General features: G+C 53.5%; 7 protein-coding genes, 4 long non-coding RNA genes and 1 pseudogene across 35 annotated transcripts; 7 read left to right on the top strand and 5 right to left on the bottom strand.

The window, feature by feature from the left end:
- Window positions 1-1,950: 1,950 nt before the first annotated feature.
- On the top strand, window positions 1,951-17,066 carry SPATC1L (spermatogenesis and centriole associated 1 like). 6 transcript variants are annotated; one of them, XM_059164981.1, is made up of 5 exons: window positions 1,951-4,030; window positions 4,161-4,208; window positions 8,531-8,881; window positions 15,897-16,048; window positions 16,465-17,066. In XM_059164981.1, exons 1-5 carry the CDS (start codon window positions 3,829-3,831, stop codon window positions 16,813-16,815), a joined length of 1,104 nt encoding a protein of 367 aa, XP_059020964.1. In that variant the 5' UTR covers window positions 1,951-3,828; the 3' UTR covers window positions 16,816-17,066. The 6 variants fall into 6 exon arrangements, with proteins under 6 accessions (XP_059020964.1, XP_059020963.1, XP_059020962.1 ...); XM_059164980.1 differs by having other exon boundaries at window positions 15,882-16,048; XM_059164979.1 differs by having other exon boundaries at window positions 15,879-16,048.
- A 2,314-nt stretch (window positions 17,067-19,380) lies between these two features.
- Window positions 19,381-36,717, top strand: FTCD (formimidoyltransferase cyclodeaminase). Of its 2 annotated transcripts, none has more exons than XM_059164978.1 (14): window positions 19,381-19,488; window positions 20,236-20,419; window positions 21,116-21,244; window positions 21,976-22,064; window positions 22,198-22,377; window positions 23,341-23,478; window positions 23,656-23,787; window positions 29,890-29,951; window positions 30,343-30,472; window positions 30,560-30,721; window positions 33,953-33,996; window positions 34,217-34,355; window positions 35,223-35,318; window positions 36,473-36,717. In XM_059164978.1, the coding sequence occupies exons 1-14, from the start codon at window positions 19,435-19,437 to the stop codon at window positions 36,695-36,697; spliced, it is 1,764 nt and encodes a 587-aa protein (XP_059020961.1). In that variant the 5' UTR covers window positions 19,381-19,434; the 3' UTR covers window positions 36,698-36,717. The 2 variants fall into 2 exon arrangements, with proteins under 2 accessions (XP_059020961.1, XP_059020960.1); XM_059164977.1 differs by having other exon boundaries at window positions 36,453-36,717.
- A 3,815-nt stretch (window positions 36,718-40,532) lies between these two features.
- Window positions 40,533-72,623, bottom strand: COL6A2 (collagen type VI alpha 2 chain). Its single transcript, XM_059164976.1, has 28 exons — window positions 72,489-72,623; window positions 56,752-56,887; window positions 55,999-56,594; window positions 55,783-55,803; window positions 55,373-55,438; window positions 54,616-54,669; window positions 54,487-54,531; window positions 54,146-54,172; window positions 53,917-53,943; window positions 53,789-53,833; window positions 53,264-53,317; window positions 52,829-52,891; window positions 52,241-52,303; window positions 51,879-51,968; window positions 51,203-51,265; window positions 50,412-50,474; window positions 50,195-50,257; window positions 49,750-49,812; window positions 49,435-49,485; window positions 49,076-49,111; window positions 48,737-48,799; window positions 48,581-48,643; window positions 48,381-48,416; window positions 48,159-48,204; window positions 47,809-47,961; window positions 47,156-47,608; window positions 46,969-47,007; window positions 40,533-41,711 (listed from the first exon to the last, which is right to left on the bottom strand). Exons 2-28 carry the CDS (start codon window positions 56,876-56,878, stop codon window positions 41,113-41,115), a joined length of 3,069 nt encoding a protein of 1,022 aa, XP_059020959.1. The 5' UTR covers window positions 56,879-56,887; window positions 72,489-72,623; the 3' UTR covers window positions 40,533-41,112.
- A 31,409-nt stretch (window positions 72,624-104,032) lies between these two features.
- LOC131825487 (uncharacterized) lies at window positions 104,033-107,023 on the bottom strand. Of its 2 annotated transcripts, none has more exons than XR_009351273.1 (4): window positions 106,683-107,023; window positions 105,967-106,446; window positions 105,034-105,145; window positions 104,033-104,476 (listed from the first exon to the last, which is right to left on the bottom strand). It is a non-coding gene; the product is annotated as an uncharacterized LOC131825487 (long non-coding RNA). The 2 variants fall into 2 exon arrangements; XR_009351272.1 differs by having other exon boundaries at window positions 104,065-104,476; window positions 105,967-106,048; window positions 106,683-106,982.
- Window positions 107,024-116,195: 9,172 nt separating this feature from the next.
- Window positions 116,196-122,461, top strand: LOC131825486 (uncharacterized). 2 transcript variants are annotated; one of them, XR_009351271.1, is made up of 4 exons: window positions 116,196-119,830; window positions 119,893-119,955; window positions 120,251-121,198; window positions 121,692-122,461. It is a non-coding gene; the product is annotated as an uncharacterized LOC131825486 (long non-coding RNA). The 2 variants fall into 2 exon arrangements; XR_009351270.1 differs by having other exon boundaries at window positions 116,196-119,955.
- A 46,366-nt stretch (window positions 122,462-168,827) lies between these two features.
- On the bottom strand, window positions 168,828-188,149 carry COL6A1 (collagen type VI alpha 1 chain). The gene is made up of 35 exons (XM_059164975.1): window positions 187,933-188,149; window positions 187,273-187,402; window positions 185,751-185,951; window positions 184,913-185,072; window positions 184,643-184,771; window positions 184,530-184,550; window positions 184,324-184,344; window positions 184,203-184,247; window positions 183,378-183,431; window positions 182,762-182,806; window positions 182,611-182,637; window positions 182,340-182,366; window positions 182,194-182,238; window positions 181,971-182,024; window positions 181,708-181,770; window positions 181,416-181,478; window positions 181,261-181,314; window positions 181,135-181,170; window positions 180,855-180,917; window positions 179,129-179,191; window positions 175,535-175,597; window positions 174,888-174,950; window positions 174,548-174,598; window positions 174,352-174,387; window positions 173,726-173,788; window positions 173,446-173,511; window positions 172,899-172,934; window positions 172,637-172,673; window positions 172,363-172,371; window positions 171,957-172,090; window positions 171,674-171,783; window positions 171,394-171,577; window positions 171,094-171,271; window positions 170,352-170,381; window positions 168,828-170,269 (listed from the first exon to the last, which is right to left on the bottom strand). Exons 1-35 carry the CDS (start codon window positions 188,027-188,029, stop codon window positions 169,647-169,649), a joined length of 3,081 nt encoding a protein of 1,026 aa, XP_059020958.1. The 5' UTR covers window positions 188,030-188,149; the 3' UTR covers window positions 168,828-169,646.
- Window positions 188,150-225,453: 37,304 nt separating this feature from the next.
- PCBP3 (poly(rC) binding protein 3) lies at window positions 225,454-474,873 on the bottom strand. Of its 16 annotated transcripts, none has more exons than XM_059164957.1 (17): window positions 474,679-474,865; window positions 395,021-395,058; window positions 353,709-353,793; window positions 288,524-288,651; window positions 254,681-254,835; window positions 253,782-253,805; window positions 252,924-252,956; window positions 252,525-252,641; window positions 251,761-251,892; window positions 250,794-250,922; window positions 247,527-247,670; window positions 244,302-244,343; window positions 234,321-234,399; window positions 233,547-233,606; window positions 230,549-230,601; window positions 227,127-227,296; window positions 225,454-226,175 (listed from the first exon to the last, which is right to left on the bottom strand). In XM_059164957.1, exons 4-17 carry the CDS (start codon window positions 288,531-288,533, stop codon window positions 226,139-226,141), a joined length of 1,185 nt encoding a protein of 394 aa, XP_059020940.1. In that variant the 5' UTR covers window positions 288,534-288,651; window positions 353,709-353,793; window positions 395,021-395,058; window positions 474,679-474,865; the 3' UTR covers window positions 225,454-226,138. The 16 variants fall into 16 exon arrangements, with proteins under 16 accessions (XP_059020940.1, XP_059020949.1, XP_059020939.1 ...); XM_059164966.1 differs by lacking the exon at window positions 353,709-353,793 and adding an exon at window positions 284,260-284,353; XM_059164956.1 differs by lacking the exon at window positions 353,709-353,793.
- Window positions 229,293-232,589, top strand: LOC131825482 (uncharacterized). Its single transcript, XM_059164974.1, has 3 exons — window positions 229,293-229,787; window positions 230,019-230,258; window positions 232,070-232,589. Exons 1-3 carry the CDS (start codon window positions 229,304-229,306, stop codon window positions 232,075-232,077), a joined length of 732 nt encoding a protein of 243 aa, XP_059020957.1. The 5' UTR covers window positions 229,293-229,303; the 3' UTR covers window positions 232,078-232,589.
- On the top strand, window positions 233,386-246,518 carry LOC131825484 (uncharacterized). Of its 2 annotated transcripts, none has more exons than XR_009351268.1 (5): window positions 233,386-234,283; window positions 234,765-234,925; window positions 235,061-235,213; window positions 239,463-240,829; window positions 240,956-246,518. It is a non-coding gene; the product is annotated as an uncharacterized LOC131825484 (long non-coding RNA). The 2 variants fall into 2 exon arrangements; XR_009351269.1 differs by lacking the exon at window positions 240,956-246,518 and having other exon boundaries at window positions 239,463-239,506; window positions 239,860-240,146.
- LOC131826111 (U4 spliceosomal RNA) lies at window positions 348,500-348,571 on the top strand (annotated as a pseudogene).
- On the top strand, window positions 382,519-386,134 carry LOC131825481 (uncharacterized). The gene is made up of 2 exons (XM_059164973.1): window positions 382,519-383,575; window positions 383,771-386,134. Exons 1-2 carry the CDS (start codon window positions 382,597-382,599, stop codon window positions 383,875-383,877), a joined length of 1,086 nt encoding a protein of 361 aa, XP_059020956.1. The 5' UTR covers window positions 382,519-382,596; the 3' UTR covers window positions 383,878-386,134.
- A 3,802-nt stretch (window positions 474,874-478,675) lies between the features above and the next one.
- On the bottom strand, window positions 478,676-481,018 carry LOC131825483 (uncharacterized). The gene is made up of 3 exons (XR_009351267.1): window positions 480,682-481,018; window positions 480,208-480,420; window positions 478,676-478,884 (listed from the first exon to the last, which is right to left on the bottom strand). It is a non-coding gene; the product is annotated as an uncharacterized LOC131825483 (long non-coding RNA).
- Window positions 481,019-516,490: the final 35,472 nt, after the last annotated feature.

The raw sequence follows: 516,490 nt of genomic DNA, 5'->3' as shown, positions 1-516,490 counted from the left end.
GTCTCAGCGCCTCCCTGTAGGGCGTCTGCTCGCGGCGGGATCTGCTGAGAGCCGCCCACACAGGTGGCAGTGGAAGGAGGCTGAGGAGGCCCCTGGAGGGCACCAGGGCCACGGGCCCCTCTGCCATGTGTGACTTTCATGCCTGGGCATTTTCACCTGGGATTGTGGGTGCTGTCTCAGAGCACCCCCCACCTTTCCTCACTCAGGAGGACGAGGCTGAGGGTGATCAAGACAACTTCAGGTTTTCTTCAGTGAGAAGAATCGAACCGTTAGTTTCTACATGCTGAGAGGTGGTGTCCAGCCTTCCTCCAGGGACAGGGGTGGCCCCAGGGGCATCGAAGCCCTTACTTGAGACAAGTGGAACACACAGCTGGTTTGCATGGCGTCAGGCCGCCTCTGACACCTGCCGCACAGCCAGGCCTTTCGTGGGTGTGAGGTGCAGTGGGCTTGACACCCTGTGTCTTTGATGCTGGCTCTTGGGAGGGCAGAGGAATGGGGGCTGCTCTTGGGCCATCCAGGAATAGCTGAGTTGAAACAGCCTGTGGTGGCCAGGATTCTTTAAAGACAAACGCCAGTGACCTATTGGGTGATCTTGAGTGGTCTGACACGTGTAGAATTGGAGTCCCACAAAATGGGGATGGCGGGAGGCGGACAAACAGCTGGATAACGGCTGCGGTTTTTCCTGAGGTGAGGTACATAAGCACAAGATCTGTGAAGCTCAGCAGAGACCGGTGGATGAGCCTTCGGAGCCGTAGGAGGGGCGGCCGCTGCTGGTGAGCCCCCGTGCGCGCTGCCTTGTCGTGGCCCTAGAAGGACGCGCCAACCACGGGAGTAGCTTCACTCACTGTAAAGGGCTACGCACTCCAGCTAAAGGCACAGACTGTCACACTGCATGAAAAATCACGACCCAGCTATGTTGTCCTTGAGAAATTTTAGTTGTAAAAACACAAGATAAAAGTACAAGTTTAGAAAAATATGTAACAAAAGCCATCATGACAAATATCATATTAGTACCAAAGTAGGTTTCAGGAGAAGGAACGGAACTAGACATGGAGAGGTATTTAATAACAATAATGTATATGTACCTTTCAGAATATGAAAAACAAAAACGTGCAGCCGGAGAGGGAATTCAGTAAAACACAGAGTGGGAGATTTCAACATTGTCTCAGCAACGCGGCCGGAGGGTTGAACCAACCTGAAGTAATGGGCATTTATGGGACACTCCATGTCATTCTTGTCAAGAGCTTACGGACCATTCACGAAGACCACACAGTGGTTAGGAAATGAGTCAGGAAACGGTCAGGAATTCGAGAAATACGAAAGGATTGAAGTGAGCAGTGCATTCTCTAACCACAATGGAATTAAACTAGAAATCGGTAACTAGGATAAAAATCCCAAATATTTGGAAATTAAATAATATACTTCTAAATAACCAATGGTCAAAAATGAAAGTATGAGGGAAACAAAGTATTTCACGCTAAAGAAAAAATGAGTTAGGAGTTTGTGGGATATGGTCAAGCCGTGCTTACAGAAATGGTCGCAGGCTTACGTGTTCGTGCTGTGAAGAAGGTTTCAAATCAGCGATGTAAGCGTCCAGCTTAGGAGGGAGGAAATGCAGGTAAGAGAACAAGTCAAATGCTGTATGAAGCGCAACGGAGGTCAGTGAAACCACGAGTTGATGCTTGGAGAACGCTAACAAGCCTCTGCTCTGATCCAGAAAGGAAGGAAAGCTGCTGTGGGTGCCCACGGGGCGCATGGCCGTGGGTCCCACAGACGCGAGCCGACTGTCCGACCCGCCGACCCGTTGTGGTCAGTCCGAGTGCGCCATCCTGCCCCTCTCTGCGTCCGCACTCCCACCGCCCCGCTCGCGGAGTCTCACGTCCTGCTCGTACAGCTGCCGACGCCGCTGCTCTGTGTTCACACACACACACACACACACACACACACACACACACACACACACAGTGTGCGTCCTCAGAGGCGTGAGACCGCAGAGTGAGTGCGAGGGGCTGCCGTGGGCGGCTCGCCGGTGCGCCCCGGCACAGACACGGACCGGCTCCCCGAAGGACGAGTCGTCATCTAGGTGGTTGGGAAAAGAAAGGGGATATTTAAGTAGCCCTATCTCTATTTTAAAGAAATTGAATTTGAAATTTACAACTTTTCCAGAAGAAAGCTCTAGGCTAAGATGGCTTCCTGGTGAATTTTCTCAAAAATAGGAGAGAGAAAAAACCCAACACAAGTACCCAGACCTTAGAGGACGAAGGAGCACTTTGCAACTCCTTTCATAAGGCCAGCATGGCCTTGGGAGCAAAAGCAGACCAGGACCCTCCGGGAAAATGGTGAACAGATCAGTGTCCCTCACAGACTAGCAGTAAGTTGAACCTAGCGATGAGAGCATCCTGATTGCAGAGGGTGCTGGGCCTGTGACTGGAGGGGGTAGGATGTCCTGAGGGTTTTCTAGGGTCATGGGAAGGGGCCAGTGGAGGGGAGGCCTTCTCTCGGCTGGGGGCAGAGGCCTCCACCCTGGGAGTCCTGGCATCTCCCGTGCACCCGTGCGCCGTGGGCCCTGTCTGCGCCTCCGTGGTCCTTGTCTAACGTGAGAGGCTGTGAGTCCAGACCCTGGGTTTTTCTCAGGTTGTGTAAGGTACAGTCCTGTCTTCCACAAACCCGACTCTAGGATTCTCTGCTTGCTTCCTCCTGCTAACTTGGCAGCCTGGGGAGACGATGCTTTGTTCAGCCTGGAGGCCCGGCACCCGCACCCCAGGGCCCTTGATGCTGCGTGCTGTCAGGGCCGGAGGGCTGTCGCGGCTGTGGGGGCTGTGGGGGCTGTCGGGGCTGTGGGGGCTGTGGGGGCTGTCGGGGCTGGAGGGCTGTCGGGGCTGGAGGGCGTGCTGCCTCCTTGGTCAGACTGTGTCCAGTCCGGAGGAGCAGGAGACGACGTGTCTGCGGCCTCACAGCTGCCGAGAAGCACGAGCGGGAGCTCTAGAGCTGGGAGCAGAGCTCATGTACCCTCCTGGGCACTTCCCGGGCGGACCAGGCATTGGGGTGGGCTCAGCCGTGCTCCCACCAGCCGGGGTCTGAAATCTGCCCCCCGGCGGGGCTCTGGGAGCTCGGGTCTGCGTGGGGTCTGCTTGGCGCTTGTGCCTGGTCCGGGGAGCCTTCCATTAGGTCCAGTAACGGCCTGTGTTCCACTCGGCCCCAGTCCGGAGCCTTCCTCACAAGTGGGCAGTGTGGGTGGTGGGCGGCCTCCAACTGGTAGCCCTGCAGAGCCGGCCTGGAGTCCCGGGGCTGGGGCCTGTTGGGGACCCCGAGCTTGTCTCCCGCTGCCCCTCCTTCCTTAAGTGTGCGTCCCGGGGTGCACCCCAATACGCGTGCCCGTGCACCAGGCACCGGCCCAGGTTCTGGGGCACAGAGCAGGGAGCCGCCCGAGAACCGTGTTGGGGGCTGAGGGCTCATGGGGAGGGACGCCACCAGTCACGCAGGGTGAAGGCAGAGGCCCCCCGAGGCCCGTGCCCCGTGGTGTGGATGGCCCGACAGGCCCCTCCGCCCGGGCCTCTGGCTGCTCCTAGGAGGTGCCAGCACAGTCCTGTAGCGAGCTGAGCGTCCTGGTGTGTCCGCGCTGGCCCCAGGGGCAGGGTCTGTGGAGAAGTGGGTGGCCTGGCGGGGGCGGGGGACCGGCTCTTTAAGAGCGGGCGACATCACAAGGCTGCGGAAGGCCGGGCCGCCCTGGAGCTCCGAGGCCCGGGCCGCATCTGGAGCGCCTGCGGGCTCTGGCTTTCCACCTCCATGGGGCCGCAGGCCCACACGTGAGCACGCGAGGACGTGGCCATGGCCGAGGGCAGCGAGCTGATGCACAGGCTCCTGAGCGAGAATGCGGATCTGAAGAAGCAGGTGCGCCTCCTGAAGGAGAACCAGATGCTCAAGCGCCTGCTCAGCGAGAGCTGCCCCGACCGCTGTGGCCTCGGGGGCCGCGACCTCCTCTTCACCAAAGGGCCCGCCTACCCCGAGGACGGCTCCCCCGGGAGCGCAGGTGAGGCCGCGGGCCGGGGTGGCGGGGGTTGGCCAGCTGCTGGGCTCCGGGAGCCGAGGGGAGGCCGCAGCTCAGGGCCAGGGCCTGGCTGGCTGACGCCCAGGGTCTCAGGCCCACTTCCTTCCCTCAGGTCTGAGCAAGCCGAGACCCAGTTCCCCATTCTGCTGCACGTCCTCAGGTAAGGCCCTTCTGGCCATGAAGTCCGCATCCAGGAAACGGGGTGGGGGGTTAGCCCTCATATTGGGCTGCCACGCACCGGCCCCATGCACGGAGCGCGTGGGTGCGAAGCCCCATGAGCCAGCGCGTCCCCGGGGTCCTTCATGGCATCCGGACTCCTTCGGCCTCGAGGGGGACCTGGGGATGGAGCTCGGGGCAAGCAGAGGGTGGCAGTGGGGGACGGAGGTGGTGGGGGTGGCGGGAAGGGGACAGTGACGCCCCGAGGGGCAGCTGGAGAAACCCCTGGTCCCCACCAGTCCTGGTTCCCACCAGCAGCCCAGGCGCATGCTTGTCACCAGAAGCTGAAGCCGACTGGCCTCCCAGGGCCTTGACATCACCCCACGGAGGTCCGTGCTGCCTTCTGGGGCCACCAGAGATGCCCTTGGGTGGCGTTGTCCTGAGAATGAGGTCAGGCTGTGGCCTCCTCTGACGACTCAGACCCTGCGTCCGCAGCCCCAGGAGCCCCCGGGCGCTTGGTCGGCAGAGGTGTGGACTCTGACTCTGGCCGGGTCCCTTGGGGGGACCCTGGTCGGGGCCTTACCGGGGCGGACTCTCTGGGGTGGCAGCCGGCACCCCTGCCCATGGGTCACCCCGAACAAGCCCAGACCTTGCAGGACACCAGTCTTAGCAGGAGCTCCTCAGGCCACTAGGCCTTCCCAGGTTGGGAGGCCCTGACCGGCCTCAGGGAGGGGTCACCCCAAGCCCTGGGCTCTGGGACGAGGCCTCCAGGCCTGGCCCTGGCTCTCAGCCTGCTGGAGGACTGGAGTTTGGAGGTACGCGTGCACGACAGGGTGTTCAAGGCCCCAGCAACAGCTGTCATCTCTCACAGTCCCTTAGCGTCTGCCTTCAAAGCAGGGCACGTTCTGAAAGCCTGTTCTCTGTGCTCAGCCACATGTACCGGTGGCAAAGGTACCAACGTCCCGGGAGGCTGTAGCATCCAGGCCGGCCCGGGTCCTGCCCCATTCCCACCGGCAGCCACGGCCGGCCTTTTCCTGGGTCTCTCTCTGACACGTATGGTGGGTACATGCGCGTGCCTGTCGGGCATTGTTGGGGTTTCCCTGAGCCCAGTGGAGCTGTGCGCACGTCGATGCCCCCACGGTCCCCAACAGGACAGCCAGGGCACGGCAGACCTGCCGCTGGGGTCACGGCGGGAAACCCTGGAGTCAGGGGCCGGGGACTACTGAACTGTTGAAGTGGCCGCTGCTGGACACGCTCCGCCAGCCTGCAGCCCCGCACCTTGGATACCGCCGGGCCCCTCGCGACCCCCAGCCACACACCCCGTGCTCCTGGGAAGGTGCCCGGCTCCCGCACCAGCTGCTGCCTGTGTGCCGCTCGGTTTTTCGGTCTCTTCTGCTCTGAGTCTACACCCACACCGGGGGCCCAGGACCACGGTAGAGGAGGTCATGGTGTGTGCTGGTTAATTAGGCCTTTGTCTTTGCTCCTGGGACTCAGAACCCTGGCATCGGCGGCCGGCGGGGGAGCCTGGGGGTGGGGGGCTCCCAGGCTGGGCACTGGGAGGATGCTTCTAGACCCTTCTGAAGAGCAAGAAAAATTGAGACCGACCCTAGTGTGGCCGTGGTGGGGTGCCCTCGGCTGTGGCCCTCGGCCTGCTCTAGCCCGAAGCCTGGGGCTGGGAGCTCAGGCGGTGCCCTGGAGTCCGCCGGGATGGGGTTTCACTCAGGATCTCATGTACTCTACTCCTACGGGAGTCTGCGCTTTGGTTTTCCGTCTGTGGTTTTCTGTGTGGGAATTCGGCACCCGAGCTGCGACCCGTTTATACCCTCCATCAGGCACGCTCTCATGTTCCAGTGTTCCGACCTTGCTCCTGCGGCGTGGGGAGTAGGAGTCACTTGGAACCCGAAAGATCTTATTGTCAGGCCCGTGCCCTTGGAGCACAATGGTTTTGTAACTTCTAGATTTTTCTTCTTCGCCTATTGGTCCATTGAGATTTTCTGCTTCTTACTGAGTCGTTGAGAAGCACCGTCCCACCGGAGCTCTCCTGTTCCTGGGGTCCCAGGGGTGGTGGGGCGACTCTCGCCCTCCTGAAGCCGATTTCTCCTCCCCAGTTTCACCGCCGTGTGTTCCGTTTCCGCAGTCACTGTCCGCAGCTGTGCGGCCTTGTGGACACTCCGTGGAGCTCCCTCCGGGGTATTCTGCTTCTAGATTTTCTGTTTTAGGAGCTCCTCTTCATGTCTTGGTCTGAATGTTAAATTTTTTGATGATTTTTAAAAGGAATTAAAGCATTTACATTCCTAATTTCAATGCAAACACAGTTTTAAGTGCACTGACGCCGTCATCACGGTGTTCTATTTCCCTCGTTACTCAGCGACGTCTCTTCGTTTCTTCCTCGATGTGATCATTACGGGGGGAGTGCTTTCGCTGCTGAGGAAACGGAATTTTGTGCTGACGCTTCTTAGTCATTTATAGCTTCATTAAAACGTAGCCTGCAAATGTGCCTGCTTTTTGGACTTGACTGAAGTTTAAAAACTGTTTTTTTAATATTAACCCAACTTTACTGGAGGCTTGTGACAGAGAGAATGGCCGCTCACTAAACAGGAGTGAAACGAAGCCCAGACCCGGCTGAGCACAGCAGAAGTCCCTTTAGAACAGGCCCTTTGGAAGGTCGGGCAGCCCCTTCCCCTGTGTGGGGAGGCCGCCTGCCCTCAGGGCTCTGAGTCCTGGGCTCTGGGGCCGCCCGGGGTGCTCTCCTGTCTCACACTTGGGGAGCTCTTGAAGGCTGCTCGGTGGGCACTTCTGCGCTGGCCAGGACACCCTGAGGCCCTTCAGCGGCCTGCAGGAATGAACACTTTGGCCAGGCGGGCAGACCGAAGGCAAGACATCCTGACGGCGGTTCTTTTTCTCAAAGGTTTGTTTCTGGGAGGACATTGCCGGAGGTGGGTTAGTTGTTCCCAAGGAGGTAGCTTTTAAGATACATTTTTTTTTTGAAGTTCAGTTCATGTAAGTAACCTCCGTCCCAACAACCCCGAGACCAAGGGCTGCACGCTCCTCCATGAGCCAGCCGGCGCCTTGATAACTTTTCATCACAGCTCCTAAAACGCTGTTTTTCAAGTAAATATTCGCTTTGTTGCTAGGAGAGCACGTTTGTCATATGGGAATAGAGAAGGATTTTATAATCACAAAAAGAATCAATAAGTTAAAGTGATTACATCGTAATTTAAAAAAAATTCTGCACGACAGGTCCGTATAAAACATGAAAACACAAGCAGGGCACCCAAGGGAAGAAGGTGCTGACAGCACTTCCGTCGACTAGGAGCCACAAGAGCTGCTACAAATAACTAGAGTACTCCGGGCCCTACGTGCCCCCCCAAAGCTAAGAGGAGCAGAGAAAAGGCAGAGAGGATTCCCCTCAAGAAAACGCGAGGGGGGTGCTGGGGGGCTCCATGGGTGAAGCCGCTGCCTCCGGCTCAGGTCATGGTCTCAGGGTCCTGGGATCGAGTCCCGCATCGGGCTCTCTGCTCAGCAGGGAGCCTGCTTCCTCCTCTCTCTCTCTCTGCCTGCCTCTCTGCCTACCTGTGATCTCTGTCTGTCAAATAAATAAATAAAATCTTTAAAAAAAAAAAAAAAGAAAGCAAACGCAAGGAGCTAATAAGCATTCGACAAGGTGCTCAGTCCCCTGGGGATTAGGGAAAGGCCATGTGATGCCGTCAGCCTGGTCTTTGCTAACCTAGGACCCGTGAAGCTGCGGGAGTGTTCTACTTTCCACTCATGCGGAACACAGAGAAAGTGTCGGGCACGCCTGAGCCAAGTGTAGACCACGCAGGGTGCTCTCGAGCAGAGAGGCCATCAGGGGATGCTGATCACAGCTTTGCTTTTCGAGAAAACCAGGAACTGTTCTCATGTCTATCCCCAGAGCAACAGGTGTGAGAATGGCTGTGTGTGTGTGTGTGTGTGTGTGAGACACATTGGCAGGAACCGGTTACCCGTATCAGGTAAGCTGCCTGGCGACTCAACATGGATACACTCCCACAAAGCTGGGGCAGAAGGGTACGTGGCAGAACAAACCACGCGTAGGACGGCACCACTTACATGAGCTTCTGAAAGCAGATCCGAGTCCCTCGGGGCTGTGTGTGGATGGACGGGTGGGCAGGAAGCGCACGCAGGCCCACGCACACGGGCCGTCTTCTCCAGGGGGAAGAGGAGGGCCTTGAGGCACGGGGTGGCTGTCGTGGCCGGAGGCTGGACGTGCGGGAGTTCTTCCGTATTCTCGCCCTCCTCAGGGATGCTTCAGGACCACAGCCTGACCGCCCCTCCCCCCCACCCCAGTTGCAGACTTTGGAAGGTTCGCCAGTGCCCCCGACGCACGCTCCCAGCTGCAGACGTCCTCCCTGGAGGACCTGCTGTGCTCGCACGCCCCCATCTCCAGTGAGGACGACGCTTCCCCCGGCTGTGCGACCTCCGGCCAGGTGCCCTTCAAGGCGTTCCTCAGTTCCCCCGAGCTGCGTGCGCCCCGAGGCGCTGACAGGAAGCTGTCCCCACTCCTGAGCCCCTTGCAGGACCCGCTGGCGGACAAGACCCTGCTGGAGCCCAGGGAGATGGTCCGGCCCAAGAAAGTGTGCTTCTCGGAGAGCAGCCTGCCCTCTGGGGACAGGACCAGGAGGAGCTACTACCTTAACGGTACGGCCCCGCGAGGGGTGGGCACCGGGGCGGGCACCGGGGCGGGCACCGGGGTGTGGTGGCAGGCAGCTGGCGGGGGCTGGGGGTGGGGGCTGGTGGCCCGCCGGCGGGAGCGTCTCCATTTTCCAGCAGAGGGAGAAGAGTGTGGCTGGGAGGTCAGGGTCTGGCGCTGCTTCCGTTAGAATGTTTTGTCTCTAAAAAAAATGGAGTTGCTGTCTTCGTGCTCTTGATAGAGTCTGCACACTGGTCCTTTTCCGGGCACATGCGCTGCAACCGCGGCCCCCTCGTCCGTGGCTTTTCCGTTTGCACACGTGTTCTTGGAAGAGCAAAACTGTTTAATTTGATGAAGTCTGGTTTATTGATTTTTTTCTTTTATAGAGTTCATGCTTTTTCTGTCCTATTTAAGAAATCTTTGTCACGCTGAAGGTCACAAAGGTTCTCTCCTGTGTGTTCTTCTAGATGTTTTATGGGTTCAGGTTTGACATTTAGGTTTCTGATCAATTTCAAGTCCGTTTTGTACGTGGCGGGATTCACCTTAGACGGCTGCTGCTTCCGGCACCAGGGTTCAGAAGGATTATTTTTTTCTCCGCTGAATTACCTCCCGTTTCTGTCCATGTCTGTGTATGTGTATTTCTGGATCCTCCATGCCGTCCTGTTTGTCTGTCCGTGTTGATTCCAGCGCGCGGTCTCGGTTACTGTAGCTGGAGCACGAGACAGTTCACCAGGTAGTCCACGTCCCGCAACTTTGCTTTCCATTTTCGAAGTTGTTCTGGCTATTTTAGGTCCTTTGCACTTCCACGTGAATTTTATTTTATTTTATTTATTTATTTATTTTTTTTAAAAAGATTTTATTTATTATTTATTTGACAGAGAGAGAAATCACAAGTAGGCGGAGAGTCAGGCAGAGAGAGAGAGAGAAGCAGGCTCCCGCTGAGCAAAGAGCCCGATGCGGGGCTCGATCCCAGGACACTGAGATCATGACCTGAGCCGAAGGCAGCGGCTTAATCCACTGAGCCACCCAGGCGCCCCACCACGTGAATTTTAGAATCAACTCTTTTTCTTTAAGATTTCTTTCCTTCTTTTAGAAGTGGGGAGGGGCAGAGTGAGAGGGAGAGTGAAACTCATTGCCACTGCACGCAGAAGCCAATGTGGGACACGATCCACCACCCTGAGGTCAGACCCGTGCCGAAACCAAGAGTCAGATGCCCAACTGACTGAGCCACCCTCAAGCTGTGCCCCTCAGCTTGTCCGTTTTTACAAAAAATTTGCTGAGAGTTTGGGGTTGCCTTGCATCTACAGATTGATTAGGTCAGTTTTCAGGGAAATGACACCTTTACAATATTGAACTTTTGGAGCCATGAATACTGTATATCTCTCTGTTTCTGTTGTCTAAAAATTTCAACAATGTTTATAGTTTTCTAAGTTTAGTCCTGCACGTTTTTGTTAAATTGGCCCCTTAATATTTTCCCATTTTTGATGCTATAGGAAATAGTATTGCCCTTATCATTATCAATTTCTGATTGTTCATTTCTAGTATATAATAGCACAATTGATTTTTTTATATCTGTTCCTGTGGTGGTTAGTTTTATTTGTCAACTTGACTGGGCCATGAAGTACCCAGATATTTAGTCAGACATTCTGGGTGTTTCTGTGACAGCATTTTCGGTGAGTTTAACACTTATTTGAATAGGCTGAATGAGCACATTGTCCTCCCAGTGTGGGTGGGCCTCATCTAATCAGTTGAAGGTCGACTAGGACAAAAAGGCTGATTCTGCCCCGAGGAAGAGAGAATCCCTCCTGTCTGACTAACTTTGGGCTTGAACTATAACATCACTTTTTCTTGATGTTGTAAACCTGCAATACTCTGGACTGAAATCACACCTCTGGTTCTCTTGGTTCTCAGACCTACAAAGTTAGCCTAAAGCAACATTTTCAGTCCCCCCACATCTCTACTTGCAGACTCATCTTGCAGACCTTGAGACTTGTTAGTCTCCATAATCATGTGAGCTGATTCCTTACACACATGCACACCCTGTTGGTTCTGTTTCTATTTCTCTGGAGAACCCTGACAAAATATGACCTTTTATCTTGCAGCCTTACTGAAGTCATTTATATGTTCTAGATTTATTGTTCTAGATTTTCGTGGATTCCTTAGGATATATGACTGTGTCATTTGGGAATAAAGACAAGTTTCTATTTTCATTTCTAGTTTGTATTCCTTTCATTTTTTCTTGTCTTATTGCTTTGACTAGAACCTCTAGCACATGTTGAATAGAAATGGTGACAGTGGACATTTTGTGTTTTCCTCATTTAGGCGGAAAGCATTCAGTCTGTCACTGCTAAGTGTGACGTTAGCTCAGGTCTCTGTAGACGTCCTTTATCAGGTTGAGTAAGTGCCCTTTAATTCCTAGTTTCCTAAGAGTTATAATGAATGGATATTGGATTTTGTCAAGTGCTTTTTCTGAATCTAATAAGATGAGCATTTGTTTTTATTTATAGTCTATTTCTGTAATATTGTTAATTAAATTGATTTTTTAAAAAAAAGATTTTTATTTTTACGTAATCTCTACACCCAGTGTGGGACTTGAACTCACACCTCAAGATCTAAAGTCACATACTCTACTGACCGAGCCAACCAGGCTACCCATATTGATTGATTTTTGAATCATAAACCAAACTTGCATTCCTGAGATAAACCCCACTTGGTCATCCTGTATTATACTTTTTTGTATTGTTGGATTTAATTTTCCTAAACTTTTTTTGAGAATTTTTGCTATCTATGGGGGATACTGGCCTACAGTTTTCTTTTAATGTCATTTTTTGGTTTTGGTACTGGGTTAATGTTGGCTTCAGTGGATGGGGTGGGAAGGACTCCAACCTCGTCAGTCGTCTGGAGAGTTTATATAGACTTGGTATTATTTACTCTTTAGAAGATTTTATTTATTTATTTGACAGACAGAGAGATCACAGGTAGGCAGAGAGGCCGGCAGAGAGAGGAGGAAGCAGGCTCCCTGCTGAGCAGAGAGCCCGATGCGGGGCTCGATCCCAGGACCCTGAGATCCTGACCCGAGCTGAAGGCAGCGGCCCAACCCACGGAGCCGCCCAGGCACCCATATTATTTACTCTTTAGACATTCGGTGAAACTCACCACAGAAACCACCTGAGCCTTTAATTTTCTCTGTAGGAATGTTTCCTGCTGCAAATTCAGTTTCTTTAGTTGATACACAGCTGTTCAAATGATCGATTTCTTCTCGAGGGAGCTTTGGCAGTTTACTCACAATAGTGAACTTTTATTTTTATGTCTTTTAAGGGATTGGTCCATTTCATCCATCTTGTCACATTTTTTTAGCACAGAATTGTTCCTAATGTTCCATTATTATCCTTTTAGCATCTGTAGGATCGGCGGTGAAGCCATCTCCAGTTTGTGACAGCACCGGTCTTCGTCTTCTTTCTCTTTCCCCTCATGTGCTTGGCTAGAGGTTTGTTAATGTTGCTGACTTTTTCTTTGAAGAATAGATTTTTGGGTGGATATTGGAAGACCCAGGTTGGACTAGAAATGATTTCTAGAACATCTCAGGTGTAGAGTACTTCTTCCGTCTAATTTATGCTTTCAAGACAGGGCTGGGAAGAGAGACTGGCTCCTGGTGGGCGACACGTATTAACATGGAAGGGAATTTGCAGCCCGCACCGCCGTGCTCCTCCTGTGCCCTGATGTGCTGCTGTGCCATCAGCCTGTTCTCAGCTCTAACTCCTGGGAAGCTTCTGCAGCCTTGCAAAGTGACTACGGAGGGAGCATACCACAGCTGCAATATGCCTGCTGAAAGACAGCGAAGAGGACTTGTAGGTGCAGACGCGTGTCGTGTTCACGGACCAGAAGTCTTCATGTTGTTAAGACGGCAGCACTCTCCGAACTGATATGCAAACTCAGCAGAAATCCCTGTAAAAATCCCGGCCGGCTTCTTTGCAGAAACAGACAAACATCTTGAAATCAGTTGTAGAGGTAAGAGGTAAGGGACCCAGAAGAGGCTAATGAGTCTTGAGAAAGGAGAACGACACTGGAGGAGCCACACTTTCCAGTTCCCGAACTTGCTGCAGAGCTTCGGGAATGCCGGCAGCGGGCGTCCGAAGGCCCGGCGTGGAGTAGTGGAGTAGAACCGAGTCCAGAAACCAGCCCAAGCGCCCGCAGGCTTCCTGTGCAGGAAGGACAGTGCCACGGGGAGAGGACGGTCTTTGCAACAAACAGTGCTGGGACGAGTGAGCAAACACGCACGAGAGCGCCGCCGGCCCTCGCTCCACAAACGAAAAGTAACTCAAAATGTGTCAAAGACTTGAAAGATCTGGAAGAGCCAAAGCCATAAAACTCTTAGAGGAAAACACAGAGATAAAACCTACGACCTTGGATCTGGCGAGAGACTTTCAGATGTGACACCAAAAGCATGAGCCACAAAAGGATAAGTATATACTCTGGGCTTTACCAGAAGCAAACACGTACAAATTTCGAAGGAACATATTTCGTGAAAGCGAATTCAACCCGCAGAGCGGGAGAAGATACTTGCCAGTCGGAGGTGGAGGCGCTGGTATCCCAGACACGTGAGAATTCTCCGCAGTCCGGCGGTAGGAAGACAATGCAGTTAAAGATGGGCCAAGACTGCGACGGAACATGTCCCCAAAGAGGACACACGAGCGGAGGACAAGCGCATGAAGAGACGCCCGGTATCGCGGGACCGCAGCACCGTGAGAGGCCGCCGCACGCCCCGAGGGGGCTGCCACAAAAACGAGGGACAGACGCAGGCGTTGGTGACAAGGTGGCGACGGAACGCACCTACGTTGTTGCTGTAGATGCGGTTTGCCGTTTCACCAAAAGTTAAACGTAGAATCACCACGTGTCCCAGAATCCAGTCCCGGGGGTGTATGCAGAGGGCCTGAGAACGTCTGACCACGCAGAGGTTTTCACATGAAGGTCTAGCGGCCTTGTCATTGTCCCCCCGAGCCTGTCGGTGACAGATGCATAACTGGAATGGGGTCCGGCCACACGACGCGACGTTCCTCAGTGTAGACGGGAATGCAGTGCTGTCCTGGCTGTCGTGTGGACGGACTCGGGGACAGTCGTATGGACGGAGCTCGGGGACAGTCGTGTGGATGGAGCTCGGGGACAGCTGCATGGGCGTCAGACTCGGGGCCACACGCTGTGTTACAACACGGGTGGGGTGTCCGGCACAGATGCATCCCCAGGGACCGGAAGCGCACCAGTGTTCTCAGGGGCTGGGGGTGTCGTGTGACGGCGGCAGGTGCCGGTTTTGTTTCGGCTCTGGGTCGGGGTGGCCACTGTGTGACTCGGTGGGTGCAGAAGGACGTCTGAATCGCACACTTGAAGAGGGAATTTTGTGCTGTGTGAACTGTTGCTCAGAAACGATATTCGGGGAGGTGTCAGGCTGCGTCGGGAGCCGCGTCCCGTCCTGCGGCTGCAGTCTGTGGCCCTGTCCCCAGCACGTCACACCAGCCTTTTTCCTCGGCCCTCAGGAGCCTCAGGTCCTCACTGGCTTCCCCCACCCGGGGACCCTTCATCCTCAGCACCCCCCCACCCCTGCCACCGCGCGTGGCTGTGGGCCATTCGGCTCCGGTGGGTCCCTCGCCCACGGCACCCACACCGTTGGGGCCCCTCCCACTCCTCCGCCTGCTCCTCTCTCTCCCTCATCCTCCTGGGTCAGCCGCCTCCCCTGGGTGAGAAGCTGGGGCTGCGGGCTGGTAGCTGCTGGGAGGGGCCCCCTTGCTCCCGGGGTGCGACTGGCCGGGCAGCCTGCTGGCGCCGGTGCTTAGGCGGCCCCTGGCCCTGGATGAGGCCAAGGAGGGCAGCCGCTGCCGTGGCTGCAGGCACAGCCAGTCGGCCCCGCAGCATTCACGGCACAGACGGCTCTGCGGGCGCCTCTCCGGGGCTGCGTGGGGCGTCCTAAGTGTTGGGCTGTAGCCTTTTGGGTCACCCGGTCTGTGCATGCACGGTCTGCCCGCTGGCTGGACCCCGCTGGCGGCTCCCGGTCTGCGCCCTGGAGGGTGGGCCTCGTGCTCGGGTTTGGAAAGGCCCAGGGGCTTGAAAGGCTCTGCAAACGGGTGTGTTGCTGTCCCTCGTGGGGTGAGAGAGGACGGTGGAGGCTGCGGGAGGCCGGGGCGCGGTCGATGGAGGGGCTCCGGCGTGCAGGCTGGGCTCACCCGGTGTCTCGCTGTCACACCCCCCGACCAGGTGTTTGCGGGAGCTCACGCTCCGAAGGGTGCTGGCGCGGCCCCCCGCTCGGGGCGCAGAGGCCGCTGGGCGGGGCCAGGCTGGGAAGCAGGTGCGGGTGGGAGGCTGGTGATGGGGAGACGGGTTGAAAACGGGCCCCGCCGGCCCGGCACCCTCTCCTCACAGGCGGGGAGGACCCGTGTTACTGAGCACACCCGAAGCCCGCGTGGGGCGCCAGGCTCCTTAACCTGCCTGGGCCCGAGAGCTGGGCTCTGCGCGTTCCCAAGCTAACGGGAACCTGTCCTCAGGAAGAGAGGGGGCCCGTCTGGGCCGCTGAGTGCATCTGGGCGTGGGGGTGGGACCTCTGTGATAAGCAGGGGTCCCCTTTGAGCCAGTGCCTGGGCAGCCTCCGCTGGTGCAGGGGTGGGGGTGGGGGCACAAGACAATCGTGGGCTGTAGGAACAAGCTTTTAAGGACACGTCCGTCCATCAGAGGGGCGGAGAGAGAGGACGTCGGATCCCAGGTCACTCAGGTTGCTCTAAGAGAAGAGGACAGGTCCCTCTCCCTTCTGGCAACAGGGGAGTCCAAGTCTTCTTCTCCATTTGTAATAGTCCTCGCCCTTGGGGGAGGCTAGGAGCAGAGGAGGGGCACAGTGTTTTCACCCCAAACCTGCGCGGGCTGCGCTTAGGTTGGTCCTTTTGCTAAAATGGACACCCAGGTGCCAGCGGGAGGAAGAGGGTGGCCCCTGATGGTCCGTGTCTTGGCACCCTCGGCCTGTCTCAGCAGCTCCACTCCTCACAGAGATCCCGAGCTTCTCCAGCACTGAGAAGGACGGGCGCATAGTCGGGGAGATCGCCTTCCAGCTGGACCGGCGCATCTTGGCCTACGTCTTCCCAGGGGTGACCCGTCTGTACGGTTTCACCGTGTCCAACATCCCTGAGAAGATCAAGCAGGTGGGCCTCAATGCCCTGGGGTCCCTCCCTGCCCAGATCCCCTGACCTGCCGTGGGGGGCCCCTCACTCCCCCAGGGTCCCTCCCTGCTCTTGTCCCCTCGCTGCCCTCGGTCCTCCACTGCCAGGTCCCCCCTCCTTGCTGCCCTGGGGGAAGGGTCCCCTGGATGCCTCATCACCGTGGTGCCCACGCAGCTGAGGGCCTGAGGGCGGCTGAGGGCTGTGGAGGTCCCCATGGGACAGGGCGTAAGGAGCCCGCAGCTGCTGGGTGGCCTGGGACAGCCCCAGCAGAGGCCCCTAGGCGCTAGGGGCGAAGCTCCACACTCCTCCCAACTCCGACCCCGTCTGTCCCGGGGGTGCTCCACGGGGCTGGGGGCTGGGCTCTGGGTGTGCATCCCAGTGCCCGCAGTGCCCCCCAGGAAGCCCGGTCGCTGCACCCGCAGACGTCCATCAAGTCCCTGGACGGGTCGGTGGACGAGAAGAAGCTGCGCGAGCTGACGCACCGCTACCTGACGCTCACGGCGCGCCTGGAGAGGCTCGGCTACAACCGCGACGTGCACCCGGTGTTCAGTGAGTTCCTCATCAACACCTACGGCATCCTCAAGCAGCGGCCTGACCTGCGCGCCAACCCGCTGCACAGCAGCCCAGCTGCGCTGCGCAAGCTGGTCATCGACGTGGTGCCTCCCAAGTTCCTGGGCGACTCGCTGCTGCTGCTGACCTGCCTGTGTGAGCTCTCCAAGGAGGACCACAAGCCGCTCTTCGCCTGGTGAGCCCGCCCGGCGCCTGCCACGCCTTTCCTGCAATAAACGTGTTTGTTCCAAACCCCGGGGGCCTTGTGCCTCCTGAGTGTCCCCTCCGGCCGGGGGAAGGGCCGCGTCCACCGACAGAGCGCCCAGGGCCGCAGGCACCATGACAGGCGCCTCTCTCGGCCCGGGGCCGTGCACCCCAGGCGCCCAGCCCGCCCGCCGCCCACACCCGCGCGGCACTGTCGCACTTTATTAAAATAATCTGTTTACCTGTGTACCTTTCCCTTTGGCTCTTTGAGGGCAGGGAGAGCACCATGGGAGGTGACGGTGGGTGTTGGTGGAAGGAAGCCCAGCCAGAGCCTCGAGGGGAGGGGTTGTGGCTCAAGCCCTCGGACCTCCTAGGGGAGGTGTCTATCTCCTCCTGCCCGAAGGGGCCATCAGCTGGTTTCCCCAAACGCAGAGCCTGAGGCAAGGATCCTGCAGGCAGGACAGCTGTAGAAACTGCAGAGCCCGGTGTGCAATGAAGACCCAAGTCCCTTGTTCAAAAGTAGGAATTTCAAGATGGCGAGGGCAGCACCAGGGCATAGAGAGGAGGGCCCTTGCTGCTGTGGATTCCTGGGGAGTCTGTTGATTTGGGAGATGGTCTGATGTCCCCCCACCACCACTGGAGTCATAAGTGGTGACCTCAAGACCTTTCCTGAGGTCTTGAGAACGACTAGCGACCTCCTGGACCCACAGTGAGGCCGAGGGCCTGGCGTTGGCACCCTCCTGGGCCTTGGCTGTGATTGCAGGGTCTCTGGTCGCTTCTCTGCTGTGTGTGTGAGGATGAAAGTATTGGGGTGTCTGGACCGACTCCAGCTGGGGCAACCTGTCCCTCAGTCCTCACCGCCTCGTGTGTCCCAGAGGTCCCAGCACCTTAGGATATGCTCTCGTCAGCTTGGGCAGCCGGAGCAGCGTGGCTCAGGTGACATGGCGGAGACTGGATGTCCCAGGTCGAGGCGTTCCCATGGCCGGGTCCTCCTGAGACCGTCTCCTGGGCGTGTGGATGCCGTCTTCTCCCTTGTCCTCACATGCTTGTCCCTGAGCCCGTGTCCTGATTTCCTTTCATTATGAGGACACCAGTCGGAGGAGATTAAGGTCACCCTATGACAGACATAATTTTAGCTTTATTACCTTTTTAAAGACCCTGTCTCCAAATATAGCTGCATTCTGAGGTGCTGGGGGTCGGGCCTTCAACCCCACGATTGTGGGGTTGGGCACCACGCAATCCATAACCGACACCATTCTCCCTGTCCAGCCACCGATGCCAACCCCCAGCTGGGGGATTCTGCCAGGCTGGCGGCCTGCGGGGAGCGCACAACTTTGGCACCAGGGCTGTCTGTCCGAGACAGGCCAGTGGGCGCTTCTGGACGCCGCTGGGAGGCAGGCTTTCTGTGGTGAGCCTCGGTGTTGCAACCCGGGTTTGGAAGAATACTTTTGTGGGGCCTTTGCTGTCTGCCAGGTCCTGCCGAGGCTCCCCACCCCTTTGTGGGACCTAGAAGTGGAAGAGCTGTCCTGTGTTCTCCCAGGGGAGCCGGCGAGAGAGGACCCGGCTGCCCCTAGCCTTCGAGGGTCTCTGGGCTTATCTGGCTGCTGCAGTGGCGGCTGCCGGGGGGTGGGGTCCCAAGGCCCACACAGCTGGGGGGTCCCCTGCGGCCACGGCTGTTTGGGTGCCTGTACGGGGAGGACGACCGACGGGGAAAGGGTTTGCCTCCCGGCGGGTCCTGCAGGGTACTAAGAGCGCCCGAGAGGCGGGACGGAGCTGAACTTGGGTCTGAGGCGTCCATACCCTGCTGGGGCGGCCATGGGTTAGGAAGCTTTGAGACCGGGAACGCCCACCCCATTCAAGACAGTGTTGACCCAGCTGGGCTCTCTGGGCGCAGGGTCCTGGGCTGCTGGCTTGGGCACATCAGCCCTTTGGGAGGACCTGTGTCCTCGGGGAAGGGTGGCCAGCGGCTGGGAGACCACTCACCCTGCAGGGCCAGCCACGCGCAGCACAGATTCAACCCTCCCCCACTCTCCTGCCTGACTGAGGCGAGCTGACCTCTGCCCAGAGCCGCGTCCCCTGCGGGCCTCACACCTGACTGCGTTCATCTTCCTGCCACTTCTAGCTCACAAGCTGACATGGAGAGATGCAGCGGGTCACTTAGGAGGTCACTGGAGGGGCACATGGAGGGTCCCTGGAGGGTGACAAGGAGAGTCACTTCAGGGTCACTTGGAGGGTCATAGGAAGAACCACCAGCAGGCCCTGAGTCACCTGGGATTGGAGCCTGGGCTGACCTGAGTCTTCCACCCCGGAGGACGTCCCCCGACCCCCTCCCACCGAGGGTCCTGATCTCCTGTGCTGCTTTCAAGGGAGCCGGCCCCAGCCAGGTGGGAAGGTCCCCCCGCCTCCATGGTCTGGCTCACAGGGGCCCGGCGCGCTCCCTATTCTGCTCGTGTTTGCACGGGGACAGGGGCCGGTCCCTCCTTGCCGTGACCGGTGGTTAATCAGCAGCCCAGCCGGTGGGAGGGCCCGGAGGGTGGATAAAGGCGCCGGTGGGCAGTGCCCCTCCTCCCCTGTGTCCGCCCTGGGAGAGGAGCTCCAGGATCCAGGCCCAGACCATGTCGCAGCTGGTGGAATGTGTCCCCAACTTCTCAGAGGGGAACAACCAGGAGGTGAGTGCAGGGGCAGCTGGGCACAGGGCTTGGGGCGAGGAGGAAGGGGTGTGCTTGGCCTGGGGTTGGGGGGGTCTCTTCTCTGGAATGAACTGCCTCCTGTGGTCGGCCCACGGGGAGGAGCCCCAAGAGCGCAGGGGCTCAGAGCGGCTGAGCAGGGGTGAGGAAGAGACTGTGGGGTGCACATTTGGGCAGGGGTCCTGGCCATGGGGCTGGGTCACAGGGCTGTTGAACCCCAAACTTATCGGGTGGGCTCTGCTATTCTCTCCATTATCTCGGAGGATGCTGAGGCCTATGGAGCTGGTGCAGGCCACCGAGGGCCACGGAGCCCCTGCTCCCAACCACGGGGCTGTCCGGCCACCTCAGAAGGTTCTGGGCCTTTTGTGCCCCTCCCCTAGTGCAGCTGCTACCATTGGGGCCCACTTGGGGGGCCAGGGCGCTGACCCTCTGTGACTGTGGCCTACGGGTTGCCTTCGTGGAGCACCAGCAGCCCCTCCACCCAGCTTCCGATCCCTGCCTCAGTTTCTCCCGGACGGTGCCGCCTGCTTCCCTTTTCTTGAGCATAGCTCAGTGCAGGGCCTCCCTGGGCTTGTGCTCTTGGAGGGTTTCCCAGATGCTCAGCACCAGCTCCTGAGGCCCACGTCTGGGCGGAGGTTGGGGACGGCAGGAGAGGCACGGCCACGCCTGAAGCTCCTGCTCCTCCTTCCGTGGGGAAACTGAGGCACTGGGTCGGGCGTTCATCCGCAGGTGATTGATGCCATCTCCCGCGCCGTGGCGCAGACCCCGGGCTGCGTGCTGCTGGATGTGGACGCCGGCCCCTCCACCAATCGCACTGTCTACACGTTCGTGGGGTCACCTGAGGACGTGGTGGAGGGCGCCCTCAATGCTGCCCGGGCGGCCTTCCGGCTCATTGACATGAGCGAGCACAGAGGTGAGGTTCCTCCGCATGGGGTGTGGGGCCCGGCCGTGAGCCTGCCCTGGAGGACCCTGGAGACCCTGCCGGTCAGGCGCACCCACAGGGTCATGGGGCCAGGCTAAGGTCCGTGGAGCCCCCCTCCGTGTTTCGGGGTGCCCAGGAGCGACTGGCAGTGAGGCTCAGCCATCCCGCACGGGCCTGGGGGGCCGGGGGGTCAGGGAGCAAGACTCCGAGTCCGGCCTGTCCGCAGCTGCAGAACCAAACACTTCTGCTGCGGCAGGTGGGGTCAAAGGTCGGTGGACAGGCCAAAGGGCAGGGGCTCTGGCCGCTGGGGGCGGGGGAGGTCAGGCCCCTGTGGGGGTCAGAAAGCCCGTGTCCGAGCCAGAGCTCCCGGGGCGGGGGAGGGTCAGCGTGTGAGGAGGACGCTCGGGAGGCTGCGGGGGAGGGAGGTGACGGGAGGCGGTCGCACCGGCCTCTCAGCTCGGCCGCGCTGACCAGGGCTGCATGGCTCTGAGGGGAGACGGGGCTTTCCACTGAGGCCGAAGTGCTTGGTGGCTGCTCCCCCCCCCGGGCCCTGGGGTCAGCGGGACCAGCCGGCTATGGGCATGGATGGCAGGTTGGGGGCAGGGAGCCAGGGTCCACGAGCCCCCCGATCCCATGCCCGGGGCCCCCGGCTCCCGGCCAGCCTTCCTCAGCCCCCATTCCGTGCAGGGGAGCACCCTCGGATGGGCGCCCTGGACGTATGCCCCTTTGTCCCTGTGAGAGGCGTCAGCATGGACGACTGTGTGCTCTGTGCCCAGGCCTTCGGCCAGCGGCTGGCGGAGGAGCTGGCTGTGCCAGGTGAGAGCCTGAAAGGGAACCCCGCCGTGGCAGGGGCTCCCCCTCACCGCCCGGCGGCGCCCGCGGGTTTTCTGCAAAGGGCGGGCCCGGTGTGCGGTGTTCCCGGCCGCGGGGGAGGCCCAGGTGCCGCGCGAAGCCGAGTCCCTGCTTCCTAGTGGACTGAGCTCCCTTCGGGGAATTAACCGAATCGGGAAATTATTAACCTGACACAAACGGAGACAAGCGGGGGACAAGGTGTGTGCGCAGCGCAGGGTCTACACTCGCGGGGCCCGGGCTCGGGCAGACCGGCCCAAACCCCACCCCTGCGGTTACAGGCCAGTGTCCCCTACGCTGTCACCGTTGTTGGGGGGACACTGGGAGTTGGTGGTGAGTTTTGTTTTCTTCTCTCTGTGCTTCTTAATTTGGGGTCCTATTTATCGAACAATGAAAATACTCTTTAGAAAGAGAGTGACATGCCTCCGTCGCAAACATCTACTTCTAACTCTTAAAATCTCGGTGATCTCTTTTTGGGGGACATCTGGGCAGGGGAGCGGTGGGGGGCCCTGCCCTGCCCCTGGGTGGGCAGAGGAGTGTCCAGCTGTGACCACCCGCCCCCATCCCATGGACCTGATGGGGGGGAGGGTGGCTGCCCAGGCTGGAGCTGGCAGGAGCGGCTGCCTCGTCTTTCCGCCGGGAGTGGGGGTTCTGGGCAGCCCGCTGGTGGGGACCCTGACTGGCCAGACCCCTTGCAGTGTACCTGTACGGGGAGGCGGCGCGGACAGCCAGTCGCCGGACCCTGCCGGCCATCCGGGCTGGGGAGTATGAGGCCCTCCCTGAGAAGGTGCGCATCTCCTCACCAGGGTGGGCGGGGGCAGGGCTAGACCCGGGAAGGGGGGGCGCCCCCTCCTCTCCTGACCTGGGCGGGGCGTCCCTCCTGCGGGGGACACCGCAGCCTAGGCCGAGTCTCCCCACAGCTCAAGCAGGCCGAATGGGCACCCGACTTCGGCCCCAGCTCTTTCGTCCCCAGCTGGGGGGCCACTGTCACGGGGGCGCGGAAGTTCCTCATTGCGTTCAACATCAACCTGCTCAGCACCAAGGAGCAGGCCCACCGCATCGCCCTCAACCTTCGGGAGCAGGGCCGTGGGAACGACAAGGTGAGCAGCCTGCGTCCCGAGGAAGCTGAGGGGCTCCCGGGACAGAGCCCTGGTGTGGACCTGCTGGCCAGCCCAGCCTGAGGCCCGTGACGAGTGGGTGAGGAGGGGGGGCTCCGGCGTTCGAGGGGGCATGTCCACGGCAGGAGGCGTGGCTGGAACTACGGGTGGAATACTGTGGTATTCCCATTCTAATAGGAAAACGGCTGCTGAGCCCCAGGTGCCCCCAGGAACTCCAGGGTCCCCCAACCGCCGGGGGCCCGGGGCCCTGACCCACCACGGGCTGTCCCCTACTTTGAGCACTGGTCTTGCAGAAAGTGTGATTTGGACACACAGACCCAGGGACACCTGGTGAAGGAGGTGGAGGGTGACGTCTTGCCTGTCAGCGCCCCCCTGCACTCCCCTGCCCACCCCAGGGACCTGGGTCCTGCCAGACAGCTGAGGCCCCAGGAGCCTGGCTTCCTGGCAGCACGGGCAGTGGTGTGTAAGCGCGACCTACAAGGAGGGAGAACCCAGAGGCTTCTTGTTGTTCCTGCGGAGTTCAAGGGCGGGAGGTCCCTGCTCAGGTGGGCTGCGCCAGCCCCAGGAGTGAGGAGCAGAAAGCCAGCCCCTGGGTTGAGGGAGGAAAGGCAGGGACCGAGCCCAGGAGTTTATGGGAAGGAGGGGGTGGCCCAGGCAGGCTCCCAGGGCATGGTGGGGGCGAGATGCTGGCCTGTGCCTGTGCGGGGGCCTCAGTTTCCCTGTGGTGGGCGGGTCTCCCCCCAGCTGGCACGGAAGACAACTCTGGAGCGTGAGGAGGGCCCCCAGTCGGCCGGCTGGGCAGCACTGCAGGACCCGCGGGCCATGGCGTCTGTGCGGGGAGGGACCTGTGCAGCCAGCTTTGGGGGGCAGGGTGCATGTGGGTTCCATGCAGGCGGCAGGAGGGGCTGGGCAGGGCCCGAGCTGAGGAAGACTTTTCCTTTGTAGCCAGGACGCCTGAAAAAGGTTCAGGGCATTGGCTGGTACCTGGATGAGAAGAACGTGGCCCAAGTGTCCACAAATCTCTTGGACTTTGAGGTCACAGCACTGCATACCGTCTACGAGGAGACCTGCAGAGAAGCCCAGGTGAGCAGGACATGCATCCCCTGCTGGCTGCGGGGGTCCCTCTGCAGGGGAGCAGAGTGGGTGTCCCTGCCAGCTGGGGTGAAGTCCCTCCAGGTGAGCAGGGCGGGTCCCCAGGACACCCTTCAGGGCATCTGAAGTCCAGCTCCCGCAGACACGGATGTCACTGGACCCCTGCAGGAGCTGAGCCTTCCGGTGGTGGGCTCCCAGCTGGTGGGCTTGGTGCCTTTGAAGGCCCTCCTGGATGCTGCTGCCTTCTACTGCGAGAAGGAGAACCTCTTCCTCCTGGAGGAGGAGCACCGCATCAGGCTGGTGAGCGGGGCTCCCGGTGGGGGCCAGTGGGGAGACGGAAGCAAGCCCGAGGCTCTGGGGGCAGGCCTGGAGCACCCTGTCTGCCGGCTGGGCCCCACTCCTCCTCCTCTTAGTGTCGGTGCTTAGATGACATCGCGCTCTTACCGTAAGGGGAATGGTGGCAGCTTTCTCCATCCTCTAGAAGATGTTCGGTCTTGCCAAAGCTCCTTGGAGGGGACGCATGCCACCTGCCCCCGGACCTTCTGGTGTCTGTGCTGGAGGCGGGGGGTGTGCCTGACTCCCGCGGCCGCCCCGTGCCCACTCTGGGATGCTGCTGTGTGGGTCCGTCCGCGGACAGTGACGGGTTATTTAGAAGCTGGTGCCATTGTCCCAACTTTAGCTGGCATTCCTCCCCAACGCGCTCGGGATGGATTTCTCTGAAAGTGTTTGGTGCTTGGGTTTGTGTCTCCTGATTCAGCAAACACATCTGTGCTTCTCGGCCTCCACGCTGTCGCGCGTGGTTAGTCTCCAGCTTAAGAACGTAATATACTGGGACGCCTGGGTGGCTCAGCTGGTTAAGCGGCTGCCTTCGGCTCAGGTCATGATCCTAGCGTCCTGGGATCGAGTCCCACATCAGGCTCCTTGCTCAGCCAGGAGCCTGCTTCTCCCTCTGCCTCTGCCTACCTTTCTGTCTGCTTGTGCTCACTCTCGCTCCTCTCTCTGACAAATAAATAAATAAAATCTTTAAAAAAAAAAAAAAAGAACGTAATATACTTACTCCTGTTTTTGATTTATTGGTTTTAAATTTTTTTAAAAAAATTCACCCGAATTTTCAAATATATAATTTAATCTATCAGTTTTTGTCAGTGCACTGACAGCCTGCTACGGAAATGAGAAAATAACCCTACTTAGCATCGACTTACATATTTTCTTTCTTTTCTATTTCCTGATTTTTCTTTTCTTTTCTTTCTTCTTCTTCTTCTTCTTTTTTTTTTTTTTTTTTTTTTTTTTTTTTAGTGGGGATGGGCAGCTCTTTTGGTGGTTAAATTTTTTTTTCAATTTTTTTCTTTTGTAGTAAAATACACAATTGGCATCTTAACCATCTTTTAGGCATGCAGTTGTTGATATTAAGTATGTCATAATGTTATGTAGCCGTCATAGCCCAGGATGGGTTTTTCTGTGCCTGCCAAGAACTCCATTAGGGCTCTGAGAAGGACTGCACTGATTCTGTGCATCGCTTTGGGGAGCCGTCTTAACAGAGGAAGTGTTTCAATCCATGAGCATGGGTTTTCTGTTTATTTACATTTTCTTTAATTTATTTCAGCAATGTTTTGTAGATTTTATTGTACAAGTCTTTTACCTCCTTGGTTAAGTTAATGAAGGCCCAACTATTTCACTCTTCCCGACGCTACTGTAAATGCAGTGCTTTCTGCAATTCCTTTTCAGAGAACTGTCCTTAGCGCATGGAAATGCGTGGACTTCTGTGGGCTGACTTCGTGTGCTGCGTCCTTGCCGAATTCATTTATTAGTTCTAGGAGGTTAAATTATGAAGTTTAAATGGCATACTTCAATCCTTTTGCTCCTTATGAACGTCGACAGTGTCTGTTGTCTCCTGGGGAAGACAGACGAGGTTATCAGTGCAGTCCTGTGAGAGGTCATCGTCTCTGCTCTAGACTTACGTTGTTGTGTCACTATTTTCACGAGGTCAGTTGTACGACATTTACCTTCTGTGAATGTCCCACATGTCTTAAATACCCACAGACATGGAGCCTTAGCTCTGTACACAGTCGAGGTCATCTCTGTTCCTACCTGTATGTTGCCTGAACCTCACCGTCAAGCAGATTAAAAGAAAAAATTTATTTATTTATTTGGCAGAGAGAGAGATCACAAGAAGGCAGAGAGGCTAGAAGAGAGAGAGAGGGAGAAGCAGGCTTCCCGCCTAGCAGAGAGCCCGATGCGGGGCTCGATCCCAGGACTCCGGGATCATGACCTGAGCCGAAGGTAGAGGCTTAACTGACTGAGCCCCCCAAGCACTCCTGCAAACACATCTTTACCATCTTCTGGAATCAAATGACCTGTAAGAGGTCTAAGTCTGCCTGGTTATCTCCCCAATCTCCAGGGACTTGTTTTACTCCCTGATTCCTGAAGGACTCCTTCTGTGTCCTCGGAGTCCAGTAACTTCTTCCCCGACACTCACTGTGGTTTTCTCCAGCCTCACTTCTAAGCTGCTGATACGGTTCACGGCCAGGTCTGTTCTCCTTCTAGCTGTTACAAAATTTTGTGTGAATTTTGTATGTTGCTGTAATTCTCTGCTTGCGGCAAAGGTGTAGGAGCAGTACCGGGGTCTGGAACGGTGCCGGGAGCCCCCTCACGAGCTCCCCACTGTCCACTGGTTTGCATCCCCCCGTTCACTGTCTCATTCTCTCTGTAACCACACATTGTCATGTATTTTTTTGGACCACTTCAGAGTGGTTAAAGGCATTGTACCATTTTACCTCCAATTGTCCAGGTTTTATTTCTTAAGAACAAGGACATTCCTCTTGCACAACCCCAGTACAATAATCAAGATCAGGAAATTCAGCATCAGTACAGTTCTGCCGTCTAATCTGCAGACCAGAACCAAATCTCGCCCGTGTCTCCCTCACCCCCACGGAGCTACTTATCCTCTCGCCCGGGGCCCAACCCCACGGCAATCTTTCGTTGCCTTGACTTCTGCTGCCTTTAGCTGCGAGCAGCTCCCTCTGCCCTTGCCCTTCAATGACCTTGAAGTAGTTTAAAAGGAAAGGAAGTGGCTTTGCGCAGGTCGGACGACTTCTGGGCTTGTGGGCTCCTGGGGGGGGCGGGAGGAAGTGGGATGTGCCGTCCTCAGAGCCCATGTCAGGCCGGTCCTCTCCCTGCTGCCAGGTCCTTGGTTCAAGATGCTGTTACTCCTGCAGCTTTTCCTTTTGTAGCGAGTGCTCTGGGGACCGTCCTGGAAGATATGCAGACGCCCTGTTTCTCTGGACATTCCAGCCATATGTTTTAGCAGCCAGTAACGGTTTTCTAACTTGACCCTTTTTTTTAAAGAAAATGCTTTCATTTTCCCCCTCAGGAAACACAATTTATTCACAAAGTTTAACAAGTAACGTGTACAAGTATTAAGCAATGCATGTTTTTATTTATGTTACGAATTTTAAAAAATGCCTTGACTAGTTTCAATGCATTGCCTTTACAGATATGTATTTTTAAATAATTATTTATTTAAATTCAGTTTAGTTAACATATATGTATTAATAGTTGCTGGGGTAGAATTCAGTGATTCGTCAGTGCTCTTTCCATCACGTGCCCTCCTGAATGCCCCCCCCCCCCCGTTTCCCCATCTCCCACCCCCCGCCCTCCAACAACCCTCAGTTTGTTTCCTGGAGTTAAGTGTCTCTCACGGTTTGTCTCTCTCTCTAACCAGAGAGGTTCCCTTCCCTGTGTCCATCTGCTTTGTTTCTTAAATCCCACATATGAGTGAGATCCTATAATTGTCTTTCTCTGACGGACCGACTTCGCTCAGCACAGTCCCCTCCGGTTCCATCCACGCCGATGCCAAGCGCAGGACGTCTCCCTTTCTGATGGCCGAGTCACATTCCGTCGTGTAGACGAACCCCGTCTTCTCTGTCCGTGCATCTGCCGACGGACGTCCGGGCTCTTCCCGCAGTCCGGCTGTTGTGGGCGTCGCTGCTGTGAACACTGGGGGGCAGATGTCCCTTTGGGTCACTCCATCTGTATCTTTGGGGTAAATACCCAGTAGTGCGATTGCTGGTCCTAGGGCAGCTCTATTCTCAACTTCCCGAGGACCCTCCGTGCTGTTTTCCAGAGCGGCGGCACCAGCTTGCGTTCCCACCAACTGTGCAGGAGGTTCCCCTTTCTCCGCATCCTCGCCAGCATCTGTTGTTTCCTGACGTGTTGAATTTAGCCATTCTGACCCGTGTGAGGTGGGATCTCACTGTGGTTCTGATGTGTATCTCCCTGATGCCAAGTGATGTGGAGCACTTTCTCATGTGTCTGTTGGCCATCTGGATGTCTTCTTGGCAGAAATGTCTGCTCATGTCCTCTGCACATTTCTTGATTGGATTATTTGTTCTTTGAGTGTTGAGTTTGATAAGCTCTTTATAGATGTTGGACACTAGCCCCTTATCTGTTATGTCGTTTGCAAATATCTTCTCTCATTCTGTCACTTGTCTTTTGGTTTTATTGACTGTTTCCTTTGCTTTGTGCCAAAGCTCTTGATCTTGAGGAAGTCCCAATAACTCATTTCTGCCTGTGCTGCCCTTGCCTTTGGAGACGTGTCTAGAGAGAAGTTGCTGTGGCTGAGGTCACAGAGGTCGCTGCCTGTGTCCCCTTCTCCAATTTGGATGGATTCCTGTCTCACATTTAGGTCTTTCATCCATTTTGGATCTATTTTTGTGTGTGGTGTAAGAAAGTGGTCCAAAGCCATTCTTCTGCATGTGGCTGTCCAATTTTCCCAACATCATTTGTTGAAGAGACTCTTTTCCATTGGACATTCTTTCCTGCTTTGTCAAAGATGAGTTGACCATAGAGTTGAGGGTCCGTTTCCGGGCTCTCTTCTGTTGCATTGATCTATGCGTCTGTTTTTGTGCCAGTACCATACTGAAAAAAAAAGCCTTTATCTCTCCCACATTTATTTATTATTTTTTAATGTGTTTGATGCTCTCCTGTATTTCTTAACCTGTCATTTTATATTCTTTCCCTGATAGTTCTGATATGTGCAGTTTTTGAAGGTCTGATTTTGCCAATTGCTACATCTGTTGACTTTCTCACAGTGACGTGCTTCTTTGTGATTTTGTGATTTTTGATTGTGGGTGCATGTTCTTTGCAACTTTATCTGTGGTAATTTTGGACACTTGGATTTTAAGTTTGGATTTGCCTCTGTTAGGTCTCGGGCACCTGATCACACAGGGGCCCCCAGACTCAGCTTGGAGCTTTGGAACTGCACAGGTAGAGAGTTCTGTGTGGACCTCTCAGCGTGGCTTGTGGTTAGAATTCCCAGGAAGTGTTTTTCCTATTTCGCCAAAGGGAAGGCAGAAACTGAGAAGTATCCTTCAGTAGTTTTTGTTTTTTTAAATCCTAGTTCATCCTTGGGGTCACCTTTTAGGAGCCTCCAATCTGGCCTCATCCTTCAGGACTCGAGACCTCCCTGCTCATGAGGGGCTGGCAGAGGCTCTCAGATGTCCCAGGGTGGGCCCAGTGTAGCGTGAGCAGGCCTGTCTGGTTCCATTTTGGGTCATTTCTGGCCTTAAACAAGCGCTTTTACTTTCTGCCAACTTAGCGAGGCATTTAAATTCATGTTTCAATGTCTGTCTTTTTGAGGTCTTCTGGGCCAGGACGGCTTTGCTTTATTGCTTGTTGAAGACCTCTGGTGGGCTCTGGGGAGGTGCTCTTACCCACCTCTGTGTCCTCGGGGAGACCTGCGGGCCACCCCCGCCCCTGGGGACTCTGCTGGCTTGTTTCTGTCAAGGAGCACCTGCCACTTGCCAGTTTTGTGAACAACCTGCTTGGCGCAGGATGTGCTGGACCAGGCCGCTAGCCCACAGCTCCGTAAAGTGTTTTGAGCACATTTTGGTGGAAAAAACTCTAATCTCAAATGGAGATTGTTCCAATGTTAGTTTGAATTTAGGTAAAATCCATTTTGCCTCATAGAACAAATCTTACGTTTAGGTCAGTCAGGCAGCTCCAGGGCTTTAAGAGTTGTGAGAACTGACCCCCAAAGCATAAGGAATCTTGTCCAAGGGGCTAGTTTTGTAGGTCCCTTTCAGAGATGGGCTCAGTGTGCGGTGCTGTTTGTTGGACGCCTGTGGCAAGGAATGAGGGCACCTCCTCTCCCTGGGTCGGTTTCCCTGTGGGGAAGATGTGGGGGCAGTCTGAGGGGCGGCCTGCCCTGGGCTGGGGGCTTTCCCAGAAGTGGGCGCTCACAAGCTCCTGGTGGGTGGGCGTGCGGCCTGCTGGGCTTGGCTCCCCACACACGGGGGACCAGAGCAGGGACGCCACCGTGACTCAGGTGGGACCCCATGGTGCAGTGGCCTGCCTCGGGGCTGGGGGGCTACATGGCTCTTCATCACCAGCCTCTCCTTCCAGGTGGTGAGCCGGCTGGGCCTGGACTCTCTGTCCCCCTTCAACCCTAAGGAGCGGATCATCGAGTGAGCATCTGCCCCCCTCCCCAGAGACCTGCTGCCGCCCTCCCAGAGCCTTCTGTGTGGTCACTTCTTCATCAGCAAACACCAGGGTGTCTGTGCCAGCCACGAGGCTGGGGGCCAGTTGGGGGGACACAGTGAGACACGTATCATCATGGGGCTTCTGCGTGGTCGTGGCCTCTCTGCACCCTGGGACCGTGTCCCCTCCACCATGTTGGAGAGGGCACGTGTGGGAAGAGGCGTGGGGTCAGGGGCCAGGGTCTGAGCCAGCCCTGCCCTCACTGCCTGGCGGTAGTGACCCTGGGCCCCGCCCTCTACTCCCTGTCCCCCGAAGCCCCATCCCCTGGCCCTGCCGCCCACGCCCCCTGAGCCTCGCTGGGCCGGCCCCTCCCCACAGGTACCTGGTCCCCGAGGGCGGGCCTGGGCAGAGCCTGGCGGACAAGCCCCTGCGTGCCTTTGTGCGTGAGGTGGGTGCCCGCTCCGCGGCCCCAGGGGGCGGCTCCGTGGCAGCAGCCTGCGCAGCCATGGTGAGTGCGAGGGCGGCTCAGCCGAGGACGGCCCGAGGGTGCCTGGCCTGGGGTCCCGAGTCCCACGCACGGCTCCTCTCTGTCCAGGGCGCCGCGCTGGCCTCCATGGCCGGCCTCATGACCTACGGGCGCCGCCAGTTCGAGCACCTGGACGCGACCATGCGGCGTCTGATCCCGCCCTTGCACGCGGCCGCGGCCGAGCTGACCGCGCTGGTGGACGTCGACGCCCGGGCCTTCCAGGCCTACCTGGTGGGTGCTCAGAGGGACCCCGCCAGCCCGCGGGGGTGCGGGGGAGACGGGGTCAGCGGACGGCGGGGGCGTCCCCCGGGGTCATGGAGCGCGGGCGGGAGGGCGGGCGCCGGGGTAGGCACAGGGCGTGGGGAGCAGGGGAGGCTGCACGGAGTGGAGCGCGGGCGGCTGCTCTCCCCCCTCCCGCTCCTCCACGCCCCGGTGTGGGCCCGCGCGGTCCTCCAGGGCAGCGGCCGGTGGGGTGGGGGGGAGCGACGGCGCCCCGTCCTCAGCTGCCTCTGAGTCCCGCACTGGGCCGGCGGCCGGACCTCACGACCCCGGCTGGACCGGCCGCGGAGACCCTCAGGGGAGCGCCAGTGACTGACGGTCTCAAAGGCTGGAGAAGACTTTCCAGCCACCAGACAAAGAGAGGACACGGGGAGAACTGGGAACTCTCCACGCGACAGGCCGGTCAGGTCGGAACCTGCTCTCCCACCCGAGAGGGAGGCTGCGTGTCCGGCCGTGGGCGACAGGGAGGGGGTAGCTCAGGAGGAGCCGAGACGCGAGTCCAGGACCGAGCCCCGCCGTGCGTCTGACGCGAGTCCAGGACCGAGCCCCGCCGTGCGTCTGTGTCCCAGAGCCGTTCTGGTGGGAGGCTCCGGGAGACACGTGAGCTCAGGGCCACCAGCTGCACCCCAGGCCACAGGCAGAGCTGCCTCGTGGGCTGGACTTCACTAAAGGGAAGTCAGGGCTCTGACGACCACCGGTGACCTCCAGGGCATGCCGTGCACCCCCAAGGGAAGGCTGTATCCAGACAGGAACCATCAGCGTCTTGCCTGGAACTAAATTAAAACCCATGGCCTCTGGGTAGGAGGTAGAGAGACTGGTCACCTTTTGTGTTTTTAGACTTAAATTTCATTTATTTGCTATTTAAAGTAGGCAAAACCTTCAGGTGGTTCCAAATTCACAAGGACAGGAGGATAGCGGATGAGGGGTCCTGGGTCCTGCCTCCTGCCGCACCCCTGCATGCCCCAAACAGGCACAGAGGGCGTGCGCCTGGAGATGTTTATTGTATTGACATAGATCCAATTTGCCTTCTTCTCCTCACTTCTTGCACAAATGGCATCACGTGCATCCTTAGGTTGCCTCTTGGGCTTGTCACTTGACGTTCTGTTAGAGATCTCTCTATATGGGCGCTGGACACAACACACACAGATCTACCCTGACTTACAGTGGAGTAGCGGCAGATACACCCTCCATAAGCTGAAAATACTGAAAGGCAGATATGCATTTACGACACCCAGTACGCAGCACATCACAGTTTGTCCGCCTTCAGCTGCTGAGAACACTTCCGTTTGCGACAGCTGGGCACAGCCACCTTGCACTCGGCCTATCTTATGAGGAAGTGTTGAAAAGCTTCTGTACTGACCAAACACCACATCCAGAGTGACCCACAGAACAGCAGTGTGACCGTGCAGCTGCCTAGTCTTGGGATAGGACCGCCCATCGCTAGTCTGGGCAAAGACCCACATCCCAAGTTCCAAGCACCGGTTCTCCTGAACACCTGTCACTTTCACGCCACCATGAAGTCAAAAACCCTCCGTCGAACTTGTGTAAGTCCCGCACCGTGTGTGATGTGTGGACGTCTGGGTCGCAGCACCCGGCCAGCCCTACCGGGACACATGGGCCCCTTCGTCAGCACCGGGGACGCTGCTCTGTGCACGCCTCTGACATCTGTCACCGGGTGTGCACGGGGCAGCCTGTGGGGGTGATTCGTAGAAGGATTCCTTCCCGGAACCCCAGGCCATGCACGTGGCAGTCGCGCCGCGGTCTGTGTCTTGGTGGTCCCGGTGGCACTGCTCCCTGACCATGGCAGGAGCCTCTCTTGCACTTTGCCCAGTGGTGTTGGGTGCCTTCCGGGAGAGCAAGGCTCCCTTCCCTCTCAGACCTCCCTTACTGCCGGTGCCACCTGGGGCTTGGGCTGCACCGGGACCAGGCTCCACTCGGGACTCGGGCTGGCTGCCCCCCACGTGGGTCGTGCCGGTTCCCGACGGAGCAGCCTTGAGTTTTCTGTCCTTGAACCTGGAGTCTCCCTGCTCCTCCCGGGGAATGTGTCGTGGTTTATGGGGCCTCCCCGGCCTGAGCTTACTGAGTGTCTCCCGCAGCGCTTCCCAGACTCCTATGCTCTGGTGACTGGCGGACGTGGAGGGCATCGAGGGGACATGGAAGGCTGGCTGCCCCAGATTAGAAACGGGGGGATAAGTAGGAAACCCCCGGAGGGAAGTAGAAAAACAGAAATCTAATCAGAAGGGAAGGCTGGCCAGCGAAGGTCTTGTTCAGAACGACGTGGAGACGCACCGTGGACAGTGACACGCGTGAGGGGACACAGTGCTTTGCCCTTCCCGGGCCAACAGGAAGGTACAGATCTGGAAAACAACACAGAAGCGTCCTCGTCTTGTGCCAAAGGCAGAAGCGGTTTCCAGATGGGGGAAAGCAAAGCTTGGGGTAACCTAAGAGTGGCTGGACGGCCGTCGTCCGAGGGATGCCGCCGCAACTGTGGAAGGACGGCCGGCGGAAACCAGACCGGCTCCACGCATTGGAGACCCGGCTGAGGCGGCCTCACGGGGACAGGACTAACACCCCGCGTGGTGAGGACGGCCTGGAGGGAAGTGGGCGCCGCCGCAGAGGCCCGGGCAGCCCCTGGGAGGCTCGGATGGTTTTGTCCACCAGCAGGAGTGGTTACGGTGCTGATCAGGGAAGTTCCAGGCGGGGCCGGGGCTCCCTTGCTCTCAGGCATGTTGACATTTAACCAAATCCAGAAAGGACACATCCCCCCCCCCCCCTCCAGGCCCTGGGCCCCTGCAGATGGGCAGAATGGGGCTTCAGAGTGTCAGGGAGAGGCCTGGACAGACGCAGGCGCGTGGCCGGGGGGCCGTCGCGTGTAGGGGCCCGCGTGACCACTCGCGGGAGGAGGCCTGAGCTGGTTCAGGTGAGAGGGGACAGGGGACACGCAGCTAACCCTGAGACCCCGTGAGGGTGGTGTCGTCTGTCCCGGCCCCTGAGGGCGTCCCCCTGCAGTTCCTGGAGCCTGCTGGAAACTGTGGCCCCTGCAAAGGGCTGCTCGGAGGTGCACCCCTGCCCTGCAGAAGTGCTGACCCCGGGGGTGGGGGTGTGGATGCTGCCCGGACTCTCCGTGTGGCTCCGGGCCATGGCCACTGCTCACCCCACGGGTTCTATGATCTCTCCTGGCAGGAAGCAACAAAGCTGCCCAAGAGCACACCTGAGGAAAGGGACAGGTGAGTGTCGCGGTGGCTGGGGGGGAGGCGCCTCGCCGGATGGTGGACGCCCAGGGCCTTGACCTTGGAGCCACCTAACCCCCCTGTGGCGGTGTGTTTGTGATGGAAGAATGACGGCCCTGTTGTCCACCCCGGTTCTGTCTGTCTGGGTGGAGCTGGGGGGGCAGTCCACGTGGCCCCTGGGTGTCCTGCACCCTGACCACCAACCCCTTGGATTCAGGCGTGCGGCTGCCCTGCAGGAGGGGCTGAGGCGGGCGGTCGCCGTGCCCCTGGCGCTGGCAGAGACGGTGGCCTCGCTGTGGCCGGCGCTGCAGGAGCTGGCCCTGTGTGGGAACCTGGCCTGCCGGTCGGACCTGCAGGTACGGGGCGGAGGGGGTCGGGCTCCTGCTGCGGGGGAGCAGCGTGGAGGGTCGTGGGACTGGAGCGCTTCCCAGGGGGCTTGGCCAGGCTCAGCCAGCAGAGCCCGTTTGTTGATCCCGTTTGAGGAGTTTCAAGAGTGGGAAGCAAGGGCTTCCGCTGAGCCTGCCGCGTGGCAGAGGCAGAACTCAGAAACCAGGCGCCGCCCTCAGGCCCTCCTGGCCACCCCTCCTCCCGCTCCCTTGTTCTCTGGCATTCCCTCCTCATGGCCCCTTGCCCTTCGGAAAACCCCGAAGCCGGCCCCCAGATGTGCACACGGCACCCGGGGCACAGCCCGTGCGTCGGGGACATGGAGTGGGCGGGGGACCTCTCAGCCCGTGCGGAACACCGCAGCTGTGGGGCTTCCCAAGAAGGACGGCTGTGCGCCGGGTCTGGTCCCGCGGCTCCAGACAAGGGTCCCCTCCTTCCCTGGGCACAAGTGGCTCCTGCCGTTCGGGGTTTGTCCCTGGCCCCGTGCTCCCACCGGCTCTCCCCACCCGTGGCCCGCACGTGGGAAGCCGGGAGGAGACCCCAGGAACGTGGGCTGTAGCCCAGGCCTGAAGCCGGGAGGCCTCACCTCCCTCAGGACCCCGTTTTCTGCGCTCAGAGGCGGACGTCAGGCTGGGGTTGTCGTCTGTGTCTGGAGGGCTGGGCTGGAACCCGCCGTTCTGCACGTCCCTGCCGGGGCCTCCGCTGGCCTTGTGCCTCCTGGGGACCCCTGGGGCACTACTGATGAGGCGTGAGGGCACCAGCCGTGGCCCTGGGGGACGGAGGGGGTGCGGTGAGTCCGGGGTGCGGCCGGCCAGCTCCGTTCCTGGCGCCTGTTGCAGGTGGCGGCCAAGGCCCTGGAGACGGGCATGTTTGGGGCTTATTTCAACGTGCTCATCAACCTGAAGGACGTCACTGACGACGCGTTCAAGGACCAGGTGAGCGGGTGAGGCATGGGGGCCGGGCCGTGGTGGGACCCGGGCGTTCCTCAGGGCTGCGGCTCTGCAGTACGGCTCTGGGGAGCGTGTCCATCTGATGAGACATTCCTCTGGCCTCTGCGGGGGCTGCTGTCCTCCTGGGGCTGCTGGAGGCGGGGGGGGGGCAGCTGTCATCTGTACCTCCACCTCCCCTTCTGGGGGGCTCTGGCTGGGGACTGGGGAGCCCCCATGCCCTCACCGGAGCCGCACCCTGGCCAGCTCAAGCCTGTCTACCATGCTCAACTGCCCAGCAGGGCCCCCCAGCGCTGGGTCCCCCAGCATAGGCCCTGAGTGCTGGCAGCACGGGCCCTCCGAGAACAGGGGCCAACCCACGAAATGGCCTTAGCTCCAGCAGCTGTTAGGGTTTTGCCATGAATGGCTGTGGAGGTGACTGTGAGGGTAGGCGAGTCTCCATTTTAAAGTGTACAGCTGGGCATCTTGCACACTCACGACGTGGGACCACCACCTTTGTCATGTTCCAGAATATTCTCTTTGCTCCGAAGGAAGCCTCCCCCCATTAGAGGACCCTCGTTCCCTCCGCAGCCTCAGACACCACTCACCTGTCTCTGGTTTTGTGACAGTCTTGAAAAACTCATGGCTCAGAGTGAAGGCCTTTTTGGGACTGAGCTTGGGTCTTAAGGGAAGTCACTGTCCACAAGGAGACCACTGGGGACTGACTTAACAGACGGGCTGCGAGAATCCACTCTGGGCTTGAGGCCACAGCCCAGCCCTCTGCAGTAGTGGCTAATGCGGGACAACTAGGAGGGTGGGGCCTGGGCCTGGTGGTCCTCCCACGTCAGGACAGAGAGAGGGACCCTCCCGTCCTTGCTGAAAGGCCTGTGAGGAGTTGGGGAGTCCCCAGGTCGGGGGCTTGGGGTCATCCCAGAGAGGATAGGCCAGGGAGCATGGCCAGAGGGCACAGGGAGCTGGCAGGGGGCCTGGGCTGGCAGGTAGGTGGTGGGCTGCAGGGGCAGACTGACTGAGGCCTGGGTCTGGGCCTGGGGGTGGGGGATGGGCGGGGGGCACACTGACACCTGGGCCTGGGGGTGGGACATGGGCGGGGGGCACACTGATACCTGGGCCTGTGTCTGTCAGACCCGCCGGCGCATCTCCAGCCTCCTGCAGGAAGCCAAGACCCAGGCAGCGCTGGTGCTGGAGAGCCTGGAGGCCCGGCAGGAGTGACGGCAGGCGGGGAGACTGCGTGGACTCTGCAGCCCTCGGTGTCCCCCCCTTTCTGGAAGCCTCCACACATGGTCCCTCTGGGGCCCAGAGTGGGCGGAGGCAGGGGTTGGGGTCCCCTTGGGGTGGCAGGTTCACCCCTTGTCACTTGCTGCTTTTAGTAAAGTCATGACCCACCGGTGCCTGTGTGGTGTGTTTGGGCTGGAGGAAGGGAAGGGCTGAGCTCATGGGCAGGAGCTCAGGGACCCCGAGGTGAGTGAGCATGGGGAGAGGTGGTCAGGCACATGGGGGCGTGGCACGAGGTGACACACCGGCTTCAGGGTCCCACAGACGCGTTGACATGCTGCTGGAGCCTGAGCCGGGCCCCGCGTTACTGGGAGCACCCAGGGCTCAGGGCAGGCGCCTGCGGCTCGGTATCCCTGGGGTCATGCAGGGGACAGAAGCCCCCTGCCTGATGGCAGCGCTTCCCCATCCAGTTGCAGGCAGGAGGTGAGGCCAGTACTGCCTGAATCGTGGGGGGCTGTGGCCAACGTCTGCTGCTCTGGGGGCGCTGGGGATTCCTGCGGAGGGGACGCGTTCCCCTGACTGGCTGGGAGGTGACAAAGCATCAGACCTGGGGCTCACAGGATGAATGGACCCCGGCCACAGGCTTCTCTCTCAGCAGAAGTCCGGGGGCCAAGACCCAGCGATGTGGGTCCCAGTAGGACAGCTCCCCTGTCTCCCAGCCCACAGCCCCTCTGCCTTCTCCTGCACCCCCCACAGGGCCTGGTGGCCAGGACGGGAGGGGGTGTGCTGGGGGAGCCCCCCGCTCCAGATTCAGATGCTGCTGCGAAGCTGACCATGTGGCTGAGAGAGGCCCGTGAGGTCCAGGGTAGGAGCTCCAGGAGGCGGAGGGCAGCAGGGGGTGGGGCACGAGGTCGCTGGGGTCTAGCCCCATCGGGGGCACCCAGGAGGCTGTGTGCAGGTGCTGTGTTCCCCAGGCAATGCCACCCCGGGGGCTCTGAGCCCTGAGTGAGTGTGGGTAGGCTCTGCCCCAGGAGGGCCTTGCCACCGCCAGCCGCAGGCTGAGGTTTTCCCGCTTTAGTCTTCCAAAACAGACAATGTGTCAGGTGCTCCCAGACAGGACTGACCGGGCTCCATGGGGACACCTCGCCACCCCGTCCCCCCCGGGCTTTTCACCCCTCCTCCGGCGGTCGCTGTGTTCTTTCGTACGACTCCACGTTTTTGCAAGCAAACACAAGCACATGCGAACGCACATCCCTAATTCCTCCCTCACGCGTAACGAGAGCAGGCTCCGGGCTGGGTTTCGATTCTACTTCTCAGGGGCACCTCTCTTAACGGCATTTAGAGAGACTCCTGCTCAAAATGGGTTTTATTCACTCACCCTTTCCCATATTTTCTTAACCATTTCACTGTGAAATGTAAGAAACATTCAGAAACCATGACCAACAGCTCAATGATTTATGACCACGTCCTGGGTGACCCTCCCCCGTCACATAATCCCCCCAAGTCCCACACCTGCTCTGTGGTGACCAGACCACTGTTTTCCTGTTGGCCCATTTGGGAGAAGCAAGCATGGCGGTTTGCTGACCTCGGAGTCCTTCTGGTCCAGCGTGTCATTCAAAGTCCTCGTCTCCTTGCTGGTCTGCTTAGATGACCTGTCTGTTTCGGTGAGGGCGGGCATTAAAGTCGCCTACAGTTAAAAGATTATCGTCGATGTGTTTCTTTGATTTGGTTATTAATTGGTTGATATAGTTGGCTGCTCCCATGTTAGGGGCAGAGATATTTACAACTGTTAGATCTTATAGACCCTTGAATTACGATATAGCGTTCTTCCTCATCTCTTATGACAGTTTTGGTTTAAAATCTAATTTATCTGATATAAGGATCGCCGCCCCAGCTTTCTTTTGAGGTCCATTAGCATGAAAAATGGTGTTCCACTCCCTCACCTTAAATCTGGAGGTGTCTTTGGGTCCACAATGAATCTCTTTGGGTCTTGCTTTTTTATTTACTGTTACTCTATGACTTTTGATCGGGGCATTAGCCCATTTACATTGTGGGTAACTATCGAAAGATAAGAGTTTAATGCCATTGCGTTGCCTGTAAGGTGACTGTTACTCATCTCTGTTCCTTTCTGGTCTATGTTACTTTTAGGCTCTCTCTTTGCTTACAGGACCCCTTTTGATATTTCTTGTAGGGCTGCTTTGGTGATTGAAAATTCTTTTAGTTTCTGTTTGTCCCAGAAGCTCTTTATCTCTCCTTCTATGTTCAATGACAGCCTAGCTGGATAAAGTATTCTTGGATGCATATTTTTCTCATTTAGTGCTCTGAGTGTATCATGCCAGTCCTTTCTGTCCCAACTGGTCTCTGTGGAAAGGTCTGCTGCCAAAGTTATGTTTCTAGCCATGTAGGTTAAGGACCTCTTGTCCTAAGCTGTTTCCAAGATTTTCTATTTGTCTTTGAGATTTGCAAGTTTCACTATTATATGTTGGGGTGTTGACCTATTTTTATTGATTTTGAGGGGGTTCTCTATGCCTCCTCGATTCGAATACCTGTCCAGATTAGGGAAGTTCTCCACTATGATTTGTTCAAATAAGCCTTCTGCCCACCCCCCTCCTCCTCTTCTGTGACCCCTATTATTCGAATACTATTTCACTTTGGGTATCACTGATCTCTCGAACTCTCCCCTTGTGATCCTGTCGTTTATCTCTGTTTCTCAGCTTCCTTCTCTTCCATCATGTGGTCTCCGGGGTCACTGACCCTCTCTTACCCCAGCAGTAAGAGCCTCCATTTTGACTGTACCTTAGTAACAGCGTTTTAATTTCAGCCTCATTAGATGTTAGTTCTTTTACTTCTCCAGCAATTTCTCTTCTGTGCCTTTCTCAAGCACAGCTAGTATCTTTGTGATCACCGTTGTGAATTCTGACGTCTTATTCGTCTCCATGTTGGCCACATCCCTGCCTGTGAGAACTGCCTCCTGCTCCTTCTTTTGGAGTGAGAGTCTCCATCTCATCATTATGTCCAGAAAAGAAAAGATGAAGGAGAGAGAAATGACAAAAATCGCAACAACAGAAAAATACAAACAAAACAAACCAGAAGAAAACAGAAACAAAAGAAAAAATCAAACAAGAAATAAAAAAGAACAAAACAGTAAGCTAGATCCTGGGTGTATTTTGGTCTGTTTGTTAAAAGAAACTGGACTCCAAAATAGGAAAGAAAAATGTATGTATATACAAAAACAAAATACAATGAAAGGAAACAAAAAATTAAAAACAGTATAAAAATTAAAAAAGAACTGATAAAATAATAACTGAAATAAAGCTGGAAGACTCGAGAACAATAAAACCACAAATGCTGTATTCGGTTTCCCCAAGAACCCAACCCGCGGTCTGCGTGATGGTGACCTTGTCCGCGGTTCCTGCTGGTCGTCTGCGGGAGGGGCCTGCTGCGCTGGTTCTCAGGTGTCCTCCCGGCGGCGGACTCTGGGGGCTCGGGCTTGTGGAGCGGCTTGTGCTTGCACTAGGTGGTTTGCTCCCGGGGAGCTTCCCGCCAGCTCTGGAAAGGCTCCTTTCCTGGTTGTAGGGTGGCAGCAGGTCCTTCTCTGACCTCCACTGGTCGTGCAGGTGCTCAGAACCATGTGAAAACTGTCTAGCTGGACTCGGGGCACCAGAGGAAATCAGGGTCCCCTACTCCTCCACCGTAACTCCTCCCCCCACAAACATTTTGAAAGTACGTTGGCTTACTCTGGGGCTAGAGGGACCGTCACTGACCCAACAGCGTTCTAAGCGCAAGGCCAGCCAGACAGCCGTGGGTCCCACAGTTGAGGCCGTCCGGCCTTGACACTTGGGGTGGTGCGGGGGCCAGCGCCTGTCCCCGGGACAGCGGGTCAGGTGGGGCACTGTGAGCAGTCCCGGGGGCACATGAGTGGTCTGAATGGCTCCTTGGCGCCTGTGGGGTTCCCTGGTGAGCACAGACACGAGGAGGCTGAGAGCAGGCGGCAGTTGAAAGCCTTTATTGTACTGGGGCGTGCGCAGACAGGAACATGCAGGGCCTGCTGTCACAGCTCAGTCTGGGCAGGGGACCTCCAAAGGCCAGGCAGGGACCTGGGAGCAAGCCCAGCAGAGCCGGCGGGGCCCACAGAGAGCCTCTGGAGGGGCACCAGAGGGGCTGCGGAGTCTGGGGACGAGGCTGGACTGAGGAAGGCCTCAGGAGGCTGTCCGGGAGGGTCTGGAGCACTGGCCACCACAAGGCCCCTGCAAAGCCTCTGGGGTCCAGGGAGGGCGTGGACAGACAGACCGGAGCGCAGGGAGGCGGGGCTCTCTGGAGAAGCCGGGGACGCGTGGGGGACGCGTGGGGCGGGTCCTCTTTTCCCCACTTGACACCCGCACCTGGAGATGGAGCCTGCAGCCCGCGGGACCTCTGGGTGAGTCTGAGAAGCACCATGGGTAGGAGGCGGTGCCCGCGGGCCTGGGGAGCCCGGGGTGCAGGCAGGGCCGGGGGCTGGGAGTGCGAGATGGGGGCCGGAAGCCGGGTCGCCTGGCAGGAGGGAGGGGCGGGGGGCAGGAGGCAGGAGGCGCTAACAGATCCAGCGGATGAACCGGTCGAAGAAGCCGGGCTGAGCCAGGCTGTCGTAGTCCTTCTCGCGGAAGACGGCGGTCGCGTCGCCCAGGCTGATCTTGGACAGCACGTCCGCGTCCACGTCGCCGCCCACGGCCACCACGGTGGGCACGACGTTCTGCTTGCGCATGGAGTGCACGGCCTCCTCCAGGCTGTCGTTGCCCGTGACGCCGTCGGTGAGGAACACGAAGGCCAGCTCGGCGTGGCGGCGAGCCCCTGCCCGCGCGCCGCGCACCACGTGGTTGATGGCGTGCACGATGCCCGCGCCCACGTGCGAGAAGGAGTTGAGGTAGCGCGCGCCTTCCAGCGCCTGGTGGATGGCCGTCAGGTTGGAGGTGAGCGGGAACTCCACCTGCTGCTCGCCCGGGCCCCCGAACTGCAGCAGGGCCACGCGCGCGTTGAGTGGGTCGTCGTCTCTGCGCGCCAGCGTCAGCCGCCGGGACACCTCCTCCACGAAGCGCCGCGCCTTGTGGAAGTTCTGCTCGCCCAGCCGCTCCGAGCCGTCCAGCAGGAAGACGATGTCCACCGGCCGCTGCGTGCACTGGGCCACGTACAGCTCTGGGGGCAAAATGGGGTGGTGGGCGGGCGACCCGGGTGAGGCCCCACGTCCGGGCCCTGCCCCTGCTGCCCCTTCCTGGCCACTCCAGGCCCTGGCACCGTCTGGTACCCCGCCCTGGCCGTGCCCTGCGCCCATCTCTGTGCACACCTCTCCCACTGGAGCCGTTAGAACCCCCCGGGGTTGTGGGGTTGCATCCAAAGGCTCCCACCATCGGGAGCCCCCACCACAGTGGGCCAGGGGTGGGCCCCAGTTCTGGGGAACCTGTCACTGTCTCTGCTGGTTTTGCTCTCTTCAGGGTTTGCCCCAAACCCGAAGGCTGAGAGGCTTATTTCCACCCTCCAAGCACCTTCTCTGCCCAGTCACCTCCTCCAGGCCCTTCTGGGCAGGAAAGAGACCCCAAAAGGGCCACAGTCCACAGAAGGGGTGGGACGGAGGATCGGGGAAGCTGTCTTTGCATTTGTAATCCACTAAAAAGATCTCATAAGACCTCCAGTCCTGAAACCCCCAGGATGTGAGGACCCACATTTGGCCATGACCCCCTTCCTCCGTGTGGTCCCAGAGCTGCCCGACACTGGCTGGACCGTGTCTGTCCCAGCTTTGGAAGCAGTGGGGAGTGGAGCCTGTATTCTCCGTGACTGGACATCTCTCCGGTGGGCGGTGAGCACGGGCGTGGCCCGACCCCGGCAGCAGCTCCCGTGACTCCCTGTTAGCTGAGGAGAGCCCTGCTCCCACTGGGAGGTCACCTGCCCTGGACTGCCAGGCAGTGCTGGGGGCAAGGCTGCAGCCAAGGCTGGGGCCAAGCATCTGGGGGACTTGGGTGCTCCAGCACAGCCTGGAAACCCACTCCTCACATATGTGGGCTGTGGTCCACCCTCCGCAGAATGCAGCCCGGCCCCTCCGCCGTGGCCTTGCTGGAGACCACACCTCCAACCACGGCTTGGGCTAGGGGAGGACGGAACTGGCCGTCCTGCTGGCGTCCAGCTTCTCAGCCCGGCGGGCCCCAATCTGGGGTATGGGGCCCAGTTGGCTGACCCCTGGGACCAGGAGGGTGTGGACCCCATCAAGGAGGAAGTCCTGACTCCCGGCACTGGCCAGCAGGGCCTCAGCCCAGGCCCCAGCCACAGCATGTCACCCTAGCACGCCACGGGACCACAGCAATGCTTTCACACTTTTCCAACTTTTATAGCATGTTTAGGATGTCACAGCGTCTGAGGGTGGCCAGGCCACTGGCGGGCAGAGCCACACTTCTGGCAGGCAGGATTTTTTTTTTTTAAAGAAGCTTATATTAATGACGTAGCTTATCTTGTCAGCCGTGCAGATGAAAAGCAGCTTCTGCTTTAAATCCACGTCTAGCAAGCCAGCTGGGTGCCCCCGCGCTCAGTCACCACCAGCAGAGATACGCGTTGGGGGCTCCGGCCTCGGGGCAGATTTCCTCAATGCAAAAACCAGGGAGGCCGAGAAAAAATGCATGAGGGGTGGCGGCAGGCACAGGAGCTGCAGGGAGTTCGGGGATTGTGAGGCTCTGCTCGTCTCTCTTATGTTTTGGCTGAACAATGGCCTCCCCAAAGATGCCGTGTCCTAAACTTCAAGACTGAATATGACCTTACAGGGCAAAGATAGACGCGGGGAGAATTAATTACGAGCCTGAGACTACTCTGGATTCTCCAGTGGGCCCCAAGCGCTACCAGAAGGTCCTTATAAGGGGGTGGAGGGTCAGGTTTCCAAGGAGGGACCACGTGACACCAGCAGCAGAGACAGGAGCTGGAGGAGGCAGGAAGGTCCTCCCCAGAGCCCCTGGAGAGAGTGTGACTCCACCACCCCCGGACCTTGGACTCTTGGCCCCAGACTGAGAGACGACAGACTTCTGTTGTTTCAAGCCCCTTTGTGTGCGGTCGGCTGCCCCAGGTCGCTAAGAGGCTGGGTGGGGTAGCTCGGGCCAGTCCTGCCCGCGGGTAGCCTCCACGGCTTCAGCAGAGCGCCAGTGCCGTCTCGGGGTCCCCCACGATGTCCCTGTGCACCAGCTTGAATGTGTCAATGAACAGTTCCATCCAGTCCTGCCGCTCGCTTCCTGTGGCGAACTTGGCTCGTTCGGCGGTGTAGACCATCACGGCCACCAGCCTGGAGTAGGCGGCCGGGTCCTGCGTGAACTCCGTGGCGTTTAGCAACTGTTGGATCAGGGGGATGGTCTTGGGGAAGGAGGCATCGGGGCCCTCTTCCGTGCGGAGGAAGGTGACCGGGGGCTCGCCGCCAGGCCGCGGTCCATCTGCGGGGGCATCCAGAGAAGGCTTTAAGGGACTAAGCTGGCATGAGTGGGCCTCCCGCCGCCCTCCTGGGCTGAGCGTACTGAGAGCCGAGGCGCCTCTCTCTTCCAGGATGACTTAGGACCACAGCGAGGACGGCTGTGAGGCTCAGCAAGGGTGTGGGGGCGGGGAGCTTCGGCGCCCCGTCAGTGTGCGGGGCCAGAGCTCACAGAGGGGGTGGGGGCCAGCAGCACCTTCGGCGTCCCCACAAGACTCTTGGCACACATGGTGGCACTGAGACTTGACCGGTCTCGGGGTCGGCTTCTAGCAGCTCAAGGCTCTGCCCCCGGGGGACCCCAGCCCCCTCACTACACCTGACCAGGAAAACTGCTTGGACAACCTGGCTTGTTCCAGCCCCAACCTCGAGACGGGCAGGTAGGTCCCTGGGCCCCCCTCAGAACAGTTTCCAGAAAGCTTACAATGATGAGTCCTTCTCTGCTCTTCGAGACGCCCTCCGTCCACCGCCCGGAACTGGCCCCTCGAAGACCCAGGAGCGGCTGTGCCTCCCACCCTCGGGGCTCCCGCTCTCTCTTCCGGTCCCCCTGGGAGCGCAGGCCGGACCCCGTGGGCGCCTTGCTCCCAGTGCACCACGGCCTCTGCCCTAGGGGCCCAGAGCTTGCTTTTCCTCTGGGGGGTGGCAGGTAGCCAAGCCAGGTAGCCTGGTGGCACGGACCCCCCACCCCGGCCCACACGCCGCCGTCTGTGCCTCTCCTCTGCACGCCCGCCCCGGAGAGTCTCTGCCTCTGTTCCAGGGAGGCGGGGCTCGGGTCACCCGGGGGCTCCCCACTCCCACAGCAGCGCTCCAGGACCAGCCTTCACGGCCTCAGCTGCCGGCCAGCTCTGCGGCTCCCCGAAACTATCATGGCTCTGACTCAATCAAGCAAGCTGCCCAGTGGCCGGATCCAAGCCTGGGGTCGGCTGGGCCTCTGGGTGGACGGGGCCGAGTGGCCAGAAGGTCAGGGTCGTGCCCAGCCAGCAGAGGGCACTGTCTGTGGTCTCGAAATGGGGAGCCGCACACCAAGCCGCCGAGGGGCAGGTTTGCGGCATCTCGTTCCCCAGCGATCTGTGCTTTTTTCCTCCCTGGTCACAACGTCTAAGAAACCTGGAAATTCTTGTCACTTTAAAGGGTAAACTTGTGAGTGTGGGCCAGGGTCTCCTGGGAGGCCACTCCCTTTCACTGTCGGGTCTTGGAGGCTCTGGGGAAGCGAGGTCGCTCGCCAGCGCCCAGCGTCAGACTCACAGCCAGACCCCACGGAGACGTCACAGGAAAGGGAGCTGCGGCCAGACCCCTCTCAGGAACACAGACACCGAAGTCCTCAGCAGGATACGAGCAAATCAAGCCTCACCACACACAGAACGACTTACACGCCGCGAGCAAGTAGGATTTATCCCGGTCGGCAAGGTCGGCTCAGCCTCCGGAAACCAATGTCCTCCATCGCATCAACACGGCAAAGCGGAAAACCACAGTGTCCTAACCCTAACCGCGGAGGCAGCCTGTGGCCGAGCCCACACTCACTCAGGACGCGTCCTCCGTAACTAGAAGAGGGGGACCAGCAACTTGACAAGGCTTGTCGGTGGAAAACCTTGGCTGACGTCGAGCTCAGGGGTCAGAAACTGGAAGCTTCCCCACCGAGATTGGGCCGAGGAACTGGGCCCCTGCTGGGCCCTGGACGCCAGGGGTCAGGGTCTGGTCTGTCCATGGGGGCCAGCCTGACTGTGGGTCCCACTGTGGGTGACCGGGGTGTCCTGCGGGCCGGTGTATGGCTGCTCAGTGTGGCCTCCAGCAGAGACCTCCCAGCCCAGATCTCAGGCCGGCACCTGGGGTTTGGGCAGCTCTGGGCACTGCAGACAGCCATCCTCAGAGGACTCGAGGGGCCCGAGGCCCAGGCAGTGCGCAGACTGAAGCAGAGCTCACAGCAGCCATGGTGTGGGACCACCGCGATGACCATTTCCTGGGAAACTCTCTGTCAGGACAAGTGTGGGGACCACTGCCCCCAACTCAACACAGTTCTTCCCTCAAGCCACCTCTGCTCCTTTGTACCTGCCCAGGGGGGCCACCAGATGCTCCGTGAGGAGCCAGCATGCAGGCCCCGGAAATGTCAGCTGCGCCTGGCAGGCGATGGTGTGGGCACGGGCCTCGCGGTTCTTGTCTGTGTCCCCCCTGGGTCGGCCAGCACAGCCTGGCCTGCCTGCTACGGTGGCCGACGCCACACCAGCTCCTGGGAGGACCCAGGCCTGGTGCTCATGTCCCAGCTGGAGGGCCCAGTGCTGGTCCCGGGACCCCGGCAGGCGGGGCGGGGTCGCTGAGGGGAGACCTCAGCTCCCGGTTCACACCGGCAGCTCCACGGGCCCCGTGGCCCCAGCCCCTGTGCCACAAAGCCTTGGGGGCGGCGGCTCGGGGCCCGCGGAGCCTCCCACCCCCTTCCCTGACCCACAGTACCAAGGGACAGCTTCCGCGTGTCCCCAGCAGCCTTAAGCCCAGAAGTAGCCGTGTCGAGCAAGGGGCCCAGGCCCCCGACACACCAGGCTCTGCTTCAGAGACCGCAGATCTGGGCCGCGGAGGCTGGGAGCGAGCGTCTGCCGGTGGCTGCGGAGGCCACGCTCCCTCCCTCCACGGCGTTCACCAGCCACCTGGTGCGCCACGTCCCGGGCTCCCACCGGGGGTGGTTGAGATGGTTCTAGGATGTCTGTCCCTCCCGGGCCGTGGTCAGGGACACCACAAGGCTTCGAGGTGCGGTCAGGAGCGCACCTGCCCAGAGTGCGCTGGGCTCGGAGGGGCTGGGGGGCTCAGGACGGCCAACCTCGCTCCCGGCCCCTCCGCAGACGTGCCAGGGTCCTGGGGCTGAGTCGCCCATCTAAAGTTTTCTCGCTGGGGGGGGGGGGCCCGCAGCAGCCCCTCCTCTCCAGCCCTGGCTGGTTGAGTCTGGGGTGGGGGGCTTGGCACCGTCCGAGTTACCTGTTTGGCAGGGAAGGTCTGGGCACACGATCTGAGGGTCTAGGAGCAAGGAGAGAGGCCGGGGGGTACCGGTCAGTGTCCACTGGCCAGAACAGGGGCTGAGCGCCCTCAGCGACCCCCTGCCCCTTCTGCCCTCCTCAGGTCCTCCTTCCCCAGCGTGGACCGGGCTGCACAGGCCGCCGCTCACCTGGGCACAAGACGTCCTCCATGTCGTCGATGAACTTCTCGGCCACCAGGTCTGAGAAGCGGGTCATGTTCCGCACCTGCTGGGGCTTGTCACAGGCGATGGAGTACAGGTTCTCGCTCTCGTGCTTCTCGTGGAACATGTCGCCGATGCCGATGGCCGTCACCGTGACGTCGTGGTTGCACAGGGCCCGCAGGTTGAGGTCATCGTCCCGGGGGTCGTGGCGGCCATCCGTGATGACCACTGCAAACACCCGGGTCTTCTGGCGCCGGCTCTCTTTGATGAGCTGGTTGTAGGCGAACTTGAGGGCTGAGGGCGTCCAGGTGCCGCCGGCGATCCACTCCAGGTTCTTGACGGCCTCCTTGAAGCTGGACAGTGAGTTGATGCGCTCATCGTCCAGCTGGATGGCCTCAAAGGTGCCCTCGTGGCTGTACTGCACCACGCCCACGCGGGTTCCTGCGGCCGAGGGCGGGCATGAGGGTGCGGCTGCGGCCCCCGCGGCCCCAACCCCCAGCATGCCGGCCCCCACCCCTGCACCCCTAACCCCGACCCCCCCCTGTGGCTCTGAGCAAAGCTGACACCTGTCCGCCCGCCGGCCCCCCTCCCATGCGTGGACCTCCCGCCCCCCCGCCCCGCCCATCACAGGCACAGCTGACCCGTCTCTGACTTGGGGTCCTTGGCAATGGCCCCCAGCCTGTTGACCACGTTGATGACGAAGTTCTTCTCCAGAGTGAAGTTGGTGTAGCCAATGCTCTCAGAGCTGTCGATGACGAACACCACGTCCAGGGCCCCACACCGCTTCTCGCAGTCTGCGGGCCGGGTGCAGGGTCAGGGCGAGGAGAGGCGGCGGTGTGCGCGGACCCCCGGCCTGGGGACACACGCCCGGGGCCCACAGTCGGGTGCAGGAGCGGGAGGGCGTGACGCAGAGGGACGACCCGACCCCCGGACGAGAGCCCCCCAAGGACACGAGGCTCCAGCTCCACCGCCATGTGGGGCCGAGACTCACCGCAGCAGCCGCACGTCTCCCGCACGTAGGTCATGACGTCACACTCCTGCAACACGGGGGCGTCAGGCCCGGGCCAGGAAAGCGAGCCCCGGACCGGCCGAGAGGGGCTTGGGGAAGTCTGTGCGCTCCTGCTGGCCTCGGCCGCCGAGCTCCCAGGGCTGCCCTTGCTTCCCTACTTTGGGAGGGACGGGGACGCGGGTTCCATCCCTGCCCGATACTCACCGTGAGGCCGGGGTCTCCAGGGGGGCCAGGCTCTCCCTGGAGGAGGAAGGGTGGCGCTGAGAAGCGCCCGTGTCTGGGCTGGGCAGCCCCCCCCCCCACCCCGCCCCGCACTGACCCCGCCTCCCTCCGCAGCATGACCCTGGGGTTCAGCGTGGCCCAGGGCTAGACCGGAGGGCTGGAGGCACCAGCAGCGGACCTACCTCGGGTCCTGGGGATCCTCTCGGCCCCCGAGGGCCAGGCTCGCCAGGGGGACCGGGATCTGCCTGAGGAGCGAGAAGAGCAGGTGGGCGGCGGCCTCAACCCCGCGCCCTCCCGCACACCCCGCGGCCCCCACGCCCTCCGCCCCGGGTACTCACAGGCTCGCCCTTCTCGCCTTTCTTCCCGGGCTCTCCCTTGGCACCAAAATCACCTCTGCCCCCCTGGGACACAGGACACGGGTCAGCCTGGGGCAGGGTGCTTGGCAAGGCCCCCCCTGCCCCAGGCAAGACCTCTAGGGAGTCAGTCCGGGGCGGGCGTGCTTCAGTCAGAAGAGCCCGCGCCGGGCAGCTGGATGGGGTACGCGGCGGGGTTTGGGGGGACTCGGCAGGAGAGCGGCCAGCAGGCTCAGGGCTTGGCTCAGGAAGCTCTCTGGGGCCAAGGGTGGGTGAGGGGCGCGCAGGCCACCCCCGTGGGTGCGGAGGCCTCTACAGACGTACCTCAGGACCGGGTGGGCCGGGCTCCCCCTTCTCTCCCTGGGAAGCAAGCACAGTAACTCAGCACGGGGTCGGAAGGGCTGCCCTGGGGCGGGAGCCGGCTCTCTGGGGACCCGAGATTTTTGGAAGCCCCTCCTGCCCCCTGGGTGGTCTCAGTTTTCACAATCCGTATGAAGCCGTGAGTGCCGTGGGTGAACGCCACACCACTGGCCCGTGTCTGGGACAATTTCTGGGGCTCTGCATCCGATGAGTGACCCCAGGCCCACGCGCCCTCGTCTCATGCCCCAGGAGCGAGGCCCTCACAGGAACTAGTGGGAACCGTCAGGGCCTCCCAGGGCCCCCCAACTCCTGCCAAGACTTACGGGCGTTCCTCGGGGTCCCGGGTAGCTGAATCCAGGCCTGCCGGGGTCCCCCTGCAGGGTGGGGAAACTGGTCAGGGAGGGTCCAGTAGGAAAGGAAGGAGCCAGGCTGGCCTGCGCCGAGGACGAGGACCAGGACAGACGGGGCTGGGCTGCTGGTTGGCGGCTCCGTGTGCAGAGAATAGAGGGGCTGCCCGGCCCCCGTGGATTCCCGGTGCCAAGGGAGCTGGGCCTGCCGTGCTCCTGGCAGCCTTACCCGAGAACCGAGCAGGGCTCAGTCCCCGAGGCCGGTCTTGCCCAGAGCGGGAGGGAACGTACCTTGGGACCAGGCTGTCCTGACTCTCCACGGGGACCAGCGTCGCCGGGGTCTCCCCGAGATCCCTGAGGGCCGAGGACGCAGAGTCAGCACAGACGAGCGCAGACCACTCCAGGCAATGCTACCACTGTCCCTGCTGTCCTCTGGGGACTGGGCTACCGGGGTTCGCCTCCTCTAGGTGCCCCGCCCTGGCTCCCCGGCCCCGCGCCTCGCCTCCCCCTTGCGGCCCCTCCTGATGCGGCTGGACCCCTCAGGGCAGGATGACCGTGTGAGGTACACAGGGTGCCCCCCCACCTCCAGCACTAATGCCCAAGTGTGTCATGGGAACCGTGTCCTGGGGACGGGAGACCCACGCAGCACTATGGGGGGGGGGGGCGTGAGACTGAAGGGCAGGAAGGGGCCCGGGCCCCGGAGCCACAGGGCCCTCCCGGGTGTCCTGCTACCGACCTTCTTCCCAGGCTCTCCGAGAGCCCCCTGAGGGCCTCTGGGTCCAGGCAAGCCTCGGTCTCCCTGGAAAGAAGGAGAGCCCGCTGTCAATCACTGGAAACTAGGCGGGAATAGGGGGTGTCCCTGCTGGGCAGGGAGGGGCCAGGGGTCCTCGGTAGCCCCCTCTAGCCGGGAAGCTGCGTGGCTCCCCGCCCCGAGGACACGTGGCCTCACTTACCTTGGCTCCTTTGTTGCCAACCTCTCCGGCCAAACCCCGGGGACCCTCAGGGCCAGGGTCTCCCTAGAACAAAGGGGCAGAGTCAGTCTTGGGCATGTGGAGGGGCAGGGGAGGGGAGGGGCTCATTTAACTCCCTGGAAAGGGTGACACCTACGTAGTCTCCTGCACCAGGGAAGGGACTGCCATGCATTTCCCGGAGGGGCAGCCCCTCCTTCAAGCCCTCGACCCACATCCGGTGGGGGACTGTTGGCCCTCAGATTTACCACAGACAAAGACATCCTGAGCCAGCTACTGTGAGGAACTGCTGGGTGGAGCAGTGCACAGCCTGCCCAGCAGTGCACGGCCCTCATGTAGGGAGCCATGCACAACCCTCACAGCCTTACCCTGCCCATGCCCCTCAGCAGGAAGTATGGTTGGGGGTCACTGTCTGAGAACCTGCGGGGGGTGCCTCCGCCCCCAGCAGAGGCCAGGTACCAGGGGTCCTTTTTTTAAAAAAGATTTTTATTTGTTTGAGGGAGAGCAAGAGCGAGAGAGCACAAGCGGAGGAAGGGCAGACGGAGAAGCAGGCTCCCCACTGAGCAGCGGCTCCGTCCCAGGACCCTGGGATCAAGACCCGAGTGGAAGGTAGACGCTTCACCGACAGAGCCACCCAGGCACCCCTGGGGGTCTCTTTTGTTTTCCGGGTGGACCACAGTGGGGACATTGTTGGTGGCCCCTCGTCCCAGGACCCTGTTGACCCCACGGGGAGACCCCGGTGCAGAAACAGCCGACGGCACCCCCCAGACACTCACCTTCTCCCCCTTGGGGCCGTTGCTGCCTGGGCTGCCCTTGGCTCCTGGGTCCCCTCTGCGCCCCTGCGGAGAACAGGTATGTGGGGGGGGGCCCTGATGATGGGGCCATGTGGGGACCCCGTGCTCGGCTCTCCTCTCTCGGACACGGGCTTTGGGGGAGGGGCCTGCTCCTCTGTTGGGTAAGTTAAGTTGCCACCAAGGATTTAGGATGTGAGGGGCTCCTAGTCAGCGTGTGAGACCAGGTCAATTAGGGGTTTTAGTTGATGTGACCGGGGCCCTGCCTGGACCAGCAATCAGCATGGTCACTCCGTCCACTTCCGGGCCCCAGGGCTCAGGGTGTTTCCCCCTCGAGGGTCCCTCGAGGGACCCCTTGCCTTGAGACAAGGGACAGGCTGCCGTGGGGGACCCACAGAGTGTGCGCCCGAGTCTGTGCTCAGCCCTCGGAGCATCCTGCTGGGAGGGTGACGTGGGGGCACGAGGCAGGGGAGCAGCTGAGCCCGGGCCCGGCCAACAGGGGTTCTGCCCTACCCGGAATGCTTCACTGGTGATGCCCAGAGCAGGGTGTGTGCAGGAGGGGTGAGGCAGGTGGGCCAGGCCCACAAGGGACAGCCCGCCCTGGCCAGCCCGCCCGGAGCCCTGGGCCCCAGGCACTGGTGGGGGCAGAGTGTGAACTCACAGGCTCGCCTTTGGGTCCTCGGGGCCCTGGTCCACCCTTGGCTCCTTTCACGCCAGGACTTCCCGGGGCTCCGTTGTTGCCTTGGTAACCCTGGGGGGAGGAGCCATGTCAGCCCCACAAGGAAGTGCCCTGCGGAGTGTCCTCACCCCCAGCCCCGCTGCCGCCGCGTGGGACCGAGTCCGCCTCAGGGACTGGGGTTGCCGGGGTCCCCCAGTAGCAGAGGGCCTGGCCGCGTGCTCAGAGCCCAGGGCTGGCCAAGGTGCCGTTGTATTACTGCTCCTCCCCTATCTGTGCTGGTGCACGCGGTTGGCATGTGGCTTGGGGTGGGAGAGGGGGAGCAGCGACCAGCCGGGGGCACTTACCTTGCTCCCTTTGGCCCCGTTGTCTCCTGGGGGTCCTCGGCGTCCCGGACGGCCAGCATCTCCCTGGGAAAGTTTGGAGAGATCAGCCTCCCATCCCTGAGATGCTGGCAACAGGCAGGAGCCAGCTGCAAGGGGCTGGGCCCGCGTGGCTGCATGGGGAGCTCATCAGACCCGGGCCCGTCCACGGGGCTGCCTTCTTGGGAGGGGCTGTCGTCCTGCTCCTCCAGAGGCCTGGGCAGCCAGCAGGGTGGACGCGGAACAGCCACGGCACCCGAGAGCTTGGCAGAGGGACCCCGCTTGGAGGACGGTGGTTTCATGGCTGGGGCCCCGTGGGCACCGCAGAGGTGCCTGACCGGACACACGGTCCTCAGCTGGCCACACACTGGCATTTTTGGGCAAGACACCTGCAGCCCCTGGGAGGGAGCGCCCCAGCACCCCTGAGGCAGGGCGTCCCCAGGCCTCCTACTCCCGAGGGCCACTCTGCAGGGACAGGCCCTCTCTGAGTGGCTTCTTGGCCGGGCTGGCCCCTGCACTCCCCCAGAGCCTGGCGCTGCCCTCAAAGGGCCATCACCCTGGCCCTCAGCCTACCTTGATGCCCTGGTCCCCTTGCTCCCCAGGGCTGCCGGCTTCCCCTGCGTATCCGTCGGGGCCCTGCAAGACAGAGTGACAGGGCTGTCCCAGGCTGCTGCCCAGAGCTGTGCGGGGCTTTCCTGGGGCCCGATGAGCAGAAGCCCGGTGGACCGAGTGCTCCGCTGGGTCTGGGCTTCCAGAAGCCACCGTCAGGACGCCCAGGAGCCCTGCCCCAGCCTGCCCCAGAAGCCCCGAGAGTATTTCCTCATCATGAGGCCGCAGCTCTGGCTGAACCCTGGGTGGGGACCAGGGACGGGCAGGAGAGAGGCTGCAGAGAGGGGCCACGCCAAGTGGCTCCCTGCTTCCTCACTGCAGCTCGAGGGGCTGGCCACCACCCTGCCCTGCTACGCCCTGCCAAGACCCTGCGTCTCCTGGAGCCCGAGCTGGCCTTACCCGACTCCCGGGGTCTCCCTTGCAGCCAGGAGGCCCGATGCGCCCCAGCTTGCCCTGGAGGAGAAGAGGGGAGCAGAAGGTGGGTCAGGGTCGTGCACCAACGGGCGAATGTGCGGGGGCGGTCCACTCTGTGTCATTCCCAGCGGGCACCCAGCTGTGTGTTCAGGGGCTGGACGGTACGGCAGCCTCTCTGCGGGTGGCAGACCAGGTCCCTGGGATGTGGCAGGAGCATGAGGTCCCCCCGCCCTACCCCCCAGGCCGGATCTGGGCTTCCAGAGCCCAGGCTGGAGACCCCCGAGAGCCCGTCCTCAGAAGCGAATGTCCACGCTGGCTCGAGCCATGCTCTTATCTGTCCTGTGTCCCTGGCTAGGTGACAGTGGGGGCCATCCAGCACAGGCTGTGGGCAGTGGCCAGGGGCCCCAAAGGCCCCAGGTAAGGACCCAAGGGTCTCGGGGAGGCTCTGCTCACTTCTATGCCAGAAACGCGGTGCCCCTGGCCTGGGGAGGGGCCCGAGATGCACTCTACCTTCTGTCCATCAGTCCCGTTCTTGCCGGCCAGGCCGGGAGCCCCCTGGAGGGAGAGGTGTGATGGTCAAGCCTTGGGGCGGCGGGAAGGTGGGGTGCCCCGCCCACCGGCCCAGACGATCTGCTCACCTTCCGCCCGTCGGCTCCAAATTCACCCTGTGCAGGAGGAAAGGGAGGCCGGTTAGCTTGGAGTCCCACAGTCGCCACTGCCTCCGGGGGCCAGGTCTGCCTCAGACCAAGCAAGAGGCCAGAGGACCCCAGAGAGGGCGCCCCTCCGTGACGCCAGATGCGGCGCCCCATCGGGGCCACGATGCGCTGACGGACGCTGCTGGGCTCTGGGACCACGTCACAGTCTCACCTTCTCTCCTTTGAAACCAGGAACACCCTGAGGTCGGAAGAAAGGAAGAGCGGCGTTACTGGGGGTGTGTGCACCCCAGATCGGGGGCGAGCAGGGGCAGCCAGCGGCATCACTGGGGCTGCGCGTGCCCCAGATCGGGGGCGAGCAGGGGCAGCCAGTCCCGGCTGAGTTCAGGGACAACATTCAAGATCCCGAGGCTCTTGGCTTCTTGCCCTGGGAATGAAGGGGGTGGGTGGCCTGGAGACAACCTGACCCTGTGGCCCAGTCCCCACCCGGCCCAGACAGCCCTTGGCCTGTTCCCCTGACCCCTAGTCACGGGCGCAGGGCTGGCAGCGACTTGCCTTGGGTCCTGGGAATCCAATGGGGCCTTCAATGCCTGGGTCTCCCTACGGAGAAAGAACAAAGAGCCGCAGCTGAGCCCCAGTCCTGGGAACCTGGCGCCTACGGGGGAGGGTGTGGAGGACACTCACCTGTCGTCCCTTCTGTCCAGGCTCTCCTGGCTCGCCCATGTTGCCCTTGGCACCCTAAACGCAGATCACGGAGAAAGGAGTAAACTAGAGCAGGAAGCAGGTAGGCGGGCAGAGGCTTCGGAGCTGGTGTGTCCTGTTTTGGGGGCTCCTTTGTGTCCCTTCAGATATCATCGTGGGCGCCCCTCCCCTCATGGCAGGGCCACGTCTGTGAAGCTGCCTCCTCGGGGACCTCCATGCCTAGGCTGTGGCAGGTGGCAGTGTCACCGGGGGGGGGGCATCTAGCTGGGGACCTGGGGATGGGCATCTACACTCCTACTGGTCTAGACGGCTCCCTTCAGATCTAGAAGAGGGAAATGGAGCTGCGTAGGGATGGGCTCATCTTCCCAGAGGTTCTCCCCTCCTCTGCCATCACGTCCGACCTTTGACCGAACTTGCGGGGTGTCTGACGCCCCGGCAGTGGGCCTCGTAAGGAGTGTGGGAGTGGGAGCTCCGGGTGCTTTGGCAGGACCCTGTTCCAGGTCTCCTGCCCCGGCGAGTTTCCCTACACCAGAGCTGCCACGGCAAAGCTAAGAATGAAAACGCATTCCTGCTTTTCTCAAAACGCCATTAAAGAGGACGGAGACAAAAACTGGTTTTAGTTCTCCCAGGGTCAGAGGGTTGAGACTGTCCTGGGCGCATGTGGCCCCGTGTTTGGAGCTGAAGAGATGCCGGGGGCCTCCTGGCAGCTGGGACCCCGAGGTTGGGCCGGGCGTCTTACCTTCTGTCCGCGGTAGCCCTTGGGGCCGAGCGGCCCGGGGATCTCCAGACAGCTCACCTTGTAGCACTGAAACAGGAAGCAAGGGGTGTTGGGGAAGGCTGGCAGGGAGAGTCCCAGGTGGGGGCCAGGGAGGGAGCTGGTGCGGGCCGAGGACCCCTGGGCCGTGGGCCGGGAGCACGGGGCCCGATGGAGGAGCAGACTTGGGAGGCGCCCAGGAGGCCCCGAACCCAAAGGCCCTCGTCCGATTCTGGGAGGACCAAGGGGTCTTGCTCCCTGGCCTCCTCCCGTTTGTCCCAGACCCCTGGGAGCAGCAGGGGGCTGGGGCGGTCATCATCTCTGCCAGGTCAGCGCCTCAGACTCCCAGCGGGCAGCACCCGGCCGGGGCGGCAGGACCGGAAAACGCCTCTCACCTCTCCATAGGCTTCATGTTTCTGTGGAAAAGACAGAAAAAAATGCTACTTAGCCAGAGCCAGAGATTTGGGTGGGAATGGGGAGCTCACCCTCCCACAGGGGTAAACTGAGCCCCAGAGCAGGGCACTGCCCAGTGAGGGAGCAGGTCTCAGGGCTCCGGCCTCCACCCCTGCTCCTGGTGCCCAGTGGGTGGGCGTGGCCAGGCAGCGCCTCACCATGACCTTGATGATGCGATTGATGGTGTCCTGGTTGATCTCCAGGTCTGGACGCACGGTGGCGTAGTTGTTGCGGTAGAGCTCGAACGGCATGCTGGCCATGTCCCGCAGACCCTGCTCGTTCGGGATCTGGTCGGGGGCCACGGTGAAGATCCGGATGCCCTCCTCGCGAGCCCGCTCCGCCTGCAGCTTGATGCCCCCGCACGGGCTGCCGGTGACGTAGCCGTCGGTGATGACGACCGCGAAGTGGACCCCGCCCTTGGCCTTGAGCTGCCGGATCTCCTGGGTCATGTTGGCCAGCGCGCAGTCGGTGAAGGTGCCCTTCCGGATGGAGACGATGCTCTCCAGGCTCTTGGTGAAGGAGGCTCGGTCGCTGTCGGGCGGGCTGAACACCCTCACCACGTCGGAGAAGTGCAGCCCCCCGTAGCGCCAGCTCAGGGCCACCTGGTCCAGGTAGGTCTCGTCCTGCAGCTGGCTGATGAACTGCCGCACGAACTGCCTCATGTGGTACAGCAGGCTGTCGATGGGCGACTGCATGGTGACGCTCTCCGAGGTGTCCAGCACGAAGTACACGTTGATGGGGCAGTCGGCCTTCTCTGGGGGCGCGGGGGCGTCACTGGCCTGCCCAGGGCGGGGGCCTGCGGCACGAGCCCGTTGCCAGGCGTCGTGCACGTGGGGGAATCCCAGGCTCCACCCTCACGGTGGCCCCCCGCCTTTCCTACCCACATGGGGTCGCAGGCCCCTGGCCAATACCTGGGCAGCTGCTTCTCTCAGAGAGGCCGGGGGCGGTGACCTCCTGCTGCTGGGCGTGGACGGCCCCCAGGAGCCCCCAGAGCAGGAGGGCAGAGCAGGGGCCTCGGAGCATCCCTGCAGCACCCATGCTGACGTCCTGCAACGGGAGAAGTAGCCACTGTCGCCGGTGCCCAGCGCCATGCGGGATCCCGGACAGCAGGGGCAGCACACCGTGGGGCAGAGGGCACATGGGCTCGGGGAGACGCCCTTATCCCTCGCCCTAGGAAGCCCACACACACACACACACACTCAGGGGATGCAGAGCCTTGATTCTGGACGAGTCTCGGTCGGCACAGCCCATCTCTGCCCTGGGGGGTGGCGGCTGGGGAAAAGCAGAGGCATTGGCGCACTTTGGTGCTATTTCCCTGCGATGCCCCTGAATGCATTTTTGAGAGGAGGTGGATGGGTTTTGGCAGGCAGATTCAAGGTTCAATATCACTTGCGTTTCAGATTAGAGGAGCAAGTCCTGGCATGGTTAGAGGTGAACAGGACTTGGCCCTGCCTCCCCAGGATAGGACATGGTCAGGTTAAGAGGCCATGACCCTGCAGGTAGGGGTTGTGACCCAGCAAGGCGGTGACGGTTGCCCAGACGAATGCAAGCCCAGTGGGTGTGCCAGGGAATCCGGGCAGGCTTCCTGCATGAGGTGATGGAGGCCCAGACTGAGGGGACTGTCCAGAGGAAGGGGAGCGCCTGGCTCAGGGAAGGTTCATTCAGGGAGGGCTGGGGATGGGGACTGAGGAGATGGCAGGGGAGCAAGTCGGGGACTCCAAAGAACCTGGGAGCCAAGAGGAAGTCAGGAGGCAACAGTCAGAGCAAAGGTTCAGAGCCATCAACCACATGTGACAGCCAACGTGGGGACCGCAGGAGCTTGGCGGGGCAGGGTGGGGGCCGGTCAGGACTGAGCACTGGGATGTGGGTGCAGCTTTGTCCTCCACTGCCGATCACCTTGCTGCCCCCAGTGGGGGAGCCGTGAGCCCCATCCTGTCCCGTCTGCTGTGGGAGGGAGGGGGGTGCCGAAGGCCAGGGAACGCACACCCCCCCGGCACCACTCCCTGCACGTGTGCACACACCACACCAGTCACACGTTTCACACCCACCCTCACACACACTACCACACACACCGTCAGTTCAAGGAGGCCCCCATAATGAAGTGTATTGTTGAAAGATGCCACTCTCAAATGAAATGAAGAATTCTAAAAATAATCTACATGGGAGGAAACACAATAGCAGCAACAAAGTTAAGCAAAACACAGAAAACACCTAAAGCGAAGAATCTTTTTGGTGTTGTCACGGGCAGTCTCTGAGGTGGGCCCACTTCTTCCTGCTTCCTGGTGTCACCCTCTCATGAAATCCTCACACACTCAACTGTCACCAGCCTGTATGACCAAAAGATCAGGTGATGACGTGGCTTCCGAGACAAGCCCACAGAAGACATCATGGGCGCTGTCTGGCCCTGTCTTGGGTCCTCAGAGAGGAAGCTGACTGCTGTCGTGTGAAGGCCCTCGGGCAGCCTTTCAGAAGCCTAGGAGAGAGGGACCGAGGCCTCCAGCCACCAGCCACCAGCCAGGTGAGGAAGCCATCGCAGAAGCCCATCCTCAGCCCAGGCCAGACATCAGGTGAGCCGAGCCCTGGCCAATCCCCCCGACTGGGATGGCACCGCATCAGGGACCCTGAGCCAGAGCCACCGAGTCAAGCCATTCCTGACACGAATCAATTATGGCACTGTAAACGCTTATTGTTTTAAGTTACTAAGTTCTGAAATAACTTATACATAGCAATAGATAACCAGTTCAGGCATCAGACTTTTCCTCCATAATATTGTACACAGAAAAGCAAGGAGAAAGTAACTGGAGAAATTTGAGGGGAGAATAAAATAACCCAAAGATGTCTGCCTTGTCAACTTCGCTTTCATGTAAAGGATAAAAGTCTCAGATGTAAAAGGGCTCACCTACATACCATTCCAAAAAAATTCTGCAGCAAACAGAGAAATGAATAAAAGTACGTAAGAAAGCAAAGAAACTTGAGGAATACAGTAAAATATAAAAAATGAAGAAAAAAGGAGTCAGAAAGCACAATTTAATATCACATGGATGAGTTGTGACAATATATGTGAACGCTGTAGATTCTTCTGTTGAAGACAAATGTTCCCATGCGCCCTGATGTTCGGAGCAGCATTCGCTACAGTGGCCGAACAGGGAAGCAGCCCGTGTGTCCATGGACTGATGAACGGATACGGAAGATGTGGGGTGTATACAGTGGAATATTGCTCACCCATATGAAGAATGACGTCTTGCTCTTTGCAATGACGTGGATGGAGCTAGAGAGTGTTATGCTGGGTGAAATCAGTCAGTCAGACACAAATACCCTATGACCTCACTCAAATGTGCAATGTAAGAAATAAAGGGAAAAAAAAAAAAAAAGAAAAACCCAAACCCAGGCTCTTACTATAGAGAAGACACTGATTGTTACCAGAGGGAAGGTGTGTGGGGAAGAGGGTGCAGTAAGTCACGGGGCGTCAGGAGGGCCCTTGTGATGAGCACCGGGTGATGCAGGGGGTGTTGAGGCACTATACTGCACACCTGAAACTAATAAAGCACCGTACGTAACCCCACAGGAGTCAATGTTAAAAAATGGATAAAGAAGATATGGTGTATATATGTATGTGTGTCTACACACAACACACACACACACACACACACAGTGGTCTATTACTCAGTCATAAAAAGGAACGGGATCTTGCCATTTGCAACAACACGGACCTAGAGAATATTATGCTGAAGACACGAGTCAGAGACATAGACCATGTGATTTCACTTGTACATAGAATCTAAAAAACAAAAAAAATTAACAAATAAACAAAAACAGATTCATCCACACAGAGAACAAACCGGTGGCTGCCAGTGGGAAGGTGGGAGTAGTCGAAGATGGTGACAGCAGACAAAGGGGATGAAGAGGCACAGGTTCCATCGAGAAATGAGTCACGGGGGTGAAGAGTACAGCAGGGGGCGCAGTCGGTCGTGTTGCACTAGCATTGTGTGGGGACACACGGTGACGACACTTAGGTGGCGAGCACAGCTGAAGGTACAGAACGGTTGGGTCACGATGCTGCATGCCTAAAATCAGTATGTTATATGCCAACTATACTGCAATAAAAAAAGAAAGAAAAAACCATAAATATTCCTAAATGAGATCAAAAAGTGAAAGCCGTCTGGATGGGGTCCATGAGAGTCACACTGGAGGATGTCACAGACAGTGCAGAGAGAAGGAAGACGGGCTGAGACAGAGAGGCCAGTGGGACGGTGGAGGCCGTCCAAGGGGAGATGCGAGGGCGAGAGACGGGGCCAAGGACAAGGGAAAGGCCGCTCAGGGTCCGGTCATGAGCCCGTGTGTGCTGGGTGCCACAGTAAGGGTTTGAAGCAAAAGTGGCGAAAAATTGAAGAAAAAGCTGACAAAGCATCAGAAGACTTTAACTCACCTTTGAAAGTTCCTGAGAGATCACATAAACAACAACAAGGAGGAAATGAATGTCCTGTTTTAGAAAACTTTGATAGTAAGGACTAGGGAATATGTATTTTCTGAACATTTGGATTTGGATAATGTGCATGCAACACATGCACACACTGCCTAGCTATCAGCTGTATCTACCTTTGAAACCTGCAAGTAGGGAATGCATGAAAATTTTACAAAATTCAGTTCCAGGTGACCACAAAAGCAGGTTTAATTAATTTTTTTTAAAAATCAGAAATTTTACATGGAATTTTCCGAACTACAATACAAAAGCAGTCACTGGTAAGACAGAAAAAAAAAATAAAACACCTGGAAATTTAAAAACTCTCTTGTTAGAACTACATAGGAATTAGTGACAACAAAATTATACATAAAAACAAATATGAGAAGGCCAAAGCTGTAACTAGCTCTATGTCATAGGATAGGAAATAAGTGTAACAAATTAGGCATATCGTTGAAGAAGCTAGGGACAAAAATAAATTAACAACAATGAAACCTAGGAAAACAAGAGAAAGAAAATAATAGATGAACCAGCTGATTAAAAAAAAACAACAACGGTAGAATTATAAATAAATAAATAAATAAACAAACAAACCCAAGAGCTGGTTCTTTGAAAGAGCCAGTAAAGTAAAAAAACTTATCAGAAAGGAAAATGATGAAGCCCAAATATAGTAACACAAATCTAGGAATGAGTACAATAATATGACACCATGTGAAGAAGGTTTTCAAAAGCACACCGAGTGCAGCCCTCAGCTAACGACCAGGAAAGACTGGGGAGCCTTGAGCAGAGGGGAGGACTGGCCGGGCTCTGCCGGGGAAGGACGGGCCACGCAGGCCGGGAACGCCCCAGAGCCCCGCCCACATGGGTGTGGGAGAGTTCTTCTGCACCTTCGAGGACAAACACTTCTCTACTTTTTAGCCTGTTGCAAAACATAAAAAGATAAACTTTCAATTCATTAAACGTGGAAAAACCTGAGACCAAAACTTGATAAAAGGGATCCGTAAAAGAAACTCTGCGGGCAATTCCCACTTCGGAATACAGTTGCCAACATCCCAAAAGATGCTAGAAAATATGATCCAATAGCATATCCAGGACAACTGCCCCAGAACTGGATGAAGTCAGCTGGGAAATACAATGATGATACAATCCTACACAGTACATTAATGTCGGGCACATGAACATGAAAAGAAAATCATGTCACTATTTTAATGGCACCTGAAACAACCATTGCTGATGGAGAAAAAAGAAAATAAGAAATTGAGGAGTTGAATTAGTGTTATCAAGCATGTATGTTTCAATCTACAACCAAGATCATATTTTATACAAAAACTAAAGTAGGGGTACTTCCTTCAAGAATCTGGACTGTTCCACTTGACACCAACGCACACATACCCATATACTGAAATCCCAGCTTCCTGAACTCAGGGAGTCTACTGTGGGCCTGACGCCGTGTTAAAAACTCCTGCACTCAAAGAATGTCCACGAGAGCACAAGAAAGAGACACATGAACGAGACGGAGTGCGGCTCTCACTCTGTGCTTCCGAGTTGTGCTGGAAGCCAAAGCAGTAAGACTGCACAGAGAAACAGAGCATAAGTCTTGGAACGGGAAGAGATGGAAACCGTGCTCCCTAACGACGAGAATTCGAAAACCCAACAAACTCGACCACACAACGTTTACAGGAAGGGGGGGTTCAGTGGGACAATTATAAGAAAAATACATACAATCTTCTATTAGCAACAACCAATTAGGAAGTTTAATGGGAAAATACTGTTTACACTACCGCAAAAATGACATAAAGTTAGGGAGTAAAGTTAAGAATCTAAGAAAGTGCAGGACTTATTAAAAAATCTCAAAATTTTTCTAAGGAACACTTCGGAGAGACGAAACTTGTTCCTGGATGAGAAACCCAATACTTAAGAATATCAGTTATCTCGAAGGGAATCTGTAATTGAATGTAATTTAATCAGAACCTTCAAGAAATATTTTTGTGTGTTTCTTGTACACGTGGACAGAATGAGTCTAAAGAGGCGTAAGTAAGAGCAGCCGAGAAAAACCGGAGTCTGCGGTGCTGAGGGCGCCGGTGCTCTCAGGGGCAATAAGGCGTCTGTGGTTTTGTGGTGAACAGCAAACACCCGCCGGGTGACCCGGGACGGAGGGGGGAGGATGGTGGCCCCTCAGGACAGTGACGGGGCGGGGGGCGGGGGTCGCCACAGGGCTAGAGACAGGAGTTGCCTCACCCGCACCCGCGTGAATTCCAGAAGGGAGTGCAAATCACGACCAGGTGGCTGAGGCGACAGGGAGACGTCTGCCGTGGCTGCCCTGCCCCAGACGCCCACCAGCCTCCTCCCGTGAGCCACACCACCTCGGGCTTTGGTACCGTTGCGGGTCCCACCTCACACAGGGGCACACTGACCCTGTGCGTGCAGCTTGCCCTGGGGCTCAGCTAGCAGCCAGGCTGCATGGCTGCTTTTTTTTTTTTTTTAAAGATTTTATGTATTTGAGAGAGAGTGCTCAGGAGCACAAGTGGGGGGCGGAGGGGCAGAGGGAGGAGCAGACTCCCTACTAGCAGGGAGCCCGATGCGGGGCTCGATGCCAGGACCCCAAGATCATGACCTGAACTGAAGGCAGACGCTCAACTGACTGAGCCACCCGGGCAGCCTGGGGCCCTCAGTCTTGACACCTGGGCCCCCACGGATAACAGTTCCTTACAGTAAAGGCAGCAGGAGCAGCCTGGAAGCAGACCAAGAGCCAGATAATAGTCTTTCCAGTATATGATCAAGATTTCATATTTTTAAGGTTTAACATTTTTGACGGCCTGCTATTAGGTGTGCAATGTTTATAACTGGTATAGCTTCCTGCGGTATCAAAAATTTTATTAACATACAATGTCTTTTGTCTCTTGTAACAGTTTTTGATTTAAAGTTCATTTTATTTGGTATTAGTATAGCTACCCTGCTCTCTTTTGCTTCTATTTGTACAGATAAAGTCTCTGGATGTACTGTGAGTCTCTTGTAGACAGCTGACCTGGCACAGCGCGAGGGTCGGGGTGCCGACCCCCTCCCCACACAGCCGATAATCTGCATATAACTTTCGACTCCCCCACAGTGTAACTGCTAAGAGGCGACTGTTGAGCGGAAGCCTGACTGACGACAGTGGAGTTGATGGGCACGTACCGTGTGCACACGTCACGGATTCTTACAGTCGAGTAAGCTAGAGGGCAATCACGCCGAGGACAAACAGGTTTACAGCGCTGTGATGTAAAAACTCCGCACAGACGTAGGTCTGTACGCTGAGACTCGTGCCGTTTGAGGCTCAGCCGCCGTTGGATGGTGTTTTCTCCTAAGCTGTTCTGCCAGTCTCCGTCTGGGTTGGACAGTGTGATTTGTTTACAATTAAAAAAACTCTGATAAGGAGAGACTTCTGTCGTTTTGCTGTTCGTTTTCCATATGCCTTACAGCTTTTTGTTTCTCATTTTCTGCATTACTGTCTTCTTTCGTGTTTTGTTGATTTTTGTGGTGAAACATTTCTGTCCCTTCCACATTTATTTTTGTGTATAATCTCTAGGTATTTTTTTGTGGTTACTGTGGGGGTAATAGTGAACATCCTAAAGTCCTAGCACTCTAGTCTGAATTTACATGTAAAGCTGGTATAAATTCAGAATGCGTGTATATATACATGTTTTATACGTTGTATGTTCAAAGCATAACCAAATATTATTTGTAATGCATTAGTTTCTTCAATTATGTAGAAAACAAAAGTGGAGTCACATAACATTATCATGATAAATTAGCTTTTATAATTGCTCGTATGTTGATCTTTCCTGAGACCTTTATTCCTCCGTGTGACCTTGAGCCACCATCTAGTGTCCTTCTACTTCACCACACAGGACCCCCTTCAACACTTCTTGTAGGTCAGGTCTTGTATTAACAAACTCCCTCAGCTTCTGTTTAACTGGCAATTTTTAATTTCACCCTCACTTTTGGAGGACAGTTTTGCTAGATATGGAATTTTTGGGTGACAGGTCTTTTTTCTTTTAGCATTTTGAATATGATCAGCCCACTGTCTCTGGTCTCCCCAATTTCTGAAGAGAACTCTGCTGATAATCTTAGTTATGATTCCTCGAATATCGTGAGTCCCATCTCATTCGCTGATTTCAGTTTCCTCTTTGTCTTGGTTTTTGATGGTTGGATGACGATGTGTCTCAGTGTGAGTGCCTTTGAATTTATCCTACTTGGAGTTCACTGAGCTTCTTGGATTTGATGTTCATGTCTCCGTCAAACTGGGAGGTTTGAGCCAATATTTCCTCAAATACTTTCCCTGTCATTGTCTCTCCCTCTTCTCCTTCTGGGACTCCTACACCACGCCTGCAAGTTCTGTAGGCTCTGTTCACTTTTCTTTAATCTTTTTTCTTTCTGTTCCTTAGACTCAATAATCTGCATTGTCTTATCTCCAACTTCACAGGTTATTTCTTCTGTCTGCTCAAATCTTCTTCTGAATTCCTCTAGTGATGTTTCCATTTTAGTTATTTTATTTTTCAGCTCCACTATTTCTTTTTGAATTCTACCGTGAGTTTCTCTTTATCGATACTTTCATTTTATTCAGACATTGTTTTCTTGACTTCTTTAATGCTTTCCTTTAGTTTTTTGAGCATCTTTAAGATGGTTGTGTTCAGGTCTGTGGCCACTAGGTCCACCATCAGGTCTTTTTCCAGGATAGTTTTGTTGATATATATATCGATACACAAACACACACACACACATAGCTTTGAATGGACCACACAGGACACACATTTCCTGTTTCTTTGTGCTTTGTGATTCTTTTGTTGAAAACTGGAAATCTGAATCCAGTAGTAGTATGGAATCTAATAGTGGCATGTCTGAAATCAGATTCTTCTTCTCTAGGGCTTGCTGTTTGTTTATTTACTTATCTTATTGTTGTAGGGTTTCTCTGTGACAAGGATAAGCCTGAAGTCTAAGTCTAAGGTGTTCTCAGGTGTTTCCTGAGCACATATCTTCCCTGAACATGTGCAGTGCACATCTGATTTCCCCCGTACATGCAGTTGCATTAGAATGTTCTAGTCTTCAATGTCTAGCTCCCCCCCAAAAAAGATAAAAATGAATAGAGAAAAAGGCTGCCAATACTTTAGTATATGAGCTGCCGAAGCGAGCACGAGGCTGCCAATACTTTATATCTCCTGGATTAAATTCAGCCAGAGAAGAAAGGGAGAGGCTTGCAATAATGGGAGAAGGTAAAACAAAAATGGCAACCTCCATGGATTTAAGAAGAAAATATTATAGAAAGCATCTTCTCTGATCACAGTGGGATGATGTTAGAAGTCCAAAACAGAAGGAAAACTGGAACATTCACAAAATCGCAGAAGTTAAAGACTCACTTTTAAAGAACCACTAGATCAAAGAATAAATCACAAGGGAAATTATAAAATACTCAGAGACCAATAAAAATGAAATAATACAAACATGCCAGAATGTATGGAACACAGTCAAAGTCATGTTTAGGAGGAAATTTACAACTATACATGTTTTCATACAAAAATAAGAGTGAGCTCAGGGGTATCTGGGTGGTTCAGTCGGTTAGGAGTCCAACTCTTGATTTCAACTCAGGTCATGATCTCAAGGTTGTGAAATTTACCCCTGAGTTGGGCTCTGCACTCAGCAGGATGCCTGCTTGAAATTCTCTCCCTTGCCCCCCTCCCTGCTCCTACACAGGTGCAGCGTGCACATTTTCTCTCTCTAAACTAATTTTAAAATCTCTTCAAAAATTTTTTTTAAAAAGCAAGAAAGAGCTCAAATCAACAACCTAATTGTACAGCTTAAGGAACTGGAAAAAGAAGAACAAATGAAACCCAAAGCTAGCAGAATGGAGGGAATAATAAAGATTAGAGCAGAGTTACATGAAATATATGACAAAAACAACAGAGTATCAAAGAAACCAAAAGTTGGTTTTTCAAAAAATCAACAACATTGACAAACTTTAAGTGAGATGAACTAGGAAAAAAAGAGGGAAGACTCAAATGACCAAAATCAGAAATTAATGTGGGAACATTACTACCAATTCCACAGAAATAGAAAGGATTATAAGTGAGAACTCTGAGCAAGTAACTTAGGTGAAACAGACAAATTCCTAGAAATGCAAAACCTCCCAACCATGAAAAAAGAGAAATTCTGGACAGATCTCTACCGAGTAAGGAGACTGAATCAGTAACGGAAAATCTCCTGACAAAACAGAAACAAACCCTAAATCTGATGGCTTCACTGGTGAATTCTACTGAACATTTAAAGAACTAACATCAATACTTCTCAAACTTTTCAAAACAAGGTGCAGAGGAGGGCATATTCCCTCACTCACTCTATGATGTCAGCATTACCCTAATGCCAAAGTCAGACAGACACTATAAGGAAAGAAACTACAGACCAATATCCCTATTGAACACTGACACAAACATCTTTAACAAAATATTAGCAAACAGAATTCAATAGGATGATAAAAAGATTAAACACCGGGGCGCCTGGGTGGCTCAGTGGGTTAAAGCCTCTGCCGTCAGCTCAGGTCATGATCCCAGGGTCCTGGGATGGAGCCCTGCATTGGGCGCTCTGCTCAGCAGGGAGCCTGCTTCCCCCCTCTCTCTGTCTCTGCCTCTCTGCCTGCTTGTGATCTCTGTCTGTCAAATAAATAAATAAAATCTTAAAAAAAAAAAGAATATTAAACACCACAAGTAAGTGGCATTTATTCCTGGAATGCAAGGATGATTCAATTTATGAAAATTGATCAATGTAAAATAATCAACATGAGCTCAAAAAAATCTTTTGATAAAATTTAACATCCTTTCATAATAAAAACACCCCAAAAGTAGTAATAGAAAGAACCCACCTCAATATAATAAAAGTCATATATGAAAATTCCACAGCAAACATCATACTCAATGGTGAGACACTGAAATCTTTTCCTCTAAGATCAGGAACAAAGCCAAGATGCCTACTTTCATCCTTTCTGTTCAACATAATACTGGGAGTCCTACCCAGAACAATTAGGCAAGAAAAAGACATAAAATGCACTCAAAAGTGGAAAGGAAGAAGTAAATTATCCCTGTTCACAGATGATATAATTTTATATGTAGAAAACCCCAAAGATTCCATAAAAGGAACTGTTGGAATTCACAAACAGAGCAGTTTGTAGTAGAATACAAACTCAAAACACAAAAATCTGTTGCATTTCTATATACTAACAGTGAACATCACAAAACAATTACACTTACATTAGCATCCAAAGAATAAAACATTTAGGAATTAACTTTACCAAGGAGGCAAAAGACTTATTCACTGAAAACTAGAAAATCTTTCTGAGAGGAATTAAAGAGGATACAAACAAATGGAAAGATAGTCCACATCCATGAATGCGACAGGATCAGGCTGTCAGTACCGCCCGATGTGATTTACAGGTGTAATTCAATGTCTATGAAAATCCCAATGATGATTTCTACAGAAATAGAAAAGGCCACTCTAAAATTCATAAGAAATCTCAAGAGACCCTGAATAGCATAAATAATCCTAAAAGAGAAGACCAAAGCTGGAGGATTCACACTTCCTGATTTCAAAACTTGATACAAAGCAATAGTAATGAAAAAAGGTGGTACTAGCGTAAAAACAGATATATATATATATATATATATATATATATATATATATATATATATATATATATATATACCAGGGGAGTTGAATAGAGTCCGGAAATAAACTCTTGCATATACATTCAAGCACTTTTTAAAAAATGTGTCGTGATCATTCAGTGGGGGAAAAGACGTTCTTTAGAACAAATGGTGTGGTGAAAACTGTGTATCCACAAGCAAAAGAATGAAGTTGGACCCCTTCCTCATACCATACCCCAAAATTAATTCAAAAGGTCTGATATCCAAGATGTATAAAGAACTCCTCAAACTCAACACACACAAAACAGATAATCATGTCCAAAAATGGGCAGAAGACATGAACAGACACTTCTCCAATGAAGACATACAAGTGACTATCAGACACACGAAAAAATGTGCATCATCACTAGCCATCAGGAGAGTCGAATCAAAACCACATTGAGATACCACCTTACACCAGTTAGAATGGCAAAAATTAACAAGACCATGAACAATGTGCATTGGAGAGGATGTGGAGAAAGGGGAACCCTCTTACACTGTTGGTGGGAATGCAAGTTGGTGCAGCCACTTTGGAAAACAGTTTGGAGATTCCTTAAGAAATTAAAAATAGAGCTACCCTATGATCCTGCAATTGCACTACTGGGTATTTACCCCAAAGATACAGATGTAGTGAACAGAAGGGCCCAATGTTCATAGCAGCAATGGCCACAGTCACCAAACTGGAAAGAACCAAGATGTCCTTTAATAGACGAATGGATAAGGAAGATATGGTCCATATACACTATGGAGTATGATGCCTCCATCAGAAAGGACGAATACCCGACTTTTGTAGCAACATGGACGGGACTGGAAGAGATTATGCTGAGTGAAATAAGTCAAGTAGAGAGAGTCAACTATCATATGGTTTCACTTACTTGTGGAGCATAAGGAATAACACGGAGGACATTAGGAGATGAAGAGGAGAAGGCAGTTGGGGGGAAATCAGAGGGGGAGACGGAGCATGAGAGACTGTGGACTCTGAGAAACAAACAGAGTTTTGGAGGAGAAGGGGGTGGGGGGGTTGGGTGAGCCTGGTGGTGGGTATTGTGGAGGGCATGGATTGCATGCAGCACTGTGTGTGGTGCATACACAATGAACTCTGGAACACTGAAAAGAAATTTTAAAAATAAATTAAAATTAAAAAAATAAAGTCAAACAAAACAAAACAAACAAAAAACCAAAGTAGATCCATGATCTAAATGGAAGACCTAAATCTATAAAACTTTCAGAAGAAGTGTAGGGCAAAACCTCACAACACTGCAGTTAGCAATGATTTCTTGGCTATGACACCAAGAGCACAAGGAACTAGAGAAAAATTAGGCAAACTGAACTTTATGAAAAATAAAACATTCTGTGTATGAAAAGACACTATCCAGAGTCAAAAGACAACCCTATATAATGGGAGAAAGTCTTTGCAAATCACAGATGTGATCAGTGATTAGTGTCCGGAATTTTTGAGAACTCCTAAAACTCAACAACAAAAACTTGATTCAAAAATGGACAAAGGACTTGAGTAGACCTTCCTCTACAGAAGACACACCAATGGTCAAGAAACGCATGAAAAGATGCTCAACATGACTAATTATTAGAGAAAAACACATCAAAACTGTAAGGATATCACCTAATACTCATTAGGATGGTTAATACAACTCTCTCTCTCTCTCTCTCTCACACACACACACACACACACACACACCCGAAGTAACAAGTTGGAGGATGTGGAGAAATTGGGAGTGTTGGTGGGCATGTACCAAGGTAGGGGCTCTGTGGACAACAGTACAGTGGTTCCTCAAAAAAAAAAAAAAATAAAAAAATAAAATTACAATACGATCTAGCAACTCCACCTCTAGCTATTTACCCCCCAATTAAAAGCAAGACCTCGAAGAGATATCTATACACCCATCTTCGTTGTTCCCAGTAGTGATTATTTGCAACAAGTAAAACATGGAAGGGTCCCAGTGTCCACTGACGGACGACTGGGCTGTCGGTGTATGGTTCACCTCGAAGGGGACGCACGTTCTGACACGTGCCCCGGTGTGGCTGAGCCTTGGGGATGGGAGGCAGTGCCCGTGTGGAGAGTGCCAGCGCCCCCCTTCACTCTTCGGGGGACTGTCTGCCCAGGCATGAAAGCGTGACACTTCCTGGAGCTCTAGACGCAGACTCTGCTCTTCTAGCGGTAGGGGTCCCCCGCGGCTGGATGTCTGTCCCCCATGCTTATTCCAGCCACTGCAATGGGCCACCACGAGGCTGACCCCCTGTGTGGCGGGGAGTGCTGACCTGTTTCAGGTCCGCGGGGAGGGCGTGCTAAGAGTCCGCGGAGACTGTCGCTGTATGACATGGCCCAACGCCACACCAATGCCAGCCCTGGGGCGGACCCGGCATCCCGGGACCCTGGCTTCTTTGTAGGTGTGCCCCACCCCAGGCCTCCCCCCCATCCCCCATCGGCTTTGCACAAATGTGTGAAAGAAGCCAGAGAAAGGGCTGATCCACTGAAATGCGGAAAAAATCAAGCTATTTGTGGTTTTCTTAAAATAATCACAAGAAGGGTGCCTGGGTGGCTCGTAGGTTAAGCATCTGCCTTGGGCCAGGTAACGATCCCAGAGTCCTGGAATCGAGTCCCGTATCGGGCTCCTTGTTCAGTGGGGAGCCTGCCTCTCCCTCTGCCTGCTGCTCCCTCTGCTTGTGCTCTCTCTCTGTCAAATAAATAAAAAAATCCTAAAAAAAATAATTACAAAAAAAAAATTACAAGAACTCGGGTTTTTCCTGAGTCATGAAGCTTTTTGTGGGTGCAAACATGGCCTTCCCACACCCTGTGCCTTTTGGGATCCTTAGTGGGACTGGCAAGTAGAAAGGGCCGGTGGGGTAACCTGGCCCGGCTCCAGAGATGAGGAGGTGCCGGCTGGGCCACACCCTTTGCCAGGACCCAGCTCTGCCCCTTCTCTGACCTGTCCCCCACCCCAGGGAGCTCGTCTGGAGGCCACCCCGCCGCCCACAGCTCCGCAGGAAACAGAGCTGACCCGCCGGCCAGCGACGCAGTCACTCCTGGGTGTGACAGGCCCTGCCCACGGCAGGGGCCCGAGCTCTGTCCAGCTGGGGGGCCCTGCGGTCGGGTCCCGACTCTGCACGCTGCCCTCCCTGTGGCTTCCCAGCAGACACCCCTGCAGCAGCCGCCCCCCCCCCCCCCCACCATGGGCTTCTCTGGCGTCCCAGGGAGCTTTCCTCCGCGGAGGGCGGCAGCCTCATGGTGGCCAGAAGGGCTCAGTGGCCCATCAAGTCCTGAGTCCTGCCGCAGGGACCCTCTGGGCCCCTTGTGCCCACCCGCTCCAGTCTGGTCCGTCTGCGGTCACCTAGGCTAGGGGCTCAGGCCCTCCCGTCTCTGGATGGGGCCAGGACGGAGGACAGCAAGACAGGCAGACAGCGTCTCTCCTCAGAGTCCCCAACACCGTCCTGCCTCCTGACCGTGGTGAGATGAGCCTGGGATAGCCCCCAAAGGCCTTTCTCGTCCGTTATTAGGATCAGCAGGGACCTCTCGTGGGCGATCCAGCCGCTCCCACCCCAAAGCCATGCTCTGAGGTTGCTGGGCCCCCAGGTTTCTGCTAGACTGAGTGGGGAGCCTGGAGGGTGTGGGGTCTGGCCTAGCTGGGGAGCCCCCACATGCCCCATCAGCCTGGCCCCTGCTTCACCGGGATGCTCACCAGACTGCCCCCTGCTTCACCCCCCTCCCCAGACTTTGGGGGGTGATGCCCGGTGGGCCACTGTCAGCCTCAGAGGAATGGGGGACAGTGGGGTGCCTGCTGATTCCCGGGTGGGGGTAAGGTGGGGGGTGAGCTATCCTCTCCCTACGGTGTCAGGGACCCTCTGTCACCCCAAGAGTGCCTGGGCGGCCCTGGTGACCTCACTCCAGCGGGGGCTTCTGCCCGGGAGGAGGGGGCACCACCTCCCTTCCAGAGCCCAGGGCCAGCACCGCTGGAGACCCTGTGCCCAGTTCCACGTGAAAAGGGCTGGTCGTCCCGTGCGATGACTCGGGCTCCTCCGCCCTCTGAACGTGACCGCCCAGGCCCGCGAGGCCACTTGGTGACCCGCGGTGGCGGTGGCGGTGACCGCGAGGGCTCCCCAGCGGTCCCGTAAGACAGCCAGAGCGGCAGAGCCTTCGCACCGAGCCCAGGAACAGGGAGGACCCCCCTCCCCCGCCCCGCCCCGCCCCAGCCCTGCCCGAGAAGGGGCCAAGGAGGGGCGGCCGGACCGTTAACTCCGCGGCCCCAGACCCTACGCGGCCCCTCGGGAGCGGACTCGGGCGCTCTGAGAGGGGGCCAGGGGCTGACACGGGGCCCCCAGGCCGGCGTGCCCCCCCCCACCCCGCGCCCGCCCCCCGCGGGGAGCTCGCGGCCGCAGGGGAGACCACCGGCCCGGCCGAGGGAGACCCCCGCGCGGTCACACGTCGGCAGCGCGGGCCGCGGCTCCGGGCGCCTCCGGCGGCGCTTACCTGACCCCGGAGCGCGCGGGGCGCCCTCGCCGGACACGTCTCGGGGAGCGCAGGGTCCGGGCGGCCGCGACGCGGGATCCGAGCGGGCAGGAGGGCGGGGGCCGCCGCGGGGGCCGCCCACTTTATACCGCGCCCGCCTCCCGCCCCGGCCGCGCCCCGACAGCCGCGACCAGCGGGAGGCGCTGCGGCCCCGCGGATGGCGCGTCGGGGGCGGGAGGGGGCGAGGGGCCGGGGCGGAAAGTGAGGCGCCGGGGCGGGGCGGAGGAGCGGGGTGCAGGGGTGGGGCGGCGGGTGCGGGGGTGGGCGACCGGGCGGAAGCGGGGGCGGTGGCTGGGGCGGCGGGACGGACGCGCTGTGCGGGGGACGGAGGGAGGCCGCCAGGACGAGCGCGACCTCGGGGGGGGGGTGGGGTGGTGAGGTCGGAGGGGGACGCGGCCGGGGACTGGACCGGGCGGGACCAGGAGGCTCGGCAAGCGGGGCGCTGCCACTTCTCCGGCCGCAGTGGGTCCTGCGTCCCGCCGCGGGTCCCCGCAGCCCTTGGCGCGCCCTGCCTCTCGGGTCTCCCTGCACCGCGTTCCGGCCGCTGCTCCTGCCCCGCTTCCAGGGAGACCTGACCTGGGATGTTGGGCATCGCACCCTGCGCCTGGACTGGCGAGCTCGTGCCCCTGGGACTCGACCCCGGGTGGAGCCGCGGGTCCTCCTGCCCCTTGCCCAGGCCAACCCTGCGACCCTGCACGTCAGAATGTACTTTGGGCCCTGGGCTCCCTGCTCCCCTGGGCCTGAGAGGGTCAAGGTCAGTTGGGGACAGGCTGGGAAAGGGCAGGAGGACCAGGACAGTGGGGGCCCCAGGTACCATGGGCAGGACTGAGGGTCAGGAGGTGCAGCTGAGGTGCCTGCTCCTCGCAAGAACTGCACAGATGGGCCTGGTGCTGGGCCCCGAGGCCACTGTGATGTCCTTATCTGAGCAGAGCCTTGGAGAGGGTGAGAGGGGTGAGGGGGGCAGAGCTGTGGTGGGGACCCCTGCCCCCCCCAACCGAAGCGGCAGACCCCCAGGACCAGGTTCTTCATGCAGGTGGAGTGCCGGCAGGGCTGGGCAGAGGTCCCTGGGCTCTGGGACAGTGGGGAGGGGTGGCCCCAGCTTAAAAGGAGCAGTTTTGCAAATCTCTGGTTTAGCCCCCGCCCCCTGCAAGGGGAGAGACATCGCAGAGCTCCTCGGTCTCCTGTGTGTGCCCCAGGGGCTGCCCCTTGGCACGCACGCCTTCCCATCTTCCCGACCACTTCCCTCTGCACTCAGAGTCTGACGCACGCAGCTCCCGTGGTCTGCCCAGGCTATAGGGAGGCCGAGGGCAGGGTTCTAAGGAGGCATCTTTGTGTTTTCAGGGAGCCCAGCCCGAGACCCACAATGTTCAAGCAGAAGGGAGCAATGTCTCCTATGAGGAGGGAGAGGCCACCCCAGGCTGCACAACAGGACACCCCTGCTCTCATGTCCAGGGGGCCTGCAAGTTGTGCCCTGTCCCCCAGCAAATGACCCGCCACCTGCTCCTGGCTCCGAGAGCCCCCTTGGTCTGGCCACTGTCCTCGCCCACTCTGCCTCCCACGCATTCCCCAGGTGGCACCAGTCTCTCTGCTCGTCCAACACAGTGTTTCTCCTCTGTGCAGCGGGTGCCCTGAGGCAGGGCCATCGGGAGGGTGTGCGAGCGTGTGTCTGTGTGCACTTGTCAGCACCACTCCTGGAGGCGGTCTTCCCCCAAGGAGACCTACAGCACTTCCTTGTGTGAAGGGAGTCACACCCCGACTGCCATCATGGCCTCCGTGTTGGAGGGAGGTTCGTGCGGCCAGGTCCTAAACGAGGTCTTAGCTAAAGTGTTGGTCACAGTGGGTCCCCAGTGGGTTATCGTAATACCCAGCACTGGCCATTGGAGTGACTGGGATCCGGCCTGTGTGGTCAAGGACATGGCAGTGGGGAAATCCAGGGGGAACTTGGATGCTGCTCCTGCTCCGCCCAGAGAGCAAACCACAGACTGTCTCAGGTCCCTGGAGGTCGAGACCTGGAGGACGTTGGGGGGGGGGGGTGGTGGGCCTCGTGAGGCCAGAGGCTGACAGGTCCTGATGAGAGTCTGTAGACCACTGAGGCTTAAGCAAGCCCCACCTCCCTGGCTGGGCTGGGCTTGGGATTCAGTGATAGCAGATTAGTAAGGCCAATGATTGACGACTGCACTATTCTCCACCCCGATTAGGAGGGACAGGCAGGAGCAGTTTGCGTCCAAGTGCAAGGGGCGATGACACACACCTGTGGTTTGGGCTCAGCCACGTTACCCCACCCTCTGTCCTCATGTGTCTGGAAGGCTGAGCCTGGACAGCCCCAGGACAGGACACCATGCTGACAGGGCTGGTCTGGGGAGTGGAGGCTGGTGTGCGGGAGGCCTCGAGACACGCGTGCTCTGGAGGCAGCTCATGAGCCCTGGGAAAACCCAGAGGTCTGGACTTCGGGAGGTTTTTAGGGGTCCAGTGGTCAAGGGCATGCCGGGACAGCCCCCTGAAATGAAGAGACAGGGTGCCTCGTGTTGTCTCTCCTGCCCCAAAGAAGAAAACGGGCCTGGCAGGACTTCTGGGTTCTGAAGGCCGTACGTCCTCGTCGCAGGAGTACCCCTCTGACCCCCCTCTCAGGTGACACAACACACATCTCAGCCTGCTTTGGCACTGGGGGCGGGGTGGGTGGCTTAGGAGCAGGAAATGTCTATGCAGCAGGCCCAGGCTGGGTGCAGGCAGCCCTACTGGCACCATGTGGTACTGGAAATGCCTGTGAGGGAAAAGACGCCCTGCGGAGGCCCTCTGGGGCCTTGCTGGGACACGGCCTGCCCTCTGTGCTGGGTCCTTCCGCAGCGGCACCCGCCATATTGAGTTCCTGGTTGCCCCCTAGGTGGTAATGACAATAGCGTCACGCCTCCTGACCAGCGTGTCACAGGCCAGACATTGCCTCTGTGGCTCAGGAACCCCCCATTGCCCTCAACCGTAGAGGAAACGGTCCGAGAGCGGCGGCTCCCTTTCCAGGACCGCGTGGCCCACTGGCAGAGGGGCGGGCGCCGGGGGGGAGGACTCGCCCTCTGTCTTTGAGTCTGCGAGTGGGTCCCGGCAGGGCCTCTGAAGTGCAGCCTCCACAGGGCCCTGTGGTTCTGTCGAGCATCACGAGGGGACTGAGATGCTGGGAGGTGCCGCCTGGGCTCAAGCCATGGTCCATTCCCCCATGAAAACCAGTAGGGTCTCCCGGCTGTGGCCTTACTGAGACGGCTCCGCAGGGTGAGAACGCTGGTCTTGAGGCCTCTTGGGCCTGAGGAGCCCTCCCCGTGTCCGCCACAGATTAGCTTCCCTTGATCTGCTGACTCTGGAGCTGCAGGTGGGCTTGGGCAGCTCCCCCTCCCAGGCCCCTCAGGCCGTCCTTCCCTGGGGAGGGCTCTGCCCACTGCCACACCAGTGCCCACGCTGTCCCCTCGGTCCAGCCCTGGTGTTCCTGCGGGCCGAGGTGGGGTGGCTCCGAGGAGCAGGGGGTACGGGCCCTTGGCTCACCCTACCCCTGCCGGGCGTCCCGACTCGAGGGCAGCCGCTTTCCCGGTGAAGCATGTGAAGCTTCCCGCCCACACCTGACCTGACCGACCCCTGTGGGTGAGTCTCCCACGGGACACGGGGGCCTCACAGGGGAGATGGGGAAGAGCTGCTGGCCCAGGAAGTGGCTTGTTGCCTCAGCCACCTCCAGCTGTAAACAAGTTTCATGTAAACTCCATGAACCTTGTTTACCAAATGTCTCAAAATATTTATGCCTCCCCGAAAGCTCTTGTCCCCAGCTGTCCGTCGCTGAATGGAAAGGGTCCCCAGAGCGTCACGCACCTCCGTCCCAGCTGGCACAGGAGGGCCACCCTGACACACCTCAGGGGCCGGCCCTCCTCGGAGTGAGAGCACGGGGCAGCCCTACCCCGGGAGGCAGGGTCCCCACCCCGCAGGTCGCAGTGAAACCGTGCCTGTGGGCACTTTCCTGGGAGGAGACTGGGCGGGGCGGGGGGGTCTCTGGATTCTCCAAGGTACGTGGGGTTCCAGACGTGTCACACATTTCCAGTGACCAGGGACACAACACGCACACAGATCACACTGTTGGATGTTCCTGTGGCGGCTTCAGAGGTTGGGGCTGTCCGCCTTGTGACCCCCGCCCCCACTCTGTTATGGGTTTCTCTTAAAGAACCCTCCCTACATTCAGTGGGGCAGACAACGACCGTCTCGTTGGCTCGTTTTTGGCACTTGGGGCTGAGCTTCTCTGAGTGGGTGCCCTGAGCTCACTCAGGGGGCACAGGTCCGCAGAAGGGTCGCGGAAGGGGCCATCTGGGACGGCATTCTTGCCTACAGACCTCCCGGGGCCGGCTCCGGGTCGGGCGGTGCTGTGGCGTCTGGAAGCTCAGCCCCGCTGGTGCGCAGGCAACATCCCGCAGACTGAGAACCGAAGCTCGCGCTCTTGAGGTCTGGGCTCAGGAGGGACGCCATGGCTTGGCCACAGTCTGAGGGTCGAAGCCAGACTCGGGGAACGTTGACCTAGACTCTGCCTCTGGATGGAGCGAGCTGCGGGGTCACGGGACCACCGCCCATCTACCCTGCTGCCTCCACAGCCCCTGCCCTCTCCCTGTGCCCCGCCACCAGCTTCCCCCCCCTCCTCTCCCCTTCCTCTCCCAGGCAGGCAGTGGCCGCTGCGGGGCTAGGATCTTAGGAAGATCTGGTCTCTGTGCTCAGAGGTCTTGTCTGCAGACGAAGGTAAAAGGCATATTCGTGACAGCAAGTAGTGGAATGGGAAAGGCGGTAAGGCCGTCCTTGGGCTCACACTCGCCAACCCTTGCGGGAGACCTGCGGGCAGAGGTCCCGGCGTCTGGGACTGTCCCGTCGTGAGGCAGGCAGTGGGGCTCTGACGCCGCACAGGATGGTGCCACCTGCAAGAGTGCCGTTTGTCAGTTCCGCTTACTTTTCTTTGCCTTTTAAGTTTTTGCTAATTTTAAAATGTTACTAATGGTTGGCATTAAACTTCTGTAATACTTATTTTTTGGGGAGCAGATAATGCGTGTTCATTGTTCAAAATTCATAAGGTCCCACGGTGCACGGGGTGAAAAGCAGACTTCTCTCTCAGCCTGCCGGCAAGGTCTGACTAGGAAGAATCATGTCCACGTTCATTCACGTGGCCGTGGCGGGTCTCAGCTCCTGTGGCCGCAGACATTAGCTCCTCCCCGGGGAGAGCCACCCCCCCCCCCCCAGCATGGCAGCTCAATTCCCTTGGAGTGGGAGGTGAGAGAGACAGAGGAAGAGGCCTTGAGAGACGGCAAGAGAAGGAGACAGAGTTCCATCAAGAGAGAAGCCAACCCCTTTTTGTAAGCTAACCTCAGGACTGACCTATCACTTTTGCCATGATCTGCTTGTTGGAAGAGAGTCTGGGGGTCCAGCTGGCACTCCAGGGGAGGGGGTCACACCACGTCATGTCATGAAGGCCATGTTCGAGACTGCTGACCATCATTCCCTTGTTTATTTCGTCAGTGTGGGTCTGTGGCCGTACAGATTTCAGGATTCCCGTCTCGACTTTTCATGTAGCCTTCAGGTTTGCAGGGTACTTCCCGAGGGGAGAATTCTGTCTTAGTCATTACTTTCTGTTGAGTCTCTAAAGGTGACGTTTCATTGTCTTCTGGCGTCCAGAGTCGTGGAAATCTGTCTTTCCTTCATTCCACTGAAGATGATGCGCCTTCCTTCTCTGGTTGCTGCCAAGATTTCCCGTTCTCTCTGGCGCGGGAGAGTTTACTGTGCTGTAGCTACCCGCGGTGCTCTCTGCGTGTGTCCCACTCGGCATGGGTACATTTCTCTTTCAAGCCTGTGGAAAGATGTCTTTTATCAGTCTTCGAAATCCTTTAGAAAGTCTCTTCAGGTACGGCCTCTACTCCATTCTCGGTATTCTCCATTTGGGCCTCAAATTTCACATATGTCAGACATTGTCGAAGACCCCATATATATCTTAAGCTCTTTTCTGTATTAAATATCTGTTTTTAGGGGCACCTGGGTGGCTCAGTGGGTTAAGCCTCTGCCTTCGGCTCAGGTCATGATCTCAGGGTTCTGGGATCGAGCCCCGCATCGAGCTCTCTGCTCAGCGGGGACCTGCTTCCTCCTCTCTCTGTCTGCCTTTCTGCCTGCTTGTGATCTCTGCCTGTCAAATACATAAATAAGATCTTTTAAAAAATATCTGTTTTTAATTTGACCTTCAATCTTGCCCATTTCTGCTGACCTATTTTCCAATCAACGTATTCTCTCTTCTGGTTTGTTTAATCTGCTAGTAACCCAAATCCTTTGAATTTTAACGATCAATTATTACATTTTTTTTTATTTTTAGCATTTCCATTTCCCCTTTAGCTTACAGACTGCAGTTCTCTTACTCAGCTGTCGGCCTCATTTCCACTCTCCCGAGAGAGTAATCACATTTACTTTAAACACTGTGTATGCTAACTCCAAACTCAGGGCCACCTGTGGGTCTGTTTCTGTTGCTTGTTTTTTCCCCATAGAGCTCTGTGGTTCCATTTCTTGATCAGCCTGGCAGTCATTCAGGGGTTGATATGATTCGAATCGAGGTTTGTCTCTGTGAAGACTGGGCTGTTTCCAGTCCTTCCTTCTCCTGGAACATGACCTTCGAAGGAACCCAGTTGAGAGCCAGAGATGCTTATGTTTAACCAAGGCTCTCGTTCCTTTGACAGTCTTGAATTCTAGGTGTTACTCTCCCTACCATGGAGAGATGGTGAAAGCTAAGCTATGCCTTTTTTTTTTTTTTTTTTTTTTTAGATTTTATTTCTTTATTAGAGAGAGAGAGAGAGAGCGAGCATACACATGCATAAACAGAGAAGGAGGGATGGGGGAAGAAGCAGACTCCCCACTGAGTGCAGAGCCCAACAGGGGGCTCGACCTCACAACCTTGAGATCATGACCTGAGCCAAAAGTCAAGTCAGACACTTAACTGACTGAGCCACACAGGTGCCCCATGGTATGCTTTTTTAAAAAAAGACTTAGTTATAGTTTGATTAACAAAATTCAGCCTATTCAGGTGTGTAATTGAATGATTTTTGGTAAATTTACTGAATTTTTAAAATCATAATCAGTTGTAGAACTTTTTCTTTACCTTATAAGACACCTCGTGGCCCTCACAGTTCACCCCCTTTCCTATCCTCCATCCCAGGAAATCGCTAGTCTACTTTCTGTCTTTATACGTTTGCCTTTTTTGGATGTTTCATATAGAATTGTTCAAGAATCAGGAATAAAACAAACATCAGGTCTCCTTGTGTGGATGGTCTGCTGGATTTGCTGATGGTTCCTTGTGCTCTCGTCAATTAAGTAAGAATATGATGATCAACTTTATGCCAATATTTAGACAACTTATATGAAATAAACAAATGCCCTGAAATACACAAATTATCTAACTAATCTGAGAAGAAATAGTCCTATGTTTATTAAAGGGGTTGAATTGATTATCTGGGAAGGCTTCACTGGAGAACTCCAGCAGACATTTAGGAAAGAAGTTAACACCCATCCTGTATAAACTTTTTCACAAGACAGAGGAGGAGGGAACATTTCCCAGCACATTTTATGAGGCCAGTACTACTCCAGTACCCAAACCAGATGAAGTTATCTCTGTCTGACTTCTCTGGGTGGCAGGGCCTGTCTCCATCTGGGATGATGACCAGGCACCAACCAGTCCTGGCCAGTCTGTCTGGGAAGAGCCGTGCCCCTGGCTGCTCTGTGATGACAGCGGTTGGGATGGTGCTCTCAAGGTACCGAGTGACCCCTTGCAAAGGGTGCGGCACAGAGCTCACACTGGGGCTCTGGGATGCTGGCTTCATAGCATATTGCCAAGTGAGCTCTCCCACGTAAGAACTTTGCAGGGTTCCAGGGTGGGGACGATATGCTCTGTGTCTCGTGCTTTCAGGCATCACACAGGTGCACTGGCACGATCATGTGCACACTTTGCACACTTTGTCCAGCAGGATCCGGGGCAGTGTCCAAGTGTCTTATATGGCCAGAAGAGAAAACCTGGCAGCGGTTGAAGAGGGGCCCAGACTGCATGAACAGCACCTAATGTCCATTTCTGGCGGACTTATTCTCACATTATTAGAAGTGTCCACTCACGCTTGGTGGCAAAATCAGGGGTGCTTTCCTATATGTTCCTCATTTTCCCACCTGGCATGGGACTTGTCCCCACTGGGGCTTATCTCCGCTCTTCTTCCTGAGTCCGTGACCCCCTCCAGCTCTGCTATGTTAGCCTCAGGGTCAGAGGCTCATCTGGGTGGTAGCCACATGCCCCCCACTCCTCCCACGTGGCTTTGCCCTGGCTCCCCAGAACAGCAAAGGGCTGCAGATGCAGAGAACCGGGAACACAGAAGTGGATGGCGCCCCCACCTCCCACGAGAAGCCCCAGAAGTGCTGGCGGCCACAGGGAGGGCCATGCAGCAGAGTGGTGACACGTCGCTTGTGGGTGGTGGGAGCCTAGGCAGTCTGAGCTTCGTTCCAGTTTCAGTCGGGAGGGGATGTCACAAGGCTCAGGATAGGACACTGGGTCCTCTGCCAGAGCTGGAGTTTGAGGCCTGAGGCCAAAGGAGACCTGGCGTGTGTCCAGACCCAGAGAAGAGATGGCGAGTCCGGTTGCTGCTGCTAAGGTGCCCACAGCGGGGAGGGGTTGGGAAGCAGAGGCCCCCTGGGCGCCCGGAGCAGGTGCACGCAGCTGGCCATAAATGGAATGCTCCCTGGGGATTAGGATCACCCTCCTGGTAAGGGGCTTTGGAATCACCTAGGGAGGGATGCCCATCGCACAACCCCTCACCCTGGCCAGGACACCAGGACTGGGGCAAGGCTCCCTGTGGTCAGGAAGGGGGGCTGTAGCAGGGGTCGGTGTCCTGCTGTGCTTCTGAAGGAGGCTGACTCCCCTGTGGGAGCCACGGACCCCTCCCTGGTTTGCACTCACACAACCTGTGGTCGCCCCCCTGCTCTGCGGGCGGCTGCTGGGAGGGAGGCTCTCAACACCAGCCACAGGAGGGTCACTGCCCTTTGACGGACCTCCTCTGGCCAGCAGAACACTTTGAACTGTCTCACAAATCAAGCCCGAAGCGGAACCCACTTACCTGAAGACTAAGGGTCCCGAGACCCAGAAAGAGCAGTGCGGGTGGATTCCGCCCGATCCACACGCGGGGCTGGCGCTGTGGTCTGCGAGCTGGAGGGGGCTTCCGGGGAGCCCTGACTCCGGGGCTCCGGGTAACCCCGGTGTGGGATCTTCTGGAAGGCTGCAGAGCCCTATCAGTTTCTCCTCGGGGTTGGGGACTCCCAGGCCAGGAGGGGTTCGCAGTCGTGGCCGTTCCCCGCCCTTGCACACCCTGCATGGCCTCCAGCCGCGGCTGAGTGCGCCCTGCCTGGTCATAAGCAAGGGCCGCATGGACATGGCTGAGGTGAGGCCAGCAACATGTCGCTTGTCCCCCCGCCCCCCCAACTATGCCACACACTTAAACCCCCGCGAGCATCTACACGGCGGCCCATGCGGGAGGGACAGTCTGCAGGCGAGGCAGGGTCTCCCGAGGGAGCAGCCTCAGCTGGGGAGACACTCTCCCGCCCGGGGGGGCCCGACGGGTGAAGAAGCCCAGCGGCCCTCAGGTCACTTTTTCCAAGCTCCGGTCCTGTTGGTGAGCATCTGAGGGTCCCTGCCTGCGTGTCCCCCGGGGAGTTGGGCCGTGGGCCCGGCGGCCCCGCCCCCCTTGGAGCAGCACCCTGGCCTGTGCCCATCACTAAGTCTGAGCCTGGACCACGGCAAAATCCCCGCTCTGGCCGGCTCTTCCTGGAGCACACCTGCAGAGAGACCCCACCCCCTATCATACCCTTGTCGGTGGGCACCCTGGTCCCCGGCCCTCTCTCTCTGCCTGTGTCTGCTGACGGCCTCCCCTTCTGAGTGGGCGCAGAGGTCTGCCTGTGGAGGCCCTGGCCATGGAGTCCTCCTGGATCTTGGGTCCTCCTGAGCCTTCTCTCCCTGCCCGTCCCCACATGCCCCTTCAGCAGCAGTCCCGGGGTCAGCACCAGGGACCCAAGGTGAGAGGACCCACTGGTTTGCCCGGCTTTGCCGTTGGGGCCTGGCCTACGAGTGGGGTGGGCGCAGAGTGTCTCTGGGGAGCTGGGTGGCCTGGACTGGAGGTCAGACAAGGGTGAGAGGGGCAGGCGGCTGCTGGTGGGCATGGAGGACATGGTGGTCCTGTCCATGGTGGACATGGAAGTGGAGGTGGTGGGTCTGGAGCAAGTGGGTGAAGGTCAGTTTCTACGGGAGAAGCGGTCGGCGCCCCATTCAGCCTGTTGCTCCGGGACTGAGTGCAGCCTCCCAGGGTTCCCCACAGCCCAGTCTAAGTACCTGCACCCTCTGCTCTCCACGCATGCGTGGTGCCGCCTGGGAAGCCAGGTGCTTGGGCCCCGTCCAACTGCTGCACTACCTGAGGCTGGCCGCTTGCTTCCTGGTTGTCTCAGTTTCCCCACTTGTACAGTAGGCGAGCATGTCCTATGAGACTGAGAGACGGAGTGGGTAGTCCTGGCTGTGCGCAGCGGTCCTCCCGTCCCCGCGAAGAGCAGGAGAGACGGCTCCCCAGTCAGCGTGTGGCCAGCGGGAGGCCTTATGGTTTAGTGCTCTAATTCTGGTCAGGGTGCACAGCCTCCCCACCCTCCCCGGACACACTGGATCCTGCAGAAATGTCCTTGGGGAGGCTCTTCCTTCCTGTTCCCGAGGTGGCGCCGACAGTGACCTCTGATGGCCCCCCCGGATGTCAGGTAGCATGTGTGTCACTCGCGAGCACAGGTGTCCCCACCATCTGGGGCTGGAAGGCGCTGGGGCTCTGAACCGGCCGCTGGTGGCCCCGGAAGTGTGGGGAGCCTGGGCGCCAGAAAGGGGATGACCAGCCAGCCCGCCAGCCCCGCGCACAGCGGAGACCCCAAGGCGGGGCTCCTCTCCCCCCTGCTCTGGGCCTGCCCCTCCGTTCCCTGTGCTGGGGCCTGGGGGTCCTGTGCGGCCTGGAGGAAGCCTCCCATCTGTCCCCAGCCCACTGCTCGGGGAAACGTGGCCACAGTCCCGTCCCCCCCCCCCCCCCCGCCGCCGCCGAGCGGTGAAGTTGGCCACGGCGATTCCTGGAATGACACACTTTCCAGAGTCAGGCGTTGAGCTGCATTAGTCACTCAGAGAAAATGTTCCGAAGGTGGTCGGTCCAGGTGAATGTGTCACAGCCAATTTATCAGAAAGAAATGTGGCTGTTGGTGAGTAACTGTGGGAACAAGGCCCAGGCTTGCGGCTTAACGGACTCTCCGAGTCTGGTGCCTGGGAGTCCCCTCCCCCACGCCTGTGTCCCGCAGAAGCCACTGCATGCCCGGAGGTCCCTGGGGGCCTGGGGGGTGTGCACCACTCCCACCCCCGGCCCTGGCGTGCAGCTGGGTCTCGCCCCTCCCTCGGCCGCCCCGGGCTGCCACGTGGCGCCCGCAGGTGTGATGAAGCCAACCTGCCGACCTCAGGAGGACCTGCCGACCTCAGGGGGACGTGCCTGGGGTGGGCGCGACCGGGTGGCCCAGCCCTCACAGAGCGGAAGCAGGAAAGGAAGCCTGAGGGGCGCGGAGCCCCAGGAATTCACTCCGGGGTGCCCCCGGCCAGCGGTGCCCTCCAGGGTACCTGCCCCACGGCACACGCCTCACAGCACATCAAGCCTTGCACACGCGTGAAGCAGGGGCTGATCTGCTGCGAGCATGGGGCTGCTTCTCGATGGGGGAGAGCGGTGTGGCTTGTCGGAGGGACGCAGTGGCCCTCACGGCCCCTCACCTCCCCCGTGAAGGCTGCTGCTGGGCTGCGTTTTCCAGAGGGAGCATCTCAGAGCAGGCGGGGCCGGGCCGGGGTCCCTGCGGCTGGGCCCGATCCCTCGTCCTGGAGGAGCGGATGGCATGAGCTGTGTGCTTGTGGGCACGCGTGTGCGCGATGAGCGTGCCCACGCGTGTGCGTATGTGTTCTCACGCACATGCATGTGGGCACGTGTGCGTGCGTGGACCTGCGTTTTTCTGTATATGTATGTGGGGAGTCAGGGGAGACATGCTTGGGAGCAGAACCTTCTAGAACACGCCTGCTGGCTAGGATTAGCTGTGTGGCCCACACATGTTAGCCAGATGGAGCCGGGAGCTCACAGGAAGGAAAGCCGCTGTCAGAGAGCCTGTGTGCCCCTGAGGGGGAGGGGGCGCCGGCTTCCTCTGACTCACACGCGGGGTCTGTTTCCAATTACGCGTCCCTGGCGCAGAGACCGCCGTGTGTGGAAGCTGGAGTCGGAGAGCAGCGGCGCAAAGCCCCATGCGCTCCTCCGGCCCTGTGGGGACCCGAGTCCTCTCCCCCGCGGCCGGCAGCATCCCCTGCCTCAGCCCCCAGGCCCCAGCCGTCAGCATGTTTGCTCAGGGTCTGTAGACGCCCTTTCTCCGTGGGCCTGGGGCGGGCTGTGGGAATCCCAGGAGGGGGTGGGCCTGGAGACCCCGTCCTGCCCCGGAGACCCCACCTACTCAGGAGACCCTGCCCCATCCTGGAGACCCTGTCCCACCCTGGAACACCTGTCCACCTGGGAGACCGTGCACCCACCCCGAGACCGCGCTCTTTCCCGGAGACCCTGTCCCACCCCGGAGACCCTTGCCTTTTTGCCATTCACACTTCTCACACTCAGGTTGCCTTCCAGGGTCAGCCTCTGATGCAGGATCTTCTGGAACTTTCCACTCCTTGAGGTCCTTCTAGCCCCTCAGGGACTAAGATTTTGAAACTTAAAAGTAAAAATAAGCTCATTTTCTCTGTTTTCTGTGTTAATTGGAGGCAGGAGGGCCAGGAGGTGCATCTAATGGGGGTTTGGGGGAGCGAGGAGCCAGCAACACACAGGAACCATCGGTGACTCTTTGGACAATGGTAGGACACCCCCCCCCCCCCCCCCGCCCTCTGCCTGCCAATGGGGCCATCAGGGCAGTGTGGTGGCTGTCAGGGAGGAGGGAGGCATGGGATCCTTGCTCTGGTCCAGGGAGCATCAGGAAGGAGGCTGAGGGCCTTGACCTGTTACTGGCTCTGCCTGTCTGTCTGTCTGTCCACCATCTTCTATGGATCCATGTGAGGAGATGGGTTACAGGGATGGCCTCGTGGGCTGTGCAGGCCCGAGGCCCCAGGATCTCTGTCGGCAAGCGGGGGGCCCAGGGAGGCGGGTGGTGTTGGTCAGTCCAAGTCCAAAGGCCCGAGAACCGGGGGCTCCATTGTCTGAGCGCAGGATGAGACGGCTGTCCCAGCTCAAGAAGGGGGAGAGAATTCACCCTTTCTTCCTCCTTTTGGTTCTACCCGGGCCCTCAGAGGGTTGGGTGAAGTCCACCCATCGGGGGAAGGGGATCTTTGGTCCCCCCCTAGCGCCAATTCAAACGCTAACGTCTTCTGCAGACACCCCACAGACACACCCAGAAATCATGTCTTACCAGCTATCAGGGCGCACTGACCCCTGGCAAGCTGACACAGAAGGTTAACCTCCACAAGTCTATCCCTTGTCTACTTGGTACCCATGTGTATCTCCTTAAACCATACTTAGTCTCCAAATAAAGATAATAAAAAGTCATATATAAGTTTGCCCGGCATGATACAACCACCTGCATACAACTGAAAACGCATGAACCCTTCTCCAGAAGAGGAGGGGAAGTCGTCGGTGATGCCTGCGGCCCTCTCCTTGACACCCAGTGGCTTAAAGCCTCCGGTGGACACTTGACGCACTGAATACTGAAGCGAAGCCGAAACCTTCCGTATGATATGATAAGGGAGTAGAGGGGAAAGAAAACAAACACATCTGCTTAACATATGTGTTTACACGCCTGCGCGCGCACACGTACGCATTACCGGGTACGGAGGAAACACTTGTGGGGACTGCAGCCACGGGGCAGGTCACGCGGCAGCTGGCGTCTATAACTACGTTCTACTCCTCCTGCCTTCCGTTGTCTTCAGCAAGCACCTCAGCTCGTCGTGGTTCTTTACCTGGTCGGGTGGCCCAAACCTCACTCCTCAGGGTCCATAGGTCGTTCTGGGTCCTGCCTGGATTGGGCTCTTGTGGTTAGCCCACCAACCTGAATCCCAGGGCACAGAGATACCAAGACAGGCCCTAAAGGATCTCCTGTGTCCGGACACACTCTTCCGCACCCCCACTGTGGACGAGCAGTCTGGTCCCCCCTTGGTGGCCGGGAGCAGTCACCCAGCCAGCACCAGAACCCCCTTCCTTGCCTTTGATACACAGGCGTGAGGACTGCAGAGTGGCCGGGCACGGTCCTAACTTCCACTCGATGGAGTCGTGCTCCTGGGAAGCACTCTTCCCTCTGGCACTAAGGGTGCTCGGCCAGCAGGACACAGTCACAGGAATAGGAAGCAAAGCTTCTGTTGCTGGGTCACTGTGGGTGCCAGTGGGTGGCACTGCCCCCTTTTCCACCCCGCAGTTCCTGGACGCCTGAGTCCTGACTGCGGGAGAGACGGCGCGACAGCCGGATGCTGGTCCAGAACGCACGCAACCTTCGGAACAGCCGCGCCCTGGCCCTGGAAGGTGCTGCTGCCTGGCTGGCACCATGACAGACTTCACAAGGCCATGTCACCATTCTAGCAAAATAGCTGCTTTGGGATGGGGTGTGGGGGGGGCATGGGGAGGCCAATGAGTCTTATGTGCGGGGACCATGGGCACACTCGGACACACTCTTTTCACTGGGAAATGAGTTCCCGGATTGGAAACTGTGCTGTGCAGAATGCTGTGATGCCTGGAAAGGCCTTCCGTATGTCCGGGGATGGCGGTTTTGTTAAATCGGTGTGCGCAGGAAAAGCAAACCCATACCCAGAGTAAGTGTCTACTCCGGGGAGGGCAAAAGGCTGACCCTTCCTTGACCAAGTTGTCAATGTAATCGCCTGGCCCGGGGGGCTGGCTGACTCCCCAAGGGAGAGTGCCTCATCCATCTTCGCGGTGGTCTCTACCGCTGGCAGACCAGGCATGCGGTGGGGGCCGCAGCCGGGTCAGCCTCGGTGAGTGGGAGTCCCTGTCACTGAGCCCATGCATGCATGGCCTCCGTCCCGGCCACCACGGCCGCGTTGTTCGTGAGCCCATTGGATGATGACAGGGGTGGCTGGGGAAAGAGGCTGACTAGAAGCCACAGAACAGTGTGTCCCACCTGCTTGATTATTAAAATCTTCTTCTCAGGTCACTCCCTGGTGGACCTTCATATGGGACACAGATATCCTCACTTTTGTAGAGAGAAGGCTGTCCCCAAATCTCTTCTCCAAATTTCTTTGTCCCCAATTTTGTAATCACGTCCTAATCTAATCAAAGTCCTTATGACCCAGCCAAGCCACTGGCCAGAGCCCATTCATTGAATAATTGCACATTAGGCCACTTCTACTTCCAAGTAAGGTGGACAGCCAGGTGCATTGCCTCAAGTTCTGCCCTCTGGGAGGATTTCCCATCACCGCTGTCCTTGAGGGATGTCCCAGAGCGGGGCCACCATGTGGCAGCTGCTGCTCTGAGTGGAGCCTGTACTTTGGGCAGAGCCACCTGTAAACCAGGATGAATCTTCTCTCCGTCCATCAGCTGGTCTCAGGGCGCCCCCTGAGCAGAGCAGCAGCCTGGGAGACAGAGGGCCATGTAGCAGGAGTGGGGGCCATGGGCATTTGGGCCACTGGTTCACTTAGTGTGCTTGTGCCGTGGGGCCTGCGTGGGTCACGTGCACACTGCGTCCGTGTGATGGTGACGTGCTCCCGTGCAGGGCCAATGTCATGGCGTTCTGAGTCGGTTAACACCCAGCCACTGATGGGCAGCTCAGGCCACAGCGTAGCTTGGTGGCCCACGGTCAGTGTGGATTGTCTTGGGAGAGTTTTATTTTCACATTATTGTGTTTTTTGGTTCATAAACATGGTGAACCTCTCCACATAGGTAGGTCTTAATTTCTCTCAGCAGTGTTTCGTAGTTTTAGGAGCACGGGTCTCAAACAGATTTTCTTAAATTTATCACTAAGCTTTTCTTCTTCTTTTTATGTTGTTGTAAATTACATTTAAAAATTGTAGTGTTCAGTTACTTGTTGCCAGAATCTAGAAATACAATTAATTTTGGGGGGGGGGGGTGTATTGATCTTGCATTCTGTGACTATTAAATTCACACGTTAACTCTAGTAGCTTTTTAGTAAATTCCTTAAGATTTCTTATGTGTGCAATCACATTGTCTGTACACTGAGACAATTTTACGTTTCCTTTCCGATCTGCACGCCTTCCGCATCTAGGCTTATGGTAGCGCCACGTCGTAGGCGAGCACATTGAGTGCCATGTTGGGTGGACGCTGTGGGTCTCCTCCGTCTCAGACTAGCACAGCCGTCTCATTCTTGCCTCGTTCCTTTGCTTACGAAGATTGCATTTAGCCTTTCACATTAAACTGACATCAGCTATAACATTTTCTGTCAACGTCCCTCACCAGGTCTCAGAAAATCCCACCATTCCTGATTTCTAAGAGTTTCAATTTACATATAGCAATTGAATTTTGACAAATGCTTTTTCTACATCTATAAAGACAATAATATTTTAAAGTTCATTAATTTTTAAATTTCTTTAAATTCAATTAATTACCGTATAGTGTATTATCAGTTTCAGAGATAGGCTTCAGTGAGTTATCAGGCTTATCCAGCGCCCAGCGCTCGTCCCATCACGTGCCCTACTTCGTGCCCGTCACCCAGTTACCCCGTCCCCCACCCGCCTCCCCTCCAGCCACCCTCAGTTTGTTTCCCATGATTAAGAATCTCTTGCTGTTTGTTGCCTTCTCTGATTTTGTCTTGTTGTATTTATCCCTCCCTTCCTCTATGTTCATCTGCTTTGTTTCTTAAATTTCAAATATCAGAGAGATCATGTAATTGTCTTTCTCTGATCGGCTTGTTTCACTTAGCATAATACCCTCTAGATCCACCACATCATTGTAAATGGCAAGATTTCATTTTCTGATGGCTGAATAATACTTCATTGTACATATGAACCACGTCTTCTCTACCCATTCATCAGCCAATGGACATCCGGGCTCTTCCCGCAGTCTGTGGATGCCAGTTGTGGATGTTGCTGCTATGAATACTGGGGGGCAGGGGCCCCTCTGGATCACTCCATCTGCATCTTTGGGGTAAATACCCGTCAGTATGATTGCTGAGTCATAGGGCAGCTCTATTTTCAACTTTCCGAGGACCCTCCGTGCTGTTTTCCAGAGCGGCGGCACCAGCTTGCGTTCCCACCAGCCGTGCAGGAGGTTCCCCTTTCTCTGCATCCTCGCCAGCACCTGTCGTTTCCTGACGTGTTGATTTTAGCCATCCTGACCGGTGTGAGGTGGGATCTCACTGTGGTTCTGATGTGTATTTCCCTGATGCCGAGTGATGTGGAGCACTTTCTCATGTGTCTGTTGGCCATCTGGATGTCTTGTTTGCAGAAATGCCTGTTCATGTCTTCTGCCCATTTCTTAATTAGATTATTTGTTTTTGGGTGTTGAGTTTGGTAAGTTCTTTATAGATTTTGGATACTAGCCCTCTATCTGATAAGTCATTTGTAATATCTTCTCACATTCTATTGGTTAAGACAATCAAATTTCTTTAAAACATTAATATGGTGACTTGAATTGTTTGATTTGTGGATGTTAAATGAATCTAACTTTTCTGGGATATAGCCTGTTTGATAACTTGCATTTGAAAAAACATTGAAGGAGTTGATTTTGGTTAAGGATGTTTTCATCTGTGCTCATGAGGGATAGTAGTGGCCTATAGATTTCAGACCTCATAATATATTTATCTGTTGTGGATGCAAAGGTAATCCCAGCATCAAAACACAAGTTGGTAATGTTTACCTTTTCTATTTTTTAAAAGTCTGTGAAGATTGGTGTTACTACTTCCTTAAATGTGTGGCATAATTCACCAGAGCAGCCGTCTGGGCCTGAAGTTTCCATTTTGGAAGGTTCTAGATAATGATTTTAATTTCTCTAATCTATACATATAATCTGATTTTCTTTTTTTCCTCTTGATTTACTTTGGTTATCCATGTCTTTTGGTGAGTTTTTCCATTTCTTCTATGTTGTCAACTTAGGGGAGATAAAGGTCTTTATACTAGTCCCTGTCCTTTTAATGTCTGTAAGATCTCTAGTTTTGCACTCCTGTTTTACTCCTGATATTGATAATTTGAGGTTTTTCTTCTTTAACTTAATCGGTTTATCTGGATATTTCCAGATAAATTCTGGAAATTTTATTGATATTTTCAGTAAACCAGTTTTGGTTTCATTGATATCTACTTTTTTCTTTTTATTTTTCTTCAATCAACTTACTTTTAAATTTTTCTAGCTTCTGAATGTAAAAATCTACATCTTTCATTTTAGGTCTGTTTTCTTTTCTTTCCTTTTTTTTTTTTTTTTTTTTAAAGATTTTATTATTTATTTGAGAGAGAGAACATGAGTTTGTTGGGGGAGGAACAGAAGGAGAAGCAGGCTTCCCGCTGAGTAGGGAGCCCCACATGGGGCTTGATCCCAGGACCTTAAGATCATGACCTGAGCCAAAGGCAGACACCTAACAACTGAGCCACCCTGGCACCCCTGATTTTTTTTGTAATATAAGGATGTTATGTATACATCTCCCTCTACACACTGCTTTAGCCGCACCACTGCATATACTGGGTTTTCATTTTCACTCAGTAAAAAATATCTTCTTACTTTCTTTTGATCTTTTCTTTGACTGAAGTATTACATATAAGAATTTTGTTTAATTTCAGAGTATTTGGGGATTGTCCACATAGCTTCTGTTATTGACTTCTAGATTCATTCCATGTGTTCCATACATGTTCTGTATGATTTTGTCCCTTTTAAATTTATTGAGACTCATTTTATGGCCCAGTAAATGGTCTATTTTACAGAATATTTCGTATGCACTTGAAAAGTGTGTTCGTTCTACTGTGGTTAAATGCAGATTTCTATAAACGTCAATTAGGAAATTGGTTGAGTCTTTTACATCTTTACTGATTTTTTTTTTTTTTTGGCCTATATTCTATTGGTTACTTAGAGTAGTATTGAAGTCTCCATTGTAATTGTGTATTTGTCATTTCTGTCTTCGGTTCCATCTGTTTTTAATTCATGTATTTTGAAGATTCTTTTATTAGGTGAATACCCATTTAAATTGTCTCCTTGATGAGTTGACAACCTTAGCATTAAGTAATGCTCCTCTTTATTTTTCATAATACTGCTTGTCCGGAGTCTACTCTGTCTGATTTAATATAGCCACTCCAGCTTTCTTATGATTAGCATTTAAATGGCTTATCTTTTTTATCATTCTGATTTTACCTGTGCGTCTTTGTATTTAAAGTCTGTTTTTTTTGGTTTATTTATTTATTTTTTAAAATTTATTTATTTTCAGAAAAACAGTATTCATTACTTTTTCACCACACCCAGTGCTCCATGCAATCCGTGCCCTCTATAATACCCACCACCTGTTACCCCAACCTCCCATGCCCCCGCCACTTCAAACCCCTCAGATTGTTTTTCAGAGTCCCTAGTCTCTCATGATTCACCTCCCCTTCCAATTTCCCCCAATTCCCTTCTCCTCTCTAACACCCCTTGTCCTCCATGTTTATTTTTAAGTAATCTCTATACTCAAAGTGGGGCTTGAACTCAAGACTCTGAGATCAAAAGTCATGTGCTCTACAGGCTGAGCCAGCCAGGTGGCCCTAAACTATGTTTCTTTAAATATTTTGGATCTTTCATTTTTATACGTCCTGACATCTCTGCCTTTCACTAAGGGTGTTTTGACCATTCCTATTTAATGTAATTATTGATATATTTGGGATTCAATATACCGATTTGTTCATTGCTTTCATTTGCCCCTTCTATTTTTTGCTCCGTTTCCACTTTGTTCTGCCATTTTGGATCAAGTATTTTTAGTGTTCTATTTTACCTCCTTTACTTGTTTATTAGCCCTACCTCTTTGTTTTGATTTTCCAATGGTTGCTCTAGGGTAAAAAAGATACATCCTTCACTTTCTTCTAATATTCTACTTCTCCTGTATTTTAATAAATTTTTAAATTTCAAGGGAGTTGAGGGAAATTGGAAGGGGAGGTGAACCATGAGAGACTACGGACTCTGAAAAACAATCTGAGGGTTTTGAAGGGGCGGGGGTGGAAGGTTGGGGGAACCAGGTGGTGGGTGTTAGAGAGGACACAGATTGCATGGAGCCCTGGATGTGGTGTAAAAACAATGAATGCTGTTACGCTGAAAATAAATTTTAAAAAAATAAAAAGTAAAATAAAATAAAATTTAATAAACTTATGATATTGCACTTCCATGGCTCTCTCCCATCCTTTGTGCTATTGCTATTACGTGTTTTATTTATACATATGTCATAAGCTCCAAAGTACACTGGTATTATTTTCATTTTAAACCATTATCTTATAAAGTTATTTTAAAATGAGACAAACTCTTACATAGCTGTCTGTAATACGCCTTATTATTCTATGTAGCTTTGCGTTTCCATCTGGTACAATTTCCCTTCTTTCCAAAGAACTTCCTTTATCATTTCTTGTAGGTGCAATTCTGCTAGACAAGGATTCTCTTAGCTTTTGTTTGCTTGAAAATGTTGGTATTCTGCTTTCATTTTTTAAGCTGATTTTGCTGATTACGGACCTCTAGGTTAATGATTTTCCCTTCAGTAATGCTAGTATCTTGTCCCATGGTCAGCGGCTTGCATGGCTGCTGTCGAGAAGTCTGCTTCCCTGGATGTAAGACGTCTCCCCCAGCCCTTAATGTTACTGTCTTTTTCTCTACTACTGCTTTAAGGAATTTCTCTTTACCGCTGTTTTTAAGCAATTTGATTATGATGTTCCTAGCATTGATTTCCTTTGTTTATACTGTTTGGTGCTTGTTGAGTTTCTTGTATCTGTAACTTCATAGTTTTTGTCAAATAAAAAAAAAAATCAACTGCTTTGTCAAATATTTTTCGGATTTCCTTCATCCCAGGATTCCAGTGACAACTATGCCTGGTCATTTGACAACATCCCTTAGGTCTCTGACACTCTGCTCTTTGTCTTATGTGTTTGCCTCTGTGTATTTCAGTCTGTGGTTTCCATTCCTGTTTCTTCTGTTTCACTGATCTTTTCATCTCTAATGCCCAATCTATTTAAAAACCAACCAATGATTTTTTATGTCAGGTATTTTATTTTTGGCTCTAGCAATTCCCTTTGTTTCTTTTTCCTTTTTTTTTAAATTTAAAAAAATTTTTAAATAAACATATAATGTATTATTAGCCCCAGGGGTACAGGTCTGTGAATCGCCAGGTTTACACACTTCATAGCACTCACCATAGCACATACCCTCCCCAATGTCCATAACCCCACCCCCCTCTCCCTACCCTGCCCCCTCCTGGCCCCCCTCAGTTTGTTTTGTGACATTAAGAGTCCCTTATGGTTTGTCTCCCTCCTGATCCCATCTTGTTTCCTTTATTCTTTTCCTACCCCTCAAACCCCCCACGTTGCATCTCCACTTCCACATATCAGGGAGATCGTATGATAGTTGTCTTTCTCCGATTGGCTTATTTTGCTAAGCATTATACCCTCTAGTTTCATCCACGTCATTGCAGATGGCAAGATTTCATTTCACTTCTTTTCTTTTATTTTTAAAAGCTTTTATTTATTCATTTGACAGAGAGAGATCACAAGTAGGCAGAGCAGCAGGCAGAGAAAGAGAGGAAAGCAGGCTCCCTTCTGAGCAGAGAGCCCGATGCGGGGCTCGATTCCAGGACCCTGAGATCATGACCTGAGCTGAAGGCAGAGGCTTAACTCACTGAGCCAGCCAGGCACCCCTGGATTTCATTTCTTTTGATGGCTGCATAGTATTCCATTGTGTATATACACCACATCTTCTTTATCCATTCATCTGTTGATGGACATCTAGGTTCTTTCCATAGTTTGGCTATTGTGGACATTGCTGCTATAAACATTCAGGTGCACGTGCCCCTTTGGATCACTATGTTTGTATCTTTAGGGTAAATACCCAGTAGTGCAATTGCTGGGTCATAAGGTAGCTCTATTTTCAATTTTTTGAGGAGCCCCCATGCTGTTTTCCAGAGTGATTGCACCAGCTTGCATTCCCACCAACAGTGTAGGAGGGTTCCCCTTTCTCCGCATCCTCGCCAGCATCTGTCCTTTCTTGACTGGTTAATTTTAGCCATTATGACTGGTGTGAGGTGGTATCTCTTTGTGGTTTTGATTCCTATTTCCCTGGTGCTGAGTGACGTGGAGCACTTTTTCATGTGTCTGTTGGCCATCTGGATGTCTTCTTTGCAGAAATGTCTGTCCATGTCTTCTGCCCATTTCTTGATTGGATTATTTGTTCTGTGGGTGTTGAGTTTGTAAGTTCTTTATAGATTTTGGACACTAGCCCTTTATCTGATATGTCATTTGCAAATATCTTCTCCCATTCTGTCAGTTGTCTTGGTTTTGTTAACTGTTTCCTTTGCTGTGCAAAAGCTATTGATCTTGATGAAATCCCAATAGTTCATTTTTGCCTTTGCTGCCCTTGCCTTTAGCGATGTTCCTAGGAGGAGCTGCTGTGGCTGAGGCCTTTGTTTCTTTTTAAATATAACTTCCATTCCTCTCCCTTTTTTCCATAAATGGCGGACCTGTGGCCACAGCTCAGTACATCTCACTCTGATTTTAGGACTCTCTTAACTTTGTTTGTATTCCTTTGAGTAGCTGGAGCAGCTGTGATACCAGATGCTTAGGTTTCCAGGGCCTCATGCAGAGCCCCACAGTCGGACTCTTACTCCACCGCACTCACCTCTGTCTTTCAGGGGCCTATCTCCAAGCACTTGACTTCCTGCTTTCTGGACTCCTTGGGGCTTTACTACCACACTCAGCTTAGACCCCATGGCCTGCAACCCTAGGCCTGCTATCCTAGGTATTAGGCCCCCAGGGTCTCTTGCTGACGTGAGACAATGGAGAAGTGTGTCACTGCACCCAGAAGATAGATGCACATGTTATCAGTGCCTTAGTCCCCAGGGGGACTAAGGGGGATTCCCAGGGAGGATGATGGGTCTCAGGCATGTGTCAGGTAAGGCAGTTGACTTTTAGTTGGGTGACAGAGCACACTCTGAGGCCTCATCAGTCTGTGTAGCCCTGGCACCCTCTTACACCCCACACTACAGTTTTATTTAAGTGCAAACTCATCTAGTCCTAAAACTATTAATTTCCCACCACCACCAACAAGTATCTTAAATAGGAGGGACAAAGCCAACCTAAGGAGACACGACCATAAATGACCCCTTTGAAAGATGGTTGGAGACTCTGTTTTCAAAGAGGTTGGCAATTAACAAGCAAGCCTTCTGTTGCAGATGCAAAACTGTCAGGGACTTCTAGAGGTACTGAGATCTCATGTGAGTGGCCAAGAGAAAGTCAGAGCTCTGAAGGAACCCTTACTAACACTTTTCGGCATCATTCAGTAAAGTCACTGAATCAATCTTTGGCACATTCATGCAATTAATCCAGTATTTTTGATGTCTGAAACTATATCCCAAACCATCACCCATCTCCCAACACACAGAGAGCCAACAAGCCTATGAATTTTACAGTCACTTGATTTTTTAAATTTATGAATAAACATTTATTGATGCCTGTGTTATATTTATTTATCGTACAATCAAAAGTCAATAGCTGAGTACCTGCTCCGGGCTGGGCCCGTGTTGGACCCTGGAGACACATCAATGAGCAACATGGACGAGATTCCTCTTCCTCTGAGCTCACCTGCAACTTCCTTGACCGTGCCGTCTGCGATACCTCTCCGAGGGACACTGTGTGCTACTGGCCACCTCCCTAGTTCCCTGTGACTCGAGCACTTTGACTGCAATGACAGCCTTTCTAGTCATTCAAATAGTTGCAGCCTGACCCTTGGCCTCTATTATTTTGGACTTCACCATTCCCTGGGGATGAACAAGTCCAGCTCTGTGATCATCTTCTCTGCTCTGGCCCACAGAAGGGAGCCACCGCTGAACTCGGGTGGCACAGGTTCCCTTTATTCGTTCCTTTAGGATGGCCTTGGTGGATGCGGTGTCCTCTGGGTCATCCCATGGAATATAGTCCAGGTCCATTTCCTGGGTGAATTTGTCCCTCATAGGATACAGGTTAGCAATTCTGAAACTGCTTTAGGTGGATATTAGGATTGAACAAACAAGTAAATGATGATGGGTGGTGGGAGCAAGATTTCTTCTCACTTTGGGGGTGGAAGTTCTAGATAAATTAGAAAGAGAGACTAGAATGAACTCTGGAGTATGGGGTTGGAGTCAGAGGCATTGGTATGAAGTCAAGTTTAGCTTCACACACACACACACGCGTGCGCGTGTGCGTGCAGTCAGATGAGTGGGAAGAAAGTTCATTCACAGCCATTTCCTTGGGACACTGGGAAATAGAAAAGGCTCAGATATTTTGAGGACAATTGGGCACAGAGTCTGAGCTTACATTATTACTCAAAGACCTAAACTGTGACTGTGGAGGGTTTTCAGATAATAGAGTTGTGACTGACCTCCAGCTCACCATGGGTCCCTGGGACCACCAACCACCTCGTGGTCATGTCCTTGCTCCCGGAGGAGGGAGCTGGAAGGAAAAACTACAAGCTCAGGGAGAGGAATTCTGGGGGAGAGGCGTGCACGTGTGCATTTGCGAGTGGACACAAAGATGCTTTTCACCACTCGTTAACGCGAGAACCATTCACCACAGAAAGGTCCTAAACCACCAAGCTGACAAAATGTCTCGGCCAGGGACATCCGCCAGGCTGCACGACCAGGTGCCCAGGACCGGCGTGACGGACATCTAAACGGAGGGGCCATGGCGGCAGCGAGGGGTCCAAGCGTATGGACTGCCACCGAAGAAAGATCCGGCTTGGAGTGTCCGGACGCTTAGCCGCGGAGACCAGCCCTGAGCCCGTCGCTCCTCAAGGACACCAGCTGGGTCACTGGTGGCAAGTCAGCTACCCTGGAAGAGCTGGGTGGACAGATGTTCCAGAAGAGGGGGACCCTGTCCGCGGAGCCTCAGCCTGCGGGGCTGCGGAACACCTGACCCACAGGCACGCAGCCACGGCCTCTCACAAACTCGGCGTCCCAAGGGTCCGCGTCACAGCGCAGGAGCGTGGCAGCGGGTTCGTGACCGCGGGGCCTGTGAGTCATACCTGGAGCACCAGAGCTGCCCGGCCTCACCAAAGGCTGGAACCTCTTTTTTTTTTTTTTTTTTTTTTAAAGATTTTATTTATTTATTTGACAGAGAGAGATCACAAGTGGGCAGAGAGAGAGAGGAGGAAGCAGGCTCCCCGCTGAGCAGAGAGCCCGATGTGGGACTCGATCCCAGGACCCTGAGATCATGACCCGAGCCGAAGGCAGCGGTTTAACCCACTGAGCCACCCAGGCGCCCTGGAACCTCTTTTAAAGGCAAATCTGAGGCACCAGTGAGGAGGCAAAGCCGCGAGGCAGGTGCCCCCTGCAGAATGCTGTGCTGCCGTAGGTGGAGCCACCGATATGCTGCTCTGTCCCCAGCAGAAAGCCACATGGGTCCAGGACTCGAAGAGTCCCACCTTCCATCACTCCCGGTGGCCCATGGGGAGTTCTGGGCTTCCTGTTTCTGCAACTCTGGGCTCTATGGGGTTGAAGGTCTGGTCCCTGAAGGGTCCCATTGGACCATAAGTCACCGCTGACAACACAGGACTGTAGACTCCATGTCCAGGGGCTGACAGAGGAGAAGGGGAGTTGCTGATTACTGGAGCAAGTGCTCTGATCGTCAGGAGGTAGGATGGCCTTCAAGGTTTGGGGGGCTGGGAAGGACACCCGTGAAGCCCAGGAGGTTCCCAGGGTGCCCAAGGCCTCCCCTTCCCCCACCCCCACTGTGGGAGAACACCTGCAGAATGTGGTCTCAGGTTCGACGTCAGCCACTCCTCCAGGATGAAGGTTCGAGTCACGCTCTGGGAAGCCATGGAGACCTGCCTAGGTGGTCCCACCGCTGACCCTGGAGGAGACCGACGCTGACGCAGCGCCGGCCGGGTGCTGCCTGGGAAGCAGAATTGATTGACACCTCCCTCCCCGGGCCCCCGGGAGCACTGATGGGGGGCCTGTACCGGGGGTGCTCCTCCCGTGACCCAGCTAAGGGTGTGAATGCCCCGGGGGTGCGTGAGGGGCGCACCGCCTGTCTGAGCCAGTCCTGCGTCCTGCCCGGTCAGCCTCTCCGCCCTGCGCCCGCCCTGGCTCCCCCGAGCCTTCACAGGTGTTTCCCCAGGGCGTCCCTCAACTGTCAGGGCATCTGCCTCTTGAAGGACATTCTTATAATGGTAACATTTTTTATTGGGCCCATGATTTTCTTATTCGGTGTTTATAAAGGAAGTTTTTAAGTGGCTCATTGCTTAGGGTCACACAGGACCTGGACGGAGCCTGTGGAGACTGATGTAGGCCCTGCTGGAGTCTCTTCGCAGCCGGATGAAGGAGGAGGAATCACTTCGGACCCGTGAGGAGGCCCAGAGCAGGGAAAGCGGCGGAGGGTTCTGGAAGGGAGCAGGAACTGCGTGCGGCCAGGCGGCTAGTCCAGGAGCAGTCCCGGGCCACCCTTGCAGCTGATAGGACAGATAGGAGAGCCTGGGTGGCATCGCGGTCCCCTAGCTCCTCCAGGCCTGCCCTCCTTGGCCCTGGGTCCTGGGCCTGGGCCCATCTCGGGAGGAGAGCCTCAGCTGGTCCTGACGGGCTTGCCGTCCATACAACAGGCTCCCGGCAGCAGCCCAGCCCCTCCCTTGGCTTCCAGCCTGAACACATTTTTGAGGGGGGTGGGGAATTTCGAGCCCAGATATTTTATAGGGTTCCTGACTGGGAGCCTCAGATGGTGCTTTTCAAATTACTCTTTTGCTTGAAATTCTTTCCCCAAACTTCGCTGTCAGCTGTACAGTAGAGTTACATGGGCCTTGTCTCTGTCTACACTGCCACTGAATGTATGGTAGGTGCCGGTCGGGGGTCCTTTAGCAAACCTTTAGTCAGATGCCTTGACAGCCTGTTGTTCTTGTCCGACTGGACAGGCCTAGCGAGGGGCGTGGAACAGGGATTGCACCAGGGATTTTAAAACATGGAGTTTTTATAATTGGTTTACTGTTTTGTTTCCTCCGGGTAGGACTAAAATAATGTAAGCGTTTTAAAAAAAGATTTTATTTATTTATTTGACGGAGAGAGTGAGCACAAGCAGGGGAAGCGGTGGGCAGAAGGAGAGGGAGAAGCAGGCTCTCCGATGAGCAGGGAGCCCTGGGATCACGACCCGAGCCGAAGGGGCAGATACCCAACCGACTGAGCCACCCAGGTGCCCCAGGCAATGTAAGAAATAAATTGTTTTGCCAAGAAGCCAAAGCTCAGATTCTCTTTCCCTGTGAAATCTTGCAGAAGGCGTGCAAATTTCCACGGGAACCTGTTGTTGGCACTCACGGCCCGCACGGCTCAGGCCGCCTGTCCACGGCCGTGTCTGCAGCCTTGAGAGGCCAGGACCTGCTCCAGCCCTTGAGGGCGGAGACCTGGTCTTTTACACGCTCCGTTGCCACCGCACGGTGCTCTGCTCATAGTAGGTGTTGAATAAACCCTTGGCGAATCAATGAGTAAAAGGGGGAATTTCACTAAGAGGCTCATATGTGTTAGTAAAGTTTCTGTGTTGTCAAGACTACATATTTGAGTTTCAAAACTGGGCAGAGATTTGGAATTCCTTATTTTGAACAAAAATAGAACAAGTCAGCAAAAACCAGCCTTGGTAAGGCAGCTAATTCTCGGAAGCCGGGGGGGCTTCCACACCCTCCGCACAGCAGCTCACGGCCAGTGGGGACCAGCCAAGTGGTGCGAAGGGTGGCCTGTGGCAGAGGAGTGAGGGTTCCTCCTTCTGCCTTTGCCACTAATTTTTGTGCGGCTTTCCATTAGCTCCTTGGTTTCTTCATTTTACAATGAAACACTGGGAATAAAGGAACAATATTTTTCTAGCAACCAAATTCTGTGATTTCTCGAGACAAGGAATCCCAGGCTTCAAGGCACAGAGAGCCTGTTCGGCCATCAGAAGCTCTGGTTGAGAGATGAGGAAGAAGGCAGTGTTGTTGTTGTTCTTATGTTTAAATCGTGAGCAGAGTTGGGACGCCAGAGCAGAGATGTTCCCCACCACGCAGGTCTGAGAAGAAGCTTGTCCTACGGCGGGCAAGGAAGCCGTGGCCCTTTCTCCTTGGTGCCCTGCAGACGGGCGTTAGCAGCGGGCTCTGCGGCGGGGTGAGAACAGAGCGAGGTGGGCAGCAGGGGGTTAAGCGAGAGTCGGCTGGAGGATCTGGAGGCCAAGTCTTGCTGACGTTCCCGCCGTAGGTGTCTGCTGGAAAGATGGAGCTGGGAGCCAGCTTGACGCAGCTGTGTGTGTTTGTTTTTGATGTTACCAGAGAAACAAGAGGGAAAAATTAAAAAATGAACTTTCCACAAAAATTCAAACTGTCTTCAGGAACGTCTGTGTGCAGGGAGCGGGGAGGGGGTCCCAATAATGGTGTGCTCTGTGCCGGCCGGCGGCCCGCACCCACCCACGCCCGGGCGCACACACACTTACTCACGGGAAGTGGAAGAGAAATTGGTTTTTCCAGGCGGGGAGCGGCTGCCCCTCGGTCTCTGTGCCAGCCACAGGAGGCCCGCCTCAGCCAGGCCCAGGAGAAACACTGCCCTGACTGTCAGCGGTCGGGTTAGTGGGCGGGTTAGTGGGCCACAGAGAGACGCTGGGCATTATTAGGTGGTTATAAATAGGAAGGGAGGGATTGCTATTAGCTATTGAACACTGAGGATCAGGAGACGGAAAGGAGGCGGCTGTGAACTTAAAGAAAAGGCAGCAAGCCAAACGCAACCGGCTGGGGGGGGGGGGTCTCGATCCCTCCCACAGGCCCTGACGGCCCTGTTGTAGCTTTGCGTCTTTGCAGAGTAGTGGAGAGGCCAGGCTTGGCCAACGCTGTCTCCGAGGCCCAGAACAGGGTGGGAACCGCGTCCTCATTAGGACCCGGAGTAAAGGGCACCACAAAAGCAGAGTGCCAGGCAAGCGTGCCCGCGAGCAGGTCTCAGCCTGGCTGCTAGCTGGTCACCCTGGGCAGCCCCTGGGCTCCTGACTGGCTGTCAAGCGGCTAGTGGCCCCTGTGGGCCTCAGCACTTTGCACACTTCTGCACCAACACTGTCCCTGACGCCCTGCAGGGGAGTGCTCCTCAGACTCAGATGCCCCCGGGCTTCACCCCAGGACTGTGGAGACAGACTGCTGAGGCCCGCCTCCCTCTCTCCCTCCCTGTGGCCCACTTCATACTTGCGGATAAAATTTGTAATTTTAACGATTTTAAAGTACATCGTGCATTGCGTCAGGTACCTTCACAATGTCGCCTAACCACCCCCTGTGTGGTTCCGGAGCACTTTCATCACCCCCAAAAGAAACCTGGTACCCATTAGGCAGTAGCTCTCTTCCCCACAGCACCCCACCCCAGTCCGGTCTCCATCGCTGTGGATATGTGGATTCTGGGAAATCCATATACAGGGGATCATACAACATATGCCTTTTCTATCCAGGTTTTCTTCGTGTGGCGCTTCGGAGTTTACTCATGTTGTAGTGTGTATCAGTGTGTATCAGTATGTCACCCTTTAACAACTGCTAATATTCCGCTGCATGGATATACCACATTTTCTTTACCCACTTGACCTCCGCTGAGCTCTTGGGCTGTTCCCCCTCTCTGACTGATGTGGCGGATGCTGCCAGGGCACCGCTTTCTTCGAGAATCCTGAGAAAGGAGTGTCTCTACCCCATTCCTTGTGGGAGGAAAGCAGAGATGGGGAGTGGGGCTCTTGTTCCCACTAAGGATCCTGGATAAGCTCTCTGGCAGGACTCTCGGCACCCACGGCAGGGGCCACGACCAGCAACGAGGAAATCGCAGTCCCAGACCCGTGACTTCCAGGACGGGGCTTTCTCCTCCAAATCTGCAGTCCCTGTGTGGGCCAATGAACCTCACCTGCTCAGCACCCACGCGCCTTCTGGGGAGGAGTGGGACTGCCGCCGCCACTGGGCACAGTTGGGCACACACTGGGCCTCCCCGTGAGAGCTGCAGGGGTGAGGCTCCCACCATCCCGGTGGGAGGTCTTGTTTTCTTGGCCTCATATGGAGCATATTTAGGATGGAAGGTCCTGGGGCATGGCGAGGACACGTGGGTCCCAAGCTGGGTGACAGGCGTGGAGCAGGTGCCTCTGTCCCAGAGTCTCAGGCCAGACGCCGGCCCACTTCCTGCTCTGGAGCCCGCGGTAGAGGTGGGTTGCCCATGTGGGGCTCATTACGACTCATAATTGAAAGAAATAAAGGGCATTAAAGCTATAAGAAATGAGGAAAGGAAAAGGCAGCGTCTACTGGGGCCAGGAGGACCCGTGTCCAACCAGTGCTGTGCAGGCCAGCTGGAAAACAGGAGCCGTGGGTGTTGCTGGTGGCTTCTAAGGGGTCTGAGGGTTTATCCTTGAAGACTTAGACCCCCTAAACCAGGGATTCGGCATGATTCCGAGTGCCTGGTCGTTCCTCTGTGCTCTTCTTGCAGCTGGATTAGTGACGCTTTCATCAACCAATGAGTGGTTCTTACTCCTGAACTGTTGGCTCCACTTGGTTCTTTTTCCTCCAAATTTTCATTTTCCTTTTTTGTAGATGCTGCTTGAAGGTGGCAGGGAAAGAGGGGACCGAGGGAAGGCACAAGACAGAATGTCACTCTAGCTTTCATCATTAGAACTTGCCACACTCTGACTACTTGAAGGGGGAGGACATCTTGTCTACAGGACCACGTCTGTTCACCAAACAGGCGACACTTGCGTTTCCCTGGTGCCCAGGAGCTGAGTTGTCACAGTTCACCCCCACTGCCCCGAACTTCAAACCCAGTTCTCAGACAGTGTGCCTTTCTGGAAAGCCAGAGCCAGAGTCTTTGGTAGTGATCACGACAGCTGGGCGTTAGAGCACTTCCTGCCCGAGTTGGGAAAAAAATGTGAGGATGTCTTGCAACAGCCAACATGAGGGTCATGCCGAGAGCCTACCGTGACATGGGAAGGGAGAAGCGGTGGGGATGAGCGGCCCCACGGAGGCAGGGTCTTTGTTGACAGCTGGGTGATGGTTTGAGCTCCGATGGATGGCTCAGAGGCTGAGACTAGGATTATGGTAGAATCAGGGCAGAACCAGGAGGGTCAGGAAGGAGGGAGAGCATTGACACAAAGAGCAGACTGTGGGGTGATGGCCCCCTCCCAAGAGCAGCCCGAATCTGAGAGCTGGTGACATCCAGGGCTGGACTTTTCCCATCAGCACATGTTCTCCACTCCCCAGGGATGGTACTCGAGTCCCGCTCTCTGGGTTCCCTTAGGTTCTTCCCGATGTCTGAAATGCCTCTCCTACAGTCTCTGTCTATCCAAATTCAACCAACTTTCAAGACCTAAAATGATTTCTCAGCCTTTTCCTGATCCCACCCAGATTTATGTGGCTCCCCTTTTGAGATAAAGCACAGTGTTTGGCAAAGATGGATTCATAAAGCTCAATAAATGTTTATTTTAAATTGAATTGAGTAACATTGACTTCCTGAAGTGTTCCCACTGGGACAGGCTGTCCCATCTGTCTTGGTCAGAAGCAGAGACTTCCCACTGGAAATTCCCAAGGACCCAGGCAGTGTGGGGTGGTTGTGTGTGTGCTGTACCCCATCCAGAATGACTCACTGTGGTCACCCTGTGACCCATTTTCCACTGTGAGCTTTGCTGAGTGGTTTCTCATGATGCTTCTTTTTTTCCACGGTCACCTCATCCCTGAAAGAGCGGCTCAAAGAAGGGTGAGCTGGAAACAGGGAGCTTCGCCAAGTCGCTTCTGAGGGTGGAAAAAGGAATCGGAAGGGGAAAGGCAGGTGTCTCAGTGCTGTGGCTCTCCCGGCCTGGCTCCCCCCAATAAAACAGCTTCCTCTGTCTTCTCTCATAGAACAGCAGGTCCCGTGACGAATGGGAATAGGAGTCTGGGTGGGTAACTTGCCCCAGGCTACGAGACAGTGGGCAGTGAGTCTGGGATTGGAACCGGGTTCTCTTCCTTCTCAGCCATGCGCCGGCACATCAGGGACAGGGAGCTGCTCCTTCTCCCACAGCGTCATGTCACAATGAGTTCTTGAGTGTGACCAAGTTTTTGACAAATGCTTTTATTTTTTTAAAAATTTTAAAAAGATTTTATTTATTTATTTACAGGCAGAGATCACAAGTAGGCAGAGGCAGGCAGAGAGAGAGGGGGAAGCAGGCTTCCTGCCGAGCAGAGAGCCCAATATGGGGCTCCATCCCAGGACCCTGGGATCATGACCGGAGCCGAAGGCAGAGGCTTTAATCCACTGAGCCACCCAGGCGCCCCTTGACAAATGCTTTTAGCCGTGTGACCCCTCCTACCTTCAGAGAGTTCGGGACGCGGCACTTCTGCTCTCTCTGGGCCCTGCTGTGTCCTTGATGGGCTTGGGGGTTGGGGAAACCTGATTTTCAACGGAACACCATCAGACACTCCCTTTAATTAGAAACACAAGACATTCTGTTAGTTTTTCAAATTTCAGAGAACGCGACCTCCAGCTGCGCCAGGCAAACATTGTGAATGACCACAATGTCGGTGTGTCTGAGACGGCCCGCCAGGGAGAGGACGGAGGGAGACAGGAGCCAAGGCACAAGCCTCCACAGACGCACGTCAGGCAGACCTGGATGGTCCAACAGCCTCGCCTGTAGCCTTTGGTCATTTCAGTCTTGGCACTAAGACCAAAAGGTGACCGACATGCTGTTTCTGCGTCATCCTGGGGCACGGCTGGGCGAGCCCACCCAGGGATTACGGGGACTGTGCCCGACATCACCCTGGCCTAAGGGCTCAGCTTCCCTGCAGCTCCACGCTGGCTGGTCGGCGGTTCCTGGGAGATTCGGGAGTAATCCGCCCGGCAGAAAGGACAACTGGGCAGGTCATGACCGGGCTCCTCTGTGGGACAGGACACCTTGTCTCTGACTCAGCACCCTGCCTCAGAAAGTCCTTCCTGATGGGTGGACTGTCCCCGCTCCTCTGAGGCCCATCGGAGCTGGTCCTACCATCTCCCTGGCTACTCGTGAATGGGTTGGAGAGAATTTCTGCCTCGTCTTCACCCCATACTTGTGTGAGAAGCACGTTTTTAACTTTCTGAAAGCCATATTTCGACAGGGAGAATGTGGAAGTCCGTGTGGGACCTTGGCAGCGATCAATGCAAGCGGCCGGCCCACCTGGCTGGGTGCCACAGGAGCTCCCGAAGCAGCCTGCAGTGGAGAGGGCCCTGCCAGCTGCCATCTGGATGTCTCCGAGGTACGCGGACTTACCAGGTGGTGACGGCAGGTCAGACTTCCATGAGGAAAGCCCCAAAAAGGAACGCTTTGCTCTTTCCAGGAAGGAGTGTTGGTTCTAGGTACAAAAGTAAGCGCATCAATCAAAAGCGCATCAATCTGTGAGGCTGTCCCCGTCTTTCCCCTGCCTGCCCCGCCCCCGCGACTGAGCATCTGACTTAGGGAGAAGACCCAGCCCTCGTGCGGCGGGCCGTCTAGGAGCTAGATGGAGAGACCAGGAAAGAATGCCTTCCTTTAACATAAAGGGAGAAAATTGGCTGCATTTTAGCTGACAGCTTGGAGAAGGACAGAAGACTCCTTGGGCCCAAGTCCCTTTCCTGGGTGTTCAGGCTGTGGAGGGCGGTTCCTGCCCTATCTACGCCTTCTGCCGCCCTGGACAAGCGCTGGGCAGGGAGGAGAGGGCCACATGGAGGGTCGAGTCACAGAGCACGAAGCAGTCCCTGAGGGCTGGTGTCCCTGGGGAGAAGAGACAGGAGCAAGGTTTCAGGGCACGAAGAAGGTGCAGGGGTTTGGGGGCTGGTTTCCAGAGTGTGCTCTGCTTCTCCCGGCCTCCGGATGTCCAGGACCACCCTGGTCACCCAGCGCCCCGTCAAGGGTATGCTCCCGGCTGGGTTCCCTTGGCCCAGGCAGTACCAGTCTGGGGGGCTCCCCACCCTTCCCTGTCTGTCCCTCCCCAGACTGGACAGACTCACAGTCTCGTGGGGGCGTGAGACATCGAATAAACAGGGCAAACCAGGCCGCACGGCTAACGGCACCAAGGGAGCCCTGTGGGGGCACCGACTCCCGCCACGCGTGCGCTCCGTAGGTGACCGGAGTCCGCGGCGATGCGCGCCGGGCGGGGCCGGTCCCGTGGCAGCGGCCCCGAGCCCTGCCCGCCCAGCCCCCCGGCCCTGGCTCCGGAGAGTGGCTCTGCGATGCTCTCTGCTCCCTCAAGCCCTCCCGCCTGTGACCAAACAGGGAAGACCGAATTCTAGCCATAAATGGAAACATTCCGAAGAGGTCCGGTCACTCGCCAGATGAGCGGGGAGGCGACTGAGCGGCCGCCGGGGAGTTTCCGGCCAGCGGGGCTCTCTTCCAGGGTCCGCGGGACGCCCCCAGTGGTTCTCCGCGTCCTCCTGTGAAAGGCAAACTTGGACGATTCTCAGCTGGTAAAAGGGAGCCTCAAGTGTGGCCACAGTGTTAGCTGAGAGTTGGAGAAAAAGGACTTTCTGTTTCAGGGCTGGGTCCCAGCGATCGGGCAGACTTCGGAGGGGCTGTTTCTGCACAGATGCACGCGTGCCCTGCGTGCACACATCGCAAAACCGTTCAACAGCGCCAGAGCGGGTCAGTTTAATGAAAACCAGGCCAGAGAGATAATTAGCGCTTTTACAAACGCTAACGAAATCTCTCGCTGTGCTGACTCAGTTTTTTTGTTTCAATGGCCTTTTCTGTCCTCGCTTCCCATTTCTCTGGGTTTTCTGCTGCGATTGATGCGGCACAGCGTGGACACGGCCCCTGGGCACGTACAGGACTGACGTGCAGAAAGATTACAAACAAACCTAACCTGTGGGCTCGGGCTCCAGCAGGTGCGCCGCCACAGGCAGGTGAGGACTCCCACCATCTCTGCAGCCCCCAGGGGAGCGGGACCGTGTCTCCTCCGCCTGCCCCGAGGATCAAGGATCACCGAGGGGTCTTGGGACACCGGACCCCTCAAGGGTCACCCGGGAAGGTCAGGAAGGGGCAGAGCAGTCTTGGTGCTCACCCTCCCCTCGGTGACCAGGGGACCCCAGCGCAGAGAGGGCGCTTGTGTTGGGCAATAGCTGTAACGAGCCACAGGCCTGGGACGCCGTTTCCCAGCCTCCTCTTGGGACAGTCCTGAGGCCGAGCTGTGGCCGCAGACAGCAGGTGGAGGTGATGTCCAGCCCGTCCCCTGAACCGCGTCCCTGGGATCCTCCACGCTCTTTCTCTCCCTCCCTCGTTGCGGGGACCTCCAGGACGGACCCCCAAGGCACTGGGGTGGGGGGCACAGCCCGTGGGACCCACACACTGAAAACTGAGACTCACGGCTGAGACGAAGGAAGACCAGAGAGCAGAGAAGCAGCCCACGTTCCTGGACCCGAGGACTCCGTGTGCTCAACCTCAGAGCTTCTCCCGAACTCAGCCCCAGATGTCACGTGAGCTCAGTGGATCCCGCCAGGCTGTCTGAGACATTGAAAAGTCGACTCTGAAATGTATGGAGATTCAAAGACTCTGAGTGGGAAAACAGTCTCTAAAAGAAGAACAAAATGGGAGGTTTTATACCGTTTTAAGACTCAGGAGAAAGCTGTAATGATTAGGACCACGGTGTTGACGTCAGGAGGCGCTGTACTGTATTAACATAGGACGCTGCGCATCAGAGTGGGCTCACGTAGTCAACTTGAGCAAGTTACAGCCACAGTGAGGCACCGCGGCACCCCCCGGATGTCTGCAGTTAGAAGGTGACAGTACCAACGGTCAGCAAGGTCGTGGGGCAACACGTTGACAGGGGACATTTCGAGTGGAACAACTCCTTGGGAAACTGACAATTTTATATAAAGTTAAATCTATGCTTGTCTGAGGGCCCGACCATTCCATTCCTGAGTGTTTCCTTAAGACATAAAAACATGTCCACGTGGAGAGTTGTACAAGGATGTTCACAGCAGCTCTAGAACAGGCAGAAAGTGGGAACCATCCTGGGCCGTGGACTGGAGAGGGTGGCAGGTGCCATCCACCCCCACAGGCAGCTGTGCAGCCGGAAGCTGGCCGAACACTGGCACTGTCCTCCACAGCAGCACGGGAGCAGCGACGTGCTCCTGAGAAGTCAGACGTGGAGGAATCGCGCCGCGTGGTGCCATTCCCGTGATCTTCTAGGGCTGGCGAAAGTCACCTTTAGTGTCTGGGGGCAGATGAACAGTGAGCGGGGTGAGGGACGTGTCCTGTCCCAGAGGCGATGGTTACATGCTGGCACCTCTGTAAAAAGTCACACACTGGGGCCCCTGGGGGGCTCCGTGGGTTAAAGCCTCTGCCTTGGGCTCAGGTCATGATCTCACGGTCCTGGGATCCAGCCCTGCATCGGGCTCCTTGCTTGGCAGGGAGCCTGCTTCCCGTCCACCCCCGGCCTCTCTGCCTGCTTGTGATCTCTCTCTCTCAGACTGGAGGAAAGGGGCTGCTGCAGGGGAGGGAGGCGCGGGCCGGGGTCAGCAGGAGGACTGGGGGGCATGGCTCTGGTTCCAGCTTACACTGGTCGATATTTATGATATTAGAAATTAAAACAAATGTAAAAACATTCCCTTATTAGCTCGTTTCAAATTAATAAAGATAAACTCATTACATGTTAATATACAGAATCTACTTTTAATGAAAAAGTCTTAAACAAAAGCAGCCGGGGCTATCTGCGCCTCCAGGTTTCTAGAAGAGCCGGGCTGCCGCACGCACCTGTGAGCTCCAACCGTGCAGACAGACAGGCTGCTTGGGGTAAGATCTTGAGGGAAATCTGGCCCCTTACAGACATGGAGTAGGAGCGGAGGGTATTTGGAGGGTATCTTCAGATAATCGTGGGTGTTTTCGATAGGACACCAGGACTTCGTAAAATAAAGGATCATTTCTTAAAGTCCTGTTGTAACGTGGGACCCTACAGCGGGTGCGGGCTCCGAAACGACCGTGCGCCCGGAGCAAGCGCGGGTGAGAAATGTCATCACCTCCTGTAGTTTGTTATCGAGCTCACGGGCCTCACAGAGCCCCCGAAAGATCTCTGCAGCCTGGGACCCCCAGAGCCCACTTGGAGAACTGGGGTGCCGTCGCCAGCTGGGCAGAAACCCTGAGCAACCAGGGCCTGTTGAACACCTGCTGGGGCTGGACAATGGGTGTTTCTACGGAGCGCCCCGGGGAGCCCCGGGATCAGCTTCAGGACGCCCTGCTGGGGGAGCAGGCGCCCTAAGGTGGGGAGAGAGGGAAGCTGGGAGTCACCCAGAGAGCGGCCGGGGGAGCTCTTACTGGAAGGGCCGGCTCCTTCCGGCCTTCTCCCTGGACTGTCCCACACTCGCTGCCTGGGAGGCTGGCACAGTTGTCTCCTAGGGGGCACCTTGTGGCCGGACAGCAGGAGGGAGGGAAGGACAGGCGTGGGGCAAGCAGAGAACATGCTCGGCCTCGGCCTCAGCCACCCCTGCACGGGCCCTGTTAGAGGCTGGGCCCCACCAGAGAGTTCCAGGGTCCCCTTCTCCTGGCCTTCTGGGGGCCCTGGAGGGTTCCCTGCCCCGACCTCTGGGCTGGTCACCTTCTGTAGGATGCAGATAACCAGGCTCCTCTCTGCCTGACCCAATCTAGAGTCCCCACAGCGGCCTGGGAGACCAGCTGGTTCACGCTGGGCCCGGTGTGGAGGCGGTCTGCGGGGTCAGGGGTCCCCGAGCCCCCGGCCCTTCTGTCCTCTCTGTACAATTTCACGGTGAGCCAGCCCTCTCTGCCATGTCCCCAGACCGCCACCCCGCAGCGGACGGCAGGCCCCTGAGCTCAAGGTGCTGGTGAAGAGGAGTGGGAGGGGAGACGAGGAGCCAAGGCGAGGCCCGGGGAGCCCGTCCTGTCCCGGGGCCACTGGCCGTGCAGGGTGCGGCACTCCGAGGGAAGCCTGTGCCCGCCTGTCTGCAGGCTGAGGGGTTCCAGATGTTCTCTGCGTGACTCACGGGGCGGCCGGGCTGCATTAGGCCATCCCCAGGGGCCCTGTATGAGGATAGACCCGGTGTCAGGCTCCTGCAGGCTCCTCTTGAGGCAGTGAGCCAGTGGGGGGCGGGCGGGCAGGGGGTGGTTCTCAGGGCCCAGGGGGAGGCCTGCGGTCCAGGCGCCTTGGGACACATCTGCAGGGCTGGTGGGCTGGGAGGGAGCTGTCAAAGCAAAGCTGGGCGGAGGAGGGCGGGAGGGGCTCCCCTTGCCGGCCTGTTCTGACACCCGCTGGGGGACTTCAAGCCCATCTGGGTCCTCAGCCATCGCCTTTTTGGTTGTAAGTAACGTAACGGTCTGTGGCACCCACGGAAGACCACGTGCGCCCAGCAGCTCCGACATTTCCTCCTCAGGGACAAGTAGTCTCCAATATGCGTCTGAATTCAACATTTTTCTGGCTGAGAAAATGTACAGATTTATAAAATCAGAGCTGACCGCCCCGAATAACAGGTCTGCGGGGACAGAAGCGATCTGGACGGTTGTGCAGAGAGCAGGTTTGACGAAACGTTCTTGAAGACATCTGACATGTACATTGTCCCTTGCTGGGACAGCATCTGCCGAGCCCCAGGCCCAGCCCCCCGGATGCCCCATCGGCAGCTGCGGGGGCCGGCCGAAGAGGAAGGCCGCGGACGGCTTGCTCTCTGGGGACCCTCCAGCTTCCCCGTGGCGTTTGCCGGCATTTCCTCTGGATTTCGCACTCGCAGATGTCTGCTTATGCAAGGCTCATTCCCATTTGTGGCAAAGGGCGTTAGTCCAGGAGGAGAGGCGCGCCCTGGGCCGCTGGCCAGCTCGGTGCGGGGGAGGCCCTGGGCGCGCTGTCTCCCGTCTCCCCGGGACCGCGGGGCGAGGGGGGCCCTGGGCGAGCTTGGGAATGCCTGGCCCTGGAATGTCTCTTTGGAGCAGGGAGCCGTTCCAGATTCCTCCCTCGCCTCCTGGCCAGATGTGGGTCATGTGCTCTTTCCCGAGCAGACCTGACTGCCCTCCCTGCTCTGGGGCTTTTCTGGAGCTGAGCCTTGCGGGGCAAGCAGGACGAGGGAACAGCAGGAGTCGGCGGCGAGGGAGGCTGGGGGGCTGGTGGGTGGACAGGCGGGGGTCCCGCTGCTGTGGCCAGGGCTCTCGGAAGCCCCGCTCTGCTGGGTCCCAGGAGCAAGCGGCACGGTCAGAAGCAAGTCCCCGGGGCTGTAGTCATCCTTACAGGGCAGGGCTTCTTGGTGGGGGTTTATCACCCCATGGGGTCATTTAGAAATGTAGGAGGGGCTTTTTTGAAGCCTTGACTTATCCGCTGACAGAGAGAGAGAGAAGACAGAGGCGCAGAAGGAGAGGGAGAGAGAGAGAATCTTGAGCAGGCTCCTTGCTCAGCCCAGAGCCTGACGTGGGGCTTGATCCCACGGCCTGAGATCACAACCTGAGCTGAAATCAAGAGCTGGACACTGAACCGATTGAGCCACCCCGGAGCGCCATACGTTTTCTTTCTCGTTGACGGAGAGTCAGCACGCACGTTAGTACGAGACCGTTAACTATGTTCCCCGTGCTGTGATTTTCATCCCCATGACTCATTTATTCTATCAGCAGAAGTTGGTGCCTCCTCATTCCTTCTCCTATCTCCCCGTCCACCCACCGCTCCCCCATGCGCGAAATCATCTGGTGTTTGTCTCTCTCCGTCTGAGTATTATCACTTGGCATGATGCCCTCTAGGTCCATCCGCGTTGTTGAAACAGCAAGATCTCGCTCTGTTGGATGGTTGAGTAATATACCATCGTGTGTGTGCACGTGTGCGTGCACCACGTCTTCTTTATCCATTCGTCCACTGAGGGACACGTGGGTGGCTTCCATGTCTCGGCTAACTGCTACTGCCGCAGCAAACATCGAGGTTCATGCATCCCTCCGAATTAGTGCTTTTGTTTTAAGTAAATGCCCAGTAGTAGAATTACTGGATTGTGTGGTATTTCTAGTTTTACCTTGTTGAAGATAGTTTCCTTTTTTATTGCTGAGTAGTATTCTAGTTTATGGATGTACCACAGTTTATTTACCTGTTGAAGGATGTTGTATTTCTGGAATAAACCCCGTTTGGTCATAGTTTCTTCTTATTTTTATATATTGTTGTATGTAATTCGTTAACATTATGCTGACGACTTTGCCTCTTTGTTCATGGGCAATATCAGTTTGCAGTTTTCTTGTTGTGTGCTGTCTTTCTCTAGTTTTGACCTCAGTATAGTGCTGGCCTCATAAAGTCACTTGGCAACTGTTCTCTCCTATTTTCTGGAAGAGAATAAGTAGAATTAGTGTTGCTTCTTCTTTAAATGTTCGGGAGAATATACTAGTGAGGCCATCTGGGCCTAGATATTTCTTGTTTTATAAGGTTTTTAACTGAAACTTCAATTTCTTTAAGAGCTACAGAACTTTTTAGATCTTCTGTTTCATCTGGAGAGAGTTTTGGTACTTGGCAGTTTTCGAGAAAATGGTTCATTTCATCTAAGTTGTTGATTTTATGTGTGCATAGTTTTCTGTAGGATTTGCCTATTTTCCCTTTCATGTATGCAAGGTCTGTAATTTTGTGATCTCTGCTTTCATTCCTGACATGACTAATTTGTGTCCATTCTGTTTTTGGTCTGTTTGGCAAATTTTTATGGATCTTAACTGTCTCAAAGAGACAACTTTTGTTCCCATTGATTTTCTCCATTGTGTTTTGTTTTAAATCTCATTGGTTTCTTTTCTCTTCTTAATTTTTCTTCCTCTACTTGATTTGGATTTATTTTATTCTTCTAAAGTGGATTCTTGAGATGAAAGCTTGGATTACTGTTTTGAGATCTTTCTTCTTTACTGCTATAGACACTGAGTGGTATAAATTTCCCTATAAACACTACTTCCACTGCCCACCACAGATTTTCTTATGTTGTATTTTCGTTTTTGTTCAGTTAAGTCTACTATTTAGTTTTCCTTGAGTCTTTTTCTCGGTCTGTAGGTCATTCAGAAGTATATTGCTTAATTTTTAAGCGTCCAGGCACTCTCCTTCTTGGATTTCTGTTATTTACCAAGTTGGATTCCGTCATGGTTCGAGAACACACTCTTCAATTCTCTTATCTCTGCTAAAAGTGTTTGAATGATCATGACTATCATTTATCTTGGTAAATGTCAATGAACACAAAAGGCTGTTCGCATTCTGCTCTGATTGGGCAAGTCAGATCCCCTTGGTCTGTAGTCATGTTCAGTTCTCCTGGGTCCTTGCTGGTTTTCTGTCTCCCTGTTCTGGGAGAGAGGTTTTGATGTCTCCAGCTACAATTCTGGACTTGTCTATTTTTCCTTCTAGTTCTGTGTTGACAAATTTTGCTTCATGTATTTGAAGCTGTGTTGTTAGGTACACATTTAGGAATATGTCCTCTTGGCGAGTTGACCCTTTTATTATCAATTTTCCCCTTTATCCATGATAATTTTCTTTTCTCTGAAGTCTGCTTGACCTGTTGTCAATATGGGCAGCCCAGTTGTTTTGATTTCTGCTTGTACTGTATCTTTTTCCAACCTTTTAACAAAAACCTACAGATATTATGTTTGAAGAGAGTTTCTTGTAGATAGCACATAGGTGGTGGGTGATTTTTAAAGAATTCATTCTGATAATTCCTGTATTTTAATTTAGACCACTTACATTTTAATGTAATTATTGATACGTTTGGATTCAGGCCTACAATTTTAATTTTGTTTTTTCTCTTCCAACATCCTTCTGTTTCCTCATTCTTGCTTTTGTTTTGGTTATTTGAACACTTTTTAGCATTCTATTTTAATTTATCTATTGCATTGTTGATCATATCTTTAAAAAGCCTTTAGTGGTTTCCCAGCAATCACAATATGCATCCTTAACCTCTCACAGCTTACTTAGAATCAGTATTTTACCATTTCAAGTGTAGAAATCCTACAACCACGTAGGCCCCTGAGCTCGCCATTCTTTATGTTGTCTTGTGTTCAACACCCACACATGCTGAAGACTCTGTAAGACAATATCACATATTTGCTCTTAATCATCTAACATATTGCACAGAACCGAAGTGGAGAAGAACCTATGACCCTGTTTCTTGCTCTTCCAGTCTCAGTTTTCCTTAGATCTGAAAACCTTTTTCACCACTGTTTTAGGGAATGTTTGCTGAGAGCAAATTATTTTAGTTTTTCTTTATCTGAGAAAGTCTGTATTTCATCTTCATTCCTGAAGGATATTTTTTCTGTGTATAAAATTCTGAATTAATGTTCTTTTCTTTCCACACTTAAAAAATATTCCACTTCCTTCTGGCCTCCATGGTTTCTGATGAGAAATCTTTAGTCATTCCAATTGCTGTTCTTTTATAAGTAATAGAGTGTGTCATTTTTATCTGGCTGCATTAAAGCCAGGTATTTTTTCTTCAGATACTTTAATTTCTTGGGTTTTCAGACGTCTGAGTGTGAGGTGTCTGAGTGTGGATTTATTCAGCTGTTTCCTGTGTGGGGTTCGTTAGCTTCGTGGGCCTGAGAAGGAGAAGAGTGCACCGGCAGAAACGCCAGACCAGACCTGTCTGCAGAGACACATGGGAAGGAATTTAAGTTTCTGCAAAAAGTAGCTGCAGGAGCCCCCGGGGGCTAATTTTTATTTTCCAAGATACAGCTCAGTCAGTTTGACCCAGTAAATGGAGGAGACAGCAGAAGCCCCAGGTTCCGGGGATGTGCGGTAGCTCCCACGGGTGCCAGTCCTTCGCTCCTGTGGTGGGTGTGGCCACTCTTCCCGGGCCGCTGGGACCACACGTGGTGACTTGAAGGGCTTGAGTTAGGAATGACCCCTTTTCTCATCACTGATCTGGAAGGAGGCAGCTTTAAACAGATAAAGTCAATGGCCATCACGTTAGTCAACTTCCCACGGATGCCTCCAAATGCTGGGGCAGTTTCTGCCCCAAGAGCCTCTACGGGGGGTGAGACAGGGTTGGGGGGAGGTGGGTGAGGCCTGCAGCAGCAGCGTGTGGTGAGCTAGCGCAGGGGTGTAGGACGGGCCAGCTCATGTTGGGCAGGGGCGGGCTGGTGGCAGCATAAGGTATTCCCCCTACACACAGGTGTGAAGCACAGATGCTCATAAACTAGGGTCACTTGATGAGGAAGTGAGGGACTCTGAATATTCACTACTTGTGTTTGAGGTAATTTATTTGATTATAAGTTTATATAAGTTGATTTTTAAAAAAGATTTTATTTATTTATTTATTTATTTTTCGCTTTTATTTATTTATTTATTTATTTTCAAAGATTTTATTTATTTATTTGTAAGAGAGAGAGAGTGAGAGCGAACACAGGCAGACAGAGTGGAAGGCAGAGTCAGAGGGAGAAGCAGGCTCCCTGCGGAGCAAGGAGCCCGATGTGGGACTCGATCCCAGGACGCTGGGATCATGACCTGAGCCGAAGGCAGCTGCTTAATCAACTGAGTCACCCAAGTGTCCCTTATTTATTTATTTGACAGAGAGAGAGATCACAGGTAGGCAGAGAGGCAGGCAGAGAGAGAGGGAGAAGCAGGCTCTCCGCTGAGCAGAGACCCTGATGTGGGGCTTGATCCCAGAACCCTGGGATCATGACCTGAGCGGAAGGCAGAGGCTTAACCCACTGAGCCACCCAGGTGCCCCTATAATTTGATTTTTTAATAATGCTGTGTTTAGCAACCAGGTGTCTAAATTCCTGAAGACATAGCAAAGTCCACATGAGCTCTGGCACGCCCTGGGGTGTGGGTGCGGCTGTGGGAAGACCATCCTGAGGCTGGGGGTGAGCCCTGGTTGCAGGACGGAGCTGCTGAGGGGTCGGCCAGTGGGTGCGCCTCTGGAGACAGGAGGGAAGCTGGGCCCGGGGCCTCAGGCCTGGCTCCCGGTTTCTGCTGGGTGGGGACTTGGGGCCTCCTCTGCTGCTTGGTGACTCACTGGGTCCATAGCGAGATCTAGGTCACTCACTTTCTCGTGACTCACAGGTTGGCTGCTGCTGTCTCAGGCTACTTCGCATCGGAGGGACATGGTTTACTGCTGACTGTCCCGGTGCCTCTCGGAGGCCCCAGTGCCTCTGTACCATCTGGCCAGCTCCTAACAAGAGCAGGACAGGTCTGCATAGGCCAACTTTCTGAGGACGTGAGGACTGCTTAGGAATGAGCTGTCCCTGGCCATGAGGCCCCGAGCAAGGTGGGGCCAGGAGTACCAGGACTAGGAACCAAGAGCTGCAGACATTCTGATGCCATCACAGGCCACTTGCTGGCCACCAGCCTCCTCCCTATTCATCCGTGTTTCTACAGCTCTCCTGTGCACCTGCTGGGGTCCCTTTCCCCTTGGAACATGAACGGGCACACTGAGGGACAGACTACACTCCTAACCGAATCCTCCTGGCCACAGGTGGCCAGTGCCGTGGGGCGGGGGCACATCCCTGGGCAGCCTGGTGCAACCCTGAGACCTGCCGTGGGTACAGCCCTGACTCCCTCTCCTCAGCCTGAAGAAGGAAACGGCTGGGATTGGCGCAGGCAGCCGCGGGGACAGGGCTCCTGTGTCGCAGGGGAGGGCCGCTCTCTGGGTTACCGTGTCTCCGTGGGAAGGCCGCCTCAGCCCATCACTGGGGTGGAATGCTCTCGTCCCATTGAGACTCCTGGACCCTGCTCCAGGCCCCATGCTCTGGAATTCTCCATTTAGAGATTGTCTGATTGGCTTCCATCACCCCTTCGACTACAAGCTCAGGAAGGAAGGCCCCGTGCATTCTCTCCGTCATGGATCATTCCCCGTGGAACGGCCCAGCCCCCTCTGCCGCCCCCGCCCCAGCGTCTCTCTGTGGTCCATTTGCTTGGCTGTTGGGGTCGCTCCTTCTTCCTCTTGAGGCTTCTCTCCGCAGACCCCCTTCCACTGACGCCCACAGCCCGATCTCCACAGCGAGCCTCCTTTCCCTGAGGAAGCGGCTGGAGCCCTCAGAGCTGAGGCTCTGCTGCAAAGCGGTGGACGGTCCTTCAGGAGCCGCGGCTGAGCGTGGGAGGCCTGCTGGAAGCCATCTGCGGCCGGTCCAGGCCGAGAGACCCTGCCCCCTGACCGCAGCTTTCCGCGGAAGTCGAATGCTTCATGGGATGATGCCCAGACTGGGCTGTGGTTTGGAAATGGTTTGGGAAACTGGGGGAGGGTGGCCGACTTGTGACGATTTCGGAGTCTGGTTATCTGAGTTTTGTCCTTTGGGCAGAAGCCAGGAGACTGCCCTGCCTGCTCTGCTGCAGCCACGGTTCTGGAAGTCACGCCCGGGAGGGGCACCGAGCCCCCCCATCTCAGCTCAGCCCACCCAGGCCAGTGGGTGCAGGCAGAGCGGCCCCCTGAGGGTCGCCTCACCAGCTGCCCCTCACCCAGCACAAAACTTGCCACAGGCTCACCTCCTGGTCCCCTCTGGGCATTCTCCCTCCCCGCGCCCCGGCTGGAACTCCGTCTCTAGGACAACTAAATCGGCCCTTTCTCTCCCCCTTGTAGCCTGCACCACTGTACCGACTCCACACCCTTCGCTGTGGGACTGACTGCTCGGCCCTGGACTTACCCGCGCCTGGAGCCCTGGTTGTCTGATCTCTCGTCCCGGGCTGCAGGCCACGGGCCACGATGGGAGTACTCAGGCTGGCAGCCCAGGGAAGGTTATTTGATGCTCAAGATGGGACTCCCGCCTCCACCTCGCCCTTGGACCCTGAAGGAAAGACCGTTTCAAAGGCGGGCAGGCTCCGGAGGCGGCCAGTCCACACCCAGGAGGAGCGCGCGGGGGCTCCCACCTGTGCAGCACCTCGAAGCCGGGCTGCTGCTGGGGGCCCTTGCGACGCCAACCCTCACCGCACAAAACTGAATCGCAGCCCCTCGGGTCACGCGGTTGGTGGAAATCTCCGCAAACCCTTCCTTGTCAGAGTGTGTTCAAATCCGCAAAGCCACTGTTTCTGCTGAGCCCGCGGTCTCCCAGGGACTCCAAACAGCCTCATTTCCTGGGGTGGACGGGGACCGTCTATGCAGCCCACTCTGCCTTGAGAGCATCCGCCTTCTTTAAATGAGTGTTCTCTTTTGCTGGCCTTTTTAAACATTTATTTATTTTTTTAAAAGATTTTATTTATTTATTTGACAGAGAGAAATCACAAGTAGATGGAGAGGCAGGCAGAGAGAGAGAGAGGGAAGCAGGCTCCCCCCTGAGCAGAGAGCCCGATGCGGGACTCGATCCCAGGACCCTGAGATCATGACCTGAGCCGAAGGCAGCGGCTTAACCCACTGAGCCACCCAGGTGCCCCTAAACATTTATTTTTAAATCTTCGTGCAACAACACGTGCCTGAAACTGTGTGACCCCCACCTCAGGGCAGAGAACAGTCCCCCCAGCCCCCACCTTCCTGGTGCTTCGCAGCAAAGAGTGCCCCCCACCTGGCAACCATGGACCTGGTCCCCACGGCCTGGCCCCACCAGAGCCCAGCTTCTCCCGCTCAGCCTGTCCCCCGGCTGTTGGCGTGGGCTGTGCCGAAGCCCAGAGCTGCGCAGAGACATCAGGGCTCTCAGTTTTTGGTGGTTATGAGCGCTGCTGCCGTGAACCTTCATGTCCAAGTTTTTGCTGTAAACTCAGGTTTTAATTTCTTTATTAATCCCTAGGAGGGGCTGTCCCAAACTGTGTCCCACCAGCCATGGGCGAGGGTTCCGGCCACCCTGCGACCCAAGCCTGGGTGCTGTCAGAGGCTTTCCAGTTGTTTGTTCTTGACTTACCCTATTCTGTGTGGTGCATGGTGCTAACTCATGGGACTTTAATTTGCATTTTCTGATGACCAGTGGCGTCGGACACCTTTTCCTGGGCTCGCCTGCAACCCTGTTGTTCCCTGGTGACCGCTCCTTTTAGTTGGGTTGTTTGCTTTCTTATTCTGAGTTTTGAGAGTTCTTTGTGTAACCTGCACCCGTCCTTTGTCGGGGGGTGTCTTATGGTCCTTCTGTCTCAGTCTGTGACTTGCTGTTCTGATTTCCTAATAGTGTCTTTCAGAGAGCAACGTGTTCCATTTCGATGGAGTCCGGCGTGTTGGTTCCCACTTTCATCGGTCCTGCTTTCAGTGCTCTGTGCAGGGCTCTTCATCGGACACAAGGTCGTACAGACACGAGGTCGTACGCACACGAGTCGTGCAGACACGAGGTCGTACAGACACGAGTCGTGCAGACACGAGGTCGTACGCACACGAGTCGTGCAGACACGAGGTTGTACGGACACGAGGTCGTACGGACACGAGGTCGTATGGACACGAGTCGTGCAGACACGAGGTCGTACGCACACGAGTTGTGCAGACACGAGGTTGTACGGACACGAGGTCGTACGCACACGAGTTGTGCAGACACGAGGTCGTACGTACACGAGTCGTGCAGACACGAGGTCGTACGGACACGAGTCGTGCAGACACGAGGTCGTACGGACACGAGTCGTGCAGACACGAGGTCGTACGCACACGAGTCGTGCAGACACGAGGTCGTACGCACACGAGTCGTGCAGACACGAGGTCGTACGCACACGAGTCGTGCAGACACGAGGTCGTACGCACACGAGTCGTGCAGACACGAGGTCGTACGGGCTGCCTCGTTTTCTGCTGAGGATTGTGCACAGGTCCAGGGGCGTGACCCACTGTGAGTTCCCTGCGTGGGGGTGGTGCCCTTTGTTCTCTTTCTGCGCGGGACGACCAGATGCCCAGCACCACTTTCTGGAGACACGTCCTTTCTCCCCCGAAATGTGTTTCCGCTTTACCAAAGGTCCCAGTCTCTCAGCTGGGGATAGGAGCCCAGGGACAAGGTGGTGGGGTTCCCGTGATGGCCACGTCAAGGCCCAGTTGTATGTCCCCTTCCTGGGTCAGCAGAAGGTTGTCTGACCCTTCATGGCCTCTAGGGATGAGCGACCTGGGGGTCTACCGGCTTCGCGGGCCTCCCACGACGGGTTTGCCTGGAACCTCTGAGTCCCACGACTGGTACTGGGACCAGGACACCGGAGTAGCTATCCTGTCTTCCCGCTCTACTGTCCTCGTGAGCCCAGCCCCTCTGCGCGGGGGTCCCCCTGGGTCTGCATCCAAGCCACGGGCCCCTCGTTCATGAGGCTCTCCCTAAGCTGTCACTGCCAACCTGGAGCCTGGCCCTGACCCTGACCCAGCCGGGGGTGGGGTGGAGCCGGCACCAGGCCCGTGCACCCCCAGCCACACCGGCCGAGTCCCCAGCGAGCCTCCCTAGACTGTGCCCAGCATGGGCGGTTCATCCCGCTGGTCACTGCTGGGTCCCCCCTGGTCACACACAGGCTGTGTTGTCGGTGCTGTGAGCACGATCTCTCCGCCACCGCAGCCTGGCCCACCTGGCTGGGGATCCTGAGTGCTGGCCTTCCTCAGGGAGCTGGGGCACCCGGTGGCCCTGGCCCACCTCCTTGCCAGCCTGGCTCTAGGTGGAGCCCATCCTTCCTGATGGTCCTGTGTTTCCTCATGATGGGAGGTTTCCTGGAATGTAGGACTTTCACATCACCTCCAAAATTCAGGTAAATGCTTATATTTCAAACTAATTCCCTGGTAAATATTCCTAAAAAGAGTTCCTGGCTTTCAAAGGAATGAACTTTTCGGGGATGTTTGTGCCTATTTTTTAAAAAGATTTTATTTATTTATTTGAGAGGGAGAGAGAAGCAGACCCCCCACTGAGTAGGGACTCGATCCCAGGATCCCGGGATCGTGACCTGAGCTGAAGGCAGGCGCTTACCTGACTAAGCCACCCAGGTGCCCCGTTTGTGTCCATTTTAAAATTAAGATCAGGGGCTCCTGGAGGCTCAGTCATTAAGCGTCTGCCTTTGGCTCAGGTCATGGTCCCAGGGTCTTGGGATTGAGCCCTGCATGGGGCTCCCTGCTTGGCAGGAAGCCTGCCTCTTCTGCCCCACTCCCCCTGCTTGTGTTCCCTCTCTCGCTGTGTCTCTCTCTGTCACATACATAAATCAAACCTTTAAAAAAATTAATTAAGATCTAATTTCCACTAAAAAACAGGTGCAATCCTGGGTGTACCTGGGCAACCCCCAGATCGGGAGACTCTCCGGGAAGTATCGCTGACCTCCACAGCTCGCCCCACCTCCGAGTGGCCGTGTCCCCCGTTCCATCACCACCCATCGGTTCTACCCATGCTGGGACCTCCTGTATGAAGTCCTGCCATGGGTCGCGCGGTTCCCACTGCTCAGCACCATGGTTCGGGCACCGGCTGTGCTGTGTGTGTCTGCGGTCCAGCCTCCGAATGGTTCTGTGGTTCTGTGGTTCCAACGTCCGGCCACACCTCAGCTCATGTGTCACCCTGTTCTCGGTGTCCGGCCGCAGTGAATGCTCGTGCGATCCTCGCGTGGGCACGAGCACTGGCTTCCAGTGTGTGATGCCCAGGAGCGGGCCTGTAGCATCCTAGGGACCCCCAGCAATGTCTGGGCATCCGGTGGTTCCAACACTGGTTTCACTGCAATCCCTTGGGCGGATGTGTAGTGATGCCTTATCATGGTTTAATGTGTAATTTCTTGATAAATAATGGAACGAAGCACTTTTCAGATGGTTATGAGCCTTTTGAATAACTTTTTTGGTGGCTTAAACCAACACAAATTTATTTTCTTACATCTCTTTAGGTTACAAATCCAGCAAGCGTGTCGCCAGGCCAAGATCAAGGTGTTGATGGGGCTGTGCCCGTTCTGAAGCTCTAGGGAAGAAAATCCGTGTCCTTGCCTTTTCTGGCCTCTGGAGGCTGCCGTATTCCTGAGCTCCGGCTCCTTTGTTTCCTCCTTTTTGTTTTGTTGTAAGACCGAGGAGGGAAGAGGGACGGGGGGAGGGGGGGCGCGGGGGGTGGGGGACAGAATCCCAAGCAGGTTCCACACTCAGTACAAGCCAATTTGGGACTGGATCTCAAGACCCTGAGACCATGACCTGAGACCAAATCAAGAGTTAACGTCGAACCGACGGAGCCACCCAGGAGCCCCTGGGCCTCCTTTCTCTGTCTTCAAAGCCAGAACAGAGAGTTGAGTCCCCCGATCTCTTCTGCCCCCTCTCCCGTTTTCAAGGACCCTTGTGATCACACTGGATCCCTGGGAGGAATCCAGGGTCGTCTCCCTATCTTAAGGTGGACTGCTCAGCCATCGTGGTTGTGCATGCAAGCTGATGCCTGGCTGTTGGGTAACCCTCCCAGGTTCACGGGCTCCGGGGACTCTGGTGTGGACGGCTCTGGGGAGCTGTCTGTCCGCCACAGATATTCTCACTGAATATAGACTTCATTGCTTCCTTCCGTCCGTCCCCTAAAGATGTCCTTCCACTGTCCCCTGGTTTGCATTGTTTCTGCTGAGAGGAATGTTTGAATGCTTATCTTTGTCCCCTGGAAGTAATGGGTCTTTTTTTCTCTGTTTGCTTTTAATACTTTCCCTTTGTGTCACTGATTTTTAGCAATTTGACTACGACGTGTTTTAATGTGGTTTTCTTTCTGTTTATCCTGCTTGGGTTTATGAAATTTTTTTTGTCTATAAATTTATAGTTTTTATCTAGTTTTGGGAAAAATTTAGCCATAACTTATTCAAATAATTTTCAGAGTTTTTCTCTTCTCTCCTTCTGGAGCTCCGATTATCTTAGACCTCCTGATGACTGGGGTACACTTCATTCTTTTTTTTTCAGTATTTTAAATCTCTCTCTGCTTCAGTTTCTGTATTTTCTGTTACTATGTCTTCTGGTTCACTGATCCTTTATTTAGTGTCTGAGATGCTATTATATCTATTCAGTCAATTTTTCATTTTGAATATTGTATTTTTAGTTCTAGAAATTCCATTTGACCCATTTTAATATCCTGAACTTCTCTCTTTGTATTCACTTTTTGTTTAAAGTATTCACAGCTTGGAGTGACCTAGGAGCCCCTCAGCCATCTTGGTGGAGACTCACAGTAGTCACGCCCAACTCAGTGTTTAGCTACAGATTCAAAGCCCCTCTCCAGTGTTCTGGAGCTTTTTCTCTGCATAGATCCTTCTTCTCTGGAATTCTGCCTTGAAAATTCTTCTGGCCTTGGTCTTCCCAGACTCTGCTAAGTCTCCCTAGCTCAACAGGACTGTTACCTGATCAACTTCTCTCTCCTTGCACAGGGTTCAAATAGGCCCCACTGAGCAGAAAATGCTAACTTGGTGTTTGAGAACCCTTCAGTTCTAACTTAATGCCAACCCACTGTATGGGTTAAAGGGTTCATGTCTCTTTGTACCCCAGGAGAGTCCTTCTGCCATGAGAAGGCTGTTCTCCATTTTTCTATGTTCAGATTTGAAAATGCACTCGGGGAAAAGGGGCTACGTGTCCCCCAGCAGGGGCTCATCACTTTCTGGAACTGCACTATTTGACTTCTTCATCTCCACAGCTCTGCTTGGTTTCCTATTTTTGCCCATTTGCATGTCAGTGTTTTTTGTTGTTATCAGAAGAGGGTTGATCAGTCATGATGGTTTACTTTCTAACAGGAAGCGGGACACTTGGCCTACATTTTTAAAGTATCTTGATACAGATTATCTAATTGCTTCCAGGAAGATTGAACTAGTGTGCATGTGTGTGAGTGTGTATGAATCTTGCCACGTCCTTGCGAGCCCTGGGTATTATTATCTGTTCTTCGTACTTTTGAGCAACAAATCTCATTCTTCCATACACTTGATGGCATTTCTATTCTTCTTTTAGTGCTTTTTATTTACTTTTCATGATCATTATACCTTTATTATTGGTTTATAAGATCTCTATGTGATTGGGCATTATTTTTTTTAAATGCATTTATTTGACAGACAGAGATCATACACAGGCAGGCAGAGAGAGAGAGAGGAGGAAGCAGGCTCCCCACTGAGCCTAATGCGGGACTCGATTCCAGGACCCTGAGATCATGACCTGAGCTGAAGGCAGAAGCTTTAACCCACTGAGCCACCCAGGCGCCCTGGGCATTAATTTTATCTTAAAAACTTACATGTATTATACATGAAACTCAGAATACATCTTTTTCTTGTACCCTGATCATTTCTTTCTCTCAGAAGTAACAACTTTTAACTATATGATGTATAACTTTTCTGTTTTAATGCATTCATTTATATATAAATAGATCCAATAAAAAATTGTTGGTATTGAGTCACTTTTGTCCTATGAAAATGGCATTTTCATATGCTTCAATTAATGAATAGTTGAAACTTTTAAGTGATAAGTTTCATTTCTCTGCCTTTTATATTTTTTAACTGGTGACTTTTCTTTTCTTGTTATATGTTGTAAACATATGTATATCTCTCTATATATTTCATCAACCCCCCAAATATCTTAAATTTAATCACTTTGTTTTTTAATACATTTATGTTATTTGTTCCTTTCTATTGTTACAAACAATGACAGTTCAATCTTCTTTGGACACATATACAATTACTCTCCTAGGAGACACACCGGCTGGTGAGGATAGTCATGCCATGTTTTTTAAATTTCTATAACTTTATATGTTTTGTAAAAAATTAAGCTCTTTTGCGTCAAAATTTTTCTGGCAATTGTTTTCTGTTTTCTCACTGAGATAAACTTGAGAATTAGCATGGTGGCTTGGGATTCCATGAGACTTCTAGATTTAAATTTGACTAAGAAGTAACACCTTCATAATGCTGAGCTTTCTCAACCAGGAGTGGTATGTTTCTTTATTTATTTAGGTCTTTTATATTCATTCATTAGAGTTTGTAGGCATTACACTTTTTAAATTGTATCTTCTTAGTTATTTTATTTATTTACTATTGCAAATGGGATCTACTTTTTCCATTATTTTGCTAATTTTATATTTGTACTTTTCTACATAGTTTTCTAATTTTTTGAAGATTTTCTTAAGATTTATTTATTTATTTATTTGACACACAGAGAAAGAGATCACAAGTAGACAGAGAGGCAGGCAGAGAGAGAAGAGGAAGCAGGCTCCCCGCCGAGCAGAGAGCCCGATGGGACTCGATCCCAGGACCCTGCGATCATGACCTGAGCCGAAGATGGAGGCTTAACCCATTGAGCCACCCAGGTGCCCCTAATTTTTTAAAGATTTTATTTATTTATTTGAGAGAGCGAAGAGAGAGCAGGAGGAGGAGAAGAGGAGGAGGGACAAGCAGACTCGGCACAGAGCCCAGAGCCTGATGCGAGCCTCAATCCCTCAACCCTGAGATCATGACCCGAGCTGAAATCAAGAGTCAGACACTTAACTGACTGAGGCACCCAGGCGCTCCCACAGTTACCCAATTTTTAAAAAGTGGACATGTGGTTCCTATTGGTTTCTAGTGGCAGTATTATGGACTAAGTTTCTGGATTATCTGTTTTATTGGAATACATTTTTTCAAGATAGGTCCAGAAGGAGCAGAGGATTTAACAAATCCATGACAAGAAAATGTGGCTTTCAAAGCACTGCCTTCTTAACAAGGATTTATTTCCTCCCTACCCTGCACTGGGCTATTTGTAGGACCAAGCAAGGACAGGGTTGTCCCAGGGCTTGGGTCACAGGTTCTGCGGTAGCAGGTGTTAAAGATAGAGGCACAGTGTCACGGGGTTCAGAGCTCGGGATTCTCATCTCAGCTTGTGTGACCAGCCACCAAGCCACCAGACAATGGAGGTGACTGTCTGCACTGGAGGTGATATGGTGAGGCCAGACTCAGTGGTAGCTTTAGAAGTGTTCCATCAAGAGTAAAGTGAGACTCCTCCTCTTCCAGCCTATACCGCCCCCTGACCTTTCCCTGAGACTACTTATCCTGGTAGTCTCCTTGTCTTCTTGGATCTTGTGGTGAGGAATCAGTACTCAGTACTGACAGGATACACAGGGATGGGGAGGAAAGGGCTCTGGCCCATGTCAGCTTCATCATGTGGTGGCCATGTCACGGAAGTTATCAAGTGACATCGGTAAGAAAGGCAGAGTAAGGAGCTCTGAAAACTTGCTACCGTGTAAAAACAATGCTCACACTGGCAAAAACTGTCAAAATCAACTTTTACAGGGCTCTGAAAATCGGTGAAAACTTGCAACAATCTGAAAAGTGTTTATTCAAGTCAAGCCACCAATCTCAGTAAGAATGTGAGCACTGGGGAGTTCTATTCCATTCTTCCTTCCCTAGGTTCACGGCGGCCTTGACGTAACATAGCAATAGTGTTGCACGGACAAGCAGGCTAACAGCTCCTAGAGGGGCAGCATGTGTTTTGACCTCCCCAAGATACCATTCTTAGAGAATTCGTATTTGACCAGTCTGGAAGTTTCCTGGACAACCCTACTCACAATGCTTGTTTTCGCTTTTTTCTGACTCACACCTTATATACTGCAGAAAGCATTTTGCCCAAGGGCACCTGTTGAAAACAAAAGATATGGATCTTGTACACTGAAAATTACAAAGCATTGTAGACAGAAATGAAAGAAGATGTGAGTAAGTGGGAAGATACCCCATGTTCATGGATGGGAAGACACAGTAGTAAGATGAGAATGCTCCCTGGAATGATCTACAGATTCAACACAATTTCCATTAAAATATCATCCAACTTTTTTGTAGAAATTGATAGGATGATCCTAAAATTCATATGGAAATTCAATGGATTCACAATTGCAAAACAAGTTTGAAAAATAAAATCACTTTGAAAGACTCACAGCTCCCAATTTCAAAACTGACTACAAAGTTACAATAATCTGATCAGTGTGGTTCTGGCAGAGGGACAGACATATAGATCAGTGAAGCATGATTGAGAACCCAGAAACAAACCCTTACATTTGCAGTTGGTTGGTTTTCAATAAGGTGCCAAGACCATTCAATGAGGGAAAAAATAATCCATTCAATAAATGGTGGTTGTACTAACTGGATGTCCACATGCACCAGAATGAAGTTGTGTTCCCACCTCACACCATATACAAAAAGTTGCTTGAGCTGGATCAAAGACCTAAATGGAAGAGATCGGACTATAAGCCCTTATAAGAAAACTTTATGACTCTGAGTTAGGTAATCGTTTCTTGAATGACACAAAAAACACAAGTTACAAAAGAAAAAATAGATTATTTAGACTGTAACTCAATTAAAAATGTTTGTGCTTCAAATGAGACATTAAGAAAATTAAAACGCAACCTACAGAATGGGAAAAACATTTTCAAAACATATATCGGAGGGGCGCCTGGGGGGCTTGGTTGGTGAAGCGTCTGACTCTTGGTTTCGGCTCAGGTTGTGATCTTGGGGTCGTGAGATGGAGCCTGCTGACCGGCTCCACACTGATACTGAGTCTGCTTGAGAACCTTCCCCCCTTCTCCCTCTGCTCCTCTCCTGACTCCGCACTCCTGCTCTCTAAAATAAGTAAATAATCAATCAATCAATCAATCAAATCTTTTTGAAAGGACTTGTATCTGCAATGTATAAACCACTCTAACAATTCAATAATAAGGTGACTATTGATTAAAAAGTAAACAAAGATATTTCCTCAAAAAGGACATACAAATGACATGAAAAACACTCACTATCCTTAGTCATAGAAAAATGTAAACCAAAGCCACAATGAGATATCACTTCACACACACTAAGATGGCGAGAGTGAAAAACAGGGATATTATTAGAGGCTGGCTAGGAGGGAGAGCAATTGGGATCATTGCTGTACATTGTTGGCAAAAATGCAGAATGGTACAGCCACCTTGGAAGAGAGTTTGGTAGTCCTTCAAGCCCGGACTTACCTTTGATTTAGCAATTTCATTCCCAAGTATCTACCCAAGAGAACTGGAAACAATGTCACAAAAACAACAGTGATGTGTGTGGCTGCTTTACTCAGGAGAGCCCAAACTGGGAACAGCTCACGCCCCGGTCAGTGGATGAACACACGGGCAGAGGCGGTGCATCTCTGCGAGGGACTGTTACCCGACCGCGGAAAGGTACAGGCTCCGTGGACGAACCGTGAAGACAGTCAACAAGGGTCACGTATGGTATGATTCCAAGTGTATGAAATGCTGGAGATGGAAAGTAGATTAGTATTTGCCAGGCACAGGGTTTCTTTTTGGAGTGATGAAAATATTCTGGAATTAGGTGGCGGTGAGAGCATACATCTCTGTGAATATACTAGAAACCATTGAATTATACATTCTAAAATGCTGAATTTTTGTTATGTGAATTATATCTCAAAAACAAAAAACAAAAAACACCCGAAACTGTACTCCCTGTTGACAACAAAGAGAGGAAGGGCATAGAAGTTGCCCCTGCCCCTCGGAAAATGTGGACGAGTCTACCGAAAAGTATCAAGAATCCCATAAGCCTACCGTCCCGTCATACCCATGTTTAATATTTTGTGTATATGCTTCCATAACTCTCTAGCCTGCACACCTCCACGTATCCGTGTGCTGTTTTAGAAGGTGTCACACTTTGCAGGCACCTGTTTGTAACTTGCTTTTTTTGCACGTGTCAGTGTAAAATGATATAATGCAAAACACCTTTATTTCAATAAATATATATTGCTGTTAAATAAAGACGATAAAAAAGCAAAGTGAGCTCCCTACCAGGACAAAGTCCACAGCAGAGGGGTGGCGTCTCCCAGCTTCATAAGCCATGCTGGCTTCAGTCTGCAAAGGGCAGGACAGATGTCCTGGGGAAGTGGGGCCCGCTAAGGGGGTCCAGCCCCAGGAAAGGCGGAGGGGTGCCCAGCCTGAGGGAAGGTTCTAGTGGGGTTCAGCATCTCTGAAGGGCGCTGCGGCCTGGGCTCTGTCATTGGGGGTTGCAGCCTCTGTGCTGTGGGTAAGGACACAAGAAGGAGCCCGGTGTACATTCCAGAATCCTCTGGAGTGAGGGCAAAGTACCTTCAGTTTTCATGAAACGGGAGGACTAAAACGTCATCAAAACCAGAAAAAACAAGGAGTGTTAGTCACCGGAGGAGGCCCAAAGGGCTGTTTTGATGCTAACATCTTGGGAGAAGGGCTTTGAAGGAGTGTGGACTTGGGGGCAGGAGGCAGAATAAAATCTCACAGACCTCTAGCTCCAGCAGCTGGCCTGTGGAGCCCCCCCACACCCCATGCTGAGAGCTCTCATGAGGGGTCTGGGTCACCCCCAGGTGGACTGGCCCAGCCACACCTCCTTGTCGGCTCAGTGGGGACAAGAGGGTGTGTCCCGTGGGAGGGCGGGGGGAGCCCTTGGCCTGTGGCTCACCTGTCTGTGGCCCTGTGTGAGGTGTGTGCGAGCATGAGTGTATGTCTGTGTGCAATGTGTGTATGTGTGCAAATGTGTGCCCACGCACACAAGGCGTGTGAGCAAGTGTGCGTGTGTGAATGTGTACATGCATACATGTGTGCACGTGGGTGTGCACGAGGTGTGCACGAGCATGTAGGTGCATGTGCATGAGGTGCTGAATGAGGTGTGCGTGACGGTGTGTGTGTGTGTCCGTGTGCATGCACAAGTGTGTGTGCTGCACGACGGGACCACTGCGGGGCGGTGCTGGAGAGAAATCGGGTGACACACCTGCAGTTGGGACCCGCCTTGCTCGGGGCCCCTCATGGTCCCCGGGAGAGCACTGCCAGGCAGCCCCGCTGCGGGGTGTCGGGCAACCGGGGCCCACACACAGTACCTATATGTTGCTGGCCCATTAGTGACGCTCAGATCTTTGGAGATGCCTGAAGACCATGGCTGTAGGTGTAGAAGACGGGCTTTAAACTCTGCCTGCTCCCCTCCCCCGAGCTCCAGGGCTCGTGGCTCGGAGGTCTAACCCCGTCTGCCGTCCAGGCCCCACACCTGCCCTCCTAGCAGAGCAACACCCATGTCGGGTGACCAAGACGGCTGAGGCTGGGTGGGATGTCACAGCCTGGGTGGGGGCAGCGCTCATCTGCCTTGTGACTGTCCTCTAGGCCTTGGTTTCCCTGTCTGTAAGGAAGGGGCACCGACAGCATTCCTCCGCTCGGACGACCACGGGACTGTTTCAGGGGTGGGGTGAGTTAGCAGGGGTGGAGGTCTCCACCTGGCTCTTGTGACTGTCACCTGAGATGTCGACATTGTAGCTGTTGTTACCCCCAAGGGCACCAACCAGGGTCGTGCTTCACCCCATCTGGTGTCATGGAGCCCTAGAACCGCCCTCCTAGTGGGCCTCAGGAATCGGTTCTCCTCTGTCCCCAGAGCAGACCCTTACTGTCCCGGTGCTTCAGTGGCCCAGTTCCACAGGCCTACCCACGCGCCCCGCCCAGCATCCTGCCTCAATTCAGGGCTACCCCGGCCTCGGGCTCTGGGCAAACACAGGGCCTTCCCAGGGTGCCCAGTGGTTTTGGAGGAAGGTTGATGAGCGTGCGGGAGCCTGTTCGCCGCAGGTGGGCAGCCAGCCTGTGGGCTCCTTAACTCGGGGAGCCCCGGGGGGGCTGTTTCACTGCAGGAACGGAGTCCGGGGCCGTCGAGGACAGAGGCCCCCGCCACCCAGCGAATCCCGACGTGAGCTGGCCAGCTGTGACGTGACCCTGCACCAGCACCTCTGAGACCAAGTGGGGCAGCTTCCAGGAAGGCAGGAGGTTCTCGTCACCCAGACGCTTCATCTGGAGGCCCGCCAGAGGCCATGGGGCCCAGGACAGGGTGCTCTGGGCTGGAATCCGGGGCGGAGGCGGGGGAGGCGGGGGGAGGGGAGCCCGGGGCTCCTCCTGTGGGACCTCTCCGTCTCTGCAGGGCTCTGGGGCCTGGGTGGTGGCGACAAAGCTGTTGGCCGAAGAGGGGCCCCTCCTGCCGCCCGCGTCCCCTCTGTGCTCAGTGCTGGGCAGGCAGGACTTGGCAGACCTCCCCAAAGCCTCATTTCCTTTCTTCTAATTCAGCAGAAACCCTTCTCCAGCTGTGTTCTCCTCCGTGTTTGTTTAGAGTGAACTGACATGTTATGGGGGGAGATGCTTCACGGAGCCCTGAGCTCCTAGAGCCAACAGCTGCCGGGAGAGGCCCCAACTCCTGGGCAGGGGGTGGGGACCAGCCCCATCCTAGGGGGAAGATGAGGTCCCGGCCCGGCCACAGCCAGTGCCCCAAGCTTGGGCTGGATGGTGGGGTGACCTCTTGTCCCTGGCAGTGAGCAGGACACTTGGTCCTGGGGTGAGGGGACAGAGCCATGGCCTGGATTTCAGCCCCGTGGGGTCCATCTCACAGTGGGGGCATCCCCTTATCTCCAGCCAGAGGGATGCCCCCTGTGAGGCCATTTCTGGACCCCGAGCCATAGCAAGAGGAGGACCAGCAGCTCTGACAGGAGGTGAGAAGCCCCTCAGTGCTCCCCCCATCCCCAGTCATCTTCGGTGCTATCCCCACGTGTCCTCTGAGACACAGGGGCTGGAGGGACGTTGGAAAGTGAGTAGAAGACCGTTCAGGTCGATGACTCTTTCCCTCTGCCAGGGACCTGGGAGACGTGAGGTTCCTCCCCGGGGCTTGGGAGCGAGCCCCACTGCCCACTCGGGACCGGGTGGCCCAACCACAGACACACAGATGAGGTGGACAAGTAAGAGACAAAAATGAAACCTGCTGTTTTCAGCCTCCACTGTTTGGGGATGCTTGTTTCCCAGCCCATCTGACTGATACAGATGCCAAGTACCCACACTGCAAAGGACACCCGGTACCTCCGTGGTGACCAACTCTAGAACAAGGAGCGAGGAAATGACTTTGGTTTGGGATTTTGTACACATCCCACATACTCTGTTTCATCGGGTCAAAATGTGCTGTGTTGGGGCCATCCCAGCAGGGGCTTCTGCCTGGCCCCCAGGGCCATCATCCCACACGGCCGCTTCCCTCAGCGCCCATTCAGGGAGCCCCACCCAGAATCCCTGTGCTCGCCCCACTGGTCTGGCACAGTGACGGGCAGAGGGGCTCGGGGGGGCTGTGCCCTGCTGCGGCTCTGCTTCACAGGCCTCAGTTTCATCCTCCCCAAAGCAGGGATTAAACCAGTGGTGGCTGCATTGGGCCAATGTGTGGAGCCTGGCACCTGGTCGTCCCTCAGGGACGGTCTGTCACTGTGGGGAGCTTTGTGTCGGCGTGGCGTCAGCTTACATGCTGTTTTCTCAAAGCATCCTGCCCACGGAGACGGGCACTTGCAGTCTAGACCCCTGGTGTGCCTCCTCCCCATGGAAACAGCAGTCCTGGCCACCACACCCCCAGCCTGCCCCCACCCCAGGGCAGTCGCAGGCCTCACTCTTTAAAGACCAGGTTGTACTTTAAAGGGAGTAGGGACTTCCCTTCCTCAGGCTCACTCAGGGGTTGTCATACTGGGCTGAGCAGAGCCCTCTGAGCTCTGCTAGAAGGTTCCCCCAACCTGGCAGGGATCGAGTCTCCCAGACCCTTTCCGCTTGGAGGCAAGGCATCAGCTAAGGAGGTGCAAGGTGGCAGGCCAGAGGTCCTGGAAGTTTGAGTCTTGTGCAAAGAGGGGTGAGGCAGAGGACATTGAAGGCACCTGCTTGGGGCCGTGTCCATCAGGGTCTCCTTGCCTGGGCCAGATACTGGAAACAGTTCTGGCCAGGAACTGGAAAGAACCATGGCTCCCAAACCACCACGTTAGAGAGAATAGACCACAGATGCCCTTCTAGACTGTTTCTTCCTATTGTTTTCCCTGTTTTTGAGTTTCTGTTCTGTATTTATCAGTGAAAATCAACATCTAACTGTCCAGTTGTCTATGTGTGTGTGTATTTTTTAGGTACGGTGTGAGGTAAGGATCTTTAACATAGACATTTTGTACCTGTTCCCCTACATCTTAATTTTTCTCTCAGGTTTTGTTTTTGTTTTTGTTTTTAACTCCATATTCTCTTCCATGTCCGAGGAAATTGTCTTGAGCTTTTCTTTGAAATGATCTGGTTTTCTGTAAAATCCAAATTGCTATTCATTTTTTGCATTTAAAAAATGGAATATGTCAGACAAAAAGATACAGAAACAATGTTGTCAACACCCATGAAGCCACCACATAGGTTTAACATATGATGGCATTTTGTTTTATTCACTTTCTTTAAGAAATAAAACATTGTGAACAGAATCAAACTTTTGTGTGCCCTTCCCAATTCCAAAAGGCCCCGGTCCCTTAAAGAAGAAATAGTGATCCTGTTCAACTCCAAAGAACATGCTAACTTAAGGTACTTCAAGAATAGAGGGCCGAGAAAACCCACGCGATCGTGGTAACAGGAGCAAAAACAACATTTAATAAAATTCAAAACTCACGCAAAACAAAATATTAGCTAGTAGGAATAGAAGGAAATGTTCTTAGCTCAAGAGAGGATATTTATGAAAAATCCCTTGTTAACATCAGACTTAACGTGAAACTAGGAAATTTCCACGGCGCTCAGGATCAAGATGGGATCGCCCACCGTGGCTGGTTACTCTCCAGGCCACAAGAAAATGCTCGCCCCGCCTGTCTGCACACGTAAAACTCCATGTTCAGGGCCAAGAAAGTGCTTGGGAGCACAAGAAAGTGCAATTGTTCTGTCCTTCTTCATTCCTGATAGCTTTTTAAAAAGTGCTATTTTGTCCAATATTAATATAGACCTTTTTTTGTTTAATAACTGTTAACCTGAGCTATACTTTTTTCTTCTCTTTATTTTTAGCCTGTCAGTGTGGTTTATTTTAGGTGTTTCTTATGCAAGCAGCATTAACTGAATTTTATTTTATTTTCATACAGTCTATGGATCTTTATCCTTTAAAATATGAGTTTAATCTATTTACAATTACAATAATTACTAACATATTTAAACCTTTTCTTACCATCTTATTTTGGGGTTTCTACTTGTTGGAGTTTCCCCCTCTGCTTTTCTTCTTTCTCTCCTGACTTCTGAAGGATAAGTTTATTATTATTATTATTACTATTATTATTTTCAATTAGCCAACATATAATACACCATTAGTTTTTGATGTAAGGTTCAACAATTCATTAATTGCATGTAACACCCAGTGAAGGATATGTTTTTTTTATAAAATATATTCCCCACTTCTCTGGTAGTTTGGAAGCTAAGATTTATAATTCTATTCTTGCTGAGGTTACCTTAAAATTTTATTATGCATTAGTGATTTTCTAACAAAATCCAAAGTTACTCAATATTTCTATCCTGCAGAACATGACATCTTAGTATGTCTATTCATTTACTTTTCTGAAAGATTAAAAAACGAATTTACTTTAGACACCACAATTAAACCATTTTTCTTATAGCTCATTGCATTTATTCAAATTCTCTTTCTTTTTTATTGAAGTACCTCCCTTAACCTTTCTTTTAGTGAGGACATTTACATAGTAAGGATTTTCAGTTTCTGTAGTAGTTTTCTGTTGCTACTTAACAAGTCATGGCCAGACACAGTGCTGGAGACGACACTCTTATATTTTGCTCCTAGAATCTATGGATCAGAAATTCCAACAGAATACCTGGAGTGGCTTGTTTCTGCTCTGTGATGTCTGGGGTCTGGGCTGGGGTGTCTCAGAGGCTGGGCTCACCCAGCGGTGTCGATGGCCATACCTCTGGCTTGGACAAGCTTAGGAGGTGACCGCTGCAAGGGTCACCATGGAGACCCAGTGATGCCAGGGTGACCTCTGCTCTGGGCAGAAGCTGCAGAGCCTGCTCGGCATGTCCCCGCCTTGGGGCCACACAGAGTCACTCCACTATTCTCCACTAGTGGCCCAAATCACCGGCTCACTTGGGTTCAGAGGAGGGGTCATAGACTGCCCCTCTTGTAGAGGTGGGTTCAAAGAACTTGCATCCATGTTTTAAAACCACCAATCTCTCTAGACAACAGTTATTTATATCCTTATCCCAAGCAAAATATACTCATCTTACCCTATAATGTCCCCCAGCGGCCTCATTCCGTCATGGTTTCGGGCACACGCTCAGAGCTGAGGATCCCATTCCCTCCTCAAGTCTGGATCCGAGTGAGACTCCTCCGGTACGGCTTCTCTTGTTCTGAAGACTTCCGAGTAAAGGGGACAAGGTGTCTCGCTGCTTCACTTGGCACACAGAAGGGGGAGGGCAAGACCATGGTCGTGAGCGTGCCCGCACAAGCAGGACTGCCGGGAGGTACACGGTCACCGGGCCCAGGGAGCCCCAAACCACTGGGTTCCCGACCGGGCCCCACCCACTTCTTGGGGGAGACGCTTCTAGTCTCTTAGTTGGCGTCTTGGGCCCTTGTTGACGCCCGACTTGCCCCTCCTCCTCTGTTAGGAATGACCAGGGCTGGTAGCTGAGTGTGCCTGCTCTGTTTCCTTTCTGTAGAAGTTCAGGAGCCCGAAGACCCCTGCAAATTCCCTGCTGCTCTGACAGCTGACACATTCCCTTACAAACGTGGTGGGTTTCTGTTTGTATGAACTGCATCAGACAAACCCTGCACCTAAACAGACCCTTCTGTCCCTTAGCCCCCGTGAGGTTACTGTGCAATGGTGGCCTTCAAGTTCTTAGGGTTCCTGTTGGTTAGCACGGACGGTCTGGAAGGATGCCTGCCAGAGCTTCAGAAAACTGTTGTTTATCTGGAATGGTCTTTGAAGCCCTGCTTTAAATATTTCTGAGACCTCGCTTCGGGATTTACAGTCACACCCTTGGCTTCAGTCTGACTCTGAGACCGCATCTTCTGAACGGTGACCTGGCTTTGATTTTTATTCTTAAGTTCCATAGCCCTTTGAAAGTCTTACTCAGACAGGAAGGACTGTGCCTCTCCTTCCCCACCCCCGGTTAAATGGTACTTGGAGTCTGAGAACTTTGATCCTCAGTTTCTTTCTTTCTTGCTGCAGTTTATGGTGGACAGCTGAATCCAGGGAGAGCCGTCACCACTTCCTGCCCTGAAACTTCCTCACGCAGTCACCACGAGCATTAGAACATGCCCCATTGTCCACATTCTGCACATGAGTGCTGCCAAGCTCCCCTGGCACATGACGAGTGTTCTCTTCTCTCTGCTTCCCAGGACATGCTCACCCTGTTCTCTTACACCCTGCTCAGACCCTCTGGTTTCCGGCTGCTGTCTCCTCCTGATTGGGACAAACTTTAGTTTTTGATACAGCAACATGCAGCTTCCAGCTACCGGAATCTCAGCAAGTCTCTCTGCAGACCCACCCTTGGCTTTTGTCTCCCTGCCTGGCCTGGGTTTTATCTTTGCCCCCAGGCCCTTTTTTGGTTTGAGAGTTCTCTCCTGCCTGGAAAGACTGTCCCGAGACTACAGTGTTTTCCCTAAACTCTGCCGGGGAAACTGAACAGTTCATTCTTTTTAGGTCACGTCTCTAAGCCTGGTTGTTTATGTCCTCTCACTGAGTAAAACATTAGCTGGGTATAAAATTCTAGGTTGTTAGTTGGTGGGCTGTATCTCCATTATTTTCCTGATTGTAGTAATCCTGAGGAGAAGCCTGCTGTTGGTCTCATTGTCCTGTTGTAGGTATTCTGTTGATGCCCAAGGTTCAGCCGCCATATTACGATATGTCTGGATGGTGGACACTATTTTCTCTGTTTGAAATTTGTGCTCTGCTCCATATTTGAGACAAGAGAAGGAAGGGAGCGCATTCCTTGTGAGCACACAGCAGGTTGGGACCAGAGACAGAATGGGAACCCAGGTGTCCAGACTTTCCAGTGAGTGCTCTCCTGTGACCTTGCTGCTCCCAGAGAGTGTGGTCCGCACTCTTCTGTATTCTCTCTCTTGAGCAATGTGGAAGGGCAAGCAACCAGGAGCCCTGACTTTCACAGTGATGTTCTTTCTTCTGTAATTGGATGTGCATCCACTAAGGGCAGGATTCTGTCTTTCTTTGTTCTCACCCTTGTTGACAATGCAGCAGCACAGAGCAGATAGGCTCATTTGAAAGAAAGCACACTGGGCAGACCTGTGTCAGAATCCGAATTGCCACTGAGAGCTGTGTGGTCTTGGACAAAATGCTACTATCTCTGAGACTTGCTTTTCTCCTTCATAAACTAAAAAATGTCACCATCTTCCTATAGGGTGTGGAGATGTTTGGGGCACATGGTAGATGCATGACCGGTGTTTGGAACAAGCCTGCTGAAGAGGTGTTCGAGGTTGATGATATGGGACTGCAAATAACTAACTCAGAGCCCCGAGATGCCATGCTGTAGGAGGCGACCAAGCACTCAGCCAAGGAGGACCCAAGTCTGCCATTCCTTGTCCCCGTAAACACATAGACCTGAGGGCACCTCTGGCTGAGGGATGTACCAGGCTTCTCTTTGCTCCACCAAGTGGATGGCATCACCATCTTCTCTATTTTTCTGAGAACAGAGGGGAAAGAAAAAACCAGATCCCTATTCCCTGGCTTACTCTGTGAGTTAATTCCAGAGCCTTCTGGTAATGTTCCCCAGAAATCTCTGAGCAAGTGCTGGAAACGGGGGAGGGGAGGATTAGTATTTTGTGTACTTTTGTTGGAGGCTGGCTAGTTTCCTCCAGCCCTGGGGTGAATGGCCGTCTCCAGATGGATTTAGGTCTCTGCGGTGAATAATGCCTGTTTCTTCAGAATTGCTTAAAAGCAGGGTGATACACAAGGGAAATAAAAAGAACACTTTGAATTTTTTTCCTTCAGGACAAAGCATGTGCATTAAAGAGCTCCAAAAAGATAAATTAATTCATCTAAAAGACAATAATTTAACACTATTGATGTATGTGGTTCAGGTGCCCTGTTGACCTAGTCAGTTCCCCGTGATGCCGGTGCTAAGACCATGTGAGCCGAGAGCCCGCAGAGCTGAAGAAGGCATGTGGCTCAGAGCAAAGGAGAGACCTAATCTCTTTCTTAAGAAAGTCCTGGCAGGCCGGACAGCCCTCTGTCCAGCAGATTCCCCTGAAATGAAAGCTGTTTATAAGAGATGCCAGATCCTGGATCATGCTTTGAAAATGTTTTTTAAGCTCCGTGATAACCTCCCTTAGGTCACATCTGGCCTGGAGGCCACATGCCAAACACTCCATATTTAGAGCTGAATTTGCAAGTTCACAACAGGAGGGAGAAATGCAACAGAATGTGTCAAAATACCTTCTCGAGAGGGAACCTAAGGACACAGAGTTTGTTGATTACAAACCCTGTTTATTGCGTGATATCATAATTGGTCCGTGCACGGCCGACTCCTTCTGTCCTCACCAACATTATGTTGTCAGTCTTTTGAACATTAGCCTTTTGTTAGTACAAAGTGGCATCTGATTGTGGTTTTAACTGGCATGTCTCTGAGACTAAACATGTTGATCACCTATTGGTGTATTTATTGGATATCTTTGTATTTATTTATCTTCTTTTTGAAGAAATGACTCTTCAAGCCTTTTGCCCACCTTTAATTGGGTTGTCTTTTTATTACTGAGTGGTGGGGGTTCTTTATATATTTTGAAGACAAGTCATTTTTCAGATAAATATGTTATAAATATTGTATCCCATTCAGTAGCTTGCCCATTGATATTTTTAATTATGGGTTTTGATAATGAAATGTTTTTAATCTTGGTAAACTTAAATTTATCTTTTTTTCTTTCATGGTTAGTGATCTCTGCATATCCTGTCAGTCCAAAAGTTGCTAAAGTTATTCTACAGATTTCTTTTGAGGTTTTACAATTTTAGCTTCTATGACTAGGTTTTCAATACATCCATCCTGAACTATTTTTCACGTATGTTGTAAGATGGGCTTTAAGATTCATATTTATTTCTTATGGTTAACCCATTGTTCAATCACAGTTTGTTGAAAGACTCTTCCCCCTAATGACTTGTTTCAGGGACTTGGTCGAAAATAAATGGACTCCGTAAGTGTTAGTCTGTATCTGGACTATCTTCTACTTCATTGATCTATTTATTTGCCTTTACATCAATACCACACTCTCATAATTATGAGATCTTTACTAAGTCTTGGAATTAGATATGTGGTATAAAAGTGCTCTGATTTTGTTGTCTTTTTCCCCAAAACTTGGTCCTTTGGCATTTTCATGTGAATTTTAGAATCAACTGTTACTTTTTAGTGAGAAGTGTGCTGGGATCTTTATTGATGTTTATTAAACCTATATAAAGATTTGGGGAAATTAGCATGTTAACAGTATTGACTTGTCCTATCCTTAAACATGATAGATATTTTCATAAGTGGGTTTTCAAATTTTTCAAAATTAGGTTTTCTTAAATTTTTCTCAGCAATGTCTTATAGTTTTTTGTGAAGAAGGCTTGTGTATCTTTCATTAAATTTAAACCTAAGTATTTTTATTGTATTTTTTAAAGATTTTATGTATTTATTTGATAGTGAGAGACAGAGAGAGAGCACAAGCAGGAGAAGCAGCAGAGGGAGGGGGCGAAGCAGTTCTCCAGTGAACAGGGAACCCAATACCGGGCTTGATTCCAGGACCCTGGGATTGACCTGAGCCGAAGACAGACACTTGATGACTGAGCCACCCAGGAGCCCCATAAACCTAAGTATTTCAAAATTTTGATGCTCTCACTGGTATTTTTTCCATTAAATGGTTGCATTTTCCAATTGTTTGTTGCTAGTCTATAAAGATTGATTTGATTATTGTACTGACTTTATATCCTATGACCTTGTACAAGTCACTTATTCTTAGAATTTTTTTTTGTTGATCCTCAGGATATTCTCCATACACAGTCCTATCCAATAAAGACATATCCAACAAAGGTTTACTTCTTCCCTTCCCGGTGTTTATCATTTTTATTTCTTCTTGTTATCTTGTGGAGCTCAGCTAGGAACACCAGTACAGTGTTGAATAGAAGTAGTAAGAGCAAAATCCTTGCCTTTTTCCCAATCTTAGAAGAAAAGCATTCAGCATTTTACTACAAAGTATGATGTTTTCCATAAGTGTTCAACTTAAGGAGACTCTTTTTTATTCCTTGTCCTGATAGTTTCTGAGATGAATAGGTTTTGAATTTTGTCACAAACGTTTTAATACATTCATTTAGATGATCTTATGAATTTTGTCCTTTAACCTGTTAAGGTGGTGACTTAGATTTATTGAGTTTTGAGTTGAATTCCTAAAATAAACCTCACTTGATCACGATGGATTACATTTTGTGTATTGCTGTTTGATTAGCTAATGTTTTATTTTGTTTTGTTTGTCATGTAGGCTTAGTAAGGATATTGGTCTGTGGTTTCTCTTTAGTTTTGTAAGGTTTTGGTATCAGGATTATTCTGCTCTTGTAAAATGATTTGGGACATCTACCAAGCTCCTTTGTTCTTTTTTGAAAGGGTTTGTGAATAATAGGTATTATTTATTTATAAATATTTGATATAATTTACCAATGAAGCCATCTGAACTTTTAATTTTCTTTGTTAGAATGTTTTAAACTATGAATCACTTTTTTTATTTATTCTTGGGTTAGTTTTGATAAGGCTAGTCTTTCAAGGTTTGTATCCATTTCATCTAAGCATTTGAATTTATTGATATAAGGTTGTTTATCATATTCCACTGTTTTTTAGTAACAGTTTTCAGATATAATTCATGTACCATAAAATCCACCTTTTAGGGCAATGCTTCTACACTGTTGGTGGAAATGCAAGCTGGTGCAACCACTCTGGAAAACAGCATGGAATTTCCTCAAAAAGTTGAAAATAGAGCTACCCGATGACCCAGCAATTTCACTACTGGGTATTTACCCTAAAGATACAAATGTAGCAAACCGAAGGGGCACGTGCACCTGAATGTTTATAGCAGCAATGTCCACAATAGGCAAACTATGGAAAGAACCTAGATGTCCATCAACAGATGAAAGGATAAAGAAGATATGGTGCATATATGTACACACAATGGAATACTATGCAGCCATCAAAATTAATGAAATCTTGCCATTTGCAACGACATGGATGGAACTAGAAGGATGGAACTAGAAGGTATTATGCTGAGTGAAGTAAGTCAATTGGAGAAAGACAATTATCATATGATCTCATGATATGAGGAAGCTGAGAGGCAAAGTGGGGGGCTTGGGAGGTAGGGAAGGAAAAAATGAAACAAGATGGGATCGGGAGGGAGACAAAACATAAGAAACTCTTGATGTCACATAACAACCTGAGGGTTGCTAGAGGGAGGAGGGTAGGGAGAGGGTGGTTGGGTTATGGACACTGGGGAAGGTACGTGCTATGGTGAGTGCTGTGAGGTGTGTAAACCCGGTGATTCACAGACGTGTACCCCGGGGGCTAATAATACATTATATGTTAATAAAAAATAAAAAATTTTAAAAAACCCACCCTTTAAAGGTTTATAATTCCATGGTTTTTAGTATATTCACAAAGCTGTGCAATCATCATCATCTAATATCACAACTCCCCCAAGAAGCCTCATACCCATAGACAATCCCTCTCCATTTCACACTCTCCCAGCCTCTGGCAAGCACCAATCTATTATTTGTTTCTCTGGATTTCCCTGTCTTGGACATTTCATATAGTTGAGATCATACAATGGTCCTCTGTGACTGGCTTCTTTTACTCAGCATAATGTTTGCATGGTTCATCCATCTTGTAGCATGAATCAGTCAGTCCTCCATTCCTTTTCTTGGCTGAGTAATATTCCAGTATATGGACATACCATATTTTATTGAAACATTCATCATTTGATGAACATTTGGGTTGTTTCCATATTTGGGCTATTATGAATAATGCTGTTTTAAATATTCATGTACAGGCTTTCTGGGTGGACATGTTTTAAATTCTCTTGGGTAAATGCCATGGTGTAGAATTGCTGGATCATGTAACTTCATGTTTAACATTTTGAAGACCTGCCAAACTGTTTTCAAAGTAGCTGCATCATTTTGTATTCCAAACGCAGTGCACAAGTGTTCCAATTTCTCTACATCCTTGCTAACACTCATTATTGTCTGTCTTTTTAGTATCACCATTCGAATGGGTATAGAAGTGTATCTCATGTGATTTTGTTTGCATTTCCCTGAGGGTTAATAATGTGAGCAACATTGAGGCACCTGGCTGGCTCAGTTGGTGGAGTATTTGATTCTTGATCTCAAGGTTGTGCAATTTGAGGTAGAGTATGTAAAGATGACTTAAAAATCAAACCTTAAAAAAATGTGAGGAATATCTTCCTGTGCCTATTGGCTATTCGTGTATCTTCTTTGGAGACATGTATACTCAAATCTTTTATCTGTTTTAAAATTGGTTGTCTTTTTATCATTGATTTGTAAGAGTTCTTCATGTATTCTCGATGCTAGTTCCTTATCAGATATGTAATACTTTCTTTTAATCTGTGAGCTATATCTTATTTAACTCATTAAGAACAGAAGTTTTAAATTTTGATGGTGCCCAATTTACCTATTTTTTCTTTTACTGCTGTGTTTTTGATATCATAATATGCAGTTCTAAAAAGTTATCATTCAGGGATGAATGGAGAGAGCACAGAGGATTTTTAGAGAACTGAAAATACTCTGTATGATATTATAATGATGGATACATGTCATTAAACAATTCTCAAAATCCACAGAATGTACAACACCAGGTGAATCCTAATGTAAAATAGAGACTTGGGGTGATGATGAAGTGTCAATGTAGATTCTCCAGTGTTAACAAATATACCTCTCTGGTGGGTATATTAAAAGGGGATACTACGCATGAGTGGGGTTAGGGCTATATGGAAAATCCCTGTACCTTCCTCTCAGTTTTGCTGTGAACACAAAACTGTTCTTAAAATTTGTCTTTAGAGGGCACCCGCATGGCTCAGTTGTTAAGCATCTGCCTTCAGCTCAGGTCATGATCCTGGGGTCCTGGGATGGAGCCCTGCAACGGGCTCCCTGCTCAGTAGAAAGCCTGCTTCCTCCTCTCTCATCCCCCTGTTTGTGTTCCCTCTCTCGCTGTCTCTCTCTCTCTGTCAAATAAATAAATGAAATCTTTTAAAACATTGTCTTTATAAGAAAAATTAATTAAAATACTTTCTAATTTTCCTTACAATTTCTTCTTCTGTGTTGTTTAGATGTATAGTGTTTAATTTCCAAATAGCTGGAGAGTTTCTATATCCATATTTTTTCTCATATGCAGAAATACAGCTCTTTCCCTGTTGCATCTTTCCTTTTAGTTGGTCTCTGGGGGTAGAAGGGGGGATGGGGCTCACCTTCCTCAACCAAAGAACTATCAAAAAATATTCTCAAACCCAGAGTCATCTCCTCTGCTATGAATCATGCCTCTGGTGTGTTTAAGCTGCTCAGTCAGATATATTTCTGTTATGGATTTCTAAGCAATTGCATTATGGTCAGAGAACATATCTTGTATTTTTCAATCCTATTAATTTTATTGATATTACTTTATGGCCCAGCATATAACTTACCTTGGAGTATGTTCAATGTGAACTTGAAAGTAATGTGCATTATTCAAATATTAGGCAGAGTGTTTTATAAATGTCAATTAAGTTAAGTCAATTGATACTTGTTCAGGTATTATATATCTTTACTAGTATTGTCTAAAAGAAAAGAGTTAAATCTCTCATAGTTATACTGGATTTATCTCTTTTTAGGTACAAATATATTTATATTTGTTATGTTTCCTTAAGGAACTGATGTTTTTATCATTATGAAGTGCAGTTTGTTACCACTAACATTTCCTGTCTTAAAATGTACTATGGTTTTTACAAATATAGCCACTCCAGCTTTCTTACTGTTAATGTCTCCAAGGTATAACTTTTTCCACTCTTTAAATTTGAGCCTATTTGTATCTTTCTGGCATCTCCTACAAACAACATATACTTGGCTTTTATTTTTAGAAATCCCGTTGGGCAATATCTGCTTTCTAATTGGAGGGTATAGGTCATTTTCATTTATTGTAACTATTAATAAAGTTTGGTTTAAATCTGCTGCCTTGCTACTGATTTTTTGTTCCTCCTTTGCTGCTTTCTTTTTCTCCTTTTTCTTTTTACTATTCCAGTGTATTTTTGTGTTCAACTCTTTCTCCTCTATTGAATTTTAACTATATAGTTTAATGGTTGTTTTATAAATTTGACATACACTTTTTTATCAGTCTACCTTGAATCAATATTACATCATTTCATCTGTAATGCAAAAAAACCTTGCAATGGTATACTTGCCCTCTTCATATCTTGGTGCTATTTTATCTTACATTTTATTTCTAAATATATTATAAACCACAAAATTCAATAGTGGTAACTTTGCTTTTAATTTAATTAGCTTTCAAAAATTATAAACACGGACAAATATTATTTTATATCAACCAATAGTAACCTAGTCACTGACTCAGTCGCTTTGGGCTGCTATAATGAAGTGCCAAAGACTGGATGGCTCACAAACAGAAATTTCTCACGGTTCCGGAGGCTGAATGTCCAAGGTCAGGGGATTGGTGCAATCACATCCTGCTGAGGGACCTCTTCCAGGGTGCAGACCGCCAACCTCTCACTGTGTCCTCATATGGTGGAAGGGGCAGGCAGCTCTCTGGGGCTTCTAGAAGGCTACTAATCCCATTTATAAGGGCTCTACCCTCTGACCTAATTACCTTCCAAAGTCCACACCTTAGATTTGAGGATAGGATTTCAACATAGGAATTTTGGGAAACATTCAATTTCTGAACAATACAAACATTGGGTCCATAGCAGTTTCTTTCTCTGATGTTCTTCATGTTCTCTCTACTTAATTTCCATGGGAGACATTTTTAGTTGTCACAGTTGGAGGGCGGTGCTCCTGGAATCTAGTAAGTAGAGGCCAGGGATGCTGCAGAACCTGGTAGGATGATCAGGAGAGCCACCCCCCACCACAACAACAGAGATTTATTTGGCCCTAAATGTCAGGACAGCCAAGGCTGAGAAGAACATGCTAGAGAACCGTGTGTATATGTGGCATCACTTCTCTTCAGCCCCTAAATTTGCCTTTAGCATTTCTTGTAGTGGAGTTTCAATTGCTACACAGCATTATTTAGGTTCTATTTTTGTTTTTGTCTTTGTTTTAGCTTTTGCTTATCTGAAAATCTCAATTTTACTTTCCTTTTTGAAGGATAATTTTTCCAATTATAGAATTTCAGGTTGAAGGTTTGCTCTCAGCGCTCTAACCAGGTGCCTTCGTTGCCTTCTGACTCCCAATGTTCCCAAAGGAATCAACCATTTAAAAAAAGTCACTGTTCTCACTACATAATACATATTTTTTCTCTGTTTTTAAGATTGCTCTTTACCTTTGGCTTTCAGCAGTTTGATTAGGGTTAGTTGTGGTTTCCTTCGTATTTGCCGTGTTTCGGATTCATTCACTTATTAGTACACGCGTTGATCCTTTTCAACAGATTGGACTATTTCGGTCATTTATTTTTCAAATACTTTTCTTTTATTATCTCTCTCTTATTTTGGGCTCCAAGATGCTCGTATCTCAGACCACTTGATATTAGAGTACTTGATATTGATCCTGCATTTCACACATATTCTTAAAATGTTTTTTCTCTCTTCACCAGTTCAGGTACTTTTTCACTGGCTTTTTTTCAAGTTCGCTGATCTCTTCTTCCACATCATCCAATCTAAGCCTCTCCACTGATGATTTTTTCCTTTCACACAGTCTGTTTTTCAGCTCTTCTTTTTAATGCGTTTCCATTCATTTTCTGAACTATACCATTTTCATTCATATTTGAAGTAATTTTCAGTTTATTCTCATTCCAATAACTGAACCATAGTTAAGGTTCTTCTCAAATTTCTCATAATTGTTCTTGTTGTATTCTTCACACTGTGCAGAAAATAAAGAAACTGAAGTCTTTTTGTTTTGTTGTGTGTGTTCCTGACCGGTAGTAGTCCCTTTCCTCCAAATGCAGTGAAGGTGAGGAGCTAATGACTCAGCTCTCTGCTGGTGTCCAGCGGAGCCATAGAAGTTGCAGGTTTCCTCAGGTTGAATTAACTTGTGATTAGCCCAAATTTAAATCCTGAGCTATAGTCTTTTGGAGTTTGGGTTTGGGCTGAGAAGGAGCTGCTCGCAGTTTCAACTAATGTAGGGGCATGGGACCCATTAACCAGAAGCAAGCATGAGACTTTGTGATTTTTCCCTCCAACCCCTTTTCGAAACACTGTCACGTCCATGGCAAAGCCTGGAATTGGGGAGAACTGTCCAGGTTGAGTGCTCATTCCTGCCTTCGTGGCTCTTCTAGAATCCAATTTGTACATCAGTCTACTCTATTATGTAACGTCCAGTTGACAGTCATTTGTTTTTGTCAAGCTTCTTCATCCACAGCAGGCCGGCTGTACCTGGACTTGCGTGTGGAGACTGGCGGCTGTCACGTCTCTTCTCGGCCATGCTCCTTCTTTCTGGAATTCAGTTCTCAAGGTTTCCTTCTGTCCTCTTCTCTCCCCACCGTTTGAAAAGTATAATTTTATCTTTATTTCTTTTGTTCTCATGGGAAGGTAGGTCTTTCTCATCCAAATATGAATCAGAAATCTCTTATGGTTGGCATTTTGCTACATGCTGTTTCCAGTCAACAGTATGTGATGGATGCCTTTCCTTGTGAACACAGTTTACCAAATAATGGTTACAGAGCTTTAAACACTTTTGATATTGAAAAAAGTAACGCCTTTTTCATTATAGGCAGACTGGCAAAGTATCAAAGTCACAGGAAAACACACAATAAAAACGATCTCTAAGCTCATGCTTGTTAACCTTGCTTGCCTCCTTTTTACTGAGGTAATTTGCACACAGCGAAGTGTCCACACCTTAAGTGCACAACCGGCGAGATATGCTTTTGAAGATTTTATTTATGTATTTATTTGACAGACAAGATCACAAGTCGGCAGAGAGAGGAGGAGGCAGGGTCCCCGCCGAGCAGGGAGCCCACGCGGGGCTCGATCCCAGGACCCCGGGACCATGACCCCGGCGGAGCGCAGCGGCTTAGCCCCCTGAGCCCCCGCGCCCGCCCGGTGAAGTCCACACACTGACAGTCCGGGCCCGCGGACCGGAACGCGGCGCCCCCCCCGCAGACGGAGCGACGGGCCGCCGCCTGCTCTCGCGCGGGTGTCACCGCGGCCGTCGGTGGCCGTTGCGTCCGGCGTCCGGCTCCCGCCGTGTCCGCGGCGGTCACCTGCTGCCGCGTCCGTTCCGCCGCGCACGACCGCACTGACGGGCCATCTGCGACCGCGGCGCAGGACCGCACGGACCGGCCGCCCCTCGGGGGCGACGGGAGACTCGGGGATTCGGGGGCGGCCGGAGCCCCGTCTCCTCGGGCGGCCCGGGCGAGGGGCGCTTCCGCCGACGGACGCGGGGCCGCCGCGCTGTTTCCCCCTCGACGCCCGGAGCAGGTCGGACGCCAGGCGCTGCTCCGGGGTCGGCCGGGCTCCGTCCCGCGCCGGCTGCGCCCCGCTCCTGCCCGCGGGTCGAGGTCGGAGGGCCGGGCCGGGCCGGGCCTGGCGTCCGACCCGAAGGGCCCCTGGCGCCTGCGGCCTTGGCCCTGCGCGAGGGCTCGGCCGGACGCGACCGAGGCCACCGGGCGGCCGCGGCCCCGCAGTCGTGAGTCGGCGCAACCCCGGCCCGGCTTGCGGGTCTCCACGGCCGCCTCCGACCGCTCGGCTAGCGGCGGCCCGACACGGAGAGTCCCTTGTGGTCCGCAGGGGCGCACTGGAACTGGGCCGTCGGACCCCGAAGAGCCGCAGGCCCTGCTGTCCCCCGCCCCGCCGGCCCGAGCAGCCCCGCCGTGGCCCCGCCGGCCGCCGCTGCCGCCCTTGGGACGCCTCTGGGGGACGGAGATCAAGCGCAAGGCCCAGGAGAAACGTCCCTCGAGGCCGCTGGCGGGCGAGGAGGAGACGCGCCCATCGCAGGGGCCGAACCCACAGAGGAGCACCAGGAGCCAGAAGCGGCGGGCCCGGCCGAGCCGAGAGCGCCCTGGGGTGTGTCCCCGTGTCCCCCTCTCCGCCGCGGGGCAGGCGCCGGGGTCAGGTTTGCAGGCCTCAGGGAAGCCCGTCTCATCCTGCCCGGCGGGTCCCCCGCACCGTGCTGGGCGCTGCCCGGTCGCTGTTGCCGTGGCTCCGGCAGAGCCGAGCGACCGCAGGACCCGCCGCCAGGATCCGAACCCAGCCGGGCCCGCGCTTCACCCTCTGCTCGCTGCCTCGGGCATAGCAGTCGAGGGCCCAAGCCTGGAAGCCAGTGAGCCTGGGTTCGAGTCCTGCAGTGGGAAGAAGTGATTAACCTCGACCCCACCGTAGTGAAAATCCAAAGTTCCCGGGGATTTCTGCTCATTCAGGGGGACTCTCAGTTTTGGGACCTCTCTGCCCCCGTCCGGGGTATGTACACGGTCCCTGTCCGGTTCTGTACCCAGCGGGCACAGGACTCCTCAGACCTCAGTACGTCTCAGATCCTTCGAATCAGAAGCAGACTGTACCGAGGGGCACAGAGGCAGTGGTGGGGAGGTTCATGGAAGTAAGACGTGCCCTCGGAGTCCACTGCACTCTCTCCTTGCTCACCGCCAGCACAGTCGACACTTCTGTCTGCCTTCTCACATCTAACCGTTCCTAGGGACTGTAAACTCCTCTCCACTGTGTCCGCCCTTCCCTCACCTCCTCGCCTTTCTGAAGACGTGTTGCCCTCCTTGGTCACACGGAGTGGAGAGGGGGCAACTCCTTTGCTTTGCTACCCTAGTACTTTTTAGGGAGTTCTTTCCAAAAAAACAAGTACTCTTTCCACCAAGACACGTCATACTGAATGAAACAATTTTTGGTCAGAAAATGTTGCTTTGGTCCCTACCAAACTGACGAAGGAAAAGTACAAGACAGGAATGAGAAGGCTCCATGCTATCTATCTGCACCGCTTGCTGGCCAAAGCTTTAGTCAGTCAGTCACTGGCTTCTTCGCCCACAAGGCAGGTGTCGAAGCCACTACCCCACAGTCTTGGAAGAGTCGTCAGTTACTTTTGGCCGAGGAGGCTGGGTGAAGCCAGTTCTCAGTCTCGCTGTCCCACCTGAGGATATGAACAACACAGGGATTTGGAGAAGTGAAGCCAAATAATAGCAAAAGCCTTTATTGTTGAAAGGGAAGAAGAGAGACCAACTCCCTTTGCAAAGCAGCACTTGCCTCCACCCTGCCTGGAAGCTGTGGGGAGAGAAGACTGAAGTCAGAGTGTTGGGAAAATGCCCACCGATCCTGTCGGCCGTAGAGGGTTGAAGAAAATGGGAGTCAGCAGCCCTGAAAACGGAGGTGAGAGTTTCAAAGAGGGTAGAGCCTTTCTCACCCTTGCCTCTTGCCCCAACCATAGTGATGGTGATTTCTTCTGGGGTAGGATGGGGTGCCTAGTTGGCAGGGAGACTGAAGGATGGAACACCTAGTGTAGCGTATCACCCGCAACAGCTAGGAATGTGGCCAAAGACAAGGAAAGAAGACAAATGAGAGAAGATGTGAAAGAGCAGATAAGGGGGCTGGCACAGTAAGCGTGCGAGGAGATTCAGTGTGGCGGCCCTCAGTGCCTGCTGTGAGCCTTTGCTCCCTTCTAAACTGAGGGAAAGATAAGAAAGGCGCCTACTTCGAGAAAGAGATAGAACAGGCAAAAGCAAAACTAGCTATCAGACTTTGGGGTGACACCTGAGGTCCCTCCGCCCTGGACCAGATATGTTCTGGACAGGGTAGAGTGGATTCTTGCACTGAACATTGAACAGAAGCCAGAGCCCAGGCCTGCAGCCAGCAAGGTACACAGATTGGCTTGGTCTTCTGCTTTGGGGGAGCCAAACCTTCAAATGGTCCTAGATGGGGGAGGAACATTGAGATGATTCACCTGAATATATAAGAATAAGGAAAAGATTAACAAGAACTAAGCAAGGTACATGTCGGCAAGGAAAATACAAGCAAAGCCAACATGTTGAAGGCTTTCTCAGTAGGGCTTCTCAGCTGGACCACAGGGCACAGAAAATGATTAACTGTTTTCTCAGTTCTCCCAGGTTGGTTTATGAGTAGTACCATTCCAGATGCAGAGGAATCAAGTAAATTTGTTATCAGCAACCAATGTCTTAGGGTATTAGGACTTCTTTTCTTTGGAAACCCAGTTGAAAAGGCTGAAAGAAGCCTAATATGAAAAATACCCAAGGGGGTAAAATCCCACAGGTACTTCCAGTTGTGGAGGTAACATCAATTATACTTTAAAAAAAGATTGCAGTGATATGATAGTTAACAACAGAAGTGAAAATGGAAATTGCCCAGCCAAAGACATGATGAGGGAACTGAAGCACTGAAGAGTCAACAAGTAGAAAAGCAGGAAAAAGATGGTCTCAAATATGAAATCACTCTGGATGTTAGCTCCCAGGGACTCTGTTAAATAAAATAAAAGTCTTTAACCAAGAGATGAAAGGAAAAGCTACAAGGCAAAGATAGATGAGAAGCACAGCCTTTACACTAGAAAAGTAGATTCCAACAGCTACAGGACAGAAGAAAATATCATAAATCATGATAAAGTAAAATTAACAATTAAGAAATCAAGAGGTTTGGCAGAGGAAGTATGAATGTACTAGAATATTGATCTTTCACAGTGGGAAGGCACAGATAGTTTCTAAGTTTAAAAAAATCAAGGAATAAGGGTGCTTGGGTGGCTCAGTCAGTTAAGCCTCTGCCTTCAGCTCAAGTCATGATCTCAGGGTCCTGGGATCGAGCCCTGTGTTGGGCTCCTCTTGCACTGGGGAGTCTGCTTGTCCCTCGCTCTCTCACTCTACCCCTCCAATCTCTGTTCCTGCTCTCTCTCAAATAAATAAATAAATAAATAAATAAATAAATAAATATTTTTAAATTCAAGAAATAGTTATAAAGGGACCCAGACCCAGGAGGAGAAGAACTAAAATAGAAATGAGCATGAATTAAAACCAGAAAAAATCAGAAAGTAAGCAAGGGGAGGAGAGTTGTGAAGAAGAGGCCACCTTTGATTTTCTTATCTTTAGCAGACAGTCAATAAATCCTGTCTAAGTATGTTAAATCAAGGAAAAATTAGTGTATAATACATGAAAGAAGAAATTGGAGTAATTGAACAGATTGTAACACTTTTGAATTACCAGTAGAAAAATACCCCAGTTAAGAAAGAAGAAAGCTAAATAGCAAGAGCAAAAAAATTAAAACAGCATTATAATTGGAGAATGTAAGATGCTGGCATTAAGGCAAAAACATTATTATGTCATATGCAAATTAAGTAAACTCATCTGTTGAAAGTAATAGCAAAGCCCACATACATGTTATAAATAAGAAATTAAAACATATAGCTGGGCAGCTATATGTAGAAGAATGAAACTCGACCATTCTCTTACACTCTACACAAAGATAAACTTAAAATGGATAAAAGACCTCAACGTGAGACAGGAATCCATCAGAATCCTAGAGGAGAACATAGGCAGTAATCTCTTCGATATCAGCCACAGCAACTTCTTTCAAGATATATCTCCAAAGGCAAAGGAAACAAAAGCAAAAATAAACTTTGGGACTTCATCAAAATCAAAAGCTTCTGCACAGCAAAGCAAACAGTCAAAAAAACAAAGAGGCAACCCACGGAATGGGAGAAGATATTTGCAAATGACAATACAGACAGAAGTTGATATCCAGGATCTATAAAGAACTCCTCAAACTCAACACACATGAAACAGGCAAACATATCAAAAAATGGGCAGAAGATATGGACAGAGACTTCTCCAATGAAGACCTACAAATGGCTATCAGACACATGAAAAAATGTTCATCATCACTAGCCCTCAGGGAGATTCAAATTAAAACCACATTGAGATATCACCTTACACCAGTTAGAATGGCCAAAATTAGCAAGACAGGAAACAACATGTGTTGGAGAGGATGTGGAGAAAGGGGAACCCTCTGACACTGTTGGTGGGAATGCAAGTTGGTGCAGCCTCTTTGGAGAACAGTGTGGAGATTCCTCAAGAAATTAAAAATAGAACTTCCCTATGACCCTGCAATTGCACTACTGGGTATTTATCCCAAAGATATAGATGTAGTGAAAAGAAGGGCCATATGTACCCCAATGTTTATAGCAGCAATGGCCACGGTCACCAAACTGGAAAGAACCAAGATGCCCTTCAACGGACGAATGGATAAGGAAGATGTGGTCCATATACACCATGGAGTATTATGCCTCCATCAGAAAGGACGAATACCCAACTTTTGTAGCAACATGGACAGGACTGGAAGAGATTATGCTGAGTGAAATAAGTCAAGCAGAGAGAGTCAATTATCATATGGTTTCACTTATTTATGGAGCATAACAAATAGCATGGAGGACATGGGGAGTTAGAGAGGAGAAGGGAGTTGGGGGAAATTGGAAGGGGAGGTGAACCATGAGAGACTATGGACTCTGAAAAACAATCTGAGGGTTTTGAAGGGGCTGGGGATGGGAGGTCGGGGTACCAGGTGGTAGGTATTATAGAGGGCACGGATTGCATGGAGCACTGGGTGTGGTGCAAAAAAAATGAATACTGTTATGCTGAAAATAAATAAAAAATAAAAAAATTAAAACAAAGTGATTCAGAAAAGGCCCATTAAACCTTAGGAAAACAAGGCAGATTGAATTTAAGACATTTATGAAATAAGTTAAAATATCACTGTATATTTATAATGAACATAAAATTGTCACAAATCTGAATACACCAAATAAAACAGTGGTAAAAATACATGAAACTGGCTACTTCTCTGGGACATGGACAGACTTTTCCCTGTTCCACCCACTAAGTACAACTAAAAACCTGGATACTGTATATAAAACAAGCTTAAGAAGATTCTGCAAGGTAGAAGAGAAACCAGCCAGGGACAGTAGGATCTGAGGAATGATATGGTGGTGAGTTACCGGGGTTTTCTTTTGGCCTCACACATTACAGACTTAGAGCTGAAGAAGCTGGTAAATTAGAAGTAACGATGGGTGCAGACAAAACTAGTCACAACAAAAACTTTCTCTTTCTAGTTAAAGTAGCAGAGAAATGGCAACCTAGAAAGGCAGAAAAATTTGAAGCCATAATCTCTATTCTAGTTATAAACCACATAAAAGGAAAACTGTGGCACCATTCCCACCATGCAAGCATAGTCCAAGTGGGGAGTCTAGACTTTACCCTCACAAGAATGAGATTACAGAGCCAAGTACAGAATGAGGATTTTCATCCCCACCTAATGAGGCATGGCTCTCTGCAGTTCAGGGGAGACCACAGAAGGACGGGGCTTCCACCTTCATCCAGCAGTGATGAGGTATACCTCCCCCTCCTCATGGGGTGGTGTCAGAAGAGCCTGTCAAAGAGTTAGGACTTCCACATGGCTCAGCAGTAATGAGGCCACTTCCAATGTAGTATCAGTGGAGAACATAGGGAGTTGGAACTCCTACCATCACCCAGAAGTAACAAAGAGTCCCCTCCCCTTGAGTATGGAGGGTTTCATGGGGAACATGGACTTCTACCTCTACCTGGAAATAACAATAACAAAAAAAGTGCCAGAGCACTGCCAAAGAAAGCCAACCAAAACAAGATTTCAGTGAGATCCAGAGTCTCATGGCATGATACAAAAATGCCCTGATTTCAGTCACCCAATTCTCGTTATACCAAGAACCAGGAAGATCTCGAGTGAAGAAGATAATCTGCAGATGCCAATCCTGAGATAACAAAGATGTTAGAATTATCTGACAAAGTTTAGAGCAGTCATGATGAAAATGCTTCAGTGAACAAATGTGCTTGAAAAAAAAAGAAAAAGCCTCAGCAAAGAAATGGAATATAAATTTTCAATAAGCAGAAGACATAAGGAAGAACCAAAAGGAAGTTTTAAAACTTAACTATAATCAAAATAAAAGGTCAGTGGGGGGAATTAAACAGTAGAATGAGGAAAGACTCAGTGAAACGAAGATTAAACAATGGAAATTACCCACTATATGCAACACAGAGATAATAGACTTAAAAAACAAAACAAAACAACAACAAAAACGGGCTCAGGGACCTGTGGGACTATGACAAAAGATTTGACATTCCTGTCATCATGGTCCCAGAAGGAAAGGAGCTAGAGGGTAAGGTTGAAAAAGTACTCAAAGACTTTCCCACAAAGATGCAAAATGAGTTAAACGGAAGAAAGATTGCCATTTCAATAAATGGTTGTAGAGCAGCTGGATACTCATAAATTAAAAAATGAGCCTCCACCTAAGTCTCACATCTTATATAGACAATAATTTTGAACAGATTATAGAGTTATTTCTGTGTCACACACAGAAATAATAAAACTATTGGAAAAAATAGAAAAATTTTAGGATCTAACAGTAGGCAAAAGCATGATACATAATAGGAAAAATTGATAAATTGGTCATCATCAAAACTAGAAACTTTTGCTCTGTGAATGATCCTGTTAAGAAATGAAAAGCTATAGACTTGTAGAAAATGTTTGCAAACCACATATCTATCACAGGACTAGTAACGAGGGTATATAAAAAACGGGAAAAAAATCCAACTAGGAAATAGGCAAAAGACATGAAGAAAAATTTCACTGAAGAGGGTATCGATGGAAAGTAAACACATGAAAAGATATTCAACATCATTATCCATAAGGAAATGTTAATTAAAACCACAGTGAGATGCCATTACATATTTACCAGAATGGTTAAAATGAAGAGTGGTATTAGCACCAAATATTGTTGAGGATGTGGAGAGACTTACTTATACAGCACTGGGATGATGTAAAATGATACCAGAATTCTAGAAAACATTTTGGAAATTAAAAAAAAAAACATACAATTACTGTATGACCCAATATTTGCATTCCTTTATCCCAGACAATTAGGTCTTTATCCCAGAGAAATGAAGATTTATTACAGGTGCAAAACCTGTACACAAATGTACATAGCAGCTTTATTCATAATAGCCTCAAACTTGATAGAACTGAATGTCCTTGAGTGGGTGAAGGGTTAAAAACCTGTGGCACATCTCTACCAGGGAACATCACTCAGCAGTAAAAAGTGATGAACTACTGATAAATACAACACCTAGAGAAATCTCTAGAGAATTATGGCGAGTGAAAAGACACCATTCTGAAACACTTGTGAAGTGACTAAAGAAATGGAAAACATGTTAGGGGTAGTCAGTAGTTAGGGATGGAGTGCAGGTGGGAGGGAGGGGATTTGACCATAAAAGAGCAAGGGGGGGAACCTCGTGGTGATGGAGCTGTTCTGTATCACAGCACTTTCTTTTCTTTCTTTTTTTTTTTTTAAAGATTTTATTTATTTATCAGAGAGAGAGAGGGGGAGAGCGCGAGCACAGGCAGACAGAATGGCAGGCAGAGGCAGAGGGAGAAGCAGGCTCCCCGCGGAGCAAGGAGCCCGATGTGGGACTCGATCCCAGGACGCTGGGATCATGACCCGAGCCGAAGGCAGCTGCTTAACCCACTGAGCCACCCAGGCGTCCCTGTATCACAGCACTTTCAATGTCAATATCCTGGTTGTGTTGTCCTGTGGTTTTGCAAGATGTTACCTTTGGGAAAAATTGGGTAAAGCATACACAGGATCTTTCTGTATTCTTAAAACTGTATGTGAATCAATATTTCAGAATGAAATATTTTTTTAGAATTTAAGTACAAGAAACATTACAAAATTGGTTTCACATTTGCATATCCATTACTATAATTCACCATAATAGAAACTAAGAAGAAAATGCATAATCATCTCAAAAGATACAGAAAACACATTTGATAAAATTCAATATCTTGATTAAACACCCCAATAAACAGAAATCTACTATGTTAATGGTATTGTTAAGATGCGATTTCTCCCCAAATTAATCTATTGATTCAATAAAATTTTAATAGGCTATTTCACAGATATTGATAAGCTGGTTTTAAAATGCAAATGAGAATGCAAAAGACTAGAATAGCTAGAATGGGTTTGAAAAAGAAGGATGGAGGACTAACCTAATTTCAAGATTTCCAAACAATAGTAATCAGAACAGTGTAGTATTGAAACAAATATATAAATAGATCAATGTAACAGAATAAGGTTCAGAAATAGATCCACACATATATTTACAACTAATTCTTACAAGGGTACAAATGTAATTCAGTGAAGAAAGAAGTCTTCAACAAATGTTACCGGGATGATTGGATATCCACATGTAAAGTAAAATAAATATTGATCCATATCTTGTACCATATGTAAACATTAACTCAAAATAGGCTATTTATGTGTGTGTATGTATGTATGTATTTATTCATTTATTTTTAAGATTTTATTTATTTATTTGCCAGAGAGAGAGAGAGAGCATCAGCAGGGGGAGTGGCAGGCAGAGGGAGAAGCAGACTCCATGCTGAGTGGGGTGCCAATGTGGGACTCTATCCCAGGATCCCAGGATCATGACCCAAGCTTAAGGCAGATGCTTGACCAAGTTAACCACCAGGCATCCCTAAAAATGGGTAATTTATAACATAAAGCAATACAATGTAAAGAAAAAATACTGGGTTGGGCACTTTGTGCATGTGACACCAAAAGCATGTTCCATTAAAAAAAAAAAAGATGAAATGGTCTTCAAGAAAATTAAAAACTTGCGCTCTTTGAAAGACATTGTTTTGGGAATGAAAAGCCATAGACTGGGAGAAAATAATTGCAAATCATAATCTAATAAAGGACTTGTACCCAGCATATATGAAGAACCCCCAAAAACTAACTAAGACTAACAATCCGCTTTTAAAAAATAGACCAAAGGATTTGATACATGGATAATAAGCACATGAAACATCCTCAACATCACGAGTCATTAGGGAAATGTAAATCAAAACTATCGTGAGATCCCACTATACATTCGAATGACTACAATTAAAGACTGATCATATCAATCATTGGTGTGGATGTGAAGCCACTGGAAATTCTCATACACTGGTGGTGAGTGGGTAAAATGGTAAAACCACTTGGAAAACAGTTTGTTTCTTAAAGAATTGAACATATCTTTCATATGACCCAGTCATTTCACTCCTAGGTACTTACCTAAAAGAAATGAAAAGAGATGTCCACACAAATATTTGAATACAAATGTTCATAGCTGATGAACATGTGCAGAAATGGCCATGGCCATGCACTGTCAGTTTTGCAGACTTTTTCAGCAGGCGGCAGGGGGCAGGAATTTAGCAACATTTATCATTCTTTCTCCAAGAGAAACAGTCCTCAGTTTGCATGAGGCTGGGTCTGTGGTTACCTCCTTCATCTGGAATATTTTGAATAACTCTGGATATTCAGAAAGCAATAGAAATAGAACTGTTATAAGAAAGCACATTAAAATATGTTAATTATGTAAAATGAAATCAGAGAGTAGACAAACCATGAGAGACTCTTAACCATAGGGAAAAACCTGAGGGTTGCTGGAGGAGAGGGGGTGGGGAATGGGGGTATGGGGGGACGGGCATTCAGGAGGGCACGTGATGTGACGAGCACTGGGTGTCGTGTGCAGCTGATGAATCCCTGACCTCTGCCTCTGAAACTAATAGTACACTATATGTTAACTAACTGAATTGAAACAAAATAAGAAAATATGTCAGTTATGTGTTTATGAGGATTTTCCTTTATTGACCTATTTTCCTTGCTTGTTATTAGTAGATTTATTCCAAATGGAAACTTGGTTGAAAATATTTTAATTGTGTGACTGTTAGCACTTGTGCAAAAGTTGCTTACTAAAACTTCTAAACAAAGGCTAATTTCATCAGGGAGTATAGTTGGTATTATTATCCCTAAATACTTCAGTGTGTGTCTCCTAAGAATAAAAACATTGTCTTACATAAGCAGTGCACTGATCAAATTAGGAAATTTAACATTGACACAGTGCCATCATCGAATCCACGGATGGTATTCAAATTTTGATGACTGTCCCAATAATGCCATTTATAGCTTTTTTTTCCTCCTGCCACATGACCCAATCTCAGATCACATGTTGCATTTAGTCATCATATTTCTAGTCTCTTTAATCTGAAACAGTTCCTCAGCCCTTCTCTGTGTTTTATAACTTTAATATCTTTGAGTAATACAGACCAATTGTTTTGTAGAACACCTCTCAATTTTGGGCATTAAATGTGTCCTCAAGATTAGATTTTTTTTTAAGATTATTTATTTATTTATTTATTTGTCAGAGAGAGAGAGAGAGAGAGAGAGCGTGCGCACACAGCAGGGCGAGCGGCAGGCAGAGGGAGAAGCAGGCTCGCCGCTGAGCAAGGATTCAAACCCAGGACCTTAGGATCATGACCTGAGCTGAAGGCAGATGCTTAACCAGCTGAGTCACCAGGCATCGCTCATGATTAGATTCTAATTATGCATTTATATCATAACGTTATGGGCAGGAATACCACAGAAATGATTTTGTGTCTTTTTACTGTATCATATCATATCAGGAGGCTAATGAAATCTGTGAGTTTCAGGCTTTTTTTTTTAAGATTTTTTTTTTTTAAACACAGAGATCACAAGCAGGCAGAGAGGCAGGCAGGCAGAGATAGAGAGGGAAGCAGGCTCCCCGCTGAGCAGAGAGCCCGATGCGGGACTCGATCCCAGGACCCTGAGATCATGACCTGAGCCGAAGGCAGTGGCTTAACCCACTGAACCACCCAGGCGCCCAGGGTTGGTTTTTTTTGTTTGTTTTTTTGTTTTTTAATATGGATGTTTGGTTTCTCCTCCACTATTAGTTGAAAGAGTTTTTCCCCAGCAGGTTAAATCTTTGCTTTCTCTTCCCCCTTTAACCTATGCTTTTCTTTGGGTCTCTTACACACTCCCCTGATTATGTGCAGTCCGGTGGTCAGCCAAGGATCTGGAGTTGACACGCCAATTTGTGTGTTGGCACCCTGTCCCTCTGTGGCCTTTTCCTTTCACAGACCCTCTGCAGACACATACATGTTATAATACACACAGGGTAACTTGAGATGGCTCATAGGCCTACTTGTAAACACTGAACTAAATGTTAGAAGAGAGTGTCCTCATAACTTGAGGTTAGGCAAAGATGTTTTGGGACACAAAAAAAGTAATAACCATGTGATAAAATTGAACGTTAGACATTATAAAAATTGAAATCTTATCAAAAGTTAATATTGGGAAGGTAGTGATAAGTCATGGAGTGGAAAAAAATACTTGCAAAGTATATGTAACAATGGACTTGTATTTAGACTGTCAAAAGAACTCAGACACAACTACAGACCCGGAACTGGAAAACTACAAGCCCAATAAACTGGGCAGAAGATTGCAACAGGCACTAAACTATGGAGTGTCCCGTCAATAAGTACTAGTCATCAGTGATGAGGGAAAAGAAAATTAAAACCATAATAATATGCCACTATATACCTACAGAATGCCAAAATTGAGACTGCCAGTATTAAATGTTAACAAAGATGAAGCAGCTGTAGCACAGACATTTCTGATGGAAATATAAAATGGTGAAAACAGTTTGGAAAACAGTTAAAATGTTAAACTGATACTGTATAATCTGGCAATTCCTCTCTTAGGTATCTTTCCAAGAAAAATGAAAATATTCGTGTGTACAGAAAAGTTTACAGCAGCTTCATCCGTAAGAACCCACACCTGGAAACAAGTCCGGTTATCACCAGTGTGTCCAGGATAATCCCAATCCCCAATACTGGAGATTGGCTGCGCAGCGCAGAAAGGAACAGACTCCTGACACATCGTCACATTTTGTGAAAGCATGCAGACACAAGGAGTCCGCAGCTCCAGGACTCCATTGTCAGGCAACTCTAGAAGAGACCAATCTAATCTCTGCTGTCAGAAGGGTGTCAGTGGCTGCTTGGGGTCCGGGAGGAGGCCTGAGGTCGGGGATGCTGAGGTTCGTGGCTGCGATGGCTGTTATGCCGAAACGTACAGGTCATGATCTCAGGGTCCTGGGATCGAGTCCCGCATCGGGCTCTCTGCTCAGCGGGGAGCCTGCTACGTTTGTCAAAGCTTACCTAACCGTACACTTAAAACAGGTTCATTTCATTGTGTGTAAATTTGTTTCAGTAAAATTGATTTAAGTAAGAGAACACAAGTTTCTTGACTTTTTTTTAAGGATGGGGGTGGTGGGAGAGCGAGAGAGAATCTTTAGCAGACCGCCTCTGAGCAGAGCTGGACACAGGGCTCGACTTCACAATCCTGAGATCATGACCTGAGCTGAAATTAATAGTCAGACGCTTAACTGACTGAGTGCCCCGGGCGCCCCAGGGGTCATATTGATATTATGCCGGACACATTTGTGGCCAAGAAACATTCAGTAGGGGGAGGAGAGACATCAGAGTGTGGGCTGCTTTTCACAACGACTGCATTACAGAGAGCAATTTATGCAGAAATGGCATAGCCACAACGTCATGAAGCAGAAACTGCAAGACAAAAGAGGAGAAAGAGAAAGAAATCCCACTCGTAGGAGATTTAACGCTCCTCTATCCCCCAAAACAGAGCAAGGGGATGCAGGAGTTAGAACGCAGAAGTACTCTGCAATGTGGCACGGCAGGCCTTGTGCATAGCTGTTGAGGTCTGTGCTCCGATCACAGACAATGCGCTTTTCTGTTCCAGCGCATATAGAAGAGTCATGAAAACTGACCACGAATTAGGCCGCAGTGAACATCTCAGTTCCAGATAGAGAAGTGATGTGAACAACATAAGAAAAACTAAAAATCAAACCAGAAAGCGTAGATGCTCTTTTGCTTAAATATTTTAAAACTTTGTTTAAAAACTCCTGTGTCAAAGGGTGAAGACAAACCAATTTCAGCCCTGCTAGGGGATGATGATAATGAAAACAGAACAGAATCTAGGGGGTGTTGCTCAGAGACAAACTTCCAAGCTTATATTCCTATCAAGAAAAACAAAAGAAAGAAAAATAAATGAATTAAATGTCCAATTCCAAAATTTTAAGTAAGAACAACCGAATAAGCTGAAAGTGGCCATTAATAAGGCAGTCAGAAACAAACTAGTTGGAAAACTGTAGAATCAACAAAAAAACCACAATTCTTTGAAAACAACCAATAAGATAAATAAATTACTAGATAACCCAATCCAGAAAAGTAAAACCATAAATACACATAACGAAAGTCTTAAAAGGAGGAAGAGATGACCATCAAGATAGAGGAAATTAAATCTTAAGAGATTATTTATGACTCTAAGCCGAAATACCTGGATGAAAATGTAATTTTCTCTGACTTACCAAAATTGAGTAAATAAATACAGAATGTCAAAGCAGATTCATTTGCATAGAAAAATTGGAACAACTTCTCTCCATCTCCCATCGCCAAATCATCAGACTTCAAAATAAGTTAAGGAGGAAATTAGATGATCATCTCCGTATATGCAAAAGAAGATTTATTCCCTCATCTTTTATGGACAAATATGGGGAAAACAACCCAGTATCTTTATGGCACACACGGGACACTTCCACCAAAGTCAGGAGAATGACCAGGATGCCCACGATCGCCACCCCTATTATTTAACATCCAAATGGAAGCATCACCAAACGCAGTTACACACACACACTCACTTGCACACTCACAAACATAGGAATTGGGAAGGAAAAGGTAAAACCATTATAGATTGTATTTCGGTAAAATCAAGGCAATCAACGGAGGAACTATTAAAACGATAAGAGAATTCACGAACACAGCCGGATCCAAAATCAACATAGAGAAGGCAGTAGTCCCCATAGAAGCAATGAGCAAACAATAGTAGATAGGAATCAACAGTAAATGTGCAAAATTTATATGAAGAAAACGTTAATTTGAAAGAGACTGAAGTAGACAAATGAAAGTATAGGGCATGTTTTTGGACAGGAAGAATGGGTCTCATGAAGATGTCAAGTCTTAATTTATAACTAAAAGGACAAAGGGTTTTTCCTCTCTTCCAAGACCTAGAAAAACCGATTCTAAAGCTCATATGAAAAAGTAAACAAAATGAGTCAGGAAGATCCTGAAAAAGACTAGTGATGGGCGTGGCGGGGCGCTATTCGTAGCAGAATACTATGAAGTGTCCACAAGAAGTGTGGTGCTGGTGCATAAATGGTCTGATCAGTGGAACAGACTAGAAGATCCCAAATGGACCCTCATACAAATGTGGAGTTTTAGTTTAATAAAAGCAGCACCTCAAGCTGAGGAGAAGGTGTGCTTTTTAATAAATGGCACCGGGTGACTTGGATAGCCATTTGGAAAAATACAGTTGGACCCTTATGCCAACGACACACAGCAGGGAAAGCTTCAGATGGACCAGAGATCTATATAAAACAGAAAACCATGGAGGTGCCAGAAGAAAACATACATATTACTTTATAACTTGGGTATGGGGAAATCCTTTCTGAATATTTTTCAGAACCCGGGATCGGCAGAAGAGGTGTTCAATACGTGCAACTGTGTTGAAATACAGAACATCCCTGGCCAGAGTTTAAAAAGCAAAAGCAAAAGACTGATGACAAACCCTCGTCAACAAACGCTCGGAAGCTGCCGCGAAGGGTCAGTCTACTTAACGTGAAGAGTTTCAGAAATGGAGAAGAAAAACCCGAGAACAATGGAACACGATGGCAAATGTAAGAAGCTAGAAGAGGGGTTCGGGGTGGTCCTCGGGCCGTGCTCCCTCCTCTAGTCTGCGTCTGGGGTGTTTCACAAGGGGAAGTCGGAACGCCTGTAAGCCAGTGGGTGGGATCCACTTTGGACAAGGGACAGAGTGGGAGGCATTTGAGCTGGCCCTTGAGCATGAAGGAAGGGTCGGGAACACGAGGGCCTGGGTGTCACCGGAGCAGGGCTTGGGGTCGATAGGGTTTTGGAGTGTCGTCGGGGTCTGGAGCCGACGGCCAAGGGAAAATTCTTGAGACGTCTTTGGTGCAAAAAGTTGATTTTGTGAAAGCTGTGGGGACGGGACCCTGTGGGCAGAGCGGGCCGCTGCCCTGGGACTCTGAGGGGTGGCTGATGACGCCCTTGGGAGTTGGGGAGGGAGGGTAGGGAGGCGTCTGCTGGACTTGGATCTGCTGGAGAGGACACGGGACCCTGGAGGCCCGACTATTGTCAAGCTAAGGTGGTTTTTCCTCCTAAGGAGGGATCAGCGTGGAGACCGCTGGAGCTTCCTGGAGGATCACCCTCTCTCTGTTACAAGTCCTTGTCCTTGTGTGGGCTGCAGGCCATAGAGAAACCTAACTTTGCTTACATTTCCTTGGGCCTCGGTTTCCCACATGGCTCACAATGGGGAAGGGGATGTTACCACTCCAGGGAACCCAGTCCGGGTCTCTGGAAGTCAGGCTGTTGGTAAGAATGCACTTTCCTTGTATCCACCAAGACACTGGGGAGCTGAGGGACACTCTCGTCTCGCAGGACGGTGACCTCTGTTAGCCAACAGGAGCGTCTGAGGATCGCCCTGCAAATCCCCCGTGTGTGCACGCGCGTGTGTGTGCAGGTGTCAGCTTGTGCTTGTGTTCCGCTGGCCTTCTCTCCCGCTTGTCAGGGTCACAGGCCATTGGCACAGTCCTGATTCCTCATTTTTGGCATCTTTCCTTATCCCGGATAAGCGTTCCCTCAAAAAACCAATAACCAATCAGAAGGGCCTGTTCTCCTGAGGAGCTGTCTTCTGCGCAGGCCGAGGCCGGCCCTGGCTCCTGCGCTCCCCGGAGGCCTGGGGGTTCAGCCGGCGGCTTCTCTGGACGGGATGGAGCCGCTGCTGCGCTCGGCTGGGGAGGAAAGGACCGCGCGCGCGCTGGTCGGTCCCGGAGGAGGCTCCTCTCTGCCTGGCCACGGGGCTGAGGCCCGGCTGAGGCAGGTCCCTCGTGTTCTTCGGCTGTTCTCGAGGAATACAAACTGATGGAATCCGGGTTCAGGATTTGGGGAGGGAAATAAACACATCAGTTTATCACTCACTGAGCCCAGCAACATTTCGGACCGCCCCACAGATCTTCAGGGCTCACCTGGAAAGTTCCGAGAGTGTGCCCGGCTGGCCGGGGGGTGGAGGCAGGCCTGAGAGACAGGCTGCATTTCCCTTAGAAAGTCTGCGTCCTGGGGTGCCCGGGGGGCTAGGTCGGTGGAGCGTCTGCGTCTGCGTTCGGCTCAGGTCATGGTCTCAGGGGCCTGGGACCGAGCCCGGCGTCGGGCTCTCTGCTCCGCTGGGGTTGGCTTCCCCCTCTCTGCTCCCTCTGCTTGCTCAGTCTCTGTCTCTCTCTCTGACAAATAAATAAATTAAATCTTTAAAAAAAAGAAAAAAGAAAGTGTGTGTCCTTTGCTGCTATAACAAATCCCCACAAAACTGGCGGCTTAAAAGAACGCAGATTTAACCCTTCACAGTTCTGGGAGGCTCGAAGTCTAAAGTGAGCCAGCAGGGCTGGTTCCCTCTGGGGGCTCCAGAGAAGAGTCCGTGTCCTGCCTTTTCCAGCCTCCAGAGGCACCTGCACGCCTTGACTCCCGGCCCCCCCAGCGCCTGCGAAGGACGTTCCGTCTTCAGGTCCCTCTGACTCGTCCTCGCCTCCAGTCGTGAGACCCTGGAGCCGACCCTGGGCCCGCCATGCCATCCCCGGCACCCCCCACTGGAGAACATGCCTGCGGCGAAGGGGACTGGACAGGGCAGGAGGGCGTGGAAGCCCTCTTGGGGTGCCCGAGGCATCCCACTGAGAGCGGTGGGTGGTCCCAGGGACCTGACAGGGACCTTCCTCCTGGGAGAAAGGAAGGGTGCACCCAGCGTGGGCTGATGGGCCCGGCTTCAGGAGTGGGGGTGGGGCAAGAGTTTACCAGGACCGGGGCTGAGACCTACCGACGGGGCGCACAGGTCTAACACGGCTGCGCGACAGATCACCTGCGACTCGGCCGCTCGAAACCACACACACGGACCCTCTCCCGGCTCCTGTAGGTCTGCGGTCTGGGGCTCCGCTGGGTCCTGCTCGGAGTCACAGGCTGGAACCCAGCTGTCTTCCCGTCTCCCGTGAGGTGTGGACACATCTTCTGGACTCACCGGTGGCGGGCAGCGTTTGGTTCCCTGCAGGTGTGGGGCTCGGTCCCCGTCACCCCATCACGCTCTAGACGTGACGCCCTCTCCATGGGCAGTTCACAGGGCAGACGGCTGGAGAAATCTCTCTGATGTCTTCAGGTCTGACCCATACGGCAGAGTCTTCCATTCGATGAACTCAAAGTCAACTTATTAGGGACCTTAGCGACTCTGTCCATTCACACTCGGGGAGGGCGATGGAGGTGTGCACGCGGAGGGGTCAGTATGCACTAACTAATGCTGAGTTCTGCTTTGAAATCGGGGGACAGGGCTGCACGGTCAGCAGCACAGAGGGACTCCTATCCCAGGAGGTCGGACACGCAGCCGTGGGGAGCAGGAAAGGCGTGTGTGTGAGCTTGTGGGGTCGGTGTAGACAGGAAAGCATTGGAAGCAATTCTGCCTTTTTCTTTCTTTTTTTTTTTTTTTTAAAGATTTTATTTATTTATCAGAGAGAGAGAGGGGGAGAGGGCGAGCACAGGCAGACAGAATGGCAGGCAGAGGCAGAGGGAGAAGCAGGCTCCCCGCGGAGCAAGGAGCGCGATGTGGGACTCGATCCCAGGATGCTGGGATCATGACCTGAGCCCAAGGCAGCTGCTTAACCCACTCAGCCACCCAGGCGTCCCTGCCTTTTTCTTTTTTTTAAGGTAACACATCTGTACACAGAAACGTGCAGATCTTGCATGTGCAAATCTAGGGATTCTGCGAAATGCACCCACATAACCCACATGCCGTCAAGATGGTCACCATTCCCACTGTCCCCCGTGACCCGCTGGCCAAGCCCCCCGCACAGGGCAGGGCTGCCCGTGCTCTAGGGCCGGTGGGGAGTCTCGCCCGCCCGGGGCTTCCCGCAGGCGGGACCGTGCATTGTCTCCTCAGCTGTGTCCGCTTCTCTCCCTCAGCACAACATAGTGGAACATAGTGTTGAGCGCTGTCCATGACGTGGGTGGACCAGGGTCTGCCTGTCCATCCCCTTATGAGAGACAGCCCTGTGCCTTGCAGCTTTTCACTCCTACAGACGAGGTCATGCATTCTCCTGCTGGTCTGAGTTGGCGTCTTTGTGGCCCTTGGCCGGTGCCCTGGAGTGGAATGGGGAGCCGTGTGGCGAGGGTCCGTGGGACAGCGGGGACGTGCTGAGGAGATGCTGCGTGGTTGGACCTTCCTGCCTCCACCAGCTCCGAGCGAGGCTCACACCCCCCGCCCCCGGCCTGGTCAGGAGAACTTCAGCCAGTCTGGTGGCTGTCACGGTCCCCCTTATGTTCCTGGAGGAGGCACTGAGTCTTAACTTGAGAGGTGGGTTCTCGGTCTCCAGGGGACCCTAAGTGTCACCACATTAACAGCTAAAGCCACCCCTGTGTCCCCATGGCCTCCTGGTGCTTTAGAAAGTGGCTGCCAGACAGCAGATGAAGACTCGGGGCTGGAGACGTCCCCCGGGTGGGGCCGGTTCCCAGGGTCCCGGCCGGTGAAGCTCTCTGACGCGCTGACCCGTGTTTTCAAAAATCCTAGATGGAAAAATGTCCCTTCCTGCATATCCTCAGCCTCGAAAGTACCAAGACCAAATAGCAGTTGTAGTAGCAAGCGAAAATGGGTTTGCTTTTGCCATAAAGAAGGACTCTCAGAATGGCTGGAAGAAATGCCTTCACAGGCCATCTTCAAAAACACACGCCAACGGATGTGGCCGGAGAGATCACGACAGGACGACGGAGACGCGTCCGCCAAACGCGAGCGCAGGACACGAGCGCCACGGCCCTGCCCCGCGGGCGGACTCCCCGCCGAGCCCCGGAGCTCGGGGAAGGGCGGCCCAGGAGCAGGTGTCGGAGCTGCTCCTGGCGCGGGACGGGTGGGTGCCCCCTGCAGTAACGGGGTGAGCAGCGTTACACCCGCGCCGATCCAGCATGGCACGCTTACAAACTTGGGACAGACACAGGCCCCGTGGAGCCGAGGCTTCCCTCATAACCTAGTTCCCGAATGCCGGGTTCTGGGCTGGGACGGAGGCTCCTGCTCTTCTCCGCGGGGCCGTGGAGGCCGGCGGGGAGCAGAGGGCGGCCGGACTTCCCTCGCAGCTCCCAGCCACGGTTCCAGTCGGAGGATTCACGGATCCGTGGAGCAGACGCGGTCCCGTCTTCAAGGGACACACGTATTTCTGCTTTCCCGCTTGGCCTCCGGAGGGGTCTCTGGGCTGACCACTCCCAGGCAGGGTGGGGACAGGGTGGGGACAGAGATCCCGACCGCCGCGGTGAGACCTGTGCGGAGGAGGAGGGTCCGGTCGCGGCCGGGCCACCGCGGGTGCTGCCTCGCCCCCAGCCGCCCTTCCCCAGCCGCCCGCTCAGCTCCCCGCCCTGGGCACCAGGTGTCTGCACCCCTCGGCCCCACACGGAGCAGGGAGTGGCGGGGCCTGGGGCCTGACCCCGGCCCTCCCAGGTGGGTGTTACAGGGTTACGAACCCGTCTTACAGTGGGTCAGACTGAGGTGAAGGGGCGGGCGGTGGGGAAGGAGCCAGGTTCCCTGGTGGCTCGGGGCCCTGGGGCCGCGCTTCCCACCGCAGTTCCGGCTGGGGGTGTCACAGGGCATGACGGGCACACGTTGGGCTGACACGGTAGCCTGTGGGCCCCGTGGATGACGCCGGGAAGCGAAATGTCCCCCCAGCACGGGCACAGGTGACATTGGAGCAGGGGCTGAGACGGGTGTCAGACAACCTTGCTAAGTCTGTCTGGGGTGCTGTTTCCACCGGAGTCCTGCCCCTGCCCCTGTCTGGCTCTCCCTGGTGTGTCCTGAGAGGGCTGGTCTGTCCCTACCCCATTTGCTGGGCTCCTAGGCCCTGCCTCTGCCTGCCCTGGCATTGCCCTGCTTTACCCCCGGACCCGAGTGTGTCCAAACCCACGTCTGCCCCTCACGCCGCAGTGGCCCAGCAGCAGGACCCACGTCTGCCCCTCACGCCGCAGTGGCCCAGCAGCAGGACAGAGCGCCCTGGGCATTTCTGCGGCTGCCCGTTTCCTCCTTCCCCCCACTCTGCCCTTTCTGAGGCCAGGACCCCTCCTGCGAGGGGATGGCCACGGCCCTCCGCCACCTCTTTCTGGACCACGGCCGGGTGTCCCCTGGGGTCTGCAGGTCCTGACTCCTCCTCCAGGACTTACTGGGGACTCTCTGGGGCTTTGTCTTGTTGGGTCTGGGCAGCTCTCCCAGCCCCCGTGATCTGATGTGCTTCTGCTCTACAGCCCAGGGTGTCGGCCCCTCCCCCCTCCCCCTGCCTAGATGCTCCTTCCCCGGCTCCCCACACCTGGAGGGGGCTGTTGGCCTGTCCCCGGGCTGAGTCTGCTTGTCCGCACCCGCACCTGACCCCAGCGGTGTCCACGCTCCCTCCTGCTGGAGAGGGACATGTCAGCCTGGGGGGATTGTAACTCCTCACAAAGATGACCACGGGCAGAGGAGTGAAAACCTTTAATCGGAAAAGTCACGGACACGGATGCAGTGAGCAAAAACACAGGAAGGAGTAAAAATAAAACTAACATATAAAGAGGGTCTTCAGTAAAATGTAGGACCAATCACTCCCTCAGGGAAAAGAGCTTTGGGTTGTCATTTGTTTTGTTTTCTTTTGTTTTTTAAAAGAAAACAGAAAACACATCACCTTGTGCCCCCAGCCAGCCTCGGGGCCCAGGCCTCTGAGTAGATGGGGAGGGGGTTACACGGGTTAGCACCTTTGTTTTCAGGGTTCTCGGGGACACAGGGCTGAGGAGCCACCATTTTCTGCTCTTTGCTGGAGATGCTGGCCCGAGTTCATGCGCCCGCCCGAGCTCCACGGCCCGAGCTCCACGGCCCGAGCTCCACGGCCCGAGAGGCGGAACCGAGGCCTGAGCCCTGAGCAGGGAGGAGGCGACTCAGCAGGGGTGAAGCGGGAGAAACCTCCACCCGGGCTTTCCAAAAACGAAGGGTCCCCGGTCTCCCGCGACTTTACTAGCAGACCCCAGTGCGTCGAGGAATGCTGACTAGAGGGGGGCGGGTTGTGAGAAAGATGAGGCAGGGCTCAGGCGACCCCCCAGGAAAGGCAGCGCGCTGCGGGGGTTCAGAGCCTGCAGAGGTCGGGGAATGTGACCACGGAGGGGATGGCCCGGGCTGGCGCGTCCCGGGGCCAGAGAGGGGGTCAGACACACGGTCCTTCCAAGCCTGTCCTTTCTGGAAACGTAGCTGTCGGGCTGGTGCGGACCGCGGGGGCCTCACTGCCGTTCCCGTGCGGGGCGCCCGGCGCTAGCCCTGCGCCACCTTTCTGGACACCGTCTGGTAGAAGACACCACGCAGCAGGGCCTGGTAGCTGGGCACACGGAACAGGTGGCGCTCGCCGAAGGCCACGTCGTACTCGGCCGTCTTGCCCGTGACCAGGACGCGGACGTGCGGCTCGTTCACCTGGCGGCCCACCACCACCACGAAGATCTCGATGTCTGCCCGCTGGGCCTCCTGCACCGCCTTCTCGATGGCGGCCGCCGTGGCCCCCTGCGAGTTGCCGTCGGAGAAGAGCAGCAGCTTCTTCTTGGCGTCGCGGGACGAGGCCTCGCGGTAGAAGCGCGTCACGAAGCCCAGGGCGTCGTTGACGTCGGTGGCGTCATTGAAGAAGCTCATGGCGTCCACGGTGCCGGCCAGCACGGTGTAGTTCTGCAGGAGCTGCAGAGCCCCGCGGCCGGGCTGCTGCTGCCCGGGGCCGCTGTACTGCGCCACGGCCACGCGCACGTCGTGGGACGGGTCGGTCCGGCCCGCCGTCAGGAAGCGCTCGGCCAGCCGCTTGGCGAAGCGCTTGGTGGTGTCAAAGTTGTGGCTGCCCACGCTGGCCGAGCCGTCCAGCAGGATGGTGATGTCGGCCGGGGAGGAGAACGTGACTGCGGGATGGGCGCGGGTTAGGGCGCAGCCCCCCGCCCGCCTCCGGGAGCCCCCCCCACCCCGCACACCCCAGCTACGCACTCGGGCAGGTGTAGTCCGGACACTTCTTGTCTGTAAAATAGGAAAACCCAACATGAAGCTGTGACCTCACGGACAGCTGTCCTCTCCGCAGCCCGCCCGTAGGACGGCAGAGCCCCCGCGGGGCAGGCGCACGGGTGGCCCTCCCGGACGCCTGCTGGCACCTCCTTGGCCCGTGGGCCCCACCAGGAGGGGGACACCCCCTAAGCAAGGGTCAGCCTGAGGTATAATTGTGTGGTCCTCCCACCGACCCCGAGTGGGTCCCTCCTGATGGGGAAACAGAAGCTCGGGGAGGGCAAGTGTGGCCGGCGGGTCAGAGCCTGGGCCGCACTCTGTGGGCAACGCTGACCAGGGCCGACCACGCAGGCCAGTCGGACCCCAGCGGCTCTCTCTGGCTGTCGGCCCACCGCCCGCACCGCGGGCCCCGCTCTGTCGCCAGAAAGAGGCTAGAAGGACATGTTCTGAGCTGGGGACCGGGGAGTGGTCTCGGCTCCAAGGGCACCCAGCGCACAAGTGTGTGGCCGGACCGCAGGGGGTGTGAGCCCTCCCGGGACAAAGCAGCAGAAGCACAAGGGTCCCCCCTGCCGACACTGGGCCACGGCCTCCTCCAGCAAGAGCTTGGGGCCGCTGGTGGGGAGGGCCTGTACTACTGGCCGGGGCTGACCGGCTCCTGCGGCAGGAGGTCACGGTGGCCCCAACCACCTCCCAGCACAGCCACGGGGGAGGGTCCCTGTGCCGAGCCCACCTATACAGATCTGGGTGGTGATGTTCTTCAGGAAGCTGTCGTCCAGCAGCTCTGCGTAGTTCTCTTTGACCAACGAGATGCCCGGCCGGCCCTGGGGCAGGCCTTGGCAGGAGATGACGTTGAGCTGGTCGGATCCTGCGACGTAGCCAAACATGTCCTTGATGCCTACGGAGACCACCTGCAAGGGAGGGATGGTGTGGCCCCGGTGGGGACGGCGGCCTTCCGAGGGAGCAGGGGTGCGGGGAGCGGGGGGCGCGGGGCGCGGGGCAGGGGTATGCGGGGGCGCGAAGGCGGCCCCACCTGGATGTCGGGACCACAGAGCACGCTGAGCGGGGTGGTGTCCCTCTGGGTGTCCGAGCGGCCGTCCGTTATGACGAGCGCGATCCGGTTGTTGGTCGTGGACGGCAGCAGCTGGTTCCGCGTGTACTGCAGGGCCTCCCCCGTGAACGTGCCCCCCGCCAGCCACCGCAGCTTCTTGATGGCTCTGTGGGGCGGGCGCTCAGGGTCAGCGCAGGCAGGGCTCGGGGCGGGCACCCTCGGGGACCACAGGGGCGCGGACGGCCGGGCGCACGGCACTCACTCCTTGAGCTCCTGGAAGTTCCTGATGCCGGGGCTCCGCAGGTCCACGTGCTCCTGCATCCGGTTGTGGCTGTACTGCACCACGCCCGCTTGCGACTGGTTGGGCTCGAACTGCGAGCATCCCACGCCCCGGTCAGGGGTGGACGCGGGGCTCCCCGCAGCCCCCTCTACCCCGCATCGGCCCCGGCTCTCACGCTCCAGGGAGCGGGCAAACGCAGCCCCCGGGCCCGGCCCCCTCCCGCCCGGGGTCCTTACCGGCTGCTCCCGGAGTGGCTCTGCCTCACCTTGACCAGCTCGTCCCTGCTCAGCCGGTCCAGGACCTTGATGATGAAGTCCTTGGCGATCTCGAAGTTCTGGAGGCCAATGCTCTCTGAGCTGTCCAGCACGAAGAGGATATCGATGGGGCCGCACTTGCACTCTGCGGGCAAGGACAGCGTCAGCCTGGGGGCCTCCCGGGGCCCCACGCAGCACGGCCACCCCCCCTGGAGCCAGAACCCTAGGACTTCTGGCTCGCCCAGGTCCGTGGCTGGCCATGCAGGTTCCTGGGACAAGGAGGGGGCCGGACTGCGCCCCAAGGCCACGGTGCCCTGGGGGGGCGTGAGGGCCGGCTGCTGCCCTCCCAGGTAAACCAGGAGGAGGGACCTAACCCACCACCCTCAGGTACCCCGGAGAACCGCGCTCACGACTCACCACAGCAAGCTGGGGAAAGAGGAGAAAGAAAGCATTATGTTCCGCGGAGACCCGCCACCTGCACGTCCTGGCAGGGCAAGCTGCCCTGCTGGGTGCCCCCACCACCCCCAGGGACTTCCTTGTGAGGGGGACACACTCCTGCCCCACTCGCCCTCCACCCATGGTTTAAAGGATCCCCCCGACCCGGCCCGTGAGTTCCAGAGGGAGGCGCCGGGGCTGGCAGGACCCAATTCTTTCCAACTAAGATACTTCTCCCAAGACGAGGGCTACTCACAGCACATCTTCATGATGATGTCCAAGATCTCGCATTCCTGCGGAGGAGAGACACGCACCGGGGGCTGAACGGGGCTGAACACCTTGCCCTGTACCACGATGGGGTTCACGCGCCAGGTGTCGGACACCCAGGACAGGGGCACCTGACGCGGTCACTGCTCCATGGACACCCACGGCCCTCCACGAGGATCATGGTGTCCCACCCCGTGGGATCCGGGGCCAGAGCGGCCAGCCCCCAAGGACGTTTACGGACACCCACTTACATCTGGCCCTGGCGGTCCCGTGTGTCCTGGGGGCCCCTGTCAGAGAAAGGAGCGGAGGAAGTTGGGAAGGGCGCGTAACTCCCTGAACTGCAGGTCTGAGCAGGTCCCTGAGCGCCCAGCCCTCGCCGCCCAGCCCTGGGCTGACCCCACCTCCCCGTAGGAGCCGCAGAGCCTCTGCACACTCAGGGCTGCGGGACAGCCCCTGACTGTCCTGTGTTCTCTGACCGCCGGGGGCGCAGGTGGGCTGGGTATGGCCCTGCGTGGGGGTCCCCGGCACTCGCCATGGGATGAAGAGTTCCTTACAGTCTGGCTGTGCCCCACCCCTCAGGCACCCGCCCAGGGCTCTGCCGCGCTCTCTTCACATCTTAGCGGTGACCAGCTGCTCCCCCTTTTCCGAAGCCCCCACAACCCTCGACTCGGCCTGTTCCCTCCCCTCCTGTCAAAGGGCCAGCCTCTCCCAGAGACCCACTTCCCAGGTTCCTGCTCCGACTCCCCCGCAGCCTCAGAATCCCAGGGTGCCCTGCCCTGGCTGGCCACGCCCACTCACCTGGGGGCCTTCGGGGCCCCGGTACCCCTTTGCTCCTTTGACACCTGGGGGTGAGATGTCGTTGTTCTGGAAGGGAACGGCACCCTGTCACCACCGACAGCCACCACCGCCGGACCATCTGCCCCCGTCCGTCCACGGCCCCGGCGTTGGGTCCCTTTCCCCCAACCCCCCGCAGAGCCTTAGCGGCCCAGACGGCACACGGCCACCTCTCTGCACACCCCCCGGCAGCAGCAGCCCCTCCAGGTGGTTTCCCGGCATCCCTGGTGGGCTCTGCACTCACGTCCTCTCCAGGGTCTCCGGCTTCTCCCTCATCCCCCTTGAGGCCTGGGTAGCCTTTTGTGCCCTGCAGGGGACAGGGGAGCACACGGTAAGTGGGGTGGAGTCCCGGGGAGAGGGCATGTGTGTGTGGCTGGGACCCCGGCCCAGGGTTGGAGTGGGTTCCCTTTGGGGAAGCAGGCCCCTGGGGTGGGTGGTGACCAGAGACACCTCCCTTCTCAGGCACACTCCGCGGGCCAGGCGGCTGTCCCCAGGACCGGCACCCAGCGGTCCCTCTACGCCACCAGAGTTCTGCTTCCCATCGGCTCTAGGAACCGTGAGTCCCAGCACTGCACTTCCCTCTTGGAAGCCGAAGTTTGGAAAGGAAAAGATAAAGGAGACACCGTGTCCCCCGCGCAGAGACACCGAGGCCGGGTGGAGACACCGTGTCCCCCGCGCAGAGACACCGAGGCCGGGTGTGGGCCCGAGGACGCCCCCAGGCTCGGGGCTCAGTCCGCGGGAGCCCAGAGGGGAGGCCAGGCAGGGGCCCAGACTGAGTCACGTGTGGGAGGGGCCTGGGCGAGGATGCAGGTGTGTCGCACACGTGTGTGCGTGAACGCACCGGCAGCGCGATGGCGGGCGTGTACTCACGTTGATCCCAGGGGGACCCCTGCTGCCTGGATAGCCCTGCGGGGAAAGACAAGCCAGTCACACCAGGCTCCGGCCTGGCTGGGGGAGGGGCGCCCCACGGACCACCCGGGCCACCCCTTTCTCCTCCCACCCGTGGTCCTGGGCCCACCCCGGCTGGCCCAAAGGGGACGATGGGGCGGGAAGCGGGGGGACTCACAGGGAATCCCGGGAAGCCCTCGGTGCCGTTTCCGGGAGGGCCATCTTCCCCCTGCGGAGGAGAGACCACGTCTGCCCCTGGGAATCGCCCAGGCTCCAGGGGGTGCCCGAGGGGCTTCACCAGCCCAGGAGACACCCCCTGCGTGGGACCGGCCTGCGTGTCCCCGGAGCGGAGCGGAAGGGCCCATGCTCATGGTGACCCAGGGACCACAGCGGCCGAGAGGACAGCGGCCCGTGGAGAGCCTCCCCAGACCCTGCTGCTGGGACTCTGGGGTCCCACACGGAGACTCGCCCCGGCAGAGGCCCCGCCCCGGCCCCGAGCCCTTGGCACCGCCACTCACCCTCTCACCCATCAGCCCAGGGTCTCCAGGCGGTCCTGCGGGCCCTGGAGCTCCTCTGGAACCCTAAGGAGGGCAGGAGGAGGTTTGGGAAAAGTGAGTGAGCAACGCAGACGCAGAGGCCCCGCAGGTCTCTGAGGCAGGGGACGGGGAACGCAGATAAAGGAGCAGCGATGAGCCCCGCGGCGCTCCACGGGGCACCCGGCTCCGCGGGGGCTGGACCTCCGCCTAGTGACCCACCCGGGGTCGCCCCCGGGATGCCACAGTCCCCTCCCCTCTGGGCTGGAAGTTCCAGACAGGCCAGAGCTCCAAGAAGCAGAGGGACACTGCCTGGGTGTGTGTGTGTGTGTGTGTGTAAGCACGCGTCCATCAAGGTTTGCAAAATCATAAAAGGTTTTAGAAAATGTTCATAATGAAAAAATTTTTTAAGAAAACTTTGTGAAGCCAAATTTATAAGGTGTAATGTGCAAATAAAATTAAGTTGGGAAGAAACAAGCTAGATTGTTATTATTTATGTCCAGGGGATCATATTTTAGATTTAAATTCTGGTTTTTTTCCTTCTGCATTTTCCAAGTTTCCTGAACGACACAGATACCACGAAATGCACTAAAGCATCTGTGTGCACCTAGGCCGGGTGGGGGGGCACTCACCTCGGGCCCTGGGGGCCCCTCGTCGCCTCGGTAACCTTTAGGTCCAGCGGGACCAGCCTCGCCCTGCAGAGGGAAACATGCCTGTGGTACTCCTCTCGGCCCCAGACCGGCCGCTCACCCAGACCCCCGCCAGCGGCTCAGCCTGGTCTACACCTGGAGGCCAGCTGCCTGCCTTTCTGGGTCCAGAGTCTCATGTCCCAAGCGTTTAGGGACATCCCCGGCCAGGCTTGAAGAAGGGCTGAGTGGACACCATGCGTGGAGCCTCCTGGCTACTCTGGACCCCGCGGCCAGCACCCTGGACTGAGGCCTGTCCCCCTGCCCCGTCCTCGGGCAGGTGCCTCCCAATGAGGCCTTCTTGGCTCGGTTCTCCCACAGCCCCTGGCCTGTCCCAGTAACCAGTGGGCACCCAGAGGTGCCACTGTCCGGCTCTGCCGCCGCGACCACAGGGGAGTCCAGCTCCGGCCGGGGCTCTGGCGCCGGGCCTCAGGCCCTGGAATCACACACAACCTGGGACTGGGCTCGCCAGCCACGGGGACCCGCAGCCCCCGACTCAGTTCCTGGGGAGTGGCTCTGGGACCTGACAATGGGGCCGACTCTGGTTCCCGGGGCGGGGTGGCCTGGGGACATGACAGGAGGACACAGAGGCCCTCTGTGCCCTCAGCCAGGGCAGTGGAGGTGCGTCCCAGGCCCCAGGACACAGGGACAGAGGGCCGCTGCGCTCGGGACAGTTTCCGCAGCTGCCTCAGCAGCATCGGGGTGGAGGGAGGAAGCGCCTCCGGGAACACGGCCCGAGGGCCCCGCGGCTCCTGGCGGGCGGTGCCTGTCCCCACCGTAGGGACCAGACGAGGGAAGAGGCGAGGCCAGGACGCTGACCCTTCCTCCAGTTTCTGGATGGTTCCACTGCTGCTTCTTGGCATTTGGGAAAACCCATTTCCCAGAAACTTCCTCCCCGACCCCGTGGTGCGGAAGCCAACTGCCCTGAGGGTCTGCAGGGGTTCGGAGGAACGGAGAGCCCCGGAGGTGGAAACAGTGCCGAGGCTGGGAAGTTGAGCGACCAGCATGGAGAAACCTGATCCCCAAGCTGCCTACGCGCCCACCCCTCGCGGAGGAACAAGCGGCCCGGCCGGAGGTCAGATGCAGACCCTCCCCAGCTGGACCACGGGCTGGAGGGACACAGGGCCTCCTCCCAGCAAGGCCAGGGGTCCCTCTTCCCCCGCAGCCTTCGGTAGTGTCCACTGACAGTGGCCCTGGAAACTGGAAACCCAAGAGTAAAGCCCAGTGGCAGCTCTGCCTCGCAGTGTTTTATGCCGTTAGTGTCTTGAACAACTTCCTGAATTGTGCTGCGGGGGAAGGACCAGATCACCGGGCGGCGGGATGGTCACCAGCTTGTCCTGGCGGCCGGATCACCGCTGGGGAGCTGGCGCGTGGGGAAGGCACGGGAGCCTGAGGATGTGGCGGGTGGCGGAAGCAGCCCCTCCTGGGACAGCTGGTGTCATGGCGGGGGAAGACAGCAGGCACAGGGATTCTGGGGAGACCCAGATAAGAGAAGCTAAAACCTGACGTTCGTGGCCTCGATCACCAGGAAAAGTCGCTCCTGCCATTAGCGATGTTGTGAACACAGGCTCAGCAGTCACAGAAGAGCTCAAGCCAGGTCAAGCCCACCTCACTTCTAGCCCTGGTAGAGCCTCCAAGTGAAACAGAAAGGAAGCAAAAAGAATACAACAGAAGAGGAGAATGTACTTGGATCTTGTAAATGAGCAGGCCGTCCTAAACGACAAGTCCCCAGGGCAGCCACGGGCAGACGGCAAACTTGGAAAAACGTCTGCACCGTGGGTTCGGGCCTCCCGCACATCCACGCGGAAAGACAGACTCGATGGAAAAGGAACGACTGAGGGGAGAACCAGAAGGAGGGACACTGCCTGAGGCCTGAGGGACCACGCTCAGCCTCCGCACAAACTCTGCGCGCCACGAGAGCACACGGCTTTCTCCTGAAGAGCGAAAACACACGGATGAAGTTCGATGATCTCTCCTGTCGGCAAAGGTGTGAACGCGGTGCCTGCTTCATGCTCTTGGGGGAATGCGAGGTGCGGCCAGATACAGTCGCGTTACCTGGGAGATTCGCGCATGCGCTCCTGCAGCCCCTCCTGCACCTGTATCATCTGGCCGAGAAATTACGCTGTGAAGAGTTGATGTTCTGGATGTAGCCTTGGAAGTGTTTCAAGATGGTTGGATGAGGGAGGGAGAGAAGCCCCAGAACTTCGACACCGATTTTATCGGAGAGACATTCTCTGCCTTTACTGCCCGGAAGGGGGAGAAGCAGACACAGCCGGCGGCTGCGGGGCCCACGATCACACACGGCCACAGCCGGAGAACCGCTGGCTCCCAGGAGCCCAACTTGTAATTATGCGGGAGGACAGTCTCCCACCGAGCTGGTCTCGGAGCGGGTCTGGACGTGGTCCCTGCCTCCCACAGCCCGCACTGGAAGGGACCCAGGTGCATTTTTAAGATCCCATCTTGACCCTTGGCAGCCCTATTATGGCTTCCTTCTTGTGTTTTAAATTCCTTTTTTGTTAAAATCCCAATTCCAAATTTCTCTCCATAAGAAAAGCCACCAAGAAGACTTGAAGCCACAAGCCAAATCCCAGCAGAGCTCGAGGCCTGGCCCGCTGAGCCGGCCCCTCTCCCATCCGCCACCCCGTTGGGAGCTCTCCACCCCCCTCTCCTGCCCACGAGGAGGTCCCCATCCCAGCTCAGAGGCCATTCCTTTCTGTCCGCCCGGAGACCCCGCCCTGCAGGCCAGGTGGCGGAGGAGGCTGGGGGTGCCCGGCGAGTGGCCCCCATCAGAGCCGACGGAGAGGGTCTGGGTCAAACAAGGGGTTGCCCGACTGACGCAGGGAGGACACATTCCATCCGGCCCCTTCCTGAGCTCTCTTGGGGGGTAGTCACCCCGGGGCCCTGGCCTGGGCGGCAGGAGAGCCTCGAGCTCCTCCTGTTGGGGGTTTCAGGGCTCAGGCACCTGGAACCGCGTGGCCTCCAGGCCTCCCCTCCCCTCTCCTGCCGCAGCACGACCTCTGGAAAGTGTCCCATGCAAGACCGATGCTCGGACACCCCCAGTCTGGCTCCAGCGAGGGTCTCACACCCGGATTCCACACGCAGACCAAGCCTCTTACCCCCGATGCCTCCTGGGGGCTCAGACATGGTCTCCAGTGTGGGCTGGCCCTGCGCTGGCAGACCAGAGGCTGTCCCCAGAGGTCCGGGGTCCCCTGCTGTCTTCCTCCAGAGCCAGCTGGGCCAGGACAGAGGGCAGAGCTCGGAGGGCGGCCAGGGGTCCGCTCACTCAGCTTTGGTCCTGGCAGATGCCGGCCAGGTGACAGGGGCAGCCTCTGGCTGTCCCCCTCTGAACACAGAGTCTGTGGGCCAGGGAACTTGGCCACTCAGGCTGCCCCTCCCCCCAGGTGGCTGCTGACCCTGGGCAGCCCCTGCAGGAAGCCCCCCAGTCCGAAGTGGAGAGAGCCCTCCCTTAACTCCAGGAGCTGCCCTCAGCCTTCCTGCTGGCCTGATGGCACGGCCCGCCCACCCCCGACAGCTCCCTACCGGGTCTCCCGGGATGCCGACGGGGCCTTCTCGTCCCTGGTCTCCTTGGGGTCCAGCTTCGCCCTGGGGAGGGATGAGCCGGTGAGTGTGGAGGCCAGGAGAGGCCAAGCTGCCTGGGCGGCAGTGGGCACGGCCAGCTGGCCAGCTTGCCCCCAGCTCCCTGAGAAGTGTGCCGGGAAGCGGGGACGCGCCACTTCCCACAGGGGCCTGGCCTCGCCCCTGCTCCCAGGAAGTCAGCAGGCCAAGGGGGCAAGGCCAGGTGTGTGCAAGGCCACCTGGAGACTAGCTAGGAGGCTGTGGGGTGGGGGCCAGCGCGCCTGCTGAGGCCTGGAGGTGCCCCTGACACTGGCTCCTCCAGCCAGCTTCTGGACTGGCCCAGGGACCAGAGCTGCTGGGGTGCTCCCTGGGGTGCAGCCTGGCCTGTGCTCCCATTTCCTGATCTCATCTCAGCAGGGTAGCTGGGGAGGGGCCGTGCTCCCCCTGACGTCCTGCCCCAAGCCCCGTGCTGGGGGCCGCGGGGCCCTGCGGGTGACTCTGAGGAGCTGGGACGGCGCAGAAGGCACGTCTCCCAGTGACCTTGGCCTCGGGCTGAGCCCACTCCCCATCGGGACAGGGGGACAGGTGCCCTTGGGAGGAGCAGCTTTGCCTGGGTGGTTACAGCAGGAGGGACCCCGGGGCCTGCCCCCGGCAGCGGCAGCAACAAGGCCTGGTCCACACCCCACGTGTGGAAGACATTGTCCCTTCCCTGGGTCCAGAATGTTGGGGTGGCGCCTGTCACCCCCTCCTCTAACCAGGCCGGTGTGAGCTGCCCCGCGGCACCGCAAAACCTTCCAGTGGACCACGGGGCCAGAGAAAGCTCCGGAAGGAGGCAGGGGATGCGGGCAGCAGCGATGCAAGGCGGCCGGGCCTTGGGGACCACGAGGTCCACGTTCCTAAGTCTCTGTCTCTTCCGGGTGCAGGAGGGGTCATTCCAGGGCCCCAGCGGCCTTTACGCGGCTGCTGGGACAGCGGCGAGTGTTTGGAAAATCACGTGTGCGATGGGGGAGGGGAGGCCAGTAAATCGTGCCGCGGGCCAGGCGGAGCAGCGACCTCGGGGACAGGCGAGCCGCGCCGTGAACAGCCCGACAGGTGCTGCGCTCCGGGGCAAACGTGCTGTGTGTCCCCGTGTGATTGTGCGCGTGTTCGGGCACGCGAGAGAGCCTGTGCGTGTGGTTGTGCGTGTGTGATTGTGTGTGTGCGTGCAAGTGTGTGCACAATTGTGTGTGTGATTGTGTGAGTGTGGTTCGCCCGGACGCGCTGGTCCTGGTGAGGAGAGAACCCTGTGCTTCTCCTCCGCTCTCCTGCACTCTGCTCTGCTCATCTGGACCCACACCCTCCTCCTGGCCTCTCGCAGGCCCTGGAGACATCTGGGGCCAGGGGTTGGGGTTGGGGGTCCGGGCTGGGGGTCTGGGCTGGGGGCCCGAGCTGGGGGTCAGGTTTGGGGGTCGGGTCTGGGTGTCCCGGGCTGGGGGTCTGGGCTGGGGATTGGGGCTAGGGGCTGAGCACAGGAGCTGCCGCCCCTCGTGAACCAGGGTGATGGCCTTTGGGAAAACAGCCGGTGAGGGTGTGAGTCGCCTGAAATCTGGAGGACAAGGGGACCTGGTGGCACATGTCCTGTGAGGGGATGGCCTGACCCCCCGGACCTCAGGCTCTGGCCCCCTCCTCAGCCTGATGAACAATGACTCACCGGGTCTCCCCGTGGGCCCCGCACACCGGGGGTCCCCCGTGGTCCTCTTTCCCCAGGGCCTCCCTGTGTGGAGAGAAGCAGAGGGAGGCTATGGCTCAGCTCAGACAGGCGTTGGGGGTAGGGGGTTCGAGGCCCGGGCGTGGGCTGACCCCCCAGCAGGAAACCCCACCCTTTCAGAGACTGAGGCCCCCCTGAGCTCAGATAGGAGTTGGGGGCCTCTGAGCCACCCTGGCCTCTTCATGGCGAGACCCAGGGCCCAGACGCCGCCCCGCCCACTCACCCTCTCGCCGGGGGCACCGTCCGGTCCCGGGTTTCCCTGGGATTAGGGGAGCAAGCAAGACCAGTCAGTCGGGGCTGGAAACTGCTCGGGGGCAGCTGGGAGCAGGAGACGGAACGGGGTGCTCACCTCGTCACCGGCCTCTCCCTTCTCTCCTGGGGGACCCGGCAGACCCGGCTCGCCCTGGGGGGAAGAGAATGGAACCGTCGGCCTCTGACCTCGCCCCGGGGCCGGGCTGCGGCTGCGCTGCTCCTGGCGGCTCCTGCCCCTCCCGCAGTGCTCACCTCGTCTCCGGGGGGACCCGTGTTCCCTGGCCTCCCGGGCTCCCCGTCAGCTCCAGGGGCACCCTGGAAAGATCCGAAAGGTCAGCGGGCGGGACCCTGCCCCCGGCCTCCTCACCCCGACTTCAGGCCGCCCTCCCGGGACTCCACCGTGAGTGGACGGGCTCCACGCCGTGCGGATGGGGGCCCCGGGCCCGTCCGAGCTCCGCGACACGGGCGGCCCTCCCCACCCCACCCCTGCCTGCCCCGGGGAGGGCACCTGAGGAGGCGGGGCTGCCCGACCCGTGTCACTCACCTTCTCTCCTTTCCGTCCGAAGGCACCCGGGTCGCCCTTGGGCCCCGGGGGTCCTTGAGCGCCCTGGTGAGAAATTGGAGGGGGTCAGTCCTCGGCCTTCGACAAGCAGCCCTCGGGCTGGACATGGATACGCCGGACGCCAGGGCGCTGGGGCTGCACGCGGTGCGGCCCCCCGGGACTTCTTAGAGCGTCCAGAGAAGAGGGGAGACCCGGTCGCTCCTGAGAACTGGGTCCCGAAACGTCAGCGACAGAATGCGACTTACGTCAAACCCAGGCGAGCCCTTGCAGCCCGGCAGGCCGGGGTACCCCGTCTCCCCCTGGAAGAGGAAGGCGGATGAGCCGTCAGGACTCTCGCTCTGGCGCACCCACCCCCTCCCAGGGAAGCCCCGCCGGGATGCTGGTCTGAACTTGACCGGGAGGCGTGGGGTCCACTGGGGCCTGGAGCTGGGCGAGGACTGTCCCCCGCCTCCCGGCCGGCAGGCTCACCTTCATGCCGTCCACACCATCGATGCCTCGCTTGCCCTTTTCGCCCTGCAAGGTGCAAAGACCGAGGTCCACAAAGGCCGGACGGCACCCCCAGGGCAGAAGATGCGCCCTCAGGGCAGAAGACGACTGTCCCCGCCCCCACTCACCTTGTAACCCTTGGCTCCCCTGGATCCCTGCAGAGTGGAGGAGAGAGAGTGAGGGTCGGTGGCCCCCCAGCGGGAGGCAGGTTCCCTGGAAACTGGCCAGGGGTCTCTTCCCAGGGAGGCAGAGGAGGGCGGGCAGGACAGACCCCCCACCAGCTCATGGAGGTTTGGACACGCAGGCGATGGGCCGGGGGCGGGGGGGGGGGGGGGCGGTCTCCCGTCGCGGGGGCGGGGCTCTGTGCCCCGAGGGACGCGACCTGCAGGCCTTACTCACCTTCTCCCCCCGGCTCCCTTTTTCTCCCTACAGAGCAGACAGAGGAGAGAGGGGGTGTCACTGGTGTCCTGGGGCCCAGGGCCCTGGGACCAGCCCAGAAGTGTCTGGGCCCCGGAAGGGCCGACCACTCTGAAGGGAGGCGGAGACACACCTTCATGCCCTGGTAGCCGATGGGTCCGAGGTCCCCGGGCCTTCCCTGGACGCAGAGGAGGGCGCCTGTTAGACACCTGTGGGGGCAGAGGAAGCCCCCGCCCGGTCTCCCGTGCCCCCCACTCTGCTCAGGCCTGGCCAGCCAGAGAGCGGGCGGGCTGGTCACTGCCCGAGCCCCAGAGAGCAGCCCTGACGTGAAGGCTCCACCTCCCACACCTGGGGTTCTCCTCGGGGGGAGGGGAGGGGGAGGTACGGGCCCTGGGGGTGGCAGGGGGAGGGGAAGGTCTAGGACACCCCCCGGAGGAGGAGCAGGGGAGGGGGAGGTCACGGCCCCCAGGAGGAGGGGGGTGGTCTGTGGGGAGACAGCCTCGGGCTGACCCCCACCTGCCCCGCTGAGAGCCGCGCCGGAGTGCAGTCTGGGCGGATTGGGCGGGGAGGGGTGGCTGTGCGTGCGTCCTCTGCCCTCAGTGCCCTTGGGGCCGGGTGCTCTGAGGGTCAGGCCGCAGGACCGCGGTGCGCAGGAACCAGCCCTCCGACAGAAGCTTCCATCGAACCCAGCTCCCTCCCTCCTCAGGCTTCTCCGCAGCCCAGCCCAAGGTCAAGTGCTTAACACTCACGGGGTCTCCGGCTTCTCCTTTCTCTCCGGGAAGACCTGGCTTCCCACGTTCTCCCTGGAACACAGAGCAGGTCAAGGCTGGGGGACAATTTCTGTTCATCTCCGATCACCTGGCAGAAAGACCCTGACCTGCTCCCAAGAGAAGGGTTAACGAGCTAGTCCGTGGACCTGCAGAGTCCTTAGGGCACTTGGGCTCCTTCCCCGTCACTAGGGCTGGCCACGGGGTCTGCGAGGTCCGGAGCACTGCCCTCCCCCCGCCCGCAACCCAGCAGGCCCCGCGCTGGCCAGCCTGGCCCCTAGACCTTTCCCCGCAGCACCCGCTTCTGCTGCATGTGGAGCTCCCAGGCCAGGGAGGTGGCCGGGCTCGGCTCCTGAGGCAGTGCTCACGTGGCTTCGTGGCCGTGGACTCTAATATTTTTAGGACTAGCCAGAAACCTGCACCTGGCCACGCTGTATGTGTTGGCCACTGAGGTGGACTTCCTGGGTGAGCCACACCTGGTCTTGGGCATCCCCCTCCCCAGGGAACGTGCTTCAGGGAACAATGGAGCCTCCGGTCAGACTCCGCCCCCCTCACCAGCCCTGGGCCACAGCATCAGCCCCAGGGTCCCCTGTGCAGGGACTCTCTCCCCACGGTGGGGGCACCTGCTCAGCGAGGGGCACCTTCCCTCTCCCTACAGCTGGTGTGGGCGGACGCTCTGTGGGGCATTAGGACAGCTGCCTGGGGTCCCACTGCGCCCCTAACACCAGGGCTTTCATGCCGCAGGGACATTTGTCCAGCGCCGTACTGCACTCTTCTCTCCCTCCAGGGACAGGCGTAGCCACTCACCTCGTACCCAGGGTCCCCCCGTGGCCCAGGAGGCCCTCTGGCCGGCTGGAAGACAGAGAGAAAGGTCAGCCTGCGCTTGCATCCGGGGTGAGCCCAGAGGGGGTCGGGACCCCCCACTCACCTGGCATTCGAAGGAGCAGCACTGCCGGAGGAAGGACAGAGGACACATTAGGAAGCGGGGCTCCGCAGAGGGCCCTGGACACCCGCCTGCTCCCGGACGGGGGGCACCCACGGAGGAAGGGGCTGGTGAGGCCCTGGGTGGGGAGGAGAGTGGGTCATGGGGAAGGGGTGGATGGGACGGGCGGGGGGCGGGAAGGGTGCTCCTACCACTTGTTCCACATTGTTTTTCTGCAAAGTGAGGAGGAAACGTGGAGTTAATTTGCGTTCAGAGCCACGGGATCTCCCAGCCCCCAGGAGGCGCGAGGGCAGAGGCGGCTCACGATCATGTCCGTGATGGTGTCGATGGTCTGGGCGATGACCTCCTCCGCGTCCCTGTTCTGCCCCCAGTCGGCCGCCGTGAAGTTCCGGCGGTACGTGTGGTCCGTGGCGATGATGCTCAGGCGAGGCTCCTGGCGTGGACGCGGGGTGAGGCCGGCGACAGCGGGGACCCTGGGCCCCCCGTCTCTGCGGCCCCCCCGCCTGCACCTCAGGGCCCCCCAGGCCGCGCCCGGTGCCCAGCCCAGAGAGGGCGCGGGGATGGGGGCGCCTACCAGGTGGTCGGGCGTGATGGCCACGGAGAAGACTTTGACGCCCAGGTGCTTGGCCTCATTCACGGCATCCTCCAGGCCTCCACACGGCTCCTTGTAGCCCTCTAGGGGGTGCCCGTCGGTGACCACGACCAGATACTTGTTCTCCTTCAGGTGGGAGCCCCTGCGGGGGTGAGCGGCAGTAAGGCCCCCACAGCCTTGGCCCCTCCAGCCCTGCTGACCCTGACAGCTCAGGGCACCCCGCGGACAGATCTGGGACCCCCAGGACTGGAGGGGAGGAGCTGGAGGCCAGCGGCCCTGCAGGGAGACCCGGACCCAAACGCAGCTCTCGGTGGGCGGCTGGCTGTCACGCCGGGCAGTCTGTCCCCGCCCGTCGAGTGCCGTAAAGGGGGAAATAAAGCTCTGTGGGATGACAATTCTCTAGCACACTCTCTGGGAGATGCACATCTGACCAGGGCAGGGGCCCAGGTCCTTGCCTGCCCGCAGGCTCCCTGACCAGGGGATCTGCGACCACAGGTAACGGGAGGGGCCGGCTGAAGAGGGGCCGTGGCAGCGGAGGCTGTGGCGGAGGGGGCTGTGGCTGGGCCGAGCTACCGCCAGAGCAGCTGGAGCACTTTGGGTCCTGTAGGCCCCTCTGCTTTCAGTGGTTGCGGAGACAGGACAGCTCAAGGGGGGCAGCGGGATGCGGACGGACCCTTGGCAGCCACCAGCACGGCGCCCTGGTCACAAGGACGGTTCCCAGGGCGACCGCCAGCGGCCCCAGGATGGCAGGGCAGCCTCTGAGGGACGCACTGGGGACGCCGGGGACCCGGGGAGCTGCGTGCGGACGCAGGACACCCACCCCACGAGCAGCTCCTCCAGCCCCTTCTTGATGGCGCAGTCCGTGTAGGTGCCCTTGCCGAAGTACTTGACCGCGTCCACTCTGGCCTTGAGGGCGTCGCGGTCGCTGGGCATGGGCCGGAGGGGGCTGATGATCTCCACCTCGTCGCTGTAGTGCAGGGCGCCCGCGTTCCACACCAGGTTGCGGTCGCACCGGTAGTACCTGAGACCGCGGGCCGAGTGAGAGTGCAGCCCCGCGGGCCGGCTCCCCGCCCCCGCGCCCCAACGGTGCCTCCAGGCCCCTCCCCCGCTGCCCATGTGTGTCTGTCCCCGGGCACCAGGGCCACCATTTCGCAGGAGGACACCCTGCCCAGCCCCGTCACACCCCAACAGGGAGGGGTGGGAAGCACAGGCTGCACTTCCTGGGTCGCTGCCCTGGGGACCCCACGTGACCCATGGAGGGGGCGAGGGGGGCGGGAGGGCCACCCTAGCCCTGACCTCCCGGTGGGGAGCTGTGGGACCCTCCAGGGACAGGACCACAGGCGAGGGGCGGGGGCCAGGGCAGGGCGAGGTCGGCTCGAGGTCAGCTCTAAGTGGGACCCTCTGAGTGGCTGTCCTTCCCTGTCCCTGTGCACCCTCGCCAGAGGCTTCCGGGGTTTCCCCGGCTGGGCACAGGTGCCCACCACCGGCTCAGCCGCAGGCGTGACCAAGGCCCCCACCGTGCGGCTAACGGGGTCGGCAGCAGGAAGAGCTGACCCCATTTCACAGGTGGGGAAACTGAGTCCTCAGAAATTGAGTCACGAGCCTAAAGGCACCTTTGGGGAGGGGGCGGAGGGCCTCAGGAGCCCCGACATTTTGGCTGAGTTCAAGGTTTCGGGCCACATGCCCCACACTGGGCAGCCCCCATCCTCTGTCCTTGAAACCCCCTCAAGGTAGGTGGGCGGCTGGGGGCCCTGGTCCCCGAGTCAGAGGGTGGACAGGGACCAGGTGGGACAGGGCCAGGCCCTGCACAGGGGAGTGGGGGAGGAGCCTGGTTCTGACCTTGACCCCCCCCGCCCCCGTGGACGTGTCTAATTGCAGCCTCACCCAGTGCTCTAGGACCCACCCCCTGAGTGGGGGGAGGGAGGGAGTGAAGCCGGCAGGCCCTCTGGGCCCCTCGGACCAGGGCTTGAGAACACCAGGGTGTTGGTCAGGACACAGGCTCTGACCGTCTGAGGTCAGTGTCCAGGAGGTGGCGAGGGCACAGGGAGGAGCCGCAGAGCCTCCCACCAGCTCCTGAAACCCACTCAGCTGGGGAGCAGGGAGACACGTCTGGGTCCCAGGACCCCCGACGGCAGCAGTGTCCCCAGGCCCCCGGTTGACAGGAGGACTGGTGCCGCCCTGCCGTCCGCTCCTTCTCAGACTCGGCCCTTTTCTGGCCCATCGGAGCCACTGCGGATGCAGCAGCCTCGTTCACCCCGGCTGTCCCCTGGGAAGGGGGCTGGGCTCCGCCTGCCGACCACCACCCTCCCCAAGAGGCTCCTGGATGCCCGGGCCCCCCAGACCTGTCTTTCAGGTTGTCAATGAAGCGCTTGGTGAAGGACTTGACCTTGTCCACTAGGGCTCCGTAGGGCTTCAGCCTCAAGGCCACGCTCTCGGAGGTGTCCAGCACAAAGAAGAGGTCCACAGGGCAGTCTGGCCAAACAAGGGGTCGGAGGCCTGAGGCTCAGGCCCCACAGCCTCCTGGGCTCAGGAGGCCACCTCCCCCAGGTGCTGGCCCAGCGAGGGGGCTGGGTGACCGTGAGAGCCCCCACACGCTTTCTGGGAAGCCCGCCCGGCTGGGGGGACAGCCAACTCCCGGAGGCCGGGGAGCCCCACTGTGGCGGCAGGACCAGGCCGTGCACTCTGCACTGTCCCTCTTGGCACGGAAAGGACCCAGGGCACGATGCCGCCTGGACAAGGTGTGAGAGTGCCGGCCGGGGAGGAGTCAGAGGGAAGGAGCCCCCAGAGCAAGTAGGCCAGGCCCGGAGGGTGTCACCCCCCATCCCCCATCACTGGCCGGCCTGACACCCCACGAAGGGGTAAGCTTGAGGGGCCGGGCCCTGCTGCAGGCCACGCTGGCGAATTTCACGACCCCCAGGCCGGCTGCGGCCCTTCCGTCCGGGGGAAGGGTGGGGTCGGGTCCCGGAGCAGAAGCGGAGCCAGAGGTGCTGGGAGTCACTCACCCTGGAAGGCCACGGCCCTGGCATTGCCTGGGACGTCCTGGGCGGCCGCCCAGCAGGCCTGCAGCAGCAGGGGGAGCAGAGCGCGGGCCGGCTTCATGTTACCGTCCCGGAGTCACCATCGAGCGAGGGCAGGGGTCCGGGTGGGCCGCCGAGGACCGGAGGGTTGGAGAGGAGGACTGCCTGTGCTCTCCAGCCGGTGGAGTCCCAGCCCCGGAGGGCGGGCCGGAGGGCGGCGCGGAGGAGGGGCTGGGGCGGGGGCGGCGCGGTGGGCGGGGGGTCTCCCGGGAGTGAGTCACCGGCGGCCGTGCTCACTCTGGGGCCGCTGTGACAGGGCGCCGGCTGTGCCTGGGCTTCTTCCCGCTCTGGGGGACACTGGTGGGCTCCCCACGCAGCGAGGGTAGGGTGCCCGACGGAGACCATGCGGGCCGGACGGTCCCCTGGGACCAGACGGCTCCTGCTGGGAGCCCACAGCGTGGTCAGATTTCCCAGGTGCTGCCCCTGTAAACACGGCTCCTCAGGTCGGTCGACACACACTGGGAAAAGACATTTCGGTTACACTTGGGGAAAGCGAGTCAACTCCTGTGTCGTGGAACGTTTAGTACGGTTGTGTGTCCCTGTCCTGTGTTCTTACAATCAAGCCAGCGAGAGGAAAGAGTCAAGTATTGAAATCATCAGGAAAACACATTTGCAGAACTACGCATTTCAGGAAAAAACCTATGGAAGCAAACCGAACCGTTCAAGCCCGTGTTGTTTGAGTCAGTTGTGTGTCTGGGTGAACACACACACGCACACTACATGGAGAGAGGCCCCGAGTGTGGGGATGGTGTGAAGGCCCCACGCGGTGGGGTGGGCTCCAGATGTGGCCAGAGCCCCCCCCGAAGTTTCCAGAAGAGCCAGAGCTGCCGACACTTGTCTGACACCAGCGTGAATGTTTTGTAGCGTAAAGACATACCCAAGTTGAATGACCAAAATAAAGAAACTTCTGAGAAATCCTTCAGAAATCACACTTCTCAGCGATGGTTCCAGGATTTCTGCCCGTGTCTCCCCCGCAGCTTCCCACCGGGGTTTCCGTGCGCGCACCGGGTGAGGGGCTCCAGCCGCCTCCGACTTCACCCCACCTGCGCTCCTGCGTGGGGCCTTGGCTCTGGGCTTTGGCTTTGGGTTCAGACCCGGGAGGTCAGCGCCCCATGGGAGCCTGTCCGCTGGCTGCCTCCTCCTGCCAGAGCTGCTGGGTCTGCAGAGTCCCCGCGGGTTTGGGGGACGTAGGAAGGTGCTCTGCGAGTCACTGAGGACAGGGACACGCCCAGCCAGCCCTGGCACCCACTTGTGACCCACCAGAGCCCGAGTGGCATGGGTGACCAGCTAAGCCGTGGGGTCTGCAGCCCGGCAGGTCATAACCCGCCCCTGCGGACGGCGGTGCCTGTGCTCACAGGAGGACTGAGCTGCCCGCGGTGGGGCCGGGACCATGCGCGTCTGCCTGGCGGGAGGCTCGGGCGCTGCTGTGCACAAGTGCTCGCAGATGGTGTCTTGAGAAATGGTGGTTTTCCTCTTACGAGGAAGATACGGGAAAAATCACAAGATGAGAAAAGCATCATCTTGTTTCAGGGCCCAGAGGTACGAAGAGCTAATGCTTTTGTGTCTTTCAACATTGTTTACAGTTTTTAGTTAAATTCCAGGTAGTTAACATGACATCAGCGTCAGGTGAGGAATCGACCACAGCCCTGCTCGGGGGTGGGGGGCACTGCCCGCCCCGTCCCCGCCCTGCACCCTCTGGGGACCACGACCTGTTCTCTATAGAAAGTGTTTCTTGGTTTGCCTCTTTCTTTCTTTTTCTTCGTTGCCGTTTGTTTGTTTCTCATATTCCACACACGAGTGAGATCGTAGAATTGTCTTTCTCTGACGGACCGACTTCGCTCAGCACAGTCCCCTCCGGTTCCATCCACGCCGATGCCAAGGGCAGGACGTCTCCCTTTCTGATGGCCGAGTCACGTTCCGTCGTGTAGACGAACCCCGTCTTCTCTGTCCGTGCATCTGCCGACGGGCGTCCGGGCTCTTCCCGCAGTCCGGCTGTTGTGGACGTCGCTGCTGTGAACACTGGGGGGCAGATGTCCCTTCGGGTCACTCCATCTGTATCTTTGGGATAAATACCCAGTATTCTGATTGCTGGGTCCTAGGGCAGCTCTATTCTCAACTTCCCGAGGACCCTCCGTGCTGTTTTCCAGAGCGGCGGCACCAGCTTGCGTTCCCACCAACCGTGCAGGAGGTTCCCCTTTCTCCGCATCCTCGCCAGCATCTGTCGTTTCCGACTGGCTGGTTGTAGCCGCTGTGACTGCCCTGAGGTAGGGTGTCTCTGCCATGAACACTCTGACTGCCGCGTGCTCACCTGGCACATGCCTGCATAGATGCCTTCACCCGCCTTTCCTGGGTGTGCAGTGACGCGCCTCATACTAGTGAAAACACGGGAAACACACGGAGCAGTAAGAAAGCAGCGGGTCCCGCACCCCGAGCTGAGCCTGGCCGCCATCCCGCGTGTTTCCTGAGCCTGGGGTGAGGCTGGTTCCCTCTCCCCTATCCGCAGCTTCTCTCTCTAGGAGTGCTGCACGGTCCTCCTGGGACGGGGGCCTCTGCAGCCTCCAGCCCCGACACACAGGCCACGGAGAATCAGGGTTCAGGCGGCGCCACACCCCTGCTCCGGAGCCTGGCTCCTGCCGCTTGACCGCGCGAACTGTGGCCTTGGGGTCCGTGTGCAGGGGGAGTGTGGGTGGGGCGCAGGCGTGCGGGGCTCCGCGGCTCTGTCCCGGCTCTGGCTGAGGTGGGTGCCCTTCTTCCTGTCCCCTCTGTGCCTCTGGGGCCTTACGGATGCCCTCCGTGGTCCCAGAGCCAGCCTGGGGGCCTGGGTCTTCACCTTGGGGCTGCCGGCCAGGCACGGTACACCGGGACCCAGAGGGGGAGCCCCGTGGGGACAGCACACCCAGAATCCAACGGACGAGGGCCTGCATGGCCCCCAGAGCAGCTGCGGGGAGATGGGTCAGGAGCGTGACCCCAGCGTGCAGCGGTTCCCAGGGAAACGGGCCGGAGGCCCCAGGGGTCCCGGCCGGGGATGGGCTGCAGAGCCCTGGGGGTGGGTGGCAGGGTGACAGGTCTGAAACCACACTGGCCGGCCTGGCAGGGGGTGGGTCTCCAGGGGACGGCAGTCGGGCCCGGGGCCTGCAGGAGGGCGCGCCAGCCACACAGCAGCCGCCCGTGCCCTGGGCTCTGGCCCCCACGCTGGGCGGCGGCCCAGGGACGCAGGTGCTCACCCACCCCAGGGGGCCCACAGACGGGAGGGGGCACATCCAGAGGCGCCTGAGGACAGGGGCCCAGAGCAGGGCTCTGTTCCAATGGCCTCCAGCGTGTGTAAGTGTCAGAGAACATGAGTGTGAGAGTGTGAGACAGTGTGAGTGTGTGGCATGTGTGTGAGTGTGTGCGAACGTGTGCTCCACGTCCCCACGAGTGTCCCCGCACCCTGGAGGCCAGCCCCTGAGGCGCAGGGCAGGGACCCTGGACCCCGGGCAGGAGGCCCCCAGGAGACCCCGCAAATCCCCTGCGTTTCTCTCTGCGCCTTCCTCCCCGCCCGTGTCCCTGTGACTCTCGGTGTCAGGAGAGGCAAGTTCCGGGAAAGGGACACTCCCCCACGGCTCCGCTGTCGGGTCTTTAAACCTGTAACCGTGGGTAGAAGACGGAAGGACAGAACATCCTGATGGAAACCGCCTTTGCCACAACCGGGAGCAGCCGGCAGCCAAGGGGGACTTTGGTGCCCGAGCAGCTGATTAAGGGGGGCTGCAGGCCGAGTCCTTGAGGACGGGGGTCCCCCGGTTCCCCACCCTCCCCCAACTCCGCGGAGCAACCGCACCCCTCACACCACCTCCTGACCCAGCCTGGGAGCAGGGCCTTCGCCCTCCTCTGGCTTCCTGTTCCCTCCGCCCGGGGGTCTCGCGAGGCACAGGGGGTGGACGGCCTCTTGCCGGACCCCCAGCCACAGTCAGGGCCCGAGCTGAGCCTACACCCCAGGGCATGTCCACCCCCTGCCCCACGCCCCCCAACCCACGGGAACCTCAGCCAGGGGCACGGTCAGGCATCCTCCCCCAGCCCCAGGTCGGGGTCCCACAGGCCCTGGGTCCAGCCCAAGAAGGACAGCAGGCGAGTGAGCAGGGGACCTCAGGAAGGGGGTGGCAGGGACATTTCCGGGGCTAGGGGAGGGGCTCCCACCAGACCCCGGCTCTGGTCACCAGGTCAGTGTCCCTGAGGGGTGCCCCTCGGAGGAGTGGTGCCCCAGTAGGATGTGGGCAGGAGTCAGGCAGCAGGACACCTGCGGGCCACACGGAGATGACGGATGACGGGTGACAGCGTGTGGGTGGGGTGCCGGCTGGTGTTTCCAGAACGGTCCCTCCTCCCCAGGGGCGTGGGGGACAGAAAGCTGCTTTCATTTGTAAACACCGAGGACCCAGCTCTCTTAGCATCTGCCCAACAAAGACCGACTTGATTCCTTTTTAACCCTCAACTATCCAGTGAATTTTCCTCCCAGTCCGGGACATGACTCACCAGGGAAAGTAACATTTTCCAGGGGTGACACATGCAGCGTGTGGACGTTGGAGCTGGTGGGGGTCAGCCTGGCCCAGGCCCCCGCCCCTCGGTGGGCACGCGCCCTGAGCGGGGACTCCGGCCGGGGCTCCTGCCCCAGCCTTCAGCGTGGCCGAGCTGCGTCCTTGTCTCAGGGGAGCCGAGTCCTGGCAGCTCCGCCGTGAGGGGCCCCCGCGCTGCCAGCTCCGGGCTCCAGGCACTGCGGACAGGGCGTCCCGTCTCCCGGCCCCCCTCTGCCAACAGCAGATCGAGCCAGTGGGACGGGCAGTCACGGGAGGCCAGGTCGGGCGCTGGGTTTGGGCTGCAGCAGGGCGGGCCGTCACGGGGGCCGTCCCTGGTCCCTGCACCAGGGGCACCTCTGGGCTAACCGGTCACAGCCAGGTGGCTGCCAGGGAGGAGGAGCGAGGTGAGCAGGTCTGAGTCACAGGTCCTGCAGGCGAGTCCCTCCGGTGATGATTCAGGGCCCAACCTCTGAAGGGCGCCGTCGAGGCCCCGCGGGCAAGGCCCCCCTCCAGCCGCGCACCCGCCCGTGAGCTGGGAGACGCCGCGGGAGAGCGAGGCCGAGCAGGCACCTCCAGCCCCGAACGGAGCCCGCGGCCTGGCAAGGCGGTGCCCACGTCAGTGAGCAGGAGCCGGGACCATCCTGGAAGAGCCGCGTCTAAGCCGTCTACGATGCAGGTTAACGCGCCCTACACACTCGTTTGCAAAAATTACACCGAACTGCGTGGGTTTTGGAGTGAAACGTGGAAACACCCCAAAGACCCCACAATACGCGCAGCAGCCCCTGGGCCCCGCCACAGGGCAAAGAGGCACTGGAGGGCGGCTTGGCGAGCGCGCGGGGACGCTCCGTCTCCCTCAGAGGGCGCGCGGAGTCTGTCCATGCAGAGCCGCCTGGCTCCTTCCGGAAGAGTCGCTGGACCCCGACCGGGTTCTGGGGGAGGGTAGGACCGGGCCAGCCCGTCCGTCCCCCGTCAGGGAGCTGTGCTCACGGCCTCCTCTGTGTTCCCTCGAGTCGTGGCCGCATGTGCGCGGGACGCCGGACGCCTCCCAGCCGGGCCTGTCGCCGCACCCCCGCCCCAAAGCTGGGGCCGCACAGCTGCACCTGGAGACGCAGGGGTCCATGTGGCCCACCTCCCATGGGGGGCCACGAACCCCGGCCCCCTTCAGTCTTGTCCGGTGGCCTGAGAGCTGACACAGTCAGAACCAGACCTGGAGGCTCCGGCTGTGGGCGCCGCCATTTGAAAGAAACACAGAAAGAGAAGCAGAAGGGGTGGGGGCACGTCTAGACGACACTGCCTATGACGGTCGCCCCAGGAGGGTCCAGGGAGGGTCCGGGACGGTGGACAACCTGGCATGAAGGCGCCTAGCTCGCCTGGTCCCTCGGGGAGTCAGGTCCCTCCCGGAGTCCTGGGGAAGCTCTCCCGTCTGCGCCTCCCCTGGGTCAGGGGGACAGATGGTTCTCGGGGCGACGGTAGGCGCCACGGCTCTCTCCAGCCGCCACACCTTTTGTGTCACAAAATTCCCAGCATCCTGGTGGGCTCGTGTCTTTAGGGAGGGGACCCCCACCCATCCGAGGGGGCTGGGGCGGGTGCGGGCACGAGGACTCCGTGGAGGACGGGCCAAGGTTGGCGGGGCTCGCCGGGCCCCCGGATGCGTCTGGCAGGCCCCGGGACACGGCTAGAAGACGTGGGGGGCTAAGGGACCCTGCAGAGAAGCCAGCAGGCACACGTGGGGGGACCATCGGTACGCAGTGTGTGGGGTGGGGGGCAGATGTGGGGCCCTGAGCCCGAGGCTGGCGCAGGACACGCAGGGCACGTCTCCAAGGCACAGCTGGCCTCCCCGACCTCCGGCAGGGCCCCCAGCCCCAGCGGCCCAGACTCGGGGACTCCAGCTGTGGGGCTGCACGGGTTAATCTTTTTCCACTTACCTCATGCTGGCCTCGGCTTCCATGGAAAAAAGCAGAGCATCTGGCAATGATATTTCTCTAACGGCTGTCGGAGCCGCGTGGGAGAAGGCTGGCTGCTTTCCCCAGGACCCAGGGCAGATGTGGGGAGGACCCCTGGGGGAGGGGGCTTCCCAGGCAGCGGCGACAGCCCGGGGCCGCCCACCTCCAGGCCCCTGGGCCCATCCACCGGGTCCCCACGGCCAGGCCAGCGGGGGAGGCCAGAGATTCCTGCAGACGCGAGTCATTTCCTGCGCTGCTGACCCTCGTGTGGGGGCCTCGGGCTGGCCCCTCTGCCGGTGGGGGTGGGGGGACCCTGGGGCGAGTTAGGGTCACCTGTGAGACCTGCGCCTCTGGGGGCCTGAGCCCCCTGGCCCCTCGCCTCCGAGGCTCCTCCGCTCCTTCTGCCCTGACCTTGTAAGGACAGGGCTCCCCCTCTCTCCCGCTGGGTCGGGCCTGGGGCCCCTGCCCCACTGGGCCGGCGTCCTCAGCAGGGGTGGGCGGAAGGAGCTCGTGCAGGGGCTTCTCCCTCCTCTGTCTCCTCGAGGGTGGAGGCTGAAGGGGGCTCGGTGCTGGGGGCAGGAGGCCTTCACCCCACACGGGCCTCTACGGCCGTGACGAGAGGCTTGTCAAGGAGCTGACTTGCCCCCCCCCCCCCCCCCAGATCATGCAGCAGCTCTGATGAGGTCCCATGAGCAGGGAAGGGGGCCGGGACCCCTCGCAGACCAGCAGCCCCCCCCCCCCCCCGCCGCGCCCTGATGGTTCCCGCAGCCCACAGGACCCGCCCCCCCCAGACACTCTCCAGGAACCACCATCGCACAGCCGCTCGGACCCTCTGTCCCTCTGCCTGACTGTAGCAGGGGACACCTGCCGCAGGGACCCCAGGGCGCGTCCCCCTGGCCGAGGCCCCTGCACCTCCTGGGAGAATGTCTGGTGTTCTCAGGGGCACGGCTGGAGCCGGCCAGGCTCATCCCCTCGAAGCCTGAAGGGGGTGCCGGGGAGGGGTCTGCCGCTGCTCCACGGAAGAGGGTCCCTTCCAGGGGCTGAAGCTCAGAGTTCCTGGTCCCTACTGGCATCTCTATGGGCCTCGGGGTTGTGCGGCCGGAGGGGAATGGGGTCATGCTGTCTGGGCCGCCTTCTGGTCCCAGGGTTCAGCAAGGAGCCGAAGGGTCTCCGTGGATGCTGGGCTGACCCGTGTCCTCCACGCACATGACAGCCAGCTTGTAAGGTCCTGACTGTTACTTCAGAGCAGGGCGAGGCGTCATATAACGTGGGACACTTGCTCCTTCCAGCAGACCCGGAGCTGCAGGATGCCCCTGGGGACCCTGGGGTCAGGACACAAGCTGCTCCTCCCATCTGTTCACAGGCCACAGGCCAGGCGCCCAGCCGGGGTCCTAGCTCCAGATGCCACCCCAGGGTCGGAGGCCGTCCAGCAGGGGAAGGAGGTCGGGGGTCAGGACAGCAGGGCTTTGATGTGTGTGGGACCCGGGCCCCCAGCTAGATGCAGTCCCTGCCCCTGGGGACCCCGAGGGAGTCCGTCTAGCCTGGGTACCTCCTCTCCTTCCCTAATATCCCTGGACACAGCACCAGAAATGAGGGCACCGCATTTTGGGCAGGGGCGAGTGTGGAGGGCCAGGGGCGCCCCCTGCTGTCCATTGGGGGCAGCCCGGGACCCCGTCAACACCCCATCTGCCCAGAAGATAGGGAGAGGCTTGACCCTCGAGGCTCCGGGGTCCCCAGCGGTGCAGCACCGCTGGTTCACGCCTCGCCCTGAGCCCGACCAGCCCCGCCACACCCGGAGCCCTGCTGGCTCCTCGCCACGGGACTGGACGGAAGCACCTGGTGTGCGAAGCCGCACCCAGCGCCCAGCACCCCGGGGGCCCTGGACGCGTTTGGTGACTAGGGTCACAGCTCAGGAGGGCGGGATGGGGCTTCTGTGAGGGGCTGGCGGTCAGATGGCCCATCGCGGTCACCACTGAGGGGACGGAGCCCTCACTCTCCGGCATCACAGGTGGGACAGAGACTTCCAGCGGGTCCGTGATGCGTCCAGGCCAAGCACAGGGCCTCTCCTCCCAGCTGGCCCCAAGCCCCTGGCCAGGGCAAGTCAGCGTGGGGAGACCAGAGCCGTCCCCAGTCCCCCGGTGCGTCTGCGGAAGTCCTCGGCCAGCTGTGATGCTGTCGGGGGTCGGGGGCACTTCGGGAGGGGCTTCGTGCCTGCGGCGGAGCTCTGAGGACCGGGTGCACGGGAGGGACTAGAGAAAGGGGCCCCCTCCACTCCCCCACGTGAGGAGCCCGTGAGAAGTCTTCGACCTGAAGGCCCCCCGGTGGTTTGCAAGGGCAGCCTGGCCGGACTAAGACACGGTGACAACCCGCGGACGGCAGCAGCTTCTCTTCACGAGGGTTGTAGAAGCTGCCGCGCCGTTGCTGGAGGCCCCGGCTGGGGGACGAGACGAGCAGGCCGCGGGCGAGGGAGCTCGGGCTCCTGCACCCGCTCCGTAAGGCACCTGTGGGTGAGCCTGGAAAGGTGGGACAGCTCCGGGCCTGTTTGCCCGGCTGTGGAATGGGTGGTGTCTGTTGGGGCGAGCCGTCACGAAAACCAGACGGAAGAGTGTGACGTTCCCACCGTCCCAGGCTCTTCACGTCTAACTCCCGACACGCTTCCCTCTGCCTCTGGAAGGTCCCACCCACCGCGGCCCCATCAGAGGACACCCCGAAGCGGGGCTGCCCCCACGGCTCCACTAGGTCACACCCGGTGCCTCCCCTGCCAGGGTCAGGCCATGGTCCCGTGACTGCCGCAGCCCTGCCCGGGGCCTTCAGTCTGTGCTTCTCAGGGAGGGGTTGCTGGGGCACCTGCACCGGTGTCCCCGGACGCTGCGAGATGCTCCTGCCTGTCCTGTCCCTCCGTGGCCTTCCCCTATTGTCCGCCCCACTCTTCAGGAAGCCTCTGTTCTCTACAGAAACTTTCTAGAACATGGACACCATCGTGGAATTTCCTTGACCCAACCTGGCCCCCTCCCCGCCCAGGACCAGCCCCTAGGGGCCCCCCACGAAGGGGTCCCCGCGGCTTCACCCTGGAGAAGCCAGCCGTCCAGGAATGGGGCGTTTCCCGGACCCGGTGGAGCGCGCACTCCTGCCGGGACGGTCCCTGTGCCGTTTCGTCTGGTTCTTGAGGACGATCTTAGGCGGGAGACGTTGCCCGGCGTGTGTAAACCCCGCGGTCGGTGCGCGAGGAGCTCCTGACTTCGTGTGTTTGCTTCGAGCGTCTCTCTCTGCGACTGCCTGTCTTTGCCGACTGTCCTGTCGTTCCCTGTTCGGGGCTGTCCCCTGACCTCCTGCCCTGTGACCTGTGTGTGATGCAGGGGCTTCTGGCTGGTCGTGACCGTGCTGGGGCCGGCAGGGTGGAGGGGGTCTGCGGAGAGCTGGACCCTGGGCTGCGGACCCGGAGCCCTTCTGGGCCCCCGTGGGGTCGGCCAAATGTGGGGCCGAAGCCGCCGTTGGGGTCGGGGTCTTCCTCGTTTGCTGCAAACGTGTTCGCCGCCTCTTTCTAGAAGGGACCGTCCCCGGCGCATCTTCACCGGAGACACGATGACCAAGAAGCCATTCCACGAGACTTGGAAAACACAAAAGGAACAAAGTCTCCGCCACCGCGCCGTCCGTCGCACGGTGGAGTTCCGGATTTACGGGAAAGCGGGGGGCCAGGGCGCGATGACCGCGGGCGGAGCTGATGCTCCCGCGGAGCCTGGGCCTCTGCCTGTGCCGGGGCCGCCCCCGCCGCGCCCTCACCGCGCCGACTCCCCCCGACGCCGGCTCTCAGCACGAGCCGTGAATATCCGCTCCCGTTCTGGGCCAGGGTCTTCCCTTGCCCGCTCCGGCCCGCGCCGCCCGCCCGCCCTCACGCCGTCACCCCCACGAGCGCAACCATGCGCACTCGGGATCGCGGTCCCCGCTGGCCCTCGCAGAGGAGCTGTGCCCCGCGCCCCCGCGGCCACAGAGAAGAATCACGAAGGGAGCGGTGGGCAGAGCCAAGAGTGGACACGACACACGTCTGCCCCGAGGGGTCTGGCGGTCCCGGGTCGTGGGGCTGCTGCGTCTCCAGCACAGCTCCGGGAGCCCTCGGGAGGCAGCGAGCACCTGCTGGGTGAGGGGACGCTTTCTGCCCCAGACGAAGTCGGGACGGGCTGCTCTGCGACACGCATGCAAACCCCAGTGTCCCCAGACCCCACAGGCCGGCTCAGCCAGAACCTGCCACATCCTGGTCTCGGCAGCCCCGTCTCCACCACGCTTTGCCCTCGGTTCCCTGAACCAGCGGAGGCTCTGCCAACCCTGGAAGGAGCAAGAGAACAGGCGGCAGGAGCAGGGACCCCGGTCCCTCTGGGACGCCCCCACCCGGGTTCTGCTCCTCCTCCAACCAGCCTGCAGCACCCCTGAGCCCCAGAGCCCTTTGCTCCGGATCTGCATGGGCCGCCCCTGCCCCCCAGACATCCTGGAGCCCCAGCAGGGTGCTGTCACCCACGGGGGACACATGGGCTCGGAGCCTGTCAGCGGCAGTGGCTTCCAGCTAAGCGACACTCTTCTCTGTTGGGAGGACATTGTCCGTGGGGTCATTCCCTACGGTCGCTGTGACCGGTTACACAGCCTGGAGACCTTAAAACAACAGCAGTTTATTCTCCCACAGTCTGGAGGCCAGAAGTCTGAGGTCCAGGTGTGGCTCTGGGGGAGGGTCCCTGGACCCCTCCAGCCCCGAGGGCGGCGGCTACAGCCCCCCGACCTCAGCCACTGCCCTCACCTGGCTGTCCTCACTGCACAGCTTCTCATTTCCCCACAGTCCAGGGTGCCTCGTTTTACCTTGATCACAGCTGCAAGACCCTGTTTCCAAATAAGGTCACAGTCCCAGGCTCCAGGGGCTCAACCTTCTTCATATGTTCGGGGAGCACGATTGAGGCCGCCACACCTGGTACCTGTTTTTCATCCTTTACTATTTTACCTTTCGGTGTCGTATTTTTAGTATTTCACTAGGAATTTTTCACACATAGCTGGACTGTTTAGCCAATGTGAGAGTTGCTATTGCTTCGAGAATGACTGAATTCGTCCATTCCGTAAGTGTAGAGAGTGAACAACGCTGTGCGTTTAACCCGCTTCCCGCGCGAGTCGTCACTAACACAGCCGTGCTTCCTCTTTCTGTCTCGTTGGACAATTCGAAACATCACGTTTTCTTCCTCGTCTGCTATTAGATTGGCCCAGTTTCCTTCAGTTCCGTCTTCTCATCCGACCATTCAGAACATTCGCACGGATTTCCTTCTCGTGCTTAGTCTTCAGACGTGTGCCAGGAACACCTTCTACTCCCTGACACCCTAAGCTCCTTTGGCGTGTCTGTGCCTCTTCGCAGCAAAAGACGAATCCAGGCTGTTCCGACTTCCATTAGAGCCACATAATCCTTATCGATTTTGTCAAGAGTTTTGGCTCCAAAAGGAATTCTTACATTTTAATTTTATTTATTTATTTTGTATTTTCCAGTGAGAGAGCACGAGCGTGTACACTGGAGGGGGCAGAGGCAGAGAATCCCCAGCAGGCTCCACACCCAGCACAGAGCCCCCTTGGGGGTCGATCCCATGACCCTGAGGTCATGATCAGGCGTCGGAAGCTTAGCCGATGGAGCCCCCAGGCACCCCCGAGAGGAACGTGAGAGGGTCATTTGCAGTTTACAGATGAGGTTGCTCTTGCTCGCATGGCTTTGCTTTGATTTGCGCCATGTTTCCCTCACCTGCTTGTTCCATAGTCTCCCGGTCTCACCCCAGGGATATTGTTCTCCGTATTTTCCTCAGGACTTAAATACGCGTTTTGTGGTCGTTTTGTCTGTATCCTTGGGATTGTTGCTCTGTTTGCTCGGTGCTGAAGGCAGAAGATGCAGTTCCAGAATATACGACCTTGCACATGGTTATTTAGAGCTGAAGGAATTTGAAAACAACAGATACCAAGACTCCAGGCGATTCTAACCAAAATCCCGTCATGGTTCTTTGGAACCCCGGGAGCCTGATTGCAAGGCTCAGCCTCTGGGTGAGAGACCCCCAACCTGGGATAGGCAGCCCCACCTCTTCGGAAGCCAGACAGCCTGAGGAGAGGTGACCTAGGGCACAGGTGGTATGTTAGGGTGATGGAAGAGAGAGGGTAGGCTCTCGTGACAGAATAAAACAATTACTGAAAAAAAAAAATGTTTAGCCAATGTGAGAGTTTGTGAGTCTGTGGTTCTCAGTACAGTCTGGTCCCGGCGAGCCGCAAAGAGCCTGGAAGAAGATGTGAGTGCGTGTGGACACAGATGCTCACAAAGGAGTCCCCAAACACCATGAGCTGGACCAGTCCCCGATGGGATAGGCCTGATGTGTCAGGTCCCAAATGAAAAATGGAGGAGAAAATATCAGAGGATTCAGATAAGACCCCTTGGTAAGAAAGGAGTTTCTCAAACAAGACTCAAAAATTCACAAGCCATGAAGAGATGGTTGGTATAATCATCAGAAGATGCTGGAAATTTCCCAGAGCAAGTTGGGAACTGGGGACCAGAGGGGCAGCTCACTCAGCTAACAAACAGTCAGTCTCCGACATACCTAAGGAGCTCCAGAAAGTCACGCGAAAGACGATCTGACAGAAAACGGCAGCCGCCATGAGCACGTGCTTCACTCGAGGAACCAAGGTGGGAATTCTAACGTAACGAGAGAGAGCGTACTCGGAGGCAGGAGGGGCGGAATAAAGCACCGTAGGTATTTTACACCCGCCAGAGAAGGGATATTAAAAACTTACCTAATCCCGGGACCATGACCCACAGGTGATGGGAGTCGAGTTCTGCGCAGCCGCGGTGGAGACGACCAGGCACGATGCTGTTGACGCCGCAGGCTCCCTCCCTCGGCGGACGTCCCCCAGCGTGTCCCCGCGGCCCCTGGCCGGCTGCAGGTGCACCACGGCTTCCCTCGGGCAGCCAGGCAGGGCCTGCGGCCACCGGGTCTTCATTCCTAGTGTGCGGGGCCGGTCCAACGTTCGTGTTTTCTGTGGAAGACAAACGCTGTGCCCTGCGCCAGGAGCCTCCCGAGGAACGTTTGTATCCGCGATCTTTGCAATAGCGAGAACCTACAGAAAAAGGAAAAAACCCTGATGCTGTCTGCCCGGGTGCAGATGCGGGGGCCGCTCCCTGGGACGCATCTGGCTGTGAAAGCCGGTGGCTGCCGTGTCAGCCCACACACGACGCCGCACGGAGACACTGGTCACAGAGAACGCAGTACAACTCTACCTGCCGACAGGTAAAGCACGAAGAACGAAGCATGGGTGCCCGCACGCGGGGTAAAACGTGAAGGGCGAGCAGTAAAGCGATGACCACCGAGGCGCAGGGCGGATCCTCGGTGCCTCACCCTGGGGCAGTACGTGGGGGGCTCTCCCTGAACACCCGAGACCGTGCAGACGTTTGTTTTGTGTTCGAACAGCTTTGTGGAGATGGAGTTCACATGTCATGACGTTGACCCATTTAAAATGCACAGTTCAGCTGTTCTGGTCTATTCACAGCTGTGCAGCAATCTGATTCTGGAATGGTCCATCCTTCCCCAGAAGAAACCCGCTATTCATTGGCAGTCGTCCCCACGGCATGTCCCACTCTGACAGCCACTAGTGCCTGTTAGACTCCAGGAGCCGCCCGCTCAAGCACTCAGACAATCGCGTCCCCCCAGTATGTGTGGCCGTTTGTGGCCGGCTTCCTTCACTGCCCCTCTCTAGGGTCAGATAACACCCCATCGTGTGACAGGACATGTCTCGCTTAGGGCTTAGCCCTTGGTGGGCATTTGGGTTGTCTTTGCTCTTCGGCCGTCACGAGCACGTGTGTGGGAGGCTTTACACGGACATGTTTTCGCTTCACTCGGACAGGCGTGAGTGGAATTACTAGGTCTTCTGGAAACCTCGTTAAAGCTTTTGAGAGGCTCTAGAACCTTCTTCGCCCAGGGCTGCACCACTTTACATTCCCACCAACCAATAAAGACCCATTTCTCTCCACACTCTCCAACTCCTGCTACCGTCTGTCGTTTGATCAGAGCTGTCTGGTGGCTGTCAAGAGTGTTCTGCTGTGGTCTTGATTCGCGTCTCCCCAGGGACTAATGATGTTCGCTGTCTCTTCTTGTGCTTATTGGCCACTTATTTATCTTCGTTGGAGAAATGTGTATTCAAATTATTTGCCATTTTTAAAACTGTGTTGTCTTTTTTATTACTGAGTTGTAACCATTCAGTATGCGTTCCGGATACAAATCCCTGATCATATATTCAATCAGCAAATATTTTCTCCTAGCCGACGAGGACTTTTGACACTTTCTCAGTGGTGTTCTTTGAAGCACAAAGGCTTAATTTTGTTTAAATCCAAGTTATTGATTTTTTTCTTTTATAACATGTTTTTGTGTCCTATCTAAGAAATCATTGCCTGATCCAACGTCACACGAATTTACTCTTGTGTTTTCTGTTATGGTGGGAACAGGGATCCAAGTCGTTCTGTAGCCGGGAGTGTCTGGTCAAGCAGCGCCGTCGGCGGAGAGCCTCTCCTCTCGCCCATTTAGTTGTCTTGGCAGCTTTGCTGAAGGTCACCTGACGGTGAGTGCAAGGGGTTATTTTGGGGCTGTCAGACTTGCTGCACTGATCAGTGTGTCTGTCCTCACCGCAGCGTCCCGTCACTGCAGCTTCACAGTCACTTCGGGAGTCAAGATGTGATCTAGCTGCTTTTGCTTGGGTTTAGTTTGCTCCTGTCTTTATAAATTGTTAGAGTGTCAGGGGGTCAGGGTATCAGTTTGAGATCTTCCTTCTTTTTGGAAAATATAAGTATTAGAGCTATACATTTCCTTGTAAGTTCTGCTTTTATTTTGCATATTGTGTTTTCATTTTCATCCATCTCGAAGTATTTTTTACTTTTTCCTGGTGGTTTCTTCTCTGACCTGTTGATTGTTTAGGAGTGTGTTGCTTATTAGTTTCTACATATTTCTGAATTTCCCCCCAATTTTTTCTGTTGCTTACTTCTAATTTGATTCCATTGTGATCAGAAAATATGCTTTATATGACTTCAATCCTTTTAAATTTATTGAGGTTGGTTTTATGGCCAAGCATGTGATCTATCCTGGAGAAGGCTCCACACACACCTGAGAAGAATGCATTCATCCTACTCCTTGGTGAGGCTCTATGACGTCTGTTAGGTACAGCTGGTCTATATCGTTGTTCAAGTTGTCGTTTTTACCCTAGTTGATTTCCTACCTTGGGTTTCTATCTTTATTGAAAGTGTGAAACTGAAGTCTCCAGCCATTATTGTTGGATTGTCTGTTTCTGTCTTAATTCTTTCGGTTTACGTTGATGTATTTTGGGGCCTTGTTATTGTTGCGTGTATGTTCATGATTGTTCTATCGTCCTGATACCTTGGCCTTTTTATCAACATACAGTGTCCCTCTTTATTTCTAGTAACTTTCTGGTTTAAGACTTTACACTGCCCTATATTAGCATAGCCATTTCAGCTCCCTTATATTTGCTATTTGCATGATAAATTTTTTTCAGACTTTCATGTTTTAATTTCAACTATTTGTATCTTGGAAGATAACATGTATCTCCCATCATGAGTGTCTGTTTGGATCTTGTGTTTTATCCAGTTTGGTCATCTCTGCCTTTGTATTACATTGTTTAATCCATCCACATTTAATGTCATTATTAATATGGTTGAATTTTTGCCTGCCAGTTTGCTTTCAGTTTTTCATGTCTCATGTATTTTTTGGTCTTCTTTTCCTACTCACTGTATTTTTTTATTGTTGCCTGGCTATCTTCCATTGCACCATTTACATTTATTTAATGATTTCTACTATATGAATGGTTTTCTTAGTGGTTGTTCTGGGGCTTACAATATTCATCTTAATTTATATTCTATTCCAGTTTTATATTAATTTCAGTAAGATACAGAAACTTTATTCCTAGAAAACTATTTCTTCTTCCTTAACATTAAAAACCCATTACATTGTTTCAATTATTGATGTATATAATGTATCATTTGGAGAAACAAAGAGAAGAAAGGAAGGAAATATTTTTTTTTAATTAAAGCAATTGTTTATTATTTTTCACTCTCTTCATTTTCCCTGTGTGCCTGAGGTATCATCTGGTGTCATTTCTGTTCCAAAAGAGCTTCATTCCCACTCCACTCCTCTGTACTCCTGTTGTCAGACAAAATATGTATAATATGTCATAGGCCCAACAGTACAAGTTTATAGATATTTTATACAATTGATTTTTAAGCCAGTTAGGAGGAGAAAGGGGGAAGGTATGTGTAACTGTACTGTTTTTATAATTATGTAAACACTTACTTTTACTGGTACTCTTTGTTTTTTGTCTGCATGAATTTGAATCACATGCTTTTAGTTCAAAGAAATTCATTTAGCATTTCTTATACAGCAGGTCAATGAGCAACAACCTTTCTCAGTTTTTTTTTTACTTGCAAATGTTATTATGTGTTCATTTCTGAATGATAGTTTCACTGGATACAAGATTCTTGATTGACAGTTCTTTACTTTGGGTACTTTGAACATGCCATTCGGCTGCCCTCTGACTGCCATGGCTTCGGATGAAGTCAGCCCTTGATACTATTGGGATTTCCTCGTGCAGGACAAGTCATTTTTCTCTTCCAGTTTTCATGATTTTCTCTTTATTTTTGGACCTCAGTATTTTACTATAATGTGTAACTCTTGGTTCATCCTATTAGGAGTTTGTTGAGTTTCTTATTATGCAGATTATTCTTTTACATCAAGTTTAGGATGTTTCAGGCATTATTTCTTTGAATCTTTTTTCTGCTCCTTCTCTCCTCCACTCTGCTCATCTCATTAGCACACACTTGTGCATTTAATGGTGTTTCACGTTTCCCTGAGGCTCTCCTCAGTCTTCTCCTTTAATTTTTCTTTCATTTCCTCAAGTGAAATCATCTCTGTTAGATTCTCTTTAAGTTCAAAAATCATTTTCTTCTGCCAGCTCAAATCTACTGTTGAGTCCCTGTAGTGAATTTCCCATTTCAGTTATTATAGTTTTCAACTCCAGAATGTTCATTTGTTTTTAAAATAATTTCTATTTCTTTATATTCCCTAGTTGACGAGTCAGGGCTATCATATCTTCCCATACTTCTATAAACATAGGTTCCTTTAGTTCTTTGAACGTAGTTACAATATCTGCTTCCAGACCTTCATCTGCTAAATTCAACATCGGGCTCCTCCGAGGTAGTTTCTGCTATCTAGTTCTCTCCCTGTGGATAGGTCACATTTTTCTGTTTCTGAAAATGTCTTCAAATTTTTTATTGAGATTTGGACATGTCAGTCAATATACTGTAGTCACTCTGGGAACTGGTCCCACCCCTCATGCAGCTGGTCTGTTAGTAACATGGGTGACTCGGGACGCGGTCTCCGCTTCAATACTCAGAACTCTCCGCTTGTTCTCTCATTGAGCCTGGCTTCCCAGGAGTTACTGTATGTCAGCGTGGCTTCACGGTCAGCCAGGATTCCTCAGAAGTTGCAGAAGCCCTGGAGCCAGCTAGGTTTAACCCCTTATTATTGGATCTGTGTTGGCCTGAAGGCTGCTCTCACAGGTTTTGCCCCATGTTCAGCCAGAGACCAATAGCTCAGCAGGCCTCTTTGGCTGCTCCTAGGAGTACACAGGCTGAAGCATACTCACAGTGCTACGGACGACCAGGAGTGACCACACTTTACTCAGGGCCTCCTGATTGTCTCTTTCCTTGATTTTCCTGTGAAACCTCTGGCTGGTCTGCCTCTCAGTATTATGCTCAGCCATTATCTTCCATGAATTTCTAGCAATTGTTCTGTTTTTGTTTTGTTTTGGTTTTTTTTTGGAATGACCTCGGACATAAATTTCTCCCCAGGTTGACTAAATCAAGTCAAGCTCCTCGGGCAGGGCCAGAGTGTTACCAATGTCTGCAGCTTGCTCTGACCCCTGGCCCCAGAAGAACTTCTGTGCTTTGCAGTGGAAGCTGGGGGGAAGAGACTCAGTCTTTACCCTAGGATTCTCCCTATAGAGCAGGGGCTATTAGTGTGGGGGGGACTGGTACCCCCACCCACACATTACAGTTCCTCCTATAACATTTGGTGGGGAAGCAGGACCACCCAGTGTTTTCCACCATGGGATCTGGGGTGATGGGCATTGCTGTTGACCATCTGAGCCACAGAATCTCTCCTGCACAACCCGGAGCTGGCTGGTTTTATCCCTAGCTCAAATGGCCTCGATTGCTTGTATTGAACTTCCACAGATTTTGTGAAATAAATGCTTTTAAATTTGTCTTCTCAGCCCTTTGATGAATCTCCAAAGACTTGACGTGATTGCCTTTGCTAGTTCTGATGATGATGCACTTCTTGCGGACAGGTTTGCTGAGCTCTGCACACTCCCATTTCAGGAGTCCCCTCCACCAGTTTACATTTTTTTTTACATTATTATTTTTTTAAAATAATTTTTAAATTTTTATTAATGTATAATGTATTATTTAGTCCCAGGGTTACAGGTCTGTGAATCGCCAGGTTTAAACACTTCACAGCAATCACCATAGTTATTATTTTTTTTTATGGAGGCATGATGCTCCGTGTTATATATGGACCACACCTTTATCCATTCATCTGTTGAAGGGCATCTTGATTCTTTCCACAGTTTGGCGGCTGTGGCCATTGCTGCTATGAATATTGGGGTACAGATGGCCCTTCTTTTCAGTATGTGTGTATCTTTTTAAAAATTATTTATTTATTTTTTAAATTTCTTTTCAGTGTTCCAGAGTTCATTCTGTATGCACCACACCCAGTGCTCCATGCAATACATGATCTCCCCAATACCCACCACCAGGCTCACCCGACCTCCCACCCCCCACCCCTCCAAAACCCTCAGTTCCTCAGAGTCCACAGTCTCTCGTGGTTCATCTTCCCTCTGATTTCCCCCAACTCCCTTCTCCTCTCCATCTCCCCATGTCCTCCGTGTTATTCCTTATGCTTCACAAATAAGCGAAACCATAAGATAATTGACTCTCTGATTGACGAATTTCACTCAGCATAATCTCTTCCAGTCCTGTCCATGTTGCTACAAAAGTTGGGTATTCGTCCTTTCTGATGGAGGCATCATACTCCATAGTGTATGTGGACCACATCTTCCTTATCCATTCGTCCGTTGAAGGGCATCTCGGTTCTTTCCACAGTTTGGCAACCGTGGCCATTGCTGCTATGAACACTGGGGTACAGATGGCCCTTCTTTTCACTCCATCTGTATCTTTGGGGGTAAATACCCAGTAGTGTAATTGCAGAGTCATAGGGAAGCTCTATTTTTAATTTCTTGAGGAATCTCCACACTGTTCTCCAAAGAGGCTGCACCAATTTGCATTCCCACCAACAGTGTAAGAGGGTTCCCCTTTCTCCACATCCTCTCCAACGCATGTTGTTTCCTGTCTTATTAATTTTGGCCATTCTAACTGGTGCATGGTGGTATCTCAATGTGGTTTTGATTTGAATCTCCCTGATGGCTAGTGATGAACACCTTTTCATGTGTCTGGTAGCCATTTGTATGTCTTCATTGGAGAAGTGTCTGTTCATGTCTTCTGCCCATTTTTTGACGTGATGACCTGTTTTGTGTGTGTTGAGTTTCAGGAGTTCTTTATAGATCCTGGTTATCAACCTTTTGTCTGTACTGTCATTTGCAAGTATCTTCTCCCATTCCGTGGGTTGCCTCTTTGTTTTGTTGACTATTTCCTTTGCTGTGTGGAAGCTTTTAATGTTGATGAAGTCCCAAAAATTAATTTTCCCTTTTGTTTCCTTTCCCTCTGGAGACATGTCTTGAAAGAAGTTGCTATGGCCGATGTGAAGAGGTTACTGTCTATGTTCTCCTCTAGGATTCTGATGGATTCCTGCCTCACGTTGAGGTCTTTTATCCATTTTGAGTTTATCTTTGTGTACGGTGTAAGAGAATGGTCGAGTTTCATTCTTCTACATATAGCTGTCCAGTTTTCCCAGCACCATTGATTGAAGAGACTGGATATTTTTTCCTGCTTGTCGAAGATTAGTTGACCATAGAGTTGAGGGTCCATATCTGGGCTCTCTACTCTGTTCCACTGGTCTATGTGTCTGTTTCTGTACCACTACCATGGTGTCTTGGTGATCCTAGCTTTGTAGTAAAGGTTGAAATCAGGCAACGTGATGCCCCCAGTTTTGTTTTTCTTTTCAATATTTCCTTAGCAATTCAGGATCTCTTCTGATTCGGATGACATGACACTTTATATGGAAAACCCAAAAGACTCCACCCCCAAACTACTAGAATTCATATAGCAATTCAGTAATGTGACAGGATACAAAATCAATGTACAGAAATTAGTTGCTTTTTTATACACTAACAATGAAAATACAGAAAGAGAAATTAAAGAACCGATTCCATTTACTATAGCACCGAGAACCATAAGATACCTGGGAATAAACCTAACCAAAGGTGTAAAGGATCTGTACTCGAGGAACTAGAGAACACTCATGAAAGAAATCGAAGAAGACACAAAAAGATGGAAGACCATTCCATGCTCAAGGATCGGAAGAATAAACATCGTTAAAATGTCTGTACTGTCTAGAGCAATCTATACTTTCGGTGCCATCCCGATCAAAATTCACCAGCATTTTTCAAAGAGCTGGAGCAAACAATCTTAAATTTTTATGGAATCAGAAGTTTACATATTTTTAAAGGGAAAAAAACTTTGGAATTTATTTTTTTAAAAAAACTATTTGAATTTTAAAATGAATGTATACTGCTTAGACAGTAAAGAAGAAGCAGTCTTCTCTCAGTGTTAGGACGTGTGGTGCTAAAGGACTCGATGCCATGTGGCTGGTTCCCACAGCCGACACTACTTCCCACTCCAGCCCCATCTATTTTGAGACTAGTAACATTTCCCCCATAAGTTTTGGCCTCCAACTTGCTGTATTTTCTTTGTGCCAGAAGTTGGGTCTTTCTAACACCCTCCTCCCTGGGCGGACTTGAGGTCAGGCCGACATGTCTCTACACTGTAGATGGTGGTAATAGGTGTGTTTTCTGCCGTGTGGTTGGTGACGGGACACGAGGCCCCCTCCAGGAGGCACCCCTGCCTTTCTGGGGTTCTATGGAGGCACACAATGTGTCCTCGGCCTCCAGGGCAGGGAGGGCTGGGGCTCCTGGGCCTGGAGCAGTCTGTCTCTCTGGCTGCATGTGCAGATGTGCCTGACGGTGTCCAGATGTTCCCCTTCCCTCCCTCTAGGAGGACAAAGGCAACTCCAGGCTGCCAGTGCACAGGGCCTGCCTGGCTAGAGCTGCCTGGAAATAGGCATCAGCCCATCTGGGCGAAGCTGCGGGCAGGGTTGGGAGGAAGACAGTGCTGCGGAGGGAAGGTCAGACTCAGGCTGTGCGGAACCCAGTCCAGCAGCCCCTTGGCCTGCGGGAACCTGCCGGCCCGAGGCTCCCATCAGGGAACAGTCCGCCCCCCCCCCCCGCCCCCCGCTCTGTCTGCTCTGATCTGTCCACAGTGCACGCTTGGATTTCAGCTCCCCGTCCTCACCGTGGCATTTCCGACCTTGTTTGTCTGCAGATCTGAAACACAACCCGGGAGCCTGCGGGTCCGGGCACCGCCCGTCTGGGTCAGCTCACAGATTCCCATTGTGAGCTTGTGCAGCTGAAAGCGGGGCGGCTGGGGTCTTACCAAGTTCTCAAAGTCAGAACCAAATTTACACTGGGGCCGGGTCTCATTTTGAATAGTCCTCAGGGCACAAATGGAAGCAAAGCCCAGGAACGCTTGTGATAAAGGAGTCCACGTGATCCGGGGATTAGAGAACTTGCGAGAGCCTGGGTCCACGAGCACGGCAGGTTGGCCCGAGACTCCCAGCAGCATTTCCACAGAAGTGATGAGGCGCGCGTAGCCAGGACCGGGCGGAAACCAGCCGGCGGAACCCCGTGGCCCCCGTGCTGTCCCCAGGGGTCGCTGAAGCTCTCTTCCTCTCCTGGTGTGATGTCCTGTGGGGGGGGGGGGTGCTGCACGGGCAGGACCCTGAAGCGGAGAACACTTCCAGGGACGGAGGGAACCTGTGTCTACCTACCCATCCCCTTCATGCCTCCCCTGGTCACCAGCGTTGGGGGGTCGGGTCCCCATCCTCCTCCTGGCTTTCCTGTCTTGTTGGGGGCCTTTCTGCCCCCTGGTGCTGGTCACAAGTCTTTGGGGGGAATTCTGGCCATTTCCTGGGGTCTAGAAACTTTGGGCAGCCCCATAGGGCTATTGCTTGCCCTTGCCCGTGTAGACCAAGCCCCCCAATGGTCCCCAAGGTGGCCGTTGGAGGAACTGAGTGGAGTGACCGGGCCTGTGGGTTTTGGCTGTTGACCCCAGCACTCTCGTCCAGGTGAGCCGGCTCTCCGGCCAGCCCGGACCACCCCTCCCTATCTGCTGTCTCTGATGTGGTAGACACGTATGACTGGGGACTGGGCAAGACAAGGTCCTGGCACGTGGGAGCTTCTCCAGGCTTCTGGGTCTGCCCCGGAGGACACTTCCAGGCAGGAGGTGGTAGCCTGGGAAATGTGGCCAGAGATGCTCTGCCGAGGGGGTTCGTGGGCAGAAGGGGCTGGAACACCGCACAGAAGCTGGGCCTGGGCATCGGGCTTGGTGAGGGGCTGCCAGCATAACCCTGGCGGCGGCCCCCTGATCGGGCTGAGCCGGAGCCCACACCCAGGGCACTGGCTGAGGACACTGGTCCCAAGGCGCCAGGTCATTGTCTGAGGCCCCCAGTGCTCTTGATATCAAAGGCCATCTGTCCGGGGTCCAAGCGTCCCCGGTGGGAGCCGGCCCTGCAGAAGGTCTGCAAAACAGGCGGGGTTCTTCAGGGTTCCGCAGTGCGCATGTGTGGGTCTCGAGAGGGGTTCACACGCACTGCGCCTGCAGGGGTGCAGTGCTCTGAAGCCTTGTGGCACCTGTGTCCCCACCGGTCCCCATGGGACTGATGCCACTCAGGGTCTGTCCTCCGTGTGAGGGGAAAGCAGGGCTCCTGCCTGTAATCTACATCAGGCTCTCCGGGCCGTAGGAAATCGGGCAGGAGCCGCCGGTCCAGAGGCCTCAAGGGCCCTCGTGTGTGTGTGTCAGACTGGGCACCCCCTCATGTGTGGGGGGATCAGAGCCAAGAGGCGGGGGCACCGTGGGCGGTGTGGCAGAGCGTGGCGGCCGTTCCCGGAGGCAGCAGGACCGCAGCCTTGGCCTGACTCATGGGGATTGTGGCCAGAATCCTGCCCCAGGGCCTCACCCCCTCCGCCCACCCCAGATTTCCCACCAGAACCCCCACGCTGGGCCTTGTCACAAGCCGTTGGGCAGCTCGGCTAGGCCTGGGCACCCTGCCCGCCCACCCTGGGCTGAGCACCCCCAAACCTTGGCGCCAGCCCCACCCGCCCGTTGCTGTTTGGGAAGAGAAGAAACAGATTTTCCTCTGACATTCTGGTCTCCTTCCCTGGAGCTCAGGCAGCGCTTGCTGGGCGGGGCGTTTCCGGAGTCGGACTTGGGCCAGAGCCCAGCTGCGCCCCAGAGCTCTCTGCTGGGCGGGGTGCTGGCTGAGGTTCACGGTTTCCTCCAGGAGCCTTCTCCCGGATGATGGGAAAACCCCGTCTGGACGGTCCCAGGGGCCACTGTGGCCTGTGAGGACTCCTGGCCTCTGGCCACTGAGCTGGGCGCCAGCCCCTTCGCGCCAACACGTCTCACTCCGTCCACGGCGAGACCCAGGTGGTGTGGGGCCAGGCCTTGTTGCCCCCGGATGGGCACTTTCGGGAGGAGCTCCTGGTGGGGCCCAGCACATCTCAGGCCCCATGTCTGAGGAGCACATGGAGCGCCGTGGGTGGCCCGGGCTGGCAGTAAGAACACTCAGATACCCACGTCTGTCTTCACATAACAATTCCAGTTTCCACGAACAGGCCCTGCCACGCCTGTGGCCCGTGGACGAGGGCGTTCCGAAGCTGTCCCGGGTGCCGCCTGCTGAGTGCACACCCGAGCACGCTGGCTCCCTGTGGCCTCCGACCCTCTCCCCAGATGGTCAGACCCCCGAGGGCCACAGAGGTGACAGCGTCAGCTCCTCCTCTGCGGGGGGAGCGCTGGGACCCGCCAGCCAGGCCTCTGCTTGTCAGTGAGCTTGTCGCAGGCCGGCCACCTCGTGACACAGCAGGCCGTCCAGAGGGACGGGACCTTGAGGGTCTGAGGGGCCTACCTGTGGAGGGGCTCTTGCTCCCTGGGAGTGGACAAGTGTTTCCAGGTCGTGTGTGGCCGCCGGGCCAGGCAGAGTTTGGGAGGGTTGAGGAAAGTCAGAGCAGCCCTCGTCCCCTGAGGGGCTGCTGCCCAGTCCACGGAGGGAGCCCGGACTGTGGGTGGGGCCTGCAGACCTCCTGTGCCACTGGGGAAACTTCCTGCTGGGGCTAGGCCCCCCACAGCAGTGGGGCTGGAACTCTCTGCCTTAAAATCCAGCACTTCAGTCATTTAAATTGTGACCAGCTTGAAAATCGCAGCATCTTTGGACCTCAAGAAGCATGTGCCCTAACGATGGTCACCAGGACTTTCGTAAACCGTGGAGGGCACCGGTCTGCCCTGAGCCCCAGCACTTGTGATCCCCAGAGCTGTGTGGCTAATTGTGCTCAGGTTCTTGCTAAAGATACTCAAGGACACAGCCGCCTCCAGGATCACGTAGTGCTGTGGGGAAGGGCTAATCCCCGGAGCCCTGAGCTTGTGCTTCTCACTGGGGCGTTTCCAGAAGGGGGGCCGGGCTGGAGACCTGCTCGGCAGCTGCCCCTGGCCTCCCTTCCGGCGACCTGGGGCGAAGTCGCCACCACCCCCGCCCCACACAACAGAGAGTGTGGAGAAGGAGCGGGCACGGCTGGGAAGGGGCGGCCGGCCTGAAGACGGAGCGTGGAGGGTGAGGAGCGTCCACGGGCAGCCAGACCCTCCTGCCCCGGCCTGCGTCCTTAGCCGGGGTCCTGCTCTCGGCCCCTCCCAGCCCCCAGTTTACTCAGCGAGGAGTCCTCTGGGCAAAGGGAACTGTACCTGCCCGATGCCGGGCCCCCAGGAGGTATGAGAATAGACACAATAAAGGGACCGTTCGTCCTAAAGACTTGGGGCCGGAGTCTGGCCTCCCTCCAGCCACGTAAGCTGTGACAGCCCGGCCCCCCTTCTGGAAACGCTTCAGTGGGAGGAAAAATGGCCATTCTGTCATGCGTGGGGGATTGTCCGGGCTGGGCTGCCACTTACGGTTCCTCAGCGAAGACTCACAGAATCCACGCCCGAAGCTGGGGGTGGCAGGTGGGGGCCAGCGACGGCCAGGGGAGACAGCGGGCCCAAGCTCAGACACGAAGGGGAAGTCCTCGTTCCCAGGCAGGGAGCTAATCCAGCATCCTTCCTGGTGGCTTCTCTCGCTCGGCCCCGCCAGCCAAGGGACGTACTTGTCACTTGGGGCCGGGGATCCCACCACCAAAAGGAGACAGTGAAGAGGAGTAAGGTGGTGGAGTAGGGGGACCCCAGGCTTGCTCGCTCCCTGGGACATAGCTGTCATCCTAAACACCCAAGAAATCCATCTGGGGACTGAGAGAACCGACTGCACAACTAGGGGCAGAAAAGTGGCCGCCTTGTGGCACGTAGGACCTGCAGAGAGTTGACGTAGGAGCTGTGGGTGCTGCAGAAGGAGGCGAGCCCTGGTCCCGGAGAGCGCGAGAGAATGACCGAGCGCGCTAGAGAGGCAGAGTGAAGTGACAGAGAGGACGGCCCGAGAATGCCCTTCCCCCAGCGAAGGGAGGGAAAAACGGAACAAGACGAAGCCAGGGAGGGAGACAAACCCTAAGAGACTCTTCATCTCGGGAAACAGACTGCGGGCTGCTGGGGGCGGGGGCAGGTGGCTGGGGGTGGACACTGGGGAGGCACGTGCCACGGTGAGCGCTGTGACCTGTGTGAGACTATGGACCACAGACCTGTGGCCCCGACACAAATAATACCTCACACGTGAATTTAAAAAAAGAGAGAAGAGGGCACCCGGGGGGCTCAGTGGGTGAAGCCGCTGCCTTCGGCTCAGGTCATGATCTCAGGGTCCTGGGATCGAGCCCCGCATCGGGCTCTCTGCTCGCCAGGGAGCCTGCTTCCTCCTCTCTCTCTGCCTGCCTCTCTGCCTGCTTGTGATCTCTGTCTGTCAAATAAATAAATAAAATAAAAATAAATAAATAAAAAAAGAGAAGAGAAGAACAAAGAAAGACTCTTCTCCAAAACCACTGACTGGGAAAAGGAGAGTGTCGGCCACCACGAGTGTTTCTGAGCAGTGGACTGCCGAGTCTGAGGTTTTGGAGGTCCGTACCACCACTGGGGGTGTGTCTGGGAGGCCTAGGGGTGCTCCTGTGGGGAAGGCAGGTAGAGACCGGAAGTGGGTAGTGTGGTCTGAGGAACACCTGGGTCGCATGGTGGAGAAACTGTGGAGTGCATTTGGGAGAGGTGGCACGGCCTCTCCGGGGACAAAAGAGGTGGCAGGCAACAACATGCTGCCCTGTCCATTAGCACAGGAACAGAAACACCTGCTGAAGACAGTAAACCTTGGTGCTGGCTTTTTGCTGTGCTTTACCGTAAACTCTGTGCCCTGTGCAGTCATGTGAAGGCTTTTCTGGGACAAACTAGCCCTGGCCACAGTGCAGTAAGACCCTGCCCCGGAGGATCCGTGCAGGTCTGTGCTGTGCTAAAACTCCAAAATTTGGAGTTCTGAAACCCAGCTGTGTGCCTGAGATAAAGCACGGGATTGCTTAGCCATCGGGCAGGCAGACAGCCCGGACGCAGACAGGGTGAGGGCAGGGAGCTGACAGAAGCTGGGGACACAAGATGGAGATTGTTTGCTCTTCTGTGAGGGCTTCCTGAAGAGCGGGAGGTGCAAACTCCCCACTCTGGGGGTGTGACCGGGGCAACGCCATCTCCGCACCCCACCCCAGCCCAATTAGCACAGGCTGACTTCAGGGAACAACACAGTGCCCCCCGTGGAGGCCAGAGCAGCTTCCACCAAGCCCCGACCCCCTGCAGTCTGCGGGTGCTTCCCCGATAGGGCCAGCCCCCTGAGAATCAGCACAGCAGGCCCCGCCCCCAGAAGACCAGCACAAACCCCTTACATGCACCACATCTACTGAACATAGACGGCTGCAAAGCTTCGGCTCTCAGGGAGATAGGATCTAGCTTCTTTTAACAAATGGACCAAAACATACCCAGGAAAAACTTGCCACCCACTGACACACTGGACAAGGTCCAAACAATCCCCACTGCAGGCAAAAAGAAACTCCAGGGAGGAATGGCTTGAGGGAAGGAGTAGCCAAAACAAAATATCAGGGTGCACACACTGAAACACCTCCTGAGGCACCAGGTCCTAATCTGGGGATAGGACTTCTTCTTGATAGAGCCATTACTCTCAGGAGCAGGAATATAACAGGGTTTGCTAACAATCTCTCTCTCTCACACACACACACACACACACACACACACACACACCAGTAACCCAGACAAAAGGACAAAATGGAGGAATTCACCCCAAAAGAAAGAACAGGAAGAAGTAACGCCAGGGGTTTAGTCATCCCGTATCTTACCGTACAGACGTAAGATGTCTGAACCAGAATTTAGAACGACGATGATAAGGACACTAACTGAGCCCGAGTAAAGCAGAGAAGACACTAGAGAGTCCCTCACTGCAGAGATAAAGGAACTAAAAACGAGTCACACACAAACAATGCTATAACGGAGACGCAAAATATAAAAGATAGAATTATGGAAACTAATGAAGATGAAAAGAAGAGAGGAATGTATTGGATCACAAAAGGAGACTTAGGGAACGCACTGACTCCATAAAGTGTAGTAACATTCATATCATAGGAGTCCTAGAAAAAGAAGGAGAACGGGACAGAAGGTTTATTTGAGCACATTTTAGCTGAAAACTTTCCTACTCTGGGGATGGAGCCAGACATCAAAATCCAAGAGGTGCAGAGAACTCCCACCAAAATCAACAGAAGTTCGCCAACACCAAGACATATCAGAGTCAAAGTCACAAAATACACAGACAAGGAAAGAATCCTGAAAATAGCAAAGGTAAAAAAATCCTTAGCCCTCAAGGGAAGATGATCAGGTTGACAGCAGGTCTGCCCACAGAAACGTCACCAGCCAGAAGCATGTGGCAGGAAGTATTGAACATGCGGAATGGGCAATACATGCAGCCAAGAACACCTTATGCAGCAAGGCTGTCGTTCAGGAAGAGGAGAGAGAAGGAGTGTCCCAGACAAACAAAAGCTAAAGGAGTTCATGACAACTAGACCAGCCCTGCAGGAAATAGTACAGGGGGTCCTTTACGTGGGAAAGAAAGACCAAAAACAACAAAGACTAGAAAGAACCGAGAAGGTCACCAGAAGCACCGACTGTACAGGTAACCCAGTGGCACTAAATTCATATCCATCAATGGTCACTCTGAATGTAAACGGACTGACTCCTCCAATCAAAAGACAGAGGGTGTCAGAGTAGAAGAAAAAAAATAAACCCGAATCGCATCTCTATGCTGCCTATGAGAGGCTCATTTTAGACCCAAAGACACCTGCAGATTGAAGTGAGGGGGCGGAAAACCATCTATCATGCTAACGGATGCCAAAAGAAAGCTGGAGCAGCCGTCCTTCCATCAGACAAAGTAGATTTTAACCAAAAAATGTAACAGGAGATGAAGGAGATGTAACAGGAGATGTAACAGGAGATATATATATTTTTTATTTTTAAAAAATTTTTAATAAACATATAATGTATTTTTATCCCCAGGGGTACAGGTCTGTGAATCGCCAGGTTTACACACTTCACAGCACTCACCAGAGCACACACCCTCCCCAATGTCCATAATCCCACCCCCTTCTCCCAAACCCCCTCCCCCCGGCAACCCTCAGTTTGTTTTGTGAGATTAAGAGTCTCTTATGGTTTGTCTCCCTCCCAATCCCGTCTTGTTTCATTGATTCTTCTTCCACCCATTAAGCCCCCATGTTGCATCGCCACTTCCTCATATCAGGGAGATCATATGATAGTTGTCTTTCTCCAACTGACTTATTTCGCTCAGCATAATAAGAAGGGTACTATGTTTTAATTGAGCGGTTTATCCATCAATAAGATCTAACAATTGTGAATATTTACGGCCCCAACTTGGGAGCACCCAAATATATAAATCAATTAATAATAAACAAAAAAGAATTCATTGACAATAATACAACAATGGTAGGAGACTTTAACACCCAACTTAGAGCATGGACAGATGATCTAAGCAGAAGATCAGCAAGGAAACAAGGGCTTTGAATGATTCACCAGACCAGATGGACTTCACAGAATACTCCGAACATTCCATCCTAAAGCAGCAGAGACACATTCTTTTGAAGTGCACACGGAATGTTCTCCAGAACAGGTCACACACTGGGTCACAAATCAGCTTTCAACAAGTACAAACAAAGCTGAGATCATGCCATGCGTATCCGCATACCACCAGGCTATGAAACTTGAAGTCAACCACAAGAAAAAATTTGGAAAAACCACAAAACATGGAGGCTAAAGAACATCTTGGTGAATGGGTTAACCAGGAAATTAAAGAGGAAATTTTAAAAATACAAGGAAACAAATGAAAATGAAAACACAATAGTCCAAAACCTTCGGGATGCAGCCAAGGTGGTCTGGAGGGGGACGTATATTGCAATACGAATCTACCTCAAGAAACAAGAAAAGTCTCAAATACACAACCTAACTTCACACCTAAAGGACAGGAAAAGAAAGAGCAAATAAAGCCTAACGCCAGCAGAAGAAGGGAAATCATAAAGATTAGAGTGAAAATAAACAATATAGAAACAAACAAAAAGCCTCAGTAAAACATACCAACAAAACCAAGAGTTGATTCTTTGAAAGAATTAATAAAATGGATAAAATCCTAGTCAGACTTAATAAAAAAGTAAAGAAAAGGGACCCAAATAAATAAAATCATGAATGAAAGAGGAGAGATTATAACCAACACCACAGAAATAAAATTATCCGTGAATATTATGAAAAATTATATACCAAGGAACTGAGCATTCTGGAAGAAATGGTTAAATTCCTAGAAACTTACAAACTACTAAGCTGAAACAGGAAGAAAAGAAAATTTGAAGAGACCTGTAACCAGCAAAGAAATTCAAACAGTAACCAAAACTCTCCCAACAAATAAAAGTCCAGGGCCAGATGGCTTCCGGGGGATTCTATCAGACATTTAAAAGAGAGTTTATACTTCCACTTCTTAAACTGTTCCAAAAATTAGAAAAGGAAGGAAAACTTCCAGACTCATTCTACAAGGCAGCCGGCATTACCTTGATTCCCAACCAGACAAAGACTCCACGAAGATAGAGAATTACAGGTTAGGATCCCTGATGAATATGGATGCAAAATTTTTCAACCAACAAGATACTAGCAAATTGAATCCAATAGTACATTAACAGAATTACTCACCACAATCAAGCGGAACGGATTCCTGAGCTGCAGCGTGGTTCAATATTTGCAAATCAACCAATGTGATACACGACTTAATTAAAAAAAGGACAAGAATCATGATCCTCTCAGTAGATGAAGAAAACACAATTGACAAAATACAGAACCTTTTCTTGATAAAAATCCTCAATGAAGTAGGGATAGAAGGAACAGATCTCAACATCATAAAGACTGTATCGAAAGGCCCACAACTACTATCATCCTCAATAAGAAACAACCGAGGGCTTTTCCTCTACGGTCAGGAACAAGAGAGAGATGTCCACGCTCACCATTACTGTTTAACATAGAACGGAAGGTTCAGCCTCAGCAATCAAACAACAACAACAACAAATAAGAAGTATTCAAACTGGCAAGGAAGAAGTCAAACTTCCACTATTTGCAGACAACGTGATACTCCATGTAGAAAACCCAAAAGAATTCCACCAAGAAATTGCTAGAACTGATACATGAATTCAGAAGTCATAGGATATAAAATCAACATACAGGAACTCATTGCATTTCTATACACCAATAAAGAGGCAGGAATCGATCGCATTTACAATTACATCAAAAAACAGCAAGATAGCTAGGAATAAACCTAACCAAAGAGGCAAAAGACCTAGTATTCTGAAACTACAGAATATTTATGAAAGAAATTGAAGAAGACACAAAGAAATGGAAAAGCATTCCATGCTCATGGATTGGAAGAACAAATACTGTTAAAATATCTATACTACCCAAAGCAATCTATATATATGTTTAAGGCAATCACTACCAAAATAAACCCAGCATTTTTCACAGAGCTGGAACAAACAATCCTGACATTTGTGTGGAACCACAAAAGACCCTGAATAGCCAAAGCAACCCTGAAAAAAAACAAAGCAAAGCCGGAGGCATGACAACTCTGGACGTCAAGCTCTATTACAAAGCTGCAGTCATCAGGACAATGTGGTACCGGCACAAAAGCAGACACAGAGATCAACAGAGCAGAAGCGCAGACACAAAGGAACTCAAGACTATCCGCTCAACTCATCTTTGACAAAGCAGCAAAGAGTGTCCAAGAAGGACAGTCTCTCCAACAAACGGTGTTGAGACCACGGGACAGCCACATGCAGGAGAATGAAACCGGACCGTTTCCTCACACCACACACAGAAATAAACTCAAAATGGATGAAAGACCTAAATGTGGTGAGACTAGGCTCCAGAACAGCAAAGTACCAGGTACCCGCAGCAACGCCCACGCCACAGGGGCGGCAAGTCAGAAGGAGCGCAGAGAGGTGACGCGACGGACTCTGAGGCCCTCTCGGTCCCAGACAGACGACGCAGAGACACAGCTTCTAGTCAGCCCTGACGAGCCACTTCAAGCAACAGAACCTTTGTGTACTTCGGGTAAGGAGTCTTCAGATCTTTAATATGAACTGTTTCGTCTGAGAATTCCTTACCCTGAGAAAAGGGGCCGACAGACCAGGGCAGCTTGAGTCGGCAGGACAGACAGCTGGAGAGGACAGAGCTGAAGGGAGGGGCCTTGGGCCGCACGGGTCCCGCTCCCGCACTCACGGGTCTGACAGCGCGAGCGTAGGGACGGTACTCACGGAAAGGGGAAGAACCATCGGCAAGGACTGGAGGGGTGGGGAGCCAGGGGCCCTGCAGAAAAGACGAACTGGAAGGCACCTCTGTAAACTGTCAAAATGAAACACTCCGAGAGAAAAGAGTTAACAGTAGAAAGGCCAGCAGGGAGCTGGGGACATCCCTGATCGTCCCACAGACGTGTGGTGGAGACCCCGAGAGAGAGGAGGGCTGGGGTGGGAGCGGAAAATGTATCTCAAGAAATAATGGCTGAACACCCCCCAATTTATTTATTTATTCATTTATTTATTTTTAAGATTTTATTTATTTGAAGGAGAGAGAGAGTACACGTGTGCACAAAGCAGTGAGGAGGCACAGAGCGAGACGCCAACTCCCCGCTGAGTGGGGAGCCCGTCCCAGGACCCCGGGATCATGACCTGAGCTGAAAGCACATGCTTCACGGACTGAGCCCCCCAGGTGCCCGGAAACACCCCCAGTATCATGGAACTGAGAACCCCTGCAGGGCCCCAAGCACAAGCCACATAAGAAAACCACACCAGGGCACACTGTCCCAAGATGCTCCGACCCAGCCGTACAGAAACTGCCCTGACGCAGCCCATAAAGGAAAGGGCGCGTCACACACAGACCAAGACAAGGCCGGCTGTGGGTTTCCTGCTGGAAACGAGGCACGCGACCGGGCCGTGGAGGGACATCTGTAACACCTCGAACAGGCTAAACCCAGAGGAACCTGTCAAACAACCGCGAACCCAGCAGGAGTCCTCTCAGAACCGGACTGTGTGCAGGCCCATTCAGACATCGGGTGTCTGAAGGAACTCCTCCGGAGCGGCCTGTGCGACGAGCGGTACTCGAGGCGGCCAAGGATGTCCTGTGAGCAGGACAATGGTGCTGGGCAGGAGTCGGAGTCTGTACACAGAAACGAAATGCACCACGAATGGTAGCGATGTGAGTGGGGAAGTAAGATTTTTTCTTATGTCATCTCTTTTAAAAACATAAGAATGAGCTTTCACACAAAAACGATGACACTGTACCGTGGAGTCTATGACCTGTGCCTATGTGAGATGTGTGACACAGCATTAAGGCCAGGATGGGGGAGAAGACAGCGTGTGCCCAAGGCTCTCGAAATCCCTGCGGAGGGTCACTCGAAGGTGGGCTGTGGGAAGTTTATTAACCTGAGTTCAAAAGTAACAAAATAAAGGGTGATGGCTAAGAAGCCAACAAAGGAGATACAGGGGAATCATAAAAATCTTAAGTGAGTCCAGAGAAAGTCAGAAAATGAAGGAAAAAGGAAGAAAGAATATGGGGACTGATAGAAAACAAACAGCGATGTGACAGATTTAAATCTAAATACATTAATAATCACATTGAATGCAAATTGCCCAAGTATCCCAAGGAAAGACTATCAGGTTGTATTAAGAAATCCAGACCTGGGGCGCCTGGGTGGCTCAGAGGTTAAGCCTCTGCCCTCAGCTCAGGTCATGATCGCAGGGTCCTGGGATCGAGCCCCGCATCGGGCTCTCTGCTGGGCAGGGCTCCTGCTTCCCGCTCTCTCTCTGCTTGTTTCTCTGCCTACTTGTGATCTCTCTCTCTCTGTCAAATAAATGAATAAAGTCTCTTAAGAATTAAAAAAAAAAAGAAATCCAGACCTACAAGAAATTAATTTTAAATATAAAATAAAAATAGCTTAAGAGTAAAAGGATGAGAAAGATACACTCGGACTAGCTGACAGGATGAAGAAGATACGTTAGATTAGCTAATGCTGATCTAAAGAAACCGGGGGTGGCTGTGCTAGCATCGGGCAAAGCAGAAAATGCAGACAGAAGGGCCTCTAGAGATAAAGAAGGCCACTTCATAATAACAAGGCGCCCAACTGGTCTGGACAGCATAACAATACTAAACACTTATGCACCCAACAACAGAGTTTCAAAACAAACAGAGCTAAAGCGAATAGAACTTCAAGGGAGACAGACAAGTCCGCACCACACCGAACTGCACCGACTGTAAGATACAAGATTAACACACACAGGCCATTTTTTCCTATACACTGGGAATAAGCTGCACTGCAAGCTCATGTTAAAGCCTGTAAAGCAGTGCAGAAAGCTTGGCACACTCCGGATGAGTCTGACGGGAGAACTGTACGCTGTGCCTTGAGAACAGGCACCACGAGACACTAAACGGACACAGCCGGGGAGAGACCCTGGCTCTCGGGTCCAACGGCTCCATTCTGTTAAGCTGTCCTTGACCTTCAGATTGATCAACAAGCTCCACACCAACGCAACCAAAACCCCAGCAGACTTCTTGTGTGGAAAATCAGCAACTGATTCTACAATTCTTGTGGAAGTGCAAAAGAACCTAGAATAGTCAAAACAACGTTGAGAAGAAAAACAGGGTTGAGGACTAACACTGCCTGATGTCAGGGCCGGGGCGATCGGGACTGCATGGAACCAGCACAGAGATAAACGCACGGATCCGTGGAACACAACAGAGAGCCCAGAAATAGACACGCACAGACTCGGAGGACTGGGTTTTGAAAAAGGGGGAAGGCAGATCACTGGGGAATTAACAAAACTTCTAGAAGAAAATACACAAAAGATCATGTGATCTCGGGTTAGTCAGAGATTCCTGGGCTGTGACACCACTAAGTGTGGCCGTGAAGAACAAACTGCATCAAGACGAAACACGTGCTCTGTGCAAGGGACGTCCCCGCAAGACTGAAAAGACGAGCCGCAGCCTAGAAGGACTTACTCGTGGAGCACGTGTCTGATCGAGGACTCACGCAGAACATGTTTGAGTGTCCTCAAAACTTCATAATCTAAAAAACCACATTGAAAAATTGGCAAAAGTCGGGGCGCCTGGGTGGCTCAGTGGGTTAAGCCACTGCCTTTCAGCTCAGGTCATGATCCCAGGGTCCTGGGATCGAGTCCCGCATCAGGCTCTCTGCTAGGCAGGGAGCCTGCTTCCTCCTCTCTCTCTCTCTGCCTGCCTCTCTGCCTACTTGTGATCTCTCTCTGTCAAATAAATAAATAAAATCTTAAAAAAAAAAAAAGAAAAAGAAAAATTGGCAAAAGTCTTGAGTACACACTTCAGAAAGAAGGTAGAGATGTCCCTTGAGCCCCAGGAAGGATGCACGGCGAGCTGCGCCCCGGGACGGCTGAAGTGAGCAAGACTGAGCAGTGCCGCATGCTGCTGAGCAGGGGCGTACCTGGCCGTCGGCGCCGTGCAGGCACTGGAGAATGCAGCAGCCACGGGGCGCCTGCGGGGCCCAGAGGGTTAAAGCCTCTGCCTTGGGCTCAGGTCATGATCCCAGAGTCCGGGGATCGATCGAGTCTCTGCTCAGCAGGGAGCCTGCTTCCCCCTCTCTCCCTGCCTGCCTCTGCCTACTTGTGATCTCTGTCAAATAAATTAAAAAAAAAGAAAAAAAAGAAAAGAATGCAGCAGCCACTTTGGGAAGCAGTGTAGACATGTCTTAAAAAGTTCAACAGACGCCTGTCACTCCACTCCCAGCTGTTTTACCCGAGACACACGAGAGCAGGAGCCCTCACGGAGACCAGTGTGGGATGCTCAGGTGCCCGCCCCACCAACACCTCCTCGCTGGGGGTTGGGGCCGCTCCCTGGGCTCAGCTCCTCACAGTGCTGGGGGCAAGCCCTGGGGCTGTGACACGCCCGGCACCCAGGCGGCCTCTTCCTGACTCCTGGCGGGGGTCCTGCATGGGGCCCCTGCGGGGCTCCCCTCGTGCCCCCTGGGCACTGCCGCCACGCCTCTCTGGCCCAGACTATGCTCCCGTCACGGACCTCTGGGCCCCTGTCTCCTGTCACCCCAGGGAGTCCCGGCTGAGCCCTCATCCCCGGCCACTGCCGCAGACCTGCCGCTCACGACGGCGAGTCGCCTCCCCAGAGCTCAGACCAGGAGCCGTCCGGCCTGCCGGGCCCCTCTCTTCCACAGCCCACTCTGACCTGCCGGCCATCCTTCAATCTTCAAGATGCTTCTGGAACACGGTGTTCCCTGGCCCGAGCCCCACCTTCCGCTGGTCCCTGCAGCCTCCTGTCCCCAGCGGGCCTCACGGGCTCCACTCCCGGCCTCCTGCGCTTCTGTCTCTCCCTGCACAAGCTGCAGCCGCCCCTCGGCCAGCTCTTCTCCGCCAGAACGCGCCCCTCGGGGCCACGCCTTGTCTGAGAGCCACGGCACTTGTGACGCCCTCCACGCTGCGGCCTTCTCCTGCTTCTGTGGCTCCTTTTGTTTCTAAGATACGTATTCAACCTGTCCACTGGCCGTCCACAGCTCCTGTGCCCGGAGGAAGGCCTGGGTCCACTGCGGCCCCACCAGCTCCGGCCCTGAGCACAGCCCCTCGGCCAGGCAGCCTGGGTACAACAGCAGACAGGAAGGGCCTCGGTCCTTGTTTGCCGTGAGCGAGTGTGGGGGCCATCCACGGGGGCCTGTGTCCCGCCCCCGCCAAGAGCTTCAGGGTCCAGAAGAGGCACACGAGGCTTTCCAGTGAAGCACGGGTGGGCAGAGCTGCCCGTCGCGAGCGAGCGGGGCCGGCAGCCGTGCAGGGACCGGGCCGGCCGCCAGCACATAGCGGCGGTGGGGGGAGAGGTGCGTTCTACGATTCAGAAACAGGATCTCCCTTATTGTCATTTTAGGAAGTTTTGCAAGAGCAACACTAGAGTGACCTTGCAAGTCAGACATTTAATCAGGGTGGGGAGGGACGAGACGGTGACCTGTGATCAGCCGGCGTGCGTGTGTGTGTGTGTGTGTGTGCGCGCGCGCGTGTGTGCGTGCAGCGGAGCCAGCGGCGCTGGGGGGCACAGACAGGAGCAGGGCCAGTGAGAGCAGCACACAACGTTTATTGAACTCCAACATGGTGCAGAGGTGCTACCTGGCCAGCCCCCCGGAAGATGCCTGGGGGTCCCCGTGTGCGTCCCCAGCACGTGACAGACAATTCAGTGTAGTCTGGACTCCAGCACCCCCACCTCGCCTGCACCCTGGCCCAGGACCCTGTCTTCCATTCTCCCTCCCCTGCCCGATGCAGGCCTGCGTGGCCGGGGCCGAGGGGGCACGGGCCTGCGGGGGCGGGCAGAGTCGGAGGGGTGCTGAGTGGGACGGAACCGCTCAAAGCAGCCGCGTTCTAGACGGTCTAGGACAGACGGCTTGTGGGCAGTGCTGTCAAAATGCCAAACTAATTCTTCAACAGGTACACGGACACTAAGGGGCAGTATTTCTAAAACGTCACAGATGGGAGCGCCCCAGAGCGTTTAAAAGAACTAACACGGCATGCCGATGCACGAACACACGAGCATAAAGTAAGCGCGAGAGAGAGACCGGGGACCGAGCCCGAGCGGACGGGTCTCAGACAGATCTGCTCTGTCGCTGTGTGCATGTCTGTGGCACAGGTAACCTCCGTTAATAAAGAAAACCTCTATTTGTATCTGCGACGGACGGTGGGCGGGCGGTCTGTACAGCGTGTGCAGCGGTGCAGGTCAGGGTCCCCGGAGCAGAGCGTCGGGCGGGATTAGAGCGCGCCCATCCCAGTGACTTCAGATGTCAGCCTGGAGAGGACAAGGCAGAGGGGAGACAGGTGACGATGTTCTCGTAAAACAGGACGGGAAGCGAACGGCTCGCTGTGTGCGTCCTCACGGCCCCCGCCCCCGCCCCCGTCTTGCGGGTCAGAAGTGTGGCCGGGAGCTGGAGACCGAGGCGGGACGGAGGGAGGGGGCTCACTGGGACCACGCTGGAGCGTCTGTCTTCCCTGTCACCACGTCAAGGGTGTGTCACTAACCGCCTGGACAAGCTTCGGCCACCATGATCCTTCCCGAGCTGAGTGTGTGCCGAGTCCTGGGGAGGCCCCCGAGGGAGGACAGCGGCTCTGGGAGGGGCGCCGCATCACGCTGCCCATGGTCCGCAGTGGGGGCCGCAGTGGGGGCCGCCGCCCCTGTCCACCCGGCCCCCCCAGAGCCTGGCCTGATGTTCTGAGTTAAAAAGCAGGGTCTGGCCCCGGGCGTGGTCTGGCCCCTGTTCTCTGGCACGCCGCTGGGCTGGGAAGCTGACCTCCCCTGCCCCTGTGTCCCCTCTGACCCTCCCACATGCCCAGATTCGCTGCTCGGCGGGGGCTGGGAGCTGGCCGTGTCTTTACAGCCACGGGGCGTGTGCGAGAACAGAGCAGTGATGTGCTCTCCGAGACTCTGTAACCCCATTACCCCAAGCGTGTGGCTGACCTCAGGCCGTGTAGCCCCCCTCTCGCCCCCAACCGAGACTGCAGGGTGAAGGGTCAGGTGTGAGCGTGCAGAACGGGGGTAGGGCCCCAAGTCCGTGTGGAGACTGTCTCCACCACATCCCGCCCCCAAGCCCAGGTGGGAGAGAGAAGCCACCAGAGAGGACCGGGCACAGTCTGGGCTCCCGCAATGGCGAGCCCGTCCCTCTGAGCGTCGTGTCCAGCCAGCGACACGTTGGACGTGACACGTTGGACGCGACACGCTAGACAGGGCCCTGTGCACGCTCACCTGGCATTGATGAGATACTGGGCAAGGCTGATGTTGGCTGGGGTCCCCGTGATGGTGATCTGGCGCTCGGATGACCCTTCTGTGGCATTGGCAATTTTGATCTGAGCTCCAGACATCTGTCGGATTTCATTGATTTTGGTCCCTTGGCGTCCAATTATGCAGCCTATTAGCTGGAAAAAAGGACGGAGGACTTCCTCAGAGAAGAGCCCCCACCCCGAGCTGAGTGTGCAGAGTCCTGGAGGCCCCCAAGGGAGGGCAGCCCAGGCGTGGTGTCCACCACACTCTACCCTCCGCCCTCCCAGCAGGATGAGGACCGGCCCCCACCCCCCAGGAGGCAGGGCACCAGGTAGCTTTCCCGCTGGGGCTGAGGCTGCGGATGCCCGGGCTCTGCCTGCCGTAGCGAGTCCAGACAGGTCCCAAAGGGGAGAGGCACCTGCCGCGTCACCTCCCCTGCTGTGCTTTGGGGACCTGGGAGCCAGGGAGCATGCAGGCGTCGGCACTGGGGCCCTCTTGGCGGTGTCCTTGGGGTGGAGGAATGTTTGTCTGAAGCCAGAGTTTAAAGGTTTTTGCTGCCTGAAACCCATCTTCTGATGAACTTGGTGCAGATCTGAGGACACACGTTCCCTGTGCTTCCCACGGTGTGAACTCTGGCCACCCTAGGCCATCCGAAGGAACAGGCGGGTCACCAAGAGTCAAGCAGCCAGAAGGGTAAGAGCCAGGGCTCCCTGGGACACAGAAGCAGCCACACACGGGGCTGGACTGCAGCCCGAGTTCTAGACCGGCTCTCTGGGGCAGCCCACCTTGCTGTGTGGGGGCAGCTAGGGCCTGAGAGAAGCCTCCACAGAGGCGGCAGCTGGCACCTCTCCATGTTCCCTGGGGGCAGAACCGAGTCCCTGCCTGAGCTGGGGCCGCTGAGGTCAGCTCCGAGAGCAGTCATGGAGCAGGGGTGGGGCCAGTGCAACAGCGTCCAAGTCTGCCTCCGGGACCTGGGGGAGAAGCTGCCTGGCCGGGAGCGTCAGCTGTGCTAGAAGCCCGCTTCTGTCCACGCGTCCGAGGGTTAGAGGGAGCCTGGAGCCAGGCGCAGGGTAGCCAGCAGGAAGGAAGCCCATTTACAAACACAGATGCCCCTGGACCTATGCAGTGACCACAGCTCTTGTCCCTGAGGTGACCTCCAGCTTCTCACTCTGCCCTCCTTCCCTGGGTGAGGTCAGTGGCCTCACTAGACCGTCAGAGTCTCCGCAGATGTTCAGAAAGCCTCCACCCCAGGACCGCCCGGCTCCCCCGACCTCCTGCCTCGCCCTGAGGTCTGTGAGGGAGCAGCCACTCTCCCCGGCCTGGAGCCTCAACTTGTCCTTCTCTGGCAGCAGAGACCTCGCGAGGGCTGCCTTCCGACCCCGCCAGGAGAGGCAGGGGCCTGCTGGGCTCGTGGGCCCGTGGGGGCGGCAGCACTGGCCCCTGACGGAGGGTCCCCAGAAGATGCCGGCACTCAAGAGGATCCGCACACTTCCTTGACCTCCAGCAGCCTAACCTCCCTTCCAGAAGCTTCGCCCTCCAGTGCAAGTGCTGTTTGCCGAGCCTCCTGCAGAACCGGCTTGCTTCCTCCTCTAGGAAGCCACCGGAGGAAGCCGTCTCCCCGGGCCCGGGGCCCCACGTTCTCAGATATCTTGCCTTTCCATTTCCTGGCTGAAAACGTAGTCGTGTCCAGCCCTCTCTTCCTCCCTGGGGCCTCATCTCCGAGGGGCCCTGCGCTGCCCCCCAGCCGGCCTGGGGCTCCTGACGCCGCTCCAAACTCCTTACTTATGTGTGGAACGTGACCCTCTTCCAGAAAGAGCTGAGGCGGTGTGGGCGCTAGTGACACCAACCCCGGCCGAGCCCTGCTCTCCTGCTCGCCCCTCGACCCACACCCAGCTCTCTCCTCTTACCCAGCGGGCTGCCACAGGGAGCCCCGAGGGAAGCCACGAAGACACTTTCAAGCACCGTGGTTCCTCTTTGCTGCACCCCAGGCTCTGTGGGGACACACCTGTCCTCTCTCTCATCCTAGAGTCACCTGTATGAGGCCTTAGATCTCTGGGTGAATCTGGGGTTGGGACCAGAGACAGGGCCCAAGTGTGGGGTGACCACAGGCACAGGGCCTGCGAGGACCCCACTGTGACATCAGCCACAGAACCCAAGGCCAGATGCCGCCAGCAGCAGGTCCCACACGGCTGGCGGCCGTGCCCCGGCCTGGGTCCCCGTGCTACGGAGCCTACGTGTGGTGGCGCTTACCACGCGCCTCTGCCCGCTGGAAGGTCCTGCTGTGGTGGTGGGGAGAGCCCCCCTGGCCTCCCTGGGGGGCCGGGGGGAGCGCAGGAAAGCCCCCCGGCAGTGGTGTCACCAAATCCTCCTCCCAAGAAGGGGGCCTCTTTCTGAGGGACTCCCCGGGAGGGCACGCTGCCCGCTCTCTGAGCCTCAGCCCCTTGTCTTGCTTTCTGGGCGCCGGTCCCTTCGGGCAGGGAGCCTGGGACAGGAGCCCGCCCGTCGTGAGCGGAGCGGCCTCCGTCAGGGCCTGGCGTGAGCGGAGCGGCCTCCGTCAAGGCGCAGAGGAGAAGCCCCGCGCGCGCAGCGTGGTCCCTGCCTCTACCCCGTGGGTGACGCCTCAGGGGGCTGCCTGCGACCAAGCTGGTTAAGGACCATCTCACGGGACGGCAGGGTCGGGGGCTCCCTTGAGCGGACCCCCACTCCCGGAGACACAGGAGCGCGTCACCTGCAGCCGGACGCCAGGGTCCCAAGGAGGGTGGTGGGGGAGGTGCCTCCCTCGGTCCTACGCCTCGCTCTTCTCCCGGCCTGCTGCCCGTCCCTGTCCACACGCAGGATGGGCCAACCCCTGACGCCACAGCTCTGCATTTCTCGTAGGGCTTCCGGCCTGGCTGGTGCCAGGGGCAAAGCAGGGAAGGACCTGGAAGACCTCGGCTCGATGGCAGAAAAGGCAACTGATACGTGAGCCGAGAAGGCCAGTCCCCCAAGTAGCCGCCTTCCTGTGCAAGCCTGACCTGAGCCGCTGCCCCTCAAGGACACGTGGCCCACACCCCCCCGGTGTCTGGGTTTCAGATCAGAGTCCGCGTCCTCAGGATCATCAGGGTCAGAGGACAGCAGGTAGGGCTGAGCGTGTGTGGGGGGGTAGTTCATGAGGCCACTTTGTCAGCGGAGCCCTGCGCAGGGACAGGCCGTGGCACCGGCTACGGGTGTCCTGCTGCAGCAGACCCTCAGAGCGCTCCTGGCCCACGTGCTCCTCAGGCCCGGCCCCGAAGTCCCCTTGGCTCCTTTCCTGTCTGGTCTCTCGGGAGCGTGACGTCGTGTGCCTTTCTGTGGCCGCTGTACCCAGCCGGGGAAGGGAGGGAGTGGTCCGGGTGGTCGGGGCTGGCCGAGGGCGCGGGTATACTCACATCATTGGGAATGGTGAGCTCGTGAGTGCTGGCCGGGGGGCTGGCGTCCAGACCTGGGCACACCAAGGGGACAAGGTCAGGCCGACAGCAGGCTGCTCCCAACGTGCCCACCCCCACGGCCTCCCAGAGTCCCCACAGGCGGGGCACACACGTCCTGGCGGCCCAGGCCCTGTGAGCTCTCAGTCCCAAATGCAACCTACATCTGGAGGCCCAGCTTCTCTCAGAACAAGGACAAAGAGCCTTAGCACGGTGACGTTTCACGTTTTCATCTTGGACACATGCTGGTTTCACTCCTGCACCACGGTGTGATGTCGGGATGCCCTTCACAGACCTCTGGGGGCCCCCATGTTGGCCAAGTGTGTGCCCTATGGTCCCCTATGTACCCCTAGTACAGATGCCCCTCTAATCCGTCTGTGCCGGCAGAGCCACGGGTCCCGCACGGCAACCCCACGGCCCTGCCCTGCGGCCCTGCAGCCCCGCACTGCCAGTCCTGCCCCGCAGCCCCACAGCCCCGCACCTTAGCATGGCAGCCCTGCAAGCCCCGCAGCACAGCCTGTACCACAGCCTCGCTGCCCTGCCCTGAAGCCCCGCAGCCCTGCTCTGCAGCCCGGCAGTCCTGTACCACAGCCCCACACCGCAGCCCTGATGCCCTGTCCTGCAGCCCTGCAGTCCTGCCCCGCGGCCCTGCAGCCCCACAGCCCCACGCCTGTTCTCCTGCCCCGACAGCCCCACCGATTCAACAGTCAACCAGTAAGCCACCAGGCCCAGTAGAGACGGTGCGCTTCTGTGCAGAAAGGGCAGACATGGACCTAATGGATCACCAGGCCCCCAGTTTTTATCGTGACACTCTCAGCTTGGGGCCTAGCAAATCAGAGACAGCTTCTCACAGGATGAGGTCTACTCCTGCTCCTGAAACAGGGACAGCAAAGTGTGCAGGGGCTGCGAGAGGACCAGCGGGCTCCCCTGCCCTCAGCACTCCCGTCTCCTCATCCAGAGGCATCTCGAGCACCAGGTCCAGGCACAGCCGACACCCCGTGCCCCCGGCAGGCCCCGCGTGCGTCTGGAGCCTGGCCCCGCAGAACCGCCATCGCGGCCCGGCTCACACCGTCGGAGTACCCCGGAGCCAGCGCCCTCTCTTTGCCTCCCTCCGGGTGCCTGCCTCTGCCCCTGCCCCTCGGTCCACACTCCACAGGCCCCGAGAAGCCTAAGGAAACGCAAGTCGGATGCCTTCGAGGCCGTGGCTACTGCTTCCGCCGGCGCCCACCCTGCCGCCTCCTGCTCCCGCCGTGGGCCTCCCTGCCCACCCACCCCTCCCGTCTTCCTGCTTCCTCCTCCACGGCACTTGTGTCCCCAACACCAGACGCACTGCAGTCATCAGGCTCTGCCCCGAAAGACCGCAGGGGCCCTCCGCGCTGGGGGGGGGCCGCTGGCAAGTGCTGAATGAACCAACTCACCGGGAACCCTCATTCCCTTCTGCGCAGCTAAATCTAGTTTCTGCTCTTTATCTTCTTCTCAATACAGTTATCTGACTGTCCAACCGTCCAGCCACATCCCATAAACAGTGACCTGCGAAATGTCCTCTAGGAGATCTGCCCAGTCCGGGGGGAGCCCGACAGGAACGCCTGCCCGGCCTGCTCGGGGAAGGACAGAGAGCCCAGAGTCCTGCCCGCTCACCTCGGCGGACTCTGGCCCAGGGAAGGAAAGGGTCAGGCTTCCGGTCAGGAGGGCACGGGAATAAACCGCTGGTTCGCAGACTCGCCCGCTCACAGCCGGCCTTCCTGTCTGGGGGCCTCGTGCCCAGTGAGCCTCCCTCGTGAGATGCGGACGCCGCCTGCGCTGGGACAGGGGTCAAGCCTCGCCCCCCAGCCCGACCTGCTTCGCGAACGTTGGTGACATCGCCCCTGGTCACCACGCCTCCTACTCCCCCAGCGGCCGTATGGGGACACGCATGTGTGTGCTCTCCCTGTGGGTCCCATGGGGCCTCGGGGCGGGAGGTCATCCCAGGGACGCCTTAAAGTGGCCACGTGCACACACGGCCCACAACCTTGAGGCCTGCAGGCGGTGCTGGGGGAGCTAGGGCAGGGCCGGTGGGCGGCTGCGGGAGTGGGGGTTCCGTGTCCTGGGCAAGCCAGGCTCCTAGGTCCCCAGCTGTCCCGGGAGACGGTCGCTGGGTGGGAAGTCACGATGAACTCTGGCGGGCTCACAGGCATGTGTGAGGGTTGATACCCGTTTCCATCATCAAGTCTGTCCTACACGCTTTTCTCTGATTTTCATTCATTAAATTCTGCATTCACTGCATTGAGAGCTGCACTGAGACGGAACCCACTGGGGTGCGGGCAGCATCAGGGCCGGCATCTCGGCACAGGGCCCGCCGCTAGGATCTGGGGCCAACACCTGGAGGGGTGACAGCCAGCGCCTGCTTGGGAGCTCTGACCCCAAGGGGTATGGGAGAGCAGGCGGCGCCCCCCCGAGGGAACGGACTGCCCTGTCACGAGGCTCCAGCAGGGTCACTGCCCCCCCCCGCCCTGCCGCCCCCACCGGGCCCTGGGGTCAGCCTACCAGAGCCTGCCCTGCGACAGCCCAGGGGATGTTAGCGCGACCAGATGCGTGTGGACAAATCCGGCCGAGGGTGCTCTGCTCCCTGACCGTGTGCATCTCCCACGAAATACACTTCCACAAAGCAGGGTCAGGTCCGTTCTGCTCCGCAGCCGCCCGCCCACACACACACTGCACCGCCACCCTGGGGCCCTCCTGACCGGCAGCTGCGCTCTGAGCGCCTTCTGAGCCGGGGACCTGCCACTGCCTCCCAGAAGCAGCAGCCGGGGCGGACCCACAGGCCGGGTGCCCTGATGGTGCTGAGGCGCTCGCCGTCCCCGCGGCAGCCGCGACCAGGCCTCCTGGCCCCTCCCCCCGCCAGGTCAGCGACCCCGAGCCCGGGTGGGTCAGGTGCCCGCCTTCTGGGCCTGCCCTCTCTCCGTCTAGGGTGCTTGTGTTTTACCTGACGACTGGCCCATCAGATTTTGAGCTTCTTCGGAGGAGTGTAAAGGCAGCTTTTCTCCTGGAGAGCAAAGAAGAAACAGATTTAATGTTTTGCCCTCAAGGAGATAAGCAAGCTCACTTCAACTAGGGAAGCTCAAGATCTGACTGGCGCACGCGCAGACCAGCGCACCCGGGGTGCGGTCACCTGCACGGCGGCCGAGGCCACACCCTGCCCTCACCAGGGAGGAAGGGACGTCCGGCTGGCCAGACGCGGCTGAGTGAAGGCCCACCCCCACCCTTGTGCCAAGTGGGTGCCGACAGGGGCGGTGCCCTGGGCTGGGGGCTGGCTCATCTCGGCTCTCCCTGGGGCGGGGCTGGGTGCCGGCCTGGGCAGGTGTCGCTCCAGGGCTGTGCACTGGCCTCCCACAGGAGGGCACCCCCGGCTGCCTGTCTGAGCTCTTGCTCCTGGACAGAGCAGGCTTCAGGGCTGGCCGAAGGGATGTGTTCTGCACAAGGGCTCCCAGAACGCCTGGGGGCGGCGGAGAGCAGGCAAGGACCCTCGAGGGGACAGACGTCCCTTCACCAGGCCCTCGCGAGGTGACGAGCCTACCGCAGGACACACACAGACAGACCTCCCGCCCGGCCCCTGCGACGTGCCCCCTGCTGCGCGTCTACACTGCCGCCTTGGCGTCCGCAGCTACAACTGTACCTGCTCTGCTCGCCGCCCTGAGAAACGACCGCTCAGAGAGTCCCCAGGTGAGAAGAGGAGTAGAGAGGGCAGCTGGGTACGTACCGGGGAAAGCGGGGTTGGTCTGTCCGAGGGGAGGAAAGGGGGTTTGCTGCATGGCCAGCTGGTGGAGCTTGGTCAACTGCTGGGGTAGGAGGGACACGAGAGCTAAGAAGATTATTGTCATCGGGCACCAGTCACACCAAATTAAAAAGGCAGTAACAGGACGTTGCACAAATAGAGGGGCCATGCGGACACATGGCAGACGCACAGCGCAAGGACTTGGCCTGGGAAACCAATGGGCCACGGGGTGGGAGCGCCCAGTTCCTTTCCTCTCCTCGGCTCCCTGGCAGCTCACCCAGGCCTGGCGGCAGCAATCCCCAGACCACATGCAGGCGAGGGAGGCCTGCAGAGGCCACTGGGCCCCTTGGCTCTGTGGGGAGGGTCTGAGAGCCACAGAACAGGACCTGCCGGGCCCCAAGGGGCTTCGAGGTCATGCTGTCCTTACAGAATGCACGTGCCTTGTGCCAACGCCCCTTCTGCACATCTGGCCCCACCCCAGCCCTGGCCTGGACCTCGCCCTGAGCCAGCCCTGCCTCCCCTGCAAGGCCTCCCCAAGCTGACCTTCCAGGATCACAGAATGCAGTGCCAGAAGGTTCTGTGGGGGGCAGGTGAGCACCTCTGAGAGGCTGTGAGGGTCTCCAAATGGGCCGCTCTGTCCCGTTGTCCCCCACCTACTGGGCTTTCTTCAGCTGTTTTTATCTGGGCCTCCTCCCCCCCCCCCCTCTGTCTCTTTTTTAAATCAGGCTCCACACCCAGCCCAAGCCTGATGCGGGGCTTGAACTCACGACCCTGAGATCATGACCTGAGCTGAGATCACAAGTCAGACGCTCAACTGACTGAGCCACCCAGGGCGTCCCATCTGGGCCTCAGTTCTTAGGTCAAAAACCCAAAAGAAGGTAAAGGTATATGTGGTGAGTCCTGGCTGTATTTTGGGAACCGAAGGCGGAGTGCTGGACACTCGGCGGGATGCCCTCAGGCCTCGCTCACCCGCAGGGTCTGCACGGCAGTCTGGGAAATGGATCCGCTCCTAACCTCCTCCTGACAGCAGGCCCGGCCCCAACGTGTCCCAGCGCTGCTCCGGGGCCGGCCCCAGAGCCCCCCGGGGTCAGTGGGCGGGGCACTCAGGGAGGAGCTGGTGTCCCCAGAGACACGAGTGTGTCAGGGAGGCGGCGCTCCTGCCGGAGGACACACACTGCGACACTCAGAAGCCTTCACAGATGCCCCTCAGAGTGAGAGAGGAGTGGGTCGCTGAGGGCCGTCAGCAACGTAGCGCCACGCAAACACCAGACCCCCTTCTAACGTGAGGAGGATGCGGCCGCCCCGTCGGTCATGCTGCATGGGTGCGGCAGTGGGCACAGGGGCCACAGTGTGTCGTGCCGCTCGGTCCAGCTCCTGTTGTTCCCGCAGCGCGAGGCGTGTGGACCCCGGCTGCCGCTGGGAGCCAAGCCGCGACCACCTGTGGCCTCCTGGTCAGGCCTTCGAGGTGAAGCTTTCGCCGTGTGAGCCCCTGGGACGTGAGAAAGGCCGCTGCTGCAGAACTGACCACCCCTGGTCTTTCCTGGCCAGCTCCTGTGACACAGATGTCACAGTGTCTGCTTTTGTCCCTCCCTTGCTGGACAGAGCGACTGCCTCCAAGTGCAGACTTCTCCCTGTCTTCTGGGGTGCCCCCCGACCTGCGGCACTCAGGGTGGGCCTGCTGGGAGCACCGGCCACCCTGACTCAGGGAGGCCCCTCTGGGTGCATCCGAGCGGGGGTCAGGTTCAGCTGAGAGTCGCTGGTGCACCCAAGGCTGGGGGCTGACCCGGCCCGTGTCAGGTCTGCCCCGGGACCTAACATCCCTGAGCACAGTGTGACCCGAGCGGCCACTCGTCGAGGAACCCTGAGGAGGCTGTCAGAAGAGCACACCCAGCAAACACTGTCATGGGGACACGACACCCGCTGAAGTCACAGGGAGGAGAGGTTAACACATGGTCTGCGCCTGCTGTGCCCCGGCAAGACGACCTTGCAGGGAAGGGACCTGGAGGGCCAGAGACCCCACTGCGTGGCCTAGCGAAGGCTCCTCTTTAGGCGACAAGTAGGAAAGATGGCAAGTACCACAGCATCCTGGGGCTCGAGGAACGAGCAGAGGGGGCACTGCTGGGGGGCCGGACGCACACACTGGCCCCAGGAAGCTACATCCAGCAGGCACAGGTCGCACAGGTCACCTGGCAGGGGCGTGCTCTGAACCCACCTTTGGGCGGAGTTAGAACGGGGCTAAGATGACAAGGCGGTAACGGGAGTTCCTGGGACCCGGCGGAGACCCCGCTTCTGGAGAGCATGCGGGAGCCTGCAGCAGAGACCAGGCGAGTCGGGCCCAGGGCTGCCCGGCTGTGGGGGGCGGGGCACGCCGGGTGCTCTGACAGTCGCCGGGATTTCCACGAGAGGCAGCACTCACACTGGGATGTGGTCTGGAGCATGACCAGCCCCGAAGGGCCCCGGCCCTCGGGCCCGGGACAGGCTGGTGGGGAGCCTTCGGGTGTCCCTAGGGCCGCGAGGTTGGCTGGCCTGGCCGCTCCGTGCTCCTGTCCCGCCACCTCTCTGGGCAGGTGCTTGGACTCCTCCCTCGGGCAGGCTCTGCTCCCGTCTGTCTCGGGTCCCCACGAGCGCCCAGCTGTGTGTTGGTCAGGACCGCGGGGGACAGCAGAGGAGGGTGGGGCCCTGGCAGCAGAACCGGCCTGGGTTAGCTCCGGCACTGAGCCGCTTGGCGGAGCGGGGCTCGTCTGGTCTCCGCTGCCCCCGTGCTGATCTGCAGGGTGGGGGCATCAGGCGAGCCAGCGGCCGGCCACGCGGTGCTGTCCACCTCCTCTGGGGAGCGCCACCACTGTGAACCACGGGGGCTTCCCCCCACCCACCTGTCCGGTGCTCCCGGGCAGGTAAGCAGGGGGTGTGTCCTGTGGGTCACACGCGTACATGGAGGAAGCCACTGGAGGCTGGAGCACTTGGTGGGGAGCCACCGCCCGCTGGCAGCTCGGCAGTCCCGGCCCTAAGCTCCGGCTGCGTCTCCTGAAGAAACGGCCCCCCCAGCGGCGACCCTCCCTCCCTCCGTGCAGCAAGAGTGTCAAGGGACGTCTGGGGGAGTCTGGCTGGGCGCACGGCACGGCCCGGATAAACGCCGGTCCAGGGAGCGGGAGGGCAGAGAGGCGGGTGGATGGTGGAGGTCACGGGCCTCCCTCTCGTCTTGGTTCTGTCCTGAAGCAGTCAGCACGTCACCTCCTTGGGATGCCATTTCTGTATTTTCTAAGGAAGGAGCAGAAAAAGTGCCAAGAGGATTCCTACTTTTTGAGACGCGCTTGCCGTTAGAACTGCGGACCCCCAGTGCTCCCACGCGTCTCCACGCCACTGGGGGAGGGGGGACGGGCGGCGAGGCACAGCTCTCCGCCCCTCGCCGCCTCCACCGGATGCTGGATGGGAACAGGAAACAGATCCGCGATGCAGGCGGAGGCTGAAGCTCACTGGGCTGTCACGAGACCGGCGCGCCGTGCCCCCGCCGCTCGCTGTCCGGAGCGGACCACCGGCGTGTTGGGGCCGTGTTCATGTCTCTCCTGTGACATGCTCGTGTCCGTGCCGGTGTCCCGCTGGGTGACCGTGGCTTACTCTCAGACCCTCCCGTAGATCAGATCTCAGTCCCGCGTCGTTTGCCGGGAAGATCTTCCTCCCACTCTCCTCTGCTGTCTTTTTAGAAAGATGATTTTTAAATTTTAAGGTAGACAAATTCATTTGTATTTTCTTCACAGTTTGTGCTCACGTTTTGGTTACGGAACCCTTCCCTGACTTGAGAACAGAAAGATCTCTGTTTTCTTCAACGTCCTGTTTTCCTCTCTTGTGTTGAAATTCTTGGCACGTAAGAAGTGTTCAGGTCAATGTCCCCACGTGGATGACCACGGCCACCTGTCCTCGCCCTGCCATCCACACCGGCAGCCGCCTGGCCAGCAGACCCCTGGCTCCCTGAGCAGCACGCTGGCCCAGGGTCGCTCCCGGCGCCCACCCCGTCTAGCTCCAGCGGTGTGGCCCTATAGCTTGTCCCCGCGTCCGCCAGGACGGCTCTCCCAACTGTCTATTCTTTTCATTGATATCTTTATTATTATTTTTTTATTTTTATTTTTAAAAAGATTTTATTTATTTATTTGACACAGAGAGAGAGAGAGATCACAAGTAGGCAGAGAGGCCGGCAGAGAGAGGAGGAAGCAGGCTCCCCGCTGATCAGGGAGCCCGATGCGGGGCTCGATCCCAGGACCCTGAGATCCTGACCCGAGCTGAGTGAGCCCCCGGCGCCCCGGATTTTCATTGACATCTTGATGATCCTTGGCCGTTGCTCTTCCACACGGATTTTAAACAGCATGTTAACCCCCTGGTAGGATTTTGACTGGAATTGTATCACATTTGTACCTTGATTTAGGAAGAATTGACATTTTAAAGATATTTCATGTTCCTACCCATGAAGAGAGAGAGTACAGCCCACAGGATTCCAATTTTTGATGGCTGGGGAGTTGTCTTGATGGTGCAATGAGGGACCCTGCTGTGTGATGTTTCTGGGCCTGACGTCCATGGGGGGTGGAACGGTGTCCAAGCTCTGTCACAGCAGTCGGGGCAGGCTCCCTACTCCTCGTCAGATTTTAAGCTTTTTGATTTGTTGATTTTTTTCTTTGTATGTGTCTGAAGGTATGTTTTAGGTGCAGACAAGTTTTGAACTTGCATCTTCTGGTGAACTGAGCCTTTATTGATACGTAAATGACTAAATGTAGAATTTGCCCTAAAGTCTTGCTTTCCGGCCCAGCTGATGCGCGTGTTGGTGTGGAGGGTCTCCCGCATGAGTCTTCCCAGGAGAGACTCTCCTTCAGTGCCGCTGGGTCTCTGTTCTTTAGAAGCGTCTCTGGGGGAAACAATGCTAGATTTTTTCCGTTTTGTTCGTTATTTGTTTATTTTTCATCTTTTTTCTTTTTTTAAAGTCTGATAGTCTTATTTTTTAACTGGAAGGTTACTTTTACTTTGATCGTAATTACAAACATGGGACTAATTTCTGCCATTTTATTTTATCTTGTACGTCTAAGTGTGCTGACTTTTTAAGGTTTCTTTCGTGGTTTTCATACTTTTTCTTCTTTTGTACAGACCCGTTCCCCCGCTTCTCCCTTCAGCACTGGGGTGGAAGTCACGTGAGTAAATTTTTCTGGGTGGAGGTCACAGAAGTCAAATCTTCCCTGTCAGCGGTCACTTTGACATTTTAACACGTTCATCTTAAGTCTAACCTCCGTACCTCTGCCTCTTCTGGGGTGACACGGTGACCGGCAGAAAGTCCGAATCCCCTTGGTCCACCCGAAGCACACGTCAGCTGTCTCTGTCCATCTGTTCTGTTAACGCCACGAGTTAGGCAGCCTTGTTGTAGGCGTGCACACAACTGCTGCTTTTGTTCACCTGAATGTTTACGTCCTAACGCAGTCACAACCGCCACTATTTCTTGGCCTGTTCTTATGTGAATGAAACAAGTCCCTCTTTCCCGCATCTCTAGTCTTCCCTCCGCGGTCACCGTCCTCCCGAAGGGCCAGGCCTGTGGGTCATGGCTGTGAGTCTGAAAATGCTTGCATTTCGGTCCTTGGAAGATGCTCGTCAGACAGAAGCCGGGCTGACAGCTACTCCGCCGCGCCACGACCTCTGGCTTCCGGGGGGGCTGCTGAGATGCCCCACGCTCGTGCTTGCTCCTTGGGAGCATTCCCTTTCTGACTACTTCGGAGTTTTGCTTTAGGTCTTGATGTCATGCGGTTTTAGATACGTATAAAGTGCATTTCTTTTTGCTTATCTTGTTTGGGAATTCTTGGGATTCCTGAATGTGGGGCTTGGTTTCTTTTATTAATTCCGAGAAATTCTCAGTGCTTATCTCTGACAATCTTCCCTCATTCCGTGTGGGGACCTCTTCTTGGGGCTTCGATGGGATGAATGCAGACTCTGCCTTGGAGGGCAGGCTGGGCGGAGGTCAGCAGGCGGCTAATGGCTCCGCAGGACAGGGGGCCGACAGAGTGCCCCTGGGGTGGGGGCAGGGAGACAGGGACGACCTAAGGCGAGCTGGCCTCCTGCTTTTCCCACTGGGGACTTCAGGGGTCCGGTGCGTGGGTCCCTCTCCATGTATCCGAGCTACAGGGTCCTGAGGAAGGAGCAGGGCCGAGGTGAGGCCCAGCAGCAGGCGGCCTGGGGGGCGCAGGCTATGCTCCCCACCGTTGCCACTGTGAGGTGCCAGGAGCAGCCTCTGCGCCATCCCCACGGGGCTCCAGAGGTGACTGGCGGTCATCAGGGCAGTTCCTGCACCCCCAGGGACATGTGAGTGGACAACTAGGACCTGAGGTGCCTCTTCTCACTGATGTCTTCTACTTCTGTTGTGACTCCCGTGGTACTGTCTCCTGCTACGGACTCTGAAGAGCACGCTTCCTGGAGCTCCGGGTCCCTGGGCGTCGCCGCCAGGAGCCAGTGGCTCTTCAGCTCGGGTGGTGCGCTTCTCAAGCGGCCCCTTCCTTGTGTGTAACTGACCACTACCGCGCAGTCAGCACCAGGCGCGGTGAACGGGCCACCTCTAACAGCCGGCTTAGCTTCTGTTTGCTTTTGCTGTCCCTTAGATGTCCCTTAAATGAGGGCGCGCTATGGAGGAGTGATCTGGACCCTCTGAAGACCAGCAAAGAAGAATCGCACATGGGGGCGGTCTGAGACCGACGCGTCCCTGCCGTGTGGTCACGTGGAGTAAGAGAAGAGACACAGCCACTGGGCGGGCAGAGGACGGGGAGGTTCCCACATCCGAGTCCCTCTTGCGTCCCCCACATCCGAAGCCACGCAGACCTGGGCCGGCTGTGCGGAGGTCAGCGCAGCAGCCCCTGGCTCTGGAGTCCGGCCAGGCCTGGGCCCACCCTCCCCACACCTGGTGTCCTGGTGCCTCTCCTGGTAGGTCCAGGAGGATTCGGGCTGAACAGGTGAGCGGCAGGCAGGACCCTGCAGGGAGCCGCAAGTCTCCGGGTAGGGTGACCGGAACGCGCTCGTCAACACCAGGCCCAGAGAAACACGTACGGTCTAGTTCTGTAGAAAGTCACACTCAGCGCTAACGAACGTGTTTTCTCACAGTCTGCAGCTCGGGTCACAGGCCGCTGGAGAGTCCTGTGCTGTGTGTCAGCCACCGTGGCTCAAGCGCTTAAACAGCATTCAGTGTATTACAGATAAAACAGGGCTTCCCACTATTACCCTATCTGCGTTCTGCGACAAAGCCTTTAAAATCCCTACTGAGTAACACTGAACTCAAGTAAAAGCTGCCTTCCCGGCCGCCTTCACCGACGTCACCAGACCGTGGCTTTATTTTTGTTTGGGACGTCAGTAAGATTGTCCAGTCTTCAACGTCTCGAGCCTGCAAGCCACACGCTTCTCAGGGCTCTTGTGACTGAGTCCCAGCAGCTGCCTGGCCCTGGGGGCCAGTCACACAGCAGAAGGTCGCACAGAGAGCCGTTTCCTGACAGTCGACTATCTCGAGGCTCTACCACGTGTAATGAGGCAATTACGCAACAGGGATTATTAATCAGTTTAACCAACCTGAGAAAAAACCCTGCATAACAACCCGCTTTTAAGAGATTCTGAGAAAATCACAAGAATGACACAACAGCCAAGTAATATAGAAACCAGTCAGCCAGACCGAAGGCCTCAGCCTCCGGCAGGTGCGCATGCCCACGGCCCTGGGAACTGCAGGCCAGAGACGCCTCCCTGTCAGCTCAGAGGCCGCATGAAACCCCAGGCCATCGTCGTTGGGTCTGTGGCTCCCGCCTCAACCTCAGAGCTGTTCTCTGGGGTCAACTGCCCTTTACCAAGGGCCACACCCCTGTTTTCTGAGTTCCTGAGCTTTCAAAAAGACGACGAGCCAGGTTTTCCAGTCCACACTTATGCACGTGCCTGCACGTCCAGCGGCACAAGACCATCGGGCCCCGTGTCAGACGAGGCCTGTGCCACCCCAGGGATTAGGCCTGTGACCCACTTGGTTTCTGCTCTGATTTCCCAGCACCCCCACTCAGGGCCGTCTGTGAGGAGCCGTGGAGCCCATCAGAGCACCCGACCCACCCCCACGGGCGCTTCCACTCTGCACGGCATTCCTGTGCTGGGACGGGCCACCCCTTCTCCCAGGCTCTAACATCTGCACCCCCTCATGGGTGCAGTGGGTGGTCGCCCAGGTGACGAGGGACGGGGCATCACCCACCTGGAGCTCCGGGGCCTGCCCCTGCCTGCTGTGGGGGGTCTTATGGACCAACCCCCACTGCTCCCTCCTTCTCTCGGGCAATGCTGTCAGCCTTCCTACGCTATGAGACTTCAAACAGGTTTTAAAGCTGCTGAGGGTTCTTTTGAGAAGGCTGAGTGGGTTCACACCTTCCCCACCTCCCCCACTCCTGGGGTCTCTAAGAAACACAGAAGGCAGAGCACCCCTGGTAACATGGAATGGGACGTGGGGGTCACTAGCAGAGGCCAGGCTTTGACACGTGTCCTCAGGGGGGATGTCGAGGTGGCTGTGGGCTCGGCTGGGCGGGCAGGGGACGCGAGTGAGCAGGTGGGCAGAAGGCGTGTCACCGCACCAACCGGCTGAACTCAGACAGCTGTGCCCCTGCCCGGCTTCTACCCAGCAAGGAGTTAGGGCCCTCGCAGCATGTTCTGGGCAGCAGGAGGACAGCTTCAGGAGTGGGGGTGGCCACGGGCAGACATGGGGACTAGAGATTTAGCATTAAGGTAGTCCCCCCTGGGACCACTGAACGTGGACTCGGGGTTGTTCCGGGGGCAGGGAGAGCCTCCCGCTTAGCCGACTCTGCCCCTGCGGGATTCTTCCAGAGGAGCAGCCTTGGCCATACCCCTGCTCTCTCTGAGGGGCTCCCCGCGACGGCAGCAAGCTCTTACTGAGACTCGCTTCGCTCTGGAAAGCCTTTGCCTGCTCGCCTGCTCACCTAGTCAGCACGCAGGGGTTCGCAGAAGACTCGAGCACCCGTCAGCCTGGCGGCCCTCCCAGATGCGCGTCTCGGGTCACGGAGAATGCAGGCGGGAAACGCTTTCTCGGGAGAGGCCGTGAAGCTCGGCAAGTCTCCGGGTAGAGAAAACAGGCTTCTCCCGGCGGACTCCAGGCGCGCCGCGGCTGCTAGAAGCAGCACCGGGTGACCGCTGGCTCGGCCCCCTTGCCCTGACCTGGTCCCTCCCCTCCTCTCTCCCTCCCTTCGAGACCAGCTCCTGCAGGCCTCTGGCCCCTGGCGCACGTCGAGATCCCTGTGGAGGGCTGGCCCTGGATCGCGCCTGCTGCCCTGTAGTTGCCACACACTGTCCCCTCAGTTCCTGGGCCCCTGCACGGTGCATTTTCAGGTGTCCCCATCCTCAACTCTGACACGGTACTCAAACGGTGACGCGCTCGGGGATGGCTGAGTAGCCCAATGGTGGAGCGCGCGGCTTCAACACCGCAGGGAAAACCAAGGTCCCTCCCGTTGGCTTCTGACCTCGGGTGGGGAGGCCTGGGGGCGCCACGAGTGTTGCGCGGCTCCGGAAAGTGCAGCCTTACCGGACGTTCAAACATGCTCTCCGGCATCTCTTAGAGCACCTGTCTGAGAGCATGTCGCCTGACTTGCCAGGCGGGCGGAGGGCACCCCGCGGTCCCTGCCCACTGGGGCGAGTGCCCGGCAAAGCAGCCCTGCGGCCGCCGCCTGAGGCCCTGTGCACGGAGGGAAGCCCCAGAGCGCAGCGGCAGTGAGAGCAATTTGACGTCAGGCCAAGTCCTCCACACGCGCAGAATTAGTGCTAAGAGGTTAAAGGTTACTCAAGGTCATATGGAAACGACACAGGTCAGGAACACCGAGAGAGCGGTATTAATATTATTGTGTAATATTAATATTAGTAGCGAGTAACAGCAGCATGCAGGGGGAGGGGCAACGAGAAGAGAAGGTGGGGGGCAGAGTGGAGACTCACATCTGGGTGGGGGATGGCGTACTGTCCCTGGATCGTGTAGGCCTAGAAACAGAGAGACACCGTCAGCTCGGGAAGCGGCCAGCCATGCTGTGCCCACCGGTGGCCCTCCCCCGGGGACGAGGGCTTTCTCGGGACTGTGACTTCCTAGGAACAGGCCCAAGGCCCCATGGTCAGCGCGCCCCGCCTTCCCCAGCAGCCTAGGGCACTGGGAGGTGCAGAGAGGGGGATCTTGGCGCTGAGCCTCACTGGCGCCCACAGGGGTGGCCGGGGCCACCCCCAGACGCAGGAGCCCGGGGAGCCACAGCCCAGGCACGGACAGCCACAGGCCGGGCAGTCAGCGGGGAGAGCGAGAAGGCCCCCGCTCCCCGGGGTTCTTCAAAGAAAACCCCAGTAAAGGATGGAATCCTGTTAGAGACGAATTGTTAAGCTTTTGAAACTTCCATCAGCTTTCAGAGTAAACACTTTTACAAAGTATTTATCCCAAGAAAAGCGAACCAAACAACCTTTCTGAAGGCAGATTAAGAAATGCACCAAATCAGTCACAAGAGGGACTGACCGGTCTTGTGACCTCAGAGGGCCGCACAGCCATTCTCACAGGGGGCTGCACGTGCTCGGCCCCACTCCCTGGGGGCCAGCGTGGGTCCCTGAGGCTTCAGCTTCAAGAGAGATTCCGACCAGCCACGGCACGAGTGTGGACCCGTGCCCCCACCCCGCTCCTGCTTCAACAGTCCACCGGCTAGGGTGTTCCCAGAAACGTCATGGCCAAAGACAAACGAACCACAAAGTGTCAAGGGAGAGCAAAGACCGAGGACTTGTCAGGCCTCACGTGCTGCGGCGTGGAACTTGCCACGCCCGCCCTGGGCCGCGGCATTGGAGGCCCCCGGCGGGAAGGCCCAGGTGCGGAGGGATGTGGCTTCCTGCCCCTGGCCATGTGGGTCCTCGTGCACATGCTGAGTGGACCCGTGATGCCCACCTGTGTCCGCACGTGTGCACCCACAGAGGGAGACCCCAGGTCAGTCCGAGTGCCACTCCCACGGACTCCACACTGAGGGGCGGCCTCCGAGTTTCCGTCCAACCACGGCTTTTGAATCTGCCCAGAGTTTTGGTCATAAACAACCCAACCTGGGAGTTGAAGGTCAGCCAAGCCCTGGAGAGCGACCACGGGAGGCAAAGCCCCAGTCTGGGTCGGGGTCCGCCAACGGCGTTCCAGGAGAAGTAAAGGGATCTTATCAGATGCAGCAGGAGGCTAAGGGGACCGTCCCTCCCCCTGGACTTCTGTCCACGGAGCAGCCAGACCTCGCAGTCAAGGTCTGTAGAGATGCCACGGGGCAGGTGCCCAGTGGGTCACCATGTGTACCAGGCCCCGGGACACAGGCTGCGCCCACTGGGCCAGGCAGGTCTATGGAGGTTGAGGCCAGCTCCCCGCGTGGGCCCACACGCCCGAGTGAACCCCACACGCTACCCAGCAGTGCGGCTCCTCCTCCTAGGCATTTCGGACTTCTCTCTTCCTCCGAGGGAATTCTTAATTCTCCCTGAAGCGCATGGGCAGTTTGCCAGGCCCTCCGGACAGCGGTGACATCCGGACAGAACAGCCGGACGGACAGAGTTCCGTCTGGAGGAGACCGTCACCCTCTGTGAGTGGCCTGAGGTGCACGGCTGGTGCTCCCTGGCGGGCCCACAGCGAGGAGCGTCTCCGGAGGTCAGTTGGGGAGGGGGCGCTGGCCATGACCCTTAGGCCTGGGCTCTGCGGCAGGTGGGGGTCTGGGCTCCGAGGGCCCCGTGGCCGCACTCCATCTGTCACAGCCCATTGCTGAGCATGTGGGGTGGCTCCTCTGTCCCACATAAGCAGGAAGAGCCAGGGGGGAGGCCAGACCATCCCCGGGACACGCGTGCAGGGCCTACAACAAGGATGACACGGAGGGCCGGGGCTCTGCTGGGCTTGACCCGTGGGGCGTCCCGGGCTCCCGTGTATCCCTGTGCCTCCCTTTGGAATAAAGACCTGTGCTCCACCACACGGTGTCACCACGGGTTTGTGCACGTGTCAGGGAAAGGACACAGGGCTCTGAACAAGGGCCCCTGACTGCCTCTGGCCTGGCCTTCCGACCTGTGAAATGGGGGTGCGCACACATCTTGGGGCTGCCGTAGGAGGGCACAGGGACATGAAGGGTCCAGACAAAGGGCAGGGCTGCTGGGAGACTGCAGGGCTGAGGAGGGCTGGGAGGGGGGCCCGCAGCGGATGCTGGCAGAAGCCGGGCACCGTGGACACCGGCCTGCCCAGAACCACACAGGCCCCGTGGGACTCTCCTGGGGGAAGCCGCCCACACCCCGGTCTTGGAAACGCAGGCCCCAGCCCCTCATCTAACGTGTGCAGCCAGTCTGGAGGATCTGATAAGATTCCTTTAACTTGGGGATACATTTTTACTTGCTGCCGTGTTAATGATAAAATCATGAGCACTCTGGCCTGACCTGGGTCACCTCTGGGAATTCTCCCGTCTTCACTCTCCCTCGAACAAAGACACACGTCACCGCCAACTGGACACAGAGCTCCTCCAGGCACCACTGGCCGGCCGTCTTCCCGGGCCCTCTGGCCATGCTGTTGTGACCCCAGGGGGTGTGGCAGGGGGCGGGTCCTGGGGAAAGTGGGCCCAGCTCCTCTCTTGGTCCTCTCTAGGCCCGACTAATGAACTGCTGGCCTCAGACACAAATGTCTCGGCAACCCCTGGGCTCCCAGACCCCTTGCGGGCAGGGGACAAAGATCAGTGGCTCCGGCCACAACAGGTGTGCAAAGCAGGTGCTCCTGGGCCAGCTGGTACGCGAGGGCCATTGCTGTGACCAGGAAGGCTCTGGCTGGCTGGGCAGCTTTCCCTTCCCTTGCTCCCAGAAACTCCCCTCGGGAAGGTCAGGGACCCTGTTCGTGCGGCTCCAGTTGCTTCAACATGGAGGCCCGGGTCACCCGTAACACTCCCGGCCCCTCTGCTCGGCTTCTTAAGGACACTCAGGAGCTCGACTGGGGCGAGCGCCGCCTGGGCAGAACCGGGGTCCTTCGTGCCAGGCCGGGGAGAAGACGCTTCCCGGGCCCAGCGTCTGTGGGACGCCTGCCGTGGCCGTCTGTGTGCCCGACCCTGCCTCTGCCCCGCGGCGGCAGCGGGCCGGGAGAGCTCTGTGTCCCGCGTGGGTGGGTGGGAGACGTGCACGGGACGGGGGAGAAAACCTGAGTGCACTAACGGGCAGCGGCGAGGGCTGCAGTAAGAGGCTGAGGTTGGCAGTGGAGGCCGCGAGCGGGTCGGCTCTTACCTGACCACCTGCAAAAATGACAGGGGTGGAGGCGGGCTTTGGGCGGTAGGGGATGGTGGCACCTTTCGGTGGGGACTAGGAAAAGGGACAGGAGAGGGAGAGAGAGCATTAGAGCAGCTTTGCAGCGCCAGGACCTGACGATGGGGGCGCCTCCTTCCCGAGCCCGCCCCCCGCGCCCCCCCGCCCCGCCCGGTCCCCCAGGCTGCAGCAGCCCCGAGGGGGAGGACACCCCACAGCAGGAGGGCCGCCGCTCTGCTCCGTGTAGCCGCCGTCCTAAATACGTCCCCACGTGGCGTCACCGTCTCCCGACAAGCGAGAATGGAGGACGAGACCCCACTGGGGCGCAGACGGCGGACCCGTCGTTCTGCACTTGGCTCAGCCTGGCTGTTGTCCCTGAGGACACCTCTCGCCCTCTCCCCCAAGCTCAGGGTAAAGCCGGGCTCTATGGGTAGCTTGGCCTTGGGGGCCTCACGCCCAGTGCCCCACAGGCTTCGCAGGGCCAGGCCTTGATGCTTAGTGGGCATCGTCCCAGGACAGTTAGAAACACGTGATCTCACTAATAACAAAAGGAAACAATTTTTTTAAAAAAGCTGAGAGTCCAAATTCAATATTTTATAGTCGGATGAACTTTGCTATAATTTCCTTTGCTTATTCTGTGTCCCCAAGCATAGGAATTTTAGCTCGGGATGAATGATATTCTCATGTCCCAGAAGTCTGCCAGATTCTGACAGAGTTGACCGAACTCCTAGGTCAGAGGCAATCAGGGTCCTCCGGTGTCCGGCCAGGTGGCAGTCTGTCCTGGGAGCAAAGGCCAGGGCTGAGTCTGGGTCAGCAACACCACCGGCCAGAGGCAGAGGATGGGGCCAGGGCAGCCTGTCCCTGCTGGGAGTTCTCAAGACCATGGCCCACCCAGGCCTAGCCCACACCCTGGGCTATTGGGTGAGATGTCACAGTGTCCCCACCTGAAAGACACAGAGCAACATGGGGCTCAGCACTCGGGTGGTAGGTTCAACTCTGCAGTCCAAGCTATGCTGCGCGATCCTGGACACCCTGTGTGACCTTGACTACACTGTATGACCCCGAACACATGGTTTGACCTTGACATGCTGCCTTTGAGTGTGCTATGCGACCTTGGTCACTCTGTTCGGTTTTGGCCATGCTGTATGACCTCAGGGGTGCCATGTGACCTTGGGCAGTCTGAAGAGTGACGGCCATGCTGCAGGACCATGGGTGCGCTGTGTGATGACCCTGGGCAGGCTCTATGACCTTGGGAACACTGTGCGACCTTGTTATAAAGCAGGAAGGGCTGCTGAGGGGCCTGTGAGTTGACCCTAGTCTGGGTTCCAGGGTAGGCCGGTCTTCAGTGTTTCTGCTACTTACGACCAAATGCCTCCAGAACCGTCTCTGTGTGGCCAGGGGTCACTGTGGCCTCAGACGAGACTCAGGTTGTGGTGGCAGAACCCTGACTAAACTGAGCCACTGCAGCAGAGAACTCAGTCCAGGTGTGCCCCGTCCGGGCCAGGCCCCTCACTAGGTGCTGCCCTTGGCCCCGCGGCCCATGGCGCCCGCCAGCCCAGTGCCATGAGCGTGTGATTCTGGCGCTCGCTGACGTCCTCTGACAGGAGAGGCCCGTGAGCACTGTGACCTGCTGCCCCTGGCGCACAGTGCACTCTGCTGGGCGGGCTTTGCGGTGACAGCTGTGCTCTCCACAGCCCCATGGACGTGCCCCTACCCGAGGGCAGCCTTCAGAGGCCATTTCGAGGCTGTGGGACCGCCCTAGAGCGACGTCCAGAAGCCCCTCATCTTTGCCGCACCTGTCCTGCTGGTCCTCACTTAAAAATGGGCCCGACTCTTTCGAGGTGCAGTGACGTCACCTTCTGCACCGAGGCAGCCGCTCCCCGACCTCTGAGAGCTCCACGGCCCCAGCTCGAGGGAGGCGTTGCCTCGGCCCTGCGTCTGCCATTCGTAGCCGCCATGAGTCCTTGCTGCCCCCAGTCAAGTCTCACGTGGGCCCCAGCCGGCGCACACCCTGGGGCACAGGCACAGCAGCCCACGCACGGCCTCCGGCCTGTCTCTGTGGGTGCGTTGGGCCACGGATGTGGTGCTGGCACCGCCCCTGGGTAGGAGTCCTGAGGAGTCTGGTTCTAACCCTTGCTCGTGGACGCGGGAGGCTGCCTCCCTCCTGGAACCGTCGCGTGACCCTGCGCTGACGTGGTCGCTGCCGCTCAAGATGCGGGTGTTTTCTCGCCACCTCGGGCACCTGCTGGTGCAAGCGAGCGCACGGCCCACTCACCGATGTGTGCCCGATGGCGCCTCCGAGGTCCCAGCCGCAGGGGCCAGAAGGGAACCCCGACCGGCACAACGGTCATGTGGCCAGTGGCTGGGGACCACTGGGACACCAGCATTTAGAAAAACACTTCGATTTCACAGAATGATATACTTGGGAAAATTAAACTATGCGAACATTTTTTAAAGAGCTGGATGTGGGTTTGAAGAACAAACAAAGGACAAAAGCGGAGGGAGCCCACAGACACTCCCCAGGGCAGAGCCTCCCCCGCGGCAGCCGCAGGACGGCCCTAGGTCCCCTCGCCACTAGCCATAGTTGGGATTTACATCTCGGGTTCTTCCCCCAAAACGACTTCGAGAGAGGCTTCTGTCTTGCTCAGCTGTATCCTCTCCGCTTCTCCTTGGCTTCCACCCCTTGTTTATTCTTCTCTGTCTTTACAACTTGGGCATTTTCCTGCTCTTTCCTCCTTTGTGCTGCGAGCGCGGGCGAGCGCGGGCGAGCGCGGGCGAGCGCGGGCCTCCTGCTACCCTCCTCCGTGGGTCCTGCCCACAGCGTGTCCGGCGCAGACTTGAGCCGAGGGTAAGGCGACCCTTTACTGAATGCAGACTAAGGAGTCCCTCTGACTGTGTCCTGACACACCCCTTTCCCCGGCCCCCAGGCTGAGATGATGGACATGCCCAAGACGGCAGGCACCGCACACCCGGCACGGCTCTCACTCGGGTCGCTCCGAGCCTGGCTGCGGTCTCAGGTCACACTCCTGACCCCCGGCCCCCACACGGCCCTGACTGTGTGAATTCTCAGGGCCCCAGCCACGTGCCACAGCCAACACGAAGAAGCCTTGGCCGAAGCAGCCACGACCGGTGCGGCACGAGGGCCAGGCTGGTGGCGAGCCCCGGATGCCCAGACTGTACCTCCAGCATGACCACACAGATCTGCCTGACGCACTGGATGATGGCGTCGGGGGTCCCCGAGATGGTCACTGCCCGCTCTGTGGAGTTGGGCAGCATGTCCCCGGCCACCTGGACCTGGGCACCTGTGGACTGCAGAAACAAGACATTGGAAGGGGAACGGCAGGGTGGGGGGCTGGTGGCGGCGGCCGGTGCTGCAGCAGTGCCCCGGGTGCTCAGGAGGACGTCATGTCGAGGGCACAGTGCACAGATGCCCACGCCAGGGGCACGACGCCCGCCTGCCACCTCGGCCCTCTGTTCCTTCCCTGGGGGCCCAGGGCAGACCTAGTGTGCCTTAGCCCGTGGCCTGGCACGGCCTGGCACAGGGACAGGACACTGGACAAGAGGTGTCTGAACCTGCAAGTGGCTTTTGCAGAGACGGAGACAGAAATGGAGTCACTTTTTTCTAACACGTGGAACTTCATCTCCCTGTGGAGCTGAGGGCACAGACAGAGACAGATTCTAGAGGGGCCTAAGCTCTGCGGCTGTCTTCCCTTGACGGAATCATGACAGGGTGGCTATCCTCCTTCTGGAAGGAGCAAGGACTCAGGCTTTCTTTGAATAAAGGAACATGAACATAAAGTCTGCACCTCACCCAGCCCTGCTGGTCTGCTCGGGCCCGGCGGTCCTTGGAGACACCTGCCGGGAGGCAGGGACTACCGCCTCCATGGCCTAGAGCCACACGACTGGGTGGCAAGGTGCTGCCTACCCCGCCCCGTCAGAGGCGGTCCTGCCCCACTGCATGAGGCTGTGAGCGGTCTGTGCACGTTCCAGGGGCTCCCACAGCCCACCCTTTGCTTTTAGATGGCTCCGCTGCCGGAAGCTCCACACTAGCAGGGCCTGCAGTGCTGGCCTCCCCAGGGCAGGCTGAGCGTCCCGGGGTGGGCCTTACCCACCCAGTGGTGGGGCGCCAGCAGCCAGAGAAGGTTACCTCCCTGATCTCCTTGATCTTGGAGCCGCCTTTGCCGATCAGGGACCCACACTGGCTGGCGGGGACCACCAGCCTCAGCGTCATAGGGGGCTTGCTGGTGGCAGGGCTGTTGCTCATAGAGTTAATGATGTCCTGGGGAGGGAGAGAGACATATGGGTGGGCCTGCCAGGCACACACCAGTGAGTGCAAAGGCCAGGCTCAGTGAGAAAGCATCTATCTGGATGGGCCCCAAAGACTGGTGGGCTAGGCTCCCGCCCCCAGCAGCCCACGGGCAGTGGGGGTTGAGGGAGGACACGAATGGGAACTCGGCCGCTCTGAATGCATCTCTAAGTAACTTCTGGCAACTTGAACAACATTGGAAACACATGGGAACTTTGATGTAAGTCGCTGGCAGAGCACAGAGACGTGCCGCAGACATGGGAGCGCATGTGTGTTTCCAAGCGCTGGCAGCAGAGTCCCCAGGCCTAGCCTGCAGCTGAGCTCGTGTGCCGGGGCAGGAGCCGTGGGGGTGGCTGGGGCTCAAGCTCGGCCCCGGGCCTTGGACTCGCGAGCACAGTGGCTGGCCCGTCGCCAGGTGGCCGGCGGCCCAGGGAGCCCCCGGCAGTGGAGAGGTGACTGGGGAGAAGAGAAATCTTTGCAGCCAAGCAGAGCATCCCTGGTGGGCCAGGCTGTGCCCATGTCCTGACACAGGGGATGTGGGGCTGGAGCAGCAGGAGGCCATGTCCTCCCCTCCCCCAGCACACAGGGTCTGGGGCGCATCTTACCTCCTCAAACTTGTAGGCGATCATGGCAAAGGCCTTGAAGATGGCGTCCGTGGGGCCTGTGATGGTCACGATTCTTTCCGGGCAGTTTCCCTCAGAGATGTTGATCCTGGCGCCGCTCTGGAAGGAGGCATCCCCGGGCCAGGGTCAGCGTCACCGCAGTACCGGGCTGGGTTCTCCACAGTACATGGTGAGGCCTCTGCCCTGTGCCTTCCTTCAGGGTGTGGAGAGCCACACACTGTGCCCCCGGCAATGCCCCGAAACAGAGGCCCAGATGCGGGGGGTGCAGGTCAGAGGGGAGGGGCCGCCGCCGCCGGGAGGTGATCACGGGCAGGGCATGACTCCTGGCCTCCCCCCTCCCACCTGCCCACAAACGGACGCCACTGGGCCCGGCCGCCTCACCTCTTCACGCATCTTTTTCACAGTTTCTCCTTTCTGGAATAAAGAGTCAGACACAGGGTGAGGCGTCACTCCGGACTTCGCCAGAGGCAGGCAGGGGCAATGGCGTGGCACACAGGGGCTGGGGGCACTGCCTCGCGCTCGGTGCCTGAGGCCAGCGAGCAGCAGCTCAAAGTGGGGGGGTGGTGGCAGGGAGCAGAGCCCGGCGCGCTGCGGCTCCCTGGGCCCCCACCGCCGGCTGGTGAGGGTCCTTCAGAGGAGGCAGAGGAGGCAGCTGGGTGCCGGCCCACACGGCTCCTGTCTACACTGGTTCTCGTATCTGTCATCTTCATCACCCGAAAGCAGGGCCAGGCCGGGGGCAGGGAGGGGGGACACCCCGAGGTTCTCGTGGGAAGACCTGGACATGGAGTGTGGAGGGGCCCCCTGGACGCCAGGGGCCTGGAGACGGTGGGCTGCCAGCCCTGGTAGGTGGTGCCGCGCCCCAGCCTCTGCCACAGGCTCTCGACTCCCTGAGACTCCCAGTTCCGTGCTCACTTCCCCATGGAGCGCTCCTTTATTTTGGAAGGGAGCTCGGAGAGACTCACCACCACCCACTGGCCAGAGGGGACACTGCTCTGGAGAAGGCCAGGGAATCACACTCACTGGGCCCTCACCGGGGAGGGAGGACAGGCCATAGGGCCGCGGGGCAGTGGGGGGTGGGGCTGCCCTGGTGACCAGCAGGGGCCTTGCTGGGGCGGGGCTGCGGGGTTCCACTGGAATCCTTGGTGCACCCCACTGTGTGGCCTGCAACTCTGCACAGGCCTGGTGGCCCCGTCACCTCCTCGGAGGCCCGAGCAAAGGCAGAGTCCACTCAGTAGTTACCTTCCCGATGATGCTTCCAACTTCCTGTGGGAACAGAATCACAGAAAGATGACGTCATGGCGCAGAAGGAGAGATGGCCTGCGACAGACACCAGGAGTCCCATCTGTGCTGGCTCCAAGGAACGGGGTCAGGACAGTCAGGAGGGAGCGTGGTCAGGCCACCTGTGCCAGGGTCCTGAGTCTGGGGGCTCCTGGGTGCCTGTCTGACCCCGCTTCCCAGGCCCTGCCTCTGACGGAGCATCGGATGAGCACGAACGGGATGAGAGTCATCGGAACAAACAGCAGCGGAGTCCACAGAGACGTGCGGGCGCGGGCAGGTGACTGAGCGCTGAGGTCTGGTGACAAGGGGTTCCCCGCAGCGTCCGCAGGCCCCAGCAGTGCGAACAGCAGGGGAAGAGCACGGACGCCCTGAAACCTGGGCCCCTGATGGGGGAGCTCCTATGACCTTCCCACCGACAGGGAGGAAACATCAGGAAAGCTGCCTCGAGGAAGGGCAGGGACTTTCAGGGTGAAATGCAAGGGAAGAGCAGGGGTCCCTCCAGGCTGAAGACCTCCAGAGACGCGTCTGGCATGTGGAGGGCTGACCGCCGCCCCCAGCACGCGGGACCTGTGGTGAAGGGCAGGCTGAGACGGGGCCTGAGGCGAGGGGCTGGGACACGCTGGTGTCGGGATTCTGACATGGATGGGGCATGGCGCCCTTGTTGGTAGGACATACACGTGCGGGGGCTCAGTGACGGGGTAGCAGGTGGCAACCAGTCTCGAAGGGTTCCCGGGGAAGTGTACTTTGGAGCGGGCCGCTGTGTCGGCTCGAGACCGTGCGGGCTTACAAAGCAGGCGCTGGCGACGGGCACATCCTCCCTGCTTCCCAGGGGCCTGACACAGTGGCCTTGGGCTCCGTACCTTTCCATGCATCAGCAGGCGGATGGTCAGGGTCACGTTCAGGCCACCTTCTGAGACCTTCGACTCCATCCTTCTCCCAATATGCAGCTGGGGGTAGTGGCGTAAGGTGCCGAGGGCGCCGTGAGGAAGGACAGACGGAGCCCAGATAGCGTCACCTGGAAAGGGAAGGCATAGCTGCTGCCGGCTGAGGACACGGTCAACGCCAACACAGGTCAGGGGCGTCTTGGCCTGCAAGGACCTTCGGCCACTGGGGTGTGGGTAGGCGTGCGGGAGTCCGGAAGAGCGTGCTGCCTTCACTCTTGCTGCGGGTGACACACCAAGGCTCAGGGAGGCAAAGGCTCCTGGGAAGGCAGCCCAGTCAGCAAGAAGGCGTAGCCCTGGGACATGCCCTGGTGTGACCTACTGGGCCTTGGGGCGTGTGGCAGCGGGACGCGTGGGTTTGGGGAAAACCCGGCAGGGACTAACTAATCGTGTGAGCCCAAGCACGTCATTCAAACACTCTGGTCTCAGCTTCCACCTCTGTGCGGGGAGAAACCAGAGAGGGAAAGGGCTCAAGCGAGCTGTGGGCTCCTGGCATGCGGCTGGAGCATCTGCTCCGCTTTCATGTTAGATCGTGTTAGTTCTGTGCATTTCCACCCTCTGGCTACGGCTCCCTTCGCCCTTAGAAACCCAGGACGCTATAGCTATTGGTGCTGTCTGCGTGTTTAGGGTTAAGGTCCCCTGGTGACCCCATTTCTAGAGTGGATCTAGTACCTACTAACTGAACTGCCGAATCACTGGGCACCCCCTTTATGAAGTCTTTCCGGAAGATGCCTTGCACACCCGTACTGCTGGTCTACACTTACTGTACAGTTCCTGTGGACAGTGGGTCCAGCACTCAGCCCACCAAACAAAATTAAGGCTTCCCTTTATGATTTACAGGCCAAGCACAACGACAGAGAGTTAGACCCACCAGACCCATGGGAAGAGGGACTGGACTGTCCTGACTGGAGTCCCTTCTGGGGAGGGTCCAGGTTCTCCTCCCAGCTGGGTCCTGAGGGACAGGTCCCCCACCACAGTGTACAGGGCGGCCCCCAAGACAGGCCCCCGTGAGGATTAGAAGTGAGAGTCAGGTGGGACCAGGGCTCAGGGTGCAGCAAGGGGAGAGGGAGGACCAGGAGAGGCTCAGAACACATGGGGGGTCCGGATGGAGAGGTCTGCAGAACCGGAGTCTCCGGGAGGCCCCGATGTGGGAGGCTCCGTGGGGGCACCAGACCTGACTCCAGGCCTGAGAAGGCATGTTTCACTCTGCAGGCAACATGGGTCAGGGGTGGGCTGTTTGGGTGGCCATCCTGGGAGTGCCAGCAGTCAGGGCAGCAAATGGGAGCTGGAGAACCACCTGCCGGGCACGTGGGAATGTCTCAGGGTGCAGGGAAGCTCCTGGGTGCCGGGGTCCACAAGGGTCAGAGAGGAGGAGGAATGGGGGGGTGGGACACGGGGCATGAGTGACCCCCATGGGAGCAGGGAGTGGCCAGTCCTGGAGGGGTTGGGTAGGCCATGGGGCAGTGGTCACAGGGTCTGACAGCAGGGTGCTGCCGGGGGGACAGGGAGGGAAGGAGGTCTGGCTGGGGGCGATTCCACATGACCTGGGGCCCTGGGGTTCCCAAGGGGGGAAACCCGGTGGATCCCACGGAGCAAAGAGCGCCACAGGCCTCCCGTACCTGCACACACCCGCTCATGGGCACACCTGAAAGGTACTGGGCGGCCTGGCCACGAAAGAAGGAGAGCTTCCCGGCCACTTGGCTAGCGCGCCCCACATACGGCCCCACAACAGTGAAACCTGTGTGTGCCCCTGCCTGGGGCTCAGGACACCAGCCCTTCGATGGGGCCTGTAAAGATGGAGGCTCCATCCACACACACGAGAGAGCACAAGTTAAAAACGCAAGATTCTGCTTTAACCTTCTAGGTTTTGGGGGGCAAAACTCCATCTTCTTCCTCATCAAAATATTCCTGCTGAGAAATATGCTTCAGGGAGAATCCACACACGAAGCCCAGAGACCGCCCATTCTCACTCTCTGTTGGTGGTGGAGGGCGCACACAGATGGCGGCTGCGGACGCGTTTCTGCACCAACAGACACGCGCACGTGACAACGTTCCCCACGGACCGTCAGCGGACGATCAGACGATGCTTCTGAAGAGCCAGGATTCTGACAGGAAGCTCTGGGACCTGGCAAAGGCAAGTTTTGAAAACCACCCTTGCATATTACCATGGTCTATCTCCACCGGCCAGCATGGGAGCCACCGGCCACCCATGGCTATTCATACTGGAAAGAAGACACTTGCCAGCCGCGCCGAGACTTGAACAAGTGTCCCCATGTGGCTGGTGGCTGAGCAGGGATGAGCACAGCAGAGAGCCCTGGTCCCGGGCGCCGTCCTGCGCGACAGTGCGGGCCGTGTGGCCACGCCAGCAGGTCTGGCCGGAAGAGGGCACTCTGGACTGGAAGCCTGGGCAGGAGAGGAGACATTGGAGCCCAAGGGATTGGCATGGCACGGAGTTCACCGCGCTCCCTCCCGCACAGACACCCGGCGGCAAGTGGAGGTCCCAGCACCAGCGGAGCGGACTGGGCGCTGGGCATGCTGGGATGCCAGGCCTCCTGTTTAATTAGAAACATCTCCTCCTGTGGGGGCAGCAGGGCCCCGCGGCTGCGGTTACGTCAGTGTTTCCAGCCACAGCGGAGAAAGTGGGTCAGCGAGTGCCAGGGAGCTTCAGGGTCCAGGCTGTCGGCCGCCATCAGTCACACAGGCCAGCGAGCTGCCACAGAGGCCGGCCTTCATCACGCGGCCGAGGGTGAGTAGCACAGTGCCCTCTGTAGACTGCTGGGGACAAGGAGTGGCCCTGCGCGGTGGTGAAGGTCACCTGTGACTCAGTGCCCTTGACCTTGAAGAACCTACCCTGTGGCAGCCACCGAGGAGCACCGGGCTATGGGCTCCCCCGGGAGCACTATCTCAGGAGCATGTGGTCCGTCCTTTGGGCTCTGGGACAGAGGTGTTCATCGGGGGCGACCCCGAAGAGTATCGGGGCTTACTCCCACCTTGGACCCACTCCTGCAGCAGAGCCCAGAAGCAGCACTTGGGGTCACATGCACCCAGAGCCAAGCTGATGGGACTCTGTGACTCACTCCTCCCCACACTCGGTGCTCCAGAAGGCAGATCTCCCGCGCCAGCAAGGACCCCACCTCCTGTTCTCCGAAGTGCTGGGAACTGAACATATTTGTAACTCGCCCGGTGGGAGGGAGAGGAGACACAGGCACGGTCCCTTGCAGGGCCTGAGGCAGCCCGCCGCGTGGCCCTGTGCCGACACCGTCCACAAACGTGCCTCGGCTGGAACGCAGCCTGTGCCCAACCGCCGCAGCCGCCGCGAGCAACCGCAGCACTTCCGACCCCAACAGCCCTCCCAGCCGCCTGTCCGTCCGTCCATCTCTGCAATCCGGCCTTCCAGCTTCAGGCCCAAACCCGGGGGTGCTGAGGCTCCCCTCTGTGGCCCCCAGCACCTTCGTCAGCAAACCCCAATTCACGGATGCAGAGTTAATTAGTTCTTCTCTAGTTTCTTACTTCTTTTGTTCTATAAAACCCTCAACATACGGCTTTATTGCGTCTCACTAATTCTGATTATCTGTCCTCTTTCTGACTCATTTCAAAACACCAACAAATTTTTATTTCTCTTTTGGTTCATGGGATACTATGTAGTGTGTAGCGTGTTACTGAATTTTCGGACACTTGGAGGTTTTCTGGATCTCTTTCTCCTGCTGGTTCTCTGATGGTTAGAGAACGTAGCTGGCGACACCTCAGGGGCGTCCCATGTCCGGAGGTGCGCCTGCGGCCACACTGTGGTCGGTCCTGGTAAGCGCGCGCTCCGTGCCGGGGTGGAGGCTCTCACGGCCCGGATGGTACCAGCGTTGGTCCTCTGCGGTCCCGTCGGGTCCCCAGGGCGCCAGGAGGGCCTGCGGCCTGCGCTGCAAGGTCTGTCGTCAGCACGCGACCACCGCGCTGTTGCCTCCGGCCGAGGGACCAATGGACTCCCTCGTCACTGTGAGACCGGCCTCACGGCTGGCTGCGGCCTCAGCACGTGACCCGGCTTTCTTCTGATGGTGCTGGTGTGGCGTATCTTCTTCCGGCTTCTACCTTGAACCTGTCTTTAGATTTCAAGTGAGTTTCCTGTCGGCAGCACACGGCTGAACCTCGCCTGTTTATCTCGTTCACGATCTCTGCCCTTTCAATGGGAGGTTCCGACCTTTGACAGCGACTGCGGACGCGGTGGAGCTGGGATCTGTCGTGCTCCTGCTTGTTTCTTACTTTACCGTCTGGTCTTCAGTCCCCCATTCCTGTCGGTTTCTCCTCTGCCACCTTTTGCGTGAACCGCACCCTTTCAGGATTTCACTTTACCTCCTTCGTCCGCTTATCAGTTATGACCCTCGTTTTGTTACCTTGGGGCTGCTCCGCACACACCCTGCACCCGTCACCGTACGGTGTGAGTGGTCTGTCACTTAGCGCCGTGGGGGAGCACCTGACATGGCGCTAACCGTGCCTCTGTTTCCCCTCTTGGCCTCTGCACCGTGGCGCACTTCTGTTCTCCTGAGTTATGAACCAACAGTCTTATTTCTGACGTAAACAATCATCCTCTAGAGGGATGTTACGGACCAGAAAACACGTCTCTTCGTACCCACGGGACGCTCACCCCGCCGTGTGCAGGCAGCGTCCTGATCGCTCTCCGATTTCTTCTACCTGAAGAGCTTCCCGGAATAATGTGTTCACGACAAGTCTGCTGGTGATGGAGGCTGTTCCCGTGGGTTTGACAGGTCTGCTCACCTCAGCGATGGACGAGTCTCACCTGGCACAGAACTCCAGGTCAGCAGGGCTCTCTTTGGGTCCCCGAGAGACGTATTCCGGGACCCCTTGCCCCTGCTGCTGCCCTCTGACCCCTCGCCAGTGTTGCTGCCCCCTGACCGCCTGCCTCTGCTGTTGCCCTCTGACCTCTTGCTGCTGCTGCTGCCCTCTGACCTCTTGCTGCTGCCCTCTGGCCTCCTGCCTCTGCGGCTGCCCCTGCCCCCTCACCCACGCTACGGGCAGGGAGAAGCCTGCTGCGTTCTCCTGTTCCACTATCTGAACCGTGTCCTTTCCCACAGCGCGTGTAAAGGATTTTCTCCGTGGCTTTGAACCACTTACTCAGCCTGTGCTTTGTCGCAGTTTCCTCAGGACACTTTGTGCTCATTGAGCTTCTTAGATTTGTGGCCTTGGAAAATCGAGGCCGTTGTTTCTCAAACGCACTTTTTACCCTGCACCTCCCCCACTCCCAGGGCCCCCAAACCCCGTCTGTTCGCTGCCGGAAGTTGAGCCGAGCTCCCCGAGGCTCGTTCACGTTCTCCTGCCTCTTGTCCTCTCATTTCATAGCTTCTGTTTCCATCCTGAAGTTTAAACCCTTCCGCTCTGTGACTCCCAAGCTCTGCTAATCCCACCCGATGTACTTTTCACCTGAGACTCGCGTTTTCACTCTAGAAACTCCGTCTCGGTCTTGGTCATGTCTTCCATGTCCCCATTGAAGAAACCAGATCCTTCACTTCCTGAACACGCGGTTTACGGTTCTGAGACTGATTTCAAGGTCCACACCCTGCAGGTGCACCGTCATCACTTCTGAGTCTAGGCCCAGGAGGTGCCAGCGAGCAGGGCGAGCACGGGCCCCTGCTGACCCCGGCAAGTCTTTCTCTCTGCGGCTCCTACGGCGGATGCTCCTCGGCCTCAGTCAGACCTGGTTGCCCGGGACGTGGATGTGCGGCTCCTAGGAGCCCGTGGACAGAGCCCGTGGACAGAGTCCCTCTTCCGGCCCAGCTGCCCCATCTGTCCTGTGTGGGGGCACAGGGCTGGGATACGAGGCCCTGCGCGGGTCAGCTGGGTCCGTAAGGCGACAGTGCAGGTCTGAACCGCCCCCCGCCACACAGCGTCCCAGTGCGTGGGAGACGGCTGCATCTCCGGCTGCTCCGTGCGGCCCGGCTGCTGGGTGGTCACAGGTCGTCCGGCAGTGCGGCGGGAAGCCGGAGACCAGCAGTAAGGGAAGGCGCAGGGTGAGGCCAGGCTGTGGGAATAAGAACGGGAGGGAGAGGCCTTGATGCACAGAGGAAGCCTGAGAACGAGGCCACTGCAAAGGTCCCTGACATATGTGTTGGGGACAGACAGTTGCCACCCACAACGTCCTGAGGAAGGGCTCTGGCTATCCTGGCGTGGGTGACAGGTTGAGACCTGACGGGCCAGGTCCTGTGGCCAGACTCTGTGGAAACTGCTGCTCTGCATGGAGCGTTTCCAGGGCAAGTGGGCGCTGTGGTTGGAGCCGGGCTCCCTCCTAGGCAGGGCGTCAGCAGCCTTCCCACGTGCATTTGCTTGTAAGAGCGCCCCACTTCACAGGTCTTTGCCTCCGTGCCAGGCTGGGGGGGACCTGGGGGACGAAGGGGAGCACCGGGAGGTGTAATCCTCCTCGTCTGGGCCACGTCTCCAGGGGCTCACCTGCTCTCCCCTCCCAAGGCCGAGCGGCAGGTACGGCCGTATAACTGCAGCTGTGGTCAGAGCACCGCCCCATGCGCTCTGGGGGAGCCTGGCACCCGACTGCTCTTGGTTGTGAGGCCAGTGGCAGAGTGCCAGGTCTCTCGGTACCAACACAGGGTCTGGGCTGGGGATGGAGAAGAAGGCGGCCAGGGGCACTGGGAGGTCAGAGGGAGGGGCTGCCGTGACACTGGGTGAGCAGATGGGGTCCCTGCTGGGACTACTGGGCAGGTCCGTGCTAACAATCAGATCTTCGGCTGCTCAGATCCCACGAAGCCAGTCTGAAGCTGGAGGGGCCCTCTGAGTTGAGCTTGCGGGAAGCCGTACGCTCAGGTCCCCACATTCATATCTGGGCCTCATCTTTGCAAGGGAGGCATCAGGAGGGAGGTGGAGGGGAAAGTCCCAACAAGGCCAAGTACACCCCAGCTCTGTGTCACTTGCTGATTTCTCGCTAGTCAAAGGAAACACATGCAGAAGGTGCTGGTGTCTGTCCGGCAGCCCCAGGCAGCCCAGGGGGGCTTGCCCTGGACAAGCGGCCCTTCTCTGCCCTCAGCCACCTTCAGGGCCTCTGAGCTTCCCTGCCAGCTCTCTCTCCATCTCCAAAGATGCAGCAGACCCAGGAAGGAACATTCAGGAAGCCAGAGTCCGCTGTTATGCACACGTGATAGCCATTACGGGCAGATTCTGTGCAAACAGAAGATGCAATCTTTTGAGTTTCACTTTAAATTCAGGACGGCTTCAAGAAGTCAGCTTCCATGGGGGACCTGTATAGACAGCAGAGACGGCACTCAGGAGGGCTGGCGGACAGGTGACATGACACAGGACGCCAGAGGCCCAGTCAGCACAGGGGGATGCTGTTGCGGAGCAAGTATCTGTGGTGAGAGCTGCCCAAGCATGCTCGCCGCGGGCCCCTGGAGACCAGCTCTGTGCAGCCGCATAGCCTGCCTGCTGCTGTCCGCGTGGATTATGCTGGAAGCCAGCAGCCGCGTGGGCACTGCTGATGAGCAAGGATGGCCTCCCCATGTGGGGAGCTCTAGCCTGATGGCCCCCAGAGCCCTCCTCTGGTTGGACCTACCCTCGGTGGTTGGCATCTCTTGATGCCTTGACTTCCCCTTTCAACTGGGAGGTGTGGGTACCACATGGCCCCACTTTATAGATGGAAGGACTGACGCTTTACACAGTAAAAGAGGTGCCCAAGGGCCTGCGGGAAGCGGGGCCCAGCCAGCCCACCCCAGCGTCTGTGTTCCAAACTGTGGCGTCTAACGGTGCAGCAGGACTTCCGTGCCGGCACGACGGAGCAGGGGCGCCTTCCCCGGGAGACGGGGAGACCTCCAGGAGTCGCATTCAAAGGAAACACAGGAAGATGCTGAATGTTGAGAGGAACAGGCAGACTAGCACACCAGTGGTCCGCGGGGTGATGTGGTGGAGAAACGTCACTGCACTTAAAAGAGAAAAACAATTTGATGACAGTGGACTTCCTTAGAAGCCTCAGTTCAGACGGAAGTGGAACAATAGCTTTAAGTGGTTAAAAGGAAAGAAATGTCAACCTGGAACAACATGCCCTGTGAAAATGTCCCTCAGGAATGAAGGAGAAACGAAGCGTTAGTTGTCTAGAGTGACTCCACAAGAGTGGTTCTAAGTTGTCCACAGGATGACTCCACAAGAGCGGTTCTAAAGGACGTTCTCCACGTGGAAATGAAAGGAACCTCGAACCAAGAAGGAAGGAAGAACACAGCAACAAAGACATTAATACATTCAACAGGCTTTCATTCTCCTCTTGGGTTTTCTAGATCATGTTTAATGGTTGAAGCAAAGATTATCGTACTGCCTGACGTGATTCTAACAGTATGCTGAGGGAATATTTACAAAAATTACATTATGCATGGGGGAGGGCAAGGAATCATAAAGGGAGTTAAAGTCTCTACTTTCTCTCACACTGGTAAAATGTCAACACTAGTTGAATTCATAAATTGTACATATAATATCTATAGTAATATGTAACAGGCCACACAAGAGGTATACTCAAAAATACTATCAATAAACCAAAATAGAATTTTTTTAAAGATTTTATTTATTTATTTGACAGAGATCACAAGTAGGCAGAAAAGCAGGCAGAGGGAGAGGAGGAAGAAGGCTCTCCGCTGAGCAGAGAGCCGGATGCGAGGCTCAATCCCAGGAACCCAGGATCATGACCTGAGCCAAAGGCAGAGGCTTTAACCCACTGAGCCACCCAGGTGCCCCCCAAAATAGAATTCTAAAAAAATATTCATTAACCCACTGGATGGCAGGAAGAACACAAAAAACGGAACAAACAGGAAAAAAATAAAATGGCAAATTTAAGCCCTAACATCCCAATAATTATACTAAATGTAAATAGTCTAAATTCACCAATTAAAAAACAGATTATGGCAGAGCAGATTAAGAAACGTGACTCAACCGTATGCTGTCTACAAGAAACTCACTTCCAATAGAACAATGTAAGTATATTGAAAAAAACCATAGAAAAAAATGTATCATGCAACTATTAACCAAAAGAAATCAGGAGTGGTTATATTAATATCAGATGATAGGAGTACTGGTGAGGGTGTGGAGAGAAAGGAACCTTGTGCACTGCCGGTGGGAATGCAAACTGGGGCAGCCACTGTGGAAAACAGTGTGCAGGTTCCTCAAAAATTAAAAATAGAAATATCATATGATCCAATAATTCTTCTAGGTATTTATCCAAAGAAAATGAAAACACCAATCCAAAGACATATATGCACCTCCCACCATTCACGGCAGCACTGTTTACAATAACCAAGAGGTAGAAGCAGCGCAAGCATCCCCCAATGGATAAATGGACAAAAAAATGCAGTTTACATACACCATGGGCTATTACTCAGCAATAAGAAAGAATGAAAGCCTGTCATCTGTGACAATATATATGGACCTTCAGAGTATTATGCTAAGTGAAATAAATCAGAGAGAAACAAATGTTGTATGATTTCTCATATATGTGGAATCTAAAAAAACAAAACGAATAAAACAATACAGAAATAAATTCATACATACAGGAAACAAACTGTTGGTTACCAGAGAGGGGAGAGGTTGGTGGGGGGACCCAAGCAGGTAAAGGGGAGTAAGACGTACCTTCTTCCAGTCATAAAATGAGTAAGTCATGGGGATGCAAAGTATAGCATAGGGACTGTGCTCAGCAGTATGTAATAACAGCACGGTGACAGATAGCAATTAGACGTATCATGGGGATAATCTTGTAATATACAAAAATATGAAGTCTAAAAAAATTAAACCTATTAATCTAATTAAATATTAAAGCTATTACATATACCTGAATCTAATAAGATATTGTATATAAATTATACTCCAATTAAAAAATAAACTTCAAAGCTTTGAAAATTATCAGATACAGATAGGGACATTGTATAATGGTAAGAGGATCAACCGATGAGGAAGCAATAGCAATCCTAAATGTGTATGAATCAAACAATAGGTCTGTGAAATCTGTGAAGCAAAAACTGATAAAAGTGAAAGGAAAAATACACATATCCACAATGATGCTGAAGATTTCAATACTGTATCTCAACAACTGAAAGAATCAGGCATAAATCCCGCAGGGATATGGAAGAACTCACACCACCATCAGTCAATAGGACCTAGCAGCCAACAGTTATCTAATGTTACATCTGGCAACAGAAGAATACACGTTCTTTTCCAGCACCCAGAGAATATATGCTAACAACCGTCTCCTTCACCATCAAACAAACCTCAGTGTTTAAAATGATCAAAATCATACAGCATGTTTTCTGATCACAACTGAATCACTCTAGAAATTAGTAACAGAAAGATAACAGGAAAATCTCCAAGCACTTGGAAACTAAAACAACACACATCCAAACAATCCTTGGGAAAAAGAGGAAATCTCCAGGCTTATTTAAAAAAAAAAAAACACATTGACCTGAATGAAAATGAAAAGAAAAATACAACATACCAAAAACTGAAGCAGTGCCTACAGGAAAGTATAGTACAAAATACATACACCAGAAAAAGGAAAGTCTCAAATCAGTAATCTAAGTTCTAATTTTAAGACTTTAGAAAAAGAAGAACAAAATGAATACAAGCAAACAGAAGGAGGGACATAGGAACAATCACTGAAATTAGCAACGGGGGCGCCTAGGTGGCTCCGTCAGTTATGGAGCCCGATACAGGCCTCCACTCTGGGCGTGGAGCCTGCTGAACAGTCTCTCCTCTCCTTCTGCCCCTGCTCCCCATCTCTAAAAATACAAAATGAATGAATGAATAAATAAATAAATAAAATGGAGTTAGAAACAGAAAAACTAGAGAACATCAAATAAGATCAAGATCTGATTCCTTGAAAAGATCCCTAAGATTGACAAGGTAATACAAAGACTGACAAAGAAAAAAGGTCAGACAAAATTTTAATGTGGGGAATGACACGGCGCTATCACAAAGAGCCTTGCAGCTCAGAGGGGTGAGGAGGCTAAGAACAAGTCTACACAAATGACCTGACATAGACAACCTGACTATTTCCACAAAAAACAAACTACCCCAACGCATCCAATATGAAATAGATAATTTGAATAGCCTTCTATTAGTATTACGGAAACTCAAAATTTTAAAAACTCAAAAAAGAAAAAAATCTCCAGACCCAGATGGTTTCAATGGAGAATTCTACCAACAGTTTTAAGAAGAATTAACACCAATTCCACATACTCTCCTTCAGAAAATAGAAGAAAAAAAGAAACACTTTGTAATTCATTTTATGAAGCTAGTATTACCTTAAAACAAAAATCAAAGTGTTCGAAAGAAAAAAAACAAAAACTGTGCCCTTAAGAATATAGGTGTAAAAATCCTTTTAAAATGTTAGTAAATAGAATTTAGCAAAATACAAGAATTATAAACTATGACTATTCTTCTAGCGATGCAAGGCTGGTTTACTCTTTGAAAATCAATTAATGTAAGCAATTACATTAACAGACTAAGGAAGAATGTTGCACGAGCATGTCAATGCATGCAGAACAGCATCTGACGAAAGTCAACACCCATTCATGACAAAAACTCTCAAGGAAAAAGTAGGAGTGGAAGGGAACTTCCTCAACTTGATAAAGAGCTTTACAACAGCCCCCCCCCCCCCCCCGCCAATCTAACATCACACTCAGGGCTGAACCCTGTTCCCGCTGAAGATAAGGAACACGACAAGGACATCTCCTCTCCCCACCGTGACTCAATGTGACGTTGGAGCTCTAGCCAGTACGACACGGCAGAAAAGGAGATAATAGGTACCCTGATGGAAAGAAACAAAACTGTCCCTCCTTGCAGATGACATGAAATACTTAGGTATAAACCTAACAAAACATGTATGGCACTTACATGATAAAGCCACAAAGTGTTTATGAAAGAAATAAAAAATCTAAATAAATGGGCAGATATACCATGTTCATGAACTGTGATTTATTACAGTAAAAAGATGTCAACTCTCCAAGTTGATACACAGTTTTAACATAATTCCTATCAAAATCTAACAATAAATTTACTGATATAGATAAGATTATTGCAAAATTTATATGAAAAAGCAAAGGAACTAGAATAGCTAAAACAAATTTGAAAAAGAAAGAAAAAGTCAAAGGAATCAGCCTCCCCAATTTTAAGACTCACTACACAGCTACTGTAATCAAGACTGTGTGGTACTGGCAGAGGGAGAGACACACAGATCAATGGAACAGAACCCAGAGAACCCAGAAATGGACCCACATAAATATGCCCAAATGATTTTTGCCAAAGACGTGAATGCTGTTCAATGCAGGAAAGATGACATTTTCAACAAATGGTGCTGGGCAGTTGGACGTCCATGGGCAAAGATATAACTTTGACTTAAACCTCCTATCTTATATAAAAATTAACTCAAAATGGATTATCAACTTACATAAAATGTAAAACTATAAAATTTCTGGGGGGAAAAAAGGAAATAAATTCTAAAGATCCAGAACAGGGCAGAATTCTTGGATTGATACTAAAAGCACATTGTTCAAAAGGAAAAACTGGTAAATCAAATGTTTTAGGAGTAAAAAACCTTGCTTTGCAAAAAATCATGTTTAGAGGATGAAAAGATAAGCCACAGACTGGAAGAAAGTATTTACAAACCACATTTCTGACAAAGAGCTAATTTCTAAAACATATAAAGAATGATCAGACTCAACAGTAAAAAACTGAACAATCCAATTAGCAAATGGGCAACAAATATGGTTATTACACCAAAGATCTATCTATCTATATATATATATAGATGGCAAATGAGCCCCCGAGACGGTGCCGGACGCCGTCACCCCTCAGGGAGACGCGCCTCGGGGCACATGCGGCTCCAGCACACACCCGTGAGGACGGCTACGAGGGAAAACCGCGGCCACCCCACACTCTGGCAAGGATGCGCAGAAGCGGGTCCCACACTCGGCTGGCGGGAACCTAGCAGGTGCAGCCGCCCTGGAGAACAGTCTCACGGTGTCTTAAAAACGAAACATGCGCATTCATTCAGAGAAATGAAAATCTACGCCCTCAGAAAAACCTGTATGTGATTTTCACCGCAGCTTTCTTCGTTTTAACTGCCCCAAACTAGAAGCACCTTCAACCCGCGACTGCTTAACCAGTCACAGGGACAGGGGACGTGTACAGCTGTGACCGGGAAAGAAGTCCTTGGCCAAAAAGCAGAAGAGGTGACGATGCACTCGGCAGCCCGGATGAACCCCCAGAGAATCGGGCTGAGGGGAGTCAGCCAATCCCCCAAGGTCACACACTGTGGGATTCCCTTACACAACAGTCTGGACACGACGGTTGCAGGAGCAGAGAACAGACTGTCCGTCTCCAGGGTGGAGGACGGGGTAGGAACAGGAGGGCGACACCTGTGGCTCTGGGGGGGCAGCCTGGGGATACGTGGGGGGGGGTGCGAGGTTCTGCATCGGCACCAACATCCTGGCGCTGGGGAAACTGAGGAAAGGGGCGCGGAATCCCTCTGGGTGAGTCCTTACAAAGGCGCGGGAATCAAGTTACCGCAAATACAGAATTTAATTAAAAGAAAAAAAAGCAGCTGCTTTGACCTGAGACCGTACCAGGCAACGCTCCATTCACAGAAGAGAAAGCGAGCCGATATCAGATAATTCCAACAAAAGACCTCTTCGGACACTGTGAGGAGATGGGACTCGTGAAAGGCGTCCGACAGCAACAGCTCAGCGGCTCCTTTTGGCGGAAAGTCCTCGGACCGAGTCCCTGGCTTCGATGCTGAGTGAGAGCCGCCCCTCATTCCTTCACCGCGTCCCCGCTCATGCCCTCACCTACACACACACTCACACACTCACCCACACACCTAGTCACTCTCACAACACATCTGTCCACACACTCACACCCACACACCCACCACTCACGGACACACACTCACTGCACACACGTACCCGTTTACTTGTGTACACCTGCCCTCACACGCGCACACATGCGGCCCGTTCCCCGGTGCCCGCCTCACCAGCTGAGTGGTCCTGGGCAAGCAGGCGATACGGCAGACACACCTCTTGAGAATCTCTAAGGTCAACTCGGCTTTGGCTGTGCTGGGAGACGGGGCCTGGCCAGCGGGTGTCGTGTGCCGTCCCCTTCCACAGAGCTTAGGGACCCTGGGTGTGGATGGCGTGTTTGGGGGCACAGGGAATGTACCCATAACTCTGAGAACTCCACATGGTGTCTATCTCTTTGCCCCGGTCTGTGGTGGTGATGCAACTGTCCCCCCAGATATCACAGAAAGGAAGAAGGACCCCCAGCCCTCCCCATAACGGTGGAGCCCAAGGCCTCCTGTGCAGGGCCCGTCCCACGTGCCCTGGGAGGCACAGACTCTGCACTGGTTCTCCCAGGGCAGGGAGAGGACACTGGTTCTGGACACAGTGAGCAGAGGACACGGCCTCCTGACGGTCACGTTGTGGTCACCGGCTGGCCGCGTCACTGGGCTATGTGGAGGGTATGTCTCCCCACACATCACCAGTGACCTTCCAGAACCTCAAATCAGGCCGCCATCTCCTTCCTGAAACTCGCAGGCATCGTCCCGTCATCCGTGTCATTCCGCCCGGGCTCCTTCCCTCCCACAGCACTGCTGCAAGGGCTCTGCTGCCAGACCCCCGGCCCCGCTGCCTGCTTTCCCGGGACAGGCTGAGTGTGCCCGCTGCCGGGGCCTTCCGCCGAGGGTGCTCCCAGCCAGTCCTCTGCCTGCACCCGGTCTCTCCTGGGCTCTGTCTTCCCCGACCAGCTGGGGGCTGTTACCCTGCGGGCAGGGGATGCTTTATCCTCTTCACTCGACACGGAGCCCCCAGTTCCTAGCACCATCCCAGACCTCCGAGAGGGCAGCGTGAATTCAGCAGCTACTAAAAGTTCGGGTGAACACGAACGCTGAGCCCTGAGCCCAGGTCCGTCTCCGTGGTCCCACAGGACATTCTGAAACCAGAATTCCATGATTTCCAAGCGTGGACACTCGCGAAACATCCAACGACCTCGCAGGCCCTCCCTCTTCACTCGTTCACGTGGTCACCGAGGGCCTGCTGTGGGCCAGGCGGTGAAGGGCGTGGGGGTGTCGGGGGACCCGTCCCCTATCTGTCCCCTCAGCCCAGGCTCCCCTCGATCTGTAAGCCTGCAGCTCCCGCTGGAGGGTGGAGGCGACACTCGGAAAGGAACAGTCTCGTTAAGGCTAACGGAAGCATGCAGAGACGCCCCGGAGGAGCCCTCCCTGGGAGACAGAACGAACAAGCGCCTCCCCGCTTCCGAGTTCCTGGAGCTCGGGGCCGCCCTGCCCTTCTCCGGGGTCGGCCCGCCTGCAAGCTCTTCCCTCCTGCTTGCTTTTTCTCATTCGTTTCTTCTCGTTTCTGAAGGCGGGACCTTACTGTCTGGAGATCTTCCTCGCGTGGGCAGTTCAGGCTACAGATCTCTCTGGAGGTCCTCACCTACTTGTGTCCGACGAGTTCTGATAAATACAAATATTTCTTTCAGTTCAAGATATTTTGCAACTTCCCTGGGCACTCCCTTCCCGACCAGCACATTACTGAGAGGTTGTATGTTTTGATTTTTAGGTATTTGGAAGAATTCTAGTTACCTTTGGTTACTGATTTCTAGTTTTTTTCTGCTCTGCTCAGAAAATACAGGATTTCAGTTGTTTTAAACTCGTTAGTCCTTTATGTTTTCCACAGAATATGGTCCCCCTTACGAACGTCTGCGTGCACATGGAGATGTGTGGCCTCCGGCTGCTGGGGGGGGCGGTATCCTGTCCGGGCCACCGAGACCCAGCTGACCGGGCCAGCTCGTTGTCTCTGCCCGCGCTGACGTTCCGTCCGTCCGCCTGTCCCGCCTTGCCCGACAGGGTGGACTCGGAGTCTCCGAGTCTCACTACAGCTCTGTCTCTGCGCCTTTCCATTCTGTCAGTCTTGGTTTCGAGTCCTGGGGGCCCTGTTACTCAGCACACACACATTGGGCCGGTAGGCCGCTGGGGAGCGGGTCACTGTACGCTGACACGATGCACTCCTTACCCCTGGTGACGCTCCGTGTCCTGAGCCCGCCTGGCCTGGCACTACTGCCGCCTCTCCAGCGGCCTTCTGATTAGCGCTCACGTGACACGACTTCGGTCCTCGCCGGTGCAGTCCGTGTGTCTGTCGACCGCACGTAGGTTCCACTGTTCTTTTAGGACATTCTGATCATCTCTCACTTGCATTTGATCTGTTTACACAGTCCTTTTGCAGACCGAGTAACTGTCAATCTGATGTAGAGACGCGTGTGTGCGATCCCGAAGTGATCTTGGATCCATGGTGGCTGCAAGAACGGCACGAGGCTTCTGTGCGTCCCTCCGTCACTCCCACGCACTGCCACAACAGCCGCCCTGGGAAGGTGCTGTGAACCGTACGCAGCTGTCGGTGGGGGGGGGGGGGGCACGCACACGCACACGCCCAGGCCTGTGAGACCTTCCCTCACGCGGGGTTTCTCGGACCACTCCCAAAGCAGGAGCCCCAGAGCCCCACTGCTCTCTGCAACCCCAGGCAGCCACTACCGTCTGTCATTCCAAGAGCTCTGTACGAATCAGTCCAGCCAGGCCCTTCGCCGAGGACGTCTGCGCTGCTTCTGGGTTCGGTCGATCACAGATCAGGCAGCTGGAACCACAGTGCTCACGCATCCGTGTGGCCGTCCAAAAGTGTGACTGCTGGATGGCACGTGCGGTGTCCGACGACCCCGAAATGAAACGGACACGCCGTTGGCCCCTGCCCGCCGGCAGACAGCCCCGCCGCCCTGTGTTCTCGCCTGAACCTGGGCCGGGGGCGTTTTCACTCGAGCCGCTTTCACTGGCAGTCGTGGTACCTCGTTGGGGTTTCGCCTGCTGCCCCTCGAAGCTTCATGGGCTCACTTCTCATCCACTCACCCTGTTTGGAAACGTGCCCGTGTCCCCTGGCATTTTGCGACCGGACAGCTCGCTTTGTTGCCATGAGGCTGAAGTGCTCCCCGTACCGTGGGGACTCACACGCTTTGCTGGAACGTGTTTTACACAGATTTCCTCTGAGCTCCTGATTTGTCTGCTCGCATCTCGACAGAGTCATTCACAAAGCAAACGGCTTTAACTGTGACAAAGGTCAATGGCTGAATTTTATCTTTTACGGATGTGACTCTTTCTCCTATATTTTCTCCTAAAGAGTAGTTTCACGTTTTGCATTCAGATCTTTGCCATTTTGAGCTAACTGTTGCATAAGCTATGATGTTTAAGTCGAGGGGTTTTTGTTTTTTTTGTTTGTTTTGGGTTCGTTTTAGTGTTTACATAGACATATCCAATAGCTTCAATGCCATTTCTTGAGAAGACTACCCTTTGTGTACTAAAGAGCTTTATTATCATCGCTCACGCCCATGAGGGCGCACCCTGGCCCTTGGTGAGTTCCATCTACGGATGTGCCTGTCTGCCCATCACCTCCACATCGTTTTTGTTTTTTGAAGATTTTTTTTTTTTAATTTGACAGAGAGAGACACAGCGAGAAAGGGAACACGAGCAGGGGGAGTGGGAGAGGGAGAAGCAGGCTCTCCGCGGAGCAGGGAGCCATGTGGGGCTCGATCCCAGGACCCTTGGATCATGACCTGAGCCGAAGGCAGAGGCTTAGCGAGCCCCCAGGTGCCCGCCACCTGCACATCTTGATTACTATACCGTTACCGTGTCCTAAAGTCACTCCAACTTGACTGTTCTTCAAAGTAGTCTTGGGTTAACTAGTTCCTTTTTGTTTTCACAGAACATCATCTTGTTTCTATCTATAAACACTCCCACTGGGACTTTGACAGGAACAGCATAAACCTACAGACCTGTCTGGGAGACATCACCGTCTTCGCCACGCGAGCGCCCAGACGTGGGAACGCGACGTCTCTGACTTGCTCCTCCTCGATTCTCTCACCGACACTCCGTAGTTCTCAGCACACAGAGTCCCGTGCGCACCTTGTCAGAGCCGGAGCAAGCATCGAACTTTTTGGAGCTCCCGTATACGGTACTGGGTCTGGCGTCTGCAGAACAGTACTGACTTTGCTATGCCGACCTTTCATTCCTAAACAGGTGAACCTGCTTAGTGGTTCCAGGAGTTTCTTGTGGACCTAATGGAATTTTCGACGCAGGCAATCATGTCATCTGCAAACAGAAGACAGGTTTATTTCTTCCTTCCCAGTCCGTCTGCCTGTCATTTCTGTTTCCCGCCTGAGCTGGCTAAAGCTGGCAGCACATGCCGGACAGAGCCGCGAGAGCAGACACCCTTGTTTTGCTAACGATGTGGGGGAAGCATTAGTCTCTCACCATTGAGCGCAATGTTAGTTGGTAGGCATATTTTATTCCATTTTTTAAAAAAAGATTTTACTCATTTATCTGGACAACAGAGACTGGGCAGGAGCGGGGCGACGGGCAGGGCGGGAAGGAGAGGGACAAGCAGACTGCGCTGGCAGGGAGCACGGAACCCCTCGTGGGGCTCAGTCACGCGACCCCAAGACCGTGACCTGAGCTGGAACCAAGAGTCGGACACTTAACTGACTCAGCCGCCCAAGCACTCGTCGCGGAACTGGCAAAATCTGTTCATAATCAGTGCTGCCGAGAGAAATTCTGGTAAACTTTTAATCATTTTTTTCTGGAAAGAATATTCAAATCAATAGAATTCTAGTAAAATTAATACTGTCAGGGGTGCCTGGGGGGCTCAGTGGGTTAAGCCTCTGCCTTCGGCTCAGGTCATGGTCCCAGGGTCCTGGGATCGAGTCCCGCATCAGGCTCCCTGCTCGCGGGGAGCCTGCTTCCCCCGCCTCTGCCCCTACCCCCACTCGTGCGCACTCACACACTCTCCGTTCAAACGAATACATAAAGTCTGAAGTGCGGTGCTAACGAAGGGCACAGCTGTGACAGCAGCAGGGTGGGGACGAGACCCGTGTCCTGCGCTTTTACTCCACAGACCCACCCTGGGCCCACGCTAGGGGGCCGTTCCCACCTCTTTTACGAGAAAAGCAGGTACACGACAGTGAAAGACAAGCTGGTCCCGGAGCCCCCGTGCCGGACCACTAGACAGTTCTCATGCTGGGCAAACAGAGAAGCCCCGCCGGGTGCTTGAGGCGCGAAGGGAGGAGTGCGGCAGTCGGCAGCGGCGCGCGCCGGCCCGAGCGAGGCTGGTCCCTTCAGGGAGAGGAAGGGCTGCGGGCACACAGTAGCAGGAGTTGTGCCTCTGTCTGCGGGGCTCACGACAGCAGCCAGGCTCGCTCGGCGCACTCCCCCCGCGCCCTCCCAACCCGTGGCCCCTTACCCAGGAAGGGAGCAGCCCCGGGCCGGGCCGGCACACCTCCAGCTGTGCCCACGCGCCCGCAGGGACGCCAGGCGAGCCGCCAGCCCTGCTGTGGCCCCGTTAGTGGTGCTCTGTCTGGGGCTCCACCCAGGGCCTCAGCTGTCTGGGGGCAGGGGACCATGGAAGGGACCTCGAGGGACGAGCGCAGGCTTGATTTATCGTGTTTAACAGCTCAGTGCCCCGTTAGGCTGCGGGAGGCCAGGACAGCAGAAACCGACAGAGCCTATTAGCCGCTTCGTGCTCCTCGAGAGGCTCACCATGCAGTGGACGGCCTCGAGGCCAGAGGGGCGGGGGCACCCAGGAATGTCATGCTCTTGCCAGTCACAGTCAGCGTTCTGCATCCGAAGACGGTCAGCGCTTACGCAACCCCGAATCGGTGAGCATTCCACGCGGCCCGCAGGCTCATCGCTCAGGTGTCCAGGTGGACACACGGGATGGGGCTGGGGAGTCTGCGCACCCGCCCCCTTGCTCTGGAGGCCACCGCGTGTTGGCCTCACGTCTAGGACGCTGCAAAGCTTCTCTCGCGCGCATGCTGTGTGGGTTTCATCCAGGGCTGTCGAGGTCCCTCAGGCTTCCCTTTGGGCCCAGAGTACAGCCGACCTTGGGGTGTAGCTCTTACAAACGCTCCAGTCATTATTTCAAGGGCGCCCCTCAAGATTTAGAACCTCTTTGCTGTGGGGACAGGGCAGGACTCCTGAGACCCGTGTCTGGTGCTGTCTCTGGCACCCCCACCCATCCTGCAGTGACAAGACGCGTGCGACCTTGACCCTCCCCGAGGCCAACGGTGACAGAGCCCTGGCTTCTGTGTGTCCAGTGCCCGTGCTCAGTCTGTCTGCACGCTTTACCTTCCCATAGACCCTGGGGCCACAGCGGGAGGGCCACCTCAGCAGTGACATGCAACCGGACACTGCATTCTCCCCAGGTGCTGGGCAGGGTGCAGGACAGCAGCACAGTCCTTGAGGAGCTCTCGGCTCGGAGAAGAAGCTGGCCTACGGACGGAGACAGCCGCCAACCCAAAAGATTGAAAATCAACATTAAATCTGCACCTCACCCTCTAGATAAATGCTGCAGATTGCTTAGAGATCCCAAAGTTCCTCTTCTGGAGGGAGGAAGGGACAGCTTCTTATGGCCTCAGGGTCCAGGAGATGTGAGCGGGGCAGAGGCTGGGGAACGGCCCTGTGCTCCTGCTGCAGTAGGCCAACAGGGGACGTCCCCCCTTCCTGCCCTGGCCTGGTCAGGGACACCACCCAGCCGGTCTCTGGCAGACGTCTGAGACCACAGGGAGAAGCAGGCCTGGACACATCAGGCCCAGAGAGGCCAGGAGAAAGACAGAGACACATACGGACCACCCACCCGAGGGGCCTGTGGACCCACATTCTGTAGGTGCCAGTCAAGGAACAGCACCCCCTTCCTGATGTCCTGGGACTCGGCCACCGGACAGCAGTGAGGACAGAGCTGTGCTTCCCGACACCACCCACTCCCCGTCCACTCTCAGGATGGTGACCCGATGCCGGCACCTGACCCGACTCCTGAGGTACGGTAGTGATGGGGCGTCCCACCTGGCACAGCGCGATGATCCAGGCACCGGGGTTAGTAACTGGCCTTGTGACCTGCGCGCACATGGCACAGCTGCCTGCGTTACCCCACGGTGGGTCTGCATGTCCCGAACTTCAGAGACCCGGGAGGTAGGCAGGCCTCCTCCAGCATGTGCCCAGTGACACCGCAAGAGGCCGGCAAGGTGGAGCCGCCACACCCTGAAGGGCACACGAGGCCCAGAATAACCTACGAATAACTAAGAAGGCGTGGGTGAGTGTAACACGGTGGCTACCAGCAAAAGCTAGAAAATGAATTTTAAAAAGATACCATTTACAGGAACATAAAAGTACCAGGATACATCCAAACAAAGGCGTGTGAAAACTCTATGGAGAAGTCTGTAAAATGTTATCATCAGAAATTAAAGACGACCTAACAGACTCAACGCGGAATAAGTAAGATGTTCACTCTCCCCAGGTTGATTCGCAGACTCAGTTCTACAGACAAGCTGGTGTCACAATGAAGGTGAAAAATTCATCAGGCCGAGAGCAGCCAAGACTTTCCCTAAGAAAGAGAACGAAGTGACGAGTCCTATTCCGAGAAAGTCTGCCCGTGAGGTGGGGGCACAGGAGGTGACAGGCAGGCCGTCAGGACACGACAGAGTCTGGGCACACAGACACTCGGGGAGCAGAGCGTGGGGCCCCAACACGCACACCCGCTCCACTGCCCTCGCGAGGGGATACGAGACCAGAGCCGCACCCCGCAATAAACTCGGGGCTGTGGTCGTCACCGAGACGAGCGCACAAGACACCGCCCACACGAGCGGGGGGGACAGGGCTGCGGACACGGACGGCTCCACCAGGGCTGACAGGATGTCGGAGTCATGGTTTGTCGACCGACCAGAGAGGACAGCGGCCCCCATGGGGCAGAAGATCTGTGCAGCTCGTGTGCTCACGCGGGGCTCCGTTCGGAAGTCACATCCGTGCTACTCCCGGAAATGTGGGCACAGCGCAGGTGGCTAGCAAGCGCGCCCGACGGCCGCGGGTGTCCTCCGTGGTGAGCAAAGTGCGACCGCAGTCACCGTGGGACGGGAGCCCGGCAGACCCTCCCACACAACCCAGACCCCACTTCCCAGAGCCAGTGAGCACGAGGCCGCTGGAGGCTGAGCCCCTGTCCCCACAACTCTGCTGGCCCACCCGGGAGGGGCTCCACGTGCCTCTGACGAGCTAGAAATTCTCTTATTCTGATCAAGTATTAACAAGCAGGGCAGCGACACAAGACGACCAACACGATACCCGAGCGAGGGCTACTCTTGGAGACTGCGTACTTAGCAGAAGGAATTCCGTTCCCGACGTACAATTCGAGGAGGCGGCGCACAACCGCGCAAACAGGAACCACTGATGCCTGCCGCTGACCCAGGCTCTCCCGGGGGCAGGCCCGTCCCCCCAGCCCCGCAGGGCAGACTCTGCAGCTCACGGCTAGGGTGGGCGAGACAGAGCCTGGGGCGCCCAGCCCTCAAAAGACCACCGACAAAGCCCCCCAGCCGGTGTGACAAGGAGAAGCCGAAACACCTCCGGGAAAGATCATGTATCCCCCCAAACCCACGTCTGTGTCCTCGTGACCATTTTTGACTGGGGAGAAGGCAGGACACGGAGCTCCTAATTCCAGCTTTTATTATAATAAAGTGGTAAGTCAGACCGAGGAAACTGAGAACCTGGGAAGAACATTAGGTAAATACAACAGAGGCCGGGGAGCCAGGGACCCCCTCCTCTGCCAGGTCTGAGGCTCTGTGGACGGGAGCCAGTAGTGCACCTCGCCCACAGCATCCCGGGGGGAGGGGAGGTCACCGTGCGGCCTTGGAGGGCCCCTCGGGGTTGCCCCTCTTCCTTCTGAGCCAGTTAGGGTCAGCCCTCGCTTAGTCCAAAGCCCTGCTCCGGGGCGCAGGGGTGAGGCAGAATGGCTGGCAGGGAGGGCGCGGGAGGCATCCACAGAGGCACAGGAACAAACCCCAGAGGAGGTGTTCGGAGCCCCCTCTGCAGCCTGGGCTCTCACGCCCCACGGAGAGAAGGATCTTTGTCGCCGAGGGGGGCAAGCCCACCGCCCAGCCCAGGGTGGGGCACCCGCTCTGCCAAGAGCCATCCAGAGCCCTTTTCCTCAGTAGGTGTCTTCGTGGGGTGCACCGGTGAAGGGTTCCCTTATTGTGAGGGCCGGCTGCTCATTCCGAAGAGGACTAGGGAGCTCGCAGGCTCGGAGACGGGAGAGCCCCGCAAACAGAATCACCAACCGTATGGTGCACAGACGGGACCCGGAGGCCAGCAGCCGCGAGCGGCTTGCCCTTGCTCACAGGTGTGCAGCAGAAGGGCCCGGGGCCCGGAGGAGCAGCCTCGTCACCTCAGGGCCCAGAACTGTGCAGCCAGATGACAGCTGTCCCCGGCCCAGCCCGTCCTCGTGCAGCTGCCCGTGCAACAGGCAGCGAGTCTGTGGGGCCCGAGTGGGCCCACACTGCCCCGCGCTAGCCCTGAGGCCCCTGGGGCCCCGCCGGCCGGCCTCCCGGACACACGGACCGACGCTGTTAGAGAATTCACCCAACAGCACAGGCAAAATCACACATCACTCTTGACTATGTGGAAAAGTAAGCTGTTGTTAGTGGAGTACGTCATTTCGTTCAATGAGTATTTTTTTAAAGATTTAAAAAAAGCTTATTAATGAGAGAGAGAGAGAGAAAGAGAGAGGGAGACGAGCAGAAGCAGGGGGAGCGGCAGAGGGAGAGGGAGAAGCAGGCTCCCCGCGGAGCAGGGAGGCCGACGCAGACTGGATCCCAGGACCCTGAGACCATGACCTGAGCTTAACCGACTGAACCACCCGGGTGCCCCGTCAATGTCTTCATATTTTGATAATAACACAGTTATAACACGACAAGTGACATCTGCTAAAAATAGAATAATTCTGAAAAAAGAAGTGACGCCACTAAAAGCACAAAGACCCTTCCCACACGAAGGGCAGAAACGCCGGTGGGGGAGGGGAGACAACACCGCCCACAGGACAGCACGGGTCAGCGCAGGGGCACAGGAAGGGCGGTGGCGCAGGGACACCGGGCGCCGGGAGCAGACGAGCCCCGTGGGATGAAGGGACCACAGCAAAGAACTAAACATTAAACAAGAGTAGCTTTGGGGAAAAAGCAAGGCAACTTAGAGAAAAAACGAAAAAGACAAAAAATTCAAGTTTAAAGTATGACTAAAACCTACAGGAAGCCAGACTGAAATCCTGTGCACAGCGTGACTCGGACCCCGAACCTGGCACCGCTGACCTGGAGGCATCTTCGATGATGCGGAGGGCACATGCGGCGGGCAGCCTAGGACGTAGGGGGCAGGCTGTGCGGGGCACACGCGCTCCCACCGTGGTCTGGCCACCGGAGCCTCCAGCCTGTGTCCCCCGCCAGGTGAGCTGCCTGCCCAGGAGGGCCCCTGAGTGTCCTGGAAAGCCTGGAGGGCAGGCAGGGGATGGGTCAGGAGACAGCGGGGGGCAGGGGTGGACCTGCCCACACGGGCTCTCTGCGGAGCCGAGGAAGGAGTATTACCTGGAAACGTGTCCCACACAGCGGGAGCCAACCAAGGGTCACGCCAGAGGGAGCCTGAGCAGGGCCCGACCGCTGGGGTGGTCCCTCCCTGTGCCAGACTCACCCCCGGGGACCGAAGGGGGAGTTGAAATGCCCCTTGGGCATCTGAGTGGTTGTGGCCTGGTGTGGGAGCCGGGTGCAGCCTCAGCAGGGGCCGGCCGGCCACAACCTCCCTGAGCCCGTGACCTCACCGACCTCCCCGAGCCCGTGACCTCACCGACCTCCCCGAGCCCGTGACCTCACTGACCATGGGTGCCCCTCCCCCGAGCTGACGCTGCTGCTGCTGAGCGTTGATCCCCGGGCTTCAATCCCTGATGGCCCCTTAATCCTGCCAACCTACAGCTGCCCGCGGCTTTGACTTCGTGCCCCAGGCTTGGTTTGCTTTGATTTCAGGGTGTGCCAGGGAACGACGTGGACACTGACGACCTCTGACCTACTTGCCAACGCGCAAAGGCAGGTGTATGAATCCGTGCACAGCCGGACCTCTGGAGCAGCGAGAGCGGGCTGTCCAGTCGTGGGCTTGTGTCACAGGGGCTTTGTTAAGCGGGGACTCTGCTGCTGAGAGCCTGACATTTGGTGGCGGGGAGGGTCTGAGCTGGCCCACACGGCCGACCCGGCCCACACGGCCGACCCGGCCCACACGGGCCCCTCACAGGACATGCGGCCCCGGGCTTCCTTCCCGCTCTGCCGCGGTCTCTTGTGGCCCCGTCACAGGACGGGGAGGGGCAGGAGGAGAGGGCGCTGGCGTTGCCCAGGGACCAGGCGGCTGCTCCCGAGGCAGTGCTGTGGACACAGCGGGGGGCAGGTCAGCAGGAACGCCTCCCGGCCCTGCGTCCTCCGTCCTCCACGTCAGCCCGAGGGAGAGCTCAGAAAGTCAAAGATACACAACTCCCGGTCACCAGGCCAGCGGCTTTTTGAAGATTTGATTCTAACAGCAGCGGACTCCCTTTCAAAACCAGTAAAAAGAACAAAACACCAAGGCAAGGAAATGCCAGCAGAGCTGGGCCAGCCGAGGTGTGAGGGGCGCGACAGAGCAGGCCCCAGGGGCTCTGCGGCCAGAGGAACAGAGCCCACCTGCACGCCCCGGCCCCCGAGGGGGAGCGGCTCTCATGCGACCCTTTCTTGAGCATCTGCGGACACACACTGCCTCTTCGGTTTGCATAAATATCACACTGCGTGTGCTCTGGGACTGGATTCTAGCACATGGGCGTAATTCCCGGGCATCTGAAAATGCACTCACCCATCTGATCGCTGGTCACGACATGGAACATTCCAGACCTGGGAGAGGCGCCTCTGCCCTGTCCTACAGCCCCAGTGGCCCACCCCGCACGGCTGGCCACTGTCCCCACGGTGCCTTCCACTGTTCTTCAACCTGATACAATCCCCACACTCTCGTGTCCAGCTTCCCGCACTCAGAGCCGCGCTCCCGAGAGCCGTCTGTGCTGCTGAGAGCGACAGTCGGGTTCTCTCCGGGACTCCCGCCGCGAACGTGGGCACCCACACTGGCCCTTCTCCAGTTTGGGGCTGAGGAACAAAGTCAGTGTGTCACGCGCGTATCTGTGTGGAGACGTGGGCCCTGCCAGGAGCCTGGCCATCGTCACCCGATGGGTCTCCGTGCAGGACAACCCACTCGCTTCCCATCCACACAGAGCCCACCGTCCTGACAGCTGGCACCGTGGGGACACCGCGCACACATCTGTGGGGAGACGGACCCCGGAGGGAAAGCCGCGGGGTCTGTCCGCACAGACGCCTGCTGGGCGTGGCCAGCCCAGACCTCACTGCCCTCCAGGTGGGCCTCCCCCAGACGCAGCGGTCCCGGGCACTCGGTGGGCCCGGTCTGCCTTTCCTAAGACCCGCAGGGTCATTTCTCCGCGCCTGTGGCTCCCATCCTGGGCGGTCACCTTTCCCGAGCCGCCACTGTCCCCTGGCCGCTGGGAGGAGCAGGCATGTGAGCACGGTCCCTCCGCGGGCGCCAATCGGGGTGTGCACTGTGCTGAGGGTGCCCTTGCCTGGAAAGGACTGTTCTGGAAAACCCGACATACATGTTCTACGGATCTTCTATAGTTACCGTTAGCTTGTTACTGGGGTTGGGTGGGTGAAGCCTGAACTCGGCCTCTCTTGCACAGACAGCTAACGAACCCAGCAGCGTGCACCAACAGCCACTCCATTCCTATGGACTCAAATGCCACTGTCATTAAGGCAAACCGAGCCCACCTCCCCACGGCTCTGGCCCCATCACGAACCCCTCATTTCCTGCACCCCGCAGTGCGCTCCACACACACAGTCACACACCGTTTTCTTTTCCCCTCCTGGGTTCTTCTGGGGGTTTCCCTGCCCCTCCACAAGTTAGTGTGGGGGCTGCCTGCTCGGGGAGGGGCCCCTGGCAGGAAGAGGGTGTGCACAGCCGGCTAAGCCGCTGGCGGTGCTCTGTCTCTCTGGCCCCCAGCCAGCCCCCCTGGAGATGCTGGACACGACAGGCAAGACAGGCTGTAAGACTCCAGCACGGTCAGGACTGACCTTCACACCGTATAAAACACGAAACCACACCAAGGGGCTCCCCACAGGTGGGTCTGGTGCCCACCAGACCTCTGTGCTCTGGAGCCCGACGCGTGCTCAGAGAGGATGTGCCCCCGACCACACACTCACGGCACTGGTCATGCGTGACCACCGTCCACACACTCACTCCAGTGTGATCGGCACCAGGGGCTCCCACACCGTTGTGGACGTCAGCATCACCGGAGGGTTTGGCAAATCACGACCGGGCTCGCCCAGGGTTCTGACAGAGGGCCGGGGGCAGCGGAGAACCTGCCTCTCCTGGAGAATTCTCAGGTGATGGCGATGGCGGTCTAGGACCCTCTCCAAGAAGCGCGATTCAGTAAAATCATGCCACCGGTGCTCGGGAAGAAGGCAAGCCGGTGCTCCCCAGCAGGCTCCCCACACACACCAGTTCTGCCCAAGGACGGCCCTGCTGGCCTGCTGGCCCCCTAGTGCCCCAACCTCTGAAGCCCCCACCTCAGCCAGAATGAAGATGTGCTTTCAGAGGTTCCAGCTATGGGATGTGCGGGACCCCAAATCTTCCTGAGGCTTCCTTGCTTCTTGGAGGTGGGTGTCCGCCTTCCTAGGCAGAGCGGGAGCCGCAAAGAGACGGCCCGCGGCCTGGGCGAACCAAGCACGGCAGGCCGGCCAGGCCCAATGCCAGAGCAGCCCTTTTGGTTTCCAGGTGAGTCAAGGCCGAAGCACAGACCCCCCCACCTGCCGTGTGTTCTCTTCCCGGGTCGGCAGGAAAGAGAAGGCACGTACAGTGTGGGACCGTGCGGGCGAGTTCGGAGCACCGCACCTCGGACTCTGTTAGGACACTTTTCCGAGCAGTACAAAGGGACGCAGCCATTGCCTCTGCATTGCTCTGTCTACGTTATTTCTGGGGGAAAAAAACTACCTGCTCCTCCAGTACGTAAGGGAAAATAACACCCATAACACTTGCTAGAAGGTCGGATTGATTTGCAGAGACAACAGCTCTCATTCCCCCCAATGGCAATAAGCTGCGGGGGGGGGGGGGGGCAGCTCTGACTCTATAATTTCACACGAACACACATGCCCGTCGCACTCACACGTCTCCGTCTTGCTCGCACCCGAGATGACCGTGTGTACACGTTACCCTGGTCTGGGGGCTGCGCGCCAGGCAAGGCAGGAAAATCGAGCTGTTCAGCACGGCCCTGGAATGCGTGCGGCTTTCCGCAGGCAAAAGAGAAGGTTTGTAACCACGAACAGTAACAACTTTGGAATTTTCTGCCCCATCTTAATGAAAACACAGAAAAAACATGAGGCTCCTCTTCTGCCCGCCACAGGGAAAACACTGTGAAATGGGCGAGAGCCTTTTAGAAACACCGCTCCGAGGCTGCAGGGCAAGGAGGTGTGGGTCGCCGTCCCGCGAAGGGAAGTCATGTGGCTACTCCGGTACAACTGCTGTCCTACACCGAAAACACCGAGCCCGGGCGATCCACATGTGTTCACACTGACTGCTGTGAATGTAGCCACGGGCCCAGGTTTCCTAGAAAGCGACCTAAAACACAAATTTTAAATACTTTCATCTCAGAAAGGCGAACGCTTTTCTTCTGTAGAACATCCTCAAATCAAATACCACTGTGACTTCGCTCCCGGAGGACTACTGCGGAGCATCTCCCTGGCACACGAGACAGGAGAGCCTCTTTGTCTGAACACGGCACGCGCGGCACCCATCGCACAGACATGGCAGACACTGCACGGCCCACGCGTGACCTGCCGAAACAGGTCCGTCAGAAGGATCCTGAGCACACGGTATCTTACTTCATTTACAGGACAGCCAAGTACACACAGAAATACACAAATAACTGAATGAATGTTTGTTGTTTATAAGCCACAGAACTCATGTTCGTTTTACAAACACAATTAAATATACTTTCCGTGTCTCCCAGGTCATGAAGGAGTCACACTTGCCGGCTGTCCCATACATAAGAGAACCACAGTGTTTCCCAATAAAAGGGGCAGGCGGCAACAGTGTGCGTTCCCTGTGCACAGTGTGCGTGTGTGAACCTGGCCTGACCAGGGGGTTCCGTGGTGCTTTTGTACGAACGGATGCCAGGAGCTCACCTGTCCAGCACAAAGGCTGGTGCTCGCACACAAAGGCACTGGCCACACAGAGAGCACAGGGCCCAGACCTTGGGGTGGCCGGCACGTCGTAGGGGAGCCCCGTCCCCACCCCTCCCCATGTCAGCAACGGAAGCTCACTTTTCTACACACAAACGCTTTAACATGAGCACAGTAACGGTTAGCCTCGATCCCCAAAAAGGAGCCACAGTATTAAGACGGAACCGAACATGAGGCTCTTCCTCTGCCTGTCACAGCGAAAGCACCGGGGCTGCCTCGGCAGGCCCCGCCGGCTGCTCCCGAGGACCCGTGCACGCCCCGCTCCTCGACACCCGGCCTGTCTCCTGGCCGGAGCGGCCGCCCCCGGCCCCCCTTACCTCAGAACAAAGCAGCTCTGGGAGGTCGGGAAGGGCCGGCTGGATGTGGCTATCAGACAGATGGTCACCCTCCTTGTCTAGAGAAGATGAAATGCTAGAGGAGAGAAATCAGAGTGGGTTTTGTCCTAACCAAAGGAGGCTACAAATCCCATTGGCCTCAGGTTGGAAACCTCGTGACATGGGACCGGGCACATGTGACCTACTTTTCGCCCAGCTCCCCTCATTCCGTTGGAGGGGTGCACCCGGCGCGGATGTGCTGTCATTTCAATGACTCCTTCCCTGAACAGGGGCCAGCGCACACATCGGCATGCCTGCGGGCCACGGCCGCCGCGCTGGGCCCACGGAAGGGAAGGCGTGGGTGGGCCCCGCTGGCGGAAAGGCGGCTCCTAGGGCCGGAGCAGTCGCCGCTGCTGCCAGCCGTCTGCCGGGGTCGGGCCTTGCACAAAGCGGGTCCTGCTGACGCACTCGGTCCAGAACTGCAGGATGGGGTGCCTGAAGCAGCACCAATCGCAAGTTCTGTCCTTTCCTCATTTTGTCTTTGTGAGTGTGCGCGTGTGCGCGTGTGCGTGTGACCCAGCGCGGCTCGGTCCAGGCCTAGAAGCAAGCTGCATGCTTAAGCCTAGAAACGCGCGAGCGCCGTGTGTCCTCGAGAGCCCCCCTGACGCAGGGCTCTGGTGTGGGCCTCGCCGACAGGAGGCCAGACGTGGGCCCGCGAGACGTGCTGGGGAGGCACCTCCGTCACTGGGCAGGAGACAGTCGCCCTCGGTCCACCTTCTACTGAGCACCGGAGCTCACCAGCTCACATGAAGTCGGACGCAGACAAACGGTAAGACCCGTGACAGCAGAGGGAAAAACCTGGACGCAGGGGGGAGTTGCCGGCTGTGAGGACAGGCTCCAAACCAACGAGGGACACAGGAAGTGGAGGCCCGCGGGCCCGCCCGCCCGAAGCCAGCCGGCTTGTTTGCTGCAGGACGACAACTGAAACAGCACAAGCACCGGATGCTCATTGCAGAAAAAACAGAAAATGCATGTAATAAATGCACAAAATAACCCGTAATGTCACTGCTCAGAAAAGACCGCCAGCGAGAGTGCGCTGTCTGGAGCCCACCTGGTCAGGCTTTTGTCTAGGAGGTGTGAGTCATTATATTTTCTTAATAAAAATAGGACCAAACCTTCCACATTTGTCCTGTTTTTCTCATTTAACATTATGGATGAAATATTTTTCTACATGTTTAAATCTGCACGACAATGCTCACATTCCTCATGGTATTTTTTATTATTCTTATTATACGTAAAATTTTATGCATTTTTATGTAGAAAAATGTAACCAATCTGGAATGCTGGTATTTCCAGGTTTTTGAGCTGTTATATATTTTTTAAAGATTTTATTTATTTGAGAGAGAGAGAGCAGGAGATGAGGAGGGGGAGCAGCAGACGGAGGGGGGAAGCAGGCTCCCCGCTGAGCAGGGAGCCCGATGCAGGACTCGATCCCAGGACCCTGAGACCACGACCTGAGCCGAAGGCAGACGCTTGACTGACTAAGCCAGCCAGGCACCTTGAACAACCGGTTCTATTAAAGAACGTTTCCACAGCCCGCCTTGGTGGACCTGTCCCTGCCCCTCTCTGGCTCTGCCGGAACACGTTATTTACAGATGCTCTTCCTGGGTGGAAGGACACGCGTGCTCGAAGCTCGGCCAGTGACACTGCGGTGACGGCGGCCGTTCCCTGCACTCCACATGGCGGGGCAGCTCTGTCCTCAGTGCCCGACTGTGCCCTGAGTCCCGGGGACATCAGCTGCTCGGGGCCAAGCAAGGAGCTGCTGCAAGCCGGCCTGAAGCCAGCCCTGCCAGTGTCCGGCCCCGCCGGCTACTCCCCACCTCGCAGCGGGTCTCTGTGGAGGACCCATCCTCACTCCAGGGCAGTCGAGGGAAGGAGCGGCCGAGACACACAGGTCTTGCTCCCAGTCCTAAAGCTCAGGCCATGGAAACCTGGCTCTCACCCACCAGGCGGCCAACAGTGCCAAGTGCCACTGAGGGCCGTGTCTGGCCAGCACAGGCCTCGGCCCTCGACAGGCAGGTCTGGTGCAAGGTAAGCAAGTGGTGACAGCCAGGCCAGAGTCCGGGGGGTTTCCACAAGCAGATGTACTGCCTTGGGGCACGCCGGCCTGTTGGGTGCAGGGGGGAAGCAGAGAGAGCCTGGATGGAGGGAAGAGGAACAAAGGAGGGACGGAAGGACCAGAGTCACCAGCCAAACAGAAGTGGCCGAGGGTGTGGGGGCCCCAGAAGAGAAGGAGGGTGCAGCCCGGAGGTCCAGAGAAACCAACGGATGGGGGCACCTTGGGTGCTGGGGGCAGCAGGGGAGAACTGAGGGTGTGACCTTGGGCCGTTTCGGGGTAGAGGGAGCACTGCAAATAGGGTGGGGGACCCCCACTGGGAGCACCACACCACCCAGGGGTTGGCCAGCTGGGGGCACTCGGGCTGCAGGGTCATTGGGACATGTTGGGCTCAGTGGCCAGTCACTTCCTGGATGGCTGTGGGCTTCCTGCTCTTATGTCCACCCACTGCTCTGCAGCCAGGTCCCGTGCCTGAGACTGGGTCAGATGCCCAGACCACTGAGCGCGTGGGCACCTGGCGAATGGAGTCAGGCAGAGGGCAGGCTGAGGAGTAATGCAGGGCCCCCAGCATGCGTCTACCTGGGCTGGAAAAGAGGCAGAAAGCCCTGTGTGGGGTCCCCTCGGCTCCCAGGTCCGGTGAGCCGCAGCCGGCTTGAGCTCCAGAGGTACCTCTTGAAGAACCGGTCAGCCTGGGCTCTGGTTTGCATAGCTGGGCGCACTCCGGACCACAGCCTGGGACAGGTCAGTCACGACAGAGGACCCTTCCCGTTCGGCTCCCATCCAGATCCAGCAGAGTTCAAGGCCACCGTGACCAGTCACTGACATTCAGCCCACACAGACACACCTGGGGGCTGACATGGACTTGATCCTCCTCAGTGGGAAGAACAAGGAAAAGAGCAAACAGGCCGCAGGCTCGGGGACTGGGTCAGGCGCCGCAGGGTTAGAGCGCTGAGCTGCAGTTCACAAAGGAACAAGCCCAGACAGAGACCCCCGGTGGGGGCAGACGAGCAGCTGCTCCTGAGAATAAGGGGAACCTCTGGGAAGGCAGTCCTGTGATGCTCAGTGTTTCTCTGCCGGCCACGCGCGGCCACGCTACCTCCAAAGCGGTGCTTGTGTGGCGAGTCTGGATTAGTAAATATACGGCTTAAACGTCCTCAACGGCCAGTGCCGTGTCTCCACGTAAGCAAAACACCCTCAAACGTGTCCTCGAGGCCTGAGCAAAGCCTATGTGACGTGAAGACACAGGAGAATAAGGTACAGCCGGGCTGGGGTCGACCAAGGCATGTGCACCATGGAAGGTGCCCGAGGCCTCAACGTGAGGCCAGGGAAAGTGGGTTCTGCTGGCCCAGAACCTGTAAGGCCCGGCAGAGCGTCTGGACCTCGGGGTCCTGGAGTGCACAGAGGCACGGAACACACACACTCTGTGCAAACCACCCCCACTCCGGCACACGTGCTGCTGTGCGCATGCACAAACACACGCCGGTCACACGTGAGCCGAAACCACGTGCACACAGGCTCCCACATCCGTATGTGGCGCTGCTTCCCGGCACAGCCACACACGGCACCGCAGCCCTGCGCACGCGTAAGGACTGTCGGTGGGGCTGGGCCAGCAGGAGCTCAGCACAGGCCTGCGTGAGGCTGGTGCTTATTCACGGGGCACCCAGTCAACAAGGGGACAACAGACGTAGCTCTTCAGTGTCCACCCCCCGCCCCAGCATCCTTTAGAAAATGGTGGGAGGGCCAGGAGGGGTAAAAGCACGGACTACTTAGGGGAAAACAGTTCTAAGGGTTCCCATCCTCCTCCAGCATTCAAGGGAAAGGCCATGGAAACCATTCTGTCGCCACCCCAGAGCCAGCCAGGAGCTGTTAGTTCAGAGTGACAGTCGTGAAATTCCATATTAACCCAAATGCATTGCGGGTTTTCCACTCTCGCGGGACGCGTAACCATGCTGTCCCTACGTGGTCACACGCGGGGTCTGCCGTCTTTCTTTGTTCAACTTCCCGGCACTGCTCCCCAGGGACACCAAGTCACAGACAGAAGAGGGTCAAATACACATCGCGTCGGCTCCCCGTCCTCAGGCTGACTTTGACTTTGCTACCTGCGTTCCTGGTAAACAGACAAGCAGACAGAGCGTCTTCACGGTCACTCACCTTCCCCCATAAGCAGGCTCGAGGGATCAGAGCAGATCCATAGACAGCAACTGGTCGGACTCACTGAGACTAGAGCATCTCAGCTGGGACCGGTGACAGACAGTCGACTCCGTCCGGAGCTCACCTACCTGAAACAGAACACAGGGTGCGTGAGTGAGCACGTCCACGCCCTCGTCCCTCGGGACGGAGCTCCCACACAACTGCTCCTGCATTCGACAGGAGCAGCCAGGCCTTCAGCATTCACGTAAGGGGCGGGCGGGAGATGGAGACGACGTGCCAGTGGGAAGGCGCCCTGGGCATCCCGGCTTCGAGGTCCCGAGTGAGGCGGCTCCCAGCACGAGGAAGCTTCCGCTTCACAAGCGCGGACCCGAGAGAAGAGCTTCGGTGGAACCGTATCAACTTTTGGGAAGGAGAATGAACAGTCGACCTTCTACGGCAATATCTGGTCCCGTTCTCTTCCTCTTCTTCCCCTGCACTGATTTCAGAAGAGCCGTCACGGATTCCACACGAACCCAGACGCGGTCGTGCACTCGCAGGACGCGCGCCGCGCTGTGTAACCCATCCCGCCCTGGTCCCGGCGCAGGTCCGGCCAGACCTGCCTTCCGCGCTGCCGGCTGTTTTTCTAGCGACTGTCGGTTTCCCCTGGGTCTAAGTGTCCTGACTCTTTACTTTTCAAATTCACTTTGGTTGCCCAAACTGGGAATCTAACCCCCAGTCGCAAGTACCTACCCTCATTCACTATCCTTGATGCTGTGTTACAATTCCATTCCGGAAGTGTACCTTTATGACCTTCCGGTAAATTATCGTGACAGACACCTTCAAAGGCTTATTTATGACAGCACCCAACACTTGGAATTGGGTCATAGCACCAAAAATCATGAGAAACCTATGTCCAATGTCTTTGCTTTTCTCCGAGTCAGTCAGGTAACCACTTTCGCCCATAAACCACAGCACTGACTGACTTTGCTCCAAGCTGCAATGTCTTATCCAGGTACCACGCTGCGGTTCCAAGTGAAACTAACTGGAGAAAACCAAATTCGAGGAAATCCCATGAAAGGTGCTGTGAAGTAAGACCCGTCTTTCGTATGGACACCCAGAGCCTCCGTCGGCGTGAGTCATACACGAACACAGTAAGAGGTTCAATGTGTTACTGACTAGAGGACCACAGAGGCCAGCTCTGTTGAATTAGGTCTTAGGGTCGGTCAGTGGGAATTCATCAGAAAGCACTGGAAGTATTTCAGAGGGACGCCATGAAGATTCAATGGGAAGCAATCGTCTTTGCAACATATGGTGCTGGGAGAAATGGACATCCAGACGCAAACAACGAGCCTTGCAATACGTATGAGCAGTAAGTCAAAATGGACCGAAGACTAGACTTACGAGCTAAACTACAAATGCTTACAGAAAACGTGAGGAAAAATCTTTTTGACGCTGGATTTGGCAATGAGGGTCTTGTGGCTACACCACCAAAAAAGCATAGGCCACAACAGCAAAACACACGCAAAGTAGACTTAATCAAAGTTAAGACCTTCTGTACTTCGAAGGACACTGCCAGGAGAGAGAATTCAACCTGCAGAATAGGAGAAAACACTTGCAAATCATGTATCTGAGATGGCCACAGAGAGAACTCCTGCAACTCAACAGTGATTTTTTTTTAAATGTGCCAAGGATCTGAGTATGTGTTTCTCTAAGGAAGATGGACAAACGGCCCAAGCACATGAAAAAGATGCTCAACACCATTAGTCGTTAGAAAAATGCACACGGAAACCACAAGGAGATGGCACTGTGCACCCAGTCGACAGCGATGATAACAGTAACAGCAGCAACAGGACGACAGTGAGGAGGAGGGGAGTGAGCAGGAGGAGGAGGAAGAGGAAAAACAGAAAATCCAAGTGTCAGCCACGACCTGGAGGAACCGGAGCCTTCGTCCACGCTGGCGGAACTCCGAAATGGCGTGGCCTCTGAACAGTCTCGCAGTGTGTCACGAAGCTGAACGTGGAGTTACCAACGACCTCGTGACTGCACGCCTACGGGTCCACACGTGAAGCTGAAACGTACGTTCACACGAAGATTCGCGCATGAACGCTCACGGCAGCCGTCGCCACAGCAGCCGCAGAGTGGAAACGGCCCACATGCTCTCCCTTATGAAGGGACAGACACGACGTGGTCTGTGCACGCAACGGAGTGTCACTCAGCTGCGCGAGAAGGCAGCGGCCTTCAAATGCCACACGGACGAAGCTGGCAAACACGGATGCCGAGCGAGAGTGGCCACACGCAGGAAGCCACACGCAGCACGACCCCACGTAGAAGAGACGCCTGGCGAGGCGAATCACAGACAGGAAGTCGACGGCTGCTCCCGGGGCTGGGGAAAGGGGACCGGGGCAGGCGATGGGACTAGCACTGGGCCTGGGGCTTCCTTTCGGACGATGAAACGCTCTAGTCTGAAGTTAGTGGTGACGGCTGCACACCTTTGTGACTCCACTAGAAACTGCTAAAACGTATGCTCTGAGAGTGTGGAGTTTGTGGTATATGAATTCACTCAATTTAAAAAAAACAAAGGCAGGGGCACCTGGGTGGCTCAGTCGGTAAAGCACCTGCCTTCAGCTCAGGTCATGGTCCTGGGGTCCGGAGATCGAGCCCCGGTCGGGCTCCTTGCTCGGCAGGGAGCCCGCTTCCCCTTTCCCTCTCCTTCTGCCCCTCCCCCAGCTCGTGCAGTCTCTCGCTTTCTCTCAAATAAAGAAATAAATAAGATTAAACAAACATGCAAAGGTAATCAATACTCAGAAGTTAAAAGAACAAAGTAATGAAAGACCCCTCGCACGAAACACGCGGAACGCACGTGTGGTCACCGCCCCCTTACAGAAGGGGCGCCTACAGCACACGCAACAGAAAGGCACAAACTCACAAGGACTCGACGGTCAGGAGAAGACAGACCAACCAACACGGCGGTCAGCACAGTACCGGAGTCTGGAAAGTGGATGAAAACGCGGTTACTAATTTGGCAAAGCCAGGAAAGCTGAACCCAAGCCTCTGAGGGGAGAGGCCCCCCGCACAGCAGCCGATTCTTGCAAGTCTTCCAGAATGGCTGCACAGGGAGGGGCCGGAGGCAGGTGAGGAAAAACGGGGTAGTAATTAGAGTTTTCTGTAAGGCGTTCGGCCCCAGAAGTCCTCTGGCTCTTTTCTTCCACGGATAACAGGAGGTTTCGCCTCTGCAAAGGGTGACTCATTCAGGATACAGACTCAGTGACGGGCGGTTCTGAAGACAGCGAAATGCCAAAATTAACACGGAGTGTCACACGGGAGAAAACAAATGGAACAGTAAGAACTGCCCCCCTCCCCCGAGAGGCTCTCCGGGTTCTAGCGGGCAGGGTTATGAGCTCAGTAAGCTACGTAACACGGGAACAGTGGAGGCCGCGGTCTCGGTCTCCGACAACAATGTGATAAAACTGGAGATTGATGAACCTCAACCAAAGGATATTCCATTTGCGGTTCAGATCGTCTTAGAAGCATCTAAAGGAAACTAGTTTACTTAATAATCACAGGCAGCCCTGCTGTGTCACTAAACGGGCAGGAAACACAGTGAGTTTGAAATCTTCCAAGCGGCGGGACAAAAGCAGCCGTCCACGCAGTGACCCGCTTCTTCCGGCAGCTGCAGCTTTCGGAGCCGGGGACGCCGAGCACCGCGTGGTTAGACGTGAGACATGAGGGCAGTCCCAGGGAGGCCACACGCTGCTGTTCCCTCTGCGAACACAGCCGGTGTCAGGAGGGGACGGAGATGAGGTGAGGACGCGACTCCTTTCCTCACCTCCACGGCCCCCCTCGCTGTGCGACCCACTTAGCAACAACAGGAGCAAAGGTTCCAACGTCTTGCTGAGCCGCCCGCCACAACGAATCAGCTTCACCGGATGAGTCCCCGGGGACGTCACTGCCCCTTCTGGCACAGGCCAGACAAAAGCCCATTCAGCTGCGAACTACACCCCCACACACTCACACTCACACACGTGTGCATGGGGCAAACGCAGCTCGTGCCGCTCGCCGAGCTCAGCAAAGGGCTGGGGCTTCACCAGATGGTTTGAAACGTCAGACACGGGGAGGCACAGCGCCCCCCCACCTGCCTTCGCCGGGCTTCCTCCACGCTCTCCTCTGGCCAGAAGCCCGGGTGCGGAGAGGCTGATGAGGAAGCAGGAGGCTGAGGGCCCAGAGGTGGGTGTGGAGGACAGAGCAGGCGCCGCCTCGGGAGGCTGCTCAGGCTCTGCAAGAACGGGGCAGGTGGGTCTGTGGACGGCAGGGCTGGAAGGGCTCTGAGACAAAGAGGCACACCAGACACCGGGGACAAATCCTGATATGTTCACACAAGCCGTCTGGCTCTGGCGCGGCAGCAGACGGAAGGTGAAGAGGTACAGCGGAAAAGCCGGGCGGGAACCGAGGAGGCTAACCCGTAAGCCAGCCCAGAGCTAACGGGACTGTCCAAGGGCGGTGAAGAAGAACCCGGAGCCTAGGAGGGCCCATCCCTGGGGACTCAGTCTGACGAGGGAACCCAGGCCAGACCAGCAAACTGTCCCTCTAGTGGGAGACGCCCACACACGCGCAGGAACAGCCCATGCAGCACAGCGCGAGCGCAGTAAAGACGCGGAACACACGACCGGCATGGCTCTAACTCACAGAGCAAGTGCCAACCGATGCTGGACACATGAAACCAACAGACTGCGCTCCCCGCCCACCGGGCAATTAAACTAGAAATCATTAGCAAAGGGTAACTTTCTAATCCCCCCGAACAAAACATTTTAAAAAAGCTTCTGGGGGCGTCTGGGTGGCACAGTTGGTTAAATGTCCAACTCTGGATTTAGGCTCAGGTCATGATCTCAGGTAGTGAGCCCCGCATGGGGCTATGTGCTCGGTGTGGACCTGCTTAAGATTCTCCCTCTCCCTCTGCCCCTCTCCACCCTGCCAGTGTGCTCACACACACGTTCTCCCTCAACAACAACAACAATAATAATAATCAGAAGCTTCTAAGTAAGAAATGGACGGAATGACAATGCAATTAGAAAATAACCAGACCACTAAACTTGCAACCCGCCAAACTTTGTGGCAAGCGGCTACAGCACAATTTACAGAAGAATTTAGTCTTAGGAGCCTGTATTAGGAATAAAGGAAGGCCAAAAATTAGTGAGTAAAAGATGCAACTTAAGGATTGAGAAAATAACCGAAAGTGCCTACAGGAAGTAGAGAGAAGGTAATAATAAAGAGCAGATCAAAAGAAAAGCCATGAGCCAACTGAGAAAACGTACCCATATACAATTTAGTTCCTCAGAAAGGTCTAGAAATACACAAGCCTCTGATGACACTCACAGAGGAAGATAACCAAGAAGGTACCGGCGTGGTCGGGACTACAAGGAGGACCGGAGCCTCTGGTTGTGGACACGACAAGCAGACAGTCCCCCCACTGGACAGCGCGCTGGGCGTCAAACCCGAAACAAACAAGGGGAGACGGGGAAGCCGCGAGAAGGCCGACTGGCGAGGCGCCCGGGATTCGAAGAACCGCACAGCAGGGAGACCCCACTTGGCTCCGCTTCACCTCGTTTCCGTCCTATACACTCCCGAGTGGTCCCTGGGGCTGGTCACACTACAAGTGCTGCGGGACACAGGAAAGCAAGTGTCAGCAAAAGTCTGCTCTCTCTCTAGGCCAAGGGCTGGGAGCAGGACACCGAGGCAGCCAGACGGCTTCTCACAGCGCCTGCGCTCCCGCAGCCCGCGCCACCGGAGATGCACACACACCCCTACCGGCCCCCATCGCAGCCTAGGCTCCCACCCCTACCTGGCAGCACCAAGGCACCCCCCAGCCCAGGTATCAGGGAGACGGAGGGAGGGACCTGGACCCCGACCCCAGCTGGCTGTGCACAAGGTGCCGCGGCCTGGGACCGGCGGACGCCCACTGAGGTAGGAGATGGACAGCAGGCACAGAATACCACACCACCGTGACCAACCTTGCCAGGATACAAACGAAAACCACTTATCGGGCCAAAAACTAGGAAAATCTCAACACGAACAAGGGAAGAAAATCAACAAATGCCGAATGCTGAGATGTGAGCCCTCGGACAAGCCTCTTAAAGCAGCCGTCGAAAGAAGGCTTCGCCGAGTGTTTAGGAATAAGCTAAAAGCATGTCTCTGAAAACTCACAGAGAAAAGGAAGCTATGAAGAACCATCAGCAGCCAAAGATCAATGAAATCATCAGCCTCAATACCCCCATAGCCATTACAGAAACTGAATTTGTAATAAAAAGCTCTAAAAAAGAGATCTCCAGGCCCAGATGGTTTCACCAGAGAATTTCAATACCCAAAGATGAACAGCAGCCCTAGACCATCTTTCAGAGGAACGAGACGGAGAATCCCTCAACTCATGTTGTAAGGCCAACACTAGAGCAATTTGCCTTAGGAACACAGGCACAAATAACCCAAAACAGTTTTTTAGCTGGCAAACGAATCCCGCAATGTATAGAAGATGTACACACCAGGACCAAGCAGGATGTATCCGGGTACATAAAGCGGGCTCCATACCGAAAAATCCATCTATATAATCTACCGTATCTATAAACCAAAGCATAAAAACCATGCAATCATATAAAATAATGCATAAAAAGCATTTAATAAAATTCAACACTTACTCATGATAAAAAAAAAAAAAAATACCAGCGAATTCAGGACACAGGAAAGCTACCCCAACGTGATAAACAGCGTTTATGAAGCGTACAGCTAACGTCATAGCTAACGGTGACAACATCACACCTAACCGTGCCAGGCTGGAGGCTTTATCCCACAGCTGGGAACAAGGCAAGTCCATCCACGTCACCATTCTTAGGACACCAGAAGTTCCAGCCACTGTCATAGGCAAGAAAAATAAACCAGAGACATACACACTAAAAATGAAGAAATAAAACTATCTCTATGTGAAGATGATGACTTTCTACCTAGAAAATCCCCAAAAATCTACAAAACAAAACTCCTAACCCTGATAAGTGAGTTCAGAAAGCAGAATGTTAGAATAATACACAAAAATTAACTGCATTTCTAGATGCTAACAGGGAACACACATAAACCAAAATTTAAAACATAATAGCATTTAAAATCACTCAAAATAAAACGGAATACTTATATACTTAACATATGCAAGATTGTATGCTGAAAACTGTGAAATGTTGATAAAATAAATTTTAAAAACGAAATAAATGGAAAGACCTATCCATGGATTGGAAAACTCAACATAGTAAAAATATCAATTCTCTTCAAACTGATCTAAAGGTTCAGTGCAATTCCTATAAAAATCGTAGCAATGTAGGGATGCCTTGGTGCTCAGTCTGTTAAGCATCTGACTCTTGATCTCAGCTCAGGTCTGGATCTCAGGGTCGTGAGGGGAGGCGGGAGTGCGTGGCCAGAGGACTCCAGGCCTCGCAAGGCAGTTCCCTGCAGTGACGAAGGCGGCGGTCCCCAAACTTAGACGGTGGCGGTGGTTGTGCACATCCATGTGGGGCAGCGAACCGCGTAGACCCCGACTCCGACTGCTCTGACCACTGTCACAGCCGCTGCCGCGCTTCCCTGTGCGGCTGTCACTGCCACCACCACAGCGCCGCGGCCGCGGGGCTCCGGCCTCTGCTCTTGCTGCTGCCATTACCACTGCTGCTGTCGCCGCCGCCACCAGCACCGCCGCCACCACTGCTACGGCTGCTCCTACCACCACTGCCTCTGTCGCTGCTAGCACCACCACCGCCACCAGGACTTCCACTCTTGCTACCATACGACCGGTTCCACTGGTCCCGCTCCGGCCACGGCTCCTGTCCCGGCGGCTACTCTCACTACCCTGCTACCAGCAGTGGCACTGTTAGAACTCACTGCCGCCGCCCCTGCTATCACTCCTCGTCCTACCACACACACACACACACACACACACACGCACACGCACACAATTACAGGTAAAAATTGGTAAAGTTTGAAGTCTGATTGGCAGCGCTGCACCATAGTACTTTCTGGGTTTTCGTGCTGTACTAAAGTCACATAAGATGTTACCACTGGAAGCAGCTGCGTAAATGTTACAGGAGACTCTGTACTCTTCTCACTACCTCCTATGAATCTGTGGCTCTTTTGGAATAAAAGTTAAAAATAACGCTACAGCAGAGCCGAAAGAAGGCACAGAGAAATTCTGATAAGCACAAAGCTACAAAAGCCAGTTTCACATTAACAGGGCTGTGCAGGACTGGAGAGATTATATGCGCCGAGGGCTGAGCCGCAGGAGATGGGCCGCCACGTCCCACACAGCGAACCAGATGGGAAGGCGAGATGAGACACACACACTCGTGCGGGCCGCTGACCTACATCCGCTCGGGCTCCGAGGAGAAGGGAGGGGCTGGCGCAGAGGCTCCTGTGCGGGGACGGAGCTGGAGAAAGACCTGGAATCCGCGGACTCAGGCCCCCGACCCACCGCAGTAAGGCTGGCGGAGGAGCCCACGCTAGAGGCATCATAACAGAATCTCCAGAAAACCAAGACAAAGACGAGATCTTAGAAGCAGACAGAAGTAAACGAGACTGTTTTCAAAGGGGCGGGGGCGAGACGGAAGGCTGCGTCCTCAGCAGACCGCGGGCGCCGGGACAGAAGTCGAGCTGCGGGCGCTGGGAGTCGCTGGCTCCTGCGTGTGGCCGCGCCTGGCGGACAAAGGTGGATGAAGGTATTTCCGACAGTCAGAACCTGGGGACCCTCTTCCCCAGCGCACCCACTCCGTGAGGTCACGGTGGGTGATGTTCGGGCAGAAGAAAGTGGCCGCAGAAAGAACCCTGGGTTTGCAGGAGGAAACACAGGACAATAAAGTGTAAAACTACTTGTAAAAGGAAACAAATAGCAACCATACAGGACAACAGTGGTGACGTGTCACTTCTTCCGCGATCAGAAATCTCCTGGGACTCAGACATATCAGAAAACTGCCTGTGCTCGTCAGGGAGAACGATAGCTTTTTCTTTCCTTTTACTTTTCAAGGTTCCTTAAAAGTCCCCAGATACAGCGACACGATTCACGAAGAAAAGCCCCTGCGACCTCTTCAGTGCAGAGCTCAAGGGATCCCTCAAACCCGAAGAACAGGGGCAGGTGGGGGCGACACGCGGTGGCCGGTCCCAGTGAGTCGCCGAATGCACGCGCTTGGGGGAAACGGCAAGTGGGGAACAGCCCTTTGCGCCACCAAACTCAGAACCCCCCCAAGTCCTGACATCCCCACCAAGAAACAGGGCCTCACACCAAGTGGGAAACTGCTGAATATTCTGACGGCAGACGGAGAAGCCCCGGGAAGTTTGTGCTGAACCCAAGTCCCCCTGTTCTGGGAAAGTGAGGGAAAAAAAAAAAAAAAAGAAAGAGAAATGGAGGCAGAAAGGAGGGAGGAAGCAGGAGGCCAAGGAGCCCTTCGGGAGCTCGTAGGGCTCACACCATGCTGAAGGGCTCCGGGTCCGCAGGAAGCTTGAGAACGTCCCACAGTGTTCACTTCGGGAGCGACTGGAGAGAGAAGCATCGGAGAGAAAACAAACCACTCGAAGCTACTGGAACACAGGAGGCTTCAGAGAAGGGAGCGGGGCGGGGAGGAAGGCGGCCTCCAGGTGTACTGCTGAGCCCTGCAGGGACCACAGGGAGGGCACGGCCAGGCCGTGGGGGGGGGGGGGGGAGTGGGGAGCACCGTCCCTCTCCGACGACAGACGGAAGTCCTCCTGGAGCGGCAGTGACACTCCCCAACAGGAAGGCCTGCGCAGGGGCCACGTAAACACTACCTCATGGCAACAGTAAAAGAGAAAGCCTTTGGCCCCTCAGGCTAGGGAAGAGATTCTGGCCCCTTCCCAATTCCTTTTCAGGAGCCTCTGCCCTAAGGGTCCAGAAAAACCCCTATTTAAAAACAAGAGGCAAGGAATGATGACCAAATCCCATAAAAATGTTACCAAAAAGAGGTGAAAATAAAATAAATAACATTGTAAGGGAGAATAAAAATGTGCCAGAAAACTATGAACCCGAAGCAAATTATAGCCTAATTAATATGTGACACTGAACTAAAATTTGAGAAAATAATCAACATTTTAGAAGAACATAGTTTAGAATAGAATTAGAACATCTCAAAGTGACACGGCAAGAAAACAGGAAGAGATAAAAAGGTGGCCGCTGACGCTCAGGAATGAACGAGAATGTTCTTCCAAAGCGAGAAGCGGAAGGAGCACAGGAGCCAGAGACGGCACCGAAGGCCAGGAAGGAGCGTAGAGGACAGAAACACGGCAAGAAGACAGCGAGACAGACGCACAGAAAGAAGATTGGGGAGGACCCGACAGACAGCGTGCGGGCGAGAGAGCACCAAGGCTCCCGTGCGTCCAGCTGCGACCCGCCGCTCCCTCACGCACACACGCACACTCTGGAGACACCTCCTGAAACACAGCAGGGCCTGACTCCGCACGGTGACCGGGCGCCCTGCGGTCCCGAGAAGTCGAGCCTGAGCAGTGAGCAGACAGACTTCAGGAAAACGATGAGACGTCAGAGATGAAGTCTTCGGGGCGTCCAGAGCGAAAGGCCCCATGCGCTCATAATGAAAAGAACAGCGGAGAGAGGCCAGACTTCTCAGCAGCCACGCAGGAGCAACGGAACCTTCTAGGACACCAAAGTGAGACGCCACGTAGCTCAATTCCACGTGCGCTGCAAGGCTACGGATGAGAAGACAGGAACACATGGTGCGTGTGGCCAGCCCACCACAGAGACCCTGACGGAGCGTCGGCCTCGGCCAACCGCGAAGGTGGTGGAGAAACTGTCACAAGCTACGGGGACAAGCGTCGGATATATTCGCTCTAGAATCATGACTGACTGACGCGCTTCCCGGGGACACCAGTGTACGACGCACCGAGATAAAGAAGGAACCACCAGGAAAGTGGATGAGGAGGAGGTAAAGCCCAGGCGGGAGTAACCAGGCGGCGGGCGAAGCAGACGATGGGGGTGGGGGGACAGAGCGGCTTCCAGCCCCCTGGGATGCTCCTGTGATACCCCCCGAGAGCCCATCAGCAGACACAACAGAAGAGAAAAGAGGGGTTTCTGCACATGACACAGAGAGGTACTAGTATAAAGCCAAAAAACATAAATCTTCCCAAGAATCAAAGGAAATAGGAACAAAAAGGAAGTGTTTACTAAGTCAAGGAATTCATTCATACACACACACATATATATTCATATTTTCAAGACATAATGGGAAGTCATAAAGAATCACAAGCTACTTACGCGGGGAGGGAGGGAGCGGGTTTGAACGAGGAGGATCCGGGACTTTCTGAACAGACGGCGACAGAGCCCTACTTTAGGGTCAGGGAAATGTCTACATAATCCAAATAAGAATTTTTTTAAATCCCTGAAACTTAAAAAAAACTAAGTATACACAAAGTTGGTGATATAACTGCACAGGATTGTGGCAACTACCCTGAGAACACGGGAACGTGGCTGGGTATTCTCAGGGACACAGACACGCAGGGAAATGTCCTAACCTTGAGTAGTTATTCGTTGGCACCAATAATGTTCCAAACCCATTATATGTACCTTTAGGGTAAAACATGTAAGTAATAATGCTAACAAGACAAAAGAGAAACAAGTCCAAAACTTTTAAATTTTAAGTTAAAACCCTGTAATGCTGCATTTGGTTTAGAACGACTTCTGTGAACTCACAATTTCCCCTTCTTTCCCCCTTAACTCTCTCCGCTGAACTATGAAAAAGAGAGGACACTCCACTGCAATCAGCACGCTTAGTGCCTAGACTGGGGCCTCCGAACACGTCGGTGGATCCCAGGAAGTCTGGGAAAGCGAGCCCGAGAGGTGAGGTGGGAACGTGTTACACAAGAGTCGAGGAAACCGTCAAGACTTGTGTGGCTACGTCCACACAGAAGCCAGCAACATACAGAGCGATGTGAGTAAAGAGTGTCATAGTTGCAAGTGAACAAATGTATTATAGATATGAAACCCATAAGTCAGTAACAATGCTTTAAAAAGAAAGAAAGAATAGCAGAGAGACAAACAAAACTCATTGGGCGATGGAAAAAGAAATACAAAGAAATAAATGTTTATCCCGCCTTTCTGGTAGGAACTGTATGTTAGGTAACCGCATAGCCCAGCGAGGAGGAAGTCACTCCATACGGAACAATCCCAATGGACGCGCGAGAAAGGCTTACACAACTGTCAGGTCACTGTTCTTCAGCCGCTGCTGGAAGAGCGGACCTAGGCGGCGGTGGTCAGCGGACACTAAAAACCCCGGGTGCACGGAGGGTGGTAAGCCCGGGACAGCCAGGATCTGACGGACAGCCGACGTGCCCACAGCCCGGGCGCCCATCTCCGGGGCCCGCACACAGCCCTGCCACACACAGCTCCAATGTCCGCTTGTCCGGAAAACACGACTCAGGTGAACAGGCCAGGTTCCAGGAAATGGGGGGGGGGGGGGGGATATGCTGAATGACCTTGCAAGGAAGCAACCAGGACGTGGGACAGCCACACAGCCACCAGCACGGAGAAGGCCAGGGGAAGGTGCTCGTGTGACACGGTCACAGCACAGCACGGACGGCCGGGCCCGCCACGCGCTCCCGGGATTTCAACACGACGTCACAGGGCAGCCCAGATCCAAGGGAAGGGAACACCGACCCCAGTGGGAGGGCAGTGAGAGTCATGGCACAGGAGAAGCACGGGGGCTTGTGCACGAAGGCCACACCACTGGGACAGTCCCCGCTGGGAGGGAGGGTGGGCAGAGCTGGAAGATGCCAGACAACCAGGCAGGACCGTGAAGGTCGCCCTCGGCTGGGAACGGACGGATGCAGAGTGGTGACTTGGGCACAGCGACGCTTTCAAGGTCACTCTGGTTCCTGGGAGGCTGTGGTTGGTCCCATGACCGAGGCAGGCAGGACGGAGGCCGACTCAGAGGGGTGGTGTTGGGTCAGATGACAAGGAGGGAGGAGGGAGGAGGGATCAGGAGCGACTCTGCGGCTGCATGTGACGGCATCTGCCCCGGAGGGTGGCCAGCGCGAGCCCGCCGGCTGGAAGAAGGCCGCTCCTGGGGCAGTGGTGGCCACGGCAGGACAGAGGAAGAGGCCGCTGCGGGCAGCACGGCAGCACGACCCCGCCCTGCCTTGCTCCTCTCGGGAACTCCTGCCAGCATCTGAACGATCGGACAGCTTTTTGTCTAATGAGGTCACTGTGCCTGTGGCCGAGGCTCTGTCTGTCACCCTGCTGTCCCTTTCCCATTGGACCAAAGTGCAAGGCCATCAGCTGGGGCCCATCCTCCCAGGGCTGCCCAGGACACTGGCTCCCCACACACTGTCCCCCGCTGGGCAGCTGGGCCCAGGCCTACCGTCTAGGAGATAGTCACACACAGAGCCCGGAGCCCAAGTCCACTTCTCTGGCCTTGTTGGCAGCTGACACCATCCAGCCCGGCCAGAGCTGCCACAGGGGAACGCTATTGCCCTGTCCGGTCCGGTCTGCCCGAGCTGGAGTTCAGGACCCGCTAGAGAGGCTGCTCACAGCCCCTGGTCGTTGTGGCTCCTGTGTCTGTCACCCACGAAGCCTGGCACAGTGCAGTGTGGCCAGACAGAGGGCCACCACATCCATAAGGTGCTCAGTGCCCCGTCTTTTTGGACTTGAGCCCAGTGACAGCGTCCCCCACTCTGGTTTCTCAGATGCACATGGAATGAAAGAGCTTCTCCAAGGTTCTCCTGGTCAGCAAGGGCCTGGCACCAGGGCATGGAGGACACAGCCGGACACACCAGGACCCCCAGCCCAGAAAAAGAGGCCCACGGCTGGGCCTTCACAGCTTCCCTGGCTCGGGGCCCATGGCTTCCGGCCTCCTCAATCAGAGCCTCTGTGGGGGGACCAGGGGCAAGGGGGCTGTAATGGTCACCAACCACAAGAGCCAAGGACATGGTCTGCCTCTGCACACAGCGTGCTGACGGTCCTGCCTCCCTCTGCTTGTCTGATCACGTCCTGCTCGGCTGGGCCTTCCCTGCACGTGGGCTTTCCCCCGGTGACCAGACAACGTCTGTCTGACACGTGCTCACTGGTCCAGATCGTCTGAATTTGTTTTCAACATTTAAAAATCAGATTTCATATTCAAATCTCATTTTATGACTTGAAACGGGAGCAAGGACTCAAGCCCCAGGAGCGGCGACCCTGCATCTACTGGCCAGGGAAGCTGCAAGGGCTCCCATCCCACCGAGGCGATTTTCCGCTCATGGACAGTGGCCAGCCTCTCCTAGGTCACTGAGCCATGCTCTGTACAGCCCTCGGTCTCTACGTGTCACATCCACACTGAAGGCCACACACGCCGGGCTGTGGTTGTAAATCCTTGTGAATCCTGGAGAGACAGACTCTGCTCCTGTAAGGGGGGCACCTCCCTCTCCCCTGGCTTATCTAGCAACTCAGGGCGCTGGAGACCTGATGGTCTGCTTGAAAAAGCTGCCAGAGACCAAAGTGAAAAGTAAAAACAAAGTACTAATCTTGGTACCATTTTTGTTAAACTCAGTCTGCCCACTAGATTCTCATCCTGTCCCTAAAGCACTCGATGGCACCAAGGAAGCCACAGAGAGCTGGAGCGCCATGGCTCTCCTTGGGCTGTGACATGTGCCAGGGGTGCAGGCAGGGGTCTCCGTAAGGCTGAGGTGGTTAACCCCCCGGAACCCCTGTGTGTCCAGCTGGTATAAGAAGTTGTCACTCACGGTGAAAAACGGACTCTCTTGAGAAAATTCTGCTTTGACTTCCACGTTACCAAGAAGCAGACCTTCCGTGGCTGACCCACAGTCTATCTCCATAGAAAATTCTCTTACTTGCCTTAAATTAATTTTGTAAGCTGGAAAAACCAGGTAAGTTAAATTTACTAGTCAGTTCTGCCGAACATTGTGAAATGAAACATGACAGCAGAATGTTTCCAGCCTTCCCTTCTCCAAAAACATCCGTACGCACACCCCTCTCTCCCCTGAAGAGCAGGGCAGGTGGCACCCGGAGAGCTCGCCAGCCTCACGGGCCATGAGCCACACAACAGTTTAACAAGAGCCAAGAGCCCCAGAGGGCTGTGTGCACTCCAGAAAGGCAGAGCTGGGCCTTCCCCAGGCTCTTCTAGCGGTGATGGGGATGTCTGCGGTTTGCTTCGCAGGGACGAGAACGAGGGTCACGTGCTAGTGCACCGGGACGGTGGCACACACTCCAAGACCCTGCGGGACTGGCCCAAACACGAGGGTGCCGTGCTGGGGGACGGACCCTGCAGGAGGGCGGGGCTCTGACAGTAGGGCCCACGGGACGAGAGATTTGTCACAGCAGCAAGCCCCAGCATCACCTGGACAGACTTCGTGGGGGGGGGGGGGTCCCTCTGTTCAGGGCTGGAGAGCAGTGCTCAGGGGCAGGAAGGCCTTTCTGTGAAGCTTCGAGGCTGGGACGGGGGTTGGGGCGGGAGGACCTCACTCCCAGAAGGTCGCCGGGAGGGGGACAAATCAGACCGGGGACACTAGCTGAGAAAACCAGCCACTCGTTAGTGGCTGGGAGGAGGGGACCCCCGGCGCGGGCTTCTGGACGGCAGCAGGGAGGGGCGGCTTCGCAGCCGAGAAGGCACGGAGCCACTCATCTCCGTACAACAGTGCCGGAGCAGATGGTGACCACGCTCCTGCCATTGCCCTCCCTTCCGGAAAGGCCGGTCACGGAACACCGCAGCGTCTCAACGTCAGCTGGCAAGTTACTGTGACGCCACACTCCCATGTCGTCAATTATCTTGTTTTATCATAAATACGATTTACCTAACTGTCAAAAGACAAGGACTTGATCACACAGGCCGGGGAGGAGCACATGGGCACCGTGGAGCGGCTCCTGCCCCGTCCTCCCCACGCTGCCCCCGACTGACGGGCCCGGGCCCGCGCCCACTTCCTCACAAACCCTTCCCCTGCTGTGCTGACTCCAAGGGCACCTGCTCCAGAGCCTCTGTCCTCTCACCCCACACTTGGCGCGACCTTGGTGTTGTGAGCGACCTCGAAGCAGAGGGAGGAGGCTGCCTGGTGCTGCTGCAGAGGCCGTGGTAAAGCTGAGTGTTCCAGAACGTTCGAGGAGAGGAGGCACCCGGACTCTGCGTAAGCGCGGGGCTCTGCTGAGGCAGCCCGATGAGCGGGCCTTGCTCTGGGCACGGCTGGTGGGCCCAGGCCCGCAAGGTCCCCGCAGCCCGCTTTACACAGATGCTAGGAGGCTGTGGGTAGCGGGGACGGGCTGTCTGTCCCCACCGGAGAGATGATCTGCGCATGGGGAGACGTGGATCACAGCTGGGCTCCGTGCACGTGCACGCCCGGAAACAGCCGGGGGATACGGAAGTCCCGGAGCTCTGGATGGTGCCTGGGGGCTGGAGCCACCCCTCCCCCAACCTGCCGAGAGGAGCCTGCCTCTGGGAGCACAGGGGACACGGCGCTGCCGGCAGACAGCACAGACAAGCACCCAGAGGCAAGGCTGCAAAGCTCCTGCGAGACACACCTGAAGCCACAGCTGCGGAGCCTTGACAACCCCCGACCTAACCAGTGCTTCCCACGGCACGGACCGGTCTTCTCCGCTGGCGCTCGGGCCCAAAACATGGTTTCCTGCCACATCCCAAGACACGGCTCGGCTACCACGTCCCCACGTCCCCACAGCTCTCCTCTGGGCCCCCAGCAGCCTTGCAGCCCAGCCCCACGGCAGGCAGCACGAGGAGGCCTCTTCTGCGCTCACTCGTCCCGCACCTCCAAATGCTCCCACTGCCCACGGTCCCTCCCAGCCCGGGGAAAGGCATGAAGCGTGCGTTCTGGATGGATGAGAATGCAAGGAGATGAGGAATCACAGCACGAGCCCTGGGGCACCCCGATGGCATGGTGAGGCCCACACCACGCCCAGGCAGGCATGCGGCCGAGGAGCAGCAAACCTCCAGACCCTCTCATCAGGGCCCACCTGACAGGCCCTGGGACCCTGGGACACAGGCAGGGGAGGAGCACCCAAGGGGTGTCCTGACCCAGGTCTTGGGCAGGGGGTGGAAGCTGTAGAAAAGTTGAGCCACTTCTTCCGACACCCGGAGGAAAGGCCAGAGTCAAGCAGGGCTCCCGATGGTCAGCAGCCTCCCCAGAGTAACACCCGAAACGCCCCGCCCTGTCCCAGTGTTGGCAAGAGACACGTGCAGATGTCTTCCAGCCGACAGCCCCAGGCAGCCCCAGGATCTGCTCGGAGTTGGCGGGCTGGCCGCAAACCCAGTTCAGGAGCAGGGGAGGAAGGATGGAGGACGGACCACAAGCAGCTCAAGGATAGGGTTTGCTCTACACTACACTGACAGCAGGCCTGCCGGTCAGAAGGCCCGCGTGGGCTCCGCGAAGCCTCCGTCCCCGCCGCAGAGTACTTCCTATCCCACTGTGGCGTGCTTGGCCATGCACCCGCTCTGCCCAGCCAAAGGTGAGCAAAGGTGAGCAAAGGTGGTACGTGGCACTTCTCTGTTCCAGTGACAAACATCCTAATGGTGCTTCTTTTGCACCGGGAAAGGAAGGGAGTAAACTGTCGTTGCGAGCAGAGTGGCCAACTGGTGGCTGTATTATCTGTCACTCCCACCCCCGAGAGAGGGCTACGCTGGCCAAGCCCAGAGGTCAGGCCTGGCCGTGTAACGTGTCCTGCGGGAAGCAGTTTTACGGGCCCGCGCACAGCTCTCCTGCTCTCCGCCTTCCGCTGGCAAGTAGGCAAAGGGTTAAGGTAGAGGCGGGGAGGGGCAGGGGCTCCTGACTAGGCTCTGAAACCATTCCTGGCTGCTGAGAACGAGAGATAAGCGAAGACCAGAGCACCCGGCCCCATGCCAGGGAGTGTACTTCTCCGGCGGCTACGCTGTAATCACCGAAAACGAGCAGACCTCAAAGCAGTCAAGCACTCGGGTTATCGACGGTCCCTGCTCAAACCAAGGCGGCTCCGGGATCTCGAGGCCACAAGCTTCCTGCTCCCATTTTCAGTAAGAAACGCGGGGTGGCCTCTGTTGGGGCCCCTCTCACTCGCTTCCTGCCCGCCCGCACCTTCACTGAATGCGCTGTCACGTCACCTCACCCTCTCGTGTCCATGAGACAAGAACCCTGCGATCCCACAGCACGCTTATGTGACAACGTTCCCAAGAGGCCACACCACTAGCCTGGGAAGGGGTGACGTCAACCCAGAAAGGGTCACATTGACCTAAATGCCTGAAAACAAACTGCATTTCCAAGCCTCCGGGATCTGCGAATCCACTGCTGCTGCAGCTCAGCCACGGCCCCGAAGGGTCCCCACTGCGCTTCTCTGCGCCTCCCAGACCAGCAGTGGGACCAACGCAAGCCTGGGCCCAGCCTCCCCACCCGCCTGCTCAAATCGCTTCCTCTTCTGTGTTGGTATGAATCTGGTCATTTCCTTCATACCTTTCATTTTAAACTTTCTGGGCCGCTTATTTAAAGTGTCCCATAAAGAGCATGCATTAGACTTCAACACGTTGAGATATAATTGATGCACATGAAATCGTACATATTTATACAATTTGAGGATATTTTTTTAAAGATTTTATTTATTTATTTGACAGATCACAGGCAGGCAAAGAGAGAGGAGGAAGCAGGCTCCCTGCTGAGCAGAGAGCCCGATTCGGGGCTTGATCCCAGGACCCTGGGATCATGATCCGAGCTGAAGGCAGAGACTGAGCCACCCAGGAGCCCCTATACGATTTGAGTTTTTAAATTGTGTTTATTGTATTTTTCAGTTCTAAAATTTCAATTTCGCACCTCACCAGGGAAGACACACAGACAGCCAATCAGTAAAGCTGCCCCACGTCCCAGGTCGCCGGGGAGATGAAGCTCAAACAGCGGCGACACGGCTGCACCCCTCCGAGAGCGGCCACGGTCTGGCGAGGACGGGAGCGCCCGGAGCGCCCGGTCACGGCTGCGGGGAAAGCAGGTGGTGCCGCCACCTCGGAAGGAGGTTTGGTGGTTTCTCCCAAGACGAAACCTGCTCTTCCCACCCGACCTGGCGATCGCACTCCCTGAGGTCCCCCACGGCGGACGGGAACACACGCCCCCACAGAAACCCGCACACGAGGGCGGCGGCAGCTCCGTGCGTAACTGCCAACCCCTGGAAGCCACCCAGGGACCCTCCAGCGGGTGGACGGACACGGGAACTGTCCCTCCAGCCGTGGGAGGGTGTTCAGCACGAAGAGGACATGAGCCATCCCGCCATGAGGGGACGCGGGGGGCCGTGAGTGTGTGTCAGAGTGACAAGAGCCGGTCTGAGACGGCTGCGGCCCGTGTGATCCCAGCGACAGGACTCTGTGGCAAAGGCACCGTTGTGGGGCCGGTGACAGGCCGTGTTGCGGGGCGGGGGGAGGAGGGACGAATGGGCGGAGCACGGCAGACGGGGAGGGCAGAGGACTCTGAGACCCCGCAGCGGTGGATGCCCGTCCCTACACACAGAACGCCCGCCCCGAGAGGGACCCCCGCCCCGAGAGGGACCCTCCCGTGAACAACGGACTCTGGGGGATGACGACGTGTCCGTGTGGGCTCACTCATGGGACCAGACGCACGACTCGGGTGCGGGATGCGGACAGTGGGGGAGGCTGTGCCCGAGTGGGGACAGCGGCTGTATGTGAAATCTCTGTATTTTCCTGTGAATTTTACTGTGAATCTAAAAGTGCTCTGAAAAAAACTGACTCTTAATAAAAATAACCCTCAATTTTGGATCTTTCTTACAACTTCTATTTCTTTGCTGAAAATTTCTAGTTTTTCATTTGTTTCAATTTTTGTAAGTGCCCATAAAGCATTTTTGCAAAGCTTCTTTAAAAGCCTTGTCAGGTCATTTTGCCATCGGTGTCACTCGGTGTTGGTGTCTGTTGCCCGTACACATTCCGTTAGAGACCTGCCCGGTCTGTAGTGTGTGGGGTGGTTTTCAGATGAAATCCGGACACTCTGATACTCTGTTGTGAAACTCTGGATTTCACCTAAATCTTGTTTGCTCCGAACTCCTCAGACGCCATCCCATCAAGGAAAGGGCGGGGGTGGGGTGCTGCCTTGCTGGTTCCCACTCAGCCTCCGCTGATACCCAGGTGGCCCCACTACTTCTGGGCAGGTAGGGGAGTGTGGGTCCCACACTGACATGGCACCGGGGTTCTCAAAGAGCCCAGAGGGATGTAAGTCCGGGATCTGCCCCCAACCTCTCTGACAGCAGCACGGTGAGGGCCAGGGTGCGCTCTTACAGTCTGGCAAGGGTAGAGGCCCTGTTTTGGGGGCGTATCTGGCCCGAGTAGAATGCTTGTTATCTAAAGACCTTTATCTGGCCAGGCTGGTTTGCTCAGAGAGCGCGGGGGTTTATTTGGATTTTGTGTTTGTTTTGATCTTGGTCTGCACAGCACCCACGGGGGTTTTAGGTTTCAGACGTGTCCCAGACCAGTCAAGACCGTACGAGGTGACAGGAAACCCCAGGGGATGCACCACCATTGCGTCCCGCGCTTCTGCTGTCGTCCGGCTGCTCTGCCTTTGCCTCTCCACCTTTTGGAGTGTTTGATGCCTGTTTTATACAGTAAGGCCCAGGGCTCTGGCTGCGCTCAGCTCCTCAGTCCTCCAGGAGGAAGTCTGCTGATCGGCCTTCTGTCCCTACAGGTCAGTTCGCACTTGCAGGACGTCACAGAAACGAGACCTCAGCGTGTGGACCTGCGCACGCAGAGTGTCCCTCTGCGGCAGTGTGGACCTGCGCACGTGAGACGTGTCCCTCTGTGGCGGTGTGGACCCGCACACGCAGAGTGTCCCTCTGCCGGCGGACTTGCCTCATTTTCATTCTCCCTCTTTCATTAGATACTTTGTTTCAAGGCGATTTGGGAACAAGTGTATCTTTTTTTTTTTTTTAAGATTATTTATTTATTTGACAGAGATCACAAGTAGGCAGAGAGGTGGGCAGAGAGAGGAGGAAGCAGGCTCCCCGCTGAGCAAAGCCCCCGACGTGGGGCTCGATCCCAGGATCCCTGACCTGAGCTGAAGGCAGAGGCTTTAACCCACTGAGCCACCCAGGTGCCCAGGAACAAGTGTATCTCAATGCTAGTGGCTACAAGAAGGAAAAAACACACTCGAATCTACTTCCCTGCCAAGTTAGACTGCAGCCTCCTCCGTGTGACGTGACAGATTCCACACACGACCCCATGTCCCACACTGACGCCCCTCCTGCTAGAACGGCCCCACTGCAGTGCCTGATGGAGGCTGGGGGCTGCCCCGACACCCCCTACCCCGGCTGCTTCAGCTGAGGCGCCTCAGGTGAAGGGAGGCTGGCGGTCCAAGCCCCCCTTCTCCCAGCCCCTACCATCTCAGACTCCGTCTGGAACCCTACCAAAAAGAAAGGCGGACGTAAGGAATGGTCTGCACAAGCCCCGAGAAGTCAGAGCGGGCAGCCCTACTCCCTCATGGACCCCCAATCCTAGAGTCACCGGACTGCAGTCTCGTGGGGGCAGACCAGTCACCCTCCGTGCCCCGTCCAGAAGCCCCCGGCCCAGGACTGGCTGAGTGCTCAGGGCCTCAGGCCCTCCACAAGCACACCAGCGGGGGAGTGGGGGTCAGTCCCCCTCACTGCCTCCCCCATGACAGACCTGGGCCTGTCATCCACAGGTCCACAAGAGCCTCTGAAACAGAGGAGCAGCCGCGCTCCAAAGCAGCCGGCGTTCCACTGACCACGGCCACAACACATCCGAGTCCAGACTCTGCAGCGACCTGTCCTGCTTCCACTAGGGAGTCACTGGGCTATGCAGACTTCAGGGAGACCCACCAAAACCACATTGGTGAGAGCCCTGAGCATGGCCCTGGCGTTGGATCTGTAAAGGCTGCCGGTGACGTACTGTGCAGCCCAAAAGGGGGGACGGTGGCTGCTCTCAGGGCCACAGGACTGAGGACGGCTGCCTGGTGTCAGGGACACTTTCAGGCCCCAGAGATGCCTTCTCTTCAGCTGCCCACCTGTGAAATGCAGGGCTTGGAGGTTTGCAAGCACTTCCCCAGGAGAAGCACATTCTGTTCCAATAAGATTTTGCTAAGGCCCCAAACACTCAGAGCTTTACCACTGGGGACAGTCTGCTCCCTTTTGATGGCCCCTAAGTCTCACACCGTCTTCTTGAGGCACCCCCTACATGCCCAGGGTCATCTGTGTCCTTGCAAAAGCACCAGTTTGGACAGAAGAGAAGGCCTTGGCACACGTGAACTGTCGAAGCAGCAGCCCCACCTGGGTGGGCAGCCCCCGACGCCCCAGAAAACCCCGCCACCCACGCCGGCTGCGGAGACGAAGCCCAGGCTGGCAGGCGAGGGCTCCCTGCTCGCCCGTGGAAGCCGGGTCCCGCCGCACAACCCCCAGCCCCTGGCGATGCCTCGCTGCACATAAGCAAACCTGATTCGAAGAATCTGATCACGGGGCATGTGGAACAGGACATGACGTGCCCCTCCGCTTCCATGACTGAGCTGAAGAACTCTGGATGTGGCTTAGTGCCCTCAGATGCTCTCAGAGAACTCGAAGACTGTGGAGGAAAAAGGAAACGAGAGATCCAAAAAGCACAGCAAGAACCTGAGAGTTCTGAAACTCCAGATGCTCTGTAAACAGATTCGCAGCTAGATCCGTGCTCCCTGGAAATGTCTGAAGTCTGTGAGAGAAACAATGAGGGCCGTGGGACGGGGGAAAGCTGGAGCGAGGCTTGGCAAGTCATCTCCCCCCGAACAGTGACAAAACTCGACAAAAATGTCAAAAAATAACCATTGGAGGGTGCTAGAAACCAACCAAAGGCATATAAAGAACGGAGAAGCATTTCTTCCAGAAAACCTACAGCTCCTTGGACCCAGTGGCCCAGGGACCCTTTCTGCCATGCACGCCGAGTGCAACCACTGGCCTGGCCTGGGTGGGGACAAGCTTGTCCACACCAGCCCAGTCCCCAGGAATTCAGTCTTAAAAAGAAAAACAAGAACACTGAGCAGAGAGCTCACACTGTCGAGGAGACAGATGTCACAATTTTTCAAGTCAGCAGAAAACTTTAAAGTGTGCAATTGAGTCCCCTCTACCAGACACTCCGACACAGCTCCCCGGCACAGGCAGACAGCACCAGTGACCCTGGGCCTCAAGCAGCCGTGTTGACCTCTTCTCGTGCATGTGCGTAAACGTGCGTGTGTGCGTGGGTGTGCGCACATGACGGAGACGTGACTCAGTACACGAAACCCGTGGAGAGGCCAGATGCGGACGGCGCTCCCTGCTGAGCCGTGGCTGTTCACAGACCCCTAGGAGCGGGGACTAATCCCATCACCTCTTGTCACAGAGCATGTAGGTGGTGGGTCGCCAGAAAGGTGGTTCTTTTTGGTGAAAATGCTATTTCGGTGTGTCAGCAGTAGGGCAACAGAAGAAAAATACAAAATAAAGCAGGGTTTTCATGCCCATGCATTTGGCTTTTACTCCGTCCACCCCTAAGCCCATGGACCACACTTGGGGCCTCTGCGGCCTGGGCCCAGCTGGGGGCTCGAGGGCTCACTTCGTCAGGTCAGTTCTGAGCAGGGCTTTGCCTTACAGCGACAGGAGCTAGAACGGGCGTCTGGCTTTGCCTCGAGCCTAACACCATCCTGTCAGCCCCCCTCATGCACCAGATGTGTGGGGGCAGAGGTCAGTCAGTGGGGAGTAAATTCAAACTTGAAATGCCAAAAATTATATAGCTCTGACCTTCAAAGAACGAACAGAGAAAACCATGTACACATTCGGGCTGGCCAGGAACAAGAGCCTGGTGGACTCTCGTGAGAAAAACCTGCGCTGGGACACGGAAGCACAGGGTGAGGAAAGAGCCCGAGCCCGCGGGGCTGGGGGTCTAGAGGCGCCGCCGCCGTCACTCCTGGGAGGCGGTCATCACACTCCCCCTTGCCCAGGGGTGGCTGCGGGGCTGCCCACTGCTTTGCGCAAGTCTGGCAGATCACAGGGCAGAGGCGTCAGGCCCTGCGGGTGCGGCAGGTGAAGAGCAGGGAGCGCCCTCTAGAAGGGGCTGCCCGCGGGGCCTGCGCTGCAGGAGGACGGCCGCCCCCCCCCCCCCCCCCCCCGCGCCAGGGCCTCTGTGAAGACACCCGCCGCGGTCCCAGCCCCGAGCCCAGCCGGACCGCCGCGGGGCCTCACGAAGCGGTGCGGTGGTCGCTTCCTAAGGAGGCAACATTTGAGAGACTGCGGCTCCGTGCTCCGGGCACAGTGGCGCAGTGAGACCAGTGGAAGCAGTCAAAGCCGTGCACACGCGGCGCAAGAGAGGGACACGGCAGCTGAGACGCCGAGACCCTTTAACAACGGTGCTGGCACAGTGACTTTAAGACCAACGGGTAAACCATTAGAGACTGACTCTAATCTCACACGCAAAAGCAATACAGATTCTAGCAGAAATTCAGAGTTTTTATGTCCGTCCCTAAGTGTGGCCGCACACAGTGACACCCTCCCAAGAGGACAGTGTGGGAGGGAGCAGGGAAGCCTGACACACACCACCTTGGCCAGTGGCTCAAGGTCAGCGTGGCCAGAGTGTGCATGCTGATGTGCCGGCCAGGGCACTTCACATCTGCGGTCTTCCTGGAAGCAACTCGCCCCCCAGTCTCACTCATCCTGAGACAGACACCGGGAAATCCTGATAGAGGCGCAGTCTATAAACCCGACCCTGTCCCTGAGGCAGACACCAGGGAATCCCAATAGAGGCACAGTCTACAAAACCCCGACCCTGTCCCTGAGACAGACACCGGGAAATCCCGATAGAGGCGCAGTCTACAAAACCCGACCGTGTCCCTGAGAGACACCAGGGGATCCCGATAGAGGCGCAGTCTACAAACCCGACCCTGTCCCTGAGGCAGACACCGGGAAATCCCGATAGAGGCGCAGTCTACAAACCCGACCCTGTCCCTGAGGCAGACACCGGGAAATCCCGATAGAGGCGCAGTCTACAAACCCGACCGTGTCCCTGAGGCAGACACCGGGAAATCCCGATAGAGGCGCAGTCTACAAACCCGACCCTGTCCCTGAGGCAGACACCGGGAAATCCCGATAGAGGCGCAGTCTACAAACCCGACCCTGTCCCTGAGGCAGACACCGGGAAATCCCGATAGAGGCGCAGTCTACAAAACCCGACGCTGTCCTCCCTCAAACCGCCAGGTCAAAACCAAGGACAGTCTAAGAAACTGCCCGTGAAGACCCTACAGAGACTGTGACTAAATGCAGTACGGGTCCTGGACGGAGGAAGGACGTTTGGCAAAAACGGAAGGTCTGCAAGCAGACTTCAGTTGATGAGAACATCGCTTGGTTCATTAATTGTAGCCAACGGACCACGCCAACAGCTGTCAGTAACAGGATGGGAAATCTCTGTGCTGGCATTTAAATTTTTCTGTAAACCTAAAAAGGTTTGGAAGCCTATTTTTAAAATATATTTTCAACAAAACGTAAGGGCCAATAACCTGAGGAAACATTTGCAACGCAGACTCCAGGAAAGAAATGGAAAGGCCTTTCGCTTGCGGAAACACCGCCTGTGGCAGGAACGCGCCAACCTGCAGCGGGGCCGGGCAGGGCCACCCGGCGCACAGGACTCGGGCGTGGGGCGGCTGCGTGCCAGCAGGACCTGAGAGGCCATCTCCTCGGAGCACCAGAGTCCCGCAGGCTGAAATGCCTCCCTGGGGCGTCAGTGTCCATCCTGAATCCCACGTCCCTACGCTCGGGCTTCTCACCAGCTTTCGCACTTCCTCCCGGTGTGGCTGTTCGGGTAGATTATGCATTTTACCCCTTATTCTTCTGAGAAACAGCATCCCTCACTATTGTGCCTTGTTGGGTGGGGACGTGGGGACTTCGTGAGTGCAAACCTCTCCCACAGCCCTCCGGTCCGCTCACAGCCTCTCCTTGGCCCATGGGGGGGGGGGGGGGGGCACTGCACTCCGGCAGCAAGGCCTGGGCGTATGGAGGGCAGGGCCTGGGGCTGCCCCCTCTTGCTGCAGGTGCACCGCACGCTCAGCAGACAGAGGATGGCAGCGGTGAGGAAGGGTTTCTTTGGTGCCCTTCCTGGGCCTTCCTGATGCCTTCCAGGGAGGGAGGGGCCCAAGTGCCGCCAGTCTTGCCACAGCAGGGACATGGGGGGCAAGCTCCTGGACGTGACACCGAAGGCAGGCTCATTGGCAGGTTGGGCACTCGGCATGGCCACAGCCCGATCAGCCTGGCGAGAGGAACCTGTGCCTGTCTGCAGGTCACGTGGTGGTCCTCAAGCCCGCTGGGCATGGAGTGGGGAGCAGGGAAGGCTGGCCGCCATCCATAGCAAAGGTCAACGGCCTGCCTCAGGACGGAAAGGCCCTCTGACCAGCATTCACGTGGACCATCCCCAGGGGATGTCACACGTACCTCATCAATCTCCTGGTCACTAGTTTTCTGACTGTTGTTTCCAAGACCTGATCTCCTAGCCCATGAGTCGGCCTACCTCCTGGGTCACTGTCAATTCGGGCCACTCTTTCTGAATACGTACTGACTGCACATCAGTGACTCGGGTGAGGACCTGTTCAGGGCATGACTTCTCAGGGAGAATGTCCAGCCCATGCCGACAAACAGACGGGGATGTCATGTGATGCACCGTGACCACCCTACTCTTGTGTCGTGGGTTCACATCCCGGGGCCTGGCACTGAGGGGGCTGCCCTTTGAGTGGCAGCTTCATGAGACCTCCCAGGCCCCCACTTCCAGCAGCCCTGAGCCCCACCTCTTGTTTTGGTCAGCCCGAATGCACGGACATGGAAGCTCAAGGTCCCAGAGTTGGCCAGACACGAGGAGGGCTCACGCCGGCTGTGGCTCGCTCCTCCCCAAGCTCCTACACACTGTGCCTGCGCCTGTACGGGCCCCTGTGCCCATGCCAGCTCACCAGTACATTCGAAAGATAATCACGGCTGCCCGGCTTCTGGCTGGACGAGAAGAGGGCCTGGACGAGAGCTCTTTTTTCGGGACTGGTTCCATGGATGCTTTGCCCACGAGGTCAGGAAGTACCTGGTTAGTAAGGGACTGCCTTCAAGGTTTTTCTCATACGGGACCAAACTCCAGCCGTCCGGACCCCCATGAGACTGACGCCAAAGGCACTGAAGCGGTCCGCTTGCCCCCAATCACAGTCCTCTGATTGAGCCTCTAGACTTGGGGTCATAAAGGACCTTTAAGGCTCGTGACATATGCATCACTCTATGGAAAGGACTGTCCACACTACAGAAGAGAACCCCACGAAAGAGAGCTGTCACGGAAGTCTGGAAGGATTACACCAGTGAAGATGCCAGTGTCGTTCCAGAAAATCCGTGAAAAGCACGGAGCCTGAAACTCAAATTCCTACTGGAGGACACTGTGTCCAGACGTGCATGACTTGGGATCTCTGACAGAGACGATCAGGAAAGAAACCCAAGTGAGGTGTGGACACAGCAAAAAAAGGTGAGGGGTGAAGGGTTTTAAGATCTGGGTCTGGAGCTAAGAGACACCAGCCCAGAGGGATGACAGAAGGCGACCTGATGCTGAGGAGAGTTCCCGGACCAGCGCCGACGACACGAAGACGTGCGCAGAAGCCACCAGGCCAGGAAACAAACTGGCTGGCGACAATGACAATCTGCCAGGCAGGTTCCATTACTCAACACTGCTTTGGACTTCTCTTATGACATGACACTCCTAGGACACGGGCACTGGGACTAGTGCGAACAGCAGAAGAGAGACTGGTGCCATATAGAGACATTCTTAGAGGAACGAAACAGCAGAAAAGTCGGAAACGACACCGTATTTGCATAAAGTTACACTGAGTGCGCGGCGTGTACCACCTCCCTTCCAGGTCCCCCTGCCCCAAGACAGCAGGACCCTCTGTCCCTCTCCTCCTCAGCCTGTCACCACAAGCACAACCAGGGTGAGGCCTTGCACGAGGCCCCACTTCTGCCTACTGGCTGGTGACTGACCTCGTGCCGTACAGGTCGCAACGTACCTGCTGCATGTCTGTGAGCGTCCTCGTGCGCAAACCTGTCCCTGGGGCACCAGGGAATGTGTGCGATGCTTCCATCACCGTCACCAATCCCCTGAACACCCACCCAGCAGGACGTCGTGGGCAAGACTCATGGAAGGGGACGGCCTATACCCTACACAGGCAGGACGCGAGTCATATCTAGCATAAAATTAACAATGCGTTGGTTTTCTTACTGTTAGATAACTTCTTTTATAACTTGCTTTCAAAGAATTCCATGAAGGTGCAGTGCGCCGCTCTCTCCAATTGGAGAAATGCCTGTCAGTCGATCATTACAGGTAAGCAGCTATTTAAAAACTATAACAGTATTTCCAGTACTGTCCTACGGATATGGCTGTAACACTGTACGCCGTGGACATTTCACAGTGCTCTCTCATCGTCTAGGCTAGGCTAGGCTTCTGCGCTGCAAACTACTGATCACAGGAGGCTAATATAAAGCAATCACAATGCTGATTACACCTGCAAACACACCAGGAAACACCCACGAATATATTTGTACATGACCTTTCAGATTTGGTGTCTAGTGTTCGTGCTGCACATAACATCTAGAGTTTTGTATCATGTAAAACAATCCTGACGTAGGTATTGACAGCCAACTCATCTTGTAAACAGTCGGCATAAACTTACGGTATTGATAAATACAGTACAGACTGTAAGTGTATGTTTTCTTCCTGATGATTTCTTAGTATCGTTTCCGTTTCCCTGCATTACCTCACCATAAGAACACAGTAGACAACACATAATTAGTGTGAATCGACATCGGTAAGGCTTCCAGTCAAAAGAAGGCTGTTAGTAGGTAAACCTACATGTGTATTTTTGACTCTGTGTGTGTGTGTGTGTGGGGGGGGGGTGCTAACCCTGAGTGTTCAAGGGTCAGCTGTACTTTCCATCCGGGGATCTTTTTAAAAAATTTTTTTGTTATTATATTCAATGAGCCGACACACATCATTAGTTTTTGGTGTATGGTTCAACGACTCATTAGTTGCACATAATGCCCAGTGCTCATCACCACCCACGCCCACCTCCACGCCCACCTCCATACCCACCTCCATACCCACCTCCACGCCCACCTCCATACCCACCTCCGGCTCCCTCATCTTCCCACCCCCTCGTTTCTGTCAGTCTCCGTTCAGTGCCTGGAGTGCAGAGGCTCTCATGGTTTTTCTTCCTCTCTGACTTCTTCCCATTCAGTTCCCCCCCCTTTCCTCTATGATCCTACATGCTATTCCTTATGTTCCACATATGAATGAAGCCATATGATAATTGTCTCTGCCTGATCTATATCCCTTAGCATAATCCCTTCTAGTTCATCCATGTCGATGCAGACGGTGGGTATTCATCCTTTCTGATGGCTGAGCAATATTCCATTGTATATATGGACCACATCTTCCTTATCCATTCATCCGCTGAAGGGCATCTTGGCTCTTTCCAGTTTGGCTATTGTGGCCATTGCTGCTATGAACATTGGGGTACAGATGCCCCATCTTTTCACTGCATCTGTATCTTTGGGGTAAATACCCAGTAGTGCAATTGCAGGGTCATAGGGAAGTTCTATTTTTAATTTCTTAAGGAATCTCCACACTGTTTTCCAGAGAGTCTACACCAACTTACATTCCGACCAACAGTGCAGGAGGGTTCCCCTTTCTCCGCATCCTCTCCGACACACGTTGTTTCCTGTCTTGCTAATTCTGGCCATTCTAACTGGGGTGAGGTGGTTTCTCAATGTGGTTTTGATTTGAATTTCCCTGATGGCCAGTGATGTTGAACATTTTTTCATGTGTCTATTAGCCATTTGTATGTCTTCATTGGAGAAGTGTCTGTTCATGTCTTCTGCCCATTTATTGACTGGGTTGTTTGTTTTTTGGGTGTTGAGATTTAGAAGTTCTTTATGGATCTTGGATCCAGTCCTTTATCCATAATGCCATTTGCAAAGATCTTCTCCCATCCCATGGGTTGCCTCTTTGTTTTGTTGCCTGTTTCCTTTATTGTGCTGAAGCTTTTTATCTTGATGGAATCTGAAAAGTTCATTTCTGCTTTTGTTTCCCTTGCCTTTGGAGATGTGTCTTAAAAGAAGTCACTGTGGTCAATGCCAATGTTCTCCTCTAGGATTTTGATGAATTCCTGCCTCACATTGAGGTCTCTCATCCATTTTGAGTTTATCTTTGTGTGCGGTGTCAATTGTAAATATCTGTGCCCCCAACATGGGAGCAGCCAACTACATAAACCAACTATGAACCAAAATAAAGAATCATATTGATAATTAGTGGGAGACTTCAATACTCCACTCACAGCAATAAGTAGACAGGTCATCTAAACAGAAGATCAACAAAGAAACAAGAGCTTTCAATGACACACTGGACCAGATGGACTTTGTAGATACACACAGAACATTCCATCCTAAAACAACAGAAAACACGTTTTTGTTTTTTTTTTTTTAAGAAAACATTCTTCTTGAGTGCACATGGAACTTTCTCCAGAACAGACCATACAGTGGGTCACATATCAGGTCTCAACTGATACCAAAAGACTGAGATTACTTCCTGCATATTTTTAGACCACAATGCATTGAAACTGGAGCTTAACCACAAGGAAAATCTGGAAGGGAATTTGGTAAAGCATGAATGGGTCCACCAGAGATTAAAGAGGCACTTAAATAGTTCATGCAAACCCATGAATATGAACACATGTAGGTTCAGAACCTACGGAATACTGCAAAGGCGGTCCTTAGAGGGACGTACACAGCCATCCATGCCTCTCTCAAAAAATTAGAAAAATCCGAAACGCACAAGCTGACCTAAAGGATCTGGTGAAAGAACAGCAAATAAAGCCTAAACCAAGCAGAAGAAAGAAATAAGAAAGATGAGAGTAGAAACCCATTGGTATGTTGAGAGCAGTTCAGTGGAAGGAGCGGGCCTCGCGGAGCCACATCCTCACCACTGGGTGGCAGCAGAGCTCCATGGTCCCAGCGCAGAGCCTCGGGGAACCGGCTCCAGACCCTCAAACATTGTGCAGCTGGGACCCACCCAGCCCCAGCCCATTAGTGTGGTTCAAGGTTAACCGGCACGGAGCCAGGCCCTCCCACTTGCCGCTGGTTTTCACGTGTGTTCAGGCTGCAGGGGCGGAGTGCAGTGGGAGCCGGGAAGACTGCACCGCCCACAGAACTGAACAGCTCCCCCAGTGCAGAGCACAGACTGGCCAGGCTCTGATTCATGCCTGCAAGGTCACCAAGAGTCCTGGAAGGACATGGTGTCTCTCCGTCCTGATGACCAGCCACGCATGGCCAAGTGGTGTCCTGTCTGCAATAGGAGGGTCCTCAGAGCCTCCACGGCTCTCCCGGAGGAGCTGTGGAGGGAGGCACGGGCTGTGTGTGCCCGAGTCTCAGGGCTGGGGCTCACCCCCTGCCCCTTGGCAGGCAGCTCGCTCAGTGCGGCTCTTCACCTGCAGACCGCAGCTCACTTGGACAGGGAGCACTCCTGCCCAGAGGAATCCACAGCTTCTCGACTCCTGTCAGAAAACAAAGTCCCCCGTGTCCCAAGTCTCACCTGAGTTGCCAGGAGCCTCCTGGGCCTGGAGACAGAAGTCCAGGCCAGCCTGAAGGGCACCCCTGAGCCAGGGCAGCAGAGGGCAGTGTGGGGAACATGGTGTGGCTGCTGGCTTGTGTCCTGGGGAAGGGGCACAGCTCGGCCTCTGAGCACTGTTGGGAACGGCCTAGAGCAGCGGCCACAAAGAGGACAGGCCGCCTTCCAGGGAAGCACAGGGGCCTTTGTTGGCAGGAAGCAGCACCTGTGACCAGCGCAGCAAGAGCAGTTCCAGCGCTGTGAGCAGGGCCTGGATGCTCCAAGAGCCAAACGTCAATGGGTCGGGCATGCAGAACAGCGCGGTTGGTGGTGGGTGTCCTGCCAGCGTTTCCCGAGGGCCCTTCGTGGAGGCAATGAGGAATGAACTGGAAGCAGCAGAGCTCAGTGCGGTGTTTTCGTCAGCCTGGCTGTTGGGGGAGACGCAATTGTGGGACAGCAAAGGCCAGTGGCCACACGTCGCCAGTGAGGCTGGACGGAGGCAGAACTACGCAATGTGTAGCAATGCCAGGGCTCAGGGAGGCGCGCTGACCCCCAGCACTCTAAGGCCACCATAAGTGGATTAGGGTGTCCCCAGGATGGAGGTGGCCTGGCCTTGGGCATGCTATAAAGATAACCTGTGAGCTGGAAGGACGTCGACATCACCCACTTTCAAGGACGATCAGGATGGCTGGCCCAGGCTCTCGGTCCAAGCCACCTGCACGGCAGAGCCCACGACGATGGCAGAACCTGTCACAGCCTGTGGCACGGGACAAGCATTCACCCGAGCCCAAAGGACATAGTCACAGGGTGGTGGTGAGAGAGAGCCCCCAGGCCTTCCTGGGGCTGCTGGAAACCGGCCCTGAGCTCTCCCCAATTCCAGGCAATGCAAACACGACCACAGCCCCTTAGCTCACCTGGCCCTCGTGTGTTTTAAGGGGTCCCTGTGCCCATGTAACTAGGGGACGTCAACGTCATCCCTGAAAGCGTAACTGGGTGAGATACTTAGCAGCTGCCAGAACGCCGCCTGTGGTGCCCCGGTCTTGGACACTGAAGTAGAAATGGCCAAGTATAACTCCTGGGAACCTCACCACCAGGCTGGGGCAGCGTGCAGGAAAAGCCACAGTCGGAGCCATCATGACACTTTGGGCTATGGGGTCGCAGGGACCTAGACCTCAGGGCCCCCCTTTCCACTCTCCACCATGAAACGAGGCAGACTGGCCGATGACAGTGCACTGCTGTGGTCCCAGCCAAGTGGCGGCTCCAGTGGCCCTGCTGTGGGGTCTTTGCACTTGTCTCAGCAACTCGCCTAGGACACACCTACCTCGGTCCCGTCAGGACAGAGGTAGACGTCAGTCAGCCTTCCGGGGAGGACAGGAGAAGCAATCTCTGGGGGCTGCTGTTAAGTCCGCTCAGGGGACCACATTCCCTCGTCAGGATCCCTGGCCACGTGCTAGCGCAGCACAGACATCGTGCTGGACCACTTCGTGGCTGGCGTTTCCTAAGTGGACATGGCGAACAGACAACAGCAAGCTGGCCGGGTGCTCTGGGGCAGACAAGGTAGAAGGTCACTACACGAGGTGTCAGCACCGTGTGTAAGATGGGGCAGCTGGCATGCCAGGACAGCTCCTCTAGCTGAAGGATGCACACTGTTGTGCCCCACGAGCGCGCAGAGAAGGGCAGGCCTCATGGGGAGCCTGTATGGTTTTGGCCGGTCACTTCGGAGGCCCTTGGGAGAACAGCTCCAACCATCACGGGCGTCCCGGAGGCTACATGTGGGGCACTCTGCAGCCTGACCTATGGCCACATGCCCCGAAGGAGGCCCGGCCGCTGGAGGAACCTGGGGCAGAAGAGCTGGCTGTGCGGAAGCCCCGGCAGCACAGCGACACGGAGGGGACGGCTCGGGTGCTGGAGCAAGGCCGTGCCTCCTGTGACGGAAGCTGTCGCTCTCCGAAGAGACTCCTGCTCTTCTCCTGGGACGAGAAGTGGGCATGTGACTGCGAACAGCTCCCGGCAGGCATCCCCGCCCCCGTGACCGGAGGCCCATCCCACTTGGCCCCGGTTGGGGGTAGGGGCAAGGGCTCGAACAAGCTGCATGGACAGGTGGCCCAGAACCCACGTCACCCTGAACTGGACTAATGTCTCTGCTTCAAATCCCACGCCAGGACGCTACGACAGCTCCGAACGGCCTGGCGTCCAGAGGGGAAGCCAGCGGTGGAGCCAGCTTGTGGGGGGAGGGGAAGACCCCGCAGGAAGACAGGATTCTGACGCCAGTTGCGGAGCAGGGCTTCCCACACCAAGCAGCCCTCCAACCCCTGCGGGGCTCCCACATTCTACTCATTTCTGACACTGTCTACCTGGGCTCAGGGTCTCATCCCACAGGCCAGGGGCTCAATACCACTGTCCCCTGTGCTTCTGACCAACCAGCTATCAGCTGCCGTTCCCACGACCCCAGCCTCCAGTTCAGTATGAGCTAGAGCAGCTCTCAGGTCTCAGAGAAACATCTCACTCACTAGATCCCAGCTTCTTAGAGGACGGACGGACTCAGGAACAGCTGGATGCGGAGAGCAGCCCCAGGTGTGGGGGAGGGGGAGGAGCCTCCGTGTCCAGAGGCCACTCCCCCCACACCTCCACGTCTTCCCCAACCCAGTCCTTGGGGTTTTTAGGGAGGAGCCATGATGGATGGATGAACTCACTGGCCATGGGCGATTCATTCAACTTCCAACTCCTCTCCCTTCCCGGGAGCTCAGGGAAGCTCCAGGAAAAGTCCCAGTTTCCGCTCATGCGGTTGGTCCCCCTGGCCACCAGCTCCCAAGCTTAGGTGCTTTCCAAAAGTCATCTCTCTAACGTAACAAAAGACACCTTTATGCTCTTCTCACTCAGGACCTTCCAAAGTTAAAACCCTTGGTATTCCGGGCCAGGAAGAGGGACTGAGACCGATCATATATTTCTTACCATAAATCACAATGTTCTGGAAGCCCCTGTGTGGGGAGAAGGGCCCTGATGTACAGGCAGATAGCGCGGGCGGTAGCAAAGGGCTGAGCTTGCTGGCCGGGTACCCAGATGGTGAGCCTGGAGAGGGCCCGGAGGGACCAGGAGCACTGCGGACCTCCAGGAGCAGATGCTGGTCCTGCGGGCTCTGGGGCCCCTCCAGGCAGGCTCCCGGGCCAGGGCCTGGCCAGCTGAGACTCTCACTAGGGCAGGTCTTCCCCTCGGCTTCAATCGCAGCCCCCTCTTCATGCAGCAGGGTGCCCTAAGAAATGGATTTTAACTTCCTTTTACCAGGGGTGTGGACAAGGCTTCCATGTCACAACTCCGGAGGGAGCCACCAGCACATGCTTGACTCCGCGTAGCACGCCGGCCCCCTGTCCGGCTACTGCATCTGTTCTGTCTCAGCCGTCAGCGGTGTGGAGGCCCCATGGCCGCATCACACGGCAGCTTCCCCGAGAGGCACAATCCACCTCTGCAGAGCCACCCTTGGGTGTCCGCCTCACCACACAGCCACACAGTCCCCAGGTCCCTGGGGAGATCCCCAGCCACCCTGAAGGGTCCCCAGTGCTCCCCACCATGGCACACCTCTACACCTAAATGCTCCCAGAACACCTGGTTGGGGACAATTTCTTCTAAATAGCATGTGCTTTTCCGGCTTCTCCGAGCTGCAGAGCCCTTTCTCCGGACGTAGCCTTGGCAAACGCTCCGTACGGGAAGCAGTGTGGGTGCGCTGCCCTGGCAGACGCCGGACCACCTCGGGGGCCTGCCACACGTTCTGGAAAGCACCCGGCGAGAGGTCAGAGGCCCCGCCCCGGCTCTGCCGACTGCGCCCCCCTGGAGCAGCCCTGTCTCATGTGGAAAACGGGTGGGATCCCACTCCGCCACCGGAGGTCTTCAGGGAGGGCCCGCGAGGAACGGGAGGGGCAGGGGCTCTGAAACGAGCAAGGGAGCGCGTGCTTCCCTCGTGCCCAGCTCATCCGCAGACACTCCCCATCAGTTCAGTGAGGGAACGAAACACGATTATCGTGAACTGCTTGTTGTCTGTCTTCTTCCCACTAACAACATTCAAATAAACTCTACTTACTAAAACCCTTTTGTGAAAATGGTTTCCCTGAAGATGTCAGCAAAACAGGCCGTCCAGCCGGAGCCCAGCAGCACTGGCAGGGAGGGTGTGCCCCAACACCCCTCGGCCTTAGGGCCTGGGGAGCCACACAAAGGGGACACGTGGCCGGAGGCCCTGTTCACCCATCCACGGGCTGAGTGCCTTTCCTTCAGTGAGCTGGTCCGGCGCCAGAGCTCGAGGCAGGTCGCTGTGACAGGACCGCAGTCTGGACAAGCAGGAGAGCGGGCTGCAGGGGCCCCTCCCAGGGACCGCCGGTCCCCCCACACCCACAGGCCGCGGAACCACCGGTCCCCCCACACCCACAGGCCGCGGAACCGCCGGTCCCCCACACCCACAGGCCTTTGGCATCATCCCTCTCCCGACTTGGCTCTTCGAGGCTCATCAGGCTCGGGAAGCCTGGGAGGTTCGGCTCTCGCCCCTGGACAACAGCCAGCAGGCACAAGGGTCCTGTGCGGGCCCCCGCCCAGGGTGCTGTGACTTCGCTGGGGCACGCCTCTGCTCCCTCCCCAGCCACGACACCCCCCTGCTCCCAACTCCTCAGATCCAGTCACACTCGGAAGACCTCTTGTCTGTCTCTATCTTCACTTTAAAAATAGTTTTTTCTCACTGCAGTCCCTGAAGGCACACAGCCCTCCGAAGCCCGGTGTGACGGCCGGTGTGCACCTGTTCCTCGTGCACGGGGGGACGGGGCACGTCGGCGGTGTGAATCCCAACAGACCTGCTCTCTCTTAGGTCCTGTCAGAAGAAAATGACTTCAGTACACGTGACATGCTTCATGAGGGAGAAGCAGTCACATTCGACTGCCTTGGGACATCACACAGGCCAGGAAAGCCCTGGGACTGTCACCCAGACCTTCCACGATGGTGTTGGTCCTTGACTCCCGGCCCAGGCTGAAGACACACCCACGCGCTGACACGCCATGCCTCATCTGGACTGGAGAACGCACAGAGGTGGGAACAGAAGCCCTGTCCCCCGGCTCACAGGACAGAAACTCTTCCAGACATGACCTCCTGGCAGAGGCGCACCCATCCTCCACCCCCAGCACATGCAGGGGCACATGAGGTCTTGACCTTTAACCCAGCAGGACTGGCGGAGACCACTGCCCCGCAGGCCTCACTCCCCTAGGCTCCATGTGGTCTGTCGCACCCCTGCCCTGCTGCCACGTGCTCAGAATGGACCGGCTGTGTCCTGCAGCCGCGCTGAGCTGGGAGGCAGGCACGTCCCTGTCACCCAGGCCGCAGGAGGCAAGCATCTATCAAGCAGGCCCCGAATGAATGAGCATCTAACGACACGAGATTTGAAGGCGATCAGAGGGCACGGCTGAGCTGCTGCCTGGACATGCGGGGGCTCAGAGTGCCACACAGACCTCCGCCCCAATCCAACCCCCAGCTTGCCTGAGCAAGTCCTACGAGTCTTGAGGCCAGCCCTAACTCATGGGGATGCACACTCTCCCAGCCCTCCGGGAGGTCAGGTGCCAAGGGCCCATGGGGCCAAACGCAGCACAACCTGCTTTCCCCCCAAAGACAGATGCTATTCCCCCAGCACAGGCGCCGTGTGCACCCAGCCACTTGGTGCAGGACCCCGGAGCCCCTTCCAGCCAGCAGCACGTGCCCTCCGCCCACCTGCCCTCCCACGGATGGCAGGCCAACGATTCTGCACAGAACACGAAGAACAACTTCCCAAAGTCACGCGAGTATCCAACAGCAGGCAAGCCCCTTGAAGAAGGGACCTACCCTCGGCAAAGTCCCCAGGTTTTGTGGCTTTCAGCCTAAGGGCAGCTTACACTCCAGGAGGAAGTCCTCAACCTCACTGGCTTGAGGGACCAAGGACAACAGCAGCTGGCAAGTGAGAGGAAATCCTGGAAAGGAGAGAACCAAGGGAGAAAGCCCCAAGTTCTGTATATGCTCTGCCCAAATATGGGGGGCAGGGGGGACTGCACGTGTGCAAGGCTACGGGGGTCCTGGACTGCACGTGTGCAAGGTTAAATGGGTTCCAGCTGCGGCCACCACAGGAGGCAGGGTTCACAATGTGATGCCCACAAGGGAACTGCCTGGGTAAAAAGAAACCCCCTCCCACTGTTAGGCGAAATGCGACTGCTGTGGACTGAACAGAACCCCCACCCCCCACGGTTCAAATGCTGGAGCCCTAACACCCACGGTGACGGCGTTTAGAGATGGGGCCTCAAAGGAGGAGATGAAGGTTAAATGAGGTCATAAGGTGGGGTGCGGATCTGACGGGATCGGCGTTCCCGGAGGAGGAAACACTAGAGAGCCCACTGTCCTGCGCCGGCCCTCCTGGCCCTCTGTCTCACTGCCTCCGTGTCTCTCCCCACAGGAACGCACTGAGGAAAAGCCGTGTGAGGACCCAGGGAGAACACAGACGTCTGTGAGTCAGGAGGGGCGGCCTCACCGAAAGCCAACTGTGCTGACGCCTTCATCCCGGACGTCTGGCCTCCAGAGCAGCGCGGGGGACGCCGGCTGCCGGTTCAGCCGCCCGGGCCGCAGGGCTTTGTTAGGAGGCCCAGTGGCCAGAAACAGTGATGGAACCCAGAGGCCTTACACAGAATGTCCAAACGTTCAGGAAACTAACCAAGATTTTTCAGCAAACAAAGAAACGGGGAAGAAAGAGAACTGACAGATATTGACTCCAAAGTGGCCGCGTGTTGGAATAAACAGGTTTCGGAAAAGCTGTTATACCTAAGTTAAGGAGGGTGAAGAAAACGTTCATAGGAGGAATAAAAATAGAACCAAACTTAATAAAGAAACAGAATTTTTACAAGAACCCTATTAGCTTTCCATGGCGACTGTAAGGACTCGCCAGAGGCTGAGGACGAGCCTCCAAGCCGCAGAAGCAGAGCTCATCTCTCGCAGCCCCAAGTCCGGTGACGGTTCCCGGGCCACAGCAAGGTGGCGGCAGGCACACTCTTGGGAGGGCACAGGGAGCACCTGTCCCTTTCCTCTTCAGCCTCAGGCGGCTGCGCCACACCGTTTGCACACGGCCTGCTCTGCGTGTGAGCCAACCTGCCTCTGCCTCCCCCTGCAAGGACCACTGCGTGTGCGGCCCGCAGGGAGCGCAACTGCCACCCTCCCGCGGGGTGGGGATGGCACCGCACAGCACCTGCCTTCCCCGCAGTCACAGTCAGTGTCAGTGGAACAGAGCGGGGACCTGATCAGCCGCGACCCTGCAGCGATCCCAGCAGCGACAGGGCAGGTTTCTGGGGTTTCTGGGGGTGGAGCGGGAGCCAAACAGCAAGGAGCGGGGGGGGTGGGGGGACGAGGGGCGGGGAGGGCAGAGGCAAGTGAAGCGGGGCTGTCCTGTGCTTGGCCTCGTCCAGGCCAGAGGGGCTCTGAGCGGAGCTGCACGCCAGCCCCACCTCGACCATGGGGCCAGGCTCTCATGCCGTGATGTCCCAGGTGCAGGAGACACGCCACCAAAAGCTCATCAGACCCAAACCAGGAAAGTCTCCATTCGAACAAGGAAAGATAATGTATAAGGAATCGTGGAACACGACATCAAAAACTCAGGGTGTACTACATGTCGGCTAACTGAACATAGTAAAAAGACCCGATAATCCACAGAGGCTAGCACTGAAACAACACAGACGCTGGGACCGCTGGCAGGGGTTTTAAAGCAGCCACAGTAAAAACGCTTCATGAGCAATGTGCACGTGCTTAACACAAATGGGGAGGGAAGAAAAAAAAAGATCTCAGCAAAGAAACAGAAGGTGAAAAGAAGAACCAGATGGGAAATGTAGACTCTACAAAGGAGAGGGTAAAGTGATCTGAATGGAGAGACGGTCTCTCCAATTTACTTAAACTACTAAATACTGACAGCACATGACGGTAAGACCATGTTAACGTGTACAGCATAATACCTAAAGGAGCCACTTAAAAATCTGTACAAAGACACTGAAAAACAGTATAGATAAATCAAATGGAATTCTAACGAAATGGTTGAGTAACCCAAAAGGAGGGAAGAGGAGTGAACAGAAAGCAAAACCAGAGAACAAACATACTACAAAAAATAAAATGACAGCTCTAAGTACTAACAAAGCAAACATATCACATTATGATATAAATGGTCTAAATGCACCAATTAATAGAGATTGGCAGAATGGAGTAAAGAAAAAATATGTCCCAACTACATGCCATCTAAGGTAAACATTAATAATAATAAAAAAAATTAGGAATGGCTACATTAATACCAGATGCAGCAGACTTCTGAGCACAGAAAATAATAAGCAAAGAGAAAGATGGGAAATAAATATAAAAAACAAAATAATGATTTTTAAAAAAAGCAATCTTAAATTTATGTGGGCCAAACAAAGACACAAAATTCATGAAGCAAAAACTGATATAGTTAGTGGGGAAACAGACAAATCCAAAGTTATATTTGGAGACTTTTTAACACTCTTCTCTCAACAATGGTAGAACAGGTAAACGGAAAATCACCAGCAACCTAGAAGAATTTACCACCATCCATCCAAATGCAGGCTCTGACATTTGCAGCACTCCAGTGGACAAGAGTGGAGCACACCTTCTTTATAAGCAGGGAATATTCTCCCAGGTAGACTATGTCCTGGGTCATGAAATTAATCTCAATAAATGTATAAGAATTAAGATCACATAGAACGCATTCTCTGATTACAATTAAGCTAGAAATCAATAAAAATAAAAATAGGAATGTCTTTAAACAATAGAAATTTTAACAACACACTTGTGAGTAATTCATGAGCCAAAGAGGAAACTTCAAGTGAAATTTGAAATATACACCAAATGAATGAAAATGAAAGTAACGGTGTATCTAAATGTGCGGCATGCAGCGAAAGGTTCGGACTAAATGCTTAAATTAGAAAGGACAAATGGCCTCAAATCTGTACACTAAGATCCCACCTTCAGAAACTAGAGAAAGAGAATCCCCCAAATCAGAGAAGAGTTGAAAGAGTAACTGTAAGAGCAGAAATCAGTGGAATCAGAAACAGAAAAATAATAGAGAAAATAAATGAAACAAAAAGCTCATTCTTTAAAAAGCTCAATGAAACTGACAAAAAGGAGAAAAGACACAAATCACTAATATTAAAAACGCCACCAGGGCTGTCCCTGCCAATCCCACAGTATTAAAGGGACGGTAAGGGAACACCGCAAACCACTCTGCACTATAAACTGGACAAGTCAGGTGAAACAGCAACTCCTTGAAAACTACAAACCACCCTAAGTCACTCACTATGAAATAGATTATTTGGGTTACCCTATATTATTAAAGAAATTGAACATGGCTTTAAAAACCTCCTGAGAAAGGAATCTTCAGATCTAGCAAATTTACTGGAGAATCCCAATTTTGTTAATGTTTAACAAAATTAATGCCAATTCTACACAATCTGTTCCAGACAAAAGAAGACAAGGGAACTCCATCTAGCTCAATTCAAGAGGCTAATATTACCCTAACAACAAACTCAGAGACAGAACACAAAAAGAGAACTATAGGCCAATATGCTTCGTGAACATGGATGTAAAAATTTGCAAAATACAAGTGAATGTAATCCTGTGATACTTAAATATAAATACACACTGTGACCAGGCACGATTTATAGCAGGGATGCAAAACTGTTTCAATATTCAAAAATCAATCAATGTAATCTATTACATTGACAGATTAAGAAAAACAATCACGATTATAACAATTCATGTATAAGAAACATTTGACAAAATTCAACACCCATTCATGATTAAAAAAAAAAAAAAAAACTCTCAGCAAACTAGAAATAGAGAACTTCAACTTAATGAAGAGCATCTACAAAACACTTACAGATAACCTCATACTTGACGGCGGACGACTCAATGGCTTCCCCCTGCCCCATGATGAGGGGCAAGGCAAGATGTCCAATACAGCAATGTAGCCCCAGCCAACGCAATAAGGCAAGAAAAGGAAATAAAAGGCATAAGATTGGAAAAGAAAAATCAAACCACCCCTATTTAAAGATGACAGAATAGTCTATAGAGAAAATCCCAAGGCATCTACACAAAGTCTCCTAGAACCACTAAGTGTTTTATAAATGTCACAGGATACAAGATCCACATATAAAAGTCAGTTGTATTTCTATGGACAAGAAATGAACACATGGAAACAAAGTAAAAATACAACACCAGTTACAATCACTTAAAGAACCAAATACTTTGATGTAAACCTGACAAACATACACAGTACTTATCTGCTGAAATCTACAAACACTGATGAAACAAGTCAAATACCTAAACAATGTAGGGACGCATCATGATCAAGGAATGGAAGAGTCAACACAGTAAAGATGTCCCTCTTCCCCCAATAGATAGTAAGTTGAATGCATTTTGTACTAAAATCCCAAGAATATTTCTTAGATATAGATAAGACAATTCCTACACATATATGGAAAGTCAAGGAAACTACAATAGGCAAAACAATTTTAAAAAAACAAAGTAGAAGAAATCACACTGATTTTAAGATTTACTATATAGCTGTTGTCATTTGGACAGTATGAAGCTCTAGAGGGATAAGCACACAGATCAATGGGACAGAAGAACAGAGAACCCAGAGATAGACCCAATAACAGTCAACAGATTTTCAACAAAGGTGCAAAAACAGCAGCACCGAGGTGGCTCAGTCAGTTAAGTGTCTGCCTTTGACTCAGGTCATGATCTCAGGGTCCTGGGATCGAGCCCCAAGAGGGACTCCCTGCTGAGAAGACAGTCTGCTTCTCCCTCTGCCCCTCCCACCGCTCATGCATGCTCTTCTCTGGCTCACGCTCTCTCTCTCAAATAATAAATACAATCTTTTTTTTTTTTTAAAAAAAGGTGCAAACCAATGAGATGTTGTCTTTTCAACAAGTGATGGTAAAGGAACTGGACATTCATCAGCAAATAAGCAAATAAACCTAGAACTATACCTTGCTGGTGAGCCGCAATGGACTCGAGAAAACAAAGGAGAAACGCTTCAGGACCCAGGGCCTGGTGAAGAATTACTAGACGCGATACTGAGCTCCAGCCAACAGCCAGCATCAGCCACAGCCATGAAAAGGGTGGTGTTGACTGTCTCCCACTCGAGGCTTCAGAGAGCAATCATGTGAGTGGAGAACTGGCCAAGCAATGAGACACATTACTTGGTGCTTTAAATTGCTGACTTTGGGGTGATTTTTTACATAGCAGTAGGTAACTGGCACGGTTCCTTTTCTCCTTCAGTGGCTCTCTCTGACGCATGGGGTCACATCAGACCCCCAGCCAGGCTCTGTGCCACCTGCTCCTGCCTATCTTCTCCGTCCGTCACCCGTCTTCCCGAATCCCACTCATCTACCTCTCTGAACCCCAGCCCGCTCCCCACGCCTAGTCGGAATCTCTGCTTCTGACATTTGATACGAGAGATCGCGGACCTGCTCCCACACACACACATCACAGTTTCCGCACCCCTGCCCTTTTCCCCTCGCTGCTTCCCCAGGCCCCGCTGACAATGCGCTTGATGGCACTGGGCCGCTGGAATGCTGGCGGGCAGGAGGAGAGCAGAGGCTTGAGCGCACTCCTGGGTGTGAGATCTCCCCTCGTGCTTTGGCTGGCACCCCAAGGAGAACACGCCTCGGCAGACGCTGGTACAGGAGAACGGGGCTTAGACCGTGGCCGAGCCAGCCTGCACAGGCATGACTTCCTGCTGGCCGCCACGGCCACCGCGAGGGTGTCTGACCGATACACTCTCCGTAAGTTACTGCCTCAGCTTCAAGATCTTTCAAACTCAGCTGGAATCCCACCACCTCCGTAGGGCCATCCATATTTTTCAAGCCATAAAAGCGTTTTTCCTCCTCTGAATTATCATGGCCGAGCTGAATTATCATTAAATGAGCTGCTCCTTTGGCACGTCTCCTTGGGAACACTTGAAGGGGGCGGTGCGGATAAGTGAGTTTCCAGCTTGAAAGGACGAGCCGTGAAACACTTGTGATCACGGCAAACAGTCCTGCTCTGTGCCAGGCACTGTGCTAAGGGCTCCACGCAGGCTCCTTCTTCGAATGAGGAGCTGCTGTCAGCATCTGAAACTGAACCAAGAGATGAAGCAACTTGTCTTAAGGTCAAGTGGCCGCCCCACGCCAGCCGGAGCCGCAGAGCTGGCAAGCACGTGGGGAGGTGCGTGCAGACTGCCTGGCTTTCACTGGCTGCTTCCTCCACGCATCCTGGAGCTTGGCCGCCGCCCACCCCTCCCACCTCCCTCCACCCCCCCCGCCCCCCCCCCCAGCACCTGTGGCTCCGCCTTCCCCACCTGCGTTTCAGAAGAGGACAGAAAGCCCCCACGTCCGTCCCCCAGACACCCCCGGCCCGTGATCAATCCTCCGTCAGGTGTCGTGTTTGTCTTCCGTCCAGGCATCTGGATGAAGCGACCAACCAGAACTTGGAAGGAGAGGAGAGGCTGCGGTTAACAATGGAGGAAAAACCCCAAATTCCGTGATTCAATCTGCCTTAACAGAAATTCCTCAGAGGAAGCAAGTATGAATCAGAAGCGGTAATGACAGAAAGTCAAACCAGGATGGCTCTTTCAGGCTGATGGATGCGAGGCCGGATGTATTCGAGACAAAGGGAAATTAACATAACACTGCTAACACAACAAGTCACTCCGTTCCTAGTAATGGGACAGGATCTTCCAAGTGTGCCGGGGCACTGTCTTGAGTTCAGCTTGGTGTCACCTCAGGCTTCCTTTTCTCTTCCGGGATCTGTGACAGTCTGGACTACTCGCCACTTCACCCTCCAGCTGTCTACAGAATAACACGGGGCAGGGCAGGACCCCAGGTAGTAGGGCGCCCTCCTGAACCTCCCACCTGGGAGGTGTGACTTGTTGGGGACAGTGGGGCCTTACTGGGCAGAGCACATGGACCCCAAGCGTTCCTGCCCAGGCAGCACGCCCTGAGTTCCATCCCCTGCAGGACAGAGGCATGCGGCACCCCCTCAGCCCGGCCCACACTGAAGGCAAAGACCAGACCCGAACCAAGGGGCCAGTCTGTGTGCCATGAAATTTAGATATCATGCTCTTTGATCAATGAGTTCTTCAGTACACATTTATGAGACTGACGTGCTGCCCACTGCGCTAAGAGGGCTGTTTCAGTATACATTTAATCTAGAAACAGTTTTCGTAACCACCATGCAATTCTCCTGTAACTAAATCAAGAAAAGTCCTTCAATGTCATCTAACACCTGGACGCCATTCAAACTTCCAATCGCCTCAAAGGCATCTTCTTACAATTGCTCTGTTTAACCATAATCCAAATAAACGTGACAGAGTGCCTTTGTAACTGCCCTCTCTTTCTACATGCACTTTATCTGTTGAACCCACAAGTCATCTGTCCTAGAATCTTCCAAATTCTGCATCTGGCCGACATGTCCTCTAGCCTTGAGCTCTGTAAAAGGGCAGCCAGTTCCAGACGCTTGCTTGGGCCGCGGGCTCCAGCCCTCCCCCCCGGCTGACGCTGGGGCCTTCCCGCAGTGTCCGACCACAAGGCAGAGCTGACCGCAGACTGCCCTCCTCCCGCGCTGGTCCCCGTCGCGAACTTCCCTGTGAAGCTTATCAGCTCACAGGGCAGCAGGCACTGATTCACTATAGATTCTGTATGTCATCAGGGATCCCAAAATGGTGATCTTCTACTTCTGTACTTCTCTCTGTGACAATGAGCTTCTACAGGTAAGACCTTCAGCTCATCCATGGCTGGACACACGGTCTGCCATGCAGTCTCCGAAGCAAAGGACAGGCGCAGGCTGGGTTTCTCCCGGCTGTGTACCGATGGTCGATACACAAAGTTGGTTCATCCCACTGACTCTGGACAAGAAGACTTCCCGCTGCGTTCGTCAGATGCGTTCGGACTCGGGGATTGTTAGGGGTCTGCCGTCTCTCATGCAGGGACGTACGCAGGTAGTACCTGTTCCTTTTCCCGTTCAAAATGTCACATCTCTGGCGCCCAGAGCCTGTCGGGGTGGACCGTGTCTGACTTTGGAACTATCTCCTTAGTCCTAACAGCTTCCTCACTTGTAGTCAAAACCAGAGGTTACAGCTCATCTTGCACACTCCCTTGAGTGTATAAGAAACCATTTCTCCAAGAAACCTACCCTTTCAGTATTATAAAATAGTACAGAGCGACCACAATCAGGGTGTTTACAACTACTGTTTTGTGGCTGCTCCTAGAACTTTTCCCATGAGCCGTGCTAGAGTATGGGTTACAAAGTAAATCCTACGGTCCGCCCAGAGAAAGGGGAGAATATTCAGCGCTAGAAAAAAATGAGCTGTCATGCCGTGAGAAGACATGGAGGGCCTTGAACGCAGTGAGTGACAGAAGCCAAGCAGAAAAGGCTGCATACGACAGTATGGTAGCCCGTAAGCAGCTCTAATAATGTGGGAAGACAGAAATCACACTGAGTGTATCTGTGTATCAACAGAGCTAAACTAAAAATCAGTAACAAAAACGTATCCCGAGCTCTCCAAATATCTGAAAATGAACACATTCTACAAAACTTACAGGTCAAAGGAAATATTTGGTAATTAAATTTGGTAATCAAATATTTTGATAATTAACCCATGAGAAAACCACCTGTCAGAATCTGTGAGGGGCAGCCACAGCCGGAGCTTAGAGAGAAATACGTCATAGTAAGAAAAAAGAAAAGTCTACAGAATCAGTGATATAAGCTCCTACCTTAAGAATCTAGAAAAAGTAGCGTAAATTAAGTCCAAATTAAGTAGAAGGCAGGTGCGGCAGGCAGAGTACCCCAACCCTGGTCCCTGGCGCCGGTGGACATGTGGCCTGGCAGGGCAGAGGGCTCTGCGGACACGATAAAGGTCAGCCAGGAGACGGGGGAGGCCAGCAGGGTGCTCCGAGTGGGGGCACGCCGACCACGTGCGTTCTGCCGGAGGGAGAGCCTCCTCAGCGTGCAGCAGAGAGAAAGTGATGGGGAAAGGCTTGGAGAGGGACAGTGCGGGGGCGGGCAACGGAGGAAAGGACCATGAGTGGGGACGAGAAGCCTCTGGAGCCTGGACGAGCAAGGAAATGGGCTTCCCCAGATCCTCCAGAAAGGCATGCAGGCGCTTGACCACCTAACTGCAGCCCAGGGACACGCTGCTGGGATTCTGCCCCACAGAACCGCGAGACGGTAACTCCGTGTTCTTTGCAGCCACCAAGTTGCCGGTAACAGTTCAGGGCAGCGACAGGAAGCCAGTACAGCTGGAAATAATAAACACACGGGAGTCGAGGAAAACAGAGACAAACAATAAGGAAAAGTGAAGTAAAGTTAGTGACCTGTAAATATATAAACAAATGGAAAACCCACAGACGAAGAGAAAAAGCCAGCAAACACCTGGATGAACGAACACGACAGATCCTCCAGATGTCGAAATGGCGGTGTGGGACTGTTACGAGGAACGAGCTTGGGCCGACACATACACCAGCTGAGACGAACCGGGCCCATTTGGAGCCACAATGCCAGGAAGGGGACAAACCCTGTGGGTGCTGAAAAGATGGAGTCCGTTGTCAAACGCCTTCCCATCAAGGAGGCGCCAGGCCCTGGGAAATGCCAGCATACGTATTCCTAGCAATCGCACACACGTGCCTCCAAAAAGCAGAGCATGAGGACGTCATTCCAAAGTCACTGTACAAGTCAAGCTCAACTCCGATTTTTAAGTCTGACAAAGATAAAAACAAAAATTAGAGCCCCCTCTTGTGACTATAGGTATAAAATGTCTCATAAAAATATTAGCAAAAAAAAAAATTTTTTTTAATTAAAATTTAAAAAAATTCAAGCATCAAGGCCAAGGAGGGTTTACACCAGGAATAGTTTAACGTTCCCAAAATATATCAAGTAATTTACCAAGTTAACAGGGTAAAGGCAGAAAATGATCATTTCAATTAATGCAGGAAAAATCATTTGAGAACTTTCCATACCATGCTTGATAAAAATCTTCAACAAACACGTCTTTTTCTATTAGGCTAAAAACCTTGTTTTCTGATGACATCAGTCTGATCACCGACTCGCCTGATCCTTCAGTGTGCACACGGGTCAGGACCGTCAGGGTTGGGTCACAAACAGGGAAACCACAGTGAGAGCTGGATGACGAACGTAGGACGGTCACCGTCAGGAAGGCGGACACTGGAGGTGAGCCCTGCATTCGCCCTGCTCGCGCCTGATTCCAGAATCAGGGTGTCCTCCAGGCTGGCGTGCAGAGACTGAATTTAGGGGCTGCTGAGTCAGCTCTGGAGAAGGAACCCTAAAAATCTGTCTGAAATATTCCTCCTGTCTTTGGCGGATCCTTCGCTGAGTCTGCATGAAGTGAGATGCTGGGACTCGCGAAACGCACCAGGAGGCACAGGGCACGTGGCCGGTGCAGGGGGAGCCAGTGTGGGCAGCCGGAGCAGAGACCCCAGCCAATAAGCAGCCCGTGCTTTCTGCTGAAGCCACACGAGGTGACGGGGAGGGAGGGCGACGGCCTGGGACTCAGGTGGACGGAAACAGATCTGTCCTAGCAGAACGTGAGCCGCGGACGGAAACAGGTCTGTCCTAGCAGAACGTGAGCCCTGAGAGGGCCCAGGTGACCCACTTGCCCTTTCTGTCCCCACCAGAGCACAGGGGACCCATGGAGAGCCCTGCAGTGCTTCCCGGCTCCTCCTCAGGACGCCCAGGGCCGCTGAGAACTCCCCGCCAGGCCGAAGAGCAGCAGTGGGAGGCCGGGCTCCGGAGACAAAGCAGCGGGTGGGGGCACGTGTGGAGGGGGGTCAGTCAGTCAGATCAGCAGAGATCTCAAAGTGGCTGTGACAATGACAATGATGTGACAGAAAGCAGAGAAATGGGAGACAAAATGAACATGAGCTATCTCAGTGAAGAATGAAAATTTAAAGAAAAAACACATCTAAAACTGAAAATTTCCAAAATATGAAAGAAGAAACTCAATGGACACAGCAGAAGCCCGGGTTAGTGACCTTGAAGGGCGGTCAACAGAGAAGGTCCGAATGGAGCACAGACAGCGAAAACGGCTAGGAACGCAGGAAACCCCAGACGGGGCAGACCGGAAGGACTTGCCCAAACAGAAAGGCCAGCGTGAGAGCAAGGGTGGCCATATTATTACCAGTTGTCTGTGGAGCCGTATGACAGAGCGGCATGGCCGTGGGGATAGCCACTTGCCATGATTGATTTGTCCCATTTGCTTGCAATACCAACTTGACATTTATATATTTAAACTAATTGATTTCCATATATTTTCAACAGTTAGGACTTGCTTTCTCATTGTTTTCTTGATTTAAGTGTTTATTACCCCAAATCTTTACATGACTCTGTCAAATTATATAAAATTTATATAAAAATCTTCCCATTTCTGAGGCACCTGGTGGCTCTGTTGATTAGGTGACAGACTCTTGATTTCGGCTTAGGTCATGATCTCAGGATCTTGGGATGGAGCCCAGCATGGGGCTCCAAGCTCAGCGTGGAGTCTGCTTCTCCCTCTCCCTCTGCTCCTCTGCCTGCTCGCTCGCTCTCTCTCATAAAAATAAAATCTTTAAAAAAAAAAATAAAGAGTTCTTGGGGCACCTGGGTGGCTCCGTGGGTGAAGCCTCTGCCTTCGGCTCAGGTCATGATCTCAGGGTCCTGGGATCGAGCCCCACATCGGGCTCTCTGCTCAGCGGGGGGCCTGCTTCCCCCTCTCATTCTGCCTGCCTCTCTGCCTACTTGTGATCTCTGTCTCTGTCAAGTAAATAAATAAAATATTTAAAAAAAAAAAAAAAGAATTCTTCCCATTTTGGTCCCCCTTTGGTTCCTTCCTTCTAATATAGATAACACGAGTAATAGAAAACTAGTTTCTGGTGTATTCTTCCATTGTTTCTTTTAGAAAATACAGGTGAGTATGCTAGGCACATAAGCATTTGTCTATGTAGAAGTCCACCTTTTTATACCATAAGCCGCCGGCCCCTTGCTCGTCTCTTTTTTACTTACTGTTCTAGAGATCACGCTAAATCAGAACACAGAAATACCCGTCTCTTTTCTACAGCCGCACATCCTCCCCGGTACGAATTCACCGCAACTGCTTCAGCCACGGGTGGACAGATGGGTCACTTCCCATCGCTGTTGCTGGCAGAACACCACCATGAACGCCCCTGTGCGCACCTCCTTTCTGATTTTTTGCCACTGATGCTCTGAGACCGAGTCCTAGAAACAGGACTGCTGGGTCAAATGACGTTTTTCCAGACGGTGACAAACCCCTCCGTAAATATGGTCTCCGCTTGGGCTGCTGCAGTGCAACGGCACAGCCTGCGGGGCCTAAACGACAGACAGTTCCTCCTGGTCCTGGCGGCCGGCCGAGGTCCAGGCGTGGGCAAGGCTGGCTCCTCCCGAGGCCTCGCTCCTGCGGGCTGGCGGAGTCTTCTGCTGGGTCGTCACACAGCCCTCCCTCTGCGCATCCACGGCTGGTGTGTGTCTAAATCCCCTCGCAACAAGGCCACACTCGGAGGTGGGTGGGGATGCTTGGGCTTCAACATGAGGCTGGGAGGCAGCGCTCAGCCTAGAACTGCACGCGTCTCTGCAGCCGCAGCGATGTTCCGGACCGCCGGGCCCCTCGTGCCATCCGAGTAGCCCAACCTTCATTTACGTGTGTCATCCTGAAGTGTCAGAGTTGTTTCAGTTTCTAGATCAATCTCAGAACCTCTGCTCTGAAACTGGAGAGTTTGAGGATTCCCGTTTATCATCAGTACTTATATAATTAATCTCACTTGCTACATTTTCTTAAGTCATTTCAGTTTTCTTAGTTACTGTTTTGGTTCACGTGAAACATATTTTCACGCATATCCGGAGTGCCCCGCTGAGACAGGTCCTGAACATTTTGTTTTTCTTCTTCCGTAAGTTGGAAGATACTCTCTCTTTCTAACTCTTACTTCTAATAGGACCTAAATTTGACACAGGATCTTTTTGCCCTTATCATCAAGAATCAGAAAAAAAAAAAAAAAAAAAAGATAATTTTATCATGTGTGTCCATTGGTCAGCTAGCACTCACTGCTTTAACTAAGCCTGTGAGTCTGGACAATTTAATTGCCATAGTGACGACTTTGTGACTAACAGCAACCGTAGGACCTGCTTGTCTGAGAGCCAGAAAGACCTAGCGGGGCCCCAAACCACCCCCAGAAGCTGGTATCTCAGGAGAGGGTGCCATGTCATTCCCAAGCCTCCCCCAAGCCTCACTCGGCCACACAGGCCAGCCCAGGCCACAAGCCAGCCTCCCCACGCAGCCCACACTCCTCAGCGTGGCAGTGGCCACTGCTGGGCTGGGATGGGGGATGGTGGAGGGGACTACAGGAGCACGGCAGGACCTTGACCTTAAGTAGCTCACGGTAAGGGCTGGCTGTAGCATGGACAAGCCCTGAGCACAGGTCTTGGTGGCATGGGGCTCAGCGGGGCAATGGCAGAGAGTGAGTCTGGTGAACACAGTTCTTAGGACCCTACAGACAGCCACCAGATGGGCCTGACTCTACAGGGGACAGCACGGGTGGCAGAGAGAGGAGGGGCCATGTCCCTCAGGGCTACCTGGGGCCAGGCTGAGCTGGGAGCTCTCACTGCCGCAGCTACACCCAGTTTCTGGCCCCCAGAAGCCCCATTTCTGGAAGGTGCCACAAGCGTGAGGAGGTCCCCAGATGGCACCCTGGCGGCAGGTTCCCCACAAAAACTGGCCACACGTCCTCTCAGGCTCAGCGCCCGGCTGGCTGGCTGTGCCCAGGGGACAATGCCTATGGACTGTCCTCCCAGGGGAAGGAGACCACACAGCGTGGGGAGCCGCCCCCTGGAGCTCCAAGTCCTGAGACGGCCGAACGTTCTCCCTGGAGTCCTCACTTGACATCTTCTGGCTGCCACGTGACGAGGCCTGCGGCTGTCACCCCACTCCCTGGAAGCGGACTGTCCACTTGCGAGCCCGCCACGTGCCCCACGCACACCTGACGGTGAAGGCCGTGCGGTCTGGGAGCAGAGCTCGCTCGGAGCCACGGCCGCCGTGGAAGGCAGGCAGGACCGCGAGCGGCCGGCCACGTTCTCATCTTTTAGGCTGTCCTCGGATGAAACCGAGAAGGGCTCCGTAAGCAGATGTGTGAAGCTGGCAGCAAGGGCACGTTATGCGCTGGTCCCACGGCTGCTCCTGCTCCCGCTCGTGCCGTCGGGATTCACCACGTAGACACACGCATCTCTGAATCTCTACAGGGGCACCCGTTTGTGTGCGTCTCCTGCGCTCACACGCCTGCTTTTTCTCTTGTGTGTTCTGAGCAACAGGACCGCGGGTCGCCGGGATGTGGCACCGTCAGGCTCCCTGGTCACTGCCAGGCTGCCATCCCAGGTGGAGGCCGGGTCTGTCCCCCACGCTGTGTCCGGGGCCCAGCACTGCCAGTGAAGCCCCGCCCTCCCGATTCCCCCGGCTCGGGGGCTAAGGAAGGCCGGCCCCTCTCAAGCGCCGACGGGCCAGGCAGAGTTCCACTTGGCAGCTCGGCGGCCTTCCCGATCGGTGGCCTTGCCTGTGCCATCTGCGGCAGGCCGAGCCTCTGGGGACGGGGCAGTGCTCGTGGGACGCGGAAGACCGTGCACCAGCGGTGGATGCGGTGAGAGGAGGCAGGGCAGGTGGGAAAGGGCGAGAGGCTAGTGACTCTCAGGGTCGGGAGGACAAGCGTAGGCCCCGGGATCAGGCTCCTGCGGGGTGTCCAAGGAGACACTGAGGGAGGCCAGATGGCCAGATCTGGATTGGATCTGGGGAGAGAGTCTCCCGTGGAACCACGGAGCCCACGTGAAGAGCCGGGAGAGCAAGCAGGACGACCACACTTCGAGGCACTGCAGTACCTAACGCAGGCAACAAAAGGAACCTACGTCAAGTCTGGAAGGAAGGTTCCCGGAGGCTGGGAGGGCCAGGGCAGGCAGGACAACAGCACGGGACGAGAGGTCTTCCGAAAGGGACACGAGAGCAGCCAAAACGGACTCACTTTAAAGATGAGCCAGTTGTGCGTGAGCGGCGGCCCACGGCTCCGGGCTGGGAGAGGCGGCCGTGCGGCCTTGGGGGGCTGACGCCCAAACACAAGCCGGGCACAACACAAGGCTATCGTTCGACGCCATTCTAAAAATTCGGGCCATACAGTTGGCGAATTAGAGGTACCTGGAAACAGCAGATACTTGAAAAGAAAGGGTATTTAAGTTATTATTGGTGATCACGTAATTCTGCCCCAAACTACGAGGGCCACCAGGACACAGTTTACTATGATGGCAGGACACAAGCTAAAGAGGCACAAGTGAGACCTACGAGATGTCGGTGACGCGTACATCAGAGACCTACAGCAGGACGTCCGGAATGACCAAGGGTGGCCTGAAGAGGGGCTGTGGAAGATCTGCACCAGGCAGACGCCCAAGTCCGACCGGATGCCCAGGATGGAATACGAGCAGGGACCCGCCAGCCACTTCCCTGCACGGGAGCCCCCGCCCCCCGCCCAGCGCAAGTGTGCAACTTCAAGGGAGGCCGACCACGTGCGGACGCGGATGCTCATCCGGGAGTGCAGACATGCGAAATAAACCAGTTTTCGAGAAAAACAGTTGGATGAGTCATAACACGGCTTTTTTGTAGGAAAAGACAAACGCCACTGAGGAGTACGTCAGAGCCCTCGGGACGGGTGCGAGGACATGCGGTAAGCTGCCGGCAGAGGGGGCAGGTCTCATCCGTACAGAAATCCCGAGTACCTGCAAAATGGCCCTGAGACGAGTGGCTAATCCCTTAAAAACAAAACACGACAGGACAAAGCAGCTGTTGCTCTCGGCATCCCCGGCATCCCCGTCGCGTCCAGCCCCACAGAGGCTCGTGGGGTGCCGGGCCACGTCTGCACCCCACTTCCCAACTTCACTGGGCACCGCTTCTCTTCGCTGAAGAAGTCACCGTGGCTCAGGGCTGAGAGCAGCGGCCCTGAGTGCGCAGGCAGAGCTGTCAACACAGAGAAACCGGTTCTCGAGAGAGAAAGGCTCCCAGGGGCAGGAGGCCGCCTGCTCCATCGCCCGGAGCCGGGGCCCTCCTCCAGGCTCACTCGGGCTGCGGCTCGGTGCGGTCCGTGTGGCTGTACGAGGGACAGGTCCCTCTCCGGCTGTCGGGTGGGGGCCGCTCTCAACTCCCGGACGCCACTGCACTCCCTGGTGCAGGACCACAACAGAAAACCTCCCCCGTCTCGAACCTTCTCATGCTTCCAATCTGTCTTCCTCTAGCTCCGACTTCCAGATCCAGACTGAAAGGGCTCATGTGATTAGGTCAGGCCCACCTAGACCAGCTTCCTTCTGATTCACTCAAAGTCAACTAATGAGAAGCCTTAGTTAGATCTACAAAATCCCTTTGCCAGGCAACGTAACAGCCAGGGGGCAATGTCCCATGTCCCACCCCCTTTAAAGGAAGAAGTTAAGCAAGGTTTGCATACCAGTGAAAATTTGGGGAGCCATCCTGGAATTCTGCCCACCAGTCATTGCCTGACTTTTGTTAGGTTCTCCGGTAAGAGGTCTGGAGATAGATCCGCAGGCAGATGGGTGGGCAGGCGTGCCTCCTCCGGCTCCTCAGTGGGGCAGTAGGAGGTGGGAGCTGGGGCAGGGGCAGCTCCTTTTCTACGAGGCAAGTGGAATGAAACAGACTTTCCAGGAGGACGCAGACCTGGGTATGGTGGCATCTGCACCAGCACTGAGGCTTCCAGAGGTGGGGGGGCTCTCAGACCCCAAGAAGACATTCCCCTGGGGTGTGGACACTCCCCAGCCTGTGATCCTGGTCCCTGGCGGGGGGCGGGGGTTGCTGCTCCGCAGAGAACCCTCAACTCCATGGCCTGGGCTAATCCCAATGACTCAGCTGCTCTCAGATTCAGCTCCTCATTCTAAATAGGGACAGAAAATACCCACCTTTCAGCGTTACAGAAAGTACCCTGTAATTTGCAAAGTGCTATATACAAATGAAGAATTTTCAGCCTTATTTTCCCGGGATAATTCTAGAGCAAGAAGAAGAGATAAGAGAACAGAACGGAGCACAGTGTGGAAGGCACTCGCTGTATTATTTCTCCCAGCAGGAGTCCTGGGAGATAGTGCCCAGGTCCAAGCAAGGCCAGGGTTTGCTGACTGCTGCTGGGCTGGGAAGAAAGGCCGCCTTGTGCTACGCGCTCTGGGGGACAGTTTCTCTGACCGCTCCCCAGCGCACAGGGCCAGAAGCACGCTGGAAGGGGCTGGTCCTTCCAGCCATGCCCCACCACGGAGATGCCACCAGACCAGGTTTGGTCACCTCTGCACCGTTTTCTGCTCTGATGCCCCGAGGGTGCCCTTACTAGAGGGCCCCACCTCGCTGCGGGGCACCTGAAGCAGCAGCAGGACAAGGAGCCAGCTCCGCACCTCAGTGGGCCGGGGAGCCTGACCACGGCGTCTTCTCAAGGCCCCGCTCTAGGGGAATGACCTGTACTCTTAGCTGCTCCTGCCCCTCCCCTTTCTCCCAAGAACTCTTCTCTGATCCCCCAGCGACCGCTTCAGTCCTGCGACCGCTTCAGTCCTACGCAAGGAAGCCTTCGGGGCTCTTAGAGCCTCTCCTGCTCTTTCCTCCGTCCGGGCCAGGTCCCCCGTTGCTGGCTCCAAACCAGGCACACAGAGCAGGGCTGTGTGGCTGCTGCGTGGCTCCCAGCTCCACAGCTTCCTGTCCTCAGCTCATGTGTGCGTCCGAACTTCTTGGGCAAGGGTGACGTGAGAGCACCTCACTGCCTGCACCCCCAGGCTCCTCCCTGACCTCGCCGCGGGGCCTCCCCTCGGGCCTCCCCTCAGGGCTTCCCCTCATGATCTCACTTTGGGCCTCACCGCAGGGTCTCCCCTTAAGACCCCGCTGGCAGGCACCCCACAGGAAGTACCTCCTCGAGCTGCCCAGCTGACAGGTCACGCTGGGTCACGAAGACGCCCTCGGCAAAGGAGGGGGAGAGCCCAGAGAGCTCGCCGAGGGCCAGCCTGCACCACAGGACGGCGGACCAGCTCAGCACACGTCACTGAGACACGAGAGGGGAGTGCACCGTGAGCGTGACACACACGCGAGTCCCCACAGTGAGATCGCTTCACATGGGTGCTCGCACACCGTCCTGCTGTCCCCGCGGCATCCTCTGACCTTGCGCGGCTGGCACAGGCCGAGCGCCCGCCATGCCAGCGGCGGGCACAGGCAGGGATGGGCCCTCCGCGGCACACAGCGCCCAGAATCCTTCCAGAGAAAGCTACGTCAAAAGCAGGCAACGCGCACGAAGCTTCCGAGCAGAGCCGGGCAAGGGCAGTCTGCCGCGGCGAGTCGTGGTTCTGGAGCGACGGGGTCAACCGAGTGACTAGACCAGCGAGAAGCCAGATGCGATCGTCTCCGCGGTGACCCGAGTGGAGAAGAGCACACGCAGTGAGGGCGTGGAATGTGGAGTCTGTCTGTACCCTGACTGGCCTCACCCCTTCCCATGGCCACCTGGCCCCTTCCCAGGGACAGGCCCCCGCAGCCCGTGCTGTGGGCATGGAGGAGCCGGGTGAGGCCAGGCCAGCGGCCCTGGGCAGCACCGAGGGACCACACGAGGCTGGACGTCAACAGACGCATGTGTCCACCAGAGGCCTCCGGCAGCCGTTAGATCCAGGTGGAGAGTCCTGCAGGGCGGGCGTGACAAAGAGACAAGGGGTTAGGAAGGCAGTGCTGTGGCAGGGCTGGGAGAACCTCCAGGGCCAGGCGCAGGCCAGCGGGCGCGGCGACGAGAATGCGCTGGTCACTAGTCGGCGGCTTCTGCGTTCAGCTGCCTCATCTCCCAGGAGGACACCGGGGTGGGGCCGGAGGGAAAGTCAGTTGTCAGGCCCAAGGGCCCGGAGAGGGAGACGGAGGGGGAGACGGAGGGGGAGACGGTGGGGAGAGCAGATGGCAGATGGCCAGCGTGGCCTTAAAGAAGGGACTCCTTCCAGGGCAGTGGCCTGGAGGCACGCCCACGTGGGGGGCGCGGGGCCGCCAGGGAGGACGGCGGGCAGCGTAGGTGGGCGCTGGCTGTGTGGTGCGGTGCAGGCCTGGCGCCGAGGGGACCCAAGGTCACCGCCAAGCACACATCTCCAGAAGCACCCGTGTCGCTGAGCCAGGCCGGACTCAGAGTACCTCGTGAGCACAAACCGTGCACACGACCCTGCTCCGTGGCCAGCTGCGGCCACCGTCCCTGAGGTGTTGCAGGCCGCACGTTTCCTCTGTCGCCAGGGCCTCTATCTGCAAAAGGAGACGGCATCCCCACTCCCCAGGGACCTGGTCCAAGGTCGCTGCCAGGATGTGGTCCACTGGGTTCGGGGTCCCCAGGCTAGCTCCTGTGTCCTGCTCTTAGTGGCCGTGAGCGGTGGCCCACGCAGGGACGGGCTCTGCTCGGACGCAGAGAGCTCCGGACGGGAAGCAGCTGTGTGCCCGGTGCCCACGCTGCCCCGGGCTTAGCGGGAGCCCAGTTCTCTGTGCCCTCTGCCCTCGGCCTCCCAGCCACGCAGCCGCTTCCACCAGCTGGCTCCAGGTGCGTGCGCCGGACGTCCGCGACAACCGCACAGAATCCATCGGTTTTACACGTGACGGTGGAGAAGGGTGACCTCGGCCACTGTGAGGAGCTGCACACGCAGCCAGACCTTCCGCCAGACACCGACCTGGGGCCTCGCGGCTCAGAAACCCGGACGCGACTGCAGGAGGCTGCCCGTCCTCTTCTAGTTCCGTGTGTGTCACTCTGTCCTGAGGCGCTCGTTAGTTCTCACTGACAGTCCACCCGGAAGGAAGTACTGGGAAACCAAGACAAGAGAAAGTCTGGCTCCAGCATCCGGACGCCGCACGGGGCCGCAGCTCCCTGGCAGACCCCTGCCCGGCACAGCCCGGCCTGTCCTGCTGCCAGAGTCTGGGGGCGCTGGCCGGAGAAGGGCCGTCCCGGTCTCCAGTGAAGAACTGACTGCACTTCTCTGACAACCTTTTATCAATCTGAAACTTCAAGAAGTCTCAGAAACTATTCCCAGGAACTTCCATGCATCGCTTGTCGCTGCCGCTGCTCCCCCTGTGGCCCGCGTGCTCCTCACTCATCCATGCGCTCCCTGACTCGTCGGCCTCCTCCAGCCAGGCCGTCGGGAGCGGCGGGCCGCCGCCTTCCTGGGCTGTGAGCACGCGCGTGTGTATTTCCTACGAACAGGGACAGCCAGAGAACCACGGCACGATGCCGGCAACCCGAGCATCTGACACCCATGCCATGCTCCCAGCCACTCCCCGACCACCCGCTCCCCGGGCCCAGCCACCAGACACACTCTCGCTTCATTTATTAAGCCCATGTTTTTAAACACTTCATAAAAATAACAGAAGAGGGCATTCTAGAGCTGTGAAGTTAGAAATGCTATTATAAACCATGCCTCCCTTCTCAGAAGGTCAGGAAAATGAACTTCATGTGAAGTCAAATCCCACAACGAGTGTTTTTAAAGATAAAAGAAAATAAGGAACAAAATCACTTCCTTGCTTACAATAAACATACGTCACAGACACACTAAGAAAAAAAAATCTGATATCTTTAAAGTGATTAAAAGATATTAAGACGAGGGAGGAGATGAAAAATTGGTCAGAATTAGAAAAACTCAGAAATTAGGTCATAGAATTCACGGAAAGATTCAGGAATAAAAATCACTTCAAGAAACTAAGATGAAATTAGACGGCCCACGAGACTAAATAAACAACACAGAAAAATAGAAGAAAACTTGTTAAAACCAAAAGCAAAACCAAGTGCGGCCAGGGGGAAGGCAGCAGGGGCGGCCGGCGGGCGGTCGCTGTGCAGCGCGCTCCTCGGCAAGCAAGCGGCGCTCGGATCAGCGGGCGCACAGCCCATTTCCTCCGCTGACATTTTATTCACGGTACGCGCAGCTGTCCCCAGAAGGCAGAGCTACCGACGGGATTTTAAGATCACCTGCACAATCTGCTGATCTCATAAAGTGGCTAGGGGAACTCTGAGGTTTTCTGTGCCGTAAAACAATTTACAGACCTTAAAAATAAATTTCCGGGCACCTGGGTGGCTCAGTTGGTTAAGCAACTGCCTTCGGCTCAGGTCATGGTCCTGGAGTCCCAGGATCAAGTCCCACATCGGGCCCTCTGCTCAGCAGGGGGCCGGCTTCTCCCTCTGCCCCTCACCCCTGTCATGCTCTCTCTCTCTCTAATAAAATGTTTTTAAAAAAATAATAAATAAAATAAATTTCCTTTAGGATGCGTTAGGGTGTGTAGGACCGCTCTAGTGGCACGGGAGTGGGATCCCCGAGCCCCACTTTGGTCACTTCCATAGTGACAGGATATGCTGACTTATCACATCATACTGAGGCCCTTTCATTAATTGACAGTTTTTCTAGAAGATCATTCCTACTATCGAGATTTTCTAGTCTCTCTGCACGGAGTTTCTTGAAACAGCAGTCTCTGAGCGTTCTACCACCTTCCGCAAAGGCACTTGCATCTACTTTCTGGTTGAAGTCTTGCCTTTTCCCCTTGAGAAGTGCTAACGGTTAGCTCCACTGTTCCATGGTCTTCTCCAGGATTTACTGCACCCAGGGGCAAGTTTCCTTGTTCGGCCGTTGTCATTTCTACCCTCACTTGCACTAATTTCTCCTCTTTGGTCACAGCTATTTGCTGATTCCCTCTCCGGGCTGCTTGCTTTATTGGAAACGGTTTGGCTTCCTGACGTCTTCTCCAGAGACGGGCCGGCGGCACCCTTCACGTTTTGACACGTGTTGTCGTCTCCTCTTCCGTGCTTTGGAAACAGTTTATGCCTTACTTAAAAGCGTCCCAACTCTCCAGGCACATAATGAAGTCTGGGTTATTTCTGGTTCGCATCTTGTGGGGTATTCCCCAGTTTTATTGTACTTCGTGATTTCTCCTGCTGAAAAATAAGACTTTCTTCAAAACCCAATTCACGCTAAGTCTGCTTGCGAATGGCCCGGTGTGTGGACAGCCCGGGAGGGAAGGAGGCGGGGAGGCAGGGCGTCCTGCGCGGTGAGAGCCGAGGCTGTGAAGGGCGCGGCGCCAACCCTTCGGAACTCTGGGCATTTTTCTGTCTTCTCGACTTCTCGGTTCAAGTTTCCGAGCACTGGGAAGTCTTTCCTTCATAATTTTATTCTTGGAAGTTTTTCCTTCATAAATTTTACAGCTATGCACTTATATACATAAAAGTTCCCCAGTGCATCTTCTCAGAGGATTGAAGCTTACTAAAATGAAGTATCTCTGTCCCATCTAGTGTGTTTTGTCTTTTTCTTGAACACAGGATGCAGCTTTGCGCAGTGGCAGTACCGTACCCAATGAGGTTCATCCGCGGTGCGATTATTGCTAATTGAAAACAAGGTTGCCAGGCCTGCTTTCCGGTGATTCGCATTTGCTTAGTACCCTTCCCATTAATAGCTTTTCTGTTCCTGTGTCACTGTCATTGTCTTTTCTAAGACCATCTGAGTTTTGCCTTTTAATAGAGAAATTTAACATATATTTGAACTAATCCCTACATAATGTCTTACCTTACATACCTTCTATGACTTCTGTTTCTAATTTTTTCCCTTCTATTCTACTCTTGGTGACTTAATCAGGTTTTCTTTGTTCCAGAGTTCTTTCTTGACAAGATTTGCAGGTGTCCAATCTGTGCCTTGACAGGTGGCCGCCAGCACATCGTGAGCTGGCCTCAATGTCCATTTATGTCACCACGGGTCCAGGAAGAGCCCGCACACTCCCTGAAAGACTTAGGATTTAGGAAATGTGTGCTTTTCTCCTACTTATCACCATAAAACTATATACACACGAGATTATTTTCAACTATTCAATTTGCATAGCAATATGCATCAAAAATTATTTAGAGGTAGCTACACGTCACACTGGATTAACATCGTTCTAGACGGTTGTCTCTTTCTCACTTTGTCCGTCTTAGGGGTAAGTCTGGTAACCTCTGAGTCCTTGACTACATGAAAGTACCCTTCCTCTGTCTTTCTATTTGAATCTAGTCTGGTTATCACTAGAATCCCAGGTTGAGGATCATTGTTCCCAAGTACGTTGAAGATATCGATCGAATTAATTCTAGGCTACAAACTGATCGCTGAGACTCTCAATGCCAGTTGAAAACCAGACCTTGGCTCCTCCTGCTCACAACTTTCGGGAGTTCTCTATTTGGCGGGATTCGGGAATTTGACCCGAATGTCTCCTGGTGGCGTGGTTTCTCACTTCTCCTGCTCAACATTTACCATCTGATGCATTCTGGGTTCGGAGCAGGGTTCTTTTCCCATTACCCTTCCTCAGCTTTCTGTCTCTCCTTCTCAGACTTCTAGGAGACAGAAAATGGAGCTTCTCCAACTCACTTCGGTCTCACCACGCACTCACCCTCCCCGCTGCTAGGTCCTTGAAGTAGTCACTCCTCAGCAGCTCAGGCTCCTCCAGATCTTTGTTCCAGAATAGCTCTCAGGCCTCTAGATCTGCAGTTCAGAACAGCTCTCAGTACCCAAGGATCTGTGTTCTAGGATAGCTCTGGCTCCTTCAGGTCTGCATTCTGGAATAATCCTTGGCTTATCTGTCCAATCACCCATTCTTTCTTTGTTTCGGTCTGTTCTGTGATTCGAGCCATCCCAATGATTCTACTTTGACTTTCCCAAATCTTTGGTGGCTTCTTTCGAAGGAGCAATGTCTTCCTTCAGGAGTCGCCTTCTCTTCGTGCCATAGACTCTTCCCTTGTGCATCGTGTTTTGCTGTGTTTGCTGCCTTTACTGCTGGTTCTCAGATGCATGACAGCTCTGGGCGATGCCCACAGTTCCGCTTTTAACAGGCTTGGTTTGCCCATCATGGACACTAGCTCTGTTCAGTCTGGTGGGCCTCTGCTGCCGAAGGGCTGGGACCTGGTGCCGCACGTGCTCGAGTCTTGTTCTCTGCAGTAGCTCCCTGCCGCTCTCTGGAGTTGGTGGCCGGCTGGGACACATCACTGGACTGCCCTGGCCCAGAGCAGACACTTGCAGTGGGAGTCGGATGCTCCCCTCCCTGACCTTGCTGCACACTCTGCAGGGCTGGAGGGGCTGCCTGGCCCTGCTTCTCTGAGACTCCTGGGGTCCACGGGCCCTGAGACAACTGTCTGCATTCTCACTCTTCTCTGCATCAGGCCTTTCCACTTGTCTTCGGGGACATCTGAGTGTGGAAGCATGGCCTGTTTCTACCTCTGAATAACCAAGCAGAACCCTGGACCCTTGGACTGCAGTTATCCTGCTTTCATCTCATGTCATGAATTTCTGTGCTTCTGTTATCTTAAAATTTCTGCCTCTTGGGGGATTCCGGACAGGGTGACAGCAGCCGTATATTCTCAGGTAACCATCCTGTTCCAATCTGCACAAGAACGATCTGGGGGCTGATTTGCACGGTCATCCCCCACCCCCCCGCCGCCAAGAGAAACCCCTACCTAGGTTTTCTTCTCATAGCCAGCCGACCAGCTACCCAAAGTCTAGAAAGACCCTTTGTAACGATCTGGTGGGAAAATTACTCTCAGCAGCTCTGACCTGGAGCCCTTTGTGTGGCCCCCTCTGCTTCCCAGCCTGGCCGCAGGGGCAGTGGTCCTCCGAGGTGCAGGTTGAATGGGCCTGGGGACAGGGAGGCGATGACGAGCAGGACCCACCCCTCAATGCTGGGAGCCAGGCCGGGCTGTGACTGACCGGCGGCCCTGCCCGGCCTGCTGGGGTCCGAGGCAGAGCTCACGAGCAGATGAGGCCGGAGATGAAGCACGTTCTCACTTTCAGGAGCGGAGCCTAACCGCGCAGTTGCTTTGTGTTTACTTAAAAGTTACCCTGCAATTTCCCTGTTGTCTGTAATTACCCCGTGTCACTACACAACACTTGCCGTGTAGTTAAAGGGTTGGCAGTTACCATAGAAACAAGTACTGTTCCCTAACTGGAAAAAGTAGTTGTATTTTTAAACAATTTCTTGGTTGTGTTCTACTTTGGTGGAGATTAATCTACAACTGCCACCAGCTTCGAAGAACGTCAGCCATGCCGCCTGCTGTCTCCGCCGCCCCGGCTCCGCCCTCCGGACTCTGGCCTCCCCTTTCCTGCGTCCCGTCCGCGTGGTCACCAGCACCGGCTCCTCGCACTCAGCGGCTCCTCTGTCCTCCTGGCTTTCTTGCCCTGCCCTGGCAAAAGCCACAACGCTGTGAAGCGTAACTCTGGCAACCACGCCTGTCCCAGAGCAGCCGCAAGTCCCTGGAGGACAACACAGACAGCTCCAGCTCGCACCCCAGACCACACGCAGGGCACACAGCATCCTCGCCGCCCCCTCCCTGGTCTGGCCGTGCCGCCCGATCTCCCAACTCTCCCGCGCGGAGCTGAAGTTGAACCACGCGCCGTACCTTCTCTTGTATGTCAGACGTGAGTAACCCCGGCGGTTCACGGGACGGGGGACTTTTCTCCCGGAGCCCTTCGTCTTCCAACCTCCGAGGCTGCCTGCCCTCCCTCTGCCCCAGAGGCCCACCGCCCTGCCCTCCACAGCTCTGAGGGGGCTCGGCTGCACAGAAAGCCCCAGCTTCTCCCGCTGCCGGCCACAGCTCTTCCGGGCCCCTCTCCCAAAGTGCTCTCCAAACGACCCTTGTCGCTCCTCGTCGCCCCTGCCCATCGACACCCACTGTGACACATGTCCCCCTGCCCATCGACAACGTGCAAGCCGCCCGGGACCTGCGTGAGTCCCAGTCCTCCTGCCCGATGGCGGCCGAAGGCAGGGGTGGCACGCGGCTGTCCCCTCGGTCCCTTGGCTCCCCCGCAGTCCATCTCAGCCGGTCGTGAGCAGGATGCCCGGGCCCTGTCCTTGATCCTGTTCCCTCCTGGCCCTCCCTCGTGGAGTGCAGCCTGCATGGCCTCTACCCAGGTCCACACCTCCAGCCACCCTCCCCCAGCTCAAGGCTAGCCTGGCCCCTCAGTGCTCACTGGTCACCCAAATGTCGACGGAGCTCCCGGAACCTGCCCCAGAGCCAGCACTCAGGACAGCTCCTTTCCGGCCTTCACTATCCTTCCGGGCTGGCCTCACCCCTCGCAGTCACCCCTGCCCACCCCCCATCACCTGTCACTTCCCTCCACACCAGAAGGTCCCCTGGCCCTACCTGCCAAACATCCCTCACTGCCTCCGCACACCACCTCCCTGGGCTCGGGCAGTAGCCCCTCTGAACACGCCCCTGCTTTCCACCCTGGGTCCCCTGAGCCCCTCTCCTCCACCCAGAAGCCAGAATGACCCTGCAGGACCCTAACTGCACTCAGGTCTGTCCCCGCCCACTCAGAGCAAAGGCTCTTATGGTGGCTCAGACCAGCCATCTTAACACCTGCCCCTGCTCAGCACCGCCACACGGACCCTGGCTGGTTCCTCGCTCCTTCACTCACTCTCACAGCTTGACCGAAGGGTCACCTTCTCAATGAGGCCAACTCCGGTGCCCCTTCTGGTCACCAATAACCCCAACTGTGCACAGCTGTGCTCGCATATTCAATAGCGTCCAACTGGGTGCACACATGTCCACGTGAAAACCCTCGATCACACACGTGCACATGCACACACTGACCCCAACCTCTCACCCCTGTGTGCGCAAACACGACCCCCCACTGTGCACACCTGCATACGCACATGCACACTGCTGTCCGTCCTGGCACACGCGTGCCCACACAGGGGAACTCTCAACCGCACCCACGTGTAGGCACCAGCAGACTCACGATGCACCCGCTCACGACCGCTCTCTCTCCCCCTTCATCCGCAGAGCTCGACAGCTTCGGACTTGTCCGCCGTGTGGTCCACCTGTGATGGCTCCCTGGGGAGTGTCTGCTGCGGATCTGACCCCGTACGGACCGGGGCCTGGCACACGGGGGCACGTGTCCTACTGCTGAGTGACTGCTGACTCAGACAGCAATTCAGCTCCCCCGCCTCATCCAGTCAGTCCCAACCCCTTCGACCTCCCGCTGCCATCACTCTGTGTCCGACCTGAAGACAACGGAGTGTGGCCGGAGACAGCGTACGTGCTCTCTGCAGACAAGGAGCGACAGTCACCACGCGTGTGGACGGCATTACCGGAGGAACAAGCGGTCTCCCTACAAGGCAGCCTGTTCGGGGAAGGGGACAGACGGAGAAGCCCGGCGGCGGCTGAGAGGCCAGAACACGAGCAGGGGGAGCTCGTCCCCGTCAGGAGGCCCTCTCCGCCCGCCCGCGGCCAAGTGCGGTTAAGGGGTCAGGGTGCAATTCAAGGTTAGGAACCTCAGAAGAAACGGTCAAGCAAAGGGAGCAACCAGACGTGAGGACGAGGCCCGAGTCCGAGTGAGAGGAAGGAGGGTCAAGATCTGGGCTGAGGCGGGTCAACCAACAGGCACCGAGGTCGGGCGCAGGCAGGGCACAGGTGGGCAAAGCAGGCCGGGAGAGGTAGGGGTCACAGGTGAGTCATCGTCTGGAACAGGACGGGGCCGGGCAGGCAGGTCACCAGCAGGGGCAGAGGAGAGAGTACCTGGGAGTGTCTCCTTCTCCCGGCCTGTGGTCGCCTGTCCTGCCAGCCCACCTGCTTCCCCGAAGGTGAGGACACTGTCCAGCATCTACCAAAAAGCAAGGGAAAAGCGTCACGTTACCAGACAACTCAGGAAGGCCAACATTACGGCATGCCCCCACATCCTGCTCGACCCCAAATCCGCATCATTCTCACATGTGGGGTTCGCAGGCACCTTGTCCACTTGGAATTCAGTTTGTGTCCATCAGTAATTCAGTAGGTCACAGAGCTGCTCCCTGAGGAGACATCACATGCCCCTAACTGTGCCCCCCAGCAAGGGAACCCCCACCCCTTCCCAACTCTGCTCCGGTCGACATAGGCACCTTCACCCTTTACTTGCAGTGAACACACCTGAGCTACATGTCAAAGCTTCGAGTTTTGTGTGGCTTTTGACTGAGAGTACACTGTCGGATGGTGCACAAAGCCCCCGCACGTAAACCTGGGGACACCGAGGTGCTCTGTGTGCTGCGAGCCCAGCCCAGCGTCACTGTCCGCTGCAACGGAGTGGAGAGGCGGAGAAGGGCCGCTCGTGCACCGCATTACCTGCGTAGCAGGTCTTCCCCGTGGCTCCGGCTCTGTGGCCGGTGGCGCCAGCCCCCCACCCGCTGGGGGGTGGCCTGGGTCTCAGAGGCTCCTCAGTGGGATCCAGGCAGCAGGAAACCACTTCCAGAAAAGTCAGATAAAATTTCAAGAGCCAGTCATTTTCCTAACCATACCTAACGAACAATGTTCCAGAAATAACATGCCGAGCCTGGTGCCCAAAACCAAATGACTGGATGACCAAAGCAGGCAGTCTTTAAAAGGACAGGAAGCCAACACCTGCTCAAGCACTTTCGCGTTTGCTCCGCTACACCTGCTGTCTGGCCTGGGAGGCAGGGAGTGACGTCACCATTTTTACAGAGGGCCGGTCAGGCTCAGAGAGGGAAAGTGGTCGCCAGGGGCGCGCGCGTAATGATTCTCACTGGGAAAACCCAGAGCCGAGCTCCCGGAATCCATCCGGGAGACTGCTGGCCTCTCTGGGTCCTGTGTGCTGTCGCGGGGGAAGCGGGAGGTGTAATTCCTTCAGAGGTACGGGTAAATTTAGGATGCGCTGCTATTTGCAGCATTTTAATGACTGTGATTCTGTGTCCCTTCCGTGGAGGAGCAGCGATGTTGCCAGAACTCTCCCTACTCAGCTGTGCTCTCCAAAGTGGGGGGCGAATCACCTCGACTCACAGTTCAGGCTCTTAAACTTCTAAGCCATTTGCGGATACCACGAGTTTGGAATAGGCCTGGCAGTACAGGTACGTTTTTCCATTAACAATAATAACTATCAAAACTCTTTTTGGTCTTGGGTGGTCTTCCTAACTCTTCAACGCTATAGATATTTAAATATAAAGAGTAAAAAGCAAACAAATGAAATAAAAATGAAAAATAAGCCTCCTGCTATTTTTGAGCTCACAGTCCCTGTTAACATTTCTTGGTGGGCTCACCCAGAAATTCTCTGTGCATGTTGGAGGAAAACACACACACTTTCTTCTACACCTGGTTATTCTTGACATCAATACGTCTCGGAATTTTTTTTGAATCACCATGTCCAGAGGTCTCTCGGCATGAGAAGAGAACGTAACCAAAATCTAGTCCGTACAGGACTCTGCAAACTGTAGCCCGTGAAATTCATGGGTGCTCTGTCTCTACACAGTGTGTATGTGATTCAAACATTTGATCTTCGACAAATTGAGAAGTAAAAATAGTCCCTTGTCAGTTTAACTGTGTAAGACTGTAACTGGGAGCATTTTCAGTGAGGCTGAGCTCTTTTTTATGTGTACTGAACTCTGTGTGTGCCAAAGACTCCCTCACGGCCTTTGTCCATCAAGCAGAACTGGTGAGTCACCAAAGACGCCGCAGAGCTACCAGATTTACGCCTTGCTCTGCCGCCCCGAGAGAGCTGTTATCTAGCTATTTTTAGTTTCTTACTCACAGTCCCTGGCAATGTTCTTAAGTCCCTAGGGACTGGTTATCTGGTCTCAGAGGGCACGGTGTGCACGGACGGTGCCCTGTCACCCCTCCACGGCGCTCCCTGTCAAGGTTCCCGCTCCTCCAGCGCTGCTCTCCTCACTGGCTGGCCCCCTGTGCATCTGGGGGTCGCTACCAGTCTCCGTCGGTCCTTTTACCCTCTGATCCGCTGCACACTCTGGAGTCTGGCTCTGCCACCACGAGCATCTTTCAGCAAGGGCCTGTGAGAATCGCTTTCCTGAAGTCCTCACGTGTGTGAAAATGTGTTATTGAGAAATTTCGTTCTTTCCTCGAGATTTTGTCTACTTTGCTACACTTTTATCTAGCATGAAAATTTCTGTGGAAACATCTGAGGTCAGCCCTTATATCTTCTTTATAAATGAGGTAGATATAAATAGAAAAATGGGTAAAAACTGAGAAAAGCACTTCACAAAGAAGAGATCCAAACGACCAATAAGCACATGAAAAGGTGCTCGGTCTCATCAGTCATCAAAGATCTGCGAACGAAAACCGAAAGCACACCTAAGTCTGCACTCACAGACTGTCTGAGATACGAGTCTGGCAATACCTCGCCAAGAGGCAAGGCCGAGAGCCACGGGCGCTGGGCGCAGGCTAGCGCTTTGTTCCCAAGCCCTTCGGCCTTACAGGAAAAGATTATCTGCTAAGTGTCATGGAAAATTCTGATGTATTCAGTCCCAACAAAAGATACCCAAACAACTTTCACAGGTAGGAGAATCCATCAAGCAAACAGTGCAAACAAACCCAAAAGTAACAACCCGAAGAGGGTAAGCGCCGCGGGCATCTGCACAACACATGACGAGGGGCCGGCCGGGTGCCGGCTGCAGGAGATCCGCCAGGAGGTCACTCTTTGGAGGGCATGTTCTTGTTCCTGCACCATTTCTTCACCAATTTATGGGCCTTTGAGAGGCTCGGGGCTGTGCGCGGAGTGCATTTACGAACAGTAACAGCTCAGCAAACACCATTAGGACAAAATGACAGCTCAGCGGGAGTATCTTTTAGGACACATGGCGGCAGCCGCACAGCGGAACCAAGTGCAATGGGCAACGCCACCTCCGCGGCCTCTCATGAGATGTGCGCAGTGACAGGACTTCCGCGATTTCTGTGGAATAAGGTGGGAAACATGACCGAGAAATTGCTAATAAATCACATCGACATTCACGATGAAAATACAAATTAAATCCACGGTGAGACCCCTCTTGGTAATGACCCATCATGCCACCCACATATTTTCTTTGGTAAAGTGGATATTCGAATCTTTAGGTCATTTGTAATTATGTCGTCTGTCTCCTTAGTAGTACATTTTAGGAGTTCCTCATACATTTTGAATACTTTAGATCTGCAAATGTTTTCTCTCACTCTATACCTTTTCTTTCCTTTCTCTTAACAACCTCTTTTGGAGAGCAGAAAATTTTGAACATTTTAAAATTTAATTTAAAGAAGTGCAATTTATAAATTTCCTCATCTTAGAGGTAATGCTTCTTATGTCATAATTAAGAAAATTTTGCCTAATACAAGGTTACCATAGAATATTTCATGCTTTCCTCTTGATGTCTGGTAATTTTGAGGATGTCTGGTAATTTTGAGTTTTAGAAGTAGATTTCTGATTTACTTTAATTTTATATATAATGGGGAATATGGATCAAAGGTGGTCTTTTTTTTTCTTTTTTGCATCTGAATGTACAATTATTCCGGCACCATTTTTTTTTTCTTTAAAGATTATTTATTTATTTGACAGACAGTCAAATCACAAGATCACAAGTAAGCAGAGAGGCAGGCAGAGGGGGGGGGAAGCGGGCTCTCCGCCGAGCAGAGAGCCCGACGTGGGGCTTGAGCCCAGGACCTGAGATCACGACCCGAACCAAGGGCAGGGGCCCAACCCACTGAGCCACTCAGGCGCCCCTCCAGCACCATTTTTGACAAAACGATCCCTTTCCCACTAAATTGCCTGGCACTGTTGTTGAAAATTAACTGACCACATGTGGCACGTCTACTTCTGGACTGTCCACGCTAACCCACTCACCTACTGGCCTGTCTGAACACCTACACCGCACCACACTTACTACGGCTCACAGCGACTCATGAAATCAAACAGCGCCAGTTGTCAAGTTTCTACCAAAACCCCTGCTGGAATTCTGACTGGGAGTCCCTTGAACCCATGGGTAAATCTGAGGAGAATTAACCTCTTGAACATACTGAGTCTCTGAACCATGAGCACGGTTTACTCTCCATTCGTTTATGTCTTCAATAATGCCTCTCAGTTTTGCTACCGAAAATAATATTTTTTCAATTTCTAACTATTCGTGGCTAGTACAGGGAAAAACAATAGATTTTTTAGCTTGTATCCTGTAACCTTACTAAACTCACCTATTCTAGCTTCCTTTTTCGGATTCCACAGGACACTCCACACACACAAACGTGGACTGAGAACACAGTTTCGCTTCTTCCTTTGCAATTCCAGTGCCTTTAATTCTTATGAGGCTGACAGAACTTCCCAGAAAAGACTGAATAGACGAGGTGAGAGCATGTCTCCCGGCTTCTTCCTGGTTGTAGGGGATACGTTCAGTTCTTTGCCATCACTGTGATGTTAGCCGTGGGTTTCTCACAGAGGAGAAACCCAGCTCCAGGGAGGAGCTCCCTTCTAGGCTTCGCATCCTGAAAGGTTTTACCTGGAGCAAGTGTTAGACTTTGTCAACTGCTTTTACTGCCCACAAGGACAATGTGTGCTGTGGTCAGTCTGCTTACATGGTAAATTACACTGAGTAATTTCAGAATGTACAAGATACTTTGCATTCCTGGGATAAATCCCAATTATTTTTTCTATATTTTGTATTCGATTTTCTAAAACCTTGCTAAGTTTCCATTTATGTTCATAAGGGATATTTGTCTACTGTTTCCTTTCCTTTGCTGTGGTTGTCTGGTTTTTTATTTGGGTCATGTTGACCTTATAAGCTGAGGTAGGAAGTATTGCCTCCTTTTGCATTTCCTGGGAGAGTTTATATAGAATCGGCGTTATTTCTTCCTTAAATAGTTGGTAAGATTCAGTAGTAAAGCCCTTTGGGCCTGGAGGTTTTTCCTAGATAAGAAGGTTCCCAATATAAACTCAATTTCTGAACATCTATAGGTGTGTATACATTTCATCTAAGCTATTGATCGGCATCAGGCTGAACAAAGATCCATCTTTTTTTCCTATATCTGGCTAAAGGTTTATCAATTTTATTAATTTTCTTAAAGAACCACTGTTTGCTTTCACCCATGTCCCCCATTGCTCTTTCGAGTCTGTACGTCACGGATTCCTACTATTTCCCTACTCTGTTGGCTTCGACTTATTTTCTTTTTCTGGTTCCTTAAGGTAAAAACTGAAAGTCAGTGGTTTGAGACATTTATCCTTGCAAATAAATGTTCGATGCTGTGAGTTTTCCTTGAGGTGATTCTTTGGCTGCACTGCAACTATTCCGGTACTGTGCTTTCATTTTCATTCACTCAAAATAGTCCTATTTCTGTTTCACTTCTTCTTGAGCCATGGGTTATTTGAAAGTGCATCATTAAGTCTGCAGGTCTTTGAGGATCTTCCAGATACGTTTCTCTGAGTGATTTCTAATCTAAGTCCACTGTGGTCAGAGAGCGGCCGTGCTGTGATCTGAACTCTCTGCCATGGTAAACGCTCCGTGCTCTTGCGTGTGACCAAACCCTGTTGACCAGCCCTCCGCCCCATGCTCCACCCCTCGCACAGCTGCTCCTGGACGAGAGGTCTGGAGGGAGGGGAGCACCGTATACTCAGCGAGGCACACCTCTGCGACAGACCACAGCAGGTCCACGAGGCATCTCTGGGGTGAGTGACTGCCAGTGGTGTTCTCTCCTGGGTCAGAAGCAGAAACTCACTGGGATGTCCTAAAGGGATGTGAGGGAAAATAGGATCTCCTCCATAAAAGTCACACTTCCAGAGAAAATATAAAGAACCAGGTCATTTTTGCACAGGTAGAAGGCCTGACTGCTCCAGTACCTGGGGTCTGCACCTGCCTTGATTAGCTAATATTTGGAAAGTAAGGGTAATGTTAAGAGGAAAGTCTCCTCCCTAGCCTAAGGAGTTCAAGCCAATCAGGAAGCTAAATGAACGGGAGGGAAGGAAATTCTGGGGCAGAGCAGCCCAGTCTCTATTTGGTCGTTATGCCCATTCGATGTATTAAACGTAATGACCTCTCTCTCACATTAAATGACTGTTCTATTTTTTCCTCAAATATGAAACCAAACCCAAAAATATTTCATCAGAGGAAATCAATATAGTGAACTTAACTGAACTGTCATCTAAAATATTTCATATAATCACATGACCCAAGAATTGAAGGGGGACCTAGGTTCACCCCACGCTGGACTACCCCGTATCACTTGTGACACTGGGCCATCCACAAAGCCCCTCAACCTCAGCCAGCAGCATGCCACCTCACGCCTCTCCTGACTGACCTTTGAAATCTTTCCAGTATCTTCTAGCCTGAGCCCATTCTGGATCCCTTTGTTCCTAACCCAGTTCCAGTCCTGCTGCACGTTGCCCCTCCCACTCCCCACCCACACTCTGCGGGGCTTGAGCCTCACGGACCGATGACACACGTTCACGTAACTCGTCTGAGGGTCTCTCCCTCTCCTCGCTGCTCGCTCCGAGATGCTGCATTCACGACTGGGGCGGGGCTGATGGCCACACTCTTCCCTTGGCATGCGCCCTTCCTTCGGGACAACATGCTGCTCTCCAAGGGCTCAAACTGCCACCGACTTCCAGCCACTGTCTACACCACACTGCTAATGAAGCTTAACGTTGACCGAAATCTCCATGTCCTTACTGGACGCCCACTGTGTGTGCTTCAGAGAGACGTTGAGTAAATACACCAACCACATCGTCTGTGGAACCCTGTGTGGGGTATCGGCCCATTGTCTCTGCTTCAAGATACAGCATCTACTGGACAAGAACATGGGAAGAACTTCATGGTACAGAACCCGAAGCCTGGCCCAAGGCAACGAGAGGGGCAGCGCTCTGGGGAAGGTGCACTTCTGTCCGTGACAGTGGACAGGCTTCCTGGGCTGAGCCAGAAGGAAGAACAAACACTTCAAGCCAACGGGAGGGCTCACAAAGGCCGGCTGCTGGCCCGAGCGCACCTGTTTCTCTTTCCTTCTCCCAAATTTCCAACAAGTAGAGCAAAGAAATCGTGAGAACAAACCACGCATGGCCGCAAACACAGAGGCCTCTCTGCGGCTCCCACAGGACAGTATGGACGGCGGGAGTCCTGAGGCCCCTCTGAAGCCCCTACAGAGAGGAAGCGGGGCGGGAGCGCGGACGTGGCACACGGCTGGCTGGCAGAGAAGGCTGGCCCCAGCCAGGCAGGGTGCCACGTAAGAACCAGAGGCCACAGAGCTTCCTCTCAATACCCAAAGGGATGCTGGTTCCCACAGAGACGTGAGGCCCAGCCCGACTAAAGCGTAACTGGCTCGAAGTCCGAGGACCCCAGAAAGGATCCAGCTGAGGGACATGGGGGCCTCTCAGAAGATGTGCGCGCACGCCGGAGCACAGGCAGGACAGAAGGGACTTCTTCAAGGGGTAGCAAACAGAGAGAAAGAAACACAGAAGCAGGAAACTGTCCTGCCACATAAAGAAAACACAAAAACACGGCAGGCAAGGAGGCCTTGCTCAGAAACATGTACAAGAGGAACGTAAGCGAGTTTCATCAGTCGCTTTCGGGGACAGGCAGGAAGATCAAAACTCACAGAACGAGATACTAAAGAATGACAGGACAACAGTCTCAAAGAAAGAGAAAACAAGGCTACCAAGAAAAGGAGTCACAATAGAATTTGGAACAGCTTCAGAGGAATAAAGTCCAGACGAACTATAGAACACTGCAGGGCGCTGGGAGCCAAGGGAGAGCCTGGGACGGGGAAGCGGGCCAGGCAGCCTGCCCGCCACTGGGCGCCAGCGTCCCTGGTCTTTCAAGAAGTCACTAAACCATCACATGATGAGAATGCCCCAGCTGCCTGAGTAGGTGGCAAGTCCACACAGAGGCTCCCACGGCAAGACCTGCCACCAGCCCTTCTCACAGGGACTGGGGCCCTTGGCAGGCTGGTCAGAGCCCACCCATCCCCACACCCTCTGACCGCGGCCTGTGCAGGCACCAGAACTTCGGTTCCGGCTCTGAGAGGGCGCCTCCCAGACTGAGGAGTAGATTCTACAACCCACTGAGCAGTTTAAACACTCTTCCACTAGGTTCAAATCCCAGAATGACCGTGGGAGCACAAGGGGAAAAGGTGGCAGTGGCACCTGTGGTCCCCACACCTGGTGGGCCCGGCAGCTCCGCAGGCTGTAGCTGGTGCCCAGTGAGTGTGGGGGACAATGAGAAGGCAGAGGCGGAGGCTGGGCCCACAGCTCACATCTCCCAAGCCAGGAATGCTGCTACTGCTAACGCCCACTCTGAATTTCTGGAACAGAGCTGTCGTCACACGGGTGCTCTGGCCAGTCAGAGGAGCTGCTGGGACCCCACAGAGGGAGGCAACAAGGGCACGGGCAGGACATGACGGGTGCACGTGTGCGTACCAGGTTCTCCCCAGGCCTCTGCTGGCTCTTGGCTCCTCTGCTGGACGGTGGAAGGACAGTCTCCAGGAGGCAAAACCATCAACTTCTCATGCAATGTACACATCAAACAGTGTTCTGAGCAGTCTTCAATGTTTCTTTCGCTAAACAAATTTAAATCTCCACAACTTACCAAAAAAATCATAGAGATACACTAAATCTAGTTGAATTGCCAGAAAACGATCACACAGGAGTGTGATAATAATATACTGGGAATTTGAATAAATCTCCCTTCAAATGCATCTGCTTTGCAGCCCCTAAGAAACCACGATCACATCCCACAGTCTGATGCTAAGTAACAAGAATTCTGCTAATGATTCTCACTGTGTAATTGGGAGTGCCTTCGGCAATTTACTGTAAGTAAAAGCAAAGTCAATAACAATATTCTAAAAGTGAGCCCCTCCAATGGCGGAAATCTTCACCATGAAAGGTTTGTGCCCAGGAGCCCGAGGGCGGCGCTGAGGGGAGACAGCGAAGGCTGCTGGAACCCTGGCCAGGGCCAGGGCAGGCCACACACAGGAGGTCCCCACGGCCCAGGGGTCTCCCCGTAAGAAAGTGAGAAGACAGTCCTGCCAGGGCGCGTGTCAGGGAGCAGCCCGGAGAACAGAAGTGGGCGCAGCCCGGCAGGCACGGAGGCTGGCGTGGCTCTGGCCGCTGGGGGCGCGGCACAGGCTGAACGCTCCAGGCCGGCTCTCAAACCCTCCAGCAAAACCGAGACTGCCAGAGGCCCCCCAACCTCCCAAGCCCCCGTGCTGTGCCGCCGTCCGGCCCGCAGCTCCTGAAAAGGCCCGGCACGCGCGCCCGTCCCTCCGAGCCCGTTGCTGCCCCTTGACACTGCTCCAGCCGCGGGAGGCCCGGCCCGGGTGACAGTCAGCCCGGCGATGGCCTCCCGCTAGGCAAGACCAGACCCACCTCCGTCACCAGAGAGCACCCCTCGTCCTCCCCCCACGTCAGGCCCTTCGTTTATTCAGATGTGGACGAAGGAGAAGCCCCGCGGGAGGCAGGGAGGTGCAGCTGCAGGGCCAGGTCCTCAGTGAGGAACCACCGTGCGACCCAGCAATGCCTCTCCTAGGGACGGACCCCAAAGAAGCGGGGGCTAGTGTTCAAACAAGAGTTGTGTGTGCATGTCCACAGCAGCGCTGTTCCCGTGGCCAGAAGGTCGAGGAGCCCTCACAGCCATCAGCAGAGGAATGGACAATCAAAATGTGGTCCACCCAGACGGCTGAGCAGCCTCTGATCAGAAAAAGGAACGGAACCTGCTCCACGCCACACTGTGGAAACAACCCAAACACAAGCTGAGCGAGAGAAGCCGGACACCGAGGCCACACACCGCACGACTCCCTATGTATGCAACGTCCAGAGCAGGCCAAGTCTGGAGACAGCAGACCGAGACTGGTGGTCCGGGGCTGGCGGCAGGGCCAGGCAGGGGACAGCCTCCCAGGGACGGGTCTCCTGGAGCGCCGATGGCGCTTCGAGACCAGACGGCGAGGTGGCCGTGCAGCACTGTGAATGCGCTCCCTGCCCCCGAACGCCACCGAGCTGTGCACCTGTAAACAGCTGCTTTCGGGTTATGTGAATTTGACCTCAGTAAAAAGGGGGGAAGTGGCCACCTTGGGGCTGCTGTCAGGATCCAAAGGGAGTGTTATGTTGCTGTGTGCGTGTGCGTGTGCGCGTGTCTGGACGGGTGGACAGACATGATGGGTACAGAGGGAGGGAGGTAGACCGTGTCGGACACATGGCTTTTGTTTTGTTGTTCTTATTAATTACGCGTTGGCCTTCCCGTTGGGTTTAAAACCAAACAACGAACAAGCTGTTAAGAATCTGCAGGTTAGCGAGGATGCGGCCCAGACAGCAAGAAGCCTCTCTGGCCACGCGGAGCCCTGGCAACACACCCTGCTCAGGCTGACGAGAAGTCAGCCTCCCCTCCCGCCTGCTCAATGGCCAACAAGTGACCAGGACATCCGTCTGCATCTGTTGGGCCTGGACTGCGACAGGTCAGACCTCAGGCTGCTCGGGCTGCCGCAGCGGAACAGCACGGGTGAGCAGCTTAAAGGACACCCGCGGACTTCCCGCCACTCCAGAGGCCAAGGGCTTGCGGCCAGAGTGCCCGTGGCGTCAGCGGCAGGTCTGCAGACCGCCAGCTTCTCACTGCGCCCTCACGCGGGGGGACGAGAGGGCACTGGGGTCTCCCGCTCCTCCTGCAAGGCCGAACCCTCAGGACCTCACGTAAGCGTGATTTTCTCCTTAACGGCCCCTCCTCCAGATACAGTTGCAGGGCAGGGGAGGGCTTTGACATGAACTTGAGGTGCGGGCTGGGGTGTGTGGGTGTGTAGAATTTGGTCCATAGCACCGGGTTTCTGTGAAGGAGGCGAAAAGAGGTTCCGTCGTGGTGAGCCACATGAACCACGCAGGCGTGTCTATCAACAACTCCGGGTCTGGCCTCGGGATGCTTGCAGGGACAGCTAGTGGCTCTCCTGGCGTGCTCTCCCCCAGCACGGCCGTGAGGCCCAGCCACGTCGGTGTTAGAGGAGAGCAAGGGGCAGGTCCTCATCCCGGTGCCACGGCGGCTCCGAGCTTGAAAGGCGGAAGCCCCGCACCCAGCACCGCCCGGCACCAGAGCCCACTCCTCCGCGGCCGCGTCTCCGGGAGGCACTAAGCATCCTTCAGCAGGCGCGCTGGACTGAGCAGAACCTGAGCTCCCCATTCTCAGTGACAGGAAGGAACAGAATTGCCGGCCCTTGTTCGGTAGGAATTATTCACTTCTTACATTTTCTCTGACTCTGTGGGGGTCATACCTGGTCACTCTGGAGAAGGTCGGTGGTCCCCATGGAAACCCCACAATGCAAGGCTGAAGCTGTGCCTGGGTGGGAAGCAAGGAGCAGCCCTGGCCCCCAGGGACCAGCCTGGAGGTAGATGCCCCAACAGCTCTGGGGCAGCAGGCAACTGAGGAGTTGTGCCAGGACACCGTCCGTGAACCAGGGCCTCGTCAGCGGCCCCAGGTTTGACCGGCCCGTTCTGCTCCAGCCGGGGCAGTGTGGCCATGGTTCTTCAATGCATTTGCTGGCTTGGCTTAACCTGAGCTCCTTCCTACTTCTCTGTGTTTTCCTCCTATTTTTCAGTTGCTGTTGTCACCAACTTCTTCATGGCAGAAACATAATTTTTCTACAACAAAAAATTCTGATCACGTCATTACCTGCTTTCAACCAGCCCAGAGCTTGCCTTAGCCTGAGGCAGCGCTGGTGCTGCTGGAAAGGCCTTCTGGGCCCCAGCCTGGCTCCCAGTACCCCTAGAGTAGTCTCCACGACAGGTAAATAGCCGGCCCGCACGGGCACCAGCTCACACTGCTCTACCTGGAACAGGCACCCCGCCCTCCACCACCCTAACTAACAGCTGCCACTTCCACATGGATGGCTCTGCTCCAAGCAGGACCTGGCACCGAGTGCCGTCTGGAGCCCAGCAAAGTAAGCTGGCATCAGACTTAGGCTGAAAAATGGCACAATCACTGAGACAGGCACAGGCTGCCCCAAGGGCACCGGAGATCTCCAGGGCCAGGGCTGTGCTGGGTCAGGGCTGGGGTCGGGGGGAGCATGAGAGAAGTGTGTGTGTGCATGCGTGTGTGCAGGTACACGCACGACTGAGCTGTCCTGGGGACAGACAGGCATCTCCACACTGGCTCCTGTCTTACTTCTCCTGCAGACACCAAGCACACACACTTCCAGTTGGCATCTGGAAACCTGTCTGTGTCTCCACTGCTTATCAACTTGCTAAGTCACAAGAAGTTGCACATCAAGTATTTCTCTGAATTTTCTTTAAAAAAAGGTCTCCCAGCAGATGACAAGAGACTGTTCCCTGAATCCTCCCGCCAGCCCCGTGCCGAAAAGACTCCCTCTGTGAGAAGCGTTCTCCTGGCACTGGGAGGAGGCCCACAGGGCAAGGTCACCCAGGATATCTGTGGAGAAGCTGGGATCCAAACTGAGCAACTGGCCCAAGGTTAACCAGTAACCAGACGGAGACTAACAGCAGCTCCACTGACCTGAGCAGCACTGCCCTGCAGATTCTCAACATTCACCTTGACCAACAATCTGGGCACAGCCCCCAGCGCTGGGCCGGTCTCGTGCTGCAGGGCACACAGGCAGGCTGACGGAGCCCCAGGATGCTTCCAGGGAAACAGTGCTGGCAGAGCTGGGGCAGAGAAGGCCCTGGGGGGACCTGACCCCATAAGCCCCCATGATCCATACCTGAGGTTGCACCCTTTGAACCAAGCCAGGCCCAAGGAGGCTCAGGAGAGACGCACATGTTCCTTCGGGAGGTGTTCCTGTGAGGACAGTGGCCTGGTGCGGGAGGGCAGGAGCTGCACCAGAGGTGCCCTGTGGACCGGGTTCTGTGCAAGGCATCTTCCGAGCCGCCTGGTTACTCCCACAGCACCCTGGCCTTGGCGTGCAGAGACTCAGTAAGTTGTCCCGGTCCCACGTAGGCGGGACAGGGGCCCTGTTCAGACCACTCCCTGCTCCCTGGGAGGCAGATGGGAGCAGCAGGCCGACAGCGCTCAGCACAAGCCGGTATGGGAGCCAAGCGCAGAGAGGGCCCACGCGCCTCCAGCTCCTCCCCACACTGCAGTCACACGAGGCTGCCACCCTCCAGAGCAGGTCAACCCCAGGAGGGACTCAAGGCCACTTTCAAACAGCCAGGCAGGCCACAACGTGGGAGAAGACCCTAGCCTAGCCCAAGTCCTTGGCCTCGCTGGGAAGCTGCCACAGCAGGTCAGCACTGGGCCTGCTGGGTCTACCCTAGACCGGGCTCTGCTGGCAGGTCCCCGTGTCTGAGTGCATGTTCCCTATGGGCACGAGGTCCTCCAGGCAGGGGAGGCTGTGCCCATGGGGAGCAGTGAGTACATGCTCTGCCCCAGCACCCCCCCACCACCCCGTGCCTCCACCACCAGCCCATCCGTGCAGCTCCAAGCCTCTGAGGCCCTGTTTCCGGCAATGGGGCCAAACTCCCATACCTCCTCCCTTCCTGGAGCGCAGCAGCTCTGGCGCGGCCCCATCCAGCTCCCAGGAAGCTCACATCTGCCTCCGCACTTGCGATTATCACTTAGCAAACACAGAACGATGACACCACTCTCCCTCGCCAGAGCGTGGCAAACAGAAACTAGCATGTCAAACTCACTTTTCGTTCTGTGATTTCGTTTAAATTAAAAGCACGAAAACACCTTTAAGGCGTCTGGCTCCAAGGCCTCCCTCCTCCACCCTGTGCCTGTGCTCTCCCAGAAAGCTCTCAGGGCTTGTCCTGGGCCAGAGCACGTCCACAACTGTTAGAAGATGTTCCGCGAGTCCCCTGCCCCCCTCCCCCAGAGCTGGGCTTCTGAGAGGGGCTTCATGACAGCAGCAAAATGGGCTAAAATACCCACCACCTGGTACCCCAGATGGTGGGTATTAGAGAGGGCACGGATTGCATGGAGCACTGGGTGTGGTGAAAAAATAATGAATACTGTTATGCTGAAAATAAATAAATTTAATTAAAAAACAAACAAAAAACAGTGGTAACAGGTGGCAGATGGTAACTGGACCTATCATGGTGAATATTTTCTAATGTGGGACAAAATGTCCAATCACAATGTTGTATGCCTGAAACTAATATAATACTATATGCCACTTTACCTCAATAAATTAAAAAAAGACTGTAAAAAAGGTACAACTTTAAATACCATATTTAGAAAACTGTATCAAATACTTATTTCTACATAATGATTAGAATATTAACAGGTTCTGATATATATACATATATATATAAAATATTTATTAGCCATTAATATGTTTTATTATTTTCATCATTTCTCACCAGTGAACAAAAATGGAAACTAAAGTAATGAGGCATTAAGGATATGTAAGCATATAATGAGTTTTATTTCAATATATTATAAAATTTTACTAGTTATATTACCATAGACAAATTATATAACCCCTGTGTGCCACAATTTCATCTTCTAGGGATAATGTAAGAATCAACTACACTGATTTGTGATAATTAAATAATAAAATATTTGTAAACTTTTCAAAAAAAAAAAAGGGCTAAAAAAGTCACAAGGTCAGAGCAGCCCACACCCCACCCACGGGCGGGACCTGGTGGAAAGCCAGCCGCCCTCCGGCCTGCCACACAACCATATTTGCTCACGGCTGTCTCTAGAACAGAGACACTTATCTCAATAAGAAAAAGGGGGGAGGAAGCTTATCAGCTCGAGTTTCACACGCCCAATAATAAAGCTATTTTTCCACAGTTACCGCAATAACGAAAGCCATTACATAATCCGAAGCTAAACTAGCTGGTTGTTTAATGCAGACCACAGCAAGGCTACCCACTCGCTAGCAAATCCGGAGTACTGTAGGACCAGACCAAAATGCACCAGCGACGGGACTGAGACTTCCAGGAGCACAAGAAACAGGTGGAAAGAATGACCGTCCTGGAAGGAGGCATGGAGAATGAGAAGAAGGTAGTTGTGTCAGATAGATGTGTCCTGGGTACGCAGAGCTAGTTCCCCACAGCAGACCGCGTGAGCAAATCCCACGCCCACGGTCAAGCAGTGAGATAGGGGGTTTTAAGGTCCTTGGGTTGCTTCGGTGGGTGTGAGGATGTCAGACTTCGGTAAGTTAGGAACTCACATATGTGATTATTTCTAGGGTAAAAACCCCCCTATCTCCACTCCCTCCCCACTGGCGTGACATGTGTTTTAGTTGCACTCTGTTGTTAACCTTGGGAGACATTTGCTACACAGCTTTAAACATTTAATGTGTGTTTGGATTATCTCACATGCATACAACTTTCCGTTTTTAATTTCTTAAATCTCAGACCTTCCATATGAGACAACTTTCTTTCCTTCTAAAATAGATTCTTTAGAAATGCTTTTTTTTTTTTTTTTAAAGATTTTTATTTATTTATTTGACAGAGCTCACAAGTAGGCAGAGAGGCAGGCAGGCTGAGAGAGGCAGGAAGCAGGCTCCCCGCCGAGCAGAGAGCCCGATGCAGGGCTCGATCCCAGGACCCTGAGATCATGACCTGAGCCGAAGGCAGAGGCCTTAACCCACTGAGCCACCCAGGCGCCCCTAGAAATGCTTTTAAGAAACACCTATAGGTATCCAGTTATCCCAGCTTTTGTTTATATGAAAATGTGTTTATTTTACCCTTGTTTCTAAAACATTCATTAAGTGTAGAATACTGGAGGATTTCTTTCCTCCCCCCACATGAAGATCTAACCACCCTCCTGTCTCTGTCGGTACAGTTAAAGTCGTCTAATGGCCTTCATGTTTCTCCTCTGAACAGTGTCTTTTTCTCTCCGACGGATCTTCTGTCTTTAGGGTCCCGGAGGCTCATCATGCTGTGTTTAGACGTGACATCTCCCCGTTTCCCCGACCGGTAGCTGTTAGGGCTCCTGAAACTGTAGAGTGGTGGCTCTCACCAATTCCAGAAAACGGCTAGTCACTACCTCTTCAAATATTAACTCAACCCTATTCCTATTGCCTTTTTTGGGGGAATACCAGTGAATTCTGCTATGTCTTGTCAATCTCTGTCCAGGGCTCCTTTCCTCTCTTTCACTGTTTAGATCTCCTTCTGTCTTCGAGCTGCACTCTGGGTAATTGCTATAGATTACAGTGAAAGCCACAGAGTATGGTGAATACGAGAAAGAAGTAACAAGAAGTGTAGGGTAAGAAAGTCTGATATGATGTAATTGGGGTTTTTGAAGAAGAGTAAAATGTAGCAGAGGTAATATCTGATGAGATGAATAACATAAATTGTTGAAGAGAGTTGTTCCAGTCGAAGGACTGAGATATCAAACAGTAACTTGGATCCACACAAAGAAATGAAGAGTCTTACAATTACAGAAATTGAATTCATGGTTTAAAACTCCCCAAGAAACTCCATGCTCAAATGGCTTTAATGGAAAACTCTAATAAATAATTAAGAAAGAATGTCAATCCCACACACACACACCCTGAAAAGAAAAAAAAGGAGCGAACACTTCCTCACTCACTTTACGAGATCAAAATTACCTTAAGAGCAAAACCACATAAAACATTCAAGGAAAAAACAAACAAAAAATACAGACAGAATTCCTCACGAATACACAAGCAGAAGTCCTGGACAAATCCCCTTTCTATAATGCATTATTATGTGTAACTAAGCAGAACTTAGCCCAGCAATGTTAGTTCAACATTCAAAATGCAACCAATGTAATTTAACCATTTTTATAGATTAAAAATTTTAAAAAACATTATTTCAATAGATGTAGAAAAGCATTTGACAAAGTTCAAATGCATTCATGATTAAACACACACACACACACACACACACACACACACACACCTCAGCCAATTCCTTAACCTGATAAAGGCACCAGAGAAATCTGCAGCTCTCATCACACTTACTGGTGAGAGACTGACTGCTTTCCTCCCGGGATCAGAGACAAGGCAAGGGTATCGGATCTTCCCGCCTCTACCCAACATCATACTGGGGACACTAAATGCAATAACAGAAGTAAAAGAAATGAAGAGCATATCGGCTGGAATTTAAAAAAAGAAAAAGAGCTAATAAATTCAGTGAAGTTACAAGATACAAGATCAATATAGAAGTATCAGTTTTATCTATATACACTACCAAAAAATTCAAAATGAAATTAAGAAAATAATTACATTTACACTAGTATGGGAAATAATAATAAAAATGCTTCAGAGGAAGTTTAACAAAAATTCTATATGTACTGTGAAAATTACAAAACACTGAAAGAAATTACAGAAGACCCAAATAATATAAAGACAGCCCCTGTTCCTGGACTGAAAGACTTCATATTGTCAACATATTTTTAACAAAGCAATCATCGCCAAATTTCTATCTGCCCTCTTTTTTAGAAATGGGCAAGCTGAACCTAAAATTCATACAGAATTGCAAAAAAAAAAAAAAAAAACTGTCAAACAATCTTGAAAAAGAAGAACAAAGTTGAATGACTCACACTTGCCAATTTCAAAAAACCCTACTACAAATCTATAGGAATCAAGACCGTGTGGTACCAGCAAAAGGATATACATATAGATGATAGATTAGAATTGAGAGTTCAGAAATAAACCCATACATCAATGGCCAAATGAGTCTTGACTGGGATGCTAAGACCATGCAATGAAGAAAAAACAGAATTTTTTTTCAACAAATGGTGCAGAGACCGGTGGCTATCCATATGCAAGTGAAGGAATTTGGAGCCTGGATTCACACCCTGTACAAGAACTAACTCAAAAAGGATCAGAGATCTAAATGTATGAGCCAAAATTATAAAAACTCTTAGAAGAAAACAGAGGGGAAAGCTTCATGACATTGGATTTCACAACAGCTCTTAAAGACAAATAATTGAAGAGAAAACAGATCAACTGGAGTTCATATAAACTGAAAACTTCAGTGTGTCAAATCACAGTACCAAGAAATCTGCAAAGACAATACAAATAATGGGAGGAAATTTGTCTCGGTTAGATACCTAAGGGCTTAGTGTTTAGCATACAGGAAGATTCCTCACAACTCAACAATAAAAATAAACCCAATTAAAAAGCAGACAAAGAATTTGAATGGACATTCCTCCAAGAAGATATGCAAGTGGCCAATACAAGAAGAGCTGCTTCACATCATTAGTCATTAGAGAATGTGACCAACACAATGAGATGCCGCTTCCCACCCACCAGAACAGCTCTAAAAAAAAAAAAAAAATCAGAAAAGAGCAAGTGATAGAAATTTTTTTAATTTTTATTTATTTTTTTAAAATCTCTTTTCAGTGTTCCAGAATTCATTGTTTATGCACCACACCCAGTGCTCCATACAGTATGTGCCCTCCACAATACCCACCACCAGGCTCACCCAACCTCCCTCCCCCCTCCCCTCCAAAACCCTCAGTGATAGCAATTTAAGCACCCAGGGATGCCTGGTGGCTCAGATAACCTGAGCCTTCAGCTCAGGTCATGATCCCAGGTTCCTGGGATCGAGTCCTGCATCGAGCTTCTTGCTCAGCAAGGAGCCTGCTTCTCTCTCTGCCTGCTTGTGTTCTCTCTCTTTCTCCCTCTCTCTGGGAGATAATAAGCAAAATCTAAAAAAAAAAAAAAAAATTAAGTACCCAAACATTGCTGATAGGAATGTAAAATGGTGTATCCACTCTGGAAAACAGTTTGGCCATTTCCTCAAAAAGTTAAACAGAGTGTCACCATAGGATCCCCACAATTCCACTCCTAGGTATAAACCCAATGTAAATTAAAACACATATCCATACCAAAAAATTATACATGAATATTCATAATAGCCAAGAAGTGGAAATATCCTAAATGTCCATCATTGATAAACAAAACGTGGCATACCCACAATGGAATATTATTTAGCCACAAAAAAGGAGTCAAATACTGACACATGCTACAATGTAGATGGACCTTTAGAATATTATGCTAAGTGGAAGAAGCCAGACATTAAAAACAATATATTATATGATTCTGTTTATATGAAATATCCAGAACAGGCAAGTCCAAAGAGAAGAAAATAGATTACTGATTGCCAGGGGTAGGCAGACGGAGGAATAGGGAGCCATGGGCTCATGGGTATGGGATTTTCTATAAGGGTGATAAAAGTCTTCTGGAATTAGATAGTGGCAATAATTACACAAGTAGTGAACATATTTTTAAAAACCACCGAATTTTACAACTTAAAATGGTGTACATTATATGAATTTTATTTCAATAAAAACAAAATGTGCCAATTACCCCGAAATTGGTCTACACAGATTCAACACAATTGCAGTCAAAATCCCAGAAGTCCTTTTCGCAGAAATTGACAAGCTGATTCTAAAATATATAGAAAGACAAAGGACTCAGAATAGGGAAACAATTTTCAAAAAGAAGACCAACACTGAAGAACCCATCCTAGGGTTCCTCCAAACTATCTAGGGTTTCTCCAAAGCTTCAAGTAGCCAAAATACTGCAGTTCTGGCAAAAGGGGAGGCAGACAGAGCAATGGCACAGAATAGAGTCCAGAAATAGAGGCACCACATGTGGCCAACTTATGAAGTAGCAGAGATAATCAATGGAGAAAATAATAGCCTTTTAACAAACAAGGCTGGAAGAACGTACGTACACAGGGGGAAAGAAACTGCACCCAAATCCTGCACCACATTGAAAAAAAGAAAAGCTCCAAATGGATCTGAGGGGAGAAAAATGGAGTAGAAGACAAGATGTAAAACCTAAAGACTGCACAATTTTCAGGAAATTTTTACAGCTTTGGGGAAGGTGTAAAATTCTTAGCCAGGACACAGAGCACAAACCACAGAAGAAGAAAAATGACAAATTTTACTTTATCCGTATTAAATATTTCTGCTTTTGAAAAACATGGTTAAGAAAATAAACACTGAAGCCACATGCTGGAAGAAAACATTTGGAAAACAAGTATCTAATAAATAACTGGTATCCAGATTATGTAACAAACCCTTGCAACTCAATGATTCAAAAATTTTAATGGACAAAATATTTGAACAGACACTTCACCAGAGAAGACATACAGATGGCAAATGAACATGAGAAAAATATTTGATATCATTAGTCATCAGGAAAATCCAAATAAAGACTACAAGATGCCACTAGGCAGCGACTAGGAGGATAAAACTGTAGGAACTGACATCAAGTGGGGCCACTATTACAATAGCAACAGGTGCTCTTACCTGTTGCTTAAAGCAACACAAAGCGCAGCAGTAACTTGGGGAAACGGCTGGGTAGGTTTTTACAAAGTCAAACGTACACATCCCGTGACTTAGAACAGCCCACTCATGGGTACTTACCGATGAAAAGTGAGGACGAACATCCACCCAAAGACCTGCATGGGAAAGCTTACAGCAAGTTTATTCATAATGTCTGGAACTGTCAGTCTCCAAATTTGCACCAGTCAGTGGATGGCCAAACACACTGCGGTACATTCACTACATATGACCCGACAACAGAATGGATCCAGCTAAGTGAAAAAACCCAGACTCCAAAGGCTCCATACTGTGCTTCTGGCTCTATGACCGTCTGAAGAAGGAAACTGCAGTTGCAATGAACAGGTCAGTGGTCAGTGTCTGGGGCTTGAGGTAAAGGGGGAAGAAGAGGGAAGGGGGGAATTGGGGACGCTGACTATCCTCTAGCATGATGACGCTGACAGTTAGTATCTGAATGTATTCGTCAAAACTCACAAAACTGTGTCTCCAAAAAGTATGAATCCCTAAAACTGTATCTAAAAAGAGTGAATTCCATACTATACAAATTAAACCTCAAATAAACTTGATGAGGAAAAAAGAAAGCATGCAAGCAGGATAAACAGAGAGAAATCTACACTTGGATATATAACGGTGAAACTGGAAAACATCGAAGACAGACACATAAAAATAACCAGAGTTTAAAATATTCCTTAAAATGATAATCATTTAGATCGAGAGATGGTCTCTCAACAGCATGGAAACCAAAGACGGCCATGCAGAGTCCTCACATGTGTCGGAGGCAGGCCCCTGGCCAGGGCGGCCTCCGCCATTAAAAGATGGCGCCTGGCTAGTTGCCAGGTGAGGATGGCCGCGTGAGACTCAGCGGAACGCCCTAAGAGGAAGGAAACAGCATTGGTTGCTAGCGAAGTTGTTCGTTTAGGTGCACAGCCTGATTCGCTCCCTCCTGTACCCTGCTCGCTGATTGGTCATGTAAGCGAATATAAGTGTGTAGACTTGCGGAAATAAAGAGAGAAGATACATCCGAACCAGGGTTCTCGTCGACCTTGCGGGCCGAGGGCGATAAATGGCGCCGGCACCCGGGAACTAACAAAAGGAATCTTGCAAGGTAATCCGCAGGAAAGCGGGGAGTAAAGGTCCGCAGGTAAGCGGGGACATTAGCCACGTTCAAAAGTGGGAATTCCATGGTAAAGCGGGGAGTAAAAATAGAAAAACCTTGCAAGGGAGAAGTCCGCAGGCAAGGGGGGTAAAACCACGACAAAGGTGGTGGGAAACTTGTACAAGACCGCAACAAGAAGCGCGGCGGCCATACAGCCAGGATTTTCTTATCGAAACCGCAGGTAAGCAGGGAAGGGACCACGATCAAAGTGGTGGGAATCTTGTACAAGTCCGCAATAAGAAACGGGGCGGCCTTAGAGCTGGAATTTAGCGGCGAGTCTTTAACGTCTGTTGTCTGTGTGATCATAATGGGATCTGAAGTATCTAAAGTGCGGTTGGAAGGGTCTCTTTAGAAGACCTGCTGAAAGCCAATGGAACTCCACTAAAAGCAAAAACTGCTCGGGCCTTTTTGAATACAGTGGAAAAGGCGGCTCCATGGTTCCTAGATGAAGGCCTGCTAAACATACCTCAATGGGACCACTTAGGGGAGGATTTGAAGAAACAGGATGCTTTAACTCTTCGCCTCAAATTTAACATAACAAAAGCACAGGCACGGACATAGTAGTCTCCTGCAGGAATTGCGTGATCTTACTACCTGCACCATCCTTGGGGGTTAATCCTAAGGGTTTGTTACCTAATCATATATGGCAAATGGATGTCACACATGTTTCAGAATTTGGAAAGTTAAGATATGTTCATGTCTCTGTAGATACCTGCTCTGGAATAATTTTCGCCTCTGCATATGGGGGAAAAATCCAGAGATGTTATCGCCCATTGCCCACAGGCTTTCGCGGCATGGGGAAAGCCACGCCAATTAAAGACAGATAATGGTCCAGGCTACACCTCACAACCCTTTAAAGCCTTCCTACAACAACTTGACATTCACTTGATACATGGAATACCCTATAACCCACAAGGACAGGGTGTTGTGGAGCACGCACATCTTACAATAAAAAATGCGCTTTATAAACAAAAAGGGGGAATAGGAGACACCTTCAGGTCCCCTAAAGATAAGCTCAACACCATTCTCTTTATTTTGAATTTTTTAACGTTGGACAAAACAGGTAAATCAGCTGCAGACAGACAGGCAAGTGATGCTGCTGCTTCCCTTAAGCCTTTAGTACTTTGGATGGACATCCTCACAGGAAAGTGGAATGGACCAGATCCAGTGTTAGTATGGAGTAGGGGGTCTGTATGTCTTTTTCCACAGGAAAAGGAGGCTCCAATTTGGATCCCAGTGCGGCTGGTGCGTGCAGCCTTGCCTCCAAACACCAGTCATGATGCTGAAGATGCTGATGATAACTCTGGGGATGCTACACCTCCTGCGGCAGACTCAAGCCAGAGAGCTGTGAGCAGTGGTTAAAGCAGGGCCATATCCTTTACCAGTGACTAACTCTTCTCTCATATTCCCACCTCTCCCTTTGATGCATGGCAGGTCTGTAACTTGCTAGGAGCATGTACTGATATCTCAGCAGTGTCCATGTTAAATGGTGGCAAATTCCTCAACTGTTCTTATAAACAAAATGACTCTAGTACCTTTGAGACAACAGTTAATGTGTCTTGTCCCAATAATATTACTTATCAGCCCACTCCCATATGCGTCTGGCCACCGTTCCTTTTCCTCGTAACAAATGCTAGCGAGCTGAATGCAACGTTAATTGCACTAAGAATTGCCATCTTTCCCAGTGCTGGAATGTCACGGCCTTCAAGCTGGCTGTGATTATGCGTATCCCTACCCATGTTCCTATCCCAGTTTCCATTCCAGAGGACAAGTTACCGGTGGTGCTATCCAGAAAGACATAGACTCAGATCAATACACATCTGCAAGCAGGAATCCTGATAGTCAACCAGAGAGTGGATTTGGTTCAAGAACAAGTGGACATATGGGGGGCCCTATTGGGACTGGGATGTATAGTACCCTTCCCGGCAATTTATGTAACTCCCATAGCCTATACTAATATGAGTGACTTACAGAATGTCTCCCGACAGCTCTCCCAATACTTGCGGGGGAATTAGTCCGCAGAATTCCAAAACTATACTCAGCACCTGGTACTAGGAATAACAAGGATAAATAACACTAGAGTTGAGCTTGCAACCCTCCCAGAGATAATCAAAACATTGCAAGATGCGTTAACCTTTATGAAACAATGGGCTAGCGTAATTGGTCTGATGATAATCCTCGTAGTGGGCTTGATTCTGCTAGTAAGGAAACTGCAAATTTGGAGGCGACAGCAACCTAGGCAACAGCAAGCCATGGTGCAGGCCTTGTCAGCCATCAAGGCTGGAACATCCCCCCAAGTGTGGCTAAGTATGCTGGATCGGTAGTCAACGACGGGTAAGATTGGTGGGGGAAATACACCAACCTAAGACAGGATGCAGATCATTGATATCTGCCGTCTGATGACGGGTAAGTATATTCCCCGCCACTGACAACCTAAGACAGGCACGATCCCTGCCATAAAAGAAAAAAGGGGGAGATGTCGGAGGCAGGCCCCGGGCCAGGGCGGCCTCCGCCTTTAAAAGATGGCGCCTGGCTAGTTGCCAGGTGAGGATTGCCTCGTGAGACTCAGCGGAACGCCCAAAGAGGAAGGAAACAGCATTGGTTGCTAGCGAAGTTGTTCGTTTAGGTGCACAGCCTGATTCGCTCCCTCCTGTACCCTGCTCGCTGATTGGTCATGTAAGCGTATAAAAGTGTGTAGACTTGCGGAAATAAAGAGAGAGAAGATGCATCCGAACCAGGGTTCTTGTCGACCTTGCGAGCCGAGGGCGATACACATGGCCTCGCCAGAGTCTTCCATCAAGACTTTTAAGAAGCATCTTTCTTAAAGACTTCAAAGGACAAAGTGAAAGATAATTCTAAAGTTACTTTGAAACACTTCTCCTTTGCCTTCCGCTAAAAGTGGGGAGTATTACTGACTGCCGTGTCACAGAGTTTTCAGCCACTCCACTAAATTCTACAGTAGGACACATTGGCAATTCCATGTATAACTTTACAGGACAGCAAAAGACACAAGGTGCCACGCCAAATTCATGAAGATTTTCAAGCTGTATCAAGAAAAAAGGTGGAAACTTTAAAAAACATGCTGCTGAAAACTTGAGATAATTTCTAGGGGTCATAAATAGAAACACTGGCAGATTTTGGTAGATTAGCAAACCTATACGAAACAATCACAGAGAAAAAAATTAGTCAGTGAAAAATTAATCCCCAAAACCAGAAATCAAAACAAAACAAAACAAAAAAACCCAAAATGCCACTGGCAAAGACGCAAGTCAGTCAACATGCTAAAAATACAACTTAAACATTTTCTTGATTTTTGCACATTAACTTTTTACTAAATACTTCAACTACGGCTATGAGATCTCTTCTCATTGTTATAGTACTGTGTATATGTCTAACAAGGCAAAGACATATCGCTCTTCCTGAGCTCGCAAACATAGCTCCTTCTAAAAGAAGTATATGCCACATGCCAATTTTTCCCATTAAAGTGGATTTTCATTTTTGAAAGCAATCTTGGGTAAAACAACTTTAGAATTACTTAATACTTTCCAAACATTCAAAATAAAGCATAGAATTGGGGCGCCTGGGTGGCTCAGTGGGTTAAAGCCTCTGCCTTCAGTTAAGGTCATGAGCCCAGGGTCCTGGGATCAGGCCCTTGCATCGGGCTCTCTGCTCAGCGGGAAGCCTGCTTCCTTTCCTCTCTCTGTCTGCCTCTCTGCCTAGTTGTGATCTCTTTCAAATAAATAAATAAAATCTTTAAAAAATAATAAAATAAAGCATAGAGTAAAAGGAAAATAAAGATGTTTTCAGTTAAAATTTGTTCTCTGTGAACACTGTCACCGTGATGCATTTTAGAGGCAGCAATCTCTCTCTCAGGTACAAGAAGACATGAAGAATGAAGTGGTAGGATGGGAGTAAATCGGAAAGGGCAACGAAGAGTATAAATTAGTAAGGAAGGCTGCATGGCTTAAAACACATTTGAGTCAGGAGAGGATAATCTATGAGATAAAGTATCGTAAGAGTCTTATATTGGTAGAAATGTGACTAGGGACACTAACTTTAGTCACAGATAATCAAGTATACATACAAGACAAATAAGAAAATAAGAGGAAGTAAAATTATGTAGTGAAGAAGAAAATTTAATGAAGAAAAAAAATTTAAAAATGTTGAAGAGAAAAAACAGATGTAAGAAAGTTGAGCCAAACAGAAAGCCCAAAATAAGATTATAGTTAGAAGTCCAAATACATAAGTAATTAAAGTAAATGAAAGTAAACAAAATGTGGGCGCCTGGGTGGCTCAGTGGTTTAAGCCGCTGCCTTCGGCTCAGGTCATGATCTCAGGGTCCTGGGATCGAGTCCCGCATCGGGCTCTCTGCTCAGCGGGGAGCCTGCTTCCCTCTCTCTCTCTCTCTGCCTGCCTCTCCATCTACTTGTGATTTCTCTCTGTCAAATAAATAAATAAAATATTAAAAAAAAAAAAAAAAAAAAAAAGAAAGTAAACAAAATGTTCCCATCTTTAAAAGACAAAGACTGTCTGAGAGGAAAAAAAAAATTCCATTAGATGCCATTTTGGAGGATGCATCTAAAACATACAGATATGGCAAGACTGAAAGAAATACACACTGGGCAAATAAGTACCTCAGATTTAAAATTTACTTTAAGGCAAAAAGAAAAAAGAAAAAAAAAGCATTATCAGAGTTTTTATAGACCACATTACATAAAGATAAGAAGATTTAATGTATTAGTAAGATATTCCAGACTTACATGCACCCAAAAACAAAGTCTCAACATTTGATACAAAGCAGAAATGAACAGAAACACATGAAAATAGGTAAATCCACAACTGCATTGGCAGATGTAAACACGTCTATATCAGTGGTTGATACATCAGTTAAAAATATCTATAAGCACAGAAAAGAGTCAAAAAGCATTCCCACTCTTCATCTAAGGCACATACAGAAAGCTTATACTCCAAGCCAGAACGCATTTTACTGAAACACAGAACATTCATGTCGCTGGACCACAGAGGAGCCACCCTCCAAACACGTCAAAGACCATGAACATTGAGGCCACCTTGCTGACAATGCACCGAATAAAGAAATTAAAATATTTTAAAATACCGTCCACACATATTAAGTGTATATTTTTAGCATAATACATATACGTCTAAACTGTGCTTGAGACTGAGAAACACTTCGAAGTAGCTTACATGGCAAAAAAAAAAAATTGGGGCAGTTGGTGGCTCGGTCCGTTCGGCATTCAGCTCTGGATTTTGAGTCCGATCGCGGTCTCGGTGCTGTCTGCAGCCCCACATCATGCTCAGTGCTCAGCGAGGAGTCTGCTTGAGGATTCTGTCTCTCCCTCTCCCTCTGTCCCTACTTCCGCCCTCTCTCTCTAAAATAAATATTTAAATCTTTTTAAAAAATCATAGTGGAAACAGATAACACTTATAAGGATAATAAAAGTACTATATATCTAAATTTGAGCACTGCGATAAGCTGTACTTAAAAGGAAAATTTTTTAAAATTTTATTTAATTACACAATCTCTATGCCCAACATGGGGCTCAAGCTCTTGACCTTGATCAACAGTCGGATGGATGTTCTACCGACTGAGCCAGCCAGGTGCCCCTAAAACAAAATGTTTAACTTTAAATACTTATTTATATGAAAAGAAAGGTGAGTGAGCAAACATCCAATAGAAGTTAGAAAAAAAATAAAACAAAACAGTAAAATGAATCCCAGAAAGCAAAAGGAAGGAAGGAAGAACAGGAATCAGTGAAACAGAAAACTAAATATCCTGGAGACGCCTGGGTGGCTCAGTCAGGTCGGCTTCAGCTCGGGTCATGATCCCAGGGTCCTGGGATTGAGCCCCACATCAAGGTCCTTGCTCAGCAGGGAGCCTGCTTCTCCCTCTGTCGCTCCCCCTGCTTGTGTAGACACTCTCTCTCTGTCTCTGACAAATAAATAAATACAATCTTTAAAAAAAATAAACATATTGAAATTTTAATTTAAAATCTAATAGAAACTAAACTGCAGAAGTACGAGGATAAAACATGAATGATTCTCGTGTTCACCTGACTGCAGGAGAGGCTCTTCCACTATGACTAGAGAATCTCATGTAGAAAAACAAAAGATGGACAAATGTGACGATAAAAAATAAAAATCTTTGACATGACAGGGGCTCCTGGGTGGCTCAGTGGGTTAAGCCTCTGCCTCCGGCTCAGGTCATGGTCTCAGGGTCCTGGGATCGAGCCCCACATCGGGGTCTCTGCTGGGCGGGGAGCCTGCTTCTCCCCTCTCTGTGCCTGCCTCTGCCTACTGGTGATCTCTGTCTGTCTCTGTCAAATAAATAAATAAATCTTTAAAAATAAAAAAAAAAAAATCTTTGACATGACAATACCTTGAGAAAAGATTTATGACAAATAATAAATGGAAGAAAATACATTCAGCATGTATCACAGAAAAATGAAAGAATATCCCCAATGTACAAAAAAAATTTTTAAACTGAGAGGAAAAAAAGGCCCCCCAAATCTTAAAGAAAAACCAGAAAAACACATGAAATGTGTTAGAAAAATGTCTTTAAACCTACGAAAAGGAAGGGCAATGCCGATTTAGAGCGCTCGCCCGGCTGCGGCTCTCCTACACTCCGGCCGGAATCCACTCACTCAACTGCCCGCTCTGGGCCCTGAGGAGCCGCGGCGGCGCGGAAGGAGGGGTCCCGGCATTCGGCCCCAGAACTAAGGAAACATGGTCTGTGAAGAAAGGGAAGGAAGGAAGGAGGGAAGGTCAGGGTAGGGACGGAGGGAAGGGGGCGACGCCGAAGGGCATGTCCGGTCACGACAGGAGGCCGCGCGGAATGGGGCCCACGCCCACAGCAGCCGGCGCGCCTGCCCTTCCAGCCCTGTGCGCAGAGCAGGAGCCACTGCCCGCCCCGAGGCCGTGGGAAAGCCTGCGGCACCTGCTCTGCGCGCACACTCCCAGCCTCGAGGAGGGCGAGAAATCCCTTTGGCGCATAAGCCACCAGCCAGTGGTTCTCCTGCCGGCAGCCCGGGCGGAGGGGAAGGCCGCGGCAGCCCGTGGGGACCAGCCGTCTGCCCGGAGGGCCCCTGCTAGCCAGGGACCGCGCGAGCCGCACAGCACTGGCGCGCGCGAAGAACGATGAGCGAGACGCGGGATGGGGTAAGAGACCAACGGCCAGTCCGCCGGCGCGCAAGCCGAGAAGCGGGCAGCGCGCAGCCCAGCGGCGCGGAGAGCGCGGCCGCCGCGGCGAGGACGGGTCTCGGCAGGTCTCGGCAGAGACCATGGACGCGCACATCCAGGAGAGATGGGTCCGAAGGGCGCTGCGCCGCCTGTTCTTCGAGTAAACTGCCCGCCCTCCCCGCCCCGCCGGCCGCACAGCAGCCGCAAGGGCGTCAAGACGCAACGATCCCGGCGGCGGCTGCAGGGGACGGGCAGCCGCCGGCGAGCAAAGAGCTTCCCGTCCCCAACGAGGAGACCGACACTCTGCGTCGGTCCAGACACGAAGCCTGAGCGGCTTGGCCGACCTCAACACGGAGGCTCACGACCGAACCTCCTGGAGAAGGACCGACCATCAGACAAGCCCATAAGGACGAAACCACTTTCTGAGATGGGTCTTGCTCTTCATGAAGTCCATGTCATAAAAGTGACGGGGACGTCGCAGAAATGTTCCAGGTTCGAGACCAGGGACTCCCAGCAACTAGCCCACATCTGCCCCAGACGGCGCCGGGGCCTTGCGCGGGGAAAGCGTAGGGAAGATGCGGTCGCTGCGCCACGGCGGGCCGAGAGCGAGCGCGGGGAGACGGTCCCGCGCTCAGGACGCGGCGCCTCTCCCCTCGGCACTCAGACCCTCCCGCTCCGGCCCGGGCCTAGGCAGGCTTCAGTCTTCAACCCTTGCCTCTTTCCCAGCTCCTTCTCAAGGGCCAGACGCACGCAAACTGCTCCTGCGAAAACACCAACAGCTCCGGCCTGGACGCTGGTGGTCAGTCGCACAGGAAGCGGCCGCCCCACCCTCCCGCACCTCAGGCCGCCGGAGCCGAGCCGAGTCTCGCTTTCAGTGCCCCACGGACACGTCACGCGTCGGAAGTCATCTCACTGCACTGCCCTCCCTCCTCCGCCCGCGGAAAGGAAACCGCATTTGGTGGCATTTGGTGGCGATGCGTGTCCCCTGGGCTCCGCGCACACGGGCACTCTCCAGAGCCGCTCGTGGGAATGGAAACAGCCCGGTCTCCTGAAAGGTGGGACCGCCACGACTACTCGGAACCTGAACTTCTTACAACCGACTGGTACGCAGTGAGGGATGAAGAGAAGGTTCGGGAACAGGGGCTGCGAGACCGGGCCCTGCGGTCTGGAGCGGACTCCCGGTTCCTCACTCGTAAAACAGGCTCATCAAAGGCCGCGGGGCATTACAGGGATTGAGTGAGGGGCTTCCCACCCCCACCGGCAACAAAGCGATTCTTAGAGAAACCGTCTTTTCACAGGCTCAAGCCCCCAGTACAGGAAAGACACCAATGCCCTCGCCCTCTTGCAGAACCTCCCATTCCTGCGCCGCTCTGCTCCTGCTCGGAGACCAGGTGCGAACAGGTAAGGAGACACAGTCTCGCGGACAGAGAAGCAGCGCAGACAAGGACAGTGACCTAGCCAAGGTCACCGGGTGATTTGGGAGAGGAGCTGGAAGCAGAAGGCAGTCGCTGGATCCCCAGGCAGGCCGACGCCCCCAGCCCCGGTGGGCTTTTACCAGAAAGTTCTCCTCCCATGACTTCCGCCCCTGTTCTGCCAAACTGATACAAGGGGTGATGAGGACGGCTCATTGCCATGCTCGGGTAGCAGCTGTTCCCCAGCTGCCGCCAGCCCCAGGGGATCTGGCCCGAGGCCCAGGCTCTGCAAAGACAGTGCACGTGGATGCAGCCCTGATAAGAGGCTCCTAAGCGGCCTGGGGGGAGGCAGATGAGTGGGTAGAACCAAGCACGTGTACTCAGTTACAGGGTGAACCAAGCCGGGGGTTACAGACTTATGCCCCGAAAGAGCATGAGAGTCAGAGCGCTTAGCAGGGGTAGAGGCCCACCCTGAAAGCCTCTTGCCAGCTCCGGGTCACGGGAGTGTATCACTGGTCACCCGTCACATCCAAAGACAAGTGGCCTCCAGGACACAAGTAGGAAGAGTGCCCTGCGTCGAATGGTGTAACTTGGGCATTCCACTGGCATTCCAGAGGAAGAACCAAGGCTTGAAATAAGCAGAAAGTAGAAGCACCCTTGGCCCCTGTGACCACGCTGACACTCCCCAGGGTAGGAAACGTCAGGCCACCCTTACCAGAGCGAGAGGTAGTGCATTGCTCGCCACGCGGCCTGGCTACAGAACAGCAGTAGAGGTCCCAGGTCTGTACGGAACGGAAGTAATCTTTATAAAGGAAGCGTCCGGAAAGGCCAGCTCCCATTTGTCTAAATGCACACCTAGAGGTGACTTGTCCTCCAACCCCGACACGCCATCCGCGGTCACCACGGAGCAGTGGTAACACGCTCCAGATCCATCACTGTCCCTGCATGTGGGGCCGCCAGACAGCCTGGCAACGTGGCAAAGAGGGAGGAATGAATGAGTCATCTTGTGACAAACGATCGGCCCCTTCCTGCCAGGCTGCAATGCATCAGAACCTCAGGAGGACAGCACTCTCCAACATCCCCACGAGAAGAAAAAGGCAAAGAATAAAAACCACTCAAGTGAATCAGAAAGGAAAGCCAAGCGGGGAATATAAGCAGATAAACAGACGCCTTAAGGTCTTTGGGGGCCCAGCGGGGCAGCGAGTGCAACATCGTGGCACAGGGCTCCCCGAGAGCCCTTCAGCAAGGCGACCCATGCCCACCTTAAATAAAGAGCAGAAAGAGAAGCTGGCTGGAGGCCTCCACAGCCACAGGCACTGGCCCATCGCTCATCTCTCTCTGGAAGGATGGGAAGCAGCCTTCCCCAAGGAGCCACCCACTTCACAGCACTGTCCCTCTCCTCTGCTCCTGAAGCACACGTTTCCATGAGAAATGGGGCCCCTCCCTGTCCCCACCCTGCATGCACTGGGACCCTAGCACGGGGCGGTGGGCCTATGGGCAGCGCCCTCTCTGTGGGTGTGGGAAACACCCCCAAATCTAGCCCCCTCCTAGACCTAAGAGCACACGGGCTACACATGCACTTTTTAAACATGTAGACCCTCTGCTAGGAACCCCTAGCTCTAGTACGGGTGACCCCAGGCTGCCACTCAGTCTCATCCTTGCCAGTGGCTGACGGCTGGCTGGCTGCTCCCCCAAACCCCTTCTCCTTCCTGTGTAATCACAGCTGTGGCAGAACACAGGGCTGCCTGAGAGGGGGACCTGCTCCCTAGGAGTAGGTCCCGCCACACTGTACTGCTGCTAGCAGACAGGGATCCTGCGCTCCGTGATGCAGCTCAGCCCAATCTGGCCTTCAGACCCTGGAAGGGTGGTTGTTGCCCTTCACTGTGCCCTTTTCCTTCCCTCGAGAACACACCAGACACATGTGCGTTCGTTTCAGCTGGAGGTCCTGACGACATAAGGAGGTGCGACACCCGCAGAATGGCAGGCTGCCTGGAGCCCGGGGCCAGGATGACCTCTGGGGCAAGAGGGTTCCTGGAGCCCAACCCAACCAGTGACCACCACACAGAGAGATAAATCTGACCACACCCGTCTCATCTTCCCTGATGCAGCCCCGAGGACACAACTGTTGCTCTGGGCACATGCACCAGCACATGGGTCTCTCAGCCCCACAACCGCACCCCCAGCTCTGACCGAGGATCCCAAAAGCCCCTGGGGTATTTCTCTGTATGGTCCAACATAGAAATTAAAGTCCTCCCAAATTCTAGGCCCTCTTCTCATGAAACACTGTTTCCACCTCCCTAACCCCTCAGTGTCACTCTCCCACCTTTTCTGTGTGCTCCAACCACATCCCTGTAACTTGCCACGTGTCCCTCTGTGTATGGCCCTGGCCCCACGACCACCAGCCCTGGTCAAGCACTGGTCATCGCTCCTACACGACAACCATGGCCCCACAGGCTTCTGTCCCCTGTGTCCACCCTCACTGACTCAGGCCACACCCTAAGTATAAAGCTTTAAAAGTAGAAAGTTTTATGCAGCAAAGGAAACAGTCAACAAAACAAAGAGGCAACCCTTTGGGAGAAGATACTCACAAATGACAATACAGACAAAGGGCTGGTATCCAAGATCTATAAAGAACTCCTCAAAAAACAGATAATCGTGTCAAAAAATGGGCAGAAGACATGAACAGACACTTCTCCAATGAAGACATACAAATGGCTATCAGACACATGAAGAAATGTTCATCATCACTAGCCATCAGGGAGATTCAAATCAAAACCACATAGATATATCTTATACTAGTTAGAATGGCCAAAATTAACATGACAGGAAACAACGTGTGTTGGAGAGGATGTGGAGAAAGGGGACCCCTCTTATACTGTTGGTGGGAATGCAAGTTGGTGCAGCCACTCTGGAAAACAGTGTGGAGATTCCTTAAGAAATTAAAAACAGAGCCTCCCTATGACCCTGCAATTGCACTACTGGATATTTGCCCCAAAGATACAGATGCAGTGAAAAGAAAGGCCATCTGTACCCCAATGTTCATAATGGCAATGGCCACGGTCGCCAAACTGTGGAAGGAGCTAAGATGCCCTTCAACGGACGAATGGATAAGGAAGATGTGGTCCACATACACTATGGAGTATGATGCCTCCATCAGAAAGGACGAATACCCAACTTTTGTAGCAACATGGACGGGACTGGAGGAGGTCATGCTGAGTGAAATAAGTCAAGCAGAGAGAGTCAGTTATCATATGGTTTCACTTACTTGTGGAGCATAAGGAATAACACGGAGGACATGGGGAGATGGAGGGAAGTGAGCTGGGGGAAATCGTAGGGGGAGACAAGCCACGAAAGACTATGGATTCTGAGAAAAAAAACTGAGGGTTTTGGAGGGGCGGGGGTGGGGGTTGAGTGCGTGGGTACTAAGGAGGCATAGATTGCAGGCGGCACTGGGTGTGCTGCATCAACAGTGAATCTTGGAACACTGAAAAAATAAAATAAAATTTAAAAAAAAAAAACAGTAAAAAAATTAATTAAATAGTAGAAAGTTAACAACAGAAGTACAGTGGGAGAAATCATGTACAAAATGTTAGAACCAAGCACAGAAATGACAAGCATCTGAATGATTCCAGGTCACATCAAAACCAGTGGGGCGGAGTTCAAAGTGTCTAGAAAGAAATCTGAGTGCCGAGATGCAGTCATTAGAAAACAAGGTAAACATACGGAAACAGCATTTGATAAACTAGAAAGATAAGAGCATAACCCTAAAGAAAAAGGAAACATGCATTAAATTTAGAAATTAAATTGCAAACAAAATTATAAATGATCAGTATAACTGAAAGCTATTAAAAATTAAACATAGCTAAATAAGAAATGAAGACAAGTTTGACAAATCTGACTGAAGCACTGAACCTAGGCTTGGAAACAAAGAGAAGGCAGCAAGAGACCCGGAGAAGACCGAGACCACAGGGACCTGGCACGAACACGCACACCCCTGGGGCCTGAGAGCGCCCGCGGCGGGTGCTTCTCCAGGAAGAAACCCGCACACACAGAGCAACGGGATCGCCTCCAAAACGGGCTCTGGGCTTAGAGGCCTTGTAGAGCCGTGTATCAACTATCAGACCAAAAATATTGGCTTTTTAAAGTAGAAAAGAGAAAATTTCGTTATTTAAATTAAGGATAGAGAAATAGGGGAAGTTTCTCAAGTCATGTTATGGGAGCAGGCCATCATTTACATGGGACCCCCAAAAACTGAAAATTAGAAAAAAGGAAACTTCTAGAGCAGTGTCATCCTAGCGTGAGCCCTACTCCTAACCTTTATGGTAACTCAGGTCCACGCTAACCCCAATCCCAGGACCAACCTAAACTCCAGACCTAACCCTACCACTAACCCTTATCGTAACCCAAATAAAATTCTGTGAGGGTATTACAAATAAAAAAGTATTAACAAGTATCAGTATGATCTACCAGGATTTATCCCAAGAATCAATACTTTTAAGTTTTGTCAATGGAATTCTCTACAGTAAGAGATGAAAGGAGAAAATCATGGGATTATCTTAATAGCAGCAATGAACACATTTAGTAAAATGCAACTTTCACTTTTGACTGTGAGAAACAACTTGATAGAAGAGCCAGAGGAGGGAACTCCTGTAACTTGAAGAACAGGGCTCAGACAGCCACATGACCATGCTTCCTAGGGAAAGCACTCGGATCAAGTCAGGATGAAATAAAAAAAATTCAGCAGAATTTACCGCTAAATTTACACCTATTATAGCTGAAAGTGCTTTAACACATGGCCATGTCCAAATAATGAATACTGATAGTAGCCTGCACACTATTAAATATTAGAGAAGTGGAATGAGAAATATCTCAATTACCATAACCAGATAACAAAAATAAGTTGGAAAAGGGCTCAAGAGAGAGAATCCAGAGTAAGAAAGTTACACACAGCAACTGAAGGCTAAGAACAAATGGGAAAATAGATTATCTTCCTACATTAGAAAGTGAATAGCGGTAAAAAAGCAACTATTTTCAATTCAAATTATAGCTTTGATCTATCTAAAAATAAATCCCAATATGACACGTTTTTAACTTAAAAATCATTCTAAAGTTCATCTAGAAAGTGAGTAGCCAAGAATAGCCAAAATATTTTTTAATAATGGGATTACTAGATAAATATACCGTGAAACTAGAATTAAAACAGTTGTACCACCACAAGAACAGATTAGAGAACGCAAAAATAAACACTAATGCATACAATATTTTCATATTAGATCAATTTGTGGGACAAAAGTAGCAACACAAATCATTGGGAAAATGAAGTATTTCTCAATAAGTATTTTCAATACTCATAAGAAAAGAATAACTTCTATGTTCACCTAGTAACATACAGCAAATTAAATCCCAAGCGGATTAGACAAGTCAGTGCAAATAAAAGCAGAGAAGAAAACTGAAGTCACTACCCACGTTTAAGAACGGGAAGGGGTTTTCCAAATGTAAGACTGCCCCCACTCGCCACGGCCAAGGGAACGGCGAATGTCCCGGTGGGGGAAGCCCTGCAGGACGCCCCCACGAGGGCAGGGATACTTTGGAAGGAGGCCGGCCGCGCAGAGATGGGAGCAGCCTCACGCCTTGAGCTTCCATGGCTCCCACGGACACAGTGCTGGTGCGATCCAGCCATTAGGCCGCAGCCAGCCCTCCCACGGACGCCTCTCGGACTGTGCATCTCCTGTGACCCGGGGTCCAGTGTGGATGAACAGTGCCATCCTCAAGAAGAGGGAAAGCGGATCGTGCCCAGGGCTGCTCACCCAACTACGGCTGACATCAGTGACAGACGCAAACACGTCAAACAAAAAGGGGCTGACATAAGAAAATTATACCCAGAGTTGACTCGTTCCCTAAACCACACAGGCCCACCGCGACGTGAATTTTTTCCAATACGTACCATACAGTGCTGTGAATGTATTTTTTATGATCTCTTAGGGTTTTCTTCGTAATATTTTCTTCTCTCTAGCTTACTTTACCATAAGAAAACAGTATACAACATACAAGTATGCGTGAACCAACTGTATACGTAGAACCAACTGTTTACGTAGGAGCAGGGCTTCTGGTCAGCAGAGGGTTGGGTTTAGGACGAGTCAAAAGTTACACGTGGCTTTCCGACTGTGTGGGAAGGAGGTCAGCAACCTGAACCCCATGTGTTCAAGGGCCAACCACACCCACATGGTGCAAACCGTACAAACTTATTTTAAAAACGTGTTTTCCAAGCAGGTAACGTGGACATGTTGCGTGCCGGTCAGGTGAAAGCAGGGCCCAGATGTACCCTCATCCCTGAGGTAGAACCAGAGGGAAGAGACCGAACGTGTGCCGCAGTATGCGGGCCCCATGGCCTGCAGCACCCCCCCACCCCCGCAGGGCCCTCCGAGCGCTGGGGGAGGGTTAGGAGGGAGGGCTCACACACTGGGGGAGCGGGCGGGGGGAGGGGACACACATGGGACACGCAAGCGCAGGATGGCACAGGGTCTGGGAGCCTGGGAAAGGACACACCACAAGCAGGGGTCGCTCTGCGGAAGCTGCAGAGCTCAAGGTCCCCAACGAGAAAGGTTTTTTTCCTGGATTCAGGGAAGCAGAGGTCTCACAAGCCGGCGAGTGGTGAGGATGAAGCCCCCTGGGGAGGACCAGATGGCCACTTGATGGAGCTGGGCCCAGGCGGGAGCAGAGATTGGGGGTGGGGAGGCAGGTCTCCTAATTTTTTTGGTAAAACCGTATTTGCTATTTAACCTTCTAATTTTTACTTTTAACGAAATTATAAACATACATAGTTTTAAAAGTCAAAGAACTCCACAAGGCTTGCCGTGAACGGTGCCCCTCCCCTCCCTGCGCCTCCGTCCTGGGTCCTATACCACGCCTCACCCGCGATCTCCCTCTCTGGGCTCCTCCCCGCTTTGGTATTTCTCTCCGGAGTTCAAGGATTCCAGTCCTCTGGACCATCACTAACTTCCTACTAGGACAGGGGAGGACCCCCCCACTCCTGTGCTCTCCTCCTCCGGAGGCTCTGGAGCCCTTGCGCACCCCTCTTGCTGGCCCCTTCTAGTACACGGCGGGCGCTTCCCGGGGTGAGCGAGGGCCTCGTCTGCCTCTGAGTTTTCTGTGTACTCATGGCTAATTTGTCTCCCAACTCCCAGCTCCTGGCCAACTGCAGGCCCAGGATGAATCACCTCCTGATGACTCCAGCACAGCAGGAAACAGCCCAGGAGCCCTTGCTTCTTGCTCTGGCCTCAGAATGGCCGCTCCACTCACAGGCATCCGAAAGCCATCCCCAGTTCCCAGGATGTTCAGGGGGCCAACAGGGTAGAGCCACGTTCACACTGCTCTGTAACCCACTGGAGTGCGGCCCCATCTTCCCTGCAGAACAGCAGTCCCACCCCCACGCCCTCCCCCCCGCCCGGGTGCCTAGTTCACCCTCCGGAGAGGAAGCTCGTCAGGCTAGGTGGGGGAGGAGGGCTGAGAACCCGGTGGCTTTCTAAACGGGCTTTCCACGAAGTACCTATTTCAGCCCCACCTCTACTGCCCCCTCATCCTCAGAGGTTCACGGCAATGGCATTCCGGACACTTGGGGGTCTGTCTGCAGTGCGGTCCATCTGCGTTCCCGCCCCCCAGCAAAAGCGTGTGCACGCCTCCCCATTTTCTGTGCTCAGATCTGCTATGTCCCTCTGTTTGTCCATCGGCTGTCTGAACTCCCAAACTCTGTCATCCCCTCTCCAGCTCTTGGAGGCCTCTTCCTAGTAAAAATATCTCACCTGTCATTTTAGTGGGATCATAAGAAGCAGCAGAGGTTGCTGTGAATTCAATCTGCCATTTTGGCTGAAAATCAAGGGAGGCGTTTTTTTCATTTTAAGAGGGGAGTTATCAAGTCATCTTGGATGCTAACAGAAGTGGCCTGCCAGGGAGAAGGAACTGCGGCGCAGAGGAGAGGTCCTCAATGGGGCAGGAGCAAGGTCCTGAGCAGCCCCAGGCCCAGGGAGACCCAGGGGGGTAAGGGGGCGGAAGGGCAGAGGGGCAGAGGGACAGGAGAGCCAGATGGCAGCACTCGGGAGGGGAAAGTGAAGCGCCTCTTTTCTCTTTGAACAAGGAGGCCCGGCCAATAGCTAAGACTGAGATCTAATTAGATTAGGGATGGGAAGAAAAAAGTCCAGACGTACAAGAACTGCCTCGGATCCAAGCAAACCTACTAGGGAACCGGCTGGATGGGCTCAGAGGCCCTGTACAGGGGGGCCCCCAGGCAACACACCCGAGTCAGGAAGGAACCAGAGTCACCACCTAGAAGGCCCAGCAGGGAACGAGGCCCTGACAGAGGAGTCCTGGTCCTCCCGGCTGTACTCATTACAAGTGAGACTCAAAGTTCTTTTTCATATTTGCCAAATCTTCCAATTCTGCAGTGAGAATTATTATCTGGAGGCAGTGCAGAAAAACACCCTATAAAAATCAAATAACCAAGTCAGTAAGTATTACAGAAAAACAAAAGACCTCAAAGTAAACGAAAATTTCACTAGTTTTGTTAGCACCGTCTCTTAACGTCCTGCTCTTAGTGGTTGGAGTGGTCGCAGGCCGGGGGCTGAGATGCACAGGGCGGGGCTCCGCAGCTAAGCAGCCGTGGAGACGTGGCCCTGCAGCGAGTCTGTGGGACTGCAGGGCTCCCGGCTACGTCCAAGCAGAGCCATCACGCAGAAGCAGCTTCACTCCGGACTGATGCCCTTCCCCTCACTCTAAGGAAGTGTGGGAGGCTCTCAGAGATGTGCAAATGGAAAACCAAGTCCTCCCAAAGCTGCCACATACCCTGGGGAACAGCGTCTACCACTCCGCTCCAGCCCAGCTCGTCAGGAAGCCCACAGGACGGCGCTGCAGGACTCAGCTAAGATTAGAATCAGCCTTTTCTGCTCCAACCAGCTCGGTACTCCCAGCCGCTCCCGCCACACCTGCAGGAGAGGCCACGGGTGCCCTCTAAAAAGCTCACTGCCTTGACTCACTGCCTTAGCCTCCGGTAATTCCCAGGACCTGCGCTGCAGCCCTCCGGAATCACAGTCCCGACAGACAGCCTGCCGTGCTCGTCCCGGCCTCTCAGCCCGGCTGCCCAGAGCCTCCTCTCTTCGCGGGGACCCTGAGGTCCTGTGCACACGAGATGGGGCGTCACTTGGGGCCAGCCCACCCTGCCCAAGCATGTTTGCTTATTTCCAGAACTGTCGGCCAGGATTCCCCATCTGCCAGGAGGAGAAACTTGGACGACACCAGATCTAGGGGGGAAGGAGGCCCAGTACATACAAGGTGTTGTTTGTATGCCTGAATTCCAGAGGCCCTCCCCTCGGGACGTCTGTGAGAATTAGATCCAGACTTGCACAATTACAGAGTTGGTCCCAAGCCAGTGGGGATTTGGATGTCCTCTAAGAAGCAAGTAGTATAACAGCTTTAGTTTAACAGCCCAGCACTGGGAGAAAAAAGACAACTGAGCTCCCTGCTCCCACACTTGGGCCCTACAGAGTGAGAACCGGCCTCTGCAGGATCCTCCAGGCCCCTGATGGGCGCTCTGACCTCATCTCCCCGCCCCCATACTCTGGGAGCACTCCGGGCACATGGCTCCCCTTGGCCTGGAGCCCTCTGGGCTCCAGCGCCCCAGGGCCTGCTCCTGCACCTCCTTCAAGGCTCTGCTCCGAAAGGCCCTTGTCAGGGTGGGCACAGCCGCACCGCAGCCAGCGCTCCCGCGGCTCAGGTCCTCCTTTCCTTCCTCCACAGAGAGGCGCGCCCAGACAACTGACAGCTGTGATGCGTTTACCTGGTGCATTTATCTTTCGTAAGCCCCACAGGGGCCTGAGCCAAACGACAGGCACTTGGTAAATATTTGTAAATGAATGAAAGAACAAACAAGGCCTTTGTTCAAGCAATTTGTTCTTAAGAACTTTCCTCTTCTAAGATCAGTCAGAACTCTCCGGTTACCCTCCAGCCCTAGATACCTAGTGTTCCCCGACTGTTCCCCGACTGTTCCCCGACTGTTCCCCGACTCCTCACCACCGCCCGCAGTCTCTCCTGAGGGGGCTTCTCATTAAGTCGTGGCCCTTGCTGCAGGCTACAGGCGCCAGAAGCTGCGCGGGCCATGGCTGGAGCGCTCTCTGACCAGCGCCAGCTGAGCTCAGGACTCCGGGGTGGCTCCTCGGGGATGCCATCAAGACCACGGGGAGGGCAGACACTGAATTCAGAGCCCCCATCTTATCAACGCGGCAGCTCCTGCTTATCCTACTATCGTGAAGGGACTCGGGCTCGTGGAGTCAGAGGCCTGGGCTCGGGCTCGTGGGGTCAGAGGCCCGGGCTCAATCCCTGGTCTCACCACAGATGACAAAGTGGTATCCTGTCGCTGAGCCTTGGAAAGTGGACATAACAGCAACAGCCACCTCCCAGGGCGTCGTGAGGGTGGAGTGAGGGATTAGACAGTTAGAATCCGGAGCGGCCCTGCTGGCACTAAGCAAGCACTTCACGAACACTAGCTGCGATCATGACCTCATTAGTATTCCATGCAAGGCTGCTGAAAATCAAGTTTCCTGCTGAAAACTTTTAGAAAACAACATTTACAAACTTTAGAAAAAGACATCTTAAAGATTTAAAAGGAATCATTTCAAGGTAGTTTTGCAAAGCTGGAGTCAAGGCCACAAAGAGGTGTCCACACAGCCGGGACTCACCACCACGGCCACAGCATAGAGCTGTCACCGCTGGCTGGTGCGCACTGGCGAGGCGTGGGTGGGACGAACGCGCGTGTCCAGCAGCGCACCCTGACACCGGCCCTCAGGCCCCCTCTGGACACTCTGGTCATGTTAAGTGGGAGAAAAATGTTTAACAGAAAAGGAGAAAATGGCTTCTTTTTAAATCTTGGTTCTATAAAATTCAGAAAGAAATCATGCAAATCACTGACACTGTTGGTGCTCTCAGGCCTGTGACAGGTCCCTCATGTGATGTGAAACCAGGCCACAAGGAGAGGCAGCAAGAAACATGGCTTCAAATGCAAGCAAGATTTTAAAAATCAACTGACGTAGAAAGAACCACTCAATTTAAAGACATAACCTCTATAAAGGCATTATAAGAAGCACTACTTACATGGAACCATGTGAAGATATCTCTCTCTGTAGATAGCCCTGTAAATGGATTAAAAAAATAATTATAATTGGAAATCATAGATAGAAAATAACCCAAAGAATAATATTATCACCTTAGATGATAAATTTTATCAAACCAAAGGAATTTATTAAAACAATGTACTCAAAAATCAGTTATATAGGATGTCAAAGGCAGTTTCCCAGAGGGGGAAAAATCCATAGAAGAGGTTAGATTCTAGACTGAGTTCAGAACTTAAGATATAGATACATGTTTAGGGCCCCAGACTCCCCTAAAACCTGACCCAGAGTCGTAAAGCTGATGGAAAGTGTTGGGAAAGTACAGATTCTTAATTCCTTGGGCCTGTGGGGAGCAGTAAGAAGGGTGGGTGGAACCCCTAAGTACTATGTGGTCTCAGGTCCAAGTCTGAGAAGTGCTTCACGTAGACAGGACGAGGCACCCTGCCTTTGCAAAGGCTTAATGTGCAAGTAAATGGCACTGCCAGAGGCTCCTACAGACAGCCCAAGGCCTGTATACAGTGATGCCTAAAGACCAGAGGAAGATTAGAAACCCCTAACAGGACGTCCATCTACTTCCAGCCAAGACAGAAGACAGACCAGATTGAAAGTGAAAACCAAGACAAAGACACAAGACAGGGTTTTGAGACACAGAACAATGATCCCCGAGGGAAGGAAACAAATGTGATGCATCCTGACTGCCAGCCTACGGCTGAGGGAGAGTTTTCTGGCTATAGTGCAGGAAGGAGGAATCTAGCAAACCCGGGGGGAGTCCCAAGATGAGGAAGCAGCTGAAATTCAGGGATGCGAGCAGCTAGAATTAGCAGGGTGGAGTACCCAAGAGGAGGGAGCTGCAGAGAGAAATGTTCCAGAGACCTCAGGGTGAACCAACTTGAGGCTTTAGCTAGACACCGATCAGCACGTGCGGGTGAGCGGTCTACTGAGGACAAGGAAGGAGCCCGCAGAAAGAGTGGGCCAACAGCAGCTATGGCTCCCACAGCTCCAGGAGTAGTTCAGACTTCCACCAACCAGATGAGGAAACCCCGCCACACAGGCCACTGGCCAAGCACTTGGAAGACACTCCACCCAGCAGGAGGGCCATCTTACCACCAGATCAAGCCGGTGTACTAAACCAGGTACTGCCTAACAACATTCAACAACACAGCACCCAGGGATCTAAACTTTCCAAGTAACTTAAATGCATTCCTCCAAAAAAGTTTAAAATATTTGAAAGAATACAGACCCCAACAATGCAAAATATACAATGTCTTTCATCCATTCAAAAATTGCCAGGCATTCAAAGAAGTGTGAAAGTATATCTCATAATGAGAATAGTTGATCAATAAGAAATACAAGGAAATAATTAGTACACAAGGTCCTTAAAACAGCTATTATAAAGATAGAGGGAAAACACAAAAAGATACTCAAAAAGAGGGAAAAAACAACATGCTAAGGAGGGACATGAAAAACATTTTTAAAAGCCCAAGTCAAACACCCAAAATGGAAAATATACTTGAGGATATTAACATCACATTAGACACTACACAAGGAAAGATTAATCAATGTGCAGACAAAACACCTGAGCAACAGAAACAATCTCAAATGAAAGGTAAAAAAAGACACTCCCCACAAAAAATGCAGAAATATAATTGGAAATCTCTCTCTCTCTCTCTCTCTCTCTCTCACACACACACACAGATCATGTAAGTATAATATAATTGAAGACCCAGAGGGGGAGGACAGGATGGGACAAAAAATAGATTTCAAAAAATAATGACAAAAAAATTTTGAAATTTGATGAAAATTATGAACTTCAAAATTCAAGAAGGTAAACAATCCCCAAAGAGAAGAAAACGTGAAGGAAATTAAACCGAGGCACACCATAATCAGTTTACCTAAAGAGATAATCTTAAAAACAGCCAGACAAAAAAGAAACATTATGTACAGAAGGATGAAGACATGATGGACAGAGGAGTTCTCAGGAACAATGCAAGCTAGAAACCAGCAGACTGAGATCTCTAAAGAAATGAAGGATAAAAATACCATACATAATGAAAATAACTTTCAAATACAAAGGCAAAATAAAGACTTTTTCCCAACAAACAAAAGCTAAAATAATTCATCACCAACACACTTGAACAACAAATAATATTAAACTAAGTCCATCACACAAAAGGAAATCCTGATCTACAAAAAGAAATACAAAGTACTGGAAACAAAATTCATGTATAAATACAAATGCCTTTTTCTTAATTTTAAGATTGTTTTAAAAGATAGCAGACTATTTAAAGCAAAAATAATAACAATGTAGGATGGGGTTAATAAATACAGAAGTAAATGGCTTGGCAATAACAACATAAAGGCCAAGAGAAGTGAGATGGAAGTATACTGCTGTTAGGTTTTATACTCTTAAGTGGATGAGTCTAATATTACTTGAAGACAGATGATGATAAGCATATATGCAATGGATTGCAAGCAAACTCTTAAAGAGATTTCACTAATAAGTTAGTAAAGGTGCTAGAATTGGTCATAAAAAGTACTCAGTCTGGGATGCCTGGGTGGCTCAGTTGGTTGAGTATCCGCCTTCAAGACAGGTCATGATGCTAGGGCCCTGGGATTGAGTCCTTCATCAGGCTCCTTGCTCAGCAGGGAGCCTGCTTCCCCCTCTGCCTGCCACTCCCCCAGCTTGTGTACTCTCTCTCTCTGTGTGTCTCTGTGACAAGTAAACAAATAAAATCTTTTAAAACTATAAGAAGTACTCAGTCCATTATAAAGCAAAAAAAAAAAAAAAAAAAGGACTAGTAACAAATGGAATAAATAAAAAACAATAGCAAAATGATAGGTTTAAACATAATCATATCAATAATAACATTAAATATAAATGTTAACACCCTAATTAAAATGAAGAGATCTGGGGCGCCTGGGTGGCTCAGTGAGTTAAAGCCTCTGCCTTCAGCTCAGGTCATGACTGAGCCCCGCATTGGGCTCTCTGCTCAGCAGGGAGCCTGCTTCCTCCTCTCTCTCTCTCTGCCTGCTTCTCTGCCTACTAATAAAATGAAGAGATCTTAAGAGTGGATTAAAAAAAAAAAAAACAGAAGCCCACTATATGCTATTTATAAGAAACCCATTTTAAATACAAATACAAAAATAGGTTGAAAGAAAAAGATTGGAAAAGATGTACCCTACTAGCCCTAACCAAAAGAAAGATTAAATGGCTATATTAACATCAGAAAAAGTAGGTCTCAGAACAAAGCAAAGAATACTATCAGAAGTAAGAAGGGCATTACATAATTAAAGGGTCAAACAACTAAAGATAAAATCAATAAAGGATATATGAGACTCTAACAACACTATCAACCAACGTGACCTAATTGACATTTACAGAACACTCAACACAATAACACAATACACATTATTTTAAGTGATCATGGAATATTTTCAAAGACCATATTCTGAGCCATTTTTAGAAGTCTTAATAACCTTAAGAGATTGACATCAGATGCAGTATGTTCCCTGACCACCACAGAATTCAATTAGAAATCAGTAACAGAAAAATAGTACACTCGTAAGTAACACATGAGTCAAAGAAGAAATCAGAGTGTAAACTAGAAAGCATTTTTACCGGAATAAAAATGAAAACACAACATACCAAAATGTGTGGAATGCAGCAAAAGCAGTAATATGAGGAAAATTTATAGCACTAAAATGCCTAGATTAGGAAAAAAGAAAGTTCTTAAATCAATAGCCTAAGCTACTATACAAAATTAGAAGAAAAAGAGAGCATATTAAGTCCAAAGTAGGTAGAAGAAGAAAAAAAATTTAAGAATAGAAAAATACATGAGCTGAAAGGCAATTAATAAAAAAATACAGAATCATTAAATCATTATGTTGTATATTTGAAACGAACATAACACTGTGTGTCAACTATATTTCAATTAAAAATAATGACATACAAAATTAATGAAATCAAAAATTGGTTCTTTGAAATCAATAATATTGATAAACATCTGGCCATTCTCACCAGGAAAAAAAGGGAAAAGACACAGATTAATAGTCTCAATAATGATAAGCAGAATTCTACTACTAATCCAAAGGCCACTAAAAAGATAATTAAGTCGAAACCACCTTGTGGAACCATTTCACACCTACTAGGATAACACGCATTGGTGAGGACATGGAGAAACAGGCACCTTGACATGTCACAGGTGTGGGTATAAAGCTGTGCAGCCTCTATGGAAGAGGGTGCGAATTCCTCAGAAAGGTAAACAGAATCACCGTGGCTCAGCAATTTCACTTCGAGTTACACATCCAGAAGAACTGAAACCAGGGCATCGAACAGATACTTATTCATGGCCTCATTATTGTACAATAGCCAAACTATGGAAACAACTCAAGAGTCCATGAATGGATGAACTGGTAAACAAACTGTAATGGAATATTCTGCAGCCATTAAAAAAAGGAAGTACTGATCCATACCACAACTCAGAAGAACCTTGAGAACATGACATTAAATGAAAGAAGCTGGACACAAACAGTCATATACTATGTGATTCCACTTGTATCAAACACCCAGAATAGGTCGATCCAAAGAGAAAGCAGATTCAATCAACAAGACAGAATGTAATAAGGGAATGGTAGGATCTATTGCACGGAAGTAAATGTAATAACATATATATGGAACAAATGCTTAGAAGAACCACGCTATCCAAACTCACTCAAGAAAGTTATAGATAACCCTGTATGTATTCAAGTAATTAAATTCAAGTTAAAAACCTTCTCACCAAAAAATGATGGTTTCAGTAGTGAATTCTACCAAATATTCAAGGAAAAATAAGACAAGTTCCTTACGAACTCATCCTGAAAACTTAATATAAGAGAACACTTCCCAACTCATTCAATGAAGCAAGTATATTAACTTGATATCAAAACCAGAAAATTACACTAAAACCAAAAAACTACCAATCTTCCTCATTAATATAGTTGCAAAATTTCTTAAATTTCAGTATATCGAACCATGTAATATTAAAAAAATACATTATGACAAAGGGTATTTCAACCCAAAAATGCAATTGGCTTAATTAAGCAAGTGAGTTACATGGATGGGCTGTATAAACAGACTCATAACGGAAAACTATACGATTGTCTCCATAGACGCAGAAAAAGCAGTTGCCAAAATTCAGTATCACTCACGAAAACTTTGTAAACCCAGACTGTAACAGCATTTTTTGCGCCTGACAAAGGGGCACCAGCTAGAACACACAGCTAAGATCATACGCAAGGGTGAGAGGCTGACACATACCCTCAAGACCACGGACAAATCCAAGGATGTCCCCTCTGTGCCCTTCTATTCAACAAGATGTCAACTGCACCACGGTAATCTATCAATTCAGTCAAATTTCAGTCAAAATTAGCATAGGCTATGTGGATTCTAAAATGTGTATGGAAATACGAAGGAGATAAAACAGCCTGACCACCTTTGAGATAGGGAACAAAGTGGGAGAACTTATACTCCTTATTTCAAGATTTATTATAAAGCTACAGTGATAAAGACACATTGATCAAAGGTACAGGATGGTCCAGAAATAGTCTACACTATGTTAACCACATTTTTAATTTTCTGTGTTCTTATGCTTTGACACGTGGGCCTTGCTGACCCCGGAGGGACGGTCCTCCTACAGTTAGCCAGTTCCAGATAGGATAAACAACACACCCCGGGAGCAAACCAACGCATCCCTACCACCTCCTCAATGGGTCTCTCTCTTTGGGCCACCATGTCCTGCCCTAAGCAGGGCAGGGTGACAGAGGCGGCAGCCCCTATGCCCTAGGGCCTGCAGTCGTTGTTCTAACTAGCCACACATACGCCTGCACACCCTGCCTGCCTTCCCCGCTCCTTCCACAGAAACCACAGTGACGCTCTTGCCACATTTCCCCCTCACGGACTCTGCCTCCTCATGGACCCTGGGGCTTGGCTTCCTCGTGGGGCCCTGGGAGGCCTGCGTCCTGTTTCTGGGGACCTGTGAGCATAAACGTCCTCCTCCAGGACAGTCGTCACTTCCGTGCTGGCCTTTCTTACCACTCCTGATTCACATAAATCCCAGGTTCCCTTGGCCACACACATAGGTGGCCAAATGATTCCAAGGTCATCGAATGGGGAGAGGATAAAGTATTCAACAACAGATGCTGAGACAATTAGACACCATATTAAAAAAGGAACTTGTTATTTTCTTCCCATTCCCTGTAAAATTATTCAAGATAGAGCACAGACTAAAATCCAACAGCTAAAACTGCAAGACTTCTGAAAAAAAGAACAAGAGGAAATCTTACAGACCTCTGGTTTCACAAGGAATTCTTAAGTGATACAAAAGACATGATGTATAAAAGGAAAAAAATGGGTAAGTTGGATCAAAATGTATAACTTCTAATCCAATGACACTGCCATAAAAATGAGTGAAGCGGCAGACCAGGAGAGCTGTGCCCCATAAAGGACTGTCCAGAACACACGGAACTCTCAAAATTTAATAAGAAAACAAAAAATGTAATTTTTTAAATGGGCTAAATATTTAATCAGATGCTTCGCGCAAGTCAGCGTACGGCGGCACAGGCGCACAGGGAAAGACGGTCGGGCAGGCAGAGGGAAGCAGGCCATGCAGACCAGCCAGCAAGGCGCACGGTGTGCGGGTCACGTGGAGACGCTCTCCAAATCCTGAACACCATGGGAGAAGAAATTTTAAAGAGACAAACCTCCAAGGTGGAGACCTAAACGTCAAAAATGGCTGTAGTGTCTGCGGGACAGGGACAGGCAGCCCTGGCCGGATCGAGTGCTCTGGGCAGCTTGCAGAGCCCTGGCCGGAGAAAGCGCAGGCCCCGGGGCTGGGGGAAGGGGTAGGCACCTCCAATGCCCCCAAACACGCAGTGAGGGCCTGGGGCCAGAGCACCATCGCCCTCAGGCCTCCAGGCTCCAGTTCCTGGGGCCGGACTGGGGGAAGTCTGCTCCTCTCTCCGGACTACCCTCCTGTCTCCAGATGAACCCCTCCAGGCCACAGCCATAAATACCGTCTGCACCGGACTCCCTACATCCAGCTCCCTGCCATGCCCTCTCCCAGAGCTTCTGCATCAATGCGCCACCTGACTGGCGACTGGCATGTCTAGAGCTAAAGTCCAAGACCAACCCCTGCCGATCCCAAGTTCACGGCACCTCAGGTGCTCAGCCCCCACGGAGTCACTCCAGTCCTCTCTGGCCAGCCTCCCTGAGCTGTCCTCCAGCAAGGCCATCAGCTCTGCCTTAGCACAGCAGCCCCCGTGCCCACCACCTGCCCTCCCGCAGGCTGCAGCCTCCCAACCAAACCCGCCTCGGCGCAGCCGGAGTGAGCTTCAGAGACCCCGTGGTGCTGAGGAGGAACTGTAGAACCACGTGCTGGGAAGGCCGACAGGTGCCCCTTCTCTCCAAAGCACACCTTCTCCCACCCTGTGCTCGCTGCCCCCTGCCCCCCAATGCTGCTCTCCCGCCACCCAGCCGTGTGTAAGCTGTCATGCCACCAGCCTGATCACCACCTCCTCTGAAAGGCCTCCTGGGCCACCTGGCAGGTGCTCCCCGACTCCATGCCAGTAGTCCTGCTTTGACCCACCTGCCAGGCCCCACTGCCTTTTTAACTTACTTAACTCTTGTCTCCACCCCCACCAGCAGTGAGCCCCATGGTGGCAGGGACCGAGCTCTGGGTAGAGAATTTGGTGGGAGGCAGGTCCCCTGTGCACATCGGGCAGACGGGTGCGCGTGTGAAGAGACATGAGGACAGACAGCCAGCGCACCAAGCGGGGCCTGCACACAGGCTCGGCAGGACGACAGGGGCGAGGCTCGGCAGGACGACAGGCAGAACTGCACGTGCGCCGGGAGGCTCAGCACACGCACCCCTCTACGTCTGTCGGTATCTTCTTTTTTGGAAGAACAGAATAAAATGACACTTACTGGTTGGGGAGGGGGGGGTCAAGAGATCTTGACCCTCCCATGAGAGCCCTCCAAGTCCAAGCCCAACCAGCGCGGGTCCAACAGACGCTGTCGCTTGCTCAGACTCCAGGGCTCTGCAGCGCTCGCACGGCCCAGGCGAACATCGCTGCCAACCATGCCTGGGCCACACGAGCCACAGCCCAGAGCATAGGCTTCCCCTTCCTCCCTGGCTGGAACATGACGCCACAGCATCGCAAATGTAACCACACACAACCACAGCAGAATTTTAGCATTTGAAACACATTTCTAAATCACTGGCTAGAAATGAGGCAAAGTGAACAAGCAAAATCTGGTACCTTTTGTGAATTTAGCATAGATGCCAATAAAAATAATGTTCTAATCTGAGCTACTATTTCTAATTTTTACGAGAGCTTCGGCAGGGCGGGGAGGGGGAGAGCCCGGGCAAGGATGGTCCGGCTTCATTCCCGTCACAGAATCCACCAAGGCAATTACCCTTTCTAAGTAATTATACTCTTAGTGATGGTCTCAAGAGAAAAGAGAAGGAGGGAGCCGGGGGGCTGGGCTCCTTTACTCCTCCACCTCAAAAAATAGCATCTGGGGGTCAACGGTGGTGCCATGGTCAACAAGGCTGAGGAGCACAGACCCTGAGAGCCCCAGGGGCCTGCCTCGCTCCCTGGCCCAGGACAGTAGGGCCTCTCATCCGGCCACGCACCAGTGACTATGTGCTTCCACCGCTTCGAAGCTCCAGCGTGTGCCCACCTCGGGGGGGGAGGGGGGCACGTTCTTCGTTTCATGTTCCCATTTAGTAGATCAGACGCCAAGTGTATGAAGACAGATATGTACATCCATGTTTCAACACTATATTATGCTGATGAACTTCATTCACTATGAACTTGAAATCACATATAAAAGGATTTTTGTTCCAATCTTAGTTAGTACCTGGGCTTAATAAATTAAAATTTTAAGCTCTATTATTTTTACCTCCTAGGCTTTCTGAGTGGGTCACTCTCGTTACCAGAATCAGACACAGGAGATCTATCTGTGTGGGCTCTCATCAGGTACTGAAGTTGCCTCAAATACATCACTAGACTTTCTGGACAACTCCCCCAATACAAGGATTTCAATCAGTGATAGAGGGTTTGCTCTGCACACCGGGCCCCAGAACACCTGACGAGAGAGCCTGCCACACATGGGTGTCCCACCACAGACACAGATTCTATATAACAAGTGTGCATCCTGTGACAACAAAACACATGCCTGCTTTTTAGACAGAAACTTTGGAAAGTGCAGAAAAGTGCAAGAAATATATTTAAAAGCACCTGCAACTCCCAGATGAAAACATCGACAGCAGTAAACTTCTATTTTCTTCTAGAAGTTTTTCATCATAACATTTACCTATGTATTTTTTTTTATTTTTTTAAAGATTTATTTATTTATTTGAGGGAGAGAGAGAGCTTGCACATGCACAAGTGGGAGGGGCAGAGGAAGAGGGAGGAAGAATCTCAAGCAGGTTCCGTGCTAAGCACAGAGCCCAATACAAGGCTCGATCCCATGACTCTGAGACCCTCAGGACCTAAGCTGAAATGAAGAGTGGGACATTTAACCGAATGCCCCAGGTGCTCCCTATATATCTTTTAAACAAAATGAAATAATTATATGTGCTTTCAGAACAATGTAATATATCTGTGTCTGTAATATCTGTAGAAAACGTCCGTAACAGCTTATTTTTAGGCTTTTAATAATACTTATTGATACCCGAAGAAATCTGTCCATAGAAACAAAACGTATCTACTATTTGAAATCACACTGCTCTTATGCTTAGGAAATGCTTCTGAAAAAAAAAAGGAAGAAAGAAAGAAAATGTTTCTGCTTATCAGAGTACAGACTAATTTTCATATCATTCTTCTCTAATTACAAAAACAAATATTATTTCTCCTATAATTATAATAAAAGTGATATTTGTTCATTTAGGAAAATTTAGAAAATTCAAAAATATGTGAACATAGATACCAGCAGTGGTTCCAGATCTCAAAAACAAACACCATAAGCCTTTGGCTGTAGCTCCTTGAGGCTTTCAAAATATACACATACACACACCTATAGACACACACACACAAAGCACACACACAAACGCCACTATTTCATGTCATATATACTGTTTTTATGTGTATTTTGACTTCATATGCTGGGCGCAATTTTTCATGCCATGAATCATTCCTATAAACACGAATCGCTGCCTAATACTCCCTGCATTGTAGAGAAGCAGTCACTGATTCACTAAATCCTCTATTATTGGACCCTCAGGCTACTTCCACTTGTTAATTATTTAAATTAATGCTACAATGAATATTCCCTATGATCGTTTCCTAAAGATGAATTCTTGAGAGCAGAATTTTCAGCCAAAGTGCCTAAGAATTTCAGAGCCCTTGACACGCAAGGATGAAGAGCCCCCAGGCCCCCTCTGTCCACCACATGACATGTGACAGCCTGGTCTCTGTGCTTCTGTGCCAAAACTCTGTATCATAAGCTTCCCCCAAATATATGCTAATAAGGCGGTCGAATAATAATCATGTGCATTTATCTGTTAGCGCCGCATGGCAGTATCTTTCCATGCTTGTCGGTACCTCTGCTCCTTCCATAAACCGCCTACTCAAAATCCAGCAACAAAGTCACCGGATGCGAATCAATCAAACACAAGAGGATAAAAAAGGAGGGATGCACGTCAATTTCTGGTCAAAGGCTCAGCAAACTTAAGTACGTAGGTTGTAGAAAAGAAGAAATTCAGGTGTTTTCTATATCAGATTTTAAAAACTTAATGGACCTAATAATAGCCGAATTGAATTGGGAGACAATCATTGTGAACTCAGAGCCCAGACAGGTTTGTCTTCAGCTCACTCATGAAAAGTGGAACCCTGGAGCCGAGATTTTAGCCTCTAACACTACTTTCCAACAAAAACAGACTAACAAACAAACAAAAACAAAGCTCTTGGCCAAGCAGCCGTTTCCATGACTGGGGGCAGAAGGCAGAGGGCCTACAATACAGAGGTGAGCCCAGAAAACAAGTCCCCCCCACATCAGGGGCGGCCCTGGGCAGCAACAGGGGCTCCAGCCAGGCTGGAGCGTCCCTGCAAGAGAGAATTATTATTAGATTCTAATCTGAGACAGGAGCTCAGGGTGAACTCAAGGTCTAAATCATCTTAGACAAGTGACCAAGTCACCTAGTCTCCCGACGACTGGTCCCACCCACGGTCTGCAGCTCTAGGGTCGTGCTGCGGGAGGCTCCCTGCCCTCTCAGAGCGGCGCGGGTAAGCTTCTGCGGAACCGCGGTCACCCTGCAAGGGGCACGATGATGCAGAAATTGATTAAAACTACAGCACATGCATATTCTGAGGTTTACATATAGTAATAAATTTTGTAATCTTTTTATCTCTGCATGTTTTTTTTAACTGCTAATATATTTAAAAGAATTTCTAACCCTGCTTAAATTATTCTTCACATTATATGTTATATATTTAACATATTAAGTCTTAAAGAACAAATCACATCAAGTGTCTCTCTTCAGGCACAAAGCCTCCTATGTGTGAAAGCCCCTCACTATTTTCGCTCCAGCTTATCTCTCCGGTCAGGAGGCCCTCTCCACCAGCCCTTGGCTACCCCGTGCCCCACCTTCACTTACCGGCCTCTGAATCTGGTAAGTGGGGATTGTGTTCCACAGAAGTTTTGAAATCTGGAATTCTTAGAGTTTCCAGGTTCGGCATCCTGCCGCGAGAAGTCACACCCGTCCTTTCTGCGGGGGTTCCTCGGCGGGCTGCCTTTCACGTTCCCAGTGGTGACCCCTGGAGCCACCCTGAAAATGGTAGGGGAGTCCTCCCCTATGCTGCGAACACCCGCAGCTGTGGGCGACTAACCCGACACCCACTGCAAAGCACCCCCATCTCCCGTGGCCTCCGCTCACGTGGCTGACAACATGTCCTCTGAGCTAAGTCGCCCGAGCTCAGGGTGAGAAGACGTGAACAGCTAGCTTGGAAACCAGTGAGCACGGCCCCCAGACGGGACTTGCTCCGGGAGTTCAGGCGGTGGGTTTAATACCAGCCTGGAATTCGCTCCCACACGAATCCCCCGAATCCCCCTCTTCACGAGCGAGGCGCTACTTCTCCACTTCGTTGTGCGGGGCTGTTTGTCTCTTTCAGCAGCAATACCAACTGCTTTGATTTCTTCAGCTTTACAGGAAGTTGATTTCAAACAGGATAGCAGGAATGCACTATTTTCTCTTCCAAAACTTGCCGTCTAGTCTTATACATTTTCTTTCCTTGTGACATTTAGAAGTGGTTAGCCAATTTCTATAAAATACCCTGTTGCAATCACATTCATTTTTTGATCATAAAACATGGTAGGTAGACGGCATGACTGCCAGCAGACTAATGACCGCCGCTTCTCCCTAAACATAATGAGGACAATGACCACATTTTCACAATTAACTCTTTAAGGACTCTGGAAATTCACCAAAGCCCTGCAGCAATCCAAGGTTTATTTAATTCTGCAAGAAAGTCCACTAGATTTAGGTGCGAGCAGGAGCTTTTCAGTGCTTCCCCCAGGCCGCCTCCTTACTCCTCCGGAAGCCCAGCCCAGCAGCCGAATCCCCAGGAAGGGCAGGGCTGGCCAGGCAGGAGCTCCTTCAAAGCTGTTAACACTTAAACATTCAAAAATGAAGAAAGATCCCAACTCAGTAAACTCAACTTCCACCAAGAAACTGGAAAAACAGGAAAACTAAACCAAAGGTAAGCAGAAGGAAATAACAAGCCCTAGAGCAAAACTGAGTGAGATCCAGAACGGAAAAACAAACCAAAAACCAGTTCTTTGTTTTTGTTGTTGTTTTAAAGGTTTCCTATTTATTTATTTTCGAGAGAGGGAGTGAGAGAGAGCGCTAGAGGAGGAAGGGGAAGAGGGAGAGGGAGAAGCAGGCTCCCCGCTGAGCAGGGAGCCCGATGCAGGACTCCATCCCAGGACCCTGAGATCATGACCTGAGCCGAAGGCAGATGCTTAACCAACGGAGCCACCCAGGTGCTCCAAAAGTGGGTTCTTTGAAAAGATCAACGAAATCGACATGTCTTCATCCAGACTGACTCAGAAACACAGAAAATGAGTTAATTACTACAATTAGGAATGAAAGAAATGTTACTGCCCAATTTATGAAATAAAGAGAATTACGAGGAAACACTAGGAACAATTATATCAACAAATTAGATTAAGTAGATGAAGTAAACAATTTCCGGGAACTAAACACAAACTACTGAAACTGACTCAAGAATAAACAGAAAATCTGAGTGTAGATGCTGATTCAGAGGATATAGAATAGATGCTCTACATGTTTCCATGGAAGAGAATTAAGAATCCACAAATAAACCCCTGCATTTCGTCAATGGTCTTCACTAAGAATGCCAAGACAACCAGCAAAGAAAGGCTGTGTGTCAACAAATGCTGCGGGGACAGGCCGACCCCCACATGCAAAAGTACAAATTCAGATCCCTGCCTCACACCACACACAAAACTTAATTCAAAGTAGATCAAAGACCTAAATGCAAGAGCTAAATCTATAAAGCTCTTCGAATAAAGGGGAAATCATGACCCTTGGTTAGGCAATAGTTTCTCACACATCACATGAAAAGTACAAGTGACAAAACAAAAAAATAAATAAATGGGACTTTATTAAAATTACAAAATTTTGCACACCAACAGACACTTTCAAAAAAGTAAAAAAACAACCAATAGAATGGGAGAAAATTTCTGCAAATCTGATAAGGGAACAGTATCCAGAATATATGAAGAATCCTTACAACTCACCAATAAAAAGACAAGTCAGTCTATTAAACCAATGACCAAAGGATTTGAATACAACTTTTTCCCCAGGGAATGTATATAAACAGCCAATAAGCACGTGGACAAATTCTAAACATCATTAGTCATCAGGGAAGTGAAAATCAGAATCACAGTGAGACAGCATCTCACACACACTAGAACGGCTATAATCAAAAAGCCTGACAAGTGTTAGTGAGGATGGGCGAATTCTGGGGCTCTCACACATGCTGGGGGAATATAACATTAGACAGCCACTTTGGAAAACACTGGTGGTTTCTTAAGAAAGTGAAACATATTATTACTATGTGACCCAGCAATTCAATTCCTCTATACCCATGAGAATGGAAAAGACACATCTACACAAAAACTAGCCTACGAATGTTCCTAACAGCATTACTCATAGCAGCTAGAAAATGGAAACAACCCAAATGGTCTTCAGTGGATAAAGGGATAAAAACATGTTGTATTTCCATACAATGGAATATTATTCAGCCATAAAAAGGAATAGAGTACTAATACATGCTAAAACATCGATGAAACTTGAAAACGTTAAGCAAAGTGGAAGAAGCCAGATGCAAAATGCCACATACTGTATGATTCCATGTACCTGAAATATCCACAGTGGGTAAATTGACAGAAACCAAAGATAAATTCATGGTATTCAGGGACTGGGGGAAGGGGAGAACGGGGAGTGATGCAAATGGGTACACAGTAACTTTTTAGGTCGCAGAAAAATGTTCTGAAATTAGGTAGTGGTGATGATTGCAAAGCTCTGTGACTACACCGAAAATATACCAAACCATTCAATTACAAACTCTAAGGGGGTGTTAATTATATCTCAAATCAAAAATAAATAAATAGAATAGGAATCTATGTATTTACCATGAAAAATAAAGAGTAGTCAATATTTTGTTTTATTTGCTTCAGAACTCTATCAAAAATGCACAGAGATAAGGTGCCTGGGTGGCTCAGTGGGTTAAGCCACTGCCTTCAGCTCAGGTCATGATCTCAGGGTCCTGGGATCGAGCCCCGCATCGGGCTCTCTGCTCAGCAGGGAGCCTGCTTCCCTCTCTCTCTCTGCCTGCCTCTCTGCCTACTTGTGATCTCTCTCTGTCAAATAAATAAATAAAATCTTTCAAAAAAAAAAATCAGAAACTCAATATTTTAAAAAAACAAATGCACAAAGATAGCACTAAAGCCCTAGACCCAACTGACAACCCCTCCTTCCCTATAGGTTGGTAATGACAAAATCTAAACCATCTTTACTTAATTCAGGAGTTTGTTCATTTACTGGTTATGTAAATGCCCAAAAACAGATTCCATAATGTACCCCTACTGGCTTACTTGGCTTTTTACAGTCAACACTGTTACTGAGATTTATGCATCTTGATACACATAAGATCTAATTCATTCATTTTAATGCTGAGTAATTTGTGACTGTGTGAATAAAACAGATGCCTGGATCTCTTCACTGAGGCCAATGAGGTGGTTTCTACTATTTAACTATTACAAACACAGAAGGCCCATTTCCTTGGCACCCGCCAGCAGCTCCTAGAGCAAATACCTGCAAACGGCATTGGTGGGTCATACTATGTGCACATTTTCCACTTACTTCTATAAAAAAATTCGTCTCCTACGAGTTCCCCATCAGTACTTCCAAGAGCAAGTGTAAGAGTATCCCCACAACCCCCCGACATGTATTAACTGACTTCATGCTTGCCAATTTGATGAATATGAAAGGATCTCTCATTGTCTTAATCCATAGATCATGGATTAATAGCAAAATCAGTTTCAACACAGGTTCATAAAAACCTTCCTAGTGTCTTCATTTTGAATCGTGTTTTTTTACAGCCTTTATCCATTGTAGGCTTATTCCTTCTAGATCTCTAATCCTTTTCATGTTACGTGACTTTCAAATGCCTGTAGTCTTTTAATTCTATAAAAAATCTACCACACAGATGATTTTTCTTTATAATATAGTCAAACAAACCAGTCTTTTTCCTTACAGTTAGTGCTTTTTGTGCCTGGTTTAAGAAATTCATCTGCACCCAGATGTCACAGAAAGTCTTCTATCTTCTCATCTACAAGTGTTAGTTTTGCTTTTCACACTCAGGATTTTATTCCATCTAGAATTCTGTCTCATATAGGAAGCATTTGGTAGGGATCTAATTTTATCTTTACCATAGGGTAGAAGATTACCCCAGCAATATTGACTAAGAGGTCTATCCCCTCCCCCATTGACTTACAATATAACCTCTAGAATTATACATTCCCATGTGTGAGTATGTGGGGGGGGGTGTGGCGGTGTGTAGGGTGTGTGGGATGTGGGGGACATGGGGGGACATGGGGGTGTAGCTAGGTGGTGGTTGGCTGTAGGGGTGTGATATGGGGAGTGGGGTGTGGAGGGTGTGAGTGTGGTGGATATAGGTGGGTGGGCATGGGTGTGGGGGAGTGGGAGCTGTTTGGGGAGATACGGGATGTGTGGTGTAAGTAGCGGGTATTAGGGCATGTGAGAGAGTATGGGTATAGAGCGGGGGCTGTGAGTGCAGGAGGCACGGGGGTATAGATAGGTGTGGGGGAGTGTGGGGGTGGGAGGATGCAGAGATATGTGTGGGAGGGTGTGCATTCCCTAACTCTGCTGCGCGGACATATCTGTCTGTTCCTGGGCCAACAACACAAATCCTAAATACTACATCTTTATAATAAGCTTTGGCTCTGAAAAGGCAAGTCTCCCAGTGGTTTTTGTTTGTTTGTTTGTTTGTTTCTTGGTTCCATACTCTTTCACCTATATTTTAGGATCAGCTCTTCAGAACCAATGAGAGGCCATCTTTAATGCTAAGAGCTTACATCATTAACAAGATATAACTAACAGAGCTAACTCATGTCCTCTCTTTTTAGTTTTTGGTTAATCTTACCAAAAGTTTAGAAAATGTTATTTTTTTATTTACAAAGAAATAGCTTTTTATTTTATTACTTTTATTTTTCTTTGTTTCCCACTTCACAAATTTCTGTTCTTCCCTTTATCCTTTCCTTCGTTAGACTTTCTTTTGTTCTCTTCACTTCATAACTTGGACACTTATTTGACCAATTTTGAGCCTTTGTTTCAAACAGGTAACTCCAAGGACGTCACTTCCCCCCAAGCACGGCCACGCTCTATAAACCTTAATTTTACATAGTTATAATCAGTTAATTCTAGAGAATCCCACTGTGACCTGCTCTTTAATTGGAATGATTTTTGGAGTTTTTTTTTAAATGTCAAATACATGCTTTCCTTCTCCATGCTTCTGTGATTGATTTCTGGCTTAACTCCACTGGGTCAGAGGATAGGGTTTGAAAGAACTTGAGATCTACTTTATGACCAAATGCAAGGTCAGATTTAAATGTTTCATGTGCCTAAAGAGAATATGTATTCCCCAATTGGTTGCTTCTTTTTTACATGACCAAGAACTAGAGCCTGTTCAAATCTTCTATACTTGTATGTATGTGTTTGTATCTGACCTATCAATTCCTGAGAAAGGGACATTAAAATAGCCCACACGATGGCAAAATTATCAATCCCTCCTTGTAAATCAGCCAATTTTTCTATACATTCTGAGGTTCAGTTCTTGTGTACATACATATGCATATTGCAAATACATTATCAGAATTATCTCATCTTTACGATTGTTTTCTTTTATCACCATACAGAAACAGTTCACCTTACGAAGCTTCCATGGCCTCACGCGTCCCTCTGGATCCTGACGGAGCTGCGCCAGTTCCGCCAGTTCCGCGGGGGGTAACTGCCCCGTATATTTACGTCACAGACACGGTCAAACTCTCTCCCAGATAATGTCATCAGAAGCATTTGAGTGGATTTTGTCTTGTATTGTTTAAATCCAATCTTAAGACCTGATGTTCTCACCAGCTCACTGGGTGCCCGGAATCACGCCACTTCCTGGAGGACCAAATGTAGGGTTTGAGATAAGCAGAAATCAGGGAGGCTGTGAGACTTCTGGCTGAGAGCCACAGTGGAAAGCTCAGGAGCTCAGTGTCGGATGGGCAAGTCTGAAATGCTTGTTTGCCTTGCGAGTGGGGATGTCAAATAGGTGACAAGACACCTGAGTCCGCAGGTGATAGGGACAGGTCCAGGGAGGGAGCCGCGAGAACAGAGAAAGGGCGCGACCCCTGAAGCCGTGAGGGGCGTGGAGATGCAAGTGGCCACGCTGCGGTGAGCAGAGACACACAGGCAGAGACAGCCAGTCCACTCGGCAAGAAAGCAAAGGAGCAGAAACATAAACCAGTGACATCCCCCAGCCCCTACACCGAGGCAAAATGTAAACGCGACCAGAGTGTGAGCAAGGGGCGCTGTGCGCGTCTCACGCGCTGCTGCCCTGGCAAGAGCCCCCTCCTGAGCCAAGCCAACAAGGAGAATACCCACCACAGGCAGACGGGAAAAAAACCCGAACAGAAATCAGGGGCAGGGCCATGCGAGCAGGGCAGGCACACCCTTTCAGAAGGTTTTGGGAGAAGACATGGCGCAGATAAAGAGCCGGATCCCGAGGAAAGCAACGTGCACGTGACAAAATGGGCACACGCGCGTTTGTGTGCACAGGAGAACAGCTGGGTTGAGCTGGCGAGAAGTTTTTCTGTTGACTAGGTCAAGCAGGAGTCATGCGGCTGCAGGCTTTTCCTGTCCTTGTGGGCATCGTCGTCTCCAAGGGCCACCTCTGAGAGCCCCCAAGCTAGGACAATGCAGACCCTCACCCCTGGAGGACCTCCTTGGAGATGGCCAGGTGGGTGGCATGCTGAGAAGGGCCCCGCCAGTACGGGGCTCCCGGCACTCATCGGGCAGCTGGGCCCTCCAGAGAAGGCACAGTACAGGGAGGGAACAAGGTGCAGCACAGACTCGAGGGGCCCCTGCTGTTAGGAACAGGAGATGTGGGCCCTAATAGTCACAACGCCAGGTGGACCAGCAGTCTCCCTCCACCTGGCAAAGGTAACAGCGAGCTATACTGTTCAGGAAGACACGTGCATCCTCCTGGGTAGATAAGGGACGTGCATGGAGAGACAGCATGTGGCAGGACTGGCTATGCAGGGTCTGCAGAGGGACAGACCTGAACGGATGGAAAACCAGAATGAGGTCAGGGTCTCAGCCCAGCTGGGCTGGAACAGAAGCTAAAGCGAAGGGAGGAGCGGTAAGTCGCTAGAGAGGCAGGTTGAGGGCCAATGCCAGAAAACCAGAGCACGCGCTCTAAGGGGCTTGCTTGCTCGGGTTTTACCAAGAAAATAACAGAATGCCAAGGAAAACTTGAGAGCCATGCTGGCATATGGAAATCTGGAACTGTATTACTTTTGGAGTAATCTCCTGAAGTCTAGATAATACATTAATCCCCAAGCTTCCATGTGCCGCTGGGCGCCGAAGCGCGGCTCTCCTGGAGAACGCAGCAACACCGCAGGGTCAAGTGCACGCAGGCAACCTTGGCTAACAACGGATCCTCAGAGTCTGCACACAAACGTGGGTCTGGAAAACAGCTCAGGTTAATAAGAGGCTACACAAACGAGATCAATGCGTGCACTGTAGACGGAAGACTTGCACACAGATCACCTGGAAAAGAGAAAGTTTCCTTCAAGTGTACAGAGGAGTCAGTCTTCAAAACTGACTCACCAAATGAAAACACAGCAAAATTGCAAATTTGGGGATTTAAGGAACCGCAAATTAAAACCAGATACCGGAGAGCCTGCCGGTTCTATCGGTGGAGCATCCGACTCTTGATTTTGGCTCAGGTCATGATCTCAGGGTCATGGGATCAAGTCCCCCATTGGGCTCTCTGCTCAGCAGGGAGCCTGCTTTCCTCTCTCTCTGCCTACTTGTGACGGCTCTCTCTCTCTCTCTCTCTCTCTGTCAAATAAATAAATAAAATCTTTAAAGAAAAACAAAACTATACACATGACCCAGCAATTGTGCTTCCCAGTATTTGCCCAAATGAACCGAAACTTTATGTCCAAACAAAAACCTGCACATGAATCTTTAGGGCAGCTTTATTCATAACTGCCCAAAACTGGGAGAAACGAAGACACCTTTCAAGAGGGGAATGGTCAACAAACCGTGGCACATTCATACAATGGAATGTTATTCAGCAATAAAAAGAAATGCCCTATCAAGCCACACTAACACACACGCATGCACACACACACACGCGTGTGCGCGCACAAACACAGAGAAACAAATCTTAAACACAAATTGCTAAGTGACAGAAGCCAGTCTGAAAAAGCTACAAAGAATGTGACTCTAACTATATGACATTCTGGACAATGCAAAACTGCAGAGACGTAAAACTGATCAGTGGTTATCTGGGCCTTGGGCAAGTAGCTGAATAGGCAGAGCCCAGGGGATCTTCAGGGCGGTGAAACCGTTCTGTAGGACACAGTGATGGGGACTGTAAGACAGTAAGGATCTGTCAAAAGCCATGAAACTTTATAGCACATAAAGTAAACCACAATGTACGCAATTTTTTAAAAAGCCATTTAGGATGTCAGGGGAATCCCAGGATAGAATGCAGAATGCAATGGAGGAATCTAACTGTATTACAGATGTAGGAAACTAGCACCTGAAGGGAGTGGGGAGTAAGGTGCCGACCGTGCCACTCTGCCGCAGAGCGCAGTCGTGGGCGCCACAGGGACAGATGCCAAGGACTGCACTCCAACTCCCGGGGGAGCCAGTTAAGTCCGCCGCTGCTGTCCCTGGACACGGGAGCCGAGCTCCTGCGCAGACAGCAGACGGGGGAGCACATCTCTCCTCCGCTGTGATGGCTACTTGTACCGTTCTCCAAGAAAAGGGACCAGGTCCCGGTTCTAGGGCTGGGGCAGAATATCCACATGGTGAGCCTGGAGTGTCTCAAGTGCCAGAGAGAAAAGAGGTGCTTACAAAACAAAACAAAGCAAAACAAATGTGACACAATGATGGGGCCTCCTGGAGGGACCCAAGAGCCAACGGAAAAGCCTCCCGACGGCCTAAGCGGAGACATCTGAGCAACAGAGGAAATAAAGCAGCACAAGACTATAAACCAAAGTCTAAGATGAACATCCACGATCCGTACTGATATGAGCAGATGACTGCAAAACAAGCAAATGGGAGAGAGACGAGTCTCCTGAGCAGGTAGTTCTAAATCATTTCTGGAGCTCCTCCACACTCAGGGAGGGGAGCACACGTCCCCACTGCTCAAGCGTGCCCCACGCACAGCACTCTCTCCCGGAGAAGATCGTGTGGGCCAGGGGAAAGGGCAGGTGTGGACTGGACAGCTGACACACACGCCACAGCCAGGTGGTCAGCACCATGTCATCAGCGACCAGTCAGGCAATAGCCTGACTGGTTTTTTTAATATATTTTTAAACATACACGCACACACACACACACAGACACTATGTATGTAACATAGGTATACATACATACATGCATATATACATACATACATATACTGATATGTGATGGAAATGCCTTCACCTCTGTGGTCTTCCTCCCAAACACTTACACTCCCAGGAAAATCCTCAGGAAAACATCAGATACATTTCAACAGAGGAACACTGGAACATTCTACAGAATCCCTCAAGTAGCCCTCAAAACTGTCAAGGTCATCAAAAACAAGGGAAGTTTGATAGACTGTCATAGCCAAAAAGAGCCTAAAGAGATATGACAACTGAATGTTACATGTTCTGGATGGGACTCTAGGACAGAACAACGACATCAGAGAAAAAGTCAAGAAATCTAAAGTATGGGGTGCCTGGGTGGCTCAGTGGGTTAAAGCCTCTGCCTTCGGCTAAGGTCACGATCCCAGAGTCCTGGGATCGAGCCCCGCATCGGGCTCTCTGCTCAGCAGGGAGCCTGCTTCCTCCTCTCTCTCTCTGCCTGCCTCTCTGCCTACTTGTGATCTCTGTCTGTCAAATAAATAAATTAATTTAAAAAAAAAAGAAATCTAAAGTATGAACTTCCATTAATAGTAATACATCAGTATTGGTCCATTAATTATGATGAACATACTGTACAATATTAAGCGGGCTGCGGGCTATACAGAGACTCTCTGTATTATCTTTATAATAATTCTGCAAATCTAAAACTCTTCTAAAATATGAAGCTTATTTCTTAAGAAACCAGTAATTGAAGACAAAAGACCAAGGTCACCAAGTTTCTGTTAGTGTGCTCGTAGCAGCAAATCAGCAACTTTCTCACAGCACTGTCAGACTCTGAGATTGTCCAGTCGCTTCCAACACTGGTACTGCAGGGTCACAGAGAAGGTGTTTCTGCTCAGAAGTCCAACTTTATAGGAAATGCTTGAGATCTTATCATTTGGGGAGGACATAACTCGTAGTGTATCTAAGACAGCAAGCGACTTCTCTGATCTGCTTAGTTGTCACAGGCGCAGAACAGGGCCAGTTCTGCCTCTATAGTAGTTCTAAATCCCCCCCTGCGTATTCAGCATTGGACACTGAATATTCTAGAAGACAAAGCTTTCCACTCTGGACACGCTGAAACTCAGCAGCAGGTGTATATTCTTCGGCGGCGCCCTTTCCTGAGCACGGCCCACGGGCTCGGCGTCGTGTGTACACTGCTGCTCTCCCGCACCAACTCACAAGACAAGGACTGTCACCTCCACTCTCCAGATGTGGACACTGAGGCCCAGCAGCTTCACAGCCAGAAAGCAGCAGAGGCCATCTTTGAACCCCCAGGCCCCAGGCACCAAAGCGGGGGGCTGGCTTCCCCTTCCACGCCGCGCTCTGCTGCAGGCCCCGTGGCCTCTGCACACAGCCAGGTTTATAGCCAAAGGGGCCTGCCAGCAAGGGCCTCGCCCGGCTGCGAGCAGAGCTCTCTCGTTGAGCAGACGTGTCTGTGAACAGTGCAAATGCTCCTGAGGGAACAGAGGGTTCTTCCTACGTGGAGAAGGATCAGGAGTCATTCTGAATCTGTGCCCTTGAAACAGAGCCAGGGTCTAAAAGCTTTTACAGAACCACATGCATCACAATCATCAATATGCCATTAGATCCTGGACATTAATTCCCTAAAAGTATTTCTGAACCTTTGAGAAGATTAACCCTTTCCTATATTAAATTCCCCCCCACACAGAAGCTCAAGTTGCTGGCTTTTCTTTTTTGACTCAAATGAGACACTGATTTTATTTTTCTATTCTCATTAAGATCACTTAGATAAAACTACATTCTGCAAGTGATCATTTTCCCTTTACTTACCAAATATTAGGAAAATCCCCATTCAGTTTCCAAAAGTTCTACAGTTCTCAAACCTGAAGCAGGAAAACAGCTTCTCGATCAACACAGGGTTTGTTGTGCAGGGTTCCAAAAGTCTCCGAGGAGGAGAACCGGAGGGGACTTTCAGAAGTCACCTGACCTAACTGCCTCAGGCATTCTCTCACTGCCACGTCCTCCCACAAAGTGGCCCTAGCCTCTGCGGAAACCCCCTCTGGTGTGGAGCTCCATCCCAGCCCCCACAGGAACAGACCTGGGATCCTAAGTACACTCCTTCCACACACAACCACCATAACTGTTCCTCACCAGTGAAGCAGGGCCAGGCTCAGCCCTCAGAGAAGCCAGGCTGAACCCTGACACATTCACCGGGGTGAGCCTCCAGACCTCTGTCTCCCTGTCTTCCTCACCTAGGGGCAGCCGGCTTCCCAGGGCTGCCTGAGCAGTCACAGGCAGCAGGTGGGAGTGTGCAGCACTGCGGCCTGGCAGACGGTTCGGTGTGTCATTCCTCTGACACGGCACCTGTCTGCACAAGCCAGTGACAACCCACTCTCTGATTCCCTTCTAGGAGCCCAACAGGCAGGCAGCCCAGGGTGAAGCAGGATGATCGCCTCCATCATTTGGATTCCCATGCTCCTACTAATACAGCTACAATTGCCAACTGCCCTCTGGAATCTATCTAATTATGCCTCACAGGAGGATCATATGCAATGGCCCAGAGCCTCTAAAAATGAGGCCAGAAGAGCTCACTGGGAATGCAGAGTCACCGGCCTCAAACCTACTGGATCAAAATCTGCATTTTTTTAAAAAGATTGTATTTATTTACTTGAGAGAGAGAGAGAGAGAGAACAGAGCAAGGATGAGTGGCAGAGGCACAGGGAGAAGCAGGCTCTCCGGTGAGCAGGGAGCCTGATGCGCGGCTTGATGCTGGGACTCCGGAACCATGACCTGAGCCAAAGGCAGATGCTTCACCAACTGAGCCACCCAGGCACCCCACAATCTGCATTTTAGAATCCCATGTGCCTCACGTGCACATGGAAGTTTGAGAAACACTGGCCTAGATACCTAGAGATGAAAAAGTATTTCAATTTCAAGGGAATATTTCGGAGCAAAGAGTGCGCTTTCTCTCCCACTCCTGCTATTAATAACACGCATGCACATTCAGTCAGCAGGAAGGTAAACAGACTGGTTTCAGGGGCCTAGAAATAAAAGTTGTAAGAAAAGAAAAAAAGCAAGTGTGCTGACAAGTCTCATGACCGTGAGCTTTTCTGTCATCTTTTACCAACCTCCCTCTAAGGACTTTTTCCTCTATTAGATCAAAGTTTGCAGAAGTAAATATTGTGGGTTTTTGTTTTTTTTTTTAAATAAACACCCAATTCCTAGTTGTAAGTCCCGCTGGGAACTGGAACAGTATGAAATTGAAGAAGAAAGAGAGGAGGAATTCAGGGGTGTTTTCTGACATCTTCCAAAAGCCGGTGAGCTCACCCCTGTGTGTTCAGGGTGACCAGCCCTGCCTCCCTCCTCTGGGCTACAACTTCACCTAAGCAGCTAAAAGGCCAGCCCATGCCATTTGGGGTTTGTGCTAATTGAACCAGTACTTGCTGATTAAACCAAAACTTCCTCATTCTAGAGCACTGACTGTGTGGGGGAGGGGGCTGGGGGAATGGAGCAGGAACCAGCTGGAGGGGTAAGGGGATTGGGGGCAGAAGGGAAAAGCCCACACCAGGGGCAAGAGCGAGCTCTATTCTCATGCCGGCGTGCTGGACTCTGGCTACTACGAAACCGGCATCGGGCGCCCAGGCAGCACACAGCAGAAGGCACGAGCGGTCTCCTAGCTAAGCCAAGGCCCGACTTTGTCACACCGCAAAGGCCCCCCAGGTGACCGTCCTGCGCAGTCAGGGTGGAGAAGCACTGTTCCAGAAGCGCGGAGCAACGGTCGCGCAGTAGCGAGGTGAACTCTGTGAAACGCAGCGCTGCCAACAGGACGGCGCAAGCGGCTGTCTGCACAGCGTCCGGGAATGGTGGGTGAGTCTTCAAGGCGGCAGACAGCATGCACGCAGACAAAAGCAGTGGCGGGTCCCAACACCAGAACATTCTCTGTGCCTCCGCCACTCCTAAGTGGACCAAATTAGTGAAGCTAAGGCCAAGGCGACATTTCTCTGCCCGCTTGGCTCACCCAGGGGTCAGTGAGCCACAGCCGGCCCCCGGCTTGCGTCCCCCTATGAGATAAGAACGGTCTTACGGTCTTCAAAGGGTGACTGGGGAGAAGAAGAACAGAGCCCACCCAGCTACACTATTTACTCCGCAGGCCTTTACAGAAAACACTTCCAGACTCCTGGCTCGTGGCAACCAGGGTGCCCAGGTGTCCCCAGCGCAGGTCCACACCGGCAGGCACTTCCTCTGCCAACCACACAGCTGGGAAAGCTCTGACATGCCCTGAACGCATGAAACCAGGTGGAAACTTGTGCTCAGTCATCCTGAGAATCTAATAAAAAACACAGCCACTGCCTGCCACGCTCCCGAAGGAGCGCTGAGACATCTCTGTCCATGCACACAGGGGGACTGTGCAGCACAGTGAGCTCAGGACAGGCCACATGAGCGTCCCACGCACCTTGCCTGCTATGGCCCGGGCTGGTCCCTCAGCCACCGGGCCCCCCAGTCTGACTCCTGCAGTGCCCGGTCTAACTGCACCGCTCAAGCGAAGCACCACAGTGCCCACAGCCCTCGCGCAGGCGAGACTCCAGTCGAAGACAGTCCAGGAACTTAGTGCCAGCAGCGGCGTCCCTGCTCGTCCCCACGGCTAACCATGGCCCCTGGCTGACGGCAGAAAGGACAGCAGGAAGCAAAGGCCAGAGCCACGCCTCACAGACGGCAATAGCCGGTGCTACCGACACGTGCAGGCAGAGGCCTCCCCCTGGGGCCAGAGTACCCCTCACACCCGCCCCAGGCGCCCCGCTGCCAGACCACGCCGTCAGCTCCCCGAAGCCCGTAAAGGAGGCACGCTCCCCCAGGACGGCTTCGGGGAGGCTGAGGAAAGGGCGCCACCAGACTGCCGGGAACCGCGGGCCGGTGGTATCTGGTTCTCCCCGCCATCAACGGTCGTGATGTATTCAGCAGATGGAGCGCTGTGTCGTCTACCTGCACGGTATCACATCCCTCTGTAGGTCATTTGGCTCACAAAATTGATTTAGGAGAGATTATTCAATTCCATTTTACATTTCCATGTTTGGGAACCCTGCCAGCAGCAACTTCTGTTCTTCCAGAGGTCAGGAAGCTATGGACAAGGCAATCTCCCGCTGCTGTAAATGGAACTCCATATCCCCTTTATGAATTTCCTGTCAATCTTCAAATTACTTCAAATACGATTGCCCTTCATTCAGACAGTGTTTTATGTCTCCATGTCTACCTTCTTCCCATATCTGATGACGGCCTCGGCTGCAGACCGCGCTCCCTGGGAGCCGCTCCGGGCGCCTCTGTCAGAAGAGCTGTGGGCGGACGGGGACAGGCAGGGCCCTGCAGCCGCCAGCTGGGAGCGCCGCTGGCCGAGCACGGCGACCGGAGCGAGCTCGCACCAAGCACCGCCACACGCCCTTATTCTTGCGGTGGGAACACAGGACCGCCACCCTCGCTGTCTCTGCTTGCTCCGGTCCGCTTTGCCTGCCCTTCTCCCAGCCACCAGCCACTCCACTGTGCCCCAGTCCTGCCGCCAGTGTCCTCTCAAGTGTTCCCCACATCTGACACGTGTCACTTCACCAGCCACCTGATGAGCTGCTCTTCTCATTTACTCTTGGGTCTTCCCCTTGACCTCTTGGCACCAGACCTCCCCACCTCAGTCCCAGGTCCCTGTCCCTCGGAGTCCCTTTGCTAACCCTATCCACCTGTCTAATGCCGTTCCAAGCCCCAGCCCACGGGAAATGGCCTGCTCCGACCTCCAGTATGACACGCCCAAACAGGATCTTCTTGCCTCCCACCCTTCCCAACCCGAGGCCCTCAATGGTTTCTTCATTCCTGACCACCCAATGCCACCTTGCCAGCATCCTTCTCAGGTCACACATCAGCATTTGTGAGCAAGCCCTGTGAGCTCCACCCTCGGCTGGATCGGGCGTCCGACCCTTCACAGCCCACCGCTCTGCTGCGCACCACCGTCACCCTTTCCCACGCCAACGGGCGAGCTCCTGGTGCGCTGCTTCTGCCCTCACACCCTGAAAGAGCAGTGGAGTCGTCCTGTTAGAACTCAAATCCATTCACGTCACCATTCTGCCCAAAACCCTACAAAGGCTGCCTTTTTTCCACAGGGTGGAAGCCAGGTTCTCCCACCGGCCTCCAAAGCCCACCAAGATCTGCTCACCCCCCTGCCCCCAGTGCCCTCAGCTCCCAGCCACCATCTCCCCACCCTCCCCTCTGCTCCGCCACCCACGCTCTCCTGCCGTCCCTGGCATCTGCAGCTACCTCCCTGCCTCTTGGGCATTCTTCCCCAGATACCCACCCCTGAACTCCCTTGCCTGCCCCAAGTCTGTCCTCAGATGTCCCCAGCTCAAGAAGAGCAGCCTGGCCCTCCCAAGTCCAGCTCTCCCAATCTCCCCCATCCTGCCCTGTCCTCTGTCACAGCACACCCCTTTACTATGTAGCCCCTGTACACGTCTCCCCGACAGGGCGTTAGGCTCCTGGGGGCAGTGGTTTCGATCCGATCTGCGCACTGACAGTGTCCAAGCACCTAGAACAGGGCCCGGCACGTGAAAGGTACTCCATAGACTTGAATTTAAAAATTGCTTGTCTCAAAATGTAAGTTTCCTAGAAACCAAAGTAAAAGGGGGAGTAAAATGAGTTTCCGTTTTGACTACGCATTTGGTGTGTGAGGAACAGCAGGGACGCCGGTGTGGCTAAACGAAGTCAGCTGGGGCGAGCGGCAGGAAGCAAGCCCTGGAGCCTGCGGAGATCAGATCAGGAGAAGAAGCTCGGTACCACTTTGCCTTATGCTATGAGAGGCACAGGGAAGAAAGACTCTGGAGAGTTTGGGACAGAGGGAAGGCAGGATCTAACCTATATTTTTTTAATTAAACTTTTGATTTTGAGTTAACTGTAGATTTGCACGCAGTTGTAGAAATAATCCAGAGATAATCCGTATACCCTTGCCCCAGATCCCCCAATGGTGACATCTTACAAAGTTATAGAACATAATCACAACCAAGATACTGACACTGATGCAGTGAAGACGTACAGCACTTCCATCCCCACAAGAATCCCTCGTGGTTCTCGTTTATAGAACAACCTCCCACCCCCATCTCGTGCTGAAGCCCTGGCGACCACTAATCTGTCCTCCATTTCTATAATTTTCCTATTTCAAGAATATTAAAGAAATGGAATCACACAGTATGCAACCTTTTAGTGTTGGCTTTTTTCAGTCACCCCAGTTCTCTGGAGATTCACCCAGGTTGTCCCATGGGTACAGTTCAGTCCTTTTTACTGCTGAGGAGCATTTCATGGAATGGATGTGCCACAGTTTGTTTAACTGTTCACCCACTGAAGAACATATGGGTTGTTTCCAGATTTTGGCTTTCAAATAAACCTACTGTGAACATTTGTGAATAGCTTTTGTGTGAACATAGTTTTCATTTCTCTGGGATAAATGCCCAGGAGCTTTTATTGCTGGATTGTGTGGTAGTTACAAGTTTAATTTTATAAGAAACTGCCAAACTGTTTCCAGTTTTTTTCCCAGAGTGCCTGTACCATTTTACATCCCCACCAGCCATGTGCGAGATCCAGTTCCTCCATATCCCATAATCTGCTATCGGCTCTACTTGTTTCACCATAACCACTCTGATGTGTGTGTCATAACATCTCATTGTGGTTTTAATTCGTACTTCTTGAATGGTTCACGATACTGGGCATCTTTTCACATGCTTATCTGCCATCTATATCTCCTCTTTGGTGAAATTTCATCTTCATGTCTTTTGTGCAGCCTCTAGTTGAATTGTTTGTTTTTACTGTTGAGTTTTGATAATTCTTTATATATTCCATTATCAGTCTTCTCCCGGATATGTGATCGGCAAGGGTTTCTCCTAGTGGGTAGCTTGTCTTCTCGTCCTCCTTTTTCTATTGCAGAGAAAAAGGTTTTAATTTTCATGAAATCCAATTTATTACTTCTCTTAAAGATGATGTTTGGTGCCAAGTCTAAGTACTCTTTGCCCAACTTTGCCCTAAAATAAAAACATTTGTTCTATTTTTTCTGAGTTTTATGTTTTTATATTTGAGTTTGTGATACATTTTAAGTTAATTTTTATAGAAGGTGTGAGACTTAGATTAAATTTCCTTTTTTTGTCTATGGATGTTTGATTGCTCCAGCACTATTTGTTGGAAAAGCTATTCTTTCTCCCTTGAATTGTTTTTGCAATTCTCAAAATCATTTGAGAAGATAACTTCGCAAAAGTCATATTGGGCTTTCGTCAATATGGGCATATTGATGTGATTCTCTATACTATTTTCTACACTAGGTTCCCCGTACTGCTTCAGTGCTCGTGGGGTCTATCTTTCTGTCAAGACCACAAAGTTTGATTATGGTGGCTATAAAATCTGGAAATTAGGCTGACTGATCCCTCCCCCTTTATTCTTCCTTTTCAAAATTGTTTTAGCTACTCTAATTCCTTTATTTTCCATATGTATTTTATAATCAACTTGTGTATATCTATAAAAACTTTTGCTGTGATTTTAATAGAGCTTACATTAAACCTGTATAACAATTTGGAAGAATTGTCATCTTTACTATGTTGAATTTCCCGATCCATGAACATGGTATGTCTCTCCACTATTTAAATACATCTATTTTTATTTCTTTCATTAGGGTTTTGTATCTTACAGTATAAAAGTTCCATAAATGTTTTGTTACAGTTCTACCTAGGTGTTTATTTTCAGGAACTATAATTTTGGTGTCCACATATTCATTAATAATAACATGCAAAAATAAAGCTGATTTTTGTGTGTTTATTTTGTATTAGTCTTCTCTAATGAGCTAAACTCACTTATTAATTCTAGTTTGTTTTGTTTTTGCTTTGTAAATTCCTTGGGATTTCCTACATAATCATGCCATCTGCAAACAGGAACAGTTTTGTTTCATCCTTTTAACTGCACAGTATAGAACTCCCAGCACCATATGAAACAAGAGCAGGCATTCTTGTCCTGTTACTGATCTTAGGCGGAGATCATTCAGTCTTTCATTTTAAGAATGATGTTAGCTATAGATTTTTGTAGATGTTATTTATCAAGTTGAGTAACTCTTCTATTCCTGGTTTTCTGAGTCTTTATACGATGTTGGATTTTGTCAAATACTTCATTAAATTGAGTGATACAATCATCTACTTTTTCTTCTTTAGCCTGTTAATATAGTATATTACACTGACTTTCAAATATTAAGGCTAACTTGCATCCTTAACATTATATAATTCTTCATATATATTGCTGAATTCTGTTTGCAAACATTTTGCTAAGGACTTTTGCATCTATATTCATAAAAGATATTGGTCTGTATTTTAATTTCTTTTTTCTGGTTTTAATATCCAGGCAATAATAATTTTATAAGATGAATTGATAAGTGTTCTCTTCTATCTTGTGAAAAATAAAATAATCGTGTCATCAAACTCCCAGAAGAAGATGAAAGAACTGGAGTAAAGCAGTTATTGTCTAAAAGTTTTCTGTTTTGCTAGGGTTGTCCCTTTCCTGGTCCTTTGGCTAAAGGAAGCACACTTCTATTGCATTTTTTGTTTTTGTTTTTGTTTTCTGCACCCATTGGTATTTGTGGGTTACCACCTTCTCAAATTTGAGGATAAGATGTTTAAGACAAAAAGAACACTCAGAGAATTCACTGTTATGTCATTCCTTATGTCCTGAGGCCCCTAGGTGGTCTTTCTTCTCATCATCAGAGTCTGCATTTGTTTTATATATAATGTCCAAGATCTTTAGTTTTACTTAGTGGTAGAAATAGGGGAAAGCACATAAACTCCATTCTCCCAGAAAGGGAAGTAATCTACATTTCTAGAAAGAGCACTCTGGCCACTATGGGGATAATCACCTGTAACTAGGCAAAAACTGAAGCAAAAGGAGACCTGTTAAAAGGCTAATGAAATTATCTAGGTGAAAGATAAAGGTGACTTGGGTTCAGACTGTTAGCAGTTGAAGTGGTAGGAAGTAATCAAATCCTGAATATATTGTGAAGAAAGTGCAAAGTACATTTGCAGATATATTAGACATGGGGCATGAGAGAAAGCAAGGAGTTAAAGATAATGCCCAGGGTTTTAGCCTGACAAGTGGAAGAATGGAGTTGCTACCAAGAGGTATAGAGAAAGCTGAGGAAGGAGTAAGGTAGGAGGAAAGAACGATGATTGGGTTGTTTTCCAAATATGAAGAAAGAATTGTCCAGGATACAGCCAAATAGCAGTATTAGGTAGGTAGATGAATATGAGTCTGGAGTTTAGAGGCTAGGGTTCAGGCTGGAAAGATATACTTAAAGTCTAGAGGTGGTATTTAAAGCCATGAAACTAGGTGGGATCACTAAGGGAATGAGTTAGAAAGAGGAGAGTAAACTCTGGGCTCTCCCATGAGGACTGAGATATGGGAAAGAGCCAGCAAAAACATATTGAGAAGAAGCAGAGAGCTAAAAGAAAAGTTAGGATAGAAGGTGTCCTAGAAGCCAAATAAAGAAAAGTGTTTTTAAGGAGAAAGAGTGAAAACCTGGATTCATATGCTGCTGAAAAGTCAGGTAAGAAGAAGACTGAGATTTGGCAAAGTCAAAGTTGTCTTTGGTGATTCTAACAAAGCTGTTTTTGTGAAGTAACAGCAAAAAATCCAGGTGCAGTGGGTTCAGGAAAGAACAGGGAGGAATTAGAGACAATAAATGTAGACCTGAGACTTAGGTGAGTCACTAACTTCAACTACAATTGAGGATAATGATGCCTTTTCTTACCTAAATGTATCTCTACTTAGGATTAGATACAGCAAAATAAGGAGATCTAGGGAATAGGACTGGTAGGGAGAGACATAAACATCTAAGTACACAGGATTTTAACAGGAGATCATAGACAAATATTTAGAATACCACAGTGGAATGGCAATTCTATAATGGATGAGAATCAGGACAGAATTCTCAAGGAGGTGATACTAAATCTTAAAGAGGGATACCATGAGAATCAACAGAGTTCTTTACATGAAAGCTTTTTGAAAATAAGTTCCTGCAGAAGTATGTGTAATTAAGAGATAAGAATTAATGAAACTTAGGCAGTTTGGATGGTGTCATTTGCAGGGAAAGACTTAAGTTTAACTTAAAAGAGAAACAGAATCACTGAGTTCAGTGAACATACAATGCCCTTTAAACCAAAAGAATATGGGTGGGCAGTACTGTAGTTTAATTTTTCATCCTTAACATTTATAAACAATCTTACATGAGGTTAAGTGCATGTCAAGCTATAAAATAAAAACAAAAGTCAATCCCCAACTGAAAAAATAAACAAATTAAAAAACCCACACCAACATATCTTCCTCCCACTCTGACATTATTAGTTCTTGGCTTAAACATTTTGAGTACTGCAAACCATTATCTTAACATTACAATCAAAGACCAAATGATATACTTTTCCTTAAAAATAAAAGGAAGTGACATAAACCAGTCACAAAAAGAAAAATCCTATATAATTCCATTTATATGAAGTACCTAGAGTAGACGCATTCATAGAGACAGAAAGTAGGATGGTCATTTCCTTGTGTTGGGAGTGAGGGGCAAATGGGCAGTTATTATTTAATGGGTACAGTTTCAGTTTTGCAAGAGGAAATTCTAGAGATGGATGGTGGTCATGGTTGCACAACTCTGTGAAAACACTTAATGTCACTGAACTTTACACTTGAAAACAGTTAAGATAGTAAATTCTGTTGTGTGTATTTTACAATTTCAAGAATTTTTTTTTAAATTTTTTTAAAGGAAAGAGACCTTTGCTTCTGCCCATAATGAAGTAACTAGGGTAGGACTTACCCTCTGGCTGTGAAAAACCAAACTGGGGGAAAAATAAAATACATATGAAACAACTGATTTCAGACAACAGTCTGCAAAAAAAAAAAAAAAAACCTGTCAAAAGCCTTATAACTGCCTTGAATTTCTCAGTTAAAGCACTTTCCAGACTGCATGGCAAGGGCGGGGGTGGGGGGAGGGAGCCCAAGCAGAACATCACAGCATACTGAGTTGATGAAACATATCAGAGTTCAGAGAGGCTGAGGCAGTTGGAGATTATGAAGCGGAGATATGCATAAGGCTCTGAAGAGAAGAGCAACTCATAAAAAGAGCTCCAAAAATCTGCTTGGGGTCCCCTTCATCTGTTGTCAAATTCTAAGCGACACATGGAAGTCAATGAAGTGAGGGAAAATTGACCAGACAATTATAAGCTAAACAATCTTCATTGCTCAACAAAGCATTGGGAGACATAGTTTTGACCTGAGTTGGGAGCCCCAGCTGAACCACCACAGTAATAAACAGAAACAGCAGAAGGGCTGCACCTCAACAGTGGGGCTAAATTAGCTTTAGAGTAAAAGATACGGTCAGCCCAAAAAACTTAAAATTACTTTTTTTAAAGATTTTATTTATTTATTTGACAGAGAGAAATCACAAGTAGATGGAGAGGCAGGCAGAGTGAGAGAGAGGGAAGCAGGCTCTCTGCTGAGCAGAGAGCCTGATGCGGGACTCGATCCCAGGACTCTGAGATCACGACCTGAGCCGAAGGCAGCAGTTTAACCCACTGAGCCACCCAGGCGCCCCAGAAAACTTAAAATTAAACCATAAAAAATATCAGGCTGATCCACAAGTAACCTATCTGCCTGAAAGAACAAAGTCCAACACTCTTGTAAAAAATGTCAAAATCCAGACACTTACTGTAATATTTATGATGTGTACCATCCAATTAAAGTTACTGAATCTACAAGAAAACAAAAAAGCATATAAACAAAAATGGCAACCAAAAACAAGGAAAGAACAGTCAAGAGGAACAGATTGTGAAAGGCAGATATAATGTGAACTATCTAAACAAGGATTTTAAGACAACTATTTTACCTATGTACAAATATTGAAAAGGCAACATGAACATAGTAGGAGATAAACAGAAGATTTTAAAAAGAACCAGATGGAACTTATAGAGATGATATATATATATATATATATATATATATATATATATATATATATATGTCAGAAGTAAAAATTTTAATAAATGAGATCAACAGCTGACAAAATATGCAGAAGAAAAGATACTGGACAACACAGAAATAGAAAATACCCAGTGACAAACAGAAAGAAAAAAGGGCTAGGAAAAAAAAATCCCCAGTTATCTGTGGGACAGTATCAAGTAGTGTAACATAACCAGAGGTTCCAGAAGTGAAGAGGAAGGGACACAGAAAAAATATTTGCAATGTCATGAAATACCAGATAATATTCCAATTTTGAAAAAAACCACCAGACCTGCAGATTGATAAAGCTTAACGAAATTTAAGAAAGAAAAACACGATGAAAACCATACTGAGATATCAAAGAATAGGAGAAATTTAAGTAAAGAGGAGGAAATATAAGAATTAGCACAGATGTCTTATCAGAAATTATACAGTCACACCAAAATTTTTTTAGTGCTGAAAAAAAAGACTGTTAATCTAAAATTTCACTTCCAAAAAACATATTCTTCCAAATTAAGGAGAAATAAAGTCATTGCCTGATAAACAAAAGCTAAAGGAATGTGACACCAACAAACTTAAGCAACAAGAGATGTTCAAAGAATTTCTTCAGAAGGAATTAAAATGATACCAGGTAATTAACGATCAAAAAAATAATAAAACAACAAAAACAAAAATTAAAACAGATAGGAACTGTCAGTGATGGAGATAAGAGGGAATATGAAAAAATACAGAACTAATAGAAAAGAAAGAGGAACAAAGGACAGAATTTTTTAATAGCAAGACAGTAGATTTAAACCCAACCATACCAATAATTACAATAAATGTAAATGGTCAAAACATTCCTGTTAAAAGGCAAAGACAGGGTAAAAAACATGACCTAACAATATGTCTTCTATAATAAAAAGCACTTTAAAGATAAAGACATAAATTGGGGTGCCTGGGTGGTTGGTTGAGCACCTCACTTTTGATTTCAAATCAGGTCATGATCTCAGGGTCATGGGATTGAGCGCCACATTGGGCTGTGCACAGTGCAGGGACTGCTTTTCCCTCTCCCTCTGCTCTCTCTCTAAAATAAATAATTATTTAAATATTTTTTAAAAACTAAGGACATAAATATGGTAAAAGAAAAAGAATAGAAAAAGATATACCATACAAACACCAACCAGAGATGAAGAAGGACATCTTTTATTGATAAAAATGTCACTCTATTAAGACACACCAATTCTACATATGGATGCACACAATAATTAACAAATTAAAAGTATAAATAAAACAACACATCTCTCTGTACTATATAAAGCAAGTTGATATGAAATTAATAAGCAAATATAAGACTTACTACCACCAATCAATTGTCCTAGCTGAAACTCTTAGAACACCACAGCCAGTAACTAAAGAATACAAACTAATTTTAAGTGAACAAGAAAACATTTAAAATAATACAAAGTATATTTCTTGACTACAAAAAAATTAAATTAGAAATCAGCAAGAAGAGTACACAGAAAAACGCTAAAATATTTGTAAATAAAATGCCACATTTCTAAAAGACCATGGAAACAAAGAAATTAAAAGGAATTTTAGAAAATATTTTAAACTAACTGAAAATAAACATACAAGAAAGTAAAAATGTGGCATCTTCATAAATTTCCAGTGGAAATGTAAAATGATACAGCCAGTCTAGAAAACTGTTTGGCACTTCTAATTAGACTTGCAACCATTACAGGAAACCATCACATGACCCAGAAGTTGTACTCAGGGGCATTTGTCCCACAAAATGAAATTTTATATACACACACACATGCACGTGTGTGCACACACACACACACCTGCACAGGAGTGTTCATAGCAGCTTTACTCTTACTAGCAGTACTGTAAACAATCCAAATGCTCTTCAATGAGTAAGTGGTCAAACAAACTCTGGTACATGCATACAATGTAATACTACTTAGTAGTATAAGGGAAAAAAACTACTGATGCCTGCAACAATCTGGAAATACTTCAAGAACATTATATTTGGGTGGGGGAAGGGGCTAATCCCCAAAGGCTGCATATTATGTGATTCCACTTATATAACATTCTCAAAATGACAAAACGATACAGATGGAGAACAGATTAGTATTTTCCAAGGGTTGGGTTCAGGGGGCAGGATGGAGAATGAACGTGAATACAAAGAGGAAGTACAGGGAGTTCTTTTTAGTGAGGAAACAATTTTGTGTCTTAACTGTGGTGGTACCTACCCAAATCTATACAGGGAATAAAACTTCATAAAACTGTACACACACATGCACACACACACAGACACACACAGAAATACACAGGTTAAAAATACAATGAAAGTTGAATAATGCCTGTGGTCTAGTTAACAGTATATATCAATGTCAATATATCAATATATCAATGCCAATTCCCTGAATTTGATATTGCACTACAGTTATATAAGATATTGCTTCTGGGGGGAAGTGTATGAAGGATACACAGGATTCTTCATATTATTTTTGCAACTTCCTATGACTCTATAATTATTTTGAAATAAAAGTTTTAAAAATATGCAAGATATAGTTAAAGCAGTGCTTAGAGGAAACTTTATAGGTCTAAATACTAATATCAGATGAGAAAAAAATCCACAATCAATTTACCTTCTGCCTAAATAAGCTAGAAAAATAACAGCAAAGTATATCCAAAGTAAGTATAAGGAAGAAAATAATAAAGTTAAGAAAAAAAAATCAATAAAAGGAAAACAGACCAAAAAATAAAATCAATAAAAGCAAAATCTATATATTTGAAAAAGTCAATATAATTAACTGCTAGCTAGATGTATCAAGAGGAAAAATACATATAACAAATTTCAGTAGTGAAAGAGGAGACATCATTACAGATCTTACAATAATGAAAAGAATAATAATACAATATAAAAAGGAACTTTGTCACTGAACTTGATAACCTAGAAAAAAATCAATACCTTACAAAACATGAAATGCTAAAACTGACTCAGGACACAAAAATCTGAAAAGGTTCAAAGAGCTAAATTCTTTTTTTTTTTTTTTTAATATTTCAAGTTTTCATTCAAACTCTAGTTAGTTATTCTTTTTTAAGTTTTCATTCAAACTCTAGTTAGTTATTCTTTTTTTTTTAAGATTTTTTTTTTAATTCATTTGTCAGAGAGAGAGAGAGAGAACACAGGCAGACAGAGTGGCAGGCAGAGGCAGAGGGAGAAGCAGGCTCCCAGCCAGGCAAGGAGCCTGATGCAGGACTCCATCCCAGGATGCTGGTATGACCTAAACCAAAGGCAGATGCTTAACTGACTAAGCCACCCAGGAGTCCCTCTAGTTAGTTATTCTTAATTAAAAATCTTCTCACAAAGAAAACTTAAAGTCTGGATAAATTCTATCAAAAATTTAAGAAACAAATAACACAATCCAACATAAACTCTTGCACAAAATAGAGGTAGAAATACTGTCCAATACATTTAACGAGATCAGCTTTATCCTATCACAAAACCAGGCAAAGATAACACAAGTAAAGAAAACTGAACAATTTCCTTCTTGATCACAGATGTAAAAGTCCTTTTAAAAGTACTAGCAAATCAAATTCAGAAAGATAGATGGATAAATACATACACACAAACATATAATTTTAAAAATCCATCAGGACCAAGTGGGGTCCAACCTAGGAATGAAAGTTTGTTTTAACGTCCAAAATTCACCAAATGCAATTTAAAATATTAATGGAACAAAGGAAAAATAACCTATGATTATTTCAATAAATATAGAAAAAGCATTTGACAAAATTCAACACTCATATAAAAACATTAAAAATTTAGGAAAGAAGAAGGAAATGAATTTCCTCAAGCTGTCCAAGTGATCTATAAAAAACCTACAGTTAACATTATAATTAATGGTGAATGACTAAACACTTCACCCCAAAGTTAAAGAACAAGACAAGAAGATTCACTTCTCACAACTGCTATTCAATTTTGTACTGGAGGTCCTAGACAATAAAGTGGGAAAAAAATAAATAAAAGGTATACATAGTGGAAATCAGTAAGTAAAACTATCTTTACTTGCAGATGACAAGATCATAGGGGAAAAGGTTTTAAAACTAATAAGTGACTTTACCTAAGGTAAGGATAAAAGTTTGATATATAAGCAAGAAACAACAACAACAAAAAAAAACAATAACTATGCATTAGCTAACAATTAGAAATGAAAATCTCTTGGAGTGCCAGGGTTGCTCACTTGGCTATGTGACTGACTCTTGATTTCAGCTCAGGTCATGACCTCAGGGTCATGAGATCTATCCCAGCACTAGCTCCACACACAGTGGGGAGCCTGCTTGAGATTCTCTCTCCCTCTCTCCTTGCCCCTCCCCCTGCTAAAGTGCGCACACTCTCTCTCCCTCGAATAAATTACAAATAAATCTTTAAAACAAAATAAAATGAAAATCTTCTATAACTGCCATTTATAATAGCATCCAAAACCACTAAACATTTGAGAAGATAAATTTAAGAAAATACGTGCAAGATTTGTATACTGGAAGAAAACTTCAAGATATGCCCCCAAATTAAAAACATATTAATGAAAGGAGAGATTATGGGGCACCTGGGTGGCACAGTTGGTTAAGCTTCCAACTCTTGGTTTCAGCTGAGGCCGTGGTCTCAGGGTCATGAGATCAGCCCCGCCTCCCGCTCCACACTCAGCACAGAGTCTGCTTGAGTTTCTCTCTTCCTCTCCCTCTGCCCCTCCCCCATCCTCTCTCTCTTTCTCTCTAAAATAAATAAATAAATATTTAAAAAATAAAAGGAGAGATTATAATTTGAATTGGTTGGCACATTGACTGTTGTTTAGGTGCAATTCTCTTTGAATTGATAAAAAGGTAAAAAGCAATCTCAATTAAAATCCTAGCAAATTTTTAGAAGTTGAGAGCCTGATTCTTAAAAAAAAAAAAAAAAAAAAAAAAAAAAAAATTTGAATGCAAAACTAGGATAGTCACAACTATGTGGAAAAAGAACAAAGTTGGAGGACTTAATTTACCTGATTTTAAATAACCAGTAATCAGTACCATGTGATATTATTAACATAAGAATGGGCTTATAGGTGGAACAGAATAGGGTCTAAAAATAGACTCAAGCACGTATGATCAACTGATTTTGATAAAGTTGCCAAGGCATTTCAACAGGGAAAGGAAAGAATTTCCAATAAACTACATCAGAAGAACTAGGTAGTCACATGAAAAAAAGAAAAATAAACCTGGATTCTTAATGAACACCATACACTACAATTAACTGAAATATAAAAGCTAAATCCATAGAAGTTCTAGAATAAAACAAAGGAGAAAATCTTTCTGACCTTGGGGTAAACTAGGATTTCTTTGATACATTAGGAAAAAAAAAAAAAAAGCAACATACCAATCAAAGGAGGAAAATGGTCATTTATGTTCCATCAAAACTTTAAAATTCTCCTATTTGAAAGATACCTGTTACAAAATGAAAAGACAAGTAATAGAACAACAACAAAAAAATACTTCTCAAACACATGTCTGAAAAAAAGTCTAGTATTCAGAATATACAAAGAACATTTGTACTCAATAATAAGGAAACAACAGCCCAGTTTAAAAAAATAGCAAAATATTTCAACGGACACATCACAGAAGACATACAAACCAGCTAAAGGAGCATATGAAAAAGAGGCCTGACATCATCAGTCCTCAGGAAAATAAAAACTAAAATCCACAATGAAATACAACATACATCTAACAGAATGGCGAAAATAAAATGAAAATGACAACTGTAGATACAAACAGCAGTAAACTGGAACTGTCATATATGGCTAGAGGGAGTGTAAAAATCACTCGAGAACTTCAGAAAACAGTTTGGCTGAAAGAGGACCCAATCCGCTAACACCAAGTATGCCTTTTTTCAAATGTTCAAATTGTCAGCCAATCGGCCCCGTCCCATCCGGGACTTGTATGTACCTGTCTATAAAAATCCTGCACCACCCCAGCCCGGTGTGCTCAGCTAGCAGGAGCTGCTGACCACCCGCAGGCGCGCGCTGACCACCCACAGGCGCCTGCGTAACAATAAAGAACCTCTTGCTGTTTGCATCCTGTGGCAGTGTTGAATTCTTGGGTAAGGGGATCCGTGGGTCTTTCAGGCAGATCCTTATAAAACCACTTGCTATAGTACAGACCATAAGACTACCTAGCTTAGCTATTTACCTGAGAGAAATGAAAACATATTACCACACAGGAGACATGTACACAAGTGTTCATAGCAGTTTTACTGATAATGGGCAAAGCTAGAAACAATCCAAATGTCCATCAACAGGCAAGTAAGCCAACATACCATACAGCAGAATACCAGTCAACAGTAAAACAAACAAAACACATTCACACAACACGGATTCAGCTCAAAAGCAGAGATGTTGAAAGAAAGAAGCCAAACAAAAAAAGAAGCCAGTGCACACAATACAACTCCATGAGCCTTTGAAGTGATGTTCTATACCTTGACTGTGGTGGAAGTTACACTGCAGTATACATATATAAAAATTAATTAATCTGTACACTTAAAATAGATGCATTTGACTGTAACAAAGAGGGGAGGGGATTCTGCCTTCAAGTAGAATCCTGTGAGTCAGAGCAGGGCAACACTACCAATGGAGCAAACATTATTTTTTAAAGGATAAACTGCAAAAACTATTATTTCTAAAACCATCAGAACAATGAAGACTATATGAATTAAAATTCTACACAAGGAAGAGTCCTTCTACGTAAGCAAAAAATAAGCAACTAATTCTGAACATTGGCTAAGAATCAGGCTTGGTCTAAGCTAAGGGATTCTATAGGAGAAAAGAAAAACCAGCAGAACTTCTTTGCAGTCACAGGGGCTTCAATAGGCGGAAATGAAGGGTCCCAAAAGACGAGGCCTGTTCCCCTGACCAAACAACGGCTGAGTTCTGGGACTGTGCACAAGATGAAGGGGCTGGGCAGCAAGACGGACTGACATCTCTTCCCGTGTCTCCAGGTGTTAGAAGACAGAGTCACATGAAAGGAAAAGGACCTTCAACAGTCCCTGATCCCTCCATCCCTCAAGTCTTGCCAGATTTTATACCACTCAGCGTATGGCAGAGCTCAAAATCTTAAGCTGGTTGAAACTTCAGGACTGAAGAGAATAGGTACTTGTATCTAAATCAAGAATCCAGGAGGGCGCCTGGGTGGCTCAGTGGGTTGGGCCGCTGCCTTCCGCTCAGGTCATGATCTCAGGGTCCTGGGATCGAGTCCCGCATCGGGCTCTCTGCTCGGCAGGGAGCCTGCTTCCTCCTCTCTCTCTCTCTGCCTGCCTCTCTGCCTACTTGTGATCTCTCTCTGTCAAATAAATACATAAAAAATCTTTAAAAGAAAAAAAGAATCCAGAAAAGCCACTCTCAAGACCAGGGACAGACTACATGCTTCTAAACAAAGACCTTTGATTCTACCTCAAAGGAGCTTAAAACAAAAAAAGAGCAAAGTAAACCCAAAGTAAGTTGAAGGAAATAAATAATAAAGAGCACAAATCAATAAAATTTAAAATAGACTTGGAAAAAAATCAACCAAGCTGAAAATCGGTTCTTTGAAAAGATCAACAAAATGTTTAAATGTATAATAAACTCAAGGCTAGAATGATCAAGATAAAAAAAAATAAAGAGAACATAAATCATCAATAATGTCAAGAATGAAAAACTTATCTCTATAGGTCCTATAAACAATAAAATAATATCCTGAACAACTTTAGCCAACAAATGTAACAACCTGGAAAAACTGGTAAAATTCCTTGAAAGACAACAACGAAAGTTCATTCAAGAAGCAACAGATAGCTTACATAGGCTCAGACCTATTATATAAATTAAAATTTCTAGTTAAAAACACTAAGCTCCAAGGGCTACACAGGTGAATTCTACCCAACATTTAAGGGGAAAAAAAAAATACTGATTCTACACAAACTCTTCTAAAAAACAGAAGAGAGAATACTGCACACATTTTATGAGATAATATTATCTTGATACCAATACCAGATGAAGATGTTATAAGGAAACAAATCTACAGACCAATATCCCTCATGTAACTAGATACCAAAATCCTTAAAATATTCTCAAATCAAACCCAGAAATATTTCAAAAGGATAAAACATCACAACTAAGTGAGGTTTAGTCCAAGAATGCAAGGTTGGTTCAACATTCTTGATGTTACTGAATGTTAGCTGAATGTTGCTACATAAACATAGTAGTTCACAAACAATCTCCTGTATATGGATACCCAGAAGAGGAGGCAAAAGATGAGGCCGACCACTCCAAACTGCTAGGTGGTAGGGAGCTGATTTAGGAGGCCTGTCTTGGGCAGCCATAAGACGGGTATATCTCCACACCCACCTACCAGTTAAAGGTTTAGATTGAGGCCTTCACTGGATTCAGTCACGTACTCAATCCAGATGGACTCTGGATTGGACTCTGAGTACAGCTGTCCTTGGAATAGCTCCCACAGTGGGAACAAAGAGGGAGAGCACACATTCCAAGGACGGGGTGGGAGTGAGGAATCTTGGGTTGATTGCCCAGGGCAAGCTCAAGGCTCAACACATGGTTGTGTCCTCTTGATTACCTCCTGCAAAATAAAAGAATAAAGAATAAAAACCAAATGATTCTCTCAATAGATGGAGAAAAACATTTAACAAAATTTAGCAACCACTGATGGTACGAATTCTCAGATAGGAACACACCAATTTTCTCACCTGATAAAAGCACTGACAAAAAGCAAACAGCCAGCTTCATACTTAAAGGTGAAATAGGGAATACTTGCCTCCTACGACCAGCAGGTAGGCAAGGCTGTCCACTCTTACCATGGCTATTCAACACTGTGCTAAAAACGCACAACATGGAAGAATCTCAAAACTATCACGTTAATGAAAGGGGCCAGAAAGAAAAAGAGTACACAGTACGTGGTTACATAATGCACAATACAAACTATCTAAAATGACAAAAAGTATGTCTGTGTTTTCCTGGGACCTACAGGCAGAGCAAGGGATGGACTGTAAAGGACCACAAGGATCTCTTGGGGGTGATGAAAATGCTCCCTCATGTTTGCTATATACCGCCGTCAAAACTCACCAATTACACACTTTAAAGGGATGGAGTTTATTTTATGTAACTCATTCTTCATTCAGTAAACTTGGTAAGAAAAAAGATCAATATGTTTAAAAACAGGAAGTGGTGAACAAATGGATGAAAAGATGAAGAATTTCAACAATCTTGGAATCTACAGAAAAATAATAAAATGCACATTCTATAATTGGAGACCACAATATCTGCAAGTAAGACTTTATTTTATGTCTTAAAAGTAAAGCAGCAAGAACTGAAGACCCAGTTAGAGAAACTCGGACAAATCCAATAGAAAATATCTAAACTTTCAGAAATACGGATCTGAAACTGAGGTTCAGGCAGAAAAAATATAAAAAAGAATGAAAACGACTGTACAGAGCATAAAAGATATGTAGGACAGGATCAGAAAGTATCACAAACGAGTAATAAGAAAGACAAGGCAAAAAACATGGCAATAGCAGCATTTGAATGAATAATGTTGGAGAATTTTCTAAACCTGATTAAAGACTTTACACAATTCAAAAGTTCCATGAACCCCAAACAGGATAAAGACAAAACCCAAGCACATGCACATATATGCATGCACATGCACAGGCACAAAGACAGAAAATCTTAAAATCCCGCAAAGAGAAAAGCACATTACTTTTTAGGAACAACAATGAAACAAAAGGCTACTTTCTCAGCAAGCACTATAAAAGCCAGAAGACATAAAGAACATAGTGAAAATGCTGATATATTTAGAATGTTGAAAAAAAAAAAAAAAAAACAACTGTCAACCTAGAATCTATACCCAGTGAAGATATTTTTCAAAAATAAAGGCACAAAAATAATGTGTTCTCAGACAAAGGTCAAGAGAATTTGCTGTGAATATATCTGCACTATAAGAATACTTCCATGAAGTTCTCCAGGCTGAAAGAAAATTTCCCAAATACAAGCACAGAACTACTGGAAAGAATAAAGAAGACCATAAAGGATAAATATATGGACAAATACTTCACAATACTGACTGCTTAAAACAGAAATGATACCATGTTGATCTATAACACACGTAGAAAAAGTATATATATGACCAGATCAGAGTAGTCTATAATAAGTCATGATGTAATTGAAATCTCTTGAGTAACTACTACTAAAAAGATAACACAAGAATGAATAAAAAGAATTTGAGATTAAAACAATAGAATAGGGGCGCCTGGATGGCTCAGTGGGTTATGCCTCTGCCTTCGGCTCAGGTCATGATCCCAGGATCCTGGGATCAAGCCCCGCATCAGACAGTCTGCTCGGCAGGAAGCCTGCTTTTTCCTCTCTCTCTGTTTGCCTCTCTGCCTACTTGTGATCTCTCTCTCTCTCTCTCTCTCTCTCTCTGTGAAATAAATAAATAAAATCTTTAAAAAAATAATAGAATAAAAAATACTTGATTAGGTCAAATAAAGGCAAGGAATGGGAAATAAAGGAACAAAGAATATGTAGGACAAAAAGATAACAAACAGCAAGATGACAGAATTAAACCCAACATTTCAAAACTACTATAAATCGTTTTGTTTTTTTTAAAGACAGCTAATCACAAACGGGCCAGAGACCTGAGCAGGCACTTCAGGGAAGACCTCCAAATGGACAACAGCATTATTTATATAACGCTGTCATAATGATAATGATGGCACTCAACTCTGTCAACCGTGATGCTGTGATTTATAATAAGATGCATCTATACTGATAGATATCCTAGGTCTCCATGGTATTCCTGGTGCCGAGATTCTAAAATCCTAAATTTTCTGAAATGCAGGCATCGAGGGTACCTTCTGTTCTATTGATGAGGGTACTTCTGAAAAACACCTGCATCACCTAAGGAAAGGGCTGACCACCAGGGGACCAATTATGTGATTAGAAAATAGGGTGTTTCAACCCCACCCCCAGATCTCCTAGGAGGAAAGAGGAGCTAGAGGTTGAATTCAATCACCAATGGTCAATGATTTAGCCAACCATGCCGTGTAGTAAAGCCTACATCAAACCCCAAAGGACAGACATTAGAGAGCTTCCGGGTTGGTGAACATCCGATGCACAGGCGAGTACGTCCAGTAAGCACGGCAGTCCTGAGCTCCTCCCGCATACCTTGTCCTATGCGTCTCTTCTACCCGGCTACTCGTCTAGACCCTTTCTAATATCCTTTATAATAAACGCGAGTACATGTAAGTAAATGTTTCTGAGTCCTCTGACCCATTCTAGCAAACTAATGGTGGGGGTGGGGGATCCTCCAATTTCTAGCCAGTCAGTCAGAAGCACAATTAACAACCTGGACCTTTGACTGGCACCAAAAGTGATGGGGGGCACTGGGCAGTCTTGTGGGACTGAGCCCTAAGCTCAGTACCCCCATCTAGATGGTGTGAGAATTGGATTGGATTGAATTGTAAGACACCCAGCTGCCGTCAGAGAATTGCTTGGTGGTATGGGAAAAACCCATGTTATCCGTGATCAGGAAAATGCAGATAAAAACCACAATGAGGGGGCGCCTGGGTGGCTCAGAGGGTTAAAGCCTCTGCCTTCGGCTCAAGTCATGATCCCAGGGTCCTGGGATCGAGCCCCGCATCAGGCTTTCTGCTCAGTGGGGGACCTGCTTCCTCCTCTCTCTCTCTCTGCCTCTCTGCCTACTTGTGATCTCTTTCTGTTGAATAAATAAATAAAATCTTAAAAAAAAAACGCACACACACACAATGAGATGTCATCACACAACCTGCATTAAAAAATGTGAGAAAGACAGAAACCAGCAAGAGCTGACAAGGATGTGGAGAAACTGAATTCTCACTCATCATGGTTAGATGCAAACTTTGAAAAACTACCTGGCTTTTATCTACTAAACACAAATGTACCTGTGATGCAGCGGGTCGAGTCCACTTCTGGGTAAATACACAGGAGAAATGTGTGACATGTCAGCCAAAAGACTATGAGGACAGTCAGAGAAGCTTTAGCCTTTTCTTGAGTTTTTATTTTCATTCCAGTTCCTTAGCGTACAGTGTTCCAGTAGTTTCCGGTGTACAGAGAAGCTGTATTCTTAATAGCCCCAAATGCCCACAGAGCTGGTGTGGCTGGACATACAGGCACTTGTGGTACACGCGGGCACTGGAAGACCACACGGCCATTAGAGAAAAAGTCCTCTACACATCTTTATAAACTTCTGCTCTGGCACAAACTTATTGAGAATACTCCCAATTGTTTGTTGTTGTTTTTTTGGTTTTGGTTTTTTGGGGTTTTTTTGTTTTGTTTTTTTGGGGTTTTTTTTTTTACTTTTAAACACTTTTAAAAAGCCCTTTTTAAAATGGCTTGTTTCCCTACTTACAGTGTCTTGTGAGGCAGAGACGGAATATGTAGCCACAGCTCATTTTTCCATCAGATGTGTACTAGGAACTTCTGCAAACTACATACAGAGGGCCCTTCCTCCATTCGTGGCAGCAGAGGAGGCAGAGGCCGGACACCACCCAGGCTCAGATGTCCTACGCACCAGGCACCGGCCTTCCCCACACTCTGTTCTCCAGGTGTCTTAGTGTCTCATCTCACCTGGGCCTCAGAAGGTAAGCCCTAGAAATGTGGAAGACAGCTTTTTCCTTTGTACTCACCAGAAAACCGAAGTCCCTAAGTGGACTATAAGAAACAGCGCAGAGGACCACAGGGGAAGGGAGGGAAAACTGAATGGGAATCATCAGACAGGGAGACAAACCATGAGACACCCTTAACTCTAGGAGACAAACGGGTTGCTGGCGGGGAAGGGGGTGCGGAGATGGGGAAACAGAGGGACGGGCATTAAGAAGGGGCACGGGATGTGACGAGCACCGGGTGTTGTATGCCACCGACGAATTACTGAACACTGTCTGAAACTCATGTACTTTATGTTGGCTAACTGAATTTAAATAAAAACAAGAAACGAAAATAGAAGTCTACTGTATAAGACTGATGATTCACAGATCTGTACCCCTGAAGCGAATAATACATTATATGTTAGTTAATTTTAAAAACTGAAAAAAAGAACAGAAGTCTAGGCAACAAAAGGACAGTCACTGTCTACTTCACACCCGCTGTGCGTTGGCTGGAGAGGGTGCTTTAGGGCAACAGGCTTGAACACTGGACCATGAGTAACAAGAAAAGCCCACAGTGACTCCAACCCCCAGCTAAATACAAACAGGCCCCGCAGGTGACCCACGTCCGAAAACCACAGGCCCTAACTTACCAATCAGCCACTTAACAACCAAGCACAGTTACCAAAAAAGGGACGATTCCCTCTATTCCCATATGGCCTCACCTTCAACCCGTAAGCACAGCCCCACCCACCACCCCCAGGCAATTTGCTTTGGCGTCCTGGCCACTGCGGCCTGGTGGTGTATTCAGTAAACTTCTATCTACTTTGTTCTGCCTCAGGTCGATTATTTCACTGCCCCCAGAGCTGGCTTCCACCTGACTGAGTCACCGCACATGTGGGGGAACTCCGTGAGATCAGCAGAAACACTACACCCGCCCCATGGTATGGTCTCCAAGATCAAGCTGAAACTGCCATCCTCTGGACCGCCTTCTTCCATCCCTCTCTCCCCACCACTCCGAAGCTCCACATCCTTCCTTCGCTCTTCTCAGAGGACATGTAATGGACACTTCATGGCACTGAGGAGATGCGTGTCTGTTTACTGTCCACTCCCACAGCGGATTATATGCTCCTTGGGGGTGGGGGCCATTTCTCACCCATATTTATGTCCTCAGCAGCCACCCAGATCCAGCTTTTCAATAAACCATTTGCTGAATTCCTAGCATCACATCTCGGAACCTCACCTGGGAAAGTTTTCTGAAGGACAAAGGGTTCAGGGCTCACTTGATGAAAGCAAGGGTCAGCATGGGACACAGGACACGAAAGCACAATCTTTGTAAGGGCTCCGGTCTGTGGCAGTGACAGTATTAATTCCAATGGAGCTCTTGGCCCGGAGAGTGGGAGCCAAAAGGCTGATTAGCTCACTGCTGAAACGCTGGCAAGCATGCTGGTTCTTGGCCCAGCCCCAAAAGAAAGTGATGTGAACATTACACCATTAAGCTGACTCAGAGAACAAATGACTAAGTTTCCGATAATCAAGGAGAAGATTTTAGCTGGGCCATTCTTCATTCTGATGCAACCTGAGTTTAATGCATTGTGAGGAATGATTCCGGCCCAGCCCAAAGGAAGTATCTTTGATGTGGTGTGTGTGTTCTCAGCCAGTCTTGCTCATGGCAGGGGCGGGGTGAGGAGCATTTTACTGCCTTTCTAATGTTCTACCAGCCATTCAGAATCCTCTGTGAGCAATCCTCTTCAATACCAGGCTATAAAGTAGGTGATTCTGTTTATAGGAGCTGTGCTATTTAAAGACCAGCTAGCTCATTAACGTCACCTGCCAGAGCAACTCAAACAAGGCCCCCAAATGGAGGAATATCTTCACACACCAAGGCAATGAAAGACCTTAGAGGGTAGAGATCCCCTAACCACACTCCTGAGGGCATCAGAAAATAAGTTGCCAGACAGGAGAGACCAGGGCTCTCCCAAATGACCCAAAGGCTAACAGCAATCCCATGTCACTGTCCGCAACTGCACTATCCCTTCATTCTGGAGACCGTGCGCGGTGGAACCGGATGGCAGTTGATGACAGCACTGAGACTGCCAGCCAAAATTCAATATGCCCTTCCTCCACCCACCCCAGCAGAGACCTAGGCCGCACAGCCCTCCTCGTGTTGGTCTCTGACAACAGCCTCACCAACACCCAGTTTCCAGTAAGAAGCACAGGCATTCAAAGAGTCCAAAGGCACACACAGCTTGCCATGGTGGGGACAAGAAGCCAGGTCCCTGACTTCATTTCTACCCCCAAAGAACGGGGTTGAGAGTGGGGGTGGGGGGGACACAGGATCCACTCACAACAATGACAGTGCTGCCCTGCAGGCACTTCTGCTCTGAGACAAGATACCTAAAGCAGGTGACCTGGAAGGAGCAGTAATCACTACCGGTGTGGCCAATAACGCCCCGAGGCCCTGCAAATTCCTGTCTTTAGAAAGAGTCAATCATGTTTAACAGATTCTAGGTAATAAATCAGAAACTTAATCTTATGGTTTAAATTTTTTTCTAATGATGGTCTAGAAACTGAAAGGATATGTAGTTAATCAGAATTCCCTACTCCCCACTTCCCATTAGAAGCAGCTTTACTGTTCTTCCCATAAAGAGCCCGAGTTCCCCCGCAGGGAGAGGCACTGAGACAGAGCAGGGAAGAGCACACGGCACCCCCAACCCCAGGCACATGGGCCCTGTGTCCCTACACTTCCACAGGGGCAATCCCTTGTACACCTAGCTCTCCCAGCCAGTGACCTTCCCGGCACCTAGAAATAAGCTTCACGATGTTTGTTTCTCCCCTGGCACCCAGTAAATTGAGTGCGCAGGCCGACAAAGCTCTGCTTACTGACACCAGGCCAAGAAGGTACATTTCTTTCCAGAAGCTCAGGTTAACCTGCCCTCCTTCTTAGCCAGCCCCCCTTCCCTCTGGCACAGGGCCCTTCTGCACAGCTGCCCTGTCCCCTCTGCCTTCTATCTTCGTAGGCAGATCTCAGTTAAGATCTTGCCCTACCAACCTTTTCTCCCTCATCAATTCCTGAAAACACAAACAAACAAACAAACAAACACCTTAGGAACTGAAAAACTATTGACACTACCTCTGACCTGAGGCTTCTTAGCACCTAGCAGAAGTCCAGACCCCCTAACAACAGCAGGACTTAATAAATGTTGCTGACTCACAGAACCGTCCAGGTTAAATCTCCCATTACAGAGCAGAACGTCCTATAGGGCTTATGTCTTGAAAATCCAATTCCAATCCAATTTCTAAAATTATTTACAACATTAAAGTTGAAATGAATCCTTCAGACAATTTGCTTCCAAAGTCAGCTTTTCTATTGAGCCTACTGTCCTATTAACTTTTACCTAAAAACAAATAAACAACTCACAAACAAAAAAACCAAAAACAACTCAGTCTCCTCCCTTACTCAGCATTTGGGGACAGCTAAATATCTCGTGAAAATTCTGAGTTCTCACCAAACCTCCTGTGTCAGTACTCAAGCACCACAATATCCTATGACACTAACCAGTCATTCTCAAACTTTCTGGACTCAGAACCCCTCTCCTTTCCTCAAATTATTTTTTAAGTGGGTTCTATCTGTTTTGATATTTACAGTACATGAAACGAACACAGAGAGATTTCAAAATTACTTATTCAGTAATTCATTTACAATGAATAATAAACCCATTACATAATGACAAAAATAACATTTTTTTAATAAAAATAACTGTATTTTCCAAAACAAAAATAAATTAGTGAGAAGAATTTCTGGAACTCTTTAATGTCAAGATTAATAGAAGACAGCTGGATTTTCCTATCTGTTTCTGCATTCAATCTGTTATGATACATTGTTTCGGTTAAAGTATGTAAAGAATACCTATCCTCACACAGACGTGTGGCTGGAAACAGGAGGAGCATTTTATAAGTTTATCAGATTACTGTGGACATTTTTCACTGATAGAACATCAAAACCTGACAAGTGGTCATTTCTTAAAGGTTAGCTGCAATGTGAAATCTGAAACCCTATCAATAAACTTTTAGGACTATATTATATTAAAACCCATTATCTATCAACCCTGTGCCTTGAACAGATAGTTTGCCCATATATAATTGTTTTAACACCATGTTTTCATCATTTGGAAAATACCGGTCCACTGGGTTATGCAGATCTCCCAAATATTAACACATTTAAAAATATAAAGTCAAAAAAATCACATTAGTTAATACCAACCACTGAGTTCATCCAGAAACATCTTCAAGTATCAGGAAGCTATCAAGGTCACCATGGCAGACACAAATTTTCCAAAATTCCAATTTTTGATGGAAAACTCAAATTTTATCAGTTGCAACAAATACAAGTATCTCCTTGGAAGGAACAGGCTCACTTGGTTCAATTTTCAGACACTGTCTGCCAAAAGCATAATTCGGAATAACCACAGTTTGTCAGTTACTCCTTAATGTAAAAACAGTGCTCCGTGAGAAGAGCTAGTTCGTCTGGGATCCGGAACGTGCACTAGTGCTCCTCCTCAGAACAATCATCTTAATTCCATCTGTAGACGTGCCTCATGCACTTCCAATTGTGTCTCGCAGAATGTTAAAAAGACGTGCTCAAGATCTAATAAAATAATTCCTCCTGCTTCATCAAGGACAATGTTGAATGACGCTGGCTTTCTAGATGGCGAGGGGCGACGGTAAAGGACACCAGGACGATTAGTGGAGTTTGCAGCCCTGCCCTGATGGGGCTCAGATGCTGGCGATGGTACCCGCTATCGCTCTGTGTCATCAGCTCAAATGTCAATGCAAGGAGAAAGGAAATGATGGCTCAGGACCCCGAGTCAAACAGTTTTGACTCCACCAACCGCCCCCCTCAAAGGGCTTCAGAGTGTCCTAAGGCCCACAGAACGCAGATCTCAGGGGCATCCTGGAGTGCTCCAGAGCTGAGAACAGAGCTGGAGTCCCAGGTCTGTCTTCAGGGGCAAAGCAATGTGCCTGCCACAGCTGAGCCTGACCATTATGGGGCACCCAGAGTGTCATGACTACTCATTGGAGAGTCCTGCCCTCTCAGGGTGAAATTTAAGCCTCTGTTCAGCAGGGACTGTGACTCCCTCACAGCTCGTATACTGCCTAGTGGGTGCCGCGGCCGAGCCAGGGCCTGTCGGCAGGGGAACGCCCACCTGAATCAGACAGGCCCAAGGGAGCCCCTCAGCCCCAGCATCAGAGAGGAGAGAGGTGGGGGGAATTCTGAGGCACCACAGTGCCTACCCACTGAACTGACCGCACATCCTACTCCTCCCAGGCACTTACTTCTGAGCCTAAAGGAGGGGGGGCCTGAGAGCCAGGCCAGCCTCAGCAAATCCAGTAAAGCCTGAAAGCATAGAGCCTGAAAGTAAAGCATAGAGCCCAACCTCAAGCGTGGTCTGCTGTTAACAGGGGAGAATCTCTTGCGACCTTGCCACAGAGTACCGGGCAGCAGGGACACTCTCCCAAGTCCAGGGCATCACTGTTGGCCTAGGAGAAACTGTGCCCAGAAACACAATGCGGCCAAGAGGAGGAGAAATAAATGATGGGTACCGTGTGGGGCATGTCCAAGAGCAAGAGGCCCCTGAGGATCCACGTGTGTCAGGGGAAGGGGGGAATGCCGTATGGGGGCTGGAGCCCAGGTTTGGGAGCTGCAGGAAGTAGGGTGGGGAGGTGGGCAAAACAAGGGCACAGATGGTCACATGGACCCTCATTCCTGGGCCCCAAGAAGAAAAGTGCCTATTACACACCTTCTCTCAATATCAGCCTCCATGCTAACCCATATGGATAACACACACATTTGAAAAGACCATTAAACTGAAACTTTCGGATTCCTAAGTGGACCTAGAGAAATGTGGCTACCTCAAGATTAATAATAAGTAAAACGATCTGCTTCATTATCATCTGTGTAATTAACGAGGCAATAAAGTCTAGAAAATGCAGCAACAGTTTAATCAAAGGAGTTATGAAAGACATTGGTAAGAAACATGGTTCTGTTATAAAATCTCCTATTTTTTTTAATATTCTATGTTTATGAGGCACCTGGGTGGCTCAGTGGGTTAAGCCTCTGCCTTCGGCTCGGGTCATGATCCCAGGGTCCTGGGATCAAGCCCCGCATCGGGCTGGCCGCTCCGCGGATAGCCTGCTTCCTCCTCTCTCTCTTTCTACCTGCCTCTCTGCCTACTTGTGATCTCTGTCTGTCAAATAAATAAATAAATAAAATCTTTAATATTCTATGTTTAAAATTCCATGAAAACTCGAGCAAGTCTGGGACACTATATACAATTTACCCTTTCTGTGAACAACATAGGTTTGAATTGCGCAGGTCCACTTATAAACAATTTTTCTCTACAAATACAGTATAGTGCGGTAAATGTATTTTCTCTTCCTTATGATTTTTTTCCTTACTACTTTCTTAATCTTATAATTTTCTTTCCTCTACCTTACTGTAAGAATGCAATATATAATACATATAACACACAAAATATGTGTTAGTCAACTGCTCTTTTGGGATGCCGAGGTGTCTCAGTCAGTTAAGCCTCTGCCTTTGGCTCAAGTCATAATACCAGGGTGCTGGGATCGAGTCCCATATTGGGCTCTTTGTCAGTAGGGAGCCTGTTTCTCTCTCTGCCTCTGCCCCTCTCCCTGCTTGTGTATTCTCTCCCACTCTGATAAATAAATAAGTAAAATCTTTAAAAAAAAAAAAAAAAAAAGGAAACATTGACTGCCATGTCATTGGTCAGGCTGAGCTATTAACAGTTAAGTTTTGGGGGAGTCAAGAGTTATACACAGGTTGTCGATGCTAAGGAGGTCAGTCAGCACCCCTAACTGAATTGTATTATAGATGATTCTTAGCCATGTCACACTACAGATAACTATAAACTGCACTCTCGATGAAGTACTGCCCCTTTGGACTGTTTCTTAATCACTTAAGGATAATTATGAAGCGTCCTGAACTCTCTGAAAAAACACCCAACTCAGTAAAAATTGCACAGCAACATGCTCACTGACCCTCTTCTCCTGCAATGCTGTAAGTTTTCAAGGTTGGCTCGGGTACGTTGTATTAGGAGCACTTGGCCTCAAAGGATGAACTTAGTGTGCTACATAAATTATTAACCCCACCAAAGTACTTCAGGATGAAATAATAATGCCTTATTCACCCAGAGAGTTTTACTACTAAATGTGTCTGCATGTCAATCATCTCATTTCACTTCCACAATGGCCCCGAGAGAAATATATAGGCCAGGTCCTCACATCTCCCCTCTTTCAAAGCAAAAACAGACTCAGAGCAAGGGAAGGACCCCAGAGCCCCGCTACCCCAGGGCAAAGAACAGTGCCCTTGTGAGTCTTCCACATCATTGCAACTTGGACTCAAAATCATTTCTTCATCGACTTTATTCACTTTACTTATAGCCCACCTATCCCAAAAAACATTGAAGTGTCTTATTTCTCCTTCTTGGAAGAAATCAGAAAAATTGATTTTCCAACATGAATACAGTGAAATGCAGCAAAGCTGGACTACCACACTATGCCCTTGTGAGGATGTAGGCCTAGAAATCTGCCAAAAGTGAATGGCTTCATTTCCAAGTGGTTGAGAAACAGAGAAAGAGAAAGGGCTCAAATAATTCCCAAATGAAGCGTTTAGATCAGAAATATTCCTCTTTTAACAATCTATCATTAAATACAGATTTCAACATAAATGAATTAAGACCGCAATGGGTTCTCCTAAGAGGGGTGATGCCGTAATAGGAACCACTGTCAGGCAGCTGGTAATGAGGACGCCGTGTCTCCTGTTTCACAAAGTGTTTCCTATGATCACCTGAAAGCAGATCACAGCTCAGGGAGAAGAAAAAAGAGGGTGCCAGGAGTTGGAGTGACTGTTACCCATTTTGCGGGTAACATAATGTCATAATGTCACACTGGAGAAAGAGATGACCTTAGGCAAAAACTGGCCAACCTCAGAGAGACAGGAAAGCATCTAGAGACAGTCCAGAAACATGGGGTCACCTAGTGAGAAAAGCCACCCTTTCTGTACCCCAAGTGTAAGATAAAAGGTAGAAAATGTTCTGAAAAGCAAAGGCCCACAAAGACTCCTCAGGTAAGAGAGGGCTCCGCTGGATACACAGATCAGATTACAGGGCTTCTTTCTCACCCACAGCCATGCCTTCAAGATAAACCTAAGTAGAGAGACACGGGTACAAGAAAGCAGACCTATGAAGTGGGCTGGGGGATCAAGACCAGGACGGAATTCTGGATGTAGTTATTAACGCACGGGACTTCCAGAAAAACAGAATAGAATTTGGGGAGAATTGTACTACCAAAGAAAAATGAGCCTAAATATAGTCAATGACTTGTCAAACCTCGGATCTCCAAACTTCCACAAGCAGAAAGCAAGCTATGATATCTGTGCAGCCCCCCAACTCCCGAGTTAGACAGTCTCTCCAAGGCCTGAGGCAGATGTGTCCAGGGAGGACAAAGGCCAAAGACAAGCCTCCCAGGGGCAGGGCAAGGAGTCCTGAAGGACAACAGCCAGAAGGTCTTCCTGCCGCACTCCCAGAGCAGAGGTGAGTGCATCAGACACAGGCAGTAGTGTGACCACGATGAATCATGACAAGACCCTGCTGTCACCACATCAGAACACAGAGCAGGAATCTTGTCCAAGCCAAATACACCAGGCATGGCCCTCTCCTGGCTAATGAGTGACAGCTGCTGCCTTACCAATCACAGCATTATCCTCATCCAAGCCCAACCTCCCTAGATAAGATTCCCTGAGATACTCATAAAATGGTCCCACTTACTGACCTTTCTTGGATCTTCCCCCAAATCACTCAGCCAAAGCTCAAATTCTATAACAGGTTCTTTCTAGCACTCTCTTACCACAAAGCCCCATGGTTCCCAGCGGTGTGTAGTCCCAACCTGCTCCATCACAGGTGCAGGGTGAGTTCTCGGTGGCCATGGGTCACCAGTCATTGACAAACATTTTCTTTTTCTTTTTTTTTTTTTAAGATTTTATTTGTTTATTTATTTAAGATAGAGAGCAAGAAAGAGAGGTACAAGTTGCAGGGAGGAGCAGAGAGGGAGAAGTGGGCTCCCTGCTCAGCAGGAAGCCCAATGCAGGACTTGATCCTAGGACCCTGAGATCACAGCCTGAGCCAACAGCAGATACTTAACTAACTGAGCCGTCCTGTGACAGACACTTTCACAATACTGCCCACAGGATGTCATTCTCGCTCTGGACTCAGGACGAATGTTTATCTGCCGTTCCCCACCCCTTCCAGAATGGAAGGTTGTTTTAATTGCGTTTGTCCCAAGCTCAGCTCCACACCGTACAGTGTAAGCACCAGATACGCTGTGTGTTAGTTCAGTCACCAAACCTCACGAGTCACATCTGGACTAGACTGTCTCCCTGGGAGAGTGCGTAATGATTACAAAAGTAGGATGTGCCTGGGTATGTTTGTGGCCAAGGAGAAGATGGAGCCAGAAATGACTGTCCACCAAACAGCTTCCAACCAGGGACGAATCTTGCCAATCTCCCATGTGCATTTAGGTGGGGCCACGAGACCCGATCTTACCAGTGGGATATACACAGCTGTGATACATGCCATGTCCAGGCCAACATGAGTAAGAGGTATGTGTGTCTCCTCATGTAGTACGCCCCATCTGCCAACTGGACAAAAGGAAGTTCAGGCCATAGAGGACGCTACCAGCCTAGCAGATGGCAGAACCAGAACTACATGGGGCCAGACCCAAATCATCATGCAGAGGAAGTGGTCACTGATAACGAACATCCACAGTGGGCTGTTACTTTAAAGGGAAGTAAATTTTCTGTGCAAATTCCCAACATTTGGGAGATGCTGAAATTACCTGAAATAATCCAGAAATTGGAGGCTAGAGGCACAGAGTGAAAGCTTGAATTGAACTCCCAGACACCAGCCCTCAACATTTTAGAACCACAAAGATCTAAACCCTAAGGGTAAGATGTCCTGAAAAGCAAACAGCCATCCCAAGAACCGCAGTCTGATCCAAGGTTGGCCTTAGAATTAAGGTGGCTCCTTTAAGACTGAAGAAGCCTAGAGGTAACAAGTCAAAAGCTCTCCAAAAATGATACAGTCATCCTAGGTCTAAAATTATCCCTCAAAATAACTCTGCAAATACAATGTCTAGCACACACAAAGAAATAAGACACCACAAGTAAGAAACAGAAGAAATCACAAAGGGGGAAAAAAAACAAAAAATAAAAAACAAGTTCACAAAGACATGAGAAGTCAGAATCACCCAATATAGACTATTAAAAACTGCACCTGCAATGACACAAAACACACCACCCCTTTAAGAATGGACAAAAGACGTGAAAAGACATTTCTCTAAAATTAATATATGAAATGGACAGTAAGTACACACAGAGAGATGCTCAACATTACTAATCCTAAGGGAAATGTTAATCCAAGCGATAATGAGTGTCACTTCATACCCACTAAGGACGGCTAGTATCAAAGAAACAGAAATTAGCAAGTGCTGACAAGGATACAGAGAAACTTGGTTCCTTGTGCACTGCTGAGGGAAAGTAAAATGGTGCTGCTACCGTCGACACCACCATGGTGGTTCCTCGAAAAATTAAACATAGAATTACCATATCATCCAGCAATTTCACTTCTGGGTATTTCTCTAAAGACTTAAAAATAGAGTCTCGAAGAGATATTTGTACACGCATATTTATAGCAGCATTATTTCAAAATGGCTAAAGCATGGAAGGAACCCAACTGTCCACTGACAGCTAAATAAATAAGAAAATTGTGGTATACACATAAATACACTTGAAAAAGGAAGAAATTCTAACATATGCTGGCATGTATGAACCTTGATGACATTATACTAAGTGAAATAAGCCAGTCACAAAGAAGACAAATATTACATGATTTCACTTATATGAAGTACTCAGTTAAAACCGCTGGGACAGAAAGTAGAATGACGGGTGCCAAGGACTAAGGACTCGGGGAGGAGAGAATGGGGAGTTAGTATTTAACGGGAATAGAATCCCAGTTTTACAAGAAGAAAAGAGTTACAGAGATAGATGGTGGTGAAGGCTGCACAACATTATGAATGTATAAAATACCATTGCCACTAAACAGTACACTAAATCCTTAAAAATGGTTAAGATGTTAAATATATTTTGCTACAATTAAAAAATTGGAAAAAACAAACAAGTAAAAAACCTGACACTTACTATGGCCAAAAATGGAAATGAGAGCTAAGAAGCTATAAAAAGTAATATAGTTTCAAATTTGTTAAAGAAAATCTAGAACTAAAAAGTAAAAAAAAATCCTGGATGGGTATTTAAGCAGAGTAGGTGCTACTGAAGGGAGAACCAATGAACTGGAAACTGGGTCAGAAGAAAATACTCAAACTAAAGCACGGAGAGATCAAAATCTGGGAAACACAAAAGAGAGGGCCTGAGAATGTATCGTGAAAAGTCTAATACACATTTAATTAGAGTCCTAGCAGGGAAGAAGTGAGAAGATGAGGCAGAAACAATGATCTGAAGATAATGACAGTGAATTTTCCAGACTTATGAAAGAACTCATACCACAGGTACAAGAAGCCAACATGCCATAGGCAGGGAGACATGGAACTCAGGGAAGCTACAGACACTTAAGACCTGTAAGAAAATCCTCAAAAAGCAATGGGAAATACAGAGATTACCTGCAGAGGCACAGCAGTTATAGTGACTACTGACACCTGAACAGAAAAAGCAAAAGCCAGACACTGGGAAGATAACCCCACCGTGCCGGAAGAAAATAACGCCGGCATGAAATTCGACATACAGTGGGGAGTCTGTTAAGAAGAAAGGTGGGCGGGTGACGTCAATGGAAGCAGTAAAGTAAGGAACTCCAAAAATCCCCTCTTCCATAAAAGCAATGAACAAACAGCAAAATCGTCAGATTCAAATTTGTCAGAAATCTGGGAATTTAACCAAAGGCGTACAGCAATCTGGGGAGCATTTGTTTAAGGAAAACAGTTGAACCTCCGTAAGAACAGCACATTCATAGTGGTTTAACTTTCCCTATTCTCATTTTCCCCCAATGCTACCTCAGTGCTACAGATTGCAATGATAGTGAAAACCAGCAGTCTGGCAGTCACAGAAAGGGACAGAACAGGATTAGAACTCTTTGAAAGCCTTCTTCCCAGAGAACTGTCATTATTTGACATGGCTAATAAGTTCCACTTGCAAGGATGTCTTTATTTGACCCGAATCAAAGTAAGACCAGTGCGAAAAGCATTCTCCTCAGAGGTGTATGTTAAAACAATTAGAATCAATTGTTCCATTTTGTAACTACCTGAGACAGTAGACAATAGGTGGGACAAATAATACATTAACCCAAAGCCTGGAAAATGAGAAGCCTATGGAGAATTTAAGAACTCCCAACATATTACTGGAAGTCCAGAAGGTCACATGTACCTTTAGAAGTGTGCACATACTCAAGATTGCGTGAATGCCCAGGAAATAGTTGAGACAGCTGAACGCACACACTGGGCTGACTTTGAGGCTCTGTACTAGCAGCAATAAAAGACCCAGGCAGAGCTGTAAACCGCCCGACTAAATGTTGAAGCATACCCCAAAATACACCCACACAGCTCCTGGGGAAAGTCTAGACTTACTGATTCCTGGCATTTAAGGCAATCTGTGTCCAGTCCTTAGCTGATCACAAATGAGTGGAGATTACGTGTCACAGAATACAGACTTCGCAGAGTTAGTTCAAGAAAGTCACTAAACAAAACACAAAAAACTACTACAACAAGCAAAAGCATCAAAAATTCCAGGGAGAAAGGAGAATCAAATTTTCAGAGTTGCTACATATATTATTTAAAATGTTTAGTTTTTGACAAATTATTATGAGACACACAAGACAGAGAGAGAAAAACAGACACACATACAGAGAGAGAGAGAGAGGCAATATGGCCCATACTCAGGGAAAAAACAATCAGCAGAAACTACTCCTAAGGATGCCCTAACATTGGCCCTACAAGAGAAAGAATGTTCAAAAAAATTAAAGGAAACCACATCTAAAAGATTAAGTGTGACAACGGTGTCTCATCAAGCACAGACTACTGATAGAGAATACAAAAAGGAGCTGAATAAAAATTCTAGAACTAAAAAGTACAGTTACGGAAATGACAAATTCACTGGGAATATTACACAGCATATTTGAGCAATCAAAAACAAACTGGAGAACTTGAAGATAGGTCAAATGAAATTTTCCAGCCTAAGGAACAGAAAGTAAAAACTGGGAAGAAAAATGAACAGAGCACATATTGAGCCCAATCTCTCTCCCCTATTATACAACCCATTGTATAAAGTGAGTAAGTCTTCCTTACAAAAAGGAGAAAAGAACAGAGCCTCAGAGGCCTGTGGACACCATCAAGCATGCCAACGTATGTAGGATGAACATCTCAAAAGGAGATAAAAAGAGAAAAAGGAGTACAAGTTTCAGAAGGAGGAAAGAGAGAGAAGGGGATGTATTTGAAGAGATAATAGCTTAAAACTTCCCAGATTTGGAGGGGGGGACCAACGTTACACATCCAAGAAACTCAATGAACCCTTAAGGATAAACTCCAAGATAACCATACTAGACACATCATAACCAAGCTATTGGAACACAGAGACAAAAAGAGAACCTTGAGAGCAGCAAGAAAAGCAACTCATCATTTGAAGAGTCCTCAATAAGTAATAGTCGATTTCTCATCAGAAACCTGGGCAACTAGAAGGTTATGGGATTACATATTCAAAATTATAAAAGACAAAGACTGACGAACAAGAATTCTACATCCAGCAAAATTACCCTTCAAAAGCAAAGGAGAAATTAAGACATCTTCAGACAACAAAAACTGACAGAGTAAGTTTCTAGAAAACCTGCCCTACAAGAAATACTAAATGGGCTCCAGGCTAATAAATATGACAGGAGGCTAGATAGTACCTCAAATCCAGGTGAAGAAATAAAGAGCACAAGTAAAGCTAAATACAGAAGTAAGTAGAAAAGACAGCATAAATATAATATTTCTAAGTTTTTTCTCCTATTTCAAACAGAAGATAACTACACAAGGCAATAATTATAAATCAGTGTTGATATGTACAGAATGTATGAAGATGTACTTTGTATGACAGCATAAAGTGAGAAGGAATGAAGATATACAGAAGCAAAGTTTTGATGTACCATTGATAGTAAATCAGTATGAATCTAAATTATTACAAGTTGTTAATAGCAAGAAGTCCCATGTAACCTCAAAGAAAATAAATAAGAAAAAAGTAGCAAAATAAATAAAAAATTGAAAGTGCACACTAAAAAATGTCTATTTAATAGAAAAGAAAGCAGTAATGAAGGACAGAAAACAAGAGACATGACATATAGGAAAAAAATAGCGAAATGGCAGGAGTAAGTCCTACCTTATCAGAACTGCGTTAAGTGTCAATGGATTAAACATTCCAATTTAGGGGCGCCAGGGTGGCTCAGGTGGCTTTTGAAGTCATTAAGCGCCTGCCCTCAGCTCAGCTCATGATCCCAGGGTCCTCGGATCAAGCCCCACATCAGGCTCTTACTCAGCAGAAAGCCTGCTTCTCCCTCTCCCACTCGCCCTGCTTGTGTTCCCTCTCTCATTGTCTCTCTGTCAAATAAATAAAATCTTTTTTTTAAAAATTCCAATTTAAAGGCAGAAATCGTGTTGATGGGCTTTTTTAAGTTTTTATTTGAATTGTAGTTAGTTAACGTATAGTGTAATACTAGCTTCAGGTGTACAATGTAGTGATTCAACACCTCCATGCAACACCTGGAGTTCATCACAAAAAATGCCTTCCTTAAGCCCTATCACCTATCTCTCCCATTCCTCCACCCCTCTCCCCTCTGTTCACCATCAATTTATTCTCTATAGTTAACAGTCTATTTCTTGGTTTGCCTCTCTTTTTTTTGTCCCTTTGTTCATTTGTTTTGTTTATTAAATTTCACATATGAGTGAAATCATATAGTATTTGTCCTTTTTTTTTTAAGATTTTATTTATTTATTTGACAGACAGAGATCACAAGTAGGCAGAGAGGCAGGCAGGTGGTGGGGGAGGAAGCAGGCTTCCCGCCGAGCAGAGAGCCCGACGCGGAGCTCCATCCCAGGACCCCAGGACCATGACTGGAGCCGAAGGCAGAGGCTTTAACCCACTGAACCACCCAGGTGCCCCAGTATTTGTCCTTCTTGACTGAATTATTTCACTTAGCATAATACTCTCTAGCTCCAACCATATTGCTACAAATGCAAGATGTCTTTTTTTCTTGTTGTTATTTATGTTTTTTTTAAGATTTTATTTATTTGACAAAGAGAGCGAGCACAAGTAGGGGGAGTGGGAGAGGAAGAAGTAGGCTCCCCACTAAGCAGGAAGCCTGAAGTGGGACTTGATCCTAGGACCCTGAGACCATGACCTGAGTCAAGGGCAGAAGCTTAACCGTCTGAGCCACCCAGGCACCCCAATGTCATTTCTTATGGCTGAGTAATATTCCATTATACATATATGTCATGTCTTCTTTATCCATTCATCAGTCAGTGAACAGTTGGGATGTTTCCATACATTGTTTATTATGCTACTTAAAACAAACAAAAACGTGATCCAGTTATACATAAGCAATATATAAGCGACACTCTTAAATTCAAAGACAAAAACAAATTAAAAGTGAAAGTACAAAAACAAATATACTATCTAAACAGTAAACAAAAGAGAGCTGGAGTGACTATACCAACATCAGACAAAATCATCTTTAAGACAAAAATGGTTACCAGAGACAGAGGACATTTTTTAATGACAAAAGGGTCGATTCGTCAAGAAGTATAACAATTATATACCCATGTTTCTAAAAACTGAGTCTCATGGGCGCCTGGGTGGCTCACTCGGGAAAACATCTGCCTCTGGCTCAGGTCGTGATTCCAGGGTCCTGGGATCAAGGCCCACAACAGACTCCCTGCTCAGTGAGGAGCCTGCTTCTCCCTTTCCCTCTACTGCTCCCCCTGTGTGTACTCTCTCGCTCTCAATCAAATAAACAAATAAAATCTTTAAATAAATAAATAAATACTGAGCCCCAGAATGTATGCAACAAAAAATTAACAGAAACCAAAGGAGAATCAGACAATTCACAATAACAGTCGGAGACTTCAATATCCCATTTTCAATACAGGATGGAACAACAGGACAACAGAGGAAAGAGATTTTAATAGCACTAGAGAACACTGAGATCTAAGAGATACTTATAGGGTACTCCAGTCCAAAACCAGAAAATACATTATTTTAAAATACACATGGAGTTTTAATCAAGGACAGATCAGATGTTTAATCACATCAAAATTTAAAAGAATTGAAATCTGTCTAAGTATGTTGTCTGACAGCAAGGAAAAGAAATCAGAAGCCAACAGTAGAAACTTAAAAAATTCATAAATTTGTGGAAATTAAATAACATACTTCTAAATAAGGACTCAAAGAAGAAATCACAAGGGAAATGGGAAATACATTGAGTTGACTGAAAATTAAAACACAACATATCAAAACTTAGAAGAGGCAGTAAAAGCAGTGATTAGAGGACTGTATAGCCATGAACACCTATGTTAAAAAGGAACAACTATCTCAAACCCATAACCTAATCTTCTGCCTTAAGGAATTAGAAAGAGTAAACTAGGGGTGCCTGGGTGGCTCAGTGGGTTAAAGCCTCTGCCTTCGGCTCAGGTCATGATCCCAGGGTCCTGGGATCGAGCCCCGCATTGGGCTCTCTGCTCTGCAGGGAGCCTGCTTCCTCCTCTCTCTCTGCCTGCCTCTCTGCCTACTTGTGATCTCTGTCAAATAAGTAAATAAAATCTTTAAAAAAAAAAAAAAAAAAAGAAAGAAAGTAAACTAAACCCTAAGCAAACAGAAGAAAGGAAAAAACAGATTAGAACAAAAAGAAATGAAATAGAAAATACAAAGCAATGGAGAAAAAACAATGAAACCAAAAGACAATTCTTCGAAAAGATCAATGAAACTGACAAATCTTTATCTGAACTAAGAAAGAGAAGACTTCATAAAAATCAGAAATGAAACTACCAACCTTACAGAAATAAAGATGGATTATAAAGAAATATAAATAATTATTTACTATCAAATTAGATAACTTAGGTGAAATGGATAAATTCCTAAAAGACACAAACTATCAAAGTGTTTCAACAAGAAACAGAAAATCTGAATAAACCTAAACAAGCAGACATTGAGTTAGTTATTGGAAACTTCCCATAAGGAAAAGTGTAGAACCAGATGGTTTCACCAGTGAACATTTAAGGAGATTAACCCCAATCCCTCAAGGACTCTTCCAAAAATAGAAAAGAACACTTCTCAATTCACTCTATAAGGCTAGTATTACCCTGATATCAAAACCAAAGATATCACAAGAGAAAAAAAAAAAAAAAACCAGACCAAAATGCCCTAAGAATACAAATGCCCTGGGACGCCTGGGTGGCTCAGTTGGTTGAGCAGCTGCCTTCAGCTCAGGTCATGATCCCAGCGTCCTGGGATCGAGTCCCACATCGGGCTCCTTGCTCCGCAGGGAGCCTGCTTCTCCCTCTGACTCTTCCTTCCACTCTGTCTACCTGTGCTCGCTCTCACTCACTCTCTCTCTGACAAATAAATAAATAAAATCTTTAAAAAAAAAAAAATAATAAAAAATAAAAAATTTAAAAAAAAAATAAATAAAAAAAAAAAAAAAAAAAAGAATACAAATGCCCTCTTTGGAAAAATGTCTATTCATGTCTTCTGCTCATTTTTTAATTAGATTATTCAACTTTGGGTGTTAAGTTTTGTAAGTTCTTCATATATCTTGGATAGTTGCCCTTTATCAGATATGTCATTTGCAAGTATCTTCTTCCATGCCATGGACTGCATTTTAGTTTTGGTGACTGTTTCCGTCACTGCGCGGAAGCTCTTTATTTTGCAGAGTCCCCATAGCTTATTTTTGCTTCTATTTCCCTTGCCTTAGAGACATTCCTAGAAAGAAGTTGTCACAACCAATTTAAGAGACATTACTGCTTGTGCTCTTTTCCAGGACTTTTATGGTTTCAGGTCTCACATTTAGATCTTTAACCCATCTTGAATTTATTTTTGTGTTTCGTGTAAGGAAGTGGTCCAGTTTCATTCTTTTGCCTATTGCTGTCCAGTTCTCCCAACACCATTTGCTGAAGAAACTCTTTCCCATTGTATATTCTTTCCTGCCTTGTCAAAGATTAATTTGACCATATAATCGTGGGTTCATTTCTGGGGTTTCTATTCTGTTCCACTGATCTATGTATGTATCTATTTTTGTGTCAATACCATACTGCTTTAATTAGGACAGTCTTGTAATATAACTGAGTACAGAACTGGGATGCCTCCAGCTTTGCTCTTATTCAAGACTGCTCTGGCTATTCCGAGTCTGCTGAGTTCTATACAAATTTTAGCATTGTTTGTTCTATCTCTGTAAAAATGCTGTTGGTATTCCAATAGGGATTGCATTAAGGCGTAAACTGCTTTGGGTAAAGAAAACATACAGACAGCCAACAAACACATGAAAAAATGATCAACATCACTCCTCATCCAAACTATACTGAAATGTCACCTCACACCTGCCAGAATAGGTAAGATCAACCACACAAGAAACTACAGCTGTTGGCAAGATGTGGAGAAAGGGGAATCCCTTGTACTGTTGACGATAAGGCAAACATGCAGCCACTGTGGAAAACAGTATGATGGAGGCTCCTCAAAGAAATTCAAATAGAACTACCCTATGATCCAGCAACAGCACTACTAGTGTTTACCCAAAGAATAAAAAAATACTAATTCAAAGGGATACATGCACCCGATGTTTATAGCAGCATTATATACATAGACAAATTACTGAAACAGCTCAAGTGGCCATTGACTAATGATGCATATAAAGAAGATGTGGTAGATTTACAATGGAATATCGAGTATGTACATTGAGTACAATGGAATACGAGCCATAAAAAGAATGAAATTTTGCCATTTGCAATGACACGGATAGAGCTAAAGAGTATAATACAAAGCAAAATAAGTCAGAGAAAAATACAATATAACTTCACTCACGTGGAGTTTAAAAAACAAAGCAAATGACCAAAGGGACACAAAAAGAGAGAGAGAGGCAAACCAAGAAAAGACTCTTTACTATAGAGAACAAACTGATGGTGACCAGAGGGAGGTGGGTGGGTGATGGAGGTTAGGAGTGCACTTGCAGTGATGACTACCAGGTGAGGCATTGAAGTAATCAACCACCACACAGTACACCTAAAACTATTATTATACTGTTGTTAAGTAACTAGAATGTAACTAAAAATTTTTTAAAAGAGGGGCGCCTGGGTGGCTCAGTGGTTTGGGCTGCTGCCTTCGGCTCGGGTCATGATCTCAGGGTCCTGGGATCGAGCCCCGCATGGGGCTCCCTGCTCCGCAGGAAGCCTGCTTCTCTCTCTCTCTCTCTCTCTCTCTCTCTCTGCCTGCCTCTCTGCCTACTTGTGATCTCTGTCTGTCAAATAAATAAATAAAATCTTAAAAAAAAATTTTTTTTTAAAGAATAAAAATGCAAAAATCCTCAACAAAATAATGACAAACTGAATCCAGCAGTATATAAAACGGATGACCCACCTTGACCAACTGGAATTTATCCAAGAAATGCAAGGTTGGTTCAACATACAAACATCAATTGGTATAATGCAGAACAGTAAGAAAATGAAGCACAAAAAAGACATTATCATCTCAACAGAAGCAGAAAAAGCATCTGACAAACCCACATTTTTATGATAAAAACACTCATTAGAATAAAAATAGAAGGGACCCTCCCCAAACTGACAAAGGACATCTCAAAAACCCACAGCTGACAACATACTTAATGGTGAAATACTGAAAACTTTTCCCCCCATGATCAGGACCAAGATTAGGATGATCACCCTTCCCAGAACAATGCAACATTGTAACACAGGTTATAATCAAGGCAATTACAAAAGAAACAGAAATGAAAGGCAACCATATTAGAAATATGAAGAAGGAAAATTATCTATTTATGCAGTTTATATGATGTCATGCATAGAAACTCCTCAGGAATCCACTAAAAACCTATTATAACTAATAAATTCCATACTCCTGGACTAGAAGACTTATATCATTAAGATGGCAACACTCTCAGGGCACCTGGGTGGCTCAGTGGGTTAAATAAAGCCTCTGCTTTCAGCTCAGGTCATGATCCCAGAGTCCTGGGATCAAGCCCTGCATTGGGCTCTCTGCTCGCCAGGGAGCCTGCTTCCCCTCCCTCTCTCTGCCTGCCTCTCTGCCTGCTTGTGATCTCTGTCTGTCAAATAAATAAATAAAATCTTAAAAAAAAAAAAAAAAAGATGGCAACACTCTCAAATTGATCTACATAGTCAATGCAATCCCTATCAAAATTCTAGCTGTCTTTCAGGGATGATAATCCTAAAAATCATAAACTGGAGGACTCACACTTCCCAATTTCAAGATTCACAATTCAGCAGGAAGACAAACAATCCAATAAAAAAAAAAAAACGGTCAAAAGATCTGAATAGACATTTCTCCAAAGACGACATGCAAATAGCCAGTAAGCACATAAAGAGGGGAGCAACAGCAGCCGTTATTAAGGAAATGCTAATACCACAATGAGATACCACTTCACATCCACTAGAATGGTTATAATCAAAAAACTGGAAAATGACAAGTGTGGGTGAAGGTACGAAGAAACTGGGACCCTCATACATTGTTGGTGAGAATGTAAAAAGGTGCAACATCTTTGGAAAACAGTTTGGCAGTTACTCAAAATGTTAAACATACAGTTATTATATGACCCCGAAATTCCACTCCTAAGTATATACACAAAAGAACTGAAAATATGTATGTACATAAACTTATATATGACTTTTCATAGCACATTATTCATAATAGCCAAAAAAGTAGAAACAATCCAAATGTCTACCTACTGATGAATGGAGAACTAAAATGTGATATCTACACAATGTGATACCATTCAGCCATTAAAATGAAGTGCTGATACACAACAGAACAGGGATGAACCCTGATAATATTGCACTAAGTAAAAGAATCCAGACATTTAAGGCCACATATTTATGATTCCATTTATATGAAATGTCCCTAATAGGCAAATCCTTAGAGACAGAAAGAAGATTAATGGTTGCCAGGGACTGGGACTGGGGCAGGAGGAACGGGGAGTCACTGTTAATAGGTATGAGGTTTCTCTTTAAGGTGATGAAAATATTCTGGAATTATATAGCAATAATTGTTACACGATCTTGTAAATAAACCAAATCCAATGAATCAGAAACTTTAAAAGGGTGAATTTTATGGCATGCAAATTATATCTCCCCCCCAAAAATTAAGTAAATTTAAAGAATTTTTAAAATAAAAGTGAAAACAAAATAGTTCTAGAAAAAAAAAATAGGGAGTATCTAGTACCAGCTGATCTGCAACAAATAAATTTCGAAAGAAGGGAAAGGTCAGAAATGTCAGAGAGCAATGAGAAGCAAAAAATGGACAAAGTTGTGAATAAATGTGAATGAACACTAATGGTACATTAAATAACAACACTGTTAATATTAATATTTCATTTAGTTTTAAAAAAGCTTATAGAATTGAAGTGCACAATAATAAGCACAATAAAGCTGGACAGGGGAATGGAGTTCAAGTATTCTATGACACTAGGCTCTCTGCATGCTCCAGAAGGCAGGTATAACTGCATTATCTGGGTAAGTTAATAACACATTATCTAATTTACATGGTAACCATGAAAGTAAAGAAAAATAAACTGTAACTGCCAACACAGTGAAGAGAGAAGAAAAGTAGAATGATTTTTAAAAATCATAATACTGTTTTAAAATAAGAAAAGAGAAAAATAAACACAGAACATGTGGGATAAGAAAAATAAATAAGAGTATAGAATTAAATAGATTACTAATTATACTCAACATAAATGAGTTCAATGTTAGAAGACAAAAATTATCAGACTAAATGAAAAACTAATTGATTGTTTTGCAAGATACATACCTAAAGTTTAAGAAAACAGTAAGGTTCAAAGTAAGATGATAAAAAACAAAGATATCATGCAACTATGAGCCTAAAGCAATCTGTAATGTCTATCTTTGCACTGGTATATGACACCATAGGCAAAGATTCATTACTAGAGATAAAGAAAACCACTGTTAATAACTAAAGTCTCAGTTCTTCAAGAAGACATAACAATTTTATATTCGCGTGACCTAATAGCATGGACTCAAAATATATACATAAAAATTGGCAGAACTTCAAAGAGAAATAAGACAAATCTATAATCATAATGAAATTGGGTAATTATCTCAGTAATTGATGTAACAACCAGACCCAAAAATACTAAGAAAACAGAGAGGTGACAAGTATGTTATAAGTTAGCTGAATGGAATGTATACAACACTGAACCTAATTCTTTTCAAGCACACAGGAATGTGTGAGAAAACTTGTAGTCCATATTCTGGGTCATAAAGCACATCAGCAAATTTCAAAGAATTATGAAGAGCAAGATTTGGGGGCAACACAACTGTGCTGGAAAAGAATAAGAAAATATGCATATGTTTGAAAAATTTTAATGTTCTTCTAAATTTAAATTTACATTTAAACATTTAAATTTAAAAAAATTTAAATGTTCTTCTAAATGACCTATAAATTTTAAAAATCTTACTGGAAATTAGAAAATATAACTGCCTTAGTCTCCTTGGGCTACTATACCAAAATACCATAGACTGAGGGGCTTAACCAACGGACATTTATTTCTCACAGTTCCAGGGGCTGGGAAGTCCGAGATCAGAATGCCAGCATGGCAGAGCTCTGGTCAGGGGCCTCTTCCTGGCTTGCGAATAGCTGTCTTCCCGCTGTATCCCCGCTGTATCCCCACGTGGCAAGGAGAAAGAGAAAAAAAGAGCAAGTTCTCTGGTCTCTTCTAATAAGGTACTAATCCTATCACACTCATGACCTCATCTAAACCTAATTATCTCCCAAAAGCTCCATCTCCAATACCATCATCCTGGGGGCTAGGGCTTCAACATATGAATTTGAGAGGGGCACAATTCAGTGTACAGTATATACTAAACAACAAGGAAAATACCTCAAATCAAATTCTGTATAATGCAGCAAAAGCATTATTTTATAAGGAAATGTATCACCTTAAATACACATATTAGTAGGAGGAAAAAGCTGCAAATTAATAAACCAAGTACTCATCTCAAATTGAAGACAAAACAGCTACGGAATAGGAAAATTATGTGGCAGTTTCATTCAGAGACCTGGATGCAAAAATCTCAAGCAAAATTAGTCACTGAAATCTAATTGATATATTCTAAGAACAAGCTAATATGTTATGTTTATACAGTGGTCGTCTTTGGGTGACAGAATTATAGATTTTTATTTTGCTTTTGATACCATTCTTTATTTCACAAATTTTCTAAATACTCTATGAATCAGGAAAAATATATTTTTTTAAGATTTTATTTATTTATCAGAGAGAGGGGGGGGGAGAGAGCGAGCACAGGCAGACAGAATGGCAGGCAGAGGCAGAGGGAGAAGCAGGCTCCCTGCCGAGCAAGGAGCCCGAAGCGGGACTCGATCCCAGGACGCTGGGATCATGACCTGAGCCGAAGGCAGCTGCTTAACCAACTGAGCCACCCAGGCGTCCCAGGAAAAATATTTTTAAATTAGTAATTTTTTGATCTCTCATACTTATGAAGTCAACTAGTTCATAAATGGCAAGAAGTAGCTCGGAAAAGCCATTTCATCTGAGTAATCACAAGACTACAAGACCTTGTGTGTCTCAGTGTCTCTATTTGGCTGAGAACAAAGAAGAAGGGTGGATAGGAGTAGGAGTGGATTCACAAAGACAGGGATGTGATAAGAGCAATTCGTAGGCTTTCTGCCCAGGCACTAAGGGAGCGATCTCATACACAAATGTGTCTATAAATAGAATCCATACTGCACTTCAATGAATAATTTAAAAGCACTTTGCAAACAGGGTTAAAAAAATAGGAACCTAAATGCTCAAAAATCAATAGTTCTGTCCTATCCCAACCTGGTGAGTTACACAAACAGATGTTTGAGCTTTATACCATTTTTTAAGAACAGTGGAAGCTGGGGGACGCCTGGGTGGCTCAGTCAGTTAAACATCCTACTGCTCTTGGTTTTGGCTCAGATTGTGATCTCAGGGCTGTGAGACTGAGCCCTGCACTGGGCTCTGCGGTCACCATTGAGTCGGCTTGAGCTTCTCTCCCTCTCCCTCTTCCCCTCCCCACACTTGCACAATCTCTCTGAAATAGACTAAATAAAGACAATCTTAAAAAAAGAAAGAAAGAAAAGAAACATTGGAACCTGGATGGTTAAGTATCAAAAGGTTTAACAACATCTACAAGCTCTGACCTATTAATTCTGCCTTTAGAAACTTACTCTTCATAAGTTATCAGTGATACACACAATGATTTTAGTATAGGTTATTGATTATTGATCAAAGCATTATTTATGATGATAAATATTTTAAAGCAGCATAAGTGTCTAGCTGTCAGGGAAGTGGTTCTGTCAACTGGGACACCCACTATAAAGTACGCAAACATTTAAAATAGTATTTTCAGGAGCGCCTGGGTGGCTCAGTTGTTAAGCGTCTGCCTTTGGCTCAGGTCATGATCCCAGGGTCCTGACATCAAGCCCCACGTGGGGCTCCCTGCCGAGCGGGGCTCCCTCCCTCCCTCCCTGCTTCTCTCGCTCCCTCTGCCTGTTGCTCCCCCTATTTGTACTCTGTGTCAAATAAAGAATCTTTAAATAAAATAAAATCATATTTTAAAAGAATATGATATGACACAAGAAGTTCTCACTATGTAGTACAAAGAAAGCTGTTCACAAAACATTACGGAATGAATCCCAACTTAGGATATGCATATTATACCACATACAAAGGTAGAAAACCACAATGGCTATTCTTTTTTTTTTTTTAAAGATTTTATTTATTTATCAGAGAGAGGGAGAGAGAGCGACCACAGGCAGTCAGAATGGCAGGCAGAAGCAGAGGGAGAAGCAGGCTCCCCGCCGAGCAAGGAGCCCGATGTGGGACTTGATCCCAGGACGCTGGGATCATGACCTGAGCCGAAGGCAGCTGCCCAACCAATTGAGCCACCCAGGCGTCCCCACAATGGCTATTCTTGTATGTATTGTTGTATGTATTCTTGTATATAAGATTATGAATGTTTATTTTGTCCTTTATACTCCTTGCTTGCTTCAATTTTTCTACACAAAACATTTGTGTCACTTTTAAAAATAGGAAAAACACTTTAAAAACTGATTATGTCAACTAGATTAAAATATCCTTCATCAGTGCAAATCTACTTCTACTGAGGGTAAATTGGAGGTCAGTAAAGAACTGATACATTCGTTTTCTATAACTATGTAATAAACTATCAGAAACTGAGCAACTTAAAATTTACATTTATTATCTCACGGATTCTGTGAATTAAAAGTCTGAGCAGGCTTACCTAGGTTCCCTGCCTAGGGTCTCACAAGGCTGCAGTCATGGTGCTGGCCAGGCTATGTTCTCATCAGAAGACTCAGCTGGGGAAGAATTCACTCCTAAGCTCCACTGGGTTATTGGCAGAGGTTGTTTCCTTGCCGTATAACCGAGGGCCCCTGCTTCTTACTGGCTATCGCTGAAGGCCACCCTCGGCTTCTAGAAATCACCTGAGGTTTTTGCCATGTGGGCTTCCCCCACATAGCTGCTTACGCAAGCCAGCAAAGAGAGCCTCTAAATGAGTTTCTAACAAAACGAAATTTCATATTAATGTAACATAATCAAGGAAGTGACACCCTATTACTTTTGCCCTATTCTATTGGTTAGAACAAGTCCTACTTCAATAGGAAAAGATTATACAAAGGTGTGAATCACGGGGATCATGGTGAGGCCATCTTCATACCGTCTGTTCACTATATCCGTCTCCCAAGGCAGAGCCCAGGCAAAGGAGGGAAACATGTGCTTGGATCTGAAGGTTCTTCTGATCCACTGACTACCCATAAACAAAACTGAACCCTGCTCTCTCTGCACCGCTGGGCAGAACAGGACTGTAAGATGTGAAGGGAGAGTCCGCCACGAGCCAGAGCTAACACAGAGGATTTAAGCAGGGAGGTGGGAACTGTGCCAGCCTTGAAGGACAGTTAAGACTTAGATCCCCAGAAAGGAATAAGAAAAGGAGGCTTTTTCTTTATAATAAGGAAAGGTAGAGAGACAAGAGGTGGGTCCTGAGGAGAGTAAGGAGGATGGTTTGTTTGGAACAAGTATAAACCAACACACTGTTAGTTTCACGTTGTAGTCAGTCCCCTGAGGACCAACATACCTGCAGACCTTGCACACCTGTAAGTCTTCAAACAAGACCTACAGAGGAACACGGGCTGAGTTTTGGCTAACTAGGCAGAACTGACATCAACCTCCATAGTTTGGTAAATATTACTACTATCTGTCCGAGCTTCTGGGACATGGAAGGCTCCACCTCCCTGCTCCATTTGAAACTGAGTATGGCTGGGATGACTCCTCCTGGCCAACGAAATGTGAGAAGAACGGAACTGCAACCCTTCAGAAGTGTAACTGCAGTGCTCGCTTCAGCAGCACATATACTAAGCGTAAGAAACTCCATGTTCCAAAAGGGTCCAGATCCAGAGCATTTAAGAATCAATTTTGCCAAACTTCCAAGGAACAAAAATCCCTCCCTTTCAGAAGCCAATACAGGGAAGACGAAGCATCACCATGATGCCACATTGGAATAAGGGCAATACAAGAAAAGATTATTAGTCAATACTTCTCATGAAAATATATGCCAAAACCGTAAATGAAATATTACCATATTGGATCCAATAATAATTTTTAAAATAGTCTGTCATGACATAGTACAGTTTATCCCAAGAAATCAATGATGGTTTAAAATTAAAAATTAAAATATTTCATTTCAGTCACAATTTATTTTATTCAAAGATTTTATTTATTTATTTGACAGAGAGAGAGAGAGAGGGAGAACACAAGCAGGGGTAGCAGCAGCAGAGGGAGAGAGAGAAGCAGGCTCCCAGCTGAGCAGGGAATCCAATGCAGGAGCCAATCCCAGGACCCCGGGATCATAACCTGAGCCGAAGGCAGACGCTTAATTTAATTGTCTGAGCCACCCAGGCACCCCCTCAGTCATAATTTAGAGAAAAAAACATAAAATCATCTAAATAGGTAAAGAAAATCATTTGTTAACATTCAAACTCTATTAATGTTTTTTTTTTAAATCTTTTACCGAACTATTAGCAGAGGAGACAGACCATCAAAACCTAATGAAAGGAATCTACTAAAAAACAATAGCAAACTTCGTATTTAAGGCTCTAAAAGTATTACCTTCAAAGTGTAAAACAGTATTAGCATAGCCTTATCAAAATTTCTATGCAACTTTGTCTAGTGTCCAAACAACAGAAACAAGACAAATGATAAGTAGGCTTAAAGGCTAGGAAGGAAGAAATGAGATCATCATCATTCACATGGAGAAGTCAGAGACAGATCCACAGATCTGTAAAGTTTTGTGTTTCAAAGGAAGCACTGCAGATCATTGGGGTAAGGTCGGTATTCAATGAATAGTGATAAAGCCGTACAACGGGTTATGCACTTGGAAAAGTTCTAAAATTGTATCTCTACCTCACACCTCACACAAAAAATAAGTCCCAAGTAGAATATAAAAAACAAATATCCAATTTTTTAAAGATGAGGATATCCTATAACTTTGGGGTAACAAAGAATTTCTTAAATAAAACTCAATAACCACAAACCGTAAAGAAAAGATTGATAAATCCAACTGCATTAAAATGAAATATCGGGGGCACCTGGGTGGCTCAGTGGGTTAAAGCCTCTGCCTTCGGCTCGGGTCATGATCCCAGGGTCCTGGGATCAAGCCCCGCATCGGGCTCTCTGCTCAGCAGGGAGCCTGCTTCTTCCTCTCTCTCTGCCTGCCTCTCTGCCTACTTGTGATCTCTGTCTGTCAAATAAATAAATAAAATCTTTAAAATGAAACATCGGTTCGTCAAAACAGCATTTTTAAACGGCTAAAAAAAAATAGGGCACAAATAGAATCCAGAATATATAAATGACTTCTAAAAAGCTATAAAAAGGACAACCCAGGTAACAAATGGACAAACAATACATGAAAACAATTTACAGAAGAGGAAACCCATGTGGCCATTAAATGGATAAAAAAAATCTTCACACTTACTAGTAAGTAACCTAAGTTGACTAACAACAATTAAAACATCTGAAGATACAAGAGACTAGAGAGGCTGTGAAGAAACAAACCCTTGGAAAATACTTTGACAACAGCTCTGAGGCAGGAATTGGCCCATTCTACGAGCCCCGCAATCGCACTGGTGCATGCAGACCTGAGAGTGCCCAGCACAGAAGAAAGGTGAGCCAGCAGGAAGCGGCAGTAAGCAAGGGCAGAGACTAAACAGGCTGCGAGGTTAAAGACTTCAGGTGAGAGTTAGGCCGGGTAAGAGTATCAAACGCCAGTCCTGCCAGGAGATGAAACTAAGGATGAGAACCAGGATCACCTGAGGCCACCTCCCCGCAACAGCAGCTAAATCATTTTGTGTTCTACTGCCTATCTGATCAGGTTATTTCCTCTTCAAACTTTGCAAGCTAAAACTTTTGAGAGCAGCCCCAATTTGTATCAGGTTCCCATGGCTGCTCTAACAGACATCCACAAATTTAGTGGCTTAACACAATAGAAATTAATTATCTTTCAGTCCTGGAGATCAGAATTCAGACACAAGGTCTTACTGGGCTAAAATCAAGGTGTAGACAAGGCTGTGTTCCCTTCTAGAGGCTCTGGTGAGTATCCATTTTCTCACCTTTTCCTGCTTCTAGAGGCTGCCCACATTCCTTGGCTTGTAACCCCTCCCATCTTCTAAGCCAACAGTGACAGGTGCTCTTCCTCATTTCCCATCACTCTGACACTAGCTCTTCAGCCTCCCTCTTCCATATTTAAGGACCATCATGATGAGTTTGGGCCCACCCAGGGAAATCCAGAATCTTGTTTTAAAATTGGCTGATTAGCAACTTTCATCCCAACTACTACCTTAAATTCTCTTTGCCCATTGAACATAACATATTCAGAGGTTCTGGGGATTTAGGATGTGGACAGCTTTGGGAGGCCATTTTTCTGCCTGCCACACCATCTCCAGTTGACTCTCCCCCACACCTCCTGAGTTCTAACACTTTCACAATGCCCTCCACACCCTCGCCAACACAAACTCTGTTCTCCAGTCACATCAACCCTCTGGTCTTTCTGTAATTAATTTTACACCCATCCATGCCCAAGTACAATTACAATTCACCCTTCAGGTCTCAACCCAAGGCCACCTCCTCTCGGAAGCCTTTCCTGAGTCCCAGCCTAAATGAATTACCTCGCTTCAACACACCAACGCAACTTTCTGTGTATCCCAATTGCAGCACTTAGTGTGGCCCCCTGTAACCATCACTGCACAAGTCCTTTTGTCAGTCCAAAGGGGAGTCCTTCCATGAAAACTACTGTGTCTCCTTCCCCCGTGAGTTTTCAAATCAGCACAGGGCCAGGCAAAGAGTGGGCACTCGGAGAGTATTTCTGAAGCTTGGAGGAGGCAGAAAGAAGCTGCCCGGGGTTTCCCTCAACAAAACAGGTTAGTCTTTCACAGAATAATAGGAGTTAAGTGTACAGCTGGTGGGGCCAAAGAATCAGCTCAGATGCCCAAAGCCAAACACCTTACAAATCACTGCTCAGTTTGATGCACAATTTACAATTACGTGGAAGAGTCGCGGTACCCATTATTTCTTATTACTAACCTGTGGGCCAATTCTAAAAGAACAAATAAAATTAACCTCAAGAGAATAAGGAATTTGTCTAAAGTGACTTACTAAGATGTCCTCAAAATTAAAGAAAAGAGAATAGATGGTGCTGCAACATGGCCAGAATGCCTGGCAACTGACAGCGGCCCAACAGCCCCACCACGCACACAGAGGGTTCCAGTCCTCTCTGGGAACGCTGGAAAGCACCCATGTGTGAGGGCACTACAACTGACCTTGTTGATGGAAAAACAAACCGCCTCTATGTACAAATATGTGTATGTATTACAACAAAGGGTACATTTTTAAGAGGGTGGTTGTTAAGAAACAGGATCGCACTTAATTTCAGTGGTTTGGTACTTGAGGTCCACACTCCAGCAAGAAAATTCCCACACGCTGAGAAGACTGGGGAGCGGGAAAGGGACTGTGGAGTCGACACCATTATCCACGTGACAAAGAGACAACACACGGCTTGAGTTTTTAAAAGATATGCTTCCATTCAGACTCTCAGAACCTCCGTGTTCGACTCTTCGACTTTTGTTTTTAATGTGTAAATTTTGAAAATGATTTTATTTTTTTATTTGAAATTCCATTAGTCAACCCACATTTGTTACCGGGGTTGTCCTTTTCATAGCTTTTTAGGGGTCACTTATATATCCCTCCGATGCGCTCGGCAACTCGCCAGCGCGAACAACGCGGGCGTAGGCCCAGACCGGTCCCGCCGGCCAGGAAGGTCGCGGATCGGCCGGAGGACGCGTTCAGCACCATGGACAGGGCGGCGCGACCGGCTGGCCGGAGTCGCGGCCACTAGGACCCTGAGCTCGGGGGGAGCCCGGCCGCCGCCCGGTCCCCCGTTTTCGTGGCAGTGCCTCGGATGGGGCTGATTCCAACACACAGAAGGTGTTTTTCCTTGTTTTGGCCCAAAGGACCAGCCTTCGCTAAAGGGATGAAGGATTCCCGTTGACCACGATCTGCTTCGGTGATCACCGCCACAGTGGAGCCCCGAGGTCTCCGGAAGCAGGAATGACTTCGCCAGGGACACGTGGCCGCCAGCCCGGGCACGGGCCCCACGGCCGGGAATGAAACCTCCCAACCGAAGCAGCCAGCCTTGAACGCGACCTCACAAGACCGCGGGCTCGCCGCCGCCCCCCAACAGGGAAAGACAACTTTCCTCAAACGTCTGGCAAAATGAGCCCACGTGCGGACACTTTCCCGTGGTCACCTCAACCCTGCGACCCCAACGGTGTGCGCCTCCCCAGCCCTGAGTGTCCGCAAAGACGTGCGGGAACGTGGCACCCGAGGTCCAGCAGCGTCAGGGAGCAGCACCGGCCACGGCGGCACCAGCCACAAGCCCGAGCCCCACACGGCGCCGGTGCGTCCCGCTCCAAGGCCCGCTCCTCCTCCGCCCGCCGGGCCTCGCCGGGACCGGGCGGCACCGAGCACCGGCCGAGGAAGCGGCCAAGCCCCGCGCGTCCCGGAGCACCTGCGGGGGCCGCGCGGCGTCCCGCACGAGCGACAGCCACAGCGCGGGCTCAGCGGCGCCGGAGGCCGTCCGTGGGCGGGGGCTCCGGCGGGGGTCCGAGTGCGGGCGCGGCCCGCAGCCAGCGGCTCCGGCTCCGGCGCGCCGCCCCTCCCCCGCCCGCGCCCCGGTCGCGCGAACAGACTCTTTGGCCCCAAACGCGTGTCTCTGAGACGAGGGAAGGAGACGCGCTGCTGCGGGGCAAGAAGGCCGGGGTCCCCTCCGCGGGGCCGACCCCACGCGCTTCCCCGGCCCGACCCGAGGCGCAGCACGCCGCCCCGAAGGCCCGGGCCCAGACGGACGGCGACGGCCCGCGCCCCGGGGCAGCCCGCACTGCGGGGTCCGCCCCCGTCCCGCCGGCGGGGCTCCGGCCGAGCCGCCCTCCCGCCGCCCCGGCAGGGTCGCGCGCGGTCCCCCACGCTCGCGGCGGCCGCGACCCATGGCCACGCCGCCTTGAGGACAGGCGGGAAGGGGAAGCCGACCCGAGCCGCGGAGGACGGGGCTGCGCGGACTCCCGGCTCGAGGCGCGACGGACACGCTCCAGCGCGGGACGACGGCGCGACAGGGGACCCCACGGCCGTCGCGGGGCGGGGCCGTCGCGGGCGGGACCCTCGCGGGGCGGGGCGGGACCCTCGCGGGGCGGCGGGCGAGAGCCGGCCCGCACACGTGCTCGCAGGGCCCGGAGGTCGCCGCCCCGCCCGCCCCGCCCCCGCCCCGCCGAGGCTCCCCCCCGCCGGCGCGACCCCGACCCCCCCGAGGCGCTCCCGAGGCGGCAGGTGTCCGCCGACCCCCGCCGACCCGCGCCCCCTCCGCCCCCCGCAGCGCCGCCCGCGCCGCCAACTTCGGAGCCGGGGGTCGGGGACGGCGCCCGCGGTTGACCCGCGAGCCCGCGCGGCCCCGGGGCGGAGGGCGGCCGAGACCCGGGCTCCCCCCCCCCCGGCCCCGCGACCCCGCCCCGCGGCCGCCGCCAACTTGCCGCGGCCCCAGCGGTCGCCCCCAGCGGTCGCCCCCCACCCCGCTCCGGAGCCCCGCGGGCAAAGTTAGCGGCCGCCGCCCGCCCCGGCCCGCGCCCTCGCTCGGGCGCCCGCTGCGACCTCCGGCCCTGCCCCGACCCCGACCCCGACCCCGGGCCCCGACCGCGGCGCGACCCCCCGGCCCCGGGCCAGGACCCCCGCCCCCGGCCCCGCGGGCGACCGCTCACCTGTCCGCGGAGGAGGGCGAACCCGCCGGCGGGCCGGGCCGGAGCCCGGGGTGGGGCCGGGCTGGGGGAGGGAGAGCGGCTGACGACGGGGCGGTCGAGGCGGCCGCGGGGCCCGAGGCGACCGAGTCGGAGGCGACTGAGGCGGCGGTAGCTGCTCCTCGCGCTCCAGCCAGGGCGCTGCGCGCGGCGCGGGCCCGCCCCCGCTGCGCTGCTGACCAATCCCGCGCCGCCCGCCGCCGCTGGCCCCGCCTCCCGCCCAAGGACTGGGCCTCGCGAAAGCGGGCGCGGCGGGCCAATCGAACGGAGGAACGGCGACGGATGAGGCCAATCGGAGCCCGAGAAGCTCTCTGGAAAGAAACCAATTAGCGTCGCGGGAAGGTGGGGGGCGGTGCTGAGGCGGGGCCAATGGTGATGGGGGCGTGACGGAAGTTAGGGCGGGGTCTTGGGTGTGCGAGTCACTGGTCGTGGGCGGGGCCACGAGCTTGTCACAGGGCAGGGGCGGTGCCAGGCTTGAGGGGAGCCCAAGGTGGGGCGGAGCCATAAGTAAAAGGGGCGGGGTCTCCGGTGAAAGGCTCATGGGGGCGGGGCCAGTGGGCGGGCCCCAGAACTGGGGCGAGACCACAAATGGGGTACGGCAAGAGGCTGGCGAGTAGCCGGCGGCGTGGCCTGGGGCGCTCCGTGATTCGTGGAGGCGAGGCGGGACCACTATGGGGCGGGGAGGGGGACGGGTCTCTGGCTAAGGGCGTGGCCTGGGGCGGTTTCTGGGCGTGGCAGAGGCGAGCCCAGGGGAGGGACGGGGATGTGGAGGGGAGAAGGGTAGGTCCCTGGAGCGTGGGGGGTGTGGTCTGGGCGGGGACTGTGAGGCTGGGGGCGGGGACAAAGGTGGGAGTGGGAAGGGCGGGTCCCTAGAGGGAAAGGGGTGGGGCGTTGGCCTGGGTGCGTCCGGGGGCTGAGGAAGGGGGAGCGGGGAGGGGAGGCGGGGAGGGGAGAGGGAAGGTGGGCGCGGTAACGTGCTGTGGGCGTGGCCTGGGGCGCGCACGGGTCACTAGCCCCGGGAACCGCCTGGTTGGTCTCGGGCGTGGGACCCGCCCAGTAGACCCGGACCGGGGCCTGCACCCTCCGCGGCCGGCGCCCTCCCCTTCCTCGCCCCGCAGGTCACAGCAGTTGGCGTAGCGGGCAGTCTCCGCGCCAGCGGGCCCGCTCCGGAGACCCCGCCCCTCTCGGGCGGCCGGCCCCGCCCAGGTCACCCCGCGGGGGGCGCGCCCGCCCAGCGTCCGTCCGGCTCCTCAGCAGGTGCCCCGGCTTTCCTGCCCGCCGCGGAAGCCGCGTGCTGCTCTGTGGGTCCGGACGCCCGGGAGCCGCTGACCTGTGCGCCAACGTTCGCAGGTGCTTGGGTCAACACACCTGCCCGCAGGTGACCCAGGAAGGTGACCAAGACCGCCTGAAGAGCTCCTGGGCTGTCCTCAGGGGACACAAGGCCTTCCCTGTTTCTGTTTTATTATCCTTTCTTCCGTACCTCCTGGCCTTCCTTGGGCTTTGCTTGTATTTAGGGTCACTTTGGAGCGACTGAACCCTGTGTCTCTTCTGTACATTTGGGGCCTATTCTTAGCAAAGATCGTTTCTTCCAGTGCGGCATCACACGGCACCAGACGGGTCACAGACAGCACGGTGACCTCCAACGGCCAGGAGTGACCCATGAGGCAGCCAGGCCTTCAGGGGTCCCGGGACTCCCTACCCCGCACCCCTCCGGAGGCCAGGGGAGGGAACTATGCCTCACTCAGCCTTCTTCGGCCTCCTTAGCACCAGGAGGGGTCAGCTGGCTGCCAGGGCAGACACTGGGATGGGCCTGGGAATGCAGCTGGGACACTGGGCGCTCCTATTGGTACTGTTTGCCCCAGGCCAGGGCAAGAGGCATTCCTCCGGCTTCTCCTCTGCGAACCCTACTCCTTCATGGGCCACTGGAGGCCTACCCACATATGACCGCTTCTTTTGTAGGATCTTCACCCCAGTACACAATGGACCCCTCAGGCATTCAGAGACAGGCAAGGCTCGGTGACACTCAGACACAGGGCAGCAGTCCATGCAGGCATGGGGGGTGCGGTCAGGAAGATCTGTGCCTCATTTGTCTTCCCATGTCACTTGTGTATTCTAAGACAGCCTTTTAAAAAGAAAGGGCCCCGACTTCAAGTTGAGGGACTGTGGGTAGGGTCCACCTAGAAGCGCAGTAGCACTGGGGACAGCAAGAATACAAACAGCATCTGGGTCATGAGCCCTTCCAAAGAAGGGGGTCAAAGAGGCAAGGGCCACCCCAGCAGTGTGGACAGCTGCTGTCACTTGGAGCGGAGAGACATGCTTAACCATGTGCTCCGGGAGGACAGCTCTGTGGGTAGGAAAGGGGATGCAGAGGGGCAGAGGGGAGTCCCTGGCTGGGTCTCACATTGGTGGAGGGGGGGGGGGGGATGGAGCACGGTGCTGGGAAGTGAGCAAGAGCATCCTGCAGGACGTGCACCCAGAGACCAGGGCTGCAAGGACTTATCACATCCTGACTACGCAGCTCTAGCTGGTCCCCTCACCTTGACTCTGTGGGCAGAGACCCAGGGTCCCCGCTCCCAAGGCCAGAGTGTGCAGTGGTGGGGGGAGCACGGGCAGAGCGCCCCAGTCCACCCCCGAGATTACAGGCTGCCAGCCTCCCACTTCCCCAGCCTCTCCAGGGGCTCTCGTCCCCTCAGCTGCCTTCCTTGCCTCCTGAAAGACACAGTTAGTCATTAGGGAATTAATGATAGTGTTTTCGGGACAGCATGTTGGACCCTAACAACTTTCAATTATTTCCAGTTCCTGCCAGCCCTGGGAGGAAGAAAGCAGCTCCTCACGAGCCCCCGCCCTTGACACACAAGACAATCCACGTCTGCCGGCGTGTTGTCATATGTCAGCAGGTCTCTGAGAGCCAAACAGCAGAGCCCCGCAGCTGGGCCAGCCGGAGCCGCCCTGTGCCCCCAACGGCTCCGAAGCAGGACCTGCCGGCCCCAAATTCCCCACACGCTGTGTGCCCTGCACTCCCCCCCTGTGCATGCGCCGCTCACCACCCTCCCAGCCGCTGTCACCACGGCCCTTCCCGTGAGAAGTGCACCCAGGGGCCCGCATTTATAAATAACCCCATGGTGTCTTGTTGGGAGATGCAGGGAGCAGGGAGACAAGGAGCCTTGTAATTATCATCTGCTGCAATGATGTCAGATCAAGCCCTGGGAAGCCTCCGAGGGCCCGGCCCTCCTGACTGTCACACACATCCCCACCAGCGGAGAGTCGGGGCTGGCCTCGCTATCTCTGGCCGCAGCATGGCGGGTGGGAGCTAACAGGGCTGGGAACCCGAGCTGCGCAGAAAGCAGCGGCCCAGTGGCCAACTGTGTCCGGGTCTGCGGGTGTGACCACACGTGGCACCCGGCAGCCGCAGCTACAGAGGCCCCCTCCCCTTCTCCGGGGAGAGAGGTCTGGAGCCCTGGACCTGGGTCTGGTGTGGAGGGTGGGGCATCTGCGGGCCTTCAGGGAGACTTGGCCTCCACCCCGAGCCTGCGTTCTGCAAAGAGAGCTCACATTGTCATCTCAGCCACCCCTTGCGCTCAGCCTAAAACACAAGGTCGCAGTTTACCTGGTGACAAGTCGGCGCCTAGAGAACCAGCGGTGTTGCTAAAACCCCCTTCACGAAACGCTGAGGCAGGCCCGCACCCCTGGGGGCACCCCAGGGCTGCCCCTGCCTTGTCAGAAAGCACGGCCCCGGGGACGCGGGGTTGGGTCAGCTGAGCTCGGAGATTCTGTGATAGCCACAGCAATGGAATGAAAACTGGAAAGCAAGTAAACCAGTCCAGGCAGCAGCTGCCCCGGCCAGGGAAGTAGGCCCACGGCTGCAGATGTAGGTTCCTCCCCTGTGACGCGGGGTCACCTGGCTCTGCACCTGGCCTTTCCCACCTGGTCGCTGAAGCACCTGATGGCTATTTCACTAGGCGAGGCGATCACAGGGCTCCTCTTGTGTCCGCTTGCTGAAGGAGCCGCTCCTGACGGGTCACTGGCCATGTCCTTGGGCCGTGACTGGGGGTGAAGGTGGGAGGAGGGGGGGTTGCACCGGCGTGGAGGCAAAGCTTTAGCCAGCCAGGCTTCGGAGGGGCCCCGCCTGGATGAGGGTGACGCTGGGAACGTGTTCCAGGAGAGGCGAGCCTGCATGGAGCGTCCCAGACAGACGTGTGGGAAGGAGAGAGAGAGAGACAAGCATGTTAACAGGGCCGCAGCCCGCTGGGACTCACCGACGCTCTCTCCTTTGGGGCTGGCAACCTGACCCGCACTCCACAGCTGCCCTGGGTCGGAGCCTCTCCGGGAACCCCAAGCTGCCCCGCTGCAGCGTTCCCCTGAGGCTGGGTCACCTTCCAGCCGGGCACACCCTGACAACAGCCAGCAGACTGCCCTGTGGGGATGAGGGGCTGGGGGAGAGCACACCCTGTTCTTATGTTGGACACAGAACGTCATCCCCGTGCTGGCAAGTTGGGCTCAGCCCGCGTGGCAGCCATGGCTCTGTGCCCGAAGGTTAAACAGGCTGGGGGTGAGCAGGAGCCCTGCTTCCACCTGCCAGAACACCAGCTTTCCTGGGGGGGCTCCCTGCTTTTAGCCTGTAACAAGCATGGTTGTACCCCATGGCCTGCTGGTGGATGGGGGCCCGGGATTCGTGCAGAGTGTGTTATCACCCCGGGGGACTGGAGTCAGTGGCCTATGTCCTCTCGGCCCTTCTCATGAAACAGCAAGTGAGTCACCCGCCCTTGATTGCCTCTCCCAGTTCAGACCGCAGGCTCCGGGGCCGATGCACCACTGCCAGCAGCAGGGAGAGAGAGCCGGGGCCCGAGCCAGAGCGGGGGACAGGGCCCGAGCCAGAGATCCAGAGCCAAAGAGAGACAGAGAGAGATGGGAAGGGAGAGCCAGAGGGGTGGATGGCGGTGAGACAGAGGAGAGACAAGAACTGGAAGGAGACAGAGAGAGAGAGACAGGCTGCTCCTTGCATGGGCTCCTGGCTGGGTCTCTGGGACCCAGGCCCCCCACCACAGCCAGCAGAGCACTGCACACGTACACCTTTTCATCTGCAAGGTCTCTAGTGTTTTCTGTGAGGAAGAGAGGTATGGCCTTCCTTCTCTCGCGGGAGCGCGGGAGCCCTTCTACTTCAGGAAGACTTCTCCCAGTGAGAGTGGCAGCAGAAATCCCACATCTTCCCACGGTGCCTCCGCAGAAGGCTCTAGAGTGAGAACTGTCTGTGTTCCACGGACGCCCCACCTTCCCGCCCCGCACACCCACTCGGCCAGCAGGAAGAGGCTGGAAGGGTGAAGCAGAGCTTCCGAAGCCCTGAGCTGACGGGGGAGCCCCTGGGCCGCGTGGCTGGCTGCCGGGGTGCTGTGGGCACCTGGCTTTGCCATGTGGGCCGAACTCTCCTCAGTGGACTTCAGCAGAGGCTGTGTTTCAGTGAGGGTCATGGGCAAGTTTCCTGTTGACATAAATAACCTTGGATTAACGGCAGTGGAGACGGATTTGCACACGTAGAACGTTCATGCAGTGGCACATGTGGGAGGGCAGGCGCGGCCCAGCCCTTCTCAGACCTCATCTCCTTAGGACCCAGGTTCTCTTGGGGCTTCCTCCGTGGCACCCTTGGGCAACCGCAGGGTCTTTCTGCTTCAGTGGTCGAGTCTGCTGCTGGCAAAGACCTCTGTTGAGAACCTTAAGGGGAAATTCAAGAATGTACGTGTTGAGAAGCCATTAAAATGTAAATTGTGGGGCTCTCTGAGGGCTGTCTGTGGCCCCTCTCCAATGACCCCTTCCACCTTGGGGCAGCCTCCCCCACCACATGCTACCCTGGGCAGCCGGGGAGCTGAGGAGTTTGCAGACCCAGGAGCAAAGGCAGCAAAGCACATGGTCAAGCTCTGGGCGCAGCACCTGCCACACATACCCCGTGCCAAGAAGGGGAGCCGGGGGCCTTACACTAGCAAAATGGGAGCAGGAGCACCTCAGGGTGTTAAACACGCAGCTTCCTTCCTTCCCAGACCCGACATCCAGACTAGCCCGAGGTCAGTCCCTCTTGTGTGACACGCTTGGCGACCCAGCTCCCTCAGAGACAGATGGTCCCTCTCCCGCATCTCTGTTGCCAGTTCCTGCTCAGCCACCGAGGGTGGAGGGGGAGGTGTCTCTGCTCAGACTTTCCCATGTCCAGTGCCAGCCACTGCCCAGGACAGGGGCAAGTCCAAGAGGATGGCTGCAGCGCTGCCTCGCCCCCCAGCACCAGCGGTGCCAATGGCACCTTCCCTCACCCACAGAGCCACAGAGCCAGCCCCGTCCGTCTTTGTCCGGAAGGCCCTAGAAGGAGCCGGTTACACTTGCCGCGCTGCTGGGAACCTTGTATCAAGGGCTTGCGTACTGCTCAGAGCCGGGCTGGAGAGACGGTGGGTCTCGGTGGCAGAGACTGTGCAGGGACGGGGGCCAGGCGTGCGAAGTGTTGTCAACGTCGTTCTCTGTCCCTCGACCCTGGGACGCGGAGCCGCCAGGACACCGCGCTGAGCTTGAGAGGGGGCCGCGCCACGGCACAGAACCGCGGTGGAGAAGCCGCAGGCCCGCCCCGTTGTCCGCCCTGGGCTGTCGGACCCGCCGAGTCCCACAGCGGCCAGACCTCCCCACACGCGAACTAAAAGGGCTCGGTTGCACGCAGAATATGACAAACTCAAGTGCGAGACAAACCGCCACCGTGGGTAACGCCAGCGGGCCCCCTGCTTCACGCCGTGACTTTCTGTAGGGAGGACGTGGAGGCGGGCGTCCGCGTGGAGGACCGGAGGGGTTGGCAGTGTGTTCGCAAAGCGCCTTACGCTGCTGCCCGGGGCCGCTGAGCTGAGGGAAGACGTGCGCAGCCCCCACAAACCAGACACACAGGCACACACACACGCATGCACACACGTGTGCACGTATACAGACATGCACGATACATACAAAACCACACGTGCACACATCCACACATCTACATGGACACAGAGACATGCACATACACATGTGTGTACACGTGCACACGGACACGCACAATACACACCACATGTGACCACACGTGCACGTGTATGCACACGTGTGTGCACATATACACAGCAATGCATGGCATGCACAAAACACATGTGCACACAACCACACACAGAGAGACATACACACATGTGTGTGCACATATGCACATGGACGTGCACAATACATACAAACACGTGATCACATGTGCACATGCATATACACATGTGTGCACGTATACACAGACATGCACAATGCATACAAAATCACACGTGCACACACAACCATGCACACACATGGTGCAGACACGTATACACACACAGCACATGCGCTCACATGACTGCACATGCACATGTAGGCACACGCAGCACACACGTTTGCACATATATGCACACGCACACACAGACTCACACTCACACACACACTCTGAAGACAGTGGCCCAAACTAAAAGCAGATGGCTGTCCTCACAGCCCCTGTCCACATGGGGAAAGCATCAGGGTGGGTAGAAGCCGTCGGAGGCTCTGCCTCTTCAGGAGGACAGTGTTGGGAGCAAGAGGTCCCCCGCCCTCCACCCTCCACCAAGCAGGGCAGAGCTCCACGACAATCAGTCCCTGGGGCCAGGACGGGGCAAGAGGGACACTGACACTTCATTAACTGCCAGCCTCCACCGGAGTCGTCCCTACGTGGGACACAGTAAGAGACCTCAGGCGAGTGGGGCACTCATCCCCACCACGTGACCTGGGCCAGTGCTGCCTCCTCCGCTCCAGACCCCTGAAGGCAGGAGGCGGGCAGGAGCAGGCATGCCCGCAGGACCGGACTGCCGGGATGCCACATGCCCGGGGGAGAGGCTGCCCCTCCGGTTCCCTGAGTATCTTCCTAGCAGGCTGAGGACGAGCGTGGATGGAAGGCGTCGGTCAAGAGCTGTGGGGCAGACCAGGGACCTCCAAGCCCTTCCACCTTGGAAGAAGAGAAAGCTATTCGTCCCCACAGAAACTGGTAGATCCTTCAGCACAGGCTTGCCTCCCCTGTCCTCCAGCACCCCGGGGCCCAGAGAGCCCCTGATCCATGGGCGTGCTGTCCAGGGAAGGTAAAGACGGCTGTGAGTTCTTTGAAAAGGTGACATCCATGCTTCTTGTCCTCAAAACTAGGCGGCTGCTTTGACCACCAGAACAGACAGAGGGGATGCTGTGTTTGTCTCTGGGGTCAGACCTCCAGCGGCTGCCAGGTCTTCTCTCGTGGAATACTGGCTCTTGGGGAGGCCAGCCAACACGTAGGAAGTCCGGCCACCGCGGACGGCCCTGTGGCGAGGAGCCCCAAGCTAGCCCCGTGTGGGGGCCGAGCAGAGAAGGCTGCGTCCGCAGCCCCAGCTCACAGCCGTTCCGGCCCAGGCACAGGGCTCGGCTGGTGCCAGCCTCAGCCACCACATGCTGGCAACCCCAGGAAGGCTGCACTGGACTCGCCACCCCCTACCCGCAACGGTGAGACCATTACCAATCATGGTTTGGAGCCGCTACATTTTGAAGTGGTGTGTTGTGCTGTACGAGATGATGCAGACAGGACTCCACACCACGTTGTTTTATGCCAAGAGACCTGCTTCTTATGAAGAAGGTGTGTACACCGGCGTGTGGTCCCGGGCTCTCGGCTGTTACCCTGACCCCGTCACCCAGAGGCGGCGACCTGTAAGAGTGGTGGGAATGTGTGTTAATGTCTGAGCTGAGGTGCCCACCTTGGGCCAGACTCTGCAGGACTCAATCTCTGTCCCTGGGACGCAGGGTCTGTGCTGATGTGAGGGTCTATGAGCGGCCCTGGGCCCCCAGTACCTTGAATACAAGCTCCAGGAACCACAGAACAGAGCAGGTGTGCCCGGTTGCCGGTGTCCCCGAGAGCCCGCGTGTGATCAGTGCTTCCTGTCGCTGCGGACGCCGGCTCTGTGGGGTGGGGCATCCCGGTTCCCTGGCTGGGGGGATGTTTCTGCCACACTGGAAGCCACCACTGCATTCGGCCACTTGAGGCTGCCCATGCCTGTGGCGGAGCACGTAGAGAGCCGATGTACTGTACTGCTGGGCAATCAGCCCCAAATCCACGAAGGGCTAGGCTTGCTGAGTCTCGCTGGGAATAGGAGGGAGACGTCTGGCACTGGCATGTTCACTAGGACACTTTGGTGTCCATGCCAATTGACAAACTCTAAGGGGACAGTTGCAGCAACCGTGGCCCATCGGAGGCAAGGCAGCCATGGGACAAACCAACCAGAAGAGCCAAGCTTTGAGTGGATGGCAGCTAGACAGCACCGTGAAGGATGCTGGCACTGCCCTCTCGGGAATGAAGTCGGGGCATCCGTCCTCAGGCGGAATGTGCCCAGGTGCCTCGGGACGGACACCCCCGTGGGTCTTATCAGGTTGCCCGGCTGGCAACACCTGCCCCACCCCAGAACCACCACAGACGCTGCGAGTCCGCTGGGGTGGCCGTTTCCAGGGCTGCATGCCATGAGCAGATACTCGCAGAGCCTTTCCTCAAGGTCATGAGAAAGGCCTCTTGCTGGCTTCCTTGGGGCTCTGTCTTGGCCTCTGAAGGATGAGATGCCCGAGTTATGTCATCTTTTCTGCACATGCAAACCTGCAAGTGTGAGCTTAAGGACCTGCATGGGTGATCAGACCCGTGAGCCCAGGACCGGGCAGGTCGGTGCTGTCCTGCTCTTTGCCCGCGCGGACGGGACTGAGTTCTGGGAGCGGCAGGGAGTCTCCCCGAAGATGGAGGGTCGGCCGGATATGTGCAGTGCCCTGCCTGATCTCTGCTGTCCTGCCTTCCCGTCCGGGGCCCCTCTCCCCTGAGACTGCAATCCCCAGGAAAAACGTTGACACGTAAGCCTTTGCCTCAGGCTCTACTTTCTAGGGCAACTGGGCTAAGAATAGACAACAATAATCATACAATTTTAACTATGCAGCCTTGTTCAAAAAAGGAAGAAGAACTTCCCGGTGTCCAAAATAAATGAGAAGTGAAAGCCAGGGCAGTCACGGGAGCTGAGGCTGGGTCAGCCCTCAGGGAAGAAGGGGCAGAAGACAGGGGTGGGGACAGGTCCATGCGTAGCTTGGACAAGAGATGGGGCCGCAGGCCTGCGTTCACGGGGGCTACGGACTCCCACTTTGGGGGGAGCCTGAAGGGCCACGGCCTCCATGAGAAGATGGAGAGAAGCTCTACCTGCTGCCCCCAGAAATGAGAAAGGATGTTTTCTGTCTTCCCAGAGATCAAAAGGAAAAGGCTCACAGAAGAAACAGAAACGCTGGGCGTACGACGTGGGACTGTGTGAGGTATGAGCATCTACTCGCTATTGGGGTGTGGGTTTCGGGCTAAAAATTACAACAAAAGTCGTGTCGTGTGACTGGACTCCTTGGTGCCCAGGAAGGAGAAAAAAAAATGCGTGCTTTCCTGTGAGGACATGTCCCGAAACTAGAAGATGAGCTGACACTGAGAGCAGTTCCAGCAAGAAACAACAGGACTTGTGTCCCCGAGAACGAGAGGTAAGTGAGAATATGATCAAAGGCAACACAAAGAAAGAATAAGCAAAAATTTAAGGGAGTAATTTAGAAACAGCAGAAATGAAGACTGTCACAGGAATTAGGAACTCGGGGGAGGGCTAGGAACAGATGAGAGAGAGTGGGGACAGCAGGCAGTGGGACCGGCTCGGGAGCACTACCCAGACAGAGCGGGAAAATTAAAGATGGTTTAAATCGTGGCCATCAACAGCGATGACAAGTAGAAAGCTGATCCGACCGAGGCCTCGAGGGGAGAAGAAGAGACAATGCTCAAGACAACGAGGAGGAACTTTCCAGAACATGAGTTTGCTTGGGCTAGCCGCACAAGGTGCCAGGGGTTGTGGGGCTGACCTGGCAGGGCGGGCTGCTCCCGAGGCCTCTCTCTGGGCATGCGGCCACCATCTCTCCCCGTGTGCTCTCGGGGGTACGTCTTCTCCTCCTCTCGGGACCACACCTGTCCTGCTGGGTCAGGCCACGCGATGGCCTTGTTTTACCTCGATCCCCTCATATTAAAGATGCCACCTCCTGATGTACCGGGGGTCAGAGCCTCAGCGTGTGGATTTGGGGACCTGAGCCAGCCCATGACAAACACAACTGCAGATACTGAGGCTCGAGCAAAACCCAAACACGGGATCTTCACAAAGGAGAAGGGCCTGGAAGCAGACAGGACAGACAGGACAGAGGAGGTGCCTGAGTCCGGGCAGTGCCAGCAGCCACCGACGCCCATGAGCAGAGAATGACGCCGTCACTGTCCGGGGGGAGACCGCGGCTGAGCGAGAACCGATGCCCGCAGAGCTATCTGTCGGGAGCATGAGTGTCCCTAGACCAAGGGATGGGTAGCGTCGCTGACGACTCTGGGCGCGGCAGCCCCGAGGGAGGACATAGGACCAGCAGGGACTGAAATGTGGCATGAGCCAGGTTGAAGCCACCGGGCGTCAAACAGCAGTCTAGTGGCTCATTGGGGACAGTGATAGGTAGGACAAAGAGAGGAAACGCAGGCCTCCATGTGACATGTGGGCACTAGGGGACACCCCCAAATGGTCCCTGGGGTGTGGGAGAAACTCTGGATTTCTCTCCACAGATGCCGCGTGACCGAGCCTCAGGAGGGCAGGCCAGCCAGCCTCGGGGTCGCACGAGGCACGACGGCCCTGGGGATGGAGACAGGGGGGACTTCTGTGCTGTGAGGGTGGACAGCGCGGCCCTTGCCCTGCAGCCGCACACCGGGGACTGTCCCTGACACTCCCAGGCAAGGACGCCAGCAAGCAGCACCCTACAGGCTTGGCCCAAGAGAGGGAAGCCCCTTCTATTTTGCACACCGGAGCCCTGCTCCCTGCATCTGTCTGGGCACACTGGCATTTATGGCGGCAGGCCCATGACGGCCTCGAGCCTCCCAACCCCCTTCTTGTCCCCTCCCCTGCTCTGTCCCCCCCTGGGGTGGGTGACCCAGACCTCCTAGCCAAGCCCTGTTCGTTCACCACCTTTTGAAAGAGAGCCACCCCTTTGCCTGCCTTATACTGAGACCCACGCTGGTCACTGGGTCTGCTCTGGGGAGGCCCACCAGGCCTTAGCAGCTCTCCTAGGAAGACTGGTAGAACATCCCAGAGCCCGGAGACGCGGGGTGTGGGCTACAAGGGTGGTGTGTGGGATCTGGGTGGAAACAACAGTCTGGCCATGAGGCTTCTTGTTCTGCACGGCGGAGTAGGGCCCGAGAGGTTGGAGGGGACTCCTTGATCTGGGGGGCACAACCCAGGCCCCCTGTGCCCAACAGTGTGGTTGCAGATGATGGTTCACCTTAACAAACCAACCTTCACAAGGTGGACACCTGCTGTGAAAGTTGTGCACCTGAGCACACCCAAGTGCACAGATGCGTCGTGAACGCACACACAACACCAAGGCACACGTGTCCACGTATTCCGTGCATACCAGCATACACGCAGCACTGACGCATGCATAAACACGTGTGTGCACCCCTGCACACGTGTACACCCGTGCATACCCGTGCACGCACGTATACCTCCATAGGTGCACGAACACACACACACACACGACCTCACAACCAGAAGGTAGCTCAGTGACAGGAACCCAAGGCGGGACGGGAAGGTGTTGGCGCTGAGCCCGGCCTGCTCCCGCAAGCTGCTCCCGGGCCGCGTCAGGAGGGAAAGTAGCTAACAGTCACGCTCTTCTACTCGGGCCTGGTGGTGGAGGGCTGGCCGGCGTTCTTAATAAGAAGCAAAAGGCTTATGTAACCCGTGCCGTCCGGGAGGAAGTGATGCTTTCAGGGATCAGTGAGAAAACACCTGTCCTTTGAAAGAAGCCGGTGATGTGCCCTGAAAACCCGTACTTGATTTACTGTCCTGTGACTTTGTCACCAGAGCCTGTCCAGTCTGTCGCCTAGGGCAGCTCTCCTACCTGCCCGTGTCCAACACGCGGAAACCCCTTCTCCCTACTCTGTTCGAAAGAGGACTTCCCGGTAAAAAGTCTCGGTGAGCGTTGAGCCCATCTGTTGAAGACGCGCAAAGGCGGCTCTTCCCACCGGTCTGCGGGAGCAGGACGGGTTCGAGGAGGACAGGGTCTGCGCAAGCTTGTGTGTGGCTGGGGCCGTCGCGGACGAGGTCATGACTGGGGAGCGCGGCGGAGGGAGCCCTCCTTGCCTGCTGTTCACAGAGCCTTTCGGGGTGGTCTCTTCTGCGGCGGCCACGCCTGGACCGGAGCCGTGGGGCGCGGGGCTCTGGGCTCCAGACCGAGGGGCTGGAAGCGACAGAGCGTGGTCACTCCCACGGCCGCCCTCGACACCATTGCAGCGGCTGGTTCTGGATGACTCGTCCCGTTCCGTTGAGGCTAGATGATCTTTAAGGACAAGTGAACGTGCTGAAGTGCTGTTTATTTCATTTTATCCCCTCTTTCTCGTTTCCACGTATGTTTGTGGTATATTTGATATTTTAGTGCAGTGGATCATGCGTACGTATCTTTAATTAAATAGATGACATATATTTGGGGGAATTCGCTCAGATCCTTTGTACTGGTGTGCGGGTGATCAAAACTGTTTTGAGACTGCTCATCAAATTAAGTTTTTGTTTTAATTTTAAAGGATTAAAAGCATACATAAAATACTGAGAGGAAAACTGAAAACAGCAGAGAACAAGGTGTGATTGGCCCAGTTGCCCGGCCGTGTCCGTGGGTTCTCACGCGGAAGCTTGGGAGGCGGACCGGCTGCAGCACGGAGGGAGATGGAGGGAGCTGGGGGGCGGGTAGAGAGGAAAGCCGCTGTCTCGGGGGCCGGTGGGGGCCGTCATTAGTGCCTGGCGCACGTGATAAAGGCTGCCGTCTGGCAAGGCTGAGCCGTGGGGACCTGCCAGCGTTCAACGGTGTCCTGCAAACCCGCGCTCACCACCGCCTGATCGTCGAGAACACTGAGCTCGTAGTGACTGAGCTCGTAGCAGCCGACGGTGTTCTGCCCAATCCCCCACGGTGCCTCCTGCCCACGCGTTCTTCTAGAACCTGCTGCGTGCCCATGATGGGGGAGACCCGTGCCCGTTCTGCTTGGACCGTGCCCGTTCTGCCTTGAGGGAGGTCGTGGGAGCGAGCGTGCACCCAGCTGGCATCCCATAGCCCCCCTGTAGTGGGCATGCAGGGGAGTGCTGGGGCCCCACCCATGATGGGCTCACGGTCTCCAGAAGCTCAGAGGGGACATCAGAGGTTCACATCCGTGAAGTCGGGCTGGTGTCCCCAGATACGCTGTTGCCTCAGTCCCCAGTCCTGCTGCCAGGACCTCTCCTCACACTTCTGTCTGCCGTGCCCGGGGCATGCCAGGCTGTGGCTGGCGCTCTGCTGCGTTTGACTTAGAACTCGAGGATGGCGATCCAGGCCCCACACCGTCTGCTGCGCCCCACAGCCCCAGGAGGCAGAACCCCAATCAGCCCAAAGGGAGGATGGGTTCCCATGAGCCCCGGGATTAGGAGCTGTGTGACGTTCTGTGACACCCTCCAGGGCGGGGGCTCCTCTCCCCCACAGCCCGCTGTCCTGCCAGACTGTGCTGCTTGTGATAACGAACGACACTCACTTTGGGGCAAAACTCGGCATTAAAATGTTCAAGGAGGAAGAAATCTCCGGGTGGTTTTGACGGGGATGAAGGGGCTGATCCTCTCCTGGAGTTTATGTGCGCACGTGGGGAGGGCTTTGGATTAAAACCTTCTGTCCTGGAAACTTAAGGCGTCCTGCTTCCTGGTGCTGTCACTGGAAACCAAAGGATCCGGCTTAAGCTTCTTTTTCCTCTTTAAGCCGCCCGGCACCCCCTCTGCCCTGAGCGGTTTTACAAAGCAAATGTATTTATTTCCCGAGTTGTGGAGAAGCTGTCCCCTCTGCATGACCTGCTTCTGGGAGAAGTTAAGTAACAGAGCTCACGTGCAGGGCCCACCGACGGTTCCCGCCTCCAGGCATGACCTCGTGATTAGTGCGGGTGTGTGGACGGTCTGTGTGGGTCAGTTCCAAGAGGGGACCAGGTGTCAGGAAGCACCCCACCCCCCATCCCCGCCCAGGGCAGGGGTCGGCAGTGGCAGGGGCACTGGGGACCCATAGCCTCCTCTGGTTCTGCCACCCGGGCCCAGGCTGGCCGGGAGCCCCAGTCTCCCGCTCCCCACAGGGATGGGGAAAGCCACGCCACTCCTGTGCGGGGCCAGCGTGAACCCATGGCGACGTCCCAGGTTCTGCGGGAGGGCCTGTGGAGCAGGGCCGAGTGCTGCCCCCTCAGGAGCACGCTGGTCATCCAGGCTACAGCAGGTGGGCCCTGCTTGTCTGGGTGTGCAGTGCGTCCCCAGGGCGGCCCTCGGCCATCCTGGAAGTGCCCAGAAGGTCCTGGGGAAGTGCCTGTGGACAGAGGCAAACAATGATGCAGGGGGTGGGGAGGGAGGGGGCCAGGAGGGCTGCTGCTTCCTCCACACCCGACGTAGAAACTCTCCCCCCAGGCCTGGCCAGAGACACTGCTGTCCTGGGGAGGCCCGTCTCTGTCACTGCCCACGGGGGCGGTGGGCGCTCCATTGTTCTTGTCGTCATCTGCAGATTCCTCATCTCCTTGCAGAGTGGAAACTCTGGGGTCTCTACCCATCCCTGCTGCGTGTCCAGCCTCTGGAACATGCCGGAACATGCCAGAACACGGGGGCCTCTACTCCCGACTGTGTGTCCAGCCTCTGGAACGTGCCGGAACATGCCAGAACACAAGGGTCTCTACTCCCGACTGCGTGTCCAACCTCTGGAACTGCCAGAACTTGCCGGAACACCTGAGAGTCCTTCTCGGTTTCTGTTGACTCAGTGAGTTAGGAGTCCGCTCTGAGAAGGCTGACACAGGGTCACCAGCCCCCCAGGACTCAGTGCCCTGGTCTATAAAACAGTCTGTGGAAGAGGTGATATTTAGGGACCCTCTGGGGTCCACATTCTGAGTCCAGTATTTAAAAAGAGTGAGCTGAAAGTAAAGGGAGAAGCTGGTTAGGGTTAAAGACCTTTCCATGGAAATGGACCACCCGGGCTGGAGTCAGGCCGCTCAGCAGCCCTGGAGTTGCAAGGAAGTCTCCGGAATTACGGTGCCTACCGAGGGAGAAGTTTGCTGCCGGCCGTGTACCGAATATGGGCCCCTGAAGCCACCTGTGCCCTGATCCCCGGAACCCCGGGATTGTGGCACAGTGGGGAAGGGGTTTCACGGGTGGGATTAAGTTAAAGATTTGGAGGAGAGATCATCCTGGATTATCAGGACGGGCTGTAGAGTGGTGCAATCCCATGTGTCCTTGTCCAAGAGGCCGGGGGAGATGTGACACAGGTGGCGGGTCAGGCCGCATGACCCCAGGGGCAGAGACCGGAGGTACTGGCCACAGGCCGCGGAGATGGGCAGCCCTGAGGTTGGAAGGGCCTCGGGCACGCGCCGTCCTGCTGACGTCTGGACTTGGGCCCAGTGAACGGACTCCCAGCTTCCAGACGTGAGAGAGAGAGAGAGACGAACGTCTGTGGGACTTCGTCATGGTGGCCCCGGGGGGCTGGTGGCCGGCCACAGAGTGGCCACATGGGCAGGTGTGTGGAGAGCCATGAAATAGATGCAAGGAGTCACGTATACGGAGGTGCCGGGGGATTGAGGAAGCGAGACTGATTGGCTGGCTGCAAGCATGGGTGAGCCCGTGCTCGCAGCGTGATCAGGGAGAGGGGCGTGGACTAGATAGGTGATTGGCCGAGGTAAAGGATATAAAGCGGAGAGACTGTCGGGACAGGGAGAGAACTAATAAAGAAGCTTGCCACCCATCACGTTTGCGGGTCGTTCTTGCCGGCGAGAGCGACACAGGTGCATGGTGGGCTCTGGGGCGACCCCAGCCCTGCGCAGCTCCCGGTGAGGAGGCCAGAGGGCGTGTGGACGCAGACTCACCGGGCCCTGGGGATGGTCCTGAAACACTGACACGCTCTGTTCCCTTTACGTCCCTGGTTCTGCTTCCCCCAGCAGTTCGCACCGCTCCCTGCTGACCTCCCCGCGTGACGACAGCAATGACTGGCCTGCACCGAGGGCGCACAGGTCCGCAGGAAGTGCTTATGGAGGCGAAGCTGGGCTTCCTTCCGAGCGGCGGCTTCCCGAGGCCTCCTCTCGCCTGGAGCCCTGGCCAGGCCTTCGGGTAGCAGGCGTGCACCCCCAGCCCGGCCTGCCGGAAGGTCCTGCCGCATCACTGCCTCCCTCCCAAGCCACACATCCCCTGGGACCTTCACCCTGAAACCCTGGCCCTCACACACACGTGCGAGGGTCCCTGGGGTGCCCAGCCTGGGGTCTGGCCCCTTTGGGAGCTGGGGGATCAGTAGGCGTGCGGAAGGAGGTGACCAGCCATGCAGGGACTCAGGGTCCCCTCACCTCTGCATGAAGGGTTCTGCAGTGCACAGAAGTGCAATTTCCAGAAGCTGAAGCTTGCAGGAGCCAAAGCTTGAGCCATGCCATAATGGACTGTTAATTCCAAACGTTCGTTTATGTATAATTTAAGCTTCTTATTTTTTTGAAATGTGTTTTAGGATGTTCTGTGTCCTCAAGTACAATCCGACACGCAAACCAAGCTGCACTGCGGGACTGGGGTTGGGACACGGCTCTCTGGAGGGAGAAGTCCCAGGCCGGCCGTCTCCATGAAGGAGCCCCTCCTCTCCCTCTGGCAGCCTGTGGGGGGGGGGGGGCGGCAGGCGGGCGCAGTGACCAGCTGGTGTTGGTTCTGCAGGGGCACCGAAGTGGGGAGTGGGCAGCCGTGCCCGGAGGGAGGGTTTGGCCAGCCTCTCTGGGCCGGGCTGGGCACGGCAGCGGGGAACCCAGGGTGCAGGGTCAGCGGGCTGGGGTGCTGGGGGGCCCGGCTTCGTGGATAGATCTGTGGTCGCAGGAGGTGCTAGAAGCATGTGTCCCGCGGTGGAGACTCTCGTTCACACTCTGCAGCCCTTGGGGCACACGTGCCGTCCCTCGTCTGGGGATGCAGTCAGCAGCGCCGTCTCAGGAGAGGCTACGTTCCAAGACGCCTTCTTGCCGGGAGAACTTCTTGGGACTGTGCGGCACTGAAGGCCTACGGTGGTGCTGCACTCGTCTGCGTGTTTTCACTTTGAAACTTTCCCGGCCGCGTCACAGGCCCGCCAAACAGCGCACGTGCACCAATGCAGGGCTCCGGGTCTCGTCCCAGATGCCACAGAGGCCCCGTGCCACTCGAGGAGCCCAGGGGTCAACACCCAGACGCTGTCCTCCCGTCGCCTCCTGACCCCCAGCCCGGACACCCCTGACCTGCCCATCACGGCTCATCGCCCACGTGCGTCGACGTCCCAATGGCTTCCGTGCTCCACAGCGGGGACTGTCCTGGGCGCAGCATGCAGCTGCCCCTGGGGCTCTCTGGGATGACTTGCTGTTCCAGCGCGGGGAACACAGGCCCCTACAGCCCACTTCCCTGCCGTGCACAGAGGGTCCACGTTGCTTCCTGCTTTGGGACACTTCAAAGAAAGTTGACCTGAATGTTCTCAGCCAGGACCCTCTCTGGGGAGCGCACTCTGAGGGACCGAACGGCCCGGTCACGGGGCCGATGGGCAAGTTCACCACTAACGAGGCTGCCGGGAGATTTCTCACCAGGGCTGGGCCAGCCCATGCCCCGCCAGCCGTATGGCCAGGTCCTTCCTGCTCCTCGCCGCCCCGACCCCGGCATCACAGTCCTGGCTGGGGTGCGTGCGGGAGTCTCATTGAGGGTTGACTTGCTCTCCTGATGGAACAGGAGGCTCTTGCTCTCCTGATGGAACAGGAGGCTTTGCACTTTCTCGTTTGTTGATGGCCATTGGGATACGCTCCTCAGCAACGGGCGTCCTGCGTGTCGCCATGTTTCTGTGGCCTTGTCTGGGCCTCAGAAGGGCGGGCTGTCCACCCTGTGGGGGTGTGGAGGGGTGGGGTGCCACAGAAACTTCCCTCCACGCCGAAACTTCTCTTTTCACTTCCTTAATGATGTCTCTTAAGTAACGAAAGGCTTTAATTCTTAGACAACACTACAGATCCGTCTTCGTGGGTAGAGTCAACAGTGCTGTGTCCTGACACTAAATGTGTGCCTGATGTCGTACTATCCCGAGACCCCAAACCCCGTTTCCCGGATTAGCTGGTAGAAAACCTTTTTTGTCTCTTGTTTTTGGCTCCACAGTCTCCCTGGACCTGGTTTCTGTGGGTGCGTGAAGCAGGGGTTTTCTCGGGCATCTGTTGCTGGATAACAAGCCCCCACGATCTGGAAGCTTCGGCATCAGCTGTGCACCTGGCCCACGAGTGTGGGCCGGTCTGGCTGCTGGGCTGGCGTGGCTTCTCCGTCCCCGTGCCCGGGGCAGGTCACTGTCTTGGGGAGCTGAGATGCCGCCCTCGTGTTCTGGGGCAGGCTGACCGGCAGGGGACACGGAGGCCTGGGCCACACGCCCCTCGTCACCCAGGGGCCATGCGGTGGCTGTGATGGGGTTCCCGAGGACAAGCGACACGGCAAGCCCAGGGTGCAAATGGTTTCGGGTCTGCATGTGTCCTGCAAGCTCCACTCCTACGGACCCAGGCGAACCCCGGGCCAAGGCCAGGGCCTGAGGGGACACCCAAGACACAGCGGCGGGATGCAGAGATGGCGAGGGGCCTCCGTGGCCACATTTCCAATCCAGCATAGTCCATCTGCTGGCCCCACCTGCTCCTCGTTCCCCGACGTGTAAAATACACTCGACTGCCCCAGGACCTGGGTCTCTTTTGACAGTAGCCTCAGGCCTACATCCTGAATCCGTGCAAAGAGCCAAGGGGCAAAGAGACAGAATCTGTCCCGAACCCCACAATCACCGTGTGTCCAGCTGCTGCCTCTGCGTTATGGGGTCAGAGCTCTGCAGGGCCTCATGATGCCCCACGTCCTTTCGCCTGGCTGAAGGTCTGCTTGGCATTACCCTCAATCCTTCAAAGGGGTCGTGCCCTTTGGTTTGACCACCCCTGAAGCCAGTCACCATTTTGAGAGTTTTTGGAACCTTCAAGCCGTGAGACCCGGCAGCCCCGGCCTTTCTGTATTTCCTCACGATCTCCCTCGAAAACTAGTTCAGTAGGCGGTTTCCTCTTCCGCCTTACCAGCTGCAGCTGAACGGAGCCGGTGGAGATTTCTCCTTCTGTCTTGCAGCCTCCTCGAGGCCAGCAAGCTCATTACCTGCATTTTCCACCTCGGAGCCATCGCAGGCGATGGTTCTGCCTGCTGCGTGGCACAAACATCACAGAAGCTGCCCGCGTCCGGCCTCTGTGATAAACACCTCCACGTTTGCACAGCCCCTGCCAGCCAAAGGATTGGGGTATTTGTGACAGTGGCGTCCCCCTGTCTGGGAGGCTGTTCCCATATGGTTCAGCACCCTCCTCAGAAGCTGGAAGCTGAGGTCACCAAGCGCTCATCTGCTCCGGCACCTGCCGTCCTGCACTTACGGCTAATACATACTCAGCTCCGCACAGGCTTATGAGTACCGCTTTATGCCGGCCACAGTTCTCCGGCCACAGTTCTCCGGCCACAGCCCCCCGGCCGCAGTTCTCCGGCTGCAGCCCCCCGGCTGCACCACGAGTCCCCCTCCTGGTTTCCCTACCCTCCCGCACAGCCCGGCCTGTCTTCGACGGCAGCCCTTCCGTGTGAGTGGCGCCAGGCTGCGCAGCAGGAACACTATCCGCTGTTTGTGAGGTTGTGGAAATGTCTTTTTTACTTTCCTTTTTTCCTCTTTGTCCTTGGTGTTTATGTCTTCGTTTTTATTTTCATAAGTGACATTTTCTTTCAGTTTTCCTGCTTGGTGTGTTTGGCTCTTCTTGAATCTGGAGTTCAGTATCTTTCATCAGTTTTAGGAAATTATCAGTCATTATATCTTTAAATACTTCTTTGACTCTCACTCTCTCCTCCCTCTCTGGGTGTCAGGATGCCTCCGGGAGCCCCGCGGATGCCTTGTCCCCTGCCTTCGGTAGTTTCTGGCATTTTCTGTCCATGCTTCCTTCTGCTGTCCTCCAAGCAGCCATCTACTCTGGGAATTAAATTTAGGAAGAGCTACACCACGCGATCCACAAAGCCACTGACCAGACCCTGGAAAGCTGCGTGCACTGCCCTGCATTGAAGGAGAGGGCCCAGCGGAGGCGCCCATCACCTGTGTTCACTCAGTGGGTGTGGGGACCTCATGGGATATGAGGTCCCCTGGGACACTGAGCTGCCAGTCTGTGCACTGAGTGTTAGGGAAGGTCGGGTTCTTTCTCATGATTGCAGATTAAATACAGAATAGAAAACTCTGCTATGTTTGCTCATTACAGCTCCCTAGCCGACGTGCTCACATCCTTGAGAGGGAGTCTTCTACTCCCCCCACGTCCAGTGGGAAACAGTCTCAGCCAGATCCCAAGAGGTGCCAGGGATGTCTGTCCAGACAAACGAGGAACAAAGGAACCTCTCTCTGCAGCTCTGACGGCAGCTTTGGGGAGCATGAGCAGAGCCACGACCCCCTCCCTGGAAACCACACAGTCCACCTGAACCCCAGCTTTCATGCAGTTTCTGGCATACGTCTTATCTTCGCCCTAGGATGTTTTAGGAGACAGCCTCTGTCAGACTGAATTTGAGTCACTTCTGGGCTTATTTAAAATTTGATGTTCTTAGTGCAATGTTCTCAGCTAATCGCTGTCTGGTCTGGGAAGAGCTGAGGCATGTCTCTCATCTGAGTAAGCTTCGGACGTGTCCCCAGCTGCCTGGAGGAGCGGCCTGCAGCCAGCCGCCCTCGTGCTCAGAGACGCAGCTCCGTCTCTAGGCTGCTCCTCACAAACACCTCTGGGGCCGGCTGCCGGCGCTGTGCTCTCGCTCATGCCGCAGGCTTGTGCTGTCAGTTGAGCTTCAGGGTGCTCTCCGCTTCCGGTCTTCTCCTCCCCAGGGTCTAATCGAGAGCCTGCCTGTACCCCTCACCCCAACACAGTCGCATCCTCAAGCCACTGCGGAGAGAAGAGGCCAGCGGGTGGACAGGAGTGCAGAGAAGCAGGGGGATGGTCCCCAGAGGCTAAGAAAGAGCAGATCACACGAAAGAGAGTAGAAAGAAAGAGGTTATCGAGGGCAGAAGACATGCGAGAGATTAGATGAGTAACGAAGAAAACAGCAACAAGCTGAAACTTGGTTCTGCTAAGGGATCAATACAATTGACAAAGGAAAAGAGGGTCACACATCAGCGACTGTCCTCAGGAGCAGAAGCGTGGGCTCCCCAGCAGACCCCACACACTGACCTCACACACCACAACTAGCTGTTAGCAAAGTCAGGCCATGCAAAATGGACGAAGTCCTTGAAAAACAGGACCTCCAGAAACTGACACAAGCAGATACAAAAACCCTGAAATATCCTGTATCTCTTGCAGAAATGGAGCCTGTAATCAACACCTTCCCACAACGAAAACTGCAGGCCGTGAGGTGTCACTGGCAAACTTTCCTTTAAGGAAAGATGAATACATTCGTGCTCTTGCTTCTGTCAAACACAAGCAAGGAGACACACCCAACTCACTTTACCAAAACCCACAGGCCTGTGCTCCCCGTGAATGTCACATGAAATCCTAAACACAGTTCTAGCACGTTGAACTCAGTGCCCGAGAGGACCTATGCCGGGAATAGTTTTCATATCGAAATCATATCAAAATTGTTTTCATATCGAAATCAATCGACGTGTTTGACAGAACAGAGGACGAAAACCATAGGACCAACCCAATAGGTGCAGAAAAAATGATAAAGTTCAGCCTGTTTGTGATTTTTTTTTTAAAGAACTACCCGCAAACTGGAAACAGTTGGTCCCCGTCTGATAAAGTCATCTCCAGAAACCCGGCAGGTGAGGTCATACCTGATGGAGAAGGACCAGCTAGCTTCGCACAGGCACTGGAACAGGGAGATAGAAACACGTGGCCTTGGGCATTCGTGTGGACCTCAGGAATAGTGGTCTTTGTGTCACGGCACACGTGGACTGACTTGAAATGGATCCCAGACCAAGAAAGATAGGGGGAGGGCGGCACACGTAATAGAGCTTCTGGAGGAAACCACAGAAGGGTGTCTTCTGGCCTCGGCGTTAGTGGGGACTTCTGGGGCAGAATGATAAAGTACAAACTCTAAAATAAAAATATCGATAAATGAGACTTCATCGAAATTAAGTACGTCTCATCAAAAGACGCCATTCGGGAAATGAAAAAGCAACCTGAAATCTGGCGAAAGTATCTGGGATATGTGAGAATCCCTAGACACTTAGAGAATAAGGAGATAGAAACGGTGGATACCCCAGCCCAGCCTGAGCAGAGCCGCGAGCAGACGGCACAGAAGAGGGCCTCCGCACGGCCGGTAAGCATCTGAAACAGCTCACAGCATCAAGAGCGCAGAGCCTCAGGGACGCTCGTCCATAGCTGGGGGAATGGTCAGCGGCACGACCGCTGGGAAACGTGACGGTTTCTTGTACAGCTGAGCACACGTCCACCCCGGGGCCCAGCGACTCTCCCTCTGGGGATGTACCCAGAAGAGACGGCCGCCTCTGTCCACAGGAGACGGGGATAGGGATGAGCACAGCCGCCTCATTCACGGCGCCCTGAACTGGACATGGTCAGCAGTCAGGGGATGGACACAACTTGCCGGGCCTCCAGGGTGGGAGCAGCCAGCTGTGGAGTTAGGAGCGCCGGGCTGTGTGGGATCCCACGCACGTTTCCCCAAGGTGGGGTCGAGGCAGAGAAGTCAGACCCGCAGGGGGCAACCGTAGGGCTGCGTTCAGCTGGAAGTTCCGGAAAGGCCAGGGGGACGGATGTGCCTTGCTCAGAACCAGATAGACTGCATGTGCGGGGTTGGGGGTGGGGAGGAGCCACCGCATCCTGCCCCGGGGGGTGGTCACCCGAGCGGGTACAGGCGTAAAACTGATCGTGCCAAGATTTGTGCATCTTTCTCTGTGTAAATCAATTTTTTAAATTAGTTAAATTAGTTAAAAAAAAAAAAAAACAAAACACAACCGAGAGCCTTTCAAAGCACAGCCTGACGTTTGTCGTCACTCCGTGGGGCATGAGAGAGACGGCAGAGTCAAGGCTGGGCAGCAGCGGCCGTGAGTGAGTCCCAGGGACGCCCGCCGCCCCCACCCTGGGAACGACACTCAGTCCCCAAGTCGAGCCGGAGACGACAATGTTCTGACACCAGGACGTTGTACAGAGATGGTCTTCGCACCGACATGTCTGCACTTTGACCCCTTCAGTTCGACGGAGACATCGTTGCCGCGTAATACACTGCATGTCCTCAAGGACACGGCTTGTTGAGTTTTGACGCGCGAGTGAAATGGCGTCCACAGCCTGGACAGTGAGCCACGCCACCGCCCGCCAAGCCCCTGCCGCTGGGCTGTCCCTCCACCTCCCTGCGCGCACAGGCCGGCACCGGTTCCCGAGTGGCCAGGCTGGTGGCGTTTCCTGGGACTTTCACCACGTGGACTCACATGGCACACACCCGCTTGGTCCGGCCCTCACTCGGCTGTTGAGGGCTCGCCCTGCCTGCTGCCGGGCGGCATTTCAGCCGTGGACACGTGGCGAGTCGTGTGTCCACGGCCTCCCTGATGGACGTCTGGTGGCTTTCGGTGGGGGGCTACTGTGATTCACGGTGCTGACAATATTCTCATGAACCAGGATGGGGTGGGGTCCCATAGCCAGTCCCAGGCCGGGTGCGTCCTTAACTTCCCAGAAAACCCCAAAGTGTTTTCCAAAGTGGCGGCTTCGTTTCCATCCCAACGGGCATCACGCGCGCCTCCCGCTTCTCTGGGTCCTCACCCTCGCTGGACTGGACCAGCTGGCCTCTAACGTCACCCTTCTAGTGCGAGTGTCACGGACCACATCCCGCTCTCCACCAACCACGAATGAAGTCGAGAGCCGCCGCCGATCTCATTTCCAGCCTCTGCTGGGTGCGGGTGGCTTTGGGGAGGCAGGACTGGAGAAAGTGTCTCGGGGAGGAGCGGAGCCTTGCGGGTGGGCGGGCCGATGCACCGTTCTGAGCCGTCTCAGACTTCCAGGCACCCAAGCTGGGGCTCCAGCTCGAGTCCAGGCAGCCGATGCCCAGTGGCAAAGGGAGGACGGAGGGAAGCATTTCTGGGTGGGCGTTTCGTGGGCTTTTCACCATCTCACAGGCATCCTATCCAGCCAGCCTGGAAGGGCCACAGGGAGGAGCTGTGCACGTGCAAGGCACTGGCGGGTGGGCTGGGATGGCCACAAGGACCCTTGCACCCTCAGGTCCCTGGGGACGGGGCGGAGAGGTTCCCCATCAGGGGCACCGAGAGCCCAGCCAGGCGGGGAGGGAGGCTGGCCGCTCAGCAGTGCGTCTTCAGCATGTCTGGTGGCGAAGGGACGCGAAGTGGGTCTGGGGGACGGGACAGCATAAACCCCAGCCCTACCGCCACGGTGGACCGCAGACGGGAAACTGACGCTCTCAGTGATACCCCTGCCCTGCGGTGCTACGTCTGCTGCCGAGGACCCGCCCCGGGTCCCTTCCTCCTCCCCCGTGTTCCCCGCTGTTGTGTTTAGGGTGCGTCGTGATGGCTCAGTGTAGGGTGCCCCCGGGACAGCAGACACTGAGGTCGATCTTGGTGGAGCCAGCAGGAAAGGCAGCCCACCCAGACCCCGGAGTGAAGGGGTCCCGGCTGGGAAGGGGGCGCCTTTTCAGGTGTATGAAGAGGGCAGGGTTGGGTGGGGGGTCATGGGGTGGGCAGGCGTGGCTTTAGCCTCTTCCTGCGTGAGGGGCTCCTGAGTTCCGGAGGCTGAGCGAGAGCACTCGCAGGGCCCCCCGCCCCTCTCTGCCCACACAGGCCTGGGTCGCATCGTCCCAGCAAAGCCGGGCGGCCGGGAACATGGGGCTCCTCGGAGGGGCTGCCGAGCCGCTACCACAGGGCAGGGCGTGTGGGTCCCACGTGAAGCGATCTCGTGTCTGGGAGCAGCACAGACGCTCACACTCGTCCTGCGGGTCTGGGTGCCCCTGGCACATTGTCAGAAATGGCACAGTCGACTATTTTTGTCTCCTATAATTGTTCCCTTTCCCCTAGTTGGGACTTTTTTCGCCATATAGAGACACAAAGTATGATGTAGCTCTCAAGTCAAATCTTTGCTGTCCCCCTGGGAGACAGAACATGACATTAGAGCTTCCAGACGTGCCCTGTTCCACGGACTCTAAGCCGGATGTTCTCGCCCCAGAGCCCCCCCACCCCACCCCCGCCGTGAGCTGGGTGGACTCCCCGTGTCGGACAGCAGAGGGCGGCGTGGAGGCAGTCGTGTGAGGCGCTTGGGGACCGCTGGGCGGGACGCGGCAGGCCACAGTCTCCCCCATAGAGATATCATGAAGCCACCAGAAGCCACTTGTGGGGCGCTCGCAGCCAGATTCCTCCACAGACGCCCAGAAAACGCCCCTGTGGCCCAGGTCCTGAGGCCCACGGCGTTCCGCAGGCCTGACGGGAGTGTGAGCCCTCCCGGGCCCTGTGGCCCCTCGATGTTTTATTCACTCGCGTCTTACATATTTCATGGGCTCTCCTTCCCGGGCGGCTTCAGAGAAATGCACAGCATGTCCTTGTCAGCTGCCTGGCCGTCCTTCAGGCTGGACATGGCCGCCTCCACTCAGATCAGAACGGTCTGTCCTGTCAGGCAGAACCTCATCGTAAGTGTTTTCCATTTTTAAAGAATTGTCTGAAAATGGAGTTCAAGGAGCCCAGTGTGGCAGGAAAGCCCAGAGGGATGGGCCATCCGGGCGCGTGTGGGGTGCTGACCCCTCTGCGCGGGCTCCCGGGATGTCCAGGGCGAGGAGGGCAGGCCTCCCCCAGGCCTGCAGCAGGACCCCCGCCCCCGCACCTGCCCAGCAGGCCTGGCCACCAGAAGGGGGATGTCCCCGAGTCAGGGCTCACTGGCCTGCGTGCTGCACATGTGGCTCCAAGGATTCTGCCAGAGGCTTAGGTCCCCAAGGGCCTGGAGGGCGTCTCCCCAGGTGGGCCAAAGAGCCCCAGGCCCCGTGGCTCACCAGGACGGCCACGGACCTTGTCCTTGTCCTCGGGAGGGGACCGCTTGCCCTGTCCACTTGTGCTCAGATGTCCCTGGGCCAGATTGCCAACAGCTGATTGGGCACTGATGCTGCTGCAGATCTCAGGGCGGAAAACAGCAGAACGTCAGAAAGACACAGCAGACGGGGCACACGGGCACACAGACACACACGCCATGCACACACACATGCACACCCTGCCCATGTACACGCACGCACACACATGCATGTGCAGACACGGTGCACGTGCGCCCACACGCACACGCAGACACACGTGCGCATGCCCGCACGCACACAGACGCGCGCGCACCCCCGCGGATGAAGGGCTGCCCTTCAGGAGGAGGGAAAATGACCCCAGAGCCGGGCCGGGGTCAGGGAAGCAACGGAGCGAGAGAGAAACGGTAAACACACAAACAGAAGCAAAGACTTCTGTAAAAATGGTGATAACGATGACTCCCAGGGTCTAAAACGTATGTCGAACTTTAAAATACAAGAACAGTAAAGCAAAGGGTGAGGTAGAAGAGAATCAGGGCTGTCTGGCCCTCATGTGTCTGCTGAGAGGCGGCAGAACGAATTTAAGCCAGACTCTAACGAGCCAAAGACACGCTGTAACCCTGAGGTGGGGCTGAAGGCGGGCGAGGCGGCGGCGATCGCGGAGCAGACAGAGCCGTCGGATCAGAGCCGCAGAAGAGAAGCAGCAGGAGCCGGGGGAGGAACAAGCCGTCAAGGGTCCACCTAAGCCCAGAAATTAGACCAAACACAAAAGAATCGAATATTTCAACTAATAGGTGAAGCTTGTCAGACTGGGTGCGGCGGGACCCTAAGCACAAGGACACAAGAAGATAAACATAAGAGGAAGGGACCAGGTGCACACGTAGGGGGGGGTAGGGGCACATGGGGGGGGCAGCAGGTGCATCGACGGGGGGGCAGGGAGCAGGTGCACGCTCAGGGGAAGGGGGCAGGTGCACCCATGGGGAGAGGGCAGGCACACCCATGGGTGGGGGAGACCCAGGTGCACCCTCGGGAACGAGGGGAGGCAGGCACCCATGCCCAGAGGAAGTCGGCCCGGTGGCGTGGGCGTGCGTGCTCGCTGTGAGGCCGGAGCTTGCTGTGAGGCAGGAGGCTCAAGACACGAGGGTATCCAGGCGGTAAGATGTCCTGGCAGTAAGGTGTCCACAAGTAGGTGTGGTTCTCATCTGCGCGCCGCTAACTCTCCCAAGAAAGCAGAGTCAGGGCAGAGACAGACCCACAGTCACCGCAGTTCGCTGGAACCGTCCCTTGTCCTACCCGAGCCCTCGGGCAGAGTGAACTGTGAGGACGGGGCTGGCATGAAACCAGCACCTCGAGGACACGGGAAGCGCTGCCCGCCAGCCCTCACAGTGTGGACACAGCCTGACCCCAAACACGACGCTGCACGCTCTCCGCGCATGACTGTCTCCGGGGTCTCTGGTGTTTCTGCACTTGTGGGACACCTGACCGCAGGGGTCGCTGTGAAACCATCGTCGGAGTCGTGTGGCCACTTTTAATTCCAGACTCTTGCACCCTTGTTGACAGGTAACCGTGGCCGGCGGATTTCCTTTGCTGTTGATCGTGTCCCCATGGGATGAAACGTCTTTCCCAAAGCAGCTTCACCTGTTCTTCCTTTGAGGATGGCCACGGACGTGCCAGATGCTGAGGACAGAAGCAGCGCTGGGGGAGGGTCGTGCGTGTGCAGGGGTGTCAGCTCAAACATCTGTAGGTCAGAGCCGGGGCGGGCTACCTGCTGGGCGGAGAGGGGCCCTGGGTCAGGCGGCGCCGGGAGATGGGGGAGATGAGAGCCTCAGGAGAACCACACACCGGAAGGAAGGCCCAGCTCCCCCCGGGGGGCCCAACCAGAAGCACAAGGACAGGGGGACCCCACTGGTGTGCAGGGCTGACACCTGTACCCAGCACGCGTGGCCGGAGAGCTGATGGTAGGAGGACCTGGAGCCGGCCCCTGGTGGTGCCTGGGTCCCTGTGAGGCCAGCAAGCAGAGACCTGGGCAGGAAGACCCCAAGAGAAGGCAAAGTGGGGGCGGCTTTGTCCAAATGTGCCGTTCGTGTGAAGACAGTGGATTCTGGATCTCCCTCCGGTCTGAGCAGCTGAGCCCTCCACTCCCCTGGGGCATCTTCATCCTGGTGCTCTGGACCCCTCCCGCCTGCCGCCTCCCGCCTGGCCTGGGACGCCTCCCCTCTCCTGGCCACCTGTGCTCCATGGTGCAAACAGCCCACACTCAGCGTGGCCCCAGGAGACCTTGACCTTCGGTCCACGGTGAGGCCACCTCCCCCACGCCCGCTCTCTCACGCCCAAACCGAAGCCGTCGAACACCTGCTTGCCTCCACCCCCACAGCTTCCCCATGTCCTGTCCTCCCCAGGGCCTTCCCTGCCCCCCGTCGGAGCCCCCATCACGGTTTCCAGATTGCTCCCAGAGCCTCCTAAGTGGCTGTCCTGGTCCTCTGGCCACCACGCCTCCCTACGGTTCGCCTCTACACAGTCCCCAGACTCCTCTGAGAATCTAAGTCAGACGATGCCCTTCCGCACGAGTCGAAGCCGCCGTTCTCCGACGGCCACAGCCCCCCGCCCGTTCCAGCCACACTGACCTGATGGGCTGCTTCCTGCTTGCACCATGTCAGCCCCACACAGGGAGACCCAGTCCATCTCGGCCTGTCCCGCTCCTCCTGCACATGGACCCTCTGGCCAGCCAAGGTCTACTCTCCAGCGGAACCCTGGCTTGCTCGCTCGCCGCTTCCCAGCATGGGCAGCCCCACCCCGGAGCAGCTGGTGCTCCAGCAGACTGTAGTGAAGGACTGAGCGAGACCACCAGCTGCCACCCTTGTGGGCCTCTGGGACCCTGGCCTGGCCCTGACCCTGAATGCTGACCCTGGACCCTGACCCTGAACCCTCCCAGTACAGGGCACAACTTCCCGTCCCCCACCTCTCTTCACCCTGCCAGGCTGGACCTGGGCTGCTGGAGGTGCACTCACCTTTTGGTGGCTTCTGTGAGTGAGGGTGGACTCTGGCCAGGGCATCGGCGTGAGATTGGGGCCAGTGTCAGCAAGATGGCTCTGTGCCAGGGTGGCCTCCCCAGCCTCCCCGCAGAAGGCAGGGGTGATGCCTTGGGCTATGGGCTGTGGGATGAGGAAGCCCTGACCAAGCAGGACCCTGGGCTGGAAGGGCAGCTGTCCCACCCCAGCAGGTAGGCCAGAGCTGAGGAGGCCGAAGCCACCCCTTGGAGTAGGGGACTTGGGCTGCACCCCAAGGGCTAGAGCCCCCTCCACCAGCCCCCAGTGGTCCTCATGGGCCTTTTCCTGCTCAAGGCTTCCTGAAGGCCACCTTGGGCATTGCCTCCCCACCCCAAAGCCTTCTTCCCAGAGCCCTGGGTGCATGCACAGGGTGCCATCACAGTGCGAGGGGGGTGGAGACCCTCCTGTACCCCTGTCCCACCCCGGCTGTGCTGGGCTGTGAACATTTGATCGAGTCATGCAGACACGCTGAGCTGCATTTGCAGCCAGGAGGAGGACAGGTGGAAGGAGAGAATGAACATTCATCTTGGCAAAAATCCCCACTGTCTTCTGTTGACAGAGCAGGTGGAGGCACCTGGGGGCTTCAGTGGAAGTGGGAGAATGGCCTCCCTTCTGAAACCCAGACAGAACGTGACATCCCAGAAAGGGATGCAGCCTCTGGAGGTCAGGAGGGCCCCAGGGCAAGTGGGCAGGTGTCCCCACTGCAGCCGGTCCCAGGGCAGCCTTGATCCCTGCAGCCCAAGCAGGGGCATCAGCTATGCTGTTAGATGCTGAACCAAAGTGCACAGATCTGGAGGTCTGTAGCGAGCATGGTTAGGCTTTCTGCTGCTCCTACTGAAGAGCCCCTGCCCTGCACGGAATGCCTGGACATCACAGTCGTATCTTCAAAGCCCAGCTGTGCTGGCCATGAATAAGGGAGGTGGTGGAGAGAGCTCACCAGGGTCAGTGAGCCCTTGTGACCTGGAACCCCGCCAGGGCCAGGTGTGGCTGAGGAGGGGAGTCCAAAGTCTGGGAGACCAGACAGAGGCCCCACATAACAGAACCACGCACTCAGAGGGAAAACCCAGGCCCATGGGAAGATTAATTGGAACAAGAAAAGAAAAAATAAAAGAATAAAAGGGAAAAAGAGGTCTGCCTCAGAAACTCCCAGTGTGAAACCCAGCACACAACTGCCAGCCAGCAGCCATGCTCCCTCGTGGAGAACCAGGAAACCCAAGACAAAAATGTGGTTCAACACAGCCCTGGTCGGTGGGAACTTGAGTGATATGCTTGAGGGAATCAGAGAAGGTATTGAACACAGATAGACAACAGATGAGCAAAACCGAGGCGGCAGGTACGAAAAAAATATGGAGAAATAAGAGAAGATAAATGAAGGAGCTAACTCAGTGAGGAGATTAGGCAGCAAATTAGATGCTGTTGTACATAAAATTAGTGAGCTGGAGGACACCCTGGAAGAAGTCGCCTGGTGCAGCACTGAAGAACATGGCCTGGGACACAGTGTTTCAGCGACCAGCACTGTCCTGCAGCCTCAGTGGAGCTCCGGACGGAAGAAGGAGATAACGTGTGGCAGACGTGGCAGCTAGGGGCAGTGACTGAAAAAGAGCCCGTTTGCCAGAAAAAGAACCCGTTTGCCAGATCCTAATGAGTCGATGGGTCTCGGCAGGGTAAGCATGAAGGTGCGCCAGAGAGAGCACGCCCGTGCTGGACAGCTTCCGAGACAAAGAAGACTCTAAACGCAGCTAGAGAAGCAGGATTAACTCAACTAAACGGGGGTCTTCACAGCAACAGTGGAGGCCGGGAGGCGGCACTGTTCTCAAACCTGAGAGAAAAGAACTCAGCCAAGAACTGTTCACCCCATGCAATGATCTTTGGAGAATGAGGGTAAAACAGAAACATTTGTAGTTAAACAAAACTGGAGGCTTCCACCTCTGGTCACAGTGGAATAACAGGGTTCAGACTTACTCTCCCACCTTAAATAACAGAAAGCTGGACAAAGTGTGAACGTCTGTTCCTCAGACATGGGTCAGGAGGCAGGACGGGGTGGTCTCCGGGACGTAGGAAACCACTGAGCCCCCCTCCTGCCTTGTGAGTTGGGGGCTGAGCCGGGAGCTTGGGGAGACCAAGGTGAATGGAATTGGTAGAGCTGAGCACCAGAGAGGAGAGCACCGTGGGGATGGGGCCGTCAGGTGCCCCAGGGGCCAGGACTGAGTGCCGGCCTCTACGTGTCTGTGCTGAAGCCACCTGTACCAGGAAAGAGCCATCAGGAAGGAGCAGACAGACACCCGGGAGCTCACGTGGGGCCTGGGACGGTTCACGTTCCACAGGCCGGAGTGGAAGGACCTCCCCGTTCACGGGCGTCAGCGGGATCTCCAGATGCTTCCCTCAGGAACGGGGCCAAATTTGCTGCACCGAGAGGACTCACGATGGCTGGTGTCCCACCGAAAATTACCACACACGGAAAGAAGCAGGAACATAGGATCTCTACCAGGATCAAAATAAACCAGTGAAAAGTGAAGGGGAGGAGACCGAGGTGACAGAACCAGTGTGTGAGGTCATGGGACCGCTTGTCACGACCAGAGTCCGGCCGCCAGGAAGGCGGAGGGTGCCTGAGCACGGAGCTCTGTGCGCGGGTCGAAGACGGGATCACACTGGCCACCTCAGAAAACCCATTAATCGCCCGGAAGAGTCGTTGGAATTAAGGTGAGGGCTGGCCGCGTTCCTCCCTCCCTCAGCAGCACCCAGAGCAGTGGCTCTCCCCGGAGCAGCGTGGAGGTGCAGTCACAGCCACCACAGCCCACCGCGTGCTTCCCCGTCCCCTTCAGGATGCGACGGCACTTCAATTACACAAAGTCGGAGAAAAGAGGGGCACCAATCTCACTCACATACTCGTATCCGCTTTTCAGATGGGAAACCCCGAGCCCCGTGGCCCGGAGGGTGCCGCGGAGAGCAACGAGGTGACCCAAACGGGAACTCCGCCCAAGACGCTGTCGGGGAGGCCAGAGCTTGGAGGCAGGAGGGCAAGGAGGCTCCACGGAGGAAGCAGAGCGTTCCAGTGGGGGTGCACATGTGTGTGCGTGCGTGGAGTGTGCGTGCAGGCGCGTTCGTGCTCTGGAAGACCACCGGCTTACAGCCGTGGAGACGGGGCCACCTTCCTTACAGACCTCCGCACCCCTGCGAGCTCCGGCCCGGCTGCGGAGAGGGTGCCGCGGGTCACAGGAAGCTCCGTGGAGCTGAAGCGGGACGGGCCGCGTCCCGGCAGCGGCCACCCGCCGTCGGAGCTGTGTGGGCCGCACGGACACAGACCCTGCTCCGTCTCGGGTTTAGAGGAGGAGATCGTCCTTGTCACAGGACACCTCTCAGAGGGTCACCCCACCCCCAGGCCAAAGGACACGCAGACCCTGGGAAGCCCCTCACGCGGCTTGCTCTGCCCCCGTTGGAGTCCCCATCCAGGACCCCCTCTGTATAACGCGTGACCCCGTAACGTAGGGGCTTCCTTGGGGAATCGGTTTCACGCACCACCTCGAGGCTTGGCAAGGCAAAAAGGGCCACTTTTTTTACTTTAAAGATTTTGTTTATTTATTTGATAGAGAGCATGAGCAGGGGGAGGGCTGGGGGGGAAGCAGGCTTCCCGCTGAGCAGGGACCCCCCCGATGCGGGACTTGATCCCAGCACCCCGGGATCGTGACTTGAGCTGAAGGCCGACACTTCACCTGGAGCTCCCAGGCGCCCTCAAGAAGGTCCACGTCTAAGATGACTTCCGTCTTGTCTGCCCAGCATCCCTCCCGGGCACCCTCCCCACACGGAGGCTCTCCCAGGAGGCCTTTTGGGACACCTCCGTGTGCTGGCGGCATGGGCCACGTCAGTTTCCAGAACATCCCCGCACAGGACCTTCCCCGTAACACCCAGGTTCTCCACTTTTGGGAGAGCCAAAAGGCATGTGTGAAGCAGAAGCTCTTCAATTTTTGTCGCACTGATTTCAGGAGGAGCTTTCTGAGTCCAATCAATCCCCTGAGGGACAAGGCCACAGCTGCCCCTTCTTGCCTGTAGAAAGGTGCGAATCCATCCCTGGTCCGGGGGGAGGGAGGCGGGCGCAGCTGGGTGGTCCGGAGCCAGGAGCCTTGGAGCAGAGCCGGAAGGCAGTGCCCAGGCCCCCTCAGGCTTCTGTGCACAGGGCGTGCCGCAGGAGGTGGGACCAGCGCATGAGCAGGGGCGCCTGCACCCAGCTGGCCCTAGAAGGAGCCTCCCCAGGAAAGGTGGCCCCAGGGCAGGCCCGGGTCAGGCCAGCTCGCGGTTTTGCTGGGAGGGGAGTTCTCTGACACTGGCCAGTGCTAACAGGCAGCCAGCCAGCCCCTACAGCCCCAATTCTCTGGCAGCCCGGACAGCAGGAGCACAGGGCTCTCACCCCTGCCTCCGTTTCCCCAGGGCGGGTGCCGGGCCGGGGGCAGGACGCTGTGAGCACAACAGACGTTCCTGCATTCACATACCGAATGCTTTACTCCTGACGCTTCCGACCCCAAATATCGGGATGTTCTCTGGCCCAACTGGGTGTCCTATGATTTGTCTATGACGCCGTCGACCCGGAGGCCACGTCAGAGCCCCCAGACCTCCGCAAGGCCGTCCTGCCCACCTCAGATGCCTTCACAGTCCTGTTGTCGCCCGTGCTTCCGACCACCAGCGACCAATCAGGGCTCCACGACCCCGCCTCGGTCGGAGGAATCTGCCAGAGCAACTCACAGATCTCAGGGAAACACGTTTGCGGGTTCGTTGTATAATAAAGGTGTGATAAAGGTTTCAGGTCAACAGCCAGATGGAGAGACATCGGGGGAGGGTCCGGGAGGGTCCCTGACACAGGAGCTTCCGTCCCGTGGAGTTGGGGTGCGTCACCCTCTCCGTGTGGACGTGTACCCCTAGCCGGAAGCTCTCGGGACCCCGTCCTGTGGGGATTTATGGGACTTCCTCACGCAGGCCAGGAACAGCTCATGGACCCCCTTCCCTGCCCCTCCCCGGCCCTGGATACCCGGTGGGGGGAGGGGCGGACCTAAAAGTTCCAGCGTCCAGTCAGTCACCACTGCTCTTTCTGGAGACCAGCCCCCACCCAGGGGCCGTCCAGGAGCCCCGAGAGTCACCTCATTAGGACAGAAGATGCTCCCAGAGCGCTTGTCACGTGGGGAATGAGGAGGGCTCCAGGAGCCCGGTGCAGCCCCCGGGGGGCAGGAGGGTGGCCCAGAGACCAGGGCAGAGATTCCCTGTGATCTCACACCCAGCCAGCACTAGGCCTGATTCCCAAGAAGTCAGCTCTCATGTGAGGCCCTGGCCTGACCCCCGAGGGACACAGGGGTTGTCTCATAGCCCCGGGGAGGCTGACCAGCCCCATCAGGGGAACAGGGGCCTGTCCCTCAGCCCCACGGCCCGGGTCCCAGTAAAACGACTCTGCCGTCCACGACCCATGAAAATCAGGGGGCTTCCTCCTTGTCTCCGTTCCGAGATGCTAGCCGAGCCGCCCCTCCGTCTGCACACATCCGCGGCCCCAGCAGCCCCCCGGACTCCCCCGGCCCCAGGGACCCCTGCCTCTGTCGCCGGGCGTAACAGTGAGCTCCCCTCCGCCTCGGCTGGCTCAGTGGGGAGCTGCCCCCTGGGTGGGGACGAGCTGGGGTCCCCAGGGGTGGGGGTGCCTTCCTGGAGTCAACAAGAGGACAGAAACCGAGGACAGAAGATGTAAAGCCATGGTTCTCGTGCGGGCTTCCACTCCCCAGGAACTCAAGGACAATCCCTGAGGCGATCCGCCCACAGGCTGACGGCGCTCCCAGGGCACGGACGCCAGGGCACCAGGGAAGCTCTGTGTTTGAGATGGCAGTCAGCCACGAAGGACGCACGCCGAGGGCAGGGAAACCAGCAATGGCCCCAGAGCCCCACTCACGGTGCCCAGCCACGGGGCCGTCTGCACAGCTGGGTGCACAGCCGGGCTCGCTCAGAACGCACCGAGGCGGGGGTCGTGGGAGGTCCCAGTCTGTGTCTCTGCGGCAGGCCTGGGAGTGACAGACAACCCGCTCCCTGCCATCCCCCGGGGCCCTTCTTGGGATGCCCCCCACCCCTACCTCCGCCCCGATCCCAGCTGCAGAGGCCGGAGACACAGGTCGACCAGGAGGGTCAGCACCACCGTGCAAACGCCGGGGCCCAGCCAGGGGCCCTGCCCTCCGTGCCCTGGGGCTGGGACTACCAGAAGGATTTGCTGCCGTCCCCAACGGATGCGGACAAACGTCCAGGTCCGGGCTCAGTCGTGTGTCACACTGATGCCCCCTGGGAGCCCCTGAAAGGTTGGCTGTTGGCTCCAGACCCACAGTGGGGGCACATGGGGGCTTCTGTCAGGGGTGGAGCAGGTGGAGAGACCCACAGGCGAGGGCCCCCCAGCAACTCAACTACAGTGACTGCTGGGCCCTGTCCCCACAGGGGTTCGCTGGGGTGTTCTCATGCTGAGGGGGACGTGGGGGAGTCTGCCAGCCTTGGGGGGACATGGAGGTCAGAAGACGGGGCTCTGGTCCTGGCAGTTCTGTCTGAGTGACCTTCAGTGACCCAGAGTCCATGTGCGCACAGAGCACGAGAGCCGGAACCAGACGCCCGGACGCACCCCCAGGGCGAGCCTGACCCTGAGGATGGCAGGGCGACCATGCCCTGGGTCAAGGGGACAGGGCCTGGGCCTGGAACCTGCCTGGTTCGCAAGCCCCTGGGGGCGCACCCACTTTCTACGGAGACAGCGGAGTGGACAGGGGTGTGAGGCCCTGCTGCCGGGTCTCAGGGGGCCTTCAGGAGACACAGGTCCTCCAGAGGCCACGAGGACAGAGCTTTTCCTGCACACGCACGCTCACGAGGTGCCTTGTTCTCCCCAGCTCAGGGCCAGAGGCCGTCTAAACACTGGAAGGTAGACGGGCCCGCATGGCATCCGTCCCTGGGAGGCGGCACCGGGCTCCAACGTGAGGGACAGGCTGCGGCCGCCCACAGGGCAGGAAACGGGTCCTGTGGGGGGACACGGGAGGGGCGTGGGGGCAGATTGGCAATGGCCCTGCTCCTTGCCTTGGGTGGTGGGTACAGGTCCGAGCAGCTTCAACTCGGAAGTGACACCTAAGATCCGAGCGTTTTAGCGTCGACTTACTAATTTCAATTACATACATTTGCAGAAACTTCTGTAACCGAGTCTTCCGCCTGCCTCTTGTAAGAAAGCCGCCCTATCTTTGCCACCAGGTGTCTCCTGGAAGCGGATCCCCACCTGCGTGCACAGGGATGTGTGCGCGCGCGCGCGCGCGCGCGCGCGCGCGTGTGTGTGTGTGTGTGTGTGTGTGTGTGCCTGACGGGGGAGGGGCACATCGCTTCTCTGCGGGGCCCTGTGGGCACGGTGTGGGTGCGCGGTGACCACTGGCACAGAGGGAACGTGCCGGGCATTTCCACAGACGCCCAGTGTCTTCCCGGAGTAGTTCCCACGTCATGGCCTCCACGAGCTCCCCAGAACCCTTCTCTGGCCGCCCAGGCCAGGGAAGTTTCCAGTGGCATAAACACGGCGATCAGGATGACAGTATAAAGTCTACCACTGCGTTCTGCACAGCCCAGGAGGTCTGCACCTTCCCTAGGATCCCCAGGCCCTGCTCCACCCTGCAAGGGCCTCTGTCACGGCCACGTCCTGCCTGGGACGCCTCCTCTGGGGACAGGGCTTTGCCTGCGTGGCACCCAGCAGCTGTCCCGGGAGGCCCCGGATGCCTACACACAGCCCCAATCCCAGGCTCCCTCCCTGCCTGTGACCTGCCTTCAGGGGTGGCCACTGTATGCAGCGGGACTGACCAACTGGCCTGACCTCGGAGCCCAGCCCAGCCAGAGCCGCCGTCCCTGGACACCGGCTTCCCAGCCAGACACCCTGGGAGGGCAGGGCCCCTGCAGGCCCCTGCTCTGGCCTCAGGGAGACCCTGGCGCCGAACGCCCCACAGGTGTGACCTCCCTACCGCGGCGCCCTTTCCCAGAAGTGTCTGGATGGTGGAGGTGAGCAGTGCCCCCATCCTGAGTGGACAGAGAAAGCTGGTCCCAGCTCAGCTTCGGGTGGACAGAGTGTTTGCGGGGCACAAGGGTCCAAGTCGGAAGCCCCTGAGGCCTGCCGGTCGGTTCAGAGTGGAGGTGTTGGTGTTCTAATGTAGGGATGGAGGGTTGAGGGGTCAGGACACTGTGGGCTGCTCGGGCTCTGGGAGACAGGTGCCCACCTGGGAGGTCGAGAGGCAGGAGGTGTAGACGCCTACACTGCACTGTATGGAGGGTGCTGGGGCTGTAGAGGTCAACCCCACAGGTGGGAACATGGGGGCTCCGTTTTCTCCTACTTGGCTGTGAACTCGATGAGAACAGAGCAGGTCCCTGCTGAGCACCCCTGTCCTTCGCCAGGTGGGTGCCTGGTCACTTAGTAGAAGGAGTGAGTAAGTGAGTTACGAGATCAGGACAAGGGTCTCTGGTGTCCCTCACTGTGGGTCCTAACTGCTGGGCGGACACAGAGCTTTGAAACCCCAGATCCGAGGTTCCTCAACAGAACTTCATCCTAAATCCCAAGGACACAGCCAGAGGCCAGGCAGGACGTCCCACCAGCTCTGCATCCAAGGGAAAGCCAGGAGCGACGCTTGTCCCCATCAGCAAACATGGACCCGATGGGGAGGACACCCCGGCAAGCTGCGGCCGCGCACCCGTCCGTCCACGTGCACGTGGGGTGGTCCTCCCGCCGTCTTCCCGCAGCATGGGCTTGTCCCCCCACTTGTGCCCCTGGGGCGTGTTCAGTGTGTGTTTTCTGGGTGAGCGGGGGTGGGGGGTGGTGCGCCTCTCTCGGGTTTCCTGCAGGTTGTGTGGCGTCAGTGCTCTGTGCCACGGAGGGTCAGGAAAGCTCTGCGTCACCACAGACCAGGCTCAGACCCGTGGCCAATCCCCACCTCGGGCCAGAGCCCAGAGCACGAGCCAGGCATTTGGTGGCTCTGTCTCTGCCGGAAAGGCTGGAGGGGAGCACCGTTCGGGGAGACAGCAGGACTCCGCATGCCTTCCGGCAAAGACTGCCACAAACGCGCTGAGCACACGCAGCAGGGCGCGCAGAGCCTGCGGGAGACGTGCGCTGAGCTGCCTGCAGTGCTGGGGAGACGCGGCGGCTGCACCCCGCACCCCCGGGCCCCCAGCGCCCCCACCAGCCCTCCACACCCTTGCGCCCCACCTTACTCCCTGATCAGAACCTTCCCGCTGGCTCTGGGCTTCAGAGCCGAGGCCGCCCGTCGGAAGGCCCCATCATGGGCACAGGGGCCGGGGTGCCGGCTGTCTAGGGCCTGCGAGACCACTGTGGGACAGGACTGGTGGCCGGGGACTCCCCTCCCTTTCTTCACGCTGTGCTGGAAGGACCTGCTGGGCGGGGCGCTCCCCCTGAGGGGCCTGTAGCAGCAAACGGAGCAAAGAGGCAGAAAGGACGTCCCTGCAGAGCGTGCGGAGGTCTCCCCGCCAGGGCAGGCGCCGCTGGCCCCACCCCGAAAGTGCTGGGCTGCGGGAAATGGGAACGGGGTCACCAGCAGGGAAGGGCAAGGTGCAGCCCTGGAGGGCAGCAGGAAACCTTCGAGGAAAGTGATGGAGAGGAGGAAGGAAGGGGTGCGTGAGGGGTGCGTGAGGGGTGTGTGAGGGGTGCGGCCCCACACCAGTAAGGGCTGTAGATATTTCTTTTTTTTTTTTTTTAAAGATTTTATTGATTTATCAGAGAGAGAGGGAGCGCGAGCGAGCACAGGCAGAGAGGCAGGCAGAGGCAGAGGGAGAAGCAGGCTCCCTGCCGAGCAAGGAGCCCGATGTGGGACTCGATCCCAGGACGCTGGGATCATGACCCGAGCCGAAGGCAGCTGCTTAACCCACTGAGCCACCCAGGCGTCCCGAGGGCTGTAGATATTTCTAAGGAATAAACAAAAACTATTTAAATGGCAGAAACACTGGTGAAAGGCAGACCTGGAAATGCTTCGCCGGCTGAGGAACAGTCTGGGAGCACAAGGACCGTGTCCTGTGCTGCTTCTGAGACCAAGAAAGCAGCCCGGATGCCTCCTGGGGGCGCATCTGGATCCCAGAACCTCTGAAAACATCCATGTGCTTCCAGGGAAGACTGAAAGGCGGGAGTAGGACACAGAGCTCATCCAGCGGCCGACGTCAGCCTGGAGGGCCCTGTCCCCGTCCCCCACGCAGCCGGCTGTGCGGGGTCCACGGCACATGGCCCTCCCCTCCTGGCTGGGCCCCCACAAGTGTCCCAGGGGCTTCTCCGGGCCTGTGCCCCCTCCTTGGACGAAGGTCATCAGAGTTCCCGCGGTGTGATGGCGCTGGGGAGACGGAGGGAGTCAGGGCGGGTGCAGGCCTGTCCCTCCGCGCTGTCCCCCCCCCCGCCCCGTGCGGCGGTCACGGCTTCCTGCACCACTCTTCACCGCTGTTCACGTGCAACTGAGACCCTACAGAACCACACCAGCGACCCGGAGGGCACTGACTCTCCAGCTCTAGAAAATGTACTTCCCAGGGCTCTCACCAGGGGGACCCCTGAAGGCCAAGGCACAGCCCAACTCAAACCAGCTCAAACCGGAGTTGTTAATAAATGTTGACTCTTGGGAGGAGACAGTCAGAGCCTGGGCAGGCTCCCGGCGAGACGTGGTCAGGCTCCAGTCCCGTCTCCACACGCACCTGCTGACGCGGCCCACCACCACCCATCAGTCCTATCCCCAGGGTGGCTTCCCTCCTGCTGTCAAAGCAGCGGCGGGCCCCTGCCTTCACGACCACGCACCACCAGACAGACAGAGGGCGAGGGACGGAGCACGGGCTACACAGGGCACGTCCTGATGGAGGCCATGCACGTGCCTGTGGTTGAGGCCAGCCCCCCCGCCTACATCTAGGGTACCTCTGAGTCAGCTAATCAGAGCACCACCCTCACTGGGAGGGTGGGGGGTGAGTGTCCCCTTCACAGGCTGCATGGGGCAGCCGGGCCGAAACCAGGGCAGTGACTAAATGAGGGGGGAGGGTGTTCAGGCTGGCAAACCCAGGTCCCATGCAGTGCAGCCCCCTCCCCAGGGAAGAAGTGGGGAGCCCGGACCCTCCCGGGGTGAGATGGGGTAGCCTGGCCCCTCCCTGGGTAAGATAGGGGGAGCCCAGCCGCTCCCTGGGTAAGACGGGGGAGCCCAGCAGAGTCCTAGATCCAGGCGTGGGGCCTTGCCTCTTCCAGTTCCACACCCTCCCCTTGCCCAGGACCAGGACTGTTTGTGCAACCCCATCTCTGATGCCCCGAGTTCAGCTGAAAACTCCGGGTCTGCTGGAAACAGCCCCGGATGCCTGTGCTGCCCTGTGCTGCCACGGGCCAAGTGACCGACTGGACCTTTGACAGGGTCGCATGAGTCATGTTGGAAAAGGTTTTACTTGTTCTCCCTGGAAGCAAAGCTGAGGACCTCGTCGGGAACGTGAGCCACCCTACTGCTTCCACGCTGTCCTCCTGCACCAAATCCAGACGCACAGAGCCCTAGAAGGCTGGACGAGAAGGTTCCCTCACCTTCAGGGAGGGGACGCTTGAGCCACCATGGATCCGGGTCCTTCTCAAGGTCACGGTCAGGGGGGCAGAGGCAAGTCTCACCCCAAACACATCCCGTAAGT

The sequence above is a fragment of the Mustela lutreola genome, chromosome 2, assembly GCF_030435805.1.
Source record: "Mustela lutreola isolate mMusLut2 chromosome 2, mMusLut2.pri, whole genome shotgun sequence".
Taxonomy (NCBI): Eukaryota; Metazoa; Chordata; class Mammalia; order Carnivora; family Mustelidae; genus Mustela; species Mustela lutreola.
The sequence above is the reverse complement of the archived record's forward strand: the minus strand, read 5'-3'. Positions and strand labels throughout refer to the sequence as shown.

What these genes read in the sequence shown, in the direction of transcription:
- LOC131825481 (XM_059164973.1), top strand. Translation starts at nt 382,597, where the DNA reads ATGGGTCCGAAGGGCGCTGCGCCGCCTGTTCTTCGAGTAAACTGCCCG. An exon ending in GAACTTCTTACAACCGACTG is followed by an intron (nt 383,576 to 383,770) that starts GTACGCAGTGAG and finishes GTCTTTTCACAG; the next exon opens with GCTCAAGCCCCCAGTACAGG.
- SPATC1L (XM_059164979.1), top strand. Translation starts at nt 3,829, where the DNA reads ATGGCCGAGGGCAGCGAGCTGATGCACAGGCTCCTGAGCGAGAATGCG. An exon ending in CGGCTCCCCCGGGAGCGCAG is followed by an intron (nt 4,031 to 4,160) that starts GTGAGGCCGCGG and finishes TCCTTCCCTCAG; the next exon opens with GTCTGAGCAAGCCGAGACCC. An exon ending in GAGGAGCTACTACCTTAACG is followed by an intron (nt 8,882 to 15,878) that starts GTACGGCCCCGC and finishes GGCCTGTCTCAG; the next exon opens with CAGCTCCACTCCTCACAGAG.
- LOC131825482 (XM_059164974.1), top strand. Translation starts at nt 229,304, where the DNA reads ATGCCGCCAGCAGCAGGTCCCACACGGCTGGCGGCCGTGCCCCGGCCT. An exon ending in GGCTGCCTGCGACCAAGCTG is followed by an intron (nt 229,788 to 230,018) that starts GTTAAGGACCAT and finishes CATTTCTCGTAG; the next exon opens with GGCTTCCGGCCTGGCTGGTG.
- COL6A1 (XM_059164975.1), bottom strand. Translation starts at nt 188,029, where the DNA reads ATGAAGCCGGCCCGCGCTCTGCTCCCCCTGCTGCTGCAGGCCTGCTGG. An exon ending in GGGGGGACCCTGGGTACGAG is followed by an intron (nt 183,432 to 184,202) that starts GTGAGTGGCTAC and finishes TCTGTGTTCCAG; the next exon opens with GGAGAACGTGGGAAGCCAGG. An exon ending in TCCGGACTACACCTGCCCGA is followed by an intron (nt 170,270 to 170,351) that starts GTGCGTAGCTGG and finishes CCCATCCCGCAG; the next exon opens with TCACGTTCTCCTCCCCGGCC.
- FTCD (XM_059164978.1), top strand. Translation starts at nt 19,435, where the DNA reads ATGTCGCAGCTGGTGGAATGTGTCCCCAACTTCTCAGAGGGGAACAAC. An exon ending in AGGAGCACCGCATCAGGCTG is followed by an intron (nt 23,788 to 29,889) that starts GTGAGCGGGGCT and finishes CTCTCCTTCCAG; the next exon opens with GTGGTGAGCCGGCTGGGCCT. An exon ending in CCTAAGGAGCGGATCATCGA is followed by an intron (nt 29,952 to 30,342) that starts GTGAGCATCTGC and finishes CCCTCCCCACAG; the next exon opens with GTACCTGGTCCCCGAGGGCG.
- COL6A2 (XM_059164976.1), bottom strand. Translation starts at nt 56,878, where the DNA reads ATGGGTGCTGCAGGGATGCTCCGAGGCCCCTGCTCTGCCCTCCTGCTC. An exon ending in AAGGCGAGAAGGGCGAGCCT is followed by an intron (nt 48,644 to 48,736) that starts GTGAGTACCCGG and finishes CTCGCTCCTCAG; the next exon opens with GCAGATCCCGGTCCCCCTGG. An exon ending in GGAGACGTGCGGCTGCTGCG is followed by an intron (nt 47,962 to 48,158) that starts GTGAGTCTCGGC and finishes CCCGGCCCGCAG; the next exon opens with ACTGCGAGAAGCGGTGTGGG.
- PCBP3 (XM_059164957.1), bottom strand. An exon ending in AGATCAAGGAGATCAGGGAG is followed by an intron (nt 250,923 to 251,760) that starts GTAACCTTCTCT and finishes TTGTTTCTGCAG; the next exon opens with TCCACAGGTGCCCAGGTCCA. An exon ending in TCTGATGGGCCAGTCGTCAG is followed by an intron (nt 230,602 to 233,546) that starts GTAAAACACAAG and finishes TGGTGTGCCCAG; the next exon opens with GTCTGGACGCCAGCCCCCCG.